This window comes from Neoarius graeffei, chromosome 5 (genome assembly GCF_027579695.1).
Source record: "Neoarius graeffei isolate fNeoGra1 chromosome 5, fNeoGra1.pri, whole genome shotgun sequence".
NCBI classification, from domain to species: Eukaryota; Metazoa; Chordata; class Actinopteri; order Siluriformes; family Ariidae; genus Neoarius; species Neoarius graeffei.
The window spans coordinates 54,692,576-55,232,294 of NC_083573.1; the positions used below are offsets into that span (position 1 = coordinate 54,692,576).

The following is a 539,719-nucleotide window of genomic DNA, read 5'->3' on the forward strand; positions in this document are numbered from 1 at the left end:
CTGGAGTGGTCGGACGGACTGTAGGCACGCTCGCCTACAGTGTTGAGACTAACCGCTATTGTCTGAGAACAGCCTGTTCAAATTAGTTTCGGCCGAACTTTTGAACGACCCGCTAAGTTTAAGCGATATAGTGGTTTTGATTCTAAACCTTTGCAAAGTTTAACTACAGTTAAGTAGTTTTCCACGCTAAGAGGCATTTGCGGACAGCTTCGCTCCTCTCAGCCTTTTCCTCGTCGACGCATCACCGGAGGTTTCTCCTGAAGCACCGTGGGCCAGCTAGGCCTTCATCTCCCTGCTTCGTTAGCCGCGGTTGGACGCAACGCGCCGCTAACCTCCTCTCCTCGGACTGCGACCCTCAGCGCGGACATCGGAGAAAGAACTTCCATCGCATTGAGTAGGCACTTGGGCAAATTTTTAATTTGTAGCTTATTCAGATGGTTGTTAGGGTCATGTTTAAGCTTTGAGCTATTTAGCATACCCGCTCAGACACGGAAGGTGTTTGTTTGTTTTTATTGTTTGTTTGTTTGTTTTTATTGTTTGTTTTGGTTCTGTTTTTTTTTCTTTGAACTTGTTAGACAGGGTATCTTGCATGATATCTTTCCTTAACTCCATTGCTAGCTTCCCTATCTGATTAGCAGCGCAGCGACAAGTTTGTTATTTTAAGCTCCGAGGCTAGACCGCTACAAGGCCTAGTTCTCTCCATCCAACACATATACACACTCTCTCACACTCTCTCTCTCTCTCTCGCGTTGAGTTCTTTGCCTAGATAGTCTGTTGGAAATTAAGTGCAGTGTTTGGATCCAGCTGTAGCGTGGTCAGATTCTCCTTAGCAACTTATTGCTAGCTACCTCAGGGTGATACGCTAGCTGGTAGGCTTGTGTTCTCGACTAGGCCTGCAGGCGCCATCTTTCCGACGCCATTTTGATACCTTCCTCATTGAGTTACCTGTGATACGACACCTAGGCACTGACCGCCATTTTGTTTAAGCATTGCCAGAGTGGCTAGTCATTAGCATCTGCCCACAGATACCTACACAAAGCACACATTAGCCACAGAGCTAATCCTTTGTTCTATTTAGCTAACATTCCTTTGTTTTAGCTAACATTCCTTTGTTTTAGCTAACGACAAGCTAGGTCACACACACACACCCACCTCCACACACACGCACACAAGGGATTCTTTTCTTTTTTCTTCTATCTCTTTCTCTCTCTCTTTCCCTCAAATTTATAGTCCAGGTGTAATTGTTCCATTGTTTTGTCTTGTTATTACCTTTGCTGACATTGAATGTATTTTGAGTTTATTATTATTAGTGAGTAGTAGACAAATAAAAGCTAATTAAAATTAATTGCATTTTACTTGTTCCTGTTGTTTATTCACAAGGTCAACTATTTAGAACTCCTTTTTCCTTCAGAATTTAGCTTTTGTATACAACTGGGTTTCCCATCTAATACAGAGCTACCATTAATCTTGAGTGTAACCATTCACGGTGAGTATTAAGATTAATAATTTAAGATTTTATGAGACTGATCTTTATTTATAAATTGATTAATTTAATTATCAATTATTACATAATTTATAATTTAATTAATCCCAATTCAACCTACAAGTAATCACTAGGGTCACGTCATGTCCATAGACTGTACAAAATCAAGTTCAGTGATTTTTCAGCAGCATTATTTGAACACAATCAGTTGATGGCAGAATGGAAGGAGGCGGTTCTTCTGGGGAATGCACGCACCCATGGCCCATGAACCCATGTTTCAGTTTTCTGTTTGGATTAAAGATTCATTTTGTTTTAAATGTTTGCTTTGTTTGCCTAAAACGAACCCTATCATGGCCTACAAAAACTTGCCATCCAACCTGCGGAAGCATATTGAGGTATGTAAACATTTTATTCCAAGAGAAAGCTTGCAACAAAGTTGTCTATGCTTTTAGAGCTAGCGATAAGATTGCAATAGCTGTGCAGTCTGATTAGTCAAATGACGTTCTATGGATTTGCCCGCCAAGTTGCCATTGCCTTGTCCACGGCTAACGTTAACACATAGCTAGTTAACTTGGACACTGTTAGTTAGCATGTAAAAACGGAGTTATGCTAACATGAATAACATTAACTTATCTGAAGTCCTTTCAGAAATATGTGTTAGCATAATCTTTCCAAATAAACAGAATGTAGAAATCTTTCTTTTCTAGTGTTAGCTACCCAATATGATTTTGAGTTTGAAAAGAGTTTGCTAGCATATCAGATGGAGCTTCAGCTCTACAGGTTCTACAAGAAAGTCAGTAAATCCAGTAGCATACATGTCAACCTTTAGTTACCCATGCCCTTACAAAATCGGTACTTTTCCCTTACATATACCCATGAACCCTTATACACGAGAAAAAATTCCAATCTATAATCCAAAGCACTGATTGTTTTATTCCACATTATACACTCCTATTGTGGGGCGGCACGGTGGTGTAGTGGTTAGCGCTGTCGCCTCACAGCAAGAAGGTCCGGGTTCGAGCCCCGTGGCCGGCGAGGGCCTTTCTGTGCGGAGTTTGCATGTTCTCCCCGTGTCCACGTGGGTTTCCTCCGGGTGCTCCGGTTTCCCCCACAGTCCAAAGACATGCAGGTTAGGTTAACTGGTGACTCTAAATTGACCATAGGTGTGAATGTGAATGTGAGTGTGAATGGTTGTCTGTGTCTGTGTGTCAGCCCTGTGATAACCTGGCGACTTGTCCAGGGTGTACCCCGCCTTTCGCCCATAGTCAGCTGGGATAGGCTCCAGCTTGCCTGTGACCCTGTAGAACAGGATAAAACGGCTACAGATAATGAGATGAGACACTCCTATTGTAATAGACATATTTATCACACTGCATCAAGTTAAAGGGATCAAATAAGCATGTACTGAATAAAAAGAAATTTTAGATCCCAGACAAAACAACTGAATTAAAAAGGACTATATCTACAGTCAAGTAAACAATTAGAGAATGACTGAACTATAAACTTAATTAGTTAATATACATTGTTTCAATAATGCCAGAATTATTGATGTAAATTTTGCAAATAAAATGTATTAATATTAAATAGTTCATAAAAATTACACAAAGTTCTATTTGACAAGTGTTGACATCACCTACAATATTACATTCCACCAAAGAAGATTACTTGAAATGTATATACAGCGCCCTCCACAATTATTGGCACCCCTCTTTAAGATATGTTCTTAGGCTTCTAATAAATTCTTTTTTTTAAATAATATAGGACAACAATGCAAAAAAAGAGAAAAATCCAACCTTTAATTCAAGCGCATTTATTCAGTGGGAAAAAAAATCCCACATTAAGAAATAATTCTTTTACATAAAATCATGTGTGCCACAATTATTGGCACCCCTGATGTTAATACTTTGTACAACTCCCTTTTGCCAACAAGACAGCACTTAATATTCTCCTATAACATTTCACAAGATGGGAGAATACAGAGAGGGATATTTGACCATTCCTCTTTGCACAATCTTTCTAAATCATCCAGAGTCCTGGGTCCTCTCCTATGCACTCTCCACTTCAGCTCACCCCACAGGTTTTCAATTGGATTGAGGTCTGGGGACTGAGATGGCCATGGGAGGAGCTTGATTTTGTGTCTGGTGAACCATTTTTGTGTAGATTTGGCCACATGTTTAGGGTCATTATCTTGCTGAAAGACCCAGTGATGACCCATCTTCAGCTTTCGGGCAGAGGCCACCAGATTTTGATTTAAAATGTCCTGGTATTTCAAAGAGTTCATGATGCCATGCACCCTAACAAGGTTCCCGGGGCCTTTGGAAGAGAAACTGGCCCACAGCGTCACCGATCCTCCCCCATACTTCACAGTGGGCATGAGGTGTTTTTCCGCATACTCATTTTTTGTGATGTATTAGTGTTTGTTGCCAAAAAGCTCTATCTTGGTCTCATCTGACCAAAGCACACGGTCTCAGTTGAAGTCCCAGTACCGCTTAGCAAACTCCAGACATTTATGTTTATGCTTGTAAGTGAGAAAAGGCTTTTTCCGTGCATGCATCCCAAACAGCTTGTTGGCATGTAGATAGCGCCTGATGGTTGTTATGGAGACTTTGTGACCCCAAGATGCTACTCTTTGATGCAATTCTCTAACAGTGAGCTTTGGAGAACTTTTTACTTCTCTTACCATCCTCCTCACTGTGCGTGGTGGCAAGATAAACTTGCATCCTCGTCCAGGCTTGTTTGCCACTGTTCCAGTTGTTTTAAACTTCTTGATGATTCCTCTGACTGTAGATATGGGCAGGTGTAGGTGAGTGCTTATTTTCTTGTAGCCATTGCCTGACTTATGAAGGTCGACACACATCTGCCTTTACTTGAATGGTGTGTTCTCTTGTCTTTCCCATGTTGAAGAGTGGATAAGAGAAATAGGCCTCTGTGTCACATCATATTTATACCCCAGGGAAACAGGATGTGATGAATTACTAATTAAACGTTCCTAGATACTCTGATCAACTTTATAAACTACAGTAGAAACGACAGAAATGCTTCAATTACATTTATTTTCAAGGAATTGTTATGGGTGCCAATAATTGTGGAACAGGTGATTTTATGAAAAATAATTATTTCGTAGTCAGGGATTTATTTATTTTTTTAAATTCACTTCAGTTAAGGGTTACATTTTTCTACAATTTTCAGTGTGAGGTTATGCTTCTGCAATAAAAATTGAATTTATTTTAAAGCTTTTAATGCATCTTAACCAGGGGTCCCAATAATTGTGGAGGGTGCTGTAATCATGTCAAATAGTAAATGAAGCTTAGTAAAAGTCCCATTTGGGAAAAAATTGTTGACACCACAAACAGTGTTAGATCCAACTAAAGATGACTGAACCACATCAAGTATATTATGTAAACAAGGATAAGTCTCATCTCATCTCATCTCATTATCTCTAGCCGCTTTATCCTTCTACAGGGTCGCAGGCAAGCTGGAGCCTATCCCAGCTGACTATGGGCGAAAGGCGGGGTACACCCTGGACAAGTCGCCAGGTCATCACAGGGCTGACACATAGACACAGACAACCATTCACACTCACATTCACACCTACGGTCAATTTAGAGTCACCAGTTAACCTAACCTGCATGTCTTTGGACTGTGGGGGAAACCGGAGCACCCGGAGGAAACCCACGCGGACACGGGGAGAACATGCAAATTCCACACAGAAAGGCCCTCGCCGGCCACGGGGCTCGAACCTGGACCTTCTTGCTGTGAGGCGACAGCGCTAACCACTACACCACCGTGCCGCCCATAACAAGGATAAGTGAAAATATTAATAAATTATGAAGTTAAATTGAAAATCTTCCCAGTAATTTATAACAAGAATTTAAATCTTATTCCTTTTTGGAGTGGTCTTTGTTGTACAAAGATATTGCAGATTTGGCACTAGCTATAATATCACTGCTTGGGTAGCAGTTGTAGCTCCTCATCACAGTTCATTTTAATTTGCAGATATGCAGTTAATGTGTCTGCAGCCAGATTTTTTCTGTACTCGGTATGGATTCTCCTAACCAATGAATAAGCCTTCTCACTATCTGCATTGCTATGTGGGAGGCACAGCAAAGCAGTAAAACGTTGTTTCAGCATTGGAAACCTGGCAACACCCAGAGCAGTTTTTACATCGAAGACCTTTCCCCAATATACATCTATTATTTTCCTGGTCAATAAAAGAAAATCAGAGCACAGCAAACATGTAGATGGTGTTAAATTGCTTCCATCCCCTACTACACATTTTAGAGACAGGCTGCCAACAGTTGTTACCACCATTACTCTTCATTCAATACTTTTTCCAGTTTACTGATGACTGATGGTAGTAACGGGTGTTGGTTAACAGCGACTCCCGGTATCGTCTCCCTAAATTATCATGATAATGGAGGAAGCTTTCCTACATGCAAACAGTAAAAACTTTTTTTTTTAAATAAATTAAAACACACAAATGCTTACCTGTGCAGTCTTTGAATTGGGAAACATTTTTTTCCGCTAGCTGCAAAAAATGGTCTGCCACAGTCGGGGGGATGTTGTGTTCCATGAGAAATTGGCAGAACATAACTTCTGGAGCCATCACAGAAGTCTGGGCAGTCCAAGCCGATGAACTTAAATGACCAAGAAAACCACGTGCAACTGTAAAACCACATAAATCGAAAATAGTTCTGTTTCACTGGGCATGCATGTTTGAAAAAATAAACGGTGGATGCTAAGAAAATTTTCTCGGAGTAACGGAAAAAATCTCTGATACAAAACGTAATTTTCCCGTATGAAAATCAGTGTATGCCGTATTAGCCAAAAAATTGCATTTTCCCGTACAAAATAACTTGACATGTATGCAGTAGGTTGCTTCAGAGGCATTAGATTTTGTAAGCATTGTGGCAATAATACAACAATGTGTTGACACAAAGTGTACTTTTAATACTTAAGTATTTTTAAAAGCAAGTACTTCAGTACTTTAACTTAAGTAAAAATTTGACTGTACAACTTTCACTTGTGTCAGAGTAACATTTGATCAGTGGGATCTGTACTTTGACTTAAGTAATGAAGTTGGGTACTTTGTCCACCTCTGTGCACACTCCAGATTTCTGTTTGTTTCATTTTAATTATTGTTTGTGTCATGATAAAACAACAATTTTTACCTTTAAAGTGGTAGACATGTTGTGTAAATCAAATGGTGCTAACCCCCAAAATATCCATTTTAATTCCAGCTTGTAAGGCGACAAAATGGGACAAATACAAAGGGGGATGAATACTTCTGCAAGACACTGTATATCATATTTTTTATAATATTGCTAAATGTTTTTAGTCATTCGTCCTCATCTTGCTTGATTTCCACACTGTGAGTCACCAAATTATTTGAGCTGTTGAGCATGAAGAACTGAGAACCATCTCTTGGGTCTCATCATATTTCCAGTTAAACTGTATCACTCATACTTAAAGGAGATATATTATACCCCTTTACCCCAAGCTGACTCAGTTCTCTGAGATCTTAAAGTGCATATCACGGGTAAATTCAGGAGCAAGATCAATGTAATTCTCCTATTTTATATTAAACTTTGGTTAAATATCTGTCACATTTTGCATTTTGTGCAATTTTTTTTTTACCTTGCGCAATACCAGAAAAATTCAATTGAAATCAAGCCATTTGAGGCAAATTGGTCCGCCTCTGAAAAAACTTGGCATTTGGATTTCCCAGTAAACATTGATTTTTGTGACGTCACGTGTGGGACGCCTCCCTCTGAATCCTATGTCAGCGTTGGTTTGTTTATGAGAAAACGACCTGGTGGTTTTCTGCAAATTTCTTCAACGTTATCACGTAATTATTAAAATGGCTAACAGATGTATCGTAGGAGGGTGTAGCAACACCAATCTTGATACTTATCGTTTCCCACATTGCGCTCAGGTGACAATTCCATATTTCAATGCAAAATCCCTAGCTGCTAAACTTGGTCTACACAGGCTGTGCACTGAAACCGTGCAAAGCTCTCGCAGCCTGCTGGCGGATCCACACGTGACGTCACGAATCTGGCTCCAGACTCCCTTGGGATTTTTCCAGACGCGTTTTGTTATTTTATTTTTTTCTGCTGTAGACAGATGGCCTTGTGCAAAATTACCCTTCTGGATGAGTGTGTAAAGGGACATTCATATTAAAAAAAAAACGAATTTGGTCCAGGATATGCACTTTAATGAAATGTCTGTGACAAGCTTTGGTCAAAATATCATAAGGATAAAGCACCACAGCTCCCTGCTCACCCTGTCTAAACTGCCCTGTTCAGAACAGTTCATTTGAGTGCCTGATGTAAGTTTGGCTTCATGCTACCATAGCTACTATTGAACATGAACCCTGGGAGCAATAAACTTTGGTGAAGCAATAAAAACTTGTATTGATGATACTAATGATTGGGCAGGTGAAATGTGCCTCTGGACCTAATTATATTAGTGACTGCAATGCTATACACTCAGTTTGCTCTGCTCGTTCATTAATGGACATACCCACACACTACAAAGCATGACTGTTTTCCAAATTACACTTGAATGTAAAGCACATTTTATCCTAGCACAACATGCTAATGTTGCTAATCCCTATACTCATTCTCTCATTTTACTCTCATGTTATTTAAGAATGTTGATAAGATAAAATTAATCTTACAGATGTTCAACTAACAAACTAATCACATTAATGGTATTGTTTATCCTGCAGCAAGTAACAGTAATAACGTTCTAGAAAATTAGCATATCTATTACCTCAGCTGTTAGTGTGAGTCAGTGCTAAATAGCTAAAGAAACACATAGCATAATTATTTTTAAAAATATTTACATTTCCCTTAGGGGCGGCACGGTGGTGTAGTGGTTAGCGCTGTCGCCTCACAGCAAGAAGGTCCGGGTTTGAGCCCCGTGGCCGGCGAGGGCCTTTCTGTGTGGAGTTTGCATGTTCTCCCCGTGTCCGCGTGGGTTTCCTCCGGGTGCTCCGGTTTCCCCCACAGTCCAAAGACATGCAGGTTAGGTTAACTGGTGACTCTAAATTGACCGTAGGTGTGAATGTGAGTGTGAATGGTTGTCTGTGTCTATGTGTCAGCCCTGTGATGACCTGGCGACTTGTCCAGGGTGTACCCCGCCTTTCACCCATAGTCAGCTGAGATAGGCTCCAGCTTGCCTGCGACCCTGTAGAACAGGATAAAGCGGCTAGAGATAATGAGATGAGATGAGACATTTCCCTTATCTGCAGTTTTGCCACGGATAGTTGGTATCGATCCTTTTTTTAGGAACAAATTTTTGCCAGTCCTTGGTTGTACTGGCCCAGTTTGGTAAAGCAGTCAGACAAAAAGTGGTTAGCACACATGAAAAGGGTTTTTGTTCACTGTAGGTGACACATTGCCATCAAAAATAAACTCAAGCCACTCAGCTCTTCTGTCTTCTGAGGCTGGGGGTCGATGTAACAATGCGCGCTGCTCTGTGCAGCCGACAACAGAGCAGTTCTTGTGCTTAGCTCGCTGCAACATAATGCTAGTGGGTCCCGTGCTCAAGAGAAAACAATGGCGCACTTTTGCAAAGGTGGTTTTCAAGTCATGGGTGGATACTCAAATGGAGGGATGGTATAATTATAATGAAGTCCCCTCTTGACGTAAAGATGGGAGCCAAATCTGAATGGCTCACATTTTTTTTCTGACTCTAGGCAGCTCAAAAGAAACTGACTTTGTGGATTGAGTTTGTGGGTTGGTAGACACTCCAGATACCTAAATGTCTGTGCACAAGCACTGAAAAAGTGAGTTTTCCTAAAATATTCACTTTAACTGTCAACTTCTTCAGCACTCAGTACATGGCCCATTCTCATTCAGTTATCAATACACAGTGGCTATCCTTTTGGCTCATCATGTCTAAGTATTTTACATCTACTAACAGATTACCACTTGTACTTCTGTGCAACACAAAGTACAGGTTCATTTCTGACAAGAGAGGCAACACTTTCATCCAAGCCTTGGTCATTTCTAAGTTTGCTTGCTGTGACTTCCTATTATCTGCTCTTTCTTTTATGTGCTACTGTTTCTCTACAAAGCATCCATTAGCTCGTTGTGCCAGTAAAGTTAAAAATTAAATTAAATTAAATTAAAATGTATTGTGTCCCTTTATCATTTCTACAACACATCCACCCTTTAAAGTTCCTATTAATAAAAGGTTTTGTATCAGTTAAAGATAGATTGCCTTTCAGATTTTTCAAGTTTAGGTCATAAAAAGAATTTTCCCTGACACCCAATTATTTTTGTTTAGTGGACTGAAAGCTACTGATTTCGAATCACAGACTTCGAATTTTATTAGTTTTTTTTTAAATAGAACAGTGTGGCCCTAAATTCTCTGCTATTTTTTCTTGCTTCACCATGGCCCAATTCAAGATACTACGTCATGCATCACATGGTGGGCTTTCCCCATTCGCACAAGGCATTATGGGATACAAATTTGAAACAGGAGAGGAAAATGGAGGACACGAATGAAACGTGAAAGACCAACTACGTAATGGAAAGTGAGAAGAAAAGATGCTATGTTGCGAAGGAAAGGAAACGCAGGACCAAACTAATAAATATCAGCGGTCAGCGAGCACCTCGGTGTGATCAGCTGTTCGTTTAGCGACAGAATGATGGAACTGTCAGTGCACAGTCAAGGTAAACCTGTAGATGGCAGTAATGCAACACTGTGGATGCCAGCTGCCGTAAAATCCAAAAGAAGAAGGAAAAGAGGAAAAAGGTAAACCTGTGCATGCGCTCACCGGACTTCCTCTGTCTGCTTGACTTCGTGAAGCGAGCCATTTCATGCACATTATTTGCTCGGGAATCCCCTCAAATTAAATAACTTCCCAGCCACAGAATGGCCTGCTTGTTGTTGTTGATTTTTTTGAGATATTGCAGAAATAAACATATATCACAATGGCCAAATTTCAGAGGGGACTAAATTTCACCGATTTTATGAAATTGAAAAGCCGTCTAGCTTTAAAACAATTCTTAAGAGTTTTTCTTGATTCTAAAATAGAGTGTGTGTGAGTGAGTTAATGGAAAGTTAGATTGATGAATGAATGATTTTAAGTTTACATTGTGTTAATTTTGTTCATTTGTATTTATGACCACAATACTGAAGAACATTTGATCTGGTTCAAGTATAAAAAGTAATAAAATCCACAGAATTGTGGAAAAACTTCCCAATACTTGAGAGGGACTGATGCTTTTCCATCTCTTTTTTGCTCTACGTGTGTGTGTGTGAGACATATACAGTGGCATGCAAAAGTTTGGGCACCCTTACTGAAAATGTCTGTTACTGTGAATAGTTAAGTGAGCAGAAGATGAACTGATCACCAAAAGGCATAAAGGTAAAGACGACACATTTCTTTTCAGCATTTTCTGCAAGATTTGTGTATTATTTTTGTTTTGTACAATTCATTCATCTCATCTCATTATCTCTAGCCGCTTTATCCTGTTCTACAGGGTCACAGGCAAGCTGGAGCCTATCCCAGCTGACTACGGGCGAAAGGCGGGGTACACCCTGGACAAGTTGCCAGGTCATCACAGGGCTGACACATAGACACAGACAACCATTCACACTCACATTCACACCTACGGTCAATTTAGAGTCGCCAGTTAACCTAACCTGCATGTCTTTGGACTGTGGGGGAAACCGGAGCACCCGGAGGAAACCCACGCGGACACGGGGAGAACATGCAAACTCCACACAGAAAGGCCCTCGCCGGCCACGGGGCTCGAACCCGGACCTTCTTGCTGTGAGGCGACAGCGCTAACCACTACACCACCGTGCCGCCTGTTTTGTACAACTGGAGAGTGAAAAAAGAAAAGGAACACCATGCGAAAGTTTGGGCACCCCAATACATTTGAGTTCTCAGGTAAATTTTACCAAGGTTCCAGACCTTCATTGGCTTATTGAGCTGTGGCTTGTTCAAGTTCTTCGTTAGGAAAGGTCAGATGATGCAGATTTCAAAGCTGTATAAATTCTGACTCCTCAAACTTGTCCATAAAATCAACAACCATGGGCTCCTCTAAGCAACTCCCTTGCATTCTGAATAATAAAATAATTGATGCTCACAAAGCAGGAGAAGGCTACAAGAATGTAGCAAAGTGTTTTCAGGTAGCTGTTTCCTCAGATTGTAATGTTATTAAGAAATGGCAGTTAACAGAAACGGTGGAGCTCAAGGTGAGGTCTGGAAGATGAAGAAACCTTTCTGAAAGAACTGCTCATTGGATTGCTAGAAAGGCAAATAAAAACCCCTGTTTGACTGCAAAAGACCTTCAGAAAGATTTAGCAGACCCTAGAGTGGTGGTGCACTGTTCTACTATGCAGTGACACCTGAACAAATATGACCTTCATGGGAGAGTCATCAGAAGAAAACCTTTCCTGCATCCTAGCCACAAAATTCAGCGTCTGAAGTTTGCAAATGAACATCTAAATAAGCCTGATGCATTTTGGAAACAAGTCCTGTGGACTGATGAAATCAAAATAGAACTTTTTGGCCACAATGTGCAAAGGTATGTTTGGAGAAAAAAGGGTGCCAAATTCCAGGAAAAGAACCCCTCTCCAACTCTGAAGCACGGGTGTGGATGGATCATGCTTTGGGGTTGTGTTGCAGCCAGTGGCACAGGGCACATTTCACTGGTCGAGGGAAGCATGGATTCGAATAAATACCAGCAAATTCTGGAAGCAAACATCACACCATCTGTAAAAAAGTTGAAGTTAAAAAGAGGATGGGTCCTACAATAAGACGATGATCCAAAACACACCTCAAAATCTACAATGGGCACAAGCTGAAGGTTTTGCCCTGGCCCTCACAGTCCCCTGACCTAAACATCATTGAAAATCTGTGGATAGATCTCAAAAGAGCAGTGCATGCAAGACAGCCCAAGAAACTTGTAGAACTGGAAGCCTTTTGCAAGGATGAATGCGCAAAAATCCCCCAGGTAAGAACTGAGAGATTATTATCTGGCTACAAAAAGTGTTTACAAGCTGTGATACTTGCCAAAAGGGGTGTTACTAGGTGCTAACCATGCAGGATGCCCAAACTTTTCCTTTCTTGTCATTTAGAAAATGTAAAAGATGAAAATAAAAAATTGTTTTTGCTTAAAATATAAAGGGAATGAGTCATCTTTAACTTTATGCCTTTTGGAGATCATTTCATCTTCAACTTGCTTAACTGTTCACAGTAACAGCAATTTTGACCAGGGGTGCCCAAACTTTTGCATACCACTATATTGGTCTGGTCATGCAGTTGTTAAGTTGTGAGGAAAAGCACAGGCATTAATTCAGTAGGTTTCTGTTTTACAGCTGCTCATGCAGATTTTTAAAAAATCCTTTTCCTTATTAAAGTGACAATTTTTTTCTTCAGAACCAAACAAGTCAAGCAGAACGGGTGCATATATAAGGTCAATTTGTTGAATTTATTCAACTCCATTGTTTCACTGTCTGAAACCTAAAGATTAGTTCACAGCTGCCAACTGTAAGAATATCCAGTGATAAATTAACTTTAGGAACACTGACCATTTAAAAGATTTATAGCAGTCTATACTAGTAATCCTCCTTGAATTATTAGAAGTTTGTACCAAATTGAAATCAGAATCATGATGTCCAAGGGAAACATCTAATTATCTCTAGCCGCTTTATCCTGTTCTACAGGGTCGCAGGCAAGCTGGAGCCTATCCCAGCTGACTACGGGCGAAAGGCGGGGTACACCCTGGACAAGTCGCCGGGTCATCACAGGGCCGACACATAGACACAGACAACCATTCACACTCACATTCACACCTACGGTCAATTTAGAGTCACCAGTTAACCTAACCTGCATGTCTTTGGGCTGTGGGGGAAACCGGAGCACCCGGAGGAAACCCACGCGGACACGGGGAGAACATGCAAACTCCGCACAGAAAGGCCCTCACTGGCCACGGGGCTCGAACCTGGACCTTCTTGCTGTGAGGCGACAGCGCTAACCACTACACTGTGCCACCCATGTCCAAGGGAAACACATATTACAAAAAAAAAGTAAAAGAAAGAAAAGTGAACCTTGAAACAATAAGATTTGAAAAATTTCCTGATATGACATACACACACCCATCCTTTTGACTTTTAACCTATGATGAGAATCCCTCATACAACATTTATTAGGGTTGGTTAGGACACAGATGTGTTAATGACCCTAAACTGAATCTCTTACAAAGAATTTCAGAAAAAGTTCCCCTAATGGCACCACATGCTCACTTTACCCAGAGCCTGGAATGTGTGTAACGTCATTATGATGCACAGGCTCATATGTGGTGTGCGCCCTGTACTGTACTGATCATGTAGATCCTGTTTGCAGTAGGTGTGGGTGGTGATTAATATTTTATTGAATATTTACACACCAATGTACTCTCATTAACTCCCCCTTCAGAACCCACACTAGTGTTTTACCACAGGTAATATTTGATATAGCTTGTAAAGAATGACATATTAATTTATACAGTTCCAATGATAGCTTCCTATCTGGATCTACATTGAGCTTTTAATCGATTTTAAATTGCTAATGGTCAGCTGGCTGCTTGTGTTGTTTGAACAGTGATTTGATAAATACACTGATTTTTACCTTCAGTGCTAAGAACCACATGGTTTGTTATTGACATGGTACAAGAAAGACAAAGAAAATTAGTTCATGCCTTCACTACCACAGAGAATATATATATATTTTTAAATCATGTTAAATGTATGAATTAAATGTACAGTACCAGTCAAAAGTTTGGACACCCCTACTCATTCATAGGTTTTTCTGTATTTTGACTTATTTTCTACATCGTAGAACAAAACTGAAAACATCAAAACTATGAAATAACGTCTGGAACAGATGTGTTAATGACCCTAAACTGAATCTCTTACAAAGAATTTCAGAAAAAGTTCCCCTAATGGCATCACATGCTCACTTTACCCAGAGCCTGGAATGTGTGTAACGTCATTATGATGCACAGGCTCATATGTGGTGTGCGCCCTGTACTGTACTGATCATGTAGATCCTGTTTGCAGTAAGTGTGGGTGGTGATTAATATTTTATTGAATATTTACACACCAATGTACTCTCATTAACTCCCCCTTCAGAACCCACACTAGTGTTTTACCACAGGTAATATTTGATATAGCTTGTAAAGAATGACATATTAATTTATACAGTTCCAATGATAGCTTCCTATCTGGATCTACATTGAGCTTTTAATCGATTTTAAATTGCTAATGGTCAGCTGGCTGCTTGTGTTGTTTGAACAGTGATTTGATAAATACACTGATTTTTACCTTCAGTGCTAAGAACCACATGGTTTGTTATTGACATGGTACAAGAAAGACAAAGAAAATTAGTTCATGCTTTCACTTTCACAGAGAATATATATATATATTTTTTAAATCATGTTAAATGTATGAATTAAATGTACAGTACCAGTCAAAAGTTTGGACACCCCTACTCATTCATAGGTTTTTCTGTATTTTGACTTATTTTCTACATCGTAGAACAAAACTGAAAACATCAAAACTATGAAATAACGTCTGGAACATATATGGAATTATGTGATAAAAAAAGTGTTAAATAAACAAAATATGTTTCATATTTTTGATTCTTCAAAGTAGCCAGTGTTTACCTTGATGATGCTTTGTACACTATTGGCATTATCTTAACCAGCTTCATGAGGTCATCACCTGGAATGCTTTTCAATTAACAGGTGTGTCTCATCAAAAGTTAATTAATGCAATTTCTTGCCTTCTTAATGTGTTTGAGATCAAACAGTAAATAATAAACATACAGTAAATAGTCCTATTCCACAGCTGTAGTAATCCATATTACGTTATGTCAGGAGCTGCTCAACTAAGTAAAGAGAAGCAACAGTCCATCATTACTTTAAGACATGAAGTGTCTTTTAATTAATAAAAATAAAGAAAAAACAATGAATTAGAAGGTGCATCCAAACTTTTGACTACTGTATATGGAATATCTTAACTTATCATTTTATATAAAAAAAATTGAAGTACCCATAATTGATGCTGTTCTTCATTGTTTTGTTTTTTTCTTATATATGGATATGCAGCATACTGTAGCTGTAATTCAGTAGCTTGCATCTAATGGAAACATCATTCTTCTTTAATTTATTCATCTTCAGTAATCCCAGTCATGGTTGAGGTGGATCCAGAGCCTATCCAGGGAACACTGAACATGAGATGAGCTCACACCCTGGATAGCAGGGCACACACACACACACACACACACACACACACACACTTACTTACTTGTTCACACATTTTACAGCCACCAGTCCACTTCCAATCAGGTTTTTGGAAGGTGGGAGGAAACCAGACAACCTGGATGAAATCCATATTGATATGAGGAGAACATGCAGAGAATCTCTTCAGACACTAACCTCAAGCTCAGGATCACACTCTGGAGCTGTGAGTTGGCAACACATGCTGCTCTGCCACTGTGCGGCCCCAGTTTTTCCTTCTTTCCACTGTCTTATAGTTCACAGCAGAAGAGATTTTAGTGACATAATTCATACAGGCACAGTGGTGAGGGTTTTGTGGTGCATCTGCTCTTCTGTATCCCTTGCATGTTCCTATTTTGGGCCTCCAGTCACAGGAAACTCATAAATGAGTGCCACATGCATGCAATATTTCTAGACAAAGTCTAGGTTAAATTTATAATAAACATGTAGAAAATAATATATGTTATTGGTAGCTACAGTATGTACAGTGGTGCTTGAAAGTTTGTGAACCCTTTAGAATTTTCTATATTTCTGCATAAATATGACCTAAAACATCATCAGATTTTCACACAAGTCCTAAAAGTAGATAAAGAGAACCCAGTTAAACAAATGAGACAAAAATATTATACTTGGCCATTTATTGATTGAGGAAAATGATCCAATATTACATATCTGTGAGTGGCAAAAGTATGTGAACCTTTGCTTTCACTATCTGGTGTGACCCCCTTGTGCAGCAATAACTGCAACTAAACGTTTCCGGTAACTGTTGATCAGTCCTGCACACCGGCTTGGAGGAATTTTAGCCCATTCCTCCATACAAAACAGCTTCAACTCTGGGATGTTGAACTGCTCGCTTCAGGTCCTTCCACAACATTTGGATTGGATTAAGGTGAGGACTTTGACTTGGCCATTCCAAAACATGAACTTTATTCTTCTTTAACCATTCTTTGGTAGAACAACTTGTGTGCTTAGGGTTGTTGTCTTGCTGCATGACCCACCTTCTCTTGAGATTCAGTTCATGGACAGATGTCCTGACATATTTTCCTTTAGAATTCACTGGTAAAATAAAAAATTCATTGTTCCATCAATAATGGCAAGCCGTCCTGGCCCAGATGCAGCAAAACAGGCCCAAACCATGATACTACCACCACCATGTTTCACAGATTGGATAAGGTTCCTATGCTAGAATGCAGTGTTTTCCTTTCTCCAAACATAACGCTTCTCATTTAAGCCAAAAAGTTCTATTTTGGTCTCATCCGTCTACAAAATATTTTTCCAATAGCCTTCTGGCTTGTCCACGTGATCTTTAGCAAACTGTAGACAAGCAGCAATGTTCTTTTTGGAGAGTAGTGGCTTTCTCCTTGCAACTCTGCCATGCACACCCTTGTTGTTCAGTGTTCTCCTGATGGTGGACTCATGAACAGTAACATTAGCCAATGTGAGATAGGCCTTCAGTTGCTTAGAAGTTACCCTGGGGTCCTTTGTGACCTCGCCGACTATTACACGCCTTGCTCTTGGAGTGATCTTTGTTGGTCAACCACTCCTGGGGAGGGTAACAATGGTCTTGAATTTCCTCCATTTGTACACAATCTGTCTGTGGATTGGTGGAGTCCAAACTCTTTAGAGATGGTTTTGTAACCTTTTCCAGCCTGATGAGCATCAACAAGGCTTTTTCTGAGGTCCTCAGAAATCTCCTTTGTTTGCGCCATGATACACTTCCACAAACATGTGTTGTGAAGATCAAACTTTGATAGATCCCTGTTCTTTAAATAAAACAGGGTGCCCACTCACACCTGATTGTCATCCCATTGATTGAAAACACCTGACTCTAATTTCACCTTCAAATTAACTGCTAATCCTAGAGGTTCACATACTTTTGCCACTCACAGATATGTAATATTGGATCATTTTCCTCAATAAATAAATGACCAAGTATAATATTTTTGTCTCATTTGTTTAACTGGGTTCTCTTTATCTACTTTTAGGACTTGTGTGAAAATCTGGTGATGTTTTAGGTCATATTTATGCAGAAATATAGAAAGTTCTAAAGAGTTCACAAACTTTCAAGCACCACTGTATATACAGGGGCAGCATAGTGGTGTAGTGGTTAGCACTGTCTCCTCATATCAGGAAGGTTCTGGGTTCAAGCCCAGTGGCCGACGGGGGCCTTTCTCTGTCCAGTTCACATGTTCTCCCCATGTCTGCCCAGATTTCCTCCAGGTGCTCTGGTTTCCCCCAAGGACATGCAGGTTAGGCTAATTGATGGCTTTAAATTGACCGTAGGTGTCAATCTGGTTGTTTGTCTGTATGTGTCAGCCCTGCAGTGACCTGGTGACTTGTCCAGGGTGTACCCTGCCTCTCGCCCATAGTCAGCTGGGATAGGCTCCAGCTTGCCTGCAACCCTGTACAGGATAAGTGGTTACGGATAATGGATGGATGGAGTATGTATATACTATGCATGCATGGTGCATTATGAATCAAAATAAATGTGCATCTGTTGAATGGTGTAGAATACAAAAATCAATAACAACAAGCTTCTTGTCAGCTGTCATGAATTTTACTGTTGCATTGCCAGTTAGTGAAAAGCCTATATAACTGCTTTAATTTTATAATAACTTGCACTATCTATGTGCATAAATTGAAACAGTTGCACTGAAGGTGTCACTGTTATTATTTGATTGCCAAGACAATAATAACCAACAAAAATACAGTTAAAATGATATCCAAGAGTTGTCTGATTATGATAGGAAAACAGTATCATTAAGCAGTACGAGACTGACAGAAGATTTTGCTGTGTTTATTGTGCCTTTGTGACTGAGGTCTCTCAGCTGAAGCACAACCCAATTATAAGAATGAATACATCTCATTTTTGTTGAAGCCCAAATAAAACCATGTGACATATGTCAGTGTGTGATAGCAGCTATCACTGTCCCATCATACACCAGACTCTTATTGATGCTGACATTTTGACATTTGTATTTTAAATACACTCAGTTGTGTGAAAGTTGACTGAAGTTCCTCAGTGATCAGAGGCGATTCTAGAGTCTGTTGTGGCCCCAAGCAAAAATTTCCAGGGGGCCCTTCTGACCAGTGTTCATCATCAATATGTTATAAATAATCTGACACCAGCGAAAAATGTATGAAACCAAAGTTTTTTGAATTCAAAATGTGAAAATACAATGGTAAAGAACAATAAAAACAATAAAAAACAAAATAAATAAGCCCTCGGGCCCCGACTCTCGGGGGGTCCCTGGGCCAGGGGGCCCCAAGCAGTTGCCTGCCTTGCCTGTTCACAAGCTGCGCATCTGTCAGTGATGTGACAGTTTCTTGGCCATGACTCTTCTCATGCATTAATCTGTTCTCAGAAAGACAGGGGAGAACACATCTTAATACCTCTGAATCTTTGTAACCCGGTTTGTTGGAAGTTAGTGTTGCTGGTTAATCCATTAAAAACTTTTTCCCAGCTACAGAAATTAATGTCAGTCATCTGTCAGTTCCTTAAAGATTGCAATACATGGTAATGTGGGGTAAAAACTGTTGTGGAACTCACCGACATTAAGCCATAATTGCTTTAAATGCTTGATGATGCCATGAGTTGAATAAAGAGGCTCTCCTAGATTTTTTTAGGGACCATTGACAAGCCTCTGTGTACTTGGACTGGTGAGGAGTTTGTCACATAATTACTGCACTCACAGCCTTTCATATGAGATATGTCCTTTCAAATTATCGCTGAGATGAATGTTATTGCTAATATAGTGTCAGAGCAGAAAATGAATCATACTGCTGGCTTTAGGAAATAATTCAAACCAGGGGAGATGCCCATGAGCATACACACACATGAAGTCGCAACATGAGTTTAAAGAAAGGCCCGTATAACCTACAGATACAGCATTATAGCCGATAGAATAGCTACATTTAAAAATCATTTAAAAAATACATTTTAAAAATTTGACTATTTAGAACCATATACTATGACAGCTTTTAGTAACTCTAAACTGTTAATCCCATTAATTTTAAAATTGCTCTTATTTTTGTGACCATCTTTATTTAATAGCAAAATAATAGTTTTCACTCACAATAACTAGTATGTTTTAATGTGTTGATTTGTATTTATAGGTCTTTCATAACAAGTGTACAGAACAACAGAGTAATTAGCAAATAAATGTATTTGAAGATTCATTTAAAAGTGCTTTAGTGACTCAAAATTATTTCTCCCTCTTCAGTTGGTTTCTGGGATGACCAGCACATCGCTGACTGATGATCTGAGCGATCCCATCTCATCTCATTATCTCTAGCCGCTTTATCCTTCTACAGGGTCGCAGGCAAGCTGGAGCCTATCCCAGCTGACTACGGGCGAAAGGCGGGGTACACCCTGGACAAGTCGCCAGGTCATCACAGGGCTGACACATAGACACAGACAACCATTCACACTCACATTCACACCTACGGTCAATTTAGAGTCACCAGTTAACCTAACCTGCATGTCTTTGGACTGTGGGGGAAACCGGAGCACCCGGAGGAAACCCACGCGGACACGGGGAGAACATGCAAACTCCACACAGAAAGGCCCTCGCCGGCCACGGGGCTTGAACCCGGACCTTCTTGCTGTGAGGCGACAGCGCTAACCACTACACCACCGTGCCGCCCTCTGAGCGATCCAACTGAAATAAATAAATAAACCATTTTTGTTAGCTTTTAACGAGGAAGAAGATCATGAAGATGATCTTCGGCAATAAAAGAAATTTAAAATGGCAATAAAAGAAATTTAAAATCAATTCAAATATTTATGGATATTCAGTGAAGGAAATTAAGAGCCAGTGTAAAGTGATTTATTCTGCTGCTGGTGACTGTGAGGATTCCATCAGCAGCCTTTTGAAATCCTTGTAAATTAGTAATAGAGCTCTTGAGTAGGCCAAATAAGAGAGCTTTGCAGCAATTCAGTCTAGTTTACTTAATTTATCAAGCTTAAAACTTGCCAGTCTGCAGCCATAATGTGCAATTATACCAATTAACATGAATATTATGTAAAAATATTACTGAAATATTACTGAGTCATTTGTCTCATTCAAAAGTAATGCTCATACAACTGTTATCAATGAAGTGATTCTGTTTAACCCCAATTTTTTTTTTAAAAATATTGCTATTTGACAAATATAAGCCATTGATTTGCTTACCTTTCGAGATGGGGTGAAATCATGGGGCAGCATGCTCACTTCCCTTTAAGTTCTATGGATATTATTATTGTGATTATTACACACTGGTCAAAATGGGAATTGCAGCAAGCACTAATAGAGGCCTACTGGGGCAGGAATCATGTTGTCCAGTGCTTGGAGTAGGAATAGAGGACAAAACAGCATGGGGTTGCCAAATTCGGTTAGTTTAATAATACCCTGGGCCATCAAGATCTTGATTTATAGCAAATAACTGGAATTAAATCAATAAAGTGCATACAGTGTGTCTATGATGTACAGAACTATTTCTACTAAAAGATATATTGCAACGAAAGGGAGAAGAAAAGGGGGATTATGGAGTGGATAATGTCTGTCCATCAGAAAGGTGTGTGCACCATGATGACCTCGAAAACGTGTCTCACTTTTCTAATTCCCAAATTGTTATTTCAGGTCTATTATGTGGATTTTGAGATGTAGTTGGGCTGGACATTACACTGAAACCTGGCAACCTTGAGTAATGACATGTGTACACTTCACTGTATCGAACACAGTTGAACAAAGATGTGTCTAAAACTGCACGCTCACTGACTATGTTGTTGGCTCTAAACTACCTTGGGTTACTGTAAAAATTCATTGATGTTCGTCCTTCGGGGTCAAAGATGACCATGACTTCAGTTTGGTGGGTGGTGGTTGTGGGTCCGGAGGTGATTGATGAGGCCAAGCCGGGCTTTGAAAGTACGCTCACATGTTGACTTTCCACGTGCCAAGGTCACTATCTTTTTGTTGTATTTCAACTGCTGAGTGGGATCCCCACCAGCCACAGTGTGCTGGCCAGGGTGAGGTGAAGCAGGCTATGTTTGGGGCACCTCTTCTAGCCCCTTCCTCCATGCAGGTGAGCAGAGCGAATCCTAAACAGGGCTGCTCAGACACCCAGGGGGCTGCCAATCTCTGCTGCTGCTTTGTTCCAGCAGAGAGCGACCCTATGCCCTGGGCCACTTGTGTGCAGGTTCGTGACTACAGGTTCCAGTGTTTCCGCCCTTGCTGCTTCGCCACTTGCCCATCGCCACAGGACTTGAATAATTTGAATTTGAAGTCATGCCTTGCGCGTGACTTGGGAGAGTTGTGCCGCCGTCAACCTCAGTCTCTCGTCCCGACCTAACTGGGTCCAGGGGCAAGACAAAATCAAGATGACTGGAGCTAGGTCAGGATGCAGTGGATGGCCAACAGCATTCCACATGTTGCACTGTGCCCTGATCACGCTCCACAAATGCTTTGCTGGGTTTACCTTCCTGCCTGTTGAACCACCAGGTGGTGGTCTCCTCCGCACGGTCTGCCGAGTCCAGTCTTCAGTCGTAACCCTGACCGGGGGAGCGAGGGGTTGCTAGTGCTTGCTCAAGGCACCACCCCGGACTTGTGGAGGGAAGGAGACGCCTTACTACTCCATTGCACGGTGGTCAAGGACGGCACATGTCTAACTGCCCTAATACAGATTCTACACTGTACTCTGTAACACATTCTACACTATATTCCATACACATAAAAATTCACTAAACAATAGCTGATAGCGTAAGTCAAGTGTGATAGCCCTTCCATCCATCCATTATCTGTAGCCGCTTATCCTGTTCTACAGGGTCGCAGGCAAGCTGGAGCCCATCCCAGCTGACTATGGGCAAGAGGCAGGACACCCTGGACAAGTCGCCAGGTTAAGTGTGATAGCCTCTCAACTTAATTTTACTTGAGGCTTGAGTACGTCATTACTAATGTTGGCCTGCCCCACCAAAATCTATTAACATGAGCCTCTATTAATAACAAAGAAAAATCAGCTTTTGTTTAAAAAAAATCTCAGTACACTGAAAGATTCAATTCTTTATTATATTGAAACTCTTCCCTCTTGTTCATACTTACATTTATAGAATCTTCCTCCTTGCAGTATTACTCTATAACAATGATTTGTGTGTCTCTAAACACCACTCTATTGCCCTTGGGAGCCAATTTGCTTCCTGTCTCTTTGATGTCCAGTGCTTCATTACACACTCTGTGCTCCATATACCGTACCTGTGACTGGGCTGTGTGTGTGTGTGTGTGTGTGTGTGTGTGTGTGTGTGTACTGCAGGGCCCATGCAACTGTGGATGACTGACTGAACTGTAATCCACCTTCTCTTCTACTCTCCTGCCTACCATCTTAATTGTTCACTCAATCACTCACTCTCTCATGCGTTCTCTCTGTTTCCTTTATTCAGAGATGATAAATCCACTGCTTATTGTTGAAACAGACATTAATATAAGAAAGAAATGTGCCTAAATATATATTATTTACCAGATGGGAGGTCCGTATTGTGAAATACCGTGACCGAGGTCTTGAAAATACTGACCGAGGCCTCTGGGCTGCGGCCTCTAGGCCGAGGTCAGTATTTTCAAGACCTCGGTCACGATATTTCATGATACGGACCGACCTTAAGCTGGTAAATAATATTTTTTTTCTTTACCAAATTCTAACAGAAAATGAGAGCGCCCGAAAGGAAAACCATATGTGGCAGCGGGGGCGTGGTCAAGCACCGGTCTGTGACAGGAGGGCGGAGTTGGGGAAGGTAAGTGGCAGAATCGCTTCACCTGAGTGTGATTAATCTATGTTTTGTGTGTGTTCTCCCCAGTAAACCGGGCTATTTAAGGAGGGAGAGCGAGAGCAGAGGAGCTCTACAACCCGAGCACCGGAATGTGTGTGTGTGTGTGTGTCTGAGAGAGAAAACCGCTTCCGCTGAAAAGTGAGAATAAAACTGTTTTGCGAACTCAGTCTTTGTCCTGCCGTCCTCTGTGCTCCACCCACATCCAGCGAACATTTACAGTGGTGCCGAAACCCGGGATCGTGGAGCACCTGTCCTGCAGCCCCATGGAATCCTCCCCGTTCGCGGACTTGATCCACGCCCTCGCCACGGCTCAGCAGAGCCAGCACCAGGCACTCGTCACGCTCCGGAAGGAGCAGGAGCAGCGCTTCGAAGCCCTGGTGCTGGCTCAACAGGAAGACCGAGAGGCGTTCCGGCGCCTCCTCGCGTCGGCGGGGTCCACCAGCGCACCGGCCGCGGGCCCGTCTCCCATCACCTTGACTAAGATGGGCCCGCAGGACGACCCCGAGGCATTCATCGCGTTGTTCGAACAGGTCGCCGAAGCCTCGGGGTGGCCGGTGGAGCAGCGCGCGGCGCGCCTCCTCCCCCTCCTGACGGGAGAGGCGCAGTTAGCCGCACTACAGCTCCCCGCCGACCACCGGCTGGCCTACGCCGACCTTCGCCGGGCTGTCCTCCAGCGCGTGGGGCGCACGCCGGAGCAGCAGCGCCAGCGCTTCCGCGCGCTGCGAATGGAGGAAGTCGGCAGCCCATTCGCGTTCGGCCAGCAGCTCCGGGACGCCTGCTGGCGGTGGCTGAGGGCCGAAGATCGCGACGCCGAGGGGATCATCGACCAGGTGGCGCTGGAACAATTCATCGCCCGCCTACCCGCCGGAACCGCGGAGTGGGTCCAGTGCCACCGCCCGGCGTCGCTGGATCAGGCCGTAGGACTGGCGGAGGATCATCTGGCGGCTGTCCCGGCGGCAGGACAACGGCTGTCATCTTCTCTCTCCTCTTCTCTCTCTCTCTCTCTTCCCCCTCCTCCCGTGTCCCGTCCTCGCCCCATTCCCCCACCACGGAGGCGGGGGCCGGCTCCACCCCAGCCGGCCCACCGCACCCGTGGTGCCCTCCCGTTTCTCCCTTCTGTGTCTGTCTCTCCCCCCCCTCAGGTGAGTGACCCTCAAACCACAGCTGCAGAGGGGAGGCCCGGGCCGGTTTGCTGGCGCTGCGGGGAACCGGGCCACCTGCAGCAACAGTGTGTCGCGATGGAGGTGGGGGCGGTGGTGCGGATCCCCGACGCGCCAGAGGCTGCCCTCGATCAGGCCGGAGCATATCGCATACCGGTAAGTGTACAAGGGGCGACATATCAGGCGTTGGTGGATTCGGGTTGCAACCAGACCTCGATCCGCCAAAGCCTGGTGCAAGACGAGGCATTGGGGGGAGCACAAGGGGTGAAGGTGTTGTGTGTGCACGGGGATGTTCACTGCTACCCGTTGGTGTCGGTCCACATATATTTCAGAGGGGACAAATCCATAGTAAAGGCGGCGGTTAATCCTCGCCTTACCCACTCTTTGATCTTGGGGACTGATTGGCCGGGATTCCGGGGGTTGATGGCACACCTAGTAAAGAGTGGGTCCTGCCGGTTAGCGGGTGGGGGTCCCGGTGTCGTTTTGGCTGGAGCTGCGGTCGCAGAGCCGTCTACGTCATCTCCGCGACAGAGTGAGGAGCCCCCGGCCCCTCCTCTTTCTATTGGGGAATCCCTCGCGGATTTCCCACTGGAACAATCGCGAGACGAAACTCTGCGACACGCGTTTGACCAAGTGAGAGTAATCGATGGTCAAACGCTCCAGCCGAACGCCACCCCGACCTTCCCCTATTTTTCCATTTTAAAGGATAGGTTGTACCGAGTGACGCAGGACACTCAGACGAAGGAGCGTGTCACCCAGTTGTTAATTCCAAGGAGCCGCCGGGAATTGGTATTCCAGGCGGCTCACTTTAATCCCATGGCGGGACACCTCGGGCAGGATAAAACACTCGCCAGGATAATGGCCCGGTTCTATTGGCCGGGGATTCGCGGCGACGTCCGTAAGTGGTGTACGGCGTGCCGCGAATGCCAGTTAGTTAATCCCGCGGCCATTCCAAAAGCGCCTTTGCGCCCCCTACCATTAATCGAGACCCCGTTTGAAAGAATTGGGATGGATCTCGTCGGGCCATTAGATCGGTCAACACGAGGGTACCGCTTTATATTGGTTCTGGTGGACTATGCAACGCGATACCCGGAAGCGGTGCCTCTTCGCAATATCTCCGCACGTAGTATTGCAGAGGCCCTCTTCCACGTCATCTCCCGGGTCGGAATCCCGAAAGAGATTCTGACTGATCAAGGCACCTCGTTTATGTCACGAACACTGGCCGAACTGTATGGGCTACTGGGTATTAAGCCGATCCGCACCAGCGTGTATCACCCACAGACGGACGGTTTAGTCGAACGGTTCAACCGCACCCTCAAGAATATTATCAAAAAATTCGTAAGTGAGGACGCACGTAACTGGGATAAGTGGCTCGAACCCTTGTTGTTTGCAGTGCGAGAGGTCCCCCAAGCCTCCACGGGGTTCTCCCCGTTTGAATTATTATATGGGCGTAAGCCGCGCGGCATCTTAGATGTACTGCGGGAAAATTGGGAGGAGGGACCTTCGCAGAGCAAAAATGAAATTCAATACGTTATGGATCTGCGCGCAAAACTCCACACACTCACCCACTTAACTCAGGAGAATTTGCGGCGGGCCCAGGAACGGCAAACCCGCCTGTACAACAAGGGCACGCGCCTTAGAGAGTTCACTCCGGGAGATAAGGTACTCGTCCTGCTGCCCACGTCGAGCTCCAAATTAATCGCCAAGTGGCAAGGGCCCTTCGAGGTCACACGGCGAGTCGGGGACGTCGACTATGAGGTTAGGCGAACGGACAGGGAGGGGGCGCTACAGATCTACCACCTCAATCTGCTGAAGCTCTGGAACGAGGAGGTCCCCGTGGCGTTGGTGTCGGTAGTTCCGGAGAAGGCGGAGCTGGGGCCGGAGGTCCAAAAAAGGTCATTGGCATCTCGCACCTCTCCGGTCCCCTGTGGAGACCACCTCTCCCCGACCCAACTCACGGAGGTCGCCCAGTTGCAGGCCGAGTTTTCGGATGTGTTCTCGCCCCTGCCCGGTCGCACCAATCTCATAGAACACCACATAGAGACGCCCCCGGGGGTGGTAGTGCGTAGCCGTCCTTATAGATTACCCGAACACAAAAAAAAGGTGGTTCGGGAAGAACTTCAGGCCATGCTCGAAATGGGCATTGTCGAGGAGTCCCACAGCGACTGGAGCAGCCCGGTGGTCTTGGTTCCCAAGGCCGACGGCTCGGTCCGGTTCTGTGTGGACTATAGAAAAGTCAACGCGGTGTCTAAATTTGACGCGTACCCAATGCCTCGTATTGATGAGCTGCTCGATCGACTAGGCACGGCTCGCTTTTACTCGACACTGGATTTGACGAAGGGATATTGGCAGATCCCCTTGACTCCATTATCCCGGGAAAAAACGGCCTTTTCCACACCGTTCGGCTTACACCAGTTCGTCACACTTCCATTTGGGCTGTTTGGGGCGCCCGCTACGTTTCAGCGGCTGATGGACCGGGTCCTCCGGCCCCACGCCACCTATGCGGCCGCTTACTTGGATGACATCATCATTTATAGTAATGACTGGCAGCGGCACCTGCAACACCTGAGGGCCGTCCTTAGGTCGCTGAGGCGGGCGGGGCTCACTGCCAACCCGAAGAAGTGTGCGATTGGGCGGGTGGAAGTACGGTATCTGGGCTTCCACTTGGGTAACGGGCAGGTGCGTCCCCAAATTAATAAGACCGCAGCAATTGCGGCCTGCCCGAGGCCCAAGACCAAAAAGGGGGTGAGACAGTTCCTGGGGCTGGCTGGCTATTATCGTAGGTTTATACCTAATTATTCGGACGTCACCAGCCCGCTGACTGACCTCACTAAAAAGGGGGCGCCAGATCCGGTCCAGTGGACGGAGCAGTGCCAGCGGGCTTTCTCTGAGGTAAAGGCTGCACTGTGTGGGGGGCCACTGTTACACCCCCCTGACTTCTCTCTCCCTTTTTTGTTACAGACGGATGCGTCGGACAGAGGGCTGGGGGCCGTTTTGTCCCAGCAGGTGGGGGGAGAGGATCGCCCAGTGTTATACGTCAGCCGGAAGCTGTCGGTGCGTGAGGGGCGCTACAGCACTATCGAAAAAGAGTGTCTGGCGATCAAGTGGGCGGTCCTCGCCCTCCGTTACTACCTGCTGGGGCGCTCTTTCACCCTCTGTTCGGACCACGCGCCCCTCCAGTGGCTCCACCGCATGAAGGATGCCAACGCGCGGATCACCCGTTGGTATCTAGCGCTCCAACCTTTCAACTTCAAGGTGGTCCACAGGCCGGGGGCGCAGATGGTCGTTGCGGACTTCCTCTCCCGTCAAGGGGGGGGGGAGTCGGCTGCGGGCCGGACGGGCGCCCGGCCTGAGTCGGGCGGTGGGGGTATGTGGCAGCGGGGGCGTGGTCAAGCACCGGTCTGTGACAGGAGGGCGGAGTTGGGGAAGGTAAGTGGCAGAATCGCTTCACCTGAGTGTGATTAATCTATGTTTTGTGTGTGTTCTCCCCAGTAAACCGGGCTATTTAAGGAGGGAGAGCGAGAGCAGAGGAGCTCTACAACCCGAGCACCGGAATGTGTGTGTGTGTGTGTGTGTGTCTGAGAGAGAAAACCGCTTCCGCTGAAAAGTGAGAATAAAACTGTTTTGCGAACTCAGTCTTTGTCCTGCCGTCCTCTGTGCTCCACCCACATCCAGCGAACATTTACACCATATTTAGAACAAACCTACTACAAGCTCGTCAAAAACACGCCCTGGCTGCTTGTGGACAGTTTCCCTTCGCAAGAACCTCGACCAACTGCCGTTTACGGGCCACAAGGACTTCTCTTGACTTGTTGAACTCAGGGTCCATGAAGATATTTAGTTTCAAGCCGGACTGATTCAGATAGCGCTCGATACTTCTCTGGAAAGACGTGATCGAGGACGGCTCGTACACATCGCCATTTTTCTTTGTTGTGGACATGAAAAAGTTGCACAGCAACATGTTTAGTTCTTCGCCAGGTATGTCTTCCACCTTTTGACCTTCATTTAGGTTTTGACAGAACTTCCCAAAGACATTGAGGTCATCTTTTTTGTTATATTTTCTGCCCTTTGCTCCTCAATAAACTGCTGGATTTGCTTGCCATTAGCAACAGTTACAGGTTTTCGCCTTTCTCCTGAAATGTTTTCTTTTATTTCGTCTTCATCAGGGTAGTAAAACTCGCTTTCGCTGTGAACAGTCGTTATCGCTATCCATGCTGTAAAATTAATGCTATTCTACTGAGAAATGCGAAAATAAATGTTGACAAAAAATTGCTACTATGTTTGTTGTTGTTGTGAACGAGTGAGTTGCCAAAGGTCCGTATCGTAGGATTCCGGACCGCTCGCGAGCCAATCAGGAGTGTACGATTTGATGGAAACCGGAGCGCGAAAAAAATAACTAAATATATCTCTATAGGTATCTTCTTCCCATTCACGTATTTCTAACTAACACTTTAACCTGCATTGTGTTTGATACAATGTCTCACAGTAAGAAATGTCTACTTCACTGCCTGTCGTGCTTGTGAATGTGAAGGGTATACGAGCAGCTCACTACAAACTTAACAACAATTCATTACCACTCAGCACCTGCAATATAGTGACCACTTGTGTATAAATGATAGATGATTCATAAACAAGGGTTTGCCCACATTGTGCGGGGGAGAGCCTTCAACATGTTTTTGACAAAGTGATGAGTGGATGAACAATCCTCCAGCTAAAAACTGATCAGATACCTGTTGATATTGTGGTTGCATAACACGTCCTGGGATCACTGTTGTTGTGTACAGTCAATGCTGAAAACTAGTCTGCTTAGATAAAAACTCAGATTTTAATTGTTTCCTATTAAATTGATCCAATTATCAACATAATTATGCACTGTTTCTTTTGTGAGATAGGCCTATTATCAATAATTTATCATTTTTATATGCATCTGCTATGCTGAAATGTTTCCTCGTTATTACTAAAACTAAAAGTCTCCTTCAGTGTGCCGAGGTTTGGTCTCAGGCCTAGCTTTTTCTCCAGTGCACATTTATAGCCAGCAGTTCTTAAACCCTTTTATTAAACGCAAGAACACAGTATAGGTCAGATCAGATCCATTCCTCCCCTCACAGACAGGGTGAACCTGAAGAAGGTGTTAAAGGTGTTAAAGCAAGTGATTAAACTTTCTGTGCCCACAGCATAGCAGATTATATTTCTAGTAACTCTGCAAACCGAGAGGTTTGCTAGAGGCCAGTTAAACCAAATGAGAAAAACTGTAAAACTGTGAAACAACAGAAGTGGAAAATTAGCCGAAGAAAGGTGATGAAAGTCTATTGATCGGAATACTATAGTGATAGAGGGTTTTTGTTTTGTTTAGTTTTGGGGGGTTTTTTTGGAGAGGGGGCAATTTCCTATGAACTATTTGTTACGCTATATCATGGCACTTTAAAAAGTACCACTATGCTACACTGCAGATGCAATGAAATGTAGCCTGCTTTGCTACAGTGGCACAGGATAGACAGAGCCTCGAGGCAAGCCATTAAGTCCTTGGTAGGTTTTGCGCAGGCATTTTCTTTTTATTGCTCTTTTGTGGTTGTTCTTCCTTCATAACTTGATATACCTCCTCAGAACAGAACCATTATGTGGCAGCCATGGACATGTTGGTTGATCATTCCCATCGTCTAGCTTACTATATATTGACTCATAATTTCACAAGTGTGTGATGAATAAAGTTGTGCTTTCTTTCTTTCTTTCTTTCTTTCTTTCTTTCTTTCTTTCTTTCTTTCATACTGACTTATATCCTTTTATTCCATGTACTTGTGCTTTAGTATTTCTTCAATTCAGCTCATTTTCTCTAGAGTTACGGTACATTTCTTTTTCACTGATGCTGAAGAAAACATTGCAAGCAGTCATACAGTGATACTACTACTATCCATCCATCCATCCATCCATCCAGGGACGTGCACAGGATTATAGAGGGGCAGGGGCTCAAAGTCAGAAAAAGGGCAGCAAGTGCATGATTTTTTTTCCCCGGTCCTTTCCAAAATATGGAAATGTAGAATTAAAATTAACGTACCAATAGGAAGGTAAGTACTTAGTTATGTGTCCTGTGTTGGTGAAAGTGATATGCAATTGCCATTCCTTTTGTGTCAGCAAAATTGTCACTCATATTATCATAGACTTGGAAGACATGCAAAGCAATAAAACACTGGTGCATTATTAGGCTTTTTTATTGTTAAAGATTTAACATTGAACAGTGAAACCTGAACTTTGAACAAATAAGTAAATAGCCTAATGGACAAAATGATAAAAATCAGTCCTTCCTCTCATAAGGTAGAAGCCTAACATTCCAGGGGCCTTAAAGCAGTAACCTTCTGGGGGCCATGTCCCTGTAGGTATTAATGACCTCATTGTGATTTATGGGTATGTCTTTTTCAATCGAGAGGAGGAGATCAGAGAGCCTCTCTTCTTTGCATAGGCTTCTGAGTACATTTTTCACAAGCTTTTGTTTTTGTTTTTTTCTGAAACATAACCCACATTTGATTTGAGCACGTTGTGGAAGAGGTCAACGACTAGTTATACAGTATATACAAGAGGAGAATGTAAGCTTCCCGACGATATATGATACTTGCATGTAGACCAGAGCACGGCCGAGGCAATCGATTGTGAACAGTAACAGGTCAGGTCATGTCAGTTAACAAGCAGATTATTAAACTACAGAGACTTAAATTACTCGCACAAATGTCAGTAGCCCTACAAATGCCCAAATGTCATGTACATACAGTTTGAAAGGGCTAACTGTTAGACCATAACTCACATGTTCAAGCTGCCTCACTGTCACGTCTCCTCTGTTATCATTGTGGCAGCGCAGCGGCTTCTTCCCTCTCACCCCCATCCGCGCGCCCCCTCTCTCTGGCCACACTCGAGCGGAGCAGCAATGGACAGAGAAGCGGCAGCTCAACGCACACAGCCACCCCGTATTACAAGAAAATTGGTAGATTGCCGTGGAGTTTTTGTACCGCCGTTGTTTTAAACTTCTAACAGGATTGTATTATTTATTATTAGGATTATTATTATTATTATTTTAAAAGGGCAACATTTAATTCGAGGCAAAAAGGGCAGGGGCTCAAGCACCCCTAAAGCCCTATGTGTGCACGTGCCTGCATCCATCCATCCATTATCTGTAGCCGCTTTATCCTGTTCTACAGGGTTGCAGGCAAGCTGGAGCCTATCCCAGCTGACTATGGGTGAGGAGGCGGGGTACACCCTGGACAAGTCGCCAGGTCATCACAGGGCTGACACAGAGACAAACAACCATTCACACTCACATTCACACCTACAGTCAATTTAGAGCCACCAATTAGCCTAACCTGCATGTCTTTGGACTGTGGGGGAAACCGGAGCACCCAGAGGAAACCCACGCAGACACTGGGAGAGCATGCAAACTCCATACAGAAAAGCCCTCGCCGGCCGCTGGGCTCGAACCCAGGACCTTCTTGCTGTGAGGCGATAGTGCTAACCACTACACCACTGTGCTGCCAATACTACTACTACTTTAATAATAATAAAAAAAACTTTTTTGTTGCATTTTCCATCTTGAGACAGGCCTCTGATTGTCAGATGGTGCCAGCTCCAATACATTCAAAACAGTAAATTTGACTGGCATTCTTGGTGCGATCAGTTTTGGTTAGTCTTATGGTACGTTCACACCAAATGTAGCAAAAGCGTCAAAACAACTGAAAGTCATTCATTTCTATGTGAGCCAGCGTCTCTTGGCAGTCTCTCCTCAACCTAAAAGTCACACGATACAAATGGCTTTTAATTAGTTTATATTGTTAGTTTATTTTCTTATCAAACATGTAATAACAATTCATTTTTCATAAATAAAAGTAACCATTCATTATTTTCCTTCATCGATCAATTTCTTACCTTCACATTTAAATTTCATGAGGTTAACTGATTAGTCGGCACAAAGATACCAGTTGATGCCTGTTTGCTTTGCAGGCCCTTTAAATAAAGCTTGAAAAATGAAACATTCTGAGCGAACTTGTATTCTATTTCATCTATGTCACGGTGCATCCACAAGCTTCAACAGCGAGTATTGACGCTTTCGCCATGTTTGGTCTGAACGTACGGTACCATAAACCTAGCATTTCTGTGTGCAAGACATACTTTGTATTACTGACTAAACAAAGTGAATTTGTGTCACATAACTAAGCCATCATAGGCCCTCTTTTTTTTTTACCCATACCCCTTTTTTAAGTAAATCTCAAATTGCAGAGCCAAATCATCACCATTATCAAGATACCTCTCAGAGATTATAGGTCTTGCGCCATTACTATTGATCCACCATTGAAGACGATTATCCATCAGTGTGTGTCTCAGTTCAGCACCCACCTGGGAAAAAGTCAAACTTTTGTCCATTATGTGCATTTGAAGAGGCTGAACTGGTAAAAGCAACTCTCCATTCCATCAGAGAATTAGAAGGACAAGGAAGAATGCTAGAAAAATTCTAACTGATCTCAAACACTGACACAGGCATTCCACAACTTCCCTTTAAGAAAAAGATACTATTCACTCAGAACAAGTAACACACAGCAACTTAACAGCTTCTTTCCAATAATTAGATTAGATTCAACTTTGTCATTGCACATGTCACAGGTACTGTACAAGGCAACGAAATGCAGATTGCATCTAACCAGAAGTGCATAGCAGTAAATAACATAAGTGTAATATACAAATATAAATGTACAGGAATTACAGGGTATGGAATGGTATAATGATATGATAGATATTTACAGTATGTACAAATGTGCAATATGAATGAACAATAGTGCAGTGGTATGATATAGATATTTGCAGTATATACAAAACACGGTGGTGTAGTGGTTAGCGCTGTCGGCTCACAGCAAGAAGGTCCGGGTTCGAGCCCTGTGGCCGGCGAGGGCCTTTCTGTGCGGAGTTTCCATGTTCTCCCTGTGTCCGCGTGGGTTTCCTCCGGGTGCTCCGGTTTCCCCCACAGTCCAAAGACATGCAGGTTAGGTTAACTGGTGACTCTAAATTGACCGTAGGTGTGAATGTGAGTGTGAATGGTTGTCTGTGTCTACAGTGGTGCTTGAAAGTTTGTGAACCCTTTAGAATTTTCTATATTTCTGTATAAATATGACCTCAAACATCATCAGATTTTCACACAAGTCCTAAAAGTAGATAAAGATAACCCAGTTAAACAAATGAGACAAAAATATTATACTTGGTCATTTATTTATTGACGAAAATGATCCAATATTACATATCTGTGAGTGGCAAAAGTATGTGAACCTCTAGGATTAGCAGTTAATTTGAAGGTGAAATTAGAGTCAGGTGTTTTCAATCAATGGGATGACAATCAGGTGTGAGTGGGCACCCTGTTTTATTTAAACAACAGGGATCTATCATAGTCTGATCTTCACAACACATGTTTGTGGAAGTGTATCATGGCACGAACAAAGGAGATTTCTGAGGACCTCAGAAAAAGCGTTGTTGATGCTCATCAGGCTGGAAAAGGTTACAAAACCATCTCTAAAGAGTTTGGACTCCACCAATCCACAGTCAGACAGATTGTGTACAAATGGAGGAAATTCAAGACCATCATTACCCTCCCCAGGAGTGGTCGACCAACAAAGATCATTCCAAGAGCAAGGCATGCAATAGTTGGCAAAGTTGCAAAGGACCCCAGTGCAACTTCTAAGCAACTGAAGGCCTCTCTCACATTGGCTAATGTTAATGTTCATGAGTCCACCATCAGGAGAACACTGAACAACAATGGTGTGCATGGCAGGGTTGCAAGGAGAAAGCCACTGCTCTCCAAAAAGAACATTGCTGCTCATCTGCAGTTTGCTAAAACTCACCTGGACAAGCCAGAAGGCTATTGGAAAAATGTTTTGTGGACGGATGAGACCAAAATAGAACTTTTTGGTTTAAATGAGAAGCATTATGTTTGGAGAAAGGAAAACACTGCATTCCAGCATAAGAACCCTATCCCATCTGTGAAACATGGTGGTGGTAGTATCATGGTTTGGGCCTGTTTTGCTGCATCTGGGCCAGGACGGCTTGCCATCATTGATGGAACAATGAATTCTGAATTATACCAGCAAATTCTAAAGGAAAATGTCAGGACATCTGTACATGAACTGAATCTCAAGACAAGGTGGGTCATGCAGCAAGACAACGACCCTAAGCACACAAGTCGTTCTACCAAAGAATGGTTAAAGAAGAATAAAGTTAATGTTTTGGAATAGCCAAGTCAAAGTCCTGACCTTAATCCAATCGAAATGTTGTGGAAGGACCTGAAGTGAGCAGTTCATGTGAGGAAACCCACCAACATCCCAGAGTTGAAGCTGTTCTGTACGGAGGAATGGGCTAAAATTCCTCCAAGCTGGTGTGCAGGACTGATCAACAGTTACCGGAAGCGTTTAGTTGCAGTTATTGCTCCACAAGGGGGTCACACCAGATACTGAAAGCAAAGGTTCACATACTTTTGCCACTCACAAATATGTAATATTGGATCATTTTCCTCAATAAATAAATGACCAAGTATAATATTTTTGTCTCATTTGTTTAACTGGGTTCTCTTTATCTACTTTTAGGACTTGTGTGAAAATCTGATGACGTTTTAGGTCCTATTTATGCAGAAATATAGAAAATTCTAAAGGGTTCACAAACTTTCAAGCACCACTGTATGTGTCAGCCCTGTGATGACCTGGTGACTTGTCCAGGGTGTACCCTGCCTTACGCCCGTAGTCAGCTGGGATAGGCTCCAGCTTGCCTGCGACCCTGTAGAACAGGATAAAGCAGCTAGAGATAATGAGATGAGATGAGACAAAACACGGTATGAAACACAATAATGGGGTCTAATCTATTCACTAGGTCACACAAGACTAACTGACACCATCTGTCCTCTACCTGTCTATCTGCCACTTCACAGAGATAATGACACTACATGTAAATCTTTCTTGCATGATATCGACTTGAATGAAGAGCAGTATTATGTCCAGCACTACTAGACTTGACATGCTGGGTCAAGTGCTATTTTATAAGCTGCTGAATAATGAGGGTGGAAGTTAATTTAAGACAAACATTGAAGTGTTTGTGATAATTATGTCTAGGACTATTTATACAGCAATTTACTGGCAATATACTAGACTCAGATTAGATGTGCATTTTGATGCTTGCCATTTACTCATTTAAATATCATGCTTTTAGTCTTGCTTCTCATTTTTGTTTATTTTAGAATTGTCACTTATTTGTAGTGTATTGCCGTTTACAGGTAGAAAACATGTACTCAACTTCATCCGTATACAACCTTGGAAAACTATACTCAAGAAATACACTTATGTGCAAAATAATAGCAGTGTGTTTAAAACAACTGAGAAAAAGATCAATCCTCATAAATATATGTTATTTACCAGCTGGGAGGTCCGTATCGTGAAATACCATGACCGAGGTCTTGAAAGTACTGAGCGAGGCCCTCTGGGCTGAGGTCAGTATTCAAGGCCGAGGTCACGGTATTTCACCATACGGACCGATATTAAGCTGGTAAATAATATATTTATTTTTTTCTTTATCAAATTCTAACAGAAAACGAGAGCGCCCGAAAGAGAAAACCGAGCTGAGCCGAGGCGAGCCACCATTTTGAATTCTCATTCACGGCTGTAATGCAAATTGCTTCTTTCTCTTATACAAGTGCACTTCCATGGCAGGAAAAAAAAGACATTTTGCTGCCTATGTAGTCCCCTATTTATACAAAATTGAGTCATTCAGGATTCAGCCATGTTTTTACTCGCCGTTAGCAAGTTACAGGTTTTTAGCTTTCTCCTGCAATGTTTTCTTTTATTTCGTCTTCCTCAGGATCGTAAAACTCGCTTTCGCTGTGAACACTGTCGTTATCGCTATCTATGCTGTAAAATTAATGCTATTCTCCTGAGAAATGTGAAAATAAATGTTGACAAAAATTGCTACTATGTTTGTTGTTGTGAACAAGCGAGTCACCAGAGGTCCGTAACCGGGGTCTGTAATTGGGGTCCATACTGTCGGATACGGACCCGCTCGCCAGCCAATCAGAGAGCGGGATTTGATGGAAACCGGACCGCGAAAAAAATAATAGCATTTATTTCCATATACACAAAGGCACTGGGAACACTGCATATTCAATTCCAAATGAAAGCATGAACAAAATATCAATTTTAAACTGAAAATGAAGAAAAAAAGAATAATAGGCTGTTCAAAAAAATAGCAGTGTCTGCATTTTCATTTACAAACTCGAATATTTACAGTATAAACTGAAATTTGTTTACAGATTTAGCTTTTCTGTTAATCACTGAACTAATATTTAGTTGTATAACCTTTATTTCTGATAACTGCTTTACATCTGTGTGGCATGGAGTCAACTAACATCTGACACCTGCGAAGAGATATTCCAGCCCAAGCTGACTGGACTACATCCCACAGTTCTTCTGCATTCTTGGGTTTTGCATCAAAAACAGCATTTTTGATGTCACTACACAAATTCTCAATCGGATTGAGGTCTGGCGATTGAGCTGGCCACTTCATAACATCAATCTTGTTGGTCTGGAACCAGGATGTTGCCTGTTTGCTGGTGTGTTTGGGGTCGTTGTCCTGCTGAAACACCCATTTCAAGGGCATTTCTTCTTCAGCATAAGGTAACATGACCTCTTCCAGTATTTTGATATATTCAAACTGGTCCATGGTGCCTGGTATGCGATAAATGGGTCCGACTCCAAAGTATGAGAAACATCCCCAAACCATTATGCTTGCACCTCCATGTTTTACAGTCTTCACAGTGTACTGTGGCTTGAATTCAGTGTTTATGGGTCGTCTCACAAACTGTCTGTGGCCTGTAGACCCAGTAAGAACAATCTTGATCTCATCTGTCCATAGAATGTTGCGCCACTTCTCTTTAGGCCAGTCAATGTGTTCTTTGGCAAACTATAACCTTTTCAACACGTCTTTTTTTCAGCAATGGTACTTTACGAGGGTTTCTTGCAAATAGTTTGGCTTCACATAGGCATCTTCTGGTTGTTGCAGTACTCACAGGTAACTGAAGATCTTTGATTTCCCTGGAGCTGATCACTGGATGCTTCTTTGCCATTCTTGTTATTCTATGATCTATGCGGATGGTAGTATTTCTTTTGCTACCACGTGTTTCGGGTTTTGTTTGCCATTTTAAAGCATTTGAGATCATTTTAGCTGAGCAGCCAATTATTTTCTGCACTTCTTTATATGTTTTCCCCTCTCCAGTCAACTTCTTGATCAAAGTTCTTTCTCCTTCGGTACAATGTCCGGAATGACCCATTTTACTCACTGAGCAAGGGCTAAAACCAGCAGGTACAACATTTGCTGCCCTCATTCTTTAAATAAGGGCCATAATTGACACCTGTTTCTTCACAGAATGAATGACCTCACTAATCGAACGCCACACTGCTATTAATTTGAGCATACCCCTTTCATTAAATGAGTCAATTACACCCAATTAGCAGAGTGCATATCATGACTGTTGATTCTGTTGGTTGCCCATTACTCGGCTATACCTATTTTTTTCCCATGTTGTATTATCTTTTCTGCCAAAATCAGTAATTAAACACATTAGTGATGTTAGACTGCTATTATTTTGCACATAATTGTACCTGGCAACCTCAGAGGCATGAACTACACACGGATAATTTTAATATTGTGAATTAAATGAATATGAGTATAAATATGGAGAACTTGGGCGGCACGGTGGTGTAGTGGTTAGCGCTGTCGCCTCACAGCAAGAAGGTCCTGGGTTCGAGCCCCGGGGCCGGCGAGGGCCTTTCTGTGTGGAGTTTGCATGTTCTCCCCGTGTCCGCGTGGGTTTCCTCCGGGTGCTCCGGTTTCCCCCACAGTCCAAAGACATGCAGGTTAGGTTAACTGGTGACTCTAAATTGACCGTAGGTGTGAATGTGAGTGTGAGTGGTTGTCTGTGTCTATGTGTCAGCCCTGTGATGACCTGGCGACTTGTCCAGGGTGTACCCCGCCTTTCGCCCGTAGTCAGCTGGGATAGGCTCCAGCTTGCCTGCGACCCTGTAGAAGGATAAAGCGGCTAGAGATAATGTGATGTGAATGTGTGATATGGAGAACTTTCCCTGTGGCAAATTTGAAGAATCTTTTTAAGTTCAAAATCACCAAGTCTGAAAATGACCTGAAATTCTTATTTATTTATTCACAATATGTAACAAACCTATTCCCTGCAGTTCAACACATCACTGGTTCAAACACTTTTTTTTTGCATATTCACATGTCATGGAAACATGATCACAAGTATGCAAGGTTTGCTGTATGATGCTGTATGTATGTTGTGTTCTCTCATGCAGACTTCTTTGCAGATTTAGTAAAGTCTTATTCGGCTTGGTAAATTTAACAAATAAATGCATTCTGACGGCGGCATGGTGGTGTAGTGGTTAGCACTGTCGCCTCACAGCAAGAAGGTCCTGGGTTCGAGCCCCGGGGCCAGCAAGGGCCTTTCTGTGCGGAGTTTGCATGTTCTCCCCGTGTCCGCGTGGGTTTCCTCCGGGTGCTCCGGTTTCCCCCACAGTCCAAAGACATGCAGGTTAGGTTAACTGGTGACTCTAAATTGACCATAGGTGTGAATGGTTGTCTGTGTCTATGTGTCAGCCCTGTGATGACCTGGCAACTTGTCCAGGGTGTACTCCGCCTTTCGCCCGTAGTCAGCTGGGATAGGCTCCAGCGTGCCTGCGACCCTGTAGAAGGATAAAGCGGCTAGAGATAATGAGATGAGATGAGATGCATTCTGACATAGAAATTATTCTCTACTTATACAAGCACATAAATACCTCATTAAAGCTCTTCACAGAATGGAGCAGTGTCACATCAACGGCACAACCAGTCTATCCCTGTTCTCAATCACAAGACTTCTGATTAGATTCACCTATTTACAATTACTTACACACACACACACACACACACTTGAATAGCCCAGACTTTCAGTTGTTTCAAACTTCCTTTGTATTATCCTCTACCTATTTAATCTCAGTTGGTTTCTGTCCTTCCTCCCAACTCTTAAAACATAAACCTGCACACCTGTCCTCCCATCTGCAGTTTATGACATTGAGTCTTGATGTGGTTTTGTCTTTTGGTTGCTTTGAAGAAAAATAAAATATGGCAGAGATATTTTGTGTGTTTTGGGTCTGATAGATGGTGAGAAAGCTCTGCGAAAGCAGGCACGTCTGGGGAAAAGCTCTGTGGGAAGTGTCAAACTGTTGTGAATTTCTAAATTAGGTAGGGAAGAGGTAGGTGAAGCTGTACAAAAAAAAGTCCTCTAGAGCCTCAGCCAAAGTTTGAAATATAGATTGAAAGACTGAAATACAGAACATTGCTGTGAGAAAGTCTGTTGGTTATGTCCATACCAAATAAGGTATAATTTAGGTGGGAAAAAAATACTGAAGACTGTTGTAGTGTGTGTGTGCCTGCATGTGTTTTATATAGAAACAGACACAAGAGAATGAGTAATGACCTCATAATTTGAAAACAATTAAAACTACTGTATATGAATGATACGTGATTTGTGAGTAAACAATATTTAGATATAATAGATACAAATGCATAATTTTAATCTGTTTATTTTTGTTAATTAAATAGTGTAGAATAATGTAGAATCTTCTTGATGCAATTATGCTCAGTAGCATAACTGCATCAAGAAGAAATAACTTGTCCTTGCACAGATTTTATGCCATATCGTAAATTATCATGAATTTGCTAGCTTCTGAAATGCCATACTGTGGCAGACGCAGGTATAGACAGTGTTGGAAGAGGAGCTGATCATCTTTACACCATCACCAAGGGTTGGAAATGGCTTCTGTGAGGTAACTCTTGACAGAAAACAATGCATTTCAGTAGAAAAAAAAACCCTCCTCCCTTTTACTTGAAGCTAAATCCTGGCATAATGCTGTACAAAAGGCCCTAACCATCATTAACTCAGCTTACCATAGTGTACAGATTAGAGATATGATGGAGTAGCTGTGGTTTCGCTGATAAATCAATACTCCTCCATCATTAACATCTCAATTGTTGCACTCTGTTGCATCTGCTTCCTGTCTTGCCTGTGGACTGCTGTATTCTTAATATTGTTAGAGAACTCATTCTTCCTACTTCTATAAGCACTATGCAAGCAACCAAGAAATAATGCAATTATACTGAGTTTGTGTTTGTATTTCTAACAGATTTCCTTAACTTGGGGCTTTCTGCTTCCTGATGGCCCACTCAGGCAGTGTAGAAGAGTCTACTAGCTTTAAGGTACACATTTGATCTCATTCTCATGGGGAAAGATGGACAACAGACTTCCTTTGGCAGATATTTCCTTTGCTATATGATGTACCATTCAAACATCTGTATAGTGGTTTGAAAAAAAAAAACCACATGGCTGCAGGTAACATTCACACCAAGGAAGGTTCTACTCCTCCCAAATTGGAAGTACTGGAAGAGTGTAATGGAGAAAACATTTATTGAATTCCCCTGGGACCCGGCTACAGGAAGAAAGAAGGAAGTAAACTTAAACTCCAAAAAGATAAAATAGATGAAGTGAGTTTTCTTCACTTTTTTTGTTCAACAACTTGCCTTCATTGTGGAAGTTAATTCCTCAGAAGAAAGGCTTGGGACTGTCCTGTGCCAAATTCAAAGGTCTCCAGTGAAAATACATCCCATTGCATTATTTTGAAGAAGCTCATGCTCATTGAGCTAAACTGTAACATGAGTAACCTGGAACTGTTGGCCTTCAAACTGGAGTTGGAGGAGTGGTACTGTATATCTTCAGAGGGTGTGGAATATCTGTTTATAGTGTACACTGATCATCGACTTGAAATCAGCAAGACACCTGACACCTCGCCATGCTTTATAGCTGTTGCTTTTCTCCTGTTACCAGATCACTATCTCTGATTGGCCAGGATCCAAGAATCCAACATCTCAGTAAGTCTTGCTAAGTCTTGTCCAAGCCCAAGAACACCTCCCATAGATGAGTTACATCCACTTCCCTTTCCTCAATGCCCTCGGTCCCACATTGTTATTAATTTTATCACTGATTTACCTCCTTCAGAAGGCATGAACACCACTCTGGTGGCCATTAGCAGATTTTCCCAATGTCCCAAAAACCCGTTTCACATAAGAAATCCCTTATTGTACAAGATAAAAACAACACAAGATAGATAATAAATTTTCATCCCCACTCAGTCTTCCATAATGGAAAAATACATTGTGTATTCCTGCCTGACTGTATTTAACAGAATGCTACAGAGCATGAACCTGCAAGACATGTAAAACATGCGAGATGAGATATGATGTATAATTCATGAGGAGGCAAGTTGATTATTGTGAAAACCCCAAGCTCAGACATTAGCTAGTTAGCAGCTTGGCACAAGTTGAGCTGCATCACATCTCTGTTGAAAGAGTTCACTTCCTGTTTCTGAATATTTGGTTTGTTTAAACAAAGGCTATTTATAAAATTTTTGGCTTATATCTGCCAATGTTTTCTTTGTTTGTTGTTTTGAGTTTGCCACTGCTTGCTTTATATTGAGGTAGTATGAATAGTACTGTCGCAATATCACTACATTATTATTTACGTCACCACCAGCAATGTCATGGCTGGTCATAACATGTAAATCTGATGACTCTGATTCCCACTAAAGCCATGACAAAAGATTACCATAAATGTTACTAGATCACCAGAGGATACAGTGCCTTGAAAAATTATTCATACCCCTTGAACTTTTTCACATTTTTCCACCTTACAACCACAAACTTAAAAGTTTTTTTTATTGAGATTTTGTGATAGACCAATACAGAGTAGCACATAATTATGAAGTGAAACGAAAGTGATAAATAGTCTTCAAAATTTTAAACAAATAAAAATCTGAAAAATGTGGTGTGCATTAGTATTCAGCCCCCTGTACTCTGATACCTCTAAATACAATCCAGTGCAATCAATTGCCTTCAGAAGTCATCTAATTAGTTAATAGGGTCCTACTGTGTGTAATTTACTCTCAGCATAAATACACTTGTTCTGTGAAGGCCTTGGTGGTTTGTTAGAGAACACTGAAGAACAAACAGCATCACGAAGACCAAAGAACTCACCAGACAGGTCAGGGATAAAGTGCTGGAGAAGTTTAAAGCAGGGTTAGGTTATAAAAAAAATTTATCCCAAGCTCTGAACATCTCAAGAAGCACTGTTCAATCCATCATTCAAAAATGGAAAAAGTATGGCACAACTGCAAACCTACCAAGACATGGCCGTCCACCTAAACTGACAGATTGAGTAAGGAGAGCACTGGTCAGAGAAGCAGCCAAGAGGCCCATGATCACTCTGGAGGAGCTGCAGAAATCCACAGCTCAGATGAGAGAATCTGCGCACAGGACAACTATAAGTCATACACTCCACAAATCTGGCCTTTTTGGAAGAGTGGCAAGAAGAAAGCCATTGTTGAAAGACAGGCATAAGAAGTCCCGTTTGCAGTTTGCCAGAAGCCATGTAGGGGACACAGCAAACATGTGGAAGAAGGTGCTTTGATCAGATGAGACCAAAGTTGAACTTTTTGGCCTAAATGCAAAGCGCCATGTGTGGCAGACAACTAACACTGCTCATCACCCTGCACACACCATCCCCACTGTGAAACATGGTGGTGGCAGCATCATGCTATGGGGATGCTTTTCTTCAGCAGGGACAGGGAAGCTGGTCAGAGTTGATGGGAAGATGGATGGAGCTAAATACAGGGCAATCCTGGAAGAAAACCTGTTGGAGGCTGCAAAAGACTTGAGACTGGGAAGGAGATTCACCTTCCAGCAAGACAATGACCCTAAACATACAGCCAGAGCTACAATGGAATGGTTTAGATCAAAGAATATTCATGTGTTAGAATGGCCCAGTCAAAGTCCAGACCTAAATCCCATTGAGCATCTGTGGCAAGACTTGAAAATTGCTGTTCACAGACGCTCTCCATCCAATCTGGCTGAGCTTGAGCTATTTTGCAAAGAAGAATGGGCAAAAATTTCAGTGTCTAGATGTGCAAAGCTGGTAGAGACATACCACAAAAGACTTGCAGCTATAATTGCAGCAAAAGGTGGCTCTACAAAGTATTGATGCAGCAGGGCTGAATACTAATGCACACCACATTTTTCAGATTTTTATTTGTTTAAAATTTTGAAGACCATTTATCATTTTCGTTTCACTTCACAATTATGTGCTACTCTGTGTTGGTCTATCACATAAAATCTCAATAAAAAACTTTTAAGTTCGTGGTTGTAAGGTGGAAAAATGTGAAAAAGTTCAAGGGGTATGAATACTTTTTCAAGGCACTGTAGATTAACATTTCAACTTTGCCATTTTGCTCCCATTCCCACATGACACCATTACAGCATAATAGCAGAAAATATACCATTTTCAGTGTGTGTGAGAATAGGGTATAAGCCCAATGACAAGAGGACATCAGCTTTATTCCACCAGCTTTACTCTTTTTTTAATTTCTTTATATTATGTGGAACAAATTATTGTGTGGAAAAATATCAAGTTCTATGCAACACCTGATGCTGATTTGAGCGCAATCAGCACATGTTGTAAGGACGCAGATGCTTTGTAAAGTATTATCATTATCACTGTCACATTTGTTTCTAGCCATGTTTATGACTCTGCTTTCAGTTTTGTACGTTTTGTTTTTGTAAATACAACCCCGATTCCAAAAAAGTTGGGACAAAGTACAAATTGTACATAAAAACGGAATGCAATGATGTGGAAGTTTCAAAATTCCATATTTTATTCAGAATAGAACATAGATGACATATCAAATGTTTAAACTGAGAAAATGTGTCATTTAAAGAGAAAAATTAGGTGATTTTAAATTTCATGACAACAACACATCTCAAAAAAGTTGGGACAAAGCCATGTTTACCACTGTGAGACATCCCCTTTTCTCTTTACAACAGTCTGTAAACATCTGGGGACTGAGGAGACAAGTTGCTCAAGTTTAGGGATAGGAATGTTAACCCATTCTTGTCTAATGTAGGATTCTAGTTGCTCAACTGTCTTAGGTCTTTTTTGTCGTATCTTCCATTTTATGATGTGCCAAATGTTTTCTATGGGTGAAAGATCTGGACTGCAGGCTGGCCAGTTCAGTACCCAGACCCTTCTTCTATGCAGCCATGATGCTGTAATTGATGCAGTATGTGGTTTGGCATTGTCACGTTGGAAAATGCAAGGTCTTCCCTGAAAGAGACGTCGTCTGGATGGGAGCATATGTTGCTCTAGAACCTGGATATACCTTTCAGCATTGATGGTGTCTTTCCAGATGTGTAAGCTGCCCATGCCACACGCACTAATGCAACCCCATACCATCAGAGATGCAGGCTTCTGAACTGAGCGCCTATAACAACTTGGGTCGTCCTTCTCCTCTTTAGTCCAAATGACACGACGTCCCTGATTTCCATAAAGGACTTCAAATTTTGATTCGTCTGACCACAGAACAGTTTTCCACTTTGCCACAGTCCATTTTAAATGAGCCTTGGCCCAGAGAAGACGTCTGCGCTTCTGGATCATGTTTCGATACGGCTTCTTCTTTGAACTATAGAGTTTTAGCTGGCAACGGCAGATGGCACAGTGAATTGTGTTCACAGATAATGTTCTCTGGAAATATTCCTGAGCCCATTTTGTGATTTCCAATACAGAAGCATGCCTGTATGTGATGCAGTGCCGTCTAAGGGCCCGAAGATCACGGGCACCCAGCATGGTTTTCCGGCCTTGACCCTTACACACAGAGATTATTCCAGATTCTCTGAATCTTTTGATGATATTATGCACTGTAGATGATATGGTATGTTCAAATTCTTTGCAATTTTACACTGTCGAACTCCTTTCTGATATTGCTCCACTATTTGTCGGTGCAGAATTAGGGGGATTGGTGATCCTCTTCCCATCTTTACTTCTGAGAGCCGCTGCCACTCCAAGATGCTCTTTTTATACCCAGTCATGTTAATGACCTATTGCCAATTGACCTAATGAGTTGCAATTTGGTCCTCCAGCTGTTCCTTTTTTGTACCTTTAACTTTTCCAGCCTCTTATTGCCCCTGTCCCAACTTTTTTGAGATGTGTTGCTGTCATGAAATTTCCAATGAGCCAATATTTGGCATGAAATTTCAAAATGTCTCACTTTCGACATTTGATATGTTGTCTATGTTCTATTGTGAATACAATATCAGTTTTTGAGATTTGTAAATTATTGCATTCCGTTTTTATTTACAATTTGTACTTTGTCCCAACTTTTTTGGAATCGGGGTTGTATTACACCTGCTAATAAACACTCTTCCTGCACTTAGATTTGTCTACTGCCACATACCTGACAGAATACTTGCAAAGTCTCTGTGAAAATAGTGTCCTTATATGCGTGTGCTGATTGTGCTCAAATCAGCATCAGGTGTTTCCCATAATGACTGGGTCCCAAGCATGTGCACAGTGTGCTCTGAAGGATCCCCGAATGTAAATACACTTTTTAAGTCTCAGTGAAGATTAGGCTGTGCTGAGCTGTTGTGTTGCTCATGCTCACGTCACCAGTGGCGGTTCTAGGATTTTTCTGAAACAGGGGCCACTATGGGGCCATATGTAACCTTCAGGGGCCAACAGTGTCGCCACCATCTTTATCCAGTGATAACGCTGCTTGAATGAACATCAATTCAACTATCTGGGGACTGTGGTCCGGGTAGTTCTTGTGGGTTGAAGCAGTCAGGTTCGCCCTCACTCTGGCTTTCATCATTTGAACCTGCACCATCCGATAGAGCTAATACAGAAATATGTCACAAAATAAATAACCCGTATTTCTATTCAAAATGCCATCTGACAACTACCAATTTAGTTATTTTAATAAATAAAATGCAATTAAGTACATTACACCCATACAACATGGCATCATTACCTAGAGGGTTATTATTACAGCTAAAGTTGAACTACATACAAGTCTAGAACTAAAGTAGACCCTTAAACTGTGCATTTCTCCTCTATGCAATCTCAATCAATACCATTTCCAGAAATACCGGTACAATACATTGTATTATTTGTAGTCATCTGGTTTTGCCTACTACATCATGTTTTCTCTGACCTGGTGAAGAGGGGCTTGGGCTAGCAGACTGGTACTGCAGTTGTTGACCGTCCTGTGGCGCTGGCTGGTGCCTGTGTACTTGTGCTGCCCTTGTTTAAATCCTCACTTTCAGTTTTTCTTTTGATAAGAAACTGCTGAATTCCCTGCACCTTTCTTTTCATGCTCTCTCTGTCTCTATATCTGCCAAACACGATAGTTAAGATTAACACAAAATCTTGAGCTTTGAATAAACAGGCTATTGCTATCTTACCAAACAAATTACAACTTAACATCGCTAACAAGTGCAGTGACTTACAAGTTTAGAAGCCAACAGCTTTAATGTAGTTACAGTTTAGTTTAATACAAACCTAAACTTAACAACCAACAAGAAGATTTGACTCACCAAAGAATGAATTCGCCTAGTTGAACATCAGTCTCGTCGCCGCTGACTGGCATTAGTACTTGTGCATCCTCTTTGACCGCATGGAAGCGGAATGGTAAACGCTGTGGTAACGTTGAGCAATGGAAAAAAAAACCTCCACGGGTCTGTTTCTTCTTCCATTCAGTTGTATTGACGCAACAGGCGCACTGCATTAGTACTTTGCAGTACATTGACGTGACGTCACTGTATATGAATGGGTACCTCGCTGCAATTCTGAAATTAAATCTTTTTTTTTGGAATTCTTACCTTCATGGAAACATACCATAGCGTTTTTGACCTCTCCGTTTGACACAAAGTCCCGCCGAATGTTTTTTCCTATTTTTCACTTCTACATTTAGAAATCTCTCTAGTACAACACACACACACACACACACACACACACACACACACACACACACACACACACACTTACACACTTTTGGTAAATTAAAAATCTGATGTCTTTGTTTCATTCAAAACGATTTGCACATCCAAAAAGTGAAACCTTCCCATCCTGATCAATAACTACTAACTTGTCTGAATGAAACACTACAAGCATGCCCCGTCATGGCAGCATAGTTACCATTGCTATGGGTCATGTGATGGTGCAAAGCCTCTATAGGTATAATATTTTGGTAATGCCCTGACACTTTGTGATTAACTTGCTCATGCCTGTAGGAAACTTTGAAATTTAACCTTCCAAATTACGTACCCTGATAATCAACAAACACAGAATATAGTAGCATCTGAGCAGAGGTGGACAAAGTACCCAACTTCATTACTTAAGTCAAAGTACAGATCCCACTGGTCAAATGTTACTCCAATACAAGTGAAAGTTGTACAGTCAAATTTTTACTTAAGTTAAAGTACTGAAGTACTTGCTTTTAAAAATACTTAAGTATTAAAAGTACATTTTCTGTCAACACATCCTTGTATTATTGCCACAACGCTTACAAAACTTAACACCATTACCAAAGACAGAAATGTGAATTCACAAAATGAACACATGCTGTGCCATCATGCTCATGGTGGTTTAATATTAAGCTAGCTGGTTAGTGAAGCTCCACCTGACATGCTAGCAAACTTTTCAAACTCAAAATCATATTGGGTAGCTAATGCTACTAGAAAAGAAAGATTTCTACATTCTGTTTATTTGGCAAGATTATGCTAAAACATATTTCTGAAAGGACTTCAGATAAATTAACATTATTCATGTTAGTGTAACTCCGTTTTTACATGCTAACTAACAGTGTCCAAGTTAACTAGCTGTGTGTTAACGTTAGCCGTGGACAAGGCTATGGCAACTTGGCGGGAAAATCCATAGAAAGTCATTTGACTAACCAGACTGCATAGCTATTGCAACATTATCACTAACTGTAAAAGCACAGACAACTTCATTGCAAGTTTTCTCTTGGAATAAAACGTTTATATCCCTCAATATGCTTCCGCAGGTCAGACGGTGAGTTTTTGTAGGCTGTAATGTGGTTCGCTTTTGGCAAACAAAGCAAACATTTAAAACAAAATAAATCTTTATTCCTTTCAGAAAACTGAAACATGGGTTCAAGGTATGGCTTTGGGTGTGTGTGCATTCCCCAGAAGAACCACCTCCTTCCATTCTGCCATCGACTCATCATGTTCAAATAATGCTGCTGAGAAAGAAAAAAACATCCTCTTTCAAAATTGCTTCATAGTAACGAGTAACAAGGACCTTGATAGAAATGTAGTGGAGTCAAAAGTACAATATTTGCCTTTCAAATGTAGTCAAGTTAAAGTCATAAGTTTCCAAAAAAAAAATACTCAAGTAAAGTACAGATACTCAAAAAGTGTACTTAAGTACAGTACTCAAGTAAATGTACTTTGTTACTGTCCACCTCTGCATCTGAGAGCATGGATGTATCCACATGGCAATAGCTATAGAGTGTTGTTGAAAAGGCTCCCACTTCTCTGACTAACACTCTCTAAGTAATTGTGACTCTCATGTGCCAGCATTTTCTACGCACTCCAAATGATGGGTTCTATAATTGGGTTATTTAATGATGTTATTTCCCCACACAGAAACAAGCAGTTGCTCTTCATTGGTCTTACCCTGATTGCTATTCACAATTCTCTTATTGTTATCGTGAGTGAAAATATTGATTGGCCTAGGAGCTCCTTTCAGAAGCATTGACAAGTTAAGTTTGGGAAAACAGAGAAATATTGCAAAAAGAAGATAAGAGAAATGAGAACATGTTTGAACACAGATGGCATGTCTAAAGAGCTCTGGAATGCCTCTGTTTCACCTCTATTTTAAGATGGACCATCTCTCCTCAGCAAATCAGCATTAAGATAATAAAGAGCAGTGTAGGCTACACATACATTTACATCTATGCATTTAGCCCATGCTTTTATACAAAGGGATGTAGAAGACACTTAATGGCAGATTCCATGCATGTGACTGCTAAATTAACAACATAATCTAATTGCCATTACATTACACTAAACCTTTTTCATTACACTAAACTATGGTTAAGTGCATATATTGTACTATAAAAGGCTATTATCCATATTATAAAGGGCATAAACTGCTTTGAAGCCCTTTTATGAACTTTACCCTAGATGTCAGTGACATTTAAACAATTCCTATTAACATCACATTTCTATTGTCTATGTTCTATTCTCTGTTGATAATTGAACAATGTTTTTCTGAAAGAATATTTGCTGTGTTCGCACAATAGTTAAAACGGACAATTTTCCACTACAGCAAAGTGAGGTCCAAAAGTCTGAGACCATTAAGGATGTTCGATTTTGCATTCTTTCTAATTAAATACAACAATTTTCATTAAAAATTATATTACTGACAACTTGAGTGTAAAATAGGAATCTTTGAAATATTTACATCAATTTGAGAGTTTCTTTGAACAATCCCAATTCCAAAAAAAAAAAAAGATGGAACATGTGTGAAATGTAAATAAGACCAGAATGTGATGATTTGCAAATCACGGAAACCCTATATTGCATTGAAAATAGTAAAAAGCCAATATCATATATGTTAAATATATGTTAAAAATGAGAAAACTTATTGGGGTATTGTTTGTTTTGTTTTTTTTAAATATTTTGCTCATTTTTAATTTAGTGCCAGCAACACATTTCAAAAAAGTTGGGACAGGGACAACAAAAGACTGGAAAAGTTATGTAATGTAAATAAAAAAAAAAACTAATTAGATTAACTGGCAACAGGTCAGTAACATGATTGGGTATAAAAAGAACATCCCAGAGAGGCGGAGTCTGTCAGAAGTAAAGATAGGGAGGGGTTCACCGCTCTGTGAAAGACTGTGTGGATAAACAGTGCAACAATTTAAGAATAATGTTCCTCAAAGTAAAATTGCAAAGGATTTGGGGATCACATCATCTATAGTACATAATATCATTAAAAGATTCAGAGAATCTGGAGAAATCTCTGTATGCAAGAGACAAGGCTGAAAACTGGCATTGGATGCCTGTGATCTTCAGGCCCTCAGGAGACACTGCATTAAAAGCAGACATTAATCTGTAGTGGAAATCACTGTATGGGCTCAGGAACACTTCAGAAAACCATCATCTGTGAAAAGAGTGTATTACTGCATCCATAAATGCAAGTTAAAACCATATATAAATAATATCCAGAAACACTGCCACCTTCTCTAGGCCCGAGCTCTTTTATGATGGACTGAGGCGATGTGAAAAACTGTCCTGTGGTCTGATGAATCGAAATTTGAAATTTTTTTTTTTAAATCATGGATGCCGTGTCCTCTGGGCTGAAGAGGAGAGGGACCATCCGGCTTGTTATCAGTGCACAGTTCAAAAAACAGCATCTGTGATGGTATGAGGGTGCATTAGTACAGATGGAATGAGACCCAGAACTTCTGAGCAACTGAAACTGTATATCAGGCAATAATGGGACATCATTTCATTTTCAAAACTACAGCAATTGGTCTCCTCAGTTCCCAAATGTTTACAGAGTGTTGTTAAAAGTAGAGGTGCTGCAATACAGCGGTAAACATGCCCCGTCCCAACTTTTTTTGAAACATGTTCCTGTTATCAAATTCAAAATGAGCATATAATTAAAAAAATAATAAATCAATAAGATTTCTCAGTTTCAACATTTGATATATTGTCTTTGTACAACCCCAAATCAGGAAAAGTTGTAACATATAGAAAATACAAACAAAAAAAGAGAAAGCAGTGAATTCTAAATTTACTTTGACTTGTATTTTATTGCAGACAGTATGCTTTGTTTGGTCAACTTCATTTCGTTTGTTAATATACATCTGTGTTTCAGGTTTATAACACATTCCTAAAAAAAAGTTGGGGCAATTTATGGCTAGTAATTAAATAATGATGCGATTTGAAACAGGTGATGTCAGCAGGTGATTGTAATCATGATTTGGTACTAACTCAGTATCCAGGAAAGGCCTAGTCTTTGAGGAGCAAAGATGGGCCAAGGATCTCCAGTTTGTCAACAAATGTGTGAAAAAATGATTGAAATGTTTACAAAAAAATGTTCCTCAGAGAAAAATAGGAAGGGATTTGGATATTTCACCCGCTACAGTGCATAATGTCTTTAAATGATTCAAGGAATCTGGAGGAACTTTGGTGCGTAAAGGGCAAGGGCACAAGCCTAAGCTGAACACCTGTGATCTCTGATCTTTCAAACAGCACTGCATCAAGAACCATCATTCATCCATAGCAGATATAACCACATGGACTCGGGATTACTTTGGCAAACCATTGTCAAGCACTATAATACAGAGTTACATCCACAAATACCAGTTGAAACTTTACTGTGCAAAAAGGAAGCCTTAGATTAGATTAGATTAGATTAGATTAGATTAGATTAGATTAGATTAGATTAGATTAGATTAGATTAGATTAAACTTTATTGATCCCTTTGAGAGGGTTCCCTCAGGGAAATTAAGATTCCAGCAGCATCATTACAGGATAAATAGAGAATAGAAAATAGAGAAAAAACTTCTAGATAAATTAAGTATTTACATATACAAATATAAAAAGAATAAGATATGGGGAAGAGAGGGGGGAAGAAAAAAAGGGACCAGCAGGAGAGGTATTGCACATTATATTGCACATTGTCCAGTATTGCTTATTGTCAGGCTAGGCTACTGCTCCTTCCCGTCCTCTGTCCTCCTGTTACACCCCCCCCCCGAGAGGAGTTGTACAGTCTGATGGCGTGAGGGACAAAAGAGTTTTTAAGTCTGTTTATCCTGCACTTGGGAAGGAGCATTCTGTCACTGAACAGGCTCCTCTGGTTGCTGATGACGGTGTGCAGAGGGTGGCTGGCATTGTCCATAATCCTCAGTAGTTTGTCCATAGTCCATAGTTATCTACATCCAGAAGTGCCATCAACCTCTCTAGTCTTGGAGGTATCTGGGATGAACCATCACGCAGTGGAAATGTGTATTGTGGTCAGATGAATCAGTATTTCAGGTCTTTTTTGGATGAAATGAACACCGTGCGATTCAGACCAAAGACAAAAAGGACCATCCAGACTGTTACCAGGATCAAGTCCAAAAATCAGGTTCTGTCATGGTATAGGGGTTTGTGTCCGTGCCCTTGGCAAATGTAACTTACACTTCTGTGATGGAGCACTAATGCAAGTACATTGAGATTTTGGAGCAACATATGCCGCCTTCAAGACAACATATTTTCCAGGGAAATTTCAACAAGACAATATAAAACCACATTCTGCACACATTACAAAGGCATGGCTGAGGAAGGAGAGGGTGCCTGTCCCCTCTGTCCCCAACAGAGAATGTGTGGCGACTTTTGAAAGGAGAAATATGACAATGATGACCCCATACTGTTGCACACTTTAAGACCTTTTTGCAGGAAAAATGGGACAAAAAAAACACCTGAAGTGCTTTGTCATGCAATTGCTCTGAGTGCTGTGCTATGCATCTCGTGCAGCTGAGCAGTTACTTCCAGTGGTCGAGTTGTAAAATCAAACCGGGGGGATGGTGAAATTTTTAGTCGCGTGTCGACCCATCGGTCGGTCCGTCGGTGGGAAACTGGTTTGCTTTTAGGAGGGTTTGCACACAACGTAGGTCTGTGGACCTTGTTCATTTACCAGACATATGGTATTTTGTGCTGATAAAGTGTGTAGTACACACTGTGTACCCTTTTTATTGTTGTAAAAAACATAATACACTGGTATTTTACTGTAAAACATGCACAGTGTGGATGTCATGTGTCATATTTAGTCAGTCTCCTGGCTGACATACCTACCACATTTTCCATATTAGAGTGAAATGCAGATGACAAATTTGAAGTGTAACTTCATAGTCATGGTAGGCTCCTTTTAAATCATTTGGTAAATAATTTATTAAAACCTCAGCAGGCAATGTAAATGAACAACTGAATCTTTTCATATCAAGTCAATAGATTTTTTATTCAAAGCTGAACATTGGGAACATTGAGTTAAATACAGAGGTAGGTACAGTGGTGCTTGAAAGTTTGTGAACCCTTTAGAATTTTCTATATTTCTGCATAAATATAACCTAAAACATCATCAGATTTTCACACAAGTCCTAAAAGTAGATAAAGAGAACCCAATTAAACAAATGAGACAAGAATATTATACTTGGTCATTTATTTATTGAGGAAAATGATCCAATATTACATATCTGTGAGTGGCAAAAGTATGTGAACCTCTAGCATTAGCAGTTAATTTGAAGGTGAAATTAGAGTCAGGTGTTTTCAATCAATGGGATGACAATCAGGTGTGAGTGGGCACCCTGTTTTATTTAAAGAACAGGGATCTATCAAAGTCTGATCTTCACAACACATGTTTGTGGAAGTGTGTCATGGCATGAACAAAGGAGATTTCTGAGGACCTCAGAAAAAGCATTGTTGATGCTCATCAGGCTGGAAAAGGTTACAAAACCATCTCTAAAGAGTTTGGACTCCACCAATCCACAGTCAGACAGACTGGGTACAAATGGAGGAAATTCAAGACCATTGTTACCCTCCCCAGGAGTGGTCGACCAACAAAGATCACTCCAAGAGCAAGGCGTATAATAGTCAGTGATGTCACAAAGGACCCCAGGGTAACTTCTAAGCAACTGAAGGCTTCTCTCACATTGGCTAATGTTAATGTTCATGAGTCCACCATCAGGAGAACACTGAACAACAATGGTGTGCATGGCAGGGTTGCAAGAAGAAAACCACTGCTCCAAAAAGAACATTGCTGCTCATCTGCAGTTTACTAAAGATCACGTGGACAAGCCAGAAGGCTATTGGAAAAATGTTTTGTGGACAGATGAGACCAAAATAGAACTTTTTGGTTTAAATGAGAAGCATTATGTTTGGAGAAAAGAAAACACTGCATTCCAGCATAAGAACCTTATCCCATCTGTGAAACGTGGTGGTGGTAGTATCATGGTTTGGGCCTGTTTTGCTGCATCTGGGCCAGGACGGCTTGCCATCATTGATGGAACAATGAATTCTGAATTATACCAGCAAATTCTAAAGGAAAATGTCAGGACATCTGTCCATGAACTGAATCTCAAGAGAAGGTGGGTCATGCAGTAAGACAACAACCCTGAGCACACAAGTTGTTCTACCAAAGAATGGTTAAAGAAGAATAAAGTTAATGTTTTGGAATGGCCAAGTCAACGTCCTGACCTTAATCCAATCGAAATGTTGTGGAAGGACCTGAAGCAAGCAGTTCATGTGAAGAAACCCACCAACATCCCAGAGTTGAAGCTGTTCTGTGCAGAGGAATGGGCTAAAATTCCTCCAAGCCGGTGTGCAGGACTGATCAACAGTTACCGCAAATGTTTAGTTGCAGTTATTGCTGCACAAGGGGGTCACACCAGATACTGAAAGCAAAGGTTCACATACTTTTGCCACTCACAGATATGTAATACTGGATCATTTTCCTCAAGAAATAAATAACCAAGTATAATATTTTTGTCTCATTTGTTTTACTGGGTTCTCTTTATCTACTTTTAGGACTTGTGTGAAAATCTGATTATGTTTAGGTCCTATTTATGCAGAAATATAGAAAATTCTAAAAGGTTCACAAACTTTCAAGCACCACTGTAGGTAACCAATAAGCTAAAACAAGCAACAGTAAATTGTAAATCTTCAGCTCTTCAGCTGTTGGTTCTCCTGCTTGCTCCTGCTCCTGTATTGTCTCACACTCCGGGTCCTCCAGCTCCTGTCGCACTGTGTTGCAGTTGCTGCTGACTGTCATCTGGAATAAAGAGCAGTGGATAAGATAATTTAATTAAATATAATTATAATGTTATTTCTGATTTATTTATTATCTGAACGAGGATTTGAGCTTTGAAAAATGACTGGATTCTTTCTGTAACGTTGATTCCCGCTGTTATCTAGGTCACGTGACACCTTAACGTTGACGGTTACCAAGGAGCTGCCTTGGATACTTTGATACTTTGCTTCGATACATACCAGCACTTTGATACATACTGGATACAAGCTAGAAAAATTAGTTAAAAGCAGGCATCTTTGGAAAGTTTCTTTGGAAAGGGGAAAAGGCCCATTGAGGAGACAGAAGAAGAGCCTATGATGAAGAAAAAGAAAGCTGCATTTTAGCAGACACTTTGTCGAGTCCTACACCAATCCTGCTCTGCCTTACATGTTGTGACCGGCTCTCTAATGAGGCACTGAAGCCTTCAAAACTGCTAGTGTCGTTTATTTTAGCCTTCCTGTCTTGAATAACACTTTTTGTTGCCTGAAGAATAACAAACGAATGTCCAGGCTGATTAAATTAATGGCCTTATACAAGAAATCAAAGCTAACATGAACCTGAGTAAGCTATCGATAGCTGGCTAGACTCCAAACTAACATTCATTATGATAGCTGTGTTGTTATCCGCCGCCCACAAATTAGGGTACATATCAGTAACTTTACAGCATGATAGCGGGCTCACAGAAAGTGTGACTGATATTCGTAACTCTTGACTTACCTCCTGAAATGTTTTTTCTTGCGATCTTAAATCCGAACTTGCTTAGGTCTTGCTGTCCACTCCACTTGGCCATGATGCTGCAATCCGCTGCTGTCACTGACGCCGAATGAAATAAAAAATAATGGAACCCCAACTGAATGTCACCTCCTCAAACGCTTCGCTTGCGCGTGCCCTCTCTTGCGGTAGCTTATTGTATGCTCAGTTTCAGCAAAGCTACGTGGAATGGCATTTTTAATTCCAATGTTAAATAGAAGTAATGCCCACATTTATTGATAAAATTGCTCAAGGGAAGGGAGGGGGGATGCCCGTTTTAGAGGGGGGATGACATCCCCCCCATCCCCCCTCAACTCGAGTACAGGTTACTTCCATGTTCGCAGTTTTGAAGTGCCATCACAGACTTCAGTTCCCAAGATGCACCATAGAACTACACAAGTGCCTGATTATGATTCACAGTTGTTCTGCATTTTGGATCCTGATGGACATTGTATAAAAGGACTCTTTCTTCCACATGAACTTGGTGAGGTATTGCATGTCTTTTTGCTTTCCAGATTGTTGTTCAGGTGCTTTCTAGTTTGAGTTTCTTCTTTTGTTTTTTGGTCTTGTGCCTTCATGGATTTGTTTGCTGATCATATGAACTCTGTTTAAGTACCGTGATCTTTGCTTCAAGTTTTGGATATGTTTGAAGATGTGTATTTTGTAAATAAGCCTGTTTCACCTGCACTTGCATCCTACCTCATCTAACAATCCATACATGAAACACTTCATCACTTGGCGTCTTCAGTCCCTAAACATCTTAAGCGCTGTGAGAAGGAATGGCAACATTACAAAGTGCTAAATGCTTCACTGTCCCAACATTTTTTGAAATGTGTTGCAAGAATCAAAATTGTAGTGTTTATTTAAAAAAAAAAATCTAATTTTTGGGGTAAAACATCCTGTTGTATCGTTTTGAGTGCAATGCAGGTTGAAGATTATTTACAAACCATTGTTTTCAGTTTTAATTTCAATTTCAACATACTCTCATAACTTTTTCTGATTTGGGGTTGTACTGTTTTCAATGAAATATAGGGTTTTCATGATTTGCAAATCATCACATTCTATTTTTATTTACATTTTACTCAGCTTCCCAACTGTTTTTGGAATTGAGGTTGTATTTACTTTGTCTCCTTTTTGCTTTAATGACAGTGGCCATTCAAGCTTGCATGAACTGCACACAAGTTTGTGTAAAACCCTATGGTCCATCTTAGATCAAATCTATGGGAGTGTCATCTGAACACATGTTTCAATATAAGAGATTAGGTCTGAGGAAAATCTGACCTTTTGTTCAAAACAATCCATCTGGTCAATATCAAAATTTGCATTTAAATAATGACCTAGAAACAATACAAAATCCATCCATCCCTTATCCATAACCGCTTATCCTGTGCAGGGTCACGGGCAAGCTGGAGCCTATCCCAGCTGACTATGGGTGAGAGGCGGGATAACCCTGGACAAGTCGGCAGATCATCGCAGACAATACAAAATCATTAATATTAAATATTCAAGATATTGAACATTTAGTTTCTTTCTTCAAAATTCTAAAAGATTATGTTTATTTCACATGAAAAAAATCCCAGATTTCCAATGTGAGCTCAAATTTTTTTGACCCCACTGTATGTTTTCTAGTCCTCTGTAGAAGAGAACAATGTATTCTGTCACGTAAAATATAGATCATGGTGGTTTCATTTGGGAGAACAAGGACATTTCAATATAATTTCACTTTTCTATAAACTATTTTTAGATATATGAGTCAGCCAGTTGGATTGAAAATACATGACAGACGATAAGCTGTTATATCAACTGTATGATATAATAAAATCACTGCACTGTCATCATGATTTTATTCTGTATACAGTTCTGAAGAAGTCAATTTATTTTAATTGTTTTTTTTGTAATTGGTATTGTACAATGGTGTCATTCACTACATTGAAATGTAATAGGCCATTGATACATCTTCATATATATTATAAGGTTACAGTTTCAGCTTTTTTTAAAAGAAAACTTTCAAACTGACAAAATTGCAATTTTAAATACAGTCCAGTGAAGATGACTGATGATAAGATTTAGCAAATATGAATTTGAATTGTCTTCCATCATGCGCATCATTGCAACACAAACAACTTATAAAAAGTTAAATGAAAGTGAAACATCATGAAAATTTGGATGATGTTCAGGAATTTCATGATGTATTCATGAATCTCATCCAAATTGCTAAAAAGAGGTCTCTAACCCCGGCCAACCAAAGGGGCTTGTGGCCAGCTCGGGTGCAATAACACTGGCTGCAAACAAAAATGTGCTTTGGTCCAAACCCAAAAACCTGGTCCAGAGGTGCTGAATAGCCTCTGTGTGTGTGTGTGTGTGTGTGTGTGAAAATCTGACCTCAGGGAAAAAGCTTAACACTGTCAGGTTTCTCAAAGCACAGAAGAGTGTGTGGAATATAATGAGATATAAAAGAGAGTCATGGAAGCCTTTTATCCACTTTATTCCCCACTGACCTTCATTTCACCAGACCTTCTCTCTCCCTCTCCTTTTGCTCCTTTTCTCTTTCTTCTCTCTTTTAGATTGTTGCCCTGAATGTTATTCCAAAGTTTGGTCTATGGTATACATCAAAGAGTGCTGCCTACTGGTTGAGGTAGTTTTTATTGGTTTCTATCCATGTCCTTGATTCTATTGTTACTAATTATTGTAACACAGCCCATATATTCAGGTATTGAATATTTTATCATTCCTGTGCCCAGTGGTGAATTCAGAACATTTTTCTGAGGTGAAACATTCTTCTGCCAAGGTGAAAAACAGAGCCAGTGTTGAGTGGCCAGAGTGAGACACAGAACCAGTGTTGGGTGGCCAGGGTGAGACACAGAGCCAGTGTGGGGTGGCCAGGGTGAGACACAGAGCCAGTGTAAGATGGCCAGGGTGAGACACACAGCCAGTGTTGAGTGGCCAGAGTGAGACACACAGCCAGTGTTGGGTGGCCAGAGTGAGACACAGAGTAAGTGTGGGGTGGGCAAGGTGAGACACAGAGACAGTGTGGGGTAGCCATACCAAAGTGAAACTTGCCAGTTTATCAAAATGTGCAAATGCTATAGTTTGACACATTACATGTTTCAACCTGGGCAGCATGGTGGTGTAGTGGTTAGTGCTGTCACCTCACAGCAAGAAGGCTCTGAGTTCGAGCCCAGTGGCTGACGGGGGGGCCTTTCTGTATGGAGTTTGCATGTTCTCTCCGTGTCTGCGTGGGTTTCCTCCAGGTGCTCTGGTTTCTCCCACAGTCCAAAGACATGCAGGTTAGGCTAATTGGTGGCTCTAAATTGACCGTAGGAGTGAATGGTTGTTTGTCTCTATGTGTTAGCCCTGCGATGATTTGGCAACTTGTTCAGGGTGTACCCCACCTCTCGCCCATAGTTAGCTGGGATAGGCTCCAGCTTGCCCGCAGCCCTGCACAGGATAAACGGTTATGGATGTTTCAATCTTTGCTAATTTTAATTGTGGGTTAACCAACTATTATGTTTCTAATATTTTTAAATAATAGCATGTAGTATCACATTTTTTTCTGCTTAATTCTATATATTTTTTAACTCATTAATCAGTTTCAGGACTGGCTATACCTTTCCCTAATAGTACAGTAAAATCTATGACAACAGAAAAAAAAAACCCAAGTGTTGCCAGGCAAAACAAACCTCTCCCGGTAGCACTTATGATGAATATGAAGGAAGATATCGCAAAAAAATAGGTACCCTATGGTTCCATGTGGCTACTGCTTATAAATAAAATTATTTTCTGATACCATGTCCATACAGTAAATTTAGCATATATATTTACTCTATGGGGCAGTAGCCACAAAAATGAAGCGTAATCCAAAAATGAACAATTTAAAAATCACAGAAGTAAAATATACCAAGTGTCTGTACTTTATATTATTCTACTCTTACCTCTTACAGTTTTTGAAACTGAAACCTCCGAACCAAGGTTGACATACACACGCTGTTACCATGACCCAAACCTTTATTTCCTGGAAAAGGTCCGGTGCTAGAGCTCAATGGAATGCACTTTCCCTCTGTAACAGTGGTCTCAAAGTTTAGGGAAATAAAAGGGTACGAGGCAGAGAATAGGAGGGTACAATTAAAAAGGCTGAAGCCCTTCACCATGAACCATAAAAAATGGAAAACTGGGTTTATCTGAGACACAGTTTCAAGGCTTTTGGGGAGGAATTTCCAATTTATTGTAAACAGAAAATCAGAGTCCATTTCTATTCGAGTTACTGAACAGACCTGGAGCTCAGTCCAGTTTTCCTAAGGCTTCTATTTTTTTAAGGGTTATTGGCATAGATAGATTGGCGAGGTTATATCTAGGTTTTACAAAAAATATCATCATCCACACACATTCACAGGTTATGACATCTTTATCACTGCTTTTTGCACTGCTCTTTTTAAATTTGTTGTTCACTTCAGTTTCTGACTCTTTATTATTATCATCAACACCCATAATGTCTCAGGAAACTGAGGCACGTGTCCACTGACTTAATGTCACTAGTAAAATTAATCTCAGTTTAAAAAATATATATAATTTCTCACTCACATCTCTCTCCTTTAGGATCACAAAGACACACATTCTAAGCTACATTATTATAATACAACATTCAAAATCCCAGATGACATCCAAGTCAGTTGTTTTCTCTTAATATCTTAAGTTTTTAAGGTTGAAAATACCCGGAGGCTAGAGGCCAGAAACAGAGCTCCCTTAGGTCGCTTGCCAACTGACAGCTCTTTCAGTACAATGGATTTATTTATGTATTTATTTATTGACCTCTGTATTACCAGAGGTGGACAGTAATAAAGTACATTTACTTGAGTACTGTACTTAAGTACACTTTTTGAGTATCTGTATTTTACGTGAGTATTTTTTTTTTAAACTTATGACTTTAACTTCACTACATTTGAAAGACAAAATTCATACTTTTTACTCCACTACATTTCTATCAAGGTCCTTGTTACTCATTACTATGAAGCGGCTTTGAAAGTGGATGTTTTTTCTTTTCTTTTCTTTTCTTTTCTTTTCTTTTCTTTTCTTTTCTTTTCTTTTCTTTTCTTTTCTTTTCTAAAACGTGATTGGTTTTTACACAGGAGACACTGAGACTGCTGATCAGTAATCACTAGGGTCACGTCACGTCCACAGACTGTATAAAATCAAGTTAAATTATTTCTCAACAGCATTATTTGAACACGATCAGTTGATGGCAGAACAGAAGGAGGCGGTTCTTCTGGAGAATGCACGCACGCACTCATGGCCCATGAACCCATGTTTCAGTTTTCTGAAAGGATTAAAGACACGTTTCATTTTAAATGTTTGCTTTGTTTGCCAAAAACGAACCACATCATGGCCTACAAAAACTCGCCATCCAACCTGCGGAAGCATATTGAGGTATTTAAACGTTTTATTCCAAGAGAAAGCTTGCAGTGAAGTTGTCTGTCCTTTTAGAGTTAGCGATACCATTGCAGTAGCTGTGCAGTCTGGTTCGTCAAATGACTTTCTATGGATTTGCCCACCAAGTTGCCGTCACCTTGTCCACGGCTAACGTTAACACACAGCTAGTTAACTTGGACACTGTTAGTTAGCATATAAAAACGGAGTTATGCTAACATGAATAACGTTAACTTATCTGAAGTCCTTTCAGAAATATGTTTTAGCATAATCCTGCCAAATAAACAATGTAGAATAGAATAGAATAGAATAGAATAGAAAGCCTTTATTGTCATCACACAGAGTATAATGAGATTCAGAGCTGCTCCATAAAGTGTACACACACATAGAATAAAAAGAAAAGGTATATACAATATACAAAAACTACTATTGAACTACTAGCTACTATATACAGACACAAAAACCTTAAGGGCAAGTAAAGTGGCTGATAGTAGCAGCATCCAGTGGTGTGCAACCATGTGTAACATTATAACTACAGTTCAAGTATATTGGCATTATAATTACAGTATATACATATATACATACATATACACACACACACACACATATATATATATATATATATATATATATATATATATATATATATATATATATACACACACACACACATATACACATACATATAGTTCAAGTATATTGGCATCAATACTCCAGTAGTATAAGTAAAGTGGCTAGTGATAGCAGCATTCAGTGATAAGGTGACATTTGTATTGACAGTGCAAAAAGACATGATGCAATACACACACACACACACACACACACACACACACAAGCATACACAAAGTTGCATTTTGAACGGTTCACAGGTAGGCCAGTTCTCAAAGGACCAGTTCCTCAGTGCAGACTGGAGTTGAGTATGGTGACTGCTTTAGGAAAGAAGCTGTCCCTGAGTCTGTTTGTTCTGGCTGGTATGGACCTGTATCGCCTGCCAGAGGGTAGCAGGTTGAACAGATGGAAGCCAGGGTGGGTGATGTCCCTTATGATGTTTTTTGCTCTGTTCAGACATCTAGAGTTGTAGATGTCAGTTAAGGAAGGCAGAGGGCTGCCGATGATCCTTTGTGCAGTGTTGGTCACCCTCTGCAGCCTCTTCCTGTCAGCCACTGTGCAGCTAGAGTGCCACACTGACACTGCGTAGGTCAGCAGACTCTCTATGGTGGAGCGGTAGAAGGTCACCAGCAGGCTTGTGCTCAGTTGCTCCCTCTTGAGCACTCTGAGGTAGTGTAGCCGCTGCTGGGCCTTCTTGACCAGGGCTGACGTGTTGGTTGACCAGGAGAGGTCAGCAGAGATGTGGACACCCAGGAATTTGAAGGTCTGCACTCGCTCAACACACTCGCCGTTGATATACAGGGGGGCAGGGGTAGCGCTGTTCCGCCGGAAGGCCAGGATGAGTTCCTTTGTCTTAGAGATGTTCAGTGCTAAGTTGTTGGTTGCACACCACCTCTCCAGGTTCAGGACCTCATCTCTGTAGGCCTCCTCGTTCCCCCCTGTTATCATCCCCACCACTGTTGTGTCGTCAGCAAATTTGACGATGATGTTCTCTGGGTGGGTTGTGTAGAGCGAGTACAGGAGTGGGCTCAGCACGCAGCCCTGCGGTGAGCCAGTGCTGAGGGTGCGGGCAGATGAAAGGTGGCGGCCCAGTTTCACCTGTTGGGGTAGGTTGATTAAAAAGTCTTTGATCCAGGAGCAGGTGGATGATGGGAGCCCTAGGCTGGTTAGCTTGGGGATCAGGATGTCCGGTATTATGGTGTTGAAAGCTGAGCTGTAGTCGATGAAGAGCATTCTGACATAGCTCCCTTGTCTCTCCAAATGGTTCAGCACAGAGTTGAGAGCAGTGGCTATTGCATCCTCAGTCGATCTGTTAGGCCTGTATGCAAACTGGTGGGGGTCCAGGGTGGGGGGGAGACAGGTTTTTATGTGGTGCAGGACCAGTTTCTCAAAGCACTTCGTTATGACGGGGGTGAGTGCTACGGGGCGGTAATCGTTGAGGCTGGCTGTGGGCGACTTTTTGGGGACCGGGATGATGGTGGCAGACTTCAAACAGGTCGGGATGATGGCTTGTTCCAGTGACCTGTTGAAGATGTCCGTGAAGACATGTGCAAGTTGGTCAGCACAGGCCTTGAGCACCTTCCCTGGTACGCCATCCGGGCCAGTTGCCTTCCTGGGGTTTACGGCCCGGAGCACCCGTCTCACATCCTCAGGCTCGACCTTCAGAGTGAGCGGGGGAGTGCCAGTGATTGCTGTCGGTTGAAGTGTGGGTTGGGGTGGAGTGCTGGGGGGAGGTGTGAGCTGTGGTGGGAGCTGGGGAGATGGTCCAGGGAGTGGTTTGGCTGTGTGCTGCGCCTGAGCTTCAAAGCGGGCGAAGAAGCTGTTCAGCTCCTCCGCAAGTGCCGCATCTGAGTCCCCGGCTGACACAGCACAGCCCCTGTAGTTTATTATTGCCTGAATGCCCTGCCACAGCTGCCTGGGGCTTGTCAGCTGCTCCTCAATCCTTTTCCTGTAGTCTGCTTTGGCTGCGCTGATGCCTTTCTTCAGGTCGGCCCGAGTCCTACTGTATAGCGCTTGGTCGCCGGATCTGAAGGCTGCATCCCGGGCACATAGGAGTGCATGGACCTGGCCGGTCATCCATGGTTTCTCATTCGGGAACACCCGAATGGTCTTTACTATGGTGACCATGTCAATGCAGTGCTTGATGTAAGCTAGCACTGCATCCGTGTATGTGGCCAGGTCCTCGTGATGGAAAACTTCCCACTGTGTTCGTTCAAAGCAGTCCTGGAGTCGGGGGAGGGCGTCGTCAGGCCAGGTGGTAATTGTCCATCTTTGTGGCTTTGATTGCCGGCTGAGGGGGGTGTATGCGGGGGGTAGGAACAGGGAGAGATGGTCAGACTGTCCGAGGTGGGGGAGGGGAATAGCTCTGTAGGCATGTTTAAGGTTGGAATAAACATGGTCCAGAGTATTTACTCCCCTCGTTGCACACTTCACATGTTGGTAAAATTTAGGCAACACCGTTTTGAGGTTTGCCTTATTGAAGTCTCCTGCAATGATGTGCGCGCCGTTTGGGTAGGCTCGCTGGTGGTTGTTAATGTTGTTTGCGAGCAGACAGAGAGCGGTTTTGACGTTAGCGTCCGGTGGTATGTAGACTGCAGTGATGATAACAGCTGCTAGCTCCCTCGGCAGAAAGAAGGGTCTGCATCTTACGGACATGAACTCTAGGTCAGGAGAACAATGCTTGTCTAAGACTGTACTGTTGTTGCACCAACCTTCATTCACGTAAACGCAGAGCCCCCCTCCTCTGTTTTTCCCGGAGTCACTATTCCTGTCCCATCTGTGCAGCGTGCGGCCTGCTAGCTGCACCGAAGCGTCGGGGATTAGCGGTTGTAGCCATGTCTCCGTTATGATGATTGCACAGCATTCACGAATGTAGCGGTTACCAGCAAGCTGTAATTCCAAGTCATCCATTTTGTGTACCAGGGATCTAGCATTGGAAAGATAGAGGCTTGGTAGCGGAGGTTTGAGTGGCTGTTTCCTGAGCTTGTTCAGCAGGCCCGCTCTGCAGCCCCGTTTTTGCTTCCTCTCGCGTCTCCGCCTCCTTCGTCTGCCAGACCCGATAACAATCCACGGAGACCCCGGTGCCCTCGCTATCTCCTCCGGAATGTTGTAAGCGCGATGAAAGTCGTTTGAAATGATCATTTCTTGCCGAATGCCGATGTCTATCAGATCCATATGGGTGTATCTTGTGTTGAAGTCCGTAGGTGACGCAAAACAAACAGTTATAACACACAAAAAATACAAAAACGTGCATTTGAAAGGAGAGCTGTAAGCCGCTGCGTCCTGATGCGCCGCCATCTTGAATTCAAGTAGAATGGGTGGCACAGTGGTGTAGTGGTTAGCACGGTCACCTCACAGCAAGAAGGTTCCGGGTTCGAACCCAGCGGCCGGCGAGGGCCTTTCTGTGTGGAGTTTGCATGTTCTCTCCGTGTCTGCATGGGTTTCCTCCGGGTGCTCCGGTTTCCCCCACAATCCAAAGACATGCAGTTAAGTTGACATGGGGCGGCCTTGGGCTGAGGTGCCCTTGAGCAAGGTACCTGACCCCTGACTGCTCCCCGGGCGCTCTGGTGTGGCTGCCCACTGCTCTGAGTGAGTGTGTGTTCACTGCTTCAGATGGGTTAAATGCAGAGGATGAACTTCACTGTGCTTGAAGTGTGCATGTGACAAATAAGGGTTTCTTCTTAGAAATCTTTCTTTTCTAGTAACGTTAGGCTGATTTCAAGTTTGAAAAGAGTTTGCTAGCATGTCAGGTGGAGCGTCACTGACTAGCTAGCTTAACGTTAAACCACCATGATGGCACAGCATGTGTTCATTTTGTGAATTCACATTTCTATCTTTGGTAACGGTATTAGGTTTTGTAAGCGCTGTGGCAATAATACAACAATGCACTGACAGAAAATGTACTTTTAATACTTAAGTATTTTTAAAATCAAGTACTTCAGTACTTTAACTTCAGTAAAAATTTGACTGGACAACTTTCACTTGTATCGGAGTAACATTTGATCAGTGGGATCTGTACTTTGACTTAAGTAATGAAGTTGGGGACTTTGTCCACCTCTGTGTATTACTGACACTGCCCGATGTGCTCGGAGACAGTAGGGGCCCTGAGTGTGTCTCCTCCATGCCTGTTTCGGCCCTTAAATCGTCTTCAGTGCTTGAAGAAGCTCGCAATAAATAAATAAATAAATAAATATTAATTCACCAGTTCAGACTGCACCACTGTTTGGTTCCCGCAGAGATGATTACACCGCCACACCAGGCCCATTAAGGCGCACTGTGATTGGTCAAAATCTTGGTGCTCATGTGGTCATTATGTGTAGTCGATTTTTATTGGCCATTGTGTGTGCGCTCACTGTTTACACTCTGGCTTCCCAAAGTCTCTTCACTGGGACTGGGTTTCAGCAAACTGAGGGATTTCTATAAAAGATGACTTATGATAATGATGACGCACATTCGTCACCATGACGACTGCTAGTAATTTTCGTCACTGATGGATTACGTTCGTCAGTGATGAATGTGACGAGCTCCAGCGGGAACCCTGGCCATTATTTAGTTGAATGAAACTTAGTTTCACATCGCGCGCTGCTCAGTTTTGTACAGATATGTAAACAAAAATATTTTTTGTTACTCAGTGAAAAATAGACGGCGGCAAATCGCTGTCTGTAGTAGGATTTGCCACCGTTGACTGGCTACTTTTGAGACTGTAATAAGCATGAACATTTCTGAAAGCGATTTCTTTAGTCCGTAGTGGGAGAGATAATAATAATAATAATAATAATAATAATAATAATAATAATAAATCAACAGAGCAGGGAAGTTTTTATCAGTGGGGTTTAAAAGTGGGTGTGGTCAAACTTCCTTTATTTGCATATGTAAACGAACCAAGACACTATACAATGACAGCACAGTGTATGCAAATGAGGCAGGTCGTGATCCAATCAGCGTGTTTGTGGGAGGAGTCTTTCCGAGGCAGCACTCCTGCAGTCTGAGCTCAGAGGGGTTTTTTTGTTTTGTTTTGGTTACCTTGACCTTGACCGGATGACCCTCAAAATGTTGGCAGTTCTATTTGAGACCAATGCCCATCTATCCTGAAAGTTTCATGAAGATTGTGGGTGGCATGGTGGTGTAGTGGTTAGCACTGTCGCCTCACAGCAAGAAGGTCCGGGTTCGAGCCCCGTGGCCGGCGAGGGCCTTTCTGTGTGGAGTTTGCATGTTCTCCCCGTGTCTGCGTGGGTTTCCTCCGGGTGCTCCGGTTTCCCCCACAGTCCAAAGACATGCAGTTAGGTTGACGTGGGGCGGCCTTGGGCTGAGGTGTCCTTGAGCAAGGTACCTGACCCCTGACTGCTCCCCGGGCGCTCTGGTGTGGCTGCCCACTGCTCTGGGTGTGTGTGTGTGTGTGTGTGTGTTCACTGTTTCAGATGGGTTAAATGCAGAGGATGAATTTCACTGTGCTTGAAGTGTGCATGTGACGAATAATAAAAGGTTTTTTAAAAAAAAGATTGTTCCAGCCGTTTTCCTGTAATGTTGCTAGCAAAAAAACAAAGAAATAATAAATTTATTTATTTATTTAACCTGTATTTAACCAGAAATTTTGTTTTTTTAACATTTAATACCAACTTTAATCCTACCAAAGATTTTTGTACCTGACTAAAAGCAAACTGTAGATAATGATTTGCTTTCTTCAATGATGTAGCAGAAGCGTACAAAATAGTATCATCTGCATAAAGATGAATCTTTGTTTGTTTCAGATCCATACCTAAATTATTTATATAAATAGAAAATAAAATAGGGCCCAAAACTGATCCTTGGGGGACACCCATTTTTACTTCTAGCAAGGATGAGGTACAGTTATCTAATACCACACATTGAGTTCTACCACTCAGGTAATTAGAAAAACAATTTAACACAGTGCTACTAAAACCTATGCTTTGCAATCTTTGCAAAATAAACAAAGAAATAATAAATAAACAAATAAACCAGACCAAAAACAACACCTCGCCCCGCTTACTCCGTAGCAGGCTAGGTATTAAAAAATTAAAAATTAAAAAATAAACATTAATTATGTGCCAGATCTCTGAATAAACCATTGAGGTAACCAATGATATTTCAGGCCACCCCTTAATTCTGCCCCAGTCTGTATCATAACTATTCTTGACATTCTTCTTCAGCTTATTAACACAAAACATTATATGTATTATTACACAAGTTCATTATATAAGTTATATAGTTAGACAGTATTTTATACTAATCATTAGGCATCATTATGTCCATCATATGATCTTTTACTGGTTTTAATGGTAAAAGTGAATTGGTTTTATCCATCCACTCATCCATTATCTGTAGCCGCTTATTCTGTTCTACAGGGTCACAGACAAGCTGGAGCCTATCCCAGCTGACTATGGGCAAGAGGCAGGGTACACCCTGGACAAGTCGCCAGGTTATCACAGGACTAAATTGGTTTTATGTAAACAGCCAATTATTTTTGTTCAAATCTACATTTTTAGTGTAGAAGTAGGATCCCCTGCCCCTTTGATTTTTCTTTCACTTGGCTGTCTGTGTAAAAACAACGAAGTGGTGGTTGAATTGTTATCCAAAAAAGTGTCATACTTTAGTTGACATTTATAGCAGTAGAATAGCTGTAGAGTAATCTCTCTCTCTGTGTGTGTGTGTGTGTGTGTGTGTGTGTGTGTGTGTGTGTGTGTGTGTGTGTGTTAGAGAAACACACTTCTGTGAGTGACAGTGTCATGGTGTGTATCCTGTAAAAATAAAGTACTCCATCCTGCGTCAGTCTTGCGCAAATAAGTACGCACACACACACACACACGCACAGAGAGAGAGTAGTGCAGTTGATGCTATGCGGGCCACACAAAGCCAGCCCCCTGCAGAAGGGTATATAAGGGCCGCTGTTGAACAGGGTGCTGAAGTTTTTCTCATTCATATTGGTTCAGCACAGCACATCTTCTCACTCAGTCTCCTGTCTCGCCTGCTGCTCCTCTCTGCTGCACAGCCTCAGTCTCAGTGCAAGGTATTTCTTTTCTCCTTATCTTTAGAACATTGTGTTGAATTAGGTGAAACTAAATTTCTATTATTTTTATTATTATTTAATGGTTTTTAGTTCTTGCTGATGCGATAAATATATTTTTTTTTTTACAATTGGGCATGATTAGTCTCATATATTAATTACTAATGTATTAATTGTTATAACCTAATTTCCTCATATATCATATCAATTATTATTCAAAGAATAAAATATATTGTTTATTATTGCAGTTGTATTATAGAAAGGCTCATTCACCAATCAATTGGTATATGAGCCAGCTGCTCTTTTGGAGAAAGCTCTTGCTTTTATTAGAACGTTTCTCTCTTTGTCTCTCTTTTAACCTCTGCTAAACAAAAACAACATTTTTGTTATAATGCAGAATTTCTTATGCTTTATTTGTGCTCTTTGAGTTCAAATCACTGAGTAGAGAATTAATAATAATAATAATAATAATAATAATAATAATAATGGGATTATGAAAGGAAAGCTAGGCTTTAAGAACATATCCTGGGTTCTCATCAAAAGCATATATTAAGAGCCGTCAATAGATTTAATTCATATTTCAAGCACTGACATTTCTGCAAATAGTTTGTCTATTATGTCTGTATTAACGGAATCTAATTGTTAGAGTTATGAGACTATATTTCAGCTCAAGTCATATGAATGAGTCAAGTTGTTGTGTAAACATTCAAAAGCTCATTTGGTGCTGTAGTGCTCAGGGGAAATGGAATATTACATTTATAACACTTTCCTGTAAATGACGTTTTCTCTGGGTATGTGCTTCAGACATGAACACTGGAATCTCTGTGTTAGTGCTGCTGGTGGCTCTCTCCAGCAGTGGCTGCTTCTCTCACCCCATACATTTAGTGGAAGAAGGGCAGTCGGATGGAGGGTCTGTAGATGAACACACGCGCCACACCCGTGCAGTGCCCCCCAGTGGCCATCTCAACTTATTGTCTAAAACGCAAGAAGAGAAGGTGGAGGAGGATGCTGTGCGCAGGCTGAATGAACTGCTGGCCAGACTCATTTCCAGGAAAGGTAGGGCAGTCTACACTCACCTTTCATATTCATAAATATTCTGACAATAGACCTACTTTGAGAATTAAACTAATACCAACAGAGCAACAGCACCTCAAATGAACTAACTTATTACACTTCTTCCTTGTTACACATTAGCATTTTTCTGTAAAAACCATGTTTAGATGTTCTAGTGCTACTTCAATGTTTCAAATTTAGAATGCTATACATTGCGTTTTCCTGTAACCTGTAACCAGAGGATTCCCCCACCTCCGCCTCGCAGGTTCATATCGCAGGAGCCCGTCCCTCAACACCAGTTCCAACCACAGAATAAAGGACAGAGACTACCTGGGCTGGATGGATTTTGGCCGCCGGAGCGCTGAGGAGTATGAATACTCTTCATAATATCCAATCACCCCATCATCATTTTTAAGGAACCAACCAATCAGCCAACCATGTCGACAGAGTGATCCATTTTAATTCTTTCCCCTGCCAATCACGTCATTGTCGGAGTGCCCTTTCTTCAGCTTATTTCTGATGTAAATTTGTATAATGAAGATGATGCAATATATGAATATGTATGTGTAACTCATACAGATTTTACATGCACTCATATTTTTGAGGAACAGTGACTGACTGGTAATGTGGTCTGCTTGATATATTTTCTTGTGTATATGATTTTCTTCTAGCATTAAGAATATGTTAGATGTTTGAAAATAAATCATTGCCTTAACACATTCACCCAACTATATTTTCTCTGGAGTCCAGAAGTTTGCATAATGCCGTTAGATTCAAACATAATAAATTGGACAAAACAGAAGGAGAAGGGTACCGTAGCATCATATCACACATTTATTCAAAAGCAAATGTGATGCCATGGAAACACTGATTAGATGAGATCTTTTTAGCGTGTGTGCTAAAGCAGACGCTTTAACAGCTCTAGTGAAGGTTGTAATAAAGACCGAGACACTTTGGTATTCTTGATTACTTCGTTAATAATGAGATTTGAGCCAAACCACTATGGGATGCCATGAAAAACATTACAGAAGTGACAGTTTAAAATCCTCCACCTTACAGTGGAGCCCAGCATAGCCATTTGTTTAGTGCTTCGGGGAGAGAGCTTACAGTTAATGGCCACATAAACACTTTCTCTTATTGATCATCTGAAGTGGCAGCACTAGTGTATAGGGCTTTCGGCAATCTAATCTCTCACCTAACAGCCTTAGGGAAGCTCACAGTGCAGGCAATAAAAGGCTTGCTTTTACTTGTACGAGCACAGAGCCGGAAACAGACAAACTGGGACATAACCTCATGCTGTCTATTATGTACACCACTTGAGTTAGTATATAATGGATGAATTGCGGGATGGCAAATGAGAGACAGCAATAGTTTACAGAGAACAAAAGGCACTATTATGCCACAGGTGTGCCTCAATGAGAGGGATTTCATTCTGTTAAGACAATAAAAAGTGAACCAATAAACCCAGACAAGCGCATGTACACCCACACATGCTCAAACACGTGCATGCACATGCACTTATCCTAACATGAAAAGGCCTGCTGCCGGGGCACTTAGATGTGTCATAATATAATATGTCCAATTTATAAGAAAAAGGGAAATAAAACAGATTGCAAGAACTACAGGGGAATAACACTACTAACACATGCAGGAAAGATATATGAAAGAATAATTGAGAACAGACTGAGAATACAGGTGGAGGATAAGATAGGAAACTGGCAGCATGGCTTTAGACCTGGAAGAAGTACTGTTGACTTGGTGTTTGCCCTAAAAATGTTGTTAGAGAAAGGATGGGAATGGAACCAAAATAAATACTTGGCCTTTATAGATCTAGAAAAGGCATTTGACAGAATCAACAGGGAAAGACTTTGGAAGATTCTGAAAGATGAACATTATGGCATACAACCTAAATTAGTGAGAATAATCAAGAGCATGTATAAAGAATGTAGAAATAAGGTAAAGAACAGTCAAGTGGATAGCAACTGGTTTGATGTTAAAACAGGGGTAAGGCAAGGAGGAGTGCTCTCCCCTCTGTTGTTCATTATATATATGGACAAATGTCTAAGACACATTTGCGAAGAAAGAACAGATGTAGAAACTTTTGTTTATGCAGATGACGTGGCTGTGATAGCTGACACGGCAGATCAGCTACAGGAGGAGATAGAGAGATGGAGTACAGGGCTAGAAAGAAATGGTTTGAAAATGAATAAAAATAAAACTGAAGTGATGTTTGTAGGACAGATGTAGAAACTTTTGTTTATGCAGATGACGTGGCTGTGATAGCTGACACGGCAGATCAGCTACAGGAGGAGATAGAGAGATGGAGTACAGGGCTAGAAAGAAATGGTTTGAAAATGAATAAAAATAAAACTGAAGTGATGTTTGTAGGACGCAGAAGAGAGGAGTTAAACATCAGGGCAGGGGAACATCAACTTATGCAAGGAGAAAATTATACATATCTAGGAGTATACTTTAATGAAAGAAATGAGCAAGAGGTGGAACTCAATAAAAGGATAGAAAAGTATAATGCCAATGTAAACATGCTGTATCCGATACTAAAAGATAAATACGTACCTAGAAAATGCAAGATAATAATATATAAAACCATATTAAAACCAATATTAACATATGCTGCGGAATGTTGGACACTGACCACCAAGACCAAGTCCAAGGTACAAGCTGCCGAAATGAGAGTTCTAAGACTAATAAGAGGGGTAACAAGAAGAGACAAAATGAGGAATGATAGAATAAGAGAGGAACTAGGAATTACATCACTGTTAGAGGAATTGGAAAAATCAAAACTGAGATGGTATGGACACGTTAAAAGAATGGAGGAAGACAGAAAACCAAGAAAATACCTAGAGTGGACGCCACAAGGAAGAAGACCTGTTGGCAGGCCGAGGAAGAGATGGATGGAGGGAGTGAAGGACGGACTGGAGAGGAGAGGCCTAGAGATGGAACAAGTGGATGAAGAACGGATATATGAAGACAGAACAAGATGGCGACAGATTGTGAGGAGTGACGTCTAGCTGACAGATGAACCAATCATCTACCTGGCGTATGGTGAGAAAAAAAGGTGAGAAAAATAGCAATTCAAACACTGCCTCTGACTGTATTCACCCTAAGACGCCTTATATGATTATTTTCCAGCATTGTGATTAGTATGAAACCGATTGATTATCTAAGGTGCTCTAGAAACCGCCACAAGCACATCAGCATCCTGGAGAGCAGCCTCACTCAGTGCAGCAGTGTGATGGAGGAAAATAAGGCCATCAATAAAGACTTTACTTGGCAGTGAATTCCTTAGAGATCTCATTAAGGCATCAAAACAAATAGGAATCAAATCCCAAGCTATTCCTTCCATCTTTGGCATTGAACTTTTCGGTTTCCCTGAAAAGCCGAGGTGAGTGAACAGAAGTACACGATTGCATTTTAATTGCTAACTTCTTACCTGGGCGGCACGGTGGTGTAGTGGTTAGCGCTGTCGCCTCACAGCAAGAAGGTCCGGGTTCAAGCCCCTTGGCCCGAAGGTGCGGGCCCTGCTCAAAACACGTGATTCTGTGTTTAAATCTGGGGATCTGCAGGCCTACAAAACAGCACGGAGAAACCTGATGAGGGGTATCAGAGAGGCCAAGCGCAGGTATAAGCAGTGCATAGAGGAACATTTAACAGCAATAACTCCAAAGGTATGTGGCAGGGGATTAAAAACTCTGACTGGCTACAAGGACGGCAACATATTCACAAACCCCACGGACCACAGTCTGCCAGACACACTGAACTGCTTCTTTTCTCGCGTCGATCGACGAAACAGGGAGGCCAACATCCACCCAGCACTAACAGGGAAGGATGACCCCATACAGCTGCATCAACACCAGGTCAGAGCCACCCTGCGGAGAGTCAACACGAGGAAAGCAGCCGGTCCAGATGGAGTCACTGGCAGGAGAGACTGCGCAGACCAGCTAGCAGAGGTCTTTACAACCATCTTCAACCTATTACTACAATAATCCACAGTCCCCACTTGCTTGAAATCAGCTACCATCATGCCAATACCAAAGAAAAGTACAGTGAACTGCGTCAATGACTATCGCCCAGTTGCCCTAACCCCCATCATCACTAAATGTTTCAAGAGACTCATCCTTTCTCACATTAAAACGGCCATGCCTGCTAACCTCGACCAGCATCAGTATGCTCATAGAGTGAACAGGTCGACAGAGGATCCAATAATCACAGCTCTCCACACAGCTCTCACACACTTGGATCAGAAAAACACCTACGTGAGAATGCTGTTCGTGGATTTTAGCTCCGCCTTTAATACAGTTATTCCCCACAGGCTAGTTAAAAAAGTGAGTGACCTGGGCTTAGGCAGTTCACTGTGCACTTGGAGATTGGATTTCCTAAGTAACAGACCACAGAATGTCAGGATTGGACTATACACATCGTCCACTCTCATCTTGAACACAGGCACACCACAGGGGTGTGTCCTCAGCCCCTTCCTCTACTCCGTCTTCACCCATGACTGTTCCCCCATCCACACCAGTAACACCATTGTCAAATTTGCTGACGATACCACGATAGTGAGAATGATAACTAACAACAACGAGACAGCCTACAGGGAGGAGGTTCAGCACTTGACAAAATGGTGTTCAGACAATAACCTAGACTTAAACATTTCAAAAACTAAGGAAATGATAGTGGACTTTAGAAGATCGAGGTGTACTGAACATTCTACCCTCTGCATACATGGTGAGGAGGTGGAGAGGGTGGAGACCCTCAAGTTCCTCAGCGTCCACATCTAACATTTCTCACCAGGTGGGGAAATCCCAACAGAGGCTTTACTTCCTTAGGAAGTTAAAGCAAGCTCGCCTCCCTCACCACCTGCTGATCAACTTTTATCGATCTGCAACACAGAGTCTCCTGACCTACTGTTGTATGGTGTGGTTTTCCAGCTGCACCGCAGAGGACAGGAAGGACTTGCAGTGGGTGGTGAGGGCAACAGAGCGCATAATTGATACACCACTACCTCCCCTCAAAGACATTTACACTGACTGACTACAAAAGAAGGCTAACTGTATTTTAAAAGACCATACTCACCCTGGACATCATCTGGTCTCGCTACTGCCCTCTGGAAGGAGATACAGACTTATCAGAGCTGCATCCATCTCATCTCATCTCATTATACTTTAACCACAAAATGGTTATCTCGGAGCAGCTTTCAGCTTTGCAAGGAATAAGTTTTTCGGAGATCAATTTGAATAGAATGGACAGATATGGACGAGCGGTGAGGACGTGCAAAGTCTGCATCTGGAAAGACCAAACAATTCATATCTTATCGACATTCGGCGCCCTGAGACAGAACCGGCCTTGTTTTAGGCCGTTGCTGAGAAAACATTTCCCCCTGAAGGCCAATGTCGGGAGACACTCTCATTTTTTGAATTCCTCTCTAACTCTCCGCGGTCGCCATTTTTACCCCCAGTGTGACAAGCCGGTGCGTGACCAGCGCCTTCATGGCTGCAGGAGCGGATGGCTGCTTGCTTGCGCTGGATTACCTCCTCCCCTTCCCCCCCTCAAGTCCCGTGTTTAAAGTGTACCTGTGTTGTAGTTGTGCTTATGCAAAGGTTTTTTTAATGTTCCCACACTGTACTCCTGACAGGAGCATAGTGGGGGGGGTGTTCTTTTTTTTTCCTTATCTCTCCTCATGTTGTGTTTCCTTTGTATCTTTATCCCTGTCTTCCTGTCCTGTCTACCCTATGTCAATTGTATGTTGTATATGTACGGACAGGTTGACGGCTAATTTTGCTGGTACATGTGACTAGTGACAATAAAGGGCATCATCATCATCATTATCTGTAGCCGCTTTATCCTGTTCTACAGGGTCGCAGGCAAGCTGGAGCCTATCCCAGCTGACTACGGGCGAAAGGCGGGGTACACCCTGGACAAGTCGCCAGGTCATCACAGGGCTGACACATAGACACAGACAACCATTCACACTCACATTCACACCTACGGTCAATTTAGAGTCACCAGTTAACCTAACCTGCATGCCTTTGGACTGTGGGGGAAACCGGAGCACCCGGAGGAAACCCATGCGGACATGGGGAGAACATGCAAACTCCACACAGAAAGGCCCTCGCTGGCCACGGGGCTCGAACCCAGAACCTTCTTACTGTGATGCAACAGTGCTAACCACTTGCACCACAAGTTCAACAATACTTTAGTTAAATTTTACAAAATAGTACTTACAGAGCCCTGTGATGACCTGGCGACTTGTCCAGGGTGTACCCCGCCTTTCGCCCGTAGTCAGCTGGGATAGGCTCCAGCTTGCCTGCGACCCTGTAGAAGGATAAAGCGGCTAGAGATAATGAGATGAGATGATAGTACTTACAGTTTGTACAGTAATAAAATGCAATCACTCAAGTGTTTGCAGCAAATATTTTCCACCTCTAATCATTATCAGATCTTAAATCTTTTTTAAAAGCATAAAGATGTATGTTATCCATAGGATGCACTTTCACTGTTTTCATCCATGTATTAAAACATAGGCAGGTTTACAGTATGAAAATAAACACTTATGTACATACAATTGAAGCTCCTCATGAATAAACCCTCTTCACACTGGATGACAGTATACTGTGAATATCGAAATAGCTGCTTAGTGTTCATCACTTCTGTGTTATCGGATCATAAGCCTCCACTCATCGAATGCAAAAAGGAAGATGAATGAGAGCTGTGAAGAGGGAACTGGCACTTAGGAGAAATTGCTAGTGTACTGACTGGTATATTTTTTTATTCATTCATGTAACGATTACTAGATGGTCAGAGCCTTGCTCCAGAAGGAACATCTTATCTATCTTCCTTTCTTCCCAAAGGAATCTAACGTGAATTGTTCCGATAAAATGCTCAGTGGCGGGAGAAAGAATGAATGCGTCATTCACACACCCACTCCTAGTGCTCAGCAGGATTAGGAGGGTTATTCTAAAAATATATTCCAATACAGTTACTAATGACCTGTTAACAATGTAGTCAGCCACCTAATCACAATATTAAAGTGGCACAACTTAATTCCTTTGCTACTTTTGGATTAAATTAGACTTCGAATCCCTGGATGAATAACATTTTCACAGTTGGAAGGCATAATTTGCACTGTACTGTGAAGTTGTTTGTGTTTTATGCTTTAAAGACAAAATAATGGTGAAATTTCAATCCAGTGAAAGCATTTTTTCCCCCGCTAGAAGCCATGATAACAAATTGGTAACTGTTGGATTAGCTATGATTTCAGGGTGGCATGGTGGTGCAGTGTCACCTCACAGCAAGAACGTTTCCGGTTCAAACCTCATGGCTGACGGGCCATCCTGTGTGGAGTTTGCATGTTCTCCCAGTGTCTGTGTGGGTTTCCTCCAGTTTCCCCCATGCAGTTAGGTAAAATACCCAGCCACTGGGATTGCACAAGCCAGTGCATACTTGGTGCTGGTCCCAAGCCCAGATAGACTGGGGAGGGTTGCCTCAGGAAGGGCATCCGCTGTGGCGACCCCTAACAGGAGCAGCCAAAAGAAGCTACTTATTAGCTATGATTTCACTCAAGACCAGAGTGGTGGTGCAAGTCTCATTTCATCTCATCTCATTATCTGTAGCCGCTTTATCCTGTTCTACAGGGTCACAGGCAAGCTGGAGCCTATCCCAGCTGACTACGGGCGAAAGGCGGGGTACACCCTGGACAAGTCGCCAGGTCATCACAGGGCCGACACATAGACACAGACAACCATTCACACTCACATTCACACCTACGGTCAATTTAGAGTCACCAGTTAACCTAACCTGCATGTCTTTGGACTGTGGGGGAAACCGGAGCACCCGGAGGAAACCCACGCGGACACAGGGAGAACATGCAAACTCCGCACAGAAAGGCCCTCGCCGGCCACGGGGCTCGAACCCAGGACCTTCTTGCTGTGAGGCGACAGCGCTAACCACTACACCACCGTGCCACCCCGGTGCAAGTCTCATGAAGTATAATTCTGCTAATAATCCCCAGAGTTTTACTAAACGTAACAGTAATCAGATTAACTCTCCCCCCCCCATAACTTTAACAGAATACAGTTATCCTGCTCCATATACTCTGTTACTCCCCAAGCTTGGTGAAAACTGACCAATACTGAGAGCAGGCTGATGTTATGCCTCCACTTTAGACCAGTGTCTGCGGTAGAATATAGATTTGGGATCATATTTCTCTCCCCCCCCCAAAAAAAATAGCAATAGACCAAATGAGTCCTCGGAGATTGTGAATATCTGTAACATTAAATAAAACGATTGCTTCAGGCATGTCAATATCCTGAGTGTGATAAATAGTTTAACAGGACACCAATTTTTTTTAAAAAGAGACAATTGTATTAGTTCATTTATTGATGACCTTTTCTGCATTCAAAGCTCCTGAAGAAAAATTTGACACGCATTTCTCCATTTATTCAGTGATTTATGGCATTTTGTATAAAAACATTTCTATCTTTACAACTTACAGTGTACGAGTGGCAAAACTTCCCTTTATGTGGTCTGAGGAAATAAAACTAGTAACTGCAACGGACACTGAGTCATATGACACCTATGCTTCTGCAATACATTCAACACAAACATGTTTGTTTCAAGGTCAAGTGCGTACACCTCGAACAGACAACCTCTTGATGCAACTAAGAACATGATTACAAAAAACAGGCATAGTTCAGACCACAGGTATGGCTGTATGTGCTTTTTAGACAAAATCATTTCTTGAGAATCAAAACATCCTTCATATATTATATTCAAAACTGCATTAAAACCCTTCCTATCAGGGTAACAGCAACACTTTAGTTACAGTGTTAAACACCAATGTATACTGAGGCAAAGTCTCCAGAATGGAAGTCGTTCAAAATAGGGTTAAATAATAAATTACTGACATCAGGCACTAAAATTGGTGTCAAAAGGACAAACTCACACAATGCAATTAAAGCATACAGTTCAGTCTTTGGAGAGAACAGACCTCTCACCAAAAACACACACTTTACAGCTTTAAAACGGAACATAATACTGGTCAGAGGCTTATGAAGCATCTGTATAATTATACTGTTTCTAGCAGAAGAATTGGACATTTATCATCCAGGAGGTTGTAAGTATTCTGCCTTTGGAGTATTTCATACCTAGTTAATCGACTGCATTTACTTAAAAAGTGTACATGCACACACAAATAACATTGGTCCCTCCCCACCCCAAAACACACAACAGAACAAGGACTGAAACCAGTCTGCATCCTTACAGCTCTTTCCCACAACTCTGGACGCCCAGATAAGTTACAGTAGCGTGTGCCCTTTTGTGCTACTAGAGATTTCCCAACAGCACCTATTTGAAGAGCCATTGATTCATATGTTTATTACATTGTAATATGCATTATACAAACCATCTGAGGTGTTTCAGTTGCTGCGGATACACAGGTAGGGATATTGGAGGCAATTACAGGGTTAATGATGTAGGCAAGTAAACTATGCCTTTTTTTTAAAAAAAAAAAAAAAGGGCATTAATAATTTAATGAGATTGTTTTGAGAGCACAGAAAGGGTCGAAATCAGTCACATTATCTGGACACCAATACACTCGTGTCTAAGATTAGCATAAGGATGCTATTAGTGTTTCAGTTTTTCATACAAAAAGCCAACCAGAGATGCTTTGGGCTGAAGATCATTAGCCAAAACACAAGGTTACAGGGTTATGGTCTTTGAGCACAGTTATGCCAAAAGTAGTCCAAAAAAAAAAAAAAAAAGCATACAAACCGGCCTTATGCTACATTTTCTTGTAATGCAGAAGTACAGTTTAGATAATTTATACAGTAGGGGGTTAAAGAATCAGTGTGGTCTCTCTGGCAGAATTGCACTGTGTGTGACAAAATGATAGTAATAAAATGGTATTACAGTTACAGCTGCTGTACAAAATCTATACAAATCTTTTACAGGCACAGTTGAGCCATCATGAGAATAATGATGTATTTTATTAACGTATATACAGAGAACGATTGACCGAGGCAATGCTCACTCCTCACTGAGGCAAGCCTGTGTAGGCGGTTTGGGGGGCAGGAGCAAGTCTTCACTAGGTGGCCCCAATCCCTTCATTGCCATACTGGCCCCGACCATAACCGGATAACTTCGGTTCCGCCGAATCCCGGTCAGTCCTGCTATGGGGCTGGGTAGCCCAGGTTGTGTCCCAAAAGAAGGCATGGCTAAACCAAGCCCAGGGCCCGGAGTCACTGCTCTTGGGCCGAGGCTGAAGCATTTCACCTTGTCCACAAGCCGGAGATTGTGTATGCTCATCTCTGTCTGGCACTGGGAATCCGTGCACAGCTTGGCCTCTGCTCCCCGCATCTCCTTGAGAATGGAACTGGCAGGTCGTGAAGCGAGGAAGTTCTCGTAAGGAGGATCAGAAGGGCTGAAGTCCATCGGCAACACAGGGCTGCGGAGTTTGGATTGGGTAGGGGTGTTTGGGGGTGTTGAGGGCATGGTGTCTATGCCTGGGGCAGTGGGGAATGTTCTTGAAAAAGACTGCGATTTATTAGGGTTGTTCTCAGCCCGGTCCCAGCTGTGAGGGTTGTAGACAGCTGCGGAAATCCCATGCTCCTGTAGGAGGCGCACCAGACCCAGAGAGGTGCTGGTGGTCTTGGTGTGCTCCCGCAGGTTCGTGAAGCTCTCGGCCAGGCTGAGCCGGCGTGGCGTGCAGGGGGTGGACGCCGGAGTAGAGTGCACACTACTGATGCTCTTCACACAGGGGGCCAGGGAGGGACCTGCTGCCATCACACTGACAAGTAGGGGGGAGAAGAGAAGAAAAAAGCTTAACATTTGTACCTCAGGATTCATGTTTTTCACCCAGAAACGTGTTATTGGCAACAGCTAACCATTTTTCACACAGGAGCCATGCATCAGTCAGTGTCATACGGGCTTTAAGACGATGCTTATAACCTCAAACACGTTAGTCAAAATACTGACGAGCATAACACTAGGCTGGGAAACTAGTTTTAACCACACTGGCAGCATCACATGCAACCTATAGTCTGCCACTCAAAGATGAATGAAGTTTCAGGCACCTCCTCTAAAACCATTAGTCTGGTTAAGTTTGGTTAGAAACGCATGTGAACATGGCTGTGGCCCATCACACTGGTACCATGAGACCACCTCTCACCCTGAACGGGTGTGGCTCAGAGAACCTGCTCTAAGCCTGGCCCCAGAACAACATGGTAAAGTGCCGCTTCCTCCTCCACATCATCGTCACATGATCTGCAGAGAGTCAATCGTTTATACTGTGTGGCTGCTGGAGGACCATCTCTGATCACAGCAAACATTTAAAACTACTCATTGTTTGTGTGTGGCGTCTCTGTACTATGAAATTGAGAGGGGAAACACTATTAAAGTGTAGTTTAAGACACCCCAATCTATACAGTACCTCTGTACAGAACTCACTTTTCAGGGCAGTACGTGCAATAAAATATTTATGTGCATCTTTTCTAATAAAACTCCTCTGTATAGCTACAAATTTGCACAGAATTTTTTTTTTTTTTTTCAGCAGCTACAAATCATCCTGATATTCTGTGATGTGCATTATTGGCTCATAAATTCATTTATAGAAACCTGCACTCATGTAGGGTAGAAGCCAATATAGTAGGTCAGTCTTTCACAGACCATTGCTGTCATAACCATCAGTTTCATCAGTCTGTGGGATTGAAAGTTTTCTTTTGATTAGAAATTGATGCTCTAGCTTGCATCACTTTGACTTCATGTTTTATTCCCTGAGAGAGATTTTCCAGCATTAGGTTCAGAAAGTAAAAAGAGACTATTCCAAAACAATCCATCATTTGTCAAATATTTTCTTCTCATGCATGCAAAAAACAAACAAATCTTTCCTGCTGGGGAAGAGCTGGAATAAATTAAAAGGTGCTCCATCAGTGTTAAAAAGCAACAAAATGAAGACGACCAATTGGCAGGTACAGTGGGGCAAAAAAGTATTTAGTCAGTCACCAATTGTGCAAGTTCTCCCATTTAAAAAGATGAGAGAGGCCTGTAATTTTCATCATAGGTACACTTCAACTATGAGAGACAAAATGAGAAAAAAAAATCCAGAAAATCACATTGTCTGATTTTTAAAGAATTTATTTGCAAATTATGGTGGAAAATAAGTATTTGGTCAATAACAAAAGTTCATCTCAATACTTTGTTATATACCCTTTGTTGGCAATGACAGAGGTCAAACGTTTTCCGTAAGTCTTCACAAGGTTTTCACACACTGTTGCTGGTATTTTGGCCCATTCCTCCATGCAGATCTCCTCTAGAGCAGTGATGTTTTGGGGCTGTCGCTGGGCAACACGGACTTTCAACTTCCTCCAAAGATTTTCTATGGGGTTGAGATCTGGAGACTGGCTAGGCCACTCCAGGACCTTGAAATGCTTCTTACGAAGCCACTCCTTCGTTGCCCGGGCGGTGTGTTTGGGATCATTGTCATGCTGAAAGACCCAGCCATGTTTCATCTTCAATGCCCTTGCTGATGGAAGGAGGTTTTCACTCAAAATCTCACGATACATGGCCCCATTCATTCTTTCCTTTACACGGATCAGTCGTCCTGGTCCCTTTGCAGAAGAACAGCCCCAAAGCATGATGTTTCCACCCCCATGCTTCACAGTAGGTATGGTGTTCTTTGGATGCAACTCAGCATTCTTTCTCCTCCAAACACGACAAGTTGAGTTTTTACCAAAAAGTTCTATTTTGGTTTCATCTGACCATATGACATTCTCCCAATCCTCTTCTGGATCATCCAAATGCTCTCTAGCAAACTTCAGACGGGCCTGGACATGTACTGGCTTAAGCAGGGGGACACGTCTGGCACTGCAGGATTTGAGTCCCTGGCGGCGTAGTGTGTTACTGATGGTAGCCTTTGTAACTTTGGTCCCAGCTCTCTGCAGGTCATTCACTAGGTCCCCCCGTGTGGTTCTGGGATTTTTGCTCACTGTTCTTGTGATCATTTTGACCCCACGGGGTGAGATCTTGCGTGGAGCCCCAGATCGAGGGAGATTATCAGTGGTCTTGTATGTCTTCCATTTTCTAATAATTGCTCCCACAGTTGATTTCTTCACACCAAGCTGCTTACCTATTGCAGATTCAGTCTTCCCAGCCTGGTGCAGGTCTACAATTTTGTTTCTGGTGCCCTTTGACAGCTCTTTGGTCTTGGCCATAGTGGAGTTTGGAGTGTGACTGTTTGAGGTTGTGGACAGGTGTCTTTTATACTGATAACGAGCTCAAACAGGTGCCATTAATCCAGGTAACGAGTGGAGGACAGAGGAGCCTCTTAAAGTTGTTGTTACAGGTCTGTGAGAGCCAGAAATCTTGCTTGTTTGTAGGTGACCAAATACTTATTTTACTGAGGAATTTACCAATTAATTCATTAAAAATCCTACAATGTGATTTCCTGGATTCTTTCCCCCCATTCTGTCTCTCATAGTTGAAGTGTACCTATGATGAAAATTACAGGCCTCTCATCTTTTTAAGTGGGAGAACTTGCACAACTGGTGGCTGACTAAATACTTCTTTGCCCCACTGTATGACTAAAAAGAGTCTTAAATCACCCTCTAATGGTGATAAAAAGAGATGCAGCGCTTACCTGGGAGTGACTCTAGTCAGCTCATCGGAGGGGTGGAGTATCCGGCAGGTAGTGAAGGTGTAGGTAGAGTTTGTGAGAGATGTGCATTTACCAGGAAAATGCACTGGGAACAACAAGAGAAAATACATTAGTACACATCTAAAAACACAGCCACACAACAGACTGGTTTAAAACTGCATCAGAAACTGAACCACCTCTTCTAATAGACTACTATTAGAGAGTGAAGAAAGAAAACTTGGAAATTTGAGGTATAAAGATTTGGTCAGACGCACACGGTGAACCTTTTCTGTAGTTAGTACAGTCCAAGGTTAGATTTATTCTGATACAGTTTTAAGAGAGTCACAGAATAGGAGAGAAGGATGGGGAAGCAGCAGGGTCATCATTAGAAGAGTATGCTTTTCAATTCAAATCACATGCAGATAAAGTAGAACAATTATATTGCTAAAGAGGAATCTGCATCCTTGCAAGATAAAGTGAATATGCAGCACTATATTGTACATGCGTACGATTGTGGGCATAAACGTGACCCATTGACCACTAACAAGTTTCAGCTCTCTCGGTCATGAAAGCAAGTATGATCAGAGTGCATTCAGTTATTAATAGAACACTGACACTTGAGCTTGTAACATACACGTTTTACTTCATGACCTTTTCCTGGATGCTAGCCATGTTTCACTTATGCGTGTCTGGTTGCATACGCACGCTCATGCCAACTTCAAGCTGTAGCCCTTCGCTATCCTGTAGCCTCTAAAGCAGGATGCGTGTCCCTTTAAATTCTAAGAAAAAGTAGCGGTGAGTAACTGGAGAACCGTAAAAAGATTGCTGTGAAGCACGTACAGATTGCTGAGGCAAGATTCGTGTGTGGCCTGTGGGTCACATTCACGCTCGCTCATGCTGGGCTCAGACTACACAAATTCAGCCTTATTTTGAAATGACTGTCATGGCCGACAAACTTCCATGCCAGTCTCCTGACTGGAGATATGACAAGAAGTCATGACACCATGATCGCCTAATCTGAAACAGCGACCATCGTAAAAAATAGTGCCGTCTGATCCTGGCATAACGCTGTCAAAGTGAAGCACGTGATGGAAGAAGGGAAAAAGGAATTTAGGTTGACAGTAAATTAAATCAGATGGGTGCAGGAAATGAGAATGAAGCCCAGGGTACCAGTGGTACAACTTGTATAATAAAAAAACTAATAACTAATCTGCAGTAACCTCTCTCACATTACCATCATTAACTATAATATGTGGTAAATCAATTAATACACAAGACTGGAAGCATAATTAGTTCCCCAAACGAAAGTGGCTTAGAATAGTCCAATTTAAGTTAATTTCATAGACCCCACTCTCATTTCACAGCACAAAGAGAAGACAGATGATTTGTACATGAAAGAGTACATATTTAACAAAAAGTCACTATACTCAAAACCACTGTGACAGCACACGGCAGGCAGGGATGAGGTAGTTGTGAGCTCACTGTACGCTGTGTAACAGGAGAGGGATCACAGACATGAGACACGTGACAAAACAGGCAAATGTTCCTAGCATGCTGCTACATTCCACTGGGTTTAGCTGGGTGCAGGCAGTGGGTGGGGCTTGTAGTTAACCCTCAGGTCAACATGAAGATACTCCCTCACCAGATGCCATCTCCTCTTTCTCATCCCGTGCATCCCCTTCCATCTCCTGAAGCTCTGGCTCTGCTCCCCGTCTCTCTCCTCGGTGCTGCTGCTCCTGCCGATGGAGGTTGGAGCTCGGTGAACAGGGCAGCGAGCCCAGGCCTGAAGCAGACAGAGGGGGCTGAGAGTTCAGATGCTCTCCTGACTCATCTTCCTCCAAGTCTGTGAACTTGTAGACCTCCTCAAGGTCAAGTGGGAGATGGCGGAAGCCCTTGGTCACTACCCCTGGCCGAGTGTCCAGAATGCCACCGAGGTTGGGCTGGGCCAGCTGCTGCCATGCATGTAGAGTCGCTGATCCTGAGAGGGAAGGAAAAACAAAAACAAAAAGTATCAGACAGAAGCCTGTAAAAATGTAGTGCTCCACTTCATGGCTGTGTGACATCAACTGGTTTCAGTAGGAAGAGGAATCAATTTGCCTTGCTGAAACTGATTCAGAAATTGTAAAGGTTGAATAGAATTTACTTTAAAAGGACACACAACGATGAACACCGATGAACACAACCTACATGTAGGAACAGGTCAAATTCTGACCATACATATCCTGAGAATATCATCTACACCCATATCCCCATTGTAAGAAAGAAAGATACACAAAAGATTAGAAAATAGAGATGTGCGAGACAAAATACTTTAACGTTTATAAGCAACTGGCTCATGATTGGTAAATTGTCTCACAAATGTCTGAACAAAAGATTCATATTAAAAAACAAACTTAAAAACCCAGGTCTTTAAGAAATCATCAGTCACAAACATGATTAGATGGTGAGAAATTGGGAGATAAAAGGCAGGCTAATTTCCTTCTCCAAGCATCCCATAGCACTGCATAAAACAACAGGATATTACACTTAATCTCTCCATAATAACTAACCTCCGGAAACACTAATGGTCTTTGAACAGACTTTTGGGTGACTTATGCAGCCTCTGCTGTGTATGTAAATGGTAGAGGAAAGGAATCCCAGGACAGAGTTTGTGCATTTGATTTAACAAAAAAAAAAAAAAAAAAAAAAAAAAAAAAAGTGAAACCCAGGGATGTCACTTTTAAACCCAATTTAAAATGGGGGGGATCAATCAGAAAGAACAGCAGTTTACTGCAACACTTTGATCCAAGTTACACATACATTAAACTACAACTGAACATTTAACAGTTATTCCATGAAATAGAGTTGTACATAAACTCACTGCCGACAAGGCACGTAGTCCTGAGTTGGCTAGAAGCCATGTGCAACAAGATTGAGTGGAATAACTTTTATTCTATCCACATTCGCTGGATTTTGAGAAATGGAGCTCCCCCCCATTTGATAAAAACTTCATACAAAAACACATCCAACAAAATAATTTCCAATTAGAATAAACAAACCAGTGAAAATGACCATAGCAATTAGTGTTAAAAAAAAAAAAAACTATAGTTCTTGAAAAATTAAGAAAATGGTTTTACCATTAAATACTTTTATTCTACATTTTGTTGTTTTGTGGGGTTGTTTTCGAGTAGAATTTTTATTTCGTCCTCGGTTAGTTCAGCAACACGCTCTGCCATTTTGTTTCTCTACTCACAGTATATGAGCTGATAGCCTAGTAGTAGTCAGAGTGCGTGACTGCTCATATCCAGTGAACGTGGCTAGAATAAAATCCAATATCTTTTTTGGCCACTTCAAGGAACACAAAAATCAATGGCATTTTAGATTATTCCTTCATCTAAGCAAATGAAAGGCCATAGATTGTCAAACCTGGTGCTGTTTTGATCATGCATACATTGCTCTGAGGGTTAGGGAATAGAGTGCGGAGGGGGGGAAAAAAAGAGAAGAGGATAAATGAGAAAGTAAGAGAATTTATTGAATAACTTAAAACAGACTGAAATACAAGGCAAGAGTTTATGGTGGTTAAATTGCAAACTGAAGAGTGACTGGGATTTAAATAAATAAAACCCCTGCACCTAACCAGCCAGAGTGCAGTTATGCTAAATACGATTGTGAGGAGTCAAAGGACATTTTATTTTGCTTTATTTATTGCAGATAGGTGTCAAAGTGCATAGTTTTTCTACATAACCTCTCTTTCATTAAAAAAAAAAAGTTCTCCAGCGCTTAACAAGTGTCTGGATTCCTCTGAAAAGGAATGTCTTCATTTGACTCAACTACACTTAAAATACTCATCTTGACTCATAATTGATTTTACTTAGAAGAGAAAGAGGATGGGTGGCACGGTGGTGTAGTGGTTAGCACTGTCGCCTCACAGCAAGAAGGTCCGGATTCGAGCCCCGTGGCCGGCGAGGGCCTTTCTCTGTGTGGAGTTTGCATGTTCTCCCCGTGTCCGCGTGGGTTTCCTCCGGGTGCTCCGGTTTCCCCCACAGTCCAAAGACATGCAGGTTAGGTTAACTGGTGACTCTAAATTGAGCGTAGGTGTGAATGTGAGTGTGAATGGTTGTCTGTGTCTATGTGTCAGCCCTGTGATGACCTGGCGACTTGTCCAGGGTGTACCCCGCCTTTCGCCCGTAGTCAGCTGGGATAGGCTCCAGCTTGCCTGCGACCCTGTAGAACAGGATAAAGCGGCTAGAGATGAGATAGAGGATAAGATGGAATAAAGCTACCAGCAGGTGGGAGTAGTGAGCTGAATTTGATATGGCATAATTCTTCTGCTCTCTTAAAACATATACGCAGAGCCATGGCCTCACTTTTGTTTATAAATGCTTCGAGATCTCAAGAATGGCACAGGAAAGCGTGAACAATAAATCTAATATAGTAATTTTTACGATTAAAGTGATTCATATAGGTAGCGGTCTGAGTGAATGACCTTGATGTCTGTAACGTCGTAGCAGGAAGTCTCAGGCTCATTGCCGTTTCCGCTATACTAAAACTCAGAGCTGACTGCAACTCCGATCCTCCATTTTGAGCCAATTTAATCGCCATGCCACGTAGATGTGTTGCTGGCGGGTACAGCAACATGACAGAAGGTGGATTTACGTTACATTCATGGCCCAAGAATGTTCAAACTGCAAAATTTGGATGCGTTTTGCAAGTAGTTCACGGGCACCTATGAAGTGGTCTCTCCTCTGCACATTTTACTGAAGACTTGTACGAGACCTCTGATCTGTTGAGAAGTGTTGGCTATAAGCCCGTATTGAAAAAGAGGATGCAGTATCAACAATTAAAGGCAATTATTTAAAAAAAAAAAAAAAAAAAGAATTCAGTTGCACCAGTCCTCCCAGAATGAGCCGAGGGTTGTTGCTAAAACCTAGGACGGGACATATCACTCGGGCAGTGACCTCCACGCAGTTGTTGCTAAAAACCAGTGATGTCCTGTTCCATCCCGGGTTTTAGTAATTGCCCGAGCCGAGCAGTAATGGTGGAATACACAGTATGAAGAAAAGTGAATGAGTGGAGCAGCCGTCTGATTTCTAAACTGGATATTGCTGCCATCTCGCCCTTACGTGGAAGAAGCGAATGAATGGAGAACTGAACGAACAACCAAAAGTCAGATTGTTTCAAAAATAAATTTGGCACAAGGTCGGCCTTCAAGAAGTGAGAACACAGACAGGTAAGCTCCGACTCTCATTTGGATACAAAACACGTTGTTTACCTGCATTTAGATTAATACATGTAACTTGTATTAAGTTACTGGTATAAGATTATTTAATTTGCTTCAGAATGTGATTGCCACAGTTCATCTGATTATTTAATTAGCCTTTTACGTTTTATCAGTGAAAATGCATGCATGTACATTGCATAAGTTATAACACCTATCCTGTTTTAATGAGAGTCAACCCACAATCAATGAAGTCAAATCAGTCTTAGTTGAGCAAGTGGGTAACGGTATTTCTTACTTTCACCATAAATTTTTATTTATATGACTTTGGTCTATAGCTGTCAAAGGCCTCGGCCTTAAAACCGGTTACCGCTGCGACGTCACGCACTCAGGGCTGGCTGGCTCAGCGGGGCAGCTCGAATGCCAACTTTGCGGTCGATTTTAACTCTCAAAAATATACATTTTTAATTCCCATTTATGCAGCATACAAGAGTCAAGGCTGGAGATACTATCCAATCAAATTTATTTTAAAATAAAGGCTCTGCGTATCTCCTTTAAGCACAGGTGTATCACTGGATTTTTATAAGAAACTATAGCACGAGTTAAAAGACAAAAACACGCATCAACGAACAAGGATTTACATGGAGTCAAATATTAGATCTTTCACCATCTATGATTAATTCATAATTAAGTGCAGTTTATCACTATATTGCACATTGCTGCATATGCTACAGACACAAAGCCATATAATAGTGCATGCATTCACTTAGCCACTACAGAACGTGGCTAAATCTCAAACCAGCAGCGCGGCTGTGCGTGCCTGAAATAGAATGAGTGCTGCGTGGAGAAGTCGTTTGAGTGCTGGTGTATTAGAGCCCAGAGTGTGTCTAAGAGATGCAGGGCCAGTGGCCTGCCTTTGTTCTGGTCACCTTCCAAAGGCTTGACGATCTGCAGCTTCTCAGGCAGGTAGGAGCGACTGCTGTACACAGAGTAGACTGAGTGCAGAGTGCCCAGAGATAGGATGCTGTCTGCATGTGGGAGTGAGCTTCCTCCTTCTCCATCACTGTCTCCACATGGCTCTCTTTTCTCCTCGGCTAGTGCCAGCAGCTTGCGTTCTCTTTCCTCCTCAAAAAAGCGTCGCTCGCTCAGGTAGTTGTCACGGCGAAGGGAGAGCCGTCGTAGTGCTGCCTCCAGGTCGTGAGAACCAGGTGCGCCAGGAGTACCAGGCTTCTTGTTAGAGTCTTCTGAACTGAAGGAACAAATAAGAGGGGAGAGTGTTACTTCACCAAGGGGAAAATGGTGAGACCAGGATTAACACAGTACCTGTCAGGAGTTTGGACACACCTACTCAGTCACACTTTTCTACATTGAACAGCAGTACTGAAGACATCAAAACTATGAAATAACATCCAGAACATATGGAATTGTGTAGGAAACAGTTTAAAAAACAAAACGTGTTTCATATTTCTTCAAAGTAGCCCCCGTTTACCTTGACGCTTTGCACACTATTGGCATTATCTTAACCAACTTGAGGTAGTCAACTGGAATGCTTTTCAGTTAACAGGGGTGCCTCTTAGTGGAATTTCTTGCCTTCTCAACACATTTGAGATCACAGTTTGATCATACCAATTTGACTGGGACTGTATACCCAAAATCATCCTGTCATACTTACCACTCCTGTGGAGTGTGGCTTTCCAGCATCATGCTGTTCGTGCGGTTGTCCATGACACTCCCTTCTCCCCCGTAAACACTAGATCTGGGTGTACTCAGACAGCTGGAGTGCCTAGAACTCATAGATGAAGTCTGATTGGAGCCTGGGATGTTCATGGGAGAGGGGCAGAGGGAGCGCTGGCGAACCACCTGATTGATGTTGCGCACTGTCTGGAAGACTCGCTTTGGGTGTAACCTGGGGGGCACACACGCACATCAAAATTACACCAATAACTATAGAAGAAATTAAACATGGGCTTAAAAATCAGTCTACACCAACAAATGTTCATTTCACTTTAAAGGAACAGTCCACCGTACTTCCATAATGAAATATGCTCTTATCTGAATTGAGACGAGCTGCTCCGTACCTCTCCGAGCTTTGCGCGACCTCCCAGTCAGTCAGACGCAGTCAGACGCGCTGTCACTCCTGTTAGCAATGTAGCTAGGCTCAGCATGGCCAATGGTATTTTTTGGGGCTGTAGTTAGATGCGACCAAACTCTTCCGCGTTTTTCCTGTTTACATAGGTTTATGACCAGTGACATGAAACAAGTTCAGTTACACAAATTGAAACGTAGCGATTTTCTATGCTATGGAAAGTCCGCACTATAATGGCAAGCGTACTAACACCTTCTGCGCGCTTCGACAGCGCATTGATACGGAGCTCAGATATCAATGCGCTGCTGAAGCGCGCAGAAGGTGTTAGTACGCCTGTCATTATAGTGCGGACTTTCCATAGCACAGAAAATCGCTACGTTTCAATTTGTGTAACTGAACTTCTTTCATGTCACTGGTCATATAAACCTATGTAAACAGGAAAAACACGGAAGAGTTTGGTCGCATCTAACTACAGCCCCAAAAAATACCATTGGCCATGCTGAGCCTAGCTACATTGCTAACAGGAGTGACAGCGCGTCTGACTGCGTCTGACTGACTGGGAGGTCGCGCAAAGCTCGGAGAGGTACGGAGCAGCTCGCCTCAATTCAGATAAGAGCATATTTCATTATGGAAGTACGGTGGACTGTTCCTTTAAAGCAAAAACACAGAAAGCACATTTAGGCATTTGAATAGTTAGAGACATTGATACCTCTGATCTTCCACTTCTGGGTCAGACATCTGAATCTCTTTCCTCATGGTCCCTTCAATTTCAGCAGCTAAGGAGTCCTGTTCCATATATACAGTGTTAGACACTGGAAATAGATAGCGCTGTTCCTGGGTCTGATGTAATGGTCAATTACATCACCCAGCTAGCTAACCACAAGCAACAGAACAGCTCGGACACTGTATTCCACATTGTCCTAATAGCCCGGTCACACCGCCCGAACTTTGCTGGAGCGTTCCTTGAACGGTAGGGAGGGGGGGGCCGAATTTCGACAACACTCGTCACCGCGCACAAAATGGGAAAAAAAATCGAAAACACCGGCGTTGGCTTAGCGGTGCACCACTGAAGCCGGCGTTGCTTTAGCGTTGCTTTAGCGGTGACGCGAGCGTTGGTTTAGTGGCGTTCTGCGCATGCAGGCTTTGGCTCGGCGGGGGTATAAAGTTGGTTTAGTGGCATACCGCTTGTGACTACGGAGCTGAATGGATCGTTTTGATACAAGTTCTGATAGATTTTTGATAGAAGCTCCACCATCAGCTTGTCATACAGTCCATGTTCAGGCCTTCTCAGTATCCACTGTCTGACCCACACAACTCTGTCTCTCCTTCTTCTCTCTCTTCTCCTTCTGTCAACAGCTTGTTGCAATCTGAGGAGGTTCTGATTCTGCTGCTGGACTAGTGCACCAATCATAGCAAGTCTCTCAGCATCCATGGTGATACAGTTTTACTGTAACTTTGAGCAAATTTGATATAGATGAGGTCTGAACTCAACGGCAGCTCAATTCCAAATGAGCTCCTGGTCCATTTCTCCCCGTATTTATAGCCAAATTCTGGTCCCGCTCCGACACCTCTATACCAACGCCAAACCAAAGTTCATCGCCACCATGGATAGCTGCTTCAACGCCCGACACCGTTCCAGCAACCCCGTGTCCGCTCGTAAAACGCTTACAACCGCTCCACCGAAGTTTGTGCAACGTTTAATCGCCGCCCGGGCAACGCTGGCGAAGCAGCGGTGGTCCAGCGTTCAAGATTTCTGCGTTGGCCTAGCGGACCCAAGCGTCCACGAACTTGCGTCTAGCGGTGCCAAACTTTGACTGGGCGTTGGTGGAGCGGGGGTGAACTTTGCCGGGGCGGAAAATTGCCCCCTCCTCACCGCTCGCAATATTTCGTGCAGCTCAAAACTTTCGGAGCGGTAGGAGGGCCCCTCGAGAAACATCAGCGGTGGCCGAGCGTATACGGCGTTGCTTTAACGGGGGCCAACTTTTGTTAAACGGTGGTGAACGGTTACGAGCAGTGATGAATTTTTCTCACCGCTCCAGGAACGCTCCAGCAAAGTTCGGGCGGTGTGACCGGGCTATAAGGCTATACAATCAGCCTCTTATACTTTCCTCTCTGCATAATTAGCTATATTTACACAGGTACACAGAAATATGCAAACTGACTCAGCAGCTATGCAAAAATCATGGATATAAATATGATCGATCTAGACCTAGGAAGATGAGAAAAGTCATCATGTCCATGACATTCAGTACCTTGTAGTAAGTTTAACAGACATGCATTGATTTCTGATTATTCTAAAAGCCCCCCCCCATTTGTATACATGGAATAATCAAAGTGGGTTTTTTTTCCCCCCTTCAAACAACAGATTTTTCTTTATATTAAGAAAATACAGGTTTTAAAAACAAACCCAGGCTACACTGGGAACTCTCCTCTCAACCCTGTCGAGAATGAGCTCATCAGCAAACTGGGTCTCCAACTACACCGTTAGAGATTCAAATAAATAAATCCATTATCTCTAGCTGCTTTATCCTGTTCTACAGGGTCACAGGCAAGCTGGAGCCTAGCCCAGCTGACTACGGGCAAGAGGCAGGGTACACCCTGGACAAGTCGCCAGGTCATCACAGGGCTGACACATAGACACAGACAACCATTCACACTCACATTCACACCTACGGTCAATTTAGAGTCACCAGTTAACCTAACCTGCATGTCTTTGGACTGTGGGGGAAACCGGAGCACCTGGAGGAAACCCACGCGGACACGGGGAGAACATGCAAACTCCACACAGAAAGGCCCTCATCAGCTGCTGGGCTCAAACCCAGGACCTTCTTGCTGTGAGGAGACAGTGCTAACCACTACACCACCGTGCCGCCCCGTAAATAAATATTTTTATATATTAGTACAAGCACATTGTGGATGTTCCTTTACAACATGTATAAATTACAGTGATGCACTTTACAAAGTTGTCAAGCAGGAGTGGAGGAGTTAAAGTGTACACTTTGCTACTGTTTCATTCATTTCAGTATCTGGTCAGCCTATTCTAGAACTTTCTCTCGCTCACCATTGGGAAAAAGCCAAGTGAGTGAAAGCGGCGTGGTGTGCTTTGAGGTACTGTCTTGTTCCTGAAGTTCTTCAACTCCTCTTGGGCTTCATGCAGCATCTCCATACACTCCGCATACTTATCCTCCAGCTCCCGTAGCTATAGAGTGAACGAGAGAGCAAGTGGTCTTTTGAGACTGCATCCTACCAAATGTATGAAACGTCCTTTCGCCACCATCTAAAACATTCTAAGGTTTGAATTTGCAGATTATTCCATACGGCTAAAAGTGCTGTGCATTTAAGAACAACATTACCTCAGCAGTGAGCTGTCTCTGGGCATCCTTAGCAGCTCCCAGGTGCTGTGTAAGCTCCTCATTTTCTACTGCATACTGCAACACACCACACACACGTTGCAACAAGGTAGGCAGACTTGGCAATTGCCTAGGGCCCCAGCCCTCGAAGGGCCCCCGCTGCCGAACGACTGGTTATGTATTCAATAGCAATGACAACTTTTTGAGCACGGCAGCGCAGCGCCTAATGACACTTGTTGAAATACCCTAGTTCCAAGGGAGGGCCCCCCTAATGCACAACAGCGCCTCCCTACATGCTTTGGCCAAAAAGTGCAATGACAGTCTGTTGTCAACCCCTCAATGCCCATCTCCGTCCAGTCAAGTGGTTGCAGAGCTCCGCAGCAAAAAAAAAAAAAAACCCCAAAAAATCAAATATGAAGCGAAATTACCCCTCAGGGAGCCAGAAGAGAAAGAAAAGGGAAGAGGAAGACAGAAAAAAAAAAACAAGACACTGGTAAGTGAGAATGTACACACATTAATACCAAGTGGGTCGACAAGCAAATTTGGTAGCTAGCTTACGTTAATGGTAGTTATCTTGTAGACAGTGTTTATAACAGTGATGTAAACGTTGTCATGCACAACAGGCTTACAAACTTGCAAGGACTGGCTAAAAATTCTAATATGTGCCACACAAATAGGTGAAAGACTGTCAACTTCTCCCAGATTAACTTATTGTGTTTATCAAAATGTCATAGAGTTAGTTTCAGCGAGCTGCATGGCTTTTATCAGAAGTAGCTAGTGTGTTGTGAGCATGAATGGAGTAGGACAGGGGATGGCTCACAAGAAAGCTCTTTTTTACATAAATGGGCTACGTTTGTGACCTTGGTCGGATATTAATGCAGTAATTCAGCTAAGAAACCCGAACTTTCTGCAAGGAAGCCCTGCTGCGATCAGCACGGCTAATGGCTACGACATGGCAAGTTTGCTTCGCTTGTGTCTCTGTATTGTTTTTGCTTCCATGATTCTAGTTGTGTATTCTTAAATTATGTGTTTTTCTATACCTTTTGCACTTGTGTGTGTGCTGGTTCTTAAGATTCTTATTCATGTTTGTAATCATTTAAATCACCATTTGAAGTTATTTCTACTTGTGTATACACTGTAAATATTTAGTGTTGTGTTATTTGCACATTTTATATTACTTTGTCTCATTTTCATATTTGATTTTATACACACACACACACACACACACACACACACGTGTGTGTGATATATATATTTTGTCTATTGTGTTTAATTGGGTTTGATAATTATTTATAATAATGTAAAGAGTTCATTTATTAAGTAAAAATCGTAAGAATGATTACAATGTGTGTGATGTTTATTTATTAAGTCTTCAGTGGGTAGGCGGCCATAAGGCCTTTCGTCGAGGGGGGGACATTATGGGCCCCAGATCCCCCTTTGCCTAAGGCCCCCAAATAGCTTGAAACGGGCCTGCACACACACACACACACACACACACACACACCCAACAGAACCCAGAAGCACGAAGGCTGATTAACACCCTGTAACCATCTATAAAGTCAAACACTTACACATTTAACCTTTTTCTGGAGGTCCACGATCTGCGAGAGCAGGTGTGTTATTTCTTCCTGCTGCCTGGAGGCATCTTCCGTTTTCTTCGCCAGCTCCTCCGCAAGTGAGGAAATCTGTAGGTTAGCATCCCCTATGAGAGGAGAAGAAAACTAGATTTAACTTCTTTGCCAATAGAGATCTCACTAAAATCTACACCTGATGTTTTTCCACTTACAAATTCAGATTACTGAAAGATAATGCAGATAGATGCACAAATAGATCAGTAAGACAGTAAATGCTTTAAAAAGAAAAAAAAAAAAGGAGCAGTAACAGGATCATAAAATCAAACATGAGCAGCAGATTGGGAAAACCTGTTGGATGTCATGCTGGCCAAATTCTAGAAAACAGGCAAAACCTCTGAAAAAAATAAATAAATCTGGTTTTATTGAAAAAGTAGCTTTTCTTCCAACAATATACTTGAACATAAGTTTTACCAAAAGGAAAAAAAGTTAATAACTTTGCCTTGGATGTTTGCCTACAAAAAAAAGTCACACTGGGCAAGGAGCAGTTTAAGAAAATAAACACTGGTAAAATGTAGCCAGCCTGTCTAAAAATTGTTAAACTTTTCTAGCTATAGTTGAAGCAAGTTGTTAGATAGCCATGTGCTATAGCCCAAGCCTAAACAGATCAGTTTCTAAACTAATCAGATCAGGACAGCCTGTAGTTTTCAGAACTACAGTACAAGCGTACATTTTATATACAGTACCAGTCAAACGTTTGGGCACGCCTAATTCAATGGTTTTTCCCTTTAGTTTATTAATTAAAAACCGGGGACAGACAGACAGACACCTTCAGAACAAAGTAAATGGACTGTTCCCCTTTACTTAGTTGAGCAGTTCTTGACATATGGATTACTACAGTTGTGGAACAGGGCTATTTACTGTATTATTTACTGTCTGACCGCAAACACATTAAGGTGGCAAGAAATTGCACCAATTAAATTTGACGAGGCACAGCTGTTAATTGGAAAGCATTCCAGGTGACTAAGTCATGAAGCTGGTTAAGTTAATGACCATAGTGTACAAAGCATCATAACAGTACACAGTAAATACTTTGAAGAATCAAAACAGTTTCTAAAATGAAACACACTCTTTACCACACAATTCCAGATACAGTACTGTGCAAAAGTCTTAAGCTAGCCGCACACTACGCCGATTTTCAGCGTACCGAGCCAACTGAAGTCGCGAGTCAGGCGTAAAGACTAGTTTTTGATGGTACCGACTCATCTCACAGCCGATTCGAAAAACTAATCGGGAGCCAGACTGATCGGCGAGAGTCGCTAGCAATAGCCAATCATATCTTTCGCATATAACACGTGACATCATTAAACACAATTTCTAGCGCGAGAAATACGTGTTGGTAGCACCTAATGCAGGTATATACTGCAATTCCATAAACTGAAGCTTTATCCATAGACACAGTGGGCTGGAAAGCCACTCTGCTCAAGTTGTGTGGCTGAATTCCAAATCGCTTTAACTCCCCTATACAAGTGCACTATTTAAGGCTGGAAATAGCTCATGCAGCCTAGATAGTGCGCTACATATTCCATGTTGTGTCATTTGTAATTCAGCCTGTAGCATCTTCAAGTGTTGGATTTAACAGTAACTATATCCAATAGCCAATCACAAAGCTATTAAGTTGTCACGTGTCGCTTCAATCGCGACTGCACTCGTCAACAGTCAGGGGATATGTGCGTGCCCTGTCGGGAGTCGGCTCTGAAATGGGTCGGTTCGGTACCGCATGGATCGCCATAGTGTGCGGCTAGCTTTAGGTACCCAGTTTTGGGTTGTCCCCCCAGTTCTATATTATCGAGTCAGTACAAAAACAAAAATGTTTGGGGGGGGGGGCGCTTATCTGATCAGCAGAAAGGACCACTTTTCAGATATATATTATACATCTCAAAAATAAGAAGCAAGTGAGACAGTCAAAGTGTCCAGAAGAACTGTGGCTGGTTCCGCAAGATGCTCAGTAAAACCTACAGCTCATTTCCTTATAAAACTGCACTCGTTGTACCTGGGACTACCAGCTTTTTTTTGTTTTGTTAAAAGCAAAGGGTCAACTCACTAAATATTGACTTTCACCGATTATGGCTTACTCCCGTTTACAGTTTTGTTTAAATGTGGAAACACTTCATTATTTAAGCCATTTTTGATCTACAGCATTTCTTTACATGTGCCCAAGACTTTTGCACAGTACTGTAGATTATTATAAGTCATTATATCCATGTTATTTCAGTTTTGATGTCTTCAGTATTGTTCTACAATGTAGAACATAGTCAAAATACAGAAAAACCTACGAGTATGGGTGTCCAAACTTTTGACTGGTACTGCATCATGTGAAAGGTTTTCCCATTAGATTCAAACAATTTTTTTTCCAGGGGGGAGCAAAGCCCAACCAACCAAGTGCAGCTACAGTTTATTTTTACTTGCATCATGGTCTTTGGAAAGACACTGAAAATAGATCTGTGAATCCATGACCTCGATTTTGACCTAATTACATTAACAGGACTGACAGCATCAGCAACACACTACTCTAATGACGTCCTGATTGCCAATCAGATAGACAAGAAAAAAATAAGATAAACCTTTATTAATGCCTCAGGAAGTGCTGTAGCAGCATGACAGCATTACATGAATAGTGGGGTAGAAAAATGAACAGAAATGATGTGTCTTAATATGCCAAGTATACAGAAAGCAGGCTTTACAGCCATCTCTAATTCAGAGCAGTTCCATGTGCATACCGCAGGGATACTGTAGGCAAGTGTACTCACTGAGCTCTTTCACACAGTCATTAACCAGCTGCTGTTCCTTCTCCTCATACGAGATGGTCTCAGTTTCCAAGTGACATGCCTATTCAAACATGTGAGCATTAAGAAAAAGAGAGCTTGTGTTACCAACGATACAAGCACCATGATACGCTTACTTTGTGATTTTCCTGTTTGTTGTCTGGAGAGTAGAATAGTGCAAGCAGAGCTGTAATTACATTCTACTTCCCTGCAAAGAATATAGTGGCAGTGCTACAGTATGAACTTTACACCTTGTTATGGAAGTTTTCATCTTCATCATGAACGTGTTACACAAACAACCAGGTATTAAGATTTCTCTCTCTAAATAATTTCTCAGATTTTCACTCTGAACATGTGTGCATTCAAGAGTATTTGGCTAGTCAAGTGTGAAATTCCACCCACTTTGGGATCAGATCGTCACCTCTGGAGTACAATTACAGAAGGCAAACTGCTGGCTTAAATGCTGGCAGAATATTTACTTGATTTTAGTTAATTTGCAAACAAACGGTCTATGAGCCACTCACTGATGTAGGGAAACTGTATTGCTGTGTATGAACAAAGAGGCAGGTTTCAGTAGACCTTTTCTCACCATTTAATTTTTCCTGTAACGTGAGCTGTGTGTTGCTAGATCAGTCTCTCACCTCTGATCGCAGCACAATGTTCTCTTCCTCCAGGTCTTTGAGCTGCTTCTGCAGGGAGTCCAGAGGGAAGTAACTTGGTACAGACAGCGAGGAGTCATTCCGTGGGATCCTGACATAAAACAAACAAAAAGTCTGCAAATGTAGTCAGTCAATCCCAGGTACAAGCAAATAACAGGAAGCAAAATCAGGGAGAGAAACTTCAGGGAATAAATGAATAAAACAAATACAAGGCATGCTGTTTATCGGAAATTCATCCATCCATCTTCTACTGCTTATCCGGATCCAGGTTGCGGGGGTAGCAGCCTAAGCAGAGCAGACTTCCCTCTCCCTGGCCACCTCCACCAGCTCTTCCGGGGGGAATACCGAAGCGTTCCCAGGCCAGCAGAGAGACGTAATCTCTCCAGTGTGTCCTGCGTCTGCCCCAGGGTCTTCTCCCTGTGGGGCATGCCCAGAAAACCTCCCTTGGGAGGAGTCCAGGGGGCATCCCAACAAGGTGCCTGAACCACCTCAACTGACTCCTTTCAATGTGGAAGACCAGCAGTTCTACTCAGAGTCTCTCCCGAATAACCAAGCTTCTCACCCTGTCTCTAAGGGAGAGCCCAGCCACCCTGTGGAGAAAACTCATTTCAACTGCTTGTATCCGCGATCTCATTCCTTTCAGTCACTACCCATAGCTCGTGACCATACTAGGTGAGAGTGGGAACATAGATGGACCAGTAAATTGAGAGCTTTGCCTTTTGGCTCAGCTCCCCCTTTACCACAACAGACCGGTTTAGCATCCGCATCACCGCTGATGCTGCCCCGATCCTTCTGTCCAACTCCCGCTCCCCCTTACCCTCACTCGTGAACAAAACCCCGAGATACTTAAACGCCTCCACTTTAGGTAGCAACTCCCCCTTGACCTGGAGTAGGCACTCCACCCATTTCTGGCTGAGCGCCATGGCCCTGGACTTGGAGGTGCTGATCCTCATCCCAGCCACTTTGCACTCGGCTGCAAACAGTCCCAGCGCATGCTGTAAGTCACAGATTGATGAAGCAAACAGAACCACCTCTGCAAAAAGCAGAGACGTGATCCTGAGGTAACCAAACCAGACACCCTCCACCCCTTGGCTGCACCTAGAAATTCTGTCCATAAAAGTTATGAACAGAACCGGTGACAAAGGGCAGCCCTGGAGGAGCCCAACATGCACCAAGAACAAGTCCTACTTACTGCTGGCAATGCAAACCAGACTCCTGCTCTGGTCATACAGAGACCAAATGGCCTGCAGTAGTGGGCCCTGAACCCCATACTCCTGAAGCACCCCCCACAGGGCACCACAAGGGACACAGTCGTAAACCTTCTCTAGGTCCACAAAACACATGTAGACTGATTGGGCAAACTCCCATGCACCCTCCAGTACCCTTGCAAGGGTAAAGAACTGGTCCAGTGTTCCAGGACGAAAACCACATTGTTCCTCCTGACTCAGAGGTTTGACTAATCGACCGGACTCTCCTCTCCAGCACAGGCTTTCCCAGGGAGGGTGAGAAGTGTGATCCCCCTATAGTTGGAACACACTCTCCGGTCCCCCTTTAAAAAAAAAAAAAAAAAAGGGGGGGGGGGGGGGACCACCACCCCAGTCTGCCAATCCAGAGGCACTGTCCCCGACCTCCACGCAATGTTGAAGAGGTGTGTCAGCCAAGACAGCCCATCATCATCCAGTGCCTTCAGGAACTCAGGACGAATCTCATCCACCCCCAGAGCCCGGCCACTGAGGAGCTTTTGACCACCTCAGCCCCAGTGATGGGAGAGTCCTCCCAAGCACCCACAGACTCTGCATCCTCCTTGGAGAACATGAAGGTGGGATTGAGGAGATCCTCAGAGTATTCCTTCCACCGTTGGATGAGGTCAACAGCACTCAATCCTCCCTGTAAACGGTAGGGACAGAGCACCATTTTCCTTTCCTGAGCCGCCAGACGGTTTGCCAGAATCTCTTCAAGGCCGACCGAAAGTCACTTTCCATGGCCTCACCGAACTCCTCCCATACCCGGGTTTTTGCTTCAGTGACTGCCAGAGCCGCATTCCGCTTGGCCCGTCTGTATCTGTCAGCTGCCTCTGGAGACCCACAGGCTAACCAAGCCCGATAGGACTCCTTCAGCTTGACAGCTCCCCTCACCACAGGTGTCCACCAGCAGGTTTGGGGATTACCACCACGGCAGGCACCAACAACCTTGCAGCCACAGCTCTGCACGGCCGCCTCAGCAATGGAGGTGCGGAACATGGTCCACTCGGACTCAATGTCCCCATCCTCCCCCGGTATGCAGTTGAAGTTCTGCCAGATGTGACAGTTGAAGAGCCGATGGACGGGAGCCTCCACCAGACGTTCTCAGCATACCCTCACTACTTGTTTGGGCCTGCCTGGTCTGTCCTGCCTCCTCTCCTGCCATCTAATCCAGCTCACCACCAGGTAGTGATCAGTTGACAGCTCTGCTCCTCTCTTCACCCGAGTGTCCAAGACATACAGTCGTAGATCAGATGAAATGACTACAAAGTCAATCATCGATCTGTGGCCTAGGGTGTCCTCGTGCACTTATGGAGACCCTTACAATCGAACACGGTGTTCGTTATGGCCAAACCGCGCATGGCACAAAAGTCCAACAACTGAACACCACTCAGGCTCAGATCAGGCAGGCAGTTCCTCCCAACCCTTCCAGGTCTCACTGCCATTGCCCACGTGAGCACTGAAGTCCCCCAGTAAAACAATGGCATACCCTTCATGGTACACTGTCTAGCACCCCACTCAAGGACTCCAAGATGGCCGGATACTCCAAACGACCATTTGGTGCATAAGCGCAAATGATAGACCGTTCCTCGACCCAAAGGCACAGGGAAACGACCCTCTCATTCACTGGGGAGAACTCCAATGTTAGTGCGCCAAACTGGGGGGCCACCAATAGCCCCACCCCTGCCCAGCACCACTCACCCTTGGCAACTCCAGCATAGAAGAGAGTCTAACCCCTCTCCAGGAAACTGGTTCCAGAGCCCAAGCTATGCATCGAGGTGAGCCCAACTATATCTAGTCGGTACTGCTCAACCTCACGCACAAGCTCAGGCTCCTTTCCCACCAGAGAGGTGACATTCCATGTCCCAAAAGCCAGTTTTGTCAGCCAGGGATCAGTACGCCAGGGCCTCCGCCTTTGGCTGCCACCCGATCCACAGTGCACCGGAAATTAAATTATAAAAATTAACGATAACTGTCATCCTGTGATGCAGTCCAATGTAAAACAGTACTGATACCATAGACTCCTTCCATAAAGGTTAATTAAAAAAAAAAAGTCTCCATACAGAAAACTTAACCGTATCAATGTTGTTATTCTTTGTTCAGTAAAGATTACAGATAGTGTAAATTAAGTTGTACTGGCAACATTATTGGAAATATTAAATGAAATTCAGCTAGTTAAACGGTCAGCAATAAGCGCCAACAAATATCTTCTGAAAAGCTTGTGCAATTATTTATTTTAAAAAAATATGCGCAATGAGAGTTCTCTCTAATGTAGAAGCTCAATCCCAGTCAGGAGTGAATATGTACTGAACAAATGCACTCAGTAAATTGTTTCCATCAGAGATTCTATTAGCTGCAAAGGGTAACAGTACAGTCCATTAGCCTATTATTAATTTCAATGCACAGGCTGCAACGGCACAATATTTCTATCAATACAAAGCCTAAAGTGGCTCATTATGCATGAAACAGAAAAATCAACAAAAGTATTAAAGTCATGAGTGTTAAACTTTTTTTTTTTTAAATATAAAAGAGCCCCTAATAATTATAAGTCCTAGAATAATGCAGCTGGAAGTGGAGGGGGACCCCAGAGTGTAGCTCACATGGCCATATCACGAGAAACCAGACTCGTTTAAAACTGGCCAAGTTGCTCTTCATGAGAACAATTTGACCTTCAAAACAAAACAATCAGAATCAAAAACCACTGAAAACAGAGTAGCAGCGATTTTCCTGAAAAGTTCATTAACCAGTCTAACTAGTAACTTGCTACTGAGCAATCACAAAACCAGGAAGTAACTTTTGTGCAGACTGATTACATCTTCCAAACAAAGTCAGAATCAAAATCCGTTGAAAACTCAGGAAGGAGTAGCGATTTTTGTGAATTGTGGACAGACAGATGGACAACGCATGATGGCAATAGCTCATTGGCCTATGGTCATGTAAGCCAACTTTTTTTTTTTTAAAGTGTGGATGGGTTTAAAGACTCACGGGGTAGAGGTGACTGACTCTCCCTCACTCTCCTCAGCAGCACTGGTGTAGAATTGGAGCAGTTCATCCTTCATAGAGAGATCATGACGAAGCTGAGAAACCTACACACACAGTGCAATAGCTCAATACGGCAACTTGAATAGCATTATACTGCCAGACACGTTGCCAGATAGAGGATTATAAATCCCAGAACAACACAGCTGGAAGTGGAGGGGGACCCCAGAGCATAGCTCACATGGCCATACCATGTGAGCTAACCGAACAACTTCTGGCTATTGAGGTTTTTCACCCACGTGACCAAGTCATGTGATGCTGCCATTTTGGACGTCACGGCTCGAATCAGTTTGAATGCGAGGAAGGCGACAAACGAAAAACATAAAAGAAAAAGGAGCGAGATGCAGAAAACACCTTCACTATCCAGCGACGTAGGGCATTTACAGGGTGAGCAGAGGGAGAGGTATTTGCAAAAATTGAGGTTAGCAGACTTAGAGAACGACGTTTACCTGCTTCCACCAGGATTGTTCACTGACGTACAGAAGTACACGAAGCCCTCGTCTTTACCTGACTTCGGCCCACATGATCTGTATACCTATGTCATTAAAAACCCATCGCCATACACAGGTATTGATCTGAAAGCGTATAAGAGTTTGGATGCCTACAAATATTTTGTCAGGCTGGGTCACATGCCTACATCAGCGGGTCATCCCTGGAGCCGGTGGTCGCCATCTTATTACAGCTAAGGTTTGTTCACATTTTCATTTACTTTCGGTCCTCAGGATAAACAAAATGTTATTAAATGTCCTTGAAATAACTTCTTAGTCTGTTGAGACATGGCCCGTTATAAATTTGCTGTTGCCAGGCAATGACCAAGAACTGTATTATTAGGGTCGTGTCTGTGTTGTAGCAGTGTACTAGCAGCTAGCTGTTAGCACTAGCTAATGTCAACAACAGTAGCTAGTATGTTACTGTAGCAATGTTTACATTCAGTCATTTGGATGACTGTTAAAACCTTTCAGTCTCAAGTTTTTCCTTTACTGGATTTACTAGTTTACTGTAATTATGATCCAGCAGCTATTTACACCGGATCCAGTGTAAATAGCTGCCGGAGCCGACGTCCGAGCTTGCCGGAGCTAGCGCGCTCGGGCAGGCTGGGAGCTAGCGCGCTCGGGCAGGCTGGGAGCTAGCGCGCTCGGGCAGGCTGGGAGCTAGCGCGCTCGGGCAGGCTGGGAGCTAGCGCGCTCGGGCAGGCTGGGAGCTAGCGCGCTCGGGCAGGCTGGGAGCTAGCGCGCTCGGGCAGGCTGGGAGCTAGCGCGCTCGGGCAGGCTGGGAGCTAGCGCGCTCGGGCAGGCTGGGAGCTAGCGCGCTCGGGCAGGCTGGGAGCTAGCGCGCTCGGGCAGGCTGGGAGCTAGCGCGCTCGGGCAGGCTGGGACGTCGGCTCCGGCAGCTATTTACACTGGATCCGGTGTAAATAGCTGCCGGATCATAATTACAGTAAACTAGTAAATCCAGTAAAGGAAAAACTTGAGACTGAAAGGTTTTAACAGTCATCCAAATGACTGAACGTAAACATTGCTACAGTAACATACTAGCTACTGTTGTTGACATTAGCTAGCTTGACCTTCAAAATGGCAGACACCGGGGCGTCACGTGACCCTGTGACGTCAGGTGAAAAACCTCAATAAACCAAGAGTGAGTCAAGGCATGGCCTTGGTTTAAACACTCCCATATAGTTTTTACTTTTTTTTTTTAATACATTAACATGCTCCGTTAAACTGCTTTCCTACAAGCAGGAGAAATGTGTCAGTGCAGGCTCATCTCATTTTTACTAAAGAGAAGGTAGAACTGCTTTCATCTGATTATTAGGCAAATTATATATTTCTGTGTTGCAAGTTGAGAAAGATAAAGCGGGAGAAGTGAATGAACAAAACTCGTTTCAGGGTCTCACCTCCTCCCGTATGTGCTCTACTTGCTCTTCCAGAAGCTCATTTCTTTCACTCAGGGTTTTGTTTTTCTTCAGCAGGGACTGACCAATGCGTGCTGCCAACTCCAAGTCCCGTTCTTTCTGTAGAGAGGAGAGAGCAAAACATACTGGCTGTATTAAATCAATTAAGTCTTTTTTTTTTTTAAAGAAAGATATTTCTGCCATACTAGCCAATACAGTACAGTAAGCTGACTTTTTTTTAACCCACACTTTTCCAGTTATATTTACATGGTTTCAGTACAAGCCTTGCTTTACCATTACATAGTCCAATAATATAACGTTATGCTTGACCTCCCCCTCACCTCCTGGAAACAATTAACTTTGAAATATGCGCCATTACAGAAATATGCTTTTTGATTTCCATGTCACTGTTTAATATATTATTTGACAAAAGGAAGGAGGGGGAAAAAAAAAAAGTCAAAGATTACATGCAAGTGCCCTGTTCCAGCTCAGAAACACTTCCAACAACACTACTTCCTTGTGGAGCTCTGGGCACCTGGGCTGTTTGACACTAGCTGTACATTGTTTTATTTGTATACTGATTTTAATATCAAAATTAGCTTTACAAAAATACAGATGTAGATTAAGCTCCCTAAAGAGCAAGGCAGGGGGAAGTGGCAAAGAAAGACTCCTAGAAAGTAGAGGATGAAACGTTGAGCAGAACCAAACTCATAAGGGAACCCATCTTCTGGGTGACAACAGATAGTGATAAACACCATGTATAAACAACGTAGGCGAGATATATAGTAAATCAGCTTATTATATTTTATACAACCGTTAGTTCTGGTCCACCACACTGACTGGATGAGCGGAATTCTGAAGGTGCTGATATTCAGTATAAATCACACCGGGACATTTCACCATTTATCACTCCGTTCATCTGAATCATGTAAAACTTCATTTCTAAATCAACAGCATCAGTGGACATGGGAAAACTATACATGTTTTTGTGAATATAACTTCCAACTTAAAATATGAACATCAGATGAAAAGGAAGAATGGAAGCCAATTTCAGTAGGTGTACCTTTAACGGTAATGTACAAATCATTGTGAACTAGCTATTTTACTCAATATTAATTTCTAAAAATTTGTTGTATAAAGTCGCAATCATGCCGTTATAGTGAATATCAGCATGCTTGATTACTTATGGCTGAATCACAGCTGTGCTGATATTCAGCATAACCGCGCTCCCGCTTCTGGGATATTGTGTAAACAGAATAAGCAAGTGCCCACATATCATTAGAACAATAGTGATGTGAGCTCTTCATTTTAAAACCTCATAGCTGTGAAAGACATTTACGCCATCCTACACATATCTGAATAAAGGCAGAACAGCTGTGACGAGCTTACCTCTTCAAGCAAACGTGTAACAGCATCTATATCATTGTATGTCTTTGTCATCTGGCCCACTCTTTCAGCACATAGAACTGCACAGAAGACAGACAGAATTAATGCAGTCAAATATTAAAATAGGATATTGGAAACTTATATGAAAGTTACAGTAACATAAAAAGGAAGATAGGCTAAGGATGATTGAGCAACTAGGCACATTCAACACTGGCACACCAGCCAGTGTACAGGTACTTAATGAGTGCCCACGTACATCTGTAACTATACACTGCAGTCACTACCTGTTGACTGGCTGGTAGTGATTGTACCAACAATACCTGTTGGTAACCTGAAGCTTAAGTATAAAAGTTCTGGAGAATGAAGCTAAAAATCATAATACAGACCACTTATAGAATTTACCCATAATTACACATTTCAGCAAGATTCCATTTTTTTGGGGGTGGGGTGTTTTTTTTTTGTGCCGCCCCCCCCCCAAAAAAAAACCCCAACCTGTGGGTATACTACATGCTTCCATAGAGGAACTGTGACCAGCTAAAACATTCAGGCCCTCCCATCTTAAATATTCACTGCTCAACCTATTGGACTAAGCTGACGTCCACAAGGCCATTATTAAAAAAATGTTCTGTTTCTGGTCCACCGGCCGGGTGAGTGCAGTTTGTGTGGTTGAAAATTTTTTTAACGCCGGTTTTTCAACATTTTTTTTCCAGGTTCGTAAATCTAAACTCGAACTTGACATTTACGCATTCCCAGGGCTTTCCACTAAGGCTCATAGAAAGGGAAAAGGGGGGGGGGGGGGGGGGGGGGGGGAGTAAACACAAAATAAACTCCTGTGCACACAGTTCCCAGGATTAAATGTATTTTCCACAGACCATTTATTTATTCACTTTACTCAAATACAAAGTAAAATGGCAGTAAATCTTTCTTTTCTTGCGCATTGCATCATGAGGCGTTCCTGGCTTGTAAATCTCTTATTTTCGGTGCATGACACATTCACGCAGCTGAGCATGCTGTGAATTAACAACGACAACGGTCTGCAGTGGTGGCTACACAATTACACACTCAGCGAACATTTCTCCACTTGTGTATGAAAATACACTCCAACGACTCAGTTTGGTTTTATTTACAACCAACGGTGTCTTGATGCCAGCACGTAATTGAACGAGAGAAGACTGGTTTACCAGAGACAAAATAAGCGTCATCTCTGCTTCTGTTCCCTCCGACGGCCCCAACACACTACTGCCTCCGCCGAGTGCGCGCGCACACCGCATGTCGGGGCCGCGGATGAGTTACTCTCCCCTGATCAACGAAGTCGGCGGGGAATTTGTGGTTATTATCGGTACAAACAGCGAGAATCACAACTTGAATGAGTGCGGTTCAGTTTGACATTGTCAGTCCGTTAGATAAACATTTTATTAAAATCGAAAATTAATATTTAGAGCCTGTGGGCTACAAAAATAATAGTCATTAAAGTAGTCGGCTGTATGGCCGGCAGCCGGCGCTTGTGGAAAGCCCTGCATTCCGCGCAGAATATAGAACTGAATCAGCTCTGCGCACGCGCCGTGCGGCACAAAAAAATGGCAACCACCATGAAGGAAGGAGATCCGGAGTTTTCAAACATTTGCTTAAGTGTGAAATTGCAAAATGGTATTCTAGCGAACAACAAAATAGTAAAGATTCAGAAAAACAAATCGGCGGCACGGTGGTGTAGTGGTTAGCGCTGTCGCCTCACAGCAAGAAGGTCCTGGGTTCGAGCCCCGGGGCCGGCGAGGGCCTTTCTGTGTGGAGTTTGCATGTTCTCCCCGTGTCCGCGTGGGTTTCCTCCGGGTGCTCCGGTTTCCCCCACAGTCCAAAGACATGCAGGTTAGGTTAACTGGTGACTCTAAATTGACCGTAGGTGTGAATGTGAGTGTGAATGGTTGTTTGTGTCTATGTGTCAGCCCTGTGATGACCTGGTGACTTGTCCAGGGTGTACCCCACCTTTCGCCCGTAGTCAGCTGGGATAGGCTCCAGCTTGCCTGCGACCCTGTAGAACAGGATAAAGCGGCTAGAGATAATGAGATGAGAATGAGAGATGAGAAAAACAAATCATTCAGTGATCATTTTAATAGTGTAATTTCATCCGAACTAGGCCTAACAGTCGATTCAGAACTACAAAAAGTCTGTCTCAGACATTTCAAGTACCTTTGTAAAAGTTTTGCAAATGTTGCAGTCAGCATTTAAAATGCTAACAAAGTTTTTGTACAAGTTTCAGTTGATTAAACTGTCATTTTATTAAATGTCTGCTTTTGTAATAAAAAAAGTACTGAAAGAAAAAGCAAAACACAGCATTGCGATTTCTTAGCCATCCATATATATTAAAAAAAAAAAAATCCCTCCCTCCCGACTGAAAATTTTTTTTGCTCACCCGGTGGACAGGAAACGGATTTTTTTTTTAAGGATGGCCCAAGCTTGGGTAGCACACAATAGGCACATACCTGCAACTTAAAAAGTTTAAGCTGTCATGTATGCCAACTCACACAAGTACTTTCAATTGTTGTGCTTCATTGCCTGTGGACTCAACCTGATATTCATTTTCACATCATGAGAATGAAAGATTAACTGAAGCTCTTGACCTGTAGCTACGTGATTTATTATTTAATTGTGCTGCTGGCTGATTAGATAACTGCGTGAACGTGCAGGTGTACAGGTATTCCTAATAAAAGTAGATGGTAAGAGAATACACACACACACGGGGGGGGAATCCGGTGACCATTGTGGATCCGGAAATATTTGTTACCAAAATATTATACTATAAAACAAACAAACAAATATGACCAAGTAGGCTGAATAAAAGAGCTATGCATTAATTTCAATCTGCACATCAAAGTTTACAGCTGATTATCTCCAAACCCGATTCAGTTAAATGTGATGTCTTAAACATTTCCACCAATTTCTCTAGATTGGCTTGACATTTTACAGCTTGCTGCTTTCTAAACCGGCAAAATGGTTTTATAGCTTGAACGCAAGATTCATCATGGCCTACAGAAGCTGTGCAGTTGAATTAGGGGTGCTATGATGTATAGGTCATTTAGTAATTTATCAGCAGCTCATCAATCAAGTTTTTAGCTATTTTCATCAACGCACACATTAAATTAACATGGTAGTGGTGTACCGATAGTGAAAATAGCTGAAAACTTGATAAAACAGCTTTTTGATTGATAAATCTGAAAACTCTCATTTTAAAGAATTAACTGTAGATTCAGAATATCCAATTAAAAAAAAAAACCTCCACTACATTTACATGTATATACTATGTAGCTTCAATATCTATAATGCTAAATATAATTGCTTTATACAAGCTTATCTGCGGGCGGCACAGTGGTGTAGTGGTTAGCGCTGTCACCTCACAGCAAGAAGGTCCGGGTTCGAGCCCCGTGGCCGGCGAGGGCCTTTCTGTGTGCAGTTTGCATGTTCTCCCCGTGTCCACGTGGGTTTCCTCCGGGTGCTCCGGTTTCCCCCACAGTCCAAAGACATGCAGGTTAGGTTAACTGGTGACTCTAAATTGACCGTAGGTGTGAATGTGAGTGTGAATGGTTGTCTGTGTCTATGTGTCAGCCCTGTGATGACCTGGCGACTTGTCCAGGGTGTACCCCGCCTTTCGCCCGTAGTCAGCTGGGATAGGCTCCAGCTTGCCTACGACCCTGTAGAACAGGATAAAGCGGCTAGAGATAATGAGAGGAGATGAAGCTTATCTGCTAATATAACATGTGCAAAGAATTTTACGGGTTGTGTGTCATGAACTAGAATACAAAAGAACTCACACGAACAATGAGCAGACGCAGTGAACACAACACACTTCAGGGTTTTTTTTTTAATAATACATGCCAATTAACCATCTGAAAACAATGTGATCTACATTTTAAAAAAAAAAAAAGTTATCAGTAAACTCTTCAGTAACATTCTCAGGAACTACACAACGTAGGGATGAATGCCAAAAATAGGCAACTCAGGAATGATCAAGCCTCATAAATCAGATAAAAAAAGTCTAAAGCTATACCAAACTGGTTAATCATTATAAACCATGTCTGATAACCAGTAAATCTCATACTCCACCCCTCCCAAAAAAACAAACAAACAAACAAACAAAAAAATACTCAAACACGCTGAGGTCAGTGGGTGAGTGACTGTGGTACAGAGACCAGTGCAACCAAGACAGTTGACCATTTCTGTTTACTGCATTTTTCTATGCTTAGTCCACATACAGTCAGGACACCGCGTCCTAATATCCTCAAAACAATATCAATTAAATGGATCTCTTCATAAAAAAGGTACATGATCACCACCTTGTAGTCATTGTTTAAAAAAAAAAAAAAAAGTGCCAATTGTGGACCAAAATGAAGCCGGACATTTTAAGTGCCAAACATGTTCCGCATACACAGACTCACAGGAGGCCAAACCTGTTCCTGTGTATGTTTGGACACCAGAAGTGTAAACACTATAGCTAATATAAATTAAGTCAGTGAGCTGGAATACTGCACCTGCTTGAGGCATAGTTGTTTTCACAAGCGGAAAAAAAAAAAACCCGGTACCTTCTTCCAACGTATAAGGTTCCCCATCTTCTTGTTCATCATCAGCATAGTTTGAATCAGTGAAGCTTGACAGAGCTGAATTCAGCACCTCAGACGAGTCATACTCATAACTTTCTTCAACGGAGTTGTGAGAAGGCACTTCCATGGTCTTAACAGCCTAGTGATGTAAAGCCAGGCCACCAGGCCTGAGCTCCCAAGCCTGCTGCAACACGGTCATGTTTGCCCATTTATTTCCCCTCAGACTAACAAGCCTCTCAGATATACATACACACAACACTACCCAGTGCCGACACCTGCCAACAGGCTGTGACTCAGATGCAGGCCACTACCATTAGCCTAACTAAGAATCTAAGGGGAACAGCACATATCATCAAATTATTTTACTAAAGTCTAATTCACTGACAAAGAACTAAATGTACAAAACATTTAAATGAGTATTTAAAGTAGTAACGCTTGCCTAATGTGTTTCTTGCAAACAACGTTGCGCTTCCTGAACTAAATACAAAAATCACACACCCCTCTCTTTAAAATCCAGAATGGTTTGTTCCTCTAATGCACCATGGCAACCTGTTAAGGCGTAACAGAGTTATCTGTGGCTACACCTGTTGAGTAGGTGTGGCTGCCTGATAACGTCAGGTAAGTCTTTTCCTATGGCCATGCAAAATACAAACAGGGAGAGTTGCAAATAGCCCTGTGTATGTTCATCTGCTATTAGCTTTAAATGAGAGTTAGTTAACTACTAAATTGAAGATATGGGACATTGCACATCACTACAAATATAACATTTTATTGGATTAGTGCATCAGATGATGGAATTACTTGAACCTGAAGATCATAATTTAACAGGAATTGAACATGTCACACTCAAACAAGCAAAACTTTAAGTTTTAGCACCAGAAGTGTTTGTTGTCTTTTTTGAAGCACACATCCAAGAAAAAGTCTTTAACTTGATGCAATTCCTCCATTTGACTTAAAGTGCCCTTCCACCATTGGATGTATTCTTTGGCATAAAATACAATATATTTTATGACAACATGACTAGACAGGGCGGCACGGTGGGGTAGTGGTTAGCACTGTCGCCTCACAGCAAGAAGGTCCTGGGTTCGAGCCCCGTGGCCGGCGAGGGCCTTTCTGTGCGGAGTTTGCATGTTCTCCCCGTGTCCGCGTGGGTTTCCTCCGGGTGCTCCGGTTTCCCCCACAGTCCAAAGACATGCAGGTTAGGTTAACTGGTGACTCTAAATTGACCGTAGGTGTGAATGTGAGTGTGAATGGTTGTCTGTGTCTATGTGTCAGCCCTGTGATGACCTGGCGACTTGTCCAGGGTGTACCCCACCTTTCGCCCGTAGTCAGCTGGGATAGGCTCCAGCTTGCCTGCGACCCTGTAGAAGGATAAAGCGGCTAGAGATGATGAGATGAGATGACTAGACAGAGAAATCTTTTAGCTTCAAAATGATATATCAAACATAATTTTTTGACAACAAGTATATTAATTTTGCGACCAAAGTCACCTACCCTTTTAATTTCCGCGCGGTAGTGAAACGTGAGGTCATCGGCAGGTTCCCCTTCTTGTGTACCACGTGTCGGTCTATTTTTAGACCAGGAAACCCCCAAAGTGAGAGAGTCATTTCTCCTCGTATATGGGGGCCAAAAAAAATTGCGAAAAATTTTGAGTTAATCTTTCAGTTAGCTAGATTTATTGGTATTAGCTAGATTTATTGGTATTATTTTTATCGCGGGGGCAGCACAGTGGTGTAGTGGTTAGCGCTGTTGCCTCACAGCAAGAAGGTCCGGGTTTGAGCCCCGGGGCCGGCGAGGGCCTTTCTGTGTGGAGTTTGCATGTTCTCCCCGTGTCCGCGTGGGTTTCCTCCGGGTGCTCCGGTTTCCCCCACAGTCCAAAGACATGCAGGTTAGGTTAACTGGTGACTCTAAATTGACCGTAGGTGTGAATGTGAGTGTGAATGGTTGTCTGTGTCTATGTGTCAGCCCTGTGATGACCTGGCAACTTGTCCAGGGTGTACCCCGCCTTTCACCTGTAGTCAGCTGGGATAGGCTCCAGCTTGCCTGCGACCCTGTAGAAGGATAAAGCGGCTAGAGATAATGAGATGAGATTTTTATCGCATTCTATCCGCCATTGCTGATAATCTGTGCCACGTCACACAAGAAGGGGAACCTGCCGATGACATCACGCGCAGAAATTAAAAGGGTAGGTGACTTTGGTCGCAAAATTAATATACTTGTCGTTGTCAAAAAATTGTGTTTGATATATCATTTTGAAGCTAAAAGATTTCTCTATCTAGTGATACCATTTATATATTTTGTCAAATATATTTTATTTTATGCCAAAGAATACATCCAATGGTGGAATGGCACTTTAAGCTTATGATTGTGATGCTATTTGCATTATTCTGACCTATGGCCAAGGAGCATTCACTCGTCAGTGACCCACATTTCTATGGAAACATGGCAAGCATGCACAGTTTAAATTTAAAAAAAAAAAAAAAAGGGCATGGGGAAACTGTGGCCATGGTGGTGAATAAGAATTCCTCATTTTTGTGTGGCCTTAACAACAAACAAGCTATTCCAGTCATGCTCTCCACCATTTCCCACGAGAGAGAGAGAGAGAACACACTACTGCATGGAGATGAGGGGGATGACAGCATTGAGGGGAATCCGTGCAAGGTCACAAAGGGTCAGAGTGAGCCCCAAATTCAATGCAGAAACAAAGAAAATCCTCTGTGGGTCAATGGCTCCATATGGCATGAATGAAGAGCACTCCCTCAACATACACAAACTAAAGAGTACGAGAACACTTTCAAGAATGCTGCAGTAGAACAAGTAAAATTTTTGCTTTTTATAAAAAAAAAAAAAAAAGTGATCACTGACCCAAAAATAATAAAAGAGAAACGCTCCTTCACTTTATTAAAAAGTGTCAAGCAGGTAAGTGCAGACATTTCATTTTTATACTTTACTACTTCGACCACAAACTAACATTCATGCTCAATACAAACCACTGAATTTAGGATTCTACATAGATTACTTTGTGTTAAGTATAGCCAGTCTCGATGAACAAGCAAACCTACGTCAGGCCTTTCAGCGGAGAAAAGGAGCACCTTCACATTAAAATCAGATGAGCGATTTGCATTTATCATAAGACATACACACACACACCCCTGACTGAAGTGCTGTCATTTTAGAAATTATCTTAACAGCAGTATTTGTTGCATACTAGACAAGAAAAAGTATCTAACAAAAGCCACTGCAGAAAGCAAAGCACAAATTGGGGGAACAGGGAAAAATGGTTCATTTCATTTAGAACCAAACATGAACAGGACTGCTTATTTATTCTTCATTTGCTCCTGGTATCTGCGCACCATGAAAGTATCCTGAAATTCGGCAACTTGTCATTAGCTCATCCGGCCGCTGGCCAGTTCGGATGAGCTTATGCGATCATGCGTCGTCTGTCCGTCATCGTCTGCCCACAATTTACAAAGATTGCTGCTACTCCTACAGGATTGATCGGATTTCGATCAAGCTCGCATACAAATATTCCCCAGGTGGGTGTGCATAAAAGTTGTCAAGATGGTGCACCACCAGTCATATTTATGATTGTATGGGTGTCTTGGCTAGTATGAACTACAGCCTCATTGAGGCTATTTTTAATAATCTAGTCACACAGCTCTTTATCAATTTTTAGGAGTGTGTTGCATAAAAGTCCAAAGTAAACTAGACTGCATTTCCGCAGAGAAAATGCAGTGTGCTTGCTGAGCTGTAGCAGAACAGTTATCATGCTAGCATGTTAAAAGCTAGCATGCCAACATGTTAATGCTAACAGCTAGCATACTAGCATGCTAACAGCTAGCATTAACAGCTAGCATACTAACAGCTAGCATTAACAGCTAGCATACTAACAGCTAGCATTAACAGCTAGCATACTAACATGCTAACAGCATACTAACATGCTAAAAGCTAGCATTCTAACACGCTAAATGATTAACATGCTATTTGTTAAAATTCTAACACTAAGGCTAATATGCTGACAGCCATCATGCTAACAGCCTAACATGCTAATGGATAGTATGTTAACTTTTAGCATGCTAACATGCTGAGGGTGACATGCTAACAGTTAGCATGCTCAGGCGAACTCGCTAACAGCAAACATGCAAACTCTGCATGCTACCATGCTAATCCTAACATGTTAACAGCTCTCATGATAACATGCTAATGGTGAACATGCTAACAACTCGCGAGCTAACAGCAGGCATGATATCATAATGGGTAACATGCTAACAGCCAGCATGGTAACACGTGAATGCTTATATGCTAATTGCTATCGTGTGCGCGCGCGTAAATATTCCTAATAAAGTGGCCATTGAGTTGAAGTTGATTTGCTGTCAAAAGTCTCAAATGAGCAGATCCTTGCCAAATGCATCATCACCTATGGGGGAAGGGAGGAATGACTCAGTCAAGCTTCCACTGATTAGCGGCAAAATGGAGAAAAAAAATGGACGGATGAAAGGCAAGACAAAGACGAGTGCGGGTCAGAACCGATATCGTGTGTGATGGTGATTTGGCCTGAGGTGCCGTATGAAGTTTGGTGGATGTGTGGTGAAGTGTTACTGAGCAAAACTCCATTCATTTGAATGGGGCCAAAAATCAATGGAAGCCTATGGCAGTAAAAAGAGATGCGTGAAAACCAAGGAAAAGACGAGTGCAGGTCTCGGATGAGGGGATGGATCTGTGCGGGGACTTGGCCTGAAGCATCAAGTGAAGTTTCTTGAAGTTTGGTCACTTGGTTAAAAAAAATTGATGGAGAGTGAAAGTTTTTCTCCTGAAACACCATTCATTTTCAATGGGGCCAAAAATCAATGCAAGCCTATGGAGGAAAAAGGGATGAGCAAAAAAAGGAAAAATATGAGTGCGGGTCAGAACCGATTGCATGTATGTGTCGGGGGAGTTGGCCTGAAGTATCACATGAGGTTTGGTGCATCTGTGATGGAGCGTGTCCGAGTAGGACGATTCGATTCATGAGCCCGATTCATTCTCTATGGGAAAAACCAAAAGAAAAATGACAAGAACAAGAGAACGGGCGCGTTGATCCAAAAGCTGTATACAAGCACACTACACCACTTCGGGCCAGATGTCTCAGAGTTGGAACGGTGTCTATCTCGAACGCCCTAGGAGGAGGAGTGGATCCAAAAAAACGTGTCGGAATAAGGCAGAATAAGTAAACTTAAGAACAACAGTGTGATTGCCTTTGGCAAACGAGCAAGCACACTAAGTCTACTAAAAGAGGATGTCAACATACACGCGTTTAAAAAAAAAAAAAAAGGCTGACTGAAAAAGTAGTGATATTAAAAGCTACTTATGGCCAAGACTCAAACAATTCTTTCTGTATACTTGATAGTCTTATTTACAAGGCTGTATTCTGCAGTGCAATATGAATCTATTGGAACAGGAAAAAAAACAAGCCTAAGGTCATCTATGTAACCTGTTAATACAACCATGATTCCAAAAAAGTTGGGACAAAGTACAAATTGTAAATAAAAACGGAATGCAATAATTTACAAATCTCAAAAACTGATATTGTATTCACAATAGAACATAGACAACATATCAAATGTCGAAAGTGAGACATTTTGAAATTTCATGCCAAATATTGGCTCATTTGAAATTTCATGACAGCAACACATCTCAAAAAAGTTGGGACAGGGGCAATAAGAGGCTGGAAAAGTTAAAGGTACAAAAAAGGAACAGCTGGAGGACCAAATTGCAACTCATTAGGTCAATTGGCAATAGGTCATTAACATGACTGGGTATAAAAAGAGCATCTTGGAGTGGCAGCGGCTCTCAGAAGTAAAGCCAGGAAGAGGATCACCAATCCCCCTAATTCTGCACCGACAAATAGTGGAGCAATATCAGAAAGGAGTTCGACAGTGTAAAATTGCAAAGAGTTTGAACATATCATCATCATCTACAGTGCATAATATCATCAAAAGATTCAGAGACTCTGGAAGAATCTCTGTGCGTAAGGGTCAAGGCTGGAAAACCATACTGGGTGCCCGTGATCTTCGGGCCCTTACACAGCACTGCATCACATACAGGCATGCTTCTGTATTGGAAATCACAAAATGGGCTCAGGAATATTTCCAGAGAACATTATTTGTGAACACAATTCACCGTGCCATCCGCCGTTGCCAGCTAAAACTCTATAGTTCAAAGAAGCCGCCGTATCTAAACATGATCCAGAAGCGCAGACGTCTTCTCTGGGCCAAGGCTCATTTAAAATGGACTGTGGCAAAGTGGAAAACTGTTCTGTGGTCAGACGAATCAAAATTTGAAGTTCTTTATGGAAATCAGGGACGCCGTGTCATTCGGACTAAAGAGGAGAAGGACGACCCAAGTTGTTATCAGCGCTCGGTTCAGAAGCCTGCATCTCTGATGGTATAGGGTTGCATTAGTGCGTGTGGCATGGGCAGATTACACATCTGGAAAGACACCATCAATGCTGAAAGGTATATCCAGGTTCTAGAGCAACATATGCTCCCATCCAGACGACGTCTCTTTCAGGGAAGACCTTGTATTTTCCAACATGACAATGCCAAAACACATACTGCATCAATTACAGCATCATGGCTGCGTAGAAGGGTCCGGGTACTGAACTGGCCAGCCTGCAGTCCAGATCTTTCACCCATAGAAAACATTTGGCGCATCATAAAACGGAAGATACGACAAAAAAAGACCTAAGACAGTTGAGCAACTAGAATCCTACATTAGACAAGAATGGGTTAACATTCCTATCCCTAAACTTGAGCAACTTGTCTCCTCAGTCCCCAGACGTTTACAGACTGTTGTAAAGAGAAAAGGGGATGTCTCACAGTGGGAAACATGGCCTTGTCCCAACTTTGAGATGTGGTGTTGTCATGAAATTTAAAAATCACCTAATTTTTCTCTTTAAGTGATACATTCTCTCAGTTTAAACATTTGATATGTCATCTATGTTCTATTCTGAATAAAATATGGAATTTTGAAACTTCCACATCATTGCATTCCGTTTTTATTTACAATTTGTACTTTGTCCCAACTTTTTTGGAATCGGGGTTGTATATTTATATGCTCAGGCATCAGTCAAGCATGCCACTTATCCAGATTTCACCCTGGTTACCATCAACACCGTGTCACCTTCATTTAGCTGAGACACAAACAAATGTGTAAAATAGAGCTGTGTGTTAGCAACCACCTCAAACAAAACTTGAGCAGGCTACATTGGTGTCTGATGCAATACAGGAGAGTTTATTGCCTGCTGTAGTGATGCCACTGTCCGCATCCTCACCCTGTGTCCTCTTGCCCTCTTTATCAGCCAGCACTAGCACTTCAGTTTAATGCTTTTGCTTTTTACTGATATCATGAACATTTCTTTGAGTCACTCATGCCATTATCTTCTCACAGCTCTACACACTCCTTCTGGTCACTCTTTACTTCTCTCTCCCACACCATGTGTTGAATTATTGTTCGTGTTCTCACAGCTAGGATGGCCCCATTTCCCTTCAAGGCAAGCAAACGATCATCTGGTCTTACCATCAGCGCATTCTTCATAATACCAGTCCAGCTCATAGTAGTCAGCCTCCACAAATCTCTGCATACTCAGTCTCCTTCAGCTGTGAGTCGCAGCTCCTGCTGTCCAGCACCCGAGGTCACAAATTCACACACGCTCCCCCAGCGGCCCATTCTCTCCACCGCCAGAGAGCCTATTTTGAGGAAGAGCTAACTGACTGTATACAGCATCCCACCCAGAGTGGGATGGAGAGAGAGATGGGTGAATTAGGAGGCTGCAGTGATGATCAAAAGTGCTGCACAGGAAGCCTTCTCACACGGTATGGCTATAGTCAAGGTTGTATCATGCACACAGAGGAGAGGCAACTTCCTAGTTGTGTAGCCAATCAAACCGTGTTACATCAATGAGCGTCAGTAGTTGATCACCCATCCCCTCCTCCTTCCTGCCAGAGCTCCCCATTTCCATGGCCCCTCCCTCTGGAGGGGTTACCATAGCAACTGGCTCTGACTCCAGCCTGAGGTGGTGTATGCTGCCCAAATTCTCTTCCATTTGCTCAGACTTTCCTATTCACCCTCTGTTCTGTGCTCGAGATTCTACTCCAGCATGTTGAGTGATGCTGCATGAATCGAATCTACAGTGTTAGACTAAGAGTGAACAGTCTTGGCTGCCAAATGAAGCTGGAAGAAGTACAGAGACAGATAACCAAGTCATTGTTTGCATTATTAAGACATGGAATAAATTGCCTAATCAGGAGTCTTCGTCTTGAAATGTAATTTCCTGAACCGGGAGTGGCTGAACAGATGACTCACCTCCGGGCACCTTACCAGCTAACTGGCCTCTGGCTCGTACTGATGACATCAAGGCAGATGTAGGTGTAACGCAGAAAAACTGTAGCTCTTATAGATAGTATTTTAGCCAGCTGCTGTTGTATAATTAAGTGGCATAGATGACTAGGCACATATATGTAGCAAATCAACACGAGCTGCGAACACGCTGCTTGCTCGCAAGGGAGTTGGTGATCATGGTTTATAATTTTATTATAATTGCACACAATGGTGCAGTAGTGCAACGGAGTTGAGCAATTATAATTAACAGAGATTTGAGTCTGGAATAACGAATAAAAAAAAAAAAATCAATGCATGGCTCTCTCTATTCCTCCCTCTGCTTCACGGGGCCTGTCTCACTCCAGACTATTTTCAGCAGAGATGTGAAATGGAATCCGTCCAGGAGAGAACGAGAGTATGAATGTCCTGTCTTAAGTTTTATTAGGAGCTGGATCAAGCATAAGTGCAAATGGGGCTTTAGTGTTTGATAAAATAATTTAACAGATTCAATATGTTTCTGGGATTATACACAATGTAGGGTATGGAACTGCCACGTGTATAGGGTTAGGATTTTACATATTTGTAGCATTATGCTAAAGGCTCACGGCGGTGTAGTGGTTAGCGCTGTCGCCTCACAGCAAGAAGGTCCGGGTTCGAGCCCCGTGGCCGGCGAGGACCTTTCTGTGCAGAGTTTGCATGTTCTCCCCGTGTCCGCGTGGGTTTCCTCCGGGTGCTCCGGTTTCCCCCACAGTCCAAAGACATGCAGGTTAGGTTAACTGGTGACTCTAAATTGAGCGTAGGTGTGAATGTGAGTGTGAATGGTTGTCTGTGTCTATGTGTCAGCCCTGTGATGACCTGGCGACTTGTCCAGGGTGTACCCCGCCTTTCGCCCATAGTCAGCTGGGATAGGCTCCAGCTTGCCTGCGACCCTGTAGAACAGAATAAAGCGGCTAGAGATGATGAGATAAGATGCTAAAGGCTGTAAAGCTAAATAACGAGCTATGATCGATAAGCATGCATGTGTGTGAGAGAGTGAGAGTGAGTGAGTGAGTGAGTGAGTGAGTGTGTGTGAGAGAGTTACTGAGCACCAGGCAATGGAGCAAAACCTCTCAGAAATCTCATAGTGCTGCCATGCATCTCATGTCCCTGAAACGCCATGCAAGACTGAGATCTGCCAGCTAGCTTTTGTGTAAATAACAAAACAAAAAAAAAAATCACACGGAGTTGCTTCCTGTGTGTGCATTTTTATTACCCGAGCCCTATCATCTGTGTAGCTTGTTGTCTGATATCATCCAACCTTTCTCAAGCATACAAGCTAAAATAGAGTAAAACTTGGACACAGATCAGTGAAAAATACACAGAGAGAGAGAGAGAGAGACTGCACCGGATTATACTGTTGCTATAATCACATTTGGAGGAGATTATTGAAAATCACACACGCTGATTGGTCAAGAACTTCGGACCATTTCTTGATAATCGCCTCAAGTGACTCAGCAAAATGGCGGCGAATCGCTTCATCACCATAAGTGAGGAAAAATTACAAATTATGAAAGAAAACACTGTTCCTAAAAGTACTAAATGATGCTACGAAGTTTGGTCTAAATCTATTCAAAGGTAAGGTGGAATCGTGATTTATTTTATCCATTTCAAAACAAAAGTATTTTATGGGAGTTGGTGTAGATAAGTGACAAGTCTGTGCATGCCTTTATTACATTTGCATGCTGCTTTTGACGTTTGGGAAATTTAAAATAAAAAATAAAAAAAATAAAATCACCTGTGTATTTATACTAAAACAATTGTCCACTTCAGGCTCAGTGAATAATAACCTCGACTTCATCTCCGTTATTATTTAAATAACACTGACTGGAGTTGAGTGGTCTATCCGATATAGTCCATTCAGCTAGCATGATACTGAATGAGCTGAAGACAAGTTCAGTATCATGCTAGCTGAATACAATATCGGATAGACCATGAAAAAAGCCATTATTATAATACATACACACGTTTCATATCAGCATTGGCCATCGAGAATGCTAGCTGACCTGCGATTTGGTGCTGTTAGTGCAGCAATCCAGTTACCTTCCAGCCGGTGTAGTGTTAGCAAAGGCCAATGCTAGTGCAGTCAAGCCGAATATTATTTTCCCTGCGTAATTTACTTTGTTGTGTTTAAAATCAACATCGACAGCTACACACAACGGAGTGACCTGGCAGCCAAAATTCTCTCAATCTTCCATCTTTAACGAAGCAAACCTGACAGCCCTATTTGTTTACAAATTGTCACTCCTTAGTGCGGAAGTTTTACATCTCTGACATGTGGTCTTGACAATGTACAATATTGTAACAATATTGCACACTCATTCTCCATTGGGTAGAGCGGTATATGGTAATATATGGAGGATGAGCGATATGATATCGCACGCCATCAAACCGAATGAATGAAACCCGCTAAAAGGGAATAGAATACACGTTTTTATTCCATGGCAAAAGTGGCCTGTATGTATAATAATTACCGATATTCACCTCGCCTTTGGCGAATAAGCATCCTTGAGCAAGGCACCTAACCCCCAACTGCTCATCGGGTGCTGTAATGCAGCTGCCCACTGCTCTGCGCAGTGCTCACTTGTTTGCACTCACTGCCTCAGAAGGGTTAAAGCAGAGCCTTATTAATCCCTGAGGGGTAATTAAGTATACAAAAAATATATATAATACACAGAGAGAGAAACACAAACACCTCCCAGTAGTCGACATCATTAGTTCTCTAGCGCAACAACTTCAGCAACACAAACTCTATTAGGACAAATCAGCTGACTATCACTCACTAGTTTTCCCACCAAATAAGAGAAAAACAAAACGTCTTACCTGTTCAATAAGAAAAAGCTGCAACTCAATCAGTCCTGAATTCTTTCCTTTTTCTTATCGTATTGCTTACTTTTTCTATCTTGATTAGCTGCCAGCACTTGCTTGTGTCTCAAGTTGTACTTGATGAAATTCCTTGATTCCAGACTGGCAAAGCGTTGTCTGAGAATTACTATTACTATTCCAGAATGCCGAGAGCTGTGTTCACATATATACCCGTACGATAGTGGTATAACTGTATCGATGCAAAGTATACCGGTACAGTTTAGTGCATCTGTCCACACCAGCGAGAAATGTTTGCAGTTTTCTTTCATGGTAGTTGAAATGCGCGTGCGCGAAATGTTTCCGTGGTTACCGAGTAACTTCCTTCCGAGAATATGGCGGATGAAACGTGTGTGTGTGCTTTTTGTTGTCAATGTACAGTCTGTATTTCTGGTGGTCATTTATTCAGTTGAATCGTATAAAACGCGCGAGGCAGTTGAGAAAGAAACAAAGAAAACAAATCTCCATTCTTCACAATTTATTCAGAGAAGACATCATTTGAGGTGTGTGAGACATTGCGCATGCGCATTATATTTGTATCGATACAGAACCGCTTCATCTGTCCACACTACAGCGAAGCGCTACCGTACCGGTACGAAACCCACAAATGTATGATACAGTTATACCGCTACAGTACCGGTATAGTTGCTAGTGTGGACAGGTGTTGCGGTATGAAAGTAGTATTGTATCGGTACAAAATCCCTAGTATGGACAGGGTACCTGTAACGTCAACTCCCAGCACCTCAAGATCATCATGTTATGGAGAATTCCTTTGTCCCCCGACTCAGTAATCATCTCATCTCATTATCTCTAGCCGCTTTATCCTGTTCTACAGGGTCGCAGGCAAGCTGGAGCCTATCCCAGCTGACTACGGGCAAAAGGCGGGGTACACCCTGGACAAGTCGCCAGGTCATCACAGGGCTGACACATAGACACAGACAACCATTCACACTCACATTCACACCTACGGTCAATTTAGAGTCACCAGTTAACCTAACCTGCATGTCTTTGGACTGTGGGGGAAACCGGAGGAAACCCACGCGGACACGGGGAGAACATGCAAACTCCACACAGAAAGGCCCTCGCCGGCCACGGGGCTCGAACCCAGAACCTTCTTGCTGTGAGGCGACAGCACTAACCACTACACCACCGTGCCGCCACTCAGTAATCATTTTTTTTTTAATTTGAACAAAATCATCATGCACACTAACTTTACCCAGCGAGCATATTCAAGCAACACATTACCTAAATTCCATGAGTCGACTGGTGCAATAACTGAATTCATAAAGCAGCTGAGTTTTGTTCAAATTAGAAAACTAATCTGCACTATATAACCAAATGTAGTGTGTGTGGACACCTGGCTAGGACACCTTATGTGCTTCTTGAACATCCTATTCCAATACCACAGTCATTATTAAACAGGTGTCCACTCTTTGCTGCTATAACAGCCTTTTCTCTTCAGGGAGGGATTCACACTAGGTTTTGGAGCATGGCTCCGATGAGGTCGAGACACTCGAGTCCTTTCAGGAGGTTCATTACAGCACCACTTGTTTTTAAAACTTCATAATTATTGCTCCAACAGTGGATATTGGCGTGGTCAGTGTCAAGCTAATTTTATAGTTATTGCCCAACACTTCAGTTCCTTTGTGTATTCTTTAAAATTTTCCCATGTTCACAAATATACAGTAACTGAAAGAATTTAACCTCCCCATCACCTCATATTTATACAGCGAAACAGGAAGTCATGGATGATTTCTTAAGAATCTGGTACCCAGTTGAACCTGAATGAGTGAGTATTTCCTCATATATTCAGTGTGAGACCAAGTTAATTAATAGCTTAGTGCAGGGTGGGAGTGAAGAGTGACAATTTTGGACCTATCTGTAAATGTTTGTGTAAACGCTGGTCTTCATGACCACTTCCTCTTCGTTACGGACAGTCAGTGAGAAAATGCAGGGGTTCACACACACCACGCAGGGGTGTAAGTGAAGGACTTACGGAAGTATTTGAGGGTCTCCTCGATCTGCTCGACAGTCAGGTCGATGTTGACGTCGGGGGAAAGGAGCGGCGTGTGGAGCCAGTCGTCGTGGTCATAGCCATATATAGTGTCTGCTCTCAGCTGATAGTGAGGGAGCTGCTCCTCCAGCAAACTGATGATTTCCACCTCTGGAAGATCAGTGCTATTACACACATCTGTCATACACGACAGAATTAAAAAAAAATAAATAAATAAAAAAGAGAGAGAGAGAGAGAGAGAGAGAGAGAGAAGAATAAGATCATAGGCATTCAAATGACAATAGAAGAGCATATCTTCCTTCCATCCATCTCACACCTACAAGGAGAATGTAGAGTTTGCTTTTGTGGTATTCACCAAAACAAGGTGACTAATAATCTCGGGCTGGGACAGTACAGGCAGTCTGCACGCATGACTTAAATGTTATTACAGACCAAAACTGCAGTTATAATAAACAGTAAAACAAATAGAAAAACAACTCAGACACCCCTCCTGTTTGTCTAGGTGACCCTGTATTAGCTAGTTGGTGTGGGATATGTTAATTCTTTCCCTTAATTCATGAGTTGTAATGACAACTCCGTAAGCACAAAGTAAAAAAAAAAAAAAAATCAATTTCCTTTTCTAAACAAATACTCAAACTTTACTTGGAATTTACTCCCATAATTACATGACTGACCGACTCTTAACTTCTCTAATAATAGCTGGTGTTAAAACTTAAAGTCTGATACAATCAAGCATTTCAATCTCTGTGTCTCTACTCTACATCACATCAGTATACACCCACTTTGGAAATTTCCTGTAATGGTACATAGTTTTTGCTTGGTCATTAGGGATTTAAATCTATGTCCGGATTCCTGCAAAGCTGCTTTGTGACCATGTCCATTGTTTAAAAGTGCTATTCAAAAAGAACTGAATTGAAGTTCAGTTCTAGTTTTGTTTTGGAATAAACATGCCAAGTATCGCTTGGTAACATTTAATACCACAGAAATTTTAGAGGGTTAATGCTCGCTGTAGCACATCTGAAATGTAGTCTGCATATGAAATAACGTTTTCAAAAAGACAATCGTGGTAGGTCACATAAATGATTTCAGGCTCCACTAATGTGGTTTAAAAGAAATGCTCTCCCATAATGTTAAAGTTCACTTGATATGATGGTACAATGATCCTGCACAGACACCCTAGATTTTACCCAAGTGTTTGTAGCATACCTTTAAAGTTTTACTCTACAATCTGAATGAAAGGTTTACAATTTAAAAAAAAAAAAAAAAAAAAAGGCCTGAAAGGAGATACGCAGAACCTTTATTTTTAAATACATTTCTGAGTGGATAGTATCTCCAGCCGTTCGCATGTTCTCCCCGTGTCCGCGTGGGTTTCCTCCGGGTGCTCCGGTTTCCCCCACAGTCCAAAGACATGCAGGTTAGGTTAACTGGCGACTCTAAATTGACCGTAGGTGTGAATGTTTGTCTGTGTCTATGTGTCAGCCCTGTGATGACCTGGCGACTTGTCCAGGGTGTACCCCGCCTTTCGCCTGTAGTCAGCTGGGATAGGCCCCAGCTTGTCTGCGACCCTGTAGAACAGGATAAAGCGGCTACAGATGATGAGATGAGTATCTCCAGCCTTGACTCTTGTATGCTGCATAAATGGGAAAAAAAAATTTTATATAATATATATAAAAAAATTTTTTTTTTTGAGCGTTAAAATCGAATGCAAAGTTGGCATTCGAACTGCCCCGCTGAGCCAGCCAGCCCTGAGTGCATGACATCACAGCAGGAACCGGTTCCATGCAGACAGCTACAGACCAAAGTCATATATATAAAAAATTTAGGTGAAAGTAAGAAATACCGCTACCGACTTGCTCAACGAAGAATGATTTGACTTAATTAATTGTGGGTTGACTCTCATTAAAACAGTATAGGTGTGATTAAGTTATGCAACAATGATGCATTTTCACTGTTTTGGTATCCAAATGAGAATCGGAGCTTACCAGTTTGTGTTCTCGCTTCTTGAAGGCCAATCCTGTGGCAGATTGTTTGAAAACAATCTGACTTTCAGTTGTTCATTCAGTTCTCTGGTCATTCGTTTCTTCAGTGTAAGGGCGAGATATTGCTGCTGAGGCAAGCATATCCCGTGGAGAAATCAGATGGCTAGTCCACTCATTCTCCATCCTGAGTACTCCGCCATTACGGCTCGTCTCAGGCAATTATTAAAACCCGGGACGTCACCGGTTTTAGCAACAACCACAGGGAGGTCACTGCCCAAGCGATAAGGTCACGTCATGTCTCATCCTGGGTTTTAGCAAAACCTCTTGGCTCACGCGCCGGGAGAACTGGTGCAACTGAACTTTCCTTTTCTTATAGTTTTCTTTCCCTTTAATTGTTGCCACTGCACCCTCTTTCAATATGGGCTTATAGCCAACGCTCCTCAACAGACCAGGAGGTCTCGTATGAGTACTCCGTAAAATGTGCAGAGCAGAGGAGAGACCACTTTGTAGGTGTCCAACGTGCCCGTGAATTTCTCAAAAAAACACATCCAAATCTTTGCAGTTTGAACATTCTTGGGCCATGAATGCAACGTAAATCCACCTTCTGTCGTGTTGTTGCACCCGCCAGCAACACATCTACGTGGCATGGCAATAAATTAGCTCAAAATGGAGGATCAGAGTTGCAGTCAGCTCTGTGTTTTAGTATAGCGGAAATGGTGAGGAGACCGATAGCCTTCCTGCGGTGATGTCAAGGCCATTCACTCAGACCGCTACCTACAGTGGTGCTTGAAAGTTTGTGAACCTTTTAGAATGTTCTGTATATTTCAGCATAAATTACCTAAAACATCAGATTTTTTACACAAGTCCTAAAAATAGAGAACACAGTTAAACAAATAAGACAAAAATATGATACTTGGTCATTTATTTATTGAGGAAAATGATCCAATATTACATATCTGAGTGGAAAAAGTATGTGAACTTCTAGGATTAGCAGTTAATTTGAAGGTGAAATTAGAATCAGGTGTTTTCAATCAATGGGATGACAATCAGGTGTGAGTGGGCACCCTGTTTTATTTAAAGAACAGGGATCTATCAATGTCTGATCTTCACAACACGTTTGTGGAAGTGTATCATGGCACGAACAAAGGAGATTTCTGAGGACCTCAGAAAAAGCGTTGCTGATGCTCATCAGGCTGGAAAAGGTTACTAAACCATCTCTAAAGAGTTTGGACTCCACCAATCCACAGTCAGACAGATTGTGTACAAATGGAGGAAATTCAAGACCATTGTTGGTCGACCACTCCTGGGGAGGGTAACAAAGATCACTCCAAGAGCAAGGTGTGTAATAGTCGGCGAGGTCACAAAGGACCCCAGGGTAACTTCTAAGCAACTGAAGGCCTCACTCACATTAGCCAAATGTTAATGTTCATGAGTCCACCATCAGGAGAACACTGAACAACAATGGTGTGCATGGCAGGGTTGCAAGGAGAAAGCTACTGCTCTCCAAAAAGAACATTGCTGCTCATCTGCAGTTTGCTTAAGATCACGTGGACAAGCCAGAAGGCTATTGGAAAAATTTTTGTGGCCGGATGAGACCAAAATAGAACTTTTTGGTTTAAATGAGAAGCGTTATGTTTGGAGAAAGGAAAACACTGCATTCCAGCATAAGAACCTTATCCCATCTGTGAAACATGGTGGTAGTAGTATCATGGTTTGGGCCTGTTTTGCTGCATCTGAGCCAGGACGGCTTGCCATCATTGATGGAACAATGAATTCTGAATTATACCAGCGAATTCTAAAGGAAAAATGTCAGGACATCTGTCCATGAACTAACTCAAGAGAAGGTGGCCCAGATGCAGCAAGACAACGACCCTAAGCACACAAGTCGTTCTACCAAAGAATGGTTAAAGAAGAATAAAGCTAATGTTTTGGAATGGCCAAGTCAAAGTCCTGACCTTAATCCAGGTGAAATGTTGTGGAAGGACCTGAAGCGAGCAGTTCATGTGAGGAAACTCACCAGCATCCCAGAGTTTAAGCTGTTCTGTACGGAGGAATGGGCTAAAATTCCTCCAAGCCGGTGTGCAGGACTGATCAACAGTTACCGGAAACGTTTAGTTGCAGTTATTGCTGCACAAGGGGGTCACACCAGATACTGAAAGCAAGGGTTCACATATTTTTGCCTCTCACAGATATGCAATAGTGGATCATTTTCCTCAATAAATAAATGACCAAGTATAATATTTTTGTCTCATTTGTTTAACTGGGTTCTCTTTATCTACTTTTAGGACTTGTGTGAAAACCTGATGATGTTTTAGGTCATATTTATGCAGAAATATAGAAAATTCTAAAGGGCTCACAAACTTTCAAGCACCATTGTATAGAAATCCTTTTAATCGTAAAAATTACTATATTAGATTTATTGTTAATTATTACTGTTCCTGTGCCATTCCTGAGGTCTCAAGGCATTTATAAACAAAAAGTGAAGCCATGGTTCTGTGTATCTCCTTTAAGGTCCAGTTATGCACCTCAAATTATTTTTAAAAGGTGTACTATTTTCATAATTTCAGGCAAATGTTCCATGTAAAGATTTCTTCAGTACAGGTATATCCCTGTATCCCTTCAGGGTATCACTTTAGCAGCCAGTAAAGGTGCAGTTTAGCACTTTGTGCATAGCAGAATAATTAAGACAGTCTACACTGCAACATAGACAATGGATGCGAGTCTAGTGACCTCTAGTGGTCAAGTTCATAACTACATCTTAAAACAAGATCATTAGTCTGTTCAAATTCTAAGACTATTAAAAACAGGAATTGTAAATTGATCAGTTGTATACTACCATAACAAAAAAAAAAAAAAAAAAAAAACCCACCACACACACCTGGCATTTTACAATGCTACACTGCCCAAACATCTCTGAAACCTGAAGAACACTCAGGAGCCCAATCTCAACATATTTATTATCCTATTCTCCTTTAAACAAACGTGTCTTGTTCTTTTCTTCCCTTTCTAAAACGCCTAACAGCTGTCCCATTCCAAAACACCCCCCACAATAAAGACAAACATCCTACATGTAGAAGCGTGTAGGTTTCTGCTGAGAAGTATCTGACGGGTGAAACACAGAGCCAGAGCTCCCTTAGGAGTCGCACCCTTACCGATTCCTTGATTTACAGGATGTTGATGTAAAAATGCAGGATATAAAACCCGCCATTATGTTCTTTACCCTCACTTACTATTTCGTGTCAAACGTGATGTGTGAAAATCCAGAGATGACATAAATAAATAAATAAATAAAAATAATCAATCAGTGATCAGCCAGTATGGTTAGTCAGTGGCTCATGCGGATAGATATTTTGAAACTATTAAGGCTGATCTTAAAAAGAGGGGGGGAAAAATTGAACTGAATTCCCACTAAAAACCTTTTAGGAAATGTTAGACAAATTCTAACAGGTTAAAAACACACCAGAATAAAACGAATACAAATAATATTTACTAAATATCTACATCATGTAGTCCTTATAAGTGACGGTGTGATTATTATTAAACCCAAGTTTTTATGGGGTCTGTGAGGAAACGTTAACCAGCCATTAAGATCTTTCAACGTAACATGGGAGTGTACGGATTACTCAGAAGAAGCATTCACTGAATTCATTCATTTACCTTCACCGAACGCTTTATGGCAGCACGGTGGTGTAGTGGTTAGCACTGTCGCCTCATGGCAAAAAGGTTCTGTGTTCAAGCCCAGTGGCTGGCAGGGCCCTTTCTGTGTAGAGTTTGCATGTTCTCTGCGTGGGTTTCCTCCGGGTGCTCCGGTTTCCCCCACAGTCCAAAGATATGTAGGTTAGGTCAATAGAGATCTTGCAGTCACGTGACCGGAAAGTACACAGCCGCCATCTTGTCGGTAAAAAACACAGCTGAATATTGCTGCACTCGTGTACAGAATGGATCAATTTCAACCGACAGACTACATGGCTCATTTTTCTAATGAACAGATAACTAGATATATGTCTAAAATAAACGATCTACAGATTAGTGACCCTTATGGCTTACCGGACGGAGTTTTCACGACCGTGTCAGTGGATGTTGAACTGCCAGCGGAATACCCAGACGTGTATAATTACCTCATCAACTTTCCCTCGCTGTTCAGTGGTGAAGCACTGCGTGCTTATAAATCTCTGCACAGTTATCTTTACAGAAATTCAGGATTTGTCAGCGACTCAGATGTGGCATCTTGTAAACAAGAAAATAATCCTCACTGAATGGGTAAGTCACTTAAGTATTGAGTATAGCACTGACCAGCCGATTATAGAATAGAATAAGGTAATTCCAGCTGTAATTCCAAATCGTCCGTCTTGTTTACCATGGATCTGGCATTGGAGAGGTAGAGGCTTGGCAGTGGAGATTTGAGTGGCTGTTTTCTGAGCTTAGTCAACAGGCCGGCTCTGCAGCCTCGCTTTTGCTTCCGCTCCCGACGCCGCCTCCTTCGCTTTGCTTCCGATAACAATCCACAGAGGCCCCGCTGGTCTCGCCATCTCGTCCGGAATGTTGTGTATGCGATGGAAATCGCTACAAACCGTCATTTTCTGCTGGAAACCAATGTCCAGTAAGTCCATACGGTTGTAGTGGATATTGAAGTCCGGTACAGACGAACAACATGCAAAAATACACACAAAAAACATAAACGTGCACAGGTAGGGAGAGCTTGTAGCCGCAGCCGTTGTAGTAGAATTGTATATAGTAGAGTTTTCCAGAAGAAAAGGTAGAAGTAGAAGCAGAAGTAGAACCAGAAGTAGAAGGCGGAAATATGGCGTTTGACCGACAAGATGGCGTCTGTCACAATCTGGATTGGCTGTGGTGACGTCACATGCAAGTGCTCCATTGGTGGCTCTAAATTGCCCATTGATCAAGCTTGGAGAGGGATGGGCTCCACCATGTTTAAATGCCCTAGACACACCAATGATGGACTTAATGTCATCAGTGATGGCCCTTGCTGGCTATGGGATGAAGAAGAGGAAGAAACGCTTTATCAGAGTGAGGAGTGTGGTAATTTAATAAGTTTTATATTTTAGGAAGCAGCCAAGTCAAGTAGGAAATGTCTTTGTGCAAACAAACAAATTAATAACTGAAGGAGTGGGATTAAAACTTACCCACACGACACACACAACCCCACAGTCCCTCACACATCTTTTGCTGGATGTGCAGAGTGGTTGGCTGAAGGCTCTCTTTTCTCATCTCATTATCTCTAGCCGCTTTATCCTGTTCTACAGGGTCGCAGGCAAGCTGGAGCCTATCCCAGCTGACTACGGGCGAAAGGCGGGGTACACCCTGGACAAGTCGCCAGGTCATCACAGGGCTGACACATAGACACAGACAACCATTCACACTCACATTCACACCTACAGTCAATTTAGAGTCACCAGTTAACCTAACCTGCATGTCTTTGGACTGTGGGGGAAACCGGAGCACCCGGAGGAAACCCACGCGGACACGGGGAGAACATGCAAACTCCACACAGAAAGGCCCTCGCCGGCCACTGGGCTCGAACCCAGGTCCTTCTTGCTGTGAGGCGACAGCGCTAACCACTACACCACCGTGCCGCCGGCTCTTTTCTGAATAAAAAAAAAAAAAAATCCTTATGTAACAAAGAATTTGTTCAAAAGTCTGAGTGCAGGAATTTAGAATAATGCATTGAACAGCTTTTCCTCAGACCGTATCACACTTTTTAAATAAATAAATAAAATATATTTGTTCCCATTTTCCCCCGAATTAGACAACATCGAAGACGTTTCTAGGAAACGGGTCTCTCCTCACCTCAACAAACACATTAACTGCAGTCTATCCATATCAAAACACTGGTTTTAACCAGGACCTGAACAGAATCATCAGTCCTGCTCTGCTGCCATTTAACATGGTGGGGTTTAATAAAAACAGAATTCAGTGTGCAAATAGATTTACAGCAGCAGTGAAATGAATTAAAGAGGAGCTTAAAGTGCATATTCTGGACCAATTTTGTTTAATATGAAAGTATGTCCCTTTACACACTCATCCAGAAGGGTAATTTTGCACAAGGCCATCTGTCTACAGCAGAAAAAAAAATAAAATTACAAAACGCGTCTGGAAAAATCCCAAAGGAGACTGGAGCCAGATTCGAGACATTATCTGCAGAAGCGCCAGCAGGCTGCGCGAGCTTTGCACGGTTTCAGTGCACAGCCTGTGTAGACCAAGCGCTCCCATTTCTCTCTCATTGTCCGGTCTTTTGGAAAACGATGAGTACTAATCCCATCAAGATTGGTGTTGCTACACCCTCCTACGATACATCTGTTAACCATTTTAATAATTACGTGATAACGTTGAAGAAATTTGCAGAAAACCACCAGGTCGTTTTCTCATAAACAAACCAGCGCTGACGTAGGATTCAGAGGGAGGCGTCCCGCAGATGACGTCACGAAAATCAATGTTTGCCGGGAAATCCAAATGCCAAAGTTTTTTCAGAGGCGGGCCAATTCGCCTCAAATGGCTTGATTTCAACTGAATTTTCCTGGTATTGCACAAGGTAAAAAAATGGCACAAAATGCGACAGATATTTGACCAAAAGTTTAATATAAAATAGGAGAATTACATTGATCTTGCTCCTGAATTTACCCGTGATATGCACTTTAATATACATTCAAAGGACACAAAGAATATTTGCAAAGTTTATCTTCTCTCCTTTTGCTAAATGTCGTGTTGAACAAGCCTAAGAAGGACCTGGAGCAGGCTTAAGATCTCAGGTCACAGAACCCACTGTGTGGTTCACTGAAGTTTTGTGACCTCTAATTTTAAACAGTGCACAATTATAACATGTAGAAGTGTTATTGTCTTGTGGAAACTCTTGCCACTGAATGAAATGACAGGTTGATCACAAATCTCAAACAGCAATGGAGCACTTGCATGTGACGTCACAGACGATCCAGATTGTGACAGACGCCATCTTGTCGGTCAAACGCCATATTTCCGCCTTCTACTTCTACCTTTTCTTCTGGAAAACCCTACTATATACAATTCTACTACAACGGCTGCGGCTACAAGCTCTCCCTACCTGTGCACGTTTGTTTTTTGTGTGTATTTTTGCATGTTGTTCGTCTGTACCGGACTTCAATATCCACTACAACCGTATGGACTTACTGGACATTGGTTTCCAGCAGAAAATGACGGTTTGTAGCGATTTCCATCGCATGCACAACATTCCGGACGAGATAGCGAGACCAGCGGGATCTCCGTGGATTGTTATCGGAAGCAAAGCGAAGGAGGCGGCGTCGGGAGCGGAAGCAAAAGCGAGGCTGCAGGCAGAGTCGGCCTGTTGACTAAGCTCAGAAAACAGCCACTCAAATCTCCACTGCCAAGCCTCTACCTCTCCAACGCCAGATCCATGGTAAACAAGACGGACGATTTGGAATTACAGCTGGAATTACCTTATTCTATTCTATAATCGGCTGGTCAGTGCGATACTCAATACTTAAGTGACTTACCCGTCCAATGAGGATTGTTATTTTCTTGTTTACAAGATGCCACATCTGAGTCGCTGACAAATCCTGAATTTCTGTAAAGATAACTGTGCAGAGATTTATAAGCACGCAGTGCTTCACCACTGAACAGCGAGGGAAAGTTGATGAGGTAATTATACACGTCTGGGTATTCCGCTGGCAGTTCCATATCCACTGACACGGTCGTGAAAACTACGTCTGGTAAGCCATAAGGGTCACTAATCTGTAGGTCGTTTATTTTAGACATATATCTAGTTATCTGTTCATTAGAAAAATGAGCCGTGTAGTCTGTCGGTTGAAATTGATCCATTCTGTACACGAGTGCAGCAGTATTCAGCTGTGTTTTTTACCGACAAGATGGCGGCTGTGTACTTTCCGGTCACGTGACTGCAAGATCTCTATACACGGGGCAGACTTGTATTATTTAAACACGAGCACAATCCAGGCTGACCATTGTGTTATTTAAGCCTGCCAGGAGAGCACAAAGCCAGAGAGCACGACAAGCCAGAACTTGCTGCATGATAACGCATGCAGAGCGATTTAGTAAAAACAGGACAGATTTTTGTAACAAAATGAAATACAGCCCTGAGACTTGCATCGAAAACTAGGGACACATTTTACAGGTCAGCCAGTGCATTCGTCCCTCACATGTGTCCAATCTAAACGAAGGTTGCGGAGTCCTGAGGAGGAGTGTGAATTTACTAGCTGGCTTGTGATTATTTTGGGGCTGTGTTTTAATACGCATGTTCAAAAGTGTTTCCCGGGCGAAGCTTTATTGTCCTTCTGATTCACACTGACGTCTAACTTGGCATGGCATCCTAAAGCAACAATCCCAGCAGTCCGCCACAGATCTGAACACCACAGCTGGGACAGATCTCACAAACAACTGCCTTGCTAACGTTTTGGAGAAGTATAACAAAAAAAGTAATCTCACATTCAAAGATGTGACCAAACAGATTTGTAATCCAGATTATAAATGATTTCTGGACATACCAGTCTATCAGTGAGCATTTTGCCTGGGCTCATGTTGCTCTGTTTGACTTAAAGGGAAATCATTCCTATTAGCTGACATACCATGGTACAGAACATATAAATGTATTTTTTCCCCCAAAACAAACCTGTCAAAGTGAAGCACAAAGTTCATTCCCAGTGAAGCAGTGTAAAGAGCTACAAAACACAACCAGCTTGACCTTAGCCTTATCATGGCTGTAGGTCAGCAGGCAGAAGTTCAGCCTAAGATTCCTGGACAACGTGGAGTTTATCACTGTCCGTTCTCAAAAAGTAGTAACTGAAGTATCTGAAAGCTTTAAACACCCGATCTCAGTACTTACTCATGATTCTGCAGCCACAGGCTTGTTCTCCTCACGCTCAACTTACATTTTCCATTTTTTTCAGAACAAGGGCTGGACGTCAAGAGAACATGTCCGGGGCAGAAAGAAAACGAGTGAGGGGAGGGAAAGAGGCAGAGTGGGAGGGAGTGGGAAGAGGAGTGAACGCCTAGTCATGTCTGGCATGTTGATGACACCAGTCACATGCCCCTCACTAAACATAGACTGGATTACAGTGCAAGCAGCAGCCTGTTGCACTCATTGTCCTCTTTCACAAGACTTTGAGGTAGTTTGGACATGATATAAGCTGACTGAAGGGCAGTTTCTTTGAACAGCTGGGGTATATGCATTACAAGAACAGGAGGTTAGAAAGCCTTCAGAGAATCAGTGAAGAGAGGCAGTTTAGCAGCTGAAATTCTCTCCCATGGTTCACAGGGTCTGTAAAACACCTATAGCAATCACATCATCTGAAAATACACAGTATCTATAAACACAATCTGGTAAGCCAAACCTCAGTCCGAGCCTCTAGCTCTCTGTACGGCACATTTAGAACATCCTCAGGAACTACGGTTCCACTGATACTCAAGTTATTCCAAATAGTCCGATTTAGAGCTAATCAAACTAGTGCTCACTTTCATAAGTTTTCAAAAATGCCTGATCCAGCTTGGTCTGACCAGCTGCTAGGACATAAGCCGAGCTGGTCTATCTTCTCTATTAAATTGATTCAATGGATTAATAAAATATATGTTTGAGATGTTCTACTTACCTGACTGTTGTATTATTTTCGTTAAAACAACTTGGCTGTAAATGCCACAACACTAACACATCCATTTTATCTTTCCATCTATTTTATCAGCTGTCAGGCAGACCACACTGGAATTTTCAGCAAGAGTCGTCCTGAACACGTTGTGCACAGACCAAGCCAAAATCTATAGAATGCAGAATGACTGAATAACATTTGAATACATTTCGTTGTTTTGCATGTAGTATGGCCAGCATTTTCGTTTTCCCCCTCACCATTGGTGTTTAAATGTGAGGTAATGCCGTACTTTACTTTTTAACATTAGTAGAGCTGAAAGCAGACTGAACTTGTAATGGCACCTCTTGCATAATGCTCTTATGTTAAGGGAATATGTTTTACACTTCATGGAGATGTGGCTATATGGATCCATACCAGACTCAGCACTGCAGCTGGCCAGCTTCCAACTTTTCAGATCGGACCGTGACCGAGCTCTCTGGCAAAACAAAGGGTGACGATCTGTTTTAAGGTAAACAGTGGCTGGTACAGTAATGGGTCAGTGATCCTGCAGCACTCTTCTCCTAACCTGGGATCATTTTTTTTTAAAATTAAAATTGTAAACCCTTCTACTGCCCCCATGAGTTTGCGTCATTCATTCTGGTCGGTGTTTACATTCCACTGCAAGCCAACATGCAGGATGCACAATGCGTGCTGGCCAATCAGATACTGGGTGTGACGCAAACTAACCCAGACTCCCTAGTTATTGTCCTTGGTGACTTTGAGAGGTAACCTCAGCCATGAACTTTCCAAATACAAACAGTTTATTAAAATGTACAACCAGGGAGTTGAATATTTTGGATCACTGCTATACTACAGTCAGCAATGCCTACTATGCCATCCCCCACACTGCACTGGGCCACTCTGACCATGCCATGGTTCACCCGATTCTTGCACACAGGCAGAAATTAAAAAACAGAGTAAACCTGTAGAGTGAAGACATCAAAGAAGTGAAGCAATAAGGCTGCAGAAGATCTTCAGATGTGCTTGAACTGTACCAACTGGGATGTGTTCAGGGCTACCAACAGTCTGGATGAGTTCACAGAGGCTGCGATATCCTACATCAGCATCTGCTAGGACTGCTGCAGTCCATTACGCAGCAAGGAGAGTTACAATAATGATAAACCCTGGTTCACAGATAAGCTCAGACAGCTAAAAGTTGCAAAAGGAAAAAGCGTTCAGGAGTGGGGACAGGGTCTGGTATAAAAGAGTCAAGGAAGAGGTTTAGCAAGGCAGTGAGAAAAGCTAAAAAACTATATATTCTGAGAAACTCCAACAGTTCTCAGCCAACGACTCTGCATCTGTCTGGAAAGGGTTTGGACAGATCACAAATTACAAACCTACAGCCCCCCCACTCTGTTAACGACCTGCACCTGGCCAACCAACTGAACAAAGTTCTACTATCGCTTTGAAAGACAATGGGTCTGTCCTGACGACATGCCCCGTGACTCCACACACCAGCTCCTGCCCACCACAGCCACAATTCCTCTCCATTCTGGAGAGGGACATTAACAGACTCTAAGGCCCTGTCTACACGGCAACGGATTCAGGTGAATCTGATAAAATTGTTTATCGTTTCGACCTGGCGTCCACACGGCACCGGCGTTTTGGGTGCCCCAAAACGAAATCTTTTGAGAACGGGTTCCAGAGTGGAAAAATCTGGCAACGGCGCCGTTGCGAAGTCGTCTGGATGAGTAGAACGGATTTGTTTACGATGACGTCACAACCACATGACTGAGTGCTTCACGCCGGGTAGAAGTGTAACGAACTTGATGCGAGTTGTCAACAAATCCTATAACTTGGTTCATGAAACGCGCTTACAAAATATTTTCACTGTGAATATTTATTGTGTAATGGTGCAAAGTGAGAGAGAGAGAGAGAGAAAATAGCCCTTAGGGCAGAGTCAATCCCGCCAGCAAAAATAGGGGAAAAAAAGGAGCGATCTCACCTCTTCAGATGTTGGTTTAAGTCCGACAATACATTCCTCAAAAAGGGCGTAGAAGAACAAAGTAATCCATCAACGTGTAGCATTCAATTTATTCCGGACCATTAAAGAATTCTGGAGGATATCAATGTTGGCGTACCGGCTTCCATCTACCCCCATTCACTCCTCTTTCCGCGTCTCCATTCAAAAAACGAGCATGTGATTTAAAGGGACTATATCCATAGGATAGGGAGTGAGAAAGTGTGTGCGTGTGACAGTGACAGGGAAGAACCTAGGCTCATGCTCGCCCTGAATTTCTCTTAAAGTGAAGGCAGAAGAACATTCAGCGCCTGGCCAGGCTTTCTATGTATTAATTTACATAGACGTTTTAATATGAAATATAAATTAGTATCTTAGACAATAGATACTATTTTACGCTACTGATTAATTATCAAAACTTTATGTGGCTGATGCTACAGAAGAAGGGGTTTATGCGCATGCGTCTACTTCTATTGTTCTGGTGTCTCCGATGGGACCGTCTTACAGCACACGTAGAGGTGTGGCATGTGTATTGCATCATTTTCAGCAAGCGTTGCGTTGCCATATGTACCTGATATTTTACTGATCCGTTGCCCATGTGGACGCAATATTTAAAAAAAAAAAAAAAAAAAAACACCTCTTTGCCGTTGTCGTGTGGATGTAGCCTAAGAAGTTGAACCCCACAAAGTAGCAGGTCCCGACTCAGTCTCTCCATTCACCCTAAAGCACTGTGCTGATCAGCTGTCTCCTGTGTTCACAGACATCAAACACCTCACTGGAGACATGCCATTTGCCAGCCTGCTTCAAGGCCTCCACCACTATCCCCGTCTCCGAAAAATCTAGGATCAAAAGACTTCATGAATACAGACCTATTGTCCTGACTTCTGTGGTCATGAAGTCTTGAGTGCCTTGTGCTTTCCCATCTTAAAAGCCATCACTGACCCATTCCTGGACCCCTTGCAGTTCACCTACAGAGCCAACAGGTCTGTAGATGAGACTGGTTAACATGGCTCTCCACTTCATCTTCCAGCACCTGGACTCTACAGGAACCTATGCTAGAATGTTTGTGAATTCCAGTTCCGCCTTCAACAGTACCATCCTGGCTATTCTGTAGGACAAGCTCTCCCAGCTGAGCATGCCTGACTCCACCTGCAGGTGCATCACAGACTTCCTGTCTGACAGGAAGCACCACGTGAAGCTGGGGAAATGAGTCTCTGACTCCCAAACAATCAGCACTGGATCCCCCCCAAGGCTGCATCCTTTCTCCTCTACTCTGCTCCTTGTATACCAACAGCTGCACCTCCAGTCATTGGTCTGTCAAGCTCCTGAAGTTCGCAGATGACAAAACCTTCATTGGACTCCTATGATGTGGTTTCCCCCCCCCACAGTCTGCATACAGGTGGGAGACTGACCTTCTGGTGTCTTGATGCAGGCAGAACAACTTGGAGCTCAATGCTCTAAAGACAACAGAGATGATTGTAGACTTCAGGAACAGCTCTGCTACACGATGGACGCATGGGAGAAGTGGCGGGTTGTGTGCCTGGCGGTTCTTTCTGTGGAGGACATTGAAGACACCTACCTATTCGGAACCATGATTACAGGACTTTTGCTGATTGGATTAGGCATTGCCCTGGTTTATCGAGGAAATCAGAAAACGGTGACAGCTGTTCAAAGCCCCATAAAGCTGCCTGACACGATTGAAGTGGTGGGCAGAGCTGCCATCACTCATGCCCCTTTTCTACCAAAGCAGTTCCAGGGCTGGTTCGGGGCCAGTGCTTAGTTTGGAACCGGGTTTTCTGTTTCCACTGACAAAGAACTGGCTCTGGGGCCAGAAAAACCGGTTCCAGGCTAGCACCAACTCTCTGCTGGGCCAGAGGAAAGAACCACTTACGTCAGCGAGGGGGCAGAGTTGTTAAAACCAACAACAATAACAAGACCGCGAAAGATCGCCATTTTTAAGCGACGAGAAGCAGCAGCTGTACAAACGCGAAGTCATCCATTATTATTATTGTTGTTGTTGCTGTTGCTGCTTCTTCTTCCGTGTTGTTTTTGCTTTGATATTCGCGCCAAGGTTTATGTAAACGTAGCGCCGTAACTTCCGTATACAGCGACGTAATGACGTATACAGCGACGTAATGACGTGGCTCCACTTAGCACCGCGAGCGATGGAAAAGCAAACTGGTTTTCAGCTGGCTCGCAAGTTGAACGAGTTGTGAACCAGCACCGGCTCCGAACCAGCCCTGGAACTGATTTGGTGGAAAAAGGGGTAACAGACTGTGGCTATTCAGAACTTGAACCGCAACGTGGATAATAGCTTAGAGAAGCTTTCAACTTTGCAATGGAAATTAGACAATTTTGGAGACCAAGATGGACATGTGGTGTAGGCATGCAAAAGAATGCGTCTGCTCGCCAAGACCAAACAAATTCCAATCTTATCTATTTCGGCTCCCTAGCCAGCACTGGCCTTGGCCAAGATCGTTGCTGGGACAAAAGCTCCCCTGGAGAACACTGCTGTTAGACTCTCTCTCGCATTCTTTCCCCCCACTTCCCGCGGTCGGCGCCTTCACCCCCAGTGTGACAAGCGGGTGCGTGACCAGCGCCTTCATGGCTGCAGGAGCGGACGGCTGCTTGCTTGCGCTGGGTTACCTCTACCCCCCCCCACCACCACCCCTGATCGCCCCCCCCCCTTCCACCCCCAAGTCCCATGTTTTCATGTTGTAATGTGTACTTGTGTTATTTTGTGCTTATGTGGTTTTCACGTTGTAAAGTGTATTGGTTTAAAGTAATTGGTGGCTCTAAATTGACTGCAGATGTGAATGAGAGCGTGAATGGTTGTTTGTCTCCATGTGTCAGCCCTGCGATGGTCTGGTGACTTGTCCAGGGTGTACCCTGCCTCTCGCCCATAGTCAGTTGGGATAGGCTCCAGCTTGCCAGTGACCCTGCACAGGATAAGCGGTTACAAAAAAAATGGATGGATGGATGGATGGATCCTTGAGTCAATCCTCACCTCCTCCATCACAGTCTGGTATACTGCCGCCACTGCCAAGGATAAAGGCAGACTGCAGCACATCATTCGCTCTGCCAAGTGGATGATTGACTGCAATCTTCCATCTGTTCAGGACCTGTATGAGTCCAGGACCCTGAGGAGGGCAGAAAGGATTGTGGCCAACCCCTCTCTAAATATACGTCCATTTTTTTCCAATTGTATATTTTAGTTTTTTATTCCATTTATATTTCTTCTACCATCTCTTACTAAAATTCTTTTATCTTAACTTTTCATGCACCAATCACCAAAGCAAATTCCTTGGATGCGAGAATGTACTTGGCAATAAACTCAATTCTGATGTCACAGAGGAATCAGCAGTGTAGCCTTGCAATAGATTGGCAACCTGCCCAGGGTGTACCCCATCTCTCGCCCAAAGTCAGCTGGGATTGGCACCAGATTCCCCTGCGACCCCGATGGATAAGCAGTGTACATAATGAAAGAAGAAGTCAGCAATGTCTGGGTTTACTGATCTGAGCATCAGGGTTGAGTCCCAGCACCACCAAGCTGCCACTGTGGAGCCTTTGGGCAAAGCCCTTAACCCTATCACATCAACCCCACATAAAGGTGAGAAAAAGATGTGAAGACGTAGTAGTTAGCAATGTCTGTATGGGTAGCCACAGCCACATTGGCAGAGTAGCAAACAAGCTCAACTGAGAGAGCTCACTAAAAGCATGCCGGTGAGTTTACACCCATCTGCCTCAAAGAAGCCTGAAAAGTTATTATTGCATAAGATTTTTCTAACATTTGCTAACTTTGGCTAATAAACTTTCTCGCTTTGGAAGCAAAAATAAGTACATGATGTGTGGGATGTGATTTAAAAATAAATAAATAAATAAATAAATAAATGTGTGCGTGCGCATGTGTACTCTGCTCTATGAAAAGATTTAATCCATAAAGCGGAAAGAGACAGACGGAGCAGAGAGCCACTTGGCAGGTGAAATTCTTTTCAATAAAATATACACAGTCACAGTTGGTGATTTGTTGATCACGTTTGTTCGGCATACTACACATTATGTGGTTTGGGACTCAGCCTTGAATTCTTGACTTAGCACCAGCCTGCTGTGAGATTAAGCCACACATTGAAGGACACAACAAAACCCACATTATGAATTCTTATGGAAGTACCTTACAAAAGCATCTTACCCAAGTATTACATCCAACAGCTTTAAAGCAGCATTATGCGAGAATCGGGGGGTTTTTTGCACCTGGGCTCTCCCTACATTTGCAGAGTGTAATTCACTTTTATGCCACCATCATAAAAAGGCAAGTTGTGCTTTGAGCTTCCCTCATGGACAGCTGTACAACGTGCATTTGTTGACCAGATGAAGGACAGGAACTGACAGAAGCCAAAGAACCATGTTGATTGACCAGGCAGAGTATTACATATATTACAGGATTTTACTCAAACATGACTGTAAAATAGGACTGTGTGTCTAATCGACATGCTGTAGGCACATAATATGCACTGGACAGTGTGATTTATTATAAGCTAGCCGAGATAGGTTTGCAAAAGTTGCACACTTTCAAGGCTTATTTGATACTAGCTTGACAAAGACTGATCAAATGTTTTTGCGCGAGATGAATTTATTTATTTGTACACTAGCCTGAGACAGGACTGAAGTTCAATGACTGGTCATCCCGAAAAACTACAAATCTTTGTGAGACAGAGATAACGCTGATAAGGTTACGGCCTACGTCACAATCTTTCACAAATAACACTGGCAGGGACGTTCACCCTGTTGTTGGATTGTCACCATTTTCCCGTTAACCATGAGACTGATCGCTATTTATCTCTTGAAGCAAACATGCATGTTCAGACTTTTTTTTGCACTGTGTAGCAGTCAAAATTTTCACAACTATTGCACACAACTCAGAATAGTAGCATGCCAAGCTAACATAACGAGAACCATAGACAATATGCTGATAACAAGGACATATCTAATGCTGTGGGATGCTAATGGACAAAGAACAGCGAGTCAACTAGATGATCACTTATGAAGTGATGCAAACTTGGGTGGCAAGCTAGCCAACAAGGTTAGACAGCAACTGACGCAAGAGAACTTATGACCAGTACTGATGACCAAGTGCTATCCAGCAAGTGCTGTAAAGTATTACGCGGTTCTCACAAGAGATCTCCGGGATGTGCCACCAGAGTTACATCGTGCTATAACTGGCAAACCAGGCACAGAGAAGAGATGGAAGACAAACCAACGTACCATCAAAATGATTTTGAAGCAGAGGTTTTGGCACGGTGGTGTAGTGGTTAGCGCTGTCGCCTCACAGCAAGAAGGTCCAGGTTCGAGCCCCGTGGCCGGCGAGGGCCTTTCTGTGTGGAGTTTGCATGTTCTCCCCGTGTCCGCGTGGGTTTCCTCCGGGTGCTCCGGTTTCCCCCACAGTCCAAAGACATGCAGGTTAGGTTAACTGGTGACTCTAAATTGAGCGTAGGTGTGAATGTGAGTGTGAATGGTTGTCTGTGTCTATGTGTCAGCCCTGTGATGACCTGGCGACTTGTCCAGGGTGTACCCCGCCTTTCGCCCATATTCAGCTGGGATAGGCTCCAGCTTGCCTGCGACCCTGTAGAACAGGACAAAGCGGCTACAGATAATGAGAAATGAGGTTTTGAGGTAAAATTCCTAGCAGTGTTCTTTCTGCTTTAACTAGTAATTCTGACAGAGTTGTAGCCAATTTATTCATGATCATACAGCTGCAAGAGAGCTTTTTGTAACCTGGGAATAAATGCGCCATCTGTTCCAAATAGGCCGATGATAAATGGTGCTTAAGTAACTGTACACCACACAAAGCCCTGACTATACGGAATTCATTTTTAAAATTGTGCAGAGCTGGTGGATTACACAACAATTATACATCAGTGATCAGAAATAAATTCTCAGGTTTACATTTAGGAATAGAAAATACTGTAGAGGCATTGTGGAAAATGATCAGGGGAGTCTTTTTAAGTCCATTGTTGTCTGAGAGACACGAGACTGAATGAACCATTTATGGTCAAAACTCTTGAAGAACAGCACCAATCAATCAGTTTCATTCCACTCACACACAGAGGAACACCAAGGATTCAAACAAGGATCTGCAACTACCGTAAAAACTGATCTAGGATCAGGGATAATGTTCTATAATACTGAGCAAAATTCCTCGCAGTTATTCTATTCAAGTTTGAAGTGTTTGAACTGTACTCTCTGTACTGTTATAAGCTTAATGAAGTCAGAACTGGCCAACATCCAGCAGATGACAAACCATCAGTTCTCCATCACCATGGAAATAAGAACACACCACAAACACACACACGGAGCTCTGCCCTGGAAACACTGAGCAGAACTTTTTCTCCGTGTGAGTCACATGCCGAATGTGGCGCTCACCATTGCTGTAAAAGCTTTGGAATCTGACAAGACCAGTGCTGATGCAGTAATTCTCTCTCTCTCTCACACACACACACACACAAAAACAATGACCGGTACTGTCAGACAAATCAGCAGACAGAAGACAAATAACCACTTTCAGAGAACGGACAGAGCTTTGTGTCTGTTCAGACGTAATATACTTTCACAGACATCACTACTGAAAGAATACACTAACTTTTAAAGCAGGATATTGTAGTGTAGGTGAACAAAAACCACAAACAAAACCCCTGTATGTACTGTGCATGACTGCTGCACTGGTCCTTCATATACACCAGTTTACGTAGCTCTATTCCTCATCAATGTTTGATTAGAAACAACAATTTGAGAATCCTATTAGACAAAACTATATAGAACACAGCCACCATGAAGACTGAATGCCAATTATCAAGATCCCTGTAGAACTCTGAAGCTCAGTATAATCCCCTGAGCAGCCAGAAGATGGCACGATTCATAAAACTAGAAAAGCACTCGGAGAGTGCAGACCTCTGCCAAGAATCCTTTAAAAAAATCCGGGATCCTGAAGGTGATCCGGATCACCGCCAAAATTTAATGGATTGTGACTTGTGCCCAGTCACACCTCTGGAAAAAATTTCAGAGCAATCCGTTCATTGCTTTTTCCGTAATGTTGCTAACAGACAAACCAACAAACAAACAAACGCTACCGAAAACATAACCTCCTTGGCGGAGGTAATGATCCATCCGAGGAGGATGAATTACAATAAGTCACTGCACAAGATCTGTATTAAAAAAAAAAAAAAAAAAAACACCCAGGCACAGTTGGATGGGCACGTCTGGGTTCTTTATTGTCCGTCAAGCAAGGACGTGAAAGGCATTTACATTCAACCAAATCCCCACTTCATTTAAAAATAAATAAATAAATAAATAAATAAACAAACGAGAGGGGATGCGGTGCCTTCTTTGTTTGCAGATGACTAAATCACTAACTTTTTAAAAGTAAAACTGACTCTAGATATCAGTTCAGATGTCATGAGACCGAGAACGCCACACGTACCAAATGCAATGGACCATTCATCTCATCTCATTATCTCTAGCCGCTTTATCCTTCTACAGGGTCGCAGGCAAGCTGGAGCCTATCCCAGCTGACTACGGGCGAAAGGCGGGGTACACCCTGGACAAGTCGCCAGGTCATCACAGGGCTGACACATAGACACAGACAACCATTCACACCCACATTCACACCTACGCTCAATTTAGAGTCACCAGTTAACCTAACCTGCATGTCTTTGGACTGTGGGGGGAACCGGAGCACCCGGAGGAAACCCACGCGGACACGGGGAGAACATGCAAACTCCACACAGAAAGGCCCTCGCCGGCCACGGGGCTCGAACCTGGACCTTCTTGCTGTGAGGCAACAGCGCTAACCACTACACCACCGTGCCGTCCTGCAATGGACCATTTCTTAAGAATTTAAAGAAAGAGATACACAGTCCCTGATCAGAAGCACGTTCTTGAACATTTATTTAAAAAAAAAAAAAAAAAACAGTGTGTCTTGTTAAACGTGTGAGCCACAGGAAGCAGGTCGTATGTAAATAATAGGAATAGATCAAACCAGAGGACCTGCAGAGGCCATTTCTACAATGCAAATGAGCACAGATTGAATCTCGCATACCAAAAGGAAATCTCACAGCCTGTCTGTAATAAATCACACAGGAGACAGAATTCAAATTTAAACAACAGAAGTCTGTAAGTAATTAAACCTTTAGCCAAAGCAAGAAATCCATCACTGTTTAATAGCAGCAGCAACAAAAAGCCAAGCAACTTTAATTTCCGGCCCCGTCGTTCGTGTTCAGTGAAGAGTTCTATAATTAAAGCCCTTTTACTTAAGCATCCGGATTTAGGGGATGTAATTGGTCATTATCTGCTCAGTTGTTTTTTGGCCAGCTGCGTGATGAATCATTAGCTCAATGCACAAGAGCATCAGTTTAAGGCCCTGTCCACACGGCAACGGATTCAGGTGACTCCGATACAATTGCTTATCGTTTAGGCCTGGCGTCCACACGGCGCCGGCGTTTTGGGTGCCCAAAACGCAATCTTTTTGAGAACGGGTTCCAGAGTGGAAAGATCTGGCAACGTTGCCGTTGTGAAGTCGTCTGGATGAGTAAAACGGATTTGTTTACGATGACGTCACAACCACATGACTGAATGCTTCACGCCGGGTAGAAGTGTAACGAATATCACCAGGAAAAAGCCTTACAGAGCACTAGTGAGAGTGAAACACGAGCTTGGATATTATTATTATTATTATTATTATTATTATGTTCAGTGTTAGTTCACAGTAGTAATGCAAGAAGCAGAATAGTGACAGTAATAGTGAAGCAAAAACATGCAATTGTACAAACACTGCAGCTCTACAGCAAAATATTCATTTATAAAATGGTCTGATTCTTAACAGCAGTAGTGCCAATGATCTCATTGCGATGCGATGCGAGTTGTCAAGAAATCCTATAACTTGGTTCATGAAACGCGCTTACAAAATATTTTCACTGTGAATATTTATTGTGTAATGCCTGGTGCAAAGTGAGAGAGAGAGAGAATAGCCCTTAGGGCAGAGTCAATCCCGCCAGCAAAAATAAGGGGAAAAAAGGAGCGATCTCACCTCTTCAGATGATGGTTTAAGTCCTACAGTACATTCCTCAAAAAAGGGCGTAGAAAAGCAAATTAATCCATCAACGTGTATCATTCAATTTATTCCGGACAATTAAAGACGCCGCCTTCCGCGTACGTCATCCTCGTCGCCATTTTGGAAAGGTCAAAGCGGAGAATAAAGATTAGCTGCGTTTAACTGTACCAACAGGTTTACCGTCCAAAGGAGATCACATGGGATTACCTTTCACAGGTGAGAAACAGCAAATTAATCCATCAACGTGTAGTATTCAATTTATTCCGGACCATTAAAGACGCCGCCTTCCGCGTACGTCATCCTCGCCGCCATATTGGAAAGGTCAAAGCGGAGAATAAAGATTAGCTGCGTTTAACTGTACCAACAGGTTTACTGTCCAAACGAGATCACATGGGATTACCTTTCACAGGTGAGACTGGAAAAATACTTTTCATTGTATTTGGTCATTATAATGTAATTTTACGAACAGATTTTCCTGACTTTGTGGCTAATATGAAGTCTCGCGCATAATAGTTTATGCGCATGCGTCCTTACTTCTATTCCCATACGAAAAAGAACAGTAAAGAACTTATAAGAGTTTACCACTGTCTTAGTAGTAAATCCTTATAAATATAAGGATAAATCCTTATAAGGATTTATAAATAAATATATATGCCATGTATGATTTACTCCTGAAAGTGGCCCATTTTGCATTTTCCTCATACAAATTTTTTATGAAAATCTAGTATGTATGAAGTGAACATTGTGCATGGTTTTTACAGATAATGTGTATGATGAATTACACCGTCTTTGTATGCTTCATGTAATGTTTGTAGTTTTAAATTATATTTTACAGTTTAAAATGTATATGCCTTTTATATGTAAATCCACATATGTTTGTGTTGGATTTACATATAAAAGGCATGTACATTTTAAACTGTAAAATATAATTTAAAACTACAAACATTACATGAAGCATACAAAGACAGTGTAATTCATCATACACATTATCTGTAAAAACCATGCACAATGTTCACTTCATACATACTAGATTTTCATAAAAAATTTGTATGAGGAAAATGCAAAATGGGCCACTTTCAGGAGTAAATCATACATGGCATATATATTTATTTATATTTATAAGGATTTACTACTAAGACAGTGGTAAACTCTTATAAGTTCTTTACTGTTCTTTTTCGTATGGGTTGTTCTGGTGTGTCCGAAGGGACCGTCTTACAGCGCCCCTAGAGGTGTGGCATGTGTATTGCATCGTTTTCAGCAAGCGTTGCGTTGCCATATGGACCTGATTTCTACTGATCGTTGCCCATTTGGAGGCGATATTTTTTTTAAATAACATCACGTTGCCGTTGTCGTGTGGATGTGGCCTAAGACTTTACTTTAAATGTGCCATTTGCATCAGATTTTTGCATGAAAATTGTTAGGAACAAGACACCTAGAAGAGAGTGATTATTACAAGCATGGAATAACATGCCATTAGATGGCTTTGTTGAGTACTCGATTCTGATTGGTTAATTACAGCATTCTGTGGCTTGTTATTCATGTATATATGGATTTGCTATGGACCATGTAATTAGTAGAAACAATCATTTTTAAATAAAAATATTTGTGGCGGCACGGTGGTGTAGTGGTTAGCGCTGTCGCCTCACAGCAAGAAGGTCCGGGTTCGAGCCCCATGGCCGGCGAGGGCCTTTCTGTGCGGAGTTTGCATGTTCTCCCCGTGTCCGCGTGGGTTTCCTCCGGGTGCTCCGGTTTCCCCCACAGTCCAAAGACATGCAGGTTAGGTTAACTGGTGACTCTAAATTGACCGTAGGTGTGAATGTGAGTGTGAATGGTTGTCTGTGTCTATGTGTCAGCCCTGTGATGACCTGGCGACTTGTCCAGGGTGTACCCCGCCTTTCGCCCGTAGTCAGCTGGGATAGGCTCCAGCTTGCCTGCGACCCTGTAGAACAGGATAAAGCGGCTAGAGATAATGAGATGAGATATACATTTTGTGTCAAATTATTGATTTCTTTAAGTACCCATGTAATAAGAAGGATACTGTACTGGTCATTATTTCAAAATAAACCCCTTCAGTGTTATTCAATCCCAAGACCCCCACACACACACACTTTGTATCAGGGTCCTGGATCACCATGTCGGGGATTATTTCTGAAGATGATCAACATGTTATTCATCTCATCTCATTATCTCTAGCCGTTTTATCCTTCTACAGGGTCGCAGGCAAGCTGGAGCCTATCCCAGCTGACTACGGGCGAAAGGCGGGGTACACCCTGGACAAGTCGCCAGGTCATCACAGGGCTGACACATAGGCAGACAACCATTCACACCTACGGTCAATTTAGAGTCACCAGTTAACCTAACCTGCATGTCTTTGGACTGTGGGGGGAAACCGGAGCACCCGGAGGAAACCCACACGGACACGGGGAGAACATGCAAACTCCACACAGAAAGGCCCTCACCGGCCACGGGGCTCGAACCCGGACCTTCTTGCTGTGAGGCGACAGCGCTAACCACTACACCACCGTGCCGCCCATCAACCTGTTATTATTACACAAAATTGAGTCATATAGAGCCAAGTCAGCTATAAGCTATGTACGACGAGATTGAGTGGAATAACTGTTTTATTCTATCCATATTCACTGGATTTTGAGAAACGGAGCATTTTTAATTTTTAGCAAATTCGATAAATAAAAAGTTTATATAAAATTTCCGACAAAATCATTTCCGCTTGGAATGTAAACAAACCGGAGAAATGACAGTAGCAATTTGTGAAAAATGCCATAATAATAATAATTCTTGAAAAATAAGATGCATTCTTACCATCAAACACTTACTCTGCATTTTGTTGCCCTTTTTTTTTGTATTTTGTGGGGTTTTTTGAGTAGAGTTTTTATTTTGTCCTTGGTTGGTTCAGAAACGCTCTGCCATTTTGTTTTTCTCTACCTCACGGTATATGAGCTGATAGCAGAGTAGCCAATCAGAACGCGCGACTGCTCATATCCAGTGATAGTGGATAGAATAATATTCTTTTCATAATGAAGGGTCTTTAATGCTGGTTCTTCAAGGTCCCTTTTTTCTGAGAGCAGCTTAAAAAGAATTTAATTCACAGCCAAGCGAGATTCTCAGTTCCGCCTATAAAGCCTGACAGGGCCCGTCTGATGAGAACATCAGTGCCCCTTTATAGAAGTCCGTGCATTTTTTAAAAATACAAACTGCAAGTGGACTTGACAAAAAAAAAAAAAAAAAAATCAGACAAAGTGCTCAGGCCCATTCTATGGAACCCATTGTGCTGCAGTGACGTGACTGAACTTCCTACTTATGGCTTGGTCATCGTCTGGAGGAGGAAGTCAGAATACTGCCTTTTCCAGCTGTTTCTTAGCAAGCCTGGTGAGTGAATAACAACATCACACAACTAACTGAATCAATGTTTCTTCTCACAGCTGTTAATGTAGTGCGCTCAGGTTTAATGAGAGAGCCTTGTTTAATGAGGTAAAGGTTTCTCTCTCTGGGAACTTGTTTCAATAAACAAAGTGACCCTCAAATAGCCGTGTCTCCGTTCTTCTCTAACTGCGTTACACAACCAAGCGTCCTAAGCGTGAAGAGAAGCGTCTTAGCTCATTGTGTCCCGAAGCAGCAAGAGACAAACCCACTACCTGCCTGAAGCTGGAGTGGAGTCCGTGCCAAACGCTCAGCACCTATTACTTTAGTACGATGTTAAAGTGAATTGTTATCTAAAACATTGGTATCATAAAGGACAGCTTAAGTAACGTGCAATCCGAGCTGAAGAAAGGCTACATCACAGCCAGAGATATACATGCCAGCTGTCTGCTTATTAGTAACACTGAACACTCAATGACTATAAAGTTAACTTTGACTAAAGTCCACATTCTCCTTGATTCCCTTTCTTGTAAAGTGTGCACGTGCACTAACACACACACACACACACACACACACACACACACACGATCAGCGTTGAGGAAAAAACTATATCCATTTGCCTAAATAACAAAAGCAAATCCAATTGTGTGAGATACAAATGTACAAACTGTCACACTGTACATGTCTAAATTACAGACACCATGTGTGTGTCTGTATGTATCTACAGCAAAGCTGCAGAAAGTAAAGTCAAACTACTCAAATTATGATTACAGCCTTTTACTGAGGGATAAGATCCTCCAAGAATCTTAAAAGACCTGCATATCATTACAGATTATAACCACAAGTGAAATTATAGAAATGAAATTATATGAAATTATTATATTAAACTCAGGTGTGCAGTGTCTTATCCAGGCCAAACACTGCAGTAAACTCGGACCATACTGTACTGCATCTTTAAGTGCTTTGATTGAAGGATGTTACTGTTGATTACATTTTAAGTCTTTCAAACACATTACATAACGGCTTCTTTCATTTCATTACTGTAAGAGGCAGCAGAGGAGCGGTTATTTATGCACTTTCAGATCTCAGTGAGCATTTTCAGGTCTCGGTGACTAGTTAAATAAATAAATAAATAAACCGCGCACACACACACACTAGCATTAATTATGCTTACGCATGGAAAAAAAAAAAATATATATATATATATATATATATATATATATATATATATATATATGAGTGATTCCACGCTCATGGGTACTGAAATGGGGACATGAACTTATTTTTAAAAATTCACCTAAAACCATTTGTTTTTTACCATCAGGTCACAAAACATGTAATCTTCAATGAATGATATGTTAAAAGATAACTTTAATTTTCTGAGATGTAATAAAAACATATTTATATGCCAAAGTCAGAACGTAACAGAAGTGTTGTGGACATATATATTCTCAATTTTAACAATGCAGAATTACTTTTTGAAACATAGGAAGGTGATGTTTTAGCAAATATAATTAATAAACATGTGTAGTAGAATAAACATACACATTCTTTCAATAAGATTAACATGGTATATAGCTAGATTGTAATTAATTTGTAACAGATGCGAGATGGACAATCGTAACAGAAGTAATGTAACAGACATCATTTTGGAACTCATAGGCTTGACTTTGGCATATAAATATGTTTTTATTACATCTCAGAAAATTAAAGTTATCTTTTAACATATCATTCATTAAAGATTACATGTTTTGTGACCTGATGGTAAAAAAAAGAAATGGTTTTAGGTGAATAAAGTTCATGTCCCCATTTCAGTACCCATAAGCGTGGAATCACTCATATATATAAATAAAACAACCAGTTTTTCAGTTCCCCTGAATTAGCATTTTTAATTAGGTCTTAGATTGTTTAGGAGGAAGGGGGGGGGGGGGGGGGGACAAACAAACAAACTAGAAAAGCACTCGGAGAGCGCAGACCTCCACCAAGAATCCTTTAAAAAAAATCCGGGATCCAGACGGTGATCCGGATCACCGCCAAAGTTTAATGGATTGTTACTTGTGCCCAGGCACACCTCTGGAAAAAAAATTTGGACAATTGGACAATACGTTCATAACTTTTTCTGTAATGTTGCTAACCGATAAACCAACAAACAAACCAACACAACTGAAAACATAACCTCCTTGGCGGAGGTAAAAAACCCCCACAACTCACTGCAACAGGTGATACACAGGACGAATACGCATCATGGTAATAGACTTAACAAGTCGAACTCAATGCCAATGGCCTCCATAGGGGTGTGTCTACCACCAACAAGCCTAGTCTTTGTTACCAATTTGTATGCCAGAATTACCCTTAAAATATACTTCAAACATGAATGAAGCCATTAAAAAAAAATAAATTTTAAACCCTGCTTGACCTTGCTAAGACCTTGACACTGTTTGGATCAATTTCAAAATCTAATTTAATAATAATAATAATAATAATAATAATAATAATAAAACCATATAAATCCTACCAACATTCAGCAACTTGTCTAGAATTATGGACACACACACACACACACACACACACACACACACGGATGGTCAGATTTTTTTTTTTGGGAGGGGGGGGGGGGGGAATCATAGCTAGTCAAACATAGGCCTTGAGTTCCTGAACACGAATGCATAAGTATCATCTTTGCATGACAAAACAGGCAAACAGGAAGAAAGGCAGAGGCATAAAAAGGTCTAAAAATAAAACCGCTTTCATCTGAATGGTCTGCAGGTGCGATCGGATTCATGCGGTAAAACAAAATGCCTAGGTCAGAGGTGGGCAAACTACGGCCCGCGGGCCACATCCGGCCCGCGGAAGACAATCATATAAACGCGATTGAGCAGATCTATAAACTATAAGCATCAGTGTTATCACGTAGACAGGTGTTCTAGAGATCCGTCTTTCCAGTCAGTCGTATTCACGCGAGATTACATTTGCAGAGTGGTGCAGCGCGTGCCATGGAAATCATTCTGGCGCCCGTGCCACTGATGATCTCGAGAACACAGGATAAAACTTTACAGTGAGTGGTCCTAAAAAAAGAAAAGTGGACAGCAAGTGTAGGGTGTTCAATAAAGAATGGACAACTAAATATTTTTTTGCTGAAGTCCGATCAAAGGCTGTATGCCTTATTTGCAAAGAAACCGTTGCAGTTTTAAAGGAATATAACATCAAACGGCACTTTTCCTCCAAGCATGCTAATTATGCTAACAACCAGTCAGCGCAAGCACGGACGAATACAGCTCAGCGGTTGCTGAGTGAATGTGAGTATTAACACTTTCTCTTTTTAAAACCATGTTGGAGTTGTAATAAGATGGTAGTCACATGTTTACAGACATAATAATATAAAAAGTATAACTCTTAGTAATTTTGGTTGTCGTGGGTGGCTGCTGTAGTGCTGGTGTTTGTTTTTGTGTGTATATATTTTTTATGTGCCAATCTATTGAACTCCAAGCATTTTTCTGCTCTGCCTTTGTTGACTGAGAACTAAAATAAATGTCAATCTGATCTGCATTTGGGTCTCTGTCAGTGAAGGCCTTACAATAACACTAAAGCTTTTCCGGTTTATGTTCGATATGTATGAATTTGGTGTTGGCCCGGCCCGCCTGGCAAATTTCAAAAGTCAATGTGGCCCCTGAGCCAAAAAGTTTGCCCACCCCTGGCCTAGGTCATGTCTGTGCAACACCTAATAACGTCTGCTGGTGATCCAAAAAAATGTGTTTTTAAATATGTGAAAAAAAAATAAATTTATCCATATTAAAATGAGAACATTTTATTTGCAATATTTGTACATTTACATGAACTATAAAGAGGGGCCCCGTTTCTTTAGACATGTAAAATAAAAACAGGTGCATAGAATATAACCAAAGAAGAAAAAAAAAAAAAAGACAGAGTCTATACTGGTCCAGGCACAAGTTATTTCTGTAAATGTGGCAATCATTTATTTATTTTTTAAAATCACAAACTCTGCCAACATGCCCACTGGCTAAAGTTTATTTGTCAAGACAGTTATCAAACACACACCTGCTATGCTAAGTCAAGTATGAGGAATGGCAACGCTCACAAAGACAAAACAGAATTATTCCATCTGAAATCACACAGACAGCAATAACATCACTGCCAAGTCACTTGGTTCCCTGGCAACATGCCAACACCCACTCAGTGAAGTTCACGAAATCAGCAGACTTACCCGTGATGGTTTCTGCATCTCTGTAAAGCTCATCGTCTACATTGGATGCTTCCTCACTTACATACTGCTCCTCTTGTTGCGTGGGAGTGGTGCTTGTTGGAGATTGTAGGTGCTGTATCTGAGGGCACAGGGTCTCAGGATTGACTGAGGGGGAAAGGTTTGAGGCACAGGCAGTGGGGGGCAAAGCTGTGGTGTCCAGCTTGGCTGATTTTCACACGTCAGTTGCACGAGCCATAGGGCAGCATCACAAACACAGCTGACCTCAGTGGGCAGGAGCACAGCACACACCCCAGCAGCTAGTGATCAGTCAGCGTTGGAAACATGGGCCTAGAGAAGAAAAAGAGACATTTGGATGGAGGGATGCTAAAAGTAGACATGTCTGAATTTATCACTGGGGTTGTTTTGTCCCCTATTATACAGCATTCCAATGCATCGGCTTCAGACTGGCTATTAAAAGGTGCAGTCAATAAATTCAATGCCTTCTGTCAGGGTCATCACACCAGCTCAGTTGTAGCTGATCATTTATATAATTTAAAAAAAAAAGCCCACCTACACCAGACAGAATGCCAAAACAATCTTGTTCTCCTGTTACTGAACTCCTACGAGAAGGACCAGCAGTCAGGAATCCATAAAATATCTACCACATGTTATTACTACACCAATCACACTTGTCAGCAGAAAAGCAAGGCTCAGGATCTACTGATCCCTACAATCACTTCTTCTGCAGCAGGCTGCAACATGATTGTTTTCTAGTGCACTCTGACACACTAATGTACTTTGGGATCGTTTCTCTAAAGTCACTTTTAGCCAATTAGCACCACAGTTTAGTCCAGGCATGCTTTTAGTTCCCGGTTCCTCAGACTCAGGGAACAAATGTAGAGAGGGGTTTGGATCCATCTACAGTGGTGCTTGTGAACCCTTTAGAATTTTCTATATTTCTGCATAAATATGACCTAAAACATCATCAGATTTTCACACAAATCTTAAAAAGGAGATAAAGAGAACCCAGTTAAACAGATGAGACAAAAATATTATTCTTGGTCATTTATTTATTGAGGAAAATGATCCAATATTGCATATCTGTGAGTGGCAAAAGTATGTGAACCTCTAGGATTAGCAGTTAATTTGAGGGTGAAATTCAAGTCAGGTGTAGGGTTGGGCGGTATTACGGTAAGAAGGTATCCCGAGGTATCCAAAAGTACCAACGGTATCGGTCTCATTACCGTCATTTAAAAAAATATATATAATATCTAAATAAATATGGAGTACGAGGTCATAATATAAAATAATAAATTGAAGATCATCCCGAATAACTGTGTGATCGTATTTTCACTAATTCTATCAATTTCCTAAAGAAGTTTTCATCGCGTGCAGGGTTGTTTATGTCGTTACCATGGCAACCCTGCGTGACATTTTGGAGTCTGACAGAAAGCTTCGCAAAAGACTGAGACCGGGGGTGTCATGGCTCAGATGGCTAAGGCACCGTACCATAAATCCGGGGACCCGGGTTCGATTCCGACCCGAGGTTATTTCCCGATCCCGTCTCTCTCTCCCCCGCTCATTTCCTGTCTCTCTATACTGTCCTATCTAAAAAAAAGAGATTGAGACCGCGGTTGAAAGATGGCAAGTCAAGATAATGAGTTAGTGGCAAAAAAAAAAAATACAACATCGGCAGTGTGGCAGTATTTTGGTTTCAAACCAAACGAAAAATCTAATATGTCCCCTAAGGCACACCATAGCCTGGGGTACTCCACTTCCACGAGATCTCTCCAATGAGTTGTGTTTTGAGTAGGTTACATGAGTAACAACAAGGTAAAATAATATAACGTATGACATTTGGGATGTGGGTAATAAACGTTTGAAATGTCATCTACTGAAGAAACGGAAGAAAACACCGTAGCGTAAACTGTTAGGTTTCTGGTGGGAATTAGCAATGCGCTTGCTATCTTTGTTGGGTGTGTTAAACCATATGGATTTAAGTGGAATAATTGTAAGGAGTTATGTGATCAAGACAACGTTTTAAGCAAGGTAAGGCCGTTTGATTATTAATTTCCCCGCCATGGCATGACGTGGGCCCATATGATTTTGCCTTGTGCAGCTATCACGCATTTGAATTAGGTTCGCCTCATTTGCGCTGAAGAATATGGTTTATCGCGCAGTCTAAACGGACTTGGGTGTTGGTTGATTCTTTTTCTTTTTTTTATTTCCCATGCTTGAAAGGGTATGATCCTGCTCATCGTGTACTTTTTTTTGATGGAGTAGGTGAAATAGTGCTGCAAATGCGTTTCAACGCAGACATGTGTAAACGACAGTTGAATGCTATTTTCAAGATGAAGGAAGAGTTGCGTGATGCTTTGAAATATCTCTTAATCCATTCATCAATGCACAAAATTCGCTTTGCTGCTTAATCCATACCACAATGCACACAATTCGCTATGCTGCTTTTAAATAGTACATTTGAGGCATAGGCGCACGTTACACAGTAGGCCGAAACAAAATATTATTTTTTTCTCGGTAATACCGTATACCCCGGGAAAACACAGAGACGGTTTAAAGGTATCAAAATTTGGATACCGCCCAACCCTAGTCAGGTGTCTGCAATCAATGGGATGACAATCAGGTGTGAGTGGGCACCCTGTTTTATTTAAAGAACAGGGATCTATCAAAGTCTGATCTTCACAACACATGTTTGTGGAAGTGTATCATGGCACGAGCAAAGGAGATTTCTGAGGACGTCAGAAAAAGCGTTGTTGATGCTCATCAGGCTGGAAAAGGTTACAAAACCATCTCTAAAGAGTTTGGACTCCACCAATCCACAGTCAGACAGATTGTGTACAAATGGAGGAAATTCAAGACCATTGTTACCCTCCCCAGGAGTGGTCGACCAACAAAGATCACTCCAAGAGCAAGGCGTGTAATAGTCTGCAAGGTCACAAAGGACCCCAGGGTAACTTTTAAGCAACTGAAGGCCTCTCTCACATTGGCTAATGTTACTGTTCATGAATCCACCATCAGGAGAACACTGAACAACAATGGTGTGCATGGCAGGGTTGCAAGGAGGAAGCCACTGCTCTCCAAAAAGAACATTGCTGCTCATCTGCAGTTTGCTAAAGATCACGTGGACAAGCCAGAAGGCTATTGGAAAAATGTTTTGTGGCCGGATGAGACCAAAATAGAACTTTTTGGTTTAAATGAGAAGCGTTATGTTTGGAGAAAGGAAAACACTGCATTCCAGCATAAGAACCTTATCCCATCTTTGAAACATGGTGGTGGTAGTATCATGGTTTGGGCCTGTTTTGCTGCATCTGGGCCAGGACGGCTTGCCATCATTGATGGAACAAGGAATTCTGAATTATACCAGCGAATTCTAAAGGAAAAATGTCAGGACATCTGTCCATGAACTGAATCTCAAGAGAAGGTGGGTCATGCAGCAAGACAACGACCCTAAGCACACAAGTCGTTCTACCAAAGAATGGTTAAAGAAGAAGAAAGTTCATGTTTTGGAATGGCCAAGTCAAAGTCCTGACCTTAATCCAATCGAAATGTTGTGGAAGGACCTGAAGCGAGCAGTTCATGTGAGGAAACCCACCAACATCCCAGAGTTGAAGCTGTTCTGTACGGAGGAATGGGCTCAAATTCCTCCAAGCCGGTGTGCAGGACTGATCAACAGTTACCGGAAACCAGATACTGAAAGCAAAGGTTCACATACTTTTGCCACTCAGATATATGTAATATTGGATCATTTTCCTCAATAAATAAATGACCAAGTACAACCCCGATTCCAAAAAAGTTGGGACAAAGTACAAATTGTAAATAAAAACGGAATGCAATAATTTACAAATCTCAAAACCTGATATTGTATTCACAATAGAACATAGACAACATATCAAATGTCGAAAGTGAGACATTTTGAAATTTCATGCCAAATATTGGCTCATTTGAAATTTCATGACAGCAACACATCTCAAAAAAGTTGGGACAGGGGCAATAAGAGGCTGGAAAAGTTAAAGTTACAAAAAAGGAACAGCTGGAGGACCAAATTGCAACTCATTAGGTCAATTGGCAATAGGTCATTAACATGACTGGGTATAAAAAGAGCATCTTGGAGTGGCAGCGGCTCTCAGAAGTAAAGACGGGAAGAGGATCACCAATCCCCCTAATTCTGCGCCGACAAATAGTGGAGCAATATCAGAAAGGAGTTCGACAGTGTAAAATTGCAAAGAGTTTGAACATATCATCATCTACAGTGCATAATATCATCAAAAGATTCAGAGAATCTGGAAGAATCCAGAAAACCATACTGGGTGCCCGTGATCTTCGGGCCCTTAGACGGCACTGCATCACATACAGGCATGCTTCTGTATTGGAAATCACAAAATGGGCTCAGGAATATTTCCAGAGAACATTATCTGTGAACACAATTCACCGTGCCATCCGCCGTTGCCAGCTAAAACTCTATAGTTCAAAGAAGAAGCCGTATCTAAACACGATCCAGAAGCGCAGACGTCTTCTCTGGGCCAAGGCTCATTTAAAATGGACTGTGGCAAAGTGGAAAACTGTTCTGTGGTCAGACGAATCAAAATTTGAAGTTTTTTATGGAAATCAGGGACGCCGTGTCATCCGGACTACACAGGAGAAGGACGACCCAAGTTGTTATCAGCGCTCAGTTCAGAAGCCTGCATCTCTGATGGTATGGGGTTGCATTAGTGCGTGTGGCATGGGCAGCTTACACATCTGGAAAGACACCATCAATGCTGAAAGGTATATCAGGTTCTAGAGCAACATATGCTCCCATCCAGATGACGTCTCTTTCAGGCAAGACCTTGCATTTTCCAACATGACAATGCCAAACCACATACTGCATCAATTACAGCATCATGGCTGCGTAGAAGAAGGGTCCGGGTACTGAACTGGCCAGCCTGCAGTCCAGATCTTTCACCCAGAGAAAACATTTGGCGCATCATAAAACGGAAGATACGACAAAAAAGACCTAAGACAGTTGAGCAACTAGAATCCTACATTAGACAAGAATGGGTTAACATTCCTATCCCTAAACTTGAGCAACTTGTCTACTCAGTCCCCAGACGTTTACAGACTGTTGTAAAGAGAAAAGGGGATGTCTCACAGTGGGAAACATGGCCTTGTCCCAACTTTGAGATGTGTTGTTGTCATGAAATTTAAAATCACCTAATTTTTCTCTTTAAATGATACATTTTCTCAGTTTAAACATTTGATATGCCATCTATGTTCTATTCTGAATAAAATATGGAATTTTGAAACTTCCACATCATTGCATTCCGTTTTTATTTGCAAATTGTACTTTGTCCCAACTTTTTTGGAATCGGGGTTGTATAATATTTTTGTCTCATTTGTTTAACTGGGTTCTCTTTATATACTTTTAGGACTTGTGTGAAAATCTGATGATGTTTTAGGTCATATTTATGCAGAAATATAGAAAATTCTAAAGGGTTCACAAACTTTTAAGCACCACTGTACTTTGTGGAGCAGTTTCAGAGATAGGTGGAGGTTTCAAATGACTAAATATGATGCTCTCTTTCTAGCAGGCTTTCGTCCTTATGCTGTCTTGATGCGAGTATGCAGCATTCATTTCACCTACAGACACATCAGTAGCAGCTGGTGGTTATTATAGAGGAGAAGCAACTTTTATAATATAGTGTTTTTCTATGCATGTACAATACCAGTCAAAAGTTTGGACACACCCAGTTCACTGGTTTTTCTTTATTTTTATTAATTAAGACACTTCATGCCTTAAAGTAATGATCAATGTTGTTTCTCTTTACTTAGTTGAGTGGTTCTTGTCATAATATCGATTGCTACAGTTGTACTACAGTACAGCTACACAATTTAAAAAAAAAAAAAAAAAAAATCACATTTACATTATAAATGGTGATAAAGTGATACAGTATATCAAGTACAGTATAGAGATGCTGACCTCTTCTGCTCCTCGGACCTGCCTGATCTATCCTTATGCCCTGTGTCTGGTCGGAGTCTAATCGCATTGCTCCTGTGGAGGACGGCCCCATATGGACAGTTGAAAGTCACACTTGGAAGACGCTCTGGACTCTTACAGTAATGCTTTTATGGCTGAGGACTACAGTTGACTTGCTAACTTTAGGACTGCTGTTGTCATGAACAGTTTTGCACTCAAGGTTCCATCAATGAAGATGGAAAACTGAAGTCAATGAAAACTGACTTCATGTTAAAACTGTTATAATCATGTCTGTTGTTGCCCAAATGAGGATGGGTTCCCTTTTGAGTCTGGTTTCTCTCGAGGTTTCTTCATCATGTCGTCTGAGGGAGTTTTTCCTTGCCACCGTCGCCACCGGCTTGCTCATTGAGGATAGATTAGGGATAAAATCAGCTCTGTTTTAAGTCGTTCAAATTCTATAAAGCTGCTTTACAACAATGTTTATTGTTAAAAGCACTATCGAAATAAACTTGACTAGGGCAAAAGTATCACAGCCAAAAGATTAAGCCAGTGATCACTAGACCACAGTGAAATGGTTGTATTAAATAAAGGGTCTGGGGAGTTTCTGAATTAATCTGTGTTCAAGAGAGAGTTAAGCAATTTGGCTGCAACAAAACAGTCAGCAATGATGAATTTTAAAACTAATATTGATAAAGGAAACAAAATAATGGTCAACATTTGCACTACCCTACCATTTTGCTATAGTGCTACAGATGGGAGCGCTGGCTACTGGGGTCTACATGAGCTTGTGTACAACTCTGTTAAGAGTCTGAACAGCCTCTCTTAGATCCTTTCATTACCTCAACCAAGAAGGTTATGTTTTCATTGTGGTTCGTTTGTCTGAATGTAAGCAGGACTGCACAAAAACCTACCAACCCGATTTCCATGAAACTTGGTGGAAGGGTATAGCATGGGCCAAGGAAGAACCCATAAAATTTAAGAATGGATGAGAGTCGTGAGGCAGCTCCACAAATTTAGTTACACTTTCACTAATGCTGCCACTTGGCCTTGGCAGAAGTCTACGCTCAACAAGGTCATACATCTTAAAACCCAGTAGTTGGCAGTCAAGTTCAACAGTGAGGGGGAAAAAAAAAAAAAAACAGCCAATGCAGAAATACGATAAACAGGTTGTGACTGCAAATTATATAAGAGTTGACTAAAGCGGCTAGAGATAATGAGATGAGATGAGACTATTGTCTTTGGTGCAACTCTGCGCTCTCCGAGTGTCCTCCTAATTTATTTTTTATAAAACCTACAGGGATTCAGGCAGGAATCTTCGGCAAACGGCTATACAACTGTACTGACCAAAACGGGTCCCTTTTCCTCTTGGGCTACAAGCGCATACAATATCTACCCTGAGTGTTCCTGACAGAAAGCACGAGGATCAGCTAAGGTGTGAGAATCTCCAGCCCTGCCAGTCTCCTTGTCCTCATGCCCTGTGATATTACTATAGCACTGTCACATGATATTCCACCAGCAAAGACATTTAATAGCTGAGCCAGGGTAATTTAATACCATGTTACAGCACGCTGGTGGGGGTGTAAGTGTAATAAGTGATAGGATGTACAGGTGCAAGAAACACCACAGGGTTTGAAAGCTTCAACTGTACGAGACGTTCATTTTCCAAAACAATCAACTTAATGATGATTTGAAATTTTGGTCCAAAGTGCAGATGATCGAGATACAGTACCAGTCAAGTGTTTGGACACACTTCATCCTTAGGTTTTTCTGCATTTTGACCATTTTCTACATTGTAGAACAATACTGAAGACATCAAAACTATGAAATAACATATGGAACATATATGGAATTATATGGTAAACAAAATATTTTTCAGATTTTGATTCTACAAAGTATTGGAACACACTATTGGCATTATCTTAACCAGCTTCATGAGGTAGTCACTTGGAATGCTTTTCAGTTAACAGCTGTGCCTCGTCAAAAGTTAATTAGTGCAATTTCTTGTCTTCTTAAAATGTGTTTGATCTCAAACAGTAAATAAATAAAAACAGCCCTATTCCACAACTGTAGTAACCCATATTATGTCAAGAACCGCTCAACTAAGTAAAGAGAAACGAAATCTATAATTACCGGTACTTCAAAACATGAGTGTTACACTGAATTAGAAGGAGTGTCCAAGCTTCTGACTGGTACTGGAGATCATATGCTTGAATAAAACTGGCACACTGTCCGGTTTAATTCGCTCTCCTTCTCTTGGTTCCATTTATGGATTTGGTTACAGTCAAACTGTGATAAATCATAATCAGTACAGATCATCACAAACATTTTATTATATTTTTCTTACTTATCTGGGGTAGGTTTCCTGATAACAGAAGAAACCTTTGTCACATGCACACTTCAAGCACAGTGAAATTCATCCTCTGCATTTAACCCATCTGAAGCAATGAACACACACACACACACACACACACACTAGAGCGCCCGGGGAGCAGTCAGGGGTCAGGTACCTTGCTCAAGGGCACCTCAGCCCAAGGCCACCCCATGTCAACCTAACTGCATATCTTTGGACTGTGGGGGAAACCGGAGCACCCGGAGGAAACCCACGCAGACACGGGGAGAACATGCAAACTCCACAGAGAAAGGCCCTCGCCAGTCGCTGGGTTCGAACCCGTAACCTTCTTGCTGTGATGCGACCGTGCTAACCACTACACCACCGTGCCGCCCTAAAGAGCAAGCTGAAAGACTCTCTGAAGCAATGTCTCTGTATGTGGTTTTCCCAAACTCCGTCATAAAGAGGAGTCTAAAGAACAACAGGACTAAGTGTCTTTCCAATGTGCATCCTCGATATAGGCATCATCTCATTCTCATTATCTCTAGCCACTTTATCCTGTTCTACAGGGTCGCAGGCAAGCTGGAGCCTATCCCAGCTGACTACAGGCGAGAGGTGGGGTACACCCTGGACAAGTCGCCAGGTTATCACAGGGTTGACACAGACAACCATTCACACTCACATTCACACCTACGGTCAATTTAGAGTCACCAGTTAACCTAACCTGCATGTCTTTGGACTGTGGGGGAAACCGGCGCACCCGGAGGAAACCCACGCGGACTTGAGGAGAACATGCAAACTCCGCACAGAAAGGCCCTCACCGGCCACGGGGCTCGAACCCGGACCTTCTTGCTGTGAGGCGACAGCGCTAACCACTACACCACTGTGCCACCCAATATAGGCATTAGTAGTTGCTAAATCCAGTTGATGAGGTCACATGGCGTTTGTTTTTAATCAAAAGCCAATGAAATTTTTTTTTTAAATAAATAAGATATTGTACTGGGCGGCACGGTGGTGCAGTGGTTAGCGCTGTCGCCTCACAGCAAGAAGGTCCTGGGTTCGAGCCCCGGGGCCGGCGAGGGCCTTTCTGTGCGGAGTTTGCATGTTCTCCCCGTGTCCGCGTGGGTTTCCTCCGGGTGCTCCGGTTTCCCCCACAGTCCAAAGACATGCAGGTTAGGTTAACTGGTGACTCTAAATTGAGCGTAGGTGTGAATGTGAGTGTGAATGGTTGTCTGTGTCTATGTGTCAGCCCTGTGATGACCTGGCGACTTGTCCAGGGTGTACCCCGCCTTTCACCTGTAATCAGCTGGGATAGGCTCCAGCTTGCCTGCGACCCTGTAGAAGGATAAAGCGGCTAGAGATAATGAGATGAGATGAAGATATTGTACTGTCTGGAAGCATTACATACACTATATTGCCAAAAGTATTCGCTCACCTGCCTTGACTCACATATGAGCTTAAGTGACATCCCATTCCTAATCCATAGGGTTCAATATGACGTCGGTCCACCCTTTGCAGCTAGAACAGCTTCAACTCTTCTGGGAAGGCTGTCCACAAGGTTTAGGAGTGTGTTTATGGGAATTTTTGACCATTCTTCCAGAAGTGCATTTGTGAGGTCACACACTCACACGCTGATGTTGGACGAGAAGGCCTGGCTCTCAGTCTCCGCTCTAATTCATCCCAAAGGTGTTCTATCGGGTTGAGGTCAGGACTCTGTGCAGGCCAGTCAAGTTCATCCACACCAGACTCTGTCATCCATGTCTTTATGGACCTTGCTTTGTGCACTGGTGCACAGTCATGTTGGAAGAAGGGGCAGCTCCAAACTGTAAAAACAGTCTGCATGCCTAGGTGCTTGATTTTATACACCTGTGGCCATGGAAGTGATTGGAACACCTGATTCCGATAATTTGGATGGGTGAGCAAATACTTTTGGCAATATAGTGTATATAATGTGGTAATTAATTCATGAAACTATTTTACATTTTTTGGGCAATTTTTTTTTTAATTCCAAGAATATTTTTAATTAAATAAACAAATGTTCACACGGGGGCGGCACGGTGGTGTAGTGGTTAGCGCTGTCACCTCACAGCAAGAAGGTCCGGGTTCGAGCCCCGTGGCCGGCGAGGGCCTTTCTGTGTGGAGTTTGCATGTTCTCCCCGTGTCCGTGGGGGTTTCCTCCGGGTGCTCCGGTTTCCCCCACAGTCCAAAGACATGCAGGTTAGGTTAACTGGTGACTCTAAATTGAGCGTAGGTGTGAATGTGAGTGTGAATGGTTGTCTGTGTCTATGTGTCAGCCCTGTGATGACCTGGCGACTTGTCCAGGGTGTACCCCGCCTTTCGCCCGTAGTCAGCTGGGATAGGCTCCAGCTTGCCAGCGACCCTGTAGAACAGGATAAAGCGGCTAGAGATAATGAGATGAGATATGTTCACACAAAAGAACGAGCAAATAATAAGCTAAATAATGAAGTAAAAGTTTTCCCTGTGCCCGCTCATTTCACCGTTACCCAAACATGCAGTTGGGATTGTTTCAACTGTTATCCACAATGGCAAGTTGGTAATGTTTTCCCTTATGTGTGCGTGCACAGGAAGAGAGTGAGTTAGGATTTCCCGGCAAACATTGATTTTCGTGACGTCGCGTGCGGGACGCCTCCTTCTGAATCCTACGTCAGCGCTGGTTTGTTTATGAGAAAACGACCTGGTAGTTTTCTGCAAATTTCTTCAACGTTATCACGTAATTATTAAAATGGTTAACAGATGTATCGTAGGAGGGTGTAGCAACACCAATCTTGATGGGATTAGTACTCATCGTTTTCCACATTGCACTCAGGTGACAATTCCATATTTCAATGCAAAATCCCTAGCTGCTAAACTTGGTCTACACAGGCTGTGCACTGAAACCGTGCAAGCTCTCGCAGCCTGCTGGCGGATCCGCACATGATGTAACGAATCTGGCTCCAGACTCCCTTGGGATTTTTCCAGACGCATTTTGTTATTTTATATTTTTCTGCTGTAGACAGATGGCCTTGTGCAAAATTGTCCCTTCTCATATCATCTCTAGCCGCTTTATCCTGTTCTACAGAGTCGCAGGCAAGCTGGAGCCTATCCCAGCTGATTACAGGTGAAAGGCGGGGTACACCCTGGACAAGTCGCCAGGTCATCACAGGGCTGACACATAGACACAGACAACCATTCATACTCACATTCACACCTACGCTCAATTTAGAGTCACCAGTTAACCTAACCTGCATGTCTTTGGACTGTGGGGGAAACCGGAGCACCCGGAGGAAACCCACGCGGAGAACATGCAAACTCCACACAGAAAAGCCCTCGCCGGCCACGGGGCTCGAACCCGGACCTTCTTGCTGTGAGGCGACAGCGCTAACCATTACACCACCGTGCCGCCCCAAGGGACATTCTTTCATATTTAAAAAAAAAAAAAAAACGAATTTGGTCCAGGATATGCACTTTAAGAGGCTTTCGGGAAACCCACCCCATCAACAAATCACTGAAAAGAGGGTCACTGTTCTACTCTTACCCAGGACTTTTCTTATGAGGAGCTCTTGTGTACGTATGCACATGGCATCAGTAACCAGTCCAGCAAAAGTCCACTATGCGCATGCACGCACAATTACTGCTGAATGTGAATCAATGTATGAAATACTGAGACTGAACAGAGACAAGATTGCCCATGGGGGGGGCGCAAGAGGAAGCTCAACAGAGAAAGAGCTCTCTACAGAATGAGAGCACCCCAAAGCAAAACACATCATCCTACACACTTCCCTGTGCAGTGGCACTACAGAATAGGTCTGGCAGGATTCATGTTTACATACGGATGTATCTTAGAGGCAGTAAAGAAATAACGTGATTTTGCTCTTCATTTATTACAGAATCGATGTTAACACAGAGTCAGAGGGAATTATATTTGTATGCTTGTATGAAATCTGATCAGTTAGAGGTCTAGATTACATAAAAGGTGAGATTTTAGTTTTTCATACACCCTGAGGTCAAAGTCATCTTCTAAAAATAAACTTTCAACTCCATTACTCTAACAATTCTGGCATGAGGACAAGTTTACTGTATATAAACCATAGGAAATGAAAGCAGACCTGCTGTAGTGTTCCATCAGTTCAAGCATAAACAAAATGACCCAATTCATCCTGTTTAGTGCCTAAACATGCACGGGCACCGTGCAACACTAATCTGGCATTAAGAGGAACTTAACCTACCAACCTTAAAACCATCACATTTAAACAGATGTAATAACAGAAGACTATTTATTCACTGTCTCCATACATTTCCCATCATAGCACGGATTCTTCAATAGCAACATCGTCCAACTATTTGCTTATATGGGCGGCACGGTCGCCTCACAGCAAAAAGGTTCTGGGTTCGAGCCCAGAGGGGGCCTTTCTGTGTGGAGTTTGCAAATGCTCTCCATGTCTGCGTGGGTTTCCTCCGGGTGCTCCGGTTTCCCCCACAGTCCAAAGACATGCGGTTAGGTTAATATGGGACGGCCTTGGGCTGAGGTGGCCTTGAGCGATTCGCTTTCTTTCTCTCTTATCAATTATTGAAATGTGTCCAGTGGACTCCATTAAATCAAGAGATAAGGTTTAGATCAGCCATACAGGCATGGAATCATAAAACATTTAAGTATTGCGAGTTTTAATCATGAAACACTAGATACAAAAGACCACAATATCAGAGGTGTGCCATCCAGTTTATGGTTGCGGAAGTTATAAAGCCATTGTTCATACAGCATCCGTTTTCCTTCTTTCTCCATAAAGAGGCAACAACAGGCCATAAATCTGCAGATTAGATCACAAGCAGTTGCACGGACAATAAAAGCAGCACGGATGTCACACACTTCATCCTACCTGGATGCTGGCACTGCACTCAGTTCAAGCTCACTTGAGCTCAGCTTTTGGGAATCATTCCCCAGAGAGTCATATGGTCTCCGTTCTGTATAAACCTAGATCGGGTTATGGAACATTTCCGCACAGGAACTTTCAGAAATCTTGACGACATAATTAGGAACAGGGCGACACGGTGCTGTAGTGGTTAGCACTGTCGCCTCACAGCAAGAAGGTCCGGGTTCGAGTCCCGTGGCCGGCGAGGGCTTTTCTGTGCGGAGTTTGCATGTTCTCCCCGTGTCCGCGTGGGTTTCCTCCGGGTGCTCCGGTTTCCCCCACAGTCCAAAGACATGCAGGTTAGGTTAACTGGTGACTCTAAATTGACCGTAGGTGTGAATGTGAGTGTGAATGGTTGTCTGTGTCTATGTGTCAGCCCTGTGATGACCTGGCGACTTGTCCAGGGTGTACCCCGCCTTTCGCCCGTAGTCAGCTGGGATAGGCTCCAGCTTGCCTGCGACCCTGTAGAACAGGATAAAGTGGCTACAGATAATGAGATGAGATAATTAGGAATGCTGATATTTTTCTATTAGCATGCAAATGCTAAAAGGTTTATAACTGCCTGCTGAGAATATTCTATATATTGGAATCGAAAGTATTTTCAGGTTAAATTTTGGGTAGATCGTTGGTTTTTTTTTTTTTAGTTCTCTCACTCACACACACACTTTTCTAATTCAAGCAATGAATATAAACGAAAAGTTTTCAAACATAGAACCAGGCTTTGCTACTTCCAAAGGAAATCTGTAACAACCAGGACTTTGAACCGGTTCAAGGAACGAAAACGAAAACCGGGAACTTTTTCTATTTCACATGGAACAGAAACGAAACCAGAAACTTTATTATTTTTTATGTTCCGGAACAGAAACGCTTATTAAAAATAATGGTAACCGGTTAATACCAGTTTTTATTTCGTTCCTCAAAGTTTCCGTAGCCTACAAATAAAAAAGTCATTCTTCTCCTGCGCAAGTTTCTATGACCCGCTGGGGTTCACTTCCTGTGTGACGTTCGCTGACTGACTGGAGAGAGCGGGAGGGTGGACTACTATCACGTCTCCACATCTTAAATAAGAGGTAAATATTGCAGTCTATTGTTATTCAAAAACGTCAATTTCAAACACAATATCAATATATTCGTCCACGTTAATGAGAGGCTCGCGAACATTAAATGACGTTAACCTCTGTTAGCCTATCAATGCATAGGGCCTGACTAGCCTTTGGTAACACACTAAACGAATTATCTTTCATTTTTGGCACTTTTTCTGTTTGTGTAGATGGGAAGACATACTGAGAATCCAAATCGCCAACATTTGAAATAATAATTGTTTTGAATTATTTCTTGTCTTATTTAATGAAGGTTGTAACAGAATTGGCCTACATTTGGCTTAAGCTGGATGAGACAGAGACATAATTTTATAGCCATTTGTTAAACAGCTGACAGGGAACGTAATTAACCGTTCCGGGAACGAAATTTTTTTGTTCTAACCGGTTCAGGAACGTCTATTTAAATGGTGGAACCCAAAACTGGAAACGTTAAAATTCCGTTTCTGTTCAGAACGAACCAATAGGAGAAAAATTCTGGTTCAAAGCCCTGGTAACAACTGCAGCTAGTGAACAATGCTGGGTCAAAAGTCAACAACATTCAACTGACAACATTCAGGGGTGGGTTTCCCAAAAGCACCGTAGCACAAAGATCATCGTTAAATGGTAGAGCGAGCATCACAATGAACACTCACTCTCCTAGTTAAGACGCTTTTAGCGTTAAAAGCCTTTTGGGAAACCCACCCCAGATCAGTAATGTGTAGGAATGAGTCCCAAAACACTCAAACTGCCACATGCAGCTTTTATTTTCTCTGCATCAGCCTTGCTGTAATAAAGGACATGGTTTGCAGACTCCTAGTCTACTCTACAGACATATAAACAAGTGCAGAGAAGATCACTCTCACTCACACACAGTTTCCTCTCACTGTAATGCTGCACACGTCTGCAGTTGCAGAGGCACTCTTCAACGGTTCTGCTTTAAATAGCAGCCAGGCAGGGGGCTTTGGAACACCCTCTCCAGAGCACCATCACGATACTGACTCATTTTCTCCCACACAGAGGATGGATATTTTATTTATTTATATATATATATATATATATATATATATATATATATATATATATATATATATATTATATATATATATATATATATATATATATATATATTATATATATATATATATTAATCAGTAAGGTTTACATGTTTAATATTTGCTTTCATGGCCTGTTATTTAGTTGCGCTTGTATGACAGGAAGTAAAGCGTGAATAAGAGAAGTGGTGTAGCACAGAAAACGTCTCCGCTGAGATCTTTTCTGCTGTAATCTCCAGGAGTAGCACTGCTTTGCCATTTCTTCAGTGCTCAAAAGACAGAGTTGGTGTGAAAGTGTGTTGCCTTTCAGGCCATTTTTTTTCCACAGTCTATGAGTACACCGTGTGACTGGGGGAAAGGCAGAAGGAAGAGTGTGAACAGAAAAGGCTTAAGAAGAGCAGCCTCGCTCCAGCCACATCAGGCTGACAGTGAGCGAGAGCATATTGCAAAACACGTGCATGTATTTGGAAAGAGACGAGGCTGAAGAAATAAACACGCACTGCATAAACCAATAACTGGACAGAGGAACATTCAGCGAGTCTCTTCAGTGAACAGATCTTGCTTGGTGACCGAACTGTGAGATGATAAAAATGACTTCATTTGACGGGGTGGTGTAGTGGTTAGCGCTGTCGCCTCACAGCAAGAAGGTCCAGGTTCAAGCCCCGTGGCCGGCGAGGGCCTTTCTGTGTGGAGTTTGCATGTTCTCCCCGTGTCCGCGTGGGTTTCCTCCGGGTGCTCCGGTTTCCCCCACAGTCCAAAGACATGCAGGTTAGGTTAACTGGTGACTCTAAGGTGGTGTTTACATTAGACCGTATCAGCAGATCATCAGATTAACGTTTTTAAAACAATTTGCGTGCACACAGCAACGCCAATACACGATTCGCGTGCACACAGCAACGCCAATACACGGATACGCTCAGCTCCGCAGGCATCCTGCGCTCCAAATCACTCCGCCCTGAACAGCGAGTGCCCTCTGGAGGGTGCGCACTCCGGCCCTGCGCAGCTCACAGAGCGCGCGAGTGAAGCGCACAAGCAGTGATTCGGGACAAATAGCAGGAAGTGAAAGTCCGCGCCGTTTTTCAGCAGTCGCGTCACATGACCAACGTGGCATGACCAACGCCAGCGAATCAGGAAGGTGGATGTCACAGTGACGTCGTCCAATGACGACATCAGCTAGAGCTCAGCACAGCGTTTCCTCGTTCCTCAATGTTTACACAGCACCGGATCAGATACGTAATGGATTGAATACGTGGGCCCTGGCGGATTCAAGTTGTTCTGCCTGTGGAGTCGTTTCCCAGCGTTTTAATGTGAACGGACAGTGCATCCGCGACGAAAACGAGACGGATACGGTCTAATGTAAACACCACCTAAATTGACCGTAGGTGAGTGTGAATGGTTGTCTGTGTCTATGTGTCAGCCCTGTGATGACCTGGCGACTTGTCCAGGGTGTACCCCGCCTTTCGCCCGTAGTCAGCTGGGATAGGCTCCAGCTTGCCTGCGACCCTGTAGAACAGGATAAAGCGGCTACAGATAATGAGATGAGAGACTTCATTTGACATTTTCTGCACGGTTTTCAAAGCCACGCCTCCACAGTGGCACATCTCAGCACTAAATAACGCAACGCGCTGTGTAAAACGTTTAGGAAAGTCCTCTCAAGTCTTCAAGCAGGCCACACGGAAAACTTTACTTGTAAATAATGTGGATTTGTGATGATATACAGAGTTAAATTTTCCAGGATGGAATTTAGGAGTTATCATCATTTCTATTCATCAGTGACCATAGCAGAATCTGTGGGTTACATAAACAGCTTGAATATAAACTAAAGTTTTAAGAAGGAGGAACAGGAAGTGAGCTATTAATAGCATGGTCTGTGGCTTAGCACACTGGGTTTTGCAGGGTGGGTTACAGCCTCTACAACTCCTCATACAGAGTCAGTACACGGTTAGAAATCTGTATATTTAAAAAAATAAATAATTCACGCTATTCGAGCGGCCATACATTTAACAAAAAAAAAAAAAAAGGGTACAGCTCTAAAAGCAATTCAATATTCTACTAATCAGACACTTGGTCAATAGAGCACAGATGGCAGAGAGCCATCTCCTTCCCAGGGGAAATTAAAACAAATCAATAGGATTATGTGACATCACTTCAGGTCTTTCCCAAGCTCCAGTGGCGAGGACGCCAAAAAAAAAGGGCCGAGTGAACAAGAAGAAAGGCCAGGTTTGACCGGAGAGAATTAAATAACACACCAGACAATAAAGAGCGTCATGATAACCTTTTTTACAAGGTCATCTAATCGTGTGCAAAGGTTGCGTCTTTTTGTCTGTAAATGAAGCGGGACTGAATTCACCAGTCAAGAAAAAGCAACTGAAAGTGAGCAGGGTATTGAACATATTCGAAAGCATTATGGAAAATCTTTAAATGGAGTTTATCCATTTCGCGACCAAATTTTAAAATGCAATTACCTTTTACTTGAGATACATACAAAACAGGGTGGCACGGTGGTGTAGTGGTTAGCGCTGTCACCTCACAGCAAGAAGGTCCAGGTTCGAGCCCCGTGGCCGGCGAGGGCCTTTGTGTGGAGTTTGCATGTTTTCCCCGTGTCCGCGTGGGTTTCCTCCGGGTGCTCCGGTTTCCCCCACAGTCCAAAGACATGCAGGTTAGGTTAACTGGTGACTCTAAATTGACCGTAGGTGTGAATGTGAGTGTGAATGGTTGTCTGTGTCTATGTGTCAGCCCTGTGATGACCTGGCGACTTGTCCAGGGTGTACCCCGCCTTTCGCCCGTAGTCAGCTGGGATAGGCTCCAGCTTGCCTGCGACCCTGTAGAACAGGATAAAGCGGCTAGAGATAATGAGATGAGAAGTCTCAGGTACAATGAGTGCAGTTTAATAAGGAAATGAGCTGTAGGTTTTACTGAGCATCTTGCAGAAGCAGCCACAGTTCTTCTGGACACTTTGTCACACTCGCGTCTTCATTTTGCACCAAAACCCAGTAGTCTTCATTATGTTTTCTTTTTTTAATCTGAAAAGTGCTCTCTTATGTAATATGCTGCTCAGATATATTTTTTTCTGTAACATTTAATTTTGTGCTGGAAAATGAACGTTTGGAACTCTAAAATGCTTTTGTACTGACTCGATAATGTAGAAGTCATCAAACAGAAATCAATAGCAAAGTTTGTCTCATCTCATCTCATTATCTCTAGCCGCTTTATCCTTCTACAGGGTCGCAGGCAAGCTGGAGCCTATCCCAGCTGACTATGGGCGAAAGGCGGGGTACACCCTGGACAAGTCGCCAGGTCATCACAGGGCTGACACATAGACACAGACAACCATTCACACTCACATTCACACCTACGGTCAATTTAGAGTCACCAGTTAACCTAACCTGCATGTCTTTGGACTGTGGGGGAAACCGGAGCACCCGGAGGAAACCCACGCGGACACGGGGAGAACATGCAAACTCCGCACAGAAAGGCCCTCGCCGGCCCCGGGGCTCGAACCCAGGACCTTCTTGCTGTGAGGCGACAGCGCTAACCACTACACCACCGTGCCGCCAGCAAAGTTTGTATGAAAAAAAAAAACAAAACAGGCTGCCTAGGACTTTTCCACAGTCCCGTATGCAACAAATAAATGAGGAGTGTTTTGCATTTAGACACAGAAACTGAAATCAAAGTACATGGGATTATTGCTAATGCACAGAAACCTAGCACGTCAGCAAAACTGATAAAGTAAAGGCTCAGTGAAGAACAAACCTACATAAAAAGCTGCGTTCCAGGTCCTGGGTGCATTTCTTTAATGGAGTCTGAACAGAGCGAGTGAGGTAAAAGGAGTATAGAAAGGGTGGGGAGGTGTTGAGTGAGTAAGTGAGACACAGCCCTCTACTATTTCAGTAGAACTCTCTGTGTCTAGTCTATAGTACTGAAACCCATGCACACTAAAACACAAAATCAATAAATACATTAAGAGAAACTGGAACACCCAGAACATGTGCACCAACAACACGAAGACCATCAAGGTACGGAATTAAAGGAGTAATTCGGTCCTAAAAATCAGGACCAAAAAGTCAAACAGGGTCAATGTCGCAGCGGTCCTAGAATACACACTACCACGTGTCTCAGCAGAGAAGGTCACACATGCAGAAATAAGTATCCGTGGAAGGGCACTAGACTTTGTTCTAGAGTTGGAAGGGCACAGCTGACTGCCCCTTTCACAGCCGATATATTTATAGCTCATACATCACTGCAGTCAGAATTCAAAGAGCACAAAGCTTCTCAGAGCTCCATTTAAAATGATTGATGAAATACATTTTCAATACATATACACACTACCAGTCAAAAGTTTAGACACAACTTCTAATTCAGTGGTTTTTCTTCATTTTTATTAAATTTTAAATAAATAAGTCACGTTGAGATGTCGTTTCTCTTTGCTTAGTTGAGCGGTTCCGGACACATGAATCACTACAGTTGTGGGGGCATCCATGACCTAATGGTTAGAGAAGCAGCTTTGGGACCAAAAGGTCACCGGTTCAATTCCCTGGACCAGCAGGAATGGCGGAAGTGCCCTTGAGCAAGGCACCCAACCCCCAACTGCTCCCCAGGCTGCTCTGGCTATGCTGTACGTCACTCTGGATAAGAGCGTCTGCTAAATGCCATTAAACGTACTGTAATTCACTGTTTGATTTCAAAACGCATTAAGAAGGCAATAAACAGGTCACTAACTTTTGACGAGGCACCTGTTAATTGAAAAGCATTCCAGGTGACGACCTCATGAAGCTGGTTAAGGGCGTATTCACACCTACGTTGTTTGGTCCGGACCAAACGACCAAAATTTCCCTTGGTCTGGACCTTTTGGGTTGGTCTGAATACAAACCACCAAACTCTGGTCCGGACCAAACAAGCGGACCAAGACCGAGCTGCAAGGTCGGACTCGGTCCGGACCAAAGGAACCCTGGTGCGGACCTTTTGGAGGTGTGACAGCAGACCGGACCTAAGCCGACAGTTTTGCTTTTTTGTACCTCGGGAGCTTCCGTCGTTTGTCGAGCATTATGGGAAACAAAGTGCAAACACTGTTTCGGTTGTCAAGGGAACCTTACAACAGTCGTTCAGTCATTCAGACCAGTGGTAGGCTAGATTACAGAGTACAAAAAATGAGTAGGGGGCAAACGTGGGCCGAGGAAGAAACGCGTACCCTTGTGGATATATGGGCAGATGTCCACATATCTGAGCTTTTGGAGAGAACACACAAAAATGCCGACGTGTTTGCTGTATTCAGTGAGAAAATGAAGGAGAAGGGGTTCACGCGCTCCCCAGAACAATGTCGGCTAAAAGTGAAGAAACTCCGTCAGACCTACATTAAAATCAGGGACATTCTTTCAAAAAGTGGCGGTACTAGCGACTTGCGTGAAGAGCCAGAACTGTCACAACATGATGTGCGCTCATCAGCACTATCCTCCGTGACTACTTTTGAGCTTTGTGCGCGTGTCGTCTCTGACCAATAGCTGAACGACCTCAGGGCGCGTGGCTTTGTTGACAGATTTTGGTCCGCTTACTAAAAATGTACAGTGTGAAAGCGAACTGCACCAAAATGAAAAAATAAAAAAATAAAACTTTTGGTTCGGACCAAAGCAAGTGAACTATCGAACTATCCTGGTCTGAATACACCCTAAGAGAATGCCAATAGTGTGCAAAGCGTCCTCAAGGTAAACGCTGGCTACTTTGAAGAATCTAAAATATGAAACATTTTAGCTGTGTTCACATATATACACCGGTACGATAGTGGTATAACTGTATCGATACAAAGTATACCGGTACAGTTTAGTGCATCTGTCCACACTAGCGAGAAATGTTTGCGGTTTTCTTTCACGGTAGTTGAAATGCGCGTGCACGAAATGTTTCCGTGGTTACCAAGTAACTTCCTTCCGAGAATATGACGGATGAAACAACGTGTGTGTGCTTTTTGTTGTCAATGTACAGTCTGTATTTCTGGTGGTCATTTATTCAGTCGAATCGTATAAAACGCGCGAGGCAGTTGAGAAAGAAACAAAGAAAACGAATCTCCATTCTTCACTCAACTGTTCCTGGCATCGCTCGTCTCCTCAAAGCTCCAACAAACACATAACTTCGTCTTTGCTCCATGTAGCTCCACGGTCGTTTTGAGCCATTTTGACGTTTTATTTACAGCTGGAAAGCACGTGCGTATTGTACTGTATGAATAACCCGGAAGAAGTAGGAATGGTTCATTGCGCGTGCGCATTATATTTGTATCGATACAGAGCTGCTTCATCTGTCCACACTACAGCGAAGCGCTACAGTACCAATACTGTACCGGTACGAAACCCATACATTTGTGGGTTTCGTACCGATACAGTTATACCGCTACAGTACCGGTATAGTTGCTAGTGTGGACAGGTGTTGCAGTACGAAAGTAGTATCGTATCGGTACAAAATCCCTAGTGTGGACAGGGTATCAGTTTAACACTTTTTTTTTTTGTTTACTACATAATTCCATCCATGTTCCATATTTTTGACATCTTCAGTATTGTTCCACAATGTAGAAAATAGTCAAAATACAGAAAAACCTATGAACGGGTGTCCAACCTTTTGACTGGTACTATATATAAAACTAACTAACTACTTCAACAGTACAAAATGATAGAACTTTCTGAACCACACTGTATCACACCCAGCACAGAAAGCAAAAATGGCAGCTCATTTATAAAGAAAACAAAACGCAACAATAGCAAACAGATTAAAAGGTTGCACCCATTTTTCCGTCAGTTACAGAGCGGCTGACTAAATCCGCACATAAAAAGACTAACAGCTGCTGCAGTAACCAGGTACAGCAGATCACCTGTCTGCCTGAAACAGACCGCAGGGGCTCAAATGTGTGTTACGTACTGTACCTGAAGCTGCTCTCGATTCACTCAAGAATAAAAAAGGTAAATTGCCTTTCTGTTGGGCTGGAACCATCAAACTTTAATTGAATACATTTTACCTGTACGCTTAAATACCGCTAAAAATTCATTTACAGGGGCTCCAAGGGGTGATCTGGCAAAATACCATATCATGTTTTGTTTTTTTCAGGCTGGATAATGATCTATGATATGATTGTGATTATTTTTCCAAGTTCTTTTAAGACCTTTTCGGAAAGAAGTGAACAGATCGACCAATTCAACTCTAATCCCTAATCCTTATTGTCCTCCGTGTTGTCAGCCATGCTGCCAAACAAAACAAGCAGGAAATAAAAGCTAAGGAACCGCTTATTCTTCGCTAGTATTGGTTTGGTCGCATGCATGTCAGAAAGAACACAAGCTGGACCACCGAATAAAGTAGCGTAAGGTTCACAAAACAACATGGCATATTACCATGTCTGAACATTTTCCACGTAAGTGACCAAACACGTTTAGGATCACAGTGCTCACGTTCGCTCTGTAAAGTGAGATCATAGAGACATTTTAATCATTCATAATCTAAAATCATCATATCACCCACCTTGAAGGTACACAACTGGACATAAGTGTAAGTGATGTACCGTATATTTAAAAGGTTTTCTCCAAAAGCTATTTAAAAAGATACACCACATGCACCTCCTCAGATAAGAGACAAAAAAAAAGGGGAGAGAGGGAAAATTACAGGTTTCATACATTTATTTCTGAAAGTGTTGGGTCCGAAAACCACCTTTTACCATTAACGCCAAAGAAATGCAGGCTGTTTGAAACAAATTTTTAGCAACTTCCTCCATAAGTTTTCAAAAGGCTGATGCTATTGGTGATCGTTATGACCTCTAATTCTGGATTTTTCCAAATGTCAGAATCAGACTACACAAATTCGGCCCAATTTTGACATGATCTTGTTGTGGCAGATAAATTTCTAGTGTCGGTCCCAAATATGAGCGTCAGGAATAGTTTTTGTAGTGCGATATAATCGAAGAACAGTGATGTGGCGTCTGGGACGCACCACGACACCCCAAAGAAAAGTCTAGCATGTCACATTTTTTATTTATTTTTTAATATTCTCGTCTAGTTTGAAAACCCCTACAATGGGTTCCTTGATAGCCATGCTTGACAATTTTTTGACCCTCCTTCCAGACAGCACACAAGGACATGAAAGATGATTGGTCAGGGTCAAACTTGTAGTGTGGTCTCCTGACCAAGACACGACAAGACTTCATGGCACTCGGATTGCCTAATCTGACATGGTGACCATCATCCAATATAAATATCAAAAATATTGTGTAGTCTGATCCCAGCATAAGTAGATAACATAGATCCAGATGATTTTTCTACATGGCTGCGGATTTCAGTTTCTCATTACTACATCAGGTGTTAATCAGGCTTAGCTCAGGCTTTTTCTCAATTTATTACACATCATACAGCAGTTATATTACCATAGTTTGAGTTCTGTTTCAGTTTTTCCTCTTACTCAAGGTAAGCAGATCTGTCCTCAACACAGACACATGACCAGCATGATATGTTGACATAAATAGAAATACAGGCTGTTGATGAGGCTTTTTACCCATGTTTATTTCAAGTCTATAGCTAAGTTTGGTTTTAACTAAACCTCAGGCTTAACTTAGACAAGCGTTCATTGACATTAATTCATAGAACATTAAATGAAGTGATGAATAACTAAGAAAAAAGGAACTTCGTGAAAATGACAAGATATTCCAAGAGAGACTCAAAGAAGAAGAAGCAGCACACCTTTATTCATCACACGCTTGTGAAATTCCTCGCTGAATTTAACCCATCTGAAGCAGTGAACACACACATGAGCAATGGGCACACACACACCCCCCCAGAGCAGTAGGCAGCAGGCACCTCAGCCCAAGGCCGTCCCATATTAACCTAACCACACATCTTTAGACTGTGGGGGAAACCAGAGCACCCGGAGGAAACCCATGCAGACAACTTGCAAACTCCATACAGAAAGGCCCCCGCCGACCTCGAACCCAGAACCTTCTTGCTGTGAGGCGACTGTGCTAGCCACTTATACCACCATGCTGCCCAGACCATGATTATTTAGAGGCAAAAGGAGATTTAAAGATATGTAACCAGATCCTATTAATCTGCTCGAGATCTAGAAAATGCTTATTTAGGAAGTTACTGACTCAGTGTTGCAAATAGAAAAAGAATGAAAATGAAACACCCACATGACACATAACTCATGTGCTGCACACAAACTGACCACAAAACCATTTAGAGCTGATGAAAGCTTGTGTACTGGGCAAGTGGAAAAAATAAACTACAGTAGAGTGAAACCCCAACACACACACACAGAGACAGAGAGAGAGAGAGAGAGAGAGACAGACAGAGAGACAGACACAGAGAGAGAGACAGACAGAGAGAGAAAGACAGACAGACACACACAGAGAGAGAGAGAGAGAGACACACACAAAGAGAGAGAGAGAGACAGAGAGAGAGACAGACAGAGAGAGAGACAGACAGAGAGAGAGAGAGAGAGACACAGAGAGAGACAGACACAGAGAGAGACAGACAGAGAGACACACACAAAGAGAGAGAGAGAGACAGACAGACACACACACAGAGAGAGACACACACAGAGAGAGAGAGACACACACAGAGAGAGAGAGACAGAGAGAGAGAGAGAGAGAGACAGAGAGAGAGAGAGAGAGAGAGACAGAGAGAGAGAGAGAGAGACACACACACAGAGAGAGAGAGACACACACAGACAGACAGACACAGAGAGAGAGAGACTCACCAGAGGTAGAGAGGAGTCCTGATGCTGCACTGAACCCTGCATGTGTGTGTACTGCAGCTCTCGGGTCCCTTTCAGTCAGTGCACAGGGAGCCGCGTGTGGACTAAACCCCTCAACTACAACTCCGCTTTAGACTGTGAACTCCTCCGGCAATCAGAAGAGGAAGCGCATCCAGAGCTGAAGGACTCGCTCTCACACCCGCTAACAGGTTCCTCCTCTCCAATCCGGCGCCCAAAGTCTACAGATGCGACTCGAAGTTTCTCAGTGAGAGCCCGCCTTCATATCCGCTTCCACTCTCAGCTAAAACAAACGGGGAAAGTTGTTTTTCATCACGAAGACATTACTGGGGAAGCTCAAAGCCTCAAACCGGACGCTGCGTTCGTTTAAAAAAAAAAAGCCGGTGTGTGAAACAGAACACAGCGGATCAATCCCCCACCCTCCGGCTGCGACGTCATCACGCCCCGCCCACAACCAGCCTCAGCTTCTTTGGGTTTCCACAGAAACAGCTCACATTTTATACGAGTTTAGTTTCTACAGCCTGTTCACACAGCGCGCAGAATACACCCAGGTGGAACAGACATGTGTCTGTGTGTGTGCCGCAATAGTAGTGACATCAACATTATCAGCATCATCACAACGTCGTATTTTAACATTAAAATAAGTTTTATATATATATATATATATATATATATATATATATATATATATAAACTTTATTAAAATGTAAAATGTTTATTAAAATAATTGTATACATATAGATATATAGATATAAAACTTTATTAAAATTAATAAAATAATATGTTCACTGCATGTAGATAATCAAAATTATGTGTATAATTAAACAAATCTTGAAATGAAATAAGATGTAAAATTTAAACTTATCACGGAGGGGAGGGGCTGTGGAGTGGGTGGGGCTATGGGCGGGGCTCTGGCTGGCTTGGTTTCCAATTGGCTGCACTAAAGGTGAACATGTTCAAAGACAATTTTGCTAGAACTGGTGAAAACATCATAACCACTGAAGATGAACTGGTGTTTAAATAGTATAGCTGACTCTCTCTCTCTCTCTCTCTCTCTCTCTCTCTATATATATATATATATATATATATATATATATATATATGAAAGTATTTTTATTTGGAAATAATGTCTTGTGTCTGTAACTTCCCTTACGAAAACTAACCATGGTTTTACCATTGTTTATAGTTATTCATGGTTTTCATGTTTTTTTGGGTAACCATGAAAACCATGGTGCATTTTACCTCAATGTTCACTTAAAAATTTTTAGGTTCTAAGTAAATGTTAATGTATCTGGGCTGTTAATCGAGATCCTTCTCTACAGCATTGACTGTTGGACGAAAGCATGGTAATACTACAGTTAGTGCATCCTTTAAAAAAACCATACTATCCCTTTTTAAACTAATTTCGTAGTTACTATGGCTTATTACACATACAACTATGATGCTACCACAGCTACTGCAGTACTATGGATAAACCACAGTAATGCTATGGTTGGTTCATAGTACTTAGAATAACCATGAGATACCATGGTAGAATCATGGTTACTACATAAAAACCATAGTAAACTATAGTAAACCATGGTAGATTTTCGTAAGGGTTAGCAGGGACAGCTGCCCTAGATGATAGGCAGGAAACACAAACAGCTGCCCTGGGTGATAGGCAGGGAACATGAACAGCTGCGCCAGGTGATAGGCAGGGAACATGAACAGCTGCGCCAGGTGATAGGCAGGGAACATGAATAGCTGCGCCAGGTGATAGGCAGGGAACATGAACAGCTGCGCCAGGTGATAGGCAGGGAACATGAACAGCTGCGCCAGGTGATAGGCAGGGAACATGAACAGCTGCACCAGGTGATAGGCAGGGAATGGGAACAGCTGCACCAGGTGATAGGCAGGGAATGGGAACAGCTGCACCAGGTGATAGGCAGGGAGCAGGGACAGCTGCACCAGGCGATAGGCAGGGAACATGAACAGCTGTACCAGGTGATAGGCAGGGAGCAGGGACAGCTGCACCAGGCAATAGGCAGGGAACATGAACAGCTGCACCAGGTGATAGGCAGAGAACATGAACAGCTGCACCAGGTGATAGGCAGGGAATGGGAACAGCTGCTCCAGGTGATAGGCAGGGAGCAGGGACAGCTGCCCCAGGCGATAGGCCGGGAACACAAACAGCTGTACCAGGTGATAGGCAGGGAGCAGGGACCATTCACACACATTCACACCTATGGACAATTTAGAGTAGCCAGTTAACCTAACCACATCAGTGTTTCCCCTGAGTTTATTTATCAGGTAATTTAATGGAGATCAAGATTTCTTTTGCAAGAGAGACCCGAGTACAGCAGATAGACCTCAGGTAGGGGTATCTGAAAAACTTAAGCCCATTTGAGGAGTCGTGCCTGTACTTTATCCCCCCACCACCTTTGAAATCAAAATTCTGCTCCTGCCTTTATAGACCACTACCAGTTCTCCTGCTGAAACTGCATCCCCTCAGCACAAGACTCTCATCAGTGGCTTTCTGGAAGATGGTTCTGGTTCTGCAAGATGCTCAGTAAAACCTACAGCTCATTTCCTTATAAAACTGTACTCATTGTACCTGAGACTACTATTTTACTAACACTTTAAAGGTGAAAATTGTTGTTTAATTGTGACAAAAACAATAATTAAGATGAAAAAACAAATCTGGAGTGTGCGTAGGTATTCACCCCTCCAAAGTCAATACTTTGTAGAGCCACCTTTTGCTGCAATTACAGCAGCAAGTCTCTTGGGGTATGTCTCTATTAGCTTAGCACATCTAGCCACTGGGATTTTTGCCCATTCCTCAAGGCAAAACTGCTCCAACTCCTTCAAGTTAGATGGGTTGCATTGGTGTACAGCAATCTTCAAGTTATGCTACAGATTCTCAGTTGGCTCAAGGTCTGAGCTTTGATTAGGCCATTCCAAAACATTTAAATGTTTTCCTTTAAACCACTCCAGTGCAGCTTTAGCAGTGTGTTTAGGGTCATTGTTCTGCTGGAATGTGAACTTTCATCCCAGTCTCAAACCTCTGGCTGACTCAAACAGGTTTTCCTCCAGAATTGCCCTGTATTTAGTGCCATCCATCTTTCCTTCAGTCCTGACCAGCTTTCCTGTCCCTGCAGATGAAAAATATCCCCACAGCATGATGCTGCCACCACCATGCTTCACTGTAGGGATGGTGTTCTCAGGGTGTTGGGTTTGTGCCATACATGGCATTTCCTATGATGGCCAAAAAGATTAATTTATGTCTCATTTGACCAGAGAATCTTCTTCCATGTGTTTGAGGAGTCTGCCACATGCTGTTGGGCAAACTCCAAACATATTTTCTGAAGCAATGGCTTTTTTCTGGCCACTCTTCCATAAAGCCCCACTCTGTGGAGTGTACAGCTTAAAGTGGTCCTATGAACAGATATTCCCATCTCCACTGTGGATCTTTGCAGCTCTTTCAGTGTTATCTTTGGTGTCTTTGTTGCATCTCTGATTAATGCCTTCCTTGCCCGGTCTATGACTTTTGGTGGGCGGCCTTCTCTTGTCAGGTTTGTAGTGGTGCCATATTCTTTCCATTTTGCTATGAAGGATTTAATGGTTCTCCCTGGGATATTCAAAGTTTGGGATATTTTTTATAACCCAACTCTGATCTATACTTCTCCACAACTTTGTCTCTGATCTGTTTGAAGTGCTCCTTGGTTCTCATGTTGCTTACTTAGTAGTGTTGGAGAGTCAGGGTCCTTCCAGAACAGGTTGATTTATACAAACATCATGTGACAGATCATGTGACACTTTGATTGCACACAGGTGGAGCTTAGTCAACTAATTATGTGACTTATGAAGTGAATTGGTTGGACTATTTAGGGGTTTCATGCGAAAGGGGGTGAATGCCTATGCACACTCCAGATTTCTGTTTTTTCATCTTAATTATTGTCCATCCATCCATTATCTGTAGCCGCTTTATCCTGTTCCACAGGGTCACAGGCAAGCTGGAGCCTATCCCAACTGACTACGGGCGAAAGGCGGGGTACACCCTGGACAAGTCACCAGGTCATCACAGGGCTGACACATAGACACAGACAACCATTCACACTCACATTCACACCTACGCTCAATTTAGAGTCACCAGTTAACCTAACCTGCATGTCTTTGGACTGTGGGGGAAACCGGAGCACCTGGAGGAAACCCACGCGGACACGGGGAGAACATGCAAACTCCACACAGAAAGGCCCTTGCCGGCTGCTGGGCTCGAACCCGGACCTTCTTGCTGTGAGGCGACAGCACTAACTACTACACCACCGTGCCGCCCTTAGTTATTGTTTGTGTCACAAATAAATAAATAAATAAATAAATAAGCAAGCAAGCACCTTTAAAGTTGTAGGCATGCTGTGTAAATCAAATGGTGCTAACCCCCCAAAAATCCATTTTAATTCCATCTTGTAATGCAACAAAACAGGACAAACACCAAGGGGGATGAATATTTCTGCAAGACAATGTATATGTTCCACATTGCAGTCATTAAAGGCAGGACAAAAAAAACCAACCTCTATACTTATAAATCTTTAGTGACATTTCATTATTATTTATCTCATGTCACATTGGTACTAAAGGAAAGATATGTCAGTGAGAAATTATATTTTTATGAAACTCATGATTAATTTTTCCTTGTGATATTTAATAGTCAGTTGACACATTACCTCAGTTCCCTGAAATATTATGGGTGTTGATGATAATAACTTAATAATAAGGAGACAGAAACTGAAGTGAAGGACATAAATTTGAAAAGAGCAGTGCAAAAATCACTAATAAAGATATCGTAACCTTTGAATGTGTGTGGGTGATGCTATTAGCTTGTAAAGTTAAATATCACCTCCCCAATGTATTGATCGCAGTCTTTTTTTAAAAATACAAGCCCCAGAAAAACCTGACTGAGCACCTGGTCTTTTCAGTAGCTAGAATAGAAACGGCTCTGGTCTAACTAACCAGACTGACTATTAAATATCACTAGTATGGACCAGGCAGCACAGTGGTGTAGTGGTTAGCACTGTCACCTCACAGCAAGAAGGCCCTGGGTTCGAGCCCAGTGGCCTTTCTGTGTGGAGTTTGCATGTTCTCCCCGTGTCCACGTGGGTTTCCTCCAGGTGCTCCGGTTTCCCCCACAGTCCAAAGACATGCAGATTAAGCTAATTGGTGGCTCTAAATTGACCGTAGGTGTGAATGTGAGTGTGAATGGTTGTCTGTGTCTATGTGTCAGCCCTGTGATGACCTGGCGACTTGTCCAGGGTGTACCCCGCCTTTCACCCATAGTCAGTTGGGATAGGCTCCAGCTTGCCTGCGACCCTGTAGAACAGGATAAGCGGTTACAGATAATGGATGGATGGATGGATGGATACTCTAAGCTAGCTGATATACGGGTTTTAGGATAATATATTAGTTTATTAGGCGGCATGGTGGTGTAGTGGTTAGCACTGTAGCTTCACAGCAAGAAGGTCCTGGGTTCAAGCCCAGCGGCCTTTCTGTGTGGAGTTTGCATGTTCTCCCCGTGTCTGCGTGGGTTTCCTCTGGGTGCTCCGGTTTCCCCCACAGTCCAAAGACATGCAGGTTAGGTTAACTGGTGACTCTAAATTGACTGTAGGTGTGAGTGTGAGTGTGAATGGTTGTCTGTGTCTATGTGTCAGCCCTGCGATAACCTGGCGACTTGACCAGGGTGTACCCCGCCTCTCGCCCATAGTCAGATGGGATAGGCTCCAGCTTGCCTGCGACCCTGTAGAACAGGATAAGCAGCTACAGATAATGGATGGATGGATGGATGGATGGATGGATGGATGGATGGATGGATGGATGGTATGGACCACAATGGAAATAAGTGTTTTCACTTTCTTGTGTCATCCATGTACAGTGGCATGCAAAAGTTTGGGTACCCTTACCGAATATGTCTGTTACTGTGAACAGTTAAGTGAGCAGAAGATGAACTGATCACCAAAAGACAAAGGTAAAGACGATACATTTCTCTTCAGCGTTTTCTGCAAGATGTGTGTATTATTTTTGTTTTGTACAATTGGAGAGTGAAAAAAGAAAAGGAACACCATGTGAAAGTTTGGGCACCCTAATACATTTGAGTTCTCAGGTAACGTTTACCAAGGTTCCAGACCTTAATTAGCTTATTGAGCTGTGGCTTGTTCAAATTCTTCATTAGGAAAGGTCAGATGATGCAGATTTCAAAGCTGTATAAATTCTCTGACTCCTCAAACTTGTCCCTAAAATCAACAGCCATGGGCTCCTCTAAGCAACTCCCTCACATTCTGAATAATAAAATAATCGATGCTCACAAAGCAGGAGAAGGCTACAAGAATGTAGGAAAGTGTTTTCAGGAAGCTGTTTCCTCAGATTGTAATGTTATTAAGAAATGGCAGTTAACAGAAACAGTGGAGATCAAGGTGAGGTCTGGAAGATGAAGAAAACTTTCTGAAAGAACTGCTCGTTGGAAGGCAAATAAAAACCCCTGTTTGACTGCAAAAGACCTTCAGAAAGATTTAGCAGACCCTGGAGTGGTGGTGCGCTGTTCTACTATGCAGCAACACCTGAACAAATATGACCTTCATGGGAGAGTCATCAGAAGAAAACCTTTCCTGCGTCCTAGCCACAAAATTTAGCATCTGAAGTTTGCAAATGAACATCTAAATAAGCCTGATGCATTTTGGACACAAGCCCTGTGGACTGATGAAATCAAAATAGAACTTTTTGGCCACAATGTGCAAAGGTATGTTTGGAGAAAAAAGGGTGCCAAATTCTAGGAAAAGAACACCTCTCCAACTCTGAAGCACAGGTGTGGATCGATCATGCTTTGGGGTTGTGTTGCAGCCAGTGGCACAGGGCACATTTCACTGGTCGAGGGAAGCATGGATTCGAATAAATACCAGTAAATTCTGGAAGCAAACATCACACCATCTGTAAAAAAGTTGAAGTTAAAAAGAGGATGGGTCCTACAATAAGACGATGATCCAAAACGCACCTCAAAATCTCATCTCATTATCTGTCCTTTATCCTGTTCTACAGGGTCGCAGGCAAGCTGGAGCCTATCCCAGCTGACTACGGGCGAAAGGTGGGGTACACCCTGGACAAGTCGCCAGGTCATCACAGGGCTGACACATAGACACAGACAACCATTCACACTCACAGTCATTTTAGAGTCACCAGTTAACCTAACCTGCATGTCTTTGGACTGTGGGGGAAACCGGAGCACCCGGAGGAAACCCATGCAGACACCGGGAGAACATGCAAACTCCGCACAGAAAGGCCCTCGCCGGCCACAGGGCTCGAACCCGGACCTTCTTGCTGTGAGGCGACAGCGCTAACCACTACACCACCATGTCACCCCACCTCAAAATCTACAATGGAATACCTCAAGAGGCACAAGCTGAAGGTTTTGCCCTGGCCCTCACAGTCCCCTGACCTAAACATCATTGAAAATCTGTGGCTAGATCTCAAAAGAGCAGTGCATGCAAGACAGCCCAAGAAACTTGTAGAACTGGAAGCCTTTTGCAAGGATGAATGTGTGAAAATCCCCCAGGTAAGAACTGAAAGATTATTATCTGGCTACAAAAAGTGTTTACAAGCTGTGATACTTGCCAAAGGGGGTGTTACTAGGTACTAACCATGCAGGGTGCCCAAACTTTGCTTTTTTTTGTAATTTTGAAAAATGTCTCATCTCATCTCATTATCTCTAGCCGCTTTATCCTTCTACAGGGTCGCAGGCAAGCTGGAGCCTATCCCAGCTGACTATGGGCGAAAGGCGGGGTACACCCTGGACAAGTCGCCAGGTCATCACAGGGCTGACACATAGACACAGACAACCATTCACACTCACATTCACACCTACGGTCAATTTAGAGTCGCCAGTTAACCTAACCTGCATGTCTTTGGACTGTGGGGGAAACCGAAGCACCCGGAGGAAACCCACACGGACACGGGGAGAACATGCAAACTCCGCACAGAAAGGCCCTCGCCGGCCCCGGGGCTCGAACCCAGGACCTTCTTGCTGTGAGGCGACAGTGCTAACCACTACACCACCGTGCCGCCTTTGAAAAATGTAAAAGATGAAAATTAAAAAAAAATGTTTTTGCTTAAAATATAAAGGGAATGAGTCATCTTTAACTTTATGCCTTTTGGAGATCATTTCATCTTCAACTTGGTTAACTGTTCACAGTAACAGCACTTTTGACCAGGGGTGCGCAAACTTTTGCATACCACTGTATGTTTAATGTATTTACGAAATAAAATCAATCAATCAATCAACGGATGATGAAAATCGTGGTGTCATTCTGTGTTCGTTTCATAAATCGACGGGAAATTCAGATTCCTTCACTGTTGTTTGGTCCAAGACTCTCATCAACTCTGCTCAATAGTAAGTCAAGTTTTGTGTTGAATTAAAGGCTAAAGCGAGCCCTAATACCTCTTTTGAATAATTCTGTGTTAAAATATCCTTCAGTACTGTAAGCTCAAACTAAAGAGGTTTATTTTAGCCTGACGGTGCACACGGCGCCAAATCTTTCTTATTAGATGCTGGAATGGAGCCCAGATTTGGTGTGTAATGGAGGGGCCTAACTGTATCTGTACACATTTGAATTGTGCCAGTTTGGTTTGGTTGGTATAAACCTGTATTAAGTCCAGTCGGTAACTACGGAAGCCGCGAGAGGCCCTTCATATAATCTTTTTCTATTCACCTTGTTATCCCGATATAACGACATAATTAATTCAGCATCTCGAGAAAACAACACAACTAATTCGAGATCTCGAGAAAACAAAACAATTATTTCATGATCTCAGCTGGATCACTGTATCTCCGTCGGTAGAGACGAAGCCGGGCCAGTCTTCTGCGGAGGTGCCGCGGACTCATTTTGAAATTATTAAAATTATTATTATTAAAATAATAATAATAATAATAATAATAATAATTATTATTATTATTATTATTTTTATTATTATTATTATTAATAAAAGACTTAATGCAGTCTGATCCGTGTATGTGGTCCGTGTATCATCCGATCATTCAAGTATTCCATTCAATCTGGAAAACGAAAAACAAAAAAACGATCTTGAGAAAACAACACAACTAATCTGAGATCTCGAGAAAACAAAACCGTTATATTTCATGATCTCCCCTGGATCACTGTATCTCCGTCGGCAGAGACGAAGCCGGGCCAGTCTTCTGCGGAGGTGCCGCGGACTAATTTTGAAATTATCTCATCTCATCTCATCTCATTATCTGTAGCCGCTTTATCCTTCTACAGGGTCGCAGGCAAGCTGGAGCCTATCCCAGCTGACTACGGGCGAAAGGCGGGGTACACCCTGGACAAGTCGCCAGGTCATCACAGGGCTGACACATAGACACAGACAACCATTCACACTCACATTCACACCTACGGTCAATTTAGAGTCACCAGTTAACCTAACCTGCATGTCTTTGGACTGTGGGGGAAACCGGAGCACCCGGAGAAAACCCACGCAGACACGGGGAGAACATGCAAACTCCACACAGAAAGGCCCTCGCCGGCCACGGGGCTCGAACCCGGACCTTCTTGCTGTGAGGCGACAGCGCTAACCACTACACCACCGTGCTGCCATTTTGAAATTATCTCTCTCTAGCCGCTTTATCCTTCTACAGGGTCGCAGGCAAGCTGGAGCCTATCCCAGCTGACTACGGGCGAAAGGCGGGGTACACCCTGGGCAAGTCGCCAGGTCTTCACAGGGCTGACACATAGACACAGACAACCATTCACACTCACATTCACACCTACACTCAATTTAGAGTCACCAGTTAACCTAACCTGCATGTCTTTGGACTGTGGGGGAAACCGGAGCACCCGGAGGAAACCCACGCGGACACGGGGAGAACATGCAAACTCCACATAGAAAGGCCCTCGCTGGCCACGGGGCTCGAACCCAGGACCTTCTTGCTGTGAGGCGACAGCGCTAACCACTACACCACCGTGCCGCCCCATTTTGAAATTATCCCTTATTAAAAGACTTAATGCAATCTCTCCCTGTGTCCCTGATCAAAATATTGCCTTATTAGCTGATCGATTATTCCAGACATTCTAATGACCAAAGTTGCGTCTATACAGAATGAGAAACAGCCCCAAAGTCAGCATATCACAAGTCTCTTGGCGCACCTGAATGAACCATGTCTCAGCTGTTTACTCGAGACCACGGAATAATTGTTTTGTTTTCTCAAGATCTCGAATTAGTTGTGTTGTTTTCTCGAGATCCTGAATTAATTATGTCGTTTTCTCGGGATAACAAGGTGAATAAAAAAAGGATTATATGAAGGGCCTCTCTCGGCTTCCGTAGTGTAACTAAAAGCGAATAATACTTATTTGACTTTATTTCTCAAGGGGAAAAAAAAGGTGGAGGATATTTTCCAGAACCCTGACACTGTGAGAGGCTCCTTGAGAAAAGTGACGGAGAGACAAACGGCTGAAGGAGTAGTTTTGATGTGAGTTATCCCTTTCTTTCCTCATCTTTCTGCTCCGGCAAAATGATCCGTCTTTCACTCAGTGTTGTCAGGTACTGCTGACGGTTTCCAGCCCAAAATATGTTCAAAACCCGCCAAAATGCACTTAAAACTGCCCAAAATGTACCGTAAAATGTACTTGATGTCTGTCTTGTAAAGTAAAAATATGCAGCTAAAGAGCAGTCTACTATTTGTAAACCGAACAACAATGCAAACAACTTCTAAATGGCAACATGAGACCGTCAGTGCTGGAGGTGAAAAATCTGCTGTCTGGTGCTCGGCTCTGTGTGGCTGAATCAGATTATAACTCTGCAATCATCTGCTGTGTTCTGAATCCCACATGCGCCAGTAGGTCACGCACACGCAGAATATTATGTAGGCTATGATGCATATCTAACATCTGCATTGCTGAGGTTATTTATTTTTTTATTTGCCATTTATTTACCTTTTTTATTTATCCTGTTTGTTTTATTAATTTTATAGGCCTAGTTATCCTGCTTAATTTATTTTTGTCTACATCCATGTATTTTCTTCATCTGTTATCCTGATTTTTGTGAATTTGTTAGATTGTACCTGTTTTATATACTTCAATTAAAAACAAAAGTTAGGCTACGATGCATGGCTGAATGTAACATGAGAAGAGAAAATGGAGAATGGATTACGTCATTCTTATTTACTAGTTTATGAGTTCAGTTTCTGCACTACATTACACACATTCATATTAGTCTTAGTTACATTGACTTTTTTTGTGTAAATAATACTTAACGAGATTAATGTTTATTGTTAATGATTAATTTAGGCCAATGCTGGATTTTGGTTGTTTAAAATACCTAAGGGGTGCTGGGTAAACTAGGTCTATGACTTTGACCAAAGAGAGCTGTTTTTCCTGATTTCCTTCGCATATTCAAGAACATCATTCGGCTTAGTTTAATATGGATTGGATTGGATGTAGACTAGTGGACGTAGATAGTGCATAGAATGTGCTGCATTCTCACACAGAATGTGCAGAGAATGTGCTGCATTCTCACATAGAATGTGCAGAGAATGCATCTCTGGCTGCATTCTCACACAGAACGCTGGTGCGAAATATTCATAAACATCTGATAAAAACCCGCCAAACTAACGTCAAACCCTCCCAATTTGTGTCAACCAGCCCAAGCCATTTTTGCCCGCAAAGTAGAATTTAAAAGCCCCCAATCTGGCAACACTGCTTTCACTGCTTGTTGTGAGCGCGTGCCCAGCAGTCACCTAGCAACGAAGGGACGTCTCAAAAATAAGGGGTGCACGGACATTTAGAAAAAAAACTAAAACAAGATGACAAAAAAGTTTCTCGAATTTCTAAACATACATGTTTGTATTTGTAATTCTGTGAACAAGATTAGCACTCAAATATGAAAAACAGCAGGTATTTTGAAAAGACCTGTTACTCGTAGTGAAGGCTACACCCCCGATTTGGAAGTGAGCTGGTCCAGCTTTGTTTCCGTTTGACAGCTGTTTGTGCCCGCGCGGTTTATCAAACTCTAGTTTTAGATTTGAGTTACTGCACATAGTTATACAAAAAATGCAGAATATTTTAGCATAATTGTTTTCTCCTGGTCTTATTCATGTTACTGACTTGTTTAAAGGAGTTCTGCGACATATTTAATTTAAAGTTCTCCTTGCAGTTGCCTAGCATTGTAAGTAGTCATTAGCAAATCGAACTAGCTTGCTAGCTTCAGGAGAGAACATTCTAGTATCAGTGCAGTTCTTGGTTCATGTATTTGTATATTTACCACAGGACAGGAACAAGGAGCTCGATAAGTAGCTGTGTGTGTTAAAAAAATAAGTAACTACCGTTCAAAAGTTTGGGGTCACCCAGACAATTTTGTGTTTTCCATGAAAAGTCACACTTTTATTTACCACCATAAGTTGTAAAATGAACAGAAAATATAGTCAAGACATTTTTCTGGTCATTTTGAGCATTTAATCGACCCCACAAATGTGATGCTCCAGAAACTCAATCTGCTCAAAGGAAGGTCAGTTTTATAGCTTCTCTAAAGAGCTCAACTGTTTTCAGCTGTGCTAACATGATTGTACAAGGGTTTTCTAATCATCCATTAGCCTTCTGAGGCAATGAGCAAACACATTGTACCATTAGAACACTGGAGTGAGAGTTGCTGGAAATGGGCCTCTATACACCTATGGAGATATTGCACCAAAAACCAGGCATTTGCAGCTAGAATAGTCATTTACCACATTAGCAATGTATAGAGTGCATTTCTGATTAGTTTAAAGCAGGGCTTTGAACCGGTTCAAGGAACGAAAACGAAAACCGGGAACTTTTTCTATTTCACATGGAACAGAAACGAAACCAGAAACTTTATTATTTCTTATGTTCCGGAACAGAAACGCTTATTAAAAATAATGGTAACCGGTTAATACCGGTTTTTATTTCGTTCCTCAAAGTTTCCGTAGCCTACAAATAAAAAAGTCATTCTTCTCCTGCGCAAGTTTCTATGACCCGCTGGGGTTCACTTCCTGTGTGACGTTCGCTGACTGAATGGAGAGAGCGGGAGGGTGGACTACTATCACGTCTCCACATCTTAAATAAGAGGTAAATATTGCAGTCTATTGTTATTCAAAAATGTCAAACACAATATCAATATATTTGTCCACGTTAATGAGAGGCTCGCGAACATTAAATGACGTTAACCTCTGTTAGCCTATCAATGCATAGGGCCTGACTAGCCTTTGGTAACACACTAAACGAATTATCTTTCATTTTTGGCACTTTTTCTGTTTGTGTAGATGGGAAGACATACTGAGAATCCAAATCGCCAACATTTGAAATAATAATTGTTTTGAATTATTTCTTGTCTTATTTAATGAAGGTTGTAATAGAATTAGCCTACATTTGGCTTAAGCTGGATGAGACAGAGACATAATTTTATAGCCATTTGTTAAACAGCTGACAGGGAACGTAATTAACCGTTCCGGGAACGAAATTTTTTTGTTCTAACCGGTTCGGGAACGTCTATTTAATGGTGGAACCCAAAACCGGAAACGTTAAAATTCCGTTTCTGTTCGGAACGAACCAATAGGAAAAAATTTCTGGTTCAAAGCCCTGGTTTAAAGTGATCTTCATTGAAAAGAACAGTGCTTTTCTTTCAAAAATAAGGACATTTCAAAGTGACCCCAAACTTTTGAATGGTAGTGTAGGTCATGAGTGTTTTGCTGTAAATCAATATCAAACAACTAATCTCTTTCTAGTGAAAATCTCAGATGGAAAACTTCATTTTGTATGAAGAAATTGGAAGAGGGAGCAGGTCGGTGGTTTACAAGGGCAGGAGGAAAGGTGGCATCCATTTTGTGGCAGTTATCTGTAGTGAGAAATCCAAGAGGCCTGAGTTGACCAACCATGTGAGTAAACTAGAAAATATTATTGAAAATCATTCTAAATTAGACCAGTATATAAATATTAAGCTTTGGTCATTTCTTGGTGGTTTTTTTTTAGTTTTTGCAAAACAGAATACATGTGCATCAATGAGAATGGGGATGAGGGTGTAGTGAAGATGCAAGAAGTAGATGTAAAGAAAGTTGGTGAATTCAAGTACCTGGGGTCAACTGTGCAGGAAAATGGGGGCTGTGATAGTGAGGTGAGAAAGAGAGTGCAGGCAGGGTGGAGCAGTTGGAGAAGGATTTCAGGAGTTGTTTGTGATAGGAAAGTCCCAGCAAAAGTTAAGATGTATAAGACAGTAGTGAGACCAGCTGTGATGTCTGGATTGGAGACCGTACCCTTAACGAAGAGACAGGAGGCAAAGTTGGAGGTGGCGGAGTTGAGGATGTTAAGGTTTGCGATGGGAGGTTGGACAGGATAAGGAACGAGCACAGCAGAGAGACAGCACATGTGGAGAGCTTGGGAATTAAGCTAAGAGAGCTGAGACCGAGATGGTATGGGCACATCCTGAGAAGAGATGCAGAGCATGTTGGAAGGAGAATGTTGAGGATGGAGCTGCCAGGCACACGAAAACGAGGAAGGCCAAAGAGGAGATACATGGATGTGGTGAGAGAGGACATGAAAGGGGCAGGTGTGGTAGAGGAGGATGCAGAAGATGGAGAGCAATGGAGACGAAAGATCCGCTGTGGCAACCCCTAATCGGGAGCAGCCAAAAGAAGAAGAAGATATTTTATTTCAGTTTCATTCAGAATCATGTATACAGAATCATATTCATCATAACTGCTGTTTTTCAAGTTTTTCAATACACATGGTAACAACTATGATACAACAAAGGAGACGGAGACTATAATGACAGAAAGAAAAATATAAAACAAAATAGAATAAAACAAAAGATAAAAGAAATAGAATTGAAATCAGATTAAGAATTTAGATCGGATTCATCAGAATCAGAATCAGAAACACTTTTATTGCCAGGTATGTGAACACACACGAGGAATTTGACTCTGGTACCACTTAGCTTTCATAGTACAACACAGATAAAAGCATATACACAAAACAAACAAACAAACAAAACAAAGGAATGGTGCAATAGTAGGAAATAATAGGGAATACAGAGAGAGAGTCTAACTGCAGTGATCTTCAGGGGAAGATTGTTGCTCCAGTAACGACTTTGACCAAGGCAGTGCTGGCTGAGAGAGCCGAAGATAAGATTGGAATTTGTTTAGGCTTGAAACGGTTAGACGTGGCAGACTACCCCCCTCGTCCATTCTGGTCACTAAGATCCATTTCTCTCTGCAAAGCCATCAACTTCTCCAAGATGGAATCTACAGTGCGGCTCAAGTTCTGAATAGCCACAGTCTGAGGGCCGACAGCTCTGCCCACCACTTCAATCATGTCGGGCAGCTTTATGGGGCTTTGAACAGCTGTCACCGTTTTCTGATTTCCTCGATACACCAGGGCAATGCCTAGTCCAATCAGCAAAAGTCCTGTGATCATGGTTCCAAATAGGTAAATATCCTCAATGCCCTCCACAGAAAGAACCGCCAGGCACATGACACGCCACCTCTCCCACGCGTCCATCGTATATCCAGCTGCGAACGTTCCGGCAGGACAGGCTGGTTCCCCCAAACCCAGGCTTCTTGTCGAGAAGATTGTGTCAATTGCGTGAAGAGACCAGTTTATCAAATCCATGAATTTTGATTTGAAGAACAATGCAGAAAGGGTCTCTCAGACAAGACGATTTTGTATGGGTTCCACACTATAACAGTATACCCATGGCAGGGCTCCACCTTCTAGTGAATATATATTTTTGAAGTCTCAGGGAATGTTATTTGTTCCATTTGATATATTTCCTTTATTTTTTCCATCCACATATTGTATGTTGGAAGATCAGGCTTCAACCACCTGACTATAATGCATTTAATTGCTGTTGCTAGCAGTATCTGTAGGAGATATTTATTTCTTGGTGTTTGAGCTCACATGTATTGTAATTTATGCTATGAACCAAATCCATTGCTTTCCTCTTGGATCTTATCTTTGATTTGACATGTTAATCTGATGGTGCTATACAGATAGAAGTTGTCTTTGTTGTATTAACAGGTACGACTTACACATGACATGAAGCATGATAATGTAGTCTCTTTCTACGAGTGGTATGAGACCAGTAGTCATCTGTGGCTGGTGGTGGAGTTGTGCACAGGTAAGGGGTTTGAAAATGTATTGTATTTGATTTACTTTGACATGGCTTACTCACAAATGGTCAGATTGATATTCTTAATAGTCCGAACAGCTCTCTTGCATACACCGAGTTCGGCAAATGCTATTTTTGTTCTGTTGTATGTCACCTGCATGTTGTTTTAAATTACTTATTATTAATGAGTAATAGGGCGGCACGGTGGTGCAGTGGTTCGCACTGTCGCCTCACAGCGAGAAGGTTGTGTGTTTGAGCCCCATGGCCGACAGCGGTCTTTCTGTGCAGAGTTTGCATGTTCTCCCCGTGTCCGCGTGGGTTTCCTCCGGGTGCTCCGGTTTCCCCCACAGTCCAAAGACATGCAGGTTAGGCTAATTGGTGGCTCTAAATTGACCGTAGGTGTGAATGTGAGTGTGAATGGTTGTGTGTCGCTATGTGTCAGCCCTGCGATAACCTGGCGACTTGTCCAGGGTGTACCCCGCCTCTTGCCTGTAGTCAGCTGGGATAGGCTCCAGCTTGCCTGCGACCCTGCACAGGATAAGCGGCTACAGATAATGGATGGATTATTAATGAGTAATAGGGTGGTGCAGTGGTTAACACTGTTGCCTCACAGCAAGAAGATTCTGTGTTCAAGCCCTGTGGTCGACGGGGGCCTTTCTGTATGGAGTTTGCATGTTCTCCCCGTGTCTGCATGAGTTTCCTCCGGGTGCTCCAGTTTCCCCCACAGTCCAAAGACATGCAGATTAGGTAAAATGCCCAGCCACTGGGGTTGCACAAGTGGATAGATTGGGGAGGGTTGCGTCAAGAAGGGCATCCGGTGTAAAACCTACAGTATACCAACTCAAATATGCGGGTCATGATGATCCGTTGTGGCGACCCCGAACGTACAGGAGCAGCTGAAAAAAGATTATTAATGAGTAATAGTTGGTCTTTAAACAGGTAGATTTCACCTAGTATTGAAATCTGGATATCATATTTCTGTAGGAGGATCATTAGAGGCAGTTATTTCCCAAGATGAATGCTTGCCTGAGGATGCTGTGCGAGAGTTTGCTATGGATTTAATAAAAGGTCTCAAGTACATCCATGACTCTGGCATAGTGTTCTCTGATATCAGCCCTGCTAAGGTACGTCTCTATACATCTGACATAACGTTACATAAAGAAAACTGTATTCATGTCTGTATAAAATCAATTCAGAATATAGAAAGTCTAATGCCTAGTTTACATGTTTTTGTGACTGTAAGAATGAGTTTGATTACACTCTGAACTCTAAACATGGGGGTTTGCCTGCAGATTTTACTGGATGGTCCCGGTACTCTGAAGTACTCTAATTTCTGTCTGGCCAAAGTACAAGGAGAGAACCTAGAAGAGTTTTTTGCTCTCTTGATGTCAGAAGAGGAAGGAGACAACAAAGAGAGTGCTACACCTCAGAACCGAACCCAAGGTTATCACTTGGCACTTAAACATGTGACTGTTTCTTGTTACTGTGTCAGGTCTCACTTTTAACTCTTTGATGGGACATGGGTAGTAAATTCCTTTACAGATAATTTTCATAATAAGTCACACTCATAGTGTTTTGGTCTTGCTCTCTTCAGGCTCTCTACTGTACTGTGCTCCAGAGGTGCTGAGAGGAGAGAGCACAAGCATCGCCAGTGATCTGTGGGGATTGGGCTGCATCCTCTGCGAGATGTTTACAGGTCAGGACATTTTGAATGGGTTCTTTCTGCTTTTCTGTTTAAATGACTTCAGTGTGAATTGCATAAAGGACAGTCGTCATCGTTTACAGTGAAAGCTTTCTTTCTGTATGATGTAAGAAGAAATAATTCCTGTCTGTTAAAACAACATCCATCATCCATAGCAGTGCTGTAAAACTGTTTCGTTCTTCATTTAGGAAAGCCACCGTTCTTCTCAGATACATTCAGCGATTTGGTTGAGCTCATTTTACATGAAGATCCTCCACCTCTGGTGCAAAAAGGTTGATGAGTAGCTGTTGTCAAACTTGTAGCAATTCCACTTTTTGATTTGAATTTAAATCTCTAATGCACCAATGTGCTTGTTTTTCAAGGTCCCAGCTGTCTAAAATGTAGTCCTGAGTTCCAGAGCCTTATACTGGGTCTGCTGCAGAAAGATCCTTTGAACAGGTTCATCTTAAATATACATGCATAACTATACATACAGTATAACAATGTTTACACTGCTGATGTGGATGTGTGTAGGTGCCCCTTTTTTTTTCCTAGTGCCTATTTCCAAATAATATTCAATATTCTATCCACATTCACTGGATATGAGCAGTCATGCGCTCTGATTGGTTACTCTACTATTAGGCTATTGGCTCATATACCGTGAGTAGAGAAAAGCAAAATGGCGGTGCGTGTTGCTGAACCAACTGAGAACGAAATAAAAACTACTCGAAAATAAAACCCCAAAAAATAAAAAGCAACAAAATATGGACTAAAAATATTTGATGGTAAGAATGTATCTTCTTTTATGTTCCAAGAATTCTCATCTCATCTCATTATCTGTAGCCGCTTTATCCTGTTCTACAGGGTCGCAGGCAAGCTGGAGCCTATCCCAGCTGACTACGGGCGAAAGGCGGGGTACACCCTGGACAAGTCGCCAGGTCATCACAGGGCTGACACATAGACACAGACAACCATTCACACTCACATTCACACCTACGGTCAATTTAGAGTCACCAGTTAACCTAACCTGCATGTCTTTGGACTGTGGGGGAAACCGGAGCACCCGGAGGAAACCCACGCGGACACGGGGAGAACATGCAAACTCCACACAGAAAGGCCCTCGCTGGCCACGGGGCTCGAACCCAGACCTTCTTGCTGTGAGGCAACAGCGCTAACCACTACACCACCTTGCCACCCGTTTCAAGAATTATTATAACATTTTTCACAAATTGCTACTGTCATTTTGCTGGTTTGTTTACATTCTAAGCGGAAACGATTTTGTCATACGTTTTGTATAAAGTTTTTATTTATCGAAATTGCAAAAAATAAAAATGCTCGGTTTCTCAAAATCCAGTGGCTAGAATCAAACAGTTATTCCGCTCAACCCCGTCGTACATGGCTTATAGCAAACTCGGCCGATTTTATGGAATAACTGTTAATTATTTTCTTTTCCATATCCCTGTGTGCCCTTGTATCTCACCACAAAGTAAAAACTGCATAGTATTCTACTCATTTTCTCCCTTCATTTTAGGGGTAATAATAAATGAACCAATCAATTTTAGTGATCTTGCTCTGTTTTAATAGAGATTAGAATGGCATTAAATGTGACCTGTATTAAAGTATGTGTCCTTTCCCACACCAGTATTAACACTTGTGAGCTTCAGAAGACACTTAACAATATTACTGTCCTATATTCTGTACAGGCTAAACTGGGAACAGTTGTTGCTGCACCCATTTTGGAAGGACACATTTCCAGTGGATTTTTCCTCAAGGGGCGATGTAGATGAAAATACCTCACACAGGTAATTGTCATTGTTGTCACACTGTCATGCTTCATTATACTATTTACTCTCTCTTGCTTTAGGGAACTCACACTTTTACTCTCTTCCTTGGTATTTCTAACCACGTGTGTGTCTGCTATACCAAAGCATTAAAACACATCTTTTATGCTGTAATGTTTTTGTTGTTGTTCTTTAAACCGGCATGTAATTTTGTACCATACGTCTAACATTTCAGACGTTTTTACGTTGTCCATTCATAATGAAACAGAGCCTTTATGGATCATTAATTTGCTACAAAGGAACTTTTGTCTTTGCATATCGAGATACTGTTTATTATCTGGACACCTGGCCATCACACCCCTGTATGTGGAACTTCTCCAAACTCTTGTCACAAAGTGGGAAGCATACCATTGTCTAGAATGTCTTCCTATGCTGTAGCAATAAGATTTCCCATCACTGGAATTTGGGCTTAACACCAACCTATTCCAGCAGGACAGTGTCCCTGTGTAAAAAGCAAGCTCCAGAAAGATACAGTTTGCCAGAACATAGCCCTGACCTCACTGAACACGTTATGGATGAACTGCAACACTGACCGCGCCCCAGTCCTCCTCGCCCAACAACAGAGGCCTGATCTCACTAATGCTCTTGTGACTGAATGAATGGGAAATTCCAACATTCCAAAATCTAGTGGAAAACTTTCCCAAAGCAGCAAAGGGGGAACAACTTTGCAATCAGATGTTCAACAAGCACATATGGGTATGATGGTCAGTTGTCGACAGACTTTTGCCAATATAGTGTATCTTTTATCTAGAAAGGCGGCTGTAGGTTACCTTTAAAGCTGTTTGGTTAGCTTTAGGTTACCTAAAAGGTTACCTAAAAGCTAATTGTGATTCACTTATACTGTAAATCATTTTAAAGGTAGACTATATACAGTACATGATTCTCGGTGAAATATAGAGATTAACCCTTTGGTGACTGACCCCTTGAAAATGGTTCCTCCAGGAACGATGACGTTTCAGTTGTCAAGACAACGGAAAAACTAAAATACAAGAGCATTTTGTTTTGTGCACAAGAGCATTGTGACGTATCTTTATGTTTTTGTATTTTAGTTTTTCCGTTGTCTTGACAACTGAAACGTCATCGTTCCTGGAGGAATCATTTTCAAGGGGTCAGTCACCAAAGGGTTAATGGGTAAAAGATGCCTATTAAATGTATCCTAGACTGTACCGTTACAGTGATGAGTAAAAGTACAGAATAATAATACATATATCTATTTTTTTTTTACCTGAGATTTTTGCTCAAGGGCCCAAACTGTGTCATTAGTTTTTAACTATTTGCCTTCTCTTGTCAAACCCTGCGCAGGGTTTTAACTGCTGCACTACTATCACCCTACTGTCTGAATGGAACCGAAAATATAATGTGTCAAAGAACCATTACACACATTTTTCTAGCCATTATAAAAAAAAAAAGTTATTGTGAAACCAAAAAGACATCAAGGCATCCTAGTAGGCCTGCAACAGCTACATTTCATGATGTATTGCTATGACTTCAATGCCCATTAGTAATCATCTAGATTTATATTTTGGGCCCGGATGTATTCAGCAGAGTAGGCCATAACACAGGTTGTTACCCAGCAGCCTAACACAATAGAATTATCTTCATCATTTTCTTCTTCTTTTGGTGGCTCTTGTTAGGGGTCGCCACAGCGGATCGTTCGTGTCCATCTCATCCTGTCTTCAGGATCTTCTGTCATGACAACTACATACAGTGGTGTTTGAAATTTTGTGAACCTTTTAGAATGTTCTATATTTCTGCATAAATATGACCTAAAATATCAACAGTTTTTCACACAAGTCCTAAAAGTAGATAAAGAGAACCCAGTTAAACAAATGAGACAAAAATATTGTACTTGGTCATTTATTTATTGAGGAAAATGATCCAATATTACATATCTGTGAAAGGCAAAAGTATGTGAACCCTTGCTTTCAGTATCTGGTGTGACCCCCTTGTGCAGCAATAACTGCAACTAAACATTTCCGGTAACTGTTGATCAGTCCTGCACACCGGCTTGGAGGAATTTTAGCCCATTCCTCCGTACAGAACAGCTTCAACTCTGGGATGTTGGTGGGTTTCCTCACATGAACTGCTCGCTTCAAGTCCTTCCACAACATTTCGATTTAAGGTCAGGACTTTGACTTGGCCATTCCAAAACATTAACTTTATTCTTCTTTAATCATTCTTTGGTAGAACGACTTGTGTGCTTAGGGTCGTTGTCTTGCTGCATGACCCACTTTCTCTTGAGATTCAGTTCATGGACAGATGTCCTGACATTTTCCTTTAGAATTCGCTGGTATAATTCAGAATTCCTTGTTCCATCAATGATAGCAAGCCGTCCTGGCCCAGATGCAGCAAAACAAGCCCAAACCATGATACTACCACCACCATGTTTCACAGATGGGATAAGGTTCTTATGCTGGAATGCAGTGTTTTCCTTTCTCCAAACATAACACTTCTCATTTAAACCAAAAAGTTCTATTTTGGTCTCATCCGTCCACAAAGCATTTTTCCAATCGCCTTCTGGCTTGTCCACATGATCTTTAGCAAACTGTAGACAAACAGCAATGTTCTTTTTGGAGAACAGTGGCTTTCTCCTTGCAACCCTGCCATGCACACCATTGTTGTTCAGTGTTCTCCTGATGGTGGACTCATGAACAATAACATTAGTCAATGTGAGAGAGGCCGTCAGTTGCTTAGAAGTTACCCTGGGGTCCTTTGTGACCTTGCCGACTCTTACACGTCTTGCTCTTGGAGTGACCTTTGTTGGTCGACCACTCCTGGGGAGGGTAACAATGGTCTTGAATTTCCTCCATTTGTACACAATCTGTCTGACTGTGGATTGGTGGAGTCCAAAGTCTTTAGAGATGGTTTTGTAACCTTTTCCAGCCTGATGAGCATCAACAAGGCTTTTTCTGAGGTCCTCAGAAATCTCCTTTGTTCGTGCCATGATACACTTCCACAAACGTGTTGTGAAGCTCAGACTTTGATAGATCCCTGTTCTTTAAATAAAACAGGGTGCCCACTCACACCTGATTGTCATCCCATTGATTGAAAACACCTGACTCTAATTTCACCTTTCAATTTGCCACTCACAGATATGTAATATTGAATCATTTTCCTCAATAAATAAATGACCAAGTATAATATTTTTTGTCTCATTTGTTTAACTGGGTTCTCTTTATCTACTTTTAGGACTTGTGTGAAAATCTGATGTTTTAGGTAATATTTATGCAGAAACATAGAAAATTCTAAAGGGTTCACAAACTTTCAAGCACCACTGTGCATGTCCTTTCTCACCACATCCATAAACCTCCTCTTTGGCCTTCCTCTTTTCCACTTGCCTTGCAGCTCCATCTTCAACATCCTTCTCCCAATATACTTGGCATCTCTCCTCCACACACATCCATACCATCTCAATCTCATCGTTTTTGCTTTGTCTCCAAACCATCCAACCTTGGCCGTCCCTCTAATAGCGTCGTCGTTGTCGTCACTGCCAAACCCGATCCGGGCTTGAGGCGAACCATGTTTGGTTGACTTGGCCATAATTGCAGCAGTAGAAGAAGAACAACTTTATTCATCACACGTACACTTGTGAAATTCCTCTCTGCATTAACCCATCTGAAGCAGTGAACACACATGTGTGCACACACACACGTGAGCAATGAGCACGCATACATACCCAGAGCAGCAGGCAGCTGCGCTACAGCGCCCAGGGGGTCAGGTGCCTCGCTCAAAGGCACCTCAGCCCAAGGCTTCCCCATGTTATCCTAACTGCATGTCTTTGAACTGTGGGGGAAACCGGAGCACCCGGAGGAAACCCACGCAGACACGGGGAGAACATGCAAACTCCACACAGAAAGACCCCTGTCGACCATTAGGCTCGAACCCAGAACCTTCTTGCTGGTGCACCCAGTCCTTCTAATCGACTGTTAATCCTGGCCATCTTCATCACTCCCATTGCAAATCTTAGTATCTTTTAACTCTGCAGTCTCCAGCTCCGCCTCCTGTTTTTTCATCAGTCCCACAGTCTTCAATCCATATAACATGGCTGATCTCACTACCATCTTGTACACCTTTCCTCTCACTCTTGTTGGTATCTTTCTGTTACAAATGACTCCTGACTCTCTTCTCCACCCACTCCACCCTGCCTGCACTCTTTCCTTCATCCCTTTTTCACATTCCCTGTTACTTTGAACAGTTGACGGCAAGTGTTTAAACTCGACTACTTTTGCCACCTCTACTCCTTGCATCCTCAAGAAGTTGCAACACAGCCACTGGGGTTGCACTAGCCAGTGAGATCTTAAAGGCACTCACAAGACCGGGGAGATTGGGGAGGGTTGCATCAGGAAGGGCATCCGGTGTAAAACCTATGTTAAATCAAATATGTGGCTCATAAATCGGATAACTCTGGTGTTTCTGTTAGTTCCTAATTCTGTTATGATGGCAAACCTTAGCATATTGCAAAAAATATATATATTTTCCTTGAAATCACTTGAATTTTTCCCATTTTCAGCAGACCGTGTTCAAATGGAAGATGGATGAATTGAAACATTCACATTAATTGTGTGTCTGTCTGTGTGTGATGTTCAGTGTACAGTTGGAATTGGATCTTTCTGAAACAGCAGCCAAAGCCCAGACAGTGGCCACTGGTCCCAGTAATCCACACCTCAGCAAGTCCTTCACATTAGGTAAATCAGCAGGTGTGAGACTGCATGCAAACTACTCAGCTTCCATGATAGCCATCTCTGCATTGCGAGCATGTGTTTATACATGTTCGTACTGTATGTGCATGCACACAGCGTAAGGAAAGATCCAGAGTATTTTATTTATAATTGAATGTGTGTTTAAGATGGTAATGCACACACAGTGCACAGTATGATCAGAGCATAGTGCACTGTAACACTGTGTGCTGTCCTGAGCACAGATTTACTGTGTTGCTTGTTTCTAAGGGGATTTCAAAATATTGCCTCGTTGCACATGAGTACTCGCACGTACTCACACACTCGTGGATTACGCTGCAGATGTTACAACAGAGGAGGAAAGAGATTATGTGAACGATGTATTGTGGACACAAAGCAGCATTAGAACATGATGAACACTGAAAACTCATCCCCATTCCAGATTAGTTAGGAGTTAAGGCTGGTGGGGGAACATGAGCGCAAGTTTATCATTCTGGAAATATTGAGTAGGCTGTTTGCAAAAAACTGTTACTTGATTTTGTGGCAATGTAATTTTGTAATTATTCCTGAAAATGAGCAAAAATGAATGTATAAGAAGAATTTCATATGCAATGAATGATATTTTGAGCTCAAACATACAGAGAAATTCAGTTGTTAAATTGATCAAAAACAATTTTTAAGTGTGAATGGTCTCTTTTTTTTTTAAATACAAAAGACTGATTTCAAAATTATCAGCAGGTTTTGGGCTCAAATATTGTGGCACCTTGCAGAATTCATGATGCCGTTAGTTTTCACAGTATTGGGATGTTAATAATAAATCATATATGAGTGATTCCACGCTTATGGGTACTGAAATGGGGACATGAACTTATTTTTAAAAATTCACCTAAAACCATTTCTTTTTTTACCATCAGGTCACAAAACATGTAATCTTTAATGAATGATATGTTAAAAGATAACTTTAATTTTCTGAGATGTAATAAAAACATATTTATATGCCAAAGTCAGAACATAACAGAAGTGTTGTGGACATATATATTCTCAATTTTAACAATGTAGAATTACTTTTTGAAACATAGGAAGGTGATGTTTTAGCAAATATAATTAATAAACATGTGTAGTAGAATAAACATACACATTCTTTCAATAAGATTAACATGGTATATAGCTAGATTGTAATTAATTTGTAACAGACGCGAGATGGACAATCGTAACAGAAGTAATGTAACAGACATCATTTTGGAACTCATAGGCTTGACTTTGGCATATAAATATGTTTTTATTACATCTCAGAAAATTAAAGTTATCTTTTAACATATCATTCATTAAAGATTACATGTTTTGTGACCTGATGGTAAAAAAAGAAATGGTTTTAGGTGAATAAGTTCATGTCCCCATTTCAGTACCCATAAGCGTGGAATCACTCATATATTGTTTATATTGTGTATACTTGAAAACATATTTCTAATGATGATAATTTTATTCAGAATATAAATAGTATTTCTAGTAAATATTATAGATACATAGTAACTTTTGTTTGAGTAGAAAATTTGAATTATTGTTAGTAATACGGGCGGCACGGTGGTGTAGTGGTTAGCGCTGTCGCCTCACAGCAAGAAGGTCCGGGTTCGATCCCCGTGGCCGGCGAGGGCCTTTCTGTGCGGAGTTTGCATGTTCTCCCCGTGTCCGCGTGGGTTTCCTCCGGGTGCTCCGGTTTCCCCCACAGTCCAAAGACATGCAGGTTAGGTTAACTGGTGACTCTAAATTGACCGTAGGTGTGAATGTGAGTGTGAATGGTTGTCTGTGTCTATGTGTCAGCCCTGTGATGACCTGGCGACTTGTCCAGGGTGTACCCCGCCTTTCGCCTGTAGTCAGCTGGGATAGGCTCCAGCTTGCCTGCGACCCTGTAGAACAGGATAAAGCGGCTACAGATAATGAGATGAGATTATAGATACATAGTAACTTTTTTGTTTGAATAGAAAATTTGAATTATTGTTAGTAATACAGGCGGTACGGTGGTGTAGTGGTTAGCTACTCACAAATGGTCAGATTGATATTCTTAATAGTCCGAACAGCTCTCTTGCATACACCGAGTTCAGCAAATGCTGTTTTTGTTCTGTTGTATGTCACCTGCATGTTGTTTTAAATTACTTATTATTAATGAGTAATAGGGCGGCACGGTGGTGCAGTGGTTCGCACTGTCGCCTCACAGCGAGAAGGTTCTGTGTTCGAGCCCCATAGCCGACAGTGGTCTTTCTGTGTGGAGTTTGCATGTTCTCCCCGTGTCCGCGTGGGTTTCCTCCGGGTGCTCCGGTTTCCCCCACAGTCCAAAGACATGCAGGTTAGGTTAACTGGTGACTCTAAATTGACCGTAGGTGTGAATGTGAGTGTGAATGGTTGTCTGTGTCTATGTGTCAGCCCTGTGATGACCTGGCGACTTGTCCAGGGTGTACCCTGCCTTTCGCCCGTAGTCAGCTGGGATAGGCTCCAGCTTGCCTGCGACCCTGTAGAACAGGATAAAGCGGCTAGAGATAATGAGATGAGATGAATTTTTGCTCATTTTTATGAAGGGTACTAATAATATTGGAGGGTACTGTGAAAGTGTCAATTTTTAAATAGGTCTTTATTTGTTTGTCTGTCTGCATATGAATGACTTATTTTTAATTGCTTGACTATGTTTTCCACTTTGTTGCTGTACATGAATATTATTTTATCTTTCCTATTGTAGACAGTGTGACTGAGCTTAGACCCAAATCTGCACTGAACACAGATGCTCAAGAGTCTGTTTTCCTTCTCAGGTATATCTGTTTTTGCAAACTCTTTCATCCTGAGGCTCATAATTAGTTGAGAGTAGTAGAATGCAAAATATGAATGCAAATGATAAAGCTATATTTCAGATTCATATAATATTAATTATACATGCTTTTCACATTAAAAAAAAAATTATTGTGCATGTGTTATGACAGTTCACGTCCAACTCCAAGAACAATCAGCACACCCAAAGAGATTGAGAACAGAGAAATCAAGACACAAGTGAGATATGAAACACCCAACACACGACACTAAATTTGTTGTTTGTGTATTTAAAATTCTCACCTTTTAATTTCTGATTAGTACCTGGATATTTGTTTTATCGTGATACCACAACTCCATCTACTGGATAATTAAGGAACCTGTATCTGCTACAATTATTTAATATACTGTATACAGTGTGTGGGGCGGCACGGTGGTGCAGTGGTTAGCACTGTCGCCTCACAGCAAGGAGGTTCTGGGTTCGAGCCCAGCAGTCGACAGGGGCCTTTCTGTGTGGAGTTTGCATGTTCTCCCCGTGTCCGCGTGGGTTTCCTTCAGGTGCTCCAGTTTCCCCCACAGTCCAAAGACATGCAGTTAGGTTGACTGGTGACTCTACATTGTGTGAATGTGTGCGTGAATGGTTGGTTGTCTGGGAACCTAGCCACCCAAGCCTGGAAAATGGGAGGGTTGTGGCAGGAAGGGTATCTGGTGTAAAACTGTGCTCCAATTAATGTGACATCAGGAAATATTTCCCTAAATGTGGTGTGTTGCGTATCTCAGGACAGCAGTGCAGTGGAAGATTTGCAGAATGATGCAGGCACCTGCATTAAAGAGCTCTTATACACAGACTCAGATCTGACTGTGACTCCTATTCTGGACAACCCAAAGGTGAGTACAAAGTTTACAGCTGTGAGAGACTTGAAGATCTCAACCAACAGAAAAGCAAAACTCCAGCTATTTATCTTCTTTTCTCAGATTCTGAAAACTTCTCCTGTCCGATTTGACTCCAAAACATTGTGTATATCAGCATATTCAGGTAAACTTTGCGAGTGGCGTTTTACTGAACATATAACCTGAAAAGATATATTTAAAATGCATACTTTCATAACTGCACAATTTTACCTGTATTATTTTTATAGTTTTTAATTTTATTGATATATTTTTTGAGGAACTTTCTGTAAATCACTTCTGTGACGTTGGCATCCTCAATAAAGATCATTAAAAAAACCTTTTGTATTTGAGTTCCTAGTTAATTTTTTATAGGCAAATCTACAACTACTTTTTTCGAGAACATTTGCTATGAAGTCCCAAGTTACATGCTAATTACTAATTGTCTGTCTTTGGCTCATTCTCCCTCTGTGTTTGTAGCTGAGCGTTTGACATGTCTGAGCTCAGGTGAATGGTCTGCATTCCTACAGCAGGTATGCGCTGTTCTGGAGTCGGTGGAAAAGGGTGGATCCGGAGCTACACCACGTGCAAAACTCAACCTACTCTGCTATCTGTGCTGCGTTTGTGGCCACAGAGACACAGCCACTCGTTTTATACATTCCCAGCTGGTAAGCACTGTTTGGGTCCTTGTTACACACAATTTAACTTTTACCTAAAGCCTCTTATAAATGAGACAGAATCCAGTCAGTGTCTAACTGTTAAAACAAGTGCCAGTGATCGAGATGCAAAATTAATGTTATTTCAGATTACCAGAAATGAATGTAAGATGGTGGTAAGAAGAACAGACACTAAGCCCACCTGCAACTAAACACACAGGACTGCTACATGCACCAGTCATAAATTAAAAAAACAACAACAACTATATCCTGATGCATAAAATATCAATACACATTAATAATTATAGAATCATTAGTAACCATGAGCACTGTCACCTCACAGCAAGAAGGTCCTGGGTTCGAGCCCAGCGGCCTGCGAGGGCCTTTCTGTGCGGAGTTTGCATGTTCTCCCTGTGTCCACGTGGGTTTCCTCCGGGTGCTCCGGTTTCCCCCACAGTCCAAAGACATGCAGGTTAGGTTAACTGGTGACTCTAAATTGACCGTAGGTGTGAATGTGAGTGTGAATGGTTGTCTGTGTCTATGTGTCAGCCCTGTGATGACCTGGCGACTTGTCCAGGGTGTACCCCGCCTTTCGCCCGTAGTCAGCTGGGATAGGCTCCAGCTTGCCTGCGACCCTGTAGAACAGGATAAAGCGGCTAGAGATAATGGGTGGATGGATAGTAGGGATGAGCGAGTACAGCATTATCTGTATCTGTTAACCATATGAATTATCTGTATCCGTATCCGTACTCGGAGTGGGCAGGATTTAACCCGGAAGTGGGTCTGGTTGTCTTGAAATGGGCGGGGCTTTAACCAGTATGTTATTTTAAGCATGCAATTGATCTGGGTTGATCAGAAATTGTTATATTTATTGCTGATTAGAAAACTATTTACAGGACAGCATCAGCATTGAGCTTCAGATCAATGGTTTTGATCACGATAGCAAACGAACTATTTACAGAACAAGTTTTGCAACAATGAATACAACACATGCGGTTGCAATTATGAAATGAAATGTAATGAACAAGAGTTTTCATACTCAACATAACTTTCTTTTTTTAACTTTTAATTTTTTTATGATCAGTGTGATTTTTTTTTTTTTTTTGTTCTTTTTAATTTTTTTTTATTTCCACACCAGGTGTGTGTATGTGTGTAGCTTAATTTGTAATACTTATACCACTACTACCTTTGTTTTTACATGAATTACAGCAAGAAAGTGTCAGACACTCAATGCGTGAAGTCAAAAAAACTCTTTTTAACCGACGGTTAAAAAAAGAAAAAAAAATCTCCGACAGGCAGAGACGCAACGCGAGTTGCTTTCTACCAAGCACCACGTCTGAACGAACCCACGTTTACCAGAACTTGACTGGTTATAAGTAAGTACAAACTGAAATAAAAACAAACTTGAAGCTGAAGAAACCTGAAACGTTAACAGAAAAGAGCCGCGAACCTGAGTGACTGAGGGAGACAGAGAGCTGTTCTCTGTGTGAGTGAGCAGAGCGGTGTGTGTAGGGGAGGGGCGCTGTGACGCTGTGTGAGGATTTTCATTCAGGCCGAGCACAGATATTGACTCGTATTACTCGTATAATACTCGTACTCGGCAAGAGTGCTTTATCCGTACCGGATACTCGTTTCAGCCGAGTATCCGGCTCAACTCTAATGGATAATAACCATGAAGAACACAAGCAACTGCATAGCAGAAAAGTACATTTTTTTTATTAGTGTAATGTTACCCAAAATTCAATACAATACGGTGGTGTCAAGATGCAATATATTTTTCATACAGTTAATATAGACATTGCACAAATATGTGCCATAGGTTTCCATTTTTAATTGATGGCGTTGATGATACCTAGGATTGGTCCAAAGACATTTTTTGAACTGGAAAAGTTAACATATAAAGACTGTGTGGTGTGGGTGGGTGTTTTTTTTTTTTTTTTGATAGGCTTGACTTTATACTTGTATGAACTGCATTTCTACTTTAATACTACTTCTTACTACAATGCTGCGCATTTGTCAGGTTTTTAGCTCTGTACGTTTTCCTGTGTTTCTTTTTTAAGTGATGCTTCAGTAAAAACTTTTTTTTACTAAAATGCTAGTAGTTTTTAAAGAAAAAAATATTGGATGATGATCAATACTGGCTGATACGCAAGGTTGAATTACTGATTATCAGGGAACAAACGAGGTATTGTGCCGTCTCTGATTAAAACATTCAACATTATGACAGTACAATCATAAAAACTTAATGACTGTGTTTGTGTGATCCATTCAGACTCTTGGCAGCATATAACCAAACAAAAGCTGTACATTAAAATTGAACAAAAGTAAATACGGCTAGTTTTCACTGATGTCAAGTAAAGTTTCTTTGTATAGCACTTGTAACAACAGACGTTGTCACAAAGCAGCTTTACAGAAAAATGATGTGACTCTAAGTGGTTTGAATGATGTACAGGGCTTTGTTGTGCTGCCTGCCAATGTCATGTAGCTCTCTGTTGCACTAGATGTGCTTTTCAATCCTGCATTCTCCATTACTGAATATGATCTTCTTGATCATTGTGATGATTAATCAGTGAGGAACATGTGTTCCCTGTTAGCTGTATGTAGCTGTATCAAATCAATAGCCTCGTATTGAAATATTGAATAAAAGAAAATGATGCACCGTATATCTTTATAGCTCATCTATCTGTCTGTCTGGCGGTCTATCTATCAGCATCATTTTAAGGATTTGGTTGAAGTTTGTGTCAAATCCACAAGTTGAATGAGTCTGATTTTAGATTTCTAAAATGGAAGTATCCTTAAGCATTGTTTGTGAATTGTAGTTATCAGGATGGAATGATTAAACAACCTTTTTATTAGCTAGATTAATTTGACCTCAAGACTTACAGGCCTCTTACATTAATCACTTATCTGTGTGCATTTAGCTTTTAGCCTCTAGTACTAAACAATATAGTGCTGACATCACTGGGATATTGACTACTGTTGAGTAGGCAACAAATTCATGTAGTCTGGTTACGCTAGGCCAATTCTACTAAGCTAGGACTTGAGCTAGGATGCTTCTGACTAACCTACAGTGCATTTCTAAAAATCTGATCATCAGTAAATTTAAACAGATGGTTTGTGATGCACATTTAAAAAAAAAATGAAAGTAGCAACTAAATGTACACTATATGCCTAAAATTTTATGGATACATGGCCATCACACTTGTATGTGGACCTTCCCTAAACTGTTGCCACAAAGTTCGAAGCACACAATTATAAAGAATGTCTTTTGTATGCTGTTGCATTACAATTTGCCTTCACTGGAACTGAGGGGGGGGGGGGCGGCACGGTGGTATAGTGGTTAGCGCTGTCGCCTCACAGCAAGAAGGTCCGGGTTCGAGCCCCGTGGCCGGCGAGGGCCTTTCTGTGCAGAGTTTGCATGTTCTCCCCGTGTCCGCGTGGGTTTCCTCCGGGTGCTCCGGTTTCCCCCATGGTCCAAAGACATGCAGGTTAGGTTAACTGGTGACTCTAAATTGACCGTAGGTGTGAATGTGAGTGTGAATGGTTGTCTGTGTCTATGTGTCAGCCCTGTGATGACCTGGCGACTTGTCCAGGGTGTACCCTGCCTTTCGCCCGTAGTCAGCTGGGATAGGCTCCAGCTTGCCTGCGACCCTGTAGAACAGGATAAAGCGGCTAGAGATAATGAGATGAGATGAGATGGAACTAAGGGGCTCAAGCCTGTTCCAGCATGACAGTGCCCCTGTGCACAAAGAAAAGTCCATGAAGATGTAGTTTGCCAAGGTTGGAGTGAAAGAACTCGAATGCCCTGCATAGATCCCTGACCTCAACCCCACTAAACACCTTTGGGACAAACTGGGATGCTCAGTGTGCCCCAGGCCTCAGTGCCATCGGTGCCTGACCTCACTAATGCTCTTGTGGCTGAATGAACACAAATCCCCATAGCCAGGCTCCAAAATCTTGTGGAAAGACTTCCCTGAAGAGTAGAATTTATTATAACTGCAAAGAATGTACTAATCTGTAATGGATTCTTCAACAACACAGGTGTGGTCAGTTGTCCATAAACTTTTGACCATATATGGTGTTAAAAAAAAGAAGAAGATTTTGAGGGTTGCAAAAGTTCATAAGATCAAGAAATTGGCACTTTGTGGTCTGTGAAGGATAGCTGGCCATTCATTATAGCCCCAAGGTTATACAATAGTAGTGGCCAAGCTTGATGGTGATGTGCTGAGTGAAGGATTTTTTTTGTGATTTGACATAAGATGCTATTCGAGATTTGGATTGCTCATCCAGACTGAGATGTCTGAGACTCTCTGACAGGTGCTGAAACTGAAGTCTCCTCAGGGGGTGATTGATAGTGATGGGTGTCATGAATACAGCATCATACCTTCTATATTGATTGCAAATGCTATTAAAGAGCGCTCTCAGAGTGATGGGATAATCAGATATATTCTACAGTCCCTTTGGCACATTATACTGTATAAGGCCTTAAGCAGGTTTGACTGCTGCTGAACCAAATCTGTAAAGGAGGATAGATTTACAGGTTAGCAGAATGAACATACTCGTCCTGATTAAAGTCAGTGTGGGTGGAATAAACTATAAATACAAGGTGTCAGGTGTGTACTAAAGTGTATTTAAAAAAAAAAAAAACACCTGCTCCAACTGAAGGTCTGGTACGTTATCATTTATTCTGTCCACATTCACTGGATATGACCAATCGCGCACTCTGACTGGCTACTCCACTACTAGGATATCAACTCCTATACCGGGAGTAGAGAAAAACAAAATGGTAGAGTTTGTTGCTGAAACAACCAAGGATGAAATAAAAACTCTACTCGAAAACAAAACCCCCAAATATTGTTATCAAGTATTTAAAAGAAATAGAAATAGCTAAAAGAATATAGTTTTTTTTTCTTTTCCCCAATATCACCTGTTCCACACTCCAACCCCGTCGGTGATGGTAATGCATATTTAAATTGGTTTGCCAACCGCCAAAAAAACCCAAAAAGAAGAAGAAAACCCCCCAAAATACAAATAAGCAACAAAATATGGAATAAAAGTATTTGATGGTAAGAACGCATCCTTTTTTTAATTTTTCAATAATAATAACAACATTTTTCACAAATTGCTACTGTCATTTCACTGGTTTGTTTACATTCTAAGCAGAAATTATTTTGTCGGATGGTTTGTATAAAGTTTTTATTTATCGAATTTGCAAAAAATAAAAATGCCCTGTTTCTCAAAATCCAGTGACTGTGGATAGAATAAAACAGTTATTCCACAAAATCAAGTCATACATGGCTTATAGTCAACTCAGCGTGTCGGCTCATGTATGACTCGATTTCGTGGAATAAATGTTAAATATCCCGTGTTCTGGGAAGTAGAACAATAGTCTCTTAGTTGACTGGTGCCTGTTCTTCTCTCCCCCAAAAAAACTGAAAATGAGCTTTTTCTTCACACACTTTGGGAATACCTCATTCATCCTGGTCACTGTATAGGTTCACTTTTCATTCATACAGTGGTGCTTGAAAGTTTGTGAACCCTTTAGAATTTTCTATATTTCTGCATAAATATGACCTAAAACATCATCAGATTTTCACACAAATCTTAAAAAGGAGATAAAGAGAACCCAGTTAAACAGATGAGACAAAAATATTGTTCTTGGTCATTTATTTATTGAGGAAAATGATCCAATATTGCATATCTGTGAGTGGCAAAAGTATGTGAACCTCTAGGATTAGCAGTTAATTTGAAGGTGAAATTCAAGTCAAGTGTTTGCAATCAATGGGATGACAATCAGGTGTGAGTGGGCACCCTGTTTTATTTAAAGAACAGGGATCGATCAAAGTCTGATCTTCACAACACATGTTTGTGGAAGTGTATCATGGCACGAACAAAGGAGATTTCTGAGGACCTCAGAAAAAGCGTTGTTGATGCTCATCAGACTAGAAAAGGTTACAAAACCATCTCTAAAGAGTTTGGACTCCACCAATCCACAGTCAGACAGATTGTGTACAAATGGAGGAAATTCAAGACCATTGTTACCCTCCCCAGGAGTGGTCGACCAACAAAGATCACTCCAAGAGCAAGGCGTGTAATAGTCGGCAAGGTCACAAAGGACCCCAGGGTAACTTCTAAGCAACTGAAGGCCTCTCTCACATCGGCCAATGTTACTGTTCATGAGTCCGCCATCAGGAGAACACTGAACAACAATGGTGTGGATGGCAGGGTTGCAAGGAGGAAGCCACTCCTCTCCAAAAAGAACATTGCTGCTCGTCTGCAGTTTGCTAAAGATCACGTAGACAAGCCAGAAGACTATTGGAAAAATGTTTTGTGGACAGATGAGACCAAAATAGAACTTTTTGGTTTAAATGAGAAGCGTTATGTTTGGAGAAAGGAAAACACTGCATTCCAACATAAGAACCTTATCCCATCTGTGAAACATGGTGGTGGTAGTATCATGGTTTGGGCCTGTTTTGCTGCATCTGGGCCAGGACGGCTTGCCATCATTGATGGAACAAGGAATTCTGAATTATACCAGCAAATTCTAAAGGAAAATGTCAGGACATCTGTCCATGAACTGAATCTCAAGAGAAAGTGGGTCATGCAGCAAGACAACGACCCTAAGCACACAAGTCAAATGGTTAGAGAAGAAAAAGTTAATATTTTGGAATGGCCAAGTCAAAGTCCTGACCTTAATCCAATCGAAATGTTGTGGAAGGGGACCTCAAGCAAGCAGTTCATGTGAGGAAACTCACCAACATCCCAGAGTTGAAGCTGTTCTGTACGGAGGAATGGGCTAAAATTCCTCCAAGCCGGTGTGCAGGACTGATCAACAGTTACCGGAAACGTTTAGTTGCAGTTATTGCTGCACAAGGGGGTCACACCAGATACTGAAAGCAAAGGTTCACATACTTTTGCCACTCACAGATATGTAATATTGCATCATTTTCCTCAATAAATAAATGACCAAGTATAATATTTTTGTCTCATTTGTTTAACTGGGTTCTCTTTATCTACTTTTAGGACTTTTGTGAAAATCTGATGATGTTTTAGGTCATATTTATGCAGAAATATAGAAAATTCTAAAGGGTTCACAAACTTTCAAGCACCACTGTACCTAGTCGTATTTAGTATTATCTGTCTAGGGTTATTTACTTAAAAGTGTAATCTGATCTGATTACTTTTGGACTACTGTTGATCTAACTGTTTTACTTGGTTTTATATACTTTTGTGTTATATAATAATGTTCTATTTTAATACGAATGCAAAAGAAATGGAGAAATATTGATTTGTTCATTTTATTTTTAAGAACATAAATCGCCTCTTAAACAGTGAACGCTTCATTTTTTTTAATGCATTTTCCCGGATGCATTAATAAGTTTAATAGACTATGATGTAGTTTTGGTAATCAGATTATACAGTATAATGAAGTGTGTTGCAAGAAAAATGACAATTCAGTTTGGTAAATGGGCATTAAATCAATGATGACATTCTGTCTCAGGCCACCAGGTGGCCACCTACAATAGCAAGAGGTCATACAGTGTTTAACCTCCTGTTTACCTCCTGTTTTACCCACATTGAAGGCTAAGAACACATAAATCACAATTAATGCCCCATAAACAATGTACTGTCTACACACATTGATTATACTAAATTAAACTAAAAGCTATCTCTCTCTCTCTCAGTTTCCAGTGTTGATCCAGCAGCTGCGGCAGGCCTCTAACTGGGACATGTGAGTATGATTTTGTGCAAGCAGCAATCGCCACTGATACATTTATTATTTCTATCAAGCACTTAGGTTTATGATGCATATTGGTTTTGCAGTACGTCACTACGTTTTTTTTTTTCTTACATCCATTTAGACGTAAAGTGGAATTCGATAATACAAGGTTAGATCTTACCAGTCCTGTGACACACTGGCCATGTCCTAAATGAGTCTCTTTCTTTCATACTGTCTGTAACCACACAACAGCTTTGTATCCTGCATTAAACATGCAGATGCAATCATTGTTTCATAAGGTATAGCTAAACAGTAGTTGTCGGAGGGAGTTCTGGTGAGGGCATATAGAGGGTTGTTTTTTTTTTCCCCTGCAATGTGAGATGGTTTTTAGAAACTTTGCATTACTCTGGGATTACATCGCATTATCATGAGAATGGTGATATGCTTGCACATTGTTTATGCTTCACAAATAATTCCGATGACCCTGTGTGATTTGATTATTATTTCCCCTAGTACACGCTTTGTGTAGCGATGTAACATGATTACATTTTATAAAGCTGACGAAGATTTTCATAATGTATTATTTTATTAATCGGAAATTTTTGTGTGCCCCCTTCAGGAAGGCAAAAGTGATGAGAGCCATCGGTCTGTTGGCTTGTCATAGCACAGAGCTCAGAGAGGATGTTCCAGTCATAGAAGTGAGTTGGTTTGATTTGTGCACATATTTGTGTTTCAGCCACTACATACAAGTACTCAGCCTTGATCCTGAAGTATCATTCGTCTTACGGTTTCATTTTTTATTTAAAAGGTTCTTTAAGCACTAATTATCCGATTTTTCTACACAGCATTTACGCAGACTTAAACTGCACCCTAAGCATTTTCTTAATGTCCTAGGATGGCACTGTTGGATAATTTTATTTTTTGGGGAGGTAGCTGAGGTGGTGTGTGTTTTTTGAACAAGTGCAACTGAAATGCTATTTCTATTTGATGTACAACATCCACTATCCCACATGTACTATATTAAAGCAAGAGAACATTCCAAATATTTATATTTCACAAATTCTTGACAAGAAATTGATTAACAAATATTAAAATTCTATAATATGGTGTGTGTGATCGCATTATAGTACTGTATGTCATGTTGGGCAAAATAAAATAATAAATGACGTTCTAAATAGGGGAATGTTGTTGCAGTATCTCGCATAACTAGGTACGTCCTTAACTTTAAAGAATAATTGAGTCAGGTGTGTTAACATTGGCTTGGAATAACGTGAGGAGGGGATTTTTTTTTTTTTCCATAGGAGATGAAAGAGAGACATGTAATTGGGTTAATGACATGTCTGACTTGTACATGCTAGCCTTGGAGCAAGATTATTATAGCTGTTCTTTGTGATTTATTTATCCACACTAATGCCCAGTCACATGTGCTCAGATCCCCGTGGTGAAGTGAAAGAAATACCAGCAGGTGTCACTGTAGCATCTCTTTAACATGTTTTTCCCAAACCCTATACTCCAAAGAATATTAGAAAAAAAAAAGAAGTTATTTTTTATAGCTATGATCTTAGAGCACATACAAATCTTATGAATTGATACCGAAGGTGAATTTACTACAGCACAGACTATCCCAGTGTGCACTGAGGACGTACCTGCTGCCCAGACATGCTTATAAAAACATTAACAAACCATCAAAGGGTTTGCACCCCCACATTGTGGTTTATGATTTCAAAACCGGTGCGCTAACTGATGTGAAATAGGACAGCTTTATTGTTTAATTCTGAGTTCACACAGGTTTAACATGGGTTCTTGTACCGACACGCCAGCCGTTTTGTTCCTCAACAGTTCCTGCATGGGGACTGCGCCACAAAATGGCTGGCACAAACCGTCTAGCAAGGCTTAGGATTTGGGAGCGAGCAGCAGACACGCGCTCACACATTTTAACTCTCTCCTTACTCTTACCAACGCTGTCTCTGACCACCCGCCATTTTAGGCACAACGAGCTGGTCCTGAGAAGCTAGAGATGTGTGCAGCGTCTCTACAGGGGTCCAGCGTCAGAGTGGACTGCTTCTGTCATGGCCATTTTTGTCGCTGGGTTTCTCTTTGTTCGCAGTGAGAAAGCGGCACCGGTTTTGGATGTTTCCTTGTACGCTCTCCAGATCCTTGTGGTTTGGCAGAAGCTATTCTGAGAACAGTTTTAAGGACTGTGTTCAAGTGTATGATTGGGAGATGGTAGAAATAATTAGAGTGTCAGGTGTAGTTCGTCACTCTAATGTAAATGGCTTCTAATGTTCTGTCTGTCATTATAGATTTGTATTCGCTGACCCTCGGTCAGAAAGCAACAGCTGAAAGAAACTTTGCTTTAGGTTGTTGTCATGGCAATGATAAAAGCCTCTATAAATAGACATCATGCTGGCTGCCTTGAGTTGAGAGGAAATTACAGAATCATGGGTATGAGCGGTTTTATTGCCTGTTAGTTTCTATCTTTCTGTCAGTGGCGTATGTTACTATTGTCTCTGAAATGTGATTTCCATGAACATTTAAGCACCAGTCTCATGAGGTGGTAAACACGTTTCCTGGTGAATACAGACCTCAGTAGTGCTGCTAGCTAAATTCTAACAAAATTTTCTTCATCTGTCATATTAGACTGACAGCATTGTCCTTGCCATCTCCATTAGCTTCAGCGATGGTTACAGGAGTCATGTCAGCTTTATTGTCATATGTAGGCTGTGTTTTCAGAATAGCGTATATGAGAACAATGAAATTCTGGTGCTGCTATAAGCTCCGTTCACATTTAATACATTTTAGTTTTAAAACGCATCACTTGTGAAACATTTACGCCTGGCGTCTTCTCTACTCCAGAATATTCAAGCCCCAAAAACGGAGACTTTTGTAAACGCTGCTGACTGCATTTTAGTTTCAAAACTCTGGCGTAGCGTTTTAATGTAGACCGGTGAAAATGGAGACGTTTGGAAAAGATGATGCAGACACCCATGCTCACTTCCTGACTGGCTCTTATCAGTCACGATGTAGCCTTCTCTGATTCTGATTTCCAGAAGAAAACAAGCATCATCAGCTGTTTATACCGACATGCAAATGCACAATGTACGTGAATGGTCATGTGATGTGCATTTTCAGGCGTGCTAGTATGGACAGAGCTTATTTCTGATACGGAGCTAAAACGTTCACCTGGACAGGGATCATTTTCATTTTTAAAACGCTGTTTTAAAACAAACGAACACGGCCTGTAGGGTGCCCCTACAGCTCACATCAAGTGCATGACAATGACATGAGATATGGAGACAACCTACAGTATAAAACAACAACACAAGGAGACAATTAGCACATACACTGGGGTCCAAAATCTGAGACCATCTTAAAAATCTAGGGTTTTTTTTCCATTTATAGATGGATTTAAACTTTTAGACTTTTGAAAATTTTAAAACGGAGAAAAGAAATATTTAATACCTTCAGTATTCATGATTCTGCACTATTTTTAGGTCACTATTTAAATACTAAATTGACCATGTCAACTCTTTTTTTTTTTTTTGTACAAAAGGTCAGATTTTACTTGAGTCTTATCCCTTCCACTGAGCATGTGTTCATATGACAGTCTAATGGAGTCGATCCTACATGAATCATCAGGTTTTACATAAACTTGCAGCTCACGTGCACATTGTCATTAACCAAATAATAAGCATACCAAATACTAAGAAATTCACTTAAATATTTCTAATACAAGTATTTATTTATTTAATTTTTTTTGCTGATATCCTTTCATCTCATCTCATTATCTGTAGCCGCTTTATCCTGTTCTACAGGGTCGCAGGCAAGCTGGAGCCTATCCCAGCTGACTACGGGTGAAAGGCGGGGTACACCCTGGACAAGTCGCCAGGTCATCACAGGGCTGACACATAGACACAGACAACCATTCACACTCACATTCACACCTACGGTCAATTTAGAGTCACCAGTTAACCTAACCTGCATGTCTTTGGACTGTGGGGGAAACCGGAGCACCCAGAGGAAACCCACGGGGAGAACATGCAAACTCCGCACAGAAAGGCCCTCGCCGGCCACGGGGCTCGAACCCAGACCTTCTTGCTGTGAGGCGACAGCGCTAACCACTACACCACCGTGCCGCCCTGATATCCTTTGTAATGAAATATTTTATATTAAAATATGAAGCTAATGCAAAACGGAAGCATTGTCGGGCCTCAGACATTTGGACCCCACTGTATGTAAGGGAAAAGATATTGCACAAGTTTGAGACCTCATAATATAACATAAGTGATCTAGAACATTCACTGTAGTGCAAGTAGTGATACAAAGTATATAGATGATTGTATACATCAAAAATGGTGCAACAAGATGCATTAAGTGGTATGATGTAGGAGGGATGATTTAAAGGGTCTGAGTGTGAAATTTCATGTTGCTCACTTATTTAGAACGAGGCTTAGGATTCAGCCTAAAAATCTATAATTCATTAATGTGTGAAGGCTTTGCCGTTACATAGCCACTACTGCCTCAGGGAGTAAATATTTCATTGTTAAGGTCTGTGCTATTGACGAGTAATCAGTAACCATCAAGGTTACAATGGTATTGAGTTGAGTCGGTGTAGCTAGAGAAAACAGAACAACTCTGATAAACAATGTTATGCCTATCCCCATCACAGTGACCTTCAAAAATATTTTTTAGCTATTCCTTATTTGTTTGTATCTTGAACTGACTTAAATGCACATATTAGTGACACAAGTAGGTGTAACTATTCATACTTCACATGCCAGCTTCAGTTCAGTTTATGAACAATGCTTGAAATCTTGACATGTTAAATCTGCATAGCTTTGTAAGTCAACACCCACACAAACATGCAAATATCCTTCTGATTACACTTCAGATATGTCCCCTGAAAAAAAAAATACTTTGCGTGTCAACACAACAGAAAGATACAATATTTCTAAAGGGTTTTGTAAAAGGTTCTTCAGATCAGCTCATCTAGTGATAAAGAGAGCAGAGATACTATTCAGTGTTGATCTGGAATCGGAATAAAGGCTGGTTTATATTTCTGAGATGACGCAGAAACATATTTGTTATCTTTACATTAGGACACAGAGAAGGGGTTTGTGGGTAAATGTACTGTAGCTCACAGAGGAGCTGACATGCACACTTCTATACTATGCGGCAAGTGTCTGTGCTGCTGCATGCCAAGTAAATGCTGATTTTGTCGAGTAGGGAAATATATGCTGTAACACTGGGATTGGAATGAGATATGAACCAGAACTAGTGCAAAATAATCTTTGGAGAACCGTGGGTGAAGATCATGAAATGTGCATAAAAATGTCAGGCAATGCTGGACAAATGTCAGTGTAATTTTGCCACAAATGATCCTCAGTGTAAAACACTACTAAATTATTCCTTAACACATCCCACACTATGGATCTTTGATAAGAAATCTTGACTTTTTTTTTTTTTGCTTGTTCATTTCGGCCCTGTAGGGCATATCTTCACATCACATATAAATATATTTTGCAAACAGCTATACGTGTCCGCACGCGTGTCTACACACGTGTGTAAATTTGCAGACGCAAAATATAAATTTGACTTAAAATCTGGGTGGCACGGTGGTGTAGTGGTTAGCGCTGTCGCCTCACAGCAAGAAGGTCCTGGGTTCGAGCCCCGTGGCCGGCGAGGGCCTTTCTGTGCGGAGTTTGCATGTTCTCCCCGCGTCCGCGTGGGTTTCCTCCGGGTGCTCCGGTTTCCCCCACAGTCCAAAGACATGCAGGTTAGGTTAACTGGTGACTCTAAATTGAGCGTAGGTGTGAATGTGAGTGTGAATGGTTGTCTGTGTCTATGTGTCAGCCCTGTGATGACCTGGCGACTTGTCCAGGGTGTACCCCGCCTTTCGCCCGTAGTCAGCTGGGATAGACTCCAGCTTGCCTGCGACCCTGTAGAAGGATAAAGCGGCTAGAGATAATGAGATGAGATGAGATGAGACTTAAAATCTTACCCCCTCACAAAATAGGTGTGGGGACTTTATCCCCTAATCCTGTATTTATTCATGACGTCCACCACTACCAGTTGCATCACACAGAGTTCAGTGCACAGTTGGATGAGCCAGTTTTCCATCCACAGAGGGGAAACAGAAAGAGCCAGCAGTGTTGCTTAACACAGCCTAGCCCTTTTCAGCCTGCACCCACTGTGCTCTTTAAACTGTGTGTAACATGCAATCATCAACATGTGCCTTTCATGGCTAAGACTCATCAAACCCAGTTGCCAACATCTGCTATGTGCAAAGTCATTACAGGGAAAGTAGTATGGAGTCTCTATTATCACAGCACCCTGCTGTGAATGAAGGGGGGGAGGGAGAGAGTGAGGGAGAGAGAGAATCATTTTCATGCAGAGTGGGTCTGTAGGCACGTTAACACCTGTTATTTGCAATGGCAAAATTTTTCCCATATCAATTTCACAAGCTATTAATTTAGAGAAACGGAGTTTCAGCTATCGGAGTTAGCTGTTATTATACTGAGCTTTCTGGTTTTTACTCATCTTTACTGTTAACTCCACAGGCAGTGGCTATGCTCACCGAGCTTATACGCGACAACTTCAGGAACAGCAAGCTGAAGCAGTGCCTTCTGCCACCACTAGGAGAGCTCCTGTACCTCATTGCTACTCAGGTAAAAGTAATTAAAAATGGTGTACGAATCTGTTGTGTTTGCACGGGTGTGTATTGAAGCATAAGTCCTAACATCCAATTTAGCAAGCTCAGGAAATACAAAAAACCCTGATAATACCTCTTCAGTCATGCGTGCTGGTTTACTCATTTCTTGAAATGGTACAACACCAGTTTTTCTTTTCCAATCCCAAACCAGAAACCTGTTTATCGATCTGCTTATTTTTTTTTAGCAGTTAAGATTTTTAATGGGTGCATTTAATTGCAACACTTTGGCCAGCTAAAATGACCAAACACTCTCCTATTCTACAGAAAGAAATACATAGGAATCAGCACAACTTGCACAAAACCTTTTCTTCATTCAAATAATCTCTTTCAAGAAAAAAAGTCACAGTTTAAGAATGTGCAAATATTATATCACTGTTGTTGTTGTTGTGACTTAAGGCACTGGGGTGTTTTTTTTTGTTTTGTTTTTAACTTTTTTTTTTGTCATGAGGACTTTCACACACAACGTAAATATTACACAGAGAAAAAAGTGACAGCTTCGTTGATTTTTCTTTTTCAAAATGGATCTTATTAATATTAAATACTACCTTGGTCAATGGTAATTTTGCAAACAGTGTGATACACATGGAAGAAAATGACTCTTAAAATGATCAAATATTACATTCATTATTCTTCTACAAACAAACTAACTCTTCTGGAAAGCTGGAGATAGGGCCTCTGCATGCTCTTGCGACAAGGCTTTCGCAGATAGCTTTTCGCAGACAGTTGTAATTTATCGTTGAGCGGGGAGTATAGGCGTGCGCGATGTTATTCACCGCCACAACGCAAGGGGGTGCGAAGTCGCGAAATCGCTAGGAGTAGTTGGTGGGTGTGGTTAGTGGAGTGTTTATCCTCCGGTTACTTATAATGACTAGAACTGGAGTCGTATAGATGTACGTACTTCCTCACTTCCTCGATCAACCGCTCTTCGTGCTGCTCCATCTTCGCTCGTGTTTTTAAAAATGGCGGTAGTGAAAACAAACCAAACCGGGAAAGTAGGGAAGCGGAAGCGCGTGTACAGCGGATGTAGAGTGGACCAATCAGAGCCCTCTTGTCTGTGACGCTGTCTGCGAGGCTTCTGCGGTGGTCACAATTTTTGGGAGGTGCGCGCAGAGCGTCTGCGAAGGGGGGGGCTACGCAGACGCCATCTGCGACGCCATCTGCAACGCCATCTGCGAGGACTGCGTTGCCAGCATAAATTGGCCTATAGACTTTCAGTCCTAATTAGCACATTTTAAAGACCTATGTTCAGTCAGTAGATGTTTAGTTCATCACTAGGTCAGAACTCTTACATTTTGTTTAAAAAAAAGTTTTTTTATATTTCATAAACCACCTGTTTCTGTAGATATTTCAACATGGAATTTTGTAGTTGTTGCATGAAACAAGCAAGTGTGAATTAACTGTTTGCTCTGCTTCCTTGCAAGTGTTGAAAGTTTCTCGACAATGTAAGTGCAGAATATATATATTTTTTTGCCCCATCAGGAAGTGGCTCTGTTGGCACAGATGAGAGACTAATGTATGGGGGATAAAATGATCTGTTGTGATTGCATGTACTGTATTTTTCCTTTCCTGAGCTATGCTGTTTCTCAGGGTCAAACAGTACAACACACACACAGAGCACTTACTGATGTTATTGGCTTAGAGACCTCAGAGACTAGGGTACTTGACTGACAAAGAAAAATCATTAACTAAAATCTTCATTTTAGTTAATAACTTTTCTTTCTTCTCTCCATCCCTGCATTGAATTGGGGAGACTGGTTTGAATATGAACAGGAGAGGCTTTTATAAGTTCACATCACGAACTCCTTCTCCAGAAGTTTTTATGGATGGTGGGTGGGGCATTAGTACACAAGTTGACAGGCGTAGTTTACCCGAATGGATCTCGGATGCATTGCCCAACTGCATATTTGTTTGGATTGTTATATGCGGACGCTGAGGCTGGATGCAAGTGCAGAACCAATAGTTCGTTTACAGCACAAGCAGACAGGTCCAAAAACATGGGGCAGGAATCATGGTCAATACGCAGGCAAATTTCTGGCAATCAACAGGGAGGGTATCAGAACCTAGGTTAAGGCAAACTGTGAAATTAAAACATGATCAAAAATTAGGAGACTCTGATGAAACAAATGGCTTGGTAACATCTGTACAAGTGATGTGGCTGTGGGGGCAGACTCCTCAAATGCTGTGAGTCCAGGTGTGTATAATGAGCATGTGAGGGCTTGTGGTGATTGCCATCATGGTTGCTTGGAGTTGAAGTCCACGGCAGCCATGTCTGTGTGCCGCGGGGTGCTCTGGAAAAACAGGGTCCAAAGCGGGAACCTGGAAGCGTGGCTTGGAGAGTAATTTGGCGCTGCACTGCTCACTGCTGACCTGACCCAGGGAATCGGGTTTTGACATTCCCAGCTTGCACACGAGGGGGTCCCGGGACGCTCGTCAATGCATCCCCCATGGTGAAACCAGCAACAGGAGCAGCAGACCTGGCGAGACGTGAGCAGTTGGATGGGCAGTTGATGATGTCCTTGCCAGGGTTAATGCAGGCTGGATCTCCTTCATGCATGTTGCAGGTGCCCCTGGCAGCTGTGGGCTGGGTACGTCGTTGGAGGTTGCCATATTGACCTCCAGTTTGAGCATGAAGCCAAAGACCAGCCCTTTGGTTTCTGGCTTGGGCATGAGCGCCTCCTGCTTGTCCTACGCACCAGCTTACCCTCTTCTTCTTCTTCTTTTGGCTGCTCCCGATTAGGGGTCACCACAGCGGATCTTTCGTCTCCATTGCTCCCTGTCTTCCACATCCTCCTCTACCACACCTGCCACTTTCATGTTCTCTCTCACCACATCCATGTATCTCCTCTTTGGCCTTCCTCGTTTTCGTGTGCCTGGCAGCTCCATCCTCAACATTCTCCTTCCAACATGCTCTGCATCTCTTCTCAGGATGTGCCCGTACCATCTCAGTCTCATCTCCCTTAGCTTAATTCCCAAGCTCTCCACATGTGCTGTCCCTCTGCTGTGCTCGTTCCTTATCCTGTCCAACCTCCCATCGCAAACCTTAACATCCTCAACTCCGCCACCTCCAACTTTGCCTCCTGTCTCTTCGTTAAGGGTACGGTCTCCAATCCAGACATCACAGCTGGTCTCACTACTGTCTTATACATCTTACCTTTCACTTTTGCTGGGACTTTCCTATCACAAATGACTCCTGAAATCCTTCTCCAACTGCTCCACCCTGCCTGCGCTCTCTTTCTCACCTCACTATCGCAGCCCCCATTTTCCTGCACAGTTGACCCCAGGTACTTGAATTCACCAACTTTCTTTACATCCACTCCTTGCATCTTCACTACACTCTCATCCCCATTCTCATTGATGCACATGTATTCTGTTTTGCTACTGCTCACCTTCATTCCTCTTTGTTCCAATGCATACCTCCATCTCTCCAAACCCAACTCAGCCTCCTTTCTACTTTCACTACTTTTCTACTCCACACTTTCTCATACAATACCATAACTCCTCTCTCGGCACTCTATCGTATGCCTTCTCCAGGTCTACAAACACACAATGTGGCTTTCTCTGGCCTTCCCTGTACTTCTCCGTTAACATTCTTAAAGCAAAAATTGCATCCGACGTGTTCTTCCTTGGCATAAACCCGTACTGCTGTTCACAGATCGCTACCTCTCTGTGTATGGGTTTATGCCAGCTTACCCTCTACCAGTGTTCCCGAAAAACTTTCCTTAACATCAGTCATATTGTCTGACGTTGGGCAGATCTATGTCAGACATTTTCAGACCTTGTCAGACAATTTTAGCTTTGTGTAAAATGAATGAAAACAAGCAAGAAAATTAAGGACTATTATTTATTCCACAATGTCCTATTCGACAATGTCCTTTCCAGCACAATGAAACGGTCAGTTACTGATGATATTTTTTGTATCAGTTTATCATTGAACACATCAAAGCTCATTTCTGACTTTCTCAAGCAGACGGTTGTTAGTTTCCTCATCCTGCTCATCAAAGCTCTCATAGCCTAGATCAGAATCAGAATCCTGCTCATAACACTCATCCAAGGTAAACAAATATGGCGCGAATGCATTCGGACAGCATATCGATCAATAACGTATCTTCTCAATGAACTAAGTAGGTGGCTGCGAGAAAACTCTGTGCACCATTGACGTGTATTTAAGGTATGCGAAACCGCGTAGAGACATTGATGCATGGAGTATTAGAACTTTGTTTATTAAGTTGCGATAAATACGATATTTGTGAGTGTTTTTTTTCTCACGTTAAATTCAGGCATGTTTTAGATTTGGATGTTTATATTAGTAATTACAATAGCTATCGGTCAGGTTGACTGACGTTTATGTTAATTACGTAGGACAACTGAATTTTTTTTTTTTTTTTTTTTTTTTTCCCCCCTCCTAGAACTGCCACCTTATTGTGGTGGAGGGGTTTGTGTGCTTGAATGATCCTAGGAGCTATGTTGTCGGGGGCATTATGCCCCTGTTAGGGTTTCCCAAGGCAGACAGGTCCTAGGTGACAGGCCAGACCAAGAGCAGTTCACCAAAAAACCCCTATGGAGAAAAAATCCAGGACCGTGACGTCGCCCGGTAGGACGCAGCCGGGGCCCCACCCTGGAGCCAGGCCCGGGGTTGGGGCTCGTATGCGAGCGCTTGGTGGTCGGGCCTTTGCCCATGGGGCCCGGCCGGGCTCAGCCCGAAGAGGCGACGTGGGCCCGACCTCCTGTGGGTTCACCACCCACAGAGGTAGCAGTAGGGGTTTGGTGCAGTGTGGATTGGGTGGCAGTCGAAGGCAGGGGCCTCGACGACCTGACCCCCGGACACAGCGGCTGGCTGTTGGGACATGGAATGTCACTTCGCTGGGGGGGAAGGAGCCTGAGCTTGTGCGGGAGGTTGAGAGGTACCGGCTAGAGATAGTCGGGCTCACCTCCACGCACAGCTTGGGCTCTGGAACCCAGCTCCTCGAGAGGGGCTGGACTTTCCACTTCTCTGGAGTCGCCCATGGTGAGCGGCGGCGGGCTGGTGTGGGCTTCCTTATAGCTCCCCAGCTCAGCCGCCATGTGTTGGAGTTTACCCCAGTGAACGAGAGGGTCGCCTCTCTGCGCCTTCGGATTGGGGAGAGGGCTCTTGCTGTTGTTTGTGCCTACGGGCCAAATAGCAGTATAGAGTATCCGGCCTTCTTGGAGTCCCTGGGAGAGGTACTGAGGGGTGCTCAGACTGGGGACTCCATTGTGCTACTGGGGGACTTCAATGCTCACGTGGGCGATGACAGTGACACCTGGAGGGGCGTGGTTGGGAGGAACGGCCTCCCCGATCTGAACCCGAGTGGTGTTTTGTTATTGGACTTCTGTGCTAGTCACAGTTTGTCCATAACGAACACCATGTTCGAGCATAGGGGTGTCCATAAGTGCACGTGGCACCAGGACACCTTAGGTCGGAGGTCGATGATCGACTTTGTAGTCGTGTCATCTGATCTCCGACCCTATGTCTTGGACACTCGGGTGAAGAGAGGGGCTGAGTTGTCAACTGATCACCACCTGGTGGTGAGTTGGATCCGCTGGCGGAGGAGGAAGCTGGACAGACCTGGCAGGCCCAAACGTATGGTGAGGGTCTGCTGGGAACGTCTGGCCGAGCACTCTGTTGGGGAGGTCTTTAACTCCCACCTCCGGGAGAGCTTTTCCCAGCTTCCGAGGGAGGCGGGGGACATTGAGTCTGAGTGGACCATGTTCTCTACCTCCATTGTGGACGCAGCTGTTCGGAGCTGTGGCCGCAAGGTCTCCGGTGCCTGTCGTGGCGGCAATCCCCGAACCCGGTGGTGGACACCGGAAGTAAGGGATGCCGTCAAGCTGAAGAAGGAGTCCTATCGGGCCATGTTGACCTCCGGGACTCCTGAGGCAGCCGACGGGTATCGGCAGGCCAGGCGTGCTGCAGCTCGGGCAGTTGCGGAGGCAAAAACTCGGAACTGGGAGGAGTTCGGGGAGGCCATGGAGAAGGACTATCGGTCGGCCTCGAAGAAATTCTGGCAAACCGTCCGGCGCCTCAGGAGGGGGAGGCAGTACTCTGCCAACACTGTTTACAGTGCGGGTGGGGAGCTGTTGACCTCGACTGGGGACATTGTCGGGCGGTGGAAGGAATACTTTGAGGATCTCCTCAATCCCACCGTCATGTCTTCCACTGAGGAGACTGAGGCTGATGACTCAGAGGTGGACTCGTCCATTACCCAAGCCGAAGTCACTGAGGTGGTTTGCAAGCTCCTCGGTGGCAAGGCACCGGGGGTGGATGAGATCCGCCCTGAGTATCTCAAGTCTCTGGATGTTGTGGGGCTGTCTTGGTTGACACGCCTCTGCAACATCGCGTGGCGGTCGGGGACAGTGCCTCTGGAGTGGCAGACTGGGGTGGTGGTCCCTCTTTTTAAGAAAGGGGACCGGAGAGTGTGCTCCAATTATAGGGGAATCACACTTCTCAGCCTCCCAGGGAAAGTTTACTCCAGGGTACTGGAGAGGAGAATTCGACCGATAGTCGAACCTCGGATCCAGGAGGAACAATGCGGTTTTCGTCCTGGTCGCGGAACACTGGACCAGCTCTATACCCTTCATAGGGTGCTCGAGGGTTCATGGGAGTTTGCCCAACCAGTCCACATGTGCTTTGTGGATCTGGAGAAGGCATTCGACCGTGTCCCCCGTGGTATTCTGTGGGGGGTGCTTCGGGAGTATGGGGTTCGGGGCTCTTTGCTAAGGGCTGTCCGGTCCCTGTACGAACGGAGCAGGAGTCTGGTTCGCATTGCCGGCAGTAAGTCAGACCTGTTCCCAGTGCATGTTGGACTCCGTCAGGGCTGCCCTTTGTCACCGGTTCTGTTCATAATTTTTATGGACAGAATTTCTAGGCGCAGCCAGGGGCCGGAAGGAATCCTGTTTGGGAACCACAGGATTTCATCTCTGCTTTTTGCGGATGATGTTGTCCTGTTGGCTTCTTCAAACCAGGACCTTCAGCATGTACTGGGGCGGTTTGCAGTCGAGTGTGAAGCGGCTGGGATGAGAATCAGCACCTCCAAGTCCGAGGCCATGGTTCTCGACCGGAAAAGGGTGGCTTGCCCTCTCCAGGTTGGTGGAGAAGTCCTGCCTCAAGTGGAGGAGTTTAAGTATCTCGGGATCTTGTTCACGAGTGAGGGAAGGATGGAGCGTGAGATCGACAGGCGGATCGGTGCAGCCTCCGCAGTGATGCGGTCGCTTTACCGGTCCGTCGTGGTGAAGAAGGAGCTGAGCCAAAAGGCGAAGCTCTCAATTTACCGGTCGATCTACGTTCCGACTCTCACCTATGGTCATGAGCTTTGGGTAATGACAGAAAGAAAAAGATCGCGGATACAAGCGGCTGAAATGAGTTTCCTTCGCAGGGTGGCTGGGCGCTCCCTTAGAGATAGGGTGAGAAGCACAGTCACTCGGGAGGAGCTCGGAGTAGAGCCGCTGCTCCTCCACATCGAGAGGAACCAGCTGAGGTGGCTCGGGCATCTTTTTCGGATGCCTCCTGGACGCCTCCCTGGGGAGGTGTTCCAGGCATGTCCCCCCGGGAGGAGGCCCCGGGGAAGACCCAGGACACGCTGGAGGGACTATGTCTCTCGGCTGGCCTGGGAACGCCTCGGTGTTCTTCCCGAGGAGCTGGCCGAGGTGTCTGGGGAAAGGGAAGTTTGGGCTTCCATGCTTAGACTGCTGCCTCCGCGACCCGGTCCTGGATAAGCGGAAGAAGACGAGACGAGACGAGACGAGACGAGAACTGAATTTTTCGTCTGTCATGACCGGTGTCCGACGATATTTCGGGAACACTGCTCTACCTACCCAAATAAAATTCTTCGGTGGAGTGACGCCAGGACATGGCTCAGGGAGGCGCTCCTCTGATCTAGCATCCGCAGGTTCACCTCAGGCTGCCTGTACTGAGAGTGCAGGCACTGAGCAATTTCTACTGCATCCATCATCAGACGAGGTATTCTGTTATGTGCCACTCAGCACTGACCTGACTGAGTGATTTGCCAATGATTACAATGTTTGGTTAGAATGTTTGGTCGACTGTGGCCTTTCTGTGTGGAGTTTGCATGTTCTCTCCGTGCCTGCATGGGTTTCCTCCGGGTGCTCTGGTTTCCTGCCACAGTCCAAAGACATGGAGATTAGGTCAACTAGCTACTCTAAATTTTCCATAGGTGTGAATGCGATTGTGAATAGCTGTTTGTTTCTCTATGTTAGCCCCATGATAATAAACTGGCAACCTGTCCATGGTGTACCCTGCCTCTTGCCCAGTGTCAGCTGAGATTGGTTCCAGCTCACTCGCAGCCCAAAATGGATACTAAGCAGTATAGATAATGGATAGATGGATGGAAATGCATATATTCTGTGAAATGCATGGCTAAAATATGCTTCAGAAACATTTCTGGTTTAACATTTTGGCACTAAGATAGCTTTTAGGAGGGAAAACAAGATGGTAAGTGGATTAAATAACCATCTAACTTGCCCAGATACATTTAGTGAATCTGTGCTATAGTTAACTTTTTATACACGCTATTGATTTCTATTAGTTGTATGTTCAGTTCGTATTATCAACTGTTTGAACTAATAAGAACAGTCTCCGTTGAACAAATAAGAGCAATCACTTGTAATTATTTAGTATTTGGATGAAGTAGCTGATTTATATTGAAATGAAGTAACTGGGTGGTGATAAATGACAGGATTTCTAATTTTTCCCTTAAAGTTACAAAAATATCATTTTTGCTTTATGTTTCCACTAAGAGGGACAGAGCATATCACAAGTAAAGTTTTGGACCAAAGTAAGTTTTCAAAGTACCATTGCTCAGCTGATTTTAAATGACATATCACTAAGCCGCTGCTCGCCCACATCATCAAAGATGGATTCATTTCAAAACATGCAAATAGTGACTGAGCATAAACAGGAAAAAAAAAAATCTGGTTTATGCCAAACCAAATTAGCAATACATCAGCATTACACCAGCAAACTATGCCTTGTTTTTGCTTATTTGAAAAGAGAACTTTAAGATGTTCAAATCAGAAATGACATTTCTATTAATTATCTTTCTGTTAATTGTGTTTATGAAATTAGTTTTCTTTTTGCTTTTTTCTGTAAGAGCTTTTAAAGGAACAGTCCACCGTACTTCCATAATGAAATATGCTCTTATCTGAATTGAGACGAGCTGCTCCGTACCTCTCCCAGCTTTGCGCGACCTCCCAGTCAGTCAGACGCGCCGTCACTCCTGTTAGCAATGTAGCTAGGCTCAGTATGGCCAATGGTATTTTTTGGGGCTGTAGTTAGATGCGACCAAACTCTTCCGCGTTTTTCCTGTTTACATAGGTTTATATGAGCAGTGACATGAAACAAGTTCAGTTACACAAATTGAAACGTAGCGATTTTCTATGCTATGGAAAGTCCGCACTATAATGACAGGCGTACTAACACCTTCTGCGCGCTTCGGCAGCGCATTGATACGGAGCTCAGATATCAATGCGCTGCCGAAGCGCACAGAAGGTGTTAGTACACCTGTCATTATAGTGCGGACTTTCCATAGCATAGAAAATCGCTACGTTTCAATTTGTGTAACTGAACTTGTTTCATGTCACTGGTCATATAAACCTATGTAAACAGGAAAAACGCGGAAGAGTTTGGTCGCATCTAACTACAGCCCCAAAAAAATACCATTGGCCATACTGAGCCTAGCTACATTGCTAACAGGAGTGACAGCGCGTCTGACTGCGTCTGACTGACTGGGAGGTCGCGCAAAGCTCGGAGAGGTACGGAGCAGCTCGTCTCAATTCAGATAAGAGCATATTTCATTATGGAAGTACGGTGGACTGTTCCTTTAAGGCCTTGATCACTGAGAAAGTTGTGGAGATAGATGTTTTATTTGGCACTTTCGCAATTTGTGCAGTTTGCTGTAAAAATAGGCCTCGGATGAGATGATAATGCTGCCTTTGCATGCTAGTTATGTTTATAGTACCTCGGTGTTTTTGCAGCCAAAGTTGAGTGTGTTTTGGATTCTGCTTGGTCTGGAATGGTTTTGCTTCTTTTCCCCACTAATTGACACACTCTGGTGTTTTTTAAATTTTTTTTTTATATATAGCATTTGCATCTATGCTGCTTGTCTTACTTCCACCAGAGCTGGCAGTGTAAAGCAATAGAGTTGTCTGTGAACTTGGTTTATTTTGCCTAATTATGATGGCTGCTGCTTTACACCATATTTAATTGTTCCCCCAATGAAATGAGTCGCTGTTCTCCACCCCCCCACTCTCTCTCTCTCTCTCTCTCTCTCTCTCTTCCTCTCTCCCTCTCTCTCTCTTTCTCCATCTCTCTCTTTCTGTTTCTTCCCTGCAGGAGGAAAAGAAAGAGCACCCAGGAGGATTGTGGGTCGTTCCTGCTGCCGCCTACACTGTGTTAATGAGGTGCCTTCGGGAAGGGGTAAGACTGCTGCGCTGTCCTCAGCATGGTGTGTGTGTGTGTGTGTGTTTTTTAAGGGACTGGGGAGTGGGGGATCTGCGTGATAATGAACCCTCTGCAGCCCCTACAGGCATTGTTTGCTAGCCACAAGTCAAGGGTGTATGGCAGATTCAGTCATCAGTCAGTGCTGTCATCCTCGCACAACGCACCTGCAGCAGCATTTTCCAGTAATGTTTCTGCTTATCACCACAACAGTGGTTAACACAGTCTGCGCTGTATAACAGTGGAACGTACGGCAGGCTGCCTTCAGCCCTGGCTCTCAATACACTGTCCCCAAGAATCAATCTCTCTCTCTCTCATGTACACGTGCGCGCGTGCGGGCACACACCACACACACACACACACACACACACACGTGTGTGTGTGTGTGTGTGTGTGTGGCGGGGGGGTTGTCTCCCACACAATTCTCTGAATATTACAGATTGGTTTGTTATTGAATTATTAGCAGTGGATGATCTGTCATAAGGAACCAGAGGTAATAACTGCTTATAATAAAAGCTTACAAAATGAACAAATCTTGACAGAATATGTGAGTAAAAATATACTGTAATGCTTCAGTATGAGCTAGAATCGTACAATTATTTCCTCCGTTGACGAAAATCTCATAATTTGATTGACGTCTTCAAGTACTAGTTCAGCAGCTGCCATTTTTTTTTTTTTTTGACTTCTAGCCTGTCAGTAGCTATCAAAAGTTGTTTGCTCTCTAGCACTTTGTAGAAGTGCCCAAATTTAACCCAGTACTTTGCTTTTGTTATTCTGTAGAGTTTGTAGGAGTAGCATTGCCTTTGGGTAGATATTCCTAAAGTTGTGGCAGAAATGAAATGACTTTCTTATTACAGTGCTTGAGAGGATCAAAGGTGAAACCTTTGACTCATGAAATTTTTTTACAGAAAATCACATTTAACACTCAGTAAATGTTTATTTGTAGAAAATTTAACCTGTGACTCCAGGCGTTTTTGCCAGCTAGTTTTCTCAAACTGAATGGCTGCACAGCTCAAGGCTTTGCATACAGCCCTCGAATGCTTTATTGCTAGATTATTTTTAGTATTACCTCTCCTGAGTTGTGTCAGGGTGCGGGTGTGAGGTGCTGGGGAGGTGCCCTGCTTAATAAGGTGATTTGTTTCGCTGCGTATCTGGCATGCTGTAATGAGAGCACTAGTTGTGTACCTCTCTGTGCAGTGCCTTAACACAGTATACTCGTGTTCCCACAGGGGGCACAGAGAGCACACTTCTACTCCAGGAGAGCTGATAAACTAGTAACTCGCTGCATTAATAGGCCCAAGTAATCAGCAGGAATGTTTATACTGCAAGCAGCAAGCTTCCTTACGCTTCTTGCTTTGTACTAGTGAATGTTAGATGTGCTAAAATTCCCATAATAAGAAATGATGCTGGAAACTTGAGGTAATCTGATATAATTTTGCTGTATGGTTTTAAATAGGGCGGTGGTTAGGGCTTAGGACTGCTATATGGCTTTGAGTTAAAACCAGGGCATTGCCAAGCTGCCACTGCTCTTGAACAAGTCCCTGTTCAGCTCAGCTTTAAGTTGCTTTTGATAAGTAGGGATTCATTGATATAGATACAAGTATTGGGTATCATTCTGATACCATAATTCAAACTTGTACTCATAAAAATGCTCTGATCCCAAAATCTGATTCCAGGTACTATGTTGCGTAAGCCTGGTGAACAGATGACACAAAATGACAGTGATCTGGAAGTATTTCGTGATTAATGATGGCAATCAAAGCAAAGCAGCCTGCTAACTGTGCTCAGTGAAAATATTAAGAGGAGGCACTGCAGGATTTTCCTACAGTACAACCCTTCAATCCTAAGTAACTAACGTTGCAAGGTAACACACTTCATCTAAAATCAAGAATGAGCCTAGTAGCCTAAGTACATGAACACACGTGTGCACTTTTCATAATCACTATGTAAACCAGGAAGGCATGAAGAGAGCTAAATAAAATGTTCTGACGTCCCCGATTGGTTAGTAATAAGAACGTTGCTCAGTTCTGTATCAGTATTGATGAGTACCACAAACAGTTACTTGTTTTTCATGCTCCATCTGAAAAAATGGTGTTGATGCATTCTTAGTATCTAAAATTTAGTAGATGTATTGATGTCAGTTGGCATTGGTGTCAAAGCCTGATCCTAAGGTACTTTGTCCTGTACGTTTTGTTCCTGTTGTAACACACCCGCTGTTAAAAGAAAAGAAAACCCATTTTTAAAATACAGTTATGAAAATAGATTATGATATAAACTAACGATTCATGTGAATAATTGAAAAGAAGGAGCTCACACAACTAAGATATCCATCTCCGAAAGTCAGTTTCTATGCAGAATGGACGAGTTCATGGAGGCCGCCATTGAAAAGATTTTAACCAATCAGAAAAATCCCCCCGATCGTTTCCAGCAATGCTCTGACATCATTTGGGCGCAGGACACGGAAGCCCCGCATAGTGAGTAAGACTTGAAGCGGCCCCTGGCTGGAGATTATTTCATTAAAAGTTTATCTCTCTCTCATCTCATTATCTCTATCTCTAGCCGCTTTATCCTGTTCTACAGGGTCGCAGGCAAGCTGGAGCCTATCCCAGCTGACTACGGGCGAAAGGCGGGGTACACCCTGGACAAGTCGCCAGGTCATCACAGGGCTGACACATAGACACAGACAACCATTCACACTCACATTCACACTTACGGTCAATTTAGAGTCACCAGTTAACCTAACCTGCATGTCTTTGGACTGTGGGGGAAACCGGAGCACCCGGAGGAAACCCACGCGGACACGGGGAGAACATGCAAACTCCACACAGAAAGGCCCTCACCGGCCACAGGGCTCGAACCCGGACCTTCTTGCTGTGAGGCGACAGCGCTAACCACTACACCACCGTGCCGCCCATTAAAAGTTTATATGAAAAAAAATTTTAATTCCATTTCTCTAACAAAAAAGTGGAGGGGGAAAGATAATACTGATGTCACTGATAAACAGAGAGGGAATAGTGAACAGCTGATCTACTCCTATGTGACTGAATGGGGAGGTAACTTTTCATATTTGTATCCCCGGTACAAGTAGTGCTGCCATGACAGCCTCGTTCTGCGGACTGTAACCTTGCTAGACTACCTACAAACAGATCTGCATACAATCTGACTTGCCTAAATCTGTTGAAGAGGCAAGTGCGCAGGTTTTTCCACGTTCCTGGCAGCATAAGCACTCATTAGCACGCTTAGCATGCTCTCGACTCATTCATGAAAAATTTCCTCGTCAAGATGTCACCAAGCTAGCCTACCGTAATTACCGTAGTAGAGTGTCCAACCCCCGCGGCAACACAGAAAGAGGGTAAATAAACACTGCTTTACGCAGCTCGTGTGCTCGGAACATTTTGAAGAAAATTGTTTCACTCAAATAACTCGGATGCACTGGCATTAGGAATATTGTACAAGCCAGCACTGAATCCAGATGCGGTTCCTACAATCTTCGGCCAAAAAGCAGACAAGACAAACGAGACAACACGGTCAGCAGTCCGCAAAAGAGAAGTTCAAATGGTAAGAAAACACTTTTTATGGCTTCCGTAACTTTTTTTTATTAAGCATGATGTTATTTTGAGTTCCTTTGGGCATAAATGTAATAATTGCTGATGCAGCTAAGCGGCTTGATGTTTGTTGGGTGTCTTGCTTTGATTCAGTGTTATTAGAAAAGCCTCGGTAATGACTGACTAACTAAAACAACTCCTATAAATATTGTTCACTTGTGTGGAACTAATTGATACGGTAATGCTTGTTTATCGTGATCGTTATTCGTGTCATTGTCCGAAATACTCGAGGAAACCAGTGAAGAAATGTCGCTGGCGCTGTGGTCCATTTTGTCGAATACGGCCATGTATTGTAAGTGACGTTCGCACTTTACGGAACCCATTCGGAGTTCTTTTAGGTATACAGGAATTTGTTTGTGGAATAGCCGACCTCGATCACTGCAATCTAGACAAACACGGGATAATTTTAAGAAACAGGTGAAACAGTTTTTATGGAGTAAATTCCAAACCCAGTTTTATGATGTGTATATAACTAATTTTTAATCATTTTGGTGCTATTTTTGTAATCTAGTTGTACTCTGTGATAGTTAGCATATATTTTTTGTTTATGACTTTCATCACTGTTTATACAATTTTGTCAATTTATTATTGTCTGTTATTGTTTCCTGCTGTCATCAAGAGGACCACATTGGAAATAAGTGTATTTTATACTTTATGTTGTCCTCAGTGCTATTTATACTGTGTCTTTTTACATGTATGAATTTTACCAAATGAATCCATACCATACCAGCAGCTCGGGTGTTTCTGGCAATATTTCCGCCCTTTTTCCGTACAAGTGCATTTTCCTGTAATGCTCAGATGAATCCTGTATAGTAAAGCAGTGTTTGTTTACCCTCTTTCTGTGTTGCTGCTGGGGTTGGACTGCCTACTGCGGTAATTACGGTAGGCTAGCCTGGTAATGTCTTGATGAGGAAGTTTTTCATGAATGAGTCGGGAGCATGCTAAGCATGCTAACGAGTAGTATAACGCACAGTTTCAGCCTTGTTTTACAGGTAAAGAGTTCAGGTTTGTCCAAAAGTCAGGGTTGCAGTTCATTTAATACACTATTTCAGATGTATAGTGAAAAAAATTGACATTGTCACCTTAGTAGACCTTTCGCTTTGCCCCTTCAGTACTGAAGTATACACTCAGCCGTGCGCCCAAACGACGTCACGCATCGCCCTTCCAACAGGCGACATGGCAGCCTCCTGATAGCATTAGAGCAGCGATACAAAAACGCTCACAACTTTCTTTATAAATGGTCAAACATGCCTGAAACTTTTCTTACAGGCTCTTAATATTACAAGTTACCAACCCACGCATGTATTTACTTTACATTTTCTATTCCTTTAATTATCTAATAAACAGTCAGTGCATTACAGTAGGATTAAAGCAGGGAAAACAGTAAAACCTGCAGGGTAGGAAGACTTCAGAAGGAGGAGTCTATGGAAGAAGGTTGATGTAGACAATAATTATCATGTCTGGTAGAGTACCGCCCCTGTTTTTAGAGCTGGATTAGCACAGGAAATAAGACATGGAGGTTTTGGGGAGATAAAAGAGGTAGAGAAATTCAGCATGATGTAATAAGTGTGCATTTTTATCAAGACAGAGTGTTTGAGACTGGGAAGAGAGAGAAATTTGTCCTGGTGCATAGTGTTGTTAGAAATACAGTGCTCAGTCCACAGTGAATGCTCTTAATTTAGAGTGAGAAGGAGACTACCATGTAGACTGAATTCCAGGCCAGTTTGTGTGTGTGTGTGTGTGTGTGTGTGTGTGTGTGTGTGTGTGTGTGTGTGTGAGACACATGATGAAAGGTCTATATGCACTCATCCCTTAAGTGGCATGTATTAGAGCCCAAGGCTGAAACCAGGCATCACAGTATTTCTCCATTAAATATTTATAACACACCCACTCACACCGACAGTGTGAATATTCCATCTCCTACTATCAGGCCTCTATGATATGATATCCCTACACTGTGCTGACCCTGGTATGACTTGGTATAATTATCAGTTCTGGGCTGTGGTATAGACCACTCTATCTGTGTGTCTCAGCTGCTGTTTCATGAGTTATGGCCAAAGCATCTTCACATGTTTAGTGAACAGACCCTGCTAAATCAGTGCAGTATACACCGCATTAGGGATTTTGATTCAAGAACAGATTCATTTATGGTTGCACAAGCCACACTTTGTAATTACCGATTACAAAGATGACTGGATCCTGTGTTTATAGGATAGTACACTTGCTTTAATTCATTTTGAACCATGTGTAGTTTATGCCTATAATTTAATTAGCTGGCTTTAATGTCGATGTTTTTTTTTTTAAGAAAAGTGATTTTTTAAAAATCTGTGCATAAGCCATCTCATGACTGTTACAGGAATCTGAGTATGATGTTTTGAGGCCACATTAGTGCTAATGAAAGTGTGATTGGCTGTGAGGGCGGATTAATGGAGTGGAGAGCGAGTAGGGCAGATGAAACGTTGAGAGTAGTGTAATGAAAGCACTAGTTGGCGAGACTGATTTACATAGCTTTTTATTTAGGCCAGGTGTGCTGCTCCTTCAGATGGACACAATTGCAGTCTCTCTCTCTCTCTCTCTCTCTCTGTCTGTCTGTCTGTCTGTCTGTCTGCCTGTCTGTCTGTGTCTCTAGACACCAAGCAAAACACACAAACCCAGACACTATATAGATCCATTTTAATGGCTTTCGTTACTCTAGTTAATGTTGTGTTTCTACACACGTATATACAGAAGTGTCATGAATAGTGCAGAGGTTTCAAATGGACCTGCTGCTGAAACAAATCTTGAGATAAACAATTTGCCAATATAACATAACTAGAAGAAGAACAACTTTATTCATCACACATACACTTGTGAAATATCTCCTCTGAATTTAACCCATCTGAAGCAGTGAACACACACATGCACGCATACACACACATACACGTGAGCAATGAGCACACATACATACCCAGAGCAGTGGGCAGCCATGCTAACAGCACCCAAGGAGCAGTTGGGGGGGTAGGTGCCTCGCTCAAGGGCACCTCAGCCTAAGGCCGCCCCTTGTTAACCTAACCGCATGTCTTTGGACTGTGGGGGAAACTGGAGCACCCAGAGGAAACCCACACAGACACGGGGAGAACATGCGAACTCCGCACAGAAAGGCCCCCCCGTCAGTCACTGGGCTCGAACCCAGAACCTTCTTGCTGTGAGGCGACAGTGCTAACCACTAGAACGCCGTGCCACCCCCAACTATTACCTATTATTTCTGATTTTATTACATATGTACACAAAATCTTTAAAAATCATGAGTTTTCTCACTGATGAATGATAAATAATGGCGTATTAGAGATGAATGTCTTTCACTCAATGTGTTTGATAATAACCTAGCCTCTATTTTCTGTAAGTTGTAACACAACCTGAGTTTGCACAGAATTGTTGTGTTGGAAATAATTGCAGGTTGACAAAGATTAAGTAGGTATGAACAACTGGTGAAATACTCAAGGTTAATATACACTACCGTTCAAAAGTTTGGGGTCACTTTGAAATGTCCTTATTTTTGAAAGAAAAGCGCTGTTCTTTTCAATGAAGATCACTTTAAACTAATCAGAAATCCACTCTATACATTGCTAATGTGGTAAATGACTATTCTAGCTGCAAATGTCTGGTTTTTGGTGCAATATCTCCATAGGTGTATAGAGGCCCATTTCCAGCAACTCTCACTCCAGTGTTCTAATGGTACATTGACTATGTTTACATGCACATCCAAATCGAGCTGCTGTCGGTAATCGAACTGAAGGTCCCAGCAGGGGTGCCAGAGAAATCCAATCCTACATGCACACGATGAAATCGAGCTATTGTGTGAGGTGCATTGTGCACCCGAACCACAGGTGGCGCTACACGCCCCATCGTGTTGGTACACTTCCGGTTGTCGTCATGAAGAAGAGCTATTCAAGAGTATAAACAAAGTTATCAGCAGTGTTGCCAGATACTGCTGACGTTTTCCAGCCCAAAACATGTTTAAATCCGCCAAAATGCACTTAAAACCGCCCAATCTGGCAACACTGGCAGTTCCGTGTTCACAAGTTCCGTGCTCAAGCTGTTAGGCTTGCTCTAACAGACTGTATGGCTACAAACTGTCCTGCGCAGACCACTGTTTTGTAAGACAACTTATTTTGCACAATGCGTGGTCAAGCACCCCCGCTGCCACATGTATATTTTTCTAAAGTTCATTTTTTGCTTACAAAAAAATATTTTTCTAAAGTCCATTTTTTGCTTACAATTTAACTTATGTCTTAATAAACACACAAAAAGTTCAACTGCTTTGTTTTTATTGACATTCTTCAGATGTTGGACATCTATACACACACACACACACACACACTCACACACAAATACAGTGACTTGTTTATGTACACAATTCACAGCTATGCAACAGCTGTACAGATGTATTTGGTGATACAGTAAGTGAGCTAAATTTTAACAGTGCAAACAATGCCACAAAAAGAAAAGATTCATGCCGTTGTCATGCCGACCGAGGCTGTTGTGTTTCCCGCTTGTGGTCTCGTCACTCGTCACTTCCGGAAGCGGCAGTGCTGAAGTAAATAGCTCGACTCCGTAGCTCAATAGGGTTTACATGCACTAAGTCGCTCGGCAGAAATCGCATAAACTAGGTCGTGTAGCTTGATTCCGAGAAATCAAGTTCGGTTCAATTTCAGCCGAATTAAGGTGTATACATGGCATTTTGAACTTTGATTTCAGTCGAGCAATGGCAGAAATTCGATTCTCTCTATGTGCATGTAAACGCACTGACTGTGTTTGCTCATTGCCTCAGAAGGCTAATGGATGATTAGAAAACCCTTGTACAATCATGTTAGCACAGCTGAAAACAGTTGAGCTCTTTAGAGAAGCTATAAAACTGACCTTCCTTTGAGCAGATTGAGTTTCTGGAGCATCACATTTGTGGGGTCGATTAAATGCTCAAAATGGCCAGAAAAATGTCTTGACTATATTTTCTATTCATTTTACAACTTATGGTGGTAAATAAAAGTGTGACTTTTCATGGAAAACACAAAATTGTCTGGGTGACCCCAAACTTTTGAACGGTAGTATAGAGTGTTTTGATATGGAATTTCTACAAAAATGTCATTCAACAACGGAAAAAATACACGCCTATACTACTTTTCTATTTTTCATTTATTTGTTCATCTAGTAACTGCTTTATCCTGGTCAGGGTCACGGTGGGTTCAGAGCCCATCTAGGGAGTGTGAGGCAGGAGAGTTCACCCTGGATGGCATGCCAGTCCATCACACACACCTACAGACAGTGTAGTGTAGTCATTCAACCTGCATGTTTTTGGGACACTGGAGGTTTTGGAAGATGGAGAACCTAGAGTAAACCCATGTGAGACTCCACACAGACAGTAACCAAGCTTACAATTGAAATGGCAACCCTGAAACAAAAAAATCAGACAAACCCATCTTCTTCTATCTTTCCCTGATAAACAAGTGTTATAATAAAAGCATGTTACCTAGCAAAGTAACACAAGCTCCATTGGTGATTAACTAGGATTTCCATACCCGGTATATGCTCAGCAAGGTGTATAATGTAGATAACCGACTCCTTATATTCATGCTGTGACCCTATGAGAGGATAAATTGTACCACAAAATATTCCTGTACAGGCTGTATCTGTCAGTTGTGAAATCAATGAATCAGCTTCTTTTCCCAAGAGACACGTTATAAACAATACAAGCCGTAGAATAACAGATAATTTTGCATTAAATATCCTGCACACCTTCACATTCGGGGCGGCACGGTGGTGTAGTGGTTAGCGCTGTCGCCTCACAGCAAGAAGGTCCTGGGTTCGAGCCCCGGGGCCGGCGAGGGCCTTTCTGTGTGGAGTTTGCATGTTCTCCCCGTGTCCGCGTGGGTTTCCTCCGGGTGCTCCGGTTTCCCCCACAGTCCAAAGACATGCAGGTTAGGTTAACTGGTGACTCTAAATTGACCGTAGGTGTGAATGAGAGTGTGAATGGTTGTCTGTGTCTATGTGTCAGCCCTGTGATGACATGGCGACTTGTCCAGGGTGTACCCCGCCTTTCGCCCATAGTCAGCTGGGATAGGCTCCAGCTTGCCTGCGACCCTGTAGAACAGGATAAAGCAGCTAGAGATAATGAGATGAGATGAGATGAGACCTTCACATTCAGGCATTTAGCAGACGCTCTTATCCAGAGTGACATACAACAGGACCCTGACATACCCACAGCAGTGGGCAGCCCAGGGAACAGTTAGGGGTTAGGTGCCTTGCTCAGGGGTACTTCAGCCATTCCTGCTGCTCCAGGGAATCAAATTGATGACGTTTTGGTCCCAAAGCTGGGTCTCAAACTTTTAGTCCATGGCTTCTTCCATCATCATGTAAGTAAGAAATAGAACATAACTCCTTATTGGAAAATGATCACTGGTAGGTTGTGTGATGTGACTTGTTACCTCTTTGTTATTTTTCTGTAAAAGCACATCCTGTGTTTGTGGGCGGCACGGTGGTGTAAGTGGTTAGCAAAGTCGCAAGAAGGTTCTGGGTTCGCGGCCGGAGGAGGCCTTTCTGTGTGGAGTTTGCATGTTCTCCCCGTGTCTGCGTGGGTTTCCTCCGGGTGCTCCGGGTTCCCCCACAGTCCAAAGACATGCGGTTAGGTTAATATGGGACGGCCTTGGGCTGAGGTGCCCTTGAGCGAGGCACCGAACTCCCAACTGCTCCCCGGGTGCTGTTAGCATGGCTGCCCACTGCTCTGGGTATGTGTGTGTGCTCATTGCTCACGTGTGTGTTCACTGCTTCAGATGGGTTAAATGCAGAGAGGAAATTTCACAAGTGTGTGATGAATAAAGTTGTGCTTTCTTTCTTTTTTCTTCCTCTTGTACTACAATAATTTGGAAATATATCTTTTTTTTATTTTAATAAAAACACATGCACTGTTTATAAAGCTAGAGATATTAACTACCTAAGTAACTTTGAGAGCTGATCATTGGTAAAGCGCTACAATGTATTCATTACTGTATATATACCACATTTCAGCAGTATATTACATAATATACAGGACTGTGCAAAAGTCTTGGGAGCCCTATTTTTTCCATACAAACTTTTTGTGATAGATTTCTATTTTCTGACTCATACATTGAGTCAGTACAAAAACATTTTAGAGTTCCAAACGTTTATTTTCCAGCACAAAATTAGATGTTACAGGAAAAAAAAGGTTTGTATCTGAGCAGCATATTACATAAGAGAGCACTTTTCAGATTAAAAAAAGAAAACATAATGAAGGCTGCTGGGTTTTGGTGCAAAATGAAGAAGCCAGTGTGACAAAGTGTCCAGAAGCACTGTGGCTGCTTCTGCAAGATACTTAGTAAAACCTACAGCTCATTTCCGCATAAAACTGCACTCGTTGTACCTGAGACTACTATTTTTTTTTTTTAAAGCAAAGGGTCGTCTCACACCAAATATTGACTTTGATCTACAGCATTTCTTTACATGTGCCTAAGACTTTTGCATAGTACTGTATGCAGTGCTACACACTCGAAGCATTTTGATAATTTAAACACGCTACTTGCTTTGCGAACATTGATAAGCTACAGGAGGTAGCAAGCAGCTATTTCTAGAAGCCAACTAGGAGAATTTTAATCAGTTAAAGTTATGTTGTTTGTAGATTTATTTAAAAACAAAAAAAAACTTCTCTTGTTCATTCTTAGTTCCTGCTGTGCTGTCTGGATGAGAATTAAAGCGCATCACTTTGTACTGGAAATCGCTAAAACTATCCTCTTTATATAATGCCCCCCCCAGTTTTCTCCCCAATTTAGATAACGACAAATTCCCACCCATCAGCTAGGTCTCCCCTATCACACGAAACGACAGTTAACAGCCAGCGAGGGCGAGGATCATCACATGATTTCTCCGAGGCATGACGCCAGCCAAACACATTTTTTCAAGCTGCTATGTATGCAATGTTAGGGGATGGCGTAACACACTTTGAGGAATGCACTATCCACCCACCTCCATATGCATGAGCTCAAAGACGCCCCTGATTGGCTAGCGTCGATGTAATTGATGGGGGGAGAGAGAGAGTATGCCACCTTTCCCTCCCTGACGGCACAGGCCAATTTTGCTCTCTTAGGCTTCTGGCCACGGATGTGCTAAAACTATCCTGAGTGAAACGAGTACGCAGTTCCCTATCCAATCTAAAGTTTCAGGCATTGTGGGATTTTATTAATAAACTAAGCACTTCTGCACTGGATCATTGACCAGATAATGTAAAGGTGTTGGAGTCTGTTATTTTGTTAAGCTTGGCTTGAAAAAGGAAATATTTTTCATAAACTATTGTCATTTGCATGTTCCAATTTTGCATGTTGAACGTGATGAGCTTTTATATTTTATCATGTTTTAATACAGGAACAGTGGTGCTTGAAAGTTTGTGAGCCCTTTAGAATTTTCTATATTTCTGTGTAAATATGACCTAAAAAATCATCACATTTTCACACAAGTCCTAAAAGTAGATAAAGAGAACCCAGTTAAACAAATGAGACAAAAATATTATACTTGATCATTTATTTATTGAGGAAAATGATCCAATATGACATATCTGTGAGTGGCAAAAGTATGTGAACCTTTGCTTTCAGTATCTGGTGTGACCCCCTTGTGCAGCAATAACTGCAACTAAACGTTTTCGGTAACTGTTGATCAGTCCTGCACACCGGCTTGGAAGAATTTTAGCCCGTTCCTCCGTACAGAACAGCTTCAACTCTGGGATGTTGGTGAGTTTCCTCACATGACCTGCTCACTTCAGGCCCTTCCACAACATTTCGATTGGATTAAGGTCAGGACTTTGACTTGGCCGTTCCAAAACATTAACTTTATTCTTCTTTAACTATTCTTTGGTAGAACGACTTGTGTGCTTAGGGTCATTGTCTTGCTGCATGACCCACTTTCTCTTGAGATTCAGTTCATGGACAGATGTCCTGACATTTTCCTTTAGAATTCACTGGTATAATTCAGGATTCATTGTTCCATCAATGATGGCAAGCCGTCCTGGCCCAGATGCAGCAAAACGGGCCCAAACCATGATACTACCACCATCATGTTTCACAGATGGGATAAGGTTCTTATGCTGGAATGCAGTGTTTTCCTTTCTCCAAACATAACGCTTCTCATTTAAACCAAAAAGTTCTATTTTGGTCTCATCCATCCACAAAACATTTTTCCAATCCCCTTCTGGCTTGTCCACATGATCTTGAGCAAATTGCAGACGAGCAGCAATGTTCTTTTTGGAGAGCAGTAGCTTTCTCCTTGCAGCACTGCCATGCACACCATTGTTGTTCAGTGTTCTTCTGATGGTGGACTCATGAACAGTAACATTAGCCAATGTGAGAGAGGCCGTCAGTTGCTTAGAAGTTACCCTGGGGTCCTTTGTGACCTCACCGACTATTACACGCCTTGCTCTTGGAGTGATCTTTGTTGGTCAACCACTCCTGGGGAGGGTAATAATGGTCTTGAATTTCCTCCATTTGTACACAATCTGTCTGACTGTGGATTAGTGGAGTCCAAACTCTTTAGAGATGGTTTTGTAACCTTTTCCAGCCTGATGAGCATCAACAATGCTTTTTCTGAGGTCCTCAGAAATCTCCTTTGTTTGTGCCATGATACACTTCCACAAACATGTGTTGTGAAGATCAGACTTTGATAGATCCCTGTTCTTTAAATAAAACAGGGTGCCCACTCACACCTGATTGTTATCCCATTGATTGAAAACACCTGACTCTAATTTCACCTTCAAATTAACTGCTAATCCTAGAGGTTCACATACTTTTGCCACTCACAGATATGTAATATTGGATCATTTTCCTCAATAAATAAATGACCAAGTATAATATTTTTGTCTCATTTGTTTAACTGGGTTCTCTTTATCTACTTTTAGGACTTGGGTGAAAATCTGATGATGTTTTAGGTCATATTTATGCAGAAATATAGAGAATTCTAAAGGGTTCACAAACTTTCAAGCACCACTGTAGCAGTCACCTCACAGCTCTAGGGTCCCTGGTTTGATCCTGAGCTTGAATAACTGTGCATGTTCAGGATAAAGTGCTTCTTGAAGATGAACAAATGAACGAATGATACATATGGCTGCAAAGACACTGCATTAACAGTTACCACACTTTTGTCCAATCTACTCCGCCAAATTAATTCCCCAGAAAGGATACAATCATGAAAAACACATTCTTTTAAGGATTTAAATGTTTGTATGGAATCTGCTATCATTTAGTTGTGTATTCACTTCAGTATGTCAAGGCATGGTATGAGCACAACATACAAGCCAATTTATGTTACTGAAAGGAAAATAGCTCATGATAAATAAGCCTCGCCTTCAGTTCTCAATAAATTATTTCACTGTGCTATTAATATATAAATGAGTCAAAATAATTAAAACCTCATGTACCCAACCTTTAGCTGTGGAGCAGCACACAGGAATGCTGATTCTGTAGATATGAATTTGGGGGAAATACATAATTCTGGTAAACTTTGGCTTGAACATGGCCCTGGGCTAAAGTAGAGCTGGAATGCTGAGAAGGTGTGTGTGTGTGTGTGTGTGTGTGTGTGTGTGTGTGTGTGTGTAGGAGAGGTAGAGAGCTACAGAGGAAGTACCCTAGAGAATAGCTGTCCTTATCTTTTTTTCTCTTAATGTGTACTATGTAACCCCAAACTCTGACACTGTATAGATTTGGGCTGTGGACTCACTTGGGAGGTAATGTATAAATAAACATATAGGGGACTCTCTATAGCAGTATGGTGCTCATGCTGTGTATGAGAAGTGCCTTTTTGCTTGCTTCTTCTTGTGCTGTATATTTATCCAGAGGACAGGACTTAAGCATCACATCAAATTGAGTGTTGTTCATGATTTGAATATTTGTCTTTTGTGCCCTAATAAATATTATATGATCAGAGGAAAGCTAACTGTACATTGCATCCCTACTTAATGGTCTTGAGTCAGTATTATTTTTGCAAGGTTGTGGCATTTGTGCTGGAGTATGAGACAATCTGAACAGGTCATGCTATAGAGTTCTCTATTATTCCAGCGAGAGGATCCTTAAAGAAGCTCCTGTAGGCCGTAGTACAAAAGCGTGCATGCTGCTGATCTGCCACTGTATGCCCGGACCTGCCTCAGAATACATTTTGTTATGGAGGAATCTTGCATTTAAGAGTGGAGTTTTATTTTCTCGAGGTCCCACTTTTTCTGAAAAGGCAGATGTACGAAGGGAAAAAAAAAAGTGCCTGCTCCACATCCCTGTTCCAAACTTGCCCTCCAGCAGGCTGTCAATCACTTTCTCTGCGCTCCTCCTCGACTTCAGCTCTAAAGTACCACTCTAACCTCTCCACAGAAACACTGAGTAGGCCAGAGTTAAAGCAGCAACTCTGGATGCAGCTGTCTTAGTCTGTCTTTGCCCTTAACACATTAGTATTGCATTCGTGTGTTCTACTATACATTTGTGTTTTCAGTGCTCTGATGGGGCACATTTATAAACTGACCCGAAACTAGTCTTTCCACTGAGACGAGATTTACTGGTGTTATTGCAGTGAAAACAGGCCTATTGCGTCGGAATAACGCACAGAATAACTGTGCCTCAAAAATATTCCCACATTGTGGTATTTTCCTTTTTGCTTGTTGAATGCTGTTAAATCTTTAATTTCAGCCATGGAGAGATATGCTCAAGGACAGAAGGCTTAGAGACAAAATACGTTTCTACTTGCTGGCCTTGGCTCTGCTTAGAAAGGTTCAGGAATTTATTCACGGAGGTGTTTTTGAGGGAGTACGATATATTCCAATGATGTAATTGCATGAAACATTGGAAGCTGCTATATCTGCTGCTTTTATATGTACATATTATAGAGTGGAATGAAATCCTACATTGTAATACTTTCTTGTTTATTTTAGATTATAGTGAAGTGAGCCTTTTGTTGCATTCAAATGCAACAACCGTTGCTGTTCTTAATCATGATAGTGTGTAGAATGAATTTAGTAATGTTTTTAAAACGCATCATTTAATAATAAAAGAAATGCCTGATGATGTAGCACGTAATACATTTATAACATTTCATACAGGAGGAACTGGTGGTGAGCCACATGGCAGCAAAAATCATTGAGAGTGTATGTAGCAGACAGACCCGGTGTGCTCAGGGCTTTATCACAGCAGAAGTGGGACCTGCCCTTTGGTATCTGTTCACTCACTCGACTCTGGATGCACTGCGGGTCAGTGCAATGTCAGTAAGTAACACGCTTTTTTAAGTTTCTCTCAATCTAGAGTAATTTTCTGGAAATTCTCATGTTAGTGATTCAGCTCTATGATGGCCCAGCTTCATTACCCAGAGTGTTACTGTCCTGCCCCCACTCAAGGCTCTGTGTAGAATAACCCGTCACTCAACGGCAGCATTCCAGAGTGTGATTGACAAGGTTGGATTACCCAGCATCCTCAGCTGCTTGGTGTCAGGAATCAGCCGTGTGCAACAGCACATGCTCACCATGTTCGCCGCCATGCTGGCATCCGGAGCACACTTACACAGACTAATACAGGACAGAGTATGTATATATACACGAATGCAAATACACTGTAAATGCTTATAATTATAACTAGTACGTACGTACTTACTTATGTTGACGATGGGGGACCCTCCCAGCCCTTTCTCCTGCGCCTTCTTTCCTCTGCCCTGCTGTTCAGTTTCTCCTCGCAGAGACGTTTCCTGTCTTGAACTTTAGCACGCCAATTTGAGCGGTTCATTGCAGCTTGGTACCATGATTTGATGTTGATACCAAAGAATATAGCTAGTATAACTAAGTATAACTAGTACTTAGAATCATAATTAATTACAATTAATATGTAAATACTTAATTTAATTTATCTAGAAGTTTTCTCTATTTTCTATTCTCTGTTTATCCTATAATGATGCTGCTGGAATTTTAATTTCCCTGAGGGAACCCTCCCAAAGGGATCAATAAAGTTCTATCTAATCTAATCTAATCTAATCTAATCTAATCTAATCTAATCTAATCTAATCTAATCTAATCTAAACACTACAAGGAGTGTAGAATGTGATTATTAGCATCCAGAGCTACATATTACCAAGAAAACTGAAAACAGGATGCATGTGTACTAAACAAAACCGTGAAAACCAATGATTGTCAGTCTACAGGGCCCTTCACAATTTTGCCTAACTGTTCTGAGAAACCCATATTTAAATTAAAACGCATCTATATTAATTGGGTTCTGGGGTTTATTTTTTTATTTTTTAAAGATTTTTTTTGGCTTTTTTTCACCTTTTATTGGATAGGACAGTGTAGAGACAGGAGATGAGCGGGAGAGAGAGACTGGGAGGGATCGGGAAATGACCTCGGGTTGGAATCGAACCCGGGTCCCCGGATTTATGGCATGGCGCCTTAGTCAACTGAGCCACAACGCCTCCGGGTTCTGGGGTTTAATAAGCATGATGTGGTCATTGTTATGAAATCATGTAAATTGTTTGTTTAATTCACTGTGCATACACAAAGGAAACTGAGGCTGCTGCTTGGTAAAATTTTGTACATTAATATTGCATGTGTCTTGAAATATTTCCAACAGGAACAAATAATAATTTCTGGTATTCATCGGAAAATTGTGTTTGTTAATATTACATTTGATATATTCTGGTCCAGGCTGTGAGGTTTTGATTTTTGATTTGGAATACGCGCACAGAGATGTCCACAAGCGTCGGCGACCGGTGTTTTTTTCCACCTACACAGACGGTCTGCGCCGGCTACTCGATCCCAGAAAAAAGAAAAACTTGCCTTTCAATGTTCAAGCGATTTTATATCGTCTCCACTGCCCGTAATTTGCTGCAAATCCAATTATTCCACCACGAAATTGTCTTCGATTTGAATTCCGACATGATACAATACAACTTTTATTAATTCTCCTACAGGGTTTTTCAGAATTAATTTACAATACAGAATTAATTTTACAATTAGCTTGACCGGAAGTGACGCCATATTTGTTGATCGATCCTCGCACTCTGATTGGCTGAGCCGGGCTACGTGCCCACGCCGTAGCGTATGTAGTTATGTTATAGAACCAGGCAGCATACTACAGAGGGTAATTGAGAAAGCCAAGCACACCTGCACCTGGAGGGAAATTTCATACATATTTTGCAAGTATTTTACAGGGAAATGGTTAGTAATTTATTAGCTGAGAAGGCACCAGAAGGCATGTAAATTTCAAAAAAAAAATTGGGGGGGGGGCATGCCCCCCCAGCATTAGCACGCTTTTGCTGCTGAAAATTCCAGAACCGCCCACTACTTTTTTTTTTTTTTTTTAGCCGGCTACTTTAGATTTTTTTTGGAGAACCCTGTGTGGATATTGCATTGTAAATTCCAGTGATGACTATTGGCTGTGTTGTTGCATTGGAAATCTGAGAGCCAGGAAAATGAAGCCTCTGTGGGAAAATTTTAGTGAACTGACTAGCATTGCCCTGTATTGACAGTGAAAGAGAAATGTATCTGTTCTATTCAGAAGAGCTCAGACAGCTGTAGTCTTGACATGGATTGCTAAGACATCCCTTTTATATATTTATTTATTGTTATTTATTAATAGCTTTTTGGTTGTAGTCAGCTTTCCTGAGCACCTCAGTGCAATGAGTGCTCAACTCGCTTGCAACCATGAAAATTTCTGTAGTGTGCCACTGACAGTGAAACGGGTGCATTTGTATGTAAAAGAGCATTTTATGAACAAAAGTCAAACTGCACACTCCAAATCCACAACTGTCTTAGGTTAGTACTTATTTTCCTTTCCTCTTTAGGTATTTCAGTAATACCTCTGTAAGAATTTCCTTACAGAGCATAGAATGCATGAAGTTGTTTGGGAAGCTTTTGAAAAATAAAATTACTAATCTACCTTTAAAGGGCTGATGACACGAACATGACTCTATGCAATTTCTTAAATAAACTATACAACATGGCAAACATGTTAGATTTCTGTTATAATTACGTGAAAAGAAGCTGTTGTTACGCGAATATCCAACTTTTAATTGCACAGCGCAAGAAAACTGGGTCCGTGGCTCGCGGCCATGTTGTGACGTCAGCGGAAGAACACGCTGCGGTTCACTGGCTGTTCTACTCAATGGAAATGGCGCATGAAAATGCCGGTGAACTCTCTAGCTCTTCCTCTTCTGGGAGTCTAGAATTGTGTTGTGAGTGGGATAGATCGGAAGAATCAAGTGATGACGAACACGGGTGCATCCAACCGTACAGGTTTGAACCTGTTACTGTGCAATCTGAGAGCGACTCCAACTCCGAGATGGACAGCGGACAGGCAGACAGCCCAGCATTGAACACCACAAGGTTGGATAACAAGGATTGGTAGCTCAACCCGTATTTGTTCAAAATGTTACGGAATCAATATTTTAATATTGTGTATTGTTGTCTTGCATGTGTAAACACTGCTTATATCATGTAAGCCGTATGCTACACTGAATACATAGTTCCTAATGGAGCATGCAAACGGCTAACATAATAAGCTTACAACTGCCTGATCCGTGATACATTTAGGATAATATTGGCAGGCACGTCTTCTAGTTTATGGCTTCTTAGTTTTATCGTTGAATGAAGCAAAATATTTGATAACCTACATCAGCGTAAGCAAATGACAATCTGTAGCCTACTTGTCTGGCTAAGTTAGCTTTCCCTCAGTGTTTGCTTTGAGAAACAAGCTTTCACAAGCAAATACATGACTGATATCACGCGGACTTTATGATTACATTTATGATTATCATGAATGTGTACTCTATGATGTGTACTCTATGATGTGTACTCTATGAGCGCTCTGGAGCGAGTGACTTCCAAGATGGCCGCGCAGACCGCATGGTTACTATTTTTAGCATCATGTCGGAGCACTCTATAGCTGTACGTACCTTTATCTTATGTCGTTTCTCAACACATGTTCTGACAGTTGGACTGTCTTTGGAGGAGTCGCCTTGTCCCAGGCGACTGCTGGATCCGGCATAGCTACTAGTAGACCCCCTCCGGAATACTGTAGGCACTGCTGATGGTAGCAACACACGTTTGTGCTGAACTGAACACCCAAGAGATTCCTTTAAGCTGGGAAGGGTGTCAAAACAATCCAAATCGAAGTGTTCAGAGCACAGGACGGATGTTGGTGAGGGCTCCCACTTGTCACGAGTGCGCCTGACTTGCTTCACCCACTTCGCATGCAGCTCTCGGGATCTCTGGGAAACTTGAATAAACTTACCCCATCCTTGTGGGTTTTGGAGCAAAAGCCGGCAACACAACTCGAAGGCATAATAACATATATATATATATATATATATATATATATATATATATATATATATATATATATAATATTATAATAATGTATAATAATAGTACTAATAATGATAAACTGAACACCTGTCGCATCAACAACAAACTGGTAAGTGAGGAGGAAGATTCTTTCGCTGACGTCATATAGCTCCTCCTCCTCCTCCGTCTCCTGGGTGCTGCAGCCCCGTCAAATTTGCCCAAATAGCCGCGTTTTTTATCATAACTTGTAAAATAGGCGCCTTTGTGAATTAATATATGGATCATTGGGAATTACTTTTTATGTTATAAAACATCGCCAAAGATGTCAAAAACGTGTCATCAGCACTTTAAATTTTTAATAGAATTAACCTTTTAGTGGTTTTGTTCAACAGATGCTTGCAATGCAAACAAAATAATCCCAAAAAGTGAAAGGTCCCACACTGCTACTGGCTGTTGCGTATCACTCTCGCCCTTACTTCCTCACACAGCTAATTGGCCATGAGTACTGATACAGCTTAGCTAGTCTGGTAAATGAACGTTATCTACAGCAACCGGGTGCAGATATGAATAAAATCTTTCATCTTTATCTTCTTTGGGCATATATGCATATGATATTTAATTGATCTTGAACTTTCTGGAATAATATTGGTTGATGGTCCCTGTTTGCTCTCTTAATTTTATCATCAGAAATTTTGTAATAAAAAAAAAAGGCAGTTGAGATAGTTAGTGCTGAGGGCAGTATACCTTTTAAAAAGTGGCAGAATCTGTCAAGTGGAATCCATTCTGGATTTGAGGCCTTGGAAAAAAGCATCTGATTGATGAACCTGTCACACATCAGAGCCAATGATGATGGAGCATTCAGCATGCGCCTCGGCTAAAGATATTCAATATCAGTTTTTCACATCTCCACATACTTCATGTGACCATACATTTTATTTACAAGTCAATTAGATCATCCACTTTGTTTACATCAGAGCTCATTTTACTTGTGGACCTCCACAAGTCCAGTTACTTCTTGAAAGGGTATTGTCCAAGGAAATACCCTACTCCAAGACTGAAGTTTGCAGGTGATCACCAGCCTTTTAGAGAGTTTTCGGTTCACACGAAACAAAAAAAATTGAAGTGTTTGGCTAGAGTGATCAGTGGTGTGTATGGAGGAAAAGACTGAGGCTTTTATTCCTAAGAACACTGACTCAACTCTGAAACATGGGGTTGGTAACATCGTGTTGTGTGGGTGTTTTGCTGGAAAACGGACTTGGTTGCAACTGGATCTTTCAGCAGATCCCCAAGCATACCAAAGCTCAAATAAATCTATCTATTGGCTATTATTTTGAAACTACGTCATAGGGAAATCACGAAGATGCCCCAGTTGATAGGAAATGTATATTAATATGAATTGTGTGATGTGAAAAATTGAGTTAGCTTAGGTTAAGGTAAACATTTGTCCTCAATTGTATAATGCCTCTTGTACACAAATGTGACTGTTACTCAACTAAAGGACTGCTGAACTAATAAAATTCAATAATGCCTCTCATTCACATTTACAAATTCCATGTCGACATTAACCCCATTAGCTATGTTTTTGTAAAAGTTTTGTGCATGCACAGTGAATTTCAGTGTTAGTTGTTACAACGCCAATTCCAAAAAAGTTGGGATGCTGTGTAAACTGTAAATAAAAAACAGAATGTGGTGATTTGCAAATCATGGAAACCCGATATTTAATTGAAAATAGTACAAAGACAACATATCAAATGTTGACACTGTTTTTTGAAAAATATATGCTCATTTTGAACAGTGTTGTTTTTGGCAGCCATTTTTGATTTAGTTTTAGTCTTAGTCTTTTGGACGAAATGCTTATTAGTTTTAGTCACATTTTAGTCAATTCTGTCCTTGATAGTTTTGGTCTAGTTCTAGTTGACGAAAACTAAAAGGGTTTTAGTCCAGTTTTAGTCAGTCATTCATTTTAGTCGAAAAAATAATTACTTTAAAACATTAAATTAGGCCAATACAGAGATAGGAAATTGTAATCGAGGTTGACAGGTTGTGCATAACATACTCTCTACATAAACGCTGTCTAGTGTGCACGCTCTCTACATAAACGCTGTCTAGTGCGCACGCTCTCTACATAAACGCTGTCTAGTCTGCACGCTCTCTACATAAACGCTGTCTAGTGTGCACGCTCTCTACATAAACGCTGTCTAGTCTGCACGCTCTCTACATAAACGCTGTCTAGTGCGCACGCTCTCTACATAAACGCTGTCTAGTGTGCACGCTCTCTACATAAACGCTGTCTAGTGCGCACGCTCTCTACATAAACGCTGTCTAGTCTGCACGCTCTCTACATAAACGCTGTCTAGTGTGCACGCTCTCTACATAAACGCTGTCTAGTCTGCACGCTCTCTACATAAACGCTGTCTAGTGTGCACGCTCTCTACATAAACGCTGTCTAGTGTGCACGCTCTCTACATAAACGCTGTCTAGTGTGCATGCTCTCTACATAAACGCTGTCTAGTCTGCACGCTCTCTACATAAACGCTGTCTAGTGTGCACGCTCTCTACATAAACACTGTCTAGTGTGCACGCTCTCTACATAAACACTGTCTAGTCTGCACGCTCTCTACATAAACGCTGTCTAGTCTGCACGCTCTCTACATAAACGCTGTCTAGTGTGCACGCTCTCTACATAAACACTGTCTAGTCTGCACGCTCTCTACATAAACGCTGTCTAGTGTGCACGCTCTCTACATAAACACTGTCTAGTGTGCACGCTCTCTACATAAACGCTGTCTAGTCTGCACGCTCGCTACATAAACGCTGTCTAGTGCGCACGCTCTCTACATAAACGCTGTCTAGTGTGCACGCTCTCTACATAAACGCTGTCTAGTGTGCACGCTCTCTACATAAACGCTGTCTAGTCTGCACGCTCTCTACATAAACGCTGTCTAGTGCGCACGCTCTCTACATAAACGCTGTCTAGTGTGCACACTCTCTACATAAACGCTGTCTAGTGTGCACGCTCTCTACATAAACGCTGTCTAGTGCGCACGCTCTCTACATAAACGCTGTCTAGTGTGCACGCTCTCTACATAAACGCTGTCTAGTGCGCACGCTCTCTACATAAACGCTGTCTAGTGTGCACGCTCTCTACATAAACGCTGTCTAGTGCGCACGCTCTCTACATAAACGCTGTCTAGTGCGCATGCTCTCTACATAAACGCTGTCTAGTGCGCACGCTCTCTACATAAACGCTGTCTAGTGCGCACGCTCTCTACATAAACGCTGTCTAGTGTGCACGCTCTCTACATAAACGCTGTCTAGTGCGCACGCTCTCTACATAAACGCTGTCTAGTGTGCATGCTCTCTACATAAACGCTGTCTAGTGCGCACGCTCTCTACATAAACGCTGTCTAGTGTGCATGCTCTCTACATAAACGCTGTCTAGTGTGCACGCTCTCTACATAAACGCTGTCTAGTGTGCACGCTCTCTACATAAACGCTGTCTAGTGCGCACGCTCTCTACATAAACGCTGTCTAGTGCGCACGCTCTCTACATAAACGCTGTCTAGTGTGCATGCTCTCTACATAAACGCTGTCTAGTGCGCACGCTCTCTACATAAACGCTGTCTAGTGTGCATGCTCTCTACATAAACGCTGTCTAGTGTGCACGCTCTCTACATAAACGCTGTCTAGTGTGCACGCTCTCTACATAAACGCTGTCTAGTGCGCACGCTCTCTACATAAACGCTGTCTAGTGTGCACGCTCTCTACATAAACGCTGTCTGGTGTGCATGCTCTCTACATAAACGCTGTCTAGTGTGCACGCTCTCTACATAAACGCTGTCTAGTGTGCACGCTCTCTACATAAACGCTGTCTAGTGTGCACGCTCTCTACATAAACGCTGTCTAGTGTGCACGCTCTGTACATAAACGCTGTCTAGTGTGCACGCGCTCTACATAAACGCTGTCTAGTGTGCACGCTCTCTACATAAACGCTGTCTGGTGTGTATGCTCCATTGTTCACAGACTCGTGTTTCTGCCTCCGTTTAACATGTCGCAATGCACTGATGGAGCACAAACATGTCATGATGAACACACAACTAGAAGATGACCACGCTGTCCGTTAATGTAAATATGATGGCTAAACATGCTGCTAACGTTAGAGTAGCCAGGTGTGCTGCTGCTCATTTAGGCATATTAAGGCACAGCAATAGGTCTGAAAAGCTACATTTCCCCCCGTATGTTTCACAGTAATTCAAATATGGGTCAATATATGACAAAGCATTCAGTTGCTGTCCCACCAGTAATCCCTGCAGGACAAGTTTTACTCATGACATGTTAAGTGAATTTAAGTTAGCTTAACCAAGCCAACTTTAGCATGAAGCTAGCGGTCCTATTCATTTTCGCCAGGTCACGGTGTTTTGGAAAACTTCATAGGAAATTCATTACAGACCGATTGCTGAGTGACATTAACCAAAGCTAGCAAACGTATACATGATCTGTTAACAGGACTTCTTGTAATGTTAACTTACCGTCGCAGCAATAGCAGCATGGTGAGCCTTTAGATGCCTCTTGAGGCCGGTCGTATTCTTGCCACGTAGTTTATAGCCACAGTGTGTACCTCTGTCTCCCACTACAAGGCATTCCGTTTTATTTTCTGCTGGATTATGTGTAAAGTATGTCCATAAATCATCACGTCTTTTCTGCCCACCAAGCCCTTGTGCTGGCGTTGCCGCCACCATGGTCCATGAACTGTGTATGGCTGCCCTGGTGTGCACTGTGCCCGGACGTGCACTGTGCCCGGACATGCCTGGTGGTGGGCGTGACCAAACAAGGACAGGATGCAGGTGCATTGCTGATATTTTCAGCATTTGGCAGACAGATTGCATGTGCCGTTGGAGGAAACGCCATGCATTTTGATAGTCCTATAGCCAACCCACTAAGATTTTCGTCTCGTCAACGAAAACAACAGATACGTCTCGTCATATTTTCGTGATCAAAGAGTTATGTTTAGCTCGTCACTGTCTCGTTTTAGTCATGAAAAAAAGGTGCGTTAACAAAATAATTTCGTCATCGTCATCGTTAACGAAAACAACACTGATTTTGAATCTGATGTCAGCAACACGTTTCACTCTACTTTTAACAACATTCTGTAAATGTTTGGTAACTGAGGAGACCAATTGCTGTAGTTGTGAAAGAGAAATGTTGTCCCATTCTTGCCTGACATACAATTTCAGCTGGTCAACAGTTCAGGGTCTCCTTTGTCATATTTTGTGCTTCATAATGCGCCAAATGCTTTAAATGGGTGACAGGTCTGGACTGCAGGCAGGCCAGTTTAGCACCCGGACTCTTTTACAACAGAACCATGCAGTTTGAATATGTGCAGAAAGTGGTTTGGCATTGTCTTGCTGAAAGAAGGAAGACCTTCCCTGAAAAAGGTTTTGTCTGGATGGCAGCATATTGCTCTGAAACGTGTATATATCATATATTAATGATGCCTTCCCAGATGTACAAGCTACCCATGTCATGTGCACTAATGCACCCTCATACCATCACAGATGCTGGTTTTTGAACTGTGTACTGATAGCAAGCCGGATGGTGTCTCTCCTCTTTGGCCTGGAGGACGTGGTGTCCATGATTTCTAAAAAGAATTTCTACTTTTGATTCGTCAGACCTCGGGGCAGTTTTCCACTTCGCCTCAGTCCATCGTAAAAGAGCTCGGGCCCAGAGAAAGTGGCGGTGTTTCAGGATATTGTTTATATCTGGTTTTAACTTGCATTTGCGGATGCAGTAATGAACTGTTTTCACAGACGATGGTTTTCTGAAGTGTTCCTGAGTCCATACAGTGATTTCCACTACAGACACGTGTCTGCTTTTAATGCCATGTCACCTGAGGGCCTGAAGATCACAGACACCCAATGTTAGTTTTCAGCCTTGTCTCTTATATACAGAGATTTCTCCAGATTCTCTGAATCTTTTAATGATATTATGGACCATAGATGATGTGATCCCCAAATCCTTTGCAATTTTACATTGAGGAACGTTATTCTTAAATTGTTGCACTGTTTGCCCACGCAGTCTTTCACAGAGCGGCGAACCCCTCCCCATCTTTACTTCTGAGAGACTCCGCCTCTCTGGGATGCTCTTTTTATTGCCAATCATGTTACTGACCTGTTGCCAATTAACCAAATTAGGTTTTTTTTGAGCATTACACAACTTGTTCTGTCTTTTGTTGCCCCGTCCCAGCTTTTCTGAAACATGTTGCTGACATCAAATTCAAAATGAGCATATATTTTTCAAAAAACACTAAAATTTCTCAGTTTCAACATTTGATATGTTGTCTTTGTACTATTTTCAACAAAATATAGGGTTTCCATGATTTGCAAATCTTCACTTTCTGTTTTTATTTATGTTTTACACAGTGTCCCAACTTTTTTTTGGAAATGGGGTTGTATTTTTATTTATTTATACTATTTCAATTACTATAATTTCTATAGTAAATTATATTTAAAATGATTTCATTTAACTCCAAATCAAGTATTTTTCTTATTGTTAAAACATTTGCACACACCCTGAGCATGATCCAGGGTATTAGGCAGAAAAAGAAATTTACCAGTCAAAAATAATATTTTATATAATCCTGATAAGCGCCGCAGGTGCGAAGACGAGCGCCGCAGGCGCGAAGTCCCTCTAGGGGGGTCTGGGGGCATGCCCCCCCAGAAAATTTTTGAAATTTAGACTTCATTTCCTGCATTCTAGGACATTTTCAGGGTGAAATGGCGTGTAATTTTTGATCAGAAATATTGCATATTTTTACTTTGTATTTTTTTCAGTTTCACTCCTGAATGTATCAGATGTATGTATGGTGTTTGATTTGGTAACAAAAGTGAAAAGAAAATAAACAACAATGAATTGTATATAATCTTTTGATCTAGTTACAGTATTTAATAAAAAAAAAAAAAACCAACAGTATTCTATTTTACCATACCCCAATGAACCCCCCTTGTTAATCAATGTATCACACATACCTTTTCTGTCTTTTTGTGGAAAAACGAATCAGTTTTTGTCACATTCAATTTGGGGCGTTTGTTGGGATTCATCTTGATCCAGAAGAGTGAGTCAGCAAAAAAAAATGCGGTTCTCCCGCCAAGAAAGAGGAAACTACAACGCAGGGTGTTTGGCAATTTTCGACCAATCAGAATTCGCGATTTATTCAGTCCGCATGTTACAAGATTCAGTGCGGGCCAAAATGGCGGAAACGATGAAATATTCTGATTTTTCATTTCAAGTTTTCAGTATTTTTCGTATTAAACTGTGTTTCTTACGATTTGTAAATGATGGCGGAACCACACACGGACTGGCCATCGGGAGTAGCGGGAGTTTTCCCAGTGGGCCGGTGGTTCAGTGTGGGCCAGCGGAGAAAAAAAAAACAAAAACAAAAAACAGTTGCGCGCTGGCCTTTAATATGATAAGCAATGTTAACAGTTTCTTTAACAAACTGTTAACATTGCTTATCATATTAAAGGCCAGCGCGCAACTGTAATAAGCAATGTTAACAGTTTGTTAAAGAAACTGTTAACATTGCTTATCATATTAAAGGCCAGCGCGCAACTGTTTTTTTTTTTTTTTTCTCCGCCGGCCCACACTGAACCACCAGCCCACCGGGAAAACTCCCGCTACTCCCGATGGCCAGTCCGTGTGTGGGCGGAACATAACTGGATTTATCGGATGACATGTGGGAGTATTCATGTGCGAAAATTTTCGGCATTATCGTCCGTTTCAGTATCCGTCTGTGTGTATACTTGCCCGTTGAAATCGGCAATTGCCCGTCAAATTTACGGGTGGACGGGTCTCTGCCTAATACCCTAGCATGATCATACAGATAGGCCAAAAATGCAAGTGATGAATCAGGAAACTGCCAGTGGAATTTGTGATTCTTATATGGTCAGATTTGACTAGCAGCTTTGAGGAAGAAGGACCATTTAATGTTCTTGAACAGCATGTTTTCCTCACCATTAAATTGTCAGTTACTCATTTTTCAATTCGGCAAGATTGACAAACAGCAGTCTGCCCTGCAGCAAGGTTCAATTCAACGGTTCAGTGGCTCTATTCCCTTTGGGGGAGAAAAGGGCTTCATGATCCAATTTGACCTTGTTCATCTGACAGCGTCCTCAATAAAATAATGATCATACAACAGGCTTAATTTTCATTGGAGGAGATACAGTGGTGCTTGAAAGTTTGTGAACCCTTTAGAATTTTCTATATTTCTGCATAAATGACCTAAAACAACATCAGATTTTCACACAAGTCCTAAAAGTAGATAAAGAGAACCCAGTTAAATAACTGAGACAAAAATATTATACTTGGTCATTTATTTATTGAGGAAAATGATCCAATATTACATATCTGTGAGTGGCAAAAGTATGTGAACCATTGCTTTCAGTATCTGGTGTGACCCCCTTGTGCAGCAATAACTGCAACTAAACGTTTGCGGTAACTGTTGATCAGTCCTGCACACCGGCTTGGAGGAATTTTAGCCCATTCCTCCGTACAGAACAGCTTCAACTCTGGGATGTTGGTAAGTTTCCTCACATGAACTGCTCGCTTCAGGTCCTTCCACAACATTTCGATTGGATTAAGGTCAGGACTTTGACTTGGCCATTCCAAAACATGAACTTTATTCTTCTTTAACCATTCTTTGGTAGAACGACTTGTGTGCTGAGGGTTGTTGTCTTGCTGCATAACCCATCTTCTCTTGAGATTCAGTTCATGGACAGATGTCCTGACATTTTCCTTTAGAATTCACTGGTATAATTCAGAATTCATTGTTCCATCAATGATGGCAAGCTGTCCTGGCCCAGATGCAGCAAAACGGGCCCAAACCATGATACTACCACCACCGTGTTTCATAGATGGGATAAGGTTCTTATGCTGGAATGCAGTGTTTTCCTTTCTCCAAACATAACACTTCTCATTTAAACCAAAAAGTTCTATTTTGGCCTCCTCCGTCCACAAAACATTTTTCCAATCCCCTTCTGGCTTGTCCACATGATCTTTAGCAAACTGCAGACGAGCAGCAATGTTCTTTTTGGAGAGCAGTAGCTTTCTCCTTGCAGCACTGCCATGCACACCATTGTTGTTCAGTGTTCTCCTGATGGTGGACTCATGAACATTAGCCAATGTGAGAGAGGCCTTCAGTTGCTTAGAAGTTACCCTGGGGTCCTTTGTGACCTCGCCGACTATTACACGCCTTGCTCTTGGAGTGATCTTTGTTGGTCGACCACTCCTGGGGAGGGTAACAATGGTCTTGAATTTCCTCCATTTGTACACAATCTGTCTGACTGTGGATTGGTGGAGTCCAAACTCTTTAGAGATGGTTTTATAACCTTTTCCAACCTGATGAGCATCAACAACACTTTTTCTGAGGTCCTCAGAAATCTCCTTTGTTCGTGCCATGATACACTTCCACAAACGTGTTGTGAAGATCAGACTGTGATAGATCCCTGTTCTTTAAATAAAACAGGGTGCCCACTCACACCTGATTGTCATCCCATTGATTGAAAACACCTGACTCTAATTTCACCTTCAAATTAACTGCTAATCCTAGAGGTTCACATACTTTTGCCACTCACAGATATGTACTTTTGGATCATTTTCCTCAATAAATAAATGACCAAGTATAATATTTTTGTCTCATTTGTTTAACTTGGTTCTCTTTGTCTACTTTTAGGACTTGTGTGAAAATCTGATGATGTTTTAGGTCATATTTATGCAGAAATATAGAAAATTCTAAGGGGTTCACAAACTTTCAAGCACCACTGTATATACTAGTATTCCTAATCACAGTTTGACGTCTACACCATTATAAAGGAACTATGACTGAGCAAATCAAGGATAATTGGTGATAAATGAATAACAGGGGTTCGCTGGCATAGATACAAAGCATTACTCTTCCATAGCGGCCATTGTGCTCTTCCAGTGTTCTCTACACTGATACAAATTTAGGATGAATGTTTATTTGTTTTCCTGAATCAGCTCTTGCAAATAATGTCCTAGTTAGCTGAGTCAAGCTATATCATCTAACCAAAGTTAGACTGCTTAGATAACGGTTTGTTTGATTGCTGTTTCAAGGTAACAGTTCAGAAAAGGAAGCTAAGCCAAGAGCTGGAGTTAAAATCGAACAAAAATTGTTTTGTTGGACTATGTTAAATATGAAACATTGTGTGTGTCAAGCTATATTTTTAAGATAACGCATACCTTTTAATGAAATTACATCAGTGTAGAGGGGTGTAAAACAGTACAGAGAAGAAGAAAGGATAGTGCCGAGCATACAGAAATAATATTTAAGCAATGGTCAATAAAGCCATTCAGAAGTAACGACGTGATTAGAAAAAACCCTGGTGTCCTTTCTCATTGTGCGTTTTTATAGAACCCTTGTGGTTAATGACTTGCTCTCAGTTAAAGACTAAGGACAAGCTTGGAGTAATTTCATTTGCGATTGAAGAAGCTGATCAGCTGGAAAATGGGCTGTAGACATTGATTTACGCACTACTATATAATGCTTTTGTGGCTGTCTCTGATTAACAATGGTAATTTTATTTGACCTGCATCCATTTTGTATGTAAATTTCCAATTTAACCTGGGATTTAAAAAAAACAGACAGAAGTACGTGCCTTTGGAGTGAAAAACTTACTGCATCACTTCTGCACCAATTATGAATCGCTATAGATTTCCCTGCTTAATTCCCCTGACAAATAAAAGGCCAGAGCAGCATGTGTTTATTCGTGCATTGTATCGCCTAGAATTTAAATTTCAATGAAGCACGGGGCGACACAGCTAATTGGGTAAAGATGTGCAACGTTCTCCGAGTGAAACTTGGAAATACTGTTGATGCATTACAATTCATGCAAGACATTTGATTTTGAAATTAATTAACTTCCACTCTTAATCACACTGTTTCAGATTGTTTCTCTTTTGACCATTGTCCTCAATTATGCAGATGGTGAAAGCTAATCAATTCTTCCTCATTTGCTGCCACTAAATGCTGTGGAAATCATTAGCTTATTAACCTCTATTTTATGTCAAGTGTAGTTTGGGGGGCTTTTCAGTTCCCTCTAGCACTTTATAGTGTAAGTGATATCACTGGTCAAATTGCTGTCAAATAATATGACTTGTACAAAAAGAAATGTCCAGAGACTTCCAGTCAAATAAGAGCGTTTTTTTTAATGAAGCTTCCTTGAATGGCTCGCTTTGCAGGACTTTGTTGTGAAGGTAATCCGCTCTCTGGAGAGTCCATCTTCAGTCATCCGAGCCAAGGCCTTCCTGGTGCTCCTGCAGGTTTTCATGAATAACCGGGAGATGCTACTTCTGTGCTGCAACTCCAGGTAACCAATTTTTGGAAATGGGAAGATGCTTTGTGCATTTACTTTATTGTATATCAGTTGTTCTTTGTTATGGCTTTCTTGACGTACTGCCACAAATAAAACATCTCATCTCATTATCTGTAGCTGCTTTATCCTGTTCTACAGGGTCGCAGGCAAGCTGGAGCCTATCCCAGCTGACTACGGGCGAAAGGCGGGGTACACCCTGGACAAGTCGCCAGGTCATCACAGGGCTGACACATAGACACACACAACCATTCACACTCACATTCACACCTACGGCCAATTTAGAGTCACCAGTTAACCTAACCTGCATGTCTTTGGACTGTGGGGGAAACCGGAGCACCCGGAGGAAACCCACGCGGACACGGGGAGAACATGCAAACTCCACACAGAAAGGCCCTCGCCGGCCACGGGGCTCGAACCCGGACCTTCTTGCTGTGAGGCGACAGCGCTAACCACTACACCACCGTGCCGCCCAAATAAAACATTATACCTCATATTTATAACTTCCACCTTTACTAAAGCCTTTTTTATTAGAAAACTGTCCATTTCTCACAGGTGGATTTTCATACACGATTTAGTTTAGTCACTATGTTTAATCTATGGGCTGTTTGGTAAAAGTACATCATGTCATCACTGCAAAAAATGACATCTTAGCAAGTGAATATATCTTAAATATAGTTGTATTTATTTAGTATTAAGGGATAATATTACAGAAAATCATAAGAGTTCTAGACTTTTTTTATTACTAATTTCAAACTTTAAATACATTCACTGGCCACTTTATTAGGAGCACCCACACACCTGCTGTTTTATGCAGTTATCTAATCAGCCAATCCCTTGACAGCAGCATCCATCCATCCATTATCTGTAGCCGCTTATCCTGTTCTACAGGGTCGCAGGCAAGCTGGAGCCTATCCCAGCTGACTACGGGCGAAAGGCGGGGTACACCCCGGACAAGTCACCAGGTCATCACAGGGCTGACACATAGACACAGACAACCATTCACACTCACATTCACACCTACGGTCAATTTAGAGTCACCAGTTAACCTAACCTGCATGTCTTTGGACTGTGGGGGAAACCGGAGCACCCGGAGGAAACCCACGCGGACACGGGGAGAACATGCAAACTCCGCACAGAAAGGCCCTCATTGGCCACTGGGCTCGAACCCAGAACCTTCTTGCTGTGAGGCGACAGCGCTAACCACTACACCACCGTGCCGCCCCTTGACAGCAGCACAATGTATAAAATAATGCATATACAAATCAAGAGCTTCAGTTAATGTTCACTTGAAACATCAGAATAGGAAAAATTGTGATCTCTGTGACTTTGACTATGGCATGGGTGTTGGTGCCAACTGGACTGGTTTGAGTATTTCAGAAACTGCTGATCTCCTGGGGTTTTCACACACAGCAGTCTGTAGAGTTTACACAGAATTATGCAAAAAACAACAACAACGAGTGAGCGACAGTTCTGTGAGTGGAAACATCTTGTTGATAAGAGAGGTCAGAGGAAAATGGCCAGATTGGTTCAAGCTGCTAGGAAGGATATAGCAACTCATAGCAACTCTTTACAACTGTGGTGAGCAGAAAAGCATCTCAGCATGCAACAGCAGAAGAGCACATTGGGTTCCACTCCTGCCAGCCAAGAACAGGAGTCTTAACTCAAGAACAAGCTCCTATTAAAGTGGCCAGTGAGCGTAGTCTTGTTTTATTGACAAATAATTGTTCTAATTTTAATCATTAATTTCTAGAAAGAAGCAAAATTAACTGCCAATAGAATGAGATCATTTAAAGTTGGAAATGCTCATCTAAAAAAAAAGATTATTTAATCTTGTATGAGTTATCATAATCGCATAATAAAAATATTAGCTAAACATGCCCATGTCCAAGATATTTTCACTTACTAAGATAGTTTTATTGCATTATTAAACAATCTTTTTTTTGCATGTCTTGCTTTCTTCCTGCCTTTACCTCCTTCTTAACTGCTAAATTCTGAGGTTTCTCAGTTGTCAAATATAATGTTCTACATTTTCTACAGTGCTTTAAGTTATCAGAAATTAACTTTAGTTTTAGAAATTGCTATTAGCATTTTATACAAGGAATATTGCAGTCTTTTTAGAGTAATCTCACTTGTCCAACCACTGATGATTTTTTTAGTCCTTCCGAAAGTGCTCATTAGAACAAGAGTACAGCAGATTTCAAAAGGGCAGAACCCAAATACACAAATTAGCATCAAATCTGAAATGATGGGAGTATCCTGTCAAGCTTATCTTATTATTAGATTTTCAGAAGATTGTGTTTTGCTTGTTGAAATATTTGTATCCCAGGAAAAAACACACTTCTGTACAGTAGAAGGTTGAACAAGGTCTCATGAGGCTGTAAACTCAAATAGATGAGGTTCTCTCCCATTCCCCAGTTTCCTATGTGAATGTGATTTTGAATTAGTTTGCCATGTTTTCAGAAATGTCTTTTTAATCATGAATCGTTTTGACTTTCTCGTGCATTTTGTCTTTATTGCTGTCACTCAAAATATTTTGTATAACCATCAAAGGAATTTGAGTCCATTAATTTCCAGGATGAGACCGGGCTGTTTTCTAAATCACATTGCTGAACCCATGATTAGATTTAAGCTTACTTTTCCTCAAGCACTTTTTTCCAAGCCTCTGTCTTCTACAAAAATATCTGTTTCTCCTGGATTAAAAATAAACAGAGAGTCTCTTTAATTTATACGTAATTAATTTGAATACAGAACAGGTTGCTCAGTACCTTATTTGACCTCAGTCCTGTCTAATAAATAAAGTAAATCATAACCACCATCCATTATGCTTAAGTAAGGAATCAAACCCTAAGGTGTGTGCTGTTATTGGAAAATAATCCATAATTATTTCTCTTATACTGTACCAATTTGCTAATGATTAATTTTTTATTTATTAATAAGGGAGTTATTTGTTTATAGTTCCATTAAACGTTATGGAATGACCATGAGACAAGTTGGTATAAAGGCTATAAACAGAAATTCCCTCATTAACCTTTCTTTTTGCTCTCTGTTACCATTAATGAGACCAAAAAAAAGGGCAACTTGTCATGTTACTGATAACCCGGAAAGCACAAACTCCTCTGTTCTGAAGACTGTCCCGTGGCACAAAACGTACTGACTGTTGCAAAGCATCGACATTCGAGTCTCCTTGCCTAAATGCTTAAGAAATGCCTGCTGACAGAAAGCTTATGCCAATCAAAGACTATACGTGTTTCTCTTTGTTAAATAACATGCTTTCTTTAAATCTGTTTATTATTATTCTTAGATTATGTAGATCATCCACCATACATGTACAGTGCTGAGCGTAAATGAGTACACCCCCTTTGAAAAGTAACATTTTAAACAATATCTCAGTGAACACAAACAATTTCCAAAATGTTAACAAGACAAAGTTTTAATATAACATCTGTTTAACTTATAATGGGAAAGTAAGGTTAATAATATAACTTAGATTACACATTTTTCCTTTTTGCTCAAATTAGGGTGGTGCAAAAATGAGTACACCCCACAACAAAAACTACTACATCTAGTACTTTGTATGGCCTCCATGATTTTTAATGACAGCACCAAGTCTTCTAGGCATGGAATGAACAAGTTGACGACATTTTGCAACATCAGTCTTTTTCCATTCTTCAACAATGACCTCTTTTAGTGACTGGATGCTGGATGGAGAGCGATGCTCAACTTGTCTCTTCAGAATTCCGCAAAGAAAATAATTTCTTTACACCACAAAGGTGAAGGCTACAAGAAGATCAGCAAAGCTTTACTTATCAGTCAGAATACTGTAGCAAAAGTGGTACAAAAATTTAAGAAAGATGGAACTGCAACCATCTCACAGAGATGTCCAGGTCGTCCACGGAAGTTAACACCTCGACAGGAGCGTCTTCTGATGAGAAGGGTTGAAGAAAATCAGCATGCAAGTTCACTGCAGTTATCTAAAGAAGTAGAAAGCCAAACTGGGGTGACTATTTCCCGTGACACAATACGGCGTACACTGCAGAGGAATGGCATGCATGGATGCCGTCCACGAAAGAAGCCTTTCCTAAAGCCCAGGCACAAAAAAGCCCGCCTAGAGTTTGCCAGGGCCCATGCTGACAAAGATGAAGACTACTGGGACTCTATACTCTGGAGTGATGAGACCAAGATAAATGTTTTGGAACTGATGGCTTCAAAACTGTATGGCGTCGCAGAGGTGAGGAATACAAAGAAAAATGCATGGTGCCTACAGTGAAACATGGTGGTGGCAGTGTCCTTATGTGGGGCTGCATGAGTGCTGCTGGTGTCGGGGAGCTGCATTTCATTGATGGCATCATGAATTCACAGATGTATTGCTCTGTACTGAAAGAGAAGATGCTACCATCACTCTGTGCCCTTGTTCGCCGTGTACTTTTCCAACATGACTAAACACACATCTAAGGCCACTGTTGGATTTCTGAAGAAGAACAGGGTGAAAGTGATTCAGTGGCCAAGTATGTCTCCTGATCTGAACCCAATTGAACACCTATGGGGAATTCTGAAGAGACAAGTTGAGCATCGCTCTCCATCCAGCATCCAGTCACTAAAAGAGGTCATTGTTGAAGAATGGAAAAAGATTGATGTTGCAAAATGTCGCCAACTTGTTCATTCCATGCCTAGAAGACTTGGTGCTGTCATTAAAAATCATGGAGGCCATACAAAGTACTAGATGTAGTAGTTTTTGTTGTGGGGTGTACTCATTTTTGCACCACCCTAATTTGAGTAAAACTGAAATATGCGTAATCTAAGTTCATATTATTAACCTTACTTTCACATTATAAGTTAAACAGATGTTATATTAAACTTTGTCTTGTTAACATTTTGGAAATTGTGTTCATTGAGATATTGTTTAGGTGGCACGGTGGTGTAGTGGTTAGCGCTGTCGCCTCACAGCAAGAAGGTCCGGGTTCGAGCCCCGTGGCCGGCGAGGGCCTTTCTGTGCGGAGTTTGCATGTTCTCCCCGTGTCCGCGTGGGTTTCCTCCGGGTGCTCCGGTTTCCCCCACAGTCCGAAGACATGCAGGTTAGGTTAACTGGTGACTCTAAATTGAGCGTAGGTGTGAATGTGAGTGTGAATGGTTGTCTGTGTCTATGTGTCAGCCCTGTGATGACCTGGCGACTTGTCCAGGGTGTACCCCGCCTTTCGCCCGTAGTCAGCTGGGATAGGCTCCAGCTTGCCTGTGACCCTGTAGAAGGATAAAGCGGGTAGAGATAATGAGATGAGATGAGATATTGTTTAAAATGTTACTTTTCAAAGGGGGTGTACTCATTTACGCTCAGCACTGTACCTGTGAATGGGCTGTTACTGTAGAAACCATATTGTATTAGAATGTGTGCATTAACATAAACATGTGATTTGAATTACAGCTGACACTATTGTTAGAGCTGATGTTATAGAATATTTAAATAATATTGACTGGGGTTTTTTTGTGGTATATCAGATGTATTCCATTCAGCTAGCATGAAATTAATTGAGTCAAAGATGAGCTCAATATCATGCTAGGCGAATGGAATATATCTAATATACCACGAGAAAAAGCCAGCCAATATTATTATTATTATTATTATTATTATTATTATTATACATACACGCTCTCTTCATCAGCATTCTCGAAGACCAACACTAGCTTAACCGCGAGTCAGTGCAGTCAGCGCAGCAGTGAAGTCACTTTCCAGCCGGTGTAGCCTTCATCAATAGTGTTAGCGAATGCTAATAAAGCAGTCAAGCCAGTCCTATCGAGAGCAAGTAGCACAAGCTAATGACCGAGAAACTAAGAGTTCTGTCTCCAGCCTCTTCTTACACACACACTCACCACAGTATTTTGCATTTATAGTTAAGTATTTCTTTCCCCATGTAATTTACTTAGTTAATTTTAAAATCAACATCGACAACTACACACAACGGAACTACCTGGCAGCCTGCCGCTAATCTCTTACAAAATCCTTTACTCTGTTGCTTTTTTGGTGTCTGGCTAGGTTTTGTCTGAGCTGAAGTCCCAGCTCTAACATTAAAGTGCATATCACGGGTAAATTCAGGAGCAAGATCAATGTAATTCTCCTATTTTAAATTAAACTTTGGTCAAATATCTGTAACATTCTGCATTCTCTGCAATTTTTTTACCTTGCGCAATAGCAGAAAAATTCAGTTGAAATCAAGCCATTTGAGGCGAATTGGTCCGTCTCTGAAAAAACTTGGCATTTGGGTTTCCCGGGAAACATTGATTTTCGTGACGTCACGTGCGGGACGCCTCCCTCTGAATCCTACGTCAGCGCTGGTTTGTTTATGAGAAAACGACCTGATGGTTTTCTGCAAATTTCTTCAACGTTATCACGTAATTATTAAAATGGTTAACAGATGTATCGTAGGAGGGTGTAGCAACACCAATCTTGATGGGATTAGTACTCATCGTTTTCCAAAAGACCGGACAATGAGAGAGAAATGGGAGCGCTTGGTCTACACAGGCTGTGCACTGAAACCGTGCAAAGCTCACGCAGCCTGCTGGCGCTTCTGCAGATAACATCACGAATCTGGCTCCAGTCTCCTTTGGGATTTTTCCAGACGTGTTTTGTAATTTTATTTTTTTCTGCTGTAGACAGATGGCCTTGTGCAAAATTACCCTTCTGGATGAGTGTGTAAAGGGGCATACTTTCACATAAAAAAAAAAAAAAAACGAAATTGGTCCAGAATATGCACTTTAACAGTTTGCTACTGCTTGTAAATATGCGTGAAGAATATATAATGAAGTTTTGGTAGCCTTTCAGGTATTTAAGCAATGTCTTTCTCTTTCCCGGCGAACAAAGAAATGCTTCTGTGCATGCACAGCAGAAAACTTTCTCCTTGAATATTCACATCAGCTCCAACAACATGCAATATTGTAAACCAGGGGTTTTCAGACTGTGAGAAAGTGAGCCTCCCCTCAGAGAAAAACAGCTGGAACCCCCCCCCCCCCCCCCCCCCCACACACACACACGTGCGCACACACTAATAATTATTAGCCTATTGTTGCTGTGGTTACTGTTCCACTCAGGCATAAAACGGGTTTCAACAAAAAAAAATTTTATAAATATCTTTATTTTTTTAAACATTTTCTAGACCAAAGATCTTTCTTTTTTTTAATCTTTTAAACAATTTTAATCTTTATCTTTTTTTAAACATTTAAAAACTTTTTTTAGAAAACACACTTTTTGAAGGCAATTTCATTCTGAAGGCTTTGACATAGGTTAAAAAACCCAAACATCTTACATTTAGCCAAACTTATGCTTAAATTTTGGGTCACCCTTACCTAAAAATATTTCATCCAGTTGCAATACAATCGGCCTAGAGTTCAGTAACTAAATTGAAAGCAGACTGCATTAATACATCGCCCTGGCACCATCAGTACAAATTCCACAACAGTGGCCCCAATTGATGTGACTCTCCTGAACGAAAGACTTGAAGATTTCTTCTGCTGTAGTGCGAGCTGGCAGAGAATGACAAAACAAAAACTCCTCGTGGACACCAAGCTCTTTAACATGGCACACATACACCATTAGCTGAGCACAGTTAGCGATGTCTGTCGATTCGTCCAGCTGAATAGAGAAGAAAGGGCTGTCACGAGTACCATCCAGCACATCAGATGCCATGTCTGAGATGCAGCACTGGATAGTACTGTCAGATATTGGGATTGCATTTAGCTTGGCAGCAGCAGCTTCTCCCATCATTATCAAATACATATCTTTAGCAGCAAGGAGGAGTGGAGTTTACTTGCCTTAGCGATGCGTAATACCACGTGATGCTTCGGTTGCTTTAGTATTTACAGTGCTTAATGTCTCAGTTACTTTGTTCTGTGAACGGAGTTCCTTTAGCTTTCTATCAAAAAATTCCCATGGCTTAGCCACCAAACTTGGGTGCTTGGTTTCAACATGATGCCGGAGTTTACATGATCTCATATTGTCATTAGCTAACACATCTTTGCAAATAACACACTGAGGCAGTGGAGCATCATCTGGGCCAATACATGAAAATCCAAACTTTAAATCATCATTGTCATACTTCCTCCGTTTTCTGCTTGCACCAGACTCTCTTTCCTCTCTCATTTTAGGTTTTACAAATTTATCCACACATAGATTCACTTAGCTAACCAGATGTTTACTATTTTTTCTATTTTTTTTTCTCACGCTGTGCCTCCCCGAAGTTCTTTGGCACCCCCCAGGGGAGGCGCACCTCACCTTTTGAAAACCGCTGTCGCAAACCATATTGAACGTTCATTCTCCATTGGGCAGAATGACTTAATACACATAGGATAAGCGATATGCTAACAATATTGCATGCTATCGAACCAAATGAATGGAACCTGCTAGAAGGAAATAGAATACATATATGTTGTTTACCAGCTGGGAGGTCCGTATGGTGAAATACCGTGACTGAGGTCTTGAAAGTACTGAGCGAGGCCCTCTGGGTCAGTATTCAAGGCCGAGGTCACGGTATTTCACCATACGGACCGACCTTAAGCTGGTAAATAATATATTTTCTTTACCAAATTCTAACAGAAAACGAGAGCGCCCGAAAGGGAAAACCGAGCCGAGCCGCCATTTTGAATCCTCATTCACGGCTGTAATGCAAATTGCTTCCTCCTCGGTATACAAGTGCACTTCCATGGCAGGAAAAAACTACATTTTGCTGCCTATGTCAGGCTTTCGTCTAAACGGGGGAACAGGGGCGCTGCGCCCTCTTACTCTCGGCGTGCGCCCTCTTACCGACTCCGTGAAAACATCCCAGCAACACTACGTGACAATGTGTCTGATCATCAAATACGTTATAATTGCTCCAAAAATATTCCAATCATAGTAGATACACCGCCAGACGGTGCAAAAACAATCCGAATTGGCGTTTTCCAGACTGAGGCGCCATGTTGTTTAGTTGTTTACTTGTCGCGGCTGCTCTCGTGAGATTTGACATGGGTTACATACAAGGTCAGCTGACTTGTAGAGCGAGATTTCTCGAGACTGAATGACCTTTCACCCACCGGCGCGGGAGCTTTTGACAGAAGTAGTTCGCGAGTTGTTTTTGTTGACACTTGGGCATTTAAAGATGTCATCCTGCGGCACAAAATGGAAGAAAGCCAAAGACTGTCCGGGGCAGAAGAAGATTACTTCTTTCTTTTTCAATGTTGACAGACAATTTGTTGCAATTTCCCTCTCAGATAGCCTCAGAATGTCCCATTGAAGCATTTTTCAAAGGCTTTGCACGGCGGGGGGGGGACAACCGGCACCATCCCCCCCCCCGCTTCGCTCCCTCGCCATGGTGAGCGCCCTCATACTAAATTTTTCTAGAAAAAACCCTGTATGTAGTCCCCTATTTATACAAATAGGAGTCATTCAGGATTCAGCCATGTTTTTGCTCGGCATTAGCAAATTACAGGTTTTAGCTTTCTCCTAAAATGTTTTATTTTATTTCTTCTTCCTCAGGGCAGTAAAACTCGCTTCCGCTGTGAACACTGTTATCGCTATCCATGCTGTAAAATTAATGCTATTCTCCTGAGAAATGCTGGCAAAAATTTATACGATTTTTGATAATCTTATAAATAAATCTTATTAAAAAAAAGATAAATGTTGACAAAAAATGCTACTATGTTTGTTGCTGTTGTGAACAAGCGAGTCGCCAGAGGTCTGTAACCAGGGTCCGTATCGTAGGATACTGACCCGCTCACCAGCCAATCAGAGCGCAGGATTTGGGCTGCGAAAAAAAATAAATGTTTTTATTCCATTGAAAAAGTGTCCTGTGTGTATAATAATACACACAGGACACATCTAATATCTGAACGGTCTGTGAAAATGGAAGTAGTGCTGTCTGTACGGGGCTTACAGAAAGTTTAAGAGCTTGAATGGTACACACTAAAAGAATTGTGCTGATTTAAACACACTACTTGTTATGTTATCATTGATAAGCTACAGGCGGTAGCTAGCAACTATTTCTAGAAGCCAGCTACGAGATTTTTACTCAGTTAAATCTTTTCATCAGACTTTTTAATCAACATTCCCTGACCAATCAGATTTGAGGATTCAGCAGTACTGTGGTATAAACAGCTACATAGTCCACACAGACCTGGTTTGTCTGCATGTTGTTTCACTCTCCTTACTTCCCCCAATTTCCAATCATCTCTCTTCTTCTGTCTGTGTCTGGTGCAGTGGGTTAGAACTGACCCTGTTCTCAATCTCCCACAGTGAGCGCAGCTTCCTCCCCACTTTCATAAACACTTCCCTAATTAGCTCGGCAGTGTTGGCTACACTTTCCGCAGACGTGTCAGTCTGATGCATTCTCCCCAGCATCTCCCTGTTCTGAGACAGATGAGTGTATTTAGAGCCAACTGAAATGCGTCTAATATCTGAACAGTCTGTGAAATTGGAAGTAGTGCTGTCTGTACTGGGCTTACAGAAAGTTTAAGAGCTTGAACAGTTTTTGGGTCACATCTCTCACTGCCTAGGCAAAGCAGGCCAAGTGCAACAGAAGCTCCAGATTTTAAATTAAAGAAATCCTTAACGTTGTTGATTTGGCCTTGGTTAGAGAAAGCCCTGCTGTTTTGGTTTTTGTACCTAATAAGCCAAATGCCTGTGGGAAGAGAATCTTTTTTTTTCCCCTCTCTCTCTCTCTCGCTCTCTCTCTCTCTCTCTCTCTCTCCATGTAGACACTGAAGTATCAGTCAGGCATTTCCATCAATCTTAGTCATTGATGCCAGAGAATTCCTTTAGGATTCCAATTACATCTCCATGCCTGTTGAGCTGCCTGCATCAGGCCCGGCACACAGTGAAAGTAATTTACTGTGAAGGTCCCTGTTCTCTCTCCTCATTTATATTTATATATATATATATATATATATATATATATATTTTTTTTTTTTTTTAATTTTATTTTTTTTTTTTCGTCAGGTGACGTAGTGTCCTCCAGGCTGTGCCTGACTAATAAAGGCCTGCTTGATCCTGATGTGTTACTATAATATCCATGAATTTTCATGTTCTTACTTTCTGCTTTCCATTTGATACTAAAACAGCCAGATGATAGCCTGCATTGTGCAACATAAATGCCTATTAGGATGGAGGGAATATTACCAAGGGCTAATTTTGTGCGCTTGTGGCATAAATAACACATTCCCTTCAGCCATTCCGCTATATGAAGGATAGCACTTTGCAAGGACATGTAACAGTAATACTTGCCTTGATTATCACATGCTTGTCATTGGAGTTAGATTAAATTAAAATACTGGTAGTCAGATTAATTTTTTAAGGAGAGGGTTTTGATTAGTTGTTATCCGGTCATTGGTTTGTTTTCATCAGTTTTCTCTGAGTGAATTAAAATAGATTATGAATCTCAGCTGAAACTCATGACTCAAAGGTCCTGCTAAAGGCTGAGTAGTGTCATTCTTGATTTTACTCGAGGCCACTAAATAAAAGTCGTCTACAAGCACTACTTCCTGGGCTGGATTAACTTGAGTAAATCCTTGACTTAAGTGTCGTGATTTTATGGAGGTTGTGACAAACGGTCCATTTAATAGCAATATGCAAAGACTTGGTTTTGACTTGGAGAAAAGAAAATAAATGCACTGATGTTTGTAGACTGGTTCCAAATTCCAAGCACAGAAAAGCAGAGGGAGGGCTATTAAAGTAGAATTTAATTAAAACTTTAATTCGCCAAATCAGTCATTTTACTTTTCATACAATTAGCTGCAATATTATACATTAGACTGCTGAGTAAATAACAATACATTTTCCCATCTACACTCCTGTTTCTGAATACTGGGGAAATTTTAGTATTATTTCTTTGAATTTAAATGATCCATCCATCTTTTCAGAGAAGGGGCCTTTTGTTTTTGTTTTGAAAATCTGTTTCACTATTTATAAGTTAAATATAAGCCCTGTGTCTGAAATCACTCACTACTCACTATATAGGGAGCTCGCCATTTTGTAGTGCTGTCCGAATGTATAGTGAGAATTATCACACCCTATATAGTGGACTTATAGTATCCCACAATGCACCGTGAAAAGTAGTGTACAACTCATGGTCACTAACCAAGCAATATATGCCATCATGCATTGCGGTCGCACTGAAAGGGAAAAAAAAAAGTGTGTTGGGGTGAATGGACTGAGGAAGAAACACATTATAAATGGACATTCAAGTACAATTAAAAACACTAAGAGAATAGAAAAAAAGCCAAAAAAGAATCTCATCTCATCATCTCTAGCCGCTTTATCCTGTTCTACAGGATCATGGGCAAGCTGGAGCCTATCCCAGCTGACTACGGGCGAAAGGCGGGGTACACCCTGGACAAGTCGCCAGGTCATCACAGGGCTGACACATAGACACAGACAACCATTCACACTCACATCTACGGTCAATTTAGACTCACCAGTTAACCTAACCTGCATGTCTTTGGACTGTGGGAGAAACCGGAGCACCCGGAGGAAACCCATGGGGACACGGGGAGAACATGCAAACTCCGCACAGAAAGGCCCTCGCCGGGGCTCGAACCCGGACCTTCTTGCTGTGAGGCAACAGTGCTAACCACTACACCACCGTGCCGCCCTGTGGGAAATACGCTCAGTATAATATGTATTTATCACAAAAATACATGCATGTATTTTATTATTTTGAAAACCCACCAGCCGATTTTATCTGGCACGTTTTAATTGTGCAGCAGTAATGACGTAAATAACGGTTCGGCGGCGTAGTGTCCGAAAGTGTTTTTTCATTTTACCAATGAGCTCACTGTATAGTCCTCTATATAGAATTCCCTAGAGACTGAGGAGGGAGTAGTGAATGAGTGAGTGATTTTGGACACAGCCAAAGTTTTATAAGTTAACAATGCTTCAAGTCCAGTCCTAGTCAAAGTATTGCATTTTGCAGAGTCCATATGATTCTCCTCATTTTCATACTCCTAAATATGAACAGAATGTTTTAATTTATTAAGGACTTTTCTGATTTCACTGTCGTTAATTAATGCTGTTTTTTCCATTAAAGTTGTAGTTTCACTTTTGACTCTAATGTGCTTTGTGAGTGGATTGAACAAATTAGTGGTTCCATTCACACATTAGAATAAATTCAATTCCAAGTTATAATTACTTGGATGTCTCCCAAGCATCCGGTTTATTTTGTCATGATACGCGTCGGGCTTTGCCTGTGCTTTTTGTTTTTCTGACATTGCTGTTTTATTCCCTGCTCTTTCAGCACTGGACTGTGGATTTTGAGTCTGTTTGTGATATTATTTCCAGTATTTTCTTAGTCTGTTTAGCTAATTTTGTCAACTTCTCAGACACCTCCTCTGCTCCAATTCAGTTTATTGCTGGATGATCTTCTCTATGAGTGCAATTTTCTGTCTGACTGCATTTTCGCCTGTGTCTAATTTGAAAGATGCACTTTATCAGTGTGTAAATGTGAAGCCTGTGACTGTCTTGTCTAGCAGGGAAAAGTTGAGGTACTTACTGAGCGGAAATGTGCTGTGCTGGATGGGAACAAGCTAATTAACAGTTCCTCTTAATAAGTGTGAGCCTCGAGGCTGCTGCAGACTGTCAGCTCTGGAGCTGTGATTCTCATAGGTTTCACTCTCCACATTCTCATCCCCTCTTACACTCTCACCTTCCTAATGAAAAACGGTAGATGCAAAGCAGCCATCAACAATCTGGATTTTTGTTTTAGTTTATAAACTCAAATGCCTCAGTCTCATTGTAATCACTTTAAGTACAAGAAGATTAAACGATGCAACCAAAGTAATGCGCTGCAACCTCGCTATAACGCACTCCTTGGGGGACGTCTAAATCATTCGTTTTACCCAAAAAGTTCATAATGCTGAAATGGACCCACTTCATGCTTTGTCATGCTTTTCCCCGCGAGTTGGCCTAGTGGTTAGTGTATCCGCCTCTCGATCGGGAGATCGCGAGTTCTACTCACGGTTGGGTCATACCAAAGACCATCATAAAAATGGTACCTACTGCCGTCTGGCAAGGCACGCTGCAATACAGATGTGAGTGAGGAGTCAAACTCTCACGGTTACCAGAGGACTAGCCCCCCCACTGTAACCCTAGCTATGTAATAGGCGAGAGGCCGAGGGCTACGGAAATGGAGATCGGCGCCACCCTATGTGCCACATGGTGTGGGAAGGACTTTGGACCCACTTGTCACACCAGACACTCACTCTTAGGTAAAACAAGACCAATTGTGTTTAATTTATATTTACGCTTAATTCACTTACATATTTATGAAGTAAAGGAAACTCGACGTTGTTTGCTTGCCGCGTTTTCTTTCTTTTCAGCCCGTCATATTGATTACACTTATGGCTGAAGTCTCAGAGTGCTTTTTCTTTCAAAGTTGAAATTTAATTTTTCAAGATACTATGCTCTTTAGACAAATTCGTTGCTTTCTCACTACCCTTTAGACGGTCCAGGATATGAAGTTTGTCTTGGAGGGAGAGTATTTTACATTTATGAGTGTCATCTAATGGAGGTGGATGAGGGATGTACCGGTAATTGCAGAAAGAGCGTTTATTTAAAAACAGGCAGGCAGACAGTTAAAAAATGTAAGACAAAGGCAGGGTCATGGAACAGACAATGGTCAAGTGAGGCACAAACAGAATATCAGAGGTAATCACAAAGGCAAAGTTCAAAATACAAAAGTGAGTCAAAACCTGTAAAGCAATACACAGCACAAAGGCTGGGTAACATGAGACACTTGGTACAGCGTGTAGACTTGACAAAGGCCCTGTCCACACGGCAACGGATTCAGGTGAATCTGATAAAATTGTTTATCGTTTCGGCCTGGCGTCCACACCGCACCGGCGTTTTGGGTGCCCCAAAATGAAATCTTTTGAGAACGGGTTCCAGAGTGAAAAAATCTGGCAACGGCGCCGTTGTGAAGTCGTCTGGATGAGTAGAACGGATTTGTTTACGATGACGTCACAACCACATGACTGTCAGTGCTTCACGCCAGGTAGAAGTGTAACAAACTCGATGCGAGTTGTCAACAAATCCTATAACTTGGTTCATGAAACGCTCTTACAAAATATTTTCACTGTGAATATTTATTGTGTAATGGTGCAAAGTGAGAGAGAGAGAGAGAGAGAGAGAGAGAGTGAGAGAATAGCCCTTAGGGCAGAGTCTTTAGTCCAAACACTGCGGAAGCAGTACCAAACCATGCATCGCCCGTGTGCTTTCCAAAAACAAAAACAATCCCGCCAGCAAACATAGGAAAAAAAAGGAACGATCTCACCTCTTCAGATGTTGGTTTAAGTCCGACAATACATTCCTCAAAAAGGGCGTAGAAGAACAAAGTAATCCATCAACGCGTAGCATTCAATTTATTCCGGACCATTAAAGAATTCTGGAGGATATCAGAATGTTGGCGTACCGGCTTCCATCTACCCCCATTCATTCCTCTTTCCGCGTCTTTCGTTTTACGCTACTGATTAATAATCAAAACTTTATGTGGCTGATGCTACAGAAGAAGGGGTTTATGCGCATGCGTCTACTTCTTCTATTGTTCTGGTGTCTCCGATGGGACCGTTTTACAGTGCACGTAGTGGTGTGGCATGTGTATTGCATCGTTTTCAGCAAGCGTTGCGTTGCCATATGAACCTGATATTTTACTGATCCATTGCCCATGTGGACGCGATATTTAAAAAAAAAAATCTCGTTGCCATTGTCATGTGGATGTAGCCAAAGTCTATGTGTTTCGGGAGTCCTGATAAGCACACTGTATTTGTGCTCTAATCTGGAACAGGTACATGGTAATTAGTCCTAATGGTGCTGCGCGTGTGGTTAGAGCATGTGGACGTAACCACGAATAGCTATGACAGCAGTGCTTACAGAGTAAAGACTCGAGCAAAACTGCTTTTAGCTCGAAAAATAATGTCCTTTTAAGGGATTTTTTAAAGTCAATGATTACCATTCTCGATAATTGTTAGTGATTAGACACCTGAGCTAGGCTAGTTAAGCCTTTGTTTTATGGCGTTAACACGTATTGTTAACTTGACTGCGGACTTGATTGCTTATTGTTTGTCTCTGGGAGGAAGAGGAGCGCATGGCTCAGTGATTTTTTTTTTGAAGACTGACTCATTGTCATTAAAGGCAGGGGACACAAACTTGGTTTGTTATATGCAAAAATTTGTAGTAAAAGACTTCGTTATATAGCAGGGTTGCAGTGTACTTATGTTTGATTACAAGTAGATTTAAACTGAGTGATTTTGTTTGCATTTATAATTTCTGATATACAATGGCTTGCAAAAGATTTTCATCCCCCTTGGTGTTTGTCCTGTTTTGTTGCATTACAAGCTGGAATTAAAATGGATTTTGGGGGGTTAGCACCATTTGATTCACACAACATGCCTACCACTTTAAAGGTGCACATTTTTTTTATTTATTGTGACACAAACAATGATTAAGATGAAAAAAACAGAACTCTGGAGTGTGCATAAGTATTCACTTCCTTTCGTATGAAATCCCTAAATAAGAGCTGGTCCAACCAATTCACTTCATAAGTCACATAATTAGTTGATTAAGAGCCACCTGTGTGCAATCAAAGTGTCACATGATGTCTGTGTAAATCAACCTGTTCTGGAAGGACCCTGACTCTGCAACACTACTAAGCAATACTACTATGAAAACCAAGGAGCACTCCAAACAGGTCAGAGACAAAGTTGTGGAGAAGTATAGATCAGGGTTGGGTCATAAAAAATATCCCAAACTTTGAATGTCCCAGGGAGTCCCATTAAATCCATTATAGCAAAATGGAAAGAATATGGCACCACTACAAACCTGACAAGAGAAGGCCACCCACCAAAACTCACAGACCAGGGAAGGAGGGCATTAATCAGAGATGCAACAAAGACACCAAAGATAACACTGAAGGAGCTGCAATGATCCACAGTGGAGATGGGAGTATCTGTCCATAGGACCGCTTTAAGCTGTACACTCCGCAGAGTGGGGCTTTATGGAAGAGTGGCCAGAAAAAAGTAATTGCTTAAATAATCATGTTTGGAGTTTGCCCAACAGCATGTGACAGACTCCCCAAACACATGGAAGAAGATTCTCTAGTCAAATGAGACAAAAATTGAACTTTTTGGCCATCATGGGAAACGCCATGTGTGGCGCAAACCCAACACCCTGAGATCACCATCCCTACAATGAAGCATGGTGGTGGCAGTATCATGCTGTGGGGATGTTTTTCATCTGCAGGTACAGGAAAGCTGGTCAGGACTGAAGGAAAGATGGATGGCACTAAATACAGGGCAATTCTGGAGGAAAACCTGTTTGAGTCAGCCAGAGGTTTGAGACTGGGACGAAGGTTCACGGTCTAGCAAGACAATGACCCTAAACATACTGCTAAAGCTACACTAGAGTGGTTTAAAGAGAAAGATTTAAATGTCTTGGAATGGCCTAATCAAAGCCCAGACCTCAATCCAGTTGAGAATCTGTGGCATAATTTGAAGATTGCTGTACACCAACGCAACCCATCTAACTTGAAGGAGTTGGAGCAGTTTTGCCTTGAGGAATGGGCAAAAATCCCAGTGGCTAGATGTGCTAAGCTAACTTGTTGAATACACTTAAGGGTGCCTTCCTCAGCTACCTTAGCAGGTAGCTGTAGCCTTAGGCCAGGGGCAGATGTCATCAGGTGGTGTCCAACCTTCACTGAGTGTTTCGGCCCTCAACCACAACACCCTCCAGTTGGTGGGCCCGCAGTGAGTGGCCAGCTCACTGCCCATCTGCCCCTGGCTTCCAGCTTCCCTCCTCTCTCTTGCTCCAAATCCAGCATGAGGCACGTTCCGCCTCCTCCCCCATCCGGCAAGCTGCTTGCTTCTTACTCTGCTCATCCATCCCTATGGCAGAAAGGAAACTCCATACAGACCTTGCTGGAAAGCCCCTGCACCCTATCTCCACAGGGAAGACCCACGCCTGCCAGCCTCTGTCTTGGCAGTCTTGGGCCAGCTGTTGGTATTTTGCAGCCTTCCTTTCATGGGCCTCCTTGCAGCCCTCCTCCCATGGCACTGTCAGTTCAACCAGGATTATCTTCTGATCCTTGGTTGACCACAGCACTATGTCAGGTCGGAGGGTTGTTTGCACCACCTCAGGAAACTGCAGCCTCCTTCCAAGATCCACCCTCATCTCCCAGGAGCTTGCGGCGTGAAGAATGCTGGGTCTTTTCCTTTTGATGGTCTGCACGGGCCTAGCTCCTTCCTTAAGGAAGGTGATGGCTCTCTGTGCGGTTGTGTGGGCTGATCTCTCCTTGACCCTCTCCCGCTCTATGGTGTCGGCCAATGAGAGGAGTACTTTGTTGTGGTGCCACCTATACCGCCCCTGGGTTAAAGATGTTTTGCACCCAGACAGTATATGGGCCAAGGTCCCCCTCTGGCCGCACAGCTTACAAAGCGGATCATCTCTTAGCCCCCATGTGTGCAGATGTACTGGGGAGGGGAGGGTGTCATAAACAGACCGCAAGAGGAAGGAGATGCGATAGGGCTCCAGGCGCCACAGGTCCCTCCATGTAACTTTGCGCCTGGGCAAATCCCATTTTGTCCAGGCCCCCTGGGAACCTTGCTGCACTGCTCTGGCTACTCATTTCTCCTCCTCCCTGCTCCTCACTTCCGCCTGCACCATGCCTCGCCTGGTTCTTGTATTTGCGCCTCCCCAGGTTTGAACTTGTGCAGAGCCGAGGCCTTGTTGGTGGATGCACTGGTTGCCAACTATATCCCGCAACTTCAGGGAACTGACTGCCTGTTCCACAGCTGCGTTGGCAGCCCACTTGCGTCCAGACCTGGTTGTCATGCCAGCTTGTCTGATGAGGTCGTCGTTGGAGTCCCTCAGACTTAGGACAACTCTGCATTTTGCCACCTTGTACTCCTCAACTACTGATGACAGGGGGAGTTGCAGTTGACCAGACCTGATGTAAAGGCCCACTGATGTGAAGCTTGGGGGAATGCCCAGCCACCTCCGCCGGTGCTTGTTGGTCCTCCTCTCAATGACCTCGATGGTAGTCATGGGAAACTCATAGACCGTGAATAGCCAAAGGAGCCTGGGCAAGAGGCCATGTTGATACAGCCAGGTCTTGAACTTGCCCGGGAGTAAAGCCTTATCAATCTTCTTCAGCCATTCCTCTGTCTGCTTCACCGCCTCAGCAACATTGGCACCATCCGTTAGTGACGCGTTAAACCACTTTCCCAGGCATTTTACTGGGTTGCCCTCAGTGGATGGAATGACCTCACCCTGGACTTGAAGGCTGAACTTGCTGGTGACTCTGCCCTTCTTAATGACCATGCTCCTGGACTTCCTGGCTTTGAACAGCATCCCTGCCCAGGAGGCGATGCTGCCCAATGTTTCCAGCACCCATCTTGCTTGGACGTGCGTCACAGTCGTTACTGTGATGTAATCCATGAACGCTCGCAGCACTGGCTGCACAACACCGGATTCCAATCTAGAGCCCCGGGTTATGCCCTCTGCTGCGGATAACAGTAGGTTCGTTCCCATAATGAACAAGATGGGGGAGATGGTGCACCCTGTTGGAATCCCCTTTTGGAGGTCCAGCCAGCTGGTGGTAAAGAGTGCCGATGTAAACCTGAGTCGAAATCCTGCAAGGTAGTTGGTGATCATGCCTCGGATTGCCACAGGGATGTAATAATGGTCAAGTCCTTCTTGGATGAGATCATGTGGAATTGACCCGTAAGCATTGGCAAGGTCTAGCCAGACGACTGTTAGGTCGCTTTTCTTCCGTTTTGCTTCTTGGATCAGTTGGCTGATCATCGAGGTGTGTTCCAGACAGCCCGAAAAGCCTGGGATGCCACCTTTCTGGATAGATGGGTTGATATAGTGGTTTTGCGTCATGTAGGAGGTAATTCTTCGTGCCAGAACAGAGAAGAAGATCTTACACTCTATGCTAAGAAGAGAGATTGTTCTGAACTGGGAGATTGCGGAGGACCCCTCCTCTTTCGGAACAAAACATCCCTCAGCCAACTTCCAGCTTGGTGGAATTATCCCCTTGGCCCAGATCTTCCTCATGGTTTTCCACAACCTCTTGAGAAGCTTGGGGCATTTCTTGTATACCTTATATGGTATACCACTTGGGCCAGGGGCAGCCGATGATTTGGCCTTGTGGACAACGTCCTGAAGTTCTTGCCATGTGGGTTCCTTCGCATTCAACTCAGTTGTTGGCTTCTCAGGCCTAGAGATGTTGCGGTTGGCCCCTAGACCCTGACTCCTGTTAGGGTCGCTGTGAGCTTCCACAAGGAACTCTTCAACCTCCGCCTTTGAGCTGGAGAGTGAGCCAGATTTTTGTTGGCCAAGAAGAGACTTCGTGAAGCTGTATGGGTCTTTTACAAACTGAGCTCTCCTCTTCTCTTTTTTCCGACGCTGCTTCCGGAGGTGCTCTGCTCTCCTGATCCTACACAGTTGTTCCCGCAGCTTACTTGTTAGGTCTTTGATACCTTCCTTCTCGGTCGGTGAGCTGGTCTTAAATCGTTTGTTAAGGGCCTTTATCTCGCTTCTCAGGCGACGAATCTCCCTCCTGTTTGGCTGCTGCTGCAGTTGACGCTGGCCTTTCTGCTCCATAATAGAGACATACTCCAAGAGACTTGCAGCTGTAATTGCAGTAAAAGGTGGCTCTATAAAGTATTGACTTGGGGGGGATACCTATGCACACTTCAGGTTTGTTTTTTTCATCTTAATTATTATTTGTGTCACAATAAAAAAAAAACAATTTGCAACTTTAAAGTGGTAGGCATGTTGTGTGAATCAAATGGTGCTAACTCCCTAAAAATCCATTTTAATACCAGCTTGTAATGCAACAAAACAGGACAAACGCCAAGGGGAATGAATACTTTTACAAGGCACTGTATTTGACATAGTAAACTGCTTCTTTGAACTTAACTGGCAGAACTTATATAATGAAAAACAGTGAGATGTGAAATTAGTTAATCTAATGGTCCATGTAGATTGATATAGTGAGTTGGTGCTATAGGCTATGAGTTTAGAATTTAGCCCGTTGACTTGCAAGCTAAACAACCAGTATTCCTGCTAAATGGCTGTAAATGCTCATCTGCTACTAAAAAAATGCTGCTGTTCTTCAGGGGCATGCTAGTTATTTTAACATCCTGGTTACCTCTGCCATCTTCTGCTACTATATTAGAGATGCATAATAGTAACTGTTCTATAACCCCAAATCAGAAAAAGTTGAGACGATAGGTTGAAATTAAAACTGAAAATGATGATTTGCAAATAATCTTTGATCTGCATTGTACTAAAGCAGTACAACAGCACATTATTTGATGTTTTTGTCTCATGATTTTTTTTTTTTCAAAATAAAAGCATTTTGATTTTTGCAACACATTTCAAAGCTGGGACAGTAAAGCATTTAGCACTTTGTAATGTTTCCATTCCTTCTCACAACAATTAAAAGATGTTGAAGGACTGAAAACACCAAATGATGAGCCATTTCGGGTGTTCTTTTGTCCCGTTCTTCCTGCAAACAGGTCTCAACAGTACGGGGTCATCGTTGTCATAGTTTTTATTTTAAAATTCACCTCATGTTCTGGGGTGGCACAGTGGTGTAGTGGTTAGCGCTGTCGCCTCACAGCAAGAAGGTCCTGGGTTTGAGCCCAGCGGCCGACAAGGGCCTTTCTGTGCGGAGTTTGCATGTTCTCCCCGTGTCCGCGTGGGTTTCCTCCGGGTGCTCCGGTTTCTCCCACAGTCCAAAGGCATGCAGGTTAGGTTAACTGGTGACTCTAAATTGACCGTAGGTGTGAATGGTTGTCTGTGTCTATGTGTCAGCCCTGTGATGACCTGGCGACTTGTCCAGGGTGTACCCCGCCTTTCGCCCGTAGTCAGCTGGGATAGGCTCCAGCTTGCCTGCGACCCTGTAGAAGGATAAAGCGGCTAGAGATAATGAGATGAGAGACCTCATGTTCTTTATTGGACATAGGGGACAGGCACCCTCTCCTTCCACAGCCATGCCTTTGTAATGTGTGCAGAGTGTGGTTTTGCATTGTCTTGTTGGAATTTCCGTGGAAAAGATGTCCTGAAGGCAGCATATGTTGTTCCAAAATCTCAATGTACTTTTCTGCATTAATGCTGCCATCACAGAACTGTAAGTTACCTTTGCCAAGGGCACTGACACAAACCCCTATACCATGACAGACCATGGCTTTTGGAGTTGTTGCTGGTAGCAGTCTGGATGGTCCTTTTCGTCTTTGGTCTGAAGCACATGGTGTACATTTCTTCCAAAAAAGACCTGGAATACTGATTCATCTGACCACAATACAGATTTCCACTGTGTGATGGTTCATCCCAGAGGCCTCTGAACCCAGATACGTCAACAGGGCTTCTGGACACAGTTAACATAAGGCTTCCTTTTTCCACAGTAAAGTTTTAACTGGCGTCTGTGGATTTTTTTTTTAATTTCCCTGAGGGAACCCTCCCAAAGGGATCAATAAAGCTGTCTAATATAATCTAATCTAACGCCATATTGTAGTCCTTGATAAAGGTTTGCCAAAGTAATCCCGGCCCATGTGGTTATATCAACTATAGATGAATGATGGTTCTTGATGCAGTGCTGTCTGAGGGATCAAAGATCACAGGTGTTCAGCTTAGGCTTGTGCCCTTGCCCTTTATGCACCGAAGTTCCTCCAGATTCCTTGAATTATTTAATGATATTATGCACCATAGAGGGTGAAATATCCAAATTTCTTCCCATCTTTCTTTGAGGAACACTATTTATAAACATTTCAATAATTTTCTCATGCATTTGTTGTAAAACTGGAGATCCTCTGCCTGTCTTTGCTCCTCAAAGACTAGGCCTTTCCTGGATACTGCTTTTGTACCAAATCAGGATTACAATCACCTATTGACATCACCTGTTTCAAATCACATCGTTATTTAATTATTTTACATCATTACTAGCCCTAAATTGCCCCCATCCCAACTTTTTTGAAATTCAAGTCGGAGTAAATTTAGAAATAACCCCTCTCTCTCTCTCATTTTTTTTTGCGCATTTTCCATACTGTCCCAACTTTTTCTGGTTCAGGCTTGTCTTATGTGTAAAGACAGAGTTGGATTCACATTGCCAGATACAGCACAAATGGAAACGGAGTACAACCTGCTGACCAACTACAGTAGTTACAAACTGAGATGCAGTGCCCCAGGATTTTTTGTCGGTGTAGATTGTAAAAACTGGGTCCAAGATTGGATTTTTAAGAGCATTTTCACACCTGTTGATCCATTTGCCAATTGATACCTTGCCAATTGGTTTGCTTTCGCATTGCACTTTAATTAAAAGAATCAGAAAGAGGGAAAAAATGTTGGCTGAGCTGTAAAAGGTAAAAATATTTCATTCATTGGTCAGAAATGCAGTGATGGAAATGGGAAAGAAACCTTTGGAAAATGTGAGGAGTAACCCAAGCAGAACACACAACATTTTTGCAGTGCTGCAGTTCTATATGCTTCAGTTTGTGCCTTGCAGGTCAGTTTAGCAGGTCATATATGCAAGAATCATTTAATACAGAGCACCCCCCCCCCCCCCCCCCCCCCACACACACACACACACTTCATATGGTTGGGTCGCTTCAGGGTTGAATCACTTTCTTGCTGCAATTAAACAGCGCTAGTATTTGCTTGAAACCAGACTGAGACCACCTCACTCAGATGCTCTTGGACTCAGATGCACAAGTGTTTGATTCACTTGGACCAAATGCTGCCTATATGAAAGCGCACTTACAGTAATCACTCAAGGCAGCTTTACGGTGTGCATAATCAATTTTTCATAGTTTTTCATATAAATGTTATTTAATTTTATAAATTGGGATATTCACCTGCGGAGCCTAAAACTTTTTATTTCTTAGTAATACCCGTTTCCTCCTGTTTCTTGCTGTATCATGAAGCGTGACGACAGGACTCAGGAGGCATAGTTATTAAATCAGCAAAAAATGTAGTACTACATATATACACACCCCCTTTTTAACTTTTTGTAGTGTTACAACTTGGAACTGAAATGGATTTATTTTGGATCATACGTAATAAAGCTACACAATATGGCCAATAATATTGCAGTAGGGGAGTCTATGTAGTTTGCAAAATATTTACAAATAAAAAAAGTTGTAATTACATACAGTAGGTATTCACCCCACTGCTGTAACCGACAGACAGATAGAGAGTACTTTATTGATCACTGAGGGAAATTGTTTTATCACAGCAGTAGACAATTACAGACATGACGCATGATAATAGACAATAAATACTAACAAGATACACTTATCTGTAAGTCAGTAAGTATGTGGATGAATACAGTGTCGTGGAATAATGTAACAAGTGAAATAAAGTATCCAGGTAATAAAGTGACAGTGAGGTAACAATTATAATAAAAACGGAACAGTAAAGATTAGACAATCTGAAGCCTATAGTGTGCAAAGTATGAAGGTGTGTTGGTGGTGTTGTGCTTGAGTAAATTGTATGGAGGCATGTCTGTGTGCCTACAGTCATAGACAACACATGGTGAATGAATTATAGAGACTGATGACAGCAGGTATGAATGACCTCCTGTACTGTATGAACAGTTCTGGTGCAGGGAGTTGCTCTCAGATATCACATAATTCATGTGTGGAATTTAAGTGTCCCGTGATCTGAACACAAGTACGCCTGTTCCTGGAAGACCTGGAAGAAGAATTTGTTAGAGAAGAGACCAAGGAGCTATCAAAACAAGTTTGAGACAAAGTTTAGGAAAAGTATTAATCAGGGTTTGGTTATAAAAATATATCCCAAACTTTGAACATCCCACTGAGCACCATTAAATCCATTATTTAAAAAAGGAAAAGAATATGGCACAATTGCAGTTCTGCCTAGAGGAGGTCACCAAAAGTCAGTGACTGGGTAAAGAGGGGAGGGATGGGAGATGGTGTTCAACCAGCCTGAACATTCTACAAAGCTGGGCTTTATGGAAGAGTGGAGAGAAGAGGAAAAAAGCCTTATGAGTTTGCCAAAAGGCATGTTTGAGACTCGCACAAAAAAAAAGAAGATTCTCTGGTCTAATGAGACCAAAATTGTACATTTTGGCATAAAGCACTATGTTTGGCTGAAATCCAGCACTGCTCCTCATCATCCGCACAGTGAAGTATGGTGGTGGTAGCATCGTATCAGCAGGGCCTGGAAAATTGGTCAGGGTTGAGGGCAAGATGGATGGAGCTAAATACAGGACAGTCCTAGAAGAAAACACCTGACAAGGCCTCAGATTGGCAAAGCTGGAGTGTTTCAAAACCAATAACTTGAATGAGTTGGAGTGGCCCAGGCAAACCCCAGACCTTAATCAGTTTGAAGATCTGTGGCAAGACTTGGACATTGCTGTTCACCAATATTCTCCATCCAGTCTGACGAAGATTGAGCAACTGTGCCAAGAATAATGGGCAAAAATATTGGGAAGCAGATAATTAACAGTTATTCAATGAAATTGAGTCATACGTGAGCTGATAGCCGACAAGGCGTGCAGCACTGAGTTGGCCATCAGCCATGTACAAGATTGAGTGAAATAACTGTTTTATTCTATCCACATTCACTGGATTTTGAGAAACGGAGCATTTTTATTTTTACTTTTTGCAGATTCAAGAAATAAAAACTTTATACAAAACATCCAACAAAGTCATTTCCGCTTAGAACGTAAACAAACCGCGAAATGACCGTAGCAATTTGTGAAAAACGCAATAATAATAATAAAAAATCCTGAAAAATAAAAAAGATACGTTCTTACCATCAAATACTTTTATTCCATATTTTGTTGCTTTATAAAAATTGTTTTTTTTTTGGGGGGGGGGGGTTGTTTTCAAGTACAGTTTTTATTTTGTCCGCAATTGGTTCAACAACACACTTTGCCATTTTGTTTTTCTCTACTCACGGTACACTACCGTTCAAAAGTTTGGGGTCACTTTGAAATTTCCTTATTTTTGAAAGAAAAGCACTGTTCTTTTCAATGAAGATCACTTTAAACTAATCAGAAATCCACTCTATACATTGCTAATGTGGTAAATGACTATTCTAGCTGCAAATGTCTGGTTTTTGGTGCAATATCTCCATAGGTGTATAGAGGCCCATTTCCAGCAACTCTCACTCCAGTGTTCTAATGGTACAATGTGTTTGCTCATTGCCTCAGAAGGCTAATGGATGATTAGAAAACCCTTGTACAATCATGTTAGCACAGCTGAAAACAGTTGAGCTCTTTAGAGAAGCTATAAAACTGACCTTCCTTTGAGCAGATTGAGTTTCTGGAGCATCACATTTGTGGGGTCGATTAAATGCTCAAAATGGCCAGAAAAATGTCTTGACTATATTTTCTATTCATTTTACAACTTATGGTGGTAAATAAAAGTGTGACTTTTCATGGAAAACACAAAATTGTCTGGGTGACCCCAAACTTTTGAATGGTAGTGTATATGAGCTGATAGCCTAGTAGTAGAGTAGCTAATCAGAGCGCGTGATTGTTCATATCCAGTGAATGTAGATAGAATAATAGAGACATATCTCGCAAGATTTGCAGCGTGACCCAGAGGGTGAATACTTATGCAACCAATGAATGTCTGCTTTTTTGTTTATTTGTTTAAACCTGTTCTTGGTATTGTGCTCTTATCATTAAATGCTTGCTGCATTCACTCTTTTGCAATGATTGTTCTTTTCACTGTATTGACTCAGTAGACACCAGATGTTCATCTATAATAGTGACCAAAGTGGTCTTTCCCCAAGGTCTTGAAATAGAGAAACAAAAGGTAGAGTTTTTTAGTTTCTTTTGTCCTTTCTGCTTCCAAACTAAATTTATACTTTTACATTAAATACAGTTGTGATCAGGAGTTTACATCTACTCATCATAGACATGAATGTCATGGCAATATTGAGCTTTCAGTGATGTGTTTGCACTGTTCTTTTTCTGGGGAAAAATGAATGTTATACTTATTTTTTTAAAAAAGAACTTGTAAAAGAATTTGCCCTTTAAAAAAAAGGATATGTTGTACACGTTAGGCACGGTGGTGTAGTGGTTAGCACTGTCGCCTCACAGCAAGAAGGTTCTGGGTTCGAGCCAAGTGGCTGATGGGGGCCTTTCTGTGTAGAGTCTGCATGTTCTTCCGGTGTCTGCATGGGTTTCCTCCGGGTGCTCCGGTTTCCCCCACAGTCCAAAGACATGCAGGTTAGGTTAACTGATGGCTCTAAATTGACCGTAGGTGTGAATGTGAGTGTGAATGGTTGTTTGTCTCTATCTGTGTCAGCCCTGTGATGACCTGGCGACTTGTCCAGGGTGTACCCCGCCTCTCGCCCATAGTCAGCTGGGATAGGCTCCAACTTGCCCACGACCCTGCACAGGATAAGCGGTTATGGATAATGGATGTTGTACAATTTTTTATTTATTACAGGTTTTCTGAAATCAACACAGGGTCAAAAATACACATACAACACACCTAATATTTGGTTAAATATCCTTTAGTAAGTTTCACCTTGACATGATATTTTTGGTAGCCATCAGCAAGCTTCTGGCAGAATTCTGATTGGATGTTTGACCACTCTTCTTGGCAGAATTAGTGGAGTTCAATTAAATTTGTTGGTTTCCTGTATGGACCTGACTTTTAAGCATAGTCCACATATTTTTGAAAGGGTTGAGATCAGGACTTTGGGAAGAACTGCTTTATCCATTCCACAATTGACTTTGATGTGTTTGGGTCATTGTCTAGTTGGAACACCCAACTGTATCCAAGTTTCAGCTGTCTAGCTGGTGGTTTGTGTTTATGCTGAAAACTTATGAGGTAGTCCTGCTTCTTCTTTATTCCAACCACTTTATTTAAGCATGCTTAACAGTTGCTTCGCAGTTGATACAGTGCTCTTGGTGTTGAATTCCTCACCTTTACTCCTCCAAACATACCTCTAGTCATTGTGGCCAAATAACTCAATCTTTCTTATCTGACCATAAAACAGTCATCCAGAAGGCTTGATCTTTGTTCATATTGATCAAATTTAGTTGAGCTTGAAAATGTCATGTTTGGAGCAGGGGCTTCTTTCTTGGATAGCTGCCTCTCAGTCCATAGCAATGTAAAACTCGCTTATGACACTGATATTCCAGCAGCTTCCAGTTCATGGTAGGCCTTTGCCCTGATGGTTCCTGAGTTGTTCCTGACCATCTGAACCAATATATATTTGTCTGTGAAATAACATGATTTTTTTTCTCCTTATTTCAGTGTATCATGTTTATTTTCTATGAAGCTTAACTGAGTCACCACAATCTCATTTCAATCCTGTACTCTGTCAGGTCACGGAGTGTAATTGATGAAATGCATCTTCTGTGTTTGCTAGTATCATTTCCATGGATGTGTGTCTCTGAATAATAATGTCTTTCTGACCACTCTCTTTTAGGTTAGTGATGTATATTGAGAGAGACACCCGAAAGGCCACACCAGGGAAGGAGCAACAAAATGGCAATGAATACCTGTCAAAATGCCTGGCCCTATTCATCCGTCACACAGTGCGAGAGCTGCCAGCTATCCTGGGTAAATCAATCACATTACACTCAAAGAGAGAGCGAGAGCCAGTGATAGGAAAGTAGGGAGCATGGAGATGAAATGGGGGGGGGGACAGGAAGGCAAGGATGCACAGAGAGTGGGTGGTGTTGAAAATCACGATGTGAGAAAAGGAGAGATTGAAAGAGTAAAGGGTAGATGAGGGTTGAAGAGAATGAGCATCAATTACTTCAGAGTCTAATTTGATCTGTCTCTCTTTTTAATTACCTTTCTGATTGTATTTGGGAGCACAGGGCCAAGTATCGATCTGTTCCTGCAGTTTCATTGGTAAATCAGTGCTGTTACTTCCCTGTAACTGATTCAGAGTGGTTTCTGTTGTACTACAAGCAAGTTTAGCAGTGAACATGGTGCCAAGAGCAGGGCTCTTAGGAGGAGAGTTATTTGTATTTTAGGTCTGCTGCTGCTGCCGCTTTGTAAAATCAGAAATGATGCCCTTCCTCTGTTTCTCTTGGTTTTCTGTAGATGACATCCTGACAGCATTAGGGAGCATTGTGGGAAGGAAGCATCCCTCCACTGCCCAGACTCGCCAGCTCAAACAAAACCTTCCCATGACTACTGTTGTGCTGAACCTACTTTCCTCACAGGTGTGTGTGTTGGGATGAGGAAGGTGTGTGTGTGCGCGTGTGTGTGTGTGTGGCCTGTGCACCAATTTGCATTTTGTTTTAGCCTTTTTGTTTGGAGTATGAGTCTATGGGTTAGTGTGTCTGTCAGTTTGTAGGGATTATCTCATTTAATACATAAAATATATTATACCACATGGAATTCTCAAATAATATATAGATTTAGGCGCTGCCTAAAAGCAGAGCTCCCATCTGTTTCTGGGTTGTAGAACTTTCTTATATCATAGCCAGCCTCTTTTGTTTTATATCGAGAATTGCCAAAAAATTACAAATAAAAATTCAGGCATGACGCACGCGCGTCGTGCATGGAGATTTTCCCGCCATGATTGGGTTGCCTGTGATGGTAGGCACGCGAGTACGTGACACGCGGCGACGTCGGGCGACAGCAGTGACAAGTTACTTACTAGATTAGATTAGATTAGATTAGATTAGATTAGATAGAACTTTATTGATCCCTTTGGACGGGCTCCCTCAGGGAAATTAAAAAATTCCAGCAGCATCATTACAGGATAAACAGAGAATGGAAAATAGAGAAAACTTCTAGATAAATTAAGTATTTACATATACATATATAAAAAATATGAAAAAAGTCCAGCAGGAGAGGTATTGCACATTTATATTGCACATTGTCCAGTATTGCTTTTTGTCAGGCTAGGCTACTGCTCCTTCCCGTCCTCTGTCCTCCTGTTACCCCTCCTCCCCCCCAGAGAGGAGTTGTACAGTCTGATGGTGTGAGGGACAAAGGAGTTTTTAAGTCTGTTCGTCCTGCACTTGGGACGGAGCATTCTGTCACTGAACAGGCTCCTCTGGTTGCTGATGACGGTGTGCAGAGGGTGACTGGCATCGTCCATGATGTTCAGTAGTTTTTCCATAGTCCTCTTCTCTGCCACCGTCACCAGAGAGTCCAGCTTCATACCGACCACAGAGCCGGCCCGCCTGATCAGTTTGTCCAGCCTGGATGTGTCCTTCTTGGATGTGCTGCCCCCCCCAGCACACCACGGTGTAAAACAGGACACTGGTGACCACGGATTGATAGAACATCCACAGAAGTTTCCTGCAGATGTTAAAGGACCGCAGCCTCCTCAGGAAGTACAGCCTGCTCTGTCCCTTCCTGTACAGGTGGTTGGTGTTGCAAGTCCAGTCCAGCTTGCTGTCCAGCCACAGCTCGAGGTACTTGTAGGAATCCACAGCCTCCACTACTATACTGTCTCGACTACTACTCTACTTCACACTTCACTACTCACTTTACTAGTTGTTGGGTTTCCTGTGGTGGCAGGCACGCACGCACACACAGGACTGAAACCATCAGAAAACAACTCGATGGGGTTACTCACTATTCAGCTGTTGGGTTTCCTATGGTGGCAGTACGCACAGGACCAAAACCATCAGAAAACAACTCAATGGGTTTCTTTATGTATCCACACTATGCCTATGGGGCTCCGCTTGCACGGGCCTTCGGCCCACGCAGGAGCTCCGCTATGATTGGTCAGGTGTGGATTAAATTTCTGTAACAGCACGTCTGACAGTAGTGTCAGCTCTGACATTAGTGTGCTTGTTCTAATATATTAACATTTCTTCAGTAACAACTCATTCACAGGGACGTGTAAGGCATGATTTTAACACTCATCATTCGAACCTAAATATAACTGTAAGTGTTGTTATTTAATGAGCATAAACTTTTCTCTGGTGAAACCAGAAGACGTTTATTTAATGTTTCTGTGCTTTTAGGTCAGGCTTTTTGTTTGTTTTCTGTCACAGGAAAAATCTTCAGGATAGAGGAGTTTGCACTTTGCAGTGTCTGTTATGTTACAAGGAATAAAACACTTCAGCACATGCAGTTATTGGAAAATAATAAACATCAAGGTGGTAACAGGCTGCATCAGACCACCCAGTCTTTGATTATTTTTCTGTAACAGTGTGTGTGGTGTCGTACGTTTAAGAGACATGAGCAGGTCAGAGTAAAATCATGCAGTAACGGCTCATCTGTATTGCTCTATTCCTAGTCACACTCAAACTCGCATTCATATTAGGATTTAATTAATGGTACAAAATTGGATTTATTGCTGACACACTCCATCAAGCTGAAATTGACATGAAGGGATATTTTTCTTACCTTGTGAGAGATGTCACTAAGTGAGTCGATGAGTCGATTAAATATGATTCTCTATTTGGCCATGATTTGCCACGGAGACTCGACCTCAAACAGAGGCAAATTGAGTGGTTTCGGTTTGCGGTTAATAGCTTGTCGCTGTGATGCAATTAACTTATTTCAGGAGGTTACACTGTGACGACTATGAAAAGAGAGCTACAGCTGTCAGTAATGAAAAGGTTTCTGTATATCTGCCTCTGTGTGGAGGTTGGTGGGTTGGGAATATACTTGTGGTCTATGTAGTGGTGTAGAATTATTTATGTGTTTACACAAGTATCTTGATCGATTTTGAATTAAATGATTTGCTAGTGGTGTTCTTTGGCTCGAGGTTTGCTGGCCTCTTCTTCCCTAAAGCACTGAGGTATGAACGTACTTTAGAAAGTTGCTATGGCCTTTATAATGTGTGGGTGTTTGTGTTTTGGATGGGTTTGAGGGGCGGGAGTTGATGTAGCTACGTTTAATTTAAAAAAAAAAAAAGGCACTTTTTTTTTCTTTTTCCTGGTGCATGTTCCACAACATTAAATGTTTATCAGCATAACATATAAATAAAAAAAATTACAAATTGTCATCATTGGCAAATTTGTGTTTTCTCAGTAACATAACAAGCTGCTTTTTTTCCTATTAATTTCAAGGAAGAGGAAAAAATATTGGATGGTGAGGGAATAACTTATAATAAGCTTGATTTGTCATTTATTAATGCATTTAAAATTGTACTTCTTAGCAAACTGCTGAGGTACAAGAGGAATAAAGCATGGTGGGACATGCTGTTTATTTTCCTATTACGACACACCCCATTGTGTTTTATTCCTTACATAGTGGTATGCTACATGTTAATGATGTAATAGAATAAAAAGCTAGTTGTAGTTACTATCTACCTATGTACTGTATACAGTCACCTCCAAAAGTACGGGAATGGCAAGGCAAATTTTTATTTAGTTTTTTTTTTTTTGCTATACACTGAAGACATCGGAGTTCGAGATCAGTTGTTTGAACCCACCCCTTTTGCAAGTGATCAGAAATATTGGAACATGTGCCTGACAGGTGCATCTTGTTGCTCAGATGTGCCCAGATAGATTGACTGTCAAAACATTAGCTCTGAGTGTCTACTTTTGGTTTAAGCCCTGGGTTTCACCTGTGAAGACTGCATTTGTTGTTGAAGGCATTTTAACAACTCTGGTATTTTTTTAAACCTGGGCCCGATTTTCCCCAAATCAGTGCCTGTAGTCGATTACTTTACAAAGTCATGCAGAATATCTGAAGTCTATTTTCAAAGTAATGCCTGAACGTTTAGTTGATTATGACAGTATGGATGAGGCATTTGAATTTAATTGCCATCCCTATTTATTTGAGATAGAGTATACAGCCCCGTGCAATAATCGACTACAGGCACCGCGTCCGAGACCAGAAGAAGAGAAGGGTAAAATAATGACTGTAGAAACAGTTTCTTCACAGTTATTGAGGTAATAAGACACAGGTACAGTGGTGCTTGAAAGTTTGTGAACCCTTTAGAATTTTCTATATTTCTGCATAAATATGACCTAAAACATCAGATTTTCACACAAGTCCTAAAAGTAGACAAAGAGAACCCAGTTAAACAAATGAGACAACAATATTATAAAGTACTTGGTCATTTATTTATTGAGGAAAATGATCTAATATTACATATCTGTGAGTGGCAAAAGTATGTGAACCTCTAGGATTAGCAGTTAATTTGAAGGTGAAATTAGAATCAGGTGTTTTCAATCAATGGCATGACAATCAGGTGTGAGTGGGCACCCTGTTTTATTTAAAGAACAGGGATCTATCAAAGTCTGATCTTCACAACACATGTTTGTGGAAGTGTATCATGGCACGAACAAAGGAGATTTCTGAGGATCTCAGAAAAAGTGTTGCTCATCAAGCTGGAAAAGGTTACAAAACCATCTCTAAAGAGTTTGGACTCTACCAATCCACAGTCAGACAGATTGTGTACAAATGGAGGAAATTCAAGACCATTGTTACCCTCCCCAGGAGTGGTCGACCAACAAAGATCACTCCAAGAGCAAGGCGTGTGATAGTCGGCAAGGTCACAAAGGACCCCAGGGTAACTTCTAAGCAACTGAAGGCCTCTCTCACATTGGTTAATGTTATTGTTCATGAGTCCACCATCAGGAGAACACTGAACAACAATGGTGTGCATGGCAGGGTTGCAAGGAGAAAGCCACTGCTCTCCAAAAAGAACATTGTTGCTCGTCTGCAGTTTGCTAAAGATCATGTGGACAAGCCAGAAGGCTATTGGAAAAATGTTTTGTGGACGGAGGAGACCAAAATAGAAATTTTTGGTTTTAATGAGAAGCGTTATGTTTGGAGAAAGGAAAACATTGCATTCCAGCATAAGAACCTTATCCCATCTGTGAAACATGGTGGTGGTAGTATCATGGTTTGGGCCTGTTTTGCTGCATCTGGGCCAGGACGGCTTGCCATCATTGATGGAACAATGAATTCTGAATTAAACCAGCAAATTCTAAAGGAAAATGTCAGGACATCTGTCCATGAACTGAATCTCAAGAGAAGGTGGATGATGCAGCAAGACAACGATTCTAAGCACACAAGTCGTTCTACCAAAGAATGGTTAAAGAAGAATAAAGTTAATGTTTTGGAATGGCCAAGTCAAAGTCCTGACCTTAATCCAATCGAAATGTTGTGGAAGGACCTGAAGCAAGCAGTTCATGTGAGGAAACCTGCTAACATCCCAGAGTTGAAGCTGTTTTGTACGGAGGAATGGGCTCAAATTCCTCCAAGCCGGTGTGCAGGACTGATCAACAGTTACCGGAAACGTTTAGTTGCAGTTATTGCTGCACAAGGGGGTCACACCAGATACTGAAAACAAAGGTTCACATACTTTTGCCACTCACAGATGTGTAATATTGGATCATTTTCCTCAATAAATAAATGACCAAGTATAATATTTTTGTCTCATTTGTTTAACTGGGTTCTCTTTATCTACTTTTAGAACTTGTGTGAAAATCTGATGATGTATTAGGTCATATTTATGCAGAAATATAGAAAATTCTAAAGGGTTCACAAACTTTCAAGCACCACTGTATCTCTATAGGGATGCTTTTCATGTTGTTAGACACTTATTATGAGCCTGTCAGTGGCAAAAATAAGCAGTTTTATTTTGATGTAGACGTTTGCCACATAGGATTACATTGTATAGTCATTTTGCAGTTACTTGATAACTCAATTCTAACTCAATACTGGACAAATTTGGATTGTTTTTGTTCCGAGCAAAAATTTGGACCCAGAAAGAGTGGAGAATAAAAATACCAGAGTTTTCCTTTAAAAAAGGATAAACCAACATGAAGACTGGAGAGCTGTCTATGGGAGAAAAGCAAGCCATTTTAAAGCTTTTAAAAGAGGGAAACTCTCCCAGAGCCATTGCACAATCACTGGGTATAGACAATACAACAGTATGGAATATCCTGAAAAAGAAAGAAACTACTGATGTACATCGATCAGGCTGGCCAAGAAAAACAACAGCAATTAATGCTAAACATTGTGAGAGCTGTGAAGAAAACCCCAAAAATAACAGTCAGTGACATCAACAACCTCCACAGGGCAGGGGTTAATTTGTCACAATCCACTGTTTGAATGAACTCATGAATTGGCAGTTCTTTTCCAGTACTATCAGAGGGAACTGGATAATTATCTATAGTTTTACTATAGATCATTTATTGTTAAATGATGACTTGCATTACCACTTTATCAGACCTCTATTTATTTTCTATCAGTAATAATTTGCTAAGTCTAAGTCCTTCCCGCACCATTCATGGCGCGTTTGGCGGCGCCAATCTCTGTTTCGTAGCCCTTGGCCTCTCGTTCTCGGTTACAGTGGGGGGCTAGTCCTCTGGTAACCACAAGAGTTTGACTCCCCACTTGCACCTGTATTGCAGCGTGCCTTGCCAGATGGTAGTAGGTACCATTTTTATGATGGTCTTGGTATGACCCGACCGTGAGTAGAACTCGCAATCTCCCTATCGAGAGGTGGACACGCTAACCACTAGCCACTCGCCGGTATCATTTGCTAAACCACACAGTATATATCATTCAGAAGTTAACTATGATGTTCCTGCTTCTCATGGATAACACACAGGGGTTTTTTATAGTTAGATATGAGCAGTTATTATATACTATATGACTGTTTCAGTCTATTTCAGCTGATTTAAGCATTGCCAAAATGTTTCTCTTGCCAATGTGTTTTTCTTGTTGGCATGAATGGGATGACAGTGAGAATAGTATTCATGATATTGGAAGTGTGTCCGTGTCTATATAAATACATTCATGCCAAGCACCCATTGTCCAATTTCATCAGGCTCTCATCATCTCTGTGGACTGTTGCAATGCTGACAGCAAAAACAAAGTATTCATCAGTCGCTCGGGTCATACTGCAGGTCAGCTGCATTGTGACTAGCACACCGCAAAGCTTCAATCTCTTACTGACAGCAACTTGACTTCTTCCTCCCCTCAGCAGCCATGACCTTTCTACCTCTATCATCATCTCAATACTGCAAGTACACGCCTGAGTTCCCTCTGCCTCACGTCTCGCAGCATACCTCCATGTCTGTCACACCAAATCCCTCACTGGAGCTTTGGCAACATCTCAGAAGTTGAGAGGAAGTGTTGACTTTTAGATGACAGCACCATGAGGCATTATTAAGACGGTTCTTGATTCCTTATGACTGTTAGACTGGTGTTCCACAGGGAACTTGAGCAAATTTAGACTCTGTAGAATGAGAATCAGTCAGTTCTATAAGTAACATCTAATGTAATATCATCAAAAGCAAACGTCAGTCAGGGGGATAGATTATATATTGTAGATTTGTTCATAACTTGATTTTATAACAATCTGAATCGGCTAGCTTTGATTCAGCAGCACAAACTGCTATGGTAGAGGTGTCTCATTGCCAGTTGGTGGACTCAACCGTATGATTTTATGCTACATTTACTTTTGCTGGATGAGAAAGAGAAACTTGATGCAGTCAGATGTTCTCTCTAATAATAGAGAATCAATGAAAGAGAGTTGCTATCTAAGCTGATTGATTTGATTTGGCAGATCTTCAGGCCTCGGGTGGTGAATGAGGAGTTTCTCATCAAATTTGGAGCACTCCTGGTGAGTGAATATATTGCACACGTTTGTGAAATACTCAATAAAGAGGAGTGAGTTGTACATAAGTATGTACCCCTTGTTAAAGAACGTGTTGTCATTCTTCTGTCATTCTTTCTCTCTTTTTAATTTTTTGGGAAGAATCACATAACCTCCATCGACTCCAATGAGACCAGTTTGGGAAGTTCTGTGGGTAAGAGTTTCCTCAGAAATGCAATGGAGATTCAGCAGTTATTAAACTTCTTTTGCTTGCTGTATTAGATCATATGATTAGTAGAACTGCTCAATACTTTACCAGTCAACTGACCTTTTTCTGTATGCAGGGCCAACGGCGTCTGAGGAGTTGATAAGAAACACCCTTTCAGCAGTGGAAACCATTTCCCAGCACTCGGCCCTTATAAGCCACTACCACTGCACTGTGAGTAATGTGTAGTACACAGAGACACGGGTTTTATTACCGTAAATCATGTAAAACAAGGACACAGTGATTTGATGTTAGTGGCCTTACAGTGGTCCTTTTTTGCCTCTGCACTGAATTGAAATGTTGATACTGAATATTGTGATGGTTAACCTTGATGACATGATTAAAGGTACAAATTTGCTATTCAGATTTGAAACTTATAACAGAAAGGCTAGATTGAAATTGCCAAAAAAATTGAATCAAGGAAATATTCTGTCTGTAATGTGAGACTATCCAAGCCATAGGGGTTTGGTTAATGTGTATAGTGTAGTATATCACTGACCATACTCAGTGACTAAAATATGTATGTGTATCTTGAAAAGTGACTGGGGTTTCACTCACTGTACATAAGTAACTCAATGAACACTTGATGGTGGGGCTACTATGAGTCAGACTCGGACTATAGCCGAATTGAATATAGCCTGTGTTTGTGTACGTTTTGGGTCTTTTACATTATAGCCTGTATATGCAATTGAATAAGTAGTGTTGTTATAGAGTGAAAAGAGACAAAACAATAGTCTGAAATGTGGTGTTCTAGTGCTGCTGTGAGACACTGAAAAGCATCAATTATTCATTCCATGCTGTCAGGTCAGATTTGGTGAGAGAATTTTGGACTTTGTTACCACATATTCACCATACTTAAAGATGTTCCTGTCTTCTCAATGTCAGAGTCAATTCATTTGCTATTTAGTTGGTACTGTGAATCATAGTCAACCCCATAATTGTTGGCACCCTTCTTGAAAATGAGCAAAATATAACCCATGCAATTATTTTACATATGATTTTTCCAGTTTATGGGGACCCTGAACTGCAAGTTATGAAAAAAAGTTAAGGTGCTGCGTCATTATTTTGACTTAGTACCGCATTATTCAATATAACTTATTTCAGGATGTCATTATGACATGATGTATGTAGCACGATACATTATCGAGAATTTTGAGTTATTAAGTAGAACTATTGACATTGTGTGTGTGTGTATATACATATATTTATTATATGTGTGTGTATAAATATTATATATATATATATATATATATATATATATATATATATATATATATATATATATATGGTGTGTGTGTGTGTATATCACACACACACACACAGTGGTGCTTGAAAGTTTGTGAACCCTTTTAGAATTTTATATATTTCTGCATAAATATGACCTAAAACATCATCAGATTTTCACACAAGTCCTAAAAGTATCTGCATCTGGGCCAGAACGGCTTGCCATCATTGATGGAACAATGAATTCTGAATTATACCAGCAAATTCTAAAGGAAAATGTCAGGACATCCGTCCATGAACTGAATCTCAAGAGAAGGTGAGTCATGCAGCAAGACAACGACCCTAAGCACACAAGTCGTTCTACCAAAGAATGGTTAAAGAAGAATAAAGTTAATGTTTTGGAACGGCCAAGTCAAAGTCCTCACCTTAATCCAATCGAAATGTTGTGGAAGGACCTGAAGCGAGCAGTTCATGTGAGGAAACCCACCAACATCCCAGAGTTGAAGCTGTTCTGTATGGAGGAATGGGCTAAAATTCCTCCAAGCCGGTGTGCAGGACTGATCAACAGTTACCGGAAATGTTTAGTTGCAGTTATTGCTGCACAAGGGGGTCACACCAGATACTGAAAGCAAGGGTTCACATATTTTTGCCTCTCACAGATGTGTAATATTGGATCAGTTTCCTCAATAAATAAATGACCAAGTATAATATTTTTGTCTCATTTGTTTAACTGGGTTCTCTTTATCTACTTTTAGGACTTGTGTGAAAATCTGATGATGTTTTAGGTCATATTTATGCAGAAATATAGAAAATTCTAAAGGGTTCACAAACTTTCAAGCACCACTCTGTGTGTGTGTGTGTGTGTGTGTGTGTGTGTATATATATATATATATATATATATATATATATATATATATATGTATGTGTGTGTATATATATATATATATATATATATATATATATATATATATATATATATAGTCACACACACACACAATCTATCCACATTCACTGGATATGAGCAATCGCATGCTCTGATTGGCTAGTCTACTACTAGGCTATCAGCTCATATACTGTGAGTAGACAAAAACAAAATGACAGAGCGTGTTGCTGATCCAACCGAGAACAAAATAAAAACTACTCAAAAACAAAACCCCAAAAAATTTTAAAAAGCAACAAAATATGGAATTAAAGTATTTGATGGTAAGAACATATCTTTTTTTTTTTTTCAATAATTATTATTCTAGCATTTTTCACAAATTGCTGTCATTTCGCCAGTTTGTTTACATTCTAAGTGGAACAGATTTTGTTGGACATTTTGTATAAAGTTTTTATTTATCGCACTTGCAAAACTTTTTTAAAAAAATGCTCCGTTTCTCAAAATCCAGTGACAGTTATTCCACTTGTCATACATGGCTTATAGCCAACTCGGTGCTGTGCATCTCGTCAGCTATCAGCTCATGTACGACTCAATTTCGTGGAATAACTAACTGTTTTATATATATTTTATACACACACCACGCGCACACACACACACAGTACTGTGCAAAAGTCTTAGGCACCCTATTTTTTTTCATACAAACTTTGTGATAGATTTCTATTTTTTGACTTCTACATTATCAAGTCAGTATGAAAACATTTTAGAGTTCCAAACGTTTGTTTTTCAGCACAAAATTGAATGTTACAGGGAAAAAAAGTGTATCTGAGCAGCATATTACGAGAGACCACTTTTCAGATTAAAAAAGAAAACATAATGCTGGGTTTTGCTGCAAAATGAAGAAGCAAGTGTGACAAAGTGTCCAGAAGAACTGTGGCTGGTTCTGTAAGATGCTCAGTGAAACCTACAGCTCATTTCCGCATAAAACTGCACTCGTTGTACCTGAGACTATTTTTTTAAAGCAAAGGGTCTCATACCAGCTATTGACTTTGTTTCATTTATTATGGCTTACTGCTGTTTACATCACATCACATCACATTATCTCTAGCCGCTTTATCCTTCTACAGGGTCGCAGGCAAGCTGGAGCCTATCCCAGCTGACTACGGGCGAAAGGCGGGGTACACCCTGGACAAGTCGCCAGGTCATCACAGGGCTGACACATAGACACAGACAACCATTCACACTCACATTCACACCTACGGTCAATTTAGAGTCACCAGTTAACCTAACCTGCATGTCTTTGGACTGTGGGGGAAACCGGAGCACCCGGAGGAAACCCACGCGGACACGGGGAGAACATGCAAACTCCACACAGAAAGGCCCTCGCCGGCCACGGGGCTCGAACCCGGACCTTCTTGCTGTGAGGCGACAGCGCTAACCACTACACCACCGTGCCGCCCCGTGTGTGTGTGTCTCATATATATGAAATTAAAATATTATGCTTTCTTGATAAAATATTAAATTGAAATAAAGACATTATCTTGAAATGGCAGGGGATGGGTGAATGTAGGGTTCTTGGTAGAAGTGCATTTTTCCTGCAAATGTATTGCCTCCCACCTTCAACACAAACCGTCTCATGTAAGGCCTGTCTGTTTTTTTCTGCCCCAAGCTTTAATTAAAGAACATTCTAATTAATAGAAAGATGCAAGTACTTTTCTTACTTACATATTCAATATATTCATATTCAAATTTTTTTTCAAGCCGTTATGAAACTCCTAGGAATTCATATTCTGGAGTGTGTAACAATAAACATGCTCACTGTACTGTACTGCTCTGTCCTACGGGAGTAGGGCAGAACATTTATTTATTTATTTTGTACTTTTATTGTTCCAGTATGAATCTAAGTATACTGTAGGATTCTTATGTACAGGGCATGGGCTTCACAGCTGAGGGAACTCATACTGAGGCCCAGCTTTCCCACTGGCCAGCACTACTGTCCTCACTAACTGCAAGCAACAGAAAATCACTCTCCACGCTGCAGTGGTCAGCAGTGGATTTTTTTTTTTTTTTGTATCTGTCTGAGGCTGCTTTTTAATGACTAACGATGTTCTTTAGGTAGGAGCAACGCATTAGGAAGCTTTGAGAGGAAGCAATCCTCTGATACCCAATAAAAGGAGAAGGCGCCTTAATTACAGAATGCCAGAAGTCATTAAAACCCATTCTTCACTGTCAGTGCTAGCTCTGTGATTGTGTACACACACACACACACACACACACAGAGCGAGAGAGGACACTGAACACACTAAGCATGATGAGTATGTGCAAAGGTTTGCCATAAAACTTAATTCTGTGCAAAATTATTAATTATATTAAAGTTACTATTGTATATGAATTATGGACAATTCATTTTAGAAACATGACAACACTTTCTTTATAAATATGATTTATTTTTTCTCATGCATGTTCTTGCTCTGGAATCCTTTGAATGAGAAATGCCCATAGCTATCCACATTAAGCTACCTGTATGCAACCTTTGTTTCTATGGAGATGATTCTAGTTGGTAATGATCATAAACCCAATTGTAATTTTCAAAAATAGCTGGCGTAAGGCATTTCATTGTAATGGACTCTACATGATCAAAGGGGCATGAGCTGACATCACATTTCCATGCAAATTGGAGCTCCCCTGAGTTCTCTCACTTCTTGCCTCCTAGCTGTTTTTGCCAGAATCAGTGTGTGTGACTGTGAATATAAATTGTTAGACTATCTAGGTGGGCTTCTCTTGGTTTGGGAATAATGTGCTGCTTTTTCTCTGTCCAAGGTTGTGGATTCGATCCTGCCGCCGTTGGCGTCTTTGGCATTTAGTAAGAATGGTGAGTTGCGCTGCCGCTAGCTCAGTAGACAGACTGAAGGGTAACTCGTAACACATGCAGGCCTGATTCTGCAGTTCTCTACTCATCCTGAGCCAAAGAAGAATTGTCTGGGATCATTTGCCTAAGATAAGCTGAGATTAGTCAAGAGTTTTATGCTTTACTGATGTTGTAAATGCATCTAACTTTCAGTTTTGAGGCACAGGGAAATTCCTTTGCTGTTGTGCCAGTTTACAGGTACATCTCTCTTGTGTGTATGTTTCAGTGGAGTGGCGTATCGTGAGTTTGCGGCTGCTGTCAGATATCACTTTGCTGTTGCTGAGCCAGGAGGTGATGGAGGAAGAGGAGAGAGAAAAAGAAACATGGGATCTTGAGGGCAGATCTTCAAACGCACGCCTGTTAACTTTTATTACTGAGGCCCTGCTGCCACAGTGAGACACACACCCCCCCCCCCCCCCCCAAGCTTTTTTTTTTTTTCCCTCAACAATAAACATTATTTCACTTTTATTGTATGACAGTTGTTATAGATAACACTGAGTTGGATGGTGACTCCTTCTTTAGGTACGAGTCTTTGCTTCTGGAGCCAAACCCAATACCCGTCTATGCTCTCAGACTGCTGAGTTCCCTGACTGAGCACAGCAGACCCATCAGCAGGTACGCTTGTTCTGTGGCCCTCCATCACTGACACATTCTTCTTGCGTCGTCTTCTTGATGACGCCATTCAAAACCTTGTTAAAGTTATGGCCAAAGTTGTGTTTAGAAATGTAAGGAATAAAACACGACCTCAACATGGATTATTTTGCTATAGCGGCATGTTTTGTTCCTCTTATACCACAGCAATTTGCCAACAATTACAATTTTTTAATGAACACCATATCATGCATTTTAACCATAGTAGCATTTAATTTGGTGGACCATGTGCAAGATAAATTAGTTCCTGTTATCACAGTAGAAATAGTTTCACCAGCAGCTGGCTTTTTCTCTCTCGAGTTAATAAGACAAAGAAAAGGGGGGGGGGGGGGGGGGGGATACTTATGTTACTGAGAAACCTGAAAGTGCAACATCCTCTGAGGACTTTTCCATGTAGGCAAACATGGATTCACCACATCAACAATGTTTTTATTGGTTAAAATAAACCTTTTTTAATCCATATTATTACGGCTAGATTATTGTAGAGCATCTTCCATACAAGTCACTCTTTGCTATAGAAATGATACAGAATTAGAAGCAGCACATTAATATGAAACCGTGGTCTGCATTACAGCTGGCACTACTGTCAGCTTCTGTTATTTAAAAAAAAAAAAAAAGTAATTAATGCCATCTGCTTTCAATCTGATTCAAGAATTCAACAGCGATGTTGAAAGTCAGTCAGTCTTAGTTTTCTAAACAATGTGTCAGAGTAAATTAAATTAGTGACCCAGCAGTTTTGAATGTAGGAAAGATACTAAGGCAGCACAGCTGTTTTGACAACAAATGCACAGAAAATCTGTGGCTTCAAGACAAGGGCATCAAACTTTGTTCATGTGATGTTTTTATAAAGATGCATGTTGGTAACGTTTGCTTGTGCTACTCTCGGCTTTGCTTTTTGCTACTGTTCAACGTGTAGCTTGCCTTGTGTTATACACTAGTTATAAATGCTAGATCCTCTATGGGGCTTACCAGGACTTCATTCTTAGCTCCGTGCTGCTGCAGAGTACACTGCCTCTGCTTTACTGCTGTGCCAAACAGTTGAAACACTTGCGCTACCCTGTCTCATAGTCCTCAAAGTCTTCATTCTTTATCAATGACCGAGGATTTGAAATTCCATTTTGAGCAGGATGGTGCAGTTCTGTTGAACAGTGTGGACTGTTCACATGTGGAGTAATCATCTTCTGGAGACCTTCAAGCATTAAAGAAACAACCCGTTCTGTCGCCTGTGCATTGGCCGCCATAAGAGATGAAATAAAACGTTCATCACGCTCCTGTTGCTGCTGCGTCTGCTCTGCCAGCCACTGCTGATGCTGCCTTTGCAAATTCTCCAGGAAGCTGTAGTGGTCTTGATCAACCTTGCGCTTCTTTTTTCTGATTTTTGAACCTGGGGGGAAAAAAACAAAACACAGAACCAGGCATAAATAGTTGTACTGGGAGGCTAGTGTATTTTGCTCTTTATTCAGAAATAACTGGAGTTATTTCCAACTTTGCCCCCTGTCTTGAAGAGACAGGAGGCAAAGTTGGAGGTGGCGGAGTTGAGGATGTTAAGGTTTGCGATAGGAGGTTGGACAGGATAAGGAACAAGCACAGCAGAGGGACAGCACATGTGGAGAGCTTGGGAATTAAGCTAAGAGAGAGATGAGACTGGGATGGTATGGGCACATCCTGAGAAGAGAGCATGTTGGAAGGAGAATGTTGAGGATGGAGCTGCCAGGTAAATGAAAACGAGGAAGGCCAAAGAGGAGATACATGGATGTGGTGAGAGAGGACATGAAAGTGGCAGGTGTGGTAGAGGAGGATGCGGAAGACAGGGAGCAATGAAGACGAAAGATCCGCTGTGGTGACCCCTAATCGGGAGCAGCCAAAAGATGACGATTCAGAAATAACTTTGTGGATGCTTGAATTAATGTGGTTTTAAAAAAAAATGAATTAAAAAAAAAACAATTTGAGCTTTGAATAAATTTGAGTTGGTTTGACTGACTGACCTGGGGAACGTTGCTGAGGTGCAGATTGTAAAAGGTGGACTGATTCAGTTTCCACAGGGATGTCTCGTGTCTCCGTATCTTCAGCACACTCTAAACCCAAAGCAGACATTAAACTTGTTTATTTGGCACCGTGCACAGGGACTTTTATTCAGTTCATACGTGCATACTGTATGCTATAACTTCAGTAGCTCCGTGTTGTGTATGTTAGCTTGCTATATATAAAATATACACACACACACACACACACACATTATAATGTGTGTGTGTGTATGTGTATATACAGTGGTGCTTGAAAGTTTGTGAACCCTTTAGAATTTTCTATATTTCTGCATAAATATGACCTAAAACATCATCAGATTTTCACACAAGTCCTAAAAGTAGATAAAGAGAACCCAGTTAAACAAATGAGACAAAAATATTATACTTGGTCATTTATTTATTGAGGAAAATGATCCAATATTACATATCTGTGAGTGGCAAAAGTATGTGAACCTCTAGGATTAGCAGTAAATTTAAAGGTGAAATTAGAGTCAGGTGTTTTCAATCAATGGGATGACAATCAGGTGTGAGTGGGCGCCCTGTTTTATTTAAAGAACAGGGATCTATCAAAGTCTGATCTTCACAACACATGTTTGTGGAAGTGTATCATGGCACGAACAAAGGAGATTTCTGAGGACCTCAGAAAAAGCGTTGTTGATGCACATCAGGCTGGAAAAGGTTACAAAACCATCTCTAAAGAGTTTGGACTCCACCAATCCACAGTCAGACAGATTGTGTACAAATGGAGGAAATACAAGACCATTGTTACCCTCCCCAGGAGTGGTCGACCAGCAAAGATCACTCCAAGAGCAAGGTGTGTAATAGTCATCGAGGTCACAAAAGACCCCAGGGTAACTTCTAAGCAACTGAAGGCCTCTCTCACATTGGCTAATGTTAAGGTTCATGAGTCCACCATCAGGAGAACACTGAACAACAATGGTGTGCATGGCAGGGTTGCAAGGAGAAAGCCACTGCTCTCCAAAAAGAACATTGCTGCTCATCTGCAGTTTGCAAAAGATCACGTGGACAAGCCATAAGGTTATTGGAAAAATGTTTTGTGGACGGATGAGACCAAAATAGAACTTTTTGGTTTAAATGAGAAGCGTTATGTTTGGAGAAAGGAAAGCACTGCATTCCAGCATCAGAACCTTATCCCATCTGTGAAACATGGTGGTGGCAGTATCATGGTTTGGGCCTGTTTTGCTGCATCTGGGCCAGGACGGCTTGCCATCATTGATGGAACAATGAATTCTGAATTATACCAGCGAATTCTAAAGGAAAATGTCATGACATCTGTCCATGAAGTGAATCTCAAGAGAAGGTGGATGATGCAGCAAGACAGCAACCCTAAGCACACAAGTTGTTCTACCAAAGAATGGTTAAAGAGGGATAAAGTTAATGTTTTGGAATGGCCAAGTCAAAGTCCTGACCTTAATCCAATGGAAGTGTTGTGGAAGGACCTGAAGCGAGCAGTTCATGTGAGGAAACCCGCCAACATCCCAGAGTTGAAGCTGTTCTGTACAGAGGAATGGGCTAAAATTCCTCCAAGCCGGTGTGCAGGACTGATCAACAGTTACCGCAAACGTTTAGTTGCAGTTATTGCTGCACAAGGGGGTCACACCAGATACTGAAAGCAAAGGTTCACATACTTTTGCCACTCACAGATGTGTAATATTGGATCATTTTCCTCAATAAATAAATGACCAAGTATAATATTTTTGTCTCATTTGTTTAACTGGGTTCTCTTTATCAACTTTTAGGACTTGTGTGAAAATCTGATGATGTTTTAGGTCATATTTATGCAGAAATATAGAAAATTCTAAAGGGTTCACAAACTTTCAAGCACCACTGTGTGTGTGTGTGTGTATATATATATATATATATATATATATATATATATATATACATTATATATGTGTGTATATAAATTTTATATACACACACACACACACACACACATTAGTGTGTGTGTGTGTGTGTATTTTATATATATATATATATATATATATATATATATATATATATATATATATAATATTTGTGTGTGTGTGTATATACATACATGCATACATATATATAATACAACCCCGATTCCAAAAAAGTTGGGACAAAGTACAAATTGTAAATAAAAACTGAATGCAATAATTTACAAATCTCAAAAACTGATATTGTATTCACAATAGAACATAGACAACATATCAAATGTCGAAAGTGAGACATTTTGAAATTTCATGCCAAATATTGGCTCATTTGAAATTTCATGACAGCAACACATCTCAAAAAAGTTGGGACAGGAGCAATAAGAGGCTGGAAAAGTTAAAGGTACAAAAACGGAACAGCTGGAGGACCAAATTGCAACTCATTAGGCCAATTGGCAATAGGTCATTAACATGACTGGGTATAAAAAGAGCATCTTGGAGTGGCAGCGGCTCTCAGAAGTAAAGATGGGAAGAGGATCACCAATCCCCCTAATTCTGCGCCGACAAATAGTGGAGCAATATCAGAAAGGAGTTCGACAGTGTAAAATTGCAAAGAGTTTGAACATATCATCTACAGTACATAATATCATCAAAAGATTCAGAGAATCTGGAAGAATCTCTGTGCATAAGGGTCAAGGCAGGAAAACCATACTGGGTGCCCGTGATCTTCGGGCCCTTAGACGGCACCGCATCACATACAGGCATGCTTCTGGATTGGAAATCACAAAATGGGTTCAGGAATATTTCCAGAAAACATTATCTGTGAACACAATTCACCGTGCCATCCGCCGTTGCCAGCTAAAACTCTATAGTTCAAAGAAGAAGCCGTATCTAAACATGATCCAGAAGCACAGATGTCTTCTCTGGGCCAAGGCTCATTTAAAATGGACTGTGGCAAAGTGGAAAACTGTTCTGTGGTCAGACGAATCAAAATTTGAAGTTCTTTATGGAAATCAGGGACGCCGTGTCATTCAGACTAAAGAGGAGAAGGACGACCCAAGTTGTTCTCAGCGCTCAGTTCAGAAGCCTGCATCTCTGATGGTATGGGGTTGCATTAGTGCGTGTGGCATGGGCAGCTTACACATCTGGAAAGACACCATCAATGCTGAAAGGTATATCCAGGTTCTAGAGCAATATATGCTCCCATCCAGACGACGTCTCTTTCAGGGAAGACCTTGCATTTTCCAACATGATAATGCCAAACCACATACTGCATCAATTACAGCATCATGGCTGCGTAGAAGAAGGGTCCGGGTACTGAACTGGCCAGCCTGCAGTCCAGATCTTTCACCCATAGAAAACATTTGGCACATCATAAAACGGAAGATACAACAAAAAAGACCTAAGACAGTTGAACAACTAGAATCCTACATTAGATAAGAATGGGTTAACATTCCTATCCCTAAACTTGAGCAACTTGTCTCCTCAGTCCCCAGACGTTTACAGACTGTTGTAAAGAGAAAAGGGGATGTCTCACAGTGGTAAACATGGCCTTGTCCCAACTTTTTTGAGATGTGTTGTTGTCATGAAATTTAAAATCACCTAATTTTTCTCTTTAAATGATACATTTTCTCAGTTTAAATATTTGATATGTCATCTATGTTCTATTCTGAATAAAATATGGAATTTTGAAACTTCCACATCATTGCATTCCGTTTTTATTTACAATTTGTACTTTGTCCCAACTTTTTTGGAATCGGGGTTGTATATCTGGTGATATGAAGGTACTATCGTCATAAGTTTAGCAGTCGCAATAGAGTTCGCAGGCTCATCACGTGTGAAGACAAGTACCTGGTGATGAGAGCGATGAGGCCGCATCCTCGGCTGGTTGGCTTGGCGTTCGCTCCTGGAAGCCCACATCTACTCCACTGCCCTCGGTGGCTGAGAAATGGATGGGACCTAAAAGATCTTCGAGGATGTCGAAATAGGGGCAGTCGAGCGGACTGACCCCGCTGCTGCTCTGCCGCTTCGCTCTGAAATAAGACTGGCGCAGGACTTTCCAGCGGGTGCGGATCTGCTCCACACTCCGGCTAAACCCTGCCAAGGCCATCTTATCTGACAGCTTCTTAAACATGTCTGCGTTCCTGTATTTCCTACCGTCTAGAAGCTGAAGGATATTCAAATCTTTCATTTCGTCCAGCATGAATGTTGTCTCACTATCGCTCCAAAAATGCTGCTTTGTCGCCATTCTGCCTAGCAACAGCGCTAAATGAAACCTGTAGTGCTGAATAATTTTTTTTTTTTGTCGTTTCCGGGGCAGCTTTTCCCTCTCACTCTCTCCCCGTGTGCCTTCTTGCACATGCGCAGATGTGGGGATAATCGGATTACCCGTATACATGTGCTGAGTAATTCGATTAATGAGTGGGGTCCAGCTGCAGTCCCACAGACCAAGGCTGCGTCTGATTTCCTTCCTTACTTGACAGAGAGTGCACTGTTTTGTCCACCATTTTCTAACGTTGTCTGATTTTCTCAGTCGATAATTATAAACCCTGAGTAGTTATGTTATAACCTGTAGTGCTACAGTGTACAGCAGATGCACACTCCATCCATCCATCATCTGTAGCCGCTTATCCTGTCCTACAGGGTCGCAGGCAAGCTGGAGCCTATCCCAGCTAACTATATGGGCGAAAGGCAGGGTACACCCTGGACAAGTCACCAGGTCATCGGAGAGCTGACATCCATCCCATCCATCCATTATCTGTATAATCTTATCCTGTCCTACAGGGTCGCAGGCAAGCTGGAGCCTATCCAAGCTAACTATGGGTGAGAGGCGGGGTGCACCCTGGACAAGTCGTCAGGTCATCGCAGGGCTGACATCCATCCATTATCCATAGCCGCTTATCCTGTCCTACAGGGTCGCAGGCAAGCTGGAGCCTATTCCAGCTGACTATATGGGCGAGAGGCGGGGTACACCCTGGACAAGTTGCCAGGTCATTGCAGGGCTGACATCCATCCATCCATCCATTATCCGTAGCCACTTATCCTGTCCTACAGGGTCACAGGCAAGCTGGAGCCTATCCCAGCTAACTATATGGGCAAGAGGCGGGGTACACCCTGGACAAGTCGCCAGGTCATCGCAGGGCTGACATCCATCCATCTATCCATTATCCGTAGCCACTTATCCTGTCCTACAGGGTCACATGCAAGCTGGAGCCTATTCCAGCTGACTATATGGGCGAGAGGCAGGGTACACCCTGGACAAGTCGCCAGGTCATCGCAGGACTGACAGATAGAGACAAACAACCATTCACACTCACATTCACACCTACAGTCAATTTAGAGTCACCAGTTAACCTAACCTGCATGTCTTTGGACTGTGGGGGAAACCGGGGCACCCGGAGGAAACCCACGCGGACACGGGGAGAACATGCAAACTCCGCACAGAAAGGCCCTCGCCGGCCACGGGGCTCGAACCCAGGACCTTCTTGCTGTGAGGCGAGAGTACTAACCACTACACCACCGTGCCGCCCAGATGCACACTCCTGCCATGTGTAAAAGAAAAAAAAGTGCCACAGTTCATTTTGTTCCCAAATTTATATGAGGATGTCAATGTGGCCATACTTTTGTATAAATAAATGCAAGAGATGGATGGATAGATTCATTTTATTAGGAACACCTTCATACATACTCACTCATGCAATTGTCTAATCGGCCAATTGTGTGGCAGCAGTGAAATGCATAAAATCATGCAGATACAGGCTAACAGCTTCAAAAAAGCATCTGAGAATGTACAACGCATCAAATCTTGAGGCAGATGGGCTACAACAGCTGAAGACCACGTTGGGTTCCACTTCTGTCAGCCAAGAGCAGAAAGTTGAGGCTGCAGTGGGCACAGGCTCACCAAAACTGGACAGCTGAAGACTGGAAAAACATAGTCTGGTCTGATGAATCTCCATTTCTGCTGAGGCACACAGATGGTAGGGTCAGGATTTGCCATCAACAGCAGGAGTCCATGGACCCAACTTGCTTTGTGTTAACAGTCCAGGCTGGTGGAGGAGGTATAATGGTTTTAGGAATGTTTTCTTTGGTTCTTATTAGTTAATACTAATAAGTCATTAATTGAATGCCACAGACTTTTTGAGTGTTGTTGCTGATCATGTGCCTCCCTTCATGGCCACAGTTTACCCATCTTCTGATGGCTATTTCCAGCATTATAATGCACCATCTCACAAAGCAAAAGTCATCTCAAACTGGTTTCATGAACAATGAGTTCAGTGTTCTTCAGTGACCATCCCAGTCACCGGATCTGAAACCAATAGAACACTTCCGGGATGTGGTAGAACAGGAGAGTCACAGCATGAAAGTGCACCTGAAAAATCTACAGGAATTGTGTGATACAGTCATGTCAATATGGACCAGAATCTCAAAGGAATGTTTCCAACATCTTGTGGAATCCATGCCATGAAGAACTGAGGCTGTTTGAGAGCAATGGGAGGCCCTGCCCAGTATTAGTATAGTGTTGCTAACAAATTGTTGAGGGTGTATACTCATACCATAGTTTGTAGCACTACAAGCTACCTGAATAATGAGATTAACTTGATGGAACATATGTTGAAGTGTACATGCATTAGCTTCTAGGAGTTGGTCTAGGTGTTGAAGATAAACTGCGTAATTGTGGTTGTCATGTCACATTCAGTCACACAATCCGGTGCTAAAAATCTAGCACCAATTAGATTTGGCCAATTGGCTTTACAGTTTGCTACATAATATGCTGTATGTGGTCTGGGACACAGCCTCTGCATGTGTATTAACTTGGCACTCGGAACTGCAGAGGTGAAATGGTGCAGCAGCCTGTTTTCACGTTAAGAAATGTTTTTTTGTTTGTTGTTTTCCCACAAGCAGCTTGCAATAGCATTTCTACAGTAGCTTTAATTGAAAATAACCTAAACTGAAACATCAATTTGTATTTTGATAATTCATGTTAGCGAACTGAAAGAATGTGTGAGCGTTGTTGGGGTAGATAAAATTACTGGTAGGTGAAGTTTATAAAATGTTAAAAAAAAAAAGCTGTATAGCCTAAAAACAAGATTTTTTTAAGAGTTAGCTAGATATTAGGTTAGTTACACAATACCATAGGCCAAAGCAGAATCTTTGCCTATGCTTTAATGGTCAGTTTTTTGTTTGTTATTATTATTATTATTATTATTGTTATTATTATTATCTCAAAAGAGCAATTTATTTCTGGCAGTCAGGGTTTTGGAAGTAGACAGAGATGCAGTACAGATATGAATTCACAAGTCAGATTTATATGTCTGGAGTGAGACATATTGCAGGTGTAGTGCTGTTTGCGCTTTGTTCATTCCTCCATTAATCTTTGGTAACCACTTTATCCTGATCGGAGTCATAGCTTTGCTATTTGTTGTGCCGTTAAGTTAGGACTTGGCAACACCTAAGAAACAAAAACACCCAAGAAAGTGACACATGGGTCAGCAAGCATGTCTTGTTAATATAATAAATATGCAAATTATCACTGTTTTTTTTTGGGGGGGGGGGGTGTTTCTGGTGTTTATTTTTTTGTTGTGCAGCAGCGTGTCCAATACAAAGTGTATGCATTACAAGCTGGTGGTGTCCTATTGCATTGAAAATTGGCATACACCGTCCTGAACTGCAAATTGCTGGAAATACAGCAGATCAACATAGGAAGCAGTATTTATTATCTAATTGTTGTCTGATTTATAGACTATTATTCATTGCCACTGAGCTATTTTCTCAAGAAAGCTGAGTCACAGCTGCACCCGACACAGCAATCATGTGGAGCAGACCTAATTACTCTTGAATTTGACTGTCGACCCAGATGCTAATATCCACTGTTATCCACTGACAGTCACTGGTATTTGTACTACACACTGAAAAAGTAGGTTTGACACTGTAAGAGGCATCACAACAGACCTAATCCTAGAACCAACCAGTAAATGCCTCCATCATTATTTGATCCGTTATGAACGGTTGTACTGCACAGAGTACAGTTAGACAAATTGTGTCCAGGTGGAAATGACGTTATAATGGTTACAACTCCAAATCAGAAAAGGTTGGAACGGTGTGTTGAAATTAAAACTGAAAACAATGATTTGTAAATAATCTTTGACCTGTATTGCATTCATAACAACATGGCAGCACATTATTTGATGATTTACCTCATGAATTTTGTTGTTTTTTCAAAATAAACACATTTCAATTTTGATTCTTGTGACACATTTCAAAACAAACTGGGACAGTAAAGCATTTAGCAATTTGTAATGTTGCCATTCCTTCTCACAACAATTAAAAGATGTTTAGGGACTGAAGACAAGTGATGAGCCATTGCAGGTGTTATTTTGTCCCATGCTTCCTGCAAACCGGTCTTAAGGTATGCAACGGTATGGGGTCGTCATTGTCATATTTTTCATCTCAAAATTCCCCACACATTCTCTATTAGGGACAGAGGGGACAGGCACCCTCTCCTTCCACAGCCACGCCTTTGTAATGTGTGCAGAATCTGGTTTGGCATTGTATTGTTGAAATTTCCCTGGAAAAGTGTCGTCTTGAAGGCAGCATATGTTGCACCCAAATCTCAATGTACAGTACTTTTCTGCATTGATGCTGCCATCACAGAAGTGTAAGTTGCCTTTGCCAAGGGCATGGGCACAAACCCCTATACCATGACAGACCCTGGCTTTTGGACTTGTTGCTGGTAGCAGTCTGAATTGTCATTTTCGTCTTTGTTCTGAATCACATGGTGTCCATTTCTTCCAAAAAAGACCTGAAGTACTGATTCATCTGACCATAATACAAGTTTCCACTGTGTGATGGTCCATCTCAGAGCCCAGAGAAGTCAACAGGGCTTCTGGACACAGTTAACATGAGGCTTTCTGTTTGCACAGTAAAGTTTTAACTGCCATTTGTGGATGTAACTCTGTATTGTAGTGCTTGACAAAGGTTTGCCAAAGTAATCCTGAGCCCGTGTGATTATATCCGCTATAGATGAAAGATGGTTCTTGAGGCCGTGCCGTTTGAGGGATCGGAGATCACGGGTGTTCAGCTTAGGCTTGTGCCCTTGCCCTTTATGCACTGAAGTTCCTCCAGATTCCTTGAATCATTTAATGATATTATGCACTGTAGTGGGTGAAATATGCAAATCTCTTCCTATCTTTCTTTGAGGAACATTGTATTTAAACATTTCAATAATTTTATCACGCATTTGTTGACAAACTGAAGATCCTCGGCCCATATTTGCTCCTCAAAGACTAGGCCTTTCCTGGATACTGAGTTTGTACCAAATCATGATTACAGTCACCCATTGACATCACCTGTTTCAAATCGCATCATTATTTAACTGTTTTACTTTTAACTGTTTTACTACTGTTGTGCTAGCCCTAAATTGTCCCTCTCCCAACATTTTAGGAATGTGTTGCAGGTCTGAAAAGCAGAAATGGATGTATATTAACTAGTGCTGTCAAGCGATTAAAATATTTAATCGCGATTAATGTCGCGACTGTCATAGTTAACTCGCAATTAATCGCAATTTAATCGCACATTTTTGTCACATGAAAAACCATTGTAATTCTCTTCTCAGCATAAAAAAGTGAATGGGCTTGCTCACCGTTCGAACTACGGGGGTACTTGGGGGATCCGAGATCCCCTGAAACAGACATGAGATCCCTTGAAAACATGATTTGGGAAATGTTGGGGGGTCTCTAAAATATTGGCAAAATGATGTTTATTGACATAGCAATTGTGTGTAACAGGAAGCATTTGCATATCCGAAGTGAGCGCGCGATGGAGAGCCGCGCTCTGAGACAAGCGCAAGCATCCCCCCAAGGGAAAAAAAAGGGACCCCCCGAAAATATCGGCATAGTTCGAACACTGGTTGTACCAATGTTTTTTTTTTTTTTTATTGCAGAGCATAACACGTCTTGTCACAGCCACTGCAAAGTGGGGCTGGAGCCGCCGATGGGAAAACGAAACTTAAGCCGAGCACCGTGGCTCTTTGGGGGAGGGCAGAGGACTCTGGCTGTGCGGGGCGTGGCATCATGTCACAGAGCGTTAATCTCGCGATAAAAAAATTATCGCCATTAAAATTGAGTCAAGTTAACGCGTTAATAACGCGACATTTTTGACAGCACTAATATTAACAAATGAAATGAAGTTGACCAGAAAGAAAACATGAAATATCTTGGGTTAATACTGTCTGCAATGAAATACAAGTCAAAGTAAATTTAGAAATCACTGCTTTCTTTTTTTATTTGCATTTTCCATACTGTCCCAACTTTTTCTTATTTGGGGTTGTACTTCCCTGGTTCAGAACCATCCTCACTCCCATATTTATTTTGCTCACCTTTCTCCTTGTGAGCTGAAGCCGTGATGGATATTCTTTGTGGGAATGTGTGAGTGCGTGTCTTCCTTATCTCCTCCTTATCCCCCTGCTGTTTCTGTAATGGCTCTTCCCGACCTCTCCACACATTGTCTTTCTTGGTGCTGATAGAGCACGTTGTGCTGCTGAACTATTCAAATTGATGTCAGCAATTGAAGAACGTTTGTCTGTCGCCACCATCCACCTCCCCCCAAACCCTGGCATCTTTGAGGAGCTATTATGCTCACAATGGTGAAATTAAATTGCGTTTTCCACTGCTTGATAAAGTCCTAAAAAGAGAAGACCTTCACTTGATGGTTTCCTGGCGAAATGAGATTGCAAATTGGGGACATTAGCAGGTTCTGTGCAGAAGCACAGTCTTCCCTTCATTATCAGTCTGGCTAGCAGTTCAAACTTTCCAATTATCAAGAACTATTGGCTACTTTTGCCCTCATGCAGGCTGTGCTAGATGTGTTTTGCTTTTAAGTAAGTGATGAAGAGCCTTTTTCTTAGTTATTTAGTGTTGCTTATATTTTGTACATGGTACACTCTTGTGGGTGGAGTTAATGAAATGTTGCTTCCCTTGTACATTAAAACTTATTAATATAATCATTAACTACATGGCCAGCTCGTAAAGCTGTGGGTTATTCTTCTGAGCTTTTGGAGACAATCTCTTGTTGAATACAGATTTGTGAAGACTGCCTGTTGGGAGTCTTATTAGACTGGACAAGGTATGTGTGGAACAGATTGCATCCATGCTGAGCAGGTTGTGGAGGTGTCACATGCTCTGTGTGTGTGTGAGAGAGAGACCGAGACATTCAGAGTCTATGCTGTGTGGTGTGAGACTGAACACCTTTCATTGTATGGGTCTGGCAGTTTCACCTGCCAACCTCTGACGGCAACACAGTAGCACTTAGCTGTTGTGTGACTGAAAATGGACAGTGGAAAAAGTGGATACAGAGAGGCAAATAATCACAGGAAGAAGGCTGGTTTGTTGGTTAGTTGGTGGCCGGCATGCGTGAATCACAGGCCTTAGGTCATATTCCACAACAGAGCAAATTTTAATTTGGTTTCTGCTATTTATGAAACCAATTTGCTAATGTGTGCAAAAGCTCATTAGACTTTGCCACCAAGAGTATTGCCATTATTTAGTCATCTATACTATGGTGTTCTCATCTCACCTCATCTCATTATCTCTAGCCGCTTTATCCTGTTCTACAGGGTCGCAGGCAAGCTGGAGCCTATCCCAGCTGACTATGGGCGAAAGGCGGGGTACACCCTGGACAAGTCGCCAGGTCATCACAGGGCTGACACATATGCCGCTTTTCCACTACCAACGCGGCTGAGTTGGGCTGAGCCGTGCCGTGCTGAGTTGGGCTGAGTCGAGCTGAGTGGGGCTGTTGGAGTTGCATTTCGACTACAACCGCGCTGAACCGTGCTGGCTGGAAGTGGGTGGACACATTGGGTGGAGTTAGCGAAAGTGGGTGGACGTCACGTGATGTCGTTAGGCGGCGCAAACAGTGACATCAGTGACCTTTTAAGCGGTAGTCTCACGACCCAGATAGTAAACAATAAACATGGAGGACATGGAGTCGTTAGTGTTGCTGGTCTTGGTGCTGTGGCTTGTTGTCACCGACAACGCCAACAGATACTGGCAAGAGCGTATAGATGAGGCGAGGCGCATATGGCTTCAGAAATTCTCGTAATTCTTCTTCTTCTTCCGGGTTTACGGTGTTTACAGATCCCAGCGTGCTCGCAGGGCATGTGAGGACACTCCTCCTCACCAATCAGTGCACAGGGGAGTGTCTGCTCACGCCCCTAGCCTCACTCGGCTCGGTTTGGCTCGCTTCAGCCCTACTCCAAAACCGTGCGAGTTTTGGGTGCTAAGCAGGGCTGAAGCGAGCCGAGTCGTGCTGCTCTAAGGCAGTCGAAACGCGAGCCGTGTCGGGCTGAAGTGAGCTGAAAAAGGGTAGTGGAAAAGGGCCAATAGACACAGACAACCATTCACACTCACATTCACACCTACGGTCAATTTAGAGTCACCAGTTAACCTAACCTGCATGTCTTTGGACTGTGGGGGAAACCGGAGCACCCGGAGGAAACCCACGCGGACACGGGGAGAACATGCAAACTCCGCACAGAAAGGCCCTCGCCGGCCCCGGGGCTCGAACCCGGACCTTCTTGCTGTGAGGCGACAGCGCTAACCACTACACTACCGTGCCGCTACTATGGTGTTGTTCAGTGCATGTCAATGTTATAAACCTGACTTGATCCAAATCTCAATTTTTAAAGCATAACTAGGTGTAATGTGCGTGAAGAGACAGGACACAAATACTTGTATTCAACAGCATCTTTATTTAATATACTACAAACTTTATGGTCATACTTACAGACATGGGTAAAATCACAGGCGTGCAACATCAGAAAGGCATAATCTATGATGCCAAATCAGAAGCTAGGTCAACGCTCAAAATGAAAAGGAAGCCTCAGTAATGAACACTTTATAATGAAGAAGACTTTGCACTGTGTGGAGAGGAGCTTCGTGACACTAGGCATGTACTTAGTCCGGTACTAAGTATTTTGGTCAGTGCTGACCTGAAGTACTAGATCAGGTTTGACATATTTTCCAATATATTTCAGTGACTCAGCAGATATTGTGTTGGACTTGACTTGTGTGCTTGCTGACATTTGTTTCACATAACATGGCAACAAACATTTGCAAAGAGTCAGCTCAGAGTCTTGTCCCATACTCTAATTTTTTTTTTATATTTGTATATGCAAATACTTAATTTATCTAGAAGTTTTCTCTATTTTCTATTCTCTGTTTATCCTGTAATGCTGCTGCTGGAATTTTTAATTTCCGTGAGGGAACCCGCCCAAAGGGATCAATAAAGTTCTATCTAATCTAATCTAATCTAATCAGTATTCCGTGGACATTAGAAAAAGTGGTATCAGTGCATCTCTCTCCATAATCTAAAATACTTTTAAAACATACTAAGGAGTTGGGCGCAGATGGGTTATTAATTAAATAGGATTAAATTTGAATATAAATGTGTTTTTGAAGTCATAGTGGTTATTCAAGCATCACAGAATGTGGGTTGTCTCCACCTCATGCACAAATGCACAGGATTGTAAGATATAAAACATGAATCATGTTGCTTACACTTAGAAATTTCAATAGCCAACCCTTTGCCTGCCATGTTTCTTGTGCTTATTTGTTTTGTGGGTTTTTTTTTTTTTTCAGCACAGGGGGTGCATCGATTTATACCATAAAAATAGTATTTGGAGTGATTGGACAATAATAGTTTGGACATCATGCACTCAACATGTAAGCACTATAAAAATGTGTCTGCTATTAAATGTCGTAGCTGTTGGGTGCTCTTACAAGAGTTAAAAAGAAATGGGAGCCATTTACTCGCAGGCTTTCCTCCCCATCTGATTACCAATCGCATCAAAATGGTCTGTGCAGCCAGGGAGATTGTGTTCATTCTCCCATTAAATGCTAGACAGTATTTGGGCTGACATTTACCTGTGTAAATGCCAATCCAAGCACGTTGCGTTTCCATGAAAATGCTGCTTTACCATATTGCACCGTTGAAATCAGGACTGCACCATTTTAATAGAGGGGATAATGGAAATGTGATGTGGTCAGGGTTGTAAGAACCACCAAGCCACCAACATCACTGAAATAAGCCTAGGGTTCAGAGTAAAAGGAGGAGATTGAAACTGCCATAGCATGAATATGGAAAAAAACCAAAAAATCCTCAGTTCATCATAATTTTGATATGATGAACTGTTAGTACATCTCAAACAATTAGAATATCGTGAAAAAGTTCAATATTTTCCATCAGTTATTTAAGAAAGCAAAATTTTAATAAATGCCAGACTCATTACACGTAAACTAAAATGTTTCAAGCACTTTTCTACTTTAATTTTGATAACTATTGCCTACAGTGTTAAAAAAAAAAAACCCTCAAAATATTACAGTATTTTGAGTTTCGAAATATCTTTCAATAGCTGATAGAATGCACACCTATGGACGCCAAACCTATAGATGTGTTGCAGTAGTTTGTTAACTGAACTGGGAGTCCCTGACCGTTGACCTATATGGTTCTTCCGCTCAGCGACGAATGACATACACCGTTGATTCAAGGTAGGATTCTTCCGCTACGTCATAATCCATTATGCTGCATCCCATGATTTCTTTAACTGATTATTCTGCCAGAAGGTCAGTCACACGTGTAAAATTATCCTGCAGCCAGTTTCAAACTCACTGCAGTTACCACCTCCCAGTTGTACTCCCCACAAGTGAGAGTATCGGAACCATTACACATGGATTTGCTTGTATAGCTCTAAGCCAAAGGCAATGAGACTAAGGGGCTAGGGAGGTAAACCACATTGCCCGTTGCGCGGTTCAACAAGGGGTGCATTTTGCTGAAGTAACGTTTCTGGCTTCGGTGTTCGAAAGGTCAGCTACAGAGCCAAAACCAACATATAAATTGCTCAAATGCAAAATGGAAACCATCATATCTACATTCAGTGTTCGCACTCTTAATACTACCAACCAACTAGCAGAGCTCACTGCTTCAGCTTGCGAACAGATTATCAATGTCATATGCGTTCAGGAGCATCGCTACCACCACAGTGATCTTGCTTTGAAATACCATGAAGCAGGAAATTAATGGACACTTATATCATCATCTGCATGGAAGAACTCTGCAAAGGCTACTGTTGGAGGCGTAGGCATGCTGTTAAGTCCCAAAGCCATAATATCTCTAAATAGTATAGAAAAGATCAGTGAATGCATAGTAACAGCCACTTTCAACGGCAATCCACATCTCACAGTGATTTTATGCTACAGCCCAACAAAAGTTGGTGACGAGCAAGACCTCACTTCTTTTTATGAGGAGCTCTCCTCCTTGGTCAGGGAAGTCCCTAATGCTCACATTGGCAAAGATAATGTAAACAAGTACAGCTTTCATGAACAGTCAAATCGAAATGGAGAACAGTTAAGAGTTTGTAACAGAAAATGGTTTGATTTGTCTAAACACGAAATTCCAAAAGAGAGCAGGAAAGTTATGGACCTTTACATTTCCCAACAACACCAAAGTTCAGTTGGACTATATCTTGATTAACAAGAAATGGAAAAATAGTGCTCTAAACTGCGAGGCCTTTAATTCATTTGAAACTGTCTACTCAGACCCGAACCAAAAGTACGAACACTTTGCAAAAGCACACCAGAAAGCAGCTGAAATATGCATACCAACTAAACCAAAAATGAAACAAAGGGTCCCCTGGGAATCCGCTGTTGTCATGGAGAAGCATGAAAATCTAAAGAAAGTATCCTGGCTGAAAAGTACAAATCCATCCAAAACAAACTCGACCAAATTCTATAAAGCTCAAAAAGAACTTTCAGCCATCTACCAATCTGAACAGTGAGAATACATCCAAAGGCACATTGATAAAATTCAGTCTTCAATAGAAAATAAGCAATCTGCTTTAGCATGGGAGATTGTGAATGAAGTAAGCAAAAGAAAAGGCACAACCAGATCGAAAATAAAGGCTACCAGTCAAGAAGAGCGACTACATAAATGGAAGGAACATTTTGAAAATCTCCTGGGAAAGCCACCCAAAATTCTTGATCTGCCCATACAGAAGATAGTTGAAAATAAATTGGATGTGAAACTTGGTGAATTCTCCAAAGATGAATTGGACCTTGTGATTAAGTCTCTCAAAAATGGAAAAGCACCCGGTTTGGATGAGATTCCTCCAGAGGTCTGGAAAACTAGAAAGTTTGATGACGTTCTGCTTAGGTCATGCAATGCAGTGTACAATCGCAGTAAAACTGAACTTTGGAGGAGAGGCTGCATCCTCCCTTTTCCCAAGAAAGGAGGCGCATTATTGAGGAGGTAAAAGCCAAGAACCTGAAGGCGGTCATTCTCTTTGTTGACTTCACCAAAGCTTTCGACTCGAGCCACAGGAGCAAGATGAAAGAAATTCTACTTGCATATGGTATTCCGGAAGAGACCGTCAATGCTATCATGATGTTGTATGCCAGTACAAAAGCTATGGCACGATCACCAGATGGTGACACGGACTTCTTCGACATAGTGGCTGGAGTGTTGCAAAGGGACACATTAGCCCCCTTCCTCTTTATCATCTGCCTGGACTACATGCTTCATACCTCAGTAGACCAAATAAAGGAAAAAGGTTTAACCTTAGAAAGATCTAGAAGCAGAAGATATCCAGCTAAAACACTCACAGATGCAGATTATGCTGACGACCTAGCTCTCTTTGCTGATGCTCTCTCCCAAGCAGAATCTCTCCTTCATAGTATGGAACTAGCTGCTAGAGGCATTGGCAAAACAGAGTTCATGTGCTACAACCAAGTTGGAAAAGTCAGCTCTGTCAATGGTAAAGAACTTGCCAAAGTAGATAACTTTGTCTATCTTGGCAGCTACATAGCAAATGATGTCATACATAGAAAGTGATGTCAATGTATGAATTGCGAAGGCTTGGGCCGCACTGAACAAATTAGCATCCATCTGGAAATAATCACTACCGGATAAAATGAAGCGAAACTTCTTTCAGGCTGTAGTAATCTCAGTCCTACTCTATGGATGCTGGACTGAAGACCTCCCTGAGGCAATGAATAACCGAAACGGCTGGAGAGAGACAGCCTCAAATATCTGTGCAAATAGCATGACTGGATGATGATGATGATGATGATGATGATTTTGCGTTTGAGTAAAACAGTATAAATACTGTGGATCTTTCGGTCTAGTTCAGTACATACAACCACAATCATGGGGAATACTGCTGACTTAACAGTTGTCCAGAAGACGATCATCGACATCTTCCACAAGGAGGATAAGCCACAGAAGGTCATTGCTGAAAAGGCTGGCTGGAAAAGGTGGACAAGCAACAGGGATGACCGCAGCCTTGAGAGGATTGTCAGGAAAAGTCGATTCAAGAACTTGTGAGAGTTTCACAAGGAGTGTACTGAGACTGGTATCGGTACATCAGGAGCCACCAGGCACAGATGTCTTCAGGAAAGGGGCTACAACTGTTGCATTCCTAATATCAAGCCACTCCTGAACCAGAGACAGTGTCAGAAGCGTCTTACCTGGGCTAAGGAGAGAAAGAACTGACTGTTGCTCAGTGGTCCAAAGTCCTCTTTTCAGATGAAAGTAAATTTTGCATTTCATTTGGAAATCAAGGTCCTAGAGTCTGGAGGAAGTATGAAGAGGCACAGAATCCAAGGTGCTTGAAGTCCAGTGTGATGTTTGCGCAGACTGCGATAATTTGAGGTGCCATGTCATCTGCTGGTGTTGGTCCACTGTGTTTTATCAAGTCCAATGTCAACGCAGCCATCTACCAGGAGATTTCAGAGCACTTCATGCTTCCGTCTGCTGACAAGCTTTATGGAGATGCCGATTTCCTTTTCCAGCAGGACTTAGCACCTGCCCACAGTGCCAAAACTACTACCAAATGGTTTGCTGACCATGATATTATTATGATTGATTGGCCAGCCAACTCACCTGAACTGAACCCCAGAGAGAATCTATGGGATATTGTCAAGCGGAAGATGAGAAACACCGACCCAAAAATGCAGATGAGCTGAAGGTCGCTATCAAAGCAACCTGGGCTTCAATAACACCTCAGCAGTGCCACAGGCTGATCGCCTCCATGCCACACCACATTGATGCAGTAATTCATGGTAAAGGAGCCCCGACCAAGTACTGAGTATATAAATGAACATACTTTTCAGAAGTTGGACATTTCTGTATTGTAAATCCTGTTTTGATTGATCTTAGAAAATATTCTAATAATTTGAGATACTGGATTTCTGATTTTCATGACCTATAAGCCATCCATCCATTATCTCTAGCTGCTTATCCTGTCCTACAGGGTCGCAGGCAAGCTGGAGCCTATCCCAGCTGACTATGGGCGAGAGGCGGGGTACACCCTGGACAAGTCGCCAGGTGCTATAAGCCATCATTTTCAAAATTAAAACAAAAAAGGCTTGAAATATTTCAGTTTGTGTAATGAATATAGAATATGTGAAAGCTTACCTTTTTGAATGAAATTACAAAGAAATGAACTTTTTCACAATATTCTAATTGTTTGAAATGCACTAGTATGGCAAAATTTTCTCTGAGCATCCCAATGCTATTTCCTCTGTAGTGCAGCTCATCAGTGTGTGACATGTGTACCACTGCTGATGTAGTGGGAAGATCATTTGGCTAAATGTTGTGTACAGACATAGGCCTGTCTTGTCACACCCTTCCACTTGACCCTGTTTGCTCCTGTAAACATGTAGTTGTTGAGTAAGATGGATAGACGCTCTGACTCCTGGGTTGCTTACCCTTTAAAGACGTAATGGAGCACAATCAGACTACAGACGGGCATGCAGTGCGCAATATAGAGGAAAGTCTGCCATCCTCTCTCTCTCTCTCTCTCTGACAGGAAGATAAAGTAGTCCCATTCATCAGCTCTGCTGTCCTCTATATGTGTGGGTGAGTAATTGCGACTGTGCCCCTTGGTGTAAGTTGATGCTGGTAAATGATGGTGTGTTATGGGAAGGATGGCAGATAGATGAGTTCTTTGGTTCAAACAAAGGAGAAAGGGTAGAGAGGTGCTCTCCCATATTAATCACCACATTCATTTCTCATCGACAGTTATAGTACTCGGGTGTTGAGGGATAGGACTTGTGTGGCGTATCCTTAAGAAAAGGTTACAAGACAGATATGATTATTTTTATATGTTTAGCTTATATGTGATAATTGTTCACATCTATTCAGATGAGATATAGACAAAATAAACATTGTTAATTGGTCTAAGTAGGGATATTGGAGGATTAAATTTTTAAATTGTCAAAAGATAAAACCTTGCTTTTATTTTTTTGTTAAACCTTGAGTCAATCTTCATATTGTATGCAGGGGTGACGATGTGTACATTTAACATTTAAAACTTTTGATCCCTTGCTGTGGCGATACAGGTGCAACCTGAACGCCACAGTGGCTTAACATCCAAAAGAAAGAACATTCTGTTGATATGAGTGATATGATATGTTATACTTTATGTTTAGTGTATATAATGAATTTCTTGGTTATACAATTGCACTTTATCACCATAAAGAACACGGTTATGGAAGCGAGTTATTTTTTATAATCACGCTATCTGTTATCAGCGAGATGAGGAGAGGTTCTCTTTTGAGTCTCTAGTTCCTCTCAGTTTCTTCCCAGGGAGTTTTTCTTTGCCACTGTTGCCTCAGGCTTGCTCATTACAGATACAGTTATAAATTCATGTTTAAAGAGCCGCAATTTATATATTCTGTAAAGCTGCTTTGTGACAATGTCCATTGTTAAAAGCACTATGCAAATAAAAATGAATTGATGTGAATATATGCAAAGTGACACTATCACATATACTGTCTCCGTGCAAGTATGGCTTGATGGGACTGGTGGTAATTGAAAATAAGCTAAGTATGCAGAAATGTGGAACAAGCTGTTTTGTTATTCTTAAAAAAATAGTATTTTGCATTTCAGTGTTAACCTCCTAGGGCTTAGCGGTCACATACGTGGACAGCACTTTTTAGAAATTCAGAACAAGAATCCACATATGTGGACATACTTTTTCTCAAAAAGTACATCTTATCAAAGATGATGCTTAGTTTTTATTCTAATCAGGTTCTAATAAGCCCAAATAGCAAAAATAAATAAAAAATGCATGTAAAAAAAACAGCTTGGGTCTTAGGAGGTTAATAGTAAAAGCACAGGATTGATTATGTTTATATTTTCTTTCAGTATATAGGCTATTATATGTACCGTACCAGTCAAACTTTTGGACACCGTTACTCATTGCTATGGCGAGTGGCCTAGTGGTTAGCATGTTCGCCTCTTGATCGGGAGATCGCGAGTTCGACTCACGGTCGGGTCATACCAAAGACCATCATAAAAATGGTACCTACTGCCATCTGGCAATGCAAGCTGCAATACAGATGTGAGTGGGGAGTCAAACTCTCCTGGTTACCAGAGGACTAGCCCCCCCACTGTAATTTGCTATGTGAGAGGCCGAGGGCTACGGAAACGGAGATAGGCGCCGCCCTATGTGCCACTTGGCGTGGGAAGGACTTTGGACTCATTGCTATGAATGAGTGTGTCCAAACTGGCACTGTGTGTGTGTGTAATATATCATTTTGTTTTTAAAGCGTGCATACTGACATTCCGATACTTGTAAAACAGCATATACAGTAATGAGCAGTAAATATCTCTGACTACAGTTGTAGGCTGTTTATTATTATGTGCAACATAATGCAGACATGGACTGCACTGCAGACATTACTTACATTCATTTTGTAACAAAAAACAAACTTATACGCTCAGACATTTCTTCTGATTGCAAGCTAATATATTTTTTATGATAACCACTGACACTCACTAGGGGTTTTGTGGCAAGATTCTGTTTTTTTCCTTGCCACCTGTTAAGATCGCGTTGGCAATTCTGTGAATAGTTTGTATTGAGCGCCTTTGACTTTTTGTGTTACTTTTGTCTCTACCCAAGCTTTCCCAATCCTGCAACGGTTTAGAGTACGTTTATCCTCATCGCTTGCTTTGTACCAGGCGTTGAGCTGTTTATGTTGTGCCTTAAAGCACACGGGTATTAGCCAGTGCTAAAGACATGTCACGAGGAGAATGGGCAAACGTTTCCCAGCCATGCAGTATATCATTGTTTAGTATTACAAGACAAGTATCATGATTAATATTCTAAGCGTGACCCTTTAGGTAATTTAATTCAATCTAACTCTCATTTTCGCCCAGTATTGTGGCGTTCTCCTTTGAGGGCCTTTATATACATATGGTAATCGGCTGTGAATCAAAGGGCTTAATCAATAACAGTGTGAGCAAAGTCATTTTCAATAAAGACTCGCATTACTCCTTATTGCCAAGCCTTAATGGAACACTCTCCCTCTACCTCTCCTTCTCTCTTTCACTCTGTTCCCCTGCATTACTTTTTCTTCCCAAATTTTCTCTCATCCACTCTTTCACCCATCTTTCTCTTATTTTCATGCTTTTCTCCTGAAGGTATTAGTCAAAGGTTATTTTCTAAGATGACTGATCTTTATGTCTTGGAGCTCTCAGCCATTAGCAGCACATTCATACAGGACCAAAGTCTAATACATGCACGAGTGTCAGAGTAATGAAGACAGACTATGGACATGATGCCATGTTGCATGTGTGTGTGTGTGTGTGTGTGTGTGTGTCCCTAATACAGGCTCGTCAGAGAGAGTAGTCTACTGCCTGCCATCTTTGAAATCATAGTGGTAAGTGCTCACAGAGCCTCTCTGTTAGTGTGATTTATTTATTGCCTTGGGTCTCCCATACCAGCTTTAGTAAAGAATAAAGCATCCAGAAAATTATACACTTTATGGGAATCATGCCTCAGTACAGAAATTTAGAGTTTAGCTTTATGTGAGTCTGAGGAGAGAGGGTCTCTCAGTGTGGTTCAGATGAAACAGGGCATCACAGTGCTCTACACTCTGTGAAAGGAAAGTCTTTCAAAGAAAGATATTTTGAATGGTTCAAGGCATAAACAGATATTTTGGCTGTTGGAATACTGTGAACTAGCAACATGCATTTTTCTGTAGCTATACAAGTACAAGCGATAGTGAATTGGCCAACAGTGTTGCTTTAGGCTGGTAGTGTCTTCAAAATGAAATTAATACTTTTCCGTTTATATTTATACCCTACTTTCAGTGGTGGTCATCCATCTATTATCTATGTCACTTATCCGTCAGGGTTGTGAGAGAAGCTGGAACTAATCCCAGCTGACTTTGGGTGAGAGGTGAGGTACAACCTGGGCAGGTCACCAAACTATTGCAGGGCTAACACAGAGACAAACAACCATCCACATTCACATCTCTGAGCCATTTAGGCTACATCCACACGACAATGGCAACGAGATGTTATTTAAAAATATATCGCATCCAAATGGGCAACGATCAGTAAAATATCAGGTCCATATGGCAACGCAACGCTTGCTGAAAACGATGCAATACACATGCCACACCTCTAGGAGCGCTGTAAGACGGTCCCTTCAGAGACACCAGAACAATAGAAGAAGTAAGGACGCATGCGCATAAACTATTATGTGCGAGACTTCATATTAGCCACAAAGTCAGAAAAATCTGTTCGTAAAATTACATTATAATGACCAAATACAATGAAAAGTATTTTTCCAGTCTCACCTGTGAAAGGTAATCCCATGTGATCTCGTTTGGACGGCAAACCTGTTGGTACAGTTAAACGCAGCTAATCTTTATTCTCCGCTTTGACCTATCCAATATGGCGGCGAGGATGACGTATGATTCTACGCGGAAGGCGGCGTCTTTAATGGTCCGGAATAAATTGAATGCTACACGTTGATGGATTAATTTGTTGTTTCTCACCTGTGAAAGGTAATCCCATGTGATCTCGTTTGGACGGTAAACCTGTTGGTACAGTTAAACGCAGCACATGAATCTTTATTCTCCGCTTTGACCTATCCAATATGGCGGCAAGGATGACGTATGATTCTATGCGGAAGGCGGCGTCTTTAATGGTCCGGAATAAATTGAATACTACACGTTGATGGATTAATTTGCTCTTCTACGCCCTTTTTGAGGAATGTATTGTAGGACTTAAACCAATATCTGAAGGGGTGAGATCGCACCTTTTTTTCCCTATGTTTGCTGGCGGGATTGACTCTGCCCTAAGGGCAGAGTCTCTCTCTCTCTCTCTCTCTCTCTCTCTCACTTTGCACCATTACACAATAAATATTCACAGTGAAAATATTTTGTAAGCGCGTTTCATGAACCAAGTTATAGGATTTGTTGACAACTCGCATCGAGTTCGTTACACTTCTACCCGGCGTGAAGCACTGACAGTCATGTGGTTGTGACATCATCGTAAACAAATCCGTTCTACTCATCCAGACGACTTCACAACGGCAACGTTGCCAGATCTTTCCACTCTGGAACCCGTTCTCAAAAAGATTGCGTTTTGGGCACCCAAAACGCCGGTGCCGTGTGGACGCCAGGCCTAAACGATAAGCAATTGTATCGGAGTCACCTGAATCCGTTGCCGTGTGGACAGGGCCTTAGAGTAGCCTGAAACCTAATCCGCATGTCTTTGGACTGTGGGAGGAAACTGGAGCGCCCAGAGGAAATCCACGCAGCCTGGCAAGAACATGCAAACTTCATACAGAAAGGCCCCAGTCAGCCACAAGGTTATTTATTGTGCAATAAACCCAACAGTGTGATGCAGGACTTGACTCGAAGCAGAGGGTTTTTGAATCACCCTGAAGGGGTTTGTTTCACGATAATGACTGGCTCACTGTACAATTTTATGCTTATTACATGGCTACTTACTAAAGAGGTCAATAATTTGACACAAAATATTGATCAAAAAAGATAAGAGTGGATTAAATTATTTTACTGCTTCCACTAATGAGGTTGTCCATAGCAACGGTCTGTTATACAGAAATAACAGACCATAGAATGCTGCAGTTGACCAATCAGAAACGACTAATCGACAAAGCCGTGTAATAAGTATAGGGATCATGTACAGCGTGCTGGTTTTTATCGTGAATTATTACACGAATTTGTTGAACGCGTATTCTGACTTGTATTCAACAATGCCGTGTTTTTTATATATAATATATAAAAGATACATATAAATGGGTGTTTTACTGGGAAATACACCACTTGTATTTTCCATACAAAGTACATCACGGATCTGGGTGACGTATTTTCCGATATTTCACTCCGATGACGTCGCTCCCAGTGTTTTCCCACTAACTTGATGCACATTGTCAAAATGGTGAACCGGTTCAAAATTAAAATTCTTTTGATTAACTTGTGGATGTATATTTTTTTGTGGATGTGTCCATATAATATAAAGGACATTACATGGTGGTGTGAAGATATGAAGTTTATCTTGTGTTTAAAAAGATTTTCACTTGTTTGCGTCACTCACTTGTGATATATATATTCACCACTGGAAGATAAACTTCATACTGTATCTTCACGCAACTGTGTACTATCCTCTCTTCCTCTCATATAAATCCATGTGTGCCAAATAAATTGTGCATACCTTCAGGTGTGCTAATGCTTCTGTCTGGATATAAAAGGCATTCAAGTAGCTTTTAAAATCTCCCACATGAGTTGCTTGGTTAGTGCTCTATTTATTTCATCAGCGGATTAGTAAATTTTGGTAATTTAACATGAACAGTGCTGTCCCAGTCTGAAAAAAAAAAAGCACAGAATGAATTAAAATGTCTGCTTAAAAGGCTTGAAACTAGGCTTGGGCGATGAAACGATAGCAATATGTACCGTCGATAGACACAATAGAATGTTGGATAGTTTCACTTAAATACATTAAATGAAAACTGCCAGGAAAGCACAAAATGAATATGCGTAGTTTGGTTGCATGAACAAACCCAAACCATGCTCCCTCCCTTACTCATGGATGCCCCATCATAACCCTTGATAACGGAGTGTGCCATGAGACCTGCAAATAGCCACACGTTTAACAGGTGTATTGTTCGGTTGCACCATTGATGTGTGACACAACAATAGAAACAACATGGAGTGAGAAATGAGCAATGTTTCCCACATGTCTGAAATATACTTGTGGAGGTAGCCAGCAGAAAGGGGCGCATTACCTGCCAGCACAAACATGTGATTTCAGATTGCATTGGAATTTGCTCCGATTGCACAGATTTAAATCTGCTCTGCTTGTGCTGCTCAGTAAATCACACGTACTATCAGTGATAACCACAGGCTTCAGAAAAATGGGCTCTTTTCTTTTTAGCTTGTTTATGATTTCATTTTTTGGCTTACAAAGAAGGAAAAGAAGCACAAAAAATGGCCTGTTAATTTCTGTTACTAACATGAAAATAGGTACCCTATGGGTACGTGTGGCAACTGCTTATAAATAAAATAGTTTTCTGATACCATGTCCATACAGTAAATATAGCATATATATTTACTCTATGAGGCAGTAGCCACAAAAATTAACAATTTAAAAATCACAGAAGTAAAATATACCAAGTGTCTTTACTTTATATTATTCTACTCTTACCGCTTACATTTTTTAAACCGAAACCTCCAAACCAATAACATACAGTGGTGCTTGAAAGTTTGTGAACCCTTTAGAATTTTCTATATTTCTGCATAAATATGACCTAAAACATCATCAGATTTTCACACAAGTCCTAAAAGTAGATAAACAGAACCCAGTTAAACAAATGAGACAAAAATATTATACTTGGTCATTTATTTATTGAGGAAAATGATCCAATATTACATATCTGTGAGTGGCAAAAGTATGTGAACCTTTGCTTTCAGTATCTGGTGTGACCCCCTTGTGCAGCAATAACTGCAACTAAACGTTTCCAGTAACTGTTGATCAGTCCTGCACACCAGCTTGGAGGAATTTTAGCCCACTCTTACGTACAGAACAGCTTCAACTCTGGGATGTTGGTGGGTTTCCTCACATGAACTGCTCGCTTCAGGTCCTTCCACAACATTTCGATTGGATTAAGGTCAGGACTTTGACTTGGCCATTCCAAAACATTAGCTTTATTCTTATTTAACCATTCTTTAGTAGAACAACTTGTGTGCTAAGGGTTGTTGTCTTGCTGCATGACCCACCTTCTCTTGAGATTCAGTTCATGGACAGATGCCCTGACATTTTCCTTTAGAATTCGCTGGTATAATTCAGAATTAATTGTTCCATCAATGATTGCAAGCCCTCTGGCTCAGAAGCAGTAAAACAGGCCCAAACCGTGATACTACCACCATCATGTTTCACAGATGGGATAAGGTTCTTATGCTGGAATGCAGTGTTTTCCTTTCTCCAAACATAACGCTTCTCATTTAAACCAAAAAGTTCTATTTTGGTCTCCTCCGTCCACAAAAAGTTTTTCCAATCGCCTTCTGGCTTGTCCACGTGACCTTTAGCAAACTGCAGACGAGCAGCAATGTTCTTTTTGGAGAGCAGTGGCTTTCTCCTTGTAACCCTGCCATGCACACCTTTGTTGTTCAGTGTTCTCCTGATGGTGGACTCATGAACATTAACATTAGCCAATGTGAGAGAGGCCTTCAGTTGCTTAGAAGTTACCCTGGGGTCCTTTGTGACCTCGCCGACTATTACACGCCTTGCTCTTGGAGTGATCTGTGTTGGTCGACCACTCCTAGGGAGGGTGACAATGGTCTTGAATTTCCTCCATTTGGATTGGTGGAGTCCAAACTCTTTAGAGATGGTTTTGTAACCTTTTCCAGCCTAATGAGCATCAACAATGCTTTTTCTGAGGTCCTCAGAAATCTCCTTTGTTCATGCCATGATGCACTTCCACAAACGTGTTGTGGAGATCAGACTTTGATCGATCCCTGTTCTTTAAATAAAACAGGGTGCCCACTCACACCTAATTATCATCCCATTGATTGAAAACACCTGACTCTAATTTCGCCTTCAAATTAACTGCTAATCCTAGAGGTTCACATACTTTTGCCACTCACAGATATGTAATATTGGATCATTTTCCTCAATAAATAAATGACCAAGTATAATATTTTTGTCTCATTTGTTTAACTGGGTTCTCTTTATCTACTTTTAGGACTTGTGTGAAAATCTGATGATGTTTTAGGTCATATTTATGCAGAAATATAGAGAATTCTAAAGGGTTCACAAACTTTCAAGCACCACTGTACACACGCTGTCGCTATGACCGGAACTGGCCCGGTGCTAGAGATCAGTGGTTTCTTTTCGACAACTTCCCGTAACAACTCGGAAGTGCGTTGCATCTACATCACACATGGGACCACTGGCTGAAGAAGGCGAGGAAAGGGGGACAACCTGGAGTATATTTTAAAATAGGAACGCACTTTCCCTCGGTAACAAGCATAAACATGTCTGAAAGCGGTTTCTTTAGTCTAATCCATTCCTTTTGAATGGTGAACTGAATTGTATACACTCACCGGCCATTTTAATCGGAACATGTGTATGCACAGTGCGCTATCGTTACACTCATTCTTACATTCTTACAACACAATGACATAGTTGCTACAGCCTCTATGTGAGGCAGTAGCCACAAAAATAGAATAGTCAAATGTACACGGACAATTAATGTCTTTTTAGTAATCTCATAGGCTAGGAGAAAAGCACTATTACAAAGAAATGTGTTGACTGGACTCTAGCGGTCCATGTTGACATGGCAACGTTGAAAATGACATATAACATGCACACTGATTAAGACTGATTAAGATTGCCTATAGCATGAAAGCTCTCCATTCATGTGGTTGGTTATTTGGCCAGCCATTTCAGCACAACACTTTTAGCGATACAGTACATTATGTCCATTATTATTTATCTATCGTGTAGCAGTTCGTATGGGTGGGTGGAGCACAAAGGACGGCAGGACAGAGATCAGGTTTTGGAATAGGTGCTTTTATTGCCACACTTTTCAGTGAACAATTTTCCCAAACAGACACACACGACTGGCGTCTTGTTCGGGGATGAGCTCCTCTGCTCTCCGCTCTCCCTCCTTAAATAGGGCGCGGTCACTGGGAAGACACACACAAACAGGTTAATTGCAGTCAGGTGTAGTGATTCTGCCACTTACCTTCCCTGACTCCGCCCTCCTGTCACAGACCAGCGCTTGACCACGCCCCCGCTGCCACATATCGCTTGCAGAGCATTCTTGTTCTTCATACTTATTCGCTAAAATGGGTCACCAAGTATACTTTGGCAGCTGTTAATATTCCTGGCCCAGCCAGGTAAAGTCTATATGTGGGGAAACACTCTGCAGATGATGAGGAAATTGTTGATAAAAATAAGGTGTTTAAATTCAAAATAAAGTGGTTAAATTCAACCTCTTTTTCTCCTGGTAATTATTAAAAATAGGTCATTAGATAATTAATGATACTTTTTCTTGACTGAAATTAAACATTTTATCATGATATTTTTTTTTCAGCTATATCGCCCAGCTCTATTTAAAACATTCATTCATTTCTTGTTCTTCTCATTCAATTGCATTTTCCAAGCCTACATATCAGATACCTCTCTGTGCCTACTTTGTATGTATATATATATATATGAGTGATTCCACGCTTATGGGTACTGAAATGGGGACATGAACTTATTTTTAAAAATTCACCTAAAACCATTTCTTTTTTTACCATCAGGTCACAAAACATGTAATCTTTAATGAATATGTTAAAAGATAACTTTAATTTTCTGAGATGTAATAAAAACATATTTATATGCCAAAGTCAGAACGTAACAGAAGTGTTGTGGACATATAGATTCTCAATTTTAACAATGTAGAATTACTTTTTGAAACATAGGAAGGTGATGTTTTAGCAAATATAATTAATAAACATGTGTAGTAGAATAAACATACACATTCTTTCAATAAGATTAACATGGTATATAGCTAGATTGTAATTAATTTGTAACAGACGCGAGATGGACAATCGTAACAGAAGTAATGTAACAGACATCATTTTGGAACTCATAGGCTTGACTTTGGCATATAAATATGTTTTTATTACATCTCAGAAAATTAAAGTTATCTTTTAACATATTCATTAAAGATTACATGTTTTGTGACCTGATGGTAAAAAAAGAAATGGTTTTAGGTGAATTTTTAAAAATAAGTTCATGTCCCCATTTCAGTACCCATAAGCGTGGAATCACTCATATATATATATATATATATATATATATATATATATATATATATATATATATATATATACAGTATATATATATATATTTTTTTTTTTTTTAAATTCACCACACATAGGTGCACCCATTCATCCATTACCCCACTCATTCTCCACAAGTCCTCCTCCCTTCCACAGCTGCTGTTTGACCACACCACTGCTGCCACACGTACTGAATATCAAGTTTACTTACAAAATTTAAATCACTGTCAGGAGTCATTCTGTTTGGAATGATGTTACAAATGATCTTCCTCTGATCCTGTACCCTTTTAGATATATGCCCCCTTGAATCTAGATGACCATTTAGTGGGTCTGCACCACTGTTTGAAAATCAGGTTCTGTTAATTACTCATTATTACTACTTTTTTACTAATTTACAGACTTCTACCATATTTCCTACACACGTATGCACTGGTCTTAAATCTAAGAAGCGAAATAGAATATTATCCCTGGAAAACCTGACACTTTTTTTTTTAAAGCCTGGGTGCTAAATAGATAGATTCCCACCTTGCACCGAGTTATTATGTAAATGAAACAGTCCGGACTGACCCATCAAAGCGTAATGTGTAATTGGCTTGCAGACTTAATGGAGTAGAGATGTGAGACATCTTGTGCAGAAGGTTCCATTCTCATTAGAGAGAAATTCCCAGTCTCTGTCAACAGTCAACCTTCACTGGCCTCAATCCACTGTTAGCAGTGCACATTTTAAGAGCAGAGTGCCCAAGCTGCTCCTTATCCAATATGCCACTGTGAAAAAGGCACTTAAGTAGATGTGAATAGCTCTGTGGAAGTCCACTGTTATTACTTCCTTGCATTTTAGCAGACCTCGTATGGTAATATTTGATGGATGTTCACTGCCAAATTCAATAACGGCAAAACAGACCTAATGAATTTCAGGCTTGGTATGAGGTGATTATTTAAACTCAAAATTTGTCATTCCTTTAAAAAAAAAAAAAAACACTCTGCATGATTAATGTAATCAACAGTGGAAGGATTTTTTTTTTTGCCTTTTTGAAATTAAATCTCAGGATATGCACTACTAAATTAGCACACATTCAATGCATTGTTTTAAAATATTTTTTTCTTGTACCTTTGGCTGTGGCTATAACGGCTAACCCACTACACTGATCCTACATCAGACTTTTTGTGAGCTTTGTACACTTCAGAGTAACATACTCTGCCTCTGTCTCTGGATGCCTTGGGCTTCTGTTGAATATGTCGTCACCTGACAGTACGGATCACTCTAAAGAGAACAAGAATGCTGATGTTTCTTCAAGCTGAGAGGAAAAGTGTAGCCACTTGCACACATTCCTCTGAGAGAAAAATAAAACTTCTTTTACTGTAGCTGTCAGTGTGAGGAGAATGCATGTTCAACACTGAGCTCAGAGCTCAAGACAAGATTACTGTATTTAGGAGTTTTATGGAATAAAGCACTGCCGTGCATTAATATTTTGCCTGCACTGTTAAGTAGATCAGCTCTATGTGAAGAGTGTATTGGGCAACAAAATAATAAAATGCCCGAGAGGTTGCATAGAGTGGGTGGTAGAAAGCAGGCCAAATATACTTTGTTAGTTTGGAAGCAAGTCAGACGAGATGAAACCAAATCTATAGTCTTTTATACTATGCAAGACGACACTGGGGGGGAAAAGCTATTTAGTTTTAATAGAATGTTATTGCTTTATCACTGCACACAGGTGTGTGCAGGATTTTAATTTAATCCCATTCCCTCACACTCCCAAATCAATTCTTGCCAATCCCATTAGCAGTTACTAAAGGTGAATGAATAAATGAACAAACGTAAAGCCAGATATACAACCCCGATTCCAAAAAAGTCGGGACAAAGTACAAATTGTAAATAAAAATGGAATGCAATGATGTGGAAGTTTCAAAATTCCATATTTTATTCAGAATAGAACATAGATGACATATCAAATGTTTAAACTGAGAAAATGTATCATTTAAAGAGAAAAAATTAGGTGATTTTAAATTTCATGACAACAACACATCTCAAAAAAGTTGGGACAAGGCCATGTTTACCACTGTGAGACATCCCCTTTTCTCTTTACAACAGTCTGTAAACGTCTGGGGACTGAGGAGACAAGTTGCTCAAGTTTAGGGATAGGAATGTTAACCCATTCTCGTCTAATGTAGGATTCTAGTTGCTCAACTGTCTTAGGTCTTTTTTGTCGTATCTTCCATTTTATGATGCGCCAAATGTTTTCTATGGGTGAAAGATCTGGACTGCAGGCTGGCCAGTTCAGTACCCGGACCCTTCTTCTACGCAGCCATGATGCTGTAATTGATGCAGTATGTGGTTTGGCATTGTCATGTTGGAAAATGCAAGGTCTTCCCTGAAAGAGACGTCGTCTGGATGGGAGCATATGTTGCTCTAGAACCTGGATATACCTTTCAGCATTGATGGTGTCTTTCCAGATGTGTAAGCTGCCCATGCCACACGCACTAATGCAACCCCATACCATCAGAGATGCAGGCTTCTGAACTGAGCACTGATAACAGCTTGGGTCGTCCTTCTCGTCTTTAGTCCGAATGACACGGCGTCCCTGATTTCCATAAAGAACTTCAAATTTTGATTCGTCTGACCACAGAACAGTTTTCCACTTTGCCACAGTCCATTTTAAATGAGCCTTGGCCCAGAGAAGACGTCTGCGCTTCTGGATCATGTTTAGATACGGCTTCTTCTTTGAACTATAGAGTTTTAGCTGGCAACGGCGGATGGCACGGTGAATTGTGTTCACAGATAATGTTCTCTGGAAATATTCCTGAGCCCATTTTGTGATTTCCAATCCAGAAGCATGCCTGTATGTGATGCAGTGCCGTCTAAGGGCCCGAAGATCACGGGCACCCAGTATGGTTTTCCGGCCTTGACCCTTACGCACAGAGATTCTTCCGGATTCTCTGAATCTTTTGATGATATTATGCACTGTAGATGATGATATGTTCAAACTCTCTGCAATTTTACACTGTCGAACTCCTTTCTGATGTCGCGCCACTATTTGTTGGCGCAGAATTAGGGGGATTGGTGATCCTCTTCCCATCTTTACTTCTGAGAGCCGCTGCCACTCCAAGATGCTCTTTTTATACCCAGTCATGTTAATGACCTATTGCCAATTGACCTAATGAGTTGCATTTTGGTCCTCCAGCTGTTCCTTTTTTGTACCTTTAACTTTTCCAGCCTCTTATTGCCCCTGTCCCAACTTTTTTGAGATGTGTTGCTGTCATGAAATTTCAAATGAGCCAATATTTGGCATGAAATTTCAAAATGTCTCACTTTTGACATTTGATATGTTGTCTATGTTCTATTCTGAATAGAATATCAGTTTTTGAGATTTGTAAATTATTGCATTCCATTTTTATTTACAATTTGTACTTTGTCTCAACTTTTTTGGAATCGGGGTTGTACACCGGACATAGTAAATGCATGTTCAATACACTCCCATGTTAACCAACATGTCCTTTGTCCTACAAGATTTATATCTGACCTCCGGCATGCCATGAGAGTAAAACTTGCTCGCTCATGCAGGTTTCCAGTTGTGCTGCACACCTTTCTTCATATGTTCCAAGTGACTAGTGATTTTAAAAATAGTGTAATATGCAGACCTATACTTTTGTGGCGGGACGGTGGTGTCATGGTCAGCACTGTCGCCTCACAGCAAGAAGGTTCTGAGTTCGAACTTCATGGCTGACGGGGGCCTTTCTGTGTGGAGTTTGCATGTTCTCTGTGTCTGCGTGGGTTTCCTCCAGGTACTCCGGTTTCCCCTACAGTCCAAAGACCATGCAGATTAGGTAAAATACTCAGCCACTGGAGTTGGACAAGCTAGTGCGTACTTAGTGTCAGTCCCAAGCCCGGATAGACTGGGAAGGGTTGCGTCAGGAAGGGCATCTGGTATAAAACCTATGCCAAATCAAACATGCGGAACAGATCCGCTGTGGTGACCCCGAACGAACAGGAGCAGCCAAAAGAAGAAGAAGCAGACTTGCACTTTTGCACGGTTATTGCATTGATTTATTTTCTAGTTTAATAGTGTAGCATTGAGGCTGTATCCTGTGTATGCCTGTTAACTGAAATGCAGTTTGATGGGTTCTTTACTGCTGTTTATTGATATTTAACTGAATGACTGAAAAAGCCTAAAATAGCGATGTCCTGATTCAGTTGTAGCTGTAACTATGGAAAAGACGACTAGTCAACTCCTTTTTTGAATTATTGACTTGGTTAGTAACAAATAACGGTCATGCAGTACCTAGAATGAACATGGCAATGCTCTGAAGATGTGGTTGGGGCTTTTTAGAGAATTTATTCCTGCTTCTGATTTCCAGATATTCCCCTATCACTTTTCTAGTTTCTTTCCTAGAAGCCTTGTCTACTCATTTTTGCTTCTGATCAGCTGTCAACCCCAAGCCTATTGTTTGAGCAGACTATCTCCACCACCTCAGCATTTAGACATACCGGTACCTCACTGAGACTCACACTGCCTTCACCTTTGAATTTATTTGCATCTCCTGGCTTTTTCTTGAAATACTTTAGGGTCTGCTTTGGGTAAAGGTGACGAGCAGTAGGGCAAAAAAGCCTGATAAAGCCAACTACTCTTGGCTGCACCCAGTTTTATCTCTGTACATTCATAAGCTGCTAACTAGTGACCACAAAAATTCTCTTTTTTTGGGTAAAAATATTCTAGTGCTTATAACAGTGATTTCTGGAGTCCATGGTCAAGCACTGACAAATCTGTAAAAATGCTTCAGAAGTGTTGGTAAAGGAAAGCTTGATTTGACCTGGGTCAGACATTTCTAAATTATTTTGTTTACACGGTCACTAATAATGGCATGCTTAATTAATTTTAATTAATTATATTGTAACTTTGGCTCCTTCAGTGCCTTTGCTATTTACCAGGAGGACTTGATTAACCCGGACGGCACGGTGGTGTAGCGGTTAGCGCTGTCGCCTCACAGCAAGAAGGTCCGGGTTCGAGCCCCGTGGCCGGCGAGAGCCTTTCTGTGCGGAGTTTGCATGTTCTCCCCGTGTCCGCGTGGGTTTCCTCCGGGTGCTCCGGTTTCCCCCACAGTCCAAAGACATGCAGGTTAGGTTAACTGGTGACTCTAAATTGAGCGTAGGTGTGAATGTGAGTGTGAATGGTTGTCTGTGTCTATGTGTCAGCCCTGTGATGACCTGGCGACTTGTCCAGGGTGTACCCCGCCTCTCGCCCGTAGTCAGCTGGGATAGGCTCCAGCTTGCCTGCGACCCTGTAGAACAGGATAAAGCGGCTACAGATAATGAGATGAGATGAGACTTGATTAACCCCTCCCCCCAACTGTTCCTATTTGTTTCCCTAGGAGCATCAGAATAACATCCTTGGTGGCGCCATGCAGAATGCAATAGCCATCCTCGCTAACCTGATTGGACTGAAGGACACAGACTTTCAACTTTTCTACCAGCAAGGTGATTTCTGTCACTCCAATTGCTCTCAGTAATGGCTGCCTCATAAAAGGTTTAGTGCCCTTCAGAATTATTGGTACCCTTCATGAAAATTAATGAATATAGAAAAGAATAACAAATGCACTAATTATTTTTAAATCAAACATACAGGGTCAATGTATAGGGCCCCCCCAAGAGATACTTTTAGAAAGATCTATGTTTGCCCCTCCATTCAAGCTCCTTTATATTTTTCAGTTCAGACCACAGGTTTTAATTTGGGTTGTTTGAGTAGAAATTTTTAATTATTTTGCGTGATATTTATTTATACAGTCATTTTTGCTCATTTCTGTGTAGGGTACCAATAATTGCAGAGGGTTTTGTACACATGGGAAAAGGGTTTGTATTCAGAGGGCTGCTCTTGTTTTGCTTGTTTGAGTGTGTTTATCAGGCCCTCCTCACTTGAGTGCTCTCTGTGTGTGTGTGTGTGTGTGTGTGTGTGTGTGTGTGTGTGTGTGTGTGTGTGTGTGTACTTGCTACATATTGAGCACTGGAACACGTTTTTAACCAACAGAGTTAGGACATGTTTGGGAAGTGAGGACATTTTGGCTGGTCCTCACTTCTTTAAAGTGCTGTTTGAGGGTTAAGACTTAGTTTTAGGGTTCAGGTTAGAATTAGGGTTGTGGTTTGGCATTTTGTTGTGATGGTTAAGGTAAGGGGCTAGAGAATGCATTATACCAGTAAGTGTCCCCACAAAGATAGAAGTGTGTGTGTGTGTGTGTGTGTGTGTGTGTGTGTGTGTGTGTGTGTGTGTGTGTGTGTTCGTTCAGCATGGGCTACTTTTCCTGGTTCTCAATGATTGATGGTAAAGGGGAAAAGGGTGAGGGTGTTCATCTGGATTTTTGAGGGCTACTGTCAGACAGCAGTCCTTTTATCAGTGTGCTTATGTGTGTGGGCTTCGCCCGGCTGCCCGCATCTTAGTTGTTCAGCTCTCCCCTTTGTCCTCTACTATGGCCTCAGACATTCTCTTTCTCTCTCTCTCTCTCCTGTCATCTAATGTAATCTACCCAAACACTGAATAGCTCTCTTACTCTCCGTCTCATCTATAGGCATTGAAACCTGATTTCTCTGCTTCTCTCACAGTTGTATTGTTGTTTTCAGCCACTGAATACCCAGCATGCCTGGCCTCAGCTTCCCTGTATCCTGCTCCTTGCTCACTGTGCTGAATTATTGAGTGATGGATTCCTTTAGCCATGCTCATGTTGACAGTCCTGTGTGCGTCTGCTAGCAGTAGGGCTCTGCTGGTTCTCCATTAACCCGTTAGCGCTGCAGTGGAGCACGTCCAATGCTGAGATGTGTGTTTGTGTGTGTTCTATGTTCGTTCCAAGCATGAAGAGATGAGTCAGAGACTGACACACATACTCTACATTCAACACCCTGCAGAATGAGAGGGGCACCTTGCAGGGAAAAAAAGAGCTTCAGCTAACACACAAGAACACGGGCAGAAAATTCTGAAAAGGCGGTGGCTGGAAGAGGCATAGTTGAGTCATTACTCTACCGGTATTATTCCACTTAGACTTTCACTGAAGAATGGACATGAAGTCATAGGGGAAAACTGTTTACCTCTCAGTGTGATTAGGTCACTGGAGAGAGAAAGGTGAAGGAAGAATTGGAGAGATTTTGAGCTATTTCTTTTGAATGTAAAACAGTCCAAGGGGGCTTATTGTCAAAAAGTAATATTTATTTAATGGCTTACAGTACAAGCTCAGCACAGTGGGGGGTTTAGATAAATGGCTCTTGCCTGAAATATTTTATCGACTGCCAATCTACTGTCATTGAGCATAGGAGAAGAATGTTTTTAATAAACCAAAATGGCAGAAAAGAACAGGAAGCAATATAAACTGTTTCAGAGCACAGTGTGAATCCTGCATGAATTCACCCATATCCAAACCCCTTCCATATCCTAGACTGTAATTGCCTGTTTTCTCATTTTGGTGCATATAGAATGTTTCTCCACATCAGAAGCAATGCTTCAGTCCTTTTCCCCAGCGAGCGCTTCAGTAAGGAGGGGCTGTCTCCACTCATTACAGCTCAGGGTCACACACAGGTCACTTCATTCGGCTACCGTCATTACGCACCTTATCAGCTCCCCCTCTCAGGAAGGCCTGACCCAGCGCTAAATATAACCCTGACAATTAGCACTATCTCGCAAACACTGGCTACTTTCCACAGTACCACCCTAGAAGGGGAGTAAGCAGAAGAAGCATGCTATAATTGGTCTTTTTAGGTGTGACTAGAAAGATGTGGATGTGGGACGCAGCCTTAAGAGAGGAAGCGAAGTGAAGTGAAAGAGTGGTGAAGAAAGGGACTAGAAGTGAGCGAGAGGAAGAAAATGGTAGAAAAGGAAGAACGGTGTTAACAGTGTGTTAGAACGAGAGGAAGGGGTAGGAGGAGGGGTTGTGAGGAAAGAAGGGAGAGAGACATACCGTAAGGGAGATGAGTTTTATAATTGGTGAGATTTGCCTGTCTGAATGATAAGATCCCTGAGGGAGAGAGAGAAGGAATAGATAGGCTCTATGAGCCCTGCCTGCCTCTCTTCTTTTCCCTATTTCTAATGCAGGAGGGGGGAAACTGCTTTGCCACTTCATTTAGAAACAACGAGTCAGGCTCCAGGCCTTTGATTTCCTAATGAAAATTGGGATGGCACAATGCCCTTTGAGCCACCATTCAGACATTTATATATGAGGTGCTGAGGTTCACTTTTATAGCCTGCATTCTTTTGACATATTTTTACTCACGGACTGCAGCGCTGAGAAAAATTGCTTTCCAGTGAATTGTGAACTGCTGACTTGTTTGTTTTGCATACTTCACGGAGTGTCTACAGCTTAAAGTATCATTTGCATGAATCATTTGACTGGAAGTACAGGTAGTAAATTAATGCCAAAAAATATTCTGAAATGCAATTTTACAACTGTAAGCATAAATATTTACTGCTTTCAGGCTTGGGAGCCTTGTACGGTAATTTCATACGGCCTTCATACAGTGCTCTAGCATTTGTTGTAACTTAATTGTGGGTTCTTTGAGATGCAATTTTTATTTACTGTAGCTTTTAGAGTCTGTTCTGCACTAGGGAAGACATTGTCTAAAACTGCTTATACAGCTGTGAAATTATAATGTGTGGCTGGGCAGAAGCAGCTACTACACTGTCACTTATAACCAAAAAATGTAGAGACTACCGTACACGTACTCAATTGACAACTGAACTCCAATCACAACTCTGCTTCCACATAAAAACAGTCAGTGCGTTTACATGCACATAGAGAAAATCGAATTTCTGCCGTTGCTCGACTGAAATCGAAGTTCTAAATGCCATGGAAACACCTTAGCTCGGCTGAAATTGAACCGAACTTGATTTCTCGTAATCGAGCTACACGACCTAGATTATGCGATTGTAGCCGAGCTACTTAGTGCATGTAAACCCTATCGAGCTACCTAGTCGAGCTACTTACTTCAGCACTGCCCCTTCCGGGAGTGACGAGACCACAAGCGGGAAACACGACAGCCTCGGTCGGCATGACAACAGTAGTAGCGAGCAGCAGAAGAGGTCAGGAGGAACAAACGAAGAAGAGAAAATGGCGAGCAGAAACGTTCACTTCTGGAGCAATGAGGAGACAGAGTTCATGCTCATTCAGCTTAAGGAGTTGAATATATTAAAATTCATGGACGGGAGAAAAACGCGCAATGGAGAACACGGAACTGATAACTTTGTTTACACTCTTGAATAGCTCTTCTTCATGACGACAACCGGAAGTGTACCAACATGATGGGGCGTGTAGCGCCACCTGTGGCTCGGGTGCACAATGTACCTCACACAATAGCTTGATTTCCTTGTGTACATGTAGGATTGGATTTCTCTGGCACCCCTGCTGGGACCCTTAGCTCGATTACCGACAGCAGCTCGATTTGGATGTGCATGTAAACGTACTGATAGACACTCAAACCCGAGGCTTACTTTTAAAGTTGAGTTGTTGAGCTGCGACTAAGCACACACAACCTGATTTGTATATATATACTACTACATGTATGTGCATGCTGTACATCTTTCAGAATTGGAACCTAATGCATATTACGCATCCATTCCATGGATCTTGAGCATGTGCTATTCTGAGGTCCCTAAAAGATTTCATGGACTCTCCTTTTGTTAGTTTGCTTCAGTTTCGTGTACTGTCTTGTAATGTTTCATCAAATTTACTTTTTAGCTCATCTGGCCATAAGGCTGATGAGCTATTGCCATGGTGTGGCATCCGTCGTCCACAATTCAGTTAAATCATATCTCCTCCGCCAATTCTCCACGGATTTCCATTCCGATTTGTTTTATTTGAAAGAACTCCTCATGCCGCACAAAACTTGGCCATTGGTTTGTCTTTTTTTTTTTTTTTTTTTGCTAATGAGTTAATAATTTGGGGCAGCACGGTGGTGTAGTGGTTAGCACTGTCGCCTCACAGCAAGAAGGTCTGGGTTCAAGCCCCGTGGCCGGCGAGGGCCTTTCTGTGCGGAGTTTGCATGTTGTCCACGTGGGTTTCCTCCGGGTGCTCCGGTTTCCCCCACAGTCCAAAGACATGCAGGTTAGGTTAACTGGTGACTCTAAATTGACCGTAGGTGTGAATGTGAGTGTGAATGGTTGTCTGTGTCTATGTGTCAGCCCTGTGATGACCTGGCAACTTGTCCAGGGTGTACCCCGCCTTTCGCCCGTAGTCAGCTGGGATAGGCTCCAGCTTGTCTGCGACCCTGTAGAACAGGATAAAGCGGCTAGAGATAGAGATAATGAGATGAGATGAGATGAGTTAATAATTCGGCCAAAGTAATAAATTTTCCAGGCTTCTCACTAGAATTTTGTCTCCTCTCTCATTTCTCATCCAATTCCAATTCCGATCGATGTTTTGGGTAGATCTTTCCTTGAGGAAGAAAACTTGGTTGTTTGTTTGTTGATTTTCCTGTTTGATGGCAGGCCAGATAAGCTACTACGTCATTGACATTCTGGGGTATTTATTTATTTATTATCCATTTGTCTTCATCCAGACTGTGTCTAGTTGGCTTCACTGATTTCACATCTGAGCTGACAACCAGCAATGCTTCAACATAAATCTTTTTTGCCTGGAGGGTAGTTGCTTTTCCAATGTAGCATCTTCTGATCTAACATCTGCCCTTTCATTGAGTGGGTGAAGCCTCCTCATAAAGCTTTTCCCAGCCTGTGGTCATGGAAGTGCTTCAGCTCTGCTCGTCTGGTCATGGGGATGTAGGTTTTGTGTGCATTCAGAATCATCGCAGTTTGAGTGCTACAGTTCAAGTGGCTCCCCTGATCCGAGGTGACAGCTAGAACGTAGCAGAGCGTAAGATAGGAGAAGTTATTATTTCAAGATGAACAGATTATTCATGTGCTGTTAATATTTCAACAAAGTCAGTGTGAGCAATAGAAAAGCTACTAGGCAAAGAAAGCGGCAAAGGTTCCACGTCCTATGATGAAAGATGATATCTTTCAGGAACCTTATAATTGGTTTGGAGGGAAAGAAAAGGCATTTCATGACTTGTAGCCCAGTGTTATTGTACAGAAGGTTGTTGAACGGAATTCATAGAGGATTTTATCTTGTGCTTCATACTTTTTTCATAGGTCAATATAGTTAGTGAGTGTGCAATTACAGTAAGCTTGAAAGTCAAAAAGAACTGTTTGTACTCCTTCTGTAAATTAATAAAAGGTACAGCAGTGCCAGTCCTCTGAAATCTAGCTGTTTTGTTGAGGTCTGCAGATGGAAGATGAATGTCTTGTGGTAGTTAGTTTTATTGCATGTCACACATTGATTTCTGTAAATTATGTTTCAGTCTTATGAGGCTTTATCAGTAAATAAAATCCCAAGTCAGAAAAAGTTGACAGTATGTTGAAATTAAAACTGAAAACAATGATTTGTAAATAACCTTTGACCTGTGTTGTATTTAGGGGTGTTCACACGGCAACTTTTACTCCGGTGTAGCACCGGGGCTGCCCCGGTAGAGCGTTCACACGGTACAAAGTTATAGCGGTGTAGCCCCTGAAAGCTGCTTAAACCGGTGCAAATCTAACCCTGCTCGGGAGGTGGTTTAAGAAATTTACTCCGGAGTAAATGCTAGTTTGCGGGGTAGCACCGATATAAAATGGGACATCTGAACACTACAGGGGTAGACTCGCTACGCGTGAGGAGAGTTGATTACATACGGGCATTGCATAATTTGCATCCTGGTATTTTGCGCTTCCAAAATGGCGAAAATCAACAACAACAGAACTACGTGTCTTCCAGTGTTGCCAGATTGGGCAGTTTTAAGTGCATTTTGGCGGATTTGAACATATTTGGGGCTGGAAAACATCAGCAATATCTTGCAACACTGGTGTCTTCATCCACGTTGTTTTCTCGGCGCTTGGTGATGCCATGACAACCGGGAAAAGGAAGTACATTTTCACGCATGCACATATTTAATTTCCGCATTATTACTATCGCAAATGATAGTAATAATGATAGGAAATGATAGTAATAAAAGGAAATGATATCAAAACTTTATTACTATCAAAGGAAATTATAGTAATAAAGTTTTTGCTACTATTGCACGGTCGCAGAAACTGCCGTGTGACCGCAAGTGGGGCTGCACCGGTGCTAACACGCTTCTCTCTAGTAAGCAGGGTTGTGATGTGTGAACGCTGCGCAAAATTTACCCCGGTGTAAGATATATCGCAACAAAATACATCGGTGCAGCATCGATGCAAATATGTGCCGTGTGAACACCCTGTTTAATGCAACATAGCAGCACATTATTTGATGTTTCACCTCATGAATTTTCTTTCTTTCTTTTTTTTTTTAAACAAAAACACATTTCAATTTTGATTCCTGCAACACATTTCGAAAAAGTTAGGACATAAAGCATTTAGGACTTTGTAATGTTGCCATTCCTTCTCGCAATACTTAAAAGATGTTTAGGGAGTGATGAAGTTTCCTGTGTTAATTTTGTCCCATTCTTGCTGCAAACGTGTCTTAACAGTACGAGGTTGTTGTCATATTTGTTTCAAAATTTGCCACACATTCTCTGTTAGGGACAGAGGGGACAAACACCCTCTTCTTCCACAGCCACGCCTTTGTAATGTGTGCAGAATGTGGTTTTGCATTGTATTGTTGAAATATCCCTGGAAAAGATGTCGTCTTGAAGGCAGCATCTCAATGTACTTTTCTGCATTAATGCTGCCATCACAGAAGTATAAGTTACCTTTGCCAAGGGCACTGACACAAACCCATACCATGACAGACCCTGGCTTTTGAACTTGTTGCTGGTAACAGTCTGGATGGTCCTTTTTGTCTTTGGTCTGGAGCACACGGTGTCCATTTCTTACAAAAAAAAGATCTGGAATACTGATTTCGTCTGACCACAGTACACATTGTGTGATAGTCCATCCCAGATACCTCCAAGCCCAGAGAAGTCAATGGTGTTTCTGGACAAAGTTAACATAAGACTTCCTTTATGCACAGTAAAGTTTTAACTGGCATTTGTGGCTGTAAGTAATGTATTTTAGTGTTTCCCGAAGTAATCCTGAGTCTGTGTGGTTGTATCAACTATAGATGAATAACGGTTATTGATTCCATGCTATCTGAGGGATTGGAGATCATGGGTATTCAATTTAGGCTTTCCCCCTTGCCCTTGACATACCGACATTCCTTCAGATTTCTTGAATCTTTTAATGATACTGTGCACCACAGAGGGTGAAATATCCAAATCCCTTCCTATCGTTCTTTGAGGAACATTTGTTTTTAATTTAATTGAGTAATTTTCTCAGGGGCGGCACGGTGGTGTAGTGGTTGGCGCTGTCGGCTCACAGCAAGAAGGTCCGGGTTCGAGCCCCGTGGCCGGCGAGGGCCTTTCTGTGTGGAGTTTGCATGTTCTCCCCGTGTCTGCGTGGGTTTCCTCCGGGTGCTCCGGTTTCCCCCACAGTCCAAAGACATGCAGGTTAGGTTAACTGGTGACTCTAAATTGACCGTAGATGTGAGTGTGAATGGTTGTCTGTGTCTATGTGTCAGCCCTGTGATGACCTGGCGACTTGTCCAGGGTGTACCCCGCCTTTCGCCCATAGTCAGCTGGGATAGGCTCCAGCTTGCCTGTGACCCTGTAGAACAGGATAAAGCAGCTAGAGATAATGAGATGAGATGAATTTTCTCAGGCATTTGTTGACAAACTGAAGATCCTTCACTCCATATTTGCTCCTCAAAGACTAGGCCTTTCCTGGATACTGATTTTGTACCAAATCATGATTGCAGTCACCTGTTGACATCACCTGTTTCTAATCACGTCATTATTTAACTGTTTTACCCCGTTACTAGCCCTAAATTGCCCCCATCCCAACTTTTTAGGAATGTGTTGCAGGTCTGAAATGCAGGAATGGATGAATATTCTCATCTCATCTCATCTCATTATCTCTAGCCGCTTTATCCTTCTACAGGGTCGCAGGCAAGCTGGAGCCTATCCCAGCTGACTATGGGCGAGAGGCAGGGTACACCCTGGACAAGTCGCCAGGTCATCACAGGGCTGACACATAGACACAGACAACCATTCACACTCACATTCACACCTACGGTCAATTTAGAGTCACCAGTTAACCTAACCTGCATGTCTTTGGACTGTGGGGGAAACCGGAGCACCCGGAGGAAACCCACGCGGACACGGGGAGAACATGCAAACTCCACACAGAAAGGCCCTCGCCGGCCCTGGGGCTCAAACCCAGGACCTTCTTGCTGTGAGGCGACAGCGCTAACCACTACACCACCGTGCCGCCTGGATGAATATTAACAAATGAAATGAAGTTGATCAGACAAGGTAACCATGATGCACTTGCCTTTCGAGTGGTTAAAGTCACGAAAACACTGTTGCTAGGCAATAACTGGGCAATATGGACGCTGAGGCTAATAATTTAGCACAGCTGTCATCTACACTACAGAAAGCTGTAGTGATGGTGGAAAGAAGACAAAACTGTCGATAATATTGTGTCCTCCAGATGTGTTGGTAAATGTCTAAGGAAAGACTATATGATGAAAATTACACTGGAACTACTTGGGGTGTAATGATCAGAATTGCGGAAGCAATCATACATCGATTATTCTCATCTCATTATCTCTAGCCACTTTCTCCTGTTCTACAGGGTCGCAGGCAAGCTGGAGCCTATCCCAGCTGACTACGGGCGAAAGGCGGGGTACACCCTGGACAAGTCGCCAGGTCATCACAGGGCTGACACATAGACACAGACAACCATTCACACTCACATTCACACCTACGGTCAATTTAGAGTCACCAATTAACCTAACCTGCATGTCTTTGGACTGTGGGGGAAACCGGAGCACCCGGAGGAAACCCACGTGGACACGGGGAGAACATGCAAACTCCGCACAGAAAGGCCCTCGCCGGCCACGGGGCTCGAACCCGGACCTTCTTGCTGTGAGGCGACAGCGCTAACCACTACACCACCGTGCCACCCACATCGATTATTATTGATTATAATTTGTTATACATTGTCCAGGGTGTACCCCGCCTTTCGCCCGTAGTCAGCTGGGATAGGCTCCAGCTTGCCTGCGACCCTGTAGAACAGGATAAAGCGGCTAGAGATAATGAGATGAGATGAGATGATTTGTTATACATGGAATATAGTTAATGATAATTTATCATAAATTGATTACTATTAAAAAAGGACAGACAACTGGTGTGTAAATATAATTTTTCAGACTAACATGTAAGTAATTTTACAGACTAAGGTGATTTGCTGATAACTCGGATGTTTTTTTTCTAGTCATCTTTTGTGAATTGACAATATACCTACCCCGATTCTGCAAAAAGTTGGTCACTTTTTAAACTAAATTAAAATTTGAAATAGGAAGCTCCTAAATCGTATCATGTTATATTGCTGCAATTTCAGTGATATAAAATATTGAACTGCTGCCTTAAAAATCAAAATCGTATTGTATTATGTGGAAGCCTCAGTTTTATACCCCGAGTAATTACACAGCATGGACTGTAGAAGAAACTTCCATCTTACTGAAAAATGTTAACCTTGGTTCACAACTTGTAAAGTCAAAACTTTTATTAGAAAAGTTTTAAAGTGGTGACTACAAGAAGACTGGGCCATTCATATTGACCCTTTGCATAAACACTTGATATTGCATCGGTGCTGTGTATGAAGGACAGGAATGTCATCATGGACATGAATGTCAAAGCAATATTGGGCTTTCAATGATTTCTTTGTACTGTTCTTTTTCTGTGGCAGAATGATTGTGGGCAATTCCATGTAAATGTCAACCTCACCATGCAAAAATAAAGCAACATGTAATACATCAAAACCACTCCCAGAGATATCACCTAGGCCTGTATTTTACAGATGTGAATAAGTTGAACCAATTTGTAACCAACCTAATATGTCACTGCCAGTCTTTCTTTCTTATAATGTAAAATCCAAGCTAAAATCAACTTTGATCATGTACAATTCTATATTATTGCCACAAGCCACAGAAATGTATGCTAAAATCCACAAAACAGCAAAACAATAGCCATCCTAAATATTATTTAAGAACTTTGATAGTTTTAGCTGATATTTAGAGAGTTTTTCAAAGGGTTATGGTGGTTAAATTGCTGATTTTTTAAACATATGCCATGTCTATTTCAGATGCGTCACATCCATAACGGAATTATGTCACATCCATAACGCTTATTTTTTCTTCCTAGATTCTGCTTGAAATAGAAAATATTTTAAACAAAGGCTTTTTTTATTTTCAGCTAAGACTCCTTTATTAAATGCATGCCTGCATTTGGATATTTTGTTTGCAATTTCACAGAGTTTGATGAATATGTGTAGTCACCCTGGAAATGGGGTATTTTTTCCGTCACATCCATAACGCATGTCTTTTTTGGCATTTTCTAGAGTTCTAAATGTACTATGGGAATTCTTTTTTTCCTATGACTTCTCCAATATGAGAGGTCTTAAAAATATACAACAAATTTTAAAATACTGGAAAGGAATAAAAATTAACTAGGTCAGTTGTTGCCATTTTGAGTCCAAATGTCACATCCATAACGCTGGAATTGCTCTTGTACAAGATTAGATTAGATTAGATAGATTAGATAAAACTTTATTGATCCCTTTGGGCGGGTTCCCTCAGGGAAATTAAGATTCCAGCAGCATCATTACAGGTAAACAGAGAAAAGAAATAGAGAAAACTTCTAGATAAATTAAAATAAATTAAGTATTTACATATACAAATATAAAAAGAATAAGATATGGGGAAGAGAGGAAGGGGGAGGGGGGAAGGAGGGGGGGGGAAGGAGGGGGGGGAAGGTGGGGAGAAGGGGGGTGCGGCGGCGGCAGGAGAGATATTGCACTTTATATTGCACATTATATTGCACATTGTCCGGTATTGCTTTTTGTCAGGCTAGGCTACTGCTCCTTCCCGTCCTCTGTCCTCCTGTTACCCCTCCCCCCCCCCCAGAGAGGAGTTGTACAGTCTGATGGTGTGTGGAACAAAGGAGTTTTTGAGTCTGTTAGTCCTGCACTTGGGACGGTGCATTCTGTCACTGAACAGGCTCCTCTGGTTGCTGATGACGGTGTGCAGAGGGTGACTGGCATTGTCCATGATGTTCAATAGTTTGTCCATAGACCTCCTCTCTGCCACCGTCACCAGAGAGTCCAGCTTCATGCCGACCGTAGAGCCGGCCTGCCTGATCAGTTTGTCCAGCCTGGATGTGTCCTTCTTGGATGTGCTGCCCCCCCCCCCCCCCCCCCCCCCCCAGCACACCATGGTGTAAAACAGGACACTGGTGACCACGGACTGATAGAACATCCACAGGAGTTTCCTGCAGATGTTAAAGGACCGCAGCCTCCTCAGGAAGTATAGCCTGCTCTGTCCCTTCCTGTATAAGTGATTGGTGTTGCAAGTCCAGTCCAGCTTGCTGTCCAGCCACAGCCTGAGATACTTGCAGGAATCCACAGCCTCCACCTCGACTCCCTCGATCAGAACTGGTCGTGACCTTGGTCTGGACCTCCCAAAGTCAATGACCAGCTCCTTGGTCTTCGAGGTGTTGAGCTGCAGATGGTTCCTGTTGCACCACTGATACACCCAACGATGGTTGTGTCATCGGCAAACTTCTGAATGTGACACAGCTCCGAGTTGTAGCAGAAGTCCGCGGTGTACAGGGTGAAGAGAAGAGGGGCCAGCACCGTGCCCTGGGGTGCTCCGGTGCTGCTAATCACAGTGTCAGACGTGATGTCCTTCAGCCTGACGTACTGCGGCCTGTCAGTGAGGTAGCTGGAGATCCAGGTGACCAGGCAGGGGTCCACTCGCATCCTGTTCAGTTTGTCCTGAAGCAATAGGGGCTGGATGGTGTTGAAGGCACTCGAGAAGTCCAAGAAGAGGATCCTCACTGTGCCATAAAAGATAAAGATGCCAACATGCATCTTTAATTAAAAAAAACTATTTGGTGCACAAATGTTAATTTAGTTTTGGTTTTGTGAAGTCACAGGGTGAAGTGTGTGTGTGTGTGTGTGTGTGTGTGTGTGTGTGTGTGTGTGTGTGTGTGTGTGTGTGTGTGTGTGTAAAACGCACCTAATATTTAGTTAATTGTCCCTTGGCAAGTTTCACCTTTACCAGACACTTTTGATAGCCATCAACACGCTTCTGGCAGAATTCTGTCTAGATAATTTGTACACTCTTCTTGGCAGAATTGGTAGTGTTTAATTAAATTTACAGTTTGTGTTTCCTGGCACTGATCCAACTGCTAAACACAGTCCACACATTTTCGATAAGGTTTAGGTCAGGACTTGTTCTAAACTTTAATGTTAGCCTACTTTATCCATTCCATAACCAGCTGGGATGTGTATTTGGAGTCATTGTCATGTTGGAACATCCAACTGTGTCCAAGTGTCTGATACTTTGTGGTTATGCTGAGGAATTCTTCCATAGTCCTCCTTCATTATTCCATCCACTTTGTGCAACGCACCAGTTCCACTGGCAGCAAACAGCCCCAGAGCATGATGCTACTACCACCATTCTTAACATTTGGTACAGTGTTCCTCTGTACCTCTAGTCAATGTGGCTAAACACCTCAATCTTTGTCTCATCTGACCATAAACCTTTCCTCCAGAAGGCTTTTTCTTAATCCATGTGCTCAGCTACAAACTTTTGTTGAGCTTGAAGGTGTTGATTTTGGAGCAGGGGCTTCTTTCTTGGAAGGCAGCCTCTCAGTCCATGGTGATGTAAAACTCACTTGACTGTAGACCATGACACTGATGTTCCAGCAGCTTTGAGTTCATAGCAGGCTTGTGCCTTGGTGGTTCCTGGGTTGTTTCTGACCATCCAAACCAATTTCCTCTCAGCTGAGGGTGACTGTTTGGGTCTTCTTCCAGCAAATTGGCTTAGCAAAGTGGCTCCTAATAACTTGTACTTACATACAGTTGATTGAACTACTATCATGGAATCTATCAGATAGTGTTCCTATCAGATCATGGAATCTGCAGTTGTTTAGAAACAGCTCAAAGAGACATTCCTGAGTTCTAAATCTATGATTCTCTTTCTCAGATCTGCACTGAGCTCACTGGACTTTTTCATTGTACTGTGTATTGGTCATTCCAATGAGTGCTGTCAAACAAGCTCTTTTTGTGTTGGCACAGAGAACCTGTGGTCAGTCATGATCACTACCAGGAAATTAAGAGGTCTTGGCAAGTTAAAAGACATTTTGGAACTTTCAGCACCACTGAATTAATAATCTAAATGGGCATATGTATTTTTTTTTAAGTCTGTGTTGATTTCAGAAAATCCAAAATAAATTAAAGCTTGTACACCATATTCTTGTTTTGTTTTTTTGATATTAAAGATGTACAGTACCAATCAAAAGTTTGGACACAGCTTCTAATTCAATGTTTTTTCTTTGTTTTTATTAATTAAACAACACTTCATGTCTTAAAGTAATGATGGACTGTTGTTTCTCTTTACTTAGTTGAGTGGTTCTTGACATAATATGGATTACTACAGTTGTGGACTAGGGCTATTTACTGTATTTTTATTATTTACTATTTACTGTTGGATTTCAAACACATTAAGAAGGCAGGAAATTGCACTAATTAACTTTTGATGAGGCACACCTGTTAATTGAAAAGCATTCCAGGTGACAACCTCATGAAGCTGGTTAAGGTAATGCCAATAGTGTACAAAGCGTCATCGAGGTAAACGCTGGCTACTTTGACGAATCTAAAGCACTTTTATGTTTACCACATAATTCCATACATGTTCCATATGTTATTTCATAGTTTTGATTTCTTCATTGTTGTTCTACAGTGTAGAAAATAGTAAAAATACAGAAAAACCTATGAATGAGTAGGTGTGTCCAAAAGTTTGGCCAGTACTGTATGCTGTCCAATCATTCCATTATAGAAAAAGATCCGTTCAAAGAAATTCATTGCAATCCCAATGTTGCCATGACATTCATGTACGTAAGCCTCTGATGCAACTGTAAGGCTTGTGTTCATTTGTGAATCACTTCAGGTATAATAAAAGTGTGTCTCTCTGTAGGTATAATAGAGCTGGTGTGTGGTGTGTTCATGGAGGCTGCAGCATTGTATGTGGAGAGAGAAGAGAGATGTGGAATGAAGAGCTGTTATGCTCTCCTGCTGTCCCTGCTGGACATCATCCACCTCCTGCTCAAACAACTCTCCTCTGTGGTCCGACTGGCTCTACAGGTAAGAGCGCTCGTTCGCCAGCCTCTCTCACACACTTTCACGCTCGTGCGTGGTTTCTTTCTCTCTTCACTCTGACATGTCTTTCCTTCTTACTTTCTCTGATCAGTAAACATCTCTCAGTCTGTCGCTGTCTAGCATCAGCTATCCTTTCCCTTCTCTCTCTCTCTCTCTCTCTCTCTCTCTCTCTCACACACACACACTCACCCTTAGGGAAGACTCTCTCTGCCTCTGTCGCCCTAGGCGTGCTGTTAGGGGGTTCATGTCTGGGTCCTCTCCTAGCTGACGATTACATTGTTATGCAATGACACCTGGCATGCAGATAAGACTAGAATAGAATTATCACCGTGGTTGTCGTGTTTCCACTCCGAGCTGCTGTTGTCATTCTCTCCAGCTGTGAGAACGATACAAAACATGTTGGTAGCTGAACCGAGCTTGCACATTATTAGGTGAGATGTGTGTGTGTGTGTGTGTGTGTGTGTGTGTGTGTGTGTACTCATACATACACATGTGCATGTCCATATGTTTATGGTCAACCTTTATAGGCTGTTTTCTGCGGCTCAGATGGTGCTATGTACACCTGTGCATGGTATCTCCAGTAGGCTCATGGGAAAGAGTACAGTGAAGATGGACATCTAACACAGCACAATAAGGCCCCCTCCCCTCAGAGGGCCACCATGCCTTTCCCATTGGCCCTCATTACCCAGCTCTGGCTCTTTGTCTTCTGTCCTATGCTGTTCCATACATATTTATGCACGGACATTGCAAAAAAGGAGAATATGTAATGGAAATCAATTTTCCCTGAAAATGCAAAGCTCATTAAAAAGTGGCTGCAAATTCATTTGGGTGATAATGATAAAGAGAAAAAGATGACTCTCCCTAGCAGTTTTATTACAGCTCTCTCTCCTCTTTCTCCTTCTCCCGCCTAGTTTCCTAGTCGGCGTCTCGAGCCGTCATTAATATTTGAAATGGATGAGGGAAATTTAATTGAGAAAGTGCTGCATTCGATATGACCAAGTGTCTATTGGGAATAATCACATTGCCTGCAGACTGTCAGCCTCTGAGAGATTTCCAGAACACTTGGCAGAAATATGAGCAGCAATAAGACTCTGAAATTGGGCAGGAGAGAGCAGAAAGCTGAACCCTGCTGAACCTCTCTTGCCGGCTGCTGCCATACACATTTTCAGAGTGTTTTGTGTTGTTTGTGTCTATTTTAAACTACCACTTTTCCTTCTCTCTCTGCCTCCCTCTCTCCTTGCTTCTGTCTTCCTGCTCATGAAACTTAAGTACGTCTTGCTGACAGCTCCACTAATAGAGTGGGAGTTTGTTATTGTATTTTATGTGATTGGTGGTAGACTGTGTGCTGCAAACATTTTAGTGTAACAACAGCAGCAGTGGGCAGTGCAGCGTCTCTGGGGGGGGAAAACAGTTCTGTTAAAAAAAAAAATAGCGTCCACTTCAACCATTCTCCAGTGTTTTTTTTGGTTGTGTTATTGGTTTGGTCAGTTAAACTTTTATTTACCAGCAAAGTACCAACAGTATATACTGTATATACACTAATATGATGTGTTAACATTGTTCTGTGTTTGCACATACTGTATATATGATCAGTCCATCTGTCCTTTCCTAAAGTCTGACTGTGATGAAGACACTGAAGCAGCAGAAGAGCTCCTGCTCATCAACAAGCCACTCACTGATCTCAACAGCCTTCTCATTCAGATGGTCAGTGTGCCCGTGTGTTTGTGTGTCTGTATGTTGTGTGTCTGCATGTCCATACGTTTGTGTCTTCTACTTTTTATTATTCTGTTTGGAAAACTAAATGAGCCAAAGTATTTACCTTGTTACTAAGGTTTTAATTGTTGAGGTGCTGCTGTAAGTATAAGCTTATTTTGCGAATGCATTGATCACTTTGTGTGAGGGTGTGTGCGTATATGCATGCATAAAATGTATGCAAGAAAAAAAAAACCACTGCTACTGGGCATTTATTAAGAAACCAGACTTGTATATTGAGAATTGGAAAAAGGAAATGTGGTCCTGGGTATAGAAATATAAATAAATAAAACTGAGGCAGTGGAATAGAGTCACATCTCGACTGGGTCCAAAACTCATTAACCTTTACTGATTAACACGGCATGTCAGCCAACCTCGAGTGCTAATTTGACACCTTTCACTAGTAAAAGGAGGAATAGAACAACAACATGGGAGGAAAAGAAGATAAATGACAGTGCTAATAGCGATCAAATTATTAACTTTTTGTCAGTTGGAGGCCATTTACGTATGTCCGAGATAATGATTCTGACTCAAAACCACTCATGCTGATGACATCCTGACATCAAGGCCAGTGTGTTTTTCAGGTGTTGCATCTTTTGCAATGTTTTTGTTGTCACACAGTTGATTAATCTAACCGGTATATTAAACATGTTTTCTGGAACAAGAAAACTATAGTTTCACAGAAGTTGGCTTTGACTATGTTTTGAACCAATAACAGCCTGAGGAATTATAGTTTTCCCAGTCCTGCAAAAGTTCTGTGTACTTTTATGTAATGAGGTCCAGCTAGGAGTCATATTTGAAAACACCTATGTTAAAGCTTGGATCAGTGCCAGAAAAGGCCATTTTTAATTTCCAGTGCCTTCCGTAATGCCTCAAGTGTCACAAGGAGCAAGGGAGAGAGCCACTGGCATGCTGCAGGCTGTTATGTCATGTGCTAGCGTTGCCAGAAACGATGGAGTAAAGCTGCTCCGTTGGGCCCTGACAACCAACTGGCAGGATACATGACCATCCACGATCTGGTCAGCTGCTTTCTTATTTGACTATGCAGGATGAACCTGATGGACAGTATCAGGAGATTCTGCTGGAATAAGAAAATATTCTACAAGTGCATATTTATAAGTCAGTGTAAAGCAGTGCTGGCTGCAAGATACAGTTATATGAGATAAGGGAGGATAAATAATTGATGGTTGATTATGCTTACAGGTGCGTTTTTGTGCTCTTTTTTGCTACTACTGCATACAATTTTATTACTGTCTGCAAAAGCATCTCCATATAAAATAACCACATTAGATTTGTCTAAATTAATATTTACTTCTGACTTTCACAATATCCAGTGTCTCTCGTGGGATTTATCCCCACACAGAGCAAAGCTTATTTTAGTATTCGTGACTTTATATATCCCTCTGCTTAGTATATACAGAAAATGTTTACAAGCTGCAGTTGAAAATTAATAAATAACATGGCCTAGAGGTTAGAGAAGCAGGTTAGGGAACAAAAGGTCACTGGTTTGATTCCCTGGACCAGCAGGAATGGTTGAAGTGCCCTTGAGCAAGGCGCTTAACCCCCAACCGCTCCCCAGGCTGCTCTGAGTATGTTGTACGTCACTCTGGATAAGAGCATCTGCTAAATACCATTAATGTAATGTAACTCCCATAAATGTAACATAATAATGATGGATCTTTTCTTAATTTCAGTTCAAGCGCAAAATATATCTCCGGTATATACAACCCCAATTCCAAAAAAGTTGGGACAAAGTACAAATTGTAAATAAAAACGGAATGCAATAATTTACAAATCTCAAAAATTGATATTGTATTCACAATAGAACATAGACAACATATCAAATGTCGAAAGCGAGACATTTTGAAATTTCATGCCAAATATTGGCTCATTTGAAATTTCATGACAGCAACACATCTCAAAAAAGTTGGGATAGGGGCAATAAGAGGCTGGAAAAGTTAAAGGTACAAAAAAGGAACAGCTGGAGGACCAAATTGCAACTCATTAGGCCAATTGGCAATAGGTCATTAACATGACTGGGTATAAAAAGAGCATCTTGGAGTGGCAGCGGCTCTCAGAAGTAAAAATGGGAAGAGGATCACCAATCCCCCTAATTCTGCGCCGACAAATAGTGGAGCAATATCAGAAAGGAGTTTGACAGTGTAAAATTGCAAAGAGTTTGAACATATCATCATCTACAGTGCATAATATCATCAAAAGATTCAGAGAATCCGGAAGAATCTCTGTGCGTAAGGGTCAAGGCCGGAAAACCATACTGGGTGCCCGTGATCTTCAGGCCCTTAGACGGCACTGCATCACATACAGGCATGCTTCTGTATTGGAAATCACAAAATGGGCTCAGGAATATTTCCAGAGAACATTATCTGTGAACACAATTCACCGTGCCATCCGCCGTTGCCAGCTAAAACTCTGTAGTTCAAAGAAGAAGCCGTATCTAAACATGATCCAGAAGCGCAGACGTCTTCTCTGGGCCAAGGCTCATTTAAAATGGACTGTGGCAAAGTGGAAAACTGTCCTGTGGTCAGACGAATCAAAATTTGAAGTTCTTTATGGAAATCAGGGACGCCGTGTCATTCAGACTAAAGAGGAGAAGGATGACCCAAGTTATCATCAGCGCTCAGTTCAGAAGCCTGCATCTCTGATGGTATGGGGTTGCATTAGTGCGTGTGGCATGGGCAGCTTACACATCTGGAAAGACACCATCAATGCTGAAAGGTATATCCATGTTCTAGAGCAACATATGCTCCCATCCAGACGACGTCTCTTTCAGGGAAGATCCTGCATTTTCCAACATGACAATGCCAAACCACATACTGCATCAATTACAGCATCATGGCTGCGTAGAAGAAGGGTCCGGGTACTGAACTGGCCAGCCTGCAGTCCAGATCTTTCACCCATAGAAAACATTTGGCGCATCATAAAACGGAAGATACGACAAAAAAGACCTAAGACAGTTGAGCAACTAGAATCCTACATTAGACAAGAATGGGTTAACATTCCTATCCCTAAACTTGAGCAACTTGTCTCCTCAGTCCCCAGACGTTTACAGACTGTTGTAAAGAGAAAAGGGGATGTCTCACAGTGGTAAACATGGCCTTGTCCCAACTTTTTTGAGATGTGGTGTTGTCATGAAATTTAAAATCACCTAATTTTTCTCTTTAAATGATACATTTTCTCAGTTTAAACATTTGATATGTCATCTATATTCTATTCTGAATAAAATATGGAATTTTGAAACTTCCACATCATCTCATCTCATTATCTCCAGCCGCTTTATCCTTCTACAGGGTCGCAGGCAAGCTGGAGCCTATCCCAGCTGACTATGGGCGAAAGGCGGGGTACACCCTGGACAAGTCGCCAGGTCATCACAGGGCTGACACACAGACACAGACAACCATTCACACCCACATTCACACCTACGGTCAATCTAGAGTCACCAGTTAACCTAACCTGCATGTCTTTGGACTGTGGGGGAAACCGGAGCACCCGGAGGAAACCCACGCGGACACGGGGAGAACATGCAAACTCCACACAGAAAGGCCCTCGCCGGCCCCGGGGCTCGAACCCAGGACCTTCTTGCTGTGAGGCGACAGCGCTAACCACTACACCACCGTGCCGCCCAACTTCCACATCATTGCATTCCGTTTTTATTTACAATTTGTACTTTGTCCCAACTTTTTTGGAATCGGGGTTGTAGCTGTCGAGTTTAATTTGTCTAATTTTTCCAACATAGCAGTTTCAGTATCACTATTATTACTTGTTCAAGGCAACATTGTGGATATGTAATCGAATAATATGTATTGTACGATTGAATTATACACTTTACAGATTACACCTCCTCTCAATGTGGCCCACCGACATTCAAGCTTCCTGAAACAAAAGAGAAAAACTTTCTTAATATGAAATCCATGTTCTGGTAATGATCCACATAGTTGTTGTAAGATTTATGACTGTGTGATCACATTTTAAAGACTTGTCATTTTAACTGCATTAACCACATCTGAGAGTGGCCTTTTTAAAATAATCAGTCTGCATCTCGGAAGCATTCATTATTCATAATTATTACCCTTCATCTACTTAATGGAAAGTGCTAATATGTATTAGAATAGATTGAATTTCATTGGCAATAATAAATGTATATTGAATTTTGAATGACTATTAATATTCCTTTTATACTCAAAGTGCATTGGCACGGATACCAAAAGAAACTGACGTGTTCAACTTTTGCAAGAGGTTATTGGATGTTAATACATACATACAAAGATTTTTTTAGCTACATATTGTTTTATAGGCACTGGATTATGTGTTTGGCTGTGTGTTTAAGAGATCACTAAAGAGAGAAGTGAAAGAGCGAAGGAGAGTTCTTTTCAGAAGAGATAGAAACGAGGCACTGGTGTGTGCATAGCATTGCACTGCGCTGTATAAATCTCACAGATGGCATGAAGGAACAAGCCCACAGGGCAGCAACACTAAAGCTCTGTGTGGAGAAGGCACCGTCACCCACTCAGGGCCATGCATCATGGGCGCTCTGTTTACCCTCAGTGTGTGTGTGGATGGCTGGAATCATGCACCACTTTTCTAAACGCTCCTCCGGCCAAACTGGCTCTTTCAGCAAGGGTATAACAACCAGCCATGAGCTTTCATACATGCACACAGCCTCACATTCATCCCAACACCACCAGGCATCGTTATATGTTTTCTGGGTTGGTGAGGTGTGTGTGAGGACTGTGTGTAACAGTCAGGGCTTACTGCACTGCCTGTAAGTCACAGCCACTTCCAGTGAAAGAGGGCTCTGGACTCCCTGTGACGTCCTCTGTCTCTGCTCCTTTGTGTGAAAACAGAGAGGATTATGCAGAACGTGTGTGTGTGTGTGTTTGAGTAGATGGTGCCCTAGGAACAGATGAACAGAATGCCTCTCTGAGGGGTGGGGGGGACAAACAGATTGCATTTTAAAGAGACCATGCCTAAGCCAGAACCTCAAGCCCATGCTGTGTTAAAATGTGCCAAAAATATTTTGATATATATTACGAAAATTATAAGTTATATTTTGTCAGCTTGGTAGTGTCGAAGGAAAGGGGTGCAGTACCATACATTTGAAACATAGTTCAGAGTTTTGAGCCATAATCAACTTTTAGCATTACCAGGGAAGATGCTGAGCTTCTGAAAGATTATGCTAATGTGTCTGATTATTTATGGTCCTCTCAAATTAAGAGACAAAGAAATTCATGGCTTGCACTGTACATTAAACAGTCTGTCGGGGGAAAAAAATTACGACTCATAGTTAGAGAATAATTATAGCAACATACTCCACATCTAAAATTAACTCCAACTGTCCAATTATTTAAAGGTCAGACCTCAAAACTAGGGTTCTTTGTATCATAAGCTGTTATGTTAAATCTTCAAAACCATTATGGTTCACCGCATACAGATAAATAACTGGATTAAATCTGACCATCTGCTTTCTAATATTGGTCATATTTTGAATGTAATATGCTGGAGTATAGAAGCAAAAACGACAAGATTGATACTGTTCGATTACTTATTAAACACACTATACTTGCTATAAATCACTAGCCTTCATATCCAGATGACTGTTGGTGTAACTGTGGAAGCAAGTGTGGAAAATGACTAGATACTTTGTTCCTGGACTTTCAATTACTAGGTTTTTTTTTGTTTGGGGTGGGTTTTTTTTTTTTTGTTGTTGTTTTTTTCCATTCTGTCAAATCAAGTAATACCTGAGATGAACCAAGGCGGGAGCTTTCATTTCTCACATATACACCATGAATTCAGACAGAATTGTACAACTTGCGTCTGGATATGAATTTACCATAAAGAAATTAGAGCAAAATAGAAGACAAACATGAAAGTTTGACTCTGAGCTATACTGAACAAAGAGCGAGAGAGGTAATTGTTTTTTATGCCTGAGAGCAAGAGGCTGAAATCAAACTTTACTTGCTTGGTTGGTTTAGCTTGGGCTCACAAATTACATTTGAGGTTGATGGGCTGAGTTTGGATTTTTAGCAACTGAAAATGTATATATTTTTTCACCCTTGAGTTAATCTTTAGATATTTTCTTCCTGCAGATTAGGAAGCCATTCAAACAAATACTACCAGAGTTAGTAGACCTATCTGATATCTGCAGAGTATGAAGCAAAGTGCCCCATCCTTTCAAATGCCAAAATAAGCTAGTGTTATTCTGTACTCTTCTTACAATGTGGTGAATATGAACTAGTGTTGGATATGATCGAGTGTTATAATAAGCCTCATTTATGAAGTGCTCTACTCACCACATTATTCTTAAGGGGAATTACTCAAGTTAAATTGAAATCACTATGAAAATTAAAAGTATAAAAATTGGTAAGACAGTTTCAAGAGAGATTTGTTTTTCTTACCAGAGATTAGCTGTTATGATTTCTTTGCAAAGAAAGCTGTGGGAATCATGATATAATTTACATCTCCATAGTGACACAAAGCTAAAAACGGCAACCTGACTCACAAGCAGAAACGGCTTAAAGCGAAAGTGGCCAGCACGCTACCTATACGTTAGCAACAGCACAAGGCCCCTGGAGCAATGTGAGCAATCTTTTATTATATATAGTAAAACAGCCTTTGCAGTGCCAAAAACTGTAAATAAACTTGTATATTTTTTGCTATCTGGTAAACTGTTGAATATGACATCTTTTTCCTCGGCATGTATTGCATTTTACTGTAAGAGTACAGATTATTGATGTAACCTCTCATAATCGACAGAATAAATGCACTTTTAATAATAAAAATACAGATTTAGCCTGACAGTTTTCTAAACCGGTCTAGTTTTTCACCTCTGGGTTTACAATTTGTATTTTTTATGTCTACCAGTCACAAATTATAACACTGCGGGTATGCACGTGTGCCAGGGTAAAGTAGGAGTGAAGAGTACTCATTGTCTGTCACACTTAGAGGTCATAAGAGGGCAGCAGTGCTACATGTCCCCGTAGGCCTCAGTAGAACTCTTTCTCTTTTTCTCCTGCAATCAGCCTTTCAGCACACACAGTGGCATTAACACACCCTAATCTCTCTGATTCCTGCCTGCTTTTCAGCCACCCATTCCCATTAGGCTCCTCTGCCCTATTTCCCTGGTGCATCCACTAGCTATGCTAAGTAAACATGGTGGTTTTATGAGCCTGGCTAAGCAGGTGTTAACTCTTGTTCTGCACTGACTCTGTGCTGGCATGTGAACAATACTGGGCGAGTGAGCCCGTGCACACACACCAAAGGCCATTCAGCCTGGGGCTCTGGCTCGTCTCCGCCCCTCATCCAGGGCAGAGAGGCGGCGCTCTTTGGGGGCCATTGTTTGGGCCTTAAGCATTCCTCCCATTCTGGAGTGGCCGGCGGCATCACAAAAAGGGGGCAGGATTAGGCGCGGCCGGTGCTTGCCCCGTGGCCTCATGGGATTAGGTTTCTATGGAAGGGGGCAGCAACGGATCAGCACAGAAAAAGAAATTGGGATCCCAGAGCTCTCTCCACAGGCTTTGAGGGGAATCGGAGAGCTGCAGAGAAAATCCCCATGGCCTCATGACGCGGTCTCTCTCTTTCTATCTGGGAGGGCATTGACTAGTGCTGCTTTAATAGGTCTCATTCACTATCCATAAACCGATCCCCTGATGGGCGTGTTTAGCTCATAACTATGAATGTGTCAGTCTCTGAGGATCAGTGCTGCACTCCCCCAATTATGGCTGTTTTAGGAATAATGTCTGTATCAGCCTCTCTTTTTAACACACCACTCTACTCATAGAAGCTGATTCAACTTCATTGTCTCAGGAGAGTTATTGTTTTAATTTAGATGTAACACTATACAGTATATCAACATTCATATAGACCCATTCATAAAATTAAACTTGCTTTATAGCATGAATACTACTTTAATAATACTTTTCAGTGTCAACCTACTATGAGTCCTCCAAACACATTCATTTGTAGTCATATTTTATGTCATTTTAGAGTTTGATTGAAATGTACACTTTTGGGCAGAAGTCTTAATTCAAAGTTAGTACATGGTTACACCTCTCCTCAGCTTAATAACAGCACCAATCCTGTCAGGTAAGGAAAGCACCAGTGTCTTACGAGAGTTCCTGACAGTTTTAGCCCACTCTTCCACTGACTGTGTGCACAATTCAGCTAGAGTTTGTGGAGCTTATTTTGGAGTTTCGCCTGCTGTTCTAAATAATCCCACGTTTTCTGTGGGATTGAGGTCCAGTGATTTTACAGACCAGTGAATGTGTCCCACTGTTGCATCATGTTCACTGAACAAGCCACACACAGATTTGGCCCGATATACAGCTCTACATCCAAACCATGAAAGTTTCTGTGTTGTGCTCTGGTTTGACGTGAAGCACAAAAGACGGCAACTTCAGAGTCCACCTCAATTGAGGTACTGGTTTGATGCAAAATTACATTTGTCCTGCCTATTGACACTGTACAATAAGGTATTGCTATGGGTGATATGTCTATTTTTTTTTGTTAAGGGATATTTGTATAGAGCTATTAACCTTTCCGATGTGTTTCTTAAATATCTCTCTCTCTTGTCTTAGCTGCCATGTGATGATGCGGAGGTATATGAGGAGGCCAGTCAGTGTGTATCACTACTATCTCAGCTGTACGGCAGGGATGCGGCTGACCATCTGACCTCCGAAGACCTGCTCAGCCTCGCACACTCCTTTCAACTACACACCGAGCTCAGACAGCAGAAACTGCTGCTCCACGTGCTCAAACGTCTGGTGAGTGAGTGTGCATTATGTTGCTATGCAGCCAGTCTGAAATACATGGAATGCTTTATACTATACAGTATAATGTTGTGAAATTATAGTGATATGAAATGGTCAATGCGCTTATCATACATGCCTAGTAATCGAAGATTCCCATTTCTGTTAGTTGGTTCATGGGACTGTAAGCAAATTTAGGCAAATAAGCATAAAAATTGGATGCATAAATTGGACTTCTAATTTGGGACCCGTCAACATTACACGACACTTTGTGTCTTTCCTGGAAATGCTCTACCAAGCATGCAAGCCAAAAGGGTTTTTTGCTATTGACATGTTCTCAGAGTACAAACGATCCTGATTGTTTCAGTTAGGTTTATTTTTGTTCTGAGAACACATTTTAATAACTAGACTAATTTAATATGCCTGTAAAAACAGCCGTTTTTCTTACAGCTTTTGCCTTCAGTCTTGGTTTAATTTATTCATTGTTATGCTACAAGGTAAGGGGCCGGTCACTGCATTATGAAGCATTGGGTCAAAAGTGAACAGTGCTTCAACACATGGGAGTAAACCCTTGAGTATTACTGACAGTTATCATTAATGAACATAATTGAGCTGTTTGGAAAGGCGGTCATGCTTGTCCATGCAACACCTGAGGTGCCATACAGTCTGCAATCATAAGACTGAAATGCTCATTCTCTCACACTGATACAAATACATTTCAGTCACTTCTATCTCTATATACATGTATAGTTTAGCAAAACCAGTAATTTAGCAGTGTGCTAAATTAGCAAGGAACAATTCATTTGGACACATCTGTTTTGGTTATATCTCTAATTTATTCAGATTTTCAACCCTGCCAGTGCCTGCTTTACTTGCAGTGCCATTGGTGTTTACTTGGACTTCATCATGAGACAAAAGCAGTGTGCTCAACTAGTCAGTTCACATAACCTGATGGGTATTGTTTTGTTTCAGATCCACTTGGCTAAATGCAGAGTCAAAAACGGTTACTGTCCAGTTACTTACAGACTGTACTGTACATTTCTACCACACAATTGTTCAAACTATGAAGAAGCAATGGAAATTGAACAGACTCTGTCTACATGGGTCGTCAGCTGACGGACCGCTGTCCAGATACAGATTCAGCAAAAGTATTTCTGCGGACCGAACTGAGTATTTGAAATAGTTGCAGCAGAGCAGATTAAAGTGCATATCGTGGACCAAATTCAGTTTTGTTTTTTTTTTAATATGAAAGTATGTCCCTTTACACACTCATCCAGAAGGGTAATTTTGCACAAGGCCATCTGTCTACAGCAGAAAAAAATAAAATAACAAAACGCGTCTGGAAAAATCCCAAGAGAGTCTGGAGCCAGATTCGTGACATCACCTGCGGAAGCGCCAGCAGGCTGCGAGAGCTTGCACGGTTTCAGTGCACAGCCTGTGTAGACCAAGTTTAGCAGCTAGCGATTTTGCATTGAAATATGGAATTGTCACCTGAGCGCAATGTGGGAAACGATGAGTACTAATCCCATCAAGATTGGTGTTGCTACACCCTCCTATGATACATCTGTTAACCATTTTAATAATTACGTGATAACGTTGAAGAAATTTGCAGAAAACCACCAGGTCGTTTTCTCATAAACAAACCAGCGCTGACGTAGGATTCAGAGGGAGGCTTCCTGCACGTGACGTCACGAAAATCAATGTTTTCCGGGAAATCCAAATGCCAATTTTTTCAGAGGCGGACCAATTTGCCTCAAATGGCTTGATTTCAACTGAATTTTTCTGGTATTGCGCAACGTGAAAAAAATTTGCGCAAAATGTGACAGATATTTGACCAAAGTTTAATATAAAATAGGAGAATTACATTGATCTTGCTCCTGAATTTACCCGTGATATGCACTTTAAGGTCTGAAAAAACTTGGCCATAGTTCAGCAACTAGTTTTCAAAACCGGTGTGCTTTCTGTAGCAGATCCTTTGTTGCACCATTTATTTAATTACAAGCTAATCAGACCAACGAGTAATTACAGTGCTAGAGATTAGGTCAGAAAGGTCCCCCCCCCCCCATTTAATTTACCTTCATCAAACTAACAACATGGTTTGTTTGGTTTTTTTATTGTTGTTTTTTTTTTTATGTCAATGATGAAACCAACCTTTAAAGACGAATGGCCAGAGAAGTTTAGTATTTAAAACAGATGTCTCATCCATTCAGTGTCCATGGCTCTAGTCAAAAGTGGTACTGTGAGGTGGCAGTCGGAAACAAAGAGTAACCATTTCAAATTTCATTTACCGCTACATCATGGGCGGCACGGTGCTGTAGTGGTTAGCGCTGTCGCCTCACAGCAAGAAGGTCCGGGTTCGAGCCCCGTGGCCGGCGAGGGCCTTTCTGTGTGGAGTTTGCATGTTCTCCCCGTGTCCGCGTGGGTTTCCTCCGGGTGCTCCGGTTTCCCCCACAGTCCAAAGACATGCAGGTTAGGTTAACTGGTGACTCTAAATTGACCGTAGGTGTGAATGTGAGTGTGAATGGTTGTCTGTGTCTGTGTGTCAGCCCTGTGATGACCTGGCGACTTGTCCAGGGTGTACCCCGCCTTTCACCCGTAGTCAGCTGGGATAGGCTCCAGCTTGCCTGCGACCCTGTAGAAGGATAAAGCGGCTAGAGATAATGAGATGAGATGAGCTACATCATTCATAATTACTATAACTAATCATTAATAATTAATAGTGAAGCATTAAAAGGTAACTGTTGTCACCGTCATGTTAGTTGCTTCTCCAGACGTTTGTAAACAAGGAAGCTTATGTAACTAGACTTTTTACAAATTTTAGTTGAATAGCCCTGCTCTCAAATATTATCACCTTTAGAGTTATGAAATACAAAATCACTCTAGTGTGAGGTAAAGACAAAGTGTCAGCCATGTTTTGAATGTGCATACAGCAAACAGAAAATTCTCTTCAATATTGGATAAGTTGTGCAGCAGGAACTGTGCTGTTTGTGCTGTATGTTGGTGGGGAAGTGCAAAAAATTGGGTTTTGCCCTGAAGGAAGAACAGACAATCAATAACTCAAGGCTATGTGTGTTCTTTCTCTCTTCCTCTCCCTCTCCGTCTCTGTCTCTCTCGCTCTCCCTCTCGCTCTCTCTGTTAATTATGGTATCAGTTGAATGTAAACATTTGTTCATGATCAGTGTTGGACATCAGCCATCCATAGATATAGCATTGAAATATGCTTGAGAGAGAAATGTGTGACTATCATATTTGTGCCAGGGGAGCGGGCTGAATTACGGCTGTGATGATCTCATCTGTTTTCAGGCACTGAATGTATTTGGACAGTAGCTGTTGCCTCAAAAGGCTCCGTGAAAGCAGACTCTTCTCAGGCTCACACATACCTTACACATTCTTCCTTAGTATGCTCACCATGAGCTGTTTGGTTTGGTCTTTGTGTGATTAAAGATTAATCCACTTAAATATTTTTATTTTTAAAAATGCTAGAAACTTCCATTTTGAAATGTCTAGACCTGTAATAGGGAGAGAATTTAAAATAATGTCTGAGGAAAAAAAATGCATTGCATTAGGTCTAGCTGTTGTCTTCATCTGTTTTCCTCTTCTCATGCTTCTGGTTAAGAAAAAAAGTTTCTTGCCTGTAAATTAGTTCTACTTTAGCGAAAGTGAACTAAAATAGTTTAAACAGAGGCAGTGGAGTCAGATGGGGGGATGGAAAGACTTTTGTAAAAATTACAAACTAATTCTTATTACACTGTTTATTAAGCCAATTACGAGCCACCCAATGCCCTCTTGGGTTCTCTGATCTTAGAAGCTGAGTAGATAAGTTTCTGAGCGAGAGCTGAGGCTATTTATTAAAATGAATTTTGATCCCTTTGCTTTTGCAACTATACTCGCTATTTTGAAGGAACAATCAAACCATGCCTTATGAAACACAAGAAAATCAAAAAGACTGAACTGCAGAACATGATAGTGTAATTGACTGCTGTACACTTTAATCAAGCTAAAGATGGGAGGATCCCTTTCTTATCATAAAGCTTTATGGGACAAAAAGATAATAGTAGAACATTTTGTATTAAAATGTTGGCATACAATTCTTAACATGACCGATACAGTGAAGTTTAGGCTTCCTTATTAATTTATCTTTTTTATATATATAAATATATGGCAGCACGGTGGTGTAGTGGTTAGCGCTGTCGCCTCACAGCAAGAAGGTCCTGGGTTCGAGCCCCGGGGCCGGCGAGGGCCTTTCTGTGTGGAGTTTGTATGTTCTCCCCGTGTCCGCGTGGGTTTCCTCCGGGTGCTCCGGTTTCCCCCACAGTCCAAAGACATGCAGGTTAGGTTAACTGGTGACTCTAAATTGACCGTAGGTGTGAATGTGAGTGTGAATGGTTGTCTGTGTCTATGTGTCAGCCCTGTGATGACCTGGCGACTTGTCCAGGGTGTACCCCGCCTTTCGCCCGTAGTCAGCTGGGATAGGCTCCAGCTTGCCTGCGACCCTGTAGAAGGATAAAGCGGCTAGAGATAATGAGATGAGATGAGATATATATATATATATATATATATAAAAACTGGGAAATGTCAGGTGTGATTGTTACTTCTTTACTTCTGATGTGTGTTTGCTGTTACATACCTGATAGCTGGCCATGGAATACTGCCTCATCACTCTATCACTCTTTAATCGTCTCTTTTTCTGGCTTCTCCTATTGTTCACTCAAATGTTGCCAACAGTGTAAAGGCTAATATTGTAATACATCTTGAACATCCTTGCTGAAGAGATGCATCTTGTTTCCTCAAAATTTGAAGTGTGTGTGTGTGTGTGTGTGTGTGTGTGTGTGTGTGTGTGTGTGTGTGTGTGTGTGTGTGTGTGTGATTGATCTGACGAGGCTTTTAATGAATATACTTGTCATAAGGATAACGTTTGTTGAAGTATGGCATTGCTCTGCAAGCTTGGAATATTCTCATGCTCTTGCATTAATGGTCCTTGAGTAATTCTGTCAACACTGTGATATTTGCACCTAAATAAGTACGGGGGGGACAAACAAAAAAGCACATGGCTATCTATTCATCAGACTGTTTAAACCAGTGTCTCTCGATGTACGTTTTCAGTGGCTTCCTTTCATCCCCTTTCTGTGACTTGTTTAAACTACAAATTTAAAATGTTCACCTTTCAGTTACAAATGATTATTCAGTTCCTCAGTTATCTGATCACACAGCACTGCATTTGCATTCTTATGCTATTACAGAAGCTCGTCCTTTCCATGACATTTCTAATTGTCCTCATTAGACTGAGCAGGATCATAAACCTCCCATTGGTAAAACTTTACATTAAGGTTCCCTTAAGTGACATTATTTAATACAACAAAACGTGCACTTCAGCATGAATACACCATGAAGAATGTTAACATAGTAACTAATGCTTGATTTTTTAAAAAAATAATCAGCCATTTTATCAACACTTGCATAAACTATTGTTCATATAAATAAGTAAAATTAAGTTCATAATGAGGGCAGCACGGTGGTGTAGTGCTTAGCGCTGTCGCCTCACAGCAAGAAGGTCCGGGTTCGAGCCCCATGGCTGGCGAGGGCCTTTCTGTGCGGAGTTTGCATGTTCTCCCCGTGTCCGCGTGGGTTTCCTCCGGGTGCTCCGGTTTCCCCCACAGTCCAAAGACATGCAGGTTAGGTTAACTGGTGACTCTAAATTGACCGTAGGTGTGAATGAGAGTGTGAATGGTTGTCTGTGTCTATGTGTCAGCCCTGTGATGACCTGGCGACTTGTCCAGGGTGTACCCCGCCTTTCGCCCGTAGTCAGCTGGGATAGGCTCCAGCTTGCCTGCGACCCTGTAGAACAGGATAAAGCGGCTACAGATAATGAGATGAGATGAGATGAAGTTCATAATGAGCAATGTGACCAATACCTTAATTACTAAGTTTGTGGTTTTTAAATGGCAGAATTCAGAGCTAAATTTCCATAATTAAAGTTTCTTTATACATGAGGCCAGTAACTTGTAAGTTATTAACATGGTATAAACTGCTGTAATTGATTATTTTTCCTCAATTATGTGAAGTCATGGATTAAATAAACTGTCAGTGCAGCTGTATTTCATTATCATTTCATTATCATAAACAAACATTAGTTAATATTCTTCATAAATTTCATGTTTTGTTATTGTTAACTAATACAGTAGTTATTGTTGGTTAAGTAAACCATAATATAAAGCGTTACTCTTTTTAAGCAGTGCTACTATTTTATGTCTCATCATGTAGCTGTAGTGACTACATGGCTGTCAAAGTTGCCATGTGAGTAATTAAGAGGTTCGGTCAAGTTAGGTCTTCAGGGAGTGTGTTAGTGCTGTCAAGATCTAGTAGCAAAGAAGGAAAAGAATAACACAATCTATCTGTCAAGCTCTATATTCTACACCATGGCAAAGGGAATATTGATCTGGATTTAAGAATTGGTAATAATGGGGTGTGTCTGTCTGTAGGCATGTGGATCAAGGTTGGGTATGCTAGTGTGCCTGTTGGGTGATGTAGGTGTTTTTACAAATCAAGAGATTGACTGGCACGTTATCGATCTGCAAGACTTAGTGGTTACTTAAGCACTCGGGTTGTAGCACTGTTTATTTTAGTTTAGGAGTATGAACTTGCCTGTACACCTCCGAAGTGGCAGTGATTTGTTGAGGATTATTTCAAAATAGAATAGAATGCCTTTATTGTCACTGTACAACGAAATTTAGTTAGTCATAGGAGAGCAAAGTCGCTGCATACGTGCGGTGCGTGCTGCCACTCTTGGGCACTTCAGCCAAAGGCCTTCCCATGTTAACCTAGCTGCATGTCTGTGGACTGTGGGGGAAACCGGAGCACCCGGAGGAAACCCATGCAGACACAGGGAGAACATGCAAACTCCACACAGAAAGGCCCCATCAGCTGCTGGGCTCAAACTCAGAACCTTCTTGCTGTGAGGCAACAGTGCTAACCACTACACCACCGTGCCGCCAATGTCATGGATTGAGGACTTGGTATGGCACTTTAGGCAGTGTGTATAGCGTGGACTTCCTGATTGGCTGTGACTGAGAGTAAAGAACTGACTGTTCACTTGCTGCCTAGTATATGCTACCCCATGACAGGTGTCACTGTAAAGAGGTAATCACTGTTATTCACTTCACTAGTCAGTGGTTTTAAAGTTACAGCTGATCGGTGTATATGTATATATGGTATTTGTTTCTTTTCTGCAGACATTTTAAAAAAAAGTGTTTAAAGAAAAAACAGTGCCAGCAAAACTGGCAGAGGTACTGAGACATTGCAGGTTTTCCTGTTTGAAAAATTGCCTCAATTTGGAGAAACCCTAAGAACATTTTGCCGGTATGCAAGTGGAGCTTTGTATTTGACTTGACTTACAGCTTGTAGTGCACAAAAGACCAATGAAAAAGACGTTTTTCCAACACCATGAACAGAAATCAGGCTGACTGAGGGGGTCATTTATCTCTAAAAATGTTTACTTTTTCTTAAATTATTTTTCAACATTGAATCTAAGAAAACATACAGTTAATCATGCAAATTATTATATATACAGTCATGTGAAAAATAAGTACATCCTATGGAAATTTTTTTTTCAGTATAATCAACAAGCAAACATTTCACCCTCTTTAATACAATGCCTACAGATAAAGGTGATATACTCAACAAATGACACATAAAGTCGACATTTTGTAGTCATTTTCATAATTGAAATAAACAAGAAACAGATCAGTCACGTGGGAAAGTAAGTATACCCTTACACTTATCACACTTTCAAGTCTATAAAATTAAAATCGGATGTTCCAGATTAGGTGCCATTGATTAAAACTTCGTGCAGGTAGAACCCATCTTAGTTAAACCTGACGTTTAGGGTCTGGTGTTCTCTTTGCTATTGAAGTGTGTGTGTGTGTGTGTGTGTGTGTGTGTGTGTGTGTGTGTGTGTGTGTGTGTGTGTGTGTCATAATGCCAAGATTTAAAGAACTTGCTAAGGCCTTCAGGGGGGGAAAATGGTTGTGGATGCATTAGTCTGGCAAGAGATTTAAAAAGATTTCTATATTATTAAAAATAAAAAAAATTTGCTGTAAGGAAAGTCATGTACAAGTGGCGTAGATTTCAAATGACTGCCAGTTTGTCTGGGACTGGCCACCCTAGCAAATTCAGCCAAAGAGCAAACCGGTTGATGCTAAAATAAGTCTCCAAGAACCTCAAAATTTCATCACTGGATCTGCAGGTAAATCTTGCATCTGTTGGTGTGAAAGTGCATGCATCTACAATCAGAAAGAGATTGGACAAATTTGACCTGCATGGGAGGTGTGTCAGGAAAAAGCCTTTGCTGTCCAAAAGGAACATTAGAGCAAGACTACAGTTTGCCAGCGAACATATGGGCAAAGACCAGGCCTTTTGGAATACCGTGCTCTGGACAGACGAATCAAAGGTAGAGTTGTTTGTCCACAGTAAGAGTACACGTGTGGCACAGACCAAAGACAGCTTTTCAGGAGAAGAACCACACACCAACTGTGAAGCATGGTAGTGGAAATGTTATGGATTGGGATTGCTTTGCTGTCTCAAGGACTGGGAAATTTCCAGTCATTGATTCAACTATGAATTCTGAATCATATCAGAGAGTGCTTGAAGATAATGTGAGGCCATCTGTCCAAAAGGTTCCTTAGCACACTCCCAAATCCACTCAGGAATGGCTCAAAAAGAAGAAATGGAGGGTTATGGAATGGCCTAGTCAAAGCCCAGATTTCAACCCCATGTTGAAATATTGTGCAAGGATTTGAAACGGGCAGTACATGCAAGCAAACCTTCAAACATCTTGCAGCTGAAGGAATTTTGCATGGAAGAGGGATCAAAAATTTCAGCAACCTGATGTCAGAGGCGGGTGGATAATTATGCAAAATGCCTAGAAGTTGTTATTTCTGCTAAAGGGGGCGATACTAGCTTCTGAGGCCAAGGGTATACTTACTTTCTCCACAGAATAATATTATATCTATTGATGTTTTTGTTGAATAAATGATTGAAAAATGATTTCCTTGGGATGTACTTCTTTATTAACATGACTTTATGATAAGTTGTGTAAACAAATTATCAATTAAAGGTAGACTGCCTTTCAGATTTTTCAAGTTTAGGTCATAAAAAGAATTTTCCTTGACACCAAATAATTTTTGTTTAGTGGACCAAAAGCTACTGAATTTGAATCACAGACTTCAAATTTTATTAGTTTTTTAAAATAGGACAATTAATGAATTTAGAGCCACGTGGCCCTAAAGTCTCTGCTATTTTTTCCTGCTTCACCATGACCCAATTCAAGATACTACGTCATGCATCACGTGGTGGGCTTTCCCCGTTCACGCAAGGCATTGTGGGATACAAATTTGAAACAGGAGAGAACAATGGAGTGTGCGAATGAAACGTGAAAGACTGACTACAGCAGGGGTGTCAAACCTGATCCATAAAGGGCCGTGTGGCTGCAGGTTTTCATTCCAGCCATGCAGCAGCACACCTGACTTGGCTCATTCAATCAACTGAACTGTCTTCACACAGTCAAATACTTGCAGCCACACCCACCCTTGATTAAAGGGTGGGTGTGTCAGTTGATTGAATAAGCCAAATCAGGGTGCTGCTGCATGGCTGGAATGAAAACCTGCAGCCACACGGCCCTTTATGGATCAGGTTTGACACCCCTGGACTACAGTAACGGAAAGCAAGAAGAAAAAACATTATGTTGTGAGGGAAAGGAAACGCAGGACCAAACTAATAAATATCAGCGGTCAGCGAGCACCTCGGTGTGATCAGCTGTTCGTTTAGCGACAGAATGATGGAACTGTCAGTGCACGGTCAAGGTAAACCTGTAGATGGCAGTAATGCAACACTGTGGATGTCAGCTGCAGTAAAACCCAAAAGGAGAAGAAGGTAAACGTGCGCATGCGCACACAGACTTCCTCTGTCTGCCTGAGTGCACGAGGCGAGCGATTTCATGCATATTATTGAGGGAATGCCCTCAAATTAAATAACTTCCCAGCCACAGAATGGCCTGATATTTTGTGAGATATTACAGAAATAAACATATATCACAATGACCAAATTTCAGAGGGAACTAAATTTCACAGATTTTATGAAATCGAAAAGCCGTCTAGCTTTAATAATTGAGGTTCAATCTATAATTTGAGTTGTAATTTAAAAGTGCCATTTTCAATATTAAATAAAAAATGAGAGAACTTACTTTTCCTCTCGCCATGATCTGTAGGAAATTTGGATGATGCAACTTCTTGTTAAGATGTGGAATATTCTCAATATTTCATAGAGATAGATGTGTTGTGGATGTAGAAGGTGAATGTTGTGGGACACAACCAAAATGTACATTTTCCATAATCTATAATGGAGGACTCATTGAAAACAATGTTTCAAGCATGAGATGTTAAATGGATTCACACGTTAATGTAAAAATAAGATCATTTCTGAAGTATTTCAATTATTATATTCCAAGGAAACTTGCAGTTATAGTGAGCTGGGAAAGGCAAAAATGATTTTAAGTGAGGTAGATGATTTATTTTTAATTAATCTTTTAAGTTTTGTATCTGAAATATTGGTTGTTCTGAAGGACACTTTAATGGTGTTTAAATATATTTTAATATATTTTAACTTTACATACATAATTGTAAACATCGAAATGCCACCCCAATCATGGAATCATCTGTCTATTTTTTTTTTATTCTCACACGTTCTTAGCATCCAAAAAAGGGCTCATCTTGGTTCCTTCTAAAAGGGAAATGCTCTGTTGTAGGGTTCTGACTAGAAACCTGAATTGTTTCCAAAACCGAGCTATTAAAGAACCCTTTCTGGTTCACAGCTCTTTATGGTTCATTCACACCTCTAGACTTCTGTGTCCAAAACACTATTATTTCTCAGAATAAATGAATTATGAGTTCACCATGGCCAGCTTGCTACAAAATTAGACACATTTGCCTGTTACAAATCATTGGTACTTGGTACTTGCTAGAGTAAAATGAGCTTACGTTAAAAAAAAAAATTCTCTGATGGCATTATTATCGCTATGTCATTGCAATCATTTATTCCAAATTGCACTTTAATGGTCTAGCTGTTCACTATGACGTTGAAGCATCCTAGTAATTTTGCTATTTTTCTGTGCAAGGTAATAAGACTGCACGAAACGTGTACACGTGGTCTAAAATGTGTTTAGCTTCATGCTCATTTTCATGTCAAGTTGACTGAAAATGCATTCCAGCATATGTGAAATCTGGCGAACTCATCACTTTTATGTCCATGCAACATTTATACAAGACCCCATGTCATATTAATGCTCTCAGCTCCTGCCCAGGACTATAGCAGAGTAATCAGCCTGTCAAAACTTTGAGACAGGCACATGAGGTCCCTCTTACCTTGCCACTGGACATGCTAGGAGATTTTAGGTTGAATTTCTCCAGTCAGTTCAATGTCGGAGATATTTTTTTTGTCTATGTCTTACTTCCAAGAGTGTCATTATACTGAACATTATGAGAAACATTACGGTTGATATATTTGATATTTTGTGGTTCTTGGCAGCCACCTTTCTTAAAGTACTGTAGACATCTCACTCTGTTAATGATGATAGATTTGTAAATAATCAGTAAAACCTGTTTGCTATGATATGTGGCGAGTGCTAATAAGAGAAGAGGAGATGCAGTCACTGTTTGGGGAGCGAGTGAAAGTGATCGAAGGCGAGAAAGACGTATACACTTATAGCACATGCACACATACAGTGCTCCCAGGACAGGGGGCGAGTGGCTGTCTGTATTGAGTGCATGAATTATGCAGAGGTAGGAGGAGGACAGCGGGTCTCACACACATGCACACTCACACACTTTCTCTCTCTCTCTCTCTCTCTCTCTCTCTCTCTCTCTCTCACACACACACACACACACACACACACACACACACGGGCACACTCGATGTACTTGCACTCCTGGGATTGAGAGCTGTGCTCATTAGCTCGGTTCTGGCCACCCCTACAGCTTGCACCTCATCACAGCATGACAGCAGCTATGGTCCTCCTCTCTCACTCCAGCTGGTGCATGAAAGAGTATTGACCCAGGTACGGTACCATGGGCCAGCAGGTGAGGTTCACAACCAAAGATTTGCACACTGTTTCACCAGCAGTAGACAGGCGCTTGTTTTGAAAGGGGGTTTGACATAGTTGAGCAATATGCTGCTGGCACAGGAAGGGGACTGAGATGAGAAGGTTTGAGTTGTTGATTGGGTTTATGTGAGGTTTTGTTATACAACTTTCCCTTTACTGGCATGTTAGAATATTCTTTTTTTTTTTTCTTTTTGGTATTAAAGATGTCGTACACTCATTCTGCTAGAGAAAAAAAACAATTGAAAGAAATAATTAAAAGCCCAGTATTGCCATGACATTCATTTATATACAGTATGAGTGTGTACCTATGTGCTATTTAGTCACTCTATCATAATAGAGCAAAAATGATTGCGTGACGAGCCAAATCACCGGGATTATGAAATATATAACTTCAGAGCTATGTATATTAAATAAAACACCTGCCTGAGGAGAAATAACATGAACTCTGTGAATGCATTCACTAGTGACCACTGCTGCATGCTCACAACCGCCAATTTGTACAGAATGGATTTAAGCAGCCCGCTATCTCAATGCTGTTGCTTGTTCCTACTTAAAAGTAGAGCTAATGTAACAATATTCTTCCACGTGCTGCATTTCCAGTCTTATCTCTCCTCCATCCCATCAGCCCGATCTGTTCTGCATTGTGTTAGGAGGAAAACAATGCTATCTCCACATATCTGCATTAGTGTTCATCCCAACTGCTTATCAGGACTCAGAAACAGCACACCCACTCAAATTCTGCCACTAACTTGCTGAGCTCTTTGTGGAAAACGTTACTACTAAATGCTGGCTCAGGTGTGAATTGGGCCTTATTCGAAGGTGATAATATCACGTGGACTAAATTTGCCATCAAACATCAGTCTTTCCTCGTAGTAGTGGGGAGAGGTTTGTAATTTTTCAACAGTTTGTGAACTGATTTCTTTAATACTGAACAGTTTATACCATCGGTTGGTATTTCTGGTCAGTGTAATTATTCAGCCTGGTAAAATCACAGATGACTTAAATCCGGTGTCTTTGAGCAGGAATATCACTTAACTATGCAGCCCTCTAGGATTGAAATTGAGAGGACCTCGGGTTTACCCCAAATTATGACTATTACAGGGTAAAAGCTGTATAAATTATATCGTTCTGAGGCATGAAAGGGTGTCTTTTGTGCTAATTCTTTGTACATGCTGTAGGACAACACTTTCTCCTCCCTCAGAAATGTAACTCTGTTTGAAATCTGAGCGGTGGCTTAATGAAAATGGTACTTATAGATTAAGCCAGTGTAAGATCGCATGTCCGAGAGATCAGCAGTGAAAGCAGCATTATATCCCAAATATAGTAATTGAATAGGGCTGATTTGTAATTTCAATTTTGTCATTTGTTTTAAGGGAAAGTAAAACTATAGTGCTAGGCAAGATATTAAACACCTTCAGTCTTATCTATGTGATATTTGCTAAATGCTTACACTTCAGAAAAGTGTTAAAGGTTGTTATTCTAAGAGCAGATGTCACGGTAAAATATACTGTATGCTATCCATACCAGTGTTGCCCGAGTTCTTCCTGTCAGTTCTACCATCCCTGTAAATAATCCAACATGGGCTGCCGATGTGTTTGGTAGTTTCTCCTTGAACTATAAGAACAGATTGTGCCTTCTAACAAGTAACAAAACTTTTACAATCACTTAAGTTATTTTTGAGATATAAACAACGAGGTTTAAAAGGCATTCTATTAAACATCTAGCAATGTTTAAAACAGAAGAACATGCACAATGGTGTAAGCTGGAAGCCTTGGGAATGTTCAGCCATGCAAGTACAAACGTACCAAATAAGAATAGCTCCAGTCAGCTGCACTTATTAGTTTGCTCAATTATCTGTATTCGTATCTGTATGTGGTTAGTGCTCAAAATATTCGGATCTGTTTTCATATTCGGATTTAAACATGATACATGGTCTGTAACAGATGCTCGAGAAACACTGGGGGAAAATGGAAATACAAGGCTGCAGGAAAAGAAGTCATTTTTCATTCTATCTTCTGTCTAATGTCACCTGAGTCAGCAAGCTAACTACGTTTCAAAACAACCAGGTCAAATCAAGAAACTGTGTTATTTAGGCTGCAGTTGACAACAGTAACCATTTAATGATATTTTTATCAATTTTGCTTTAGTTTATGGATTTGTTAATTCCAGAAAAATCAGAGCTCTATTATAAAACTGGGATGCAGTGATCCTGTGAGTCAAAATGGGGTCCTTTAAGTGGTATTACATCATAATGCCAATATGATTTTCCAGGAATATTTTCTTTTAATAACATTAGAGTAACATCACTTAAGAATGATGAAAAACATGAATTCAATGAATGTTGTACATACGACATTTAAAAAAAAATCAATAGATTATTTTTGTGGAGATCCCCTCAGAGATATGCAGATCAGTGCACAGTGTGCAGTTCACATCAGCTATATGGAGCAGTGACTCATATACAGCATTGTAAGTATATTTCTTTAGTTTGTACAGAAATATGGCAGAAATCTGCCTTTATTTTGAAGCACGGTAAAGCAGTTAGGCTGAAATCCAGTTGTGCATCTCCCTTTTAGTATCATGGTAATGACCTTGCTCTTTTTTAAGCTCTGTGAGCTGGGTGGCCAGGTTCTGTGTATAATGTCCATATATTGCAGATGTCTCAGAATGTCTGGGATATTACCTGAATCTTTTGGGCTAGTTTTAAGTCGTTGTGTAGTGTTTGAGTTGTAGTTAGAATGTGAATTTTGCTGAAACCTGGCAACCCTCCTCATGATCTATGAAGCTCAACAGATAAGTAAAAACCGTGTGTGTGTGTGTGTGTGTGTGTGTGTGTGTGTATATATATATATATATATATATATATATATATATATATATATATACACACACACATATACACAGGGGGGCTGCAAAAGTAGGTATACAGTAAGGATTATTCCAGTATTACCAGTATTATAATAGTGGTGTTAGGTTTCATTTAATACTAACGTTTTGTGCGCATGTTTTGTTTTTCATTACTGTATACCTACTTTTGCAGCCCCATATATATATATATATATATATATATATATATATATATATATATATACACACAGTGGATATAAAAAGTGTACACACCCCATTAAAATGATAGGTTTTTCTGATGTAAAAAAAATGAGACCATGATAAATAATTTCAAAACTTTCCCCACCTTTAATGTGACCTATAACCTGTACAATTCAGCTGAAAAACAAATAAGTCTGTTAGGGGGGAACAACATAAAAAATAAAAATAAAAAGTACAATAAGCTGGGTGCATAAGTGTGCACACCCTTAAACTAATACTCTGTTGAAGCACCTTTTGATTTAATTACAGCATTCAGTCTTTTTGGGTTCACACCTGCCATCAATTAAAATGACTCTGATTAACCCCAAATAAAGTTCAGACATTTACTCAGTTGCATCCGCCAGCAAAAGCCAACGTTCACAGAGAGCTTACAAAGCGTCAAAGGGATCTCAGTGTTGAAAGGTATCAGTCAGGAGAAGGGGACAAAAACATTTCCACGGCATTAGATATACCATGGAGCACAGTGAAGACGGTCATCAAGACGCGGAGAAAATATGGGACAACAGTGACATGAGTGAGAACTGGACGTCCCTCCAAAATTGATGAAAAGACAAGACGAAAACTGGTCAGGGAGGCTGCCAAGAGGCCTACAGCAACACTGAAGGAGCTGCAGGAATTTCTGGCAAGAACTGGTTGTGTGATAGATAGATAGATAGATAGATAGATAGATAGATAGATAGATAGATAGATAGATAGATAGATAGATAGATAGATAGATAGATAGATAGATAGATAGATAGATAGATAGATAGATAGATAGATAGATAGATAGATAGATAGATAGATTCTTTATTGTCACTGCACATTACTATACAACGAAACACTGTTTGAGGGCTCAGATCACAGCAGCATGTGACAACAATCTCTTGTATTCTCCATATGTCTGGATTATGGGGTAGGCTCACAAGACAGAAGCCTTTTTTTTTTTTTTACAAAGAAAAACATCCAGGTCTGGCTAAATTTTGCAAAAAAAAATACAGCAACTCTCCCAAAAGCATGTGGGAAAATGTGTTATGGTCTGATGAAACCAAGGTTGAACTTTTTGGCCACAATTCCAGAAGGTATATTTGGCGGAAAAACAACACTGCACATCACCAAAAGAACACCATCCCCACGGTGAAGCATGGTGGTGGCAGCATCATGTTTTGGGGTTGTTTTTCTTCAGCTGGAACAGGGGCTTTAGTCAAGGTGGAGGGAATTATGAACAGTTCTAAATACCAGTCAGTTTTGGCCCAAAACCTTTAGGTGTCTGCTAGAAAGATGAAGATGTAGAGGAATTTCATCTTTCAGCATGATAGTGACCCCAAAAAAGTTTTGGAATGGTCCAGCCAGAGCTCAGACCTAAATCCAATTGAAAATCTGTGGGGTGACCTGAAGAGGGCTGTGCACAAGAGACGCCCTCACAATCTGACAGATTTGGAACGCTTTTGCAAGGAAGAGTGGACAAATATTGCCAAGTCTAGATGTGGCAGGCTGATAGACTCCGACCCAAAAAGACTGTGAATGCTGTAATTAAATCAAAAGGTGCTTCAGCAAAGTATTAGTTTAAGGGTGTGCACACTTATGCAACCAGCTTATTGCATGTTTTTTAGTTTTTTGTTTTTTTCCCCAACAGATTTGTTTGTTTTTCAATTGAATTGTACAGGTTATAGGTCACATTAAAGGTGGGAAAAGTTTTGAAACTATTTATCGTGGTCTCATTTTTGTACATCAGAAAAACCTATCATTTTCACGGGGTGTGTACACTTTATATACACTGTATATATGAGTGTTCAAACATGAATTCATAGTTTTGATAATGTGGGCAGGACATCAGTCTTGATATTGATGGGATTGAAGCTAACATAAACCCTACTAAAGTCGATCATTACAATTGAAAATAGAAATGCATGCGATCAAATTCTGCATGTAGAAATCTGAAAATCGCCAACTATTTATACAGCCAACGCTGACCTAATGCAATCACGTATGTAGCTTCTCTGAGGCTGTAATAATTATGGGTGTCTTGTGTGAAATATTTTGTACCGACTACCAATCAGCCCTTAAGTAACTGATTCTGTGACTGCAGCAAAGGCCTCATTATCAAGAGGATAACCAAAATCTATTTCTTAAAAGTTTAGATTCTTGCCAAATTAATGAGTTGAGAAGACTCATGAATAAAAAAAAATTTTCAATCTCTTGCACTGTTAGAAAAAAGGTTTCAGTGGAACTTATGAATCTGTTAAAGAAAGGTTTCATTTTGTCTCCCGAAAATGACAAACTAATAAAAGATGGCAAGCTTTGAAGCGAGAACATTTTGGATTGATTATGATGAAATAATAATAATAATAATAATAATCATTATGCATATAAGATTATTAACTAATTTTATTCTTTTATCAAAGCATGTTTCATTTTTTTGAACTTCCATGGGGGGAATATTGGGTTTTTTGAAAAAGGCTTTGAAAAAATGACTAGTTTTCATGTTCACAAAGCTAGTCATATTCTGCCAAGCTCTGATGGAGATAAAGATTTTGAGTGGTTTTTTTAAATCAAATAACAACTGCCTATTAATAAAGAGACATAATCATGAAAAAAGCAGAGGACCACCTAGAATCTGGTGCTAACCTGAAGGATAACCACCAGCAAATGTATTAGCGTTGGAACTTTCAAGCAAGCTAGGCATGTAGAGTCAGGTATTACCTGGAAATGTAGACCAGATAGATTTACTAATAATAATAGTTATTTTTCATTGCTGTAAACACTGGGGTAAGATCCTTTGCTGAAATCCTATGCAGGTATTTAAATTCCGGTGCTGATGTAAAGACCCAGGCAGTGCGAGAGCTTCAGGTTTGTGTACATGATCCTTATACCCAGGCTGTTAAGTGAATTCTTCAATTATTTGAGTGTATTAGGCACTGAGACCTCTGTCATCAACATTAAAAACATATCTCTGATCCTCCCATGCTGATGATAAGGTTACAGGTCAATTGCAGAAGGATAGATCAGGTGAGAGAAATATTAGTAGGAATAAATGTAGGACGCTGATTAAAATGCTGTCATGATGCCTATAACTATCAGCTTATCCAGCCTGTAGGAAAAGCATAGCTTCAACAACACACACTGATGTTGCGAGGTAAGATTGGTAAGGGAGATTTGGTAAATTGGCTTGAGGATAAGACAATATCTCCCATCACATCTAGGACAGCTCTAGGGCAAGAAATTTGCTGTGTTAACTTTATAACACGCAGTAGAATTTGTGTCATTGTTCTCATATCAATTACACTGTTATGTAGCGTCGGTGTTTTTGAGTACAACTTGTCAAAATCAGACATTTCTCATTAGTATTCATGTTACACTTTAATCTAAATGTTCTGATATTTTCAACTTGCTTTATCAAACACTGTTCTTCAGAACACGTGTTCATTGTTCAAAACAACTCCGCACCATTCACTACTGATGAGTACACAGGTTTTGATAGCAGAGCAAAGCTCCATACTTAAAAGAATGCAGTAATGCATCGACCTGATTTTTGTTGCTGTTTGCGACCGTACGACATACGTGTACCACCACAGGGAACCCGATCGTACGTGCAAGGCAACGTGTCTCATGAACACTTGACTACCAGACAACAAAATTTGTATCTTTATTTGCATGAAACAGATGGGTTTTATCCAGCACTTTTTTAAAATTTGCTTTTTTAAAAATATTGTGGGATTATTTACAAACACATTTTATGGAAAATTTTGATGAAAAACATTTTTTTTTTCATAGCGGGCAGCACATCTTTGCATTGTATGCTTATTTTTATTTTTTATTTTTTTACCTGAATGGTTTATTACTCTGCACACTCATATAAACATAATTATTGTATATTTCAGTAGCAATTATGAGCATCTTTCCTTAGTTTTAGATAATCTAAAGCTATGTGGATCGATAAAGATATTAGTTCTTATGTCCAATAATATTTGACCGTAACTATATAGTCATGGCGTAAAGTGAAAGCGCTGGTTCACTGCTGTCCACCAGGCACCCAGCAGAGTCACACCATAATAAATGTTGTGGTGGTGTTTCTGGTGCATGGCATGCGGTGTCAAAGAAAGGAATAAATATGTATTTGTAACTGCGATGCGTCTCACATTATTGGTATCACTGTCACAAGACAATGCAGCAATTTACTGATGTGAAATACACGACACTATACAATTCAGTGGTACATATGCTATAATATTATTATTGTATTGAGGTTGATTTTGTGCCCTTGTAAATATTTTGCTCATACACTCATCAGGAGCTCCGCTTTTAGGCACTGCCTAAATATATGGGTCCGTCTCAGAAACTGGTCTCTCATTTGGGACATTATGGTCAAAAAATCAATTTTCTAATTTTACTTTTTTTTTTTTTGCATTTACCTAACACTCAATGTTTCTTTTGTCATGTTTAATAAGAATAAAGATAGCATCTTGCTTTATCTGGCCTCCACTGTGGAAAATTTTTTTGATTACAATTCAAATGCTTTTGTAAAATTGATTTACATATAAAATAACTCCATCATGAAGAATTAAAGCCCCTCCTTCACAGATGAGTGAAAATATTGAATAAATTTCCTCTTTTTGATTGCTTGGGTTAAAAATGCCAAGTTATGATGACTGAATTGATTATTCACTTAAATATGAATAATATGATACATTTTGGGTATTTGATATGGCGAAATAGGACACAATGGAAAAATCAAGAACACACCGGAAAGATGAGAATAACGGCGGTGGTAAAGGAACAGCGACTGTACCGGCTGAAGGTCGCGCGGGTCTCTAGTGCGGCGCGCGAGCAACGGGACATCGCTACCTCACCGGACAGAGTGGGGGCGGGGCAAAATGACTGGCCGTAGATTCTATCAAAAGTTCGATCTAAATTGACCATGGTTGCAAAATATTGGCCAAAAATACGCAAACACTACAAAATATGAAAGTAAGATGAAAAAGAAACATTCTATTGCCTTATACTGCAAGACTAAAACAAAATAAAACTGTCAAAACTCACCTTTTCAGTGATAATGTCCGAACAGATCACCCGCGTAACAGAAAGACCGCAAATGGAAGCGCGATCAACTTCTAACTGTTGGAGTGGAAAATTCCGTTCTACACATGCAAATTGTTAATGTGTGTCCTTCCCCGCACACAAATAACGCACTGCGGTAAAAAAAATAAACGACAACTCATTTTATAGCTCAGAAATTCAGACAAGACCAGCTACCATCGTAACATATTCTGTAAGAAACATATTCTATACCGAACTTTCAGCTTTCGTTTTAAAAAACAAAATCGCAGATTTATAACTAAATGTTTATATGGCGTAGTGATTTTAAGTTACTACTTTTGGTGAGGTCGTGACCTTGACCCTGAGGCTTTCCATTTAGATCAAAACACATGATCGTATTGGTTTTGGGTTTGTGGAAAATGGAGTTACAACGGTGATCAAATATTTTGCATGATGTTTTATTACGGTTATGATTATTCTGTGAGCGCACCAATCCTTAGGTGTATAAAGTTACAACTTAAAATACAATTAGTGATAACTGTAGACTTTTCAGTGGACTACAGCCTTTTTAAGCGAATGCGATGTACTCAACCATTTATCATGTCCCAGATCAAGCTGCCGTTTTTCCACAAATTTGCAGAATTTTTGCCAAATTCTGAATAGAGTATTCACATCAAAGATTTAGTTTTATCTGTATTATTTCTTTCATCATTTTATTTCAAATTAAAACCAACATCACCATTCAAAACCGTATAGTTTATTGACTGTGTATATTTAGTGGGGTACCCCCACAGTACCCAGTTTCTGAGACAGACCCATATACATTGCACTACACATTTATCTTCATTTTGTCTATGAAGGCTGATTTTGTATTAGACAAACAGGCTGATTTTTGTGTTTGTTTGTTTTCCTTGAACTTTTGAGATATGGTTCATTAGCTTGTATGGATCTGACATGTTACAGCCTGTGCAAATCAGCATTACATTTATGCAAATCATGCAAATCAATTTATATTTTCCTCTCTTTTCCTAAACGACACGGAGCACTTATCCACACGCGAGTGCACAAGTGACAAAGGGTTTCAATTAAACGATAGAAAACCAGACTCACTCATCTTCCTCTCAGTCCAGCCATCAACAAAGCCCTTTTAATTAGTATTCATTAATTGTCGTGCTGTAAAATCTATTTATGCCTGTTTTTATCAAGCCATCAAAGAGCTCACTAATTGCCTCATAATATGAGAAATAGATCCAGTACGTGTTGGCCCTGTTTTAAAACAGCATTTCAAAGCAAGTGAAGGGAGTGAGGCCAATTTCAAGTCTGGGATGCAACAATACCTCCATTTAATATGGGAGCAGAACGCTGTCACTAATCTCTGTGGTTTAATTTTAAATCGTGAGATGATACCTGGTGTTCCAAAGCATAGAACCCAGAGAACAGTAGCTGTATATTTATCCTTGCATGATTTACTTGGGGTTAAAGCATTTTTTGCTTCGAACATTGTGGCATTACATGGTCTCCATAAAGGGTTTTTTCTTTACTTTTTTTGCACTGCTGGCTTATACATTTCTGAAAGACGTGACTTCAAAATACAACACTCCATTATATTATGACAGATGCCAGCGTCCTCGCTTCTGTTGTGAAATCGGAAAATGAAGTGGTGTGTGTCCATTCCATATACACATGAGTGAGCAAGAGACAAATGCCAACAAGTTAATTAAATGTCATGCCAGTATTCTAGCACCGGCTTCAATGCGCTGTATGAAGTGTTATCGTATGATCACTGCGCTCTCTTCAAATTAATTTCATCTTGAAACAGTATGGAAAATGATTAAGGTCATTAATGGTCAGAGAAACAAGAACTGTGTAATGGAATATCCAAACTGTGTATATGAATCCCTCATTTGTGATAAGAATGAGCATGAGAGAGACACAGAGGGTTAAGTGTGCAGGTTAATTTTTACATCATACTCAGGAGTTAAAGGCAATTCATGTTCTAATACCATTTCCATCAGATTTTCTACAGGACGTAACCAGACTGTGGTTAAATCCTGTCGGAACTTAGTAATATTTGGTAGAAGCTTGATCATATCTTACTTGCAGACATTTATTAATAATTAGAATAAGAAACATAAGCATTGAGCAGGCACATTCATCAGCGTGAAGTGCCTTACTGAGTTCTTTAGAGCGGTGATTCTCAAAGTGGGCTCTGTGAAGCATCGCCAAAGTGGAAAATACAACCAAGCATTATCAGAGTTGTTATAGTTATGATGTAAGGAATAATACAGAACAGACTACGTGTATATGAAAATAATGCACGCTGGGGTGGTATGATACGGCATGACGAGAAGTAGAGTGCTGCTACTCTCCCTAAGTACATTATTTCATATAACAGCATGGTCTAGTGTGTTATTCCGCTTCTACCACAGCCATGTGCCAATGATTACAATGTTTTATTAATGAGTCACTCATCACAGATGGTAGGGGTTAGTTAAGAAGTTAGTTCCTGAAATCGCTTACAGTATAGCCACAGTAAACAGTCATTTCCTCACCAGCATATCTCTCTCTCGAAAAAAAATGCAGTTTGTTATTTTACCATGAAATCAGATAGTGTAAACTCCTCTGTCCTGAAGACTTTCCTGTACTGGGGAAATTTGCAAAGCAGCATGACTTTTTCCAGGCACTGACAACTTGCATCTCTGCCAATAAATGTTAAATGTTTCCAAAAAAAAACCCTTTATTAAACACCACACTTCTTAATGTGTTAATAATTTGCTTTATTAGCCCTGTGATGACCTGGCGACTTGTCCAGGGTGTACCCCGCCTTTCGCCCGTAGTCAGCTGGGATAGGCTCCAGCTTGCCTGCGACCCTGTAGAAGGATAAAGCGGCTACAGATAATGAGATGAGATGAGATGAATTTGCTTTATTAAACAACCCATGTTTAACATCTGTTTATTATTAATCTTAATTTTGATTGTCTGCTATACAATTCCCTGTGCCTGAGCTGTTACTGTAGGAAAAAAATAACGTATTGGAGCAAAAGCATTAACATAAGCCTGTGGTTCATTTTACAGCTGAAACTATGGTCCGAGACGTTATTGTTGTTATACAGAAATAATGCATACTTTCTTACCAGTTAGATTCGGGAATTCAGCCTCGCTGTGGTATAAAGTGTGCTAGATATTAGTCTGTTTGGTTTGTCACTTGGTTTAATCCAACTCTCCGAAACTCAAAAACAAGTAGCTCTATAAATAACGTTAACTTGGTCCTAATTGTGTTCATGAAAAATGTTCAACAGCAAGGAGGAAAATGTTTAAGAACCCCAGAATATTGAAGGTCACCGCAATAAAAATTTGAGTTTTGATGCAGTTGCCAAAGGTATGGAGTGGTAAAATAAAGTTGCGTATGTGTATCATTCCATATACAAAGAAGTTGCAAACCATATTTGAAGCTTGCCATCTGGGTGCATTACGGTACATTACCTGCAGCAGTGGGATTTGGCCTTCATCATCTTATCACAGCTCATTTTAAATCCACTCTGTTTTTACAGATTATACATGTAAGGATATAATGTCTGGTTAAGTTCATCGCTCTGTGTGTTTGTGTGAGCACATGCACAAGTGACCAGATCATCTCGTCTCTGTCTTCATGTTATACCTGGGTACGCTCCAATCGTAGATCCCTTAATACATTACCGTGTCAGAAAGTTCTGAGGTGGACAGTGACTGAGATCTATTGTATAAAAGTGTTGGCTTTTTCTTTGTGTGTAAAGGATTACGCTGGGAGAGTAATTGCTTTCTCTTTGCAAGGGTTTTGAAGAAAAGCAGCTTAGCTCATAGTATACATTTTCTTGATTTCAGTCCCACTTCTGAGTGCAAGTATACAACACAAATTGGTTTGTTTTCTGACTCCCCCTGGTCAGCGCTTTGCAGTCGGGTGCTGGAACGCCGTCATTATTAACTCTGTTCCATGTGCTAGTGATAGAAGCTTCGTAACTATCATAACAAAAAATAAATGTTTCAACCGTTCACATTAATATATGCTAAATTCTCTAAATAATTGGTATATCTGCACAGTGTCACTTTCTTTTCTTAATAAATGCATAATAGGCTACAATCTGTGGACATTTAACATGGTGTTTTCTTGTGCACTCAAGATACTCGAGTCAAAAACAGCAATTAATAATAACTAGTCTTATAACTCAGTTGTGGAGTCGGTCAAGGCTGAGCTCAGGTGTGTGTGTGAGAGAGAGAGAGGTATTTGTGCTTGTGCTCCATGTGGGTTTCCTCCCACTTCCCAAAAACACGCATGCTGCCGCACACCGTGTTCTCCAGCTAGGCTCTTGCTTCACCACGACTCTGATCAAAATAAAGTGGTTAGTGAAAGCGTCTTATACCGCAGTTGTTAGCAAAGACTGTTCATTTTTGCGTTACATTACGTTATGGCTTATGCACGATATATAAATGATGCTGCAGCATGTGCACACAGGGAAATAGTGATTAATTCTGAGCACAACAGTGTGCATAGGCTGTACATTATGCTGGAGATGAGCACTGCAGTAAGAGTTGTGTACTGTATTAGGAAAGAAGGGTTTTGAGTGGTATTGAGGACAGGAAGAAGTCGAAACTGCGTATCTCCCCCAGGTCCATAACACTGTTGCCTAGTAACAGGTGCTTTGTGAGGCAGGCTTGGGTGATGACAGAGATCAAAGCCTCTGCACTGTCATGAGCTCTAATTACCCATTAATTACTGCTCAAGTTCCTGTATCAACTTGATGTGTTTTTTGCATGGACACACTTGTGCATTTATGATTGATAGTACTGAAAAATTCTCAAAGGGGAAAAAAAAAAAAAAAGTCCAATTTCTGTGAGTAGAGTAGCTCTGGTGCTTATTCTTTTATGCGGTAACAATATAATGATAATGTTCCAGGTAACATAAGCATAGCCTAGTGCTCCAATCTGTCATCCGTGTTTGAAGATTAAATCAGACATTTCATTGGAGGTAGGGCGCAGGTCACTGAACTAAGATGTAGTTGGTTCCCACTGAGGACTCTTCAGAAAATAAATCACCATTATTAATCCTGCCAGTCAGTCACCTAGGGTTTCTGATCCACTGAAGCAGCAGGTTATTTTAAAATAGGTGTCTTGATAAGGTGATGGTCTGGGACACGTCTAAAAATGACCAAAAAAAACCACAACCTTGTTCCCCAAAAACATCGTTTTATTTACTTTAACTCCCTGCCCTGATTATCTTGGGTAGATGTGGCTGCAACTTTAAAGATAGACAATTTTCATGGTCATTTATTTTATTACAACCTAAGGCCACACCAATTCAATTAGTTGGTTCTCAGAATCACCACTTGAAGAAAATGCAAAATGAAGAAAAAAATCGAAATCAAACTCCCGCCAACAGAAAAGGTCACGTGATGTCGAAAACCAATCAAATCGCCCCTTTCACTTTCGATAAAGACTTGTGGAAGAAACATGCCTGTGGAGGGGAATCCTGCAAAGCCGTGTTTGTGGTTGTTAGGATATTCAGCGAACAGAAGCGTAAAATCTTTGACAGGTGTGTTGAAATTCTGTTTACTGGTTTGCCTGTATTGTTTGGTCTATTTCCACCGCTAATTTTACCATCAGAGCATTTTTTTTTTTTAATTTCACCCGCTCGCTTCATGTTTTTCCTGAAAAAATCCAAGAACCAGCTAATTTAAATTGGTGTGGGCTAAGTACATTAAATTAATATATAACAGTTGCTTTTAGACAGTGTCTTTCAGTGGAACTGGAAAGGAAGCCCAGTCTTTAAATGCAATTTTGTCTCTTCACTTGAGACTAACCAGATTTTAAAATGCTAAAACTTTACTTTGATATACATCAGTTCAGGTAGTCTGTAGTTTTTAAAACTATATGGTACAAAATATCAAAAGATTAACCATGTGAAGGGTTTCAAGTTACGGAAATGGATACCCCGTTACTCTTTGTGACTCAGTTTTCTTCATTCCTTTCCACACAGATGGGTGCAGTAGACAGCACATGTTGGCGTACAGAAGGAGGTCAGAGCCTGGTGCATGCTCTCCAAAAACTGGTTCATGGTAACCGGTGAGTAGCACCTTCCTTCCAGTGCTTCACCCTCCTTTATAGTCACTGCTTTAGCTTTTCAGCAAGGCATCATGCTTTGATCCATTAACCATACTTCAGTCAAACAGATGTGTTGCACTGTTTTATTGGTACAGTCAGCACCAGTTCTTGTAATAAAGAATAACATGTTCCAGCACATATTTAACTTCATTGAATTATGTTCAGGCTACCAAGTGATGCAACAGAAAAGCATTCACCCTATCAGACTCCAAGTTCAAATCCTGACAATACGAGCCATCTGTGGCAGTGTGGGTGGGTAGATGAGAGCTTTACTCTCCCCTGTCAGAGCTACACTAGCCAAGTGTACATCTGGGAGCTCATGTAGAAAAGGGCAGTTGGAGTGATTAAATGCTGAACTGATTGCTTCAGCATTTAGTTTATATTTTTAAAGGGACTGATTTTAATTTTATCCCAGTTGAAGTGTAAGCAAGCATTTGTCTGGAAGCTACTACTGAACAGCACCAGTTATGTATTACTTTTGAGCATAGGACAAGTTCATGCAGTATTCATCACTGTGCATCAATAATACAGAGGGACAACATGCATCTTTTAACTAGGCCTGTGCTTGGCAGTGTTCTAATCAGCTGAAAGTTGTATACATGTTCAAGAGGTTTGGCTCAACATAAATATTCTTGCAACAGTGAAATGGTGTAGTGTAATGAGTATTATGTAAGCAAAATTTAAAATCTAAGTCACACAGGGCCAATATCCAACTTTACTGATTCCTGCACATCCATGTCTGCCTTCAGATTAATTATAAATCTTCTGCAATAGCTGTTTAGCAGAATCGCTTTCATCTAAACTCAATGCTGTCATTTCCTAGGTCTCATCCAGACAATGCATTAGGGTCACTGGCTGCAGAGATTTTGAGAGGAGTCGGATACCAAGATGGGACAGGACCCGAGAGCACTCGTAAAGCTTCTCAATGTAACTCGTAAAGCTACTCAATGTAACCAAGTTTGTATTTGTCTTTAGTATCAAACATTTCATTGTAACATGTACTATTGTGCAAATTATAAATCTTTTCCAAAATTTCAGCACAAGTCTTCACTGTACATCTGCTCTAACACCAACTCAACAGGGAGGTTAGCTAGCTGGTTATGAAATGTGTTAAAAGCAGGAAGTCTTCAATTTTTAAATTGCATTTTTTCATTTAAATAATGGTTCAGATTTATAATTTACGCCAGGTTTGTACTCAATTCCAGAACTCATGACTTGGACTCATGCATTAACTGCATTCAGACTTGTAAACTGGAGATGAGGGCTGATTCTCTTTTGTAAACGTGCCATAATTTGGCATGAGATATCTACGTTAATTTTTATACTAATTTCATGTGAGAATGCCCTTAGGATTAAAAAGGCATGCACTGCTAGGTGTTCCATATGTGGAATAACTATTGAGACGACAGGGACAACCTCAAACTTCAATCGTCATTTTGAAAGACTACACCCCGAGAAGTGACACCATGTTCATTGTTCTGTTGATTGCTGACCGATGAACTAGCTAGTGTTAACCCTCTTGTTATTTGCCCTGTTGATAGCAGGGCTTGTGTTGGACTTGACCAATTCAATTTTCTTTAACTTCCTAGGGCCTAGCGGTCACATATGTGGACAGCACTTTTTAGAAATTCAGAACAAGAATCCACATATGTGGACATACTTTCTCAAAAAGTACATCTTATCAAAGATGCTTAGTTTTTATTCTAATCAGGTTCTAATAAGCCCAAAAAGAAAGAAAAAATGCATGTAAAAAAAAAAAAAACAGCCTGGGTCTTAGGAGGTTAATGACTTGAACTCAACTCGGACTCCACTACAACACTGATTTAACCATACAGATTACTACTGACTGCATATACCTAGTGTATTAAAAAAAACTGACACGTTTACATCAAGGATTTATGTATTTTAGTAAGTCAAAGTCACTGGCTTGTTGTCTAGTTGTGAAACAATGAACAACATGTTTCATGAAACAGCCCAAATGCATCATACCATGTACACAAGTCTTACATTCACACTAATAGACAAGTGAAATGAAGTTTGTCCATTATTTTATTTAGCCACGTCATAACCATGTCTCCAATAAACAGCAGGCTACAATAAGGGGTTCATTTCAAAACCTTCTACAGCTACCATCAAAAAAAGGAGAACTTAAAAAGAACTGCCCCCCTCAATTGTAGACCCATTTGCAACATTGGAAACCGTGATCTTGTTAAAGCAAGAAAGCTGGGTTTTGGACCATTTTCCATTCTTGGTTTTATACAAAAGCTACACAATGTTACACTTGATCAGAGTACAATTCAATTAGTGTTCTACACCATAAACTCGATAAAATCTTAATTGATGAAGGATTACCACTATAATTTAACACTATGCAAGAGTTTTGAAAAGAATACAAAAGTTACTGCAAAATAAAAGACGTGTCAAAGCAAGCTAATTAAGTACCATTAGACTACAGAATCTTTTTTTAAAAAAATGTAAAAGGGGGGAAAAAAAATACAGGCAAGGCTAAGGTTTAAAATTCCATTTTATGATCCACTTCTTGAGCCTTCTTTGAGTAACCCGCCCACCAAAACTCCTTTGCGGTTAAAACTCCCACCAGTGAGGACCAGAACACAAAAAAAAATTTTTACTTGCTCGTGTTCCCATAGGAAACTCAGCTTGTATTAGTGTCAGGCACTTCCAGAGAAACTAGCCCACTCTTGAGACCGCTCAGCAACTCTTCAAGGCCAAATCACAATGCAGGTTCGTTCAGATCAGACAATACAGCTATGGGACAAAAGAAACACTGCTATTAGTCAGGAACAGCACACAAGTACGAGTGCCATAACTTCACATTCAGATTAGTTGTGCCAACACCATGCCTTGCATCATGATGCTTAAGCATTGACCAAACCAAAACATCCACTTGCAGTGAAAACATGTTTGGGTAGATTAGTGCCTCACCTAAAAAGTTCTTTATTTACAAATCAGTATCAAACCAAGCGAGCTGATTGCTATCGCCTGGAGGAAGGCCATCCATCAGGTCCTGGGTGTGCCCAAGGTCAGGAAGGCCATCTACAGGGTAGTCTGTGCCAGGGTGGTGCCCACCCATATCATGCTCCATCATGGGGTCCATGCCCATGGCATCTTGCCCATACCCTCCAGGGTGGTAGGAGCGGTAGCTGGGGTCTGTGGACAGGGGAAGTGCAGAAAGGGAGTGGAAGGAAGGGGGAGCGCACACAACTAGGTTAGAAGCATTAAACTGGCAGCTCACAACAGCAAACCTTTATTCCAAGACATGTATGCCCATGTTCAGAAGGTGCAAGCTGCCACACTCACAGTAGCTAGTTAGTTAGGGCATGCAAACACATATGCTCAAAAGATTACCCTCTTATCCACTGTAGGGCTCAAACAGTTACAGCTGCCCCATCAGTGAGTTTGTACTGCTCAATCAAAACTAGAAACTAGTTGCACCAGTGACTCATGTGTTCATAAATATGGAGTAGTTAGAATAACCTTATGGGAAAACTATGTTTAAAGTATTGTACCAACAAGAAAGGGACCACTACAAATAGCCTATTCAGCCCTTGATCAGTGTAGTTAAATGAAGTGCTATCAAAATAATGACATTAGTAAAGGAATATTAAAACCACTGATCATGATGTAAACATGCTCTGTTGGATAGGTTTAGAAATGTGATGTAAAGCTACAATATAGGAACTCATTTATATATCAGTTTAGAAGGGGACATTGGTATTACAGTTTGAAATGAAGTCTTATATTTCCTGAATGATTTAATAAGATGACCTACAACATTTGACAAAAAGGTGAGTTAATACACTCCAAGGATGAAAAGCTCTTAGGAACAGAGTGGATTATGCCAAATGGTAATCAAGTTCACTGCAAAGTGCAAGAGATATATCCATGAACAGCAGCACAACTCACTACACTAAGACAACCATTATTTGTCCACAATGCAAGTTTATCTGACTTCCATCAAGCTGAAATAAGATGATTTGCTCAGATCAGCTTAACTGAAAGTATGTAGGTAACCTTTTGAGGCAGTATTCATCTGAACAGCTGAATGACTGGGTCTAATGGTCACAGTTTAAAAAAAAAAAAAAAAGTTTACTTGAATGATTTGCCCAATCTAGAAAACGTTTTAGCTCCTTCCTTTGTAATTTAATGCTCTTGAATTTTGTAGCTGTGATGCAAATTAATAAGTGCAAGAAAGGGTGAATACCAACATCAAGCCACAAAACATGCTGAACGCCAATTGAAACCTTACAGACTTAACCGTGCTCTTGTGAAAATTCCTATTTGACCACTTTCCTTGCTCAGGACAGGGTGGCCCCTACAGTGGAAGAGAAATTTTCCTGGGGAAATGCTGTTACTTACCATCTGGTCTGTAGCCAAGAGGCTCTCCTTGTGCTCCAATATCCAGACCCAGGTCTCCAGTCTGGAAGAGATGAGAAAATTAGCTCAATAATCAACTTTTAAATGCACTTTTTTGGGTAAATAACACTATGCTTCAACTGTTCCAAGCTACTTGTGAAACTCTAGAAAATTACTGCACATCAGTCATGTCAGTTTCAATGTCCCTGTTAATCTATGGTGTGCGGGGCTTTGACCCAGGATTCATTTTTATGGTGATAATCTTGCATGGGGATTTGAACAGGGTTTAGCTGGGATGAGCTGCTCTACCTCATTCCAGGTCATGGGCTCAGTCCTGAACAGGGAGCTGGTGAGCTCCACAGACAGTCGCTTCTTATAGTCCTGGGGTTTATCCTCTGACATGCGGAACAGCACTGCTGCAGCATATGTGGCTGTGGAGGAAAGATAGTGCCATCAGTACAGTCAGACAAGCCACAGTTTAGCCTAGCCAGTTTCATACAGATCTGCAAATTACAAATACTTTCATGTTTACTATATAATTAAACTTACATAGTAACAGTATATTTAACAAAATTCATATCTTTAGGCAAAGGGGGAAGCCATGGCCTACTGGTTAAAGCAGCAGCTTCAGAACCAAAGGTTGCCGGTTCAATCCCCTGGACCAGCAAAAATGGCTGAAGTGCTCTTAAGCAAGGCACCTAACCCCTAACTGCTCAGAGTGTGTTGTACAGCACTCTGGATAACAGCATCTGCCAAGTGCCATTAATGCAATATCATCTAAAGATGACCTGTTTACACAATTAAGCCCTGTGCTACATTTGTGGCCAGTTGAACAAGTCTAGGTTCCCGTTACCGCTTGGCAACTAACAGAACGTTCAAGAGATCCTCACCAACGCCTTCATTTCGGGAGTGAAGCAACTCTGTGAGCGGCGCAGTTGCTCCCTCTGCCTCAATGGCCTCAGCTGCCTCCTTATCCTGGGCTAACTCACACAGGACACCTGCAGCTACACGCTGGATGTTCTCAATAGGCGAGTACAGCAGCTGGGGGGGGGTGTAAAAACAAGGTTAGGATTACTGCAGCACTAACTTAAAATATAAATACCGGAAAGCTTCCAGCTGTTTCAATAGTACAGAGCTCAATTACACTTCAAAGCTATACGTATAATTTTCCTAGAAAGTGAGACATGCACCATGTTTTAACAGATTCATATTACACATGATCTCTGCTATGGCCACAATTGAACAAGCATGAGAGAGATGCAACTAACCTGGACAAAAAGTGGAATGGTGTTGAGTCCTCTGATGACAATCCTGTTATGAATATCTCGTGCAAGAATGTGCAGTGCTCCAGTGCAGCCCTCTACAATCTCCTCCATACGAACTCCCTCCTGCAAGAAAGCAGACAGACAGTGAGCAAAAACGCACACTCCTTCCTCTACTCCTACTGAGCAATAAGCCACAGGACTCACCACAAACTGTTGCTGTGTACCTCCCATGGAAGTGCGTCTCTGGGTATCTTGGTGGGCTCTGACAAGCAGCTGGACCAATCGAGGGATGGCACCTTGTTCTCTAAGAGGTGCATGGTTGGCAGGGCACAGAGCCAGATTACGGATAAGACCGACTGTAGCCTAGGAGTAAAAAGTATGTATTCAAAAAAATGCATGTCAGCAAAGCAAGAGATTAATAAAACAAGTTGCAGAATGATGTGAATGGCTACTATGAGGTACCTTTATAAGAGGCCAATGTGAAGGGGGGTGGAGAAGTTTAACCACCACTGGCAGCCCATAGTGTAGCCGTACTGCATTCTGGGCCATTTCAGCATCCTGGTGTCTGGAGGTGAGGTGGCGAAGGGCACAGATCGCAGGCTCAGTGATGTCCTCCCGGTCTCCAGCACGCAGGACCGTACGCACTAGTGCCTCAATGCCACCCACCTGGCACACCATCATTTTGTTCTTGTAGTTGTTACAGGTAAGGTTGGACAGTATACCAGCAGCACAGGTCACCACGTTGATGTCATCAGAACCTAAAAGCTGTACCAGAGTGCCCAACAGGCCCTCCATGCCCTCCTGTAAGTGGAAAGCAACAGAAAAAAGTTCTCCATTAGAAACCAATCTAAGCAAACATAACTCACACAAATCAAAGCCAATAAGAGGTTATTTGTGACAGATTTAGAAATACTGATGAGGTTTAATCCTATCACAACCACCACCACCACCACAAGATAAAGGACAATTACTCCACAACATTCTGCCACTATGCCAACCAGTGAGTAAAGTGTGTGGCAGGCATTACAATCACATGTAGCATCTGTTCATGCGTTCATTTCATCATGGTTTTCCTTTAAATGTTAAACACCCTAACTTTTGGTAGGTCAGGTGTTGGATACAACCCCATGACCCTCCAAAGATAAAGGCAGGAATGACCGTTACCTGCATCACATCTACTTCAGCTAAGGAGGTCTTCTCCATGGAAAAAGTGGGGAGACAAAAAGAGAGCGCTCATGTAGGAAGAATAGAGTAAAGTGTAAAAGAGGTGGAGAAAAAACAAGACGAGGCATCACCTGTTTGGTGGCAGCATCTGACAGGTTCCTGAGAGTCCATAGACAATTCTGAACCAGTCGCTGGCTTGGATCTGTAAGGTGGAGACCCAGTGCTTGCATACCACCTGAAAAGCACATAAGAGAATTGGGTCATCAGTCTGCACAAAATAAAGACAAATTTATGTAAATGAAATGTAGACCATGTAACCCTGAAGCAAGCTGCAAAATGTGTGTTGACTCACCAGCCTCAACAATAGCAGGTTTGTTACTGGAACATACAGAGAGTACTTTTAGCACACGGCTAGTGGTCCACAGCAACTTCTCGTATGTATATGTCCTCATGATGTTGACCAGAGCCTGGGGGCCTCCACTGGCCAGGATGATGAGCTAGCGGAGCAGACAGCATGAGACTCAAGCAGGAGCAAAATCTCATTAAACCAGATACATGATGCTATTTGAAATGTGCAGAACTGTCCCAACAATCAACATGCATTTAGCATATTATGCATCTTACTTTGCTTTCTTGATTGCCATAAGCCAAGATCTGAAGGCAGTCTGTTGTGATGGCAAGGAATTTTACATTGGTTTTGTTCAACAATGCCACCATCTTCTGTAAGCCTCCAGCCAGACGCACAGCCATTTTGGCTCCCTCCTGGTGCAGCAGCAGGTTATGGAGAGTCGTGATGGCATAGAACAATACAGAGTCCACTGGAGAGCTGAAGAAAATGGATCACGCATAATGAGACCAGGAACCAGATTGTGGAAAAAAATAAGCCTTACACAAAACACCAGATGACCAGACATTATATATAAAAGGTCTGATGCAACATTTAAGTATTCAGTATTAATCATTCTCTTCATTTCTGACTTTGACAGACTATCTGCCATCATTAAAGCCTAGATCTGAAATACAAGAGCTTTGCTTTTTCGACTAAACCACCAGAAATGATCAGGATGAAAGCATGACCATGACAACAGGACTAACCCCAGCATTTTGACGAGAGCTGGGATGCCCCCTGATTTGAAGATAGCAAGCAACCCTTCTCTATGGTGGGAGAGATTGTGAAGAGTGCCAGCTGTGCATCGGGCTGTCTCCACATCACTGGTGTTCTGCATAGTCCTCACAATGGCCGACACCATTTGCGGAGAGCGCATGATAGCATGGCGTGAAGCCTCTTTCTTGGAGAGCTGATGCACCATAACTGCTGCCTTATTTACCACAACCTGGAAAGCAAAGAAACATCAAAATGTGCCCTTCTCAGAAAATGGACAGCACACCCTATATTACAAAAGCACTGTACCTGATCCTCATCATTTAGTAGCTTTGTGAGTTCTGGAATAGCTCGTGTAGCCAGTTCTGCATCATCCTGATAATTGATGAGATTGACCACAGCATGCTTGAGCATCTGTGAGGGTTCAGCAAGGCGCTGCACATTGGTAGGGGTTGCACTGTCAAACTGTGTGGAAGGAATCTGCATGCCCTCATCAAGTGTTTCTGGAAACATAGCTGCCCTCACTCTCTGGGCTCTGGTCATGGCATACTGGCCATCGATGTCTACAGACAGCACAATGCAAGACAGTCTATAGCTGTACACAAGAGTGGCTTGTGTGATCATAAAACATACTGAACACATTTGTCTTAGCATTGCAGTACAAATTTCTACATGGCAACAAAAATTAATAAAAGCACACAGACTAGCAAAACAAAAGAGCTTGCAGAGAGATTCAACATGCATAAGCACCAAGTGATCTAACAATTTCAGCACTAAAAAAAATAACCCAATTTATTTCACAGGGATCAACAACCAATTAAGAAAAATTCTGCTTTACCCAGGCATGTGCACCTCAGGGTTAACCCACACAAACCTGCCACTTGGTCTTGGCTGAAGTTCTGGTTGAACCCTTGCTCCCATTCATACAGCACCTGGTTGTCCACATCCTCATCATCTGGATTGCCCTTGCCACTGAGGGAGGGAGCAGTGGTAGTTGCTCCAGAGTGGATACCCGAGTCCAGGTAGGATTGTTGCTGCCAGTTACTAACTGCAGCTTTACGGTCTGGCTCCATCGCCATGTCAAGCTCCATCAGATCAGCTGTTAGTGGAAAGAGCAGCAGAGGGTCAGCAATCAGTCTGCAATTTCCCCAAATGTTCAAATTATAATCAGTGATTGTAATTTACAAATGCACAAGTCTACTAGCGATGCTTGGAAATTGGTCTATAAAAGTGATTGTCACTTTACTCTGAATACCATCAAGCTTTTGTGCAATTACCATTAGTACACATCAATACTAATCACTGGACTACAGATAAAATCTAAATTTAATTGCATAGAAGCAAAATCTCTATTTACATTTAGGAAAATAATTTTGGGTGGTGCCAGACAAAAACTTACACTGGGTCGCCATGTTCCTCACAGCCTGCCTCCAGCACAGCTTTCTAATCTGAAACAAACAGGCACAGTTAATGTCACTCTGGTGATGCACTAATTCAGACATGAACATTACTGCCTGTTCAACTCATAGCAAATATCAGCATGTGCTTAGAGAAAGCTGAACTGACTCAAATGTGTCAAATTACCTTTTTGTGAACAGTTAAATTCATTAATACAGCAGGTTTGCCTGTGATCTCAACTCCTCTCTAATTACCCAACATTGACAACTACACAATTCTTTTATGTAGGGGCAGTAATCAACTAACAACTCATGTCCCACAATGAATGAAGCCAGTGTTTTCATATCACTAATTCAGGAAGGACTACGCACTTGGGCAATCTTAATTTTATGCCTGTTAGAACATTAAACTCCTACAGGGTTAATGTGTTCAAACTATTAACTTCCTACTACCCATAAACCGCAGTTAACACCTGATGCTCAATGACAGTTGCATACTCTAGAGGGGCCCAGTGTTGCTTCCATCCTACATAATTACCATAACATAAGCCCCAAATGTGCCTTCTCTATGCAAACGAAAAATTCACCAGGATACTGAACAAAATTTTCCATCCTATGGATCCTAAAATTGATTACACACATACGAACAAGAAAAAAAATTCAACCGCAAGAACCGCCACAATTAAACTACACATTAAATATGCAGCGAGAGTTAAACTACACAACCCTGTCTAATTTAGTTCAACACAAATGACAGCCTTCTCCGCTGAATGTTTGATAAAGCAGTGTGTAGAACCGTGCTACTCTGACACTGCTAAGAGAAAACAGCAGCCAGCGAATGGCTCAACCTGCAGGTTCCAACATCTGGACTCAATTGTGGTGATTGTCAGCAGCATGGAGGCCTTACACACTGAGTGGCATGACTTACACTCGCACGCAACAAGGTTTCAGACAAAAAAAAAGATCATACAACCTTTAACAATCCTCTTAGTCCAAGACAAAGATGCATATTTTTAACTGCAGCGACTGCTTTGTTTCTTTAGCAATACAATTTTAACACACTGCTGCATTAAAAAAAAAACATGAAAGTACACAAGGAAAAAAAATTAATTTCCACGGACTAACCAGCATGGACTAAGCTTTACACTCCTGGTCCATTTTGCTCAATCAATACACTACCTTGCTTACAAATCCTCAGTAAGGTTGATCATGGGTTAAAAAAAGGTGCACAACCAGCAAGCTATCTGAAGCCATCTGTAGTCAGTGTTCTAATTAATGAAAAACAGCAAAAATATGAGTGTGTGGAATTAAGTGCCTTGGTAACGGTTCATCCATGGGGTCTGAAAGCAGGGCTGGTTGGAGCTATGCTCATACTGTTCAGAAGAGTCACAAGCACAGTAGTTTTTCCATGCATCTCCAACTCCCTGATTAAACAGTGCCTTCCAAGGCTGAACAAACCAGCACACAAACACTGACACTTGGTACAAGTCTGTAACAAACATCACCAAAGCATGTACAAGCCATAGGCTGAGATTATTAAATGCTTGAGCTCCTTCACGGTGGAAACAGTGGTGTATATGGATATAACACGAAATGCCCAACATTAAGCTCCTTAATCTTACTTTCAAATCAAAATCAGGTCCATGAGGATTAACTATGCTGCTACAGAATTGCTCGGTAAAAGTCGCAGGCAAAGACCACCCTACATTTATCAGATCTGTACCAACCACTCAAAAACACTTAAATCTTAAAATGTAAACACACATTTAGCTCACTAGCAAAAGGGTTTTTTCTTTTTTTACCGACGACACCAAAGAAACAACCGAGTCAATTCAGTGCAACACACACAGTCGTGATTACTGACCTGCAGCTGATGAAGTCGGACTCGGAGTGTGTGAACTAATCGCGTTTATTTCCTAACCAGCTCCCAACACGAGGCAGACAAAAATCAGGTGCTGTTTGTGTGTGTGCGTGCAGTGTAAATGCTGGCAGAAAGAATGTACAAGTCCACTTCCCTCCAGAACCGATCCGGACCCTCAGCTCACGGACTCAGGTTTCACACTCAGGCTCCTCCTCGACTTCCTCTCCAACCACACAGGCCAAAACTACACTTTAAAACCCTTTGTTTATAACTGGGGGAGGGTATATGGGAATGGGAACATTTTCTTTTACTAACGTTGCCTGTATTTTTAGCTCTTGTTTATTTGCTTGTTTTACATTCCCACAAGCTGGATACACAATTATGCTAGGGTCACAACAGAGCCTTTGAGTTTTATTTGACCTAAAATTCTAACATGTTAAAACGTCAGATATTACACTAGGAAACAGGACAGGAAGGAATTGTATTAAAGTGTTTATCCGTGTGAACTCTGTTGAGTGAAGTGGTTTAGTGCTGCAGTAAACAGCTCACTCACTCAGTCCGCTCACTCAGCCCAAAGTAGGACAAACAACATTAATACAACTAACCTTTAGTCAGCACTACTTATTCACGAAGTATTAGCTGGTTATATAATCCTACACCCGTCCAGCCTACTGTGGTTATAACACCACACTCGGAGCAGCAGGGAATCGGGAAAAGCTTCACCACCATAAGCGTCCAAACAGAGCTAGGTGATTAGCCAACTAGCAGCAAACCCGCTCATCAAACTACAGCCACCTTTAGGCTACAAAACACCAAAATTACTACTTACATACACACACAAAAACCCTAAAAACTAACAGACTTGGATGAATGACGCATACCGAGCTGGACACTCGGTCCACTAGCCATTTAGCGAACACACTGCTGCAAGAACACACAGCGGCGTGAGCGGAAAGCTGGAGTCGGCTAACGTTAGCGCACTTACCGACAGAACCAAGCCGCTACGTTACAATTATCGCGTTTACATCACGAAAAGCCACATACCTGCGTCAAAGGATGGCTATTCCTTCCTCAGGCGATCAACAATTTACACTACAATCCGGTAAAAACGTGTGTAAACCACCCGCAGGAGTAATACACTCCACCTCCTCGGCGGAAAAGGGGGTAAAATATCCGCGCTGCTCCCTCAGCGAGCAAAGTAAGATGGCGTCAAACCATTAGCGCGAGCCATTATAAAAACTCCTGCGGCCATGATATCCCTCCGCCTTGATTAAACTAGATCCTGCTCCGTTCGGGTTTTTTTTTTTAAATCATCATGAGTGGAGTAAAAACAGAGAAAACATCTGGCAATAATCCAAATTCAAATCTTTTTGCTGATATGAGTTTTTAAACATGAACGCTGAGGTAAAATCCTCTAGTGACGTAGTCCTGCTTCACACTTGCGCAGGAACACATGTGCTGTGAGGTGTGGTGAGGCAGACGGACGCACCCCCTCATTAAGGTTCCTGGCCGTTCCACTGTGGGCTCGAGCGCGTGTCCTTCGAGTCACGCTGAGCAGATGGGCATGAGGGCCGCTGGAACCCGCTCTGTTCGCAGCAAGAACAGTGCTTTTAAAAGTTTGCTAAAAACAGTAGCTGTTGGGGGCCTTGAATATATACTGTGTGTTATATTAAAATAACACACACACATTTCCTCTAGAATAATACACTGAGGTATATAAAATTCCACGTGGACTAAGATACATGACGTTAAATTTAACTAGAGGTGTTTTATATAGTTTTATATCATGAAACATCTCTAATAATGCCTTAAAAGCTGTCATGAATTGACTGTACTGTTCCCTGAAGCTCAGATTGTAGCTATATTTACCTTCCATGGCCTTCTGTTAGCCTGTAGCTTGTTTTTCCAGTATCCAGGAACAGGAGGCTGATTTTGCTGTGATCCTTTATGCAAAATAATACTATAATATTTCACGGTAACAAACCAAAAGTAATATATCCTGATCTTAACAGAATTAGCTGTATGGCCTATATAAGGTTCCTGTGGCAGTAAGACTTCATGTTGTTACTGGAGTCTAACAGCTAGAGAGGTGAAGATGTTCATAGCCCATCATGAGCTGGACTGAGGTACAGCATTTGTGGCTGAAAGATACATAACTTTTACTTAATTAATCTCATCAAATTGTACTGTGTTGAGCATTAACTAGTGTTGGTTACTAGAATAATGCAGTCATGTCCAAAATGAACTTGCTTAAATGACTAAATGCACTAATTATAATTATAAATAAATACACAGCTAATATAAGCAGATGTTAATGTAAATTGTAAAAAAAAAATGTTAATTTACACGAACATCTGCTTATAATAGCTATATGTGTTTTCTACAATAGTTTAGTCAAAATAATTTGATTCTATACCAAAGATTTTTTTTAATTGTGTTGATTTAACATTTATTACCAGTGTATTACCTGTGCCCATAAATGTCACTTTTTTCTTCCTTTTTCTGATTTGAGTCACAGAGGTTTAGTAATTATAGCACAAATTGTCTCCATTGCTAAATGTTTAAATCAAAATTATTTACATTTTTATATCACCTGACTAGACATAAACAAATTTCCTTTAATGAATTCTTAGAATTTCTCAGGTCATTTTTCAAACATTACAAGTGATCAGAATTTGTGAACTGGACATATCTGACATTTATTATTATTATTATTATTATTATTATTATTATTATTATTATTATTATACATGTTAATGAATGAAACATTTGTTTAAATAACCATTCTTACTTACTTACTTACTTACTTACTTACTTACTTACTTACTTACTTACAGTTCTTGTTAATGGACATTGGCACAAGATATATGTTATCCATAAATAAAGGTGGATTTTGTTTTCTCAGCTGTTGTATTAAATGTTGTGTCAAAAAAAGTTGATTTGAAAATCATTCAGTAAACAATAAAAATGACAGACACAGTTGAGTCTTTTTTTTTACCATTTTATTATGAACCACAGTCGAAATGCATTAGCAGTTTGATTGATTCTCTGAATGCATACATGCTTTATTCAGTATGTATTTGTGTTCTTAAACCTAAATAAGGGTTTTGGACTGTTCTTACATGGTTAATATTGTATATTAGAGCATGTGGATAAAGAAAGAATGGAAATGTGTGGAAAAGCATTGTAGTCTGTATCCTGCCCACAATACGGTAGGAAAAATCACATGAATTATCACAAAGAAATAGAATAGAAGCTCAGAGATGCAAACACATACAAAACAGAATTACATATGCATAGGATCTTTTTCTCCCAGTGGGTTCAGGAGGAGTCTAGAAGGTCGTATGCATAGCCAGGAGTGCTAGTTTACCTAAAGACGAAGCAAGGTCATATCCCACAAGCATGCAATGGGATGCATCGAGTTCCCTGCTAACATTCGAGCAAAAGAGATGGAGAGAGAGGTGGTGGTGGTGGTGGAGGTGGTGGGATTTTATTTGTGTGAAAGCAGACTTTCCCCCTGGGAAGCAAGTGGAATTGATGCAGTGTACAGAGGGGAGGGGCACCTTTCTCTGTACGTGAAAGGAGGGGGCGAGCTAAAACCCACTTGTGTGCTCACACGATTGTGTACCCTGACCTCAACTTAGCTAAAGGTTTCGAACCTACATCCTGGCATCCACAATAATGTCTGGCAAAGGACACACACTCTTCCATGAAGTGCCTGGGTCTTGCCCAGCATTATTGCCCATGCCAACACAGAGAGTAAACAGGCATGCAGTGCTGTGCTACTTGGAGCAGGCACAGATGCTCTTCATCATGTTCGTGCATTTTTAAATTAAATAACGCTTTATAGATCTTACTAATACAAAGTCTGTTTGATATTGCAATATAAAGAAGTAACTGAAGCATTTTCATATGGCAATGCATATTTAAGCACAAGATGCAGAAGCAATATATGGAGGTTAAGGAGAAATGGAAAAAGATTGGTTTAATTTTATCACAAAAATAATAGTCACAATCAGGGCAAAAAATATGCTAATAATAAATAATTATTGTCATTTATACGATAATTTAAATGTTTGTTTTAAAATAGAGGGCCTGAATATTATAAGGTCATATCTCCCATTCATTTCAACCCATACTGAATCTTAAATGCTAAGGATTTGAAATGTTTAATACTTTTATTTGTTTTATTGGGTGAAAGAATCAGAAATATAAATTCTATAAATTCTGAATAACACCTGGTTATTGAGCTGACAATGGAAAAATTGCTTGACTTTCTTAAAGCATATTTATACATGACAGAAGTAATGGCTTATACATGACAGAAGTAATGATGCTCAATTTGCATATATTTGTTCTGTAAATGAATTAATAACTTACTGTATTTATATAGGACGTTTACATACTAATATTATCATGCTATATCAAATAGTGCTGTAATTCCCATTTAACCTCATTTTAGTTATTAATAAAATGAACATAATATTCATATGAATAAAATATAAAGTAATAAGTAAATGTCTGAATAAAATGTATTGATTAAATTACCATGTTCTGCATCTTGTTCTCTGTTTAAAAGGCTTTGCTATTTAACTCATAGACACCAGAGCAAACCAAACACCCAACTATTCCCAGACACTGAAGCGTAATCTTACTTGCATAAACAAATACAAAACCCTCTTTTGAGCACCTCGACTCAAAATTCCCTTCAAAGTTCCTCTGCTTTGTAAAGCTGCATAGGCAACAATATCCGACCGCAGGTCAGCCTCCTTTGTGTTCCACTTCATTGTAGGGTTCAAAAACTCAGATTAAAGAGTTGGTCAGCCACCCCCTCCACATTCATCGGCTCTGCTGTTATCCCAGTTGATGCCATAGAAATCCCTAATACCGAATAAAAGTTCGTGCTTTCCATCTCAACACAGCGCGGCCTATTGTTGCTCCAAAAGAGAAAACACTAGAGCATTTAGAATTAGCCATACAATCATAAAGGTTTCTATTTTGACAACAATGATCAGATTTAATTTAAATTTAAATTATTTAATCAAAATGATTTAAAACCAGATGTGTTGTATTTTTATGAAAGAAAATAACTACTCAAATTTGCCTAATAATGTCTGCTGTTGTTGGATTTTTTTTTTATTTATTCGTTCATGTTTTGCAATTTATTTTATATTCCTGTAGACTAGTCTACCTATATAACAAGAAATTATACATAATAATAATCACAGCTAAATAATCCACAGTGACAAAGTATCCAGGTGTCCATTTTTCTGTACTATTTTGTAAACAGTAAATTAATAATAATAATAATAATAATAATAATAATAATAATAATAATTATTATTATTATTATTAGAATCTATTATTATTATTATTATTATTATATTATTACTTTGTTGTTGTAAACATGTTATAACAAAAAGAACACAAAATTCAAATTCACTAAGTGTTCATGCAAACAAAGTAGTGTAATCTAACGCAGAACTCAGAAGCCTTTTTAATAACAGTGATGTATGCATGAAACATGATCTGTGTTAAATTTGAAAGTACCACTGTATGTCGTAGAGCTATTTAAAAACACGTGTATTCATATTCACATTCCCACATTCCACAATGTTACAGTGTAATAAGTAATAATAAAAGAAGCAAAAGAAGCATATATATAGTCAATATTTTGTATGTATTAATTAGTTTTGTGTATATATATATATATATATATATATATATATATATATATATATATATATATATATATATATATATATATATATATATATAAATCAGTTTGTGTCTGTCATCATTGTTTTTGCTGATTTCTGGATGGTGGATCGTTGTAAAGATGAGGATGAACCTTTATCAGCAATGTGCATTTGGAGACAAACCTGTATCCAAATGATTGTCTTAAAGTTTTAGTTTGGTGCTGTTGTGCTTGCAGTATTATATGATAAGCTAGTAGTCAGACACTGAGTGGCAGGCACTTATATTGTCTACAAACAATAAGCATCCTTCATCTGCACTGTAACATCCCAAACACCACTGCTCATCTATTCAATCCAGGGAGGCACTTGCTATGCGAGGGAAGTGAAAAAGACGAATCAAAGCCAGCAAAAGATTATAATGGCAGTGAAAATATACTATTTTGAAAAGGGGGAGAGAAAAGTAAGGGGAAGACGAGAGAAAGCAGGAACGGCAGGAATATAATCTCATCACACAGCATCCATGGTTCCTATTTACATCGAATGCAAAGAGGCCACGTCCTCCTGAACATCCCTGCTGTGCAGAGTGAAAAGCATGAACAAATCAAAGACACAGCTCATCTGTGTTTATATTTTTACACAATGAAGAACCTTCTCTTTGTATGGCATTACCCCTCCCCTTCTTTTATGGTGGTATAAAAATATGGATACCATCTATATATAAACATGCACCAATTCAATATTTTAGCAGAGTAAAATATTAAAATAATTTAGTTTCAATGTAATAATGATTCAGCCTTGGTCTCAACCCATCTGACTGGCCACTCTGCTCAGAACTGTGCTTTTATTATTGCTTTAGCTTTATTTCACCATTGCTGTGCATTATGGGTAGTCTTAGATTTTCAATTTGCAAGTCTCATATAAAAACAGCCTTCACTGTACATCTGCCACCTACCTTTCAGCTTGTCTATTTTTTCTGTCTGGCTTTTTGTCTTGTCTGTCTGCTTCTCTAGCTGCCTAAAGGAAAGAAGAATAGCTCAAGCTGATTGAACAATACATGGGGATCAACTGGCATTTTTTCCACACAGACACAGGAATGGTGTTTACTCTCTATCTCCCCTCCCCCTCCATATATATAGTCGTTTCTTCATTCTCTCGTCCAAACTTATCCAAATTTTACATCATCTTTAACACTAGCAGGCATATGAAAGCAGACTAGTATTTTGCCCGTGCGTTAAGAATCTTTCAGCTGAGTCTCACATACATTTTTCAGAGACGGACAAAGTACAGAGCAGAGGTTGACAGACAGCTGCTCATCCCTTAGTGTATTTCTGTTTGTGAGTGTGAGTGTGAATGCGTACGTATGTGCATAGACTGTGTGTGTGTGTGTGTGTGTGTGTGTGTGTGTGTGTGTGTGTGTGTGTGTGTGTGTGTGTGTGTGTGTGTGTGTGTGTGTGTTTTGAGTGGAGGCAGCACCACCTGAGCCAGTCTGTTTTGTGTCCTCACCTTATCACTAGACATACAATTCTGCCAGTGTGAAGAGAAACACACAGCGGGTTTGACTGCTCAGTAAAATGTTTTGCACTTGTAATTGTGCTCTGGTTAAACACTAGCTGTATTTGTCACCCCTTACTAACACAAAAGGTATTGATACTTTGACATCTAAACCAAAGGAAAGAAAGAAAAAAAAAACCCACACATGGTTTCATCAAAGCATTCACAACCAACTGATTCCCAGTCTATACTGCATCCTAACTGAAAACCGTTTTGAATGAGTAAAATACAACTATACCGCTTTGTACACATCATCTTACAGCAAAAAAATACTATCCTGGAGAAGATCCTGCCATAGGAACAGCATGCTTCAGATAATTCAACAGTTACAATTCAGCAGTAATGAATGTTTTGCTCACCTCTCTTAGACCATTCACATCGACTTACTGCAAGCTATGTGCAGACCCGTGCCGCGCATTTCCCGTATTCCACACACAGGTGCTCGATACAGCTAAAAATAACGAATATTGATGAAAAAATAAACCCAAACCCAAATAAAGAATGTGTGTTTGAGATGAAACACTGATGTGCATACTATCCTCTGTGAGCTCAACTTTCATGTAAGCTGGTGACAGATGCTGCTTTTGGGTTTTTGTGGGGCTGCTCCCTGATAGTTTAAGCCCAATTTTCTATGGTTTGATTTGGGGCCGATGAGCTTGTTGCGGGGAAGCGGTGGGAGCAGGACTGCAGACTCAGCGGGGGCCATTAGACATGGTGTGGTGGCCGACTTAAAATGAGTTCAAGAGCTCCCGCAAAAAAACAGGAGGGGGGGGAACAGGCCCTGAGTCTCCTGGAAACTGCTACTAGAGAAGTGCTGCTGTTCGTAATAACTATCATCTAGTGACGACTGTTGTGTAAAAACACTAGCATTAGTGTGTTGTGCAGCCTTAAAGCACTACGACAATTTAGACAGAGGCAATGAGAATTTGGTTTGCAAATATTTAAGGGGTCAATTGTTTTGTTTTTTTCCTCAATCTGTTTTTACTGTGATATGTGCCCAATTTGGGCAAAATACCCTAATACATTTAATATGTAGCAGGCTTAGTGTGATTTAATAGAGTGTGCCATGATATTGTAGCTGTGGAGTCAAAACAATGTAGTATAGTAAATGGAGCAAACACGCATACATGTAAATATTTCTGTTTTTCTACAGTGTTGCTCCTTCATGCCATGTTTGAGTTATATGTACAAGAAATCAGTCCTGTAACATTGGTAATTTATCTATTTAACCACAGCACTTATGTACCTGTTATCTTCTTGTCAATACAGTAATTGACTATATGAATGAATGAAAACACATTTTTTGCATCACTAGCCACATCATTGATTTGTTACACCTTGTTTTTCTACATTAAAATGGATTAAATTCAATTGATTCTTGAAGATTGGCATTTTGAGATGTACTATTCCTCTTAGCTGTGGCATAATATTAAATTGTTTATTCGTCTGTTATGCTATGCATGATACACTACACATTCAGAGACTTTATTTTTTTGCATTCTAAAATTCCACAATGAAAATAAAATAAACTGTGCACTATAAATAAAAGAAGAAATGTTCTTTTATATTATTTAGCAAATACATTGATGAGAAAATATGATACATATTCCCCCAAAATTAGCTCCCAATACAAAATGTGCACATTTCACATTTGTTTTTGCAAACAGTCTGATATCATGTGAGGAAATGGCTGTCTTTTTTTGTGCCTTATTTCAGTAGCCAAAACCATGCACAATTATTCACAGCTAAATTAATCCTCATCACTTTAACGCCCCATTTGGTTCGGACCATCTCACCTATAATTATCTAGCAATAACAGTTGTACAAGTGATTAAGGAAACTATCTAGTTTATCTATCCACTTTAAATGATAAGGACTCTAAACAACATGGGAAGAGCCACACAAACTCTGCAAGTTTGGCGAATGCAAAATGGTCTAATTTCATCTTTGTATTTCATATTTACAAACATTAGATTGTAACAATTTAATTTTACCAGGTGAACTGACCTGAACATAATTTTGTAATACAAATCTTATTCGAATTAGAGAATCTTATGTAAACATTTATAGATAGAACATTTTTAGTATTGTTTCTACTTGCTTGAATATGAACAAAATTTAAATGGGTTATTTTGAACCAAACAGCACACAAAGTTCAAAAACAAATCAAATGATTTTGGAAAATTGGTTTCTGAATAAATTACTATATTAATTTTCCTTTGAAATACTGTCTATAAATAAAGTTCTCTCTCTCTCTCTTCTATCCACATTCACTGGATATGAGCAATCGCACACTCTGATTGGCTACTCTACTACTAGGCTATCAGCTCATATACCGTGAGTAGAGAAAAACAAAATGGCAGTGTGTGTTGCTGAACCAACTGAGGATGAAATAAAAACTCTACTCAAAAACAAACCCCCCAAAAATACAAAAAAATGACAAAATATGGAATAAAAGTATTTGATGGTAAGAATGTATTTTTTACTTTTCAAGAATTATTATTATATCATTTTTCACAAATTGCTACTGTCATTTCACTGGTTTGTTTACATTCTAAGTGGAAATCATTTTGTTGGATGTTTTGTATAAAGTTTTTACTTATCAAATTTGCAGAAAATAAAAATACTTGTTTCTCAAAATCCAGTGAATGTGGATAGAATAAAACAGTTATTCCACAATCTTGTTGTACATGTCTTATAGTCAACTCTCCACCTTTCTATTTCATGGAATAACTGTTTATATATATATATATATATAAGTGAGGGAGTACTTTATTTATATATCCATTACCAGTCAAAAGTTTGGACACCCCTACTCATTCATAGGTTTTTCTGTATTTTGACTATTTTCTACATTGTGGAACAATACTGAAGACATCAAAACTATGAAATAACATATGGAACATTTATGGAATTAAGTAGTAAACAAAAAATATTAAACAAAATATGTTTCATATTTTAAATTCTTCAAAGTAGCCACTGTTTATCTTGATGACGCTGTGTACACTATTGATATAGTGTACAAAGATATGAAGTGTCTTTTAATTAATAAAAATAAAGAAAAAACACTGACTTAGAAGGTGTGTCCAAACTTTTGACTGGTACTGTATTTTAGAATAGGCTATTTGATTTGGTGCACAATAAACTGCCAAGTAACAACAGTTTTACATTCATACTTTCATTATAGTTCCAAGTATATTGTAGTTTTGTAGGTTTTGGTCAAGACACCTAACACATAATTAACAGTTATTCCATGAAATAGTATCGTACATGAGCTGATAGCCAATGAGGCGCATAGTGCCGAGTCAACAATAAGTCATGTACGATGAGATTGAGTGGAATAATTGTTTTATTCTATCCACATTCACTGGATTTTGAGAAACAGAGCATTTTTATTTTTATAAATAAAAACTTTATACAGAACATCTGACAAAATAATTTCCATTTAGAATGTAAACAAACCGGCAAAATGACAGTAGCAATTTGTAAAAAATGTTATAATAATAATTCTTGAAAAATAAAAAAGATAAGTTTTTACCATCAAATACTTTTATGTCATATTTTGTTGCTTTTTTGTATTTTGGGGGGTTTGGTTTTCGAGTAGAGTTTTTATTTCATCCTCGGTTCATCCTTCGCCATTTTGTTTTTCTTTACTCATGGTATATGAGCTGATAGCCTAGTAGTAGATTAGCCAGTCAGAGCATGCGATTGCTCATATCCAGTGAATGTGGATAGAATAACAATGGTTATTTAAATCAATCTAAGCTAAACATGACTAATTAAATTGTATGAATTGAATAGGAGTAATTCTCTCAGATATGTGATTTGAACTCATGGTTGAAGAGGCAGTTGGAGTGGTATGGCTTATTTCAAGGGTGGCAGCTGTCACTCTGTATCATTCATGTGGCCACACCTCTGACGGTATGTCAATAGAGATGAACAGACCATCCAGGGGAGAAATAATGAGCCTACGTGGTTGGGTACTGGAGAAACCAGTAGAAATGGTGGCCTGACAGTGCAATGCCACTGGTAAATTCTCTGGTATGCCACTGGCACACAGCAACAAGCAATTTTCAACTGGCAGTTTTAGAACAGTAATACACCTTCCTAATGTAGAAGGCCAGGAGGACAAAGAGGTAGAAATGGAAGAACAGAATGTTGCATCTACTGATTTACATTCACCTTCTTTGAATGAGTATTATACTTGATGCAGATATTAAAGGCCTTTCATATTGCTTTGCAAATTGTTTTTGTTAATATTAATTTTCCTTGCAGCTCATCTCTCACTGTGAAAATGTCTTGCTCTTTTTTACACAGTTGTCACATTGTTTTGCATAAATCAGTGCTCATTTGACTGAGAGAGCTGCATAAGCATACTCCGTGCAATGTAACCCCCCCCCCCCCCCCCCCATTTTTCTGTGTTTGAAAACCTGCAATGAGATTTAAAAAATAATGCAGCTTTTTCTGTCTCATCCCAGAGCAAATGTAATTGCTGTTGTAAATTGTTGACTACGCCTACGTCTTTTGCCCACCATTTAAAAATACTGTCTATCGGTGTCTATTTATACAGTTTCAGCCACTGATGCGTCAGTAGAATTTATTTCCAGACTGTTGATAGATTGCTTGATTATCATGCTGCTTTTTGCTAGACTTGAGCTGGGGCATCAAAGAAGTACTTAGAAATGGTTCGTTAACAAAACAAGCTCATATATAGCATCTGTCTTTTGTTAAATTGTTTCTTATTCTCTAAGATGCATCTAAGATCAGGAAATGTACCCATGCTTACTTACAAATGAAATGAAAGCACAACAGGGATAAATGACCAGTATGCCTAAATTTCAAGTGTACAAATCAGGGAACTGACAGGAAGCAGTCAAGAGAAGCTGTGTATTATAACAGATCATATCAAATAATCTTTAGCTGAAAGTGAAATGACACAAACACAATAAAAATGTCTATAATTAATTTCACAACGATGATGCACATGATAGTTCTGCTGTTTGTAAACCCACTACCCAAAGTCTACAAAAAAAGTAAAGAAATATCCCAGAAAATTACCAGCTCTGTGAAGCTCATGATTTAGCCCTTAAAGATTTTAATGATGCCAAATTCCTCTGCCTCTCATTGTTGGTTTAGTTAATTCTTTATAATGTTTGTTTTTGTTGTTGATGTGTGGGGTTTGTTTGAACCTCAGCGTAGTTGTATATGTGTTGGTTTGGACTTTGTGCTGTCCCTAGTCTCAGCAGGGGGCTCCCAATTATTCCGCTGATTAAGATACCCTCATGCAGGAAAAACTAATTAGCTTCTTGCTGAAGAGAGCTGCTCATTTTTTCCAGCACTGACATAAAAATGTGTTTTAGAGAGAAAAAAAAACCCACTGCTCAATTCATTTCTACAGAAGCAGTGGTTATTTTTGATAAATACCATGCTGAGAACAGCTTTGCAAGGCAGATCTCGCTACCTGTTGCCACCATCTTGTTTTTAGATAACAAAAAGGATGCTGTTTCTGAACACACCCTCTGTATCATCTCTTATTGCTTTCAAATTAATATTTGCATCTTCAGTATCTTATCTCCATGACAGCAGCTAATAAAAACACATGCTCTATTCAGTCTTAGTTTTCCTGCTAGATGAGGGATATGGTTGGGTGGGGTGGTAGATGGGCAGACTGGGGTGCAGTGGTAGTTGGGGTGGGGGAGTTTCTGCTGGGTGGGGTGGTGCTCGTGACATTTGTTCCTGGGTTTTGTAGAGGACTCCCTGCTGTTTTCTGCTGGGCTAAGCTTGAGCCTCAAAGTGAGCTGGCCAGCCAGCCCTCCAGGAGCTCTAACATTATTCTGTTCCCCAGCTCCCTCATGTACGCAATGTGCAAAAGTATACACTTTTGGTTAAATCTGTATTTTGTAAACTATGTATGGTTATTTGCTTGTGGAATTATTCTCATTAGAACAATGCCCATTTTCACTAGAATAACGTCAATGTCAAACACTGAGCAGATAATTCAATTTATTCAGAGCTCACCTTGTCCAGAAATGAAATATGACGTCCAGAGTTTTTCAAGGCTGCATACAAGACAGCAGGTTTACATTTGCACTGACATACCAGCTAATTAGAGCTTGAATTAGTTGACCACTAGTAAAATTCAGGTCTCACTTCAAGAAAAAAGGCCACGTAACCTTTAATGTAACAAGCCTCCGATCATTTATGTTTCTTAGCATTAACCATACGTGCTCTAACACATATTCATTATCTGTCTGAAACATCTCCCATCTCCTTGAAGCCTTGAAATTACACTGAGATCTCTCATATGCCTCAGCTACATCGTTTCCATATGTGAGTGATTCATATGATGTTTGACTTCATAGTGATTATTTATGTATTGCTACAGAAATGGTTAATGCTTAGTGGTTAATGAGAAATCAGTACTTTTGAAATTAATCATGTTTGCTGAGAAGCCTATCACATTTGCTTGAAATGGTCTTGCTTTAAACATTTAATCTCTTATGTATTTAACAGCTGTGTTTTTCCACTGAGCTAATTACAAATCTGAAAGTAAACATACTAATTTATCAATGGCTTGAAATAAAGGTGATAACCTGGGCAGAAATAATGGCAATGAGAAAGAGAAAATTAAAATGCATAGTAAACAAACATTCAGATATTATTTATGTCCTAGCCCTGCAGGGCAATTTAGAGAGGCATTCTAACAGCATCCCTAAATAAGATTTCATATGTGCATGTTTATATAAAGGTGGTGACTATCTCAAGCTTTCAGTGCCTAGACCCCTGGTGGTTTTTTTTTTCTTTTTGTCATTCATTCATCTTTATAACTGTTTATATTGCTCAGGGTTGTGATGGATCCGGAGAGTATGGGCACAAACCAGTACACCATGCACACACACACCTTAGAGGGCAATTTAGTAGAGCTAATCCGTCTATTAAATATATGCTTTTAGGAGCTGTGAGGAAACCAGAGAACCTGAAGGAAACCCATCCAGACACAGGGCTCAGGATCGAACAGGGGATCCTGGTGCTGTGAGACAGTGATGCTACCTGCTGCGCCAATGTGCCACCCCCTGATGTTTTTAATCAGCAATGTTAATATGCCTAAGACTGGTCAGCATGCTTCTAATTTTCTCCCTCTCTATTGTTACTGCTATATCTTTGTTATAGTTAATATCACATATAGAATATATTAATATTACCTATGGCACTGAACAAATGAAGTCAGTCTTTAATATGAAGATTCCTGTTGTATATATGTGGTACTTCAACCATAGCAATTCAAATAACACAGTCATACCTGTCCTGAAAATGTATTTACAATGAATATTCAGAAGAGTAGTTTCTATTTGCTAAAACATTTAATCATTTGAAGAAGAAGAAGACTTTATCTGTCACATGCACACTCAAGAACAGTGAAATTCATCCTCTGCATTTAACCCATCTGAAGCAGTGAACACACACACACACACACACACACACACACACACACACACACACACACACACACACACACACACACACCCATAGCAGTGGGCAGCTATGCTACAGCACCCAGGGAGCAGTTGGGTGTTAGGTGCCTTGCTCAAGGGCACTTCAGCCCAAGGCCACCCCACGTTAACCTAACCGCATGTCTTTGGACTCTGGGGGAAACCGGAGCACCTGGAGGAAACCCACGCAGACACGGGGAGAACATGCAAACTCCACACAGAAAGGCCCCCATTGGCCACTGGGCTCGAACCCAGAACCTTCTTGCTGTGAAGCAACGGTACTAACCACTACACCACCATGCCGCCCATTTTCCCTGATGATTCCATTTACAAAAGCTGCCATTTCCTTGTTTTTAATATGAAAGTAAATTCTGACCTTTAAGTGGCACAAAGTGTGTACTGAATTATTCATCCTGGTCAGGTTTGTGGTGGATCTGGACCATATCCCACGGAAAACCAGGAATGGATGGGACACAATCCATCGCAGGGCATCATGTGTGAACACACACACACACACACACACACACACACACACACACACACACACACACACACACACACACACACAAATTTAGCATAGACACTAGGTTTGGGAGCGGAGAGGTGGGACCCTACCTGCTGTGTTAGTGTGCATGTGTTGTGTAGAGTTATAGCTTTTATTTACAACTTTCTATTTAAGTCTCTCTAGTGCTATCCTTCAAAGTAGTAATATACACAGATTTGCCAGCATAGGACCACCATTGACTGGATTATTTGGGGTGGTGGTCCAGTCTCAGTACAGCAGTGACATGGATCATGGTAATGAGTGCGGTGCTGATACAGACAGTATAGCACTGCTGGGATAATGTAACGCCTCAGTATCAAATGCTGGGAAGAAAAGTATTCCAACAACCAGAAATCCACAACCAACAACCTTCATGCATGTTAGGGAAGAGTACAATTTACACAGATTGTGCATAGCAGTGGTGTGCTAAAATTCTCTACCACCTAAATAATAACTGTCCAGCAGTGGTACTATAGTGGTCCATTTCCACTGACAGGGTAGAGGCTGACTGGCAAATATAGGAACAGATGGGCTACAGTCAGTAATTGTCTCATCTCATCTCATTATCTGTAGCCACTTTATCCTGTTCTACAGGGTCGCAGGCAAGCTGGAGCCTATCCCAGCTGACTACGGGCGAAAGGCGGGGTACACCCTGGACAAGTCGCCAGGTCATCACAGGGCTGACACATAGACACAGACAACCATTCACACTCACATTCACACCTACGGTCAATTTAGAGTCACCAGTTAACCTAACCTGCATGTCTTTGGACTGTGGGGGAAACCGGAGCACCCGGAGGAAACCCACGCGGACACGGGGAGAACATGCAAACTCCACACAGAAAGGCCCTCGCCGGCCACGGGGCTCGAACCCGGACCTTCTTGCTGTGAGGCGACAGCGCTAACCACTACACCACCGTGCCGCCGTCAGTAATTGTTTTCATACAAAATGCACCAAGTGGGCACTGAGTGTATCTATGTAGAAGATATAGCAATTATGGACTCTATTTTTGTAATTATAACATGATTTTCAAAAATAAGGCATAAGATTGTGGCATTGTACAAACAACATTTCCAGAAAAGTTGGGATATTTTCCAAAATGCAATAAAAACAAAAATCTGTGATTTGCTAATTCATGTGAACCTTTATTAACTGACAAAAGTACATAGAAAATATTTTCAATAGTTTTACTGACCAACTTTGTATTTTGTAAATATAAACAAAGTTAGAATTTGATGCCTAAAACACACTCAAAAAAAGTTGGAACAGAGGCAAAATAAGACTGAAAAGCTTCTAGGATATTCAAGTATCACCATTTTGGAAGATTCCACAATAAGCAGGTTAATTGGTAACAGGTGAGGGTATGATGATTGGGTATAAAAAGAGCATGCACCAAAGGCTCAGGCTTTGCTAGCAAGGATGGGTCGTGGCACAGCCTTTTGTGCCAAAATTCGTGAGAGAATTGTTATTCAATTCTAAAAAAGAACGTTTCTCAATGCAAGATTACAGAGTATTAAGGTCTTTCAAAATCTACAGTACATAATATTGTGAAAAGATTCAGGGAATTCAGAGACACCTCAGTATGTAAAGGGTCAGAAACCACTGTTGAATGTGTGTGACCTTCGAGCCTTCAGGTGGCACTGCCTGAGAAACCATCAGGCTAATGTGACAAATATAGCCACATGGGCTTGGGAATACTTCAGAAAATTGTTGTGACTTAACAGAGTCCGCCACTGCATCCAGAAGTGCAACTTGAAACTGTATTACACAAGGAGGAAGCCATTCATCAGTTCTCTGCAGAAATGCTGCCGATTTCTCTGGGCCCAAACTCATCTCAGATGGACTAAAAGAAAGTGGAAACATGTGCTATGGTCAGATGAGTCCACATTTTAGCTTATTTTCAGGAAAACTGGATGTAGAGTTCTTCGTGCCAAAGGTGAACATGACCATCCAGTTTGTTATCAGAGGAACGTGCAAAAGCCAGCATCTGTAATAGTATGGGGGTATCAGTGCCTATGGCATGGATGAGTTGCATGTGTGTGAAGGTATCAATGACGCAGAGGTGTATATTGGGGTTTTAGAGAGACATATATTGTCATCAAGGCAGCGTTTCTTCCCGGGAAGTTCATGATTATTTGAGCAGGACAATGCCAGGTCTTATTCTGCACAGGCTAAAACAGTGTGGCTTTGTAGACAGAGTGCGTGTGCTTAACTGGCCTGCTGCCAGTCCAGATCTGTCTCCTATTGAGAATGTATGGAGCATCATGAAGACGAGAATCAGACAACGGCGACCACGGCCTGTTGAGCAGCTGAAGTCTTGTATCAAGCAAAATTGTACAAAAATTCCAGTTGCAAAACTGCAACAATTCATATCCTCAGTTCCCATATGATTAAAAAGTGTTCTTAAAAGGACAGGAGATGTAAAATAATGGTAATAATGCCTCTTTCCCAACTTTTTTTGAGTGTGTTGCAGGCATCAAATTCTAACTTTGTTTATAATTAGAAAATACAATTAATTTGGTCAGTAAAACTATTGAAAATCTTTTCTTTGTACTTTTGTCAGTTAAATAAAGGTTCACGTGAATTTAAAAAATGACAGATTTTTGTTTTTATTGCATTTTGGAAAATATTCCAACTTTTCTGGAAATGGGGTTAGTATATGATCAATAGTATAGGCAGTGAATTGATGAAGTCTGGTGTCATTCTAAAAGGTCGAGTAAGAATGTAAGAATGAATCCATCACTGATATTTCACTGTGATAGTTTAGAAGTATAAATGTTAAGCTAACATAACTTATAACAAGTTTGCCTTTCCTGTAACACATTTGAGGCTCAAAAACTTGAATGACAAAATCATTTAAATTATTATTTTATAACAAATGTGGAAGTGCATGATTTTATATATATATATATATATATATATATATATATATATATATATATATATATATATATATATATATATGTGTGTGTGTGTGTGTGTGTGTGTGTGTGTGTGTGTACAAGTGGAAAAATAGATACTGCATGTAAAAAAACAGAGCAGGAAGGACAAGGTAGCAGTTTTACACATGCAAGTTGCACAGTGTCTATAGGGCGAGATCATGACAGGTAGAAATAATAGGCTGGCTAACAACTTTTTTCTGCTTTCTTATACACGTTTGAGGACATTCTGAACATTGTACTGTATTTCTTGTGTGGATATAGCATTTATGTTATCAAAGTCATTTGGTGAGTTTTGTTATGTTTTACTTATTCATGATATGATGTAATGTGTGTCAACTGTCTGATTCACATCTAGTTGCTGCAACTGAATTGTTTCTTTGTATTTGTTATGGATAAAAAAAACTCTGTCAGGAGAAATAATATAAAATAACAGTCAAGTAGCCTAGTTATGCTGAAGTGGAATACACACACACACACACACACACACACACACACACACACACACAGTATATATGTGTGTGTGTGTGTGTGTGTGTGTGTGTGTGTGTATATATATATAGTATAAAACCTATTTGCACCATATGCTGAAGAAGTATTTGTACCAATCTTGCAATTTCACTGTCACAGACAAACTTCCAACATCAGAATAAAATCATGAGAGTTTTGCTGGAGTCGCTGCGTGCTCCCATCATCTTGATTGTTTGGTGTAAGGTGGTCAGGATAGCTGTCTTAAGTCAGTCTTTTTCTCGAGTTGATGTTCTGATAAAATCAACCATGTTTAATATTATCTTTAGTCTTGGCTCATCCAAATACTGACACTGCAAGATCTCCAGTCTTTGCTAAATCATAGATAATCACTTGAAAAGACATTTGGCGTAAGGCTGGGATAAGTCTGTGACTAATGACACTTTTGTCTTTCGATGTGAGAGGGTGTCAGACTGTACACTTTTAAAAAGTTTTTTCAGAGTATTTCAAAGTCTTCTACTGTGGTTAGAAAAAGTATATTATATGGTATATATCAAGATACTCATCCTTTCATAAGTAGTTATACTTACAGTACATTTTATTGTTTTATGTTATATAACAATTGCAACAATGGAATAATAGTACAGCATGTGTCCTTTTTTCCATCTTGGGTAGTTCTGCATTCAGTACAGAAAATGAGTGAGTTAATCACAATTTACAATAAATTGGAAGACCCAATTCACATCATTGTGAGCTAATACAGCACTATCTGCTACAGGGGTACAGTTTCAGCCCCAATAAACAAAATTTGACCAAATCAATATTTGTTAGTGAAATTATGACGTGTGTGTGTGAAGACGTGATTTTAGACAGATATTAATTACACGTATACAAAGATTAATTGAGAATCTGAATGGTCTAACTTGCATCCCATATATATATATATATATATATATATATATATATATATATATATATATATATATATATTTGTAAAATGGTGTTTTCTCTCTCTCTCTCTCTCTCTCTCTCTCTCTCTCTCTCACACACACACACTGCAGTCAGTTTTTGTCACATTGAACAAAACCTAACATGGTGCCCATGTTCCTAAGGGGGGGGGGGGGGGGGGGGGCATTAAATATTTGATTCTGTTTGACCATAATGAAATGTGAGAGTCCTTTTAAAGGTGCATTTAAAGATTCTATACTCATATTTTACTTTATGAGTTTAAATTGTAACCTATACTAAGTCCTCCCAATTTCCAGACAATTATTGCTCATATAATTTAACCTATCCCACTTCACGCTAAATACTGTCAATTTAAGCAACCACGTTTATAGAATACATTAATAATGAATATCCTTGAATTGCTAAATGCTACATTTAATGCTACAAAGGCATGTCATTTGATCTGATTCAAGAACATTCAGTAACATCTTTACTGATATTGCCCCAGTTTCCATTACAACATGAAATGGCTGAAAATAAAAATACAGAAGTGGCCATTTTGTAGAGATGCATATCTCATTTCATTGGGGTCTGATGTAGAATTATGGTAAAGATAAATTACAAATGAATCATTCTATACATTAAACATCCACTCTTACGTTAGGTTTCTGTGTAACATCATCCATCCATCCATCCATCCATTCCACTGTATTTTTCCCCTAAATACACCTACTTCTCATTGTAATACTCAGCAAAACCTCTTCTTACTTGGCTAAATTTGGATGTATTTTAATCTTTGTCTTCATTACTTAATAATGTTATTATTATTATTATTATTATTATTATTATTATTATTATTATTATTATTATTATTATTAATAAATATTGTTTGTGTTATTAAACATTAATATATATGGTTAATCACAAAGGTAGCACACATCTAGATATTAAGCAAATTCTGAGCTTGATTCACTGTAGTGGGCTTTTAGACTCATGGTATATTTCTTTTGATCATTGTCCCTAACCCCTAATAGCTTATCCTGTTACCCTGAACAACCACACTCTGGTGGAATAACACTGTGATTGGATGTCATAGTACATACACTATACTGAGTATATATTAAGTCTGCAGTATTCATTATGTTCCATTACATTGTTCGCTGAATAATCTTCATACTTCATCTCCCAACACACACAATATAATAATTTATTTTTGTCGTTCAGTTAATGCTTGGCATAATATATTTTCCCCCCCAAAACCAAAATCCTTCAGCAATCTCCAGTATCATGTACATCTACACAAACTGGGCTAATGAACTAATTCATATCAAGTACTAAGTGGTATTCATGAACTATTTATTTTCAGAATATATGAAAACCTATGTAAACTATATATCTTTGGTTGAACATAAAATATAAACTAAAATATACAAGAAGAGTGAAATGACATCTGATAATGAAACTATCATGGAAAAATACAGTCATGCCTCTTTAGTCACAAGACATCAGGAGAATTGCATTTTACCTTTAGATTATGTTACATTACATTACCAGCATTAATTCAGATAACTTCCATTGAATTGCAGCAGAACTGTCACATGATTACTGTGACAAATTAAGCCACTTTCAGCTAAACTACCTGCCAAGTTGCCAATTTAGCAAACATTGAATATGGATACCAAACTGCCATTACTGTAATTACTGTTCTCAACTGTGAATAAATATATAGTTTGACAAAAGCATGAAGTGCTGGTTTAATTTGATGGTAGTAGGGTGCCAGATGAGGTTAAATGTAATTGTTGTGCTTCTCTGAAAAGAAGGAATGAATTTGTGTTTGGATCAGAGAACTATGGATTGGATTGTTTAATATTAACACAATACAGCTATTTTTATTCACAAATTGATAATGTACCTCATTTTTGCATGTCGGTTGTTCATGTTTGACTGCTTTTATCATTGTTCAGCAAGGATTTTTTCCTGCATATTTCTTTAATAGTAATTATAAGCATATTTCTATTTCTTATTCCACTCAGATATTACCAGACAATAATACAGAGAATTTTTTTCTTAATTTTAAAAAGTGCAATTTTTATTGGAAATTATGCACAATGTCCGCAATGCCCATGAGATGGTGGGATTTTGATTTCACTTTGTTTGTTCACAATGGACCCAGTTGTGGCCATTTTATCCACAGATATTATTTCTATGCCTGCTCTGTGCTAAATGATGCAGAATGGCTAGACAGTGTACTGCTGGAGGGATAAATAAGCAGGATATTTGGCAGATCATTCTTTGCATACAAATGAAAGCCAAAGAAAGCTCAATGTATAAGATGTTCTATCAATATAGGCATCATGACTGCTTTTCAGCATAAATTGAGAAATATTAATATTGAGCCCCATAACCATAAACATTGCAATAGCTTATTTATAATGCACAAACATGGATATGATGTCAATGTTTCTTATTTTAAAATTATTTTCCCATTTCCATGTGTGTTCTCAACAGAGTTGTATGAGTTATATATATATATATATATATATATATATATATATATATATATATATATATATATATATATATATATATATAAATCTCCAGCCACGTGATAAGGCCAGTTAATCTGAGTTTTTGCTAAAATGTTTTAATACATATTTATTCATATTAATAATAAATTATATTACAGAAGAAGAAACAATTAAAAGCGCTCTATATGTCAGTATACCTATTCATTTAGGTACTTCATGCATAATAATTAGCAATGGCTAAAACAATTAGATCATGGACTAATATGGTCATTTTTATCTGTGGCTGTGTATATTTATTTATATGTTCTGTGTGTTTCTATATGATTGCTTATTTTAGATAGCTGGAATAAAACAATATTTGCAATTCCTTTAAAAAGTAGTTAAAAGATTGCAATAAAAATAAAGAGAGATTTCTGTAATTTCATATACCATATTTATACAAAATATCTACAGAACTATGCGTTTATTATTATTTATCTCTCTAGGGGATTTATTTACATAATTATCTTGCTTTTAAGCACTTTGCTCGATCCATCCCTCCAGTCATTATTAGCTTAAAGCACTCAGAATTGATGAAAACCAATATTTATCTCTCCATGTTTTCTTTCCTTTCCTCAAGGTTTCCATTTGTCTGAAATTCTTCTGAATGGTGTGACAAATGTTGAGCTTTTGATTAAGATGCTGCTGAGATAAAACAGGGTCTAACACTGCCTAAAATAAAAACTAAGTGAGAGTGGGGTGACGTGCTTAAAAGTAATGAGATACCTTTAGCATTATGCACTATGTCACCTTGGCAGGTAAAATTGTCATGACGTTGGTTATAATTGGGCAGCAGAGTGGCTCTATATGAGTGCCCCGTTCACACCATGCACACATATATTTCATAATTTAGGAAGGAAAGGTACAACACAGCCAGGTAGCAATCCCCTTTCACACCCCATTAACTGATCCAGTGCAGGCAGAGAGCAGCCGGATCCTTGGCACACTAATTATTTTTACATCAGTCACAGTTTTTTTCCTTTTCTCTTACAAATGTGACAGGTAATGCATAATTTAAAGCTCGTGGGCTTCAGGTCTATGTGAAAAAGTAGAAGATGGTGTTGCAACTATTTAGAAAGAACTAAGTGACCAGCTCCATGTCCAACTCTAGCAGATGCACAGATAACGCCTGGCAGTTCAAACCAAGATCCTCAGAGGACACTGACAATCACCTACGCCAAGAGGTCTATAGAGTGAATATAATTTTAATTACCGAGCAATGCAGTCTACACGTTTGAGTTTGTATTATCATTTTGTTTTATGAATATAGGGATTCTTTGTAGATTTTTTTCCAGTGACCATGACTCTGATGAGCACTGTTTACTACCGAACAAGTATTTCACCAACTTCATTCTCTCTATGGTCAGAAACTTTAACACAAATTCAAACAACACCTGAACTTTTAAAGCATATTTACAAATTTACAATGACACTTATTTGCCAGCATTAAAAGGTTAATGACAAAAATAAAACACTTCACTACATTGTCATCCAACCTACCTAGAGTTGGTTGAGTCTCATCTCACTAAAAATATAATTGGTAGAAAATGCCTAGGCCATCTGCCTCTGTCCAAAATGTCTTCATTTTGGTGCCATCCTACGGTGCAAACAGTGTCCAAATCTTCAGCATAAATTTTGCAGCGACAGGTAAAGCAAACTATTCTTCATGTGAGAGTTTCAGGGGAGAAAAGTATGGTATACTGGTTGCTTGCCTTGTGATATTTCTGAGCCTTGAGCCTTGAAGAAGCCGCTTTTCTTTTCCCTAATTCTGTGGACTTGGAGCTTTGAAGCCCCCCAACTGTGCACAGTATGGTCTTTGAACCAGGAAAGAAATTCACAGATTAAAAAAAAAAAAAAAAGGAACCTACTGCTCAGCACATATTGCATTGTCTGCATTCATCTTGTTTGGGTGCCTTGTTTCTTTTTAGACGCGCTGAACATGCAAGATTTTGTGGAGTTATTCATTTCAATCTCTGAACAATGCCAGAGAAAGTATTTTTCACACTATTACTTTGCCATGATTTTTATTTTTATTTTTTAAATCTTAGTGTTATATTTGAAATGAAATCCCTCTTCACCGAAACAGTTTCTTATTTTTAATATAGAATTTATTTAATGTATAATAGTTACACATGTTAAGATTAATGAGTATAATATTTGCATTAATATTTGCATAAGGAGATAGAAATTGTGTGGGTTTTTTTTTTTAATTATTAGCAATTCAAGATATATATTTAAAAAAATACACTGGTGTGCAAGAAAAGTTCTTTCTTAATGTATCTTAGCTATTACATGGCTATGTGAAAGCTCAGTCTAAATCTGTACATTTTCAGACTGTGTGTTCAACATTAAGTACTAAAAAGAAGCAGACAACCTCTTCCTTACTTTAACGCCCTTGTCAAGATTGTTCAGTCTTTCAGATTACAAAAACAAACAAGCACATTGACATTTTAGTGCTCATTTCCACTGAATGCTACCAAAGCTGCACAAGACCTTGTGAGAACCTAAACCAATGGCAGCATAATACACATTGTTGGCCCGCTGTAATGTTATGCAAATGGGAGTGTGTTGAGGGGCGGCTGCAGTGGATCTGGGCTTGTGCCTTTGATAACCTCCATTACCAAGGGATTAAGCAAATGCTGATGTGCTCTGTCTCTTTGCACACTAGTCCATAACTAATCTGATGACCAAATTTTAGCTGATGAAAGTACAATTCACTTTATCTGCTGATTAATTTAAATTCCACAATTTTAGTTGGAGGCATATTTCTTTCTGTCATATGTATTTTTATAGTGAACTAACAAAATATTACAATTTGCTTTTGTTTGTCTATTTTTTTTAAATACAAATTTTAAGAAAACACTGAAGAAACAAAATTACTTAATTTTATCATTCTTTATGCCTCAGCCTTCTCATCATTCATTTCTTTCTTTTCTATAAACCTATGTAAAAAAAATAATCTAAATCAAATAAAATACATGTTTATGGGGTTTCATGGATCTATTCTCAATTTAAAAGTGTCCTCCTCATATTGCATTACAATCAAATTCATTTATGTTCACTGATTTTTGTAAATAAGTTAAATACATTGTTTAAGCTGGATACCTCTCAACTCCATAAATACAGTGACGTACGTTTCTGAACCTAATGCCTGTCATACTGAGCTAGTAGCTTTTTCACCGCTTTTTAACATTTAAATGTATTTATTTGACTGACGCTTTTACCCAGAGAGACTTACTGAACTGAAATACGATACAACTGAGCAGGTCAGTATTGAGGGCCTTGCTCAAAGACCCAGGAGTTGCAGTTTGGTTGTCCCTGAGATTCAAACCACAACTTTCCACTCAGCAGCTCAAAGCCTTCACCACTTTATCACCACTGTCCTACAGACTTGTCATTCAACATCTGTAATTATTTTGATAAAGAAAGCACTTTTAATAATTTTTGTAAGAAAATTATTTTAACATGGAACCTCCTTGCTAGTGTTGGCTTTGTACATCAAATACATCTTTATGTCTATGTTTCTTTTAATATGCTACTAAAATTAGTTATTACAAATTTATGCAACCTGCCTTTGAACCATATTAATTTTAGATAAGATACCATATTAGATAAGATGACAGAGGAATCAGTATATTTGTTTTATCAGTCACTGATATCATTGTTTTATTTATTGATTGCCGTGCTCATCACAAAAACCACAGCGATTGAACACATATGCATTAAAATGACACAAGGGAGGTGATTAAATTTACCCTCAGGTTGTCTTCAGTCCTTTCCAATCTTTTCTTACTGCATTATGACCATTAGCTGTTCTGCAGGTAAAACCATAATAGCCATTTTCAGAATCTAGCTGTCTAGTGTGTTTTTTTCTTGACAATAATTTGATCACTAACAACCCTCTCCCAGTCTCCCAGTAATGCCATCAGCACTTTGGCCTTCAGTTAAGTCTCTGTGTTTATTTAATTTTGCTGCTGATTTTCAGTCTGGGAAAACGTGTCAATGTACAGGCTTAAATGAAACATTATGTACATGTATGTCTTAGAACATCACTGCTCACTGTTAGTGTTAAGCTGCCTGATTACCACTACAGAATGGATTCATGTATGTGGTGCATAGTTTAGCCAAATTTTCAGTATAACATTTTTTTGTTTACAGTATTTATTTTTATTCAGTTTTGCTTACATGTTAGCATCCATATCAGTAGCTGTTTATCTATTCTGGTTTGCCAGTCCAAAGGACTAAAGAAAAATCCATGAAAGCACTACACGACTAAAAAAAAAAAGTTCCTATTTCATTATTTACAACATTGATGCATTTTTGCTCCTTTACACAAGTAGCAAAAAGCTTACTATTGATCCTTATTTGGGTTATGATGCTGACTATAGCTGTGATCTATTCTGGGAGCTGAAGGATTACTAAAGCAACCAATGAACAGGAAACACCCTAAAAGGAACACTGCTTTTATTTCTGGGCTGCACTCTTTAGTCTGCAGCTAAAATCCAAAATATTTTCAGAATCACTCAATACTTCAGCCATGCAGAAGATGATTTTCTTTACTTCATTTGCAATAGACATACAAAGTTTATAGTACAATTAACCATTAATAAGGTTAGAAAGTAGAACCTTTTCAGAGGACCTGTAAATCAAGAGCTTTTACTTGTGCTATCATATCAGCTGGATGGGTAATGGACTCCATCCAGAACACTAGAAGCTCCCTGAACAGCCTAGTGACATCAGGGGGCTGGAACTTAGCTGCTGATAAAGCAAGAGGGTTGTGGAAATGATGATATCCATGTAGAAAATCTAATGATTGCAAATTGGAAGTGACAGACAGACAGACAGACAGATAGATAGATCTATTCATTATACATAGCCGCTTATCCTGTGCAGGATCGCGAGCAAGCTGGAGCCTATTCCAGCTGACTATGGGCGAGAGGCGGCGTACACCCCAGACAAATCGCCAGGTCATCGCAAGGCTGACACATAGAGACAAACAACCATTCACACTTACGGTCAATTTAGAGTCACCAATTAACCTAACCTGCATGTCTTTGGACTGTGGGGGAAACCGGAGCACCCGGAGGAAACCCACGCGGACACGGGGAGAACATGCAAACTCCACACAGAAAGGCCATCGCCAGCCGCTGGGCTTGAACCCAGAACCTTCTTGCTGTGAGGCAACAGTGCTAACCACTACACCACTGTGCCACCTCTAGATAGATGTTCCATGTATTCAGTATACATCTCAGTATTGTACATTGCGATATTAAATACCGTATATATTTCAGTTTGTATCACTCTGCTTGTCTGTGTTCACAACATAAAATTCTAATTCTTGCAACAGTTACTTTGAAACCATTACTATAATTACTACAGGCTGTCAGTCATTACCACTAGCAGCATACTATGCTCTATCTACTGTAGTTGAGGCTTCTTTGAGAACTATGTACCATTCACGGACCTATTCATGGACTAAAAGTAACAAAATATTTGGACATATTGTGTCTGAAATGTCAGTTACTCTATATTAATGTCTTGTTTATAGAGCCAATATATAAGCAATATCACACTTGCAGTTGTGCTGTTGTAGTGAATATCCCGTGGCCCAGGCCCCTCATAGGCTACCTGTCAACCCTACCCTTACCGTTGGCCAGGAAAACACTCTTATTTTATTTGCAATACGTGTCAAGCATTTACAGTGCATTTACAGTGTAAGCGCGTAATTAGCCTAGAAGCCTACGATAGGTTACGTTTGGCTCAGCGTAGCTGCGCAAGGCCCACGCTCACATCGCTCAACACATCCGACCACAGAGGGAGAGAAGAACGCGCGCATTATCATTACAGAGCCGGTTGTGATTATTACCACGGACAGGACAGTGATACTGCGTAACTTTCACGCAGGGGCATGGCCAGAGATAACCACACAAGTGCGCGTGCGCTATCTCATCTCATTATCTCTAGCCGCTTTATCCTTCTACAGGGTCGCAGGCAAGCTGGAGCCTATCCCAGCTGACTACGAAAGGCGAAAGGTGGGGTACACCCTGGACAGGGCTGACACATAGACACAGACAACCATTCACACTCACATTCACACCTACGGTCAATTTAGAGTCACCAGTTAACCTAACCTGCATGTCTTTGGACTGTGGGGGAAACCGGAGCACCCGGAGGAAACCCACGCGGACACGGGGAGAACATGCAAACTCCGCACAGAAGGGCCCTCGCCGGCCCCGGGGCTCAAACCCAGGACCTTCTTGCTGTGAGGCGACAGCGCTAACCACTACACCACCGTGCCGCCCATAATGTAGACCTATGTGTTGTAAACATAAAACACACACCTACAGACAAGTCCTTTTAAAAAATAAAATACATAAAAATAGCTCGGCGGCATGAAAACAAACATTCACTGCAAGTCAAGGTACTTGGCTCGGCGGCCACATGAAACGTAAACACCATGGACAGCGGCCAAACTCATAGTTTTCACTGACGTCACGGCATTCCGGGGAACGCCCCCCAGCTGCCATCTCGGAAGGCAAACAAAACGGACCATCGACACTACTGGCTACGTTATCTCGGACGAATTTATGAAGTTATATAGTCAGTTTTCTAAAATAAAGATCAATGTCGGCAAAATCAAGCAAACAGAAGTATATAGATACATTAGACGACATCTCACGACAACGGTATGCAGCCAAACTGGCCTTGATTGGGGGAACGAAGTGGACAAAGATGCATTTTCAAGTGAATATGCAGGGCTGCCAAAGCCTGAAACTGCCAAAGCCTGCTCCAAAGCCTGAAACTGACTTCATCAAACTTTAAAGGCTGTCTGATATATACAACTTTATATATTCACAGCGCGCCTTTTGGCGGATGCCGCCTGAATCGCGCAGATCCGGGTTTTTTTAGGGGGGCGTTGGAGTGTCTGATTATAATTTCAAAGTAAATTCTGTATTAAAATTACTAAATAAGCAAATCCGTTACAGTCCATGAAACAGGAAGATAAGGATGATAAAAAAAAAACAGTTTAAATCGGGAAGCTGCGCACATTTGCGCAGTCCTGCACACCGCTCAGGCTGCGCAAATGTGCGCAGCTTCCCGATTTAAACTGTTTTTTTCTTATCCTTATACTTCCTGTTTCATGGACTATAACGGATTTGCTTATTTAGTAATTTTAATACAGAATTTACTTTGAAATTATAATCAGACACTCCAACGCCCCCCCCCCCTAAAAAAAAAAATCGGATCTGCGCGATTCAGGCGGCATCCGCCAAAAGGCGCGCTGTTTGCATCCCAAAAATTAAATCATACAGAATAGACCTAAAATGTTTTTCAAAAATGACCCTTGCGTGAGTGAAGTGACAAGTTTCAAATAGAAACGTGATAAACGAGCGATATTAAGTGTACATTACAATGTAAACGTACACTCAGCGGTTCCAGTTAGGCATTCTCCAGAGATTGTTCACACGATGTTTTGGTTTCCAAAAACAAACTTAAACACAATTGATTGTTTATTTAAACAACTTACCACTTATAAAATGATCGGAGCAGACTTTGCTGTGTTTGGAAGGCTGATAATCCTTGCGGTTGATTCTCGCAAGCCATAGATTTCTCCTTTGTATGCTGAGTTTCTTTGTTTGCTCCCTTCGTGTTCCCGTACAGTGGGAATTCCATAAAAGCTCCGCTTGACGTCATCATCTGACCTATTACGACAGCCGTGAATACAACAGGTGTGCACCATTGCTAGCTTTAAATAGTAGTAATGTAACTATAAATGTAAATAATATATAAATGAATGTAACTCGCGCGCTACAGTGTGTGCTCAGTGACCCGTACGGTAAGCTAGCCCTCCAAGATGGCCGCCACCAGGGAATCCCCGACTCTGTGACGTCATGTGAAAACTATCTATTGAGGTATTTCACTTGACGTCACAGGGTCACGTGACGCCCCGGTGTCCACCATTTTGGACGGCAAGCTAGCTAATGTCAACAACAGTAGCTGGTATGTTACTGTAGCAATGTTTACGTTCAGTCATTTGGATGACTGTTAAAACCTTTCAGTCTCAAGTTTTTCCTTTACTGGATTTACTAGTTTACTGAGCCAGCCGGCCCCGGAGCGCTAGCTAGCTAGCCAGCCAGCCGGCCGGCCCCGGAGCGCTAGCTAGCCAGCCAGCCAGCCGGCCCCGGAGCGCTAGCTAGCCAGCCAGCCAGCCAGCCAGCCAGCCAGCCGGCCCCGGAGCGCTAGCTAGCCAGCCAGCCAGCCTGCCCTGGAGCGCTAGCTAGCTAGCCAGCCAGCCGGCCCCGGAGCGCTAGCCAGTGCCAGCCGGCCCCGGAGCGCTAGCTAGCTAGCCAGCCAGCCTGCCCTGGAGCGCTAGCTAGCTAGCCAGCCAGCCGGCCCCGGAGCGCTAGCCAGCCAGCCAGCCGGCCCCGGAGCGCTAGCTAGCTAGCTAGCCAGCAGGCCCCGGAGCGCTAGCTAGCTAGCCAGCCGGCCCCGGAGCGCTAGCTAGCTAGCCAGCCGGCCCCGGAGCGCTAGCTAGCTAGCCAGCCGGCCCCGGAGCGCTAGCTAGCTAGCCAGCCGGCCCCGGAGCGCTAGCCAGCCAGCCGGCTCCGGAGCGCTAGCCAGCCAGCCAGCCAGCTCCGGAGCGCTAGCCAGCCAGCCAGCCGGCCCCGGAGCGCTAGCCAGCCGGCCTCGGAGCGCTAGCCAGCCGGCTCCGAAGCGCTAGCCAGCCGGCCCCGGAGCGCTAGCTAGCCCCGGAGCGCTAGCTAGCCCCGGAGCGCTAGCTAGCCAGCCAGCCAGCCCGCCCCGGAGCGCGCTCAGTAAACTAGTAAATACAGTAAAGGAAAAACTTATAACGGGCCATGTCTCAACAGACTAAGAAGTTATTTCAATGACATTTAATAACATTTTGTTTATCCTGAGGACCGAAAGTAAATGAAAATGTGAACAAATCTTAGCTGTCAGTGAACAATCCTGGTGGAAGCAGGTAAATGTCGTTCTCCAAGCCTGCTAACCTCAATTTTTGCAAATGCCTCTCCCTCTGCTCGCCCTGTAAATGCCCTACGTCGCTGGATAGTGAAGGTGTTTTCTGCATCTCGCTCCTTTTTCTTTTATGTTTTTCGTTTGTCGCCTTCCTCGCATTCAAACTGATTCGAGCCGTGCCGTCCAAAATGGCAGTGTCACATGACTTGGTCACGTGAGTGAAATACCTCAATACACGAAACCAAGTCCTACTAGGGTCTATTTTACCGACCTATGTTCAAACATCATGCAAGTCTTCCTTCTCCTTGAATAAGACCGTGCATTCAACTGCCCTTTTGACATGACTGCATCGAAATACCACTTGCAACAATATTTTACGCACTCCATCAAGAAAAAAGTTAAACATGATGAACACGGGCATACTGTTTTGAGCATACGATTTTTTAAAAAGAAACTAGCTACATCAAAGTCCTTCAATAAACCCATCCTTTAGCGCAAATGAGCTTAACCTAGTTCAAAGCATGACGCTAGCAGTAGCTGCATAAGGCAAAATCATGTGGGCCTTTCGTCAACAACAAGCCACGGCGGGCAAACATTAATAATCAAGTGTCCTTACCTTAAAACGTTGTCTTGACCACAGAACTTCTCAAGTATTTCACTTAAATCCACACGGGTATCATTACCTGCATCTCTCTTTTTTCCTTTTATGCGTCCCGCTAACATGTGAACACTTCATCTTTCAAAGCCTCTAAATTTGTGTCTCAGTAGTCTGCAGTCTTTGGCGTGCTTTCGTGCGTGACGTTACATTTTGTTACATTTTATTCTGGTCCAGTTGTGGGTGTTCGTTTCCCGAACCACATCCACCATGTCTCTTACAGCAGGCTACTGTGCGCTCATTTATTTCTAAGCTTATTTCTATCCGTACATTAATGTAGGCCCATGATTCCGACAGTTTATTATTTTATTAATATTACGAGGCCCCTTTACAAGGCCCCTGATTGGCTGTGGCCCAGGGGCTTGAGCCCCCCGAAGCCCCCCCCCCCCTTAAAGTGCCGGTGTGAATATCACTATGGCTGTGAATACCTGTGGTCGAGTCATAGCACTATTGAAATTCAGTACAACAGCATGCATGATTGCAAGCGTAATATTGCTTAAATACTGTATATTTCAGTACTGTATATCTCTGTTCTGTTCTATTCTACTGAAAGTAAGTTTTGAATCAAATTGTAAAGAAACATTAAGAGAAATATTATACATATATTTGACATCATTTCACTGTAGATATGTGTCCAGCAGTAGCACTTATCTAGGACATCCATGAGAGGTTTAGCAACACAGAGAACACAGATAGTTATTCATACAAAATGCTTCACTTGCATAACACAAAATGTTATTTTAAATTTAAATATAAATTGCAAGAGAGCAGCTAGTGCTAGGTCTGCTACTCAATTGGGCTTGAACATCCATCCATCCATCCATCCATCCATCCATCCATCCATCCATCCATCCATCATCTGTAGATGCTTTATCCTGTACAGGGTCGCAGGCAAGCTGGAGCCTATCCCAGCTGACTATGGGCGAGAGGTGGGGTACACCCTGGACAAGTTGCCAGGTCATCGCAGGGCTGGGGCTTGAACATCTCATCTCATCTCATTATCTCTAGCCGCTTTATCTTGTTCTACAGGGTCGCAGGCAAGCTGGAGCCTATCTCAGCTGACTACGGGCGAAAGGTGGGGTACACTCTGGACAAGTCGCCAGGTCATCGCAGGGCTGGGGCTTGAACATGTTGAACATATTCTATATTCAGAAACACTGTGTTACCCACCAGAGGGACCAATTTGAAGCCTCCTTCACACCTTACCACTGCATACTACACATACAAACATGCACACACAAACTCTGCAGCTCATCTCTGACAGGTGGGACTCTGAGTGTTGGCTCTTTCAGGGGGTCTCTCCAGGGACTCTCTCTGGTGTCTCCCACACACCTCTCACACTCATTCAGTGTACAATTTTGACAGGCTCAGACACAGTAGTTTAGCATTAGAATGAGCTGACCTTGGTTAGTTAAGACTCTGGAGTGGGTTTCACATAACATATGCCAAGTCAAGGTCGATCTGTTTATACCTATTTTTATAATTAATGTGGTTAAAACAGAAACAAGCTGGTTACATGCGTTTTGAAGACAAAATGAGCTGAATAAATGAGAGATAGTATTATTAGTGGGTTGATATTTTACCCACCCATTATTTAGTGTTCTATATAATTTGTACTGTGTACAAAGAAGGAATATGTTTCAAAAACTACTCTACATATATAACTCAGGAATTGTAAATCTGAACAAATTTAATTCGATGATATAATGCATGATATAATTTCACCTGTAATTAGTTGCAAACTCTAATTAAGATCATTAGTTGGATTTAACTTGACAAAAATGTGTAACCAGTACAATAAGAGATGGAACAAGGTGATGTACAAAAATGCAGGAGCTTTATACTGATAAACAATATTTGTATAAACAAAGCATTGCATAATTGACCAGGTTTGTTTGACCCTTAATCCTCATTCAAAACAAGCATCAACTTAAAACCTCTGAAACCAATGTTAAAAATCCCTAAACTTGGCCATTTCATTTCATTTCATTTCATTTCATTTCATTTCATTTCATTTCCACCCTTTCCATATCATCCTCAGTTCCATATTCTCCTATTAAACCCTGTCCCTTTAAAGAGACATGCACAGTGCAATGGCGTTATCATGTAACATCATGATGCATGATGTGCTGATGTGGGTGCAGGCTTTAATTCCATGCACACAGTTACACACATGATTCATGACCAAATCTCTTAGTAAAGCCTAATCTGATTGATTTAGTAGAATTAGCTAGGTACAACTGTATAGTTGGGTTAAATGTCTTGATCTACATTGTCACGTTTGTAAATTGCAACCAAGCATATGACCCTCATTGCTAAACATCAGAAAACATCTATGTTTTTTTTTTTTAAACTGTGGACCTTATGTGTATCATTTAGGGGGAAAGTCAACATTTTTCTTAGCCAGCCGATTGTTTTGTATGCTGGAGGAATAATCACAGAAAATTATACATTTAATAGAATCAATAAAAAGTCTCACAAGACTAACAGTGTCCGAGACAGTGGCGGCTGGTAGTCTTTCAAACAGGGGAGGCTGGTCGGTTACGATATTTCCAGATTTTAAAAGAAAAAAGAAAAAACACATCAATTTTGCCCATACTCTTGCCTCTGATCTGGCTGATTGTTGGCAGGGTCACAAACTGTGAAATAACAGGTTCTTTTGGCCCATTAGCCTACTGTCCAATATACATGATGGTGGTGTTGGGGGGGTATATTTTAACATTTTATATTTTAAAATTGTGGCATGTTGTTTAAAAATTGATCATTATTGAAAGCAGCTCTTTGTCAGGAACCTCAACAGTAACAGCAGAGTGTTCTGGAATAGGCACAAGCACTGACCTTGGGGAGCCAATAGAGCTGGGTGGCACACATTTCATTCAATGACACTTTCCCTATATTTTACTTATTTTGACTGAGAAATGTTTTATTGACAATTTTGATAACCCTTCACTTTTAATCCAGGTCTGTAGTGTGAAATGTTCTCGGCTGTGTTTTTGTTTAAAAATGTTTTCCAAATTGTAGCTGTGTTTAATTCATATCCAGAAAAATATATATTCCAATATAATATACTCAGCATAAACATTTTAAATAGATTCCATATTTTTGGTCCATCCATGACATATTACTAAAGTAGCCTATTTACTGTTGTTGATGTGGGTCACTTGCTGTTAGCCAATTCACTTTCTCGTACCAGGAGAGCTGAAAGGAACGAGTATTATTCCCTACCTTTTTCACCAAGTCAATTTGAGGCATTGGTCTACCCTGCTCTTTAATTTTAATTTTTTCCTCGAAAGGAAGACTGGCAAATGGCTTCGCCAAAATTAAATCAGCAATGCTTGGCATCCGTGCGCAGCTTTCTTGCTAGCTGACTAGCCCCCTCAAGTTCAAGTTCAGTCACTCAAATAAACGAAATTTCTGGAACTAAGATAGCAAACTTGACAACACTATATTTACACTTTATTTACAATGAAAATATATACAAACTAAAAAAGCTGGTAGAAACCGCATGTAACGAATTAAATCTATGTAAGCTGATCTCTTACAATACACCACAGCACTTGCGAATCCGCATGGGACTGAACTGAAATTCACCGCTGCCTGTCTATATTTGAAACGAGCTGTCAATCAAAGAAAATATCCGGCCGCTATCACCAATCACCAGTCTCCTCGCGGAAAGGTTTGCCATGTCCCTCCCACTGTGAGGCTGGGAGTCTGGTGGGCGGGCGTTTTCGTAGTATTTGTCCAATAACTGTCTTGCATTTTGAGATTGAAAAGCGCATAGCTCCCAAATGCCATTGAAGTCCACTGAGGCTGGGCTGCATCGCGCTGTCACGAGGGGGAGAAACTCACGCACACATTAGGCGAACTGGGGAAAGTTATAACGGAATGATTTCGCACTGTAGTTGGGTTGAGCACATATATTTCTATGATTCTGGATCTGAAATAGCAATGTTATAAGGTCGGCTATAACATAAGCCTAGCGCAATTCATCCTACACGATGTTCATCATTTTTAGAGGAGGCTGAGCCTCCCTCGTTGTCTTAGAGCAATCGCCCGTGGTCCGAGAGTGCTCCTGTATCTGATTGAACATGCAGACTCATACACTTCCTTTAAGTTATGACAACCAGCTATTAATTTCAACCACTAAATTATTCATGTCAAATCTGTAAGTGAAATGTAATTGTATGTCTTGAAATATCACTGTGGTGCACTGGACAATCTGGGTTTTAAAAGGGAATGAGATGGTTGAACATCCTCTTATATTCTTGTGCAACTTTTTGCCAGGTTACGCCTTCACTGACAGTCACAAAATTACTATGAATATATTTGCCACACTAAACCCCCAGTGTGACAGTCTTGTAACTATCAGTACATTTGATGTTGTTAATAGGGTTCTACTTTTAAATTCTACTTTATTAAAGTATTAAAGTAAGTATTCTATTACCAGACGAACACAATTAGATTATGTGCTGCCATGATTTTCTACAATATTAAATGTAAAAATGAAGTTGATTCAACTTAATATTAATTTTAAAGTTAAAGGTATAGAATGGCGATAGCATTCAAAACATAATCTCTAAATACCAGACAAAAGCTTTAACCATTATATCAACAAGGAACTCTTGTTCAATTTTTTCTTTTTTACTTAAAGAAGACAATATTATTAATTTTTTTTAATATAAACAATTCTTCTTGACTTTGTAGCTTCATAGTAGTGTGCATTAGACAGCGGTCTTCACCAAGCTGAAGGATAATAACTGGTTTATTCATTAGGCTAGCATGCACCAAAGATAATCACTTCTCAAGTATAAAAATAGCCTGAGAGCATTTGGTGTCTTTTTCAGCGGGAATAAGATGCTACTTGCTCAAATAATTTGTTTGTATCTTTAATTGGTTTCTTAACATGTGAGTACTTGACCTGAACTGAAATTTCTTTTTTAGTGTCTGGCAAAATAATTTAGGAGTGCATGTAAAATTTGTATTCAAGGAAGCTTTAAAAACGCTTCCCACCAAAAAAAAAAAACATTTTCAAATTGGTATATTTTATGTTGAATGTATATATATATATATATATATATATATATATATATATATATATATATATATATATATATATATATATATATATACTTTGTTTAATAACTTTTTTGGGTGGATTTTGGAGTGTATGTTGTGTTGTATGTTATAATGTCACAGTCTGGGAGGAAAAATTACACCAAAAGCCTCTTGACTGTATCCATCAAGCAGCAGAAAAGCAGGCTGACATCAATATTAAAGTCTTTCCAACCTCTCATGTCTCCCAGAACTCCTCATCTTCTTCGGCTTTGTTGTAGTATAAGGCAATTATATTTTTATATAGCCTGTCCATTAATGATTAAAATCACACCACGAGGGAAAAATACAAATTTGTAGAATGGGTTTCCTAACATGCTCAGTGAGTCTGTGCCTTATGAACAAACACAGTTAGGACAACAAGCAGCCTCATTCAAACATATTTAGACAATATTACAGTACATTTTCAAGTTTGGCACAAGATACTGTGGGAGACCAAATAATAGCATACAGAGAATACACAAGTACAGCACTGATATACAAGAATTCAGAATTAAGGTCCAGAGCAATATCAATTTCTAATCAATATTTATTAAACTATCTGGTCTTGTTTCTTTATTAATTCATCTACATATTGACAGGATGCTCTGAGACCAGTCCATTTATTATTCACAATGTTTGCAGCTCAGTCGTGGCTTATAATTCCTAAACCAGTCTATCAATCAAGAAATATCAAGAAGCAGTGATATATACAAACCAATAAAGTGTGATCACTGAACCTGAAACAACATGGCATGCAAACCATTGAAGTGTGAGGATTGGTACTCCCTTTACAAAAAGCTTCAGTTGTGATCAGATCAGTTTAAATGGGTTCCAGTATTGTCTAGTACATTTCATGATTTTCACTGTGATAAAAAATGTGGACGACAAATTGCATATTGGGAGCATGTGCAACACAGCAGGTAGTTTTACAGCTTACTAGACTTGGACTGACATGGCATGTTTAAGACACAGCCAGGTTTGCAGATGTAAATTAATAATTCAAATGATACAAATGATAAGCAAAGCATTTTAAAATGAACGTAGTAAATTGAACAGACAGGATTGTATCTATCTTGATCCAAGAAACCAACAAACAGGCTTCTGTATCTCAGTTGTAGTGATGGGCTTTATTTGGAGCCTGTTTTCTTATCAGCCTGTTATCCTTCTCCATGTAAATTATATTGTGCAAATGAGCTGCTCTGCATGGCCTCTCTGTAGTGATGTCCTGATTGTCCCCCTCTGGCTCTCCTCCAGACATACTGTATATGAGCTCCATGGTCTTGAACTTTGCAAGCAAGAGATATCATGCCATATTTAAATATTCCCTGATGGCTGCACCCCACTTAAGAAATGGCACATGTTTGTTTTCTTTGAATAACATCTAATCCTGTTTTTCACATTACTGCTGCATTTATTAACTCCAACAGATTGGTTTGAGGCACAAATACAATTACTATATGTTCTTATTTGTTATTTAGCATAGGTGTATTGACTTGGAATAAGGTTACAAATGCACCCTAACCCTATTATCATCAACTTTTGAATACACAGAGCATGAAAAAATTGTCAGAGCAGCACTTTTCATGAATACTTACTGTACAGCATGGGGAACTGAAAACTGAATTGGAAATTCTAAGCTAGTATTGAACACATGACATTGAACAGGCATTGTTAGATCAAAAATATAAGAGCGTGTTGTGTTACAGTGTACAAATGAAGGATGTATAACAACCATTTAGTAGGGCTGAACACGTATGGTTTGGGGTGAAAGTTCCTTTTTTTTATCCACTGCAATTTATTACTTAGTAGAAAAAATCTTCAAAACAAGTATTCTTTAAAATGTAAAAATATAACAGATTTCTGCATTATTTATGTAATATTCACCACAGCTTTTGGTCGACATGTTTTATTTGCGTGATTGTGGCTTTATTTGTGTGTTTGTGCAGTACACTGATAAATCAGGGACACAGGGTTCTGAGGCTCTTAATTGAATAGCAACTCAGAGATCTGCAATGATACTCAAAACCTTCTGCTGTGTGAAAATAGCTGTTGATTATATGTGTTATGAAACCCAGTGGAGGAGTAGAGTGTAAATCTAAAGTGCCCTTAGGGGAAAGATCTAGGTCTGTACCTAGGAGGAGAATGTCTGACGTTTTGCTCAATGCTGCAGATTTAAACTACAGGTAAACTGAAAGACCTTGGTTGTCAGATAGTAAAATGATTTAAAAACTATAACAGATTACAGTAACAATTTTAATGAGGTTAGGATTATTAGCATAACGGTTTTCCTTATAGGTGTGGGCTGTGTGAAACAGTGAGATTGGGTCTAGTAAGGACATTTGAACTGGGAACTTTGCACTAAAGATCATCAGCACATCTCATTTATGGAAGATGTTCTTTACACTGGCTGTAAGATAGACAGAAAAGATTATGTCAGATGTGTCATTGCTTTGTATCTGCTGAATGTTCTGATGGCATCTCACATGCTCTCGGGGCTCACAGGACTCACAAGGGATAGAAAAAAAGACAAACATTTTGACTTAAAAAGATTAACTAGGCCTAGAATAAAGTGTCAGATATAACATTTCAGTGTTAATGGTGATGATACTTAGAAAGTATTGAATATGTGATTCAATATGTGTGTGTGTGTGTGTATATATATATATATATATATATATATATATATATATATATATATATATATATATATATACAACCCCGATTCCAAAAAAGTTGGGACAAAGTACAAATTGCAAATAAAAACGGAATGCAATGATTTACAAATCTCAAAAACTGATATTGTATTCACAGTAGAACATAGACAACATATCAAATGTCAAAAGTGAGACATTTTGAAATTTCATGCCAAATATTGACTCATTTGAAATTTCATGACAGCAACACATCTCAAAAAAGTTGGGACAGGGGCAATAAGAGGCTGGAAAAGTTAAAGGTACAAAAAAGGAACAGCTGGAGGACCAAATTGCAACTCATTAGGTCAATTGGCAATAGGTCATTAACATGACTGGGTATAAAAAGAGCATCTTGGAGTGGCAGCGGCTCTCAGAAGTAAAGATGGGAAGAGGATCACCAATCCCCCTAATTCTGCGCCGACAAATAGTGGAGCAATATCAGAAAGGAGTTTGACAGTGTAAAATTGCAAAGAGTTTGAACATATCATCATCTACAGTGCATAATATCATCAAAAGATTCAGAGAATCTGGAAGAATCTCTGTGCGTAAGGGTCAAGGTCGGAAAACCATACTGGGTGCCCGTGATCTTCGGGCCCTTAGATGGCACTGCATCACATACAGGCATGCTTCTGTATTGGAAATCACAAAATGGGCTCAGGAATATTTCCAGAGAACATTATCTGTGAACACAATTCACCGTGCCATCCGCCGTTGCCAGCTAAAACTCTATAGTTCAAAGAAGAAGCCGTATCTAAACATGATCCAGAAGTGCAGACGTCTTCTCTGGGCCAAGGCTCATTTAAAATGGACTGTGGCAAAGTGGAAAACTGTTCTGTGGTCAGACGAATCAAAATTTGAAGTTCTTTATGGAAATCAGGGGCGCCGTGTCATTCGGACTAAAGAGGAGAAGGACGACCCGAGTTGTTATCAGCGCTCAGTTCAGAAGCCTGCATCTCTGATGGTATGGGGTTGCATTAGTGCGTGTGGCATGGGCAGCTTACACATCTGGAAAGACACCATCAATGCTGAAAGGTATATCCAGGTTCTAGAGCAACATATGCTCCCATCCAGACAACGTCTCTTTCAGGGAAGACCTTGCATTTTCCAACATGACAATGCCAAACCACATACTGCATCAATTACAGCATCATGGCTGCGTAGAAGAAGGGTCCGGGTACTGAACTGGCCAGCCTGCAGTCCAGATCTTTCACCCATAGAAAACATTTGGCGCATCATAAAACGGAAGAGACAACAAAAAAGACCTAAGACAGTTGAGCAACTAGAATCCTACATTAGACAAGAATGGGTTAACATTCCTATCCCTAAACTTGAGCAACTTGTCTCCTCAGTCCCCAGACATTTACAGACTGTTGTAAAGAGAAAAGGGGATGTCTCACAGTAGTAAACATGGCCTTGTCCCAACTTTTTTGAGATGTGTTGTTGTCATGAAATTTAAAATCACCTAATTTTTCTCTTTAAATGATACATTTTCTCAGTTTAAACATTTGATATGTCATCTATGTTCTATTCTGAATAAAATATGGAATTTTGAAACTTCCACATCATTGCATTCCGTTTTTATTTACAATTTGTACTTTGTCCCAACTTTTTTGGAATCGGGGTTGTATATATATATATATATATATATATATATATATATATAAAATCTCATTATCTCTAGCCGCTTTATCCTGTTCTACACGGTCACAGGCAAGCTGGAGCCTATCCCAGCTGACTATGGGCAAAAGGTGGGGTACACCCTGGACAAGTCGCCAGGTCATCACAGGGCTGACACATAGACACAGACAACCATTCACACCTACAGTCAATTTAGAGTCACCAGTTAACCTAACCTGCATGTCTTTGGACTGTGGGGGAAACTGGAGCACCCGGAGGAAACCCACGCGGACACGGGGAGAACATGCAAACTCCGCACAGAAAGGCCCTCGCCGGCCACGGGGCTCGAACCCAGACCTTCTTGCTGTGAGGCGACAGCACTAACCACTACACCACCGTGTCGCCATATATATATATATATATACAACCCCGATTCCAAAAAAGTTGGGACAAAGTACAAATTGTAAATAAAAACAGAATGCAATGATGTGGAAATTTCAAAATTCCATATTTTATTCAGAATAGAACATAGATGACGTATCAAATGTTTAAACTGAGAAAATGTATCATTTAAAGAGAAAAATTAGGTGATTTTAAATTTCATGACAACAACACATCTCAAAAAAGTTGGGACAAGGCCATGTTTACCACTGTGAGACATCCCCTTTTCTCTTTACAACAGTCTGTAAACGTCTGGGGACTGAGGAGACAAGTTGCTCAAGTTTAGGTATAGGAATGTTAACCCATTCTTGTCTAATGTAGGATTCTAGTTGCTCAACTCTCTTAGGTCTTTTTTGTCATATCTTCCGTTTTATGATGCGCCAAATGTTTTCTATGGGTGAAAGATCTGGACTGCAGGCTGGCTAGTTCAGTACCCGGACCCTTCTTCTACGCAGCCATGATGCTGTAATTGATGCAGTATGTGGTTTGGCATTGTCATGTTGGAAAATGCAAGGTCTTGCCTGAAAGAGACGTTGTCTGGATGGGAGCATATGTTGCTCTAGAACCTGGATATACCTTTCAGCATTGATGGTGTCTTTCCAGATGTGTAAGCTGCCCATGCCACACGCACTAATGCAACCCCATATCATCAGAGATGCAGGCTTCTGAACTGAGCGCTGATAACAACTCGGGTCGTCCTTCTCCTCTTTAGTCCGAATGACACGGCGTCCCTGATTTCCATAAAGAACTTCAAATTTTGATTCGTCTGACCACAGAACAGTTTTCCACTTTGCTACAGTCCATTTTAAATGAGCCTTGGCCCAGAGAAGACGTCTGCGCTTCTGGATCATATTTAGATACTGCTTCTTCTTTGAACTATAGAGTTTTAGCTGGCAACGGCGGATGGCACGGTGAATTGTGTTCACAGATAATGTTCTCTGGAAATATTCCTGAGCCCATTTTGTGATTTCCAATACAGAAGCATGCCTGTATGTGATGCAGTGCCATCTAAGGGCCCGAAGATCACAGGCACCCAGTATGGTTTTCCGGCCTTGACCCTTACACACAGAGATTCTTCCGGATTCTCTGAATCTTTTGATGATATTATGCACTGTAGACGATGATATGTTCAAACTCTTTGCAATTTTACACTGTCGAACTCCTTTCTGATATTGCTCTGCTATTTGTTGGCGCAGAATTAGGGGGATTGGTGATCCTCTTCCCATCTTTACTTCTGAGAGCCGCTGCCACTCCAAGATGCTCTTTTTATACCCAGTCATGTTAATGACCTATTGCCAATTGACCTGATGAGTTTCAATTTGGTCCTCCAGCTGTTCCTTTTTTGTACCTTTAACTTTTCCAGCCTCTTATTGCCCCTGTCCCAACTTTTTTGAGATGTGTTGCTGTCATGAAATTTCAAATGAGCCAATACTTGGCATGAAATCTCAAAATGTCTCACTTTCAACATTTGATATGTTGTCTATGTTCTATTGTGAATACAATATCAGTTTTTGAGATTTGTAAATTATTGCATTCCGTTTTTATTTACAATTTGTACTTTGTCCCAACTTTTTTGGAATCGGGGTTGTATATATATATATATATATATATATATATATATATATATATATATATATATATATAATGTATTTATTTTTTACTGTTTACAGGATATTACTGCAGAATCACCTAACAAGCCATCCTCCAGCTGAGTTTTCATGACTGTTGCTGCTGGCAGTTCCTGACTGCACAGCTGGTAATGTTATTATGCCCGCCCCTAGTCTTAAACCTGAAATGGTGGCTTGTCTTCATGTCTTTTTTTAGTCTACCAGTTCTGGATAATTAAATGGTACCACTATGGTGGTGTAGTGGTTAGCGCTGTCACCTCACAGCAAGAAGATTCTGGGTTCGAGCCCAGCGACCGACAGGGGTCTTTCTGTGTGGAGTTTGCATGTTCTCCCTGTGTCTGCGTGGGTTTCCTCTGGGTGCTCCGTTTTCCCCCACAGTCCAAAGACATGCTTAGGCTGAGGTGCCCTTGAGCGAGGCACCTAACCCCCAACTGCTCCCCAGGCACTGTTAGCATAGCTTCCCACTGCTCTGGGTATGTGTGTGTGCTCATTGCTCATAGGTGTGTTCACTGCTTCCGATGGGTAAAACGCAGAGAGGAATTTCATAAGTGTATGCGTGATGAATAAAGTTGTTTTTGTTCTTCTTCTTCTTTATAAAGTGAAAACTCTATATCGCACATGCCTACCTCCACCAAAATGGTGCATTATAGCAATCAACATCTGTGAAGTTACAGTAGTCAGATAACATCTTGGAATCCTGCTTCAAAATTACACCAGGGTAAAATCTATGTAGTTCACATTTTACCAGAAATAAATATTCCAATACCTTTGCCTGGGAAAAATATATCTTTTTTCTTGCTTTTGTCAGTGGCATGTAAGGAATATCTAGCTTTTTAACTCTAAAGTGGAATGGAAAAGTGGAAGTTGCATTGAATTATGTTTTATTGGATTAATAATTCAATGTTTCAAACATTAGATCTTTTCAACTGCCGGCACCCTAAAGAACAAAGACAAAAGAATGGGTATGTTCACACAGCACCCAATTTACACATGTTAGCTGAATAACTAAACTGCTTTTTAATGTATAAACCATGTACAGATACCAAAACAAGGTTCTGTGAAAAGTGGGATCTAGTGTTTTCCATTTTCATGGCAAACACTTATCAGGCAAATACTTTGCATGATTTTTTTGTGTCATTCACTCAGTAACACATGATGAAACCCCATGACCTTTGTGAATATTTAAACATGAATTGCACAGCATCTTAGCTCATGGACAGATGGTCTTACATTATCCTGTAAAATATTTTGCTAATGAGGAGAATTTAGCCAGTAATGGCATACTGCCCAGGTTTGACTTCAGTAAAGTGTCTGCAGGCCTTGACATTTACGCCACCATATTTGCCTGTTGGTACGACTTTAGCACTGCTGTAAAAGTTACAGGACAACCGTCCTTGATTTTTTTCTTTATTTTTGAGCCAGTGCTTAAATTGACTTCTAGTGAACTAGTGTATGTTTCTGTCTGCCAGGTTTACTCTGATTCGAAAAGCTAATTATAGGTATATAGTTTATCTATGTGCCAGCACTCTGTGATATTTAAAAAAGATTTGTAGAATTCATTTGCTCTTTAATCTTCATTTAACTGCTCAACAAAATAAGAGTTAATTGGGTAACACACTCTGCTTTGTTTTATCTTATAGAGCTCTGGCAGCTACACAATTTCATGTGGAGATTTCTTGTTTGAAACATTAAATTATTACCATATACTAAAAATATTATAATCGCTTTTAGACATTGATTTAAATTTTCAGGCAAGCACCAGCTTGCATATATTTAGAGTGATGTTCCTGTAATTAGTGGTGAGTGTGTAATGTTTAATAGACTTAACAGCCATTATTATGTTGGGAGAAATTAGTCTAGTGACACTGCAAAAAGCTCTTGGCAAAAAAGAAATCTCCTTTTATTGCATTTACCAAGACAATTCTATCATTCATTTTTGGCCGAATGCAAAAGTGTCCTTTATACCTACATAAATCTCTGACTATATATTTCTAAAGCTGATTGACTTCCATTGAAGTGTTTGAAACAATATCTCAGCATTTCAAAGCAGAGGATCAGAAAGAGAACCCGGTAAACCTGGGATCCCATAAAGACCAGCTTAGCATGATCTAAAATGCCCCACTTATGAATACAGTGTACATTCATTCTGAACTGTAGTAGATTGGGACTTGACTTGCTTGTTTTTCTGCTATTTCCTTTATGGCTCCATTTATGCTGTGATTTCCCAGAAACCCATGCTAGACCCTGGAGCCCTGCCCTTGGCCTATAATTATAAGAATTTGGTTAGCCATACACCATCCTTCACTGCCATGACTCTTCACAAACCCATCATTTACTGCAGGTCCTTTATGCAGACCTAGCAACCGCACCCCAGCAGCAGAGGGAGCACAGATGTCAGGGTTGGTGTAGGCCAGGCCCCTGGTGATGGTGCTCCATTCAGGGTGGAACATACAGTGGCTCTAAAGAAGCTCCTGCTGGCAGCTAGCCTGTTGAACACAAGCTTCTCTTGACCCTGTGGAAAAAATAAACAAGCAGTCCCTGTGAGTCGACCAGAGAGCCTGGTTCACAACTAGCAGCCGAAAATGAAAACGTAGTAATTATTTCTAGCTGTCAGCAAGCAAGAGGATCTATAGATCAGCAAGCAGCGCTTGGAAGATCATTGTGTGTGTGTGTGTGTTTAATGTATTACAAAATACCAGGTTCACCCATACCCACATTTTGCTCTGTGTAATTAGCCCAGTACAACATACACAGCTGTTATATTGCAATAAACTGGTTTGCTCTAAAACCAGTTTCAGAGAATTTGTTTTAAGATTTGCATACACTGTGCAGTATTTCATTTTTCTTGTCCTGCTTCAGAAATAGAGCAAATATAACTGAGTGAATTAGGCATGTGATTCTAACTTTTTTTTTTTTACTGAAATGGTACTCATTCATGCCAGAAGGCTATGGTTCTGTTTGCACCTACAAAGAAATCTTTTGGGAATAAAATCAAGGACATGTTTATTGTGGTGGGAGACCTGCTAAAGAGATAATTATATGATAATTACAACTTGAAACTGTAATTAAAATTAATTCAGTCACTGGACACATACCGTTGCCTCCTCAGGTTTAAATAATTACAGAAGGTCTGTAATGGAATGCTGTCCTACATAAAACATCTCATGCATATGTCTCTTTGTATTATTCATATCATTTGCTATTATACAAGGCTTAAAAATCATGAAAGGAAGAGGTCAGAGGAATGTCTTCTATATCTCCTGCATTTGTGTGTGTGTGTGTGTGTACTTGCTACATACTGAAGACCGCAATATGTTTTTTTACCAACAGAGTCAGGATGCTTTTGGGAAGGGAGGACATTTTGGCTTGTCCTCACTTCTTCAAAGGGCTGTTTGAGGGTTAAGACTTAGTTTTAGGCCCACTTTACACGGGGATGGTCTGAAACAAAAACGCAAAAGTCCGTTTTCGTTCTCACTTTTTTCCGCGTCTACACGACCGTTTTCAAGGAGGAAATCTGCGTCTATACGGTGACGCATAAATGTGTGGAATTCAATTGGATGTGCATGCCAGGCAGCTAGGTGGTGCTGTGAAAGACCTCCGCTATGTCTGCACGCATGCGCAACGTCTTCCGTCTTGTCTGATCTGCACATCTGCGCCGCGAAAACTTTGACTACTATGGTAAGTAAGAAAGTAAGTAAAAAAGTAAGAGCATGCTATACCCGCCTCTGTTCATTAACGGTATATGTGCAGATTCGGTATAGATGTTCGAAGGACTCCTGGACGTTTATTAAAGCTGCCAGAGCAGCTTGAAGGTCTGTTGGATCGATGTAATCAGACATGCTCTTACTTTTTTACTTACTTTCTTACTTCCCGGGCCGGCATGTACAGTATATGACATATGTATGACGTAAACGCGTACCCGACGTGAGCAGATCCGAGCAGAGTTTCGCGTATTGGGTAGTTTAGACGGATATGCAACGGGGGCTGTTTTTAACTTATCCACTCTGGAAGGCGTTTTCAATTTTTTCCGTTTTTCAGCCTCGGAAACGCCGTCCCTGTGTAGACGAAAGGCACTTCCGATAAAATATTTAGTCGTTTTTACCCGACAGCGTCCTCGTGTAAACGGGCCCTTAGGGTTCAGGTTAGAATTAGGTTTAGGTTAGGGTTAGGGTCAGGGTTGGGGATAGGCTTTTAGATGTGATGGTTAAGGTTAGGATAAAGGGCTAGGGAATGTATTGTCAATGAGTGAATGAGTGTCCCACAATATAGAAGTACAAGAATGTGTGTGTGTGTGTGTGTGTGTGTGTGTGTGTGTGTGAGAGAGAGAGAGAGAGAGAGAGAGAGAGAGAGAGAGAGAGAGAGAGAGAGAGGACCAGGTGGGTTCAGTATATTGGCTCCATTCTCTCTCATCTGAGCAGATGGGACACAAGACGTACACGCTTAGCTAACACATTGCGACTGAAAACATTTCAGCTTCTGTCCATGCCTCCACTGTGGCTCCCAAACCAAACTCACTAATGAAATCTGGCCATATTCATCAGTCTATTGCTACTTCCAGATCAGTGGATGGATGCCTGCCATGGTCAGACCAAGGTGTAGCATCTGAGCCATGACCAGAGGGCCTGTGTCTCAGCCGGGTTTAGTCTTATGTTGGGATTGTGAACATTGTTAAAATTGTGGGCACAGACGCGAAAGAAAAGGAAATAGAGAAACAGCTCAGGCATAGAAAGTGACCAGGTGCGTGAAGGCAACAATATGTGGATAGGTTTAGGTAAATTATAGGGATTAAAGAATGCATCAACATAAACTGAGATTTTATGTGAAATATTTATATATTTTAAAGTGATAGCAACATGTCCCTCTTATATCCTAAGCTACTGATGTCATAATTTCCTCAGTCGTAGTCTTACATAATATTACATGTAAAATGTTTTTGTGATTTCTTTCCAATGTCAAAGTGGGTAAAGAACTTCAGAGACTTAGTTTTTGTCTGTCTGTCTCTTTGTTTTACATCAAAACTACTAATACATAAGAATATATACTGAAAATGAGTGCATGTTATCTTTACCAGGATGTGGTGTCTACTGATGTCACTGCTGTAGATGAAAGAATCTGGAGATGGAGATCAAACCATTTATTTTTTATACCACTTACAATAAACATGTGCCATTCCCACCCAAACTCTCAACACCACAAATCCTAATGCACACCATCTAATATTTAACCATGCCAAAAAACACAATTTTCCTAAAAACATGCAGTTAGGACAAATTCTAGACACTGAACAGACCATTTCAGCAGAATCTCTTCTGTGGAAAATAGTATGATAACAATCAGAGTACCTCTTCCCTGGCCACTATTTGGCTACATGGTTTGCACGCAAACCACCACTACGTCTACAGAGCAACAGATGGAAAAGACTGATAAAGAAATAGCACAGATCACATGAACCAGACTGAGAGCTAATGTTGTATCAGTATGTGGGTGATTGTACAGCAGTTTGTACAAGGTTAATACTGAAGAAAGGGTCTTTATGTACAATTATTCTGCTTTAAAGCAGGAAAAATATGCTAAAAACTGCCATTTTATCGAATTTAAGAGCCTTGTTCAAAGTATAATCTGTAACATGTAACACTGGGAGGGAAATTGCAGTGAAACTAGGAGCTGATACTGATGGCCTCCTACACATCAGTCACTGCTACAGATTAGGAACCACAGAGATACAAAGCCATGATGTTTATCCTCATGAGTTGTCAGATAGGTTTATTCTAGATGTATCCATGAAGTAGCTTGTATTGAGTGAATGAAAAAATCTTTGGGATAATTAACAGTTATTCCACTAAATCGAGTTGTACATGAGCTGATAGCCAACAAGGCGCGTAGCGCCGACTTGGCTATAAGCAATGTATGACGAGATTGAATGGAATAACTGTTTTATTCTATCCACATTCACTGGATTTTGAGAAAGAGAGCATTTTTATTTTTTGCAAATTCAATCAATAAAAACTTTACAAAACGCCTGACAAAATCATTTCCGCTTAGAATGTAAACAAACCAGCAAAATGACAGCAGCAATTTGTGAAAAATGCTAGAATAATAATTTTTGAAAAATAAAAAAGATACATTCTTACCATCAAATACTTTAATTCCATATTTTGTTGCTTTTAAATTTTTTTTTTTTGAGTAGAGTTTTTATTTCATCCTCGGTTGGTTCAACAACATGCTCCACCATTTTATTTTTGTTTACTCATGGTATATGAGCTGATAGCCTAGTAGTAGAGTAGCCAATCGGAGCATGCGATTGCTCATATCCAGTGAATATAGATAGAATAATACAATATATTGTACTGGAATGTTGTTGGCTTTTGAGTCAGTTAACAGGACTATAGAATGGAACCAGCAAATTTAAATAGAACTGTGTTGGTGGCATATCTCTGGCACAGAATGACTACATTGTCATTCATTATACATCACCTTCTACACATATCATTTCCTCTTCCGTTATAGCTTTGGATTTGGATAACACAGAATAAAATATGACAGGAGTTGCATTACCACCCTGGAGTTGATTATGTCTTATAACAGCAGGTCCCAAAGCAGTTTTATTCTAATTTATGAAAAACATGTTTTTATTACTATTTATTAAAACCTTTGATCCATTTAAAGTTTTGGGACATCTGTTAAACAAGTTACAGTAGTTCCTGGTATAACAGCTTTAAGTCGATACTACATTAAAAAAAAGGTCATCAAACAAAAAATGTAGTTAAAGGTCCACTGCCTTGAAAACTTTCTCCCGTGGGATTAACTTTATCTCAAAATGCTAATATGTAGTCTCCTCCCATAAATGTTAAATAAATTCACCACTGCTGAGTGATGCAACAGAAAAGCATTTGCCTTATTATCGGGCGAGTGTGAGTTTGTCTCAGCCATGTGCAGTCTGGAGCCAAGGAAGCAAAACTGCCTGCTGTGCTCTCTGATTGGGATGGATGGCATTACTCTCTCTCTCTCTCTCTCTCTCTCTCTCTCTCTCTCTCTCTCCTGTCAATCAGTCAATCTACACTATCCAATCACAGGCAGCTGTGAGCTCATGTATGTAGAACAAGGCAGATTGTAATTTTCTCAGAGTGTGTTGCACTGCCCTGTGATGCAGCATGAGCGGCAGGTTACAAAAGATGCAATTAGCTGGCCTCAAATGTCTTGGAGGAAGCACAATGCTAGCCTTCCTTCACTAAGTGTAGCAGTTGTATGATGGGGAGAGACGGCTAGTGTGTGGAAATTCAATAGTTGAACAAATTGCGGAAATCCCCTCCAAATCTTTTCCTTACAGAAATCTTAACCATAATAACAATTATATGATTATATATTAAGCTACGTTTGTTTAGTTAGTTGTTACTATCGAAACAATAGCACATTAGAACGAGTACATTAACAGAAATTGTGTCTGACATTTACCCTTTCTCAGGAGCAAAAGATTTGTATAATACAATAATCACTTGATATTTTACCTGTGAATCGATACATAAAAAATCGTGTTAGATTGCCATTCGCACACTTGTGTCTTTCATCAGAGGGAATTATAGCTCATGGGTATTTAAAGTGCACATAAATTCATCATGGTGTTATTCAATAAGGCATTATTCCTGGTGCTGTCTGTGTCTCCCTGTCTGTGTCTCACTTTGGGCTGACCTCTCAATTATGATGTGTCACAATGCATAAGATAAACATGTATTGGCTACACTGAAATTGGACTTGACTGCAGTCAGTCAATATTACTACACTGCCTTTGTAGATAACAGGGCTGACAAACTATTGTAGGTCTTGCTTGTACAAGAAAATGTCAGTTTGTAAACATGACAGATATAGAAAGAAGTCTATGCATCTACATCTAGAAGAAAAAATGTGTGAAACCTGATCAGGTACAATATCTAAAATAATTTCCTTTGTATAAACTGAGGGGTGGTGTAGTGGTTAGCGCTGTCGCCTCACAGCAAGAAGGTCCGGGTTCGAGCCCCGCAGCCGGCGAGGGCCTTTCTGTGTGGAGTTTGCATGTTCTCCCCGTGTCCGCGTGGGTTTCCTCCGGGTGCTCCGGTTTCCCCCACAGTCCAAAGACATGCAGGTTAGGTTAACTGGTGACTCTAAATTGACCAAAGGTGTGAATGTGAGTGTGAATGGTTGTCTGTGTCTATGTGTCAGCCCTGTGATGACCTGGCGACTTGTCCAGGGTGTACCCCGCCTTTCGCCCATAGTCAGCTGGGATAGGCTCCAGCTTGCCTGCGACCCTGTAGAAGGATAAAGCAGCTAGAGATAATGAGATAAACTGAGGGGTGGTGTAGTGGTTAGCGCTGTCGCCTCACAGTAAGGTCCGGGTTCGAGCCCAGCGGCCGACGAGGGCCTTTCTGTGTGGAGTTTGCATGTTCTCCCCGTGTCTGTGTGGGTTTCCTCCGGGTGCTCCGGTTTCCCCCACAGTCCAAAGACATGCAGGTTAGGTTAACTGGTGGCTCTAAATTGACCGAAGGTGTGAATGTGAGTGTGAATGGTTGTTTGTCTCAGTGTCAGCCCTGCGATAACCTGGCGACTTGTCCAGGGTGAACCCCGCCTCTCACCCATAGTCAGCTGGGATAGGCTCCAGCTTGCCTGCAACCCTGTAGAACAGGATAAGTGGCTACAGATAATGGATGGATGTATAAACTGAGCACTGTTAATAATGTCTTGCTGAAAACATTATGTTCAGTCAGTAACAATGGACATATACATTATTATTCAGGAGGACATGGATCCCTGTAATCATGTGAATGAATCTGATATTAAAACCTGGCCCTGTGTGACTTGAAGCTATTTTTGTTTTTAATAAACATGAATTAAACCTTGTGCACATTGCAGTGCTGTGACCATGCAGAGCAGAGGAAGGGGTTTTTTATGAGTAAAATATGTGAAGGTTGTGTGGGGTTGCTGATGATAAGTTAGTTCAGTGACAGCTCTGTGGTGGCCAGGAGGAAGCTGGGCTGGATATTATCTCCCAGTCACAGGTGCATGCTGTGGCCACGGGGCCATGAGCCAGGCGCTTAGGGAACAAGCACAGGTGGCTGAGAGCAAGAAGAGGAGCACAGGGCAGCAGGCTAGCATGTGGCACTGATCCAGACTCTGCACAACATATGCCAGCAGGGTGCGTGTGTGTGTGTGTGTGTGTGTTAGAGAGAGAGAGAGCGAGAGAGAGAAATCAAAAGTAAGTTTGCATTTGTAAAGTTGGGTGAAGCATGATGAATGAGAGAGTGGTTTGGTTATGCTGTGTACAAAGAGCAGTCTATAAGTGGTTTTGATTGCTTTGGCTCCACATTTCAGCACCACTGGATCTGAAATGGAACAAAATCTATATAACTATTACAGCCTTAGACATATACAGAGAACCAGGCTTCCTTTGTTTTCTTGACATCCTTTTAAATCTTCTGTAGCATATTGATCTACAAATATAATTTAGTAAAACCACTATTTCTAGTATATATTCATGATACTAACCACACAAAGCCAGCCCTCCTCGCGAGTGGAGCTGCCACTGCTATCGATAGAGGAAAGTCAGTCTTAGAAAAGAAGTCTTTCTTTCAAACTTGGCTCCAGGCTTTACCCCCCCCCCCCCCCCCCCCCCCCCCCCCCCCCCCCCAATATACCACCACCACCAAGGCTGTTGAGCTCACCTGGGCATGGCTCCCTGGATGATGCTTCAGCCCACAACGCCAACGCCAGCTTGCATTATTATCATATTTCATCAATTATGTAAACATTGTCCTGCTGAGCAGAGCTGCCACGGAGCACCATCAGGTCCCGCCCCTAAATGCATGCAAATGAGCATGCCTGCAGGCGTGAGCTGACCTCCGCCTCGCCTGGTCTCCAGCTCTCACTGTGATTCGCTCTCGTGTGTGTCAGACAGTGCTGAACTGTAGTCGCACAGAGCCTAGCAGCACACAGCCCCAGGGCCAGACTCTAGGAATGTTAGCACATACACACACAAGTTTTTCTGGGCAAGATGTTGATCCCTGCAACATTTTGAAAAATTAAAATTCCTTGACATGAACTTGATCTTGCAGTCAGTAAGCCAATCTTTTCGTGTGAAACAGCTTTACAAATTCCATACAGCTCAAGCTGGAGTAGAGCTAATGTTTAACAAGGATTATTATTGAAAGAGTGAGGCTGAACAACAATATACATCACTGATCACCACATCTACATCTGGAAGATGAAAAAAGTAGGTACTGTAGGAACTCCCATGTAATACTGTGTTATATTGTCATATCCATAGGTTAAGTGGAGTCCTTATGCTCACATTACTGTATTTAAGACCTGTATTTCATTATATTTGACTTATTTTATTGCCAGTTACAAGTTACCGTAAGTTTCATTCGACAGAACCAGTAAAATTCCTGTTCTTTCATGTCAAAGCAAGAAACACACGCTGCCCCTGGTCTAAAGGGCAGTCTTAGCCAGCAAGTTATTTACTAAACATGACTGAATTCCATTAAGCAGAAACTATTGAGGATCAAGGGCTATGAAAGGAACCAAGGTCATTCCTGCGTTCAGTGAAATGTTAGATCTGCTGCATCTCTTCCCCCTATGTCAACTTACTGATGCATATCAAGACTAGATAAAGATCACAGCCAAGAAGCTTTTGTCTTTATTTTTTAACACCATTCTCTGTGAATAACAATGTTTGGCAAAATTTCAATCTTTTTTTTGTGCAAATATTGTGGAATGTGAACTATGTTGGTGTTTGTGAGTTCTGTGTGATCAGCTATGAATCTTAGGAGGACACTGAGTACATTTAAAATATCAACACCAGCTTTTGTCTACTCAATGTTATTTTTATTTATTTTAATTCAGCTATTTTGCTGGCATTACTCTATAGGTTAGTGCACAAAAAGTGACAGTGAAATAATGTGAATAAAACTGAATTCATCATTTATATATATATATATATATATATATATATATATATATATATATATATATATATATATATTTGTGTGTGTGTGTGTGTGTGTGTAGGAGACAGAGAGAGAGAGATACTGTTATCTGTGCAGGAGAAAACATACCCAGTGCGGTTCTGCTCAGTGCTTGCTCTCAGCAGGGTGCTTCTCTCACTGCCTGATTGCACAAGATAACTGCAAATTAGTGTTACCCTCATAAACAACACCTAGTAACACCAAATATCTCTTTTAGATTCATGACTGTAACATTCAGTAGCTAAAAGCATATATGAATATCGAATAGTATTTTTATTGCTATTTTATTAATTGTTTAATTGTTGTCTTTTATTATCAGTCTATCTCAGGGATGGAAATACGTACATGAAGAGGTGCAGTGTAAAGCATTGTTGCAGCCACAAAATACGTTCATAATGCATCTGACATTAATGTTGAATTTACTAAGGCTGTACCAAAGTGTGCCTGGAATGGGCTACTATTAACCCTATAAACCCTTTGCATGAGGTGGTTTAAAAGCCGCTGTGTGGGCCAACCAAAACACTAAAGAACAGCTGAAAATTCAGTAAGAAAAAGATAAATGGACAATAAATGTTCTTATTAAATGAGGGCTCTCATGTCAGAACAAATAAATGAAATGGTGTGTAGGGCATTAACATGGCTAATATGCCAGTAGGTTTTACTCTCGTGAAAAGGCTGCTGTGAGTGGAATAATTTGTTAAATGTAAAGAATTTATTGAATGTATGAGGTTTTATGTCTGTGAAGATTCTCAATCATCCAGGTCATAGTAAACTGTGGGTGGTAGAAATGGGCAACTGGACTTGCTTGAAAATTCTTGAAAACGTTTCACCTCTCGTCCAAAAGGCTTCCTCAGTTCTGTCTGACTAATAGGGAGTATCAGATATTTATCTTGATATTTATCAGATATTTATCAGATAAATATCTGATATTCCCTATTAGTCAGACAGAACTGAGGAAGCCTTTTGGACGAGAGGTGAAACGTTTTCAAGAATTTTCAAGCAAGTCCAGTTGCCCATTTCTACCACCCACAATGTATGAGGTTGTGACCTACATACAGTATTTGCTATGATCAGGATTGGCAGATCTGCACAAAAACTTAAGCAGTAGCCTAAAGCTAATACTTTACCTGAATAGTTATTTTTTTCACATGGGTTCTTAATTAGCTTTGTATTATAACACATTTTTACATTAATAAATACTATTTGAGAGAAATAATTAAAAAACAACCTGCATCAGCAGTCCCAGAGCATCTCAGTATCTCAGGAGGCAGACAAAATCACCAATTATCCAAAAAATTAGTAACATTTCATGGTCATTTTTCTTCTGACGTCACAGTTTTGGCATAATTCTCAAACAAATATGAATGCATGAGGGAGTGAAGCACATAAACTGTGTGTTTAGGTTGGTACGCAGTTTTGTATATAATATGGCAGGTTTTATGTGCAGAATGCAGCCAAATTAAACCTAAAATGCTGCATCTAGGCACAGCTCTCTCTCTCTCTCTCTCTCTCACTTTCTGCTTGATGGTGGATTGTTTATTAGAAACTGGAAGGTAATACAGTATTGATTTAGCATTGTTGAAAATCAAGTGCAAATTATGCTTTTTAAAAGTTTAATTTAATATAGATTTATAATGACTCACATTCTTTGTACAATTTATTCTCCAAGCCTTAACTATTTTATGATAACTTTTTCCTGAAACTATATGTCATCCAGACTTTAATATTTTTGCTTTTCATGTAACACAAAAACATTTATTAATTTTCCTTCCACATTTTTCCTTTTAATTAAAAAGTTTTATTATTTTTACACTTTTTATAACACTGCACAATTTCTTTTGAATAAAACTATATAGAGGGATGATTAGTTGTTTTCAAAAACAAACATAGCATTATTTGTTGTTTTTCTTTATGTGTTAAAAATGTATGAGTCTGACTACAGCATTACTGTCCTGGTGACCCCATCATAGGATTCTTTGGTACATTTGTTTTTGTAGATCTGGTGATTTTGAAAATAGAGCCCAGTGATAATTGTTTGGAAGATGATAGCCCTCTTTTTGTGTCTTTTTTCACACTGACCAAAGGGTTCTCAGAGGCCTCCTCAGGTCAGTGCCAGACAAATCAAACAGCTCCCTTTATGTGGAGTTATTTCAGTTTGTCCTATTTCTCACAAGTTATTTTATTATTTATTTTTAAAGAAGTCACACAATACTGATATGTTGCTTTGTGGTCTACAATTCAGGAGAACAATGTTGATACAGCCAAGTCCCAGTGGGTCAATATGGCATGATGAGATTCCTTTCTGCCTGTCACACACACACACACACACACACACACACACACACACACACACACACAGAGACAGGGACAGAGATTTACAGGCACCGACACTTATCATCTCCTAGACAGTCTTGGCTGCCACTTGACATTTTTAGTGGTGAAAATGCCAGGCTTGTTCCACTCATGGATTAGTGTGACATTCAGACAGGAGGTCTTTCTCAGTGAAAATCACAGAATTCTACAGCAATATGTCCACCATCAGTGTCCTGCTGTGTATGCAGTGTCATAATCAGAATACCACAATTATACTTTTATAACATTTCAAATATGAATTTTTAAAAGTTTCAATAATGTAACATGAGCAGTGTCTCAGACAGTGGTAACTGTGAAATTTATTATCTATTTATTCAGAACTGATATGAGGTTTTTGTGCAAGGAAAAAGAAGAGATCCTGAGGTATTCAGCAGAAATATTTGATGTGCCTTATCAGCTCTCATTTGGATTCAGCAACCCAAATGGTTCATCAGATGAAGTAGAACAGGCAATTATACCCACAAAATACTGAAAACAGCTTTAAGGCTCAGCATGGGGTTATGAATTCACTGGGACCTCTGAGGCAGTCAGCGAAGAGTCCTCTAGACATAGAAATGCATCTCTATCTCTGTCATACAGTCCCACTGGGTAAACCTTTACCTCACTATTGGGATTCTGAACACAATAAAATTACATTATCACTAACTGAGATAGTGTCATAACTTCCTCCGAAGGCAACTATGTGTGTAATCTATCTGTATCTTAAACCACTCACTTTTTATTTCCATCTTCATATCCAGAGGAGGTTAAAGGGGGTTGATATGAGGTTCAAACATCTTCCAAACATATGACCAGAGGCTGGCTTAGAGCTCTGATATATTGGCATTGATTGATTGATTGATTGATTGATTGATTGATTGATTGATTGATTGATTGATTGATTGATTGATTGATTGATTGATTCATTCATTCATTCATTCATTCGTAACCGCTTTATTCAGGTCAGGATCCCAGTTTATTTGGAGTCTATTCTGAGGACACTGGGCACAAATTATAGTACACATCAGTCAGTCACTGGGCACCATACAAACACACATTCACATGCTCATTTAAACCCGGGGCAATTTAGAGTATCCATTTCACCTACCGGCATGTTTTTGAGAGCTGGGAGGAAACCTGACAACCCACAGAAAACTTGGACACAGGGAGAACATGAAACTTTGCACAGACCTGAGCTCAAGGTCTAACCAGGAACCTTTCTTTCTTTTTCTGCTTCCTTATTATTATTATTATTATTATTATTATTAGTAGTAGTAGTAGTAGTAGTAGTAGGAGGAGGAGGAGGAGGAGGAGGAGATTTATTGTTTCTCTTTTGAACTTTTTCTTGACTTGTGATCATAGTATACTCTTTATTCCTAGCAGACTATCATAATCATAATGACAGGATATGCCACATGTCCTATGGTACCACAGCATAGTCCTGAGTTGGATTCTCTCTCTCTCTCTCTCTCTCTCTCTCTCTCTTTACAAATAAAATTCACTACATGACCAAAGGTTTGTGTTCACCTGACCATCACACCCATATGGGTGCCTTCCTAAAACTGTTGCCACAATGTTGTCAGAGTTTCTTTGTATGCCTTAGCATTACAATTTCACTTCACTGGAACTAGTGGACTCAAACCTGTTCCAGCATGACAATACCCCTGTGCACAAAATGAGCTCTATGAAGACATGGTTTGCCAAGATTGGAGTGGTAGAACTTGAGTGGCCTGCACAGATCCCTGACCTCAACTCCACTGAATACTTTTGGGATGAACTGGAATGCAGACTGTGTCCCAGGCCTCCTTGCTGGACATCATTGCCTGACCTTACTAATGCCATGCTCCAAAATCTAGTTCAAAGCTTTTCCAGAAGGGGATGGGGGTGTTATTATACCAGCAAAGAGGGGACCAACTCCATGTTAATGTCCGTGGTTTTGGAATGGGTACATATGGTTGTGATGGTCTGGTGTCCACATACTTTTGTGAACATGAACTCCGGCTTGGGAATCCTTACGGTGAACCTTGCCAGTCCCAAGCGCAGATGAAGGAGGAGGGTAAAAAACATTTATTGTTACAGAAACTGAAGCAGCTGAATACAGTACCAATGTTTTGAGCAGACAAACCTTTACTTCAGCAGTATATGATGAGGAATAATGAAAGCCATCAGGATACTATTACTCTGAAAACATTTGTATTGTCTCCAAAACGAACTTTGAAATAGGATTATGGAATGTTAGGACCATGTATGAAACTGGGAAAATAAACCAAGCAATTAATGACATGAACAATTATAACATCAGCATACTTGGGATAAGTGAATGTGGATGGACACAATCTGGAAAAATTACCCATAACTCAGGATATGTAATATGCTATTCAGGGAGAACCAATAACAACTACAAGAATGGAGTGGCAATAATGAGCAATAGTAAAGGACTCATTGGTTGGAAAACTACAAATTACTTTTAACAGCAAGATTTAACACAAACTATGGGAAATTATTGATAATACAGTGTTAGGCACAAACAAATGAAGACACTTCATTGAAAGAATGAAAGATAATCTCTATAACACGATCTGGGGTGGGTTTCCTAAAAGCATCGCAGCACAAAGATCATCATTAAATGGTAGAGCAAGCAGCACAATGAACACTCTCTCTCTCCTAGTTAAGATGCTCTTCATGTTAAGAGGCCTTTGGGAAACCCACCTCTGATCCAAGAAGTTCCCAAGCATGATGTTTTAACTGTGATGGAAAATGTGAATACACAAGTGGGGAAAGATAACATTGGTGTTGAGAATACATTATTGGTAAAAGAAGCAGTTGGCTCTGTCAGTGAAAATGGTGAGAGACTCATAGATAAATGCATAACAAACAACTTAGTCACTGCAGGAACATTATTCCAACATGAAGACATCCACAAAATAACTTGGACATCACCATCAGGATAAACACTAACCAGTTTGACCACATCATGATTAACAGAAAATAGAAAAACTCTCTTCAAGATGTGAGGGCAAGAAGACGTGCTGATGTCTTCAGTGACTGCACACTATTAGTGGTAAAACTTAAATTAAAACTCCATAAAACCAAAGCATGCAATGAAAATAGACAATATGATGTAGAGAAATTGAAAGGCCAAGGATGTAAAGACCGGTTTAAAATAAATACAAACAGCTAGACCAAATACCATTAGATGATATTAATGATAAATGGGAACAAATGTCCAATATATACAGTGGTGCTTGAAAGTTTGTGAACCCTTTAGAATTTTCTATATTTCTGCATAAATATGACCTAAAAAATCATCAGATTTTCACACAAGTCCTAAAAGTAGATAAAGAGAACCCAGTTAAAGAAATGAGACAAAAATATTCTACTCGGTCATTTATTTATTGAGGAAAATGATCCAATATTACATATCTGTGAGAGGCAAAAGTATGTGAACCTTTGCTTTCAGTAACTGGTGTGACCCCCTTGTGCAGCAATAACTGCAACTAAACGTTTCCGGTAACTGTTGATCAGTCCTGCACACCGGCTTGGAGGAATTTGAGCCCATTCCTCCGTACAGAACGGCTTCAACTCTGGGATGTTGGTGGGTTTCCTCACATGAACTGCTCACTTCAGGTCCTTCCACAACATTTGGATTGGATTAAGATCAGGACTTTGACTTGGCCATTCCAAAACATTAACTTTATTCTTCTTTAACCATTCTTTGGTAGAACGACTTGTATGCTTAGGGTCATTGTCTTGCTGCATGACCCACCTTCTCTTGAGATTCAGTTCATGGACAGATGTCCTGACATTTTCCTTTAGAATTCACTGGTATAATTCAGAGTTCGTTATTCCATCAATGATGGGAAGCAGTCCTGACCCAGATGCAGCAAAACAGGTCCAAACCATGATACTACCACCACCATGTTTCATAGATGGGATAAGGTTCTTATGCTGGAATGCAGTGTTTTCCTTTCTCCAAACATAATGCTTCTCATTTAAACCAAAAAGTTCTATTTTGGTCTCATCTGTCCACAAAACATTTTCCAATAGCCTTCTGGCTTGTCCGCATGATCTTTAGCAAACTGCAGATGAGCAGCAATGTTCTTTTTGGAGAGCAGTGGCTTTCTCCTTACAACCCTGCCATGCACATCATTATTATTCAGTGTTCTCCCGATGGTGGACTCTTGAACATTAACATTAGCCAATGTGAGAGAGGCCTTCAGTTGCTTAGAAGTTACCCTAGGGTCCTTTGTGACCTCACCGACTATTACACGCCTTGCTCTTGACTATTACACGCCTTGATCTTTGTTGGTTGACCACTCCTGGGGAGGGTAACAATGGTCTTGAATTTCCTCCATTTGTACACAATCTGTCTGACTGTGGATTGGTGGAGTCCAAACTCTTTAGAGATGGTATTGTAACCTTTTCCAGCCTGATGAGCATCAACAACGCTTTTTATGAGGTCCTCAGAAATCTCCTTTGTTTGTGCCATGATACACTTCCACAAACGTGTTGTGAAGATCAGACTTTGATAGATCCCTGTTCTTTAAATAAAACAGGGTGCCCACTCACATCTGATTGTCATGCCACTGATTGAAAACACCTGACTCTAATTTCACCTTCAAATTAACTGCTAATCCTTGAGGTTCACATACTTTTGCCACTCACAGATATGCAATATTGGATCATTTTCCTCAATAAATAAATGACTAAGTACAACCCCGATTCCAAAAAAGTTGGGACAAAGTACAAATTGTAAATAAAAACGGAATGCAATAATTTACAAATCTCAAAAACTGATATTGTATTCACAATAGAACATAGACAACATATCAAATGTCGAAAGTGAGACATTTTGAAATTTCATGCCAAATATTGGCTCATTTGAAATTTCATGACAGCAACACATCTCAAAAAAGTTGGGGCAGGGGCAATAAGAGGCTGGAAAAGTTAAAGGTACAAAAAAAGAACAGCTGGAGGACCAAATTACAACTCATTAGGTCAATTGGCAATAGGTCATTAACATGACTAGGTATAAAAAGAGCATCTTGGAGTGGCAGCGGCTCTCAGAAGTAAAGATGGGAAAAGGATCACCAATCCCCCTAATTCTGCGCCGACAAATAGTGGAGCAATATCAGAAAGGAGTCCGACAGTGTAAAATTGCAAAGAGTTTGAACATATCATCATCTACAGTGCATAATATCATCAAAAGATTCAGAGAATCTGGAAGAATCTCTGTGTGTAAGGGTCAAGGCCAGAAAACCATACTGGGTGCCCGTGATCTTCGGGCCCTTAGACGGCACTGCATCACAGACAGGCGTGCTTCTGTATTGGAAATCACAAAATGGGCTCAGGAATATTTCCAGAGAACATTATCTGTGAACACAATTCACCGTGCCATCCGCCGTTGTCAGCTAAAACTCTATAGTTCAAAGAAGAAGCCATATCTAAACATGATCCAGAAGCGCAGACGTCTTCTCTGGGCCAAGGCTCATTTAAAACGGACTGTGGCAAAGTGGAAAACTGTTCTGTGGTCAGACGAATCAAAATTTGAAGTTCTTTATGGAAATCAGGGACGCCGTGTCATTCGGACTAAAGAGGAGAAGGACGACCCAAGTTGTTATCAGCGCTCAGTTCAGAAGCCTGCATCTCTGATGGTATGGGGTTGCATTAGTGCGTGCGGCATGAGCAGCTTACACATCTGGAAAGACACCATCAATGCTGAAAGGTATATCCAGGTTCTAGAGCAACATATGCTCCTATCCAGACGACGTCTCTTTCAGGGAAGACCTTGCATTTTCCAACATAACAACGTCAAACCACATACTGCATCAATTACAGCATCATGGCTGCATAGAAGAAGGGTCCGGGTACTGAACTGGCCAGCCTGCAGTCCAGATCTTTCACCCATAGAAAAAAAAAAAAAAAAACATTCGGTGCATCATAAAATGGAAGATACGACAAAAAAGACCCAAGACAGTTGAGCAACTAGAATCCTACATTAGACAAGAATGGGTTAACATTCCTATCCCTAAACTTGAGCAACTTGTCTCCTCAGTCCCCAGACGTTTACAGACTGTTGTAAAGAGAAAAGGGGATGTCTCACAGTAGTAAACATGGCCTTGTCCCAACTTTTTTGAGATGTGTTGTTGTCATGAAATTTAAAATCACCTAATTTTTCTCTTTAAATGATACATTTTCTCAGTTTAAACATTTGATATGTCATCTATGTTCTATTCTGAATAAAATATGGAATTTTGAAACTTCCACATCATTGCATTCTGTTTTTATTTACAATTTGTACTTTGTCCCAACTTTTTTGGAATCGGGGTTGTAGAATATTTTTGTCTCATTTGTTTAACTGGGTTCTCTTTATCTACTTTTAGGACTTGTGTGAAAATCTGATGATGTTTTAGGTAATATTTATGCAGAAATATAGAAAATTCTAAAGGGTTCACCACTGTACAAACACTGTGGCAATAAAATCCTTGTGAACAAGAAAAAAGAAAGACTGGATGTCAGTAAAAACATATTCAAAGGTGGAACAATGTAAAGTAATCAAAGAAACGTTATTATCAGCTAGAAATGAAACTAATATTACCATCTTAAAAGAAAATTATGTTAAAAGTTAATAAAGAAGTAAGGAGAAGTGTGCCTAATGTCAAGCATACATATCTAATAAAGAAAGCAAATGAAGCTGAAAATGCTGATCGAAAGTGAGATCTAAAAACACTGTACAAAATTACCAAACAGCTAGCAGTAAACATAAAAAGTACAACAACAGTGGTCAAAGTTAAAGAGGGAAAATAGCTTATTGGAGAGTACAAACATAGAAATGATGGAAAAAGCATTTTGAGGAGATACTAAATTGAGAAGGACCTGAGACAACACCAAATTTAAACAAGCAAATGGACAACAAATAATTACTTTACTACCCATTCCTGTAAAGATCCTGTGTAGAATAATGCTGGAAAGGCATGCTGAAGACCTGAAGTTCAGGGAAGAACAAGCTGGGCTTAGAATGAAAAGATCATGTACTGACCATATATTCATACTATGTAATATTATTGAACAGACACTAGAATGGAGATCTACCACCTATTTAATTTTCATCGATTTTGAAAAAGCATTTAACACTCTGCATCGAAAGATGCTATGGAAGACAGTGACATAATATGGAATTCCAACAAAATGTATTAACATCATTAAGGACATGTATGATAGATACTGTTGCACTGTCAGACATGACCCAGATAGCATTACAGTCTGCGGCTGATGTTCTAAGGTCCGCACTGGCTCTGTCTGACAGGCCAACCCTTTCCCCGGGTCAGCATCAGATGTGAGCAGAATGATACACACAGTGATAGGTTTATACACCCACGGGGCGGGACCACGCAGGCGCGCTCTTCAACAGTTTCAACAGACACCAACAATTTCTTCAACAGTTTCAACAGACACGTGTTTTTAGTGATCCGTGCCGGACCTGGCCCACATCTGTTCCAGATCCAAAAATTGTATCTGTGCCGGATACGGGGCGGAGAGCAAAAGTTATGTGGGATGGATCCATTTGCTGTATTCAGACCGGACTTTGGGGTACATCCGGTGCTGATCTGGCTCAAATCAAATTGCTATCTGGGGAAGGGAAACACTCAAAATGGTTTAATGTTACAACTGGTGTATGCCAGGGATGTATCATTTTTTTTCTATTTCTATTCCTACTTACAGTAGATTGGATAATGAAGTAAACAACTAATGACAAAAGCGGCCTAGAATAGACATTAACATCAACTCTTGAAGAGCTTGATTTTGCAGATGACATCTATCTAATGTCACATACACACCAACATATACAAACTAAAACCTACGATTTTCAACAAGAAGCAGCTAAACTTGGATTAAAAATGAATGCAAAGAAAACCAAGGTGGTAACTGTTAATCAGAGAACAGCAATGCCATGAGGTTAAATGACACTGAGTTAGAACAAGTTGAGAACTGCTAACTTTGTAGCATGCTAAGCAATAATGGTGATATCAGAACTGAAGTTAAGGTTAGGATAGGAAAAACAGCAACAGCATTTAATAAGCATACACTCTCAGAAAACAAAGTACATCATTGTACCTTTATGGCTTGTCAGTGGGGCAGTACCCTCTAAGGTGCTTAATTGTACCATTTATATACTGCTTGGGAACATATATGTACTTTTTTGACCCTAAAAAGCTACACATAGTTACCTTGAGGTCCAATAATGAGCTGTAGGGGGTATATTAGTGTAGTTTGTACCCTGGGGGACAGAAATGGACTCCTACTGTACCCCTATTTCTGACAGTGTAGTCACATTTGGAAATCTCAAAAAATATCACGTGAGACCAAAATAAAACTCTATAGAAGCAATATAAAAATGGCACTATTATATGGGAGCTAAACCTGAAAAACAAAAGCGTAGAATCAAAATTGTGGGGCTTTGAAGAAAGGTGCCTCAGAAAGATCTTGAAAATATGATAGCCACAAGTAATATCCGGTAAAGAAGTAGAGGAAGGAACTGAAGTTGGAGATATTCACACAGAAATTAAGCATAGACACTGGAGATGGCTAGGACATGTCCTGAGAATGGATAATAATAGGTATCCTAAAGTAGGACTAACACGGACACCACAAGGACAGAGAAGAAGAGGAAGACCGAAAGGAACATAAAGATGAACAGTTGTGACAGAAATGAAGTCACTGAGAATGACCTGAAAAACAGCAGGGAGAAAGGCCCGAGACAGGGGCAAGCAGAGATCAGCTGTGGAAGCCTTATGCACTGATAAAGTGTGAAGAGGATTAAGTAAGTAAGTAAGTAAACATACTTATGGTGACATATCCTTGACTTGTAAGTGACGTCAAAGCAAAATAGAAACCCAGATGTCGGCCATGTTGGTGGATATACAAATGCGGGGTCAAGCAATATTCCATTACAAAACAATCACACATGCGCAACTCTCTTTGTTTTTCCACTGCTTTAAGTGTTCTTTTAACTATGCCATATCTGTGTGCTGTATATAGTCGTGGTCACAACAGTACTCGTCACCATGGTACATTCCAATTTTTTAGAATTCCGTCTGTGATTCGGAAAGAGGGCGAGGAAACTCTGAGGCTTAATACAGAAAGGAGACGAGCATGGCTGAACAACATCGGCAGGGCTGATCTAACAGAGGCTAAAACCAAAACAACTCGCGTTTGCAGTAATCATTTTATCTCAGGTGAGATTCAAAAACTTTCTCAATAATATCATGGAAAAATTTTATTTCGTGTTGCTAGAATTGTGCTATAAAATGAATGTTCTCTTGTCGTGGTTCACTCGGTCGTTGTTATAATTTTAACATGTGTATTACCATTTTGCTTCTAGGAGCGCCAGCAAAATTATACGATAGAAACAATCCAGACTGGGCACTCATTCAGAAAATAGGCTATGTTTCGTCTATGTTTCTTCGGCAGCCAAACCAGATAGAATGCAATATCTGGGTACTCGATGGTCAGTAGAAGCGTCTTATCTTCAGAAAAGTCTGACTTTTTTCAATAATATGGGTCAAAACCACACATATCTATCTTCTCTTTGTATCAAATCTTCGCTCGACCGTTCAAATCGTGGTAATCCTGAGAAAATTCAGCATTGTTTACAGACACACTTTCAGCGGCTGCCATCCTAGTTGCTTTGTATATCCTCCATCATGGCGGATGCTCATGACGTAGCATATTTTGATCACGTGGTTGCAAGTCATCTATACATGCATTTAATTGATTGTTTCTTAAAAGTCTTTTTAGATATTGAAAGGTGTGTTTATAGGTATTTTATAAATAACAATCATTAATTTTAATATTCACTCATTAACTCCATTCAATAATCCAATAATTCATCATATCATATCATCATATGGTTGTCAGTGCATTAAAATTTTGCTTATTTATGTTAAAATTTTCCTTGTGCACTACAGAGCTTGCTATTTTATTAGAATTTTCAATCCATGCAGCATTACTGCTTGATGTCATACATGTGCTAATCCCCTAATCATTCAACTTCTGAGCCATATGTGTCTGCTTGTCTTGGTGCGTATGTTTACTATTGCTGTAGTAGAATCACTGGATGCCTTTAAGTAACGTGCTGAAATGCTAGTATGCAACAATCAAAACATATCAAAAATGTGATTTTCCCCTGGTAAATTGGGCTTAATGAATCAGGATTTTTGTTAGAGAAAGTCATTAAGTACAAACCATAAACACACTAAGTTTCTCCAGTGGCAGTGTTTGAGGAAGAAATGTAAGAGATTACTGCATATGGACCATCTGTTGCCAAGGATAATCACTATGAGAAATAGACAAATGCTCACAAAATGTATTTATAATTTTCAAAAACCTTGTGCCAATTTGTGAGGCTAGTGGAACTGTGGAGATGCAGCTTGGCTACTTCTCATGCAGCCGCAGCCTCTCGTCCAGGCAGCGTATCGACTGAACCGACAGGAAAAGAGAGAAAGGGAGAGAAAGGGAGGGCGATAGCTGCTGAAAAATTCATGCCTCTGCCAGCTCTGTCTATTCGCCGCTCAGCAGGGGCCCGCCTTTGATACTTCACACTCATGGAAAAAAAAATGCAAATTATTTTTTCACTGCATAACATGGAGGGAGTATATCCCAAGCAAGTGATAGAAATCTTCTGCCAAAACAACACGAAACAGCCACTAGTCCCAGGAACTCGCAGCCCTTTTTAGTAGGGGTGGCATTAACAGGGCAGCAGTTCACCATATTTTTCAGATTCATGCACACCATCCATATGTTTTCATTACGTACACAATAGACTACAGCCTTTACTCAAAGCCCAGGTCTTCAGCCTTGCCAGTGTTGACATTAATAACAATCTAATATTTCTCTGCTGCAACACTGTGACCGAAATGGTCGATAATCTTATTCATTAGTGTAAACACACTCAGTAAATATGCTTACATATCTGCTTCAAATTCATATAACCATTTCTGAATTTGGGAACGGGAATATTAAAAGCAATATATTGTGAGTGAGAAGGGTGATGTTGTTGTGGGCAGCTGGAGGGGAAATATTGGCTTTGACAGGTAGCACACCAGGGGGCCAACACACTAACACTGGGATCTATTCTCTGAGCCTGGCTTGGTTTCAGGAATGCTGATTAGATATGCTCTGACATATCGGCTATGTCAGGGAGTAATCCACCAATGCGGTCAAAAACCCAACCTTCCCCTCTTGCTTCTTAACCACCATCTACTGCAGTCACCACCGGTGTTGCTCCTTCATGTGTGCTTTGTTTGGTGGATAAGTTTTGTGTATCTTGTAGTTTGTAATTCATTTGCACATTGCTAACCTTTATGATAGGTGAATGAACATCTCTAAATAATTGGCTGAGCAGTTGTGTTAGAGGGCTGGTATAAGTTGTGGGGGAGGAATAAGGCATGCTGGGATATGGGGTGGGGTGTAGTGATGTCTTAGTGAGGTTGGTGTGTGTGTGTGTGTGTGTGTGTGTGTGTGTGCGCGCGCGTGTGTGTGAGGAGAAGAACAAGAGTGTGTAATAATGTGTTTGCCTTTGTGGATGCCCACATCAGCCAATTATGAGGCGACATCTGGGTTAGCTGACAACTCACTGCAGATGAGGGCAAAGTGTGTGTGTGTGTGTGTGTGTGTGTGTGTTCTGGCAGCAGAGATGCATTTAGGAGAACAGATTTGAGCTCTGAATTCACAGCAGGGTGGAGGATAGCACTGACACACAACACACATGTGGCAGTCACTGCCTCCACTCACGTATAAGACAATAGACACAGAAGTGTTAACACATATGAATGGAAATAAACTGTTATTGATTTATTTTATCCAATTTATAAGATGTTACGCTACATACTGGGCCAGTAGTTTTGGAAACATGCATAGTTCCACAGTAAATGGGTTTAAATTGAACATGTTCCATTTCTTTTGCCTAAACATATCATTTTCAGAGTACTACATATCATTGATCCAGTATTCTGGTACTATTGTTCTTTAATGTCCATCTGAGGTTTTAATGGATTGTGTGTAAGTTCATATATGTATATATAAGCTCTTTGATGTTGCATGGTATGGTGGTTCTTTGGCAGCTTGATTGGCTTTCACTGTCAGTGGGGTATGTAGCAGATGAATGGCACAGATTCCCCAAGGCTGTGTTGCTCATGCTGAGGTTTGTGACATACATTAGCTTTGAGAAATGGCCTCCCATAGTGGGCCGTCACACTCACAGAGAAACAGCATGAATGCTCCAGTCACTGCACACACACATTGTACACATGTATGTGTGTGGCTCATTGGGTTACATTCAGCTTCTGGGGACTACTTACATTACTGTATTCATATATGATCTTCTTCTGTTTTGTTCTATCCTCTTAATAGGCTGTATATTTGAATAAATAAAAATTTCATCACACAATCAAAGGTAATGGAGTCATTAATCCAAAGTCTTTATGCATAACATGATTGATAGTCTATTAGAAAAGTAAATTCAAACCTGGACTTTGTTCTGATAACAATATAACTATGCAATAACTAATTTTTATATATATATATATATATATATATATATATATATATATATATATATATATATATATATATATATATATATACACTAACTTGACAAATGAGAACATTCATCTGTCACAGTCACTTTTTAAATAGCTGATATATAGGTAAAACAACACCTAATCTGAAATTCTGATCTCAAAGCATAGATCACAACAAGAAAATGCCACATTAAGTTTCCACTACGATCTATAAAGAAAAAGATGTATGGGCATGGGTCACGTTCCACTGTTGTTAGATATTAAGGATTAAACCAGACCAACCAACCAACCATTATCTGTAGCCGCTTATCCTGTACAGAGTCACGGGCAAGCTGGAGCCTATCCCAGCTGACTATGGGCGAGAGGCGGGGTACACCCTGGACAAGTCACCAGATCATCGCAGGGCTGACACATAGAGACACACAACCATTCATACTCAAATTCACACCTACGGTCAATTTAGACCTGTAAAATACCTGTTTGCAAAAGCATCAGGTTCTTTTCATAAACAAGTGGCACCTCATCCTTTTCCAGTTAAACAGGAAGTGTCAGAGTGAGGGGGAGGGGAGATAGAAACACTGATGACTGGTTTCAGGCCCCTGGGGAGGAACTAGTGTAATGGTCTGGACTAGGATTCACACCAATATATTACTCCACTGAGACTAGATGGAGTGCACTATAATCATCATTCTTTATCTGAAGCATATCTAGCTGATACGACAGTAGCACACAGCCCTTGGAAGAATGTGAGTGATCAGGTTCTGCTTTGGCCAACCTTCTCTGATGACCTCTAAACCCTCGGTGTGCTTGTGATGCTCTCCTATCACAACATTACACAAATGTACATTCAGAGGCTCATTGACTCTCGGCAACAGAAGGATTGAGCTACGGAGAAATACGCACACAAAACTGTCCATGGTTTTATTAATAACTTTTTCAATCCTAAGGTCTGTGCGTCTTTTCCTGTTGTTTTTGTACTGTATGGATAGTGTTTTCATTGTTATTTATGTAAGTTTGGAACTTTAGTCCAGTAATAAGTGCTGCACTTTAAATTCAGTTGTATCAGTGTATATTTAAAGCAGTTTGGATTTCATTTTGGCTTGTTATGAGCAGTGATACATTGTTGTTGTTGTTGTTCAGAAAATCTTTTTCTTATCTCTACTTCTGACAAACAGTGACACTGGTTGAAGTTAATACAGACTTAGATGAGACACCAGCTTCCAAAGCTATTTTTCCCATAGTCTTCTGCTTCTTTGTTGAACCTGATTGAAATGTGTGTGTGTATTTTCTCATTCAAAGGTGAGAGGATTTGACTGTGTCTCAGAATGGTTTGGAAAATCCAACTTGTTCCTAGACACTAAAATAATTAATCCCCCTGGTGTTTGCTCTTCTTTCACCCTTTCAGTGCTTTTCATAAAGGCTTACCAGACTGCCGGAGCCTGGACGAAGAGCAGAGGAAATAAAAGTCAGCGAGCGAGTGAGAGACTCATCAGGGATAAGGGTGTCTTAATGTGGACTCACCCCCAATCCCTACCCCACATGCTCCTGAGACCATGAAACATCCGCCTTTGATGATAACGAAAAGATAATTTGGCTGGTTTCATTTCCTTTTCAATTATGCTCTAAGGATTGTGTTGTGCCATGATTACCATTTTCATGGCTAAAATGTATAAAGAGAACATTCAGAGTCATAGATAAGAATGTGGTCAAGCCATCCATGACTCAGTCAGCAAAACTTTCACTTTTCAGATAGGTGTGTGTGTGTGTGTGTGTGTGTGTGTGTGTGTGTGTGTGTGTAAACAAAATATACAATATTTTACTATATGTAAAGTGGTAGTAAAAATCGTAGATCAGTTTTCAGAGGCAGTTCAAGCAGACATCCTTCAACAACAATGCTACGGAAGGTGTAGGAGGTGAAACCGGTGGATATACACAATTTGTAAAATGTAACATTAATTCCATGAGTTATTTCTCACTTCGTTGCTGTCACTCACTTCGTTGTTAATCCAATCAGAAATGTCATTAATGTTATGTTCCTTATGCCACTGGAAAAGAGAAATCCTCCATTTTTATGGTGCTTAACAAAAGTGTTCAACAAAACGGTTTTCCTAATAGTACTGTTGATCTCTTGCAGGAGGTGCAATAAACAGACAGTGAATTGATGCATGCAGAGTGATGGGTATCAAAAATGTCATTTCATATATAAATATATCTTTACCCACATTACATGTTATAGTACCTTAATGATTTTTTTTGACAAATCATTTACCAATAGAAAATTACCAAATAGAAAATTAGTGGAGCTTAAATAAAAAAGGAAGCAGTCTCTGCATCATCTTGGAGGATTTTTAAGTTTTGTATAAATTAAATTGTTTATCTAGTAAATGATCATCTTTTCTTAACAGATTGATAAGTAAGCACCAAAGGAATAGGTGTCTATTATAATAAGACTATATTTAAAATATAAATAAATATTACAATTATCTGTGTATCAACTACAAAAATACATTTTATTGACATATTGTTGCATGTTGTGTCCCAAATGTCTCCTTTGGATAACTTTTAAGTTATTAAAGGAATAATCCTTAAAGTGGAAAGTTTGATGAAGTGCCTATGGGAACTTCCAAGCAGGTGTGTCTCAGTTGGGTTGAAGATCACTCAAGTACAAAAGAGTTTTTAAATACAGGAAGGCTATGGGCCAGGACCATGACTATACAGAAACAGCAGCTCAATTTCCACAGCAAGACTTCATATGGACTACAGTAAAGTATGGATGAATATTAACTAATCCTCTGGTAAAGGCTGCAGACACTCCTGAAAAACTCACTGCAAAGCCATTGACCATCTTGTTTATAATCTTAGTATTAGCTATAGGAGGGTAGTTTATTATCGTGTCTCCCTTGAGTGTGCAATAATACCAGCTCTAATATAATGAGGATTCAGTCCATTTTGAAGAGCTGGAGGACAATCAAATCTCAACCCCAGCTATACATAGACTGAAATTTAACTTTAACTTAAAGTAATTATACAAATAATATGCCTTACATGATTATGTGTAAGGTTAAATAATGTTGTCTACATTGTTTTTAGATGTTATTTATTTATTTGTATGTAACAGTTTACATTAATTGCACATCATAATTGTTTTACATGTTTTGTATAATATGATCCAATATTTTTTTAAATGTATAATTAATCCCTATTTAGTGCATGATACTGTATTTGGGGACAAGTAATGATGCCCCAAATAGCTTCATAGTATTACTTTGCCATAAGCTACAATTAAACTTCAGACAGAATATAGTCTATGACATTGAACCTATGACCTTAGGGTGGGTGAATTATGATTAACCCGTTATATACATGCTTTGATTTATAACCGTTACAACATTTTGTATAACTGACTAAATATTCTGTATATTATAAACAGACAAAAACTGAAAAATGAATACCACAGACAGAATATCAATGAGGGTAAATATGTTGCTGTATGCTTCATGTATACTGTATATATAATGGTTTGTTACTAGACCATGCCCCTTGATTTTTGGCACAGCATGTGTCCACACCAGATGACTTAATTACATTCTATTCAGCGATGCTCTGCAAATGAGTACATGGCCACCACTGTGAGCTGCTAATAATAAACAGTGGGCAGCAGGACCAGCACAGCCAATGAAGGCTCTGAGATATGAACATCTTATTCTGGAGCACTCATGTTTTTCCACTGGTTATATTTAGTAACAAGTAGCAGAACGGAGGTGAGTTGAAGAAACCATGCAGATAACAATGTATTGTTATATTTGGTTAGCTTTCCCTGAGTTATAAAAATGTTCAAATAAAGTTTATAAGAGCACATTTCTAATGATTTCTACCATGAAATAAAAGCTGATTCTTAATTATAATTTTGATATAACCATAGTAATTCATTTATTATGCATAATTCCAATTAATTTACATTGAGAACTTCTTTTCTGCAGTTTTATTCGCAAACTAAAACTGGACATCTAACCTGCTTTTACTGGTACCTTATGCCTTGACACTTTCTTTATATATTACAATGTAATAACTGTAGAGCTCATCACCTCAGTAAGTCAGATTTATATAATTTTTCCAGGTTTGTTTATTCAGAAATAAATGATCAGAGACACAAAGTGAAACACGATAGCTAAAGAATGATGGCTTCCATGTAGCCTGTAGGTGAAAAATGAAAAGGGAGCATCAGGATTCAGTTATATAATCTTATAGGTACACCAGTATAGGGCAAAATGGATATATAGTATACCAGTGTATATAGAGCAAACTGTCAAAAATAAAAATAAAAAAATCTACATATATTCTTGATATAGTAAGTAGTAAAATACAAAAGATATGCACAAAATACAGTTTAGATTTAAATGACAAACAATTATATTTACTTCCATTTAAATGATTCATACAGCTTTGTCATTAATGTTATACCAATGATGTTCATATGACATCATACTAATATAAAATACAAGAAAAACAACATTACTGTGTGCATAACACTATAGGTTTAATTGATATGTCAGTATATAGCCGATATCTGATTATAATATGTGAATCTTTTTGTTTCACACTGGAGCTCTCTCCATCTGATTTACAGCTCAAACCCAGTCCTGTCTCACTGTAGTGCCTGCTTCATTTCTATAAGAGCCAGTGTGCCATTTCCTTAATTGCCATTTTGAAAGTCGAGCCAAATAAACGTCCCTTTCATCCAGTTTGACAAACCCAACATGTTTTAAGGAGCAATATAAAATTAGATATTTCAATTATTTTGCTATATTATGAAAAAACAGACTATAGAATTCACATATCCAATGATGTTTATATTTAGATTGTTATTTGTTAAATATACATATTATTAAATTCAAGTATGTAATTTTTACTCTGCGATGAAATTCTGACAGATGGATACACAATAAAACAGACCCTTCAGATGATTGTATGTGCTGTTTGTCTCATGTCTAATCCGCTCCAGTTCTTTCGAGTATATGGAGCTCTGTTGTGTGGCTTTGCTGCCCCCTTGCGGTGAATATAGTTTATTACAAGTTTTAAAATGTGAATGGGTGGAGTAAATCTGATCCCTGAACCTGACAAACAGAACAGCGTTGTTTACTTTAAAAAGATTGTAGGATACTTCATAATTTCCATATACATACAATGTTGTCTTTATATTAATCTCTATTAACATGTGTTTGTTTTGTTTCTAACAGCTCCTAGTGTGTAATAAAGAGGAAACTCGTCTCGGTGAAACCGGCGTTTCCTTCATTACCATTAGGTTTGCGACAGGGGGCGCTGTTTCTGTACCTTACTGACATGGCTAGTTTAATATCAGGCCTTGGTCGGTCAGTGTCACTCTGTTAGGATGGAAGAAGACCCGGAGTCCAGAGCAGTGACTACAGTGAACAGGAGCAGTAAAAGTCCCACACTGGAGGATTTGGGCCTCTCACACTCTGCTCTGGCTTATGACAACAAGTTTGTGTGCTCTCCTCCAGGAATGCTTATGTTGGGAGAAATAGTAAGTAGATTTTATGACATTATTCTGCATTATAGTTAGAATTAAAAAAAAAAAGTTTACACAACAAACATGTAAATAAATTCAGGTAGTGTGTAAGTATGAAGATGGCATGTGTGGCTACTGTACCTGTTACATGATGCACAATTTACTTCTTCACATCTTTATAATGATGTGCGATAATTAGTACAGTCAAAATACACATCAAATGTAATAAATAAATCAATTATTAGATAACTGATAATGCATAGCTGAAATCCAAGGATCATTTGAACAGTTTTCCTGTATGACCTTGTTTTCATCTGGAAAATGAAACTGACTGAAATCCTACATTAGTCGTTTTGTAGGCTATTTTCAGCTTACACACTGTAGTGAAATGTTAAGTCTATACCTTCGTAATATAAATAAAGACTTTATAATGAAACTAACTCTGTTCAGCCTGTGCCTGAAGAATTTCAACACAAAAAATGAGCCACAACACACAAATTCCACAGAGGAGAGGAAGTGGACGAACCAAAACAGTTTAGTCAACCGACTCTTCCTCTCGCCCTTATTGTTCGTTTTCCTTCCACAATCCATCCTGAATTGCATCCAAGCATTCAGGCAACGTTTAATCTTCAGTTAGGCCTATCTGCTGAGTGCAAAACCACTTTTCCTCTGACACCAAGCCTTCAGTGAAAAATTATTTGTTCATTCTAACAGGAAGGGTTGCTGGGAGTGCACAGGGAAATACAGAGACTGTGTCCCTTACGGCTTACAGCAATAAAAACTACATCTGTACATGCACTACTCATGTTATTTCATTTGGTGGCACTTTTCTTCATGCAGTTGATTGCTCTGAGAATTAGTCTCGTATTAGAAGAACAACAACAACAAGGCGGCTTTATTTGTCATATATATATATATCACACACACATCACAGTGAAAATCTTTTTTCCACATATCTCAGCTTGTTAGGTCAAAGCACAGGCTTAGCCATGATATGGTGCCCCTGAAGTAGATACACTATCAGAAATAGGGGTACAGTAGGAGTCCGTTTCTGTCCCCCAAGGTACAGTCTACAATAATGTAATCCCTAGGGCTTGTTATTGGACCTCAAGGTAACTATGTGTACCTTTTTAGGGCCAAAAAGGTACATATATTTTCCCAAGCAGTATATAAGGGCCACAAATACTGCCAAAAGGTACTGTACAATAATGTACTTTATTTGCTGAGAATGTAGGGATAAGGGCCTGACTTAAGGGTCCAGCAGTGGCATCTTGGCAGTGCTGGGGCTTTAACCCTCCACCTTCTGATCAGTAACCTAGAACCTTAAGCATTGAGCCACCACTGCCCTCATATTTGGTGCATGTCTGCATTTGATCAAGTGGCACATTTGAAGGTTGAAAATTTCATAAATCATATGATGTGCTTTTCATATCACAACCAGCCTTATGTCATGCAGCTAAGGTCTTCTCATATTTATAGCCTCAAAAATTTGTTTTCAGGTTTGTGGACTGCTTGTGTGGACTCTTCTAGGCGGGACTGATTATTTGCAGGTGCCAGCACTGGGCTGGGTGATGTTTGTGTCAGTGGTTTGCTGGGTGCTGACTGTCTGCCTTCTTCTACTGCACCTGACCACTGCTCACACAAAGATCCCGCAAGTCCCATGGTCAACTCTGGTGAGTGGAGTAAACTCAAATAACAAAGCCGCGTGCTATTATAGGCCAGCAAAAAGATCTCGTACTATCTTTCAGCGGTGTCCAGTGATTGTATCAGCCCAGGATAATATGTAGCATATCCTATAGAATATGAAATTAAGTTTTAAATCCCACTGTGTTTCACAGGGACTGTGCTTCAATAGCAGTGCCACTATTCTGTACATGACAGCTGCAGTGATTAATTCTACATCTGTACCACAAGCCATTAGGGGGCGCTATTACTACATCAGCTGGATTGCTTCCACGGTAAGAAGAAAAGTATCATTTCCTCTTGAGAGCTTAATTAGTCTGGAATGAGTTCCATTACCACACTTCAACAAAATGCTACATGTACTGTAAACACTTCTTGTTTCAATTACAACCCCATTTCCAGAAAAGTTGGGATATTTTCCAAAATGCAATATAAACAAAAATATGTGATTTGTTAATTTATGTGAACCTTTATTTAACTGACAAAAATACAAAGAAAAGATATTCAATAGTTTTACTGACCAACTTAATTGTATTTTGTAAATATAAACAAAGTTAGAATTTTATGCCTGCAAAACACAAAAAAAAGTTGGGACAATAAATACGACTGAAAAGCTTCTAGGATATTCAAGTAACACCATTTTGTAAGATTCCACAATAAGCAGGTTAATTGGTAACAGGTGAGGGTATCATGAGCATGCACCAAAGGCTCAGCCTTTTGTGCCAAAATTCATGAGATAATTGTTATTCAATTCTAAAAGAATATTTCTCAACACAAGATTTTAGCTCTTTCAAAATCTACAGTACATAATGTGAAAAGATTCAGGCAATTCAGAGACATCTCAGTGCATAAAGGGCAAGGTCAGAAACCACTGTTGAATGTATGTGACCTTTGAGTCCTCAGGTGGCACTGCCTGAGAAATCGTCATGCTAATGTGACAAACATAGCCACATGGGTCCAGGACACGGGCGATTGCTCTAAGACAACGAGGGAGGCTCAGCCTCCTCTAAAAATGCCCTTATAACTTTAATGTGTGCGTGAGTTTCTCCCCCTCATGACAGCGCGATGCAGCGCAGCCTCAGTGGACTTCAATGGCATTTGGGAGCTCTGCGCTTTTCAATCTCAAAATGCAAGATGATTATTGGACAAATACTGCGAAAACGCCCGCCTATGGACTCCCACGGACTCCCAGCCTCAGTGGACTTCAATGGCATTTGGGAGCTCTGCGCTTTTCAATCTCAAAATGCAAGACGATTATTGGACAAATACTGCGAAAACGCCTGCCTACGGACTCCGAGCCTCACATGGGAGGGACATAGCAGTTTCCGCAAGGAGACTGCTGATTGGTGAAAGCGGCCGGATATTTTCTTTGATTGACAGCTCGTTTCAACTATTGAGGTATTTCACTCACGTGACCAAGTCATGTGATGCTGCCATTTTGGACGGCACGGCTCGAATCAGTTTGAATGCGAGGAAGGCGACAAACGAAAAACATAAAAGAAAAAGGAGCGAGATGCAGAAAACACCTTCACTATCCAGCGCCGTAGGGCATTTACAGGGCGAGCAGAGGGAGAGGTATTTGCAAAAATTGAGGTTAGCAGGCTTAGAGAACGACGTTTACCTGCTTCCACCAGGATTGTTCACTGACGTACGGAAGTACACGAAGCCCTCGTCTTTACCTGACTTCGGCCCACATGATCTGTATACCTATGTCGTTAAAAACCCATCGCCATACACAGGTATTGATCTGAAAGCGTATAAGAGTTTGGATGCCTGCAAATATTTTGTGTCAGGCTGGGTAACATGCCTACATCAGTGGGTCGTCCCTGGAGCCGGTGGTCGCCATCTGATTACAGCTAAGGTTTGTTCACATTTTCATTTACTTTCGGTCCTCAGGATAAACAAAATGTTATTAAATGGTCATTGAAATAACTTCTTAGTCTGTTGAGACATGGCCCGTTATAAATTTGCTGTTACCAGGCAATGACCAAGAACTGTATTATTAGGGTCGGTGTCTGTGTTGTAGCAGTGTATTAGCAACTAGCTGTTAGCACTAGCTAATGTCAACAACATCGTAGCTAGTATGTTACTGTAGCAATATTTACGTTCAGTCATTTGGATGACTGTTAAAACCTTTTAGTCTCAAGTTTTTCCTTTACTGGATTTACTAGTTTACTGAGCCATCGCGCGCTCGCCGGCCAAGCCGGGAGCCATCGCGCGCTCGCCGGCCAAGCCGGGAGCCAGCGCGCGCTCGCCGGCCAAGCCGGGAGCCAGCGCGCGCTCGCCGGCCAAGCCGGGAGCCAGCGTGCGCTAGCTCAGTAAACTAGTAAATCCAGTAAAGGAAAAACTTGAGACTGAAAGGTTTTAACAGTCATCCAAATGACTGAACGTAAATATTGCTACAGTAACATACCAGCTACTGTTGTTGACATTAGCTAGCTTGCCGTCCAAAATGGTGGACACCGGGGCGTCACGTGACCCTGTGACGTCAGGTGAAATACCTCAATAGACAGGCAGCGGTGAATTTCAGTTCAGTCCCATGCGGATTCGCAAGTGCTGTGGTGTATTGTAAGAGATCAGCTTACATTTCGGTTTCATTCATTACATACGGTTTCTACCAGCTTTTTTAGTTTGTATATATTTTCATTGTAAATAAAGTGTAAATATAGTGTTGTCAAGTTTGCTATCTTAGTTCCAGAAATTTCGTTTATTTGAGTGACTGAACTTGAGGGGGCTAGTCAGCTAGCAAGAAAGCTGCGCACGGATGCCAAGCATTGCTGATTTAATTTTGGCGAAGCCATTTGCCAGTCTTCCTTTCGAGGAAAAAATTAAAATTAAAGAGACCAATGCCTCAAATTGACTTGGTGAAAAAGGTAGGGAATAATACTCGTTCCTTTCAGCTCTCCTGGTACAAAAAAGTGAATTGGCTAACAGTAAGTGACCCACATCAACAACAGTAAATAGGCTACTTTAGTAATATGTCATGGATGGACCAAAAATATAGAATCTATTTAAAATGTTTATGCTGAGTATATTATATTGGAATATATATTTTTCTGGATATGAATTAAACACAGCTACAATTTGGAAAACATTTTTAAACAAAAACACAGCCGAGAACATTTCACACTACAGACCTGGATTAAAAGTGAAGGGTTATCAAAATTGTCAATAAAACATTTCTCAGTCAAAATAAGTAAAATATAGGGAAAGTGTCATTGAATGAAATGTGTGCCACCCAGCTCTATGTTTGGCTCCCCAAGGTCAGTGCTTGTGCCTATTCCAGAACACTCTGCTGTTACTGCTGAGGTTCCTGACAAAGAGCTGCTTTCAGTAATGATCAATTTTTAAACAACATGCCACAATTTTAAAATATAAAATGTTAAAATATACCCCCCCCACACACACACACCATCATGTATATTGGACAGTAGGCTAATGGGCCAAAAGAACCTGTTATTTCACAGTTTGTGACACTGCCAACAATCAGCCAGATCAGAGGCAAGAGTATGGGCAAAATTGATGTTTTTTCTTTTAAAATCTGGAAATATCGTAACTGACCAGCCTCCCCTGTTTGAAAGACTACTAGCCGCCACTGGTTCAGGAGTACTTCAGAAAACTGTTGTCACTTAACACAGTCCACCGCTGCATCCAGAAATGCAACTTGAAACTGTATTACGCAAGGAGGAAGCCATTCATCAATTCTATGCAGAAACAATGTTGATTTCTCTGGGCCCGAACTCATCTCAGATGGACAGAAAGACAGAGGAAATGTGTGCAGTGGTCAGATGAGTCCACATTTCAGCTTGTTTTCAGGAAAACCGGATGTAGGAGTTCGCTGTGCCAAAGGTGAACATGACCATCCAGTTTGTTATCAGAGGAAGGTGCAAAAGCCAGCAACTCTGATAGTATGGGGGCATCAGTGCCCATGACATGGGTGAGTTGTATGTATGTGAAGGTACCAATGATCTCTTGGGGCATATATTGGGATTTTAGCGAGATATATTCATAAAGGCAACATACAGTGCAATGCAATAATGAGTACACCCTCTTTGAAAAGTAACATTTCACACAATATGACAAGGAACACAAAGATATATTTCCAAAATGTTCCCAGACTAAGTTAAACACAGGTTCTGTTGAGCTTTTGAACTCAAAACAAAGGCTAATAATATAACTTAAATGATTTTTATTTCAGTTTTAGTGAAATTTGTGTGGTGCAGAAATGAGTACACCCCACTGAAGGGCTCTGAGTAAAGCAACTTTTTAGGCTACCAATGTGGACCTGAACAAACAATTAACCACAGGTGAGTCTAATTAGTCATTACACAGGTGTTAATTAGGCAGTTGGCTACAAAAGGCTGTTACCTAAAGCAAACCACCCTTTCCCATTTCCTGCTGTCAGCAATGGCACCTCATGGCCAGGAAATGTCTCTGGATCTGAGAAAGCGGATTATTGCTTTACACAAGAGAGGTGAGGGCTACAAGAAGATCAGTAAAGCCTTACTTATCAGTAAGAACACGGTTGCAAAAGTGATCCAAAAATTCAAGACAGATGGAACTGCAGCCAAAGTACAGAGACGTACAGGCCGGCCAAGAAAATTAACACCCAGGCAGGAGCGGCTTGTAATGAGAAAAGTTGAGGAAAATCGGCATGCAAGTGCACAACAGGTATCTAAGGAAGTAGAGACTGAAATTGGAGTGAATGTGTCACGTGACACAATATGCCGTACAGTGCAGCGGAATGGCATGCATGGGTGTCGTCCCCGAAGGAAGCCTCTCCTAAAGCCCAGTCACAAAAAAGCCTGTCTAGAGTTCGCCAGGGCACATGCTGAAAAGGATGAAGGCTACTGGGACTCTATACTCTGGAGTGATGAGACCAAAATCAATCTTTTTGGAACTGATGGCTTCAAAACAGTCTGGCGTCGCAAGGGTGAGGAGTACAAGGAAAAATGCATGGTGCCCACAGTGAAACATGGAGGGGGTAGTGTGCTTATGTGGGGTTGCATGAGTGCTGCGGGTGTTGGAGAACTGCATTTCATTGATGGCATCATGAATTCTCAAATGTACTGCTCTATACTGAAAGCTAAGATGCTTCCATCACTTCGGGCCGTTGGTCGTCGTGCCATTTTTCAACATGACAATGACCCAAAACACACATCTAAGGCCACTGCTGACTTTCTGAAGAGGAACAGGGTGAGAGTGATTCCATGGCCAAGTATGTCACCTGATCTGAACCCTATAGAGCATCTTTGGGGAATACTGAAGAGGCAGGTTGAGCATCACTCTCCATCCAACATCCAGGCTCTGAAAGATGTCATCCTTGAAGAATGGAAAAAGATTGATGTAGCCAAATGTTGTCAACTTGTGCACTCCATGCCAAGGAGACTTGGGGCTGTCATTGCAAATAATGGAGGCCATACAAAGTACTAAATGTACTGGATGTAATTGAGTTTGTTGTGGGGTGTACTCACTTTTGCTCCACCCCACTTTCACGGAAACAGAAAAATATGTAATTTAAGGCATCTTTTCACCTTTCTGCTTGAGTTATAATGTAAGAACATAGTGCAATAAACATCATCAAGGAACTGTTTGGGACATATTGTTTGTGTTCATTTTAATACTGTGAAAAATGTCGTTTTTCAGGGGGGGTGTCTCATTATTGCATTGCACTGTATCTTCCCAGGAAGTCCATGCTTATTTGAGGCAATGCCAGGCCTCATTCTGCATGGACTACAACAGCATGATTTTGTAGACACAGAGTGCATGTGCTTGACTGGCCTGCTGCCAGTCCAGATCTGTCTCCTATTGAGAATGTATGGCACATCATGAAGATGAGAATCAGACAATGGTGACCACGGACTGTTGAGCAGCTAAAGTCTTGTATCGAGCAAAAATGGACAAAAATTCCAGTTGCAAAACTGCAACAATTAGTATCCTCAGTTCCCATACAATTAAAAAGTGTTATTAAAGGAAAGGTGATGTTTACAATTGTAATAAGGCCTCTATCCCAATTTTTTTGAGTATGTTGCAAGCATCAAATTCTAACATTGTTTATATTTACAAAATACAATTAAAGTTGGTCAGTAAAACTACTGAAAATCTTTTCTTTGTACTTTTGTCAGTTAAATAAAGGTTCATACGAATTAACAAATCACATTTTTGTTATTGCATTTTGGAAAAAATATCCCAACTTTTCTGGAAATGGGGTTGTATTTTATAGACACAAGAAATAAACATATAAGAGACAAGGACTCAGTGTCCCGACACTGATAGTAAAACATGAGAACATTGATCTCCTGGGGACAATTTGCCTGGTCCCACAAATACTGTATTGTAACTTGGAAGATAATAGGGGCTTAAAAACATCCTTCAAATAAATATGACCCATACTGATTTCAAAATAACCTTCTCCTCTTTTCAGGTATTTGCCTTCTTAGTCGTGCTTTGTTATGCAGCAAATTCATATGTGAGCTACAAATCCTGGAGGTCAAAAAGTGATGATTCCTAAACAAAATGACTGGAATTACATACGATTTACAAAATTATCTTTAACCTGATGACTTGCTAAGGGCTTTTTATATTCTCATGTACTTGCGCATCAATGTTAAATGGTTTGTTTGACATGAAAAATGTCAGTGTTTTTTTTCCCTTTACCCTGATCTGTATTGTCTTTGAAACAAGATGCTTCTATGTCATATCCATTTGAATTGTTCTGCACTTTGTATATATTCTTATTTTAATAGTGCACTATTTGTGTACTAATTTAGCCATATTTGCTTATATTTAAATTAGAATGTACACCCATCCACCTGCTGTTTTATGTAGTTATCTAATCAGCCAATCCCTTGACAGCAGCACAATGTATAAAATCATACAGATACAAATCAAGAGCTTCAGTTAATGTTCACCTCAAACATCAGAATGGGGAAAATTGTGATCTCTGTGACTTTCACTGTGGCATGGGTGTTGGTGCCAGATGGACTGGTTTGAGTATTTCAGAAACTGCTGATCTCCTGGGGTTCTCACACAACAGTCTCGAGTTTACACAGAATGGTGTGAAACACAAACAAACAAAAATAAAATAAAAATTTTTTTAAAAAATTGAGCGACAGTTCTGTCTGTGAATGGAAACAACTTGTTGATAAGAGAGGTCGGAGGAAAATGACTAGATTGGTTCAAGCTGCAGCAGAAGAGCACATTGGGTTCCACTCCTGCCAGCCAAGAACAGGAGTCTCAGAATCAAGAACAAGTTCCTATTAAAGTGGCCGGTGAGTGTATATGAAAAATCCAAATTCCTCAATAAAAATGTATTTCATGTATATTTGTAGAATAGGTACTGTTTATTTCTGTAACGTTTACCATAAGACAGTAAAAACAGTTTCGAATAATACTGCACATGTAATGCTCCATAATCAAGACATTTAATGCAAAGTCTGAGGATTCTGATCTGCTGATTTCAGCTTTGCTAAAAGATATATTTAAACAGTTATGTTAACCTTTTTCCTAATCATTTGCACAAGCCCTTATTTCTTCTTGATGAGTCAATCAAGTAGTCACAGTGTGCCGTCTAAAAATAAAGCATTTTCCAATATGAATGGTTGTAGGATCACAACAGGTAGTATGAATAATAATCTCATTCATCTCATTATCTCTAGCCGCTTTATCCTGTTCTACAGGGTTGCAGGCAAGCTGGAGCCTATCCCAGCTGACTACGGGTGAAAGGCGGGGTACACCCTGGACAAGTCGCCAGGTCATCACAGGGCTGACACATACAGTAGACACAGACAACCATTCACACTCACATTCACACCTACGGTCAATTTAGAGTCGCCAGTTAACCTAACCTGCATGTCTTTGGACTGTGGGGGAAACCGGAGCACCCGGAGGAAACCCACGCGGACATGGGGAGAACATGCAAACTCCACACAGAAAGGCCCTCGCTGGCCACGGGGCTCGAACCCGGACCTTCTTGCTGTGAGGCGACAGCGCTAACCACTACACCACCGTGCCGTCCATGAATAATAATAATAATAATAATAATAATGACAACAACAGCAGCAGCAGCAGCAGCAGTAGTTCTCAGCAAAAAACATTTATGGAGGAATATCAGTCAGTGGTGGCTTGACACTAAATGTATTCATCTGACAGATGTCTTTATCTGAAACTAATTACATGTAAGGCTGTGTACAATTCAGGAATGGAGCTGAGGAGCAAAGGACCTGGGATTTAAACTCAACACTGTCAAGCCACAACTGACCGAGAATTATAGTTCTGCTCTTTTTATACATCAAGAATCCATCTAACCCATAAGACTGAGGAGGAATAAAAACATGATCCATCAGTGTGAACAATGTGCCTGTCCAGCTGATAAAGGTCTTTAGTTCTGTAGTAGTAGGACTACAATACATCAGGGAAGCAACTTAATTTGCATCTGGAAAATTGGAGGAAACACATTTAAATGTTAAACTGTTCTACTTCAGTGTCTACATTACAACATCTATGTAAAAAAGGTTGTTCCTTTTCAGCAGTCAGCAAAATAGAATTAATTATTACAATTTTATCATGTAGCACACTTTCAAGCAGGTTCTTTGAAACTATAAGTCAGCAATCACTGGTATCAGCCATCCTCGTTCCACAATGTATTTCTGCAAAAACAGTTATGAACACCAGTACCATAACCATGAGTTCCTTGGGAAGTAATGTAAATGTATGAACATCCACTGGTTGATCTATGGCTACACTGTCTCCCAGCAGGTTATGGGTAGGCTAATCATGATTGTGATATGAACAGAGTAGCTATATGCTTTGAAATAGTCATAGAATGGGCAGAAGTAATAATCATCACTAAGTTTCAACGGACCACAAACATCAACATCAGAAATATAAAAACTACGGGATTTGGTCAAATGGGGAAAGAAATAAACACACTGTGGTACATTTCATCAGATAAACAAAAATATAAAAACAGGCTGACGTAGAGCTGAAAGAATTAAAAAGGGCACCAGAAATCCTACACTGGATCACAGTAGTAAAACTCCAAAAGCACTTTTAGAGTCTATTTTAGATGACACACATCTACTCAATAAAAATGAACTGAACAGAGACACTAATAAAGTAAAGTAATGAAAGATGTGGTGACTTAGAATGCAGCCTACACTGCTGCAGATAACATTTTATTAGTTTTCTTTTTACTACTACTACTAATAATAATAATTTAATTCTCATCTCATTATCTCTAGCCGCTTTATCCTGTTCTACAGGGTCGCAGGCAAGCTGGAGCCTATCCCAGCTGACTACGGGTGAAAGGCGGGGTACACCCTGGACAAGTCACCAGGTCATCACAGGGCTGACACATAGACACAGACAACCATTCACACTCACATTCACACCTACGCTCAATTTAGAGTCACCAGTTAACCTAACCTGCATGTCTTTGGACTGTGGGGGAAACCGGAGCACCCGGAGGAAACCCACGCGGACACGGGGAGAACATGCAAACTCCACACAGAAAGGCCCTCGCCGGCCCCGGGGCTCGAACCCGGACCTTCTTGCTGTGAGGCGACAGCGCTAACCACTACACCACCGTGCCACCCTAATAATAATTTTATTATTATTATTATTATTATTTCAGCTTATGTCTGAAGATCTACGACTTTAACCTGTGAGAGTGTGGTGGAGTGCTGTTGAGTTCAGCCAGGAGTATTTCCAGTTGTGTTGCCGCTTCTTAAACTAGATAATACCAAACCCTCTGTCCTGAGTTTTGCTATAGGTGCATTACTGTAATAAATCATACAAATGAAATGTTTATGGTTTAAAATAGATACTGTATGTCGTCTTCTTTTTCATCCCATAGCCAGCAAGGGCTGTAGGGGCACCACTGGTGACATTTGAACAGTCCATTATTGGTGTCTAGGGCATTTAAACTTGGCAGAGCCCATCCCTCTCCAAGCTTGATCAATGGGCAATTTAGAGTAGCCAGTTAGCCTAACTGCATGTCTTTGAACTGTGGGGGAAACTGACACTCGGAGGAAACCCATGCAGACACGGGAAGAACATGCAAACTCCACACAGAAAGGCCCCTGCTGGCCACTGGGATTGAACCCAAAACCTTCTTGCTGTGAGGCAACAGTACTAACTGCTACACCACCATGCTGCCCAGATACTGTATGTACTACATGATATACTTCATTTACTGCAGGACTATGGAATAGCTTTGCACAGCCTCAGGCTCAGGTTTGATAATAGCAAATGAATTCCAGCATGTAAAACTATTAGCCAAGTCTAAGAACAATGACACCATGTGTTTGTCCAAGTACAGCATCCTTCCAATGGGCTAGGATGCTGTACACACAGGGAATAAAATAAATCACTATCAGTCTGGAAAGCATACTGACTGATGATGTTAGTGTGTGACTGTGATCGCTGTTTGGGGAGGAAGAATATCCTTCTCTTACTGACCTCACATTACAACTAATGTGGGCAAAGTGTAAACAGCAGTTTCTTTAAATTATAGGCCATAAATTGAGAGATGTATAACAGTCATGAAGTAATGGTCATGCAATGGAAAACTGTAAATTTGCCTTGAATTTCTTCTGTATTTTGCAATTCATATCAATTCTGGTACATACTCTCACATTTTTGTACCTACTTCAGCCACTGGATGTAACTGTCCTTTGCCACCCAAAATGCAGTGTTTTCTTATAGGTTTCATTTCAGCAGCCTTCTTTCTGAACCTCATCAGTAAAGGTGTAGCTACATGTTGATGAAGAGCAGAGCTTGTGTCTTAGCCAGTGTCAACTGTGCTGGCAGGATCATCTAATAATTAAGCCATCATCAGAAACATTCTTGATGTTCCTGTCAGCACATCCTACTTGTGGCCTGGCTGAGTGAAAGGTAAGACTGTGACTCAACAATGCAACATATTCCCAATCATAGCAAATGGCCTTCTCTTTCAAGACGTAGAAATATAGAAAATAGCACTTGAATTAGCCTGGCTAAAATCCTTCCGCCAGGTGGTGCTGTTGTATACAGAAATGCACATTCAGCCATTTCAGTCGACAGTGAGGAAATAAAGGAAAAATTCTCTGTGTCCATGATTAAGAGCTCAAAATAGGGCGTTTGTGATGTTCTAAGTGTAACTACCTTTGAAGTGGTTATTATTATTTGTATTATACCTTGGGGTTGCATTTATAGCATTTGGCAGATGCTCTTATCCAGTGCAACTTACATTTATCTCATTTATACAACTGAGCATTTGGGGGTTATTTGGGGGCCTTGCACAAGGGCCCAGCAATAGCAGTTTGGCAGTGACAGGATTTGGACTTGCAGCCGTCCAATCAGCAGTCCAACATCTTAACCACTGAGCTCCCATTGCCCTTGTGTTGAATTTGTGAATCTGACTGGTCAGAATGTGTTAAAAAGGAATAACTTCATCTTGTGGATGCTCAAAAACCTTCACTATAACTAGAAACAGTTAAAATGAACAACATGCCATTCATTAATAAATTTAAATTTGTTCTTGTTGACAAAATGGTTGTTGCTGTGGTATCAGATGAATAAAACAACTGTTGTATCAAACCACCCCATCTTTGTTTATTTTCCTGTAACAACATGCTACTGAGTACGTTTTATCCTTAGGCTACATAAATAATCCTGTCAATACAGGTAGTATTGTAAAAGTGTGTGTGTGTGTGTGTGTGTAAGACATACTTTTTCCTCTCTAGTTTGTAGTTCATAAAAGTTTGCAGGTTTTGGTGCAGCTAGGCAGCTTCAGGCAGAAAAATAGACTTTAAAGTAAGAACAAGATGAAACCAATTGAATACAGATTCACTCGGGCTGTCCTAGTTTTAACTGGAACCAAAGGCAGCTATAAGATTACGGTTCGCTTTGGCACTGACTTTGTGCTAAAGCTCTGTTTATAATAAAGCTGAGCATATCTACTGAGTAGTGTGGACTGTCAGGCTACTTGTGGTCTGCGAACTGGGATCCTGCCGAGTAAATAAATGTAATCTCCATTGTGAACGTTCCAGTTACACCACCAACCTCCTTTCCTGGATCTGTTACAACACAAAAATAATTTACATGCCATTATTATAATCAATTATGTGACCACACATGATGGCAATACCTTCGAAAATAACCTTGGCTTGATGGAGGCATTTTCAGTTGAAATTAAATACCCACTGTATTATTTGGATATAATGGGTATATAATAAAGTGGTGAAATAACAGCTAAGCCTCTGGTGTACATGAACAAAGACTGCTTGTGTTTAACAGTAATATTTATGTTTTATATAAATTAAAAAAAAAAAGTGGTGTGGGCAATGTTTCATCAGGAAACACTGAGCCTATGGAAAAAGGAATGGTATACTGGGTAAGTATTGAGCACAGGAGATCCCCCCATTCTACACTTTACTAATTTTACAAACAACAATTCCAAAAAAGTTGGAACGCTATGTAAATAGAAACAAACAAAAAAATACAATTATTTGCAAAACCTTTTCAACCTATGTTCAATTAAATACAATACAAAGACAAGATATTTAATATTCAAACTGATGAGCATTATTTTTTGGTAAATATATACCCACTCTGAATTTAATGCCAGAAACATGTTAGAACATGTTTGTTGGAACAGAGACATGTTTACTACTGTGTTGCATCACCTTTTCTTTTAACACTCAGTAAGCATTTGGGAACTGAGGACATTAATTGTTGAAGTTTTGAACATGAAATTCTTTCCCATTCTTGCTTGATATATGACTTCAGTTGCTCAACTGTCCAGGGTCTCCGTTGTCATATTGTGTGCTTCATAATTCACCACACATTTTCAGTGGCAGGCAGGCAGGCACTCTTTTACTACTCTGCCATGATGTTGTAATGCATGCAGAATGTGGCTTGGCATTGTCTTGCTGGAATAAGCAGGGACGTCCCTGAAAGACTTTGTCTTGATGGCAGCATATGTTGCTCCAAAACCTGCATGTACCTTTCAGCATTAATGGTGCCTTCACAGATGCACAAGTTACCCAGGCCATGGGCACTAACACACCCCAATATCACAGATACTGGCTTTTGAACTTTGTACTGGGAACAATCTGGATGGTCCTTTTCCTCTTTAGCCCCAAGGACACAACATCCATGAGTTCCAAAAACAATTCAAAATGTGGGTGCCTCAGATCACAGCACACTTTTCCACTTTGTGCCAGTTCATCTCAGACAAGCACAGGCCCAGAGAATTCAGCAATGTTTCTGGATGTTGTTGATATTTAGCTTTCACTTTACATGGTAGCGATGAACTGTGTTTATAGACAACGGTTTTCCCAAGTGTTCTTGAGCCCACGTAGTAAGATCCTTTTCACAACCATGTTGGTTTTTAATGTAGTGCCGCCTATAGGAGTCAAAGGTCATAGGCATTCAATGTTGGTTTTAGGCCTTGCCTCTTACATGCAGAGCTTTTTCTGGATTCTCTGAAACTTTTGATGTCATGGATTGCCAATGGTGAAATCCTTGCAACTGTATTTTGAGAAACTTTGTTCTTAAACTGTTGGACTATTTGCCCATGCAGTTTTTCACAAAGTGGTCCATCCTTGCTTGTGAACAACTGAGCCTTTCCAATTAACTTGTTTACCTGTAGAATGTTCCAAACAAGGTGGGTTTTTTTGAGCATTCCACAACTTTCCCGGTCTGTTGTTGTCCCTGTCCCAACTTTTTTGGAACATGTTGTAAGCTTCAAATTCAGAACGAGTGTATATTTACAAAAAACAAATTTGATCAGTTTGAACATTAAATATCTTGTCTTTGTATTGAATATAGGTTGAAAAGGATTTGCAAATCATTGCTGTTTTTATTTGTTTTAAATGTTCCAACTCTTTTGGGATTGGGGTTGTACCTCAAAAGTCAATACTACACTATTCTTGCATGCAATCTTTCAAGGTCAGTGTTAGATACAGGGAAATGTTTATGAATGGAAATTATTACACAAAATCAGCTTGTTTAAAAGAGTATAAATATACAATGTTTAGGATACGTACGGTCAGCTATAATAAAAGCTTTTTAATTATTTTCTGTTGTGCAAGTCTGACAATAGTATTGGTGTCAGATAATCTGGATTTTCACGGAGTCTTAACTGCTGGTGCCAACTGATTCTTGACTCTATTGAAGTTGAAACAGGGGATTTGATCTCTATTCATTCTGCTTTTTCAGCCTTGAAAGCCTCCTTCATGTTCATTTGCTCTGAAACGACTCCACATCCACTATTTAAACTTATTAGTATAAGATGGTGCTTTTGATCTACAGCATTAAAACATTTTAGGAAGGCAGCCAAATTGCAGTGTACAATGGTGTTTCTTCTCTCCACACCATATCAAAACAGTGAAGCTGAGATATTTTACCTGAGGGCCAGAACCCACATAGTGAGTGGCACATTCGCAGCACGCAGAGTAGAAACCTAATCCAATCGATGCGCTCTTTAATAGGCGTTCTGAATGGTTCAATTCCTGTTTGTGCCCTCAAACACTTCTGGTTTAGTTGATGCAAGAGATAATAAAATTGTCTGGATCTTAAGACAAGTTTAAATCTGAGCCTTATGGGGTTCATTTTCCAAAAACCATATTAAAAATGTGTGTTTTACAGAATGTCAACGATAAAGACACCATGTGAAGCCACAATGCGATAGATAACATACTATTTATGCAATATATGCTTCTCATTGTTGTCCAGCGCGATGATGGAGAAACACACACACACACCAACTATGAAGCAACACAAATGACTTTTGATCAGAGACCATTTTGCTGCATTATTTGGCCTAAAGACAGCTGTCTTCTCAGAGACATTTTAACTACTTTCACTGTCTCAAAAAGAAGTGTACAGTTTGATGGAAATAAAACTTTCATACTTTAAAATGTTAATAAAGTCAGTGTACGATTCACCAGAAGATGTAATTCTTTTCACATTCCAACACCAGGGGCACGTTAAAGTAAATGTATAACTTCAAGGCAGTTATTTAAAAGGCTGAAAGTATTTTTGCCAGCTACAGTTAGCTTTGTTCTGCAGCTTCTCTGGCACACTGCCATCCATTACATGAATAACAATGACTCGATGTACTCCATAGAAGACTGATTTAAAAAAAAACAACAACTCTGACTCACCACATATGTTGGATGAGACTATAAATTAAAGATACAAGTAAAGATTTAATGAGATTCAGAGGCTTTTATGCAATGCAAAGTTTAACTGACCTTTAGATGCAAATGATCTAAAATATACAAGATCTTGCAGTTTTACCTTCACTCCCACTGCACTATTTCCCAAGCACCACTTAACAGGTCTGTATGATCAGTACTCTTCAAACCCAATGAATCATTCCTTGTTCTTTGTGAACAGTCTCATCATAATTAGTGTTACTGCTGGATTTCAAAACAAAACATCACATGCTTTCAAGCTCAGAAATTGAAAGCACTTTCAGGTCATCACTTGGATTGGCCAGGAACGTCAACAGAACATAGCTCTGTTAGGAACAAGTAAGATCCAGTAGACTTAGGCTACGTTTACATTAGACCGTATCTGTCTCGTTTTCTTCGCGGATGCACTGTCCATTTACATTAAACTGCCTGGAAACGGGAATCCGCCAGCGTCCACGTATTCAATCCAGATCGTGTCTGATCCGGTGCTGTGTAAACATTCAGAATAGGCGGATACGCTGTGCTGAGCTCTAGCTGGCGTCTCATTGGACAACGTCACTGTGACATCCACCTTCCTGATTCGCTGGCGTTGGTCATGTGACGCGACTGCTGAAAAACGGCGCGGACTTCCGCCTTGTATCACCTTTCATTAAAGAGTATAAAAGTATGAAAATACTGCAAATACTGATGCAAATACTGCCCATTGTGTAGTTATGATTGTCTTTAGGCTTGCCATCCTTCCACTTGCAAGTAGTAAGTGATATGCGCTGGGATCACACACACAGCGGCTCAGTCCCGAATCACTGCTTGTTCACTTCACTTGCGTGCTCTGTGAGCTGCGCAAGGCCGGAGTGCGCACCCTCCAGAGGGCACTCGCTGTTCAGGGCGGAGTGATTTGGAGCGCAGGATGCCTGCGGAGCCGAGCGTATCCGTGTATTGGTATTGCTGTGTGCACGCAAATCGTGTATTAGTGTTGCTGTGTGCACACTAATCGTTTTAAAAACGTTAATCTGATGATCCGCTGATACGGTCTAATGTAAACATGGGCTTAGGCCAAGTTTACATTAGACCGTATCTGTCTCGTTTTCTTCGCAGATGCACTGTCCGTTTACATTAAACTGCCTGGAAACGCCGGGAAACGGGAATCCGCCAGGGTCCACATATTCAATCTAGATCGTGTCTGGTCCGGTGCTGTGGAAACATTGAGAATACGCAGATACACTGTGCTGAGCTCTAGCTGGCGTCGTCATTGGACAACGTCACTGTGACATCCACCTTCCTGATTCGCTGGCGCTGGTCATGTGACGCGACTGCTGAAAAACGGCGCGGACTTCTGCCTTGTATCACCTTTCATTAAAGAGTATAAAAGTATGAAAATACTGCAAATACTGATGCAAATACTACCCATTGTGTAGTTATGATTGTCTTTAGGCTTGCCATCCTTCCACTTGCAAGTAGTAAGTGATATGCACTGGGATCTCTCACACAGCGGCTCAGTCCCGAATCGTGGCTCGTGCACTTCACTCGCGCGCTCTGTGAGCTGTGCAGGGCCGGAGTGCGCATCCTCCAGAGGGCACTCGCTGTTCAGGGCGGAGTGATTTGGAGCGCAGGATGCCTGCGGAGCCGAGCGTATCCGTGTATTGGTGTTGCTGTGTGCACGCGAATCGTGTATTGGTGTTGCTGTGTGCACACTAATCGTTTTAAAAACGTTAATCTGATGATCCGCTGATACGGTCTAATGTAAACCCCACCTTAGGCCCTGTCCACACGGCAACGGATTCAGGTGAATCCGATAAAATTGTTTATCGTTTCGGCCTGGCGTCCACACGGCACCGGAGTTTTGGGTGCCCCAAAACGAAATCTTTTGAGAACGGGTTCCAGAGTGGAAAGATCTGGCAACGGCGCCGTTGCGAAGTCGTCTGGATGAATAGAACGGATTTGTTTACGATGATGTCACAACCACATGTGCTTCACGCCGGGTAGAAGTGTAACGAACTCAATGCGAGTTGTCAACAAATCCTATAACTTGGTTCATGAAACGCGCTTACAAAATATTTTCACTGTGAATATTTATTGTGTAATGGTGCAAAGTGAGAGAGAGAGAGATAATAGCCCTTAGGGCAGAGTCAATCCCGCCAGCAAAAATAGGTAAAAAAAAGGAGCGATCTCACCTCTTCAGATGCTGGTTTAAGTCCTACAATACATTCCTCAAAAAGGGCGTAGAAGAACAAATTAATCCATCAACGTGTAGCATTCAATTTATTCCGGACCATTAAAGACGCCGCCTTCCGCGTAGAATCATACGTCATCCTCGCCACCATATTGGATGGGTCAAAGCGGAGAATAAAGATGCCTCATTCATGTGCTGCATTTAACTGTACCAACAGGTTTACCGTCCAAACGAGATCACATGGGATTACCTTTCACAGGTGAGACTGGAAAAATACTTTTCATTGTATTTGGTCATTATAATGTAATTTTGTACATCCACACGACAACGAGATGTTATTAAAAAAAATATCGCGTCCACATGGGCAATGGATCAGTAAAATTAATCCAGGCAAATTAATAATTAATCCAGGCAAACTGGAGGCTCAAACAGAAATTCAAACATCTGGCTTGTTTCCACAGGTCACCCTCTCTAGTATCCTTAGAAATCCTGGACTTGTATTTTTCACATAAAAAACAGAAGTTCAAAGCCTTTATCCATCTTTCCCTCAGTTTCACCAGACAGGCTGCTCTATTTGCAGTTTGATACCAGGTCCATCCATCAACCAGTCAGCATTGCAACTAAAGAGTCAGAACTCTTATTAGGAGGAGAAACAATAGTGAAATTTTCACCAAGATGTGGGCTCAAGCATACATTGTTTTCACCAAGTGGGTTATCACTGTTTCTAATTTAAACTGAAAACAATGCCATAAACAGTTGGCTCAGTGTTAAAATGAGCTGATGCTACTTCTCTTTCCTATAGTGGTCAAGAGCAAGTTTCTTTTTTAGAGTTAAAAAACAACAACAACTGCAAGTGTGATATTGCAATTATACAACAGTTCTATCAGCATGAAATAAATATTGCATAACTGACATTTCAGACACAATATGGCCAAATATTTTGTTCATTTTTTTCTGTCAACAAAAATAGTTCCCAAAGGAGCCACAGACTTCATACATGTCATGCCAACACAGACTGACAGCCTGAAGTAAGTGGAGTAACAGTTTCAGTGCAATTAACTATTACTAGAAATGGTATTTTATATAGCAAACACAAACAAGCAGAGTAATTAACAGTGAACAACTGTGAAAACAAGCCATGCCACATGCAGAATGCCTGCAACTAACAAGCATAACACAACATCATGAAACTGACACCTTGTGCTATGGGCCAGGAGAAACCAGGAAAAAAGATTTGATAAATATTTTATTAAACCCAAGCAAAATAGAATGTGGTCAGCATGGTGGCAGAGTAAAAAGAATTACCGTATCACAGCTCCAGTGTTCAATCCTGAGCCAAGGTAAACAGCCCTAGGTGTGAAAGAATGTGTAAATGGTGGTGTACGATGGACCAGCTTACCATTGGGGTGAATTCTCTCACCTTACATTCAATATGATCAAGATACGCTGTGGACCCACCACAACCCTGATCAGGGTAAAGTGGTTACTGAATGTCAATGAGTGAAATGCAAAAAACAACAACAACAAAAACCCCACACAACACCCCACACCTACTGAATTCATTGGGGGACAATAAACTTGCTATGAAATTAGGTTACATCTTAAAGACTCTGTCACATGCAAAGAAATACTGTAAATAAAATAAAAATAATAATGAGAAATAAAAATATTTAAAAATAATGAGATTCAATGCTTCTACATTTAAGAAACTATAAAGAGCAGTAAACAGCAATCAATGAAATAAAGTCAATATTTGCTCTAAAAAAAAGAAAGAAAATATTAGTCTCAGGTACAAGTTGTTTAGTTTTATAAAGAAATTAGCGAACATGTTTTACTTAGCATCTTGCAGAACAAGCCAAAGTTCTGCTGGAGGCTTTGACTGTCACACTTGCTTCTTATTTTTTTCAGCAAAACCCAGAAGACTTCATTATATGTTTTTTTGTTTGTTTGTTTGTTTTTTGTCTGAAAAGTGGTCTCATGTAATATGCTGCTTTATAGACATACAAATATTTTTCTGTAACATTTGTAACTTTTTTTTTTGCTGGAAAACTAATATTTGGGAATCTAAAAATGGTGTACTGATTCAACGTAGACGTCATAAAATAAAAATCTATAAACGTTTGTACTAAAAAAAAAAAGGTGATTAAGACTTATGCACAGTACTGTATAAACACAAGAGTTATGGCAGTTCGATCTCTTTCCAATTAGCTTTACTTGTTTTGAAAGGTGGTTTCCTGTAACCAACCCTAATAAGGAACAGCAGCAGTCACGTAATCCAAGACATCACATATTTCAATGTAAACCAGCCCTGATGACAACCAACATAATTATATGCCTAAATATGGAATTGTGTATTGTAAGATTGTCATTTTTTCCAGGAGAAAACTAAAGCACAGTTCACAGAATTAGTCTACTCCTGTGGTCAGCTAACCAAATTCTACACACACACACACACACACACACACACACACACACACACACACACACACACACACACACACGCGTAAAAATGAGCATATATTTTTCAAAAACCAAAATTTCTCAGTTTCAACATTTGATATGTTGTCTTTGCATTATTTTCAATGAAATATAGGGTTTCCATGATTTGCAAATCTTCATATTCTGTTTTACACAGTGACCCAACTTTTTTGGAACTGGGGTTGTAAAATCTGTGCCATAAAAATTAAATGCAAATTCCAAAAGCCTAAATAAAATAATTCCTTTTGGTCAGGTATTCCCGTCTGTTATGGTGGGCAAGAGGAAATGCCCAATGATAAATTTAAGAACTGTTATCTGGGAAGCATTTCATCAAGGTCTGCCACAACATACGACACCACAGCCCACACAGCTGAACACAGATTCATCTCAGCTGGGTTCTGCACGGTCATTGTGTCAGCCTCAGTGTGGTGGAACCAGAAGTACTTGCTGTCTGCTGTATGCAGGCTGGCACCTAGACAAGAGAAACATGGCCCAAAAATTGAATGAAAATAATCAATTTTCAAGTTGTAGTGCTGAAAGTGAACTAAATTATTTAAGATCATATCAGTAGCAAAAAGCACATAAAACAATTTAGGTGCTTGTATCACTTTTTTGCCTTTCAGTACCACTGAACATATAATCCCATCTGAAAGTATTGGATCAGTCAATTCTTTCGTTTTTGCTATACAGTGAAGACATCTGGGTTTAAGATCAAAAGATGAATATCAGGCAATAGATCAAAATTTCAGCTTTAATTTCCTGATCTATATCTAGATGTGTTAAACAACTTTGACATGGCACCTCCGGTGCCAGATGACCCAATTTTTTCGTGAGCAAAAGTATTAGAACTATATATGAAATATAGTCTTAGTCAATAACCCTTAATATTTGGATGCATATACCTTGCATACAGACTTTTCCAGAAGCTTGTCAGTTGTTTTCTTTGGTGGTTTCTCACTTCAGTCTCATCTTCAAGAGGTGAAATGCATGCTCAATTGGGTTAAGGTCTGGTGATTGCCTTGGCATATCTAAAGCCTTCCACCCCCCTTGTTGCTTTGTTGTGTTGGCAGTGTGTTGTGGGTCATTGTCTTGGTGCATGATGAGGTTCCCAATTGGACTGGATGCATTTCTCTGTAAATTGGCAGACAATGTTTCTGAAGTCTTCTGAATTCATTCTGCTGCTACCATCATGAGTTACATAAATCAAAAGTTAGTGAGTCTGTTCCAGGAGCAGCCATGCAAGTCCAAGCCATGACACTACTACACAGTGCCTGACCAATTAGCTCATAATTTTTGGATGATGAGCAGATCCTTTCTTGTTCCACACTTTGGCCTTTCCATAACTTTGGTAGAGGTTAATCTTGGTTCCAAACTTTTGTGCCTCATCTCTGCATTTCTTCACAAATTCCAATCTGGCCTTCTGATTTTTACTGCTAAGGAGTGGGCTGAATCTTGTAGTATGGCCTCTATATTTCTACTCTAGAAGTCTTCTTCAAACAATGGATTTTGATACCTTCAACATTTGCCCTGTGAAGGTTGCCTGTGAGGTCACTTGCTTGTGGTTTTCTTCACAGCTCTCACAATGTTTGTCATTAGTTGCTGTTTTCCTTGGCTGACCTGTCTGGTTCTTAGTATACCAGTGGTTTCTTTCTTTGTCAAGACATTTCTCCAAATTGCTGTATTGGCTATGTGCTGACCAATTTGGGAGAATTCTGTTGGGACATTTGACTACTCTTCTTGGCAGGATTGGTCGAGTTCAATTAAATTTGTTTCCTGGCAAGGTCAGGGTTGTGGTCAGGACTTTGATAAGGCCATTCCAAAAGCTTAAAATGTTAGCCTGTTTTATCCATTCCACAACCAGCTTTGATATGTATTTGAGGTCACGGTCTTGTTGGAACACCCAATTGCGTCCAAGTTTCTGATGGTTTGAGGTCATCCTGAAGAATTCTGATGCACTCCTCCTCTATTATTCCATCCACTTTGTGCAATGCATCAGTTCCACTGGAAGCAAAATAGCCCCAAAGCATGATGCTACCACCACCATGCTTAACAGTTGGTAGTGTGTTCCTTTGCATCTCTGGTCATTGAGGCCAAACAACTCAACCTTTGTCTCATCAAACCATAAACCTTTCCTCCAGAAGGATTTTTCTTTGTCCATGTGGTCAGCTACAAACTTTAGTTGAGTTTGAAGGTGTCAATTTTGGAATAGGGGCTTCTTTTTTTTGGATGGCAGCCTCTCAATCCATGGCAGGCTTGCATCTTGGTGGTTCCTGACCATCTGAACCATTTCCTTTCAGCTGAGGGTGACAGTTTGGGTCTTCTTCCAGCAAAGTGGCCACACCTCCCAATAACTTGTACTTGCACACAATTGTTTGAACTGATAATCTTGGAATCTGCAGTTGTTTAGAAATGGCTCCAAGAGACATTCCTGAGTTGTAAATCTATGATCCTCTTTCTCGGATCTGCACTGAGCTCCTTGGACTTTCCCATTATATTGTCTGTTGGTCAATCCAATGCTGTCAAACAAATGCTTATGTTGGCACAGAGAAACTACCAGCTGATAAACAAATGGTTTTTTTATGTTGCCACAGAGAAGCTACCAGCTGTAGTAAATCATGATCACTAACAGGAAGTTATGAGGCCTTGGCAAGTCAAAAGACACTTTGGAACCTTCAGAACCACTGAAGTAATAATCTAAGTGGGTGTGTGTATATTTTTCACCCTGTATGTATAATATTGACCCTGTGTTGATTTCTGAAAACCCAAAATAAATTAAAACTTGTGCACCAAATTCTTTTTTTTTTAATTAAGGATGTATGTTGTACAATCATTCTGCAACAGAAAAGTAACAGTTCGAAGAAATCACTGAAAGGCCAACGTTGCCATGCCGTTCATATCCATGATGATATTAATGTCCCTGTATGCAAACTTCTGACTGCAGCTGTAGATGTAAATATCAGAAAATGAATTCTGAAATTCTAATCTATTGTCCCATTCATCTTTTGATCTCAAACCCAAATGTCTTGAGTGTATATAAAAAATAATAGAAATGGCCTTGCTGTTCTAGTACCATCAGAGGAGACGGTATCTGCTGGTTTCATTGTTCTTACTTAGAACTGCCTGAGTCACTGAGCTGCATGTCATGTGCCTGAAGTTCTCACTTAAAGGATTTGATGACTGAAAGGTCAACAACCATCAAAAGGTTTCCGATATGTGCTGCCTTAGTCATATTCACTATGTATCCTTTTACATTGTAAAGCTCATTTTTGAATCAGACCTTAAACATAACTCAATCTCTCTCTCTATCTCTCACACACACACAGAGTTTGAGGAACGTTTTCCAATCTTCACTCAGTTGTTTCCATTGCAAGAATGGATGGGAAAATGGAAGAACTGCCATCAAATGCACATGTGTTTGTAGTTAAAGAGTTCTCCAGTTTCTGTACCATTTCCAGATGGGAATCTCTTCATCCAGAACCCTCAGCTATTCTTGACGAAATGCAGCAAACAGTCATAAGCTTCACAAACACCACTTAGAATAGGATGTTTTGCCACTGATTTTAGCTGTATTCTGTACAGTGGAGGGGGGGGGGAATCATACCACTGAACACAATCTCTAAATAGTACAACGGTGGAATAAAATGTTTGTGCTCATTAGGAAGGGAGATTAAGGACTTGTCATAATGCTCAGGGTGTTTGTAGAACAAGGGTGACTTCATCAGGCACTGAATAAATTCCAAACTACCTTAGCATGCTATAAGGAGTGAGGGGAAGGAGGGAAAAAAAAACACCACATACCACATTCCCTATTCACTACAGCAAAGAAATGCTCTTGCCCATTGCAGGAAAAACACTCTAGAGTATGCCTGAAATATTGCAAAGTATATTCACACAAAGAATGAGCAAAAATCCATCTCAACTCTGTCACTCCACGGAGCTGAGCATGTTTGGACAGCTGGATGTTGGTGTGACTCATTTGTTTAAACATTTTGGTTTGAAACCACTGCAGAGTAGTCTCTATACATTTCCTCACTGACCTTGTATGCTTCACATTTTCCAAAGACACTGACTGATGTCAAGGATATCTATTTGCTATCAGTAGAATGACATTTTGTACAGCAGGGAAAAAAGTTGTTTTTTTGTAAGGGTTCATTCAAGACCAGCCTTCAGAATACTTGTACTGTACTTCACAGACAGGACTTCACCATGACTACAGTCAAATAGCAGAAAGCAAATCCAACAAGCCAAATACAAGTTAATTTGTAGTCATGGCAACAAGACTGATAAGAACTGAAAAAAGGAGACAATTTCCTTTAGCACGGGAAAGCTAAATAGAAAATAGCACAGCTAAATAAATAAATAAATGGGATACAAATTTTTATTTTTAAATATTCTATTGAATATTATCAGAAATATTATTTGAAGATTAAACACACCCAGGATGTCCCATTTTACTGAGTTGCTTATATAAAAATCAGGGGAATACAAAAATCACATGAAAGGGGTTGAAACATGCTATTGGTTCCAGGTGCAATACAGATTCAAAACCTTTTCAAAAATCATAAACAAAATGTTCTGTTAAACATACCTAATTTTATATTTGTTCTTTCAGAGCACTTGAGTGACAATAGAAAGGCGTTCGCACTATCTTTGGGAGATCGCATTCAAATCCTGACAATGCCATAGCCATCTGTGAGCAAACAGTTTTTCACCAGATAAGGAAAACAGAATCTACTAGCTGGTAACAATTATTAACCAAATATGTGACCATAATAAAACACTCACGGCAAGTTTTAATCAGACTTGAAAGGCATATTTTATTCCATGGGTGCCTCAAATTCAAAAACCAACTTAATTCATGACAGAAATAACAGCACTGGTGCAGCTCTGAAAAGTGCTTCCACTGTGTTTGTTGGGTATAAACGTACTTGGACCTCGAATAAAGGCTCTTCAAATGCGTCAGTCTAACAGCACCCATGTGAATTAGAGGAGAGCTCAGATTCTCCCCAAGTATTTAAAGCTTTTTATGAAGGTAATTTTATGGTTCCTTGCCTGATCTTAATTAATTCCGGTTCTCTGGTCAGTAGATTAGAACACAGTCCCTGAGGTTATGACTGACTGGAGCGCAATAGCTTCTTCACACAGATAAAATGTCTAGCATATGTAGACCAAAAAACATGCAAAATTATCTGTGACGTTTAAAAGAACAAAAAGGTTATTACTTTTACTGTCACTGGACAGAAGAAATTCACGTTTCTCTTGAATCAGTATTACTGGAGATAAAAGTTTATGGTTTAGGGAGTTGGAAACATTTGTAAAGGTTGGAGTAAAATATAATAGCTTATTAACCAAAATATTCCTTTTATTAACTTTTTTCATTTTTAATAACAATAAGCTTTTTCTTACTAATCATTTAGGAATATTTGTGAAGGCTGTAGTCAGGATTAAACAAAGAACTACCTCAATTTACTTCTCTTTTCCTTTTGCTGTTGGCAGTTTGTAAAAAGCACTTATATCTTGGTGAAACTATTTGTACAATCAGTCACACTACAGCTCGTTCCCATTTTGGATCTGCTTTTTTAGGTATTTTCATGACAGTCAAGCTGTGTTAATTACGGTGACATCGCATGCATTCCTATTATTGCATACATCATTCCTTCTGCTGTCTAAACAAAGCAGTTACAGCAGTAACTCTCATAAGTCAGTATGCCATATGATATTCTGCTGTTAACATCATGCATGAACTTGCCTTGCTCTGTTCATTCACAACAAGCACAGTCCCTGAACTTTCTGATTGCACCCATTACATAAATTAGCAGTGTAATACACCAGAGGGGCAAAAAATTATGACAGAGCAAAAACAAACTGTGGTAGCATGACCTTAGGTAATGACATAAGCCGAGAGACTTATGTTCCTGAGCACTTAAAATAAATTTAAGTAAGGTCATTTTTACTGTAAATTTGGAATAGACCAAGAACCAGGTTGCACAATTACAATGCATAACTACTGATCATATTACCAATTGTTCACAAACTGACCTGGTACTCCAGCCTGCATCCACATGTTTATATCAGTTCCTTCTCCATGTTTCTCCAGGGATGTTACATTGATGGGTGCCAGCAGTTTCATTACTTCCTTCATGATGGCTCTGGCTTTGTCACTGCCAGTGAACTGCAGTCCAACTGGGGCAAATGTGCCCATATCAGACTCCATCACCATGTCAAAGTTTGAAATGTTTACCTGTAGAGAGATGAAGTTTCGACTGTAAAATGCAAGGGGAAGATCATATTTTTGGTGTAGTACCAATCACTGAATCAAGCCTTTATTAGATCTCTGGTCATGTCTACTAGTCTTTATAAAAATCAATGGACAGTGTGCTAGTACAAATTATATTCAAGAGAGTAAGCAACTCTTTAAAACCACAGGACAGCAACAGAGAGGCCACATGCTGTTTTCATGAACATATTCACATGTTTCAAACAAGCCAAGCGAATTCTTTCAAGTTACTGCTGTTTAATAGGCAGCTCAAGGTCTCACTAGTACAATCTGCACATTCAGATGTTGACCTTCACAGTGTACCACTGACTGAATGAGAGACTGTTTGCAAGAAATTAGAGAAATTTAGACACACTAATTTGATTGACTGCAGATGTCTACACACACTAAAATAAATAAATAAATAAATAAATAAATAAATAAAAACAGCTTCAAATTTTGAAACATTTAATATGGAAGGTTCAAATAAAGGTGGCTCCCATGGCAAGGAGTAAAGACAGCAAAATTGCCCATGCTCTCTGGGTGGGAGGGATGGTGTTTGCCTTCACCACCAGTTTGGAAGTGATAGGAGAGAGTTAGCTACAGTAGGGGGAGGGAATTAGCAAGACTAAATTGGAGCTCCCGCCCAATAAATAAATAAATAAACACACACACACACACACACACACACACACACACACACACACACAGTATATATTTATTTGTGTGTGTGTTGTGGTCCAGTAGTTGAGTATGAGCATCATGCACATCATATAAGTCATACTACAAATAAAAATATGAGTACTTTGTGCTGTTGGTAGTACTGCATAGCTCCTACTCCCCCTGCTTCCTCAGCAGACCACAGCACAACCCTCAGTGTCCTCTTAGGACGCAGCCCTATAGACCAAGAAATAGACAGTATGAGACAACTACAGATCATTTCACTTTTCTTTTATAACTAAACATTGCATAAGCCAACATTAGTCAACTTGTTCAGTGAAGTCGAAAATGAATAGTAAAATGCCATTGTACATTATCTCAAACTATAATTCAGCAGAAGACCCACAAAATTATACAGGATGACCATGCATATATATTTTTTTTTTACTGGAAGGACAAGCTTCCTTGAGCATTTTGCTCAAAATTGTGTCAGAGTCCAAGAATGGCCTTATGGCAGAAAAACAGGCTAGAGCAGAGTAGGTCACCTTCAGCAGCTGGAGCATTATGGTCAAATCTACCCATTCGACCTACATCTCTGGGCTCACACAAGAGAGACAGGATTTCAGTCTATTAGAACAGTATGGCCTTATAGTTCAAAAGTAAGATGTAATGTTTACTGGTTACGAATAGTGAATGCCAATGTTCAAGTTATAACAGCTGAAGATGCATCTTGGATGCTGTATGTGGTAAGCTTTAGTCAAAAGTGTAGTTTTTCCAGTGGAACCTGTGGATTAAAATACTAGTCCTAATAGCTCTAGAAAAGTTTCACAAAGGTGCTGCCAACTGTACATGCACGCGCATACATAGCTGCTAAGACATTTTGCCAAAATATACAGGACTGTGCAAAAGTCTTAGGCACCCTATTTTTTTTTCATACAAACTTTGTTATAGATTTCTATTTTATGACTTCTACATTATCGAGTCTGTACAAAAACATTTTAGAGTTCCAAACGTTTATTTTCCAGCACAACATTAAATGTTACAGGGAAAAAAAGGTTTGTATCTGAGCAGCATATTACATAAGAGAGCACTTTTCAGATTAAAAAAGAAAACATAATGAAGGCTACTGGGTTTTGGTGCAAAATTAAGAAGCAAGTGTGACAGTCAAAGTGTCCAGAAGAACTGTGGCTGCTTCTGCAAGATACTGAGTAAAACCTACAGCTCATTTCCTTATAAAACTGCACTCATTGTACCTGAGACTACCATGTTTTTTTTTTAAGCAAAAGGTCGTCTCACACCAAATATTGACTTTCATTTATTGTGGCTTACTGTTGTTTATAGTATTTTTTCATGTTTAAACATTTCATTTCATTATTTTTAAGCCATTTTTGCTCCACAGCATTTCTATACATGTGCCGAAGACATTTGCACAGCACTGTAGGTTTATTTTATTCTTCATCTTAGATTAACTTTATGCAATGGATTTGAAGTTTCAGAAAATTTCGTTGGAAAATTCTGAAATGCAGCTTTTGTTTGTAATGTAGAAGAGAATGAAAATATGTTTAGGACTACATCCTCTAAACTGTTCTTATATTAAAATAAATCTTAACAAGTCTCCATTGGGAAAAGAAAACATACCAAACAGAAGGTAGAGGGTGTAGTTCTAATGTCTTTCTCTCAACCATTTTGGAAGGATAAGGAGGTTTTCATATGCATCAGCTTTCAGCACTAATGCATAAGATTCCTGTCATTATGTACAACACATGTATACAGTTGTGGTCAGAAGTTTACATACAATGACGTGAATATCATCTTGGATATGAATGTCATGGCAATATTTGGGCTTTCAGTAATTTCTTTGAACTGTTCTTTTTCTGTGGCAGAATGTACAGCATAGATCTTTAATTAAAAAAAAAACACTAGAATTTGGTGCACAAGTTTTAATTTTCTTTGGGTTTTCTGAAATCAACACAAGGGTCAAAATTATACATACAGGGTCAAAAATTTACATACGGTCACTTAGATTATTAATTCAGAGCTGCTGAAACTTCCAAAATGTCTCTTATCTTGCCAAGGCCTCTTAACTTCCTGTTAGTGATCATGATTGACTACAGCTGGTAGCTTCTCTGTGCCTTCATAAAAAGGGTTTGTTTACAGCACTCATTGACTTGACCAACACACAGTAAAATGGGAAAGTCCAAGGAGCTCAGTGCAGATCTGATAAAGAGGATCGCAGATGTACCCAACTCCAGAATGTCTCTTGGAGCCATTTCTAAACAACTGCAAATTCCAAGATCAGTTCAAACAATTGTATGCAAGTTATTGTGAGGTCTAGTCACTTTGCCAAGCCACTTTGCTTCAAGAAAACCCAAACTGTCACCCTCAGCTGAAAGGAAATTGGTTTGGGTGGTTAGGAACAACCTGGGAACCACCATGGCACAGCCCTGCCATGAACTGGAAGCTGATGGATCACTGTCTACAGTTCAGATCACCATGGACTAAGAGGCTGCTATCCAAGAAATAACGCCTTGCTCCAAAATTGACACCTTCAAGCTTAACTAAAGTTTGAAGCTGACCACACAGACAAAGAAAAAGCCTTCTGGAGAATAGCTGTATGGTCAGATGAGACAAAGATTGAGTTGTTTGGCCACAATAACCACCATGTACAGAGGGACACTGTACCAGCTGGTGGTGGTGGTAGGATCATCATGCTCTGGGGCTGTTTTGCTGCCAGTGGAACTGGTTCATTACACAAAGTGGATGGAATAATGAAGAGGGAGGACTACCTCAGAATTCTTCAGCATAAACCATCAGAAACTTGAACACAACTTGGGAGCTACAACAGGACAATGAACCCAAACACGCATCAGAGCTGGTTGTGTAGGAAAAAGCAGGCTAACATTAAGCTTAAAACAAGTCCTGACTTCAACCCTATTGAAAATATATGGACCGTGCTTATAAGTTGAGTCCATGCCAAGAAAAAAAAACAAAACGCAAATTTAATTGAACTCTACCAATTCTACCATGAAAAATCATAAAATATCCAACCAGAATTATTCCAGAAGCTTGTTCATGGTAAACAAAAATGTTTGGTCAAGGTGAATCTTGCGAAGAGACATTTTACCCAAATATTAGGTGTGCTGTATGTATATTTTTGACCCTGTGTTAATTTCAGAAAACCCAAAGAAAATTAAAACTTGTGCACCAATTTCTAGTGTTTTTTTTAAATTAAAGATGTATGCTGTACATTCTGCGACAGAAAAAGAACAGTTCAAAGAAATTACTGAAAGTCCAAATACTGCCATGACATTCATATCCAAGATGACATTCACGTCACTGTATGTAAACTTCTGACCACAACTGTACATATTTCTTTGAAGCATATTGGTTCAGTAGTCGGAAACATGGATACAATATGATTATACATTTTAGTCTATTAAATCTCTTCTTTAGACAAATTTTGTTTATTCCTCTTTCAGCATTTTTGGCAGTGAATGCAATGATATTTGCTTCTTTCTTGAGAGGTTGTTGCTGCATTTAAACATAAAAATAGCCAAACGTAGCCAATATAAACCCTTCTATATTAAGTGCAATATCTCTCCTGCCGCCGCCCCCCCCTTCTCACCACCTTTTTCCCCCCTTCCTTTCTTCCCCATATCTTATTCTTTTTATATTTGTATATGTAAATACTTAATTTATTTTAATTTATCTAGAAGCTTTCTCCATTTCTTTTCTCTGTTTATCTGTAATGATACTGCTGGAATCTCAATTTCCCTGAGGGAACCCGCCCAAAGGGATCAATAAAGTTTTATCTAATCTAATCTAATCTTCTATAGACTACATAGGAGTCATTTATTCCATTATTTCATGACAATAATGATATGCTATTGTATTTCTTTAAGCACTGTAAAAGAACACTGACTGACATACAAGCTGGCACCAAATGTAAATTTACAGCTCATGAGACACCTGCATGAGATTGTTGTCTGGGGAAAAAAAATGCTTTCAGAAGGAATGTTATTTAAAAGTACATAAGATTTAATATTTCCATCAAACAAGTTCAATTATTCAAAAATAGTTCACTGATTTTTTTTTTTTAACTCCAGTAATTAAATTTTAAAGCTAACCAATATGGTAAGCTATTAGGTTTAACAGTGTAGCCAAAATTTGTGATCATTAATAAATAATTAATTAGGCAGCTCCTCTCTTGCCAGAAAAAAATTCTGACGCATTCACCTAGAGAGAGAGCACATCTACACAGCCAAATTCTTGTATTTATGATGGTCCAAATTCCACGCAGTTAAGTGTAGCACTGTTGCTTACTGGCTATTTCCATCTTCATTCTCGAATCCCAGGACTGCAATACTCTGCTAGCAGATTCTTACCCAGGTCTTTGATGAGAGACAAGGCTTCCCAAGAAATAGCCACTCCACCTCCATCATCCATAGCCCCCTGTCCTACATCCCAACTGTCCAGATGGCCACTCAGCAAAACAACCTGAAGAGAAAAACATATCAACATGTCACAAATATCCTTTTTTGGACTGGAATTACTGTGTTATGATTAATTTTTGAAACGTGTTTAGCTGAGCCACAACCACATAGGTAATGCTTGAATCCAGCTAGTATGAAATATAATTCAACTATGAAAAAAAATACTTTTTTTCTCTCATAAAATTACTCCTTTTCCCCCTAAGCAGACATTCCTGTTAGATGGTGAGACAATCCTTCATGTTTTGGTGAGACCAAAGATTATGGAAGCTTTGTAATGCTATTGAAAGATTCACCATTATCCTCTCATTTTTGAGGCTAAAGTGACTTATCAAAAAGGGCCATCCTTTCTGCTGAAGGATGCTCATGATTTACATAAACATGTCACCATGCAGAGAGACAGTAATGCATGCAAGTACATTCTTTATTTAAAAAAAAAAAAAAAAACCTCATTGAGGATACAGGAAGCATTAAAATAAGGCTCTAAAAGCATCATTAAGGAAGTGCAGAATTTTCAGGGCTTTAAAGGCGCTAATGATAAAGGGGAAGAAGATAAAACCAAAAGACATTCTCTCATCTGTCAAAATTGTGCTGTCAACACAAAATGACAACTTCTTGTCTTCGTTTGATTTATGGTTACTAAAACTTTCTACAGGTCACAACTGCATTTCTTCAGAATGATCACGTCAATCTAAAAGGGGAACTAAAACTCATGTGTCAGATGGTCTGATGTCTCCAGAAGTGGACAGGACCACAATAAAGTAAATAGGATCAGACAAATGATAATCATACACTAATAATTTCCAGAACGCATGAATTTAAAAAAATAAATAAATAAATAAATAAAAACAGTTGTTGAAAAATTGCCTGTAGGCTTGTCTTAAGGTACTGATGCTACAGTGCTCCAAGTAAGGAATAAAACATGAAGGAGCATGCTGTTATAAGAGAATAATCAACAACAGGATACTGTGATGTTGCTACCCCAAAGCTGCATCTTTTCCTACAACCCTACAAGTGTTTTAGTACTCCTATACCACAGCAATTTGCCAACACTAACGATTTTTTACTCATTAAGGAATGACGACATACCTTTTATCCCTTTAGTTACATTTAGTGTTATGGAATAGCCAAGCAACACGTTAGTTCCTCTTATATCACTTGGTTCCTGTTATGAGAGATGAACAATTTTTTCCTCATGCTCATCATACTCTCTTTTTCTTAGTAAGAAACAAAAAACAGAAATTCCTCTGTACTGAAGACTCTTCCATGTCAGAAAAATTAAAAGAAACAGCTTTATCTTTACAGTTACAAAGCACCAACAATAAAGAGTCCTTCAAAAAATGCTAAATAAATATCCCTCACAAAAAAAAAAAAAACCCCTCACTATATCAACAGTTACACATTTTTTTAATCCATTTATTATTTGGTTTAAATTATGTGGTGTGTCTGCCAGACAAGTCCCTGTGTAAAGTGCTATAGAAACAACTACACATTACAAGTGCATTAATATAGACCAGCATTTCTATTAAAGGGGAACAGAGGGCAATATATAGAGTAAATATAACAATAAAACACACATTGACGAACCTTATTCAAGACTTACAAAAGTTTTTTGTTCTAAGGTTGGAAAGTTATAGTGTTTTGAAAGTAGCTCGAGCAAACTATTTCTGCAGTTTGAACAGCCCGCCATGATATTAATTTTATCCAATCAGAATGCACGTTCATTTTCTCTGCATAACACTCATGACGTATGTATGTGCCCAGTTGTGTTGGCTCATTGAGGTTGGGACTAGCACGTGTGAATTGGAAAGTAGGATGAATTGTAAGTGATCGGCTACACAATGCCACAGTGTGTTGCTTTCAGGTGTAATAACAGGACCGATGGAAAGCATAACGATCCTCCAGATGTGTCTTTTCACTCGTTTCCGCTGAAAAACACCAAGCGAGTTAGAGCTTTCTTCTTTTCTTTCGTCATCACCGGAGTCGAGAGTACCTCTCCTAGGTTCAAACTGGTACCCTTCTAAGCCATAGCCTGCTTGCAGTGTGTCTTGCGGGATCTCTTTGTATGATTCGACAGAGCTGTCGCTTTCACTTGATGCGCCCGACGCCATGATTACACGCTTCTCTCCTAGTGCAGTGGGTAGGGCTGACGTCACGGTCTTTTAAAAATGGCGACTCTTGTGCCGTTTAGCGTACCGGCTATTATATTTACAATTACCAAGATATTTCGTTGTTTTCTAGTATATAAATTTGATAGAATACTTAAGAATACGTTACTTTGTCACATCAGCAACTGTATATATTATATTTGGTACCCCTTTAACTGTTACAGAAAATTAATCAACACCTTCTGATAAATCAGATTTGAGAATTCAACAATGCCGTTCGATAATCTGAAATACAATCGACATCCTCACTTAAAATGAGGTAAGAGAACTGCAGTGATTCAACTACGAGAAAATAAAAGCATTTATCATTGGTTTTTACGCAACCCGATGCATCACCTTCTTGTTATGTGTCTCAAAGTTCAGTTTTCTAATTTATGAGCCCCTAGTCCCAACTTTGCCCTTGGTGTTTGTCCTAAGTATATTTGGGGACAAGTTATTTTTGACACATTCATCTTATTTTAAGGTAGAGTTGCTGAGGGCAATCACAAAACAAACAAACAAACAAACAAACAAACAAACAACCCGATCCCTTGATTCCAGTTCCTATGGGGCATCCTAGTTTCGTGATTTTTATAATCAGAGATGCAAGACAGTCACTGGAAGGAAAGTCTTTATTACAGCAAAACTACCCTTGAGGTTTTCTACCTAGGAAACTACAACCGCATAAATCAGACACTGCTGGGACTGTTGCACAAACATTACTGAGGCAAATTCATTAAGCACACAGCAAGCTGAACTGCCTGACAAATGATTTTATTATATATGATCTACAGTACCAGTCAAAAGTTTGGACATACCTTCTAATTCAGTGTGTTTTCTTTATTTTTATTAATTAAAAAAGTCACTTCATGTCTTAAAGTAATGATGGACGCTGTTTCTCTTTGCTTAGTTGAACGGTTCTTGATATAATATGGGATTAGTACAGTTGTGGAATTGGGCCATTTACTGTATTTTTATTATTTACTATTTACTGTTTGATCTCAAATGCATTAAGAAGGCAAGAAATTGCACTAATTAACTTTTGACGAGACACATCTGTTAATTGAAAAGCATTCCAGGTGATTATCTTAACCAGCTTCATGAGGTAATGCCAATAGTGTGTAAAGCGTCATCAAGGCAAACAGTGGCTACTTTGAAGAATCTAAAATATGAAAAAACTTGCAGGATTTGTTTTGTTTACCCCACAATTCCATACATGTTCCATATGTTATTTCATATTTTTGATGTCTTGAGTGTTGTTCTACAATGTAGTAAATAGTCAAAATACAGAAAAGCCTACGAATGAGTAGGGGTGTCCAAACTTTTGACTGGTACTGTATTATAACTTTCCTGCAGCTGTGGTTAGACTAGTTAAGATATTCTGACAAAACTCTGACATGCCTGTAAAGCAAAACACTACTTTAAAAAAAAAAGGGGGGGGGGGGGGGGGAGCTTGATTAAACTTGCATCATCAGAAAACAGAATGCCAACAATTCACTAATGCACTCAACCTTTTTATCAGGGTGAAAAACACTTCAAAGTAAACAACACAAAATATTTTTTTTTCCATTTTTAAAACCAAACACTGCCACATGTAGACCAGAATTCATCCCAGACTTATATTTACCAGCCATCGTGTACATCACTGACTTGCCAGAAAGACCACCCTGCTTCCATGGGCTTTCTAAATGTGGAATTGGAGCATGAAGTTAACCATGGTTTGATGGATGAAAGAAAACAAACAAATTGAACTGCAATTCTGGTGTTGTTTGAAGGAGAAATTCATAAACCATATTTAATTACACCCAGGGTACAAATGTAAAGGATGAATAAGAACTTAAGGACTTTTACTTTAAAAAAAAAAAAAACACCATCCACGCGACATGGTCTGTGGTGAAGACATTGTCCTCTGTTCTCCCTAACTTGTCTGAAAGGGCACCAAGTGAACACACTGAAAATCAGAAGAAATGCTGACATTTGCTTCCATTTCCTAACCTTCCTTTGCATGTTTGCAAATAACTATTAAGAATGCATAACAATGTTTAGAAATTTTTCTACACATTCTGTCTAAACAGAAATAACTGAAGCCTTACAGTAATTATCAAATTATAAAACAAACACTATCCTCCCAGTGTGCTGGAAAATAAAGCCTGTTGTGTGATCTGATCACAGCTGTCACAAACGTGAACAAAAACAGCAATCGGTTAATTTATTACTGACTACAATGCTATTCAGGTCTCCGCATCAGTGCATTTTACTGCTTGTCAAAAGTGAACATTTTAATCGTACCTCCCACTGTGGCATGTAATTTTCTGAAAAACAGAGTATCAAAAGACACTTATTTAGCCACTGTACAGAAATTGAAATAAACTTTTATTATTTATTTATTATTTTTATTGGCTATTTTGAAGAATCTAAAATATGAAAAATCTTGCAGGATTTTTTTTTGTTTACCCCATAATTCCATACATGTTCCATATGTTAGTTCATATTTTTGATGTCTTGAGTGTTGTTCTACAAGGTAGTAAATAGTCAAAATACAGAAAAGCCTACGAATGAGTAGGGGTGTCCAAACTTTTGACTGGTACTGTATTATAACTTTTGTGCAACTGTGGTTGGACTAGTCAAGATCATACCAAATGCAGATTTGCTTACATCCACAAAAGTTAGATCGATGAAGGGTAACAAATGAGTTGGATGAGAAAACTGTTTATTATGAGATGCGATGGTGAATGGCTCGATGAATTCACTAAATTAAGCTTTACTGAACTTTTCAGCTTTTCATCTCCGACAACAACGTCCACCAATTTGTCCAAACTGGTTTACAGTTCACACATAACCACTGTGTGGGAGGGATTTCTGGTCTGTCAGAAAGCAAATAAACACAAGAAACCAAAAAAAGCTTTTGGTGGACATATGTAAACATACAGCAGACAGGCCATTTCCTCACATATTGACAGTGTATGTTTACAGTAATCTGCAATTCTGGAAAAAGCCATCAAAATATGCCTGTGGGCACACATACAAAATATGACTAAAGATATAAACCCAACTATCTCACTTTTTAAAAAATCTGCTTCTTGCAAACTTAACCTAGAAAGCTTAAAATATAGCACGTCATAAATCTGTAGCTGAGGTCACTGACCCTTAGTGAAAACCTGTCCATTGTGTGCTAGAACAAAATCACAAGGGACCATCTGGACCATCGGGATGTATAAAGCAGGGCCATGCAAAAGGGGAATTCTGCCTTTGTCATGACAGGATATGAGGTTATCTACTAGTGGTTTCATTTCCTATGGCCACTTTATGCTACTGCACTCAACTACCATTTATAAACCACAAATATCTAAATTCATTCTTTAGAACAATTATACCTGTGATGCATTTGTCAAGTTGACTAGATTACCAGGTCTAGTTACAAAATCAGGTAACAGCGCATGCCAAATAGGAACTAAAAACACGACGCACATTTAGAGTTGTCTTGGAATAAAGATATGCAGACTTTATAAAAAGACTTTAAAATAATGGAGTATGATAAAGAACATTTCACAGTTATTCCATGAAATCAAGTCGTGCATGAGCTGATAGCAGCTATAAGCCATGTATGATGAGATCGAGTGGAATAACTTTTATTCTATCTACATTCACTGGATTTTGAGAAACAGAGCATTTTTATTTTTTGCAAATTCAATAAATAAAAACTTTATGCAAAACGTCCAACAAAATCATTTCTGCTTAGAATCTAAACAAACCGGTGAAATGACAGTAGCAATTTGTGAAAAACGCTATAATAATAATTCTTGAAGGAAAAAAAAAGGGAGAGAGAGAGAGAGAGAGAGAGAGAGAGAGAGACGTTCTTACCATCAAATACTTTAATTCCATATTTTGTCTCTCTTTTGTGTATTTTTTGGGGTTTTGTTTTCGAGTAGTTTTTCATTTCGTCCTCGGTTGGTTCAGCAACACGCTCTGCCATTTTGTTTTTCTCTACTCATGGTATATGAGCTGATAGCCGAGTAGTAGAGTAGCCAATCAGAGCACACGATTGCTCATATCCAGTGAATGTGGATAGAAAAAAAAGATGTTATTCTAAAGCTGTACCTTAAGCCAGACTCAATAAATGATCTGTTCTCAAACTGTAAATTGCATGAACAGGTTTTACAGCTTTAACACAGAGCCTCTCTGCATGAACAAATAAATAAATAAACAAACAAACAAATACAACCCCTTTTCCAAAAAAAGTTGGGACAAAGTACAAATTGTAAATAAAAACGGAATGCAATGATGTGGAAGTTTCAAAATTCCATATTTTATTCAGAATAGAACACAGATGACATATCAAATGTTTAAACTGAGAAAATGTATCATTTAAAGAGAAAAATTAGGTGATTTTTAAATTTCATGACAACAACACATCTCAAAAAAGTTGGGACAAGGCCATATTTACCACTGTGAGACATCCCCTTTTCTCTTTACAACAGTCTGTAAATGTTTGGGGACTGAGGAGACAAGTTGCTCAAGTTTAGGGATAGGAATGTTAACCCATTCTTGTCTAATGTAGGATTCTAGTTGCTCAACTGTCTTAGGTCTTTTTTGTCGTATCTTCCGTTTTATGATGCGCCAAATGTTTTCTATGGGTGAAAGATCTGGACTGCAGGCTGGCCAGTTCAGTACCCGGACCCTTCTTCTACGCAGCCATGATGCTGTAATTGATGCAGTATGTGGTTTGGCATTGTCATGTTGGAAAATGCAAGGTCTTCCCTGAAAGAGACGTCGTCTGGATGGGAGCACATGTTGCTCTAGAACCTGGATATACCTTTCAGCATTGATGGTGTCTTTCCAGATGTGTAAGCTGCCCATGCCACACGCACTAATGCAACCCCATACCATCAGAGATGCAGGCTTCTGAACTGAGCGCTGATAACTTGGGTCGTCCTTCTCCTCTTTAGTCCGAATGACATGGCGTCCCTGATTTCCATAAAGAACTTCAAATTTTGATTCATCTGACCACAGAACAGTTTTCCACTTTGCCACAGTCCATTTTAAATGAGCCTTGGCCCAGAGAAGACGTCTGTGCTTCTGGATCGTGTTTAGATACGGCTTCTTCTTTGAACTATAGAGTTTTAGCTGGCAACGGCGGATGGCACGGTGAATTGTGTTCACAGATAATGTTCTCTGGAAATATTCCTGAGCCCATTTTGTGATTTCCAATACAGAAGCATGCCTGTATGTGATGCAGTGCCGTCTAATGGCCCGAAGATCACGGGCACCCGGTATGGTTTTCCGGCGTTGACCCTTACGCACAGAGATTCTTCCAGATTCTCTGAATCTTTTGATGATATTATGCACTGTAGATGATGATATGTTCAAACTCTTTGCAATTTTACACTGTCGAACGCCTTTCTGATATTGCTCCACTATTTGTCGGTGCAGAATTAAGGGGATTGGTGATCCTCTTCCCATCTTTACTTCTGAGAGCCGCTGTCACTCCAAGATGCTCTTTTTATACCCAGTCATGTTAATGACCTATTGCCAATTGACCTAATGAGTTGCAATTTGGTCCTCCAGCTGTTCCTTTTTTGTACCTTTAACTTTTCCAGCCTCTTATTGCTCCTTTCCCAACTTTTTTGAGATGTGTTGCTGTCATGAAATTTCAAATGAGCCAATATTTGGCATGAAATTTCAAAATGTCTCACTTTCAACATTTGATATGTTGTCTATGTTCTATTGTGAATACAATATCAGTTTTTGAGATTTGTAAATTATTGCATTCTGTTTTTATTTACAATTTGTACTTTGTCCCAACTTTTTTGGAATCGGGGTTGTAAATAAATAAATACATTTATACACCCAAACACAAGTCATCACAAGGCTATAATTTGACAGGGAAAATATACTTAGGTATCATACCATTGAGACAGTCAGTGAGGAAATGGCATTTTTGTTTGTTCTTGAGTCTGTGTTTTACACAAGTAGAGTCACATTAACTAGGGCAAAGTGCAGTCATGAGTATTAAGATCACTGCCGAAACTGGCTGCCACACCAGAAATGTGTTAAACTGAAATGACTGAAAAACAGACTCATGAGGTGAATACAAAAACATCTAATAACTGTGTACCCCCAATATGGTGTAAAAGCCAACAGCATACTCCAAAAGATAAGCATCATATCCCACCATACTGGGGAAACTAATGAAGTAGGAAGAGGCATTTAAAACCTATGGGCAGAGGTATACTTTGAGTATTTTTTTTTTTTGGAAACTCATGACTTTAACTTCACTACATTTGAAAGACAAATATCGTACTTTTGACTCCAGTACATTTCTATCAAGGTCCTCATTACTTGTTACTATGAAGCAGCTTTGAAAGTGGATGTTTCTTCTTTTCTAAAATGTGACTGTTTTTTTTTTGCAGGTGACACTGAGACAGCCGATCAGTAAATCACTAGGGTCACGTCACGTCCATAGGCTGTATAAAATCAAGTTCAGTGATTTCTCAGCAGTGTTATTTGAACACGATCAGTTGATGGCAGAATGGAGGGAGGCGGTTCTTCTGGGGAATGCACACACCCATGGCCCATGAACCCATGTTTCAGTTTTCTGAAAGGATTAAAGATTCGTTTTTACAAACCACATCATGGCCTACAAAAATTCGCCGTCCAACCTGTGGAAGCATATTGAGGGATGTAAACATTTTATTCCAAGAGAAAGCTTGCAACGAAGTTGTCTGTGCTTTTAGAGCTAGCGATAACGTTGCAATAGCTATGCAGTCTGGTTAGTCAAATGACTTTCTATGGATTTGCCCGCCAAGTTGCCATCGACTTGTCCACGGCTAACATTAACACATAGCTAGTTAAATTGGAAACAGTTAGCATGTAAAAACAGAGTTACACTAACATGAACAACGTTAACTTATCTGAAGTGCTTTCAGAAATATGTTTTAGCATAATCTGGCAAAATAAACAGAATGTAGAAATCTTTCTTTTCTAGTAGCATTAGCTACCCAACATGATTTCGAGTTTGAAAAGAGTTTGCTAGCATGTCAGGTGGAGCTTCACTGACTAGGTAGCTCAACGTTAAACCACCATGATGGCACAGCATGCGTTCATTTTGTGAATTCACATTTCTGTCTTTGGTAACGGCATTATGTTTTGTAAGCACTGTGGCAATAATACAACGATGTGTTAACAGAAAATGTACTTTTAATACTTAAGTATTTTTAAAATCAAGTACTTCAGTACTTTAACTTAAGTAAAAATTTGACTGTACAACTTTCACTTGTATTGGAGTAACATTTGACCAGTGGGATCTGTACTTTGACTTAGGTAATGAAGTTGGGTACTTTGTCCACCTCTGCCAATGGGTATCCTTTCACAAATTCCCAGCATGCATCACACAACCCAAGCTGGTTAAAAACATTACACCATGCTGCGATTGATTGATTGATTGATTGATTGATTGATTGATTGATTGATTGATTGATTGATTGAGCAACCTCATTTTGTGGGGACACCACTGACATACAAGTTCAGAAATAGAAGATGGAATATGCTGGAAGAAGCGTATCCTATATGAAGATAAAAACAAATGATTCAAAGAAAAACAATGATTCATCTGGGCTTGAATCCAGATGAGCTAGACACAACACAAAATGAGCATAAACTAACCAGTGTCTGACTGCTGCTGTCACTGGCCTTGCACTACTCTTACTGAGAAAGGTCAATGCATGTGACTGGGTACGAGCATTCTTTTATTTTTCAGCTTAACAAGCAGCGATACTGGGACATTCACAGACCACTGTCCTTGGTGTAAACCTGTTCAAATCTCATGCAGAGTCTCTCAGAACATCTATATTTCTTCTCTAGGGTTCAGTCTTTCCAGTTAAAAATTTAAACACTTAAAGTCAATTATTTAGAGTGTAATATCTGTCTTAGTAAAGATATTCTTGTCTGCATATACAGTAAATCTAATCTTATGAGGGTATCTGACCTGTTCAGCTACAATACCGTAGACAGCAGCTCTTTATAGCTATTCATAGGCAATACCTGAACATAGCTTTCCCATCATTCATATCACTTCCCATTATTCAAATCTTTTAAGCATTCTTTCCCTTACAAACATTGCTGCTTTAAATCTCTCATGAAACCAGACAAGAAAAACAAAACATACATACTGGACACCACTGTTAGTTCAAACCTAAAAATTGAAATGATGGATACTGAAAGGCTTGAGAAATCTTTTTAAAGATGTTCTTGAAGCTACCGTACCTATCTTTCCTGCTGGTCATGAAGCTGCTATTCTTGGTGACACAATGCTTTATTATTGCTCTATGCATTATTTATAGGACATAGGCCTGCCTGAAGAAATAAATGGATGCGACATGGCAAACCCCACAAGATGACAGAAGTGCAAGCTTGCAGTCCAACTCTCCAAACTCAAAGATAAACTGTCTTTCCAGACAAGCAGCCCTAAAATTTGTGATTTTAATCTTTTCTTCCCCGGGACCTGGAATTAATAAAAATCATACAAATACAGGTTAAACATCAGATAATGTTGATATCAAAAATCAGAATGAGGGAAACTGTGATTGAAGTGATTTTGATCGTGGCATAGTTGTTGGTGCCAGATGGGCTGGTTTAAACATTTCAGAAACTGCTGATCTGTTGGGATTTTCACACACAGGTATCTAGAGTTTACACAGAATAGTGTAAATGTAAAAAAAACAAACAAAAAAAACATCAAGATGAGAAAAGTCAGAGGAGAATGGCCAGAAGGGTTGAGCCAACATGAAGGCTACGATAACCAAGACAACAACTCTACAACCATGGTGAGCAGAAAAGCATCTCAGAACACACAACACTCTGAACTTTAAGATGAATGGGCTACAACAGCAGAAGACCACATCAAGTTCCACTCCTGTCAGCCAAGAACAAGAATCTGAGGCTACAGTACACACAAATCTTAACTACTGCCAAAATGCACCTACTGCTTCCATGCTGTAGGGGAAGGCCATCTGTGGGATGTTAATGAGAGCTATTTGGACAGGTTCAATGAGAATGATACTAAAGAATGCAAAAGTAGTGTAAATTGTACCAAAATTAACATTTTAAACATTCGACATTTTGGCCGTAAAACTGCGTAATGGGGGGGAGGGGGGCATTTGAATCCAGCCTTGTTGGCAAAACTCCTGTGCTGAGACACCCCCTATATCCTAAGACTCCAAATTCCTGATGATTCAGGCTGAGTGTGTGCATGTACTGAACTTTCCAGACCATGTCTATGTTTAATCAACTAGCTGTGTCCTCTCCAGCAGGGCTTCAACTCCATCACTGTGGGGGAGGAACTGTCTGGGGATCTGTAATTACTGCAGACTGAGCCAGCATGTCTGTCACACATCTCCAACTACAACCCAACTGGCACCACACAGGATAATATAAAAGATAGTGCAGAACCACAAAGAGCAGGGCTCATTCCATGTCAACTCACCTGAAGTGTAGTTTTCTTTCACAAATGTAAACTGTATATATCTTGTACTTCTGTACAGCTGCTTTGTGACAATATCCATCATTAAAGGCGCTATACAATAATATTATTATTCTATCCACATTCACTGGATATGAGCAATCACGCGCTCTAATTGGCTACTCTACTACTAGGCTATCAGCTCATATACTACAAGTAGAGAAAAAATAAATGGCAGAGCGTGTTGCTCAACCAACGGAGGACGAAATAAAAACTCTACTCGAAACCCCCCCCCCCCAAATTATCAAGTATTTAAAAGAAACAGAAATAGCTAAAAGAATATAGGTTGGTTTTTAACCCCCCGAATATCTCCTGTTCCACACTCCAGCCCAGTCGGTGGCGGTAGTGTGCCTTTAAGTTGGTTTGCCAACCGCCAAGAAACCCTAAAGAAGAAGAACCCCCCCCCCAAAAAAAAAACAGAAAAAAGCACAACAAAATACAGAATAAAAGTATTTGATGATAAGAACATATCTTTTTTTTTATTTTTCAAGAATTATCATCGCATTTTTCCACAAATTGCTATCATTTCACTGGTTTGTTTACATTCTAAGTGGAAATAATTGTCAGACGTTTTGTATTTGTTTTTATTTATTGAACTTGAAAAAAATAATTTTAAAAAATGCTCCGTTTCTCAAAATTCAGTGAATGTGGATAGAATAAAACAGTTATTCCACTCAATCTCATCGTACATGGCTTATAGCCAACTCGGTGCTACACGCCTCGTTGACTATCAGCTCATGTATGACTCAATTTTGTGGAATAACTTAATAATAATAATAATAATAATAATAATAATAATAATAAACAGTAGTAGTAGTACATTGAGGTCTGAGTAAGTTAATTTTATTTCACTATTGCTTAGCTAGCAAAGCATTAAATAACTAACACGGTCTATTCAATAATAAAACATGAAAGCATAGCTATCTTAAAGGGGTACCAAATATAATATATACAGTTGCTGATGTGACAAAGTAACGTATTCTTAAGTATTCTATCAAATTTATATACTAGAAAACAACGAAATATCTTGGTAATTGTAAATATAATAGTCAGTACGCTAAACAGCACAAGAGTCGCCATTTTTAAAAGACCATGACGTCAGCCCTACCCACTGCACTAGGAGAGAAGCGTGTAATCATGGCGTCGGGTGCATCAAGTGAAAGCGACAGCTCTGTCGAATCATACGAAGAGATCCCGCAAGACACGTCTGGAGGATCGTTATGCTTTCCATCGGTCCTGTTATTACACCCGAAAGCAACACACTGTGGCATTGTGTAGCCGATCACTTGCAATTCATCCTACTTTCCGATTCACACGTGCTAGTCCCAACCTCAATGAGACAACACAACTGGGCACATACATACGTCATGAGTGTTACGCAGAGAAAATGAACGTGCATTCTGATTGGATAAAATTAATATCATGGCGGGCTGTTCAAACTGCGGAAATAGTTTGCTCGAGCTACTTTCAAAACACTATAACTTTCCAACCTTAGAACAAAAAACTTTTGTAAGTCTTGAATAAGGTTCGTTAATGTGTGTTTTATTGTTATATTTACTCTATATATTGCCCTCTGTTCCCCTTTAAGAGTTAAATCGTCAATAAAGGCAAGTACAACGGTCAGCCCACGAAGCATTGAAGGGTCCGTCAGCAAGTCCTCCGGGTGGAAACCTCTCGTTGTGTTGTGGCATGTTTGTTTTTTTGAGTGTTGTCTGAATTTGCAGTAGACATGCTATCAGATCAAACTGTTGCATGTATTGTAGACTATATTTGTTTGTGTTCTATGTTTGCAATCACTTTCTCAATCTGCTAGATGTTTCATGAAGTAACTACATTTTGCTGAATTGACGAATGTGTTTTCTGCATTTGTGAGTGTTGTCATAATTGGAAAGTGTTGTGCCTGCTCTTGGTTACTGTACAAAACAATCAAAAGAGGAGTTAGAATACGACAACAAAAACCATGACAGTAAATTGAATATACTGGAATTAATCAAACACGTTATATAAAAAAATAGATCACATTTAACCATCCAACACCACTGTAACTGGCCCAAACGTATACAGGAGTTACACAATGAATAGGTTGTAATGTGCATGTAGCTTAGAAATAACATAAATAATCTGCTCAAACATCACTTCCATGCTCACACAGTAAATGTGAAGTGTGAATAATTTAATAAGGACTGAGCTACCACTCAAAACCAAAGGCAACTAGACGCAGAGAGTAAAGACCATCCGCAAGAAATGTGAATTACTGCTTTTCCCCTTAATCTGTGTGACGCAGCATTATACCACCATCAATGGAAAATATTACAGTTTAAGACAGTCAGTTACAGAATAGCAACCATTACCCAGTAGGCATTCTAATCTTCCTTCTAATAATTAGCACTGCAGAGGTTTTGCATTAAGAAGAGGAAGAAATGAAAAACAGAAAGAAGCATCTAGATCTCATCATTGTACATTCATTATTTAAGATAAAATACTAAAAAATAATCCTTCCAAATTATGAATTTAAAAAAAAAAAAAAAACTTCAAATGGAAGGGATCATGAAAGAAAAGTTTCTTCAATCATCAGGGCAAACTGACAGCAGGTCTGTGACAGAGCTGAAGCTTTCCATGCAATAAAAACACCGCAAACAGCCACTATGGTTATAAAAAGAACAGCAAACACCACACTGGGGCTCCACAAACAGGCACCTTTCTTATTTACATCCAGGAAGGAAAGGAAGAGGATGATGTGCCACACATACACGCGTACATACACACATACACGAAAACCGATGGCAATAAAATTATTCTTAGCGGATTTGCATCTCTGTACACTCATTTAACAGTCCACATGTTACATAAAAATGGAAATATTTAGGTTTCAGTAATGTTTGGGAATTTTCTTTTTTGCAATAACAAGAACTAGGGCTCTGGTGATTTTAAAGCCTCTAAAAGCTACCTCACAATGCCCGATTCAAGTCTCTTATAGTTTCAGGATATGGTATGGGTCTGTACCTATAGTATTCAATTGGTTACTTCTATAGTTTCTATCTGATTGGCTGTTCACGCTTCACACCATCTGCAGAGTGGAAAAGCAAAACCTTAAACACTGTGACATAATATTGCAGAGCAAGAAATTGTCCCTGGATTAAAAAAAACATACAGCGACACGTTTAAATTTTGTGTCAAAGTTTTGCTGAAGCACTTAGTTGCAAGTAAACTAGATAATCTCGTGCTGATGCACTAGGACTGTGTTATGGTGTAATTGGTCACACAGATGGCCACTTCGACTGAACATAGACAATTCTTGGCCAATTTTGATGACAAATCGTACCAAAGTAACTAGTGACAGCTAGAAGGCTAGCTTTGTGAGGCCATCTGTTGCTCTGTACAATTTGTCAGTCTCCTTCTGCCTTGTCCATCAGTGGAAAGGGACCAGAGGATCACCACCCACGAGGCAGATATTATTTGGGTGGTGGACAATTATCAGCAGTGACACTCGCATAGAATTGCATGCTACTTTTTCATTGGGCTGGTACAACGTATACAAGTTGCAGAACCAATTTTAGGGATCAGTGTCACTGCTGGGATAAGAATAGTTCAAGATTTGTGAAGAAAAAGGATAGAGAGACAGAAAGCGCTCAGAACCAATTAGTAAGTTGGTCTTAGTGTGATTTCTCCCTGATGTCCTTATTTACTCCTCTCTTACACTGCTCATTTTCTCAGCCTCTTTCAAGTATAGGTGTACAGCAGAGATATGCACTTATAAAGAGGTTGTGCTTCACCAGTGTATAAACCTTTAGATTCCTCACTGCACTAGAATTCATATATCAAGCTGCCTCACTTCTGGTTTGGTGTCTAATGACGAATACAATATTTACAGCCAGACATTCCCACCATGGGGGAAGCCATGGCCAAAAAGTTAAAGAAGCAGTTATATGGTCAACAGATTTTCAGCCACATTTCTGTGAAAAGGTTAGATGAGTTCTGGTAAACCGCGATGTCAACATTGACATTCAGTCATCATGACTAAAAAACAAGCTACATCAAGAGACATGACCTGGATGACCAAAAACCTTAAAGTGCCATTCCACCATTGGATGTATTCTTTGGCATAAAATACAATATATTTTATGACAACATGACTAGACAGAGAAACCTTTTAGCTTCAAAATGATATATCAAACAATTTTTTGACAACGACAAGTATATTAATTTTGCGACCAAAGTCACTTACCCTTTTAATTTCCGCGCGGTAGTGAAACGTGATGTCATCGGCAGGTTCCCCTTCTTGTGTACCACGTCACGTGTGACGTGGCACAGATTATCAGCAATGTCGGATAGAACACGATTTCCACTTGTCGATTGCTGTGCCGATATTCACCATCGACCGTCTCCTTTGGGCATCACTTGCTATTTTCCTTCGCTTCTTTTCCCAAGCTGACAATTGCGTTCTATCCGCCATTGCTGATAATCTGTGCCACGTCACACGTGACGTGGTACACAAGAAGGGGAACCTGCCGATGACATCACGTTTCACTACCGCGCGGAAATTAAAAGGGTAGGTGACTTTGGTCGCAAAATTAATATACTTGTCGTTGTCAAAAAATTATGTTTATCATTTTGAAGCTAAAAGATTTCTCTGTCTAGTCATGTTGTCATAAAATATATTGTATTTTATGCCAAAAAAATACATCCAATGGTGGAATGGCACTTTAAGCATGTTGAGAACAAGGAAAGTGAACTTTAACCAACTCCAAATACAGAGAAAGGAAGGTATGAGGCCTGTAGGGTGACCATATTACACAACCTCTTCCTGGTTGTGTACTGACTACAGCCAGTCTCCAGGATGACATCTGAGAGATGATTCATTGTCATTATGGGTTTCCTAAGAATCAGTTTAGAGGAAAAAGCGAAGCAGAATAGCAGTTTCACATGCTGTGTTTATGCGCACGTATGTACATTACATTCATGAAGTGACCTTTACCATTTAGTCTCATGACTCTGAGGCAAGAGCAGGAAACACTCACTCAGCACTAACCATATGTATTACTAAAAGGAAAATATAAAAGCTTATTTAAGAAAAATTAATACCAAAAAAGTCAGGTCACTGCTTGTAATCCACAGGGGAAAAAGGCTTGGCGGCCAAAAATGTGAATGACAAGTTGAACACAACTTAACACATTCAGATGGAAGAAAGGAAGATCAGTCACTTTTGATGATAACAGAAAACCAATAAGAGCTGAATGTGAAAAATAAGCACAACCCGTCATCACTGATCATCATGTAACACTGAGGAAGATTTAGTTCCATCTAGACTTGGGGCGATTATGTGAAATTCAATTACAATTATTTCTAAAGTTTAGATTGCATCACATGTACCACAGTTACGATTACAATTATGATTACTTGAGCACAGTTACAATTACAGCAAATACTATGCCAAATTCTGTTATGGACAAGTGCTTTTGACCTACTTGGGGACAAATCTGGGCACTTGTGAGCAATACTATTCAATGAATCAAATAATGAAAATAAAGAGAAAAAAACAAGAACAAGCATGTTAGTTTTACTTGCAACATTTATTATAATTTTTCATTATGTATGTTTTCACATATAGTCTCTATTATTAACATAAAATGCAACGTAAAACTGGCCAGTGTACATTAAAGTGCAAGAGACTATATGTGAAAACATGCATAATTTCTTTCTTCTATTTCTGATGAGCAGATTGGTTGATTATGTGTGCGCTGTAGTGCATATACAGGAAAAATGACTGAGCAGTTTTTTCCAGAGTTGAAAGTATTTTCCTCAAAATAGTTAATTTTGCTCTATTTTGAGTTTAGAGAGTAATATTTGGAGTTGGAGTGGGAGCAAAATTACAGAGTAATTGTGTAACAGAGTTGGTTGTGGCTCTGAACTGAGTGAAATAGTACAAGAGTTAATTTCAAGACACACTAAATAGAGTCAAATACCAGAATAGAGTCAACCAGATAAATGAAGATGTTGTAAAAATCAGTTTTAGAACTGTGTTGGAATGGGTGGAAAAAAAACAAAACATGACCTTACGCATTGTGACTTGACCTGATGGGATTAAGAGCTGGCAGTGGGAGGGGTTTCACTCTTCTCATGGAATGTGAATGGAAATTTTTTACACTTCTCATTGAATACCTCTCCCACTGCCAACCCTTTATCCCAAAACAATAGGACATAATTTTTTTGATGGCCAGTTAATTGTCCAAATCAATGGAGCAGATTTTTGTGCCTGATACATTCCTAAAGGGCCCCATACACGTTCAAAAAAGTCGTCAAAATTTTGTATCAAAATTTTGATGCAAAATTTTGATGTAAAATGTCCACACACGATTCAATGTTTTTTCTATCAAAAATTCAGTATTGTCAAAAACTTTGACATGGACGCAGCAGTGGCCGTAGCACTTGTGTTCGCTTTGGACAATGAACCGCCTCGGCATCGACGGAAATGGTCAAAAGACTGGTTTTTGAAACGGCGAACGTACGGTCACGTCAACCTCCTCAGAGAACTTCGTCTCAAAGAACCAGAGGACTTCCGTAATTTCCTTAGGATGGATGCCCCATCCTTCAATGAATTATTGGACCTTGTCAAGCCATTGATATTGAAAGAAGACACTGTGATGCGTTCATCTATACCACCAAGTGAACGCTTGTCCATCACACTGAGGTACAGCCCCCCACACACGCATCAATAATTTGACGACTCTTCAAAAAATATCAAAGTGATTTGATATGTCAAAATTTGGGTTCAAAATTTTGACATCAAATTTTTTACATCAAAACACCCTACACACGATCAAACTTTGTATCAAAATTTTGATATCAAATTTTTTACATCAAAACACCCTACACACGATCAAACTTTGTATCAAAATTTTGATATCAAAATTTTGATACAAAATTTTGACGACTTTTTTGAACGTGTATGGGGCCCTTAAGACTGAACAGAATCACCTCAAGTAACCAAAATGGTTTGACAGAATGAGTAAGGTCATGTTTTTACACACATTCCAACACAGTTCTAAAACTGGATTTTACAACATCTTCATTAATATGTTTTTTTTAAGTACAATCATGACATACATACTACAGAGATATTATTGTAGCTGAACTTGTGCTGAATACAAAAAAAAGTCATACGACTCTGAAAATACTGCTTAAATTTGTTGAAATTGATAAAATCAGAGCATGCCAAAATCATTAGAGTGCCAGAAAATACCCTCAGACCCCAGAGGGTTAAAGTCTACTGACCTTGCAGGTAAAGGGACCAAAAGATGTTCAGTATACACAAGGTACCAATGATGTTCACTTATATTTTTACCATCATGTAATTTTGTTATACTTATATGATTACCATTACTGGTACCTACGATTACAATTACAACATGTTTCCTGAGTAAAATTCCGATTACATAAAAAAATGTAATCGATTACAATCAATTACGGTTACAATTAGGATTACCCCATGTCTAGTTCCATCATTTTTATCTTTATGTCTCATCTCATCTCATTATCTCTAGCCGCTTTATCCTTCTACAGGGTCGCAGGCAAGCTGGAGCCTATCCCAGCTGACTACGGGTGAAAGGCGGGGTACACCCTGGACAAGTCGCCAGGTCATCACAGGGCTGACACATAGACACAGACAACCATTCACACTCACACCTACGGTCAATTTAGAGTCACCAGTTAACCTAACCTGCATGTCTTTGGACTGTGGGGGAAACCGGAGCACCCGGAGGAAACCCACGCGGACACGGGGAGAACATGCAAACTCCACACAGAAAGGCCCTCGCCGGCCCCGGGGCTCGAACCCAGGACCTTCTTGCTGTGAGGCGACAGCGCTAAGCACTACACCACCGTGCCGCCCATATCAGTTACGTATTAACATTTATTTCCACCTTTGCCTATACACAACAGCATCTCTCACCTTTTGCAGAAAACACCATTGGAGAGAACAGAGATTTAACAGTTTAGACAATTAGACAAACACTAATGATAGCAAAACTGCTGTCTTAATATTAAAGGCTACTTTTAAAAAGACAATTAAAGATTATATTCAGGTACTTCTCTACATCACAAGAAAGACAAGCGCTCTCCTGGAATGCCAAAGCCTTCAAGAGATTCAGTACTGTGTGTAGGAAACAGCAGTTTAATGGTTTTGTATTTAACACAATTCAACAGAACTAGCGTAGAATTATGACCTCAAAACAACCATCATGCTAGAACGTTTACTAACAAGTCACTCACTGGAAGCAAAAGAACAGTGGGAGACAGACTTGCGGGGAGTTCTGTCATGTTCAAGGTCAAAAATGTCTGTGCAAGTTGGGCAATTTGAAGCTATACTACACTCTTAATAGGTTGCAAGCAAAAGGCATCCTGTTGGGCACATCCAGTCTCAGAAATTTCTCTCATTAATCACCATTTCAAGTGAAACCACAAAACTGACCTCAGATGAACAGTCAAAGAGCAACTTCTACCAGCACTCTATAATTGGCTCCCAGAGGATGCTGGTGAGTCACGCAGAAGCACATGTCGTTCAAGTGTGAGACGGTCACTAACTGGCCAGTTATGGAACAACAACAAAGCAGTGTCCAAGGATGTGTTTATCACCTTTAAGGCCTTACTTTTTCTTGCAATTAAATCTACATAAACGTACAGTTGATGACAAAATTGACTTCATGTCAAAACTATAATGAATATCCTGATTACACCATTGTACTTTTTGACCATATAGGACACACTTATACAAGCAAGTTATTTATAATCATGCTATCTGTTATCACCCAAATGAGGATGGGTTCCCTTTTGAGGATGGTTCCTTTTAAGGTTTCTTCCTCATGTCATCTCATCCTTGCTACAGTCACCTCAGGCTTGCTCATTAGGGATAAATTCATATGTTTAAAATTAATATTTTCTGTAAAGCTGCTTTGTGATAACGTCCACTGTAAAAGCGCTATACAAATAAAATTGAATTACTTGCTCTGGGTGCTCACTGCCTTTTATCTCGGCCACTGTGTTGAAGGAGTCCACATCTTCAAGGGTCTGAGCCTCCATAGTTAAGTTCACCACAATTTTTGTGCCTCTGCATGCCATCCTGGCCATCATCAGGGCATCTTCCATTGTAATACAGGCTGTGGGGATCTGAGGTACACCAGGCTGGTACCACTGCCACCCAGTGTGGGGGCTGCAACAGGTACATACAATGAGTTAAATCTTTTTTGTTGTTGTTGTTAATCTGTTAGAGATAGTGATTTTCCATGAAGAACAGACACTGATATCTGAGTGGAACAGACCTGTTGAGGGAAAATGGAGTGATCGAGCGAATGAGTGAAGCCACTGCTCCAACTTTAGCTGCCTCTGAAGCTCCCGAAGTACGATATGCCACCGTCTCCCCATAGCTAACAAAAGGCTGATTATACACCACAATCTTCCCCTTAGCCTCACTCGCCCTTCTTTTCAGGTCATCAAAAGACTCCACCACCAACACTTCAGCTTCAATGCCTGCCAGAAAGAGAGCATGAGAAAGAACCATATATAAGGGATGTATATAGTTAAAGTCAGACGTTTACACAGTTAGGCTGAAGTCACTGAATCTCATTTTTTTTAACCATTTGACAGATTTTATATTAACAAACTATAGTTTTGGCAAGTCATTTAGGACATCTACTTTGTCCATGACAAGTATCTTTTCCAACAATTGTTTACAGACAGATTATTTCCCTTTTAACTGACTATCACAATTCCAGTGGGTCAGAAGTTTACATACAGTAAGTTAACGGTGCCTTTTGGAAAGTCCCAGAAAATAATGTCAAGGCTTTAGGCAATTCGCTTCTGATAGGCTAACTGGATTCAATTGGAGATGTACCTGTGAATGTATTTTAACCCTCGATGGTACGCATCATAATCGCAATGGGTAAAAAAAATATTCGGAATGGTAACACCGTAACATACAAGGTTAAAGCCCATCTTCAAATCAATACCTCTTCGCTTGCTCTAAATCAATCATAAGAAAAAGTGTCAGACTAGAGTTTGCAAGTACACATGGGGACAAAGATCTTACTTTCTGAGTAATGTTCTCTGGTCTGATGAAACAAAAACTGAACTGTTTGGCTATAACGTCAGGAATTGTGAAAAAACTGAGTTTAAATTTATTTGGCTAAGATGTTTGTAAACTCCTGACTTCGACTGTATGCCACATGAGGCATAAGTCGTCTTCGGTTAGGCAAGACAAGCAAAGAATGAAGATTTGAAAGATTGTGAAGAAGCATGTTTACTTCATTAAAAGAACAATGCGTATGGGTGCAATTATTTAAAATAACTGCTTGGGCGGCACGGTGGTGTAGTGTTTAGCACAGTTGCCTCACAGCAAGAAAGTTCTGGGTTCGCGGCCAGCGAGGGCCTTTCTGTGTGGAGTTTGCATGTTCTCGCTGTGTCTGTGTGGGTTTCCTCCGGGTGCTCCGGTTTCCCCCACAGTCCAAAGACATGCGGTTAGGTTAATATGGGACGGCCTTGACCTGAGGTGCCCTTCAGCGAGGCACCTAACTCACAACTGCTCCCTGGGTGCTGTTAGCATGGCTGCCCACTGCTCTGGGTATGTATGTGCTCATTGCTCACGTGTGTTCACTGCTTCAGATGGGTTAAATGCAGAGAGGAAATTTCACAAGTGTGTGATGAATAAAGTTGTGCTTTTTTGAAGAAGTCACAAACTACAAACCTCCTTTGGGGGTTCCAACACTACTCCCCAACCCAAGGATTGACAAGGTGTGTTTTCGTGGAAGGACCATCACTGCACTCTCCTGTCCTCTTACCCAGTGAGGAACCTTCACTGGTTCTAGATGAACATTCTCCAGCCCATCCAGCCACAAAGCATTGTACATGTACTTGATAGCCAGGTCTAGATTCCTGGACCCACTCACTCGGTTTCCCACTGTATCCGTGAAAGCTGCAAGTCGTTCATATGAGCGGTTCTGAGCCTTCCCGTACACTGCCAGGTCTATGATTTTCTGGGCAATGCCAGAATAACTTAATACTGTCTTGGATACTTCTTTAAATGATTTACTCCTGTAGCCATGGGGCTTACAGTGACACTGTAATAGACTACCAGTCAGAAGAAGAAAAGTCAAAAGACCACGTCCCATCTCTGTCATCTAGAGGCAGGAAAGGAAACAAAATGTTACTTGGCATCCAGATATTAAACCATATTTTAAATAAAGAATAAACTCATTGCTAAACTAAAGTCAGACTGAGATACACAGGTTAATGTCTGCATGCTGGTTTCTTCCTATAAAAAGCTTGCAAATATATATGATAGAAGGAAATAATCCCAAACTTTTCTACGTCCCTACAACGAAGCTTATCAAGAATGTTATTTGATTTGATTTTCATGTCTGATATTAAACAGCTTGTTTCTTCTTCACCTAGAAGGGCGTTTATAAACAAACAGCAGGCTCAAGTCTATAAACTTATACTCAGCAGCAGCACCAGAAAAGCTCTCAGCTCGACAGACATTACAAAAAATTCCTTTCGTTTCCCTGAAAGCATGAGCGTTATGCTCAATTCCACGAACCTTATTAACATTAAACAGGAAGCTCCTGTGCCCGTCATCAAGCAGTTTCACTTCCGCCCTCTCTCAGCGTCGAGTGCACGCGCTACTACGGCGAGCCGTTGGGACATGTGCTTTTCTCACTCGCACACTACTGTAGGGGGAATGTGTTTGTCTCATCATCTCATTATCTGTAGCCGCTTTATCCTGTTCTACAGGGTCGCAGGCAAGCTGGAGCCTATCCCAGCTGACTACGGGCGAAAGGGGGGGTACACCCTGGACAAGTCGCCAGGTCATCACAGGGCTGACACATAGACACAGACAACCATTCACACTCACATTCACACCTACGGTCAATTTAGAGTCACCAGTTAACCTAACCTGCATGTCTTTGGACTGTGGGGGAAACCGGAGCACCCGGAGGAAACCCACGCAGACACGGGGAGAACATGCAAACTCCACACAGAAAGGCCCTCGCCGGCCACGGGGCTCGAACCCGGACCTTCTTGCTGTGAGGCGACAGCACTAACCACTACACCACCGTGCCGCCCGAATGTGTTTGTTTGATGCTTTATAATTAGATTTTAAAATCCCAAATACTACAGAGCCGCTAAAGTCCGACAGGTCTCATCTCATCTCATTATCTCTAGCCACTTTATCCTGTTCTACAGGGTCGCAGGCAAGCTGGAGCCTATCCCAGCTGACTACGGGCGAAAGGCGGGGTACACCCTGGACAAGTCGCCAGGTCATCACAGGGCTGACACATAGACACAGACAACCATTCACACTCACATTCACACCTACGGTCAATTTAGAGTCACCAGTTAACCTAACCTGCATGTCTTTGGACTGTGGGGGAAACCGGAGCACCCGGAGGAAACCCACGCAGACACGGGGAGAACATGCAAACTCCACACAGAAAGGCCCTCGCCGGCCACGGGGCTCGAACCCGGACCTTCTTGCTGTGAGGCGACAGCACTAACCACTACACCACCGTGCCGCCCGAATGTGTTTGTTTGATGCTTTATAATTAGATTTTAAAATCCCAAATACTACAGAGCCGCTAAAGTCCGACAGGTCTCATCTCATCTCATTATCTCTAGCCGCTTTATCCTGTTCTACAGGGTCGCAGGCAAGCTGGAGCCTATCCCAGCTGACTACGGGCGAAAGGCGGGGTACACCCTGGACAAGTCGCCAGGTCATCACAGGGCTGACACATAGACACAGACAACCATTCACACTCACATTCACACCTACGGTCAATTTAGAGTCACCAGTTAACCTAACCTGCATGTCTTTGGACTGTGGGGGAAACCGGAGCACCCAGAGGAAACCCACGCGGACACGGGGAGAACATGCAAACTCCACACAGAAAGGCCCTCGCCGGCCACAGGGCTCGAACCCGGACCTTCTTGCTGTGAGGCGACAGCACTAACCACTACACCACCGTGCCGCCCGAATGTGTTTGTTTGATGCTTTATAATTAGATTTTAAAATCCCAAATACTACAGAGCTCCTAAAGTCCGAAAGGTCTCATCTCATCTCATTATCTCTAGCCGCTTTATCCTGTTCTACAGGGTCGCAGGCAAGCTGGAGCCTATCCCAGCTGACTACAGGCGAAAGGCG

At 41.1% G+C, this 539,719-nt stretch overlaps 7 protein-coding genes across 24 annotated transcripts; 3 read left to right on the forward strand and 4 right to left on the reverse strand.

Moving 5' to 3' along the window:
* Positions 1 to 23,484: 23,484 nt before the first annotated feature.
* On the forward strand, positions 23,485 to 71,062 carry ccka (cholecystokinin a). Of its 4 annotated transcripts, none has more exons than XM_060922063.1 (6): positions 28,110 to 28,704; positions 40,959 to 41,031; positions 41,657 to 41,700; positions 69,241 to 69,317; positions 70,146 to 70,370; positions 70,633 to 71,062. In XM_060922063.1, exons 2-6 carry the CDS (start codon positions 40,990 to 40,992, stop codon positions 70,752 to 70,754), a joined length of 510 nt encoding a protein of 169 aa, XP_060778046.1. In that variant the 5' UTR covers positions 28,110 to 28,704; positions 40,959 to 40,989; the 3' UTR covers positions 70,755 to 71,062. The 4 variants fall into 4 exon arrangements, 3 of the variants coding, with proteins under 3 accessions (XP_060778046.1, XP_060778045.1, XP_060778047.1); XM_060922062.1 differs by having other exon boundaries at positions 70,119 to 70,370; positions 70,633 to 71,061; XM_060922064.1 differs by lacking the exon at positions 69,241 to 69,317 and having other exon boundaries at positions 28,679 to 28,704; positions 40,959 to 41,700; positions 70,119 to 70,370; positions 70,633 to 71,059.
* A 7,737-nt stretch (positions 71,063 to 78,799) lies between these two features.
* On the reverse strand, positions 78,800 to 155,596 carry trak1a (trafficking protein, kinesin binding 1a). 7 transcript variants are annotated; one of them, XM_060922077.1, is made up of 16 exons: positions 155,403 to 155,596; positions 125,096 to 125,290; positions 107,258 to 107,334; positions 105,872 to 105,988; positions 103,927 to 104,027; positions 99,683 to 99,791; positions 99,027 to 99,105; positions 96,217 to 96,347; positions 94,649 to 94,723; positions 94,357 to 94,494; positions 92,005 to 92,081; positions 90,882 to 91,115; positions 90,139 to 90,458; positions 85,655 to 85,990; positions 84,016 to 84,118; positions 78,800 to 81,168 (listed from the first exon to the last, which is right to left on the reverse strand). In XM_060922077.1, exons 3-16 carry the CDS (start codon positions 107,306 to 107,308, stop codon positions 80,409 to 80,411), a joined length of 2,631 nt encoding a protein of 876 aa, XP_060778060.1. In that variant the 5' UTR covers positions 107,309 to 107,334; positions 125,096 to 125,290; positions 155,403 to 155,596; the 3' UTR covers positions 78,800 to 80,408. The 7 variants fall into 7 exon arrangements, with proteins under 7 accessions (XP_060778060.1, XP_060778057.1, XP_060778055.1 ...); XM_060922074.1 differs by lacking the exon at positions 155,403 to 155,596 and adding an exon at positions 135,944 to 136,033 and having other exon boundaries at positions 96,226 to 96,347; XM_060922072.1 differs by lacking the exon at positions 155,403 to 155,596 and adding an exon at positions 135,944 to 136,033.
* Positions 155,597 to 169,586: 13,990 nt separating this feature from the next.
* Positions 169,587 to 397,053, forward strand: ulk4 (unc-51 like kinase 4). Of its 6 annotated transcripts, none has more exons than XM_060922070.1 (37): positions 169,587 to 169,658; positions 194,217 to 194,366; positions 196,504 to 196,603; positions 197,579 to 197,718; positions 197,887 to 198,037; positions 198,189 to 198,290; positions 198,485 to 198,568; positions 198,659 to 198,734; positions 199,979 to 200,077; positions 204,704 to 204,801; positions 207,521 to 207,590; positions 207,759 to 207,825; positions 208,366 to 208,473; positions 208,561 to 208,621; positions 208,954 to 209,141; positions 216,815 to 216,861; positions 217,469 to 217,547; positions 223,410 to 223,517; positions 233,928 to 234,011; positions 249,750 to 249,911; positions 250,041 to 250,223; positions 265,227 to 265,354; positions 293,787 to 293,920; positions 294,413 to 294,534; positions 301,815 to 301,871; positions 302,007 to 302,058; positions 302,189 to 302,283; positions 307,031 to 307,082; positions 307,345 to 307,510; positions 307,641 to 307,733; positions 331,379 to 331,427; positions 344,220 to 344,325; positions 358,911 to 359,077; positions 360,707 to 360,796; positions 369,436 to 369,621; positions 395,892 to 395,977; positions 396,840 to 397,053. In XM_060922070.1, exons 2-37 carry the CDS (start codon positions 194,229 to 194,231, stop codon positions 396,952 to 396,954), a joined length of 3,843 nt encoding a protein of 1,280 aa, XP_060778053.1. In that variant the 5' UTR covers positions 169,587 to 169,658; positions 194,217 to 194,228; the 3' UTR covers positions 396,955 to 397,053. The 6 variants fall into 6 exon arrangements, 5 of the variants coding, with proteins under 5 accessions (XP_060778053.1, XP_060778054.1, XP_060778050.1 ...); XM_060922071.1 differs by lacking the exon at positions 169,587 to 169,658 and adding an exon at positions 190,914 to 190,949; XM_060922067.1 differs by lacking the exon at positions 169,587 to 169,658 and adding an exon at positions 192,464 to 192,982.
* LOC132886885 (myb/SANT-like DNA-binding domain-containing protein 7) lies at positions 308,124 to 314,021 on the reverse strand. Its single transcript, XM_060922082.1, has 3 exons — positions 313,564 to 314,021; positions 309,755 to 309,844; positions 308,124 to 309,153 (listed from the first exon to the last, which is right to left on the reverse strand). The coding sequence occupies exons 1-3, from the start codon at positions 313,958 to 313,960 to the stop codon at positions 308,822 to 308,824; spliced, it is 819 nt and encodes a 272-aa protein (XP_060778065.1). The 5' UTR covers positions 313,961 to 314,021; the 3' UTR covers positions 308,124 to 308,821.
* A 994-nt stretch (positions 397,054 to 398,047) lies between the features above and the next one.
* ctnnb1 (catenin (cadherin-associated protein), beta 1) lies at positions 398,048 to 408,397 on the reverse strand. 3 transcript variants are annotated; one of them, XM_060922079.1, is made up of 17 exons: positions 408,224 to 408,397; positions 405,321 to 405,369; positions 404,796 to 405,020; positions 404,231 to 404,484; positions 403,915 to 404,153; positions 403,444 to 403,645; positions 403,172 to 403,316; positions 402,951 to 403,054; positions 402,820 to 402,849; positions 402,118 to 402,456; positions 401,860 to 402,018; positions 401,659 to 401,778; positions 401,281 to 401,431; positions 400,700 to 400,821; positions 400,394 to 400,454; positions 398,960 to 399,184; positions 398,048 to 398,782 (listed from the first exon to the last, which is right to left on the reverse strand). In XM_060922079.1, the coding sequence occupies exons 2-16, from the start codon at positions 405,331 to 405,333 to the stop codon at positions 398,976 to 398,978; spliced, it is 2,373 nt and encodes a 790-aa protein (XP_060778062.1). In that variant the 5' UTR covers positions 405,334 to 405,369; positions 408,224 to 408,397; the 3' UTR covers positions 398,048 to 398,782; positions 398,960 to 398,975. The 3 variants fall into 3 exon arrangements, with proteins under 3 accessions (XP_060778062.1, XP_060778063.1, XP_060778064.1); XM_060922080.1 differs by lacking the exon at positions 408,224 to 408,397 and adding an exon at positions 407,183 to 408,112; XM_060922081.1 differs by lacking the exon at positions 402,820 to 402,849.
* A 73,409-nt stretch (positions 408,398 to 481,806) lies between these two features.
* cmtm8b (CKLF-like MARVEL transmembrane domain containing 8b) lies at positions 481,807 to 490,259 on the forward strand. Its single transcript, XM_060922085.1, has 4 exons — positions 481,807 to 481,959; positions 483,444 to 483,617; positions 483,783 to 483,902; positions 490,052 to 490,259. Exons 1-4 carry the CDS (start codon positions 481,807 to 481,809, stop codon positions 490,136 to 490,138), a joined length of 534 nt encoding a protein of 177 aa, XP_060778068.1. The 3' UTR covers positions 490,139 to 490,259.
* Positions 490,260 to 502,215: 11,956 nt separating this feature from the next.
* Positions 502,216 to 538,201, reverse strand: LOC132886886 (carboxypeptidase Q-like). Of its 2 annotated transcripts, none has more exons than XM_060922084.1 (8): positions 538,118 to 538,201; positions 537,266 to 537,698; positions 535,845 to 536,052; positions 535,528 to 535,735; positions 514,762 to 514,873; positions 510,522 to 510,613; positions 509,500 to 509,701; positions 502,216 to 503,932 (listed from the first exon to the last, which is right to left on the reverse strand). In XM_060922084.1, exons 2-8 carry the CDS (start codon positions 537,696 to 537,698, stop codon positions 503,772 to 503,774), a joined length of 1,416 nt encoding a protein of 471 aa, XP_060778067.1. In that variant the 5' UTR covers positions 538,118 to 538,201; the 3' UTR covers positions 502,216 to 503,771. The 2 variants fall into 2 exon arrangements, with proteins under 2 accessions (XP_060778067.1, XP_060778066.1); XM_060922083.1 differs by lacking the exon at positions 538,118 to 538,201 and adding an exon at positions 537,969 to 538,108.
* Positions 538,202 to 539,719: the final 1,518 nt, after the last annotated feature.

Coding starts and splice junctions, on each gene's coding strand:
- ccka (XM_060922062.1), top strand. CDS start 40,990: ATGGCCCACTCAGGCAGTGTAGAAGAGTCTACTAGCTTTAAG. Junction 41,032..41,656: donor AAGAGTCTACTAGCTTTAAG/GTACACATTTGA, acceptor TCCTGTTACCAG/ATCACTATCTCTGATTGGCC. Junction 41,701..69,240: donor TCCAAGAATCCAACATCTCA/GTAAGTCTTGCT, acceptor ATATTGGTTCAG/CACAGCACATCTTCTCACTC.
- trak1a (XM_060922072.1), bottom strand. Junction 99,792..103,926: donor GAGTCAGTCACCTCTACCCC/GTGAGTCTTTAA, acceptor GTTTTATGTCAG/GATCCCACGGAATGACTCCT. Junction 81,169..84,015: donor CTGACTAGAGTCACTCCCAG/GTAAGCGCTGCA, acceptor CCTACTTGTCAG/TGTGATGGCAGCAGGTCCCT.
- ulk4 (XM_060922070.1), top strand. CDS start 194,229: ATGGAAAACTTCATTTTGTATGAAGAAATTGGAAGAGGGAGCAGGTCG. Junction 204,802..207,520: donor CAGCAAGTCCTTCACATTAG/GTAAATCAGCAG, acceptor TTCCTATTGTAG/ACAGTGTGACTGAGCTTAGA. Junction 369,622..395,891: donor TCCACGTGCTCAAACGTCTG/GTGAGTGAGTGT, acceptor CTTTCCACACAG/ATGGGTGCAGTAGACAGCAC.
- LOC132886885 (XM_060922082.1), bottom strand. CDS start 313,960: ATGGCGACAAAGCAGCATTTTTGGAGCGATAGTGAGACAACATTCATG. Junction 309,845..313,563: donor CTCATCGCTCTCATCACCAG/GTACTTGTCTTC, acceptor CTTTGGGTTTAG/AGTGTGCTGAAGATACGGAG. Junction 309,154..309,754: donor ACCTCAGCAACGTTCCCCAG/GTCAGTCAGTCA, acceptor TTTTCCCCCCAG/GTTCAAAAATCAGAAAAAAG.
- ctnnb1 (XM_060922079.1), bottom strand. Junction 403,317..403,443: donor ATGGCAATCAAGAAAGCAAA/GTAAGATGCATA, acceptor CTGCTCCGCTAG/CTCATCATCCTGGCCAGTGG. Junction 402,019..402,117: donor CACATTGGCCTCTTATAAAG/GTACCTCATAGT, acceptor TTTTACTCCTAG/GCTACAGTCGGTCTTATCCG.
- cmtm8b (XM_060922085.1), top strand. CDS start 481,807: ATGGAAGAAGACCCGGAGTCCAGAGCAGTGACTACAGTGAACAGGAGC. Junction 481,960..483,443: donor TGCTTATGTTGGGAGAAATA/GTAAGTAGATTT, acceptor ATTTGTTTTCAG/GTTTGTGGACTGCTTGTGTG. Junction 483,903..490,051: donor TCAGCTGGATTGCTTCCACG/GTAAGAAGAAAA, acceptor TCCTCTTTTCAG/GTATTTGCCTTCTTAGTCGT.
- LOC132886886 (XM_060922084.1), bottom strand. CDS start 537,698: ATGACAGAGATGGGACGTGGTCTTTTGACTTTTCTTCTTCTGACTGGT. Junction 509,702..510,521: donor AGTACTACCAACAGCACAAA/GTACTCATATTT, acceptor ATCTCTCTACAG/GTAAACATTTCAAACTTTGA. Junction 503,933..509,499: donor GATGCAGGCTGGAGTACCAG/GTCAGTTTGTGA, acceptor TCTCTTGTCTAG/GTGCCAGCCTGCATACAGCA.